This window comes from Phoxinus phoxinus, assembly GCF_949152265.1.
Source record: "Phoxinus phoxinus genome assembly, chromosome: 12".
NCBI classification, from domain to species: Eukaryota; Metazoa; Chordata; class Actinopteri; order Cypriniformes; family Leuciscidae; genus Phoxinus; species Phoxinus phoxinus.
The window spans coordinates 21,374,204-21,950,919 of record NC_136887.1 but is presented as its reverse complement, the minus strand read 5'-3'; the positions used below and the strand labels follow the sequence as shown (position 1 = coordinate 21,950,919).

Here is a 576,716-nt window from a genome sequence, read left to right as displayed (position 1 = left end):
GGTTATCATAATTATTGAATAAAAAAATTATGAATTATTTGTTTATTCATCAAATATTTGTAAAACAATTTGATTTGGAACAATACCAAAATTATCTCATGCCTTTGTATGTTCAGTTATTAGTTATTATTATTTCTTAAGAAACCTTCAGATTATGCTGAATCGAATTTGGCATGAAATGAAAATTCATCCTTACTATTTTGTAAATGCATGTTATTTATCTTATTATGAGCAATTAATCCATGTATATGTTTTTTTGGCCAACATGGCGTCGATGTACCCTTATGGTTATAATAGTAGTAACTTCTCTGGGTGAATTTTTATGCCACCTTTGTGTGTTTTTCTAAGAACTGCTACTGGGGATTAATAGATAGCCACATCCTGCAGCACCCTCGGCCACCATGATGTCCCTTTAACACCTCCCTCATAAACATGTCTTCCGATATATTGAGATCATAATCCTGCTCTTTTCTCCCAGAACAATGCCCTGAATCTCAGCAACACTAGTGAGCATGAATACAGATAATACAACCGCAGAGATGAGATTAATGTTCGTTCACTGAATCTGTATGTTTTAAAATTTTTACTTTTACCACCTTACCTTCTGTCTAATAATCTCTCCCCATCCTCTACCTTCATGGCCCTTAGCCTGAGTAAAACCATGATGAATTGAGCAGAGGAGAATTAGCTGGATGTTAAATTACATTATCAGAAGCCTTGAAGCTATGTTAGCTCAGTCTGGCTGGGTGCAATCTATCCATTAGCACATGTTCCCCTGCATCAGTCCTGAGCCATTAATCACCAAACCAACCTGGGCCACTGTCCACCGAAGCGCAGACGATCAGAAGGCTCATGCCACCTATGAACTCCCTTTTCCTTCTTTTATTGGTTCCCTGCAGGAATATTTGTTTTTGGTTTCCTGAATATGCCTTTCCACTAGAGAGGCCAACATACTGATGGCTGCTCTAGGCAACAGTCACGAACTGGGCAGACTTAGATACTCTCAAATACTTTCTCTATGGGCACAGATGAGTCAGACTGTACTTTTGCTGACCTGAGGACGAAACATTTACATTGCAGGCAAACAACATTGAAAATCATTGCTGTTTTACTGCTGGCAACTACTGTATACCCAGGTCAGTGATGTTGACTGTTTGCGTGAAAATAAAGGCATTGTTATATCTTTGCGAGGACAATTTGTAAACTAATAATCATGAAGTCTTCAGCTTTCTTTAATATTTAAGCTATCTTTATGAGGTTACTCATAAAGTGGTGGTGGTTGAGTAGAGACCCTGATTCATTCATTCATTCAGGTTGGTATTGCAAAACCCTCTTTTTTTTGTCTCCAAAGCAAATGTTTTCAGGCACACTAGCCTAGTTCTACAGGTTTTGAAAATAAAATAAATAATTGCTGTGTTGTGTTCTGTTTAATTTAGGTTTGTCTGTGCAACGTGTGTGTGCATGTGTGTAAATGTAAATGAACTTTTATAATAAGTTATATGTTTAAATTAAATAAATAATTAAGTCTCCCAACTGTATACAGTAGCTATATATATATTTAATGTGTTCAGTAACCACACAAGTTAGATTACAAGTTAGCCTGAACACTAAATAGATACCAATAATCAAAAGTCAAAACAACTATTTTTATCTTTCTATTATAAATGTTTACATTTTTATTGATTTATTTATTATAAATGAATTATATTTAATGAATTATAGATTTTAAAATGTAATTGTATATGAGTATTATAGATACTGTACATATTGTATTATAGATACAAATGTTTCACAAAAAAACTGTATTTTGTTTAACTCCCCATAATTCACACCCATATCTATTATCAATGCTGGGGAAAGTGGTGTTCAATACAAAGTCCTGTAACAATCTCTTGAGTTGTTTTCTTGTAATATCTCTTTTCAAGTAAATGAAGGTTATAAATTTATAATTATAAATTAATAATTCTCCCAACTGAAATGTTTGGAACATTCCAATCTTCATAGTTTCAAGATGTGTAAAAACAAATCAATGAATTTTAGATATAGTTACTGCTTGCCATTCCTTATGATGTTTAATCTGTGATTAAGTGTGATATTACACACATTTATGATCTAATACAAATATATGAAGGAAAGCTCATGGTAATGGAGGAATACAATATGTACAATATTTCTATTTATTTCCCTTAGAATCCAATAATCATCTTAATGTGGCGGCAAAACTGCATGAGGCTGTTAATAATTGCTTGGCAAGACAGTCTTTCACATGCTCACGAATAAACAGTATCTTCAAACTCATGGTTGTAATCTAATGAACTCTACAGTACTTTCTGGCCACATTCTAATTATCGCTCACAGTTTGTCGTCCCCCCGGCTGCGATTGTGGCTATGTTCTCTAGCAGCTTCTTCCTCCAACACTGGGAAGAATGGTTGTTTAACAGAACCATTTTCCTTTCTTTTTGACTTTGTTCTGTGTCTGAGGAGCAATTTCCAGAAGCAGTGGGAGCCCATTGCGAGACCACAGGAGCTGTGAAGAGTCGCTTTGCTTGCTCTAAAGTGACAAGTTTCACACATTCATAAGGTAGGGCTCAGCCTAGAGGAGGTTCTTGCTGAAATCTCTTTCCCCATCTTCTCTCATGCGTGTGTTTCTGAGAGGACCTGTGGATTGGTGCATTGAGCTGTAGCCAACAGTTCTACTTCACATCTGGAGCTTCCACTGATATCTGCAGGACAACCTGCCTGTTGAGAACAGCACAAACACAACTCGGCTTGATGGAAATGCATGAACGGGCATTTTGGCGCACATGCCGTTTGAGGCAGGTACAAAACGGATGCACTAAGGCGCTGTAGATCGAGAAGAATGAACATACAGAATTAATGGGCTTCAGACTTAAGAACTTGCACCAGCCTGAAGCACCTGCACTTATTTAAATGAGAGCAAACGACTTGCTCAGGGTCCTTAAAACTATTTACTTTGCAATGTACTAGTGAGTATTTATGAGCTGTCATTCACGTGGAGCTACACTGTGGCACTGACAATTCATCTTTAAGGTGAAATTACATTTGTGCTGTCAGACTGGTCTATTTTAAAAACCCCTAACGAAATCAACTCGACTAGGCAAGCTTGCTGATGCATTAGCTCTAATTAAGTTGGCAGTGACAAAGCTTTGTCTAACGATGTGCTAATTTATTTCTCTAAAGAGTGCCGGTTGTTAGCATGTGATAAAAACGCAAACCGACGAGCAGTATTTGGACGGTGATCTGTGTCTAAATACTGTGCATGCAGAATGATCAGATATGGAAGCACTTTAGCTTTGCATTTATGAGAGTTAAAAGTCAATTGAGAACCACTGATTTGATGTATTTGTTAAAATCTTGAAATGCTTCATGTTTAGGGTGAGGTAAATACTGGAGAATTGCACTTTATTATGTTAATGATATGTCTTTGCTGTTGGCAGCATAGCATGAACTTCTTCCCCCAATCAATTAATATTTATAACAAAGGGTTTGTTTTTCCACTCCCACGTCTATTGGAATTGGGTCGGTGTGCATGAAAGTAAGCAAGCATACAGTATATATTTATGAAAAGTGATTCTGATATGTGGGTGTGTGACTTCAGGTCAGTTGAAATGAAAATCCACCATTTTAAAAACAGCAGTGAAAATCTAATTATTTACTACTTTTTGTTCTACTTTTACTGAGACCTTTAGTATAGTTTTCCTTAGAATCAGTTTGTATTTGTAACTTTTGATGTGTTTTTTTATTTATTATTATATAAATAACATTTTCTTTCTCTTTGTATTTCTTTGCTTTTTTACCTTAATTGCATGTATTTTTATTATTATTAAAGGGGTCATGACATGGGTTTTTTTATTTTATTATTATGTTCCCTTAGGTGCAAATATAGTATTACTATTGTTTTTTTTACAAAAAACTTTTAAAATGTAGTGATTTATGACCTTTTCCCACCCTGTTTCTCATCCTCTGATTCAAACAGCCTGTTTTGGGGGGGTTTCCCCTTTAAGAGTTCAGTGTTAACGCCCACTGTTATGATTGGCTAACGTCAGTGCCTATGCATCAATTATTAACGCCCCCAGCCAGAACATTTGCGTATTCAGCGTATTTAAAAAGTAGTTTAAAGTTTTAAACACATTACTTACAGTTTGCGTCGTCGTTGTTGAGCCCAGAATAGTCGGCAAGGACTTATCTTTGAGCAACAGTTTTCTGGCAAAGCCAGCATCATTTTGGGATTTGTTCTCAAAACGGTCATCCTTCAAATGTATCTACAAACGCTTAAACTAACACTGCCGTGACTGAGACGTCCGCAAAAAATAAAGTGCATCCATTTTTCCCTGACGACTGGATCTTTCGCAGCGTATTCAAAGATGTTGTTTGTCCACAGCCAGGAACAGCACATCTGTGGCATCCATTTCCCTGTACACAGACCCACTCGCGCTGTCCGTTGACTGAACACTTGTGAGGCGCGCGGCGCGCGGGCGCGACAACGATACGAAATGAGCGTAGTTGCCTTGCGCTTAAAGCGTAACTGTCTTGTGCCTGGAGGCGGTCATATGCAAACGCTGGTACGTCACTTCGTACCGTGACGTCACTTCTTACCATGAATCCAGAACGAGCTGTATTTAGAGCTTGATTAAATAAATGATTCGTTTATAATGGGGAGGACGTCTTAAGCTATGAAACTTGCAGGACGTTTTAATGGTACAAAGACCTCTTATATACTAAAAGATCAAGGGAAATTTGGTTTCTCATGTCATGACCCCTTTAATATAATGTAATTTACACGTCTTTTTTTTCTTACTGACATAATGCCAGTATTAGTTGGTGCAGATGATACAGATTTACAGATACAGATATAGCTAAGTAAATAAAATGTCTCTTGATGAATGTCTTGATATTCTGTAGAGATACTTCTTCCAAAGCTCTCCTTTCTTAGTTTTCTTTACAGCTTGAACAATGAATGTATACATAATAAGAACATACCTGATTTGAGTAACTCACTCTTGCATGAACTCTAGCATTACTTTCAGTTCAACCTAACATGGGACCCAAAGAATTACAGAGAATGCATCAGAGCAAAAATAATTCACTTGGCTTCATTATGCTTTTCTGAAAACATTACTAATTATGCCCTATGGTTTATAATGCAATGTTCTGGTCCATCTATTTTAGTCATTTATTAGCCAATAAATTGTGTCTTCAGCTACGGGCAAAAACAAGCCATGTGTGCTCTTGCTGATGACCCTACAGTAGCAATGGTTCTCACTCTTACTCTTGTATTAAAGCCAGCCAGGCCATCCGCAACTAACATTAAAAATAGATGGCCATTCAAGTTACTTACTTAAAATAAATGAAAAGTTGTCAGGCCCAGCTTCTTCCTTTTACAGTTATGACTGCATGCACATGTTTACAATTACAGTTGCAGACTAAGTGATATCCTTTATGTTTTGGCAGGCCTCCAGTTTACAGTTAACTTGTCGCCTGATATATTCTTAAGAATAGTAAATTGATGAAAGTCCTACATTGTGATGTCTTCACCTAATGTATCCAGCCAGTTGGAGCCTGCGCAGTAGTGAGCAGGAAGTAAAGCCGCAAAATCAAGGCCCCGCCCTCACTCTCGCAGAATCAATCGCAAGCACACGCTCCTACACTTTTAATGAATAGAAATGTAGATATTACATTTAAAGCTCCAATCTCCTCAGTCCTCCGAAGATCCCGAAAAAAAGTCTGTTTGTGCTTCAGTGACTACTTCGCTCAGAGAACCTGTCAATCACAGCTGTCAATCATGACGTCACACCACCGCATCAAATAACTCATTAAAAACAAACTTCACTTTTGAGGGCTTGTGCGGCACGTTTGATGCAGTCCCAGGAGAAAGTCTTGATGGTTCTGTGAGACGATCGTGTTAAAGTTGCAATCAGTTTCTTTCGCGTTGAATGAAGAAATTATGATGAACTTAAGGTGTAAGTTTGGTTAACTGTTGAGGAAGTTACGTGGCTTGATGTGTTAATGCCGGGGAGGCCACAGACAAACAGCAACCAGAAGATGCACAGAAGAGAAAGTGGGATATGTGCGGGAGCTCTTTAATCTCTGAGGACGATCCCATCTCCCAGGGGTCAGTGAGCCAATTATAATTTAAACTTTTGGAGGGAAAGTGTGTAACTGGATTGGGTGTTGATGCAGAAACTATTAAAGATTTGTGTAATACTAATAAGTTGCATATGTATCAACATATAATATACACTGTCATTTAGATCATCAAAATACAAATTTGTAGATACCAAGAATTATATGCAATCTTGATTAATCGAATAATACTAATACATTCATCCAAGGATTAGTACATGGGCAAACACTATAAAATAACATATAATCTCATAAGGAAATTTGATTATACAACTGAGTATGAAAAGGGTACATTATCTAATAATTTTATCATAAAGCATGCATAAAACAGAATACAGTAATAATAATAGTAATAATCATACACACAATGGCCGTCAAAACGGGCGTATATGTTGGCGTAAGATTATGCTTACACTCCTCTCACCGCCTGATTTATGAAGTTGTGCTTACCTTTGAAATTCAGGTGTACGCAATACCTGCCCTTGATAAATGCCGCGGCTGAAAACGATCGTCATTAGATTAACACGCCCCTATATATTCACGTCTCCGCCTCCCCCACGCCCTCATTTTACGCCATGGACACACGGAAGACGGCAAAGAGGAGAAACTTCTCCGGTGGAAATCCAGTATAAATCGCTGGTTGGTTGAGCAAATGACCTATCACAATGCATTATTTTACAGCACATGTTTTGCAACTATTAGCGTTGAATTTCGCATGACGTCACATGTAGGCTAATGGGGTGTACAATAGTGATGATGATGTGAATAATTGCACAATTTGTAATATTCTTCTTATTATGATTATGATTATTAATGACGCTTATTGTTATTTAAAAGAAGAATGTCTTTGTTATTATTATTATCTGTATTATTATTATTTAAAAGAAGAAGAATGTCATTTTTATTATTTTATCAGTCTGAATTATTTTTTGGTCATTGAAAGCCTTTCATTACTGAACCCAGTCCGTGCGCACCTGCCTGTCACATTGTTAATGTGTTTTGTTCTGTGTTGTGATCTTGTTTCCCCCTGTCTTTGTGATTTTTGGTTTAGTCCTGTTAGTTTTTCCCTGTCTGATTAATTAGTAATTCCCGACAGCTGCATCTTGTTAATTTTCCCATTAACCCCAGTTCTTTTAAGCCCTGTGTTTTCCCTTAGTGTTTGTTGGTCGTCGTCGGTATAAGGTAGTGTGTTCTGAAGTCCTTGATTGTTTTCTGTTATTCCTGAGAGTTTATTCATTTAATAAACTAACTGCATTCGAATACCCGTGTCCTCGTCTTCGGCATCCTGCACCAAACCTGACACTGCCGGGCTAAACTCACAAAAAATAAACACTGAAGTTTATAATTTCTATGTTGTTGTTTTTTTTACAGTGGGTCATAATATATTATATCTTTAGTTTGTCAGTGCGTTTTGTGGTGTAAGAAATAATTTTTCTGCGCATTTCAGCACTAACTCAAAACGTGCGTACATGTACAACACCTCCTGAGCTGGCGTAGGATTTGAGCGTGCCGTACGCCAACGTCCATATTGATAAATCGCAAAGTCACCGTGGTTTTGGGTCTACGCCAGGTGTACGCTGGAAATTTGGTGTACGCACTTTTCATAAATGAGGGCCTATGTCGTGGGGATATGCATGTTCATTTAGAACAGTTCGCCTATAAATTAATCAAGAAAAGTCTGTTTTACCGGCTTTAAGTGTCTTTTCTATGGCCTTTGCTTTTCCATGTGGCCATATATTTGTTGAGCAATAAAGCAGTCTTATCAGATGGTAGCCCTAGTAGGCCTAACTGAGGCCTGTTCTTCCTTTATGGGGTGTTAGTTGCTATTTCGGGGGATGGTTCACGGAACTCACAGAGTGGGTTTTAAAGATCATTTGTTAAATATAACAACTAATTGTGTGTCTGACTTGTCTGTCACTATAGTTTGTCCAGTAAAAAAATTATTGTCTATGGAAATGTCCCATAAAACACGAAAACACAACGTGTTTGTGTGTGTTTGCACACCTGATTTGTTTTATAATTTTAACACGCTTAGAATTAAAAAAGAGGGTAATATGAGAAAACCCTACGCAACTGGTAACACTTTAGAATACTGTATCTTACTTACTGCATAACTTATAAGGAATTATTGAATAACTAGTAGGTAATTCTTCATTAACTACTTCTTCACTACTGTTAACTACTAAGGAAGATGTATTAACTAATCAGTATTTAATATAATTGTATGATTGTGTTAAGTAACAGTTAGTTAATCAATAACTAATGAATTATGTCATACCTCCTGAAGAACTACTACTAATTAAGGTTCAAGAAAAATAACTAAGAAGTAACTAATGAACAGTCATACAAAACTAACCTCAGAATAGCTTTTATATTTGATATACAGTACTGTGAGTGTATGTTTTCCTTAGCATAGAATGCCATTGTGTAAATTCATGTATTTGAGGCAAAACAACTGAAGGGAACTGAACATAGAGGGAACTTATTAGTAATTAATAAAGAATTATTAGATAATTCTTCAGGAATTATTTATAACCTGAAACAGTATTCTAAAGTGAAAATATACTGAACCCATTAGTAATTAATAAATAACTATTGAATAATTATCCAGGAATTAGGCTACTTATAACCTGAAACATTATTCTAAAGTGGAAATATAGGGAATTTATTAGTAATTAATAAAGAATTATTAGATAGTTCTTCAGGAATTACTTAGAACCTGAAACAGTATTCTAAAGTGTAAATATAGGGAACCCATTAGTAATTAATAAATAATTATCCAGGAATTAGGCTACTTATAACCTGAAACAGTATTCTAAAGTGAAAATATAAGGAACTTATTAGTAATTAATAAATAATTATTCGATACTTCTTCAGGAATTACTTAGAACCTGAAACAGTAGGCTATTCTAAAGTGAAAATATAGGGAACCCATTAGTAATTAATAAAGAATTACCACATACTTCTGACTCAAATAAAACTTACTGTAAAAAAACACTATTAACGCAATCATATAAACCTTTGTAAAATACACGACTATGACTCGTTTAGGCTACATTATATCTTCCTTTATTTCAGATGAAATTTCTTTTTAACATGTACAATACTGCCTACATTTAAACTTGTTTAAACCTGTTAGCCTTCACCAGAGCGAGGACGCTCTGAAGCGTTTTTTTTTTATATAGTTCAAAGTTACTATCAGATTTAATGTTATTACCTTGACAAACTATACATCATTAAAAAGATATAAGTCTCACGTTTCAGTATTTGACCACTATTGTATTCTGAGAAACTTATAGTAACAGTTATGTCTTAATTTGTGTCAGGATTTATGTAATGAAAAAATGAGTCGATACCTTTAATATGAATTATGAGCATCAGACGCGTCCATTCTGAAAAAAACTCTCCTGCTGTTGTCATGAGAACGCGTGACAAAACAACGTCCCTCGGGGCTTTTGGCTCAAAAATGTGCAGATTTGGAGAAATATTGATAGATTCTCATAGGTTTACATCAGATTTCTATAGACAGGAATAATATTTATTGAATTTATATCAAAATGCGTCCATGTAAGCATAATGCGCGCTGGATACACTGATGTACTGTGTTTTCAATTCATACAGCAGACTGAGGGCGCCAGAGATACACAGAATAATCCATATATGGATGCACAGTGCACATGAAGAAGAGCCATACCATGTGACCTTCCAGGACGCCACTAACATAAACAAAGCTAGCTTTCAGAGATCGTTGTAACATGCAGATAAAGATGTTTTGAAGACAATAAACATGATTGCAATGATATTTGATTTACCTGTGTTCTTCGAGCCATGTCAGGTATTTTTATAATAGTAGATTATATTTATAATGTAATTCTAATCGATAGACTTTAGCATAGTGCAGAATACTATCAAATAATACATTTTCTGTCTGATTTTTTTATCTGAAGCCACATAAGATCGCTGAAGGTTATTTAAAACACTCGACTTGCAATATAAAGTAAGTTTGGAGCACAAACATGGTTTTAATCTCATAAATTGTCGTGTATTGATGGTGTGCTAAGCTAACATGCTAACGTTAGCTAGCTCAGGTGCACCTGCCATCTAGCTGTTATTTTTATGAATTTTTCTAAATAGGAATGCTTACTGAAATGTTTCTTTGTTCAAGAAAGGCATTTGATACAGTTTCAATGTGAAGTGATAATTATGAAAGAAATTAGGGGGTGAAAAACCGTGAATAGCCAGTCCTTAGCCATTATAATGCAAACAAAAGAAATGCATATTACCAGGGCCATAACCAGGCTGGAGATGTGTGAATGAGAGCAGGAGAGACTGACACTGAATGGGGCTCGTTTGCACCACAAAACAATAGAGACAATAGACTGAATAGATGCTTATAGATGACAATAAACACAAGTTTGCATTTTAGAGTCAATTCAAAATAAAGTCATATGACATGATCTTGAAAAACATTTAACAAAATACAGAGTTTTAGACTTATCACCTTCAAATTTTAAATATAACATGGTCAGACATGTGTCTTTAGCTGGAGTGCATTTCTAGAGTGCTGACGGGCCAACTTCAATTTAATTTTCATGAAGATGTTTCATAAAAATAAATTTCTAATAACTTACACAACTTTGAAGCTATTCATAAATTTTTTTTTCATTATGACAATAATTAATTCTACATTTCCAATAAAGTGCCAGGTGTCAGCTTTCAAATGAGACCATACTTGTGTTTTTAGGACAAAGGGTTAATAAACACTATCTATTTTAGTGTGGGTATGCCATTTCTGGGGATTTTTCAAAAGTGGCGCTTCAGGCTAACAGGTTAATTAACAAACATTTTAAAATCGAAAGTTAAACCTTTAAAAGCAATTCAAGTGTAGGCTAATCAACCAGTCTTTGGAGCTGGGCTCGTGTTCACGGTAGTGTAGCTGGATCTCTTGCGGGAGCTGGGCTTGTGTTCACGGTAGAGTAGCTGGATCTCTTGCGGGAGCTGGGCTCGTGTTCACGGTAGAGTAGCTGGATCTCTTGCGGGAGCTGGGCTCGTGTTCACGGTAGTGGTGCTGGATCTCTTGCGGGAGCTGAGCTCGTGTTCACGGTAGTGGTGCTGGATCTCTTGCGGGAGCTGGGCTCGTGTTCACGGTAGTGGTGCTGGATCTCTTGCGGGAGCTGGGCTCGTGTTCACGGTAGTGGTGCTGGATCTCTTGCGGGAGCTGGGCTCGTGTTCACGGTAGTGGTGCTGGATCTCTTGCGTGAGCTGGGCTCATGTTCACGGTAGTGGTGCTGGATCTCTTGCGTGAGCTGGGCTCATGTTCACGGTAGTGGTGCTGGATCTCTTGCTGGAGCTGGGCTCGTGTTCGCGGTAGTGGTGCTGGATCTCTTGCGGGAGCTGGGCTCGTGATCACGGTAGTGGTGCTGGATCTCTTGCGGGAGCTGGGCCCGTCTTAACGGTAGTGGTGCTGGATCTCTTGCGGGAGCTGGGCCCGTCTTAACGGTAGTGGTGCTGGATCTCTTGCGCGAGCTGGGCTCGTGATCACGGTAGTGGTGCTGGATCTCTTGCGGGAGCTGGGCTCGTGTTCACGGTAGTGGTGCTGGATCTCTTGCGGGAGCTGGGCCCGTCTTAACGGTAGTGGTACTGGATCTCTTGCGGGAGCTGAGCTCGTGTCCAAGGTAGTGGTACTGGATCTCTTGCAGGAGCTGGGCTCGTGTTCACGGTAGTGGAGCTGGATCTCTTGCGGGAGCTGGGCTTGTGTTCACGGTAGAGTAGCTGGATCTCTTGCGGGAGCTGGGCTCGTGTTCACGGTAGTGGTGCTGGATCTCTTGCGGGAGCTGGGCTTGTGTTCACGGTAGTGGTGCTGGATCTCTTGCGGGAGCTGGGCTCATGTTCACGGTAGTGGTGCTGGATCTCTTGCTGGAGCTGGGCTCGTGTTCGGCAGTGGAAACTGGTTTAACTTCAGACCGCCGCCCTGCGTTTCACTCATAGCCGAAAGATGCTGTGACTGACTCTATAACCTGCCCATAAACAAACAGTGCACAGCTCTAAGAACATATTTTAACATCTGATGTAAATAGATTTAGTATCTTTATGAATAAAATAATTTATTTTATCAAAACAAATTATTTTTATAGGAATCAGGCATTTCCATCACGCAAAAAAGACAGACTCCTTAGCTAGGTAGGCTAACTGACATCGCGTCACCTTGTATAAAATAAAATGATTTATAGCACAGTAATGATTTTATAGATTAAAGAAAACGTAAACAAACCTGTGTATTGCCAGAACTTGAATGGTGCAAGAACTAATTATAATAATATTCTTTTTACTTTTTACGTACTTTAAAAAATAATTACCTTTGTACTTTTACTAAGGTAATTTTGAAAATGGCCTAAATATAATTTTACTGGAGTAATATTTTATTGGGGTATCTGTACTTTTACTCAAGCACTAGATTTGTGTACTTCATCCACCACTCCACTGCTAAAAAGAAACCGGATTATTGTAGTGACTACTGTGTATGACTGTTCATTAGTAGTTACTTCATAGTTATTTTTCTTGAACCTTAATTAGTAGATAATTAGTAGTAGTTATTCATGAGGTATGACATAATTCATTAGTTATTGATTAACTAACTGTTACTTAACACAATCATAACATTATATTACATTCTGATTAGTTAACACATCTTCATTAGTAGTTAACAGTAGTGAAGAAGTAGTTAATGAATAATTACCTACTAGTTCTTCAATAATTCATTATTAGTTATGCAGTAAGTAAGAAACAGTATTCTAAAGTGTTACCACGCAACTCTCTAGCTTTGAATTCAGATTCATATGACAGCCTACATGTGAACAGTGTTTTCATAGTAATGATCTCATATTGTATTACTACATCTTGCATTACAAAGAAATTCCGAAATAAGTCTTTTCATTTAACATCTCGCAAGCACACACAATCTATTAAAGCACCTTGCTTAATGCACACTCGTTATGTCCCACTCCACTTAGCCTAGCCTATGAACTTGGCTTAGCATGTGTGATGCTCTTTTTATGGATATAATTAACATAAGGCCAGGAGAGCGAGTCCAGCAGCGATTGCATTAGAAAAATAGGCTGTGAGTGCCCCCCAAAGGCCGCAACGCCACCTGTCAATATCCAAACTCTCACAAAGAGCGAGAGCTCACTCTCACCCTTTCCAAGAGAAAGCACAAATGAGGGAGAAAATGTTCCTTCAGACAGGGAGGGTTCAGGAGGAAATGCAAAAATACTATAGTTAAGACTTTTGTGCAAGACCGCATGTGAGGAAACGGGTCTGAAATGGAAGCGAGAAAGAAAGAGCAATGAGGCTCAAGGGGGGAATTAACATAAATGCTTCTCTTTTGTTAAAGCAGGCTGGATTCTGAAGGCAACTCGCCTCCGCATTGTCGAGGGCGCCAATTAACAAGCAGAAGACTTGCTACTAATTAGCTTTAGCATGTGGCGGAGAGTTGTTGCTCCACAAGCAGATGTTTTAAAAGGGTGAGGGTTCATGGTGTCAGATGAGTTGAAAATGAGTGCATGTAACCCGCACCTGGTGGCAATAGGTCTGGAATCGTCGCTCATCTAAAAGCGAGATATCATCGCTTCACGTTTATACCAAAACAGTTTCCCCGTAGAAATGCAGCTCCTTCCCTTTCTTCTTAGTCCCTCCCCTTTCCCTCTTTCCCCTGTTCCCTCTCACACTGTTCTCTGCTCATCAGACTATGCGTTTGATCTAGCCTCCGTCCTGTATGTTGCGTGCGCTCCGCAGACAGTGTGTAGAGGGAAGGAGGAGGGTTAACATCGGAGGACTGTGATCCTGTCAGAAGAGCCCGGAGGCTGAACAGGGTGCAGTGTTCAGCAGAGGTGAGACAGCAAGCACCGCAAACCCACTCCCCAATCCACTGGATCAGGCTTTTTTTTAGGACACTTGAGTTTGTTTAAAGGAATAGTTCACCCAAAATGATTTTTTTTTCAGCTTATATACTGTATCTTGTCATTCCAAGCCCATTTAATGTTATTTCTTCTATGGAACACAAAAATAGAATTTTTTAAGACAATACTGATTACTACATGCAGTTGCAAGTGCTTACTGTAGTTAGGGTATCGCTATATTTCAAATTTGACCGGTGTGAAAATGAGGCTGTGAGGAATGGAAGTACATTGTGTTCAATAGACTGTAGTTTAACATGCTAGTTGGTTGCCATCTTTCAAAAAAAAAATCTGTAGATAGAAACTCCCTAAAACAATTTTTAAAGGTGCTCTAAGTGATGTCAGGCCAAAATATTTTTTGTCACATACAGCAAACATCTCCTCACTATCCGCTAGCTGCCTGTCCCCTGAACACACTGTAAAAAACGTGGTCTCTGTAGACACCACAGGCTCCACAAACGGCACAATTTGAGGGTGGGTCTGGGGGGTTAGTGCGCGTGCGTGCACATGAAGGGGGTGTGTGAAGGAGAGAGAAGCATCAAGAGGGAAGTTTGAATAATGGCCGACACACGACCAAAGAGACGACGTTCCGATGATCAACTTACAAAGAAGAGGGAAAAGGATAAAGAACGCGCGAAGTACCGAAGTTACATCGGTAAAGCATTCGAAAGATGGCGAGAACTCCGCCGGCAGAAGGGCTTCCAGTCCGACATTCAGGTTGCTCTGACAGGTGGGTAACGTTAAATTCTTTTTTTTTGGTTCTAAATTGACGCTTATGTTCGCCAAACCCACACAAGGATATAATTAGCTAGAACTATGCAGTCAGCGTTAACTTTGGTGAATACAACATATGGGAGGGGGAGGAGACGAGATGCGGAGGAGGGAGGGTCTATAGCCTCCGTTTTGTTTGACAATAGTTCGAACGTCAACAAGAAGTGACGTCACCCAGGATCGCTTAGAGAACCTTTAAAGTTGTGAGATTTGGATATTACATACAGTATAATCTCTTGCAGGTGTATGCTATAGTAAATACTGTAGTAAGTATATTCCTCACAGACTCATTTTCATCCACAAAATTCAAAATGGCATATTCCCTGAGTAAGATCTATAATTAATAATTATTAATGAGCACAAGAGCTTTCACACTTCAAAACAAACAAAAAAGCAGAACAAAAGAACCAGACTTTTTTTTAAGTCTTGATAGCTTTTGAAGTGATAGCTTTGTGTGAAGAACAGACCAAAATGTAACTTTGCATCTATGCATTTGGCAAGCACTTTTATCCGAAGCGATGTACATTGGATTCAAACTTTCAAAGTATATATTTTGCACTCTCTGGGAATCAAACTAATGACTTTGGCATTGATATAGCCATGCAGTATTCTTTGAGCATCAGGAATTTAAGTTGTTTATTGACAGCAGCCAGGAATAGCTCCCCATTGCATGTTCATGAGAGTTTATGAGACAAGCAGTGGTGTTGAATCTATTGAGTCAATAATTCATTGATCCAGTTTGTTGGTACAGAATTGAACAAATCCGATGTAACTCAATGATGTGGTTACTCAGCTAAATCAACCACTTTAGTACTGACCACCAGTTTTTTTTAAAGCAGGGTTTCTTTCACTCGAGGTCTATTGTCCTGCAGAGTTTAGCTCCCACCGTAATCAGTCTCAACAGCCTGTTACTTTCTAGTAATCCTGAAGACCTTGAATAGCTTGTTCAGGTGTGTTGGATGGATCAGAGTTGGAGCTGAACTCTGCAGGACAGTGGACCTTGAGGGCCAGAGTTAAGAAAGCTTCAGTCAGCATTCACTGTAAATGCGTAGAAAAGAGCGATCAGTACATTACTGAAAGACCGTAACCATGTCTTGGGGGGGACAAAAGGTGTGTTGTTGTTTGTTTGTTTTTTGTTGTTGTCTGTTTTGTTTTGTTTTTGCGTGAAGGTGGGAGGCGTGTTAATTACAGGATTGAAATGGATTTAGGGAAATTAAGAAAAAGAAATAAGAACGGTAAAAAATCAGTAAGTATTTTTTTTTTTGCAAATAATATTTTATTTTAAAATATGGATAGATTCACTCTTATCCGTATGTCTAATATTTTTTTTTAAAAAGCGCAAAACGTTTCTTGTCAAATTCAGTTATGAATTACATGAATCATGTAAATGATAGCATATTTCCAATTAAATATTGTGACATTTTATTAAAAAAGTAGTAGTAGTTTTGCATCACTAGATGTACTGTCCGTCGCTAAACATTTCTATCGTAAATAAGTTGTCAAATATTAAATGTTTAGCTACTTATCTTACCACGCACTTATTCACTGTCAAAACTAAAGTGTCGCGTTATAATTCAAACTTGTCTTCTGTGAACAGTAAGGCCCGCCTTCTTTGATTTGATTGGCCATCTCGATCATTTTGAAATTGGCGAGTGCTGTTAGGCCAATATGGCAAACCAGTCAAAAAAATTCCCCCTCAATGTCTATGGTTGTTACGGTTCTGCATTACTGTATTTTAAAAAAAAATGATGTAAATGATGACAACATTTTTATTTTTTAAGTGAACTGTTTCTATAAGTGCACCTCTCATGTCTTAACACAGTCGTATGCTTTCACCTCTTCATAACTCAATTCATGTCTATCTTCACTTCAGTGTTCTCTGGCTTCCATCTCACTGTCTTTGACAGTTACTTTTCTAAAGATGAGTTCCCCATTTTGCACTTCTTTCCACGTATATCTCAACTTCCTCTTCTTCTGTTACTCTGTTCATTTATCTGTCTCAGATTCCATTCTCAAAGCTCTGTGCTTTGTCTTGCTGTCTCTTTCAGAAGCCTTCCGTTCCTCTTTCTTCATCAAGTTCGTTTTCTTTTACCCAAGCACAGTGGTCTTTCCCTGACCAGCCTCAGCATTTCTAAATAAAGAGTGTGTCTTAGATTGCAGTGGTCCATGATGGAGAGTGTTTTGTCAGGTGAATGAATTGCTGAGTGAATGAGAATGGAGAAATGCTGATTCTCGCTTCAACCTTCCACATATTTAAATGTCAGCCTCTCCCCAGCTACTAACAGGAAGGAAAGTCAGGGGAAAGCAAGAACATGTGAAAGAAAGAGAACAGGGGAGGGGGATATCCTGTTTTATCCCATACAAGGATGGGATAAAACAGGAGTATGACCAAAAGAGAGTATTGTACATAATGGATTACAATTATTTTATGTCAATTAAAAAAATATTAAGTTATTTATTATGATAAAAGTTCATGATTTACATTACAAACATAATAAAACACTCCACATAGGCAACAAATCCACACACATAGGCTACTGCTCAGAAGGAGACACTCAATTTGCTATTGATTTCAATAGTTTGATTTTAGCATGTTGCTAAGCTAAAGGGGTGATATTAACATTTATGCCCTTGTAAGATGCTTTTAACTTTTTCAAGAATTCACAGTGAATTAAACTCATGACCTCAATAGGTTTATGCGGCATAGTCTACTGTTTGATTTCTTTTCATCAAAACTTTTCAGAATTGAATGAAATGTAATATTTAAAAAAGATATGTAAAAAAAAAATGTATTTTTTTACTGAGCTTGAGTGCATTATGGCATTGCCTTCTTCACAACAGATTTTTATTTATTTTTTTACAGTTTTTTAATGTAAAGTTTTTTAATGTAAAAATGTATGCTGTGTGTCTGTTTGTGTAATCCATATAGTGTGCGGTTCCATGAAAGTTGAAATGCACAGGGATGATGTATAATTTCAGCATATGGGAAGTGAGTGCGAGAGTTTCCAAGAAATGATTTTTATTCATAGGCCATGAAAATAATTCTGCCAGAGCCCGCGGAGAGCTTCCAAACACAAGCAGCGTTATGAGTACAACCACAGTGCCCCCTTATGGGCGATCAACAGAAAAACACCTCTACACTCTTAAAAATAAAGGTTCTTAAATGGTTCTTTGTTGGGGTATATGGTTCCATGAAGAACCTTTAACATCCAAGGACCCTTTCCATTGCACAAAAGGTTCTTTGTAGCGCTAAAAGGTTATTTCGATTATAAAAGGTGTAGCCAATAAGGGAAGACAGACCAGTAAAGATACACATCAAAGAGAAGTATAGTCGCTCAAGTCAGGGTATATTGAAAGCTAATGAAAAGAGGTGCGTTTTCAGAGAAATTTTAAAAAGTGTCAGAGTTTGGGCAGATCTAATATTGTGGGGTAGGCTATTCCATAGCTTAGGCCCATAAGCTGCAATGAAATAAGATTATTGATATATGAATGAGGAATTATAAGACGTTGTGATCGATTATTCATATATATAATCCATTTTCACTTTCGATAATTTAATGTAACTGTAATATGCAAAATATTAATCATATTCATGATTAGTTATTAAAATTCCCTATAGATCATTTGAGCTAATTCATACGGACCCATAGTCCGAGGCATTTACCTTACAACGGGTTCTTCACCATCAATCACCATCAAAACGATTACAGCATATATTTTTTCTAGACCTGTAATGAGATGACTTTGTAAACTTGTTTTCTGCCTAATTAAAACCTTGACTGGAGTATCCGTTGAAATAAAAGCTCACGTGCATGTATAAAAATTTGGACAAAACTAACTAATTTCATTCATTTGTCAGTGCATTTGTTTTACCATATATGGCTATCACTGTAATAGGAATTTATAAATAATAATTATTATTAGTTGTAGTATTATGTAGTGTAAGACTGAGACAATTTAAAATAGGTTCGAGTCCCCTTTAAAGTTCAGGTAAGTTTCAAGTCAGTGTACAGACTTTTTTTTTGTTCAATTTGTACTCCCGAATATGGGTAGGAGCTCTTCATTTTGAACTCTCAAAGTGTTGATCAGATTGATTAATTTAATTTAAAAATGTACAACATTTTCTTTGTACAAAATGATGCTGTTATTTTGTTCCATGTCTATTTGGAACGAACCTGTTGAATTAATTAAAATAATTATCTCATAATACTCAGAGTCAGACACTCACTGGTTGCCACCTACTGGTGTTATTCTGTACTCTACAGAAAGAATCAGGAACAAATCAGTGAATGAATCTTTTTGGATAACAGGATTGAACGAAATCCCCACTAGTCGCTGTTACTGTTTTTCTGATAATAGTTTAGTAATCGAGGAAATGCACCTAATAGTCATGTCACGCACAGAATGACAGGCCTTGGCTTACAGTAACTGTACTCTTAGTTTGGAGTCGATTCTCAATTCTCGAAGCCTATGAATCGACAAAGTGATTCATTTTGGAATCGACTTCCAGTTCAGTTAATCCCCTCCCCCTCCTTCTTTCAGTTTTTTTGCGGTGCCTGACGATGACGGTTTGTCCTGACTCCAGAGTTTTTATTACAAGAGCCTGACAGGTAAAGTGGTACGTTTGAACTAATTTAACAATTTTAATAAGCCTAACATAACAGGATGAGTTATCTGAACAATTGTGTGTGTAATTTCGAGGTGTTTCTTCCCGCTCTGTTCACGTAAGTTAGCAGCTAACGTTAATGCGCGCGCTGACAGGAACCGATGGCTGTTTTCTTTGAAAGTCTGACAGAAATCGACATTTGTGCATATTTAAAACTATTTTAGATACCCAAAACAAAATATCAAGTATTATGTATTGTTGTTCTAATTGGTGGGAAATTATCTCATTTAATGGTCTTATCCCACGTGTAGTTTCGAGAAGTTTCTTCCCGCTCCTTCACCTCAATTCAACGACAGAGAGTCCGTTATTTTTGGGAGTCTTCACAAAAATCTAATGGTAAGTGTATTCATTAAATAATTATCACATGAACTAAAATAAAACAAATAATTGCATGTTAATTGCCTTCTGTTTAGATGTGTTCGTGGTGTAACGTTATACAACCTCAATCCAGTGAGGTAACGTTAGATTATGGTAACTTTAGTGTCCAATTAACGTTAAAGCAGGATTAGACTACCGGTAACGTTAGTTAAATTGGGATATTCAAGTAAGTAACGGTAACGTTAGCTTTTTATAAACGTGCCTTAGAAAAAACACATTTAACGTTAACGTTACTTATCTTGAGACAAAACAGTAAAGTTAGCTCTGACATTTTAAGATATGCCAGTGCAAGCAAATGAATGGCAATAATGCATTTTTGTCTTGGATTAACGTAACGTTACGTTAATCTTAACCCTTAATGTGAATCCGTTTACATGCTATGGTAAATCAGGATTTTAAGGATTCCTGCGGATCCTTAATAATTCTTGAATTGAATTGACAAAATGTGCAGAAACCCCGAAAGTTTAACTGTTACCTAAGTTACAAGATAGCCTTATCTGAATTGATCCGTATGACGGGTAAAAATACCATCATCCCAAATAGCTGCGCTGCTAAAGCCTGGTTGTTGTCCGCCATTTTGTCCATCAAACTTATCCACCTCAGAGCCCCATAACACGAACATATTTAACTGTCTGTGACATGGGTCAAAGACGAGAAGTCACCATTTTGGTGTCTATCAAATAAAATTGACAAAAGTGATTTTATTTATTTAAAAAAAAAGAAACTACTTTCATGTTTTAAATAACTAATGTGGAAATAAAACGTTATGGGTGAAATAATGAAAACATTTTTCATTCAGCAGACATTGCATTGTCATTACATCTTTAAATAAAACATATAAAACAAGTTAATGTATTTTTCTTGGCATTTTAAAATAGGTGTTGGCTTTTTTTTATCTTGAAATAACCAGGGCAACATGCAGTTTGTTAGAGGTCATTCAGTGTAAAAGGAACAAAAAGCCATTCTGAAGTCATAAAAACTGATCATTCGAGAGTCTGACAACATTTTAAGGCAACTCTAAAGCCACCTGCACACTAGACTCTGAGCATGTGAAATTTCTTCAGAAACTGACATCATTTTCTGATGTCTTTTTTATAAACACAAATGACTTAAAGTACAAGGTGCTTTAAGTACTTGAATTTGACTTTTTGAAATTTAAGTCTTGGAAAACCCTTGAAAACAGACATATTTATGAAAAGGTACTTGAAAGTGCTTAAACTATTGATAGGCTATATTAAAAAATAGTGTTTAATTTTATTGATAAAACAATCTTTTCTCACCCTTCTGATATTGATGTAGAGCCATTTCACATGACTATGAGCGTGATATTGCTTCATATAAATATTCAAGTATATGATACAGCTTTCATTCCTCAGGTCAATCATATATTAATAAGAGAAAAAATCAGTTTGAATAAGAAAAGTAATATCTTTGTCATAGTATCCTTTTAATGGTTAAAGTTACCACACTTTATATGTACCTTATTTACCTTTTTGAAAAGTGAGATTGTCCTTGAAAACCAAAAAAAAAGTAGTGTTTGTAAAGTTCTGGAATTTAATTTTACAGTATCTGTACGAACCCTGTAAACATAAATTCAACATGTAAAAAATGGTACTACACTCAAATTGTAAACAAATATCCTATCTACTGGACTTAATCGTTCTTTTAATTCAGCCAAGAGGTCACACTGTGACATATCAATCTTCTACTGGTCACACATTATTAGTAGGGATGGGCATTTTTCAAAAACATTGCATTCGAATATTCGGGCTCATGAAAATTGAATATTCAAATATTCGTTTATTAAAATTACCTTTAATGAAAAAGACGTGATTTTTTTAAGAGGAAAAAAAAAACCCGTTTTTGTCACATTTTTACTCACTCTCTTATGTTGTTCCAAACCTGTATTAATTTATTTCTTGTGCTGAACACAAAAGAAGATATTTTGAGGAGTGTGGCTAACCGGGCGGTTGCTGGTCCCCATTGACCACCATAGTGGGAAAAAACTATTATGGAAGTCACTGGGGTACATCAACTGTTTGGTTACCCACATTCCTCCAAATAACTTTTACTTTCAACAGAAGAGGGAGACTTATTCGGGTTTAAAGCGGCTGGAGAGAATTTAAATTTTTGGGAGAACTATCCCTGTTAATAAAACAACAAAATACAAAGAGCATCTCACTCACTCTTGACTGAGAACTTTAAATAGTAGCTTTAATAAGAATCAATGTAAAATGTATACAGTGAAGTCTATGTTGTGTTTTATTTACATATTTGTTAATTTAATTACTTTCTTCAATGCTGTTAAATACACCTGTAGCTGAAAAAATAAAGCACTGTTTATTTAATTTGTATATTAAGTTGTGTATGTGTATCTTTGTTCTTAATTTTTAATAACAAAGACAATGACAAATATTTTTTATCTTCGCCACTTTGGCCTAAATGTCTGCCATTCTTTTTTATTTTATATTTTGTTACCTAAGGCTTTGTTTTTAAAATAGGGACATTAGTTTGGCTGTGATGCTCAGTCACTTGCAAAATAGTAAAACCAACATGAAAATTGTGAAAAAAACATTTCTCATTGTGTTGATATTATTACTCCAGATTAATTTATTCATTTGATCAAAAGTAATTCCATTTTGTAAGATCATTTAGTAACCTAATTTTTGACTAGTAATTCCAAACTTCGCAAGGCAGACGACGACATTATGTGATCAAATACAAACAACTTGTTAAACACGTGCCACCCAGTGCATTTAATTATAACTGCGAGTTAGTGCTTGGGATTTATCAGAAATTCACTGCATTTACGACCCGCAAAGCATTTACGGCTTCATAAATTCGATAAAATTCGAATAGTATTTTATTTTTCCAATAATAATTACATTTTGAATATTTGTGCACATCCCTAATTATTACTACAAAATATTAGTCACAATCAGTGAAGTTAAGGTCACTTCAGTCTTAATGGTTAAAGCTTAACCCCAGACAAGTAGGCCTTACACTATTAATAGTATATCACAGACAGTTTGAGAGTTGTGGAGTCATATAAACCTATGTATTGAGATTTGGTACAATTGTAGACATCTTTGACATCAATTGACACATCTATACCCTTAGCAAAAATAGTCACTTTTATTTCTGTGGCTTTTTTTTTTTTTTTTTTTTTACATTTGAAAAGTACTTTTTATATAAATGCTTTAAAATGACCCTTTAATTATCTGAAATTAATTCAAAGTGAGATGGGAACATCCTTTAGCTAGCCTTGTCAAAACTAGAATGGTGGTAAAATTGCACCTTTTTGCAGTTTACTTTCAACTAACATTGTGATTATGTGCAGCTAACAATATTATCTGCTTCTCAGATATGGCTGAGCAGTGGACTACCACAGAGGTGTGCCAGTGGCTAGATGAAGTGTCCTTGGGACATGTGAAACCGGCATTCATCGGTCAGTAAAATGGGATGGAATATGTTTTCCAGTGCTCATATTGTCCAATTAAAAAAACAACGCATGACAAACTTTTGAAACATCTTCAGCTTTACCATGAAACTGAGAGAAACTTTTCTGTGACGTGTGGAGTGGATGGCTGTCCCCGTGTATTCTCCAGAGTGAAATCTTTACAAAATCATTTTAGACGCAATCATAAATTCACTGACAGGAACCATTCTGACATAGATGAGGCACCAGTTACTTTGACCCCTGTTCTAGAGACGCATCCAATTGACCCCGAAGAGAACTGTGGGGTGTCAATTCCTCAGTTTGTGGAAAGAATTACTAAAGATCTTCAGAGACATTTGGCTTTGTTTTCCTTACAACTCCAAGAAAAACATGTGATACAAAGATGTGTTCAAACTGAAGTAATAAGCGAAGTTGAAGCCCTGTTTAATTTTTTTCATCATACATATAAGGACATATTCAGTAAATGCCTTAATAATTTAAATATTGACACCAGGAATCCACAGTTTTCCTTTTTAAATGATGATGGTTTTGCTGAACATTGCTTTCGTGCTGTTAGCACTACTCATAAACTTGATCGGTATTGTGCTGAAAATCTGAATTTGATCGAACCAGTTGAGTATGCTCTTGGTGTTGACTCACTGGGGAAAAGAGAATCCTTCCAGTATGTTCCACTCTTGGACATTTTGAAACTAATTGTTAGTGATCAATCAACATTAGAGCATATTTTTGAAAGGAGGGTACCTCATGTTGAATCAGTAACGGACTACAGCGACGGTGCAATTTACAGAAACACGATTTGGAATAGTGAAGACCACTTTTTCAGAATTCATTTATATAATGATGAGTTTGAGGTTGTAAATCCAATTGGATCTAGAAGACTGCTGCACAAAGTCTCTGCATTTTACTTCACTCTAGGAAACATTCAACCAAAGTACAGAGCCAGTTTGAAGCACATTCATCTTCTTTTGCTTGTGAAATACAATACTTTGAAAAAATATGGAGTACAAAAAATTGTGGAACCACTAATTTCTGATCTGAAGAAATTGGAAAGTAATGGTATAGAACTGGTGTGGAAAGGAGAAGAGCTTTCTGTCCGAGGTGCGCTTGTTACAGTGTCTGCTGATAATCTCTCAGCCCATGCTCTTGCAGGCTTCAGCTGTTCATTCAGTAGTGGACGGGTCTGCAGGTATTGCTTATGCCATTATAAAGACCTTTCTCTCAGAACACAAGAGGATGATTGTGTCCTACGGACACCAGAGACTCACAACTATCATCTCCAGTGTGTGGCAGAAGATCCCACCACAAAATCTTTGTATGGAGTAACAGGTCCTTGTGCTTTTAGTGAGTTGCCAAACTTCAGTGTGACAAATGCATTCCCTCCAGATGTTATGCATGACTTTTTAGAGGGAGTTGTTCCTCATGTTTTGAAATTGGTTTTAAAGGCCTTGCACAACGAAAAAGTTGTTAGTGTGCAGGAGGTTAGCAATGCTTTAGCACGCTTTCCATTTGGACAAAATGACTCTTCTCATAAACCAAGACCAATGTCTGAGAGACTTCTTTCTGATGGACAAATAATTGGGAAAGCTGTGGAAAAGTGGACTTTGCTTCGGACAATCCCATTAATCATTGGGAACAGAATAAGCAAAAGTGACAAGAATTGGCAGCTCATTCTTTGTCTAAGGAACATTGCAGAAATACTACTGGCACCAACAATAAGTATACATTGGATCAGTCCTTTAGCTGAGCTAATAACTTCATTTTTAACAGTTTTCAAAAGTCTCTTTCCTGACTCCATTACCCCAAAGCTCCACTTTCTAGTTCACTATCCGCGGTTGATTGAAGAATTTGGTCCTCCCAGAGCACATTGGTGCATGCGATTTGAGGCGAAACACCTGTACTTTAAAAAAGTGTCTCAGGTTGTCTGCAATTTCAAAAACATCTGCTCCTCTTTAGCAAAGAGAAACCAGCTTCGACAGTGTTGGGATTGGCAGGGAGACAAAGTTCCTGGGAGAGACGAGTGTTCTGTGGCAGTGTCCCGTTTGGACTTCAATGAACTTGACAAACCACTGCAAGAAAAGCTTATGTGCTACTCAAAAGGCTTGCATGAGGAAAATATCTGGAGCAGTAAAAACATTTTACTGAATACTGTAAAGTACTCACTGGGAAACTTTTTCATTCTTGATCTCTTGCACGAAGACATACCACAGTTTGTAAAGGTCATTCAACTTCTCAACATTAGAGCCAGTTGGTTTATCGTTGGCCAGCTCTTCAACACTCTTGGATTTGAAGCACATCTCCATTCATACTGTGTCACTCCTTCTGAGGATATTGTAATATTCAAAGCTGGAGAGGAGGTAGATTTTCATAGTCTGGACTGTTACCATCTGTCAGACCAACATTTCATCACACTAATCCATCGTCCCTTCAAACCAATGTGAGTGTAAACTGTTATGTTTATTGTTCTTCTAGTGTTGCACAAAATCGCCTCTGACTATTAGGACAAATTCTGCAGATTTGAGTGTACTGTATTGTCTGTGCAGTGAAAATAACTTCCACTAACTACCTTGTTTTTTTGTTGTTTGTTTGTTGCATTTTAAAACAGAGAATGAAGTAGATGGTCCAACACTATTAAAAATGACGGAAAGAATGAGTGAGCGTCTGTTCCCAAAAATCAAAGAGCAGATCAAATTTATGTCTGCATTGGAAGACCTGAAATCGTGAGTATTAGATCTGATTTATTTGGTTAAAGTAGTATTGTCTATATCTCTTTACATTAGAGATGACTATACAAAACTATAATTTCGTATTTCTTTCATTTGATTAAGACCATTTGCCTTGGCCATAATGTCAAAAGGAACACTCCGACTTTTTGGGACTTTAGCCTATTCAACTTATCCCCCAGTGTTAGATAAGTCCATACATACCTTTTTCCTCTCCGTGCGTGCTATAAGTCTGTTTGACGCACCCACCGCTAGCCTAGCCTGGTTGCAGCTAGCATACTAATCCAAATAAGTGACAAAATAAAGCAAACATTTTCATATTTACATGTTGTGATTTGTATAGTCACAGAGTGTACAAAAAACAAAGTCACATGAGACACAGACATATTTTAACCGTATAAATACTGGGAACTATATTCTCTGAAGGCGAAGCACTGCTACTTGGGCGGAGAGATAACCGCAGCACCTGAGACGCGCCGTGGTGAGGAGCAGAGAGTTCGTTCAGAGCGCGTCTCAGGTGCTACACTCTGTGACTATACAAATCACAACATGTAAATAGGAAAATTTTTGCATTATTTTGTCACTTATTTGGATTAGTATGCTAGCTGCAACCATTCACATCCAGTCTTTGTGCTAAGCTAGGCTAGCGGTGGGTGCGTCAAACAGACTTATAGCACGCACGGAGATGAAAAAGGTATGTATGGACTTATCTAACTCTGGGGGATAAGGTGAATAGGCTAAAGTCCCAAAAAGTCAGAGTGTTCCTTTAAAGTATTAACCAGACAAGTTATTTGACGTTTGCTGAAGTTAAACTTTTATCTTTATCTGAAACTGCCGCTTCAGTGCAGTAGCCACAGAAGTGACAATGCGCAATATTTTCTGAGACACTACAATAGGCTACTAATAATTCATTAATAAGGGCTATTTTCTTGTACAGAATAAAATATTTTAAGATAAATCTACAGTGTAAGACGTAAAAAATACAAGAGGCTAACAATGTCAAGATCAATACCTATTTGTGTAGCCTGCCTGACACATATTTTCACAGACTAACATGTCTCTGGTATAGACTACAGTAGCCTTTAAAATAGCATATATTATATTATTTATATTCTCAATTTAATTTACAGAGCAATCCCTGCAAAGTTTTTAGGTTAACTATAGAAGAGACTAGGATTAGTGTGTGTCGCACTCGCAACGGGGGGGCGTTGCATCACGATGGTGGCTCTCCATCAACCTCCATGATATCGTCCATCGGCACAACCCTAATATGAATATAATATTCTTTATGCTATTTGTTTTTTTAGGCACCATGACATCAGTGAACATGAAATATCACAGACCACTCTAGTGGTTCCACACTCCAGTACTGCAGTACGTTATCCTCCATTTCTAATGAGTGCCCTTGAAAAGGAGGACCCGCAGCTGAAGGCTCCTACCAAAAATAAGTTCAAAAACGCATTAATTCAAGCCCTATTTGACCACCTTAGCCAAAAAACAATGTAAGTCTAAACTTTTCTCTTACAAAAAAAAAGATGTTCGTCTGTCTTTGCAGTTGCTTTTTTATCTTTGATTGGGATGTCCAGCGTTGTGGTAGAGGTTAAATGGAAAATACGGTTTATAGATTGTCTTATTTGGGTGTATGTTAACGTTAACATTTTAACTAACTTATAAAAGTTCCTCTTGTTACAGGTATCCCTCACACACACAATATGTGGATCTGATGAGATCTGTGTTGATGAGCTTTCCATTTCTAAGGGAGAAATATGGCTCTGGATTTGTATGTATCCCACAAAATATGAATTTAAAAATTCTATAATATCCTTCTTCTATTTTTTAGCATTTCAGTATTATTGAGAGTGAAGTGACAGATTTCTGTTTGTTTTACTAATTTGCTTTTACTTTTATGGAGCTAGAATAGTCTCAATATTAATGTATTTGTGAAATATGCTTAACAAATGTGTAAGCTAATTCACATAAAATAGTAATTATCTTGTTAACAAGATGCCTAGAGTGTGTTTCAGAAAGTAACTTTAATTGTTATATTGCTACAATAACAGGTGATGTAGCTATGGCAACTTTTTTCCCCATTGAATAAAAATATTGATATGTCATTATTGGTTTGTGTTTTCTTCTAGGATGCTTTACTTGAATCCCTACGGAATAAGTTTAAAAAGGAAAGAAAACCTTTGGTGCATTTAGATGAAGTTGCCAGAATGAAAGAGAAGTACTCATCTTCCATTGCTGGCTGTAAACGAGCTTCCACAAATGACGAGGAGCCTGTGTGCAGCAAAACCAAGATGCCGGTAATGGTTTTATGCTTTTCTCAAAAGATCAAGAAAAATTTGATTTCTCAATTCATGACCACTTTAAAATCACTGGTTATATCAGTAATATGCATATTGCAAAATGTATATTCATGATTTTTCGTTAATATTGTGCAGCCATACTTTGTAATACTGTGCACATTAGGGGTGTCGAAATTAATCATTTGTACGGTGCATCGCGATGCAGACGAGGACGATTCGGTAATAGACCATAACCGATTATAATGTAGGCCCTACTGACACTTTACTGACGTCATTTCGCTTACGTGCTTTGTCGTGGTAGCATATAATGGCAGAGGGAGGCGAGACGCGAGTGCGAGTAATTAAAATTGCTCCAACTAGAGATCTGCGCGGGACGGATTTTTCAGTCATGCTCCCGCCCACAAAAATATAAGTTACCTTCTCCCGCCCGCAACATTCATGTTTTGTCCCACTCTCGCCTGCAAAAAAGTCTAAATAGATTTTTTTTCTGTAGCCTACCTCCATTAAATAATTTAAAGTTAGCCTACGTGTCGCCACCATTCACATCAGTATAAATATTCCCGAGAAATTATTTGTTATTAAAGCATTAACATTCACAAACGTTCATTTAACATAAAAGCAAGCTGCGACTGCGTGCATGGTTTGGTATGACTGAATGCGCGCAAAGTGCGCTCCCTTAATAATTCCTAAAAAGCTGACATCTCAATTCATCGCGATCTCACAAATCCCAGTTATTATCAATGAAGCTGACTGCACAATGAATCTTTCATATCTACTATTTTTGTTTGTTTTAATCAGAGGATTTGCCAGCATGCAGAATTCAGCACTGAACAAAAAGTCAGTTTTGAGCGTTTGAGGGGATTCTATCTTAAATGCATCTGATTGGCCATTGCGTGCTGCAAACATGTTATAAATAGAAACTCTGAATCGTTTCTATTTTGTTTTAGTTGTTCTTGTTGCTTTTGTGCAACAAATTAATAATTTATTAGTTTTTAGATGTTTTATTCATAGATATTTCTATTTTGCGGGAGTCCCCCGATCGTTTTATTCTCTCGCAACCCGCACACAAGAGTGCATTACCGCCCGCACCCGTATAAATATTATCATTATTATCTGGGCACATTTCGGCTTTTATGAACAACATGGTAAGCACGACCTCTAGATGCACGCTGTGTGTAGATCATGTCACGCACAAATAACATGCAGGGGGTAAAGTAAAATTTAAATTTGAGGATGCAATGCATTGCAATATCGAATTGAACTGAATCAATGACATGATAATCGTAACCGAACCGTGAAACCTGTGTAGGTTCACACTCCTAGCTGATACTTGCATCTGCTTTTTTTTTTTTTTTTGCAAGGCTTCAGACAATTTTGAGGATGATGGGGAAGATGAGCACAGCATTGCCCAACATGTTAAATGCATGCAGATGGAGTCAAGAAAGCTGAGACCAAATTTGGACCTCATAAGGCAGAGGCTCAAAAGAACAAAAAAATACAGGGCTGAGTACATTTCTCAGCATTCCACCAAAGAGGTTCTTTGTCAGTTCCCCTGCCTTCGTCGACCAATCTTTGTAAGTGGTGGTGGCTTTCTTTCTTTTTTCAAGGGTTAATAAGTTTAACATGGTTTAGGACAAGTGTTAAGTTTGTTGAAGTGGTAGCATGTTCCAACAGTTATTTTTAAGAATAATTTCCCATTATTTACTTGCCACCTGAGACAGGGGAAAGCTGCAAGTTGGAGTAATGGGCGCCCTGAAAGAGGTGTTGCTATAACAGAATTTACTAACATAAAAACAGAAGAGCAAGACGTGAGCTCAAACTCATCCATCAACCGCATGTTTACATAAAAAAAAACAATGGTAATGATTGTGTAGTTCACAAACTCGCTTGATATAGGTGGATAGGCGAACATTTGTAGAATGGAAGGAAGTCAAATACATCTTGAATGGCCTGGGGGAGAGTAAATAATAAAAAAAAAATCATTCTTGGGTAAAGTTTTCCTTTAAAGGAAGCAAATATTTAGCTTGATACTTAAAATACTGGCCTTTGTTTTAATCACCTTTGAATTATGAAGACCATGATTCTGTATCTCCCCTTTTCTTATTATCTGTCTTTTATTTATCAGCTTCTGGAGGAAATGAACAACTCCACACACATTGACATTGACAAATGTGTCCTCTCAAATCTGCGGAAACTTTCTCCCCAACTTGTGGAAAAGGCCCCAAATACAGATTTAAAACAAATGTTGAAGCGGACATTGGCTTTATGTGAGACAGAAGTGGAGAGAAATGGTGTGTATTTATCAACATACTTTATTTCACTAATATGTGCAATTATAATCATGTATATATGGCTTTGTTTTTAGGCCAGATGGTAAATGCTGCCATCCTTCTTCTGCCATCTCTTTTCAAAGAAAAGGAGTCAGCACTCTATGTCATTAATCAGGTAACTTTTACAGAGAAAGAATGTTCAAAATCACACAGGGCCCTATTTTAACGATCTAAGCGCATGGTCTAAAAGTGCACTTAGGGCGTGTCCAAATCCACTTTTGCTAGTTTAACGACAGGAAAAAATGGTCGGCGTATGATCTAAAAGGGTATGACCCTTGGGCATAACATGCAATAAACCAATCAGTCTCATCTCCAATTTCTTTTAAAAGCCAGTTTTTTTTTTTTTTTTTTCATGGCTAAAGTCTGATTACACTGTATTCAATAGGGGTGGGAGTGCAATGATATTACTATTAACAATGCATCTTTTTTTCAAATCATATGGCCCTAAGTATGCTCTTTTTATATATAATATTGTTTAAACAAAATTAAAAATAAAAATTGAAATCACAAAAAAATACTGTATGTTTGTTTTCACAGGATCCTCCACACCCAACCCCAGCCATCGTCCTAAAGGACTGCGAGAATGGGAACCCTTTAACCAGTGGCAGTATTTCGATTAGGATGGATGGAGAGGACATGGTTGAAGATGATGGGGGCATTGACATTTCCCTGGCTGTTAGCCTGCTCTACTCGATGTATCAAATCTACAATGTTGCTTACCCAAAGTACCTGAGAAAGACAATGGCGTTTTTGGAGGCTTTTGTTTTCAAAAGGAGTGGACCTGTCCCTATTTGTGTGAAGAGAGTTTATAATTCCCTGTAGTACAGTTCTGTCTTCTGCTGTTAAAGGGATAGTAATTGTAAGCGAAACAGAAACCAGGCATTAACCATGTTCTCTCCATCCATCCAACTATCTCTTTAATATGCACTGTTCTCATTTGGAGTGGACTGTTAATTTTAGAGTGGTTTGAGTCTGGTTTCTGCTGATTTATAGTTTATTGTAGTCTTTCTGCTGTTTTCATATTTTAAATTAAAACGTCTGATTCATTGAAATTAAATGTATAATGAAATGTTCGTCTGATTAATGAAATGTGAAATGAAATGTTCGTCTGATTCGTGAAATGAAATGTTCGTCTGATTCATGAAATGTGAAATGAAATGTTCGTCTGATTAATGAAATGAAATATTCGTCTGATTCGTGAAATGAAATGTTCGTCTGATTAATGAAATGAAATGTTCGTCTGATTCGTGAAATGAAATGTTCGTCTGATTAATGAAATGTTCGTCTGATTCGTGAAATGAAATGTTCGTCTGATTAATGAAATGAAATGTTCGTCTGATTCGTGAAATGAAATGTTCGTCTGATTAATGAAATGTGAAATGAAATGTTCGTCTGATTCGTGAAATGAAATGTTCGTCTGATTCATGAAATGTGAAATGAAATGTTAGTCTGATCCGTGAAATGAAATGTTTGTCTGATTCGTGAAATGAAATGTTCGTCTGATTAATGAAATGTGAAATGAAATGTTCGTCTGATTCATGAAATGAAATGTTCGTCTGATTCATGAAATGTGAAATGAAATGTTAGTCTGATCCGTGAAATGAAATGTTAGTCTGATTCGTAAAATGAAATGTTCGTCTGATTCATGAAATGTTTGTCTTGATTCTTGAAATGAAATGTTTGTCTAATTCATGAATTGTTTTTATCTGATAAATGAAATGTATACATTTGGCACAATGTATGAAGGCCATAAAAATAAAATAATTTTTATTCCTGCATTTTATTTGTATGTTTGTTTACTATGGGTGTCATAAAGAACCTTTTCTACAAATGGTTCTACAAAGAACCTAATAAAGTGACATGAAGAACTGTTATAGGTTCTTTAAAGAACCCTTGAGGAGGGTTCTTTGCAGTACCGAAAAAGGTTCGTTATGGCACTAAAGAAAAATAGGTTCTTCATGGAACCTTTCAGTGAAAAGTTCTTTGAGGAACCAATAAAGGTTCTTCTATGGCATCGCTGTGAAACCTCCTTTTTGGTTCTTCCTGGCACCTTTATTTTTAAGAGTGTAGCTGGCACCATGCACGGAAGCACACTGACTATAACCTTATGTGTAGATGGCAGATTTGCCTGAATCCCAACTTCTAAAGGGTTAGGAGAGCTACCCGCTGACTTAAATATGGATTCTGAGAAAAACAGCAAACCTTATCAGCATGTGAAGGTGACTGTCCTACTGTGCTATGTTTTATTAAGCGCTAACTCTAAAGCCACATTCAAAACCTGTACTCTTACATGGCAATGTGTTCTGTCTGAATGTAATAATAATTTTTTCCTCAAAAATTTCTCACAAAGTACAAGCCACTGTGAAAAACACCTCTCATCCTCTCCATGGTGCTGTTACTGCACAGCGGAGCACCTTTAGCAGCAGACTGCTCCCATCATGATGTACGAGAAAACGTTTTTGCAGATCCTTTCTTCCTGCTGCCATCAGAGTGCAGAACTCTGCCTGAGTTGGATCTCAAGCCAGAGCATCTGTTTGTCAGTTAAGTTTCTTTCAAAGTCATATTTCACCTGCAGCGTAGGCTACAGCATAAGCTATTTACTGGTTGTATTTTATTTATTTTACTGACCTACTATAACTCCTAGTTATACAGTAGAAGGTTACCTCTGGGGATCAATATAGTGTTCTTGTTTTCTCCCTTTTTTATCATTATCATAATTAAGCACTCTAAAATATTAAATATTCATACCCTACCTGCAAATCTTTAACTCTTGTAAAACAAACATTGTTATGTCAAGGCAGTACTGTAAACTGAAAACAGTGCAGTAAACAGACTCAAAAAAGTCTGCAAATATATTCTAATTTTTGTTTTGTTTTGCTCTGTAATGATACTGATTTTAAGTGCAAAACAAATGCTATTTCAGTTCATCTCTGAAAATGTGGCATGTGAGTTATAGAAGTAATATGTAGTAATATTCCTGCTGCTATACCTTTAAAACACGAGTGGCTTCATTTCCCGAATAATCAATATGAAGGTAGGCTATGTATGAAGAATGGAGTGTAAATTAATCATTAGTCTTTGTAAAAGTCTCATAGAGCTCAACATTTCTGGCTGGATCTTGTGTCACGATTAAAAGTGTTTATTTTGCGATAATGGCCAGATGACTGCACATTATTTGGCTTATTGCACGGCCGTTTGTCAAATAAATAAATAAAAGGACATGAAATATTGATTTGAGTGAGATTATTATTTGAGAAGACTATGGATTTATGTAAGAAACAGGCACATACAGTGGCACAGATATGTGGGTAATAGTTTGCCTGGGATATTGGTCAGTTATATAAGTTAACGGTCATATATGAATTTAGCCTATGTATTATATTGTAGTCATAGTCATAGATTTAATATGCAACAGTTAAATCCTATAGAGTAAAAGAAAAACTTTACTCCAGATTTTCTGCATGTCATCCTACTTCTACTGTTCTCTACAGCTGCTTTAAGAAGTCCTGAATGATTCTTGGCACTTTCCAAAGGACCTGTATTTTAGTTGAGAGTTAAAGAGACAAGACCATTTTTCGAAAAAGAGAAGAGAAATGCAGAATGAAGATTTAGAGTTTTTCGCACAAAGTAATCAAAAAAGCACAGCTAGGACTATCTCCAAAATGGCGCGGCACATAAGGATTCGTCTGGGTGCTATCGGCATAGACGCCATTCAGAATCTGCTAAGCTGCTCCCGCCACTCATGAGAGATTCCATTACAGAAGAAATGGGATAGCAACACAATTATCTCAAGTCCAATTCTCCAAGCCCCATTGTGTCTGCAAACTGAGACCTGAGCCTGGATTACTATGGGCCGGGAGGGGGGAATTCAACTCACCCTTCCCTGAATGCTCTAAGCTTTTTCCATCAAAAAGAGGAAAAGAAATAAGAGAGAGAGAGAAAACAAGAAAAAAAGGGCAGGGTTTGGATAGCTTGCGATTCAAAAGATTGGCCTTGGGTGGCTCAGAGCAGCAGATGCCTCAGCAGCAAAGAGGTCTCATACCGTCTGGAGAACTTGCCCCTTAACAACAGAGAGAAGAGGAAAAAAAGAGAAACTCAAGGTTTACAGGACAACAAAAAGACAATTCGAAGCACATATGAGAGGACAATGCTAATACTTATCCAAAAGTGACTGTGTGCGGCGTGCATGAGTCTGGTGCCTAGCTCCTCTTGTCTGTCATTGTGTAGAATAAAATGATGCAATTATGAGCAAGGCCCAATGCATTGCAGCATTACATGGATTAATATTGCAAAAGCTACCAGGAAAAAGTCTTTTGGGACTTCACTTTGAATGAGGATATACATTTAATAGCAACATTCTGATTGCAGTTAACGGTGTGTCATCGATTGAGTCCAAAAACAATTACACTGCATGTCTTTATTAAGTGTGGAAAACTCTCAGAGGGATTGTCTTTGTCTGTAACTGTGCTGACAGCAGAACAGACTGTTATAACACATGCCAATTGCTTTTATTCCAACATTGCTGTGCTCCAAACTTGTTGTTGTCTAAAAGTGATGCTTTAAAACCTAGTGAATAATTTCTTACTGATTTAGATTATTTTTTTAAAAATTCCCCAGAATATTTAAACAGGTCAATTGATTTCATTTCATCACCCAGGAGTATCCAAACACTTCGATCAGATTGATTTTAGACTAGAAAGTTTGAATACAGCCCTCGGTAATGAAATGAAATCAATTGACCTGTTTGAATTTTCTGAGGGGGAAAAAATCAAAATCAGATTTAATATGTTGGTCCATATTGACATGATAGCATCACGTAGTTGGTGCAGATTTGTCGGCTGCACATCCGTGATGCAATCGTGATCTGGTGACTGTGGAGGCCATTTGAGTAAAGTGAACTCATTGTCATGTTCAAGAAACCAGTTTGAGATGATTTAAGCTTTGTGACATGGCACATTATCCTACTGGACGTAGCCATCAGAAGATGGGCACACTGTGGTGGTACCCACTGTGATGGTACCCACTGTGATTAACACGATCAGCAACAATACAGGACGTTTGTGGCATTTAAACGATGCTCAAGTGGTACTAAGAGTCCCAAAGCGTGCCAGGAAAAGATCCCCCACTCCCTTACACCACCACCAGCCTGAACTGTTGATACAAGGCAGGATGGATCCATGCTTTCATGTACAGTGACCATATTTCATGTTGTTTATGGCTACCATCTGAATGATCTGAATCTTCTTTTGTCCAATTTTGATTTTATTTATTTATTATTTTGTTATTTAGCATTATGTAGTCCTTTTTTTTCATTTAAAAGTTACACATGAAAGCTGTTTGGCATTTAAAAGTTCTTGCTTTTCAAAGTCCTGAAGAAGTGTGGATAGAACCACCAGCTATTGCATAGTTCTTTTTTTTTTCAGCGATACGTCCCTTGAATAAACAACATCCTCCAGTGACAATTACTTGCAAAAGTTCTTGCAGAGCTTCAGAGAAGGCTTTAAGTTTCAAACATTAGGCGTTTTACTCTTTGTACATGCAACAAAAGCATTGTGATACTCCCAAACTCCGACATTGTGAGATATGTGATAACACCGTTAATTACGTCCTGGTAGATAAATCATGTGGAGGACTTTGAAAAGAGCCCAGGAGTGAGCTGACGTAACACTGCTTGGTTATCAGAGCTTCCGAACACAATCCCAGTTTGAAGCCTGTCGACATATTTTATAAGCTTGTTAAGAGAAAATAAAAGGTGTGCTCTGAAGAAAGGAGACCACACGCCCAAGCTTGGAAGCTTTTATCCTCCTCCTTTCCTCAGACAAAAGAGATTTCAGTGGCACTAATTACACCAAGGGTAATAATAAAGGGAGCGAAAGTAAATCCCATTCTTGCCCCATACTGAGGTTTGACCCACAGCTTGACCTGCCTACCGAGAGGGAGGAGCGTTTGATTAGCGATCAAGTGATTAGTGGACTAGCGACTAGAAATCTCCACTGTGGGGAGAGTTTCACAAGCTCTGTTATCTTTAAAGTTAGTCACACAAAATTGGTGGGGAGTGTATACTCTTCAGAAGTTCCTCTAATATGCTTTACTTTCTTTTAAGTTCAGACAGACCACGTCTTTAATTAATGTGCCAAAATCCAAATCTCAAACTTTCTCTCTGCTTCTCAGTGCGCTTTATCCACACATCCCAAGAGAAACGGATGTACAGGAGCCCATAATAAGAGGCATTATTATCTGCTGTTTTTCTTTGATGTAGCCTACAGATTTCTACAGAACGGGAGCGCCTTGCATTCATTCAGACCCTCTGTCCCGTGCATGTTTGTTTATCAGAGGTTTTCAGCTAGTGGGTCGCTACCCCAAAAATGGTCTGTTCTGATTGGGCCGTGGATAGCAAGGACAAAAACATGCTAAATGCAAATAAAATATTGAATCTAACCATATAATTGTGCATATATGCTCTTATTAGTATTTGTATATGTGTTTCTACCACACATATACATTACGTTTGAATAGACACTAAAACAACATCGAAAAGATAAATAATTTACAAAATAACAAATGGTATGAATATATATATATAATTCATGAAATATTAGGTTGATTCTCTTATGTTTATGACCGACGAGATTACAATTTCAATTAGATTATGTTTTCATTTATTTAAGGCAGCTGGCTTATTTACATATCTTCTTTTTTTATAACATTTCATTCTGTGTGACTTCTGCCACAGCTCGTTAAAAAGATTATCTTTTTATTTATATGTAAGATTTGTAAATATTGAATGTTTCTATCACTGTGAATTCCTAAAATCTTTTAGGAATTCACCTTATGTTCTAGGTGATTCTAGATTGTAGCAACTCATTTTGCCAGCACAGGTCACATAAACAATGAGACCAAGCTAATTTATGACATCCCCATCCATGAACAAAACTATGCAAGGTAAAAGAAAATACAATTCAGACTACATTAAACTGGTTTACTGGTGAGGACATGATTTGTGCTAAACACAATGTGTTTCGTGCCTTAAATTTTAGGCTGCCAAAAGCATGAATTCATCCAAATTAAATTTAGTATGATAAACAATTCTGATACTGTACTGGGTCTCCACTCAATGTCCAATACAAAATTCAGAATTACTGAAGCAAAACCAGTTGTATTCAATATTGGCTGATTTGATTATGCATTCAGCTACTAATCAGAACTCCATTTAACAATTGTTTTCTCAAAATAGTACACAAAAGGCTGTCTGGGCCTGCTTGGTGCATGTTGATTATGCTAGTTACTCTGTAAAGACTGAAAATAATTCACTAGTAATGATAAACAGCTTGACTAAATGAAAATAGGAGAAAAGCTCTTCCTCTTTTTCTGTCTTAGCGGAAGAGCGAGGAAATCTAATTCAATTAATCTCCTCCTTCATTAGCAAGAGCCATAGAGTAGGAAACAGATAGAGAAACGTGAGAACACATCTGTAATCACCTGAGACATAGCAACTTCTCAATATTGTTAGCTGTTGACAGTGTTGTCGTTCCCCTGTGGGACAGTATGCTGATGGGTATGGAACGCTCATCATCTGTGAATTCCAGGGGCAATCGCTTTATTTACACCTCTTCCTGCTCCCACCGCTTTGAGCCCTCATCGGCAGATGAAAATTAGAGTAGTGAGGAGTGATTTGAAGATGATGATTTCAACATTGTCTTCCTGCTGCTTTCTCTGTCACACAAGACAGATCAGCTCAGTGGAGCAGATAATACTCTTCGTTTTCCAATCTCAATTTTAAAAACGAAAACAAGGATATAAGTTGATCTTTCTTTTAAATTAAATACTTAATTGTGAATTCATCTTTTAACCCATTGACCTGCACCGCATCGCCGGCGGCCCCAGATCATTGTACTGCAAGTTAAAACATCACATACCTGATTAGGACAAACTGTGTATCACTACAAAGTTTTAAGACTACAGCTTCAATATTTGACCAATGGTAAAAATTGGATCCATGACTGTAATTTCTTTATGTCAGGAGTGCAATGTAATAAATCGGTAACTTATGATATTTTGAATAGAATAAAAGCATGCAGTCATATTTAGTCACGTCTGCTGTGGTTTATTTGTGTTCACACAGCTGCATTGAACAGCGTCCGATAGATCTTAGTCCAAAAAGGCTCATATTTGGAGAAATATTTATTTATTCTCACATTTGCTTAATGTTTCGTCATACAGAATATAATTAAAAATAAAAATTATTTTATATGTATATACATATATATTATAAAAAATGTATTGATTATTGATTGCTCAATGCAAAAAATACAGTTTTGTCAGGTGACAATTTCAAATAATGAGCTTCCTTCAAAATCACATGCAATATGGGTTCTATGCAAAGTGAACTCTTGAATTTGAGGTTGTGTCACATTTGCATGATGTATGAGCACGGTGACTGCTTTGATCGCTGTTCCTGAGACAGCTCTTTATACCTACCAAAAAGAGTCAAAGGTCACCCAGGGAACCCGGAAAAGATGTAAAGATGCCTTGTGCCTGCAAGCAACAGATGACCTGTAGCAGGGTTTCCTTTCTTCTGAGATGACAGTCAGATAAGGTACAGAAAATGTCTGTGGAATGCATCTTTAAATAAAAAAAATAAACTCTATTCTTTATTCTGATCCTGTAGTACACACAAAAACTGCCTCAGGGGTCTCCTTCAAGTGACTCTGACATGATAGCATGTCCTCTTTTATTTGGGGGTTACAATAACCTCAGTATATACTTTACCATGCACTTGCACCTGAATACTACATGCTGATGCAGTGCAAAGAGCAGAAAGAGAAGAATGGGTTGTGTTTTTGTTGACCTGATTGCTATCCCTCTTTGTGGTTATGGCTTCCTCTAATTGGACAGGACTAACGTGACCTACTTAACCAAGCCAAGCAATGGATTTGGAGGTCTGTAATTGGTAGAGGGGGCTTCTCACAGTAGCACATAGCCAATTAATCCTCACCACGAGAGAGGTGGGCATGAGCGTTAAGAGGCGAAAATCGACTTCTTTTTTTAGTTCGTCTCTTCAGTCAAAGTTTCAAAGCGTTTAAAAAAATGTTGCTCGGGAGTCTTTCCCGAAATCCTGCCTTTTATTCACTCCTACTTTCACATGTTTTTTTTTCCTAATGAAAATTATTCTTATGAGGGGGTTGACGAGAAAAAAAGGCAGATTGAGTTAGAGACGCTTTTGGTTTGTTTTCAAAAGGGATGAAAAGAAACAAATCCCCTCTAACTATTAGCGAAAGAAGAGACAGAAATTATTTCTCGGTTAATAACAGTAGGCACTACAAAGACTGGCTAGCCGCTTTACTCTTTGAGTATCACAGCGGTGCTAAACTGTGGGAGGCTGGAGTAGTAGACTTCTTAAACACAAGTGCCCTGGAGGTCTTCTTCTGATAGCATGAGTGGAGTCTGACACCATTTCCTGCAATAAGAAAAAACGGTGAATTTAGAATAAGTTTTCCAAAGTAAACACAAACACAGTGAGGAGGCAGTATGCTGAATGACGCTAAGTTGTTTGGCAAAAAAACAGCATTTCTTTCTTTACCATTCAGTACAGAAAAAAAAACTGAAGATATTTAAATGCAAATATCCAGAAAGCTTTAATTTTCCTCTTTTTACTCAGTTTAATTAATTAATGTTATAATGTTGTTTAACAATCATGTCAAAACCACAAATTACAGTTTTACTGTGGCTTTAAGGCCATTTCCCACAGAGCGCGATGCGATAAAGCTAAGAGAATCGCTGACGAATGAAGCGTTCACACTGAACGCGAAACGATTGATTGCTTCAGCTAGTTCACGCCCGCACGATAGATGGCGCTGGCCGAGAATACATTTTCCGACTGCAAACTAAAGTGGCATTTTTCAATGAGTAAGCATTTCTCATTCTTTATTGTTATAAAAAATACCCTGATCTGCATGAAAAAAAAAACATACAGAACATTTAGTCGTAATCCTATATTTATTTGGCTTCATGTTTCCCCTGTAGAAACGTTTCTCTCAGTTGTTTATGTGTGTAACCGTGCAGAACTCAAATCAACCGAGTCGTCATTCGGAAGGGGTTTTGATCACGTAATATGATGGACAGCTCTGAATGAGCTCTCTGACTCATAACAGACACGCACGGAAGGAAACAGCTCTGTACCCGGTTTCAAGCTCTTCAGATCGCAAAATTCAGGGGAAAATGAATTGAAATAATAATCTGTATAAAGAACGTAAGAATAAATCTGTTCTCAGACACCAATGATAACACTCAACATCCAGTCTCTTCTCTCTTCTGGTATAGGCCAACTTTTCTTCGATGTTTACACTCCACGACTTTCACACTTTTGTGCTACAGCAGCGGCTCGGGTAAGATCAAATCTAATCAGACGGCTCGTTTCATTGCGGGGGAACTAGAAAAATATTCCCTGGTCGAAAAATAATAGCTCCATAGGGATCTATTGTTTTCGATTCAAGAGCGTCATCTTGAATCGAACGTACATTGGCAACGTTTACAGTAATAGCACTTTTTGTGCAAGGGCCTTTAGTCTGTGTCTGCAAGCTTTGAGCCTAATATGTTTGTTAGGCATTTGAAAAAAAATCGGGAATCGATGCACGAAAATATGTTGATTTTTATTTTATTTATTTTATTTTTTACGTCATTCTATCATGATTTTAAAAGTTAATCAAACATTACCTTAAAGTTGGAAGTTGTAAAGAAACAATTATTGTACAGTTTTTTTTTTCAGCGAGCCTTCATTGTTTGTGTGGAATCATACTGTAACTTCTTTACCTTCTGTCTTTCAGCACTAAGGATATTTAAGTTTGTCTTCCTGAAACTGACACCGAGTCAGTGAGTAAAGATGCTGCTGTAAGATGCACTGCCATGTCTTGGTAAATTGAGGATTGTGTTTGTTCCGCTCAGATCACCTGCAGTGTGGTAATTCTATCAACACCTCAAGAGAGGGACACAACAATGCTATTTCACAGTCCTCCGTTATGGTAAGAATCACAACCGTGTTCTGCTTGCCACAAAATTGCTAAGCTTTAGTGAGGTCTGAGAGGAACAGAGTTTTCCCTGCCGTGGGATCACTCGCTGTCACGTTTTTGTCACGCCATAATTAAAGATCAGTTGGGTAACAGAGGTTCTGCTTGTCAATCAGGATATGCAGGAAATAGGAAATCAAAGAGGCACATCAGGACCTTGTCTGCCATATCACCTGGGGAGGAAAAAATGGAATTTCGGAGGTGGTGAAAACAGTGGGTGTATATCAAAAATGGAACTCTTTGGTTGCATTTTATTTTGCGATTTCAATGGAATGGAGAGAGTGCTGCTTTTGCGGTTTTAATTTTTTACAGAACTTTTTTGATTTAGTCATAGTTTTTTTGTCTTTTTAAAATATTTCATCACGTTAATTCATGAATTTTTGTACATTTTACTATAATATAATTTTAGTTGATGACCATAACATTTTAGTTGATGACAAAGTGCGAAAATTATTAGTTTATCCTGTCATATTTTTGTTTACAGTATGTTTCATTTAAATCATTTTATTATTGTAATCATGTGCCGTTTTTGTTTCATGTTTCAACATTACCATTGAGAAAATTACAGGATTTTGTTGACGGTTAATGTAATGCACTTTTGTTTTTTGAGCAGGTTCTAACAAAAACTGGAATGGACATACAAGTGAAGGAGCCAGAACGTCATTCTGGATTGTTCTGGCTCAGTTTAACCTCAGTCCTCATGTAAAAGATCTATGATAATAACATTCATGAAAGCTGAGAAGCTGCATCAGTGACTTCTTAGTGATCTCAAAATTTGCTGTACACAAGCTCCTCTTGCATCAGGAAACAAGCAAGCCGCTGACTGTGCAAAAAAGGAGTCAAGGCTGGAGAAATAATTATGATTAAGTATGGTATGGCATTACTCCACCCTCCTACTAAATCACAGGCCCGGCTGGTGAGAGCAGGTTCACTCGTCATGGAATTAATTGAATCCAGCATGGGGCCTCTGACCCACATGTTATAAATACAGAGACAGCGCAAGTCTCACGCCTATACAACACCTGGAAGGAGAGAGGGAAGAGGTGCACAGGTGTAATCAGTCACCTATTCATCTGCTTGCAAGTTCACATGCGAAGACTTCTCACATTCCCTCATTCTGACATATTCCAGAGCCTACCATATGGACATGCCAACCTTGAGCTGTGCTGCCATGGCGTTATTTCGTATGCCATGTGATGGCTTGCAGTATACATTCATGCTAGGGCACAGATGAGGCCATGACAAGGAAGAACAAGTGTTCTTCACAGAACAGAACATCTAATAAAAAGGCTGTATTATAGGCACTTTAACTAGGCATGGTACAATAATGAGACAATGAATAAAAGCAATCTCTTTCATGTAAATCTGATAATTTTTTTATTCTGAAAGAGTCGGCTAAAACTAAACTTCTAAGATTAAGTTTTAGATTGCCTTGATGCAATAACAATGCCACATACTCATCTATTAGCCAGGAGTATCTCAAAGATTCAGTGCAATCTTGGGGATTTAATGCACATATATTAACCTCTTCTTTAAGATCAACTTGCATAACTCCAGGGAAGGTCTTTTGCCATTGCTGGGGTTGATGTTTGGGTAATGTATAAATTAATTTTTATTCATGAATTAATTAAACAAAATGATATGAAACTTTGCTGGGGTTTTGTCTGACATTTTTAAAGTAATGAGCATTGCCTGTGAAAAGTGGGTGGAAATCACTTGACTTCTGTACACGGTGAAGGATAAAAGAGCTTGGGGCAAAAAGTGGGTTCACATTGTTGGTCTGTTTCTCTCAGGGGAAAGAGGCAGAGGCAGAGGTGTTCTATGGGTCTCTCTTCTCTGTAGGTGAGAGGTGGCGTATTCGTTCAGTAGAGCTAACACGAACACTATGCGACCTTTTCAACAAGGGTGATGAACAGCTTCAGGCGAGAGACTGACCTTTCATCCCCAGCAACTTTCATACACCTTCTGAGATATGAACCTCTAGCTCTATATGCACAATGAAACCATGAAAGCAGACACACAAATACACTGGCCCGCACACGCTGTGCTATTTGTGCTCAGCAGGACCCTGACCCCTGTACCTGCCTTGCTTCATTTTGTGAAGACATCCACAACTTTCTTGAACAGCCAATGGGCACCGCCATGACGGCTTCCTACTTCTGTTCATAAATGTAATGAGTGAAATATGAGCTCAGGTTCAATGTGCTGTTGTTGGTTGCATTAAAATAAGAATTGTTTAAATAATTGTATATAAAAACTGCACAGCATCCTGTGCCTTGCATTTCGTGCTGAAGCAGGAGAAAAGAAAATAGCATGTTAGTGCCTTTAAAATAAAAAGATCTTCTTTTCATTTGGTTGATATCAAACACTGCAACATTTACTTATTTACTTAAGCAGAATTAGGAAATGGTCAGATTTTTTTTTATGTTTTTGAAAGAAGTCTCTTATTCTTACCAAAGCTGCATTTATTTGAGAAAAAAAAAGAAAAGTAAATTGTGAAATATTATTACAATTTAAAACCACTGTGTCACAGTGAGGCTCTGACTAGAGACTCTTATTATGAAAAGGATTTGACTGTATGAACACACATGCATACATACACTTCTCATTGTAACATCATAATACACATTATCTGTTTTGCGCAAATTCCATCTGCCGTTTCATTCAGAGCAGTGGTCCTACCGTCCAAAACATCTTTGGGGCCCTTTTTGTTGCAGTTGGCACACCCCTGTTCCCTGTTTTCCATAGTATTAATGTATTCCTGTGACGGCAAAGCAGCCATTACTCCAGTCTTCAGTGTCACATGATCCTTCAAAAATCATTCTAATATGCTGATTTAGTGCTCAAGAGACATTTCTTATTATTATCAATGTTTACAATAGTTTGATATTTTTGTAGAAACTGATTGTTTTATTTTTCAGGATCCTATGATAAATATAAAGTTTTAAAAAAGCATTTATTTGACCTCCGATTTGAACTCGAAAATGAGACTCTCTATTGCGCTGTAAATATGTGCATTAAAATATCGCTTTATATTGTGCTTGTTGGGCAATTAGTCTAAAAAAAATTTCTATTAGGTATAATTTGTTATGTTTAAGGTTTTGTTGCATTCATGCCTGGGAATTGGCTGTTAACATCTTTTTTTTCCAGTGATTTCAAACCCAGTTTATAATTAAAGTGAGAATCCTTTTCTTGTTCTGACACTTTAATGTAGACCTCTCCTTGCATTTGATCTTCTCAACTTGCCTCTTAATTCCCAAGTGTTGACCATGCAAAACTGACCTCGGCACACAAAGAGACTTATGCACACACGATACTGGATACATGGCATGCATCACTGATTGGATGTTGACTAGAGTTGTGGGGCCCAAGTGAAGGACAACATCATTAGGCTCAATATGAATCGTAGCACACAACAGCAGCCCATCCACAGGCATCAGCATGATTCATTGGCTCTCAGTGCTGATAGGATCATTTAATTGTACTGAGCCTCCCCTCTCAGAGGCCGTCTGTCAAACGCCAGCGGGGGGAGGAGGATACGAGTGTCTTTGTCGAAGCAGAAACATTTGAGCCGATGTAAACAAGTACACAGAAGCAGATCCTTGCACAGGGACATTTCAAAAGAACAAAAGACATTGTTTTCCTCTAAGTAGCCATTGAAATTAGTATAAGTACTTCATTTTCAGGAGGGAGAAAAAATGACAGCAAATTGTGTCATTTGGTATGAGTTTTGTTTCATTTATGTAAAACAACAGGCACATCAAGTGATTAAACTCCCACATACTGTATGTTTAACCACATGGATTATTCCTGAGAAAATGTGCTGTTTCACAGACACACAGCTTATGTGAGTATGCAGACTATCACACACACAGTTTGAAAGGTCATGCAGGCATGACTGTCATAATTATTCACATAAACTATTACATGTTAATGCATACATACCAAATCTCCATAGTGTAATGCTGACTTCAGAAGCTATAGAATATACACATCACAGCGTGTAGCTTTGATAAGTAATGAACACATTTTATTGTAAATTAACTGGTTTAAATGAATTATTCACTCAGAAATTCTTTGTAAAATTCACAATTACAAAGAAATGGCAAGTAACACATCGAATCAAATGTTCTAAAAGTAGGAAATCTGAAATGGTAAGCAAAAAGTCTGTTGTACTCAAGGCGGTATTTGTGGGATTAAAAAACAGTTGGAACTTAAAATAACTGTTTTAATGTATTCTAACATATCATTAAATATAATTTATTCTTGTCAAAATGAATTTTCAGCAAGCATTACTCCGTGTGCGTGTGTGCGTGTGTGTGTGCGTGCGTGTGTGTGTGCGTCTGTGTGTGTGCGTGTGTGTGTGCGTGTGCGTGTGCGTGTGTGTGTAACCTAATGCTGACCCTATGTTCTACGGAGCCCCTAAGAAAATTTAGGATGTGAGAAAAAAATATTTTTAAAATCTTTGTTTCTTTATATTTGAGTCCAACTTCAAACACTATGAACTGCTCCATTCACATACGGAGCTCTAAAACACATTAAACAGGAAGTGTGTGGAAGTGACTATCCGCTCACAACAATTTTTGCAAGGGAACGCAAAAATATTTTTTTTCTCCCATTTTTTCCACCAGCACGTCCTTTAGGGGCTCCGTACTGTCCTACCCAGGCCTTCATGTTACTTTAAGACAAAAAGGTTAGTGTGAGGTTAGGATACATACATGACATCATGTGTAGGCCAATGTAAATGCAAAATTAATAAATGAGAACAGGCTGGTGTATCAGCAAACTCTGCATTTGTTAATGTTTCTAAAATGAATTATTAATGGGTTTTACGTTAAATAAATCATAATAACGTTAATTGCTACGTCTACTGCAGCATATGCTTACATTTGAATAAATGAAGAATTTTGTATATTAATCTTCATCATGTAAACCATTTTAATTCATGTGCCTATAAGCAGTACTCCAAAAAAAAAAAAAGTTAATCCTCAAGAAGGATATGTACTGTATGGTTCAGTTCATTTCAGTATGCTTTTTTTATTTATTCTGTTTCTCATTATATGTCTTGTTTCATGCCCGACATCAGTCTATTTATGGATGTGATGAGGAAAGAAGAGGGAGGGAGACAGAGAAATTGCATTTTACCACTAATGAGAAGCATATACTTTTAGATAGGGTAGGATTTTCCCCCCAGTAATATTCAGTTAGAAGAATATTGCTGAGTCTCCTTATACTTGCATTTAATCTTCTTGTTATGGCTGCACACTCAAACTACTTCCCAATTAAGTTCTTGTAATTGGACCCGTGGAATGACTAGAGCATCCAGATGTTACTGTCATCTGGCAGAGTGTGGGACTTATTAAATTTATGAGGAAAAAATACACAGTATTGTCTGGACGACACTGTCTAATTAGCAAAGGACACTCTCAACTCAGTCACCTTGAAAAGATAGTTCAGGTAAGGCTTTGTTTCTATGGTGACCCTGGTCTCAGCTCCAAAAAAAAATATAAAAAAAAGACACAGATGTAACCTTTTCTTTGCTTAATTTAAATGGCAATGGCAATATGTATGTTTTATACTGTTTTTGTTGGTTATAATTTATACAGTATATATTTAGATAATTTATGAAAACCATTTATATAAATACAACTGCCCAATGTAACTCATCTAATAAATAAACCTCAGCATGACAGAAATGTGAATAATGGTTCTGGTTACAAAAAAAAAAACAGGTTTAAATGGGTTACTCTGTCTGTATATGAGTGTGCGAGTGCGTGTTTGCTTAGTATTAACACAACACATCCTTTCCAAAACATTCCTCTGTGTTTTAACATTAAGACAGATGAAGACTTAATACGAGTTAAATTGACGGTGGGATTTTTTTTCTTGCTATCCAAGACGTCTCGGCTTACTTCTTATTACACTTACAAATATTGAATTCATGAATAATTTAACCTACCGCCCACACCCAAATGGTGCAATTGACTTCATTATTTATTTTCCAGCACTTCAATAATTAATGCTGTGTGTAGGAGAGCTTCTTGCTCTGCCTGGTTTTCTCATAATTAAACCAGCTGCCAATGCTATGACGTCCTCTATCATTAAAAGCATTAGTGGGATTAAAAAGTTTGACTGTTTCTCTGTACTTCTTTTTATTCTCATCCCACTTTCTCTTCCTTTTATCATTGTCTCACTCTCATACAAAAACACATAAATGGACTTGTAAGACTGTAGATGTTAGAGAATATATATATTCACATATCTTTTTCATGTAACCTTTATCTCGCATTTCAGTGAGAGAACAAAGAACAAACCCATTATGATGCAACGCGCTAATCTGCATTAGCTTATTGCATCAAGTCCACATTTATAGTCCAGTCACAATTAAATGATAAAACTAGTCACATCCATTTCTGTGATTGTGTATGCTGGAGGAGAGTTGGAAAAAAAATGCCAAGGATATATGATTTATGTTCGTTCTCTGTTAAGTGCCCCCTTTTACAAAAATATAAGCCTTTGTAATAAATGGTTCTTTCAAGCATTACACAAATCAATAACATCTAAAAATGGCTACTCCTTTCTTCTCGACCGTCCTGCTTTTAAAAGTGCAGACATATTGAATTAAGGACACTCTCACCCATCCATCCCTTTTTGTCCGAGATAAAGTTCAGCTTTTTGTTTTTACTTTACATCTTTTTGTGCTGGTGGTCTATAAAAGGTTTTTCACTGCTATTTGAAAAAGTGTTTTTATATATTTCATGCCACAGACACACATACAAAAGTTATTTAAAAGAATAGGAAAGTGACCGGAAATGGGAAAGTTCTGAATGAATGTTTTTTTAGGTTAGATCAGAGTACATAGCTAAAAGTTGTTTCACTGACAAAGGACTGTCACGCGTTGTTTTCCCGCCGTGTCATTTAACAGTTTCATATTAGCACATTCCATAAAACACAGTTTTGACCTTAGAGAGCTCAAGATGTCATTCAAATAGTTCAACAGCTGTCTGTAAAACCTGGGTCCAAGGGGACATGAGAAAATTCTTTGCAGCGTTAAATTACCCTCTGTCTGTGTTTTCTGGAAAAATGTTGATGTCGTTTCGAACGGAATTGGAAGAACCTCATGTGGGGACAGGCTATTTCTCTCATGAATAATCCTATTTCATGAATAAATGGTTTTTATTATAGGACCATGTTTGATGCACATAATGCCATGCCAAAAAATGTCACTCTGAGGCATCTCTCGGCTGATGAGGACTCATGCATTGACACTGAAATATCAGTCCTTGTGTATTTATCACTGAAGCCTTTTCACTTCGGCGCTTGCTGAGAGCAGCTTTAATTTATGCCTGTTTGATTTGTATGGGTGTATCATTATATAGCATAAAAATGCGACGATATGTATCGTTGATGTAGGCTAAACGAAATTATTTCCGATAGAGTTGCTTTTATCCAAGGCTCAGCTTACTGTATTTATAAGGTACTATAATTCGTCCCAAAATTTAAATTCTGTCTTCATTTAGGCTTACACACTCTCATTTAATTTCGAATCTATAAGATTTTCGTTCAACTTCCAGACACAGATGAAGACATTGAGAGATTTCTGTCCCTCCATTTAAAGTCTTAAATTGAATCATTCTAAATATTACACTTAATTATTTATTTTGCAATGCAGGATGGGAAACGTTTTATTTATTTAAACCGAATGACTTTCATATTAAGTTCTAGAACATGAATTTAAGAATCTAGAACATACAGTGCAACCTTTTGATTCTAAAACAAATGGCTCTTATGAGCATGTGTGGGTTTTTTTATCAAAAACAACACAACCAGTATACAGCCTTCAACTTTTTAGAAGTGGCATAAATGCAATCAAATAATTGGTCTTATACAGTATATAACATATAAGACCAATTATTTGATTGCATTTATTCCACCTCTAAAAAGTAAAAGTCTGTGTAAAACTTTTTTTTAACTAATTGATTTTATTGATTCTTTAAGAATGTATCATTGTCAACTTTTTTAACAAATGTTAACATTTTATGAAGAATCACTGTCCCCTAATTGAGGTGGATACTATAAATTTGATTGAATATCTGCACCTCATTATGAAATCGTAAAAATATTTCTATCTTGGGTGAAAATGAAGGACATCAGGAACCCCTACAACTGATAGGAACCATCACTCTAACGAATAACATCTGTCTACCAATCAAAACAGCCTCATAGAGGAGCTGACAAGAATGGCATGTTTACTATTTTCATCTCAATGTCAGAATTCTACAAAATAATGGTGGAGCTTTAGGGCACCTGCTCATTTGGTTGAGCTTCATGGATGTGTGAACCCATGCGTCTCGTCAAGAAATGAGAGCCTGAACAGGCAGCATGTCTTCACTATAATGCAGAATGAGTCAGAGGGATATATTAAGACACTGTCGTGGAAAAGTTTTCAATCAGCGGCGAACAGAAATGTAATCAACGACCCTTTTAGATCTGTGCTGTCTGTTCGCCATAATACAGAACTAGGAAAAAAATACACACTCGCTTTTTCTATACCTCTGTATATAACAGGGTGTCACTGCTGCAATCAGACCAAGGGTGGTAAAAGTGCCATGGACTAGCAAGAGTAACTGCAGGTAAAACCAGCTATTTCAGGGGAACACATGCAGCCGAGCTTATCAATCAGTTGTAGTAGGGAGGTGGAGGGTAAAAAACAGTCACACTACTGAATATCCATATTACAAACCACTGGTAATACATATTGCATTTGAAGACATGGTGGCTGAACACACTGCACATTCACAGAACATGCAATAAAACATCAGATGGCTTAGTGAAGCAGTGAATTATGGGGACATGCCACATACCTTTTCATTTATAAAATGTAAGAAATGGCACATATTGATCACCTTGGTAAAAACAACAGCATGATTTGTTTTTGACAGTCACCAGTATATTATGGAAGTCCTTTATAAAAATAAATAAATACATTTCAGATTATATCTAAAGACAAGTTTATATATCTCAATTGTGGGCCCTTTTAATCGCTCTTGGCAGCATGCAGATCAGCATTAAGACACGCAATGAGCCTTGCCATGGCAATTCTCTTACAAACTTTCCGTAGTATAACTTAAGACTGGTCCACAGAGGATGACTAGCTCATGTTATGATGAAGGCAGATCATCACAGCAGGGCATTATTAAAATGTTTCTTTTGACAACTATAAACACACAGTCTCTGGCAGAGACAATCACATGATGTTCTCTACAAACACAGTAAAAACTTCCAGAAACAGAAAGAGAGAATTAAGAAAAAGATTTAGGAAGAGGTCCAGAGGTGCAGAATTGCATCAGAAATGCCTATTCTAATTCTTGGCTATTTTGTTTCAAAATCTGCACCTCTAGACCTCTCCTTAAAGCTTTTTCTTTTGAAACCATGAAGCCACAGACAAATAAATAATGCAAATTATATCTTAAATGCAACTTTATATCTCTCAATTGTGACTTTATTTTATATCTCAAAAAAGTAAAAAAAAAAAAAAAAAAACTTAGTTTTTTTTTAAAAACTTAAAAAACGCCAGGGGAGCCCGAGAGGGGGGGAGAATGAGAACCCCAATCTGACAGACCCAAGGTTACCGACTAATGGCAATGGAGGAACGACAACGACCGCAGTATGCAGGTGCGGGAAAACCTGCAAAAACAGCCGTGGCCTAAAGATCCACCAAGCCAGGATGAAGTGTTTGGAGAAGGAATATGTGTCACAGCGCACAGATGTTACATCTGATGAGACGCAGGAGGAGCCGAGCAAGGAAGCACCACATAGCGCTCAGAGCCTCCGTGTACCACTAACCGTTCCCCCAAGTCTTCTGCCCCAGGCAAAGGCGCGAATCAAGTGGCCACAGGCCTGTAAGACGGCAGTCTGGAGACAGCTCGACGAGGACGTCGACAAGGTGCTTGAAGCAACAGAGAAGGGAGATGTGGATCGAAGGCTGCAGGCAATGACGACCATCATCTCCAGCCTAGCTCAAGAGAGGTTTGGTGTTGAGGAGAAGCGATAAACGCCAACCACCTACTCCATGAACCACAGAGCAGCAAAGATCCGCAAAATCCGACAGGAGTTGAAGTCCCTCAAGAAGCAGCACAAGGAAGCCAGTGAGGAAAAGCTCATCCGGTGGGCTCGGATGGAGTTCAAACCAGCCAAGTCCCGTTCGCTAGTGCTGAAGAAGGGCAAGGTCACGGACAGGTTCAATTTCAGCATCAAAGGGGCAAGGATACCATCATTGTCAGAACAGCCGGTGAAAAGCTTGGGCAAGGTTTTTGACAGCATCCTCAGAGACTTCGTATCAGTCCAGTCAACCTGCCAGGAGCTGGACAGCTGGTTAAGAGCAACAGACCGTTCTGGCCTCCCCGGCAAGTTTAAAGCGTGTATTTACCAACATGGTATATTGCCAAGAATACTCTGGCCGCTACTTGTGTATGAGGTTCCCATTTCCACGGTGGATAACTTGGAAAGAAAGGTCAGCAGTTGTCTCAGGAGATGGTTAGGGTTGCCCAGCAGTCTCAGTAACATCGCCCTCTATGGAATCACCACAATGCTCCGGTTGCCTCTGAAATCCCTGGAAGAGGAGTTTAAAGTGACTCGGGCACGTGAGGTGCTGATGTATAGAGACTCCAACGACCCAAAGGTGGCCCAGGCAGGAGTGCAGGTGAAGACAGGGAGGAAGTGGAGCGCCCAAGCCGCTGTGCTGGATGCACAGGCTCGACTGCGGCACAAAGATGTTGTGGGAGTGGTGGCCAGAGGAAGAGCAGGCTTGCCAATTGTGCCCAGCTCGTGATACGCTGGAGCACATTCCGAGCTCCTGCCCAACAGCGCTCGGCCAGGGTCGTTACACTTGGCGTCACAACCAGGTGCTGAAATCTATTGCAGACACCATCAGCAAAGAAATCAGCAAAGGCGGCCGAGGGAGCAACACCACTTGCTCAATCGCATTTGTTAGGGCAGGAGAACAGCCACAAGCAGGGAGGAAGGCCCCAGCAGGGATCCTGGCATCAGCCAAGGACTGGAAACTCTCTGTGGATTTGGAGAAGCAGCTGAAATTCCCCCAGCACATCATCAGCACAACTATGAGGCCAGATATCATTCTAGTCTCAGAGAGCAGCAATAAAATAATCATCATGGAGCTGACCGTGCCATGGGAGGACCACTTGGGAGAAGCCCATGAAAGATGACCAAATATGAACATCTGGTCACAGACTGCCGAGCACAGGGCTGGAAGGCGAGATGCATGCCTATCGAGGTTGGCTGCAGAGGATTTGTAGGGCGCTCCCTACACAAAGCCTTTACTGCGCTGGGCATTGCAGGAACAACAAGGAGCAGGGCCATCAAGAACACCACCGACAAAGCCTCGAGATGGCTCTGGATTCGTAGAGGAGCACCATGGGGGCAAGCGAGTGCTACCTGAACACAAGTCGCGGTCTGATCAGCCGTGGCTGGGTCGCCTGGGCGAGGGTGTCTGATGTTGAAAGACCCGAAACACCCGAGGACCCCAGGTTACATCACTGATGATGTGTTCAGGTGCATCTGAAGATGTGTTTAAAGTTTTTGGCTAGGTTTTACTAAACAGCAATACTACTAATATAATAACCACTCTGAACACAAGTTTTTTTTTCTGGGCTTATAGTCATTTCACCAGTCACTGGTTTGGCACAGGCACTTAAAGTCGGCATGAAATGGAAATTCACCCTATCTATTCCCTAAAGGCATCTTATTGAGTTTATTGTAAACGATTCATCCATATGTTTAATTTTTGCAAAGATTTTATTCAAAATATAAACCCAACTCTTTCCTAGAATCGACCTTAAGCTCACATTTGTATTTGTCTTCATCCAGTCAACAATCAAGTCCCCACACTTTTTCGTTTCACTCGAATGTACGTTAAAATTTGGAAGAAAAAAGATCTGTTGCTTTTTTCAGTGTTTCTTGTTTTGTGTCACTCACAGCACCAAACAAAATTGCAATCTGTTTAAGTAGTATAAAAAAAAAATCACACGCTGCAGCTCTCAGACACAAATCCCAAGCAACCGGCATCCCATCAGTAGGATTCATATTCAACATCCCACGAGAGACATTGTTCTTGCTCATCCTTTTAAACGCTCTTGGCAGCATTCAGATCAGCATTAAGGCACTCAATGAGCCTTGCCATGGCATTTCTCTTAAAAACTTTCCGTAGCATAACGTACAACCGGTCCACAGAGAATGACCAGCTCGTGTTATGATGAAGGCAGTTCATCACAGCTGGGCATTAAAAGATTTCTTTTGACAACTATGAACACAGTACTGGCAGAGGCAATCACATGTTCTCTACAAACAGAAGAAATACAGATGGAATTAATATTATTCCCAGCTATTTTGTTTCAAAATCTGAACCTCTAGACCTCTTAACTGAAGCTTTTTCTTTTGAAACTCACCAGACTAAAGCCACAGACTAATTGTTGCCGTCCCTTTGTGCAATAAAAGAGCGCTACAGTGTGTCTTTTCACAGTTTTTGAGTACACGAAAATTGGTTTACGATATCTTGAAAGGTCTATTTGAAAGTTGCAGCAGGGAGAAAATTGCACACATTTATTTCCCCTACCTAACATAATCGGGAGCCCCGAATGTGAAACATGTTCCCTGCCCTTAAAGTGAAGGGTCATGCTATTCATATTCATGTTTGACTTCTCCACGCAGCGGCTGCCCGCCACATCTCGCAGTCCAAACATTGATGACCTCTGATTGAGCTGCCATTTTCATGTCTGTGTGCTGACAGACTGTGCTTATTGTGTGTCTCTACACAATAGAGACCTTTCCCTCCTGAATGAGATCGCTTGGCCTTGTTTGTGACAAGGGTATTGATTCAAACCTTGAATCAAAAAGGTCCAGTATCGCCTCTCTATCTCTACGACATGTGGTGGAGTGGAGGCGCAGGGAGAGATTGAATGTGACAGACCTGAACATTAAAGAGGGAGGTCAGATCTCCAACGGGGTCTGTGTAAATCTTTTAAGGGTTTTCATTCCAATTTTTTTTTTTTTTTTAGGTCAACTGAAAGAAATCTGCGTGTGTCGAGACAATGCCTGATGAAAGAGCATAACAATTTTTTGGCATGACTGGGACTGGCTGTGAGACTCAGAGTTTAAAACTAGAGCAAGTCTGGCTATATAAGACTTAGAAGACTGTTAAACTGTCCTCCAGGGTACATGTGGAGTTTCAGCGCTAGTGGAAAGTGTTAATTGGCGTTCTGCCTGCTGTTTCTTCTCTTCAAAATAGCTTGTTGGTTCACAAAGCCCAAAAATTGCATGCATTGCATGCCTATGCCCCAATTCTTGCATTCTAACATGATGGAAAAGCATTTAATATTATCTTTGATTTATTGTGTGAGCATCGTGAGTTTACCTCACCTTACCTAAAATAGGCTAAATAAAAAGCTTCTATTGATTGTTGACAGCACAGACCCACAACCCCTTTTGTAAAGTTAAAACTAGGTGTTTTGGAAGACATCAAAATCAAAAAGGAGGAGGGTTTTTATCTGGACATCCAAACAATCAATGGTAGAAAATATACTGACTGCTTCCCGAAATCGCATACTCTCTTGAGTATAGTTACTTTTTTAAATTACTTAATTTGAAAAATTACTTCACGGCCGCTAAAAAGTACTTTCTATATATAAATGTGTGCAGTATGAATGTAATCTGGACATATGTTTGCAATGTCATTATCATGTGATCTTCCAGTGACATTTACGTCGCTTCACTGCCATTCACACTTCAGAATCTTGACGGAAGAAGTAGGTCATCCGGGTACTTTTTGCCTACACTTTTATGAGTACTGTGAATTCGGACATACTTCTTTTGTCACAAACTGTTTTTCGCCTACTATGTAGTAGGGAAGTATGCGATTTCGGTTGCAGCCATGGGTGTCACAAGTATAAAATAAAGAATACTTCACTATCCAGAAGAATTTAGTCCTTTGATCTGAGCAAAACACTTTTGTGTGACTTTGAGAGATAGAAAGAGGTTGTGTGCACTCATAACTGTCTCCTTAGTTGAAAAAAAGAAGACTGAAAATAATATGAGTGGGAATAAAGCAACGCTAAAACATTACTCTTTTGATTCATTTTCAGAATTCAATTAGACTAACTTCACTAGGTCTGTTCATTAGTCTGGACATTTCTTTCTGTTTGCTACAACTTGTAACCTTCACATAACTGCCATATTTTCTTAGCATTTTATCTGACATGAGGTGCATCGTTCCTGAAAAAAATATTATACTATTCAAAAATGATGAAAGGAGAAATCTCTTAATAACAGACTTCACTGAGTATCATCGCTGTAAATAATAAGCTGGATATTCTGTTGATGAGCCCTAAAATGACCTTGACTGCCACTCTGCCGGTGTGTTCAGATTCATTTAATTCCTTTTCTTTAGCAGTTCAGTGTGTTTTCTTAGAGGTACGTTGTGCATATGCTTTTGTAGTTTTTTTTAATTATTATTATTTATTTATTTTACGCTTATATGAGGTGAACTTGCTGCACTTGACATTTGCTTTTAACCTGTGCACTAAACCCAATGAACAGAGTGGAGGGTGAAAGTGTTTTGCAATTATGTTGTTTTTGAAGGTCACTGAAAGTAGTGCAGTCTGAGATTCTTTGAAAAATATGGTTTTCTTATAGTTTGCCGCACCATGTCACCTCTCTTAGCTTCATGGACGAAGTAATACAGAAGAGTGTTGCTTCCTCAGAAATTGCATCATCTGTTCCAAACATATTGCATACATTTTTGCTCTTCTGTTACCACCGATGGAATGGAAAACTCTTGGTTTATTTCGCATGTACAAATGCAAAGCCATTCACAAACCCTCTTTTAAATCAAACACGTGGCAGTGGTGTTTTATAGAGTGTATTTAAAGTGACCCCTGTCGGTCAAAGAAGGAACTGCACTTGCCCAAATGCTTATGAAGCAAATCCTCTTTGTTTGCTTTGGAACGTGCTGGCATGAGAATTGAACTGGGTCTGTGCTCCTCGACAGCTATCACAACAGAAGATGCACTTAACTTCAGTTTCAAGGGAACTTGGAAGTCACTAATTGCTCTGCTACTCACCAAGAGCACTGCTGGCTTCACGACATTGGTGTTAGCCTTTCCACACCTCCACTGCCGGCGGCGTTTCTAGTGGAAACAACTATTTTTATCCATCTTTTATAGCCAAGACCAGCCTCGGTCAATTAACAGAGCCAATCTCTGCGAGGGCCACAGAGGACAAGACTGGCGCCCAGAGAGACGGGTGTTAGTAGATATCTCCTGAGGCTTCACACCAAAGATTGTTCTCAACACCCAATGCAAAAAATTTAAAACACTGGCTGGCTGCTTGCCACCAGGGTGACTTATGTCATCTCAAGCCAACTTTTAATAATCTAGTATGCCGTGCATACTGAAATCTATTAACGGCAAGTGCGTTTCCACGTTTGCATGCCACACTACCCTTTTTTTCTCTTAGCAATGAATCATTAAAAGCATTTATCATCTAGACTATGAGTGTGTTATCTATTGAACTTGATGAATAGCATTTATATTAGAAAATATATGTTGAGAGATGAAGAGAGAAAGAGCGATTCAAATGACAGTGTCAAGGTTTTCTGCCACTATTGACATTTCCTGAGCCAAGAACTACACACCTGCAGATGAATGAGTTCTGCGAAGATGTCCTTGTTGGAGAGGCAGCTGTGTACATATTCATATAAAGATTACAGAGCATTTCTGAAATCATTTATCTTTTCATTGCATTGCAGAATGCATCATGTAACCCTTTAAAACTGTGCAGTAAGTGGGGTTTTTTAAACGCTGTTGAAACGTGGATCTTTGACGCTGTTGAAACGTGAAACGACTTTCGCTCGACAGGTTTTGAGAGATCGCCGACAAATGCCCAAAATCATAGACAAATCGATGCTCGTTCACGTGAGTGACAATCACGCAGTGTGAATGATCAAAGACGCGATCTGAGAGAATCGCCGACGAGTCGCCGACACCTGTGAGATATTTGGCATGCTAAATATCTGGACCTGTCGGCGATTCACAATCCTGCAGTGTGAAAGTGTTCTGACTGAAAACTTCATCGCCGATGACCGAGAGAGCCAATGAGAGAGCGAAATACAGAGCAGTGGGGAGTCCGGGGAGGAGTTATAGACCAGAATATCAATATTTTAATATTTGATATATTTACAATTATATCAAACAGAAACAAAGTAGCCTACAATGCTTGACCAGCAGCAACAGCAGCACATTGCAAAATTATTTATTTACCCCCAACTCTCTTTGCAGAACACACAATCCTTGCTCTCGTCTCCCCAACCATTTCCTCCTGCATTATCTGTTTTTCTTTTTCTCCTTTTCTCTGCAAATCAGCGCACAGACAATTGGGATCGCAAGCTTCTTGCAGGCTATCATTTTTAATAACACTTTGAGTCTCACACAAGAACAACGGTCTGACGCACGCGTGATCTTGCGTTATTTTCTTATCACTTCTCGCGTAGTTTGCGGACCAGACAGAAGTTGTCAGTGATTCTTTCTTTTGTAAAGTCATGCAGTGGGAAACCTCCTTTCGCCAATCCATCGTTCAGTGTGAACACAGCAGCAACTGAATGTTACCCCAAAGAACAGTGACCCGACTACTTTGAAAATCGTGCAGTGTGAACTCGGCATAAGGGGTATATACACTCATGACAGACAAGACAGACATTAGCAGAACGAGAAAGAGCGAGATATCAGAGAAAATACAAAAAGGTGAGGGGGATATAACTTTAAAAAGAAGGGTTACAATCAGGCAAGACGTATAGGATCTGCATTGATATCGGAGAAGCTTTTCAGCGCTGGAGAGACCTTAAAGGGTAAGTTCACCCAAAAATGAAAATTCTGTTAGTAATTACTCACCCTGGTGTTGTTCCAACCCCGTAATACTTTCGTTCTTCGGAACACAAATTAAGATGTTTTTGAGGAAATCGGAGCTGGCTCACTCCTTCATAGGCTTCTAGGCAATTTCATTCTGCCGGACCAGAAAAGTTAGTAAAAACATTGTCAAAATAGTCCAAGTGACTACAGTGGCTAAACCTTTAGTTTATCAAGTGACGAGAATACATTTTGTGTGCAAAAAACAACAAAAATAACGACTTTTTTCAACTATTAATTTTCTTCTGTGTGAGCCTCTGACGTGAGTTCACGAAAGCGCCATGACGCATGCGCGAGAACTGAGGAGATGAAAGTCTGAAAACGGATGCCTGAGGTTGCTTTATTTCTTCTCGATGAGTATCGTTGGTCTTGCTGTGTTTCACAGAACTAAGATATGCTAGGCGTGTTTGTTTTGGTGATTTCAAATATCAACAGTGTTTACCAGAAATTGCTTACTGCACCTTTAAGAAGGCCTTCAGACGGTGACCTTATGTGTCTTATTTTGCACAATCTCTGCTGTTGATGCTATGAGAAAGGGGTGCTAATGTGTGGCAGAACATTCTAGAGTGCAAGTCCCTTGTGCACCACAGTGTCTAAAGAAGCTGGTCTCTTGTTACTTATCCCCCAAAGCCCCCGTCTCATCAAATACTGATGGAGTCAAAAGTCCCTCGGCACAGGCAGATGGTGGTTATTAAAGCGATCATTACAGGTCTGTCTGACTAAAACATGGTATCTTGCTTACTATAGACTTCAATCTTCATTTTAAATCTGCTTTTGGGTAGATGCTGAGAAGAGGGACTGGCAAATGACATAAACCAGGCTCCAACCCCACAAAGCCTGGGTTTTTCTTTTTCTTTTAAATAAATGCTTTTTTTTTCATTACTTTCTATTCATCAAAGAATCCTGAAAAAGCTTTTCCAAAGGATAATGACACTGAAGACAAGAGAAATGACTACTAAAAAAAATAAACTTTTGAAAATTACATTTTAAAATGTATTAAGATAGAAAGCAGTTATTTTAAATTGTAATAATATTTGCCAATATTTCTGTTTTGTGTATTTTTGATCAAATAAATGCAGCCGTGGTGAGAAGAGACTTTATATGCAAAAAAATCTTACCAACCCCAAACATTTACACAGCTATTCAAAAGTTTATTTTATTTTTTAAGATGATATGTAAAAAGATACACATATATATTTATAATATAATAACATTTAATATAATAACATAAAACAATATTTCATCAGAGTGTGTGAATGTGTCACACAACTATAAATCAGTTGATGGTTACCCTAGAGACGCATTGATTTCCCTGTGCCAATTTAAGATTATCTGGAATGTGAGATAAGTCTAATAATGTAAATATCATATGAAGAAAGCAAATAGAGGAATTAAATCTTTAAACTTTTAAGGTTTAAACTTAATGATCTGTATATCAGCCATGCATAACTCCTTATACATGTACAGGCCTATACCCATAATTATGAGATTAAATAATTAAATTGTGTTCATAATGTGTCCTAAATTAACAGCAGGACAATGATTAAAATGATGACCATGTCACAGGTTGCTAATGTTGAATGTGATCCCCTGCACTTGATTGACAACTGACATTTAGCTGTGAAGGAACAGCCTGGGAGAAAACCATGAGGGTTTTCATGCAGAGCGGAACGAAGCTCAATGACCGGGGTGTTTTTTCTTTTCTTTTCTTTTTTTTTTTTTTGGTGGCCATCTGAGAGTGCATTCAGAGTTGAGCCCTGGCCCTTTGTACTAATTAACCTGTCTAATGGGTTCAGCAAGTTCCCACTTCCACACTCGATGGAGTCCGTTCAGAGTTCTGTTATTTTAATAACACGCCAGGAGAGAGATATGGAGAACAGAATGCCAAAAGGTGGAAGGTCTCACTGGGTGTTTTAATATAACTCAGAAGACCCACAGCTCTGTGTTCCTCTCCACTCTTTTTCCACATCTCTCACTTCACCAACACCAAAAGCTGTTTGCGTGCTGTGCCGCTTAATGTTAAATGCATTATCCATTAGCTCTGTGTCCACAACACCAGCTCTAGTGAGATTCAAGACATGCCGACTGGTTATTTGTCACAACAAAGAGTCAAACATGGATTGTATGAGTAGACTGTGAATGGTTTTGGCAGTGTGAGGAACCAACATTTAACTGCAGTATTCCCAAACTAATAAGATTTAAGAGGACATAAGTTTTTTTTCCTACATTCTTGAGTGAGTAATGTTTCTGTTTGAGCATGAAAGAGGTCTGAAAAATCACAAAGCACAAAGTCACTCCAAAGGGAGTTATTCTCTATATCAGTAAGCACTGTTTCTGAGCTCCCTGAAACGTCTTGATTGTAGTCTTGAGAGTTTTTTTTTTTTTCAAGAACATACACATCAAAATTCTCTCCCAAGTCATATGCAAAAAAAAAATGCTGGTTGAGTTGTTAGTATTGAAACTCGCGGTTATGATAAGGAGTGTGACATTTCCGAAACACAGTCAAAGCAGTTGACCAATCACTACACACTGATCCACCCGACCAATCAGAGTATATTGTGCTTTTCTGAAGGAGGAGCTTCATAGAGACAGGACTAAACAGAGCGTCTCTGACTTACTGGGAAGAGAGTTGATGCAACAATGTAAAATATGTGAAGAATGTTTTTTTTGAACATTCAAGCATGAAAACCTATTCTAGTAGACCCACACACAAAAATCAAGACTGTAAAAGGGCACAATAGGCATTTTAATAGGCCTTTTTAAAGGATTATATTTACTCACCCTTATGTTGTTTCAAACCCGCTGGAAAATGTTGACCATTAAAAGTATTAAAATTAATTAAGACTGATGTGACTTTTCATAAATAAAACATTAATTTGAGTCAGATCTTTTCAATAAATTGGTTTATCCAGTTCACCAAACCAATTTGAATGATGATTTGAATGACTCAGTGTTAGATGATGGGCGGCTATTGTTTGTTTTACGAAGTCTTGAAATACAGCGCATGGATCGTATAGACTCAGAGCATTGTTTTTCAAGCTTCAGTTTTTATAAATAATTTTCATTTTTGAGTATAACGATTCATGGAAAGGTACATTTAAGGTACATGAGGTACATTCAATAAAAATGGCAAGCAAAAGAAAGTCAAAGTGGAGCATGCCAAAAAATGTTGTTTCACGTGTACATGGAGTATGGAGTATATTTCAAAGGTAATAAGTGAGATGTCCACGCCAGATATTCTGAAAAACAGCTTTTCAGACAAACATATATACATTATACAGTCATGCTATTCAGTTATCAGTTTATTTTCTCAATATAATTTCAGAATCCGTGTTCGTGCGTGCGTGCATGTATGTGTGTGTGTGTGATAGAGACACAGAGAAAGAAAGAGCAAGAGAGACAGAAAAGATGAGACCTCTAAGTAGCAGCTGAACCGCCCACGGCTACCTGTGCCTCAGCTGTTTTCATCTCTTCTCTTTGATTTTCTGTGTCTGTACATCCGAGTCCTCAGAAGACAAACACAAACACAGCATTCCCACATGGCACCCTTCAGACAGACTCTCCATAAAAATATCCAAATATCAGAACATGTCCAAGAACAGTTGCACTTTTAGGAACACCTAGACCCACTCACACCTACTGCATACAAATTCTCTTTTTCCACTGTGCAGTATTATAACTCCAGCTCACCTAAACACAATGACACACAGTCCCATTTCGCCCGCATGTTGTCTTTATATAGCCGTGATGCTCAGCACTGAGAGAAAGTGGGCTGTGACTACGGTGGCGAGATGTCAGGAAAAGAAGTTCTTGCATGACCTTTGACCTCCCACGCAAATCCTTCGGCTGTGGTTCCTGGTTTCGAAAACTCATTGCAGTGCAGGTTTGCACTGCAATAAATCATTTTCTTCACTCTTAAAGCAAAAATGTGTACGATATTAAGATTTCCTACGTAATGGCATGTAGGCTACTGTTAGCCTGGATGCCAGCCGAACTGCCAGCCACAACATTTGAGGTCGGGAAGTTCGGTCTGAGCTTGATCCGTTGTGGAGCAACTATGCTCGAACCAGAGCTGTTTGGACCAATCAAATTGTCAGGGCGGGCTTTATACGATGATGGACGGATCATCAACAATAACGTGACGATGTTGTGAAGCAGTCATTTTCCATTGTTTTTGCTGTGGTATAATAACACTTGTTGGATTTGTACTGGTCAGAGGAAGTCTGAGCATTGAGCAATGAAACATCCAGACGAAGTCTGAGCATTGAACATACTTTACGCAAATAAGATTATTCAATAAACTCTTTTCTTTTTATTATCACCACTTTATCTCTTGCTTCTGCTCTACCCTGGCTTTCTCAGTCAAACTCTCTGGCTGATAGAAGAAGTATATCTTCTGACAGTGATTCAGCGTCCAGGGTCAGATCTAATACATCTGATATTTCTGACGTGGAGATCCATCCGATCTAACATTTTGCCGTTGTCGACAGGGTATTGGCATGATATAACAAAGCCTCCATATTGCTTGAATTGCTGGAATACTTGATTCTGGTCAGTCACGGCAAGATATTTCCCAATAGTTACGGTAATCATGGCAACGCTGTTTTTTTAATTAACGGAAGCTTTAGGATAATATACAGGTTAGATTATAAAATAACACAACACAAAAATACAAAATCACAGGACCGAAACACAGATTTATTCCCCAGTGTTATTCACACATATGTCCAGTCGCACACACTTATGCACAAAAGCATATATAAAAGGCAATTTATCCAAGCTAACATTTTTAAGTGAGAATTGTAAATGTTCACTAAAGCACTTCTACGAAAGACCAAAGCTTGTGTTTTTGTGCATGTGTATGCATGTGTAAATTAGTTTACCCCCCTTATGACATCTTGCTTTATCGCCGCTGGTCCTTATGTTCCCCTGCGTGTGCCGTGTTTGTACAGACTGACTGAGAGTATAGATTTAACCTTGCTCACCTCGCTTTAACATTTCCACTCCTGTGTTGGTAACCCAGGGCCATTATTTCCATGCCGCACAGGCGCGCTCTGACTCCGTCTGTGTGGTTCAATAGCCACGGGCCCTTGCTATTGAGTCTGTGGACTAGACCTCAGAATCAAATCAATACCAGCACTGTAAACATCAGACACTCTACAGCCACTTAAAGCAGAAAGAGAAAACAGCCCTAAAACAAATACAGCTGAACTGCAAATGTCATTTGCGGAATCAAAATACAGGTTATAAGATGTGAAACACACAAAAACCGATGACATTTATTTGTTTGATTAAAATATAATAAATTCTAAATTGTCTGTTAAAGAGTTCAATGATCCTTCAACAGACATGACTGTGATCGACTAATATGTTCATCTCTGCAACCCTTTTATGCGTAGATCTAAATATAAATGCTATAATCAACACTTTTCATGATTAGTTAACCTTGGTAGCTATAATAGTGAAAACCTGTTAAAAGTTTTCAAATAAGTTTTACAATGGGACAAGCCCGAATCAGCTAAAAGAAAATGGTATATAATAATTGGATTATCTTCCTCTTAGATTTTCTTCTACTAGGAAACATTATCAATGACAACCAGTTTTGTTGTTATTTATTCAGTTTAATGCTAGCTCAGAAATCACACACTGCAGCTTTAAATAAAACAGAGCAACAAGGTTCTAAAAATCTTTATTACATCAGTTTATGCTGTTCGATATAGAATGTTTTCTCTGTTTTACAACCGCTCATGCCAACTTTCTATCAAGATGCCTTAAGGACCTATAAGGGCATGTGTGGTTACTAAACAAGTAGATCTTTGGGACTCTCCACCGAACAGAAATCAGTTTGGAGAGTTTGGCTCGTTCCAAAGACTCAGACTGGGAGTACTCGGTAGCCAACTCTCCCTCTACAATCAGTCTGTATCCTGCAGCTAATAAACCTGCTCATTAACGGGCTACTGAAAACTTAATTAAAGTTGGAGAGAAGGAGGCACCGCCGCCCCAAAGAGGAATAATCCACTCTGTGGTGTAATTCAGCCCTTGTGTACATCAGGGAGAGGAGCCCGAGGCCTGAATGTCAAAATCCTTGTTAGATTAATGAATACTTATGCAGACCTTATAACATGACCTCTCTGCTCTTTTATATTTTACTTTTTTAAGGTAATTAAAATTGTTGGAGAGACTTTAAAGACATGGGTTAGGACCATCTTAACTGAGCAAATACTATGAACAAGCTTCTTTTATTACTGAGTGACTTTGCCAGTATAGTCATGTGCATTAAAAGCACAGATTGATCTTCATATTCTTATTATTGACAGTCATGTTGGCTTGGAAACACAGGATAAAATAGATGGCAGGTGGTACGTTTTGTGTTTGAATGTCTGAGAAGGAAAGGGGTAAGCAAAAGTAATATTTCATTTCAAATAAAACCGAGCTGCAAGGTTTATTCACTGCCAGTGGGGAGAGGGTTAGCTTTTATATTTCTGTTATTAAAGCAGTGGCTAATGTCACATCCACAGACAAGAACAGAGGAGAGCTGGCTTTGCAGCAAGTCTGCCCATGGCCACCTCCATCTGAGTAATGTTTACAGAACTTTCTCTCTCTCTCTCTCTCTCTCTCTCTCTCTCTTCTATCTCACACATACACACTCTCATTCAGTTTTTCTTTCCTTTTTATTTCCTCTGCTGGCTTGGGAAGAGTGCAGCTTTGACGCACACTAATGGACTTCAGCTAAATGTGTAATTAATGACTGCCCAAGAGCCAGGACGACAGGTCAGAGAGTCCGTGAAAAAAGAGAAGCTGCGACGATATCTGAGATACAGGCAGCTTAAAGTGTCACAGAGAGAAGCAGTGTGCATTTTAAGTGCATACATATCCGCACACTGTGTATTTTACACCTTTACAATAGCACAATAGTAGCGAGACTGAGGTTAGTTGTCACACTTTATCCTATATGAATTTGCATTACCTTTTTGATAAAAATTAATACTTTTATTCAGCAAGGATGCATTAAATTGATCAAAAGTTAGAGTCAAGACATTTATAGTTTTACAGATGATTTCTATTTCAAAAAAAAAAAAAGTAATTGCTATTTCTATTCATCAAAGAATCTTGAAAAATTGTATCCACAAAAATATTAAGCAGCACAGCTGTTTTCAACATTGATAATAATAATCTTTCTTGAGCAAATCGGTGTATTATGATTTTGGAAGGATCATGGATCATTTTTACTTGGTGAGCATAAAAGACTTCTTTCAAAAACACATCTAATGCTACTATAGGTTCAAAGTTTAGTTTAAATACACTATTTAAAAAATATGTTCCTTTAAATAACATTTATTAAACACAAATTGACCTTTTGACTCTTAGACACATTATTTTCAATTATATTATAATGAAACCATTTTTATATTTATTTTTGACAAACAAAAATATAAAACGTGTGACAGCTTGCCACAAAATGACATTTACAAAACTCCTGAAAGCAGTGTCTACCTTGTTATAACCATTTTCTTTTCAGGCTTTATAAAATGAAACAATGTACAAAACATGTTTCTTCAAGCACCAGTTTCTCTGGAATAATGATAATATGTCACAAGCCCATAATTTTAACCCACTCAAGCACATCAACACTGCAAAAACCTCATCCTCTCCTATTTAAACAGCCTTAAGAGACTCATCTATCAAGGCCCAGCAATTAACAGCACAGCAGCTCATCAGAATCAGATGCGATTGCTCCAGTCCGATGGAAACCAAATTTTCCCTTTCTTTCGGCCTTTTTTTCAATCATTAATTGAAGCGGTGACAGTCAGGGCAATACATGTAGGCAACTCTATTCAATGACCTGGCCTGGATGGCAGATCCATCGTGTAATAAAGTAGGAGATGGATTATGGCTTTTCTGCCGAGCAGGCAAACACGAGTCCCACTGCCATTCATTGCTTCTTATTGCAGAACAGAAATCCATTAGCAAGGCTGTAGCCAACTCTTCTGCTAATCTCATATCTGTCTCATCCAGCACACAGGGAATACAGCTCTCCAGTCCGTTTCTTCTTTTTTCCTTTTCCTTTACTTAAAGGAACACGCCGTCTTTTTGGGACTTTACCGTATCCCCCAGAGTTATAAGTCCATACATACCCTTCTCATCTCCGTGCGTGCCGTAACTCTGTCTGACGCAACCACCGCTAGCCTAGCTTAGCACAAAGACTGGAGGTAAACGGCTCCAGCTAGCATACTGCTCCCAATAAAATAATAAGGTCACATGAGACACAGCACTGCTACTTCTGCGGAGTGATTTGCTCACAGCACTTGAGAAGCCACGTGGTGAGGAGCAGAGAGTTCGCTCAGAGTGTTGCGCTAATCACTCCGCAGAAGTAGGCCTAGCAGTGCTTCGCCTGCTGAGAATATAGTTCCCAGTATGTATACGGTTAGAAGATGGCTGTGTCTCATCATGTGACCTTGTTATTTGTACACGCTGTGACTATACAAATCACAACATGTAAATAGTGAAAATGTTGGCGTTATTTTGTCACTTATTGGGAGCAGTATGCTAGCTGGAGCCGTTTACCTCCAGTCTTTGTGCTAAGCTATGCTAGCGGTGGTTGCGTCAGCACGCACGGAGATGAGAAGGGTACTGTATGTATGGACTGTGAATAAGCTAAAGTCCCAAAAAGTTGGCATGTTTCTTCCTTAAGATTATTTTTTTATTGATCAATCTACCGGTAACCTGTTTTTACAATAACATCTGTCCATTTTTATATTCATTAAAAGCAGGGTGAATCATAATCCCAAAAAGTTTTAGAGTTGCAGAATTGTTGTTTGTTGCACCAAATGGAATTGCAAATATATTCAAATGCAATCAAACTAAGTTTTTGTTTTCTGGTTGGACAAACAATTCACGACATTGGTTGAAATATTGCTATAATCAGCCCACAACCAACAAATGACTTCCTTAAAGTTGGTTTTGCACATTAAACTGGAAAATAAGTATTTTATAGTTTTACTTTATGTGAGTACAGCTGAAACACAAGCACTCTGTACTCATCTGCATCGAATACAGAAAACCCTTCAAGGCTCTCTCACCATTTCTTGCTCCTTCACTTTTTCATCTGTCTCATATTCATAATCACCTCAATACACACTAATGCCTCTGTCATTATCTCTGTTCATTATGCCCACACTTCTGTATCCCTGTGAAAAGGGAGAGGTCAGTAACATATAGATGGGAAAAAAGAACGCAATGCAGACAGAACGGCAAATCAAATGAATTTCTGTAAATGGATTTTAAGATATTCCTGAGTCAGAAAATAGATTATTATTATCTTATTTCAGGACAGTTGGAGCAGGATAAATTGCCTAGCCTCGTCAACGTTTTCTTTATGAGCTGAAATTTAAACATATAATCACCGGTGATGGACATTTGTGATTTGCTTGCAGAATGAATGGAGGGTAAAATCAAAACTGGACGGTCAGCTCCGCACAGTAGGCCATGATTTCCAATGAATAAGAACGAGTTGATGTAAATGAATTCACACTGCCCAGAGGAACTCTCTGTGTCCTGGTTTGATCATATGTAATGGAACGGATGAAAGTTTGGTCTGTGCAATTAGAGAGTAACAGTAGGGAGAGACATGAATGAAGACAGCTGGCAAGATCCAATAAAGGGATGAATATAGTTTTGATCATAATAGCAGACTGCATGTGACGTGATCTGGATACATCAGGCATTTTATTTTAAAACAAATAAGAAAAAATAAACTTTAGTAATAATGCACCTGCCCTGATATTTTATATTCACAATATATGCTAGAATAGAATAGAATAGAATAGAATAGAATAGAATAGAATAGAATAGAATAGAAACTGTATATGTAGCTTGCTGAAGAATCTGTTTATCTTCTGACAAGATCTATAAGTCCATATTCCGAGGTTGAGGAGGATACATGGCACTACAGTACATCATGTTCTCAACAGGACGTTCATGTCCTTACGATGGGACAACACCAAGCGCTAAGAGTGAGAGGACAGAAGAGAGATTGGGACATAAAGAAACCCTTGGAATGTGATAAATGTTTGGTGTAGAAGTAAATCGCACAGTTGGCGGGTTTGACCAGACATTCTCCACTGTCACTAAGGTTTATGGTCTCAGCAGAGCAAAGCTATACTCTGATACTGAAAATCCTTTATTTTTTTTTATTTTTTTTTGTGGGGACAAGCAGTTGTACATGGAGTGCCCCCAGGTGCTATGTGACATGACTCAAAATGTACAGCACTACTACAAATATATGATTTTTATAGGTAATGTTACCATTTTCATTTTAGATTCTTGCATAATTTAATATGCAAATGTATACATTTGAAAATAAACTATTAGCAGTAATAACAATTTATTGTGGTACTGTAATTTTTTACAATACTGCATTTTAACATAATATAATTGCAAATATTTGAAAAAATAACGAACATCTATAAAAATAAACATGAAAAATGTTAATATCTCAAGAAAATAATATTATATGATAATATTAGTAGGCCTACAGATTTTATGCACTGAAAGGTCTAATACTGTAAAATACTAATTATAATGCAGAGGGTGAATAATGCTCATAAGCTGCTTAACTGGGCAAATTAAATATTAATGCATGACACAAGCTGGTTCCCGAATCCCGTCTGTGTACTATGCTTCCCTCTTGTGGCCAATCCTGATACCACCAAACCCACAATTTAACTTGTATTTAATGTGTGAACATGATATGGGTTATGATAAAACAAATACAGGACTAACCTAATAGAAAGCCATTATGAACGTTATTTGAAATATGAGGAACATTTGGATGTTTTTCTAGTCCACTGGCATGCTTTTCAACAGTAGGCCTACAGATTATTCAGCCGCATATCAGGACGGACACTGGGATAAATCCATGGGAAAATAGAAACCAACCGCCATGGGTGGTAATGAGAAAAATTACATTTGAATATATTTGCTAGACTTTATGTACACCATAATTTGTCACTATGAAACGATTTTAAAGTTCCATAATGATTATAGTGGCATTATGTAAGGGATAATGTATAGCGAGGCGGTTGTTATAGCGAATACAACTCCCGACATGCTGATTATGAGCCCGACACGAAGCGGAGGGGTCTAAACAGCCTGAAGGGAGTTGTATTCGATATAACAACCAACTCGCTATACATTATCCCGCTTATTACATGGCTACCTACCAAATAAATCAATAATTTGACACAAAATATTGATTTGAAAAAGGAATTTATTGATTTAAAAACTATATGGCTTCCGCTAAAGAAAATAGTCCGTTCCGTCTCTACGGTTAGAATCCTGCGTTCATGGCAACGCTCTGTTTTTCATGGCAACGGTCTGTTATAACTACTTAGCAGCGGTCTGTTATCAGACCGCATTCTACATTAGAATTCAAATGTAATAATATCAACGATAAAAATCGGTTTTAAATAAAAAAAATTCGTTTTAATTATTCGCTGTCAAAGTGACGCCAAAATGAATGGGAGTCAATGGCATGCTAACAGTGGTGGTCTGCTAATCAATGGCGGCCCCCGGGGAAGCTTCAGTTTCCTGCTGATATTAGGCTACCCCATTGGCCGCATCTGGGTACAAGACGGGCATTTGTGGTTAAAAAGTATATAATTTTTATTTATTTTTAGAAAATGATCAATCGTTTCGCTAGATCGTGCCTTTGTATATCTAAAGTCGTAGAGCCAACGACTTTAGATATACAAAGATATACACTCCTATTACTTGTTATGAATGGGAGAAACTGCAATGCGCAATATGGCGGAATACGTCCCACAAAGTAAAGTCATTGCTTCACTGCACTGTATCACTGCAGTTCCGGTTCCCATAGAAACCTGAGACTTGCGCTTAGGACTGCACATGCGCATTGGCTGGTCTAGCCTGAAAAATACGCTTTTTAGCACTATGCGCAAACAAATTTGTTGGATTGGATTTATTGGACAGTTCATAAGATTTTGTTGCTGACTTGAAATATGTTATTTAATGAGATCGGCAAGCAGTTTTTTTTTTTGGACTTCAGGATTCCCCCATTTAATAGATAGGACTTGGTCTTGGATGCCTGAAACAGCTGCCCGGAGGCGTTGCAAATATGGTCGCTAAGTGAACAGACTTTCCTTGAAAGGGACTTTGCTACAGCTAAATGTGTAATTAATGGTTGCTACAAAGAGCCGGGAATAGAGGTCAGAGCACTACACAAAACAACATAACAAAATAAGCAGGTCGGCTCAAACTAAACATGAACATTTATTAGAGCACACAGCCACTCATACAGAGATTTGTATGTTGTTTAATAGTTTTTTTACTTCATTTACTAATTATCAGTGTGTAATTAGCAGACAATGTTTTGTATTGTAAAAAAAAAAAGGATGATTTGCTATGATGGCACTATTTTAGACATGAAACACTGAGAACATAATAGTCTTTAAATCTTTATTGTCAGATTGCAAAGTGCTGGGCACCAGCACCAGAAATAAAGCTGATATTCACTAAAACAAATGTGTTGGCTCAACAAAAACAACAACAAAAAATGAACAATCAATCAATTAACTCAGAAATTTGAGTTTAAAGTACACACAATATTAAGGTATAGATCAACATTATTATGTCCAACAGAACTCAAAAAATAATGTTTGCAACTTAAAAGTTTTAATTAAATCAATAATTATAATTTTAACATGGAATTTATTTTTAACAAGTCCCTGTATTACTTTTCAGAGTGATGGCAGAAGATTTTGAAGTGGTTTGATTATTGCAGGTGATCTTCAACTCCATCAGCATCAGAAGTACTTGGTGGGATCTGATCTGTCACACATTTGAACATGAACATGGGAGGGGATGCCTGGATAAACGCTCTGCATTGAGAGCATACGTCCGATCCTCTGCCCTTTCTTCAGGGTCCCGGTGTAACGGTCCGGCTTTACGTAGAACATCTTGAAGCAGAGACCTGCAAAACAGATTATGTGGGAGATATAAGATTATGCTTTTGATGTACAAAATCTTATTCCTATATTATTAGTAGTAGTAGTAGTAGTAGTAGTAGTAGTAGTAGTATTTAACATTTACACACCTTGCCCGCTCAAGTTGATTCCATTATTAATAGCATTGTTCTTTGAGTATGGCCTAGATATGCCGTTCAGCTTCACATCAAATGGAGCATAAACTATGGCTCCATCATCACACAAAATGTCAAGACCCAAATGTTTTTGTTTCCCACTGCACCACAAACACACATAACCACAATTAAGTAGAAAGTCATTCTTCTTTCCCTTGCTCTCAAATCTTAATATGCAGTTAAACATAATGCAATAAATCAAGGTCTGGCATCAGTTACATCAAACTTGTTATGTTATTGTGTGTCTTTATGTGACAATTGTACAGTTAATAATAGTATTACATTCATTTCCAAAACTTCCATTAAAAGGAAAAAAGCAGTCTGATCAGTATCCAAAATAGAAAGAAGGTCATACAGTATGTTAACAACATGAGGGTGAGTAAATGGTGATGAATTTTATTTATTTAATGTATTAGTGTGTCTAATTTATAGAACCCATTTGCCATAAAGGATTTATTAAAATTGAATAAAGAACCTTTCTATATAGAACTCTATTTATCTTTTTTTTCTAAGAGTGTGTGATGCAGAATAAATATATTTTGTAATGTTGGGTTGTGTCAAATTTGTGTGGTAACACACTCAAAACAAAAGAATGATATCAATGTTAGCACACCTCCATTACAAATGTGTTATTTGCTAAATGTGACGTCAATGACTTCTGGGAAGAGCTATGAGGAGATACAAGTCAGATAAAACATTTGTTTGTGAAATAGAGATTTATATACAGACAATCAGAAGAAACATAATCAAAAACAGAATTTACCGACTGGCTCCATAATGTCCACAGCCATATTTTCTATCACATCCTCTTTTAATGTTACTGTTACTTGGCCTACTGCAGAGGCGGCCAAATTTCACTGTGAAATAGAAATACATATATTTTTAACTCATCTTACTTTATGCTTCTTGTCTGTCTTTATATTTGTCAGTATGTATGTTTTCTTCATTAACATTTCATACCTCGACTAGCATCAACACAAGAGCTGCAAATCACTGAAAAAGAGACACACATTAAAACTTGAATTTGCATAATTACTGTATTTAGTTTTTTTTATGTTTTTGCAATGTTTACTTTGCATTTTAATTTGCATGTGTGAATTATTTAAAAATGGTAACAATAAAACTTAATCTTAATACTCATTTTCGTTTCCTGGAACATGAATATTTTTTTTCTTTTAAACCTGTATTTAATTTAGCCTTAAACAGATTAATTGTACATTTTAGAATATAAACATTTTCAAAATGAATTATGCTTGTGCAATACTTCTAACATGTGTAATAGCTTTCTTACTCATAAGCAGCATTTACAAGTTAAGTTTTAGAATAAAAATGCAGGCAGTGATGCTTTAAGTTAAATTGTAATTTCTCACCAGCAAAAAGCAGAAAACTGAAAATGATGTAAAGTCTCATGATCCTATAAGCGTTTGCTTAGATGCTTTCTTCTCTGCTGTCGTCCTCAGTCTGTTTGTGTCAGGTTTGTGGGTAAAGATTGTTTGTATTATTATTAGAAAGTATTATTTGCTTTAGTAATTGATCAAATTAAATAAAAAACAAACAAAAACTATACCCGAGGCGAGGACAAAATGCAGGATTCACCGGCACGGCTGGCGAGAGCGACCTGGACACGGCGGGACAGGACTGGAAATTATGGGATGACCTAAAGAGGTTCACACAGGACGAGTACCAACGACGAACTGGCAACGGACTGAGAACATGGAGAATAAATAGGGGATGAAAGGGTATAAAGGGAAAGAAAGTAGGGCAAATTAACCAATAATCATATAACAATCAGATAAGAAGAATGAAGAAGAATCAGATAAGAAGGGCGTGGTTGAGACAAGGCCAATAAAAACACATGCTCCACATAACACAAAAACATGAAAGCACACAACCAATGGTAAACACGAGCCATGCACAGCACGACTACACAAGAACATTTGGCCAATACAACTTGGGGTCTGATCAAATAAACTCACTTATCCATATGATATGTTTCAAGTTAGTTTGAGGCTGGATCATCTTCTGTGGAAACTTTGTCTTCAGTAAACTCTCTGTCAACTGATTCAACTTAAACTTTGACTCCTGGGGCCCGTTTCAATAAGGAGGTTCAACCAACTTGACCAGTCCTCAAATCTAATTTTACCGACTCCACTCAAATCTGCTCTTGAAAGATGGGTCAGCTCAGTACCCAGTTCACCCAAATATGAAAATTCTGTCAGTAATTACTCACCCTCATGTTGTTCCAACCCCGTAATACTTTCGTTCATCTTCGGAACACAAATTAAGATGTTTTTGATGAAATATGAGAGCTGGATCACTCCTTCATAGGCTGCAAGGTAATTGATGTCTGTCAGCCCAAAAGTTAGTAAAGACATCGTTAAATAGTCCAAGTGACTACAGTGGCTCAACCTTAAGTTTATCAAGCGACGAGAATCAAGAAATGTACATTACATATTCATTATGAGTGGCTTTGAAACACACAAGCAATATACGATATATATAATTTTTTCGCCTTTTATTCAGATAGAAAAGTAGACAGGAAGCGAGGGGAGGGATCGGATCAGGAAAGGTCCACGAGCAGGGACTCGAACTTGGGTCACCCGTAGCACATGTCAGCTCAGTTGCCCACGAGGCTATCGTGACGGGTATATTTGAGTAAAAACTCGACTCGACTGCTTTATGGTTCTACGTCACTAGAAGATACATTTGCATAACACCCGCCTATGTTGTACATTGTCCGCCCGCGAACAACTTGACCAGCCCTCAAATGTCATTTTACCGACTCAGAATCACAACGTATACATATGAATAATTATAGATGTATTAAACAGGTAGTTTTGTGTTTTATATTGTGTAGGTCTCCTAACTGGCTAACTCACGTTATTACTGTCTTACTGAAATACTTCTGCTTATCCCCTGTGGGCCACTATTAACTGCGTATTAATGCAGATTGTCTGCCGTTCTTACTACTTTGAGTAAAGATTAAGGATGGAGCAAGATTTGTTTTACAAACGTTTATGTTACATCAGTCATTCACGTTATCTTGGCTAATGTAAGTTATGCGCTGTTATTACTACAGTTCCCACATGTGCACCGCAATAAATTAGAAATATACACAGCGGTTTGTTGATGGAAATACCCTTTTTTATGCTAATGGTGAGGAATTACAGTCACAACATCTCATAATGTAGCTACTTAAAACTGAGTAGTGTATCACTGAGAAAGGTCCTGCTCAAGTTGTCCTTGCGATGGAGGTTCGGGTTGAATAACTACGTAGTTCTTCTAATGTTTCATCATTTAAACCGATTTCTACACCACTGATTTTTCAAATCCTGAGTGCATTTTTCTTATTTTACAAATAATCTGCCAATGGGGTAAGAAAAATAAGATTGCATTCAGATTGCATTAAGATTATTTTTGTAGCTTGAATGAATGAATGAATGTATGAAGTATTTAAACATTGCTTATGCTTTAAAAAGGGGGAGGAGACTTAAAGAGAGTTATAAAACTGTTACCATGGTAACTGACTCCGAGTATAAGTTACCTCTCTTTCAGAAACGGGCTTGACTTACCCTGCTTTCTCGGGTTTGACATACTGTACCTCCCATTCTGAAACGGAAAACCCGGAGTTTCCCTCATTTCAGGGTTAGCATAGGCTACTCAGAGTTTTCACTTAACCTCCTTTTTGAAACAGGCCCCTGGTCTTCATTGAGGATATTGGTCTCTTTATGTAGCTTAACCGTTATTCCCCTACAAAGACTTCTTTTCAATTGAATTTTCTAGGCCATTGAATCTCAGTACGCTTGATGGTACTGAGTGAAGTGAATTTGGCCTGTTTTCTTTTACATTTACATGTATGCATTAAGGCAGACACTGTTATCCAAAGCAACTTACATTGTATTTCAAGGTACACATTTTACACCTGACCTTTTAAGTCCTTTTAATTTTCCATTTTCCCCATGCATTATCCCAAAATATGATGTATCCCAGTGTCCTAAAATGCTGCTGAATAATCTAAATACACTTCCCAAATGTCCCTCATATTCACATTATTCACATTTAAAGCTGCTTTGAAACAATCTGTATTGTATAAAGCACTATAAATAAAGGTGACCTGACAGATGGCTACGTGATTTGGCACTGGAAGGACGATCAGCTGTCCTTCCTGTTTCCCTGAAACACTGTCTTACATTACGGACATTGCAGTTTATAGCTCTGGCCACATCTGCATGTGCAATAATTGTTTATGGTTTATTGAACAAGCATGAAAAACATTATTAAAACCCTAAAGATCTGCAAAACTTATTTGTATTTTATAAAATTATGTAAAATAAGAATGCTTAGAATAATGTGCACACACAACTATAATGATTCAACCTGGTTCAAATTAGTAGATTTTGTGAACTTCAAATAACCTTTATGTAACTGCTTCAGGCCAGACATATTATTGAGGTTAATTGATGTCAGGTGTTGGACTTTAATCCCCAGTTTTCTCAGCACTCTTTATGGAACAGGTCCTATGTGGGGCAAATCAGATAACAGCAAATCAGCACTAATCAAATAACAAGATGGGCAGGGTTGAGACTTTAGATGGGAGAACACGTGGCACATACAAACATAACTAAAGTCACGTGTTCACACAAAACATGATAAAGAGCAGGAAGCCAATGAGAGCTCTCACCGACTGCGTGTCCACACAAAACATGACAACATGAAAGCATTCGGCCAATGATAAACACAAACTACGTGCTATACTGTAACACAACAACATTAAAGCATACTCACAATGAAAGACGAAGCATGGACCATGAATGTATAAACCCCAGCACTAAACCGAAAACCGAGCTAGACAGAAGTGCTGGGATCCGAACAACACCATGTGTTAAAAAAGTTACAAATATTATGCTGTACAAGGCCAGTGCTGTTATAATTAATAATGTAAACCTAACTCAGAAATTGGGCTCTATATGAGTTCAGTGATTCAGGTCAAATGGTTGTGAAATAACGAATATGTTAAAACATAACCAACACCATCAGATCACCTTTACTATTTTATTGTTCATCTGGCTGTAATAACTCAGGTACAGCAGCCAAACAAAATCTAAAGTTAATGATTTAAGGGTCAAGAGCCCAACTAAAGCAAACACTGATCTCCATAATGGTGAATTTACGGTTAACTTTACTTTAAAATTACGGTTTTCTCCTTCAGTGATTCTGCTTGTTAACATCAGGTGTCTTCAGTGTTGGCAATAAAAATTGCATTACATTTTGGCCACATCCTCTGGCCACATCCTGCTCTCAATGTGACACATGCTCAAATAGCAAATGCTGCACACGGTTTTCTGTCGCTCTCTGAGGTTGACAAACTGTACCAAATAGACTTCAGCTAAATGTGTGTATGGTAATTAAAGAGTTAGTTTAGCCTAAAATTCTGAAAATTCAAAAAGGAAATTCTAGCATAATTAGTCAATTATTATTATTATTCCAACTGCAATGATTGGACAAACATGTTAAGCCTTATTTATGCATATAAATACTTTAACACCACTTAACTCATTGATTGCTACCAGGAGTTGAAGAGACTTCACCTACCCTGCCATTTAGACATGTGACACTGAGAACATAACAGTCTTCAAAACTTTATTGTTAGATTGCAAAGTGCTGGGCACCAGCATAAAGGTAAGAAGCTGATATAAATGGCATAATATTTTTAAGTGGTTTGATGGTTGCCATTGCATGTGTCATTAAGTCTATCGGCATCAGAAATACTTGGTGGGATCTGATTTGTCACACATTTGAACGTGAACATGGGAAGTGATGCCTGGATAAACGCTCTGCATTGGGAGCAGACTTCCGATCTTCTGCCCTTTCTTTAGGGTCCCGGTGTAACGGTCCGGCTTAACGTAGAACAGCTTGAAGCAGAGACCTGCCAAACAGACATGAGATTACTGTGTGATTATGCTTTTGGTGTATAAAATCTTACTCCACATGTCCTATATTTTTATTAGTAGTAGTATTTTATCAGACATGCATGTTATTTTTAAACATGATATCTATGAAATACATGTGTACTACATTGATATACATGATTTAGAATATTTAACAGAAGGTACACACCTTCTCCGCTCAAGTTAATGCCATCATTGATAGCATTGTTCTTTGTGTATGGTGCAGCTTTGCCGTTCAGCTTCACATCAAATGGAGCATAAACCGTGGCTCCATCAGCACACTCAATGTCAAGACCCATGTGTTTCCCGTTCGTACTGCAGCACAAACATGCATAACAAGAATAGTCCTATCATCATTTACTCCCTGTGACCAAAATTAAGTAAAAAGTTGATCCAAAAAAAAAAAAAACTACTCACATAGCTTTAAAATCGTAATGTACATTCAAACATTATCCAATAAATCAAGATCTGACATCAGTGACATTATCCAATAAATCAAGATCTGACATCAGTGACATCAAATTTGATTCGTTTTAGTGTGTCTTGTGACAACTGATCAGTGAATAATAATATTAGTACGTTAATTACCACTGCATGGAAAAAATCAGTCTGGTCAATCTGCAAAATATCGTCTATGTTTCTTATGAAAGACAGAAGGTCATATTGGTTGTAAACAACATGAGAATGAGTTAATGATGCTGGATTTTATTTTTTTAGTATGATGTCTGTGGTACAGAATTAAAATCTTTTGTGAAGTTGAGCTGTTGGGTTGTGTCAAACTTGTAAAACACTCAAAACAAAGGAATGATCAATGTTAGCACACCCTATACTAAAAATGTGTTATCTGCTAAATGTGTCATCAATTACTTCTGGGAAGAGCTATGGGAAAATAAAAGTCAGATAAAATTTGCTTGAGAAATAGAGCTTTATAGACAGTCAGAAGCAACATGATCAAAAACAGAATTTACCGGCCAGCTCCATAGTTTCCACAGCCATACTTTGTATCACATCCTCTTTTACGGTTACTTGCGTTACCACTGCAGAGTGGGCCAAATGTCACTGAAATGAAAAGATTTTGTGTTATTTTATGTTCCCTGACTGTCTTTATATTTGTCTTTTTGTCTTTTTCTTAATTAACATTTCATACCTCCACTAGCATCAACACAAGAGCTGCAAATCACTGAAAAAGAGACACACGTTAAGACTTTAATTTGCATAATTACTGTATTTTGGATTGTTTTTGCAAGGTTTACTTTGCATGTTCATTTACATGTTTACTCTTTTTGCAGTGTTTTTTTTTAATGACACAACAAAACATCAGTAAACTTCAAATTTAAAAATGTTAACAGTAAAACCCAAATCTTTAGGCTACTCATTATTGTTTGCGAGAATATGTGGATATAATATTTAATTTTGATTTAAATGTAATTAAAATAAATGTACATTTTAGAACATAAACATTGTCAAAATTAATTTTGCTTCATTTGTGCATTAGAATCATTTACAAGTTTTAGAATAAAATTGCTGGCAATAATAATTTAAGTTAAATTGTAATTTCTCACCAGCCAAAAGCAGAAAACTGAAAAGGATGTAAAGTCTCATGATCCTATAAGCGTTTGCTTTCAGATGCTTTCTTCTCTGCTGTCGTCCTCATCTGTTTGGCTCATTTAACTGTGAGTTTTTATATATTGACTGGGGTCATGAGGAAATTCTGCTTTCCACACACTTGCACAAGTACAAACATAATGGAATTGCATAACATCCAAAATGGGAACAAAAGACTAGCCGCTACATTTTAAATATAAATTGTGAAAATAAGCCAGAGCTAAACATAAAATCCAAGTGAAACTCTCTCAATCACTCTATTGTGCAACCACAGTGCAAATATGTTGATGAAAATGATAAAAGCTCAAATGCATTTTAAAAGTGTTTAAAGAAATACTTTGGTTATACATTAGGATGTTCACCAGTCAGAATCTATTTAATAGACCTCACTAACTTAAATACTTAAATAGTATTTATGAACACATGTAGTACATACTGAGACTTTATCAATGTTTAAAGGGGTCATGAACTGTATTTTTTTTATTAACATTTTCTTTGAGGTTATTAGGCTAATTAGATTTTTACATAAAAAAAACATCCTAATTTAGAAGTAGGCCTAATAGAATATTTTCTATCTTGTTTTTTACCCTCTCTTTGAAACACTCTGATGGGCGTGCCACATTCAAGACTTAATAAACGCCCAGTGATATGATTGAGTAACAGTTTGGCATAGAAAAATTATTTTCCACATCCCCACCATTACATGTGAGAATTTTTTTTTAAAACATCCGATGTTGAAAAATGGCAACCGATGAAATTCGAGCAAGAAGGTGACTGGCCGCACACTGAATTCAGTACAGACTACAGAAGTCTTAGCCTGGGAAAACCCAGACCACTTCCGGCAAATTTAGATTTGCTCTGCAAGTGGGTCTGGCAAAGAGCCCATTGAAACCCATTTCCAATCCGTCTAAATCGCGGCACCAATCAGAAACGTTGGGGCGGGCTTTACACGATGACGACAGAGAAGCGACGGTGACGCAGATTTTGTACATTACAAAGATGGATGCCGCCGTGGAACATATCACTCGTTCGAATCAGCTATTTTTTTTTACAAAAATGGCAAAAGTCGTCAGAAGCCATTGCTATCTTCCTGAAAAACACAAACAGAGAATTGCTGAGAGTCTCAGATGTTTCTCCGTCGCTCTGCATACGTTATTACGTCCTTCATCGCTCTGATTGGTATCCAGATCTATCCAATTGCGCCCAGAGCCATTTGAGCTACGTCCGTTGGTGACGCCCCTGTGGAAATTAATTATCTATGGAGCTTTGCCAGACCCTAACTCAGTTACAACTGAGAGTGGTCTGGGTTTTCCCAGGCTACAGAAGTCTATCAAAACCGGTGAAATTCAGCCATACATGTTTGAACCAGAATTATTTCAACTATTTATATTTATTCCTTATGTCTTTGTAAGCTAGCATTGTATTTTATGGCATTATGTCTGTTAATGTCTGTTAATTCATGTCTGTTAATTCGCTTTTCAGAGCGCCGTCAGGTCAAATCCATTCCACTTGAGGAATTCCCTAATGAATTAAACTCTATTTCCGCTGAAATCGCTACATTATATTTCTCAACGAGCCGCAACTGATGAAAATAACTGCCCGTTGTACCCTTCCAGTCAAATATTGCGTTGCAAACATCAATAACAGCTTTAAGTTGCCAATTCTGGCAAATGACCATAGTATCAGCGGGATAATCTATGGATAGCTGTGCATTTAATGCACGACGTGGAGGCAAAGAACAGCCCGACATGAAGCCGAATTTAGTTTAGCCTACTTGTCTTGTTTAATTAAAAGGCACCAGAATACATGAAATGGCATAGGCTACTCCAGTAAAAAAAAAATCTGGAGGAGGACCCAGCCACTTTTGTTTGAAAAGTTTCAATGGCTATTATTTATCCACCTCACCTGTTCCATGCCTTCGTGTTGCCTGCATGTGACAGAAAAAAATACTAGGCCGTAAAGGCTGTAATGTATCACTAAAGGAGCTACTGTAGAAGTCGAACAATGTGCCGTTGAATTATTGCAGTCTGATTGCAAATAAACCACAGCACAGAATCAGTTCAACTGTTATGGCAAGATATTTCATGTTTCTCCTTTTTTGCTGCTTTCAACAGTGAAAGGACAAAGCGAGCATACAGTAGAAAGACGTTTTCAAACACAAAGGCATGAGGAAGAATGAAATCAAAGGACACATTATGTGTTGTCTTACAAACCACATGCTCATCTGTGTGTTTACATAATAATGTACACTCTTGTATTTGCCTATTTACCGGTCAATATCTATACTGACCGGCAAATAGGCAAATTTGGTTTACTCTTTCAGAGAGGTAGACTTTTGTAGAGGCATACATAACATTCCTTACTCAAACCCAGAGGTTTATGCTTTATCATCATTCTATTGTGTCTGTGATGGACATACAATATCTACACTATATGCCTATAGCTTTCCAAGGGACCTCAAGTGTGGGGTGAAAGACCCCATTGTCTGCATTTATGTTTACATGATTTGTAATAAAAAAGAGACTAATTTTACAATTTATTTTCATAGTTTTGATCCACTATTCAATAAAAATGTATATTTTTGATAATTGTACATTCAAATACTGTAATCAAACATTTATAATGTATGATATAGCCTACTGTAGATTTTTTTAAATTTTCAATTAATTCTCAGTCATATCAAGGTGTTTAAATGTGTCCACTAGATGGAGTACAAAACGTAAGTTCAGAAGGAGTATATTAATGAAGGTAAGCAATGGCTACATAATCATATTGGGTCATAAGCACATTTATGTAATTTTAATGTTGACATACAGTATAAAGGTAATTGGAGGGAGGAGTACTTTCTCAAAGCAAAACAAATGAGAACATTTCACAAGAATAGATTTGTCAGGTTTTGTATTATAAAACAATAGATATGCTGTTCAAATACATTTAAATATACATTTTTGGTTGTCATATCCATAGTTAATGTCATGAATAAAAAAAATCAGCGGTTCATGACGTAAGAGCTATATATGGTTGCGATGTGGTTTTGTACTTCCTACTTACAGACATTCACACAAAGAAGCTATTATTTCTTATGCATGCTTCTATAGCAGAAAACAGGCTTATAAAAGGCATTTGCTTTTCAATGGTTTATACTATACAGCACAATTGTACTGTCTGCAATACTGTATAATTCATGGTTGAAATGTACATTACATTTTCCCTTCCACTGTTTAAATCCATTAAATGTATTCAGTTTTTAGTTCACAGTTTATTATATGATATAACATTTTCAATATGTACAATTCTAAAATTCTAACCCAATTTTGGTGAATCTTTCAAGCAGACATTGGCAGAAGCTCTTATTCACACTGCCCCTTGATTTGTTTGGGGTAACTGTATCAAGAAAGTATGAAACTGAGTTTTCCAACATTATTAATCCATCCATCAGGCCATGGAGACTGTTGAGTTGTCTTGAATATCTCTACAAAGAGCATTCACAAATTTCAGATGCAAACATGCAGCGTGCCTTCATGCAAGAAACTTGAAATGTTTTGAAATACATCTAAAGAATTTCTAAAGGAAAGAAAGAAGGAAATGGAATTAATATCTCCTCATTCCAGTTTTTCCTGTGCAAATTAAACTAATCTTAAATTACTTACACGGATAGGCAGACTGACAGATGGAAGGACAGATAGACAGACGCTCTATGTAGTATTAGTAATTCAATACACCCTAGAATTTTTTAGTTATATAGCCTAGTATCTTCTGATTTCCATAACTGTTATGCTAACCTCACGAGGATCCTTCAGTCCTGCTCATCTTTGATAGTAAGGTCATCTTTGTCCTAGATTCTGAGGATGACTCAGAATCAGACCCAGAACACCTTAAAGCCTCCCTTAACCTCTTTCTGAAATCCTTAGACACATAATAAAATATGAAAGGATCGATGCAGCTGTTGAAGGTGCTGAGAGACAAAGTGATCAGGTACGGAACATAAAGGTCATTATTGAAATGCAACAGCATGAGAACGTTGCTAGGCAATAAGCAAACAATAAAAACCATCAACATCAGCACAGTTACTCTAACTGCATGGGCATAACGCTGGCCTTCAGCCATAAGGGTGCGTAACACTGCAGAATAGCAGAACACCACAACCAACAGTGGAAGCAGAAAGCAGATGGAGAAGAGAGTAGCAAAGTACGGCAGGAAGTACTTTTCCTGCTCTTCTAAAGGCAGTGCATCGTGGCAGGTTGTTATTGAAAGATCCTTTATGTCATAAGACTGTTTTGAGGCTAACAAGGGCACAGCAGCAGCTGCAACTACTATCCAAACCAAAACACTCATATAGATTGAGTTCTTGTTACTACGAAGTGTCTTGGCACCAAAAGGGTGAACGAGAGCTACATAGCGATCCACAGCGATCAGTGCCAGACATACCACTGAGCCGTACATGTTTCCATAGAAGAGCGCAATTACAATTCGACAGAATGGTTCTCCAAATGTCCAGTTGTTGCCTAGGAAGTGGTAGACAATACGAAAGGGGAGCACCAGCAGTAGCAGTAGATCACAGGTGGTGAGGTTGATCAGCAGAATGGTGGAAGGGAACTTTTTGGTTCGCATGACCAGCACCCAGAGGGCTAATGTGTTTGTGGGAAGCCCGATTGAAAAGGCGAAGAGGCAGATAATAGGAACCACTAGTTTAGTCCTGTAGCTCTGGATCTCCTCCTTATGCTGGTCTGGAAGTGTACCATTAAACAAATCAAAGTTCCTCCCCCCTGAGAGACAGAATAGAATAACAGAAAATACTTACTCATTTAATCGCAATATAAAGTAGGTCAACCAGGAAAGCAATCACAAGCATACTAAGTGAATGCTATGTGCACCCCAGTCAAATAAGCATTATTGGTCCCTACACCCTGTTTAAAAGGATAGTTCACCCAGAATTTTTAAATTATGTCATCATTTACTCACCCTCAAGTTGTTTCTTTACCTGTATGAGTTTCTTTATGTTGAACCCAAAAAAAGATTGTTTAAAGAATGTGGGAAACTAAACAGCTATGGAAGTCAATGGGGGCTAGATACTTTGACACTCTTCAGAATATCTTCTTTTGTGTTAAACAGGACAAATAAACTCATGCAGATTTAGAACAAATTTTGTAAATGATGACAGAATTGATATATTGGGTGAACTGTTTCTTCAAGTATTATTTATTATTCAGTTTAATCTGAGCCTACTGCACCGGTAATGTAAGAAAATGATAAATTCATGTTATGACTACATGTGAATGAATCTCATGTCTGTGCATGTTGCACCACGCATTACACCCGGCCCACATTTTTTTGTATATGCTGCGTTGACCTAAATAGTCTTTTGTGAAAATCAGGACAAATCTAGTATTTAGATTACTGTAGCTACATAATCTTTTCTGTTAGCTTATATTTTTGACAGAAAGGTCAACACACCAAAGTCACAGACACTCAAAACACAATACTAATCTTAAAGTTAATAATATAATGAGAAAAGACTTACGTTTAACAGTTCTGTTGGAGGTTTCCTCCTCTGAAGTTGAGGGGATGTGAAGAACAATGAGAAGGAGATGGAGAAAAAGCAATCGAGAAATTACAAAAAATGTCATTGTGCTGAAAACCTTGTCTTTGCGTAAAACTTTGAAGTATTTTTTAAGGCTGAAAGAGACAATCTCTTTCCTCCCTTTAGTTTGTTTTCAAGTTCTATTAAAAGGTTTTTCAGGTTGTAACCGGTCCACTCTGCTCTCTTTACCAGTAGCTTTACCGGTTCTTTTTTTTCAGCGTTTGTCACTGTTGAAAAAAAAAGAAAAGAACGTTTTTTTAATAGTTTTGCTATCTTGCTATCTTTGCTATTTCTCACCCGCCTCCTCCTGAGTTTAGACCAATCAATGAGTATCTCAAAAAAACTATGACAATTTCGTATTTAAAACCAAATGGTTTAAGGGCAGGCACGTGCAGAGGGGGGGGCTTTGGGTGCTCGAGCCCCTGCCCTTTTTCAAAATTAATCAAAAGTGCCCTTTTCAAACAAATATCATTGATAATATTGTGGTCAATAAAACAAAATGCATTTGCTTATAATTTACATGACAATGTGTACAAGACTAAAGTAGCCTAAATTCACGTTTATTTTTACGTTTCTGTCAGTCTGAGGTGTCGTTGCTATAACGCGTTGCTATGGGTTGCGTCACTTGCGTCAAGTTGTGCGTGTCTTGCTTCGGTCTTGACTGACGGTCTCCTTTTTAGAGGGTCTAAAACTCCGGAGTAGTGTGTGGACGGCAGGCATAACCGTAGCAAAAGTTATGCGTTTTAAAATGAAAATGTACACGTAGGTATCCCACACAGTCTGCTTGGGAACCGATGCTCTCGAGCGTCTTTCAGTGAGTATGGCTCGACGGCAGAAAAAGAAAAAAGAAAAGCTTTTTTTATTATTATTTTTTTTTTTATAATAAAAGGTTGCGTGTCGATTCAATTAAAAATCCACATAACACATATTTTAAAATATTACTTAATTCGCTGAAGCCTGTTTGTCATGCATAATACACCGACCAATCGTCATCTGGCACAAGAAGTTCAAATATCATTGGACGGTCATTTATAAATAAATCATTTGAAAATTACATGGACAGACGAATTTACATTAAAGTGATCTGAATCTCCGTCGTTGACCTAATGGATGTTAATTGACTACAAACCAGCACCAAAAGTAGCATTAATGGTAAGTATAATATTCAAGTCACTTGTAGGCTATTTAGTCTATATTGATACACCGTTTACCATTATGAAACTATCATAGTTTGTTAAATGAAGCCCAGGCCTACTGCAGGCTGCCTGACAACAACACACTAAATGGTGAATTTATTATTTTAACATTTTTGCACACACACACATTACTTTTTTTTTTTAAAGAAGTCCCTTATGCGCTTTAAGCCTGCATTTATTTGATCAAAAATACAGAAAAAAACTACAATTTAAAATAATGGTTCTCTATTTTAATATACTTTAAAAATATAATTTATTTCTGTGATGCAAAGCACACACACACACACATACACATACATACATACATACATACACATACATATACATATATATATATATATATATATATATATATATATATATATGCCCCTTTTTATATTTGAGCCCCTGCCCCTGAGGAACTCTCTGCACGTCCCTGTTTAAGGGTGATAGTTTTAGTGATGTAAATCAGTCGAGATGCCTGCATTTGTTAAGCCATTTAGAGGACAATGTTAGTGAAACAGTATAACAATTCTGAAATGTCTTACCCATGACAGCACCCCTGTACTAAACAGGAAGAGATTGTACTGGGAGGAAATGAAAGATTATGCTATGAGACTAATGGGGGTTGTTGGTCAAAAGAATTAGGCCTTTATACCACAACATGCATGCATTGACCTTTCTTAGATCCTTTAAAGAGAGAGAGAGAGAGAGAGAGAGAGAGAGAGAGAGAGAGAGAGAGAGAGAGAGAGAGAGAGAGAGAATTTGTTCTATTAAAACTACAGGTTAATTTTAAAATAACTGCCATTAATAACAATAAGACAGATTATAGCATTAAATAGCCTAATGGAATAAGATTGTGCATTCAAAGTTATTACTTCCTAATTTGTTATTTAATGACTAAAGATTTGCCTTCCCTATCACTTCAGTTGAAATATTAGTTTGTGTCTTTCATCTAAAAAAAAACAATAATATAACAACAATTTTCTGTTCTTGTATATGCATGAATCCCTCCATTCTACTAAAGAACCTTTATTTATTTTTTAAGAGTGTAGATGTAGACAGTGAGCTCTAGAGGGCGCAATGTTTACACTCTTGACTTGCCAGATTAATATCATTACAGTTGAGACATTCTTTCACAACAACAATAATAATAATAATACACAGAACAGTTGTTCAGTCCTAGTTTGTTTCCACCCCTCCGACCATGTCTCTTTACACATAGGCTCATTTAAGATCTTGAGAAGTTGAATCTTGTGAAACTGAAGAAATATGAAAAGGAGATTGGAAAGAATTACATGCATGAATGATTAGTTAAGTTATGTCATTGATTATTACACAATCTGTAAGTGTCTTGCCCTGATGTTATGTGATTCCTTATGGAAATAAGTCCTACGTTATTGTGTTTTTATCCTGGATTGTATTTTATGCCTTTTTTGTTTCATGTGTTAGGCCTTCTTGATACAATTAAATAAATTAAATCAAATCAAATAATTAGACATAACACTAAGTGTATTTTTCCCCCTTATAATTCAAGTGCCTTGTTTACTCTTATGCAACTCAACTGTTAGTTTCAGTTTTCCATCGCATGGATCATGTCTGAGCATGTCATGTATCATGTCTGTTCACTATCACAGTCTTGCAGCAACCCTGCATTCTTCTCAAGTTTGATATAAGTAGCTAGAAAAAATCTTAATGTAATAGCCAACGTAATCTGTATATGCAGGAAGAAGACTTTCCTTATTAATGGAAACATTAAAGATACAAAGAAATATTTTGTAAGTTCACATTTCAGGGGAAATTCTGTAGGAAATATGCTGTTTGATTTAAAAGCAGGCTAGTAGTTGGACCTGATGAAATGACACTGACAAGGTTTGTTTTTATGGTTTATTGTAATGTACTGTAGGATTAAATGGCCTCCACTAGAGAGAGCCAGAGATCAGATGAGTGATAATTATATCCAATGGTTCGGCTAAAAACTATCTCTACAAGTATTAGGCTACACAAGAAATTGTGTACATGTGCTGTATATGGCAGTTAAATGTAACAGTTTAAAGGTGAACACGACAATAAAGAGGAAAATAATGATGGATTCATGTATCTCCTGCTGTTTGTCAAGATTACATAAGGATTTGTTTGTTATATTGTGCAGAAAAGAAAAGAAAAGAAAAGAAAAGAAAAGAAAAGAAAAGACCCATCATAAACTGTAAGTTGGATCTGATGTCCAGTGCACCATCTTAATACATTATGCAGCCAGGTGTGCCAATGTTCTGCAGGGTACCATATAATTTAACAAAATTTAATCACAAATTGTTTCCAGTGAGCACATATTATTAATGAAACAATATCTACAAACAATAACGTGACACAATTTAATAATGCAACTAAATACAATTTAATATATTTAGCAACTATAATATACCAGTTGAAAGTTTTGGATCGGTAAGATTTTTATTGTTTCTAAAAGAAGTCTCTTCTGCTGACCAAGGCTACATTTATTTGATTAAAAATGCAAAAAAGACCTGTAATATTGTAAAATATGAATACAATTTAAAACAGCTTTTTTTTAATGATTTAACTCATCCTTGATGAATACAAGTATTGATTTATTTTATTTATTTCCCCAAAAAATTAAGATAAAAATTCTTACTGACCCCTTGAACAGTAATGTTATAAGATTTCAATTTAAGATAAATGCTGTTCTTTTGAACTTTCTATCCATCAAAGAATCCTGAAATGAAAATGTAAACAACTGTTTTCAACATTGATAATAATGAGAAATGTTTCCTGAGCAGCAAATCAGCATATTAGAAATATTTCTGAAGAATCATGACACTGAAGACTGGGCAACATTTTACAATAAGGATTAATTTTTTAACAATTACTTAACTACATTAGTTAACAATAACCAAGATTAATAAATGCTATAGAAGTATTACCCATTGTTTGTTAGTTCAAGTAGGCTAATTTCAACAATAATGAGTACATTTTTAAAAACAAGTTGTATCTGTTAATGCACTTTCAACTAACATATACAAACAATAATCAATTTAATTTTTATTAAAACATTAAATACAAAACACACACAAAAAAAAATTATTATTGTTGGTTTATGTTAAAACTAATAACAAATAGCTAAGACCTTATTGTAAAGTGTTCCCGTTACTTATTTAAAATTGTGCTCTGGGTTTTCACAAGAGCCGCTGAGATGTTTATGTAGTCATGTCAATTTGTGTACAAGAGAATGATTAATCTTTACAGATTACAGAACAAACTATAGGCTACATTAAGAGTAGGCTATAGCCTTTATATGATGCTATCAAATATGGAAGTTGCCTCTCTATTATTATGACATCATCGGTAATGTAGCCTATTATGCTTTACATTCATCCTTGCTTACATAAACAGCATCTTTCAGATGAGCAAACTGAAATAAATCAGCTCTGGTCATGCAATGTATGAGCTACAAAAAAATACAAAACATTAAATACATAAACAACTCTTTGTAAACTCTAGACCCGTAAAATAAACTAAAAGTACTGCCTCGAATGCTGCCACTATTATTAAATGAGTGATTAAGGCCCAGCATACGCATTTTGAGATGATGGTGATGTGGCCCCGTCCTTTCCCTCCCACTGATCTGATCTCACCGTGCGAGAGACACGCTGCTTCGCGCATGCGCATACGCGTACGACTCAGTGTTCGCGGCCAAGAAAAAAGCAGAACAGCAACACATTGGTCTGCCTATGGCCGAACGAGCCACGGCTCTGTGAAATATTACAACAAAGAGAGAGTTTGACTGAAAATAATACAGGTGGAAGCGACCGAGCAGGTAAGATATCTCGCCATAACCCTTTACTGAATGAAAATCTCAGCGCGTGAGGAAAGGAGTTTTTGTTTCATAGCTGTCCATGTCAGGGCTGGTTGCACGAACAAAGCAGTCCTGAGACCAGAAGAGACACATTTGTTGCCCTTTAACAGTCGTTAAATGCCCATTTACTAGTTATAGGGCCTGTAGACGAGCCTTCTTAACGGCCTTTAATAAAAGCAAACTGTTTATTATACGGACTCGAGCCTCTCTAATTAAATCTAACGTTACGCGTTTTGTTGTCATTGCTAAGTCAGTACCTTCGACCAATCCATCTACCCTTTCTTTCTGTCAGGGGAAGCCACGCATGGCTCACCATATGGACGTTGTGTCTTGAGAGGAGGACAGTATGTTTACATGAGGGCTCTTGAGACAGAGCGCTGACCGTTGAAAGAATCGCAGAGTCGGGTTGCGTTGATCGGTAAAGACATTGCCGAAGATGCTGAAGAGATTGGCCGCGCCGGCGTCATGCAGCAGCTGCCTTCTCGCCTTCCTCCTTGCCTTCGTCTCGCCCAGGTGTACGCAGTCTATCGGTGCCGACAAAACTATGGTGAACAAGGAAGATTATTATAGCGCCACAGTTAACGCCACCGTTTTGGACCATAAAGGCAATCCTCATCAGATGTTGACGAAGAATGACGGGCGATACGGGCAGAATTCGCCTAAAACAGAGGCGAAGGGGATCGTGATCGCACCTGCTGCTGTTAATGGGGGTGAGTATGTGTATGTGTATTGATATTTTAAACAGGTGTTCAAAAATATTCCACCAGAACAGATGCTCTATCACTTCACGTGTCAAGGTTATCATCAATAACTGTCTCCTAAATAATAATCCTTTTGAGGGGGAAGCATCTTAAAGCAATCTAAGATGGTTTGATATTGTACGCAGGTGTTTGTGGTGCTTTATTACGTCACCTTTTCAAATATGTTCAAATCCATTATGCTTTATGAAAGAGAACAATTTTGGTAGTCATTGTGGACTTGCAGATCAGAAGCTTCATGTGATATTTGTCAACTTCACATGACTGTCATGTCATTTCCTCTATACTGTGTGCAGTGTGCACAACAGAACAGAGTAACATGATGTTGAATATTTACTACTTCATATAAATTATTTATAATACTTTTTTTACTACACTTTATTGAGTTACCCTTTCAGCTACCTATGTAGCAGTATAGCACTCAGTGAGACCTGTGAGATATTCAGATGTCCTGTTTTGGCTGATTCTCCTGCAATGATGACTCCGTAAACAGAACTGCACCCTTCGTACGATATACTTGCATAACCTCCCCTGAAGAGGCCCTTCACCCCTGTGTGCTCTGTACTGAAAATTCAGTGACGTAGGGGATAAGGGACACAAGTGTGACTTGCTTTGTTTGCAACAGTAATACCATCCCTTGCCCTCATCTGCACTAAATTAGCGGCTCTTGTGACTCAGAGCATATGTTAGGTGCCTTGCTTTGACGCCAACCAGAGTTGCACAATTGCTTTGTAAACTTGTTTAATAACAGTATCATGCATACTTGTAACCCCAAAGTTGTTTTTTGCAGTGCCATGGCTGCTGTCTGTGGATTGTCTTTATCAACAGTCTCCCATTTGTTTTTCAGCTGACATATTTTAGGTAAATTCATCTCCTTCACACTTATTGTTCAAAATTTAGCTGAATCATTTGGTTTTTGCTAGATCGTCCTGTATTGAATGGCTTAAGGGAAGTGCAGTATCTATAATCATTCTTAGGCTGGCTGGTGTCGTCTTCCGGTTTTCGGATGTATATTTCTCTCTCTCTCTAACCCAGTTGTCCTCGTATACTGCGCTTGTTCAGGTTACACAGGATGCTCAGAAATCACCAGAAATCCTTGAGACTGAGATTCTCTGTAAATCAATTATTAATCAATATTTATAGCACCATTAGAATGCTTATTGAGGTGCAGGGCACTTTGACTTGGTTTAGTGCCATTGTGGTAAGACTAAAGAAGATGAATATGTCAATGGCAACCGTTGCAGTCAAGGGATCTTTACTGCTGATCACATATTTTAAGTTCTGTTTTCAAGCCTTGTTTTTGATGACTTCAGCAGGGCAATTTTCGAGGTCTCGTGTCCATCCCTCATTGTACCAATTTTCAGCTTACATGCTGTTAGTTAACCTACTGTGTTGAATTGACCCAAGGCAGTTGTTTGACCTACTGGTCATTATTCCAGTGAACCCAGTGGGGGTCATTAATCCTGATCCAGCCAGGAGCTGGAAAAGGGACACCAGGCTCTATATTTAATATGAATTATGTTCTCAGGGACATTAGCACATCCATTCCCCTGTTTGCAGTGAGGGAAGGAAGACAATAGCCAAAGGTGACATTCTATCATTTAAGAGTAAGTTTGCACAGTAAATCCAAAGCTAAACTTCCACAAGCTATTCTACTTCTTTTATTGCCATCTCAATTGGATCTGAGGCAAGGTAATGATTCTTAGTAGAAGAAAGAGAGCAGAGTACTGACATTAAACAGCAACACCCACTTCCTCTGTTACTCTAATCACTGTCAGGTCAGGATTAGGGATTGAAACGATAAATCGACTGTCGATTAATTGTCGATCATAATTTAATCGACAAAACGTATCGATGATCGATTAAGCAGGGTCATCATCATTAGAGTGCTTACGCCACTTTTCCACTGCACACGACATTCGCATATGATTGTCACATTTATTTTACACAACTATTTCTGCCATAATTAATAACCGCCATTTTGCAGAAATAGTGTTTACAGAATAAAGCTAAAGTGTTAAAATGTTTGTAATTCTAGCTTCGCGCTCATAGTTTTGAATTGAATGCATCACATCCGGTCGCATACAGTCTAGCTGCAGAAGTCAAATATTTCAACGCATCCGAAAATTACGCATGCGCAAATCTGAACTCCACGTATCTCCCATAATACTCTCCATTGGAAACGAATGACTTCCGGTCCAACGGCTGTCGTGTGCAGTGGAAAGGCATCTTATAATCAGGGTCGTCTTGTATTCGGAACAATACAGTAGATGATCTTCCAGCGCTGTTTCAGCTGTCCACTCCTATTCTATGACGCACTGTAAATCAAGACATGTTAATCTGAGCGATCAAATCAATCCAAGTGCACTCCAGCTGTAAAACAGTGTCCGATTGTAACACGATCGGATCCAGGAAGTCCTATAGATTTAGCCAAACAGCATGTCATTCCGTGATCTACGCATTCTTATGTTGTGCAAAAGCATGTGTATACTTTTTACATGTCCATCGGCAGTGCTTTTTCATACAAATACTTAGTATAGTTTAGTCTCTAACTGAAACAAACATGCTTGCTGTATTCTGCTAGTTGAGACCTTTTTAATGATATGACACAAGTCTATCTGTATGATTATTTTACAAATCACATTTTCATGTAAAGCAGTTTTTATTTATGCTATGAAAAATAGAGCACTTCTAGGGGCCGTTCACACGGAACGCTATTCTTCCATTCCACTGTGCTACTAGACGGACGTGCATTACCGTTGCGCTCACGTCTCACATCTTTTGCAGCGTCTTGCGCATGACACAGCGGTCAAAAAAGAAAAACGTCTCTAGTAGACCATTCGCTTTTTTCATTTCACTGACCTGCGTCTTGCGTTTTTTTAAGAGCACCAGCGCATTCTGTGTGAAGTGAACCACCCCTAATATGTCAGCAAAATTGAAAGGACTTGTTAAGTGATGGTCATATGCACTGTAAAGCCAAGCTTCTAAGCTTAAACAACACCAATTTTGCGTTGGTTTAGCAAGTGGTTGTAAAGTAACGTACGTGGTAATAGCGCCCCTGCTTTCGGAATTGACATCCTCTCTCTCTTTTTTTTTTGATGAAAGACAAAAACTAATATTTCAACTGAAGTGATAGTGAAGGCAAATCTTTAGGCTAGTTATTAAAAAACAAATTAGGAATTAATGACTTTGAATGCACAATCTTATTATCCATTATTTAATGCTTTAATCTTTCTTATTGTTATTAATGGCAGTTATTTTAAAATTAACCTGTAGTTTTAATAGAACAAATTCTCTCTCTCTCTCTCGCTCTCTCGCTCTCTCTCGCATTTGTGATTTCACTCTAGCATAATTATTCCTGAGTGGTTCAGTACTACAGATCAGCTGACCAAGAATATTCTCTCAAAGAAAGGAATGTTTGGGATGTTACTGCTCTCAGCTGCATACATTTAAAGAAGGGTGGTGGGTATGGATTTAAAGCTTGTCACATAGTCTTTTGGAGTGACAGCAATGGTAAATAACTTAAACTGACCATGAATAAAGTCTCGCCCTACTTTTTTGTTTCACTCTGATATACGTCACAAGGACGAAGTGTCACATTTTCAAAAGTCAAACAGTCATGCTGACATTAAATTGGTATGTATGTATTTGTGTAAGAGTCCCAAATCAGTAGCTAAGCATTCATGAGAAGATGTGTCATTGCCGTTATTAACTCCTGTATTAACTCAGGTATAACTCCGGTAAGCTCTTCAAATGAGTTTGACAGTCTAATGCTGAGAGTGTGCATGTGCACACGCACCATCTGACTGGCACCACTCATGTTACATCAAGCATACTCCAATGTATTTGCACCTTTGTTTTTGTTTTTTAAGTAATTTGTTACTTTTATTTGCACTTTTCCTTTCTGTCACTCTCTTGTCATTGGTTGAGCAGAATGACCACAATCACTCTTGAAATTGTGCAAATCATGATTCGTGCATGTTTAATATTTATATACAAACTTCTATGTGACCGTTCCAATTTGTTCAAGATGCAATTAAAAACAATACTAGCCGTAGCCCTACATTTAAGAATGTTCGCAGATCACAGGACTCAGACAGATATTGTCAATCGATCCATCCCTATTATGGTAACTATCATTATACTTGGGCAATACAAGAACAGGCTGTTGAAAGCAGTTACTGATCCTTGGTTGTGTCAAATCACTCATCATCACCATCAACATTTGAGCTTCAGCACTAAACGGACCATAAGATTGTGCAGTATTTTTGCCTTTGAAAAACTACTAAGTCACTTTATGCCTCAGTGATCCTGTCTCACACAGAAAAAACAAGCAGCTCATTGCTTCCTGTTTGACTGCTTCAAGATTATATTTCCTCAGGAGACGTCAGTGTATTCGCCTGACCTCTGTTTATCTCTCCTCCTGCTTCTCAGATAGCTTACCAGTGGCTCATCAGTCTAAACAAGGTGGTGAGCACAAAAAGATTCTCTTGCTTTTAGGTAATCCTACAGAAAGGGAGAAAATGAGAAAAAGACAGAAGGTGTGCAGGGTTTTGTGGGTCTTTCACTCAATTCTCTCAGTTTCTCCACCAGCTGCTGCCATCATTAGGGGTCTGGCAACAAAACAAACCACACTCAGCTAATGGGTAGTGAGACAGAAAATCACCTGCCAATATGCAGAGGCAACTTGGTGTCCAATAAATGTCAGTCCAGCAAAGCCCCCAATCAGACATGAACCATCAAGCCAAAGAGATAGCAGCCTCAATCAAGACTGTGGCCAGTGGGAGGTGATGAATATTTGTGGTGATAAACATCTTGTAGCATGATTCCAAGTGTGAAACGATTTATGACGCTTGAACAAACCCAAATGGTTGCAAATGACCCTAACATAAGGGCTAATTAGATTCACTCCTGGTCCTGCACATGACAAGGTGGCCAATGGGTATAGTAAGACCATTTTTATCAAGGCTAATTGATTAAGTTGAGTTATTTTAAATATTTAGTTTAAATAGTTAGTTACTTTCTGTACTTGTTTCATTCTCATATGGTATTAATTTTACCTTTTTAATATATTTTATTTCATGTTAAAGAGGCTGTAATAGGAGAAAGATAGAGGCTTGAGTGGTATTCCATAGTCGCAGATATTGAATATGAATCAAATATTAATGCTGCAGTTTTCATACAATTATACGATTTGATTGAAGTGTTTCAGCATGTTGTCGTCAAAAAAAATGTCAATTTATTCCTTGTTGTCCTACTTAAAGCCAAATTTAACCTAAAATTTGAAACCCCTAAATTAACTGGTCACAAAGTCAGGTTTTTACGGGTTAAATCTGGTAGAAATAGCTCTGTAAGTTAACACTTGCAGGTTACTTGTGAGAGGTTTCTTAAGTATCATGTGACGTGTAAACAGTCCATTGATTTGTTACTACCCAAGGAAGAACAGGAAAAAAATCCATTTGTAAAAAGAAACAGATGAAAGAACGGACAGGAACCATGTGACATGCCATATGCTTCTAATTGATCCAGCCAGGAAATGTGAGCTGGAGTAATGTTGGGACATTGATTGCAGTGGTGTTGTTGTCATATGAAGTGAGCTTTGAGATGGTCAGCAGGGTTAAGGAAGCAAATTGCCTGCCTGTGTTTTTCTTAATACCCATGTTTTTCCCCTGTGCGGGTGCATGTGAGTTTGTAATGTATTCTTATCTGAGATGAACACGATGTTAGGAGATGAGCTGCTTAGAATCAAATTAGTGTCATTTCTGAATGTAGTTTGTAAAGATTTACTGTAAACTTGGTTTATATTCACACAAATACTTAATGGGTTTTGTGCCTGTTCTGAAAATGCCTGAACTGAAATAGCATTTTAGATTTTGTGTTTTAGAAGCACTTTAAATCATCGCTTGAAGTCCTCAATGATGTTAGTGATTGGTTGTGCTGAACCTGAAACATTTTCACCCCTTTTCAGCTCTGAATCACATGTTATTTGCTTTTGCAAGTACTAAAAGACTATTGGAGAAAGCACAGGTTGCACATATTTTACTTCCTTGTTTTTGTCCCTTGGGTGTTGTTACTAGCTTATCATGCACAAAGCAGCACTTATGTGTGTCTGCATTGGATATACGTAGTGAACTGCTCATCAAGCAATTTCTGCTGATGAGCAGCTGTTAAATATACTATAATAACAGGCCAAGTATTTGTCATTAACGATGGCGTCATTTCTGTTATGCAGGACCTTTTGAACTCCGTAACATTCCTGTTTTCATTTAAGGATTTTTATTATTTTGAAAATCTGCAATAATTTCAGAAATATGCTATCATTTACACAATGGCAAGTTAAAAGGATGGAAATAATGTGCAAAAATGTAGGCTAGTGTTAACTTGAAAGTCATTTTATTAACCCTCTTTTGAAATGTTTATCATATTATACAAATTGCTGTATTTTTATTAAACATCATGGAATGCCTTAGGGCCAGTTCACACAGAATGCGTTGGTCAAAAAGCCAAAAAGAAGCGCTAGGTCTAGAGATGTGTTGTTTAAAAGTTGAACTTTAACTTGAGTGTGTTTAGAGTGAGACAAACCTGTCTAAACCACAACACATTAGAGGATGTTATTATGGAGCTGGCTTTAATAATTTAAACAATATTTTGAAGAAAACTTGTTTTTTTGGTAGCATGAATAAAAATATATATTTATTATATATTTATAATATTAGAGTATTTATAATATAGCATTGACATATTTCATGATTTGATTCCATTTTGATTCACAAGATTGCGATTCGAGTCAATTTCTCTCAAGGAAAAACATCTCTCTCAATAATGCAGTAAACTCTACACAGGGAAGCCTTTCAGTTTATGCTTTTAAAATTGTGCAGTTTTGAAATTGTATTCACGCATCAAATGAAAGCAGCTTAGACTAAAAGATTGATTCTTGGGATTTAGGAATCGATATTGGTTTATCAAAATGAGCGTCAATTAAAATTGAGAAATGTAGGTTTTCAACACAGCCCTAATAATATAATATATCCTAATTCCCAGTTTTGGTTTCACCCCCACTGTGATATACTGTAGGCCTATTCTATCTAATGTAATTTCACTCTTTAGAAATTGAGAGTTTAAGGATGTAAAGAAGTATCTTAATTTTTTAAGATTAAAAAAAAAACTCTTAGCACCTAGATAGCCAGAACAAAATACAGTAGATGTGATGTGACTTTGTCGTGTGCACTTCTGTCAGGATTGACCTACATATCAGTCTATTGTGGAGTTCTGCTGTGGATGAATGACTCTGCGACTGTCTGAAAGCTTTTCCTGGAATTTAAAGTGTTCTTTATGTAATGTTGAAGTGATTAAAAGTACTCGTTGTTGATTAACCTGAAAAATTGTTCTTGGTGTGATGCAAATACCACACTCAGTTTCAGATCCAGCACAAGAACCGTTTGCCAGCTGTTCAGGTTTGCACAAACCAAGTCGCATCTCTCTTACTCCCACAGGGAGAGATACCTCATTGAGATATGGCGTATATGTGTGACGTTTATCTGGTTGTAGCGCAGGTGGTCTGATGGAAGGATTCTGTTGCTTCTGCTGATGGTATCTAGCATTCCTAAGCCTGCACACGCCTGTCGTGGTGGTGCCGAGTATGTTAGAGGTGCAAAAACAAAGATAGAAATGAGTGTGGTCTTGAAAAGATGGCAGATGTGTTCTGCATATACTTGCATTTTATTTTATGTTTGAAACTATTTCTTGTTGAGACTTGTAGGTTATAAGTATCAGTTTTCAGAGTATCTTAATATCATTCTGGCAAAGGTGAATTATACACCTTTTACAGGAAATAAACGTCCAGTCTGTTTTACAAATGATATCTAGCTACTAATTCACATATTTAATAGTATTTAATATTAGTGTCGTACTGAGTTGTATACCTGTACATTACATTTTATTTTTACTTAGTAGGCTACATAAGGGATTTTAGGTGGAGCAGTGAAATCAACTTTGACCTTTAGTTTTAGCTACGTTAAGGCTAAGTTAACATATTTAATATTTTTTCAATTCATATTTTAATTTATTCATATTTAAAAACATATTAAGGCAAACCCTTTGTTGAAGACCCCTGGTTTAGATGACAAATAATTTAATGTTAATTTTATTCTTAAAGATATGCAGTGCAGATTTTTGATAATTATTCTCTGAGTTGTTGACTTAATTGTATCTAATATAGCTTTATAAATATTCGCCCATAATAATTAAGGCTGATATGTCCCTCTGCTTGGTGATGACAGACATGCCCCAGATACACAGGATCAATTTGATTTTAAAACTCACACTGATCAACTCTCATGCTCCACATCGTCTGATTAGAATTAATAGAGACAGCGATTTCTAGGAAGCACATGTCCTCCGGCACTGCATTTAATTTGTGAAAAACATTATGCTCTGCCTAGCTATTGGACAAGATCCCGATTTGATGTTGCAGACAATCTGTTTGTTTCAGCTAATGATTGGTAGAAATGACCTAGTGTCAGATTGCTTGATCAGCCTCTGAACCAATGTTATTGGCTCTGGAAATGTTGGGAATTATTAGGCTATGTCCACGGCTGATAAATTTGCATCATATTATTAGAAGTGTGTAGTCTTCTGATGTTGTTAATAATATTAATTTCTTTATTCTAAACTGCATGAGTTTATTTTTCAGCTACATGGTGAGTTCCGATGTATACAAAGCTTCATAACAGGATCGCATTTGGATGACTGTATTAACTTTTGACTCATGTTCTGCATTTGTAATTCTCGCCTATTTACTAGAGCAGAGTGAACATGTGAGAACATGCATTTAAATGTTTTCTTGTTTTGCATTTGTCGTCTTTGCAGTCGTTTGCATTTAGTCCATTTAAATTATGATGATGCATGATTTCATTTAAAACGAAAACTGCACTGTTCATTTCTCTTTTCTAAAAGATCAAACAAAACTTGATTTTGCCAGCTTTTACTAAGATGGTAGCGTCTTGAGTCTGAACCTATTGGGAGATCTAACACGCTGAGTCATTAAATTCTGATAATTTCCGGTTGTGTATTAAGTACAGCAAGACTGAAAAGAGCACTTTAACAAGGAATTCTCACAGCTTTAGATGGCATGACATGGAATTTAATCCATCTAAATTCTTCAGCATGACATCTTATTAAGATTACTTTTACATTTGTGTGCACGTTCCTGCACTTTTGCCCTAAATAGATCATGAATTAGTCTAAGGATAAGTCACAAATTACATCAGATTTTCCTTCGTGCAGATGAATCCCTTTTGAAGAAAAGGGAAAGGAGAAAAAGATATGATAAAAAATACTGTATTGGATTGTATTTGGTTGTGCTTTCTGCGCTATTTTCAGTGGGAGTTGCTAAATGACCATATGATGACCAGCCAAACGGATGGCATTGACGCTGATGAATTTCTCACATGGTTCTCTGACAGATGGAGAGTTTTGGCATTTTAAACAATTGGATACAGTTTAAACAGTATTTTTAAATACTGTCTCACATCAGTGGTCTTGATCTTTTCGACTGTATCCAATAATCTTATGTCATAATTAATTGTTTTTTTTTTGTGTAGAGAAAAATAATTTCATTTAACAATGTAATATAAAAAATAGTAATAGTTTGGTGAGTCCTACCTACATTATTAACACGTGATTGACAGCATTTAATAAGCTCTACCTTTCCACAGTTATTAAAGTTATTGCAGTTATTAAAAGGCAAAAATGTTCAAACAAGTAGCCTAGTTTATTTATTTTATGGGAATTCTAAATATCTATAAACCATTGTGTGGTCCTAAGTTAGCTAGCCCCAACTGAGTGACCACTTAAATAAGAATAATTTATTGGTTAAAACGGTTACCCATGGGTATACTCCATTTTATCAAATGTATCATTTTTAATTTATTTAATTTAGGGTATTTTAATGGTTATTTAAATGGTTATTGTTAGAAAATAACAATCATTCAAATGAGGTTTTTGAAATTAGACAAATTGTTGCAAAACAGGGTTGCAAAAATTACAAACTTCATTAAAAATTAATATAAAATTAAGATACTTTTATATGACCTCCTGAGGTTGACTATTGGAATTTTCTTAAGGTTAAATATTTTTCACTGACCAGTCTTTGTACCATGGAAAGTGCCTTTTTTTTTCACAAGAAGAAAAATGGACTTCAGTGCTCAACAAACTCTGAGGTCACAAATTCACAGTTCGAATATTTCCATGTCAAAGTTGAACTAAACTGTCCCGATTGTTTCACGTGTTCTTGCTGTATCACTAAGTTTTTGGGATGTCATGGAGTTGTTCATTATATAACCTTATGTAACTTGGAGAAAGTTCAAACAGAAGACCAGATTTCACCAGCTTTCCTTACGAACCCAAATATGCCCTCTCAGAACTGATAACGCTGCAAAGTCAAAGATGCACTATGCAACACCAACCTTGACCTTAAGGGACTTTCAGTACTAACTGCAATTACGGCACATTAATTATTTAAACATTTTCAGTTAATAAACACGTTTTGATAAACGCAGTCATGAAATTAGGAATGCCAAAATGAAAGTCTATATTAATCTTTTTATTGTGTTAATGGTTATTTTATGGAAATAAAGCTCTGTGAATTAATTTCTACCTGTGAGCATTTGTTATTTTCTCTCAGTCAATCTATGATGCATCATCAGGCTGTTTTTATGGTTTAATATCAGGTGATGTTTGGATTCATATTGCGACTCTATCTCAGCTCTATACTCAGTATCTCAGCTGTAGGTCAGTTGCATGAATCATTCATGCTGATGCTAATATTATGGTGATCATAGGGCCTACAATATTAGCTTGTGGACCAACATTATTAGCTTCTGGACTCCTCGTTGCTTGCTTCTCCAGAATCTCCACCCCAGTAAACACACACACACTCCCAAACACCAACATTATATCAGTGTTGATGCTGAAAACTGATGAATATTTGATTTAGTGTGTGTGTGTGTGTGTGTGTGTGTGTGTGTGTGTGTGTGTGTGTGTGTGTGTGTGTGTGTGTGTGTGTGTGTGTGTGTGTGTGTGTGTGTGTGTGTGTGTGTGTGTGTGTGTGTGTGTGTGTGTGTGTGTGTGTGTGTGTGTGTGTGTGTGTGTGTGTGTGTGTGTGTGTGTGTGTGTGTGTGTGTGTGTGTGTGTGTGTGTGTGTGGAGATTTCTTTCTACAACCTCTCTTCTTGCATTTTTTGCGTTTGGCACACACACGTCTTGCTAGAATGCCTTGAGGGAAGGATGGTGGGTTTTGCTGGGGAGGTGGGCTTGGTGCTGAAACAAGCAAAAGCCTTCGTATTACCTTTTAAAGACAATCAATTATCATGACCTGCTCTGCTTCCCTGTGGGGGTTTCAGCTCTCCTCGAGAGCAGGCCAGGCTGCTTCGACATATGAGTCAGTGTTTGGAAGTGACAAGGCATTAGTTTGCATAGCCCAACTCATAAGAGTGCCTCCATAACCTCCAGTGTCAATGGAGCAATCACATAAGAAATAGGGAGGCAGGCGGCCCCTACATACTCTATTACATTACTAATGAGTTTAGTGGTGGCATGCTTTCAGTCCACAGATGTCATGGTGGTGAGTGTGTGTTTCATTATAAATGCAAAGTGAGGCTGCGGATAATAAGCACATCCTACTGACATTTCAGTTCATCCATTTGTAGTTGATTCTTTGTTGATATCTTTAGGATTTCAAATGTTGATTTCTTTACATTCCTTTAGGAGTTTTTGCAAGTCAGATATTATTGGTATATTATGTGTCATGTATTCATTTGTAAATGAGTACAAGGGCATAGCCTGTATTTGGTTGTTTAGATGTGTTGTGTTACACAACCCTTCAAAAGTTTTAGGTTGGTAAGATTTTTTTTTAAATGTTTTTAAAGAAGCCTCTTATTCTCACCCTGATTGATTTATTTTATTAAAAAAAAAAAACAGTACAACAGTAATATTATGAAAGTATCTGTTTTCCTTAATACATTTTAAAATGTATTGCATTTTCAGCAGTGTTCAGTGTAACATGATGCTTCAGAAATCATTCTAATATGCTGATGTGATGCTCATTTCTTATTGTCAGTCAGTTGTGATGCTTAATATTTTTGTGGAAACTGTGATTTTTTTTATTTTTAGGATTATATGATTCGAATTTGAAAATAACTAAATTCATATGAAATAGAAATGTTTTGTAACATTATAAATGTCCTTTTCTGTTACTTTTGATCATCAAATAAATGAGTTTTTGCTGAATTAAAATATATATATTTTTAATCTTACTGAACCCAATTTTTGAACTGTGCTTTTAAGTTGTGGTACAGCATTATATAGTTTTTGTGTATTTTTGCTCAAGGATGTACAGCAAGACAGTACATCCAAATTTCAATAGGCAACACCAGTGGAAATTCATGATTATTGAAACCCATTTTTTGATGTGAAGAATTTTAAATGTAAAAAAAAAAAAAAAGGACTTTTAGTTTATAAAAATGGCAAACTCAAAACAATAACTTTTGCTGGAGCAAGTGTACTGTACAAAGTTTAAATGAAGACGGGAATCTAACTTTCTTAATTTCTTTTTAGCGGTGGATTTACAAGGCTGCTGTCCGCACACCCGGTTTGTAGTGCCTCCGAAGACCACACACTGGGTGGCCATTATGCAGAGAGGGAAGTGCACCTTCAAGGAGAAGATCCTTAAGGCAGCTGCTTTCAATGCCTCGGCCGTCATTATCTACAATAACAGCACCAAAGAGGACACCGTCACGATGGCTCATGAAGGTGAGCTCCATAACCTATGTATTCTCAAGACTAACACAGCCATGTTACTTTGATGTTAGGCAGACGTCTGTAATTTCTTCAGTCAGCTGACTCAACTGGGTTTTCTGACAGAACTCAAAGCTTCTTCCTGTTATAATAATTTTGACACTACATGCCGGTTAACATGCAGACATTGTGCAGAATGTATATGTAAATGGATATTTACTGTATATTAGCCTGCATTTATGTTTTATTTTTTTCAGTTAGTGGTAATTGTCATTTCTTGACAGGGCATGGTGGAATTACAGACGCCTCTGACCCTGCGTGTGAATTTGTGTGTGTCAGTGCAGTAGAAAACTGCTACAATAGAAAAATAAGTTTTATTCTGCAGCTCCAAAATTTGCACAGTAACGATAGGCTAACTGTAAAATGAAACTAGTCAAAGTAACTCGTTAAAACTGTGTGTGTTTGTGTGTGTGTGTGTGTAGCTGTCACTCACACAAAAGTTTTGTGCTGTGGACAGCAGACAGTCTGGGGGAAAATGTTGCTGTGCTCAGCAATAATGCATTTTTATTTATTTATTTATTTTTCTTCTTCTTTTTTTAAAAAAAAATAGCATTTTGGTGAAAGCAATAGCTGACACAGTAATTTCAATGCCCATTACATTCCATTAAGTGTTTACTAAATAGACCACACAGATGCTAACCGGACATGATACAACTACTCCACAATACATCAAGCTAAGCATAATACATTATGGATTGTTTATTATCAATTATGCACGTGTTTATAATGCTTGCATGTGACTTTAATCATGTTTTTTAAATGTATTGTAGTCCTATTATAGTCCAATCCAGTAGATCAAATCTAGCTATTGTAAAACTGTATGCAGTTAAAAAAAAAAATTATTTGAAGTATTACAGATTCTAACAGTGATGTCATTAGTAGTGCTTTTATTATGTTATATATTCAAAATGTGTAATAAAATGTTTATTCAGTGTTAATTTTGTTAGTCAGTTTGAGGTAGACTTATTCAGTTTAGTTTTTAGTTTTTTTATATATTTTTTATTCGTGCACATGCTGACTGTCTACTGACGTCTGTGGCGGTTGCATCGTGACTATTTTTAAAATGTCTTCCACCATTTTTAAAACTCATTTCAAAACCCACGTGTTCTGTTCCATTTATGTGGTGCTTCGTTTAGCTGTTTTTGCATGCTAGAACACATCCTGTGTGAACGCTTCCTCACTCATTCTGTGCTGCCTGCTCTCTGTAAGTGTGGGTTGTCGAAGTGTGTGATCTGTAGTAACAGAAAGGACAAAAAAAACAAATACTAAATTTTACATGCATATAGGGAAATTATAAATTTTATGTTCATGCACATATTAAATTAATAACCCTTAATATTGTTGTTAAGTCATAACACAACTTTATTGGTAAAGAAGGAATTTTTTTTCTGTGTTAATTAATGGATTTGTTTGTTTTTTATGTCACAAGCAAATTTGTGGATGACTCTCAGTTGTAGCCAAAACAGTAGCCTTGAGGATTGTTATATTTTCAAGTCTGCTGGCTAGAACGTTATCATCCGTTTGTTGAGTTTGGAAAGTGTTGTTTGTGTGTCTAGGCATTTCATAATTTGTCTCAGGGCTGTAAACCTGCTGTGAGAGTGTGACAGGGACTGTTTGTTTGGTTTTAGAGGACATTCGGACATGATGAAGGACTGTGCGTACTGGAATCTATCTGCCAGAGCAGTCACTATTCTGCAGGTGCACACACACACACACACACACACACACACACACACACACACACACACACACACACACACACACTTCTAGCTTGGCATATATGCAACATCTTTTGGATGCACAGAGCACATAGTAATCAACCTAAAACTTCTAAGCAGCACCTTTGGACGTATGAAGGGGTGGGTCGACGTATGAGGAGAAAGGGGAGAGATGGTGAGTCACGGCAGCGCTATCAGAATGGGATCGATGAGATGTTTAAATATAGCAGGACTGCATGATTTATTCAGAAGGTCCTTTTCCCCTGCCACATATGGGATTCAAATCTCTTTATACAAGCTGTAAAGGATAGAATCTTGAGGTATCTTACGATTCATTTAAATTTTGATTCATATTAAGTCATGACCGAGACAATTGTGCAAGGGTTCTCTGTGCATCTCAATTTTTCAGCAACAGTGTAGGGAAGCAAATCTAAGGTAATTTAAATCGTTAAGGTGACTAAACTGCTGCCAATTCAGTGTTAAGATCTTTGGCTTTTGTAAAATGTGAATGAAATGCCACATCATAGCACTGAAAAATACTAAAATAACTACTAAATTACTAAAAATGACAAGCACATAACATAATAATTAAAAATAAAAACATAAAAATAAAAGCTAATTTAAAATATGAATTTATACAATAATATTATATAAATGTGTGGATATTTGAAAAAGAATCACAATGCTTCGATTTATCCAGAGAGTTCATTGTTCTTTCTTACATGACAAATTGTGCATCTGTTTTTTTTACATGTAAGACGATATATTTATATATAGTTTTCAGTCACACATTCAGATCACTGCATTTAGATAAACATATCTTGTGTACCTACAGGAAGTTTGGGGTTTGTGTATGTGCGCGTGGGTGGAGAAGTGTTTTCAACATGAAAGATGCAAGCAAACTGACACACTCTTTTTAAGAGCAAGTAACTTAGGAGAGATTTAGTTATAGTAAGCCATGCAGTTGTCATATGTATTTATACCAGGTTCTGTTATGATGTTTTACAGAAGAATAACCAGGGACTGTTTTGACCATACAAACAATACATTTGTTTTAGTTTCAGTGATTGTAGATTGAAGCGTGAAGCTAAAGTGTGAATGTGTTAATGTCCAAGATATAAAAGCACATACATATATACATATGCACACATATATATTACCGGTAACTCTGCTCTGCATTTACTAGCAAGTTTCATGTTATCTTAAATAATTATTGTTATTTAATTCCTCTGAGCATTGTTGGTACAGAAGCATAAACACCTTTAAATATCTGTTCAAGTACTGTTTAAATAGACTGACATGAGCTAAAACAATACTTTAAAATCACATGCAGAGGGCATCAAAATTCATAATGCCACATCCTCTTTGTCACTGTGGTTTGAAGGATCACATCACCTTTACTGTCAGAGTCAGTCAGCATGTGTAGGGCTTAAGACCAACTTTGAGGGAGTTTCCCTTTTAACAAAGATCAATATTCGCATGCCTTAACCTTTACAGCAGGAACAGTCGATAATGAATAAACAGCACATTACAATGTAAGGCCATTCACACTTTTTTTTTCTCTCCTTTTTAATTTGAGAAGTTAATGTTTCTACATGCATGAAGGACAAGTTATTAACATTCTTTACATTTTAATCTTTGGCTGATTTTATTGAGATCTCTATGGAGATCATATCTGATAATGATATTATAGCTTATCATATTTAGTTTGATAATACTGCAAGTACCATGTCCAACAGATTGTGCCTGTGGAAGTGAGTTATGATATACTGTACATGTTGATTTTTATGCCATTTATGGAGAAAAATGGCCTTGAAGTGGATCGGAGCCTCTCTATCAGTCACTGCTTGAGCAAATTGTCCCTGTCCTGCCCTAGACATCATCTTTACAGCTGACAAACGGCTTCTGAGCCAGGCAGCATGCCAGTCACGTCTCATTCTCACATGCTTACACACACAAGTGCTCACATACACCAAATGCGTTCAAAAATCTATACAAAATCACACCAACAGGTAGACTGCATAAGTAAACGTTTTTTTATGCAAGATAACGCACATAATGTCACACACACACACAAGCAGCCACATTCACACGGACATTCTCTGACATCCAGACTCCTTTCTCACACCTTTAAGACATTCAGGATTTGTTTGTAAGATGCAGCCATTTTTATATGCATAATATATATTAGTATTTATTTTAAGTATTTAGTAGTATTAAGCATTGTTTGTTGTTGGACACATATGAAGCTATTTTTCAAAGTCCAATGTCAATACTAAGTAGAAAGCAGGGTGGCTAATATAATACTAAAATGTGTATTATACAATATAGAAATAGCGGATTATAATGATTGTTGTTCCAAATGTTAATTATAAAACAGCAGTTTTATTCTAGATTTACTGAAAAGTCGGTCCAAAAGTCCGACCCCTAGTAAAAATGCTTCTGTTTTGCTTTCATTTCTAATTTAATAATAATATTTTATTAAATTATTAATTGAATGTTATTTATTAATGTTTTATTAGTGAAAAGTTGAATTGAAACATGTATTCGTATTTGTTTTAATGACAGCATTAGTAGGCCTATTTGTTTTTTTAATGATCCTCTATGCAGGGTTTTTCTTGCATTCAAAATATTTTGACGGACGCCAAAAGGAATTTTTGTCTGGCCATAGATTTATTTGATAATTTATTGTGACGATATCTGCCGTTCTGCAGTACCGATACCCGATGATAGCAGTCTGCTTTTACACACTCCCGTGAGTCTTTGTGTAATAGCTCTGTGAAGAGCCTCAAAGGTTTCTATTTACAATGTTTTTGCAGTGTTGAGTTTTGTAACCTATCACAGACATATCTGTTGAGGATGTGAACTCTGGCCAATCAGATGTGTTTGTTAGTCAGAATCTGCATGCTCGCGAATCCTTTCATTATAGCCAACAAAGTATAAACACGGTGTCAATAAGTAATTCATTGCACAGCGTAGACCCCTTCATTGATTATAAAGAGAGTTTTAGCAAGAGTGCAGCTTTGTGTATATCACGTTGAAGTATTAGACAGCTTCTGGGATTGTAATGGCAACAATCTTTGCCTTCTTTCTGTATATAATATGTTTTTCATGCTGCAGTTTCTGGATTGACAACCGTATTTAAGCGTGATAGAATCAGGGACAGTGATAACCATAGCAATGGATGAAACAAATATGATAATGTAGGTCAAATGATCTGTGCATTAAGTCTTGGAGTGTAAATGCAAAATAATAGACCTGCCACGTTTTCTAAAATGTGTTACTTTGTTGTTAATTTTATTACTAACTTTTCAAATCAGTCACTCAGTAACTTTTTATACATAAATTTACGGATTTTTTACTTTGTTTTGTGATCTGTTCTGATTGTGATACTTAAAAAAAAAAAATACATAGCATAAGTTAATATTACAAACTGATTCTTTGCATTTATTTTGATTTATTGTCAGTACTGGGCTGGCAGTTGACATAGGTGGGTACTTTGTACTGGATGACCGTATTCGTTCACCATCACAACTGTAGTTATAGTATGTTGCATTAATTATTGTACTATATAATCCATATAGAAAATTATTAAATTATACAATTCAATTTCATCTTAAATACATTTTATTATATAGTTAAGAGTAAGAAAAGCTGCGTTATAGCTTCAGCTGCGAGGTTTCTCTGAATAACGCAGACGTGTGTACACTGGCTAATAAGAGGTCTGTATAAAAGGTGTTTATTGTGAGAATGGCACTCTTGGCATTGCTCGAGGATCGGGCGAGAGCACGTCTGCAAACCGCGGCAAGTTTGACGATAGTTACGAAAGGTTGTAATGTGTGTGGAAAGCCCCTATATAGAGATGGTTTGGTCGAGTTTTGTGCAAATAACTAACCTTGTGTATGCGGCCGCTCAATGAGAATACTCCAAATTCACTAACATCAGAACGATGAATGTTGTGAATTAGGCGGAGTAATGTGAGCAAGTTCTCCTGTGCATACAAATACTAAATAATCCATGCAATTATTAGTGAATGAGACCCATTGTCCAATTGCATCGTTTGCAAGGTCAATATCTCAAATTTGCTTGCATTTAATAAGTGACCCAGAAATCTAATATTTTTATATACATTCTCATATCTAGCAGTAATAAAGTTGCCAAGCTCTGCCAAGCTTTTAGGAAATATGAGATTTGTTTCACTATACTTTTATCGTAATGCTTTAAAGGAACACTCCGACTTTTTGGGACTTTAGCCTATTCACCTTATCCCCCAGAGTTAGATAAGTCCATACATACCTTTTTCATCTCCGTGCGTGCTATAAGTCTGTTTGACACACCCACCGCTAGCCTAGCTTAGCACAAAGACTGGATGTAAATGGTTGCAGCTAGCATACTAATCCAAATAAGTGACAAAATAACGCAAACATTTTCCTATTTACATGTTGTGATTTGTATAGTCACAGAGTGTACAAAAAACAAAGTCACATGAGACAGACATATTTTAACCGTATAAATACTGGGAACTATATTCTCTGAAGGCGAAGCACTGCTACTTGGGCGGATTGATAACCGCAGCACCTGAGACGCGCCGTGGTGAGGAGCAGACAGTTCGTTCAGAGTTTGGGTAACAGAGTCAGCCATTTATAAATAGTAAAAGCGTAGTTTACAATCATGGGTTTTCGCTGTATTGTAAAGAGCTGTGACAATAAACAGGGGACACCAGGTAATACCATGATGTTTCATAGAATTCCAACTAAAAACGCTGACCGGATGAAGAAATGGCTACTTGCTCTGGATATTGACCAAGTAAAAATCATCAAAAATTTCCTCAAAATCAGCCATGATCACCATTCACGTCCGCTAATAGATAGTTAGTCACGTTGGTTTTGTTGACAGAAGAAACAACGGCGCGTCTCAGGTGCTGCAGTTATCAATCCGCCCAAGTAGCAGTGCATCGCCTTCAGAGAATATAGTTCCCAGTATTTATACGGTTAAAATATGTCTGTGTCTCATGTGACTTTGTTTTTTGTTCACTCTGTGACTATACAAATCACAACATGTAAATGGGAAAATGTTTGCGTTATTTTGTCACTTATTTGGATTAGTATGCTAGCTGCAATCATTTACATCCAGTCTTTGTGCTAAGCTAGGCTAGCGGTGGGTGCGTCAAACAGACTTATAGCACGCACGGAGATGAAAAAGGTATGTATGGACTTATCTAACTCTGGGGGATAAGATGAATAGGCTAAAGTCCCAAAAAGTCAGAGTGTTCCTTTAAGAAACAACAGCTCCATATGGTTCCTTAACAGGATTTTGTAAAAACCTGTGTCCGTTGTGATTTATTCACAGCCCTGCCATTCTATCTGCTGCTACAAAACTGCGAAAGTAGATCTGTGCCTTGTAGACCATTGAGGAATTGAGACTCGTCATTGGAAAAAGTCATATTAATGTAATATTATGGCATCTCAGTAGCCTGGGTTTCCCCATACTGCCTTTGCAGCGCGATTTTATTCACGCTGAAAGGCAGTCTGGATACCATGGACCAGATTTTCGCCTCATCTAGGGAACCAATCACAGAACGGGGAGGGAGCAGCAAGACGATGACGACATCTATGCAACACAACTAAGCAGTTTGTTTATATCCATATATACCTTCGACCCTCATGTTTATCTTGCACAAACGGCAATAGTCGCTTAACGTCATTGTTTACACAAAAATATCTTACCCATCGTCTTCTTCCTTGTCTAATTTCTGTCGCTCTACATACGTCTTCTGGTATAATGGAAACGATTGGCTATGAGCTACGTACAGGCGCATTTGATAGACATTCTTAGCACCCAATAAACGGCGCCGGGCATTCGTAAACCACGCCTCAAATACGAGAAAATGCACATGTGGTTCCCAGACCCAAGTCTCAACGAGAATTGGGTCTGGCGTTAGCCAGGCTAGCATCTCAGTGGTTCATCAAGAAACTTTTCCTTCAAAAGCATGTTGCTACAGTCTATCTCACAAATCTCTCTGTATCTCTCAAAATAGTTTGTATTTCAAGTTTGTGCCATCAGGGGTTAAACATATTTTTGCTATGGTCAAAAAATAACACGCTGTCTTGTCACATTTGCCTAAACATATTCTATCATCATAATAGTTGTGTGATGCTATTTGTCATCGCATTTGTTATAGGGCAGTTCAAGTGCAGAATATGGTGAGATTAGATCACTGACTAGGGCAGGTCTGCAATAGGTTTCCATCTGTACTGTTCCAACCTTATTATTGCTAAGCCTGAGGGCCTGAATTATATCAGTGTCTGTGGCATGGCCTAAGCTCCAGATCGGTCTAATTGTGTGTGTTTGTGGTGGGGGGGATGGATGAAGTGTTTGTTTGTCCTCGTTTTCTGTTGGCATGATTACTGTGCCATTTGTGTGAATGTTTTATAGGTCAGACCAGGAGCATTACACTGAATTGGACAAGATCAGTGCATCTGTGTGAGATGTTTTGATATGCTCTGAACAGATAACAAAATAGTAATAAATAAATCTGGTGCAACCTGGAATGGATTGTGTATCTTTCTTGTAAAATGTTATGTTTGTATGGAGTAGATCAGTCACCTGTATATTGGTATCTGTTTTTGGGGGGGTTTCTCATCACAAAATGTTCTTATACAAGTTATTTCTCCAAAGGCACTGGAGAAATCGTGGCAGTGATGATCACTGAGTCATTTGGAAAGGACATTCTGGGATTCCTGGAGAAAAACCAGACTGTGTTGGTCTTCGTGATGGTGGGGTCACGAGGGCTGCCTAAGAACATTAACCGCGGCTCCTTGGTGTTCGTCTCCATCTCCTTCATTGTACTGATGATCATCTCGTCTGCTTGGCTAATATTCTACTTCATCCAGAAGATCAGAGACACCAGCGCAAGGGACCGCAGTCAGGTCTTAAACAGCACACACAGTTCTTTTGAACAAAACACACACAAACCCAGTCTCACCCTTAAGCTTGCAGCTAAAACCTTGGCAGGTCTTTCTTTCAAAGACCTCCCTGATATTTAACAGGCTTATCTGACCTTCAATAACTTCCCGTGTGCTCCAAGATAGTAGTAAATGGCCCATCCTTCCTAGCTCATGAAATCTTAGTGTGTGTGCGCGCCTGCGTGCGTTTGTGTGTGTGGTGACACTGCCTCTTCAGCGTCTGGTTCCACACAAACAGATTCATAGACCTTATTTCTCCACTGTAGTATTGATGTCTCACTGCCCTTTCGCTTTTACCAGACCTCTGAATTTACTACTGACATAAACAGGCTATACGGTGGTAATAAAAGCTGCTGGTATTATTTTTTTTATAAAGTTGAAATATGTAAAATCTGAATCTCTTAGTCACCAGCTAGATTTGAAATAGTAGGCACAGTTACAATAAATGCAAAGAGATCTGTATTCAATACACATTACAATATAAAATGTATTGTTAGTTAAGTAAAAACAGTGCATTTATATGCAAGACCCTGTGCAGATTATGCCTAATAACTTGACAATGTGTACGGTTACTTAAACTGCATTGATAGGGAAAGGTTTCAGCAAAACCTGAACGGCACATGTAGGTTTCTTCCCAGTACCCTAGTTTTGCTCTGGACACCTGATTGCGGCTTATTCACTGTGCAAATGTCTTGTAAATACATCTGTTAATTATATGATGTAAAAAAAAAAAAAAGTTAAGAATAATAGGACAATTTGATGTACTATTTGATGGTTATTAGCATTTTGATGTACATTTTGCACTGCTGTCCAAAAGTCTTTTGAAGCATTTATATTTCAAATAAATTCTTAACCTTCCATTAGTCTAAAAGACTATTAGACCATTAGTTTTAAGAATTAAAACTAAAAGCTAAACTAAAATATTAAACGGCACAATAGTTTTCAACATTGATAATAATAAAAAATTTTCCTTTTACCCTAATCAGCATATTAGAATGAATTCTGAAGGATCAAGTGAAAATACAGCTTTGCCATCTCAGGAATAAATTAAATATATTTAAATAGAAAATGGTTGTTTTTATAATATTTGTAATAATATTTCATAAAATAAATGTATATTTCTTTGGTGAGCAAAAGTAAAAACTACTTCTGAAATATCTGAAAAAATCTTAACGACCCCAAACTTTTGAAAGGTAGTGTAAATGTGTTTAGCTGATTAGCAGGTCATTTTAGTGTTTTGAATTTGGCATAAATGTAATTGCAAACAAATCTTGTACCTTCTATTGACTTCTGCTGTTCTTTAATTAAGCTAATTATAATTGGTGCTGACCCCTTTGGCATTTTTAGACTTTAATTAAAACATCATTTGGCCATTTTATGATCCGTACTTGTGAAGACCATCTTCATGAGTCAATTTTAAGAGGTTTGTATTTGTGAGAACATTTTAAGGCCCTTGCAAATATAGCACACACAAACGGTTTAGTTAGTGCTAATCCTTTGGGCCCCGGTTGGTCCTTTGGCATTTTCTGTGAACCGTCGGCAGTAAATCACTGAGCTGTTTATTTAGCAATAAACTGGCAGAATGAAGACCGAGGACATCTCAGAACACACACTTATAAACACACACAGACAATGAACTGCCCATCACAGGCTGCACTTAGTCTTTTATTTATGGCCGTCTCTGGCATGCCTTTCGCTAACTCTGCCTTGCTTAATACAATCCTGATAGACACTCAGATATGTTGTTTTTATCACAATTAATATTGTTAATGCTTTCTCCTCATTATTATTTACCCCTACCTTGTTTATCAAAATCTGAATTGTAATTTTTATGAATTGTAATGCTGTTTTTCTGCTGTTTTATTCCCCAACTCTTTTTAGTCATTTTAATTTCCTGTTTCATTAAATCAAGCTGTGAATCTAAAATTATGTGACTTACTCTCTTCTCTCGTCCTTTGTTACTATAGCGACGGCTGGGAGATGCTGCCAAGAAGGCCATTAGCAAGCTGACTACCAGGACAGTAAAAAGAGGGGACAAGGTGAGGTCTTTTGATGTCATTGCTTGTTTATTTTTCTCAGGCTCATGTCCATGCCTGTTATGGAACGGTTTGTGTTATTCTCCATTCATAATGCATCTCCATACTCCAAAAAAGGACTCACTGGACACGTACACACTGCAGCTAAATATGGTTGTCACTCTTCTTCCGAGTGCTTAGTCACATTCTTTACACACACATCTTGGTTATTTACAGCTGCATTCGGCAACTAAATCAATTCCTGAAAAATACAAGTAGTTACAACCTCATTTACATTAAATCCAAGTTTCTCCCACCAGTCTTGCAGTCTAGCAGCAACCCATACATTACAGTCCAGAGTGCATGCTGTTTAAAAGCAGACGTCTGAAGAGCAAAAACAGAACACGGCGCCGGGAAATTGCTGGATGATGATATGCATATGATCACTATTATTACTTCAGAAAAGGCAAACTCAGAACAGGTTAAACTGTTGAAATCCATGTTTCAGTTTACAACCAAACAAACAGCACTGCTTTTTTGTAATAATGTGACTAGGGATAACAAAAACTAAAGCACAGTAAATGCATCATTGCTTAAATAATATAATGCTTCATAAACCTTTGGTTTATAGTATTGGTTCTTTTATATTTATGACTGATTGCTCTTAATTTAATCAATAATTGGATGTTTAATATTGGTGGTAGACAGGTTAGGTTCATCTCAGCAAGTAATCCTGCTGATTGTACCACAATCCAATGACCTGTGTAAAGGTGAATGACTGTCAGGTGAGCGAGTCAGGGTCGTGAGGCTTCACAGCTGTTCAGTTTGGAGAAGGGGTGGAGCCGTGCCAGTCAGTGCATATCATAGCCTAGTCAAGGTCAGCTCACATCAGCTATGAATAAAACATCAGTGGCCTTGGAGAAGTGCTGCAAGAAATTGAAACCTTTCATCTGAGAGGTCTTGCTCAGTAGAGATTGAGTGAGAGAACGTCTGTCTGTCTGTCTTCCTCTACCTCTCTCTCTCTCTCTCTCTCTACCTTTTCCTTTTTGATCACAAACATTTTCGATCAGTTATGACCCATTTTCTAGTAATGAAGCATCTTTACAGCTTCACTGCTTTTGGCCGAAGCCTCTCGGCCTCTGAGTATTGGCCAAGTCCCTCTGCAGGGACCGGCAGGACCTCAGTCGATGACTCTCGCGCTAAGAGGGGCCCATTAGAAACCGAACACCACTCACCACAACATGACCTTGACCATGCAGAGTAGACAGGACACTGCCAGGTGACGGAAATAGCATCTAGAGTAGAGAAGGTGCTTCCAGGAAGAACAAGGCAGAGTGTGATATAAAACCTAGGAGGATTTTTGTCACTTTCTAAATGGCTCCATGCCCAGGGAGGTCGAGTTAGCTGGCTGATTGATGCGTTGCTTGCTACTAGAGGTATATTTATACTATGATGATAACATCTAAATAGTATTTGAAATGTTGAAAATGCTGTCTTACAGGAATTTGCGATTATAGAGTAAGGATGTATTCACACCGGCCTTGTTTGGTTCGATTGAATCGAACTCAAGTTCGTTTCCTCCCCTTGGTGCGGATCTTTTGGGAGGGTGTGAATACAGCAATCGCATTCGGGTGCGGACCAAACAACCGAACCGAGACCCAGCTGAAGAGGTGGTCTCCGTACGGTGCCAAACGAACTCTGGTACGGTTCGTTTACGGTGTGAACATGAACCGACCCAATTGGAAAAAGCACTGCACCCTTTTTGTTAGGGTCAGATTTTTACTATTTAATTTGGGGTGATAAAATGCCTATACATTAGTGGTGCAAGGGATCGCAGTTGATCTGTGATCCGTACGGACCAGCTGCCCCACTGTTCGGCACGCATGTGATTTGCAGATTAACTACAACATTTAACCATCATAGACTGAAAGTTTATCATTTGGACGTGTTTTCTCTTGCCAGTTTACACATTCAAAAATTTTTCAGAAGAAGGGATGAAAATCGGGACTCTGATATTGTATTATATTGTAATGTCTATCTGTGACCACAGCCGCACGCACCCTAAGCGCGTGCACGCAGAGAGAGAGAGAAAGAGAGGCGCGTTATAGCACTCAAACACCGAATTGATTCCTCTTTTGCTTTTCCTTAAGACGGACTTGTCTTTAATTCTCTGCAGGTATTCTCTTGGTTATGTCATAGTTGAAAAATAAACCAGATGTTTGTCATTTTTTTCTCGGTCCAAGCAGAAACCCAATATTCCTACTGTTGTCTGTGTCATTAATGTTAATAAAACAACAAAATACAGCTTTAACAAAGATGAAACTATATATTTAATTTCTACATTTTACATTTAGGCTTAATTATTAATTTCTGTACCGGAATTAGACTTTGTTGCTTTGATATTTCATATTCATCTCTGCTTGTAATTTGTGTATTTGTTCTTATTTTATTACTGACTGTTCACTTGTTTTTAATAACGTTAGAACTTTATCAGTGAAGAGCATGCTTTCTCCGCCAGAAACGTCTTGCAGCACATCTTCGTCTTCGCAAAATCCTAATTACAACATTGTATAGTTGACATTGTATCATATGATGCTCATAAGTTTCTTCATATTGCGTTAGTAGCTGATAACACCAAATCAGTAAAAAAATAAAAATTGCACTCCATAAATTGCCTGTTTTTGTACTTCCTCCTTTTCCCTGCTTGAGAATGTCTGTCCTATGAATGGATGACTTTAGCACACATGTGGTTTTGTTTACAAATTTTGGTTCACTTGCAAAAAGGGCAATGTGAAAGCAAAGCAAACCACACCAAACAATTCAGCATTGTATTTGGTCCGGACCACAGCAAGTGAACTAGCGGACTTTACTGGTGTGAATACACCCTAAGAATACCATACAAGCATTTATTATAGCACTATACACTAGAGCTGTTAATTGCCTAAAAAATAATGGCATTAAATAAATGATATACTAATAAATAATACAATAATTATTAGATAATAGAGTATTATTTATATACCAATTGTAGTATTTATGAATATTTTGAAATAGCTCTTATTTTGATATTTTTAGTTTACCTTTTAATAATTTTATTTGCTTTTGTAATTTTTATTAGTTGTTTAGGATATTAGAATGTTTAGGTTTAATTTAGGTTTTAATAAAAAAAAAAATCTAAAAAAAACATCAGGACGTCCTTACTACCGACCGGTAAATGTATTTGTGCCCTGATGCGAGTCATTGAATATTGAGTATTTGCCGATACCAAGTCCCGATCTAATACTTGTATTTTCCTAGTGCTTGGTGCACACTTCAAGCACATTAAAGTTATTACAATCAATCCAATGTATGCAGGGCCGTTCAGAGAGTTCCTCAGGGCATCTATCACAACAGAGTAATTACACCTTAACAATTACTATAGTAAATGGTTATTGTCACAATTATGAATATGGGACTACTGATATAAACTTATTTTATTTTATATGTACAATAAGCAGAACAATTGCAACAAAAAAGAAGAAAAGTGGAGATAAGATTAGAAAGCATGAAGGTCACGGTGTCAGAATGCCAGTCTGTCAGACAGAAGCTCGAACATGCATTTCCTGCCAGCTACTGCATGACTCCTGTGTGACCGCTGACGTACAACACTTAGGATCGCCGATCCTGATCAGTTAAAAACATGCTTAATTGGCTTAATAGAATTAATGTGATTTTTTTTATTTTTTTATTAATGAAAACTTTTTAATAGTTTTTGTTAATGATAACACTGTTCATCGCTAAAATACAATAATGAGCAGATACACAAACATCACTATACTACATCATTTTGTCATAATTTGGCTTTTCTTAATTGATAGTAAAGGGTTATAAAAACCTGAAGCTTAGTATTTTTTTTTTCAGTCCATTTGTATAAATACAGATCACTAGTCACTCCTACATGTAGGCAATGTTTCCTCAGTGATGTCAAGATCGGCTTCAGACTGACCTCACAGGTCAGTCAAATGACAGATGGGCTGAAAGCGGAGCCAGAGAAATACAGCATCTTTGACACATTGCATCTACTAAATCTGCTGAACGATCTCCTGCTCACTCATCCTGCAATAACTAGATGGATACACTGTTACAGCTTCCCATAGTTTTCTCTGGAAGTTGACATGAGTTTCTAACTACACTGATGAAATGTTTTACACTACTCTCTGACTTTACTCTATTTATATTCCTGTATTTTTGGGATCTGTGTTAGGAAATTATTTGACACAAAATACAGTCGGAATGTTCAGAATGGCATGCTATCAAACCTCGTATGGAGTATTATATGCAGTATGTGTACGATGCAGGGTATGCAAATCTACGGTGTTCATGGAATACACAGATGGCCTATTTAATTTGCCAAAATGTACAGCACACAACCACATCATCATTCATTCAGCGAGTGACAACCAACCAGTGACTGCTCTTTTTTTGTGCCTTGACGTATTGTTTGATTGGACTTCCAGAAGTTAAGAAAGAGATTATTATGTGCAGTATGCCCTGTTGTATACAGTATTGCACTCAGAATGTACTTAATATATATTATAAATATTTTGCTAGTGTACTGTAGTTTTACTTTTTTAATTGAATCTGTTTGAAGAATTTAGTTAAGTTTCACACTCTACTGTATGAAAGTATTATCTAAACCTTAAATGGTGAGCTTGAGAATAGCTGGGTGAGATGAACGCAAAGAGGAGGTCAAGAGATCAGATCAATATAGAGTGAAATGCAGGTACTCAAAGCATATTGCCAAGAGTTAAAAAGAATTTCACACTTGTACCCATTTCTCATAAATACGTGTCATAAGGCCAGCATGCATATTTAATAATTATGGGCTAGTGATGCTTAAGTATAAATAGTGGGAAGGATCCAGGACCCAAAGTCCTAAAGGGAGTTATATTAAGAGTTGTTTCTTTGTTATATTTCTGTATTGATTTACGTTTTATAATTCAAATAATAATACAATAAAAGTATTATTTTAAAATTGTTGTTGTATAGTCATATTGAATAGGGGGGAAAACATATTTTTCTTCTTTTTTGTCCTTAGCTGATCACATCCACCAAGTGACGAGCAGCAGGACATTGTGATGGTCGCTTGGTTTCTATTTCTGTGTTGTGCTAAGTAGCATTGGTCAAAAATGCAGCCCACATAACTATATTAAAAATGAAATCTATTCATAATTGATAAGTTTAGAATGTGTCACGTTACAGTGTTCTTTTAGTGTTGTCAGTGGTCATTTATTGTATTTTATCTTCTGATCATTTTCATCAGTTTCTGGCTTTTGACATTTGCCCTCTTTCTTGTTTGACTGGCAAATGATCCTGAAGCTGCCCTAATGTATCTTACAGGAGTGTCCTAATTGTACTTCTAATATTGACAATTTCATTTTTAGCTACATTTTCACTTGGTGAAGAATCTCATCTTTATTGTTCATGTTTTTCAGGAAACAGAACCAGATTTTAATCATTGTGCGGTGTGCATTGAAGGTTATCAGCTAAACGATGTGGTCCGCATCCTACCTTGCAAGTAAGTGTGTGTGTGTGTGTGTGTCTGTGTTTAGTTTTGCTTTGCTTTGTGTAATAAGGGCATTATAATCTCCACAAAGGTCTAGGTACACAGTTTATTTCGTGTTTTGTTTTGTTAATGGATAATAATAATAATATAGTAGTAGTAGTAATAATTGCATTTATAATAATTTGAATTCAGAATTTGCTCAGGAAACTTCCCTTGTTATGGTGTAGATGAAGATATTTCTGTCTTCTTAACAACTCAGCTTATGTTGTCTGCTGACAAAATCTCTTTGCATTGCCCAGTGCAATTTGGTTTTGACCCCAGGCTTTGAATAATGGTCAAATGACATTTGGAGAGAGAGGGAGAGAGAAAGGGAGATCAGGGGTCACTTGCTGTTGTGAGATGTGATTTTGTTGAGGAAATATGGCACTGCTGTGGCTGTGAATCACACACTGCCCCTGTCAGACCCACTCTGCTTATTTTTAGCAGCTCAGCTTCCAGTGACCTCTAGGCATCCAACACACAAACACAGACACGCATTTATACTTACAAACAGATACACATTATTCATGCACACTGTATTAAAGGGATGCGACATGCAGTATGCACACACAAATACACAAGCATGCCCTTTCCTACAGTTTCAGACACCATCTGTCGAGTATGACCCGGTCACACAGCTGGAAGTCTGACTGCAAATTTTGTAGATCACCTTACAACAAACACACATACAGTACTGTACACGTCATAACTGCAACATGCAGTAATTCACTAGATTTCTCACTATTGCTGTTTTTTTATTTCTTCTTCTTTTTGACAGACATATTGTTGTTGACACTGTTTTTGTAATTGAGGTGCTTCCTTTTAAGGAGATCATTCAGTTTAATATTTTGTTGTAATTTACTCACCCTGATTGTGGTCTAAACCTAAATGACTGCTCTCTGTTTTATGAAATAACTTGGACATTCAGCTAATATTTCCTTTTGTGTTTGATGCTACTGTAGAGAGTCAGTCATACATGTTTGGAACCACTAGTAAAGAAACTATACTTTTAAGTACAGTATCAGTCATCTCTCTGTGAAATCTGTCGTACCATTTCTCTTTTCATCCATTCCACACCCACTCACTCTATCATTATTATCTCTTTCTCTCCCACTTTCTGTCTCTACAACTGCACAGCAGCAATGAAACGCTAATCCAGAGCTTGGTTAATTGCATTGTTCTCTGCTTACGGCTGAATCACTGCTTCACTCCAGTCAGATCAAATAACACACTCATGAGCTGCAGCCTGTACTGCCTCAGACAGCTGCTGACATCCAGCTATAAACCAGTCTCAGACTCTTAGTCATAATGAGGAAGGGTTGGATGACCATGTTGGTCTTGCAAGCATTGTAGACTCAATGAAATCAAACTTTTAGTCCATTTCTGTTGGCTTTCAGGTCATATATAAGCTAACACACTCCCAAAAGGTGGCAAAATATATAAACAAAAGCCTATTGGCTATAAAAAAAAAAAAAAGTATTGCGCCTAACTTCCTATTTCTATACTAGATTTGTCAACACAGGAAAGAAAACAGAAACTCATATTTGATTTCATGGGACTCCCAGCGAAACATCATAATCATTGATTGCAATATGTATGTTGGATATTTATCATATTTGCTATGCTTACTGTAAAGACATTATAATATTACAAAATAATTATATTAAAATATAATTCAAAGAATTCTGGAGAATGAAGTACTGATGCTGAAAATTCAGCTTTACCATAGGAACAATGTTATATTGTAATAATATTTTACAATAATACAGTTTTTACTGTATTTTTGATCAAATGATTACAGCCTTGGTGTGCATAAGAGACTTCTGAGCATAAGTTACCATCTTATCTTATTCCTTTTTAATGTGAGTGTATCTGCTCTCTTAAGCATAAGCATCTCCAGCCACAATCAATAACTCATAGCACAAGTAATGGCAGTACACTTGACCTAGCCTAGGCCATTCAATTTACGTCCCAGTGCATTAGCTTCGCTGTTTCTCTGTAACTTTCTCAGGGGTGTGCCCTTTACTTCATGGATCTGTCTGACTGCATATGCATGTAAATGGTATAAACGTGCATGTGATATGGTAACTGTAAAAGAATACAGTAGCCTACATAAAGATTGGGCCCAGACTCTGGTCTGTCGTAGTTTGATGGCATGCATCTCTTTAGTATAATTTGTGTTGCAAGCACCCTCATTATGAATTAATTTGACCCTTGTTTGCACGTTCTCCATCCAATAAAATAAAGCATTATTGGAGTTTGTTTGCACGTCACGTTGTTGCAGGATAATTTCAGAAGCATGGGTCCTCTCAGCACCCATTAGTCACAGTATGTAAGACGCACTTAGCATTATTTGATATCCTTAGATAACCCCTCTCAAATGTATTGCTGCTGCTCTATTCCACTATCTCTCCTGCCCAGTAGTTCTGTTCGGAAATCTTTTTTGAAACAACTTGAGGCTGAGGAACCTGCCTTTATTCCGGTTGGGACTATACTGTTTTCTATTTGAATGCCTTTTAAAATGTCATTTATTCCTGAGATTGCAAATCCTAATTTTCAGCATCATTACTCCAGTCTTCAGTGTCCTGTGATCCTCCAGAAATCATTCTAATACGCCTATTTGGTGCTCAAGAAACATTTATTACTATTATCAATGTTTAAAACAGTTGTGCTCCTTAATATTTTTGCACTGACCCCAAACTTTTATATATTTATCAAATTAATTTGTATTCTATATGCATTTAATGTGTTTTGTTTAAAAAATCTGTGTGCATTTATCATATTAAAATGTATAAATATACATAGGTAAACAAACAAGGCTGTTTATTACTATGCATTGTTGTATGTGTGCATATAAATGACAATGATTTAAAACGTAAGAACTTTTAAGCATCATTTTAGATGCTCTATGATGCAGTGAGAAAGATTCCTACAATCTTTTGAGCCACAATACCTGCCTTGTCTCTAGCACGAGTTTCAATGGCTGGCTTGTGCCGAGAATCTCCCTCATGAAGAGGGTTTCCGCTGTCGAGAGCCCAGGGTCTTTCCTGGAGTAAACACAGCTCAGATTGTGCAGCAGCCGGATATGAGGAGGAGGAGAAGAGACTCGACAGCTCTCTGTGAAAGCTCATGTTGCTGCTTTGAAGTCCACCAGCTTCTTGCTTTTAATCTGCCTCTCACTCTCTCCTCTCTCTGGTTGTAATAGAAATGTGTAATGTGCTTTTACGTGTAATGTCCTTCTTGCACCAGTGTTCTTAGAGCAGTTTCAAGTATTCATCGTTGCTGCGAAGAATTATGGTGATATCAAAGGCTTGATGCGCCATTTCATGGTCTTGCATTGTTATAATCCAGCAGCCATATCACCCTGTGGCCAAAGAAGCTAAGCAGGGCTGAGCCTGGATAGTGCCTGGATGGGAGACCTCCTGGGAAAACCAGGTTGTTGCTGGATGAGGTGTTATTGAGGCCAGCAGGGGTGCTCATCCTATGGTCTGTGTGGGTCCTAACGCCCCAGTATAGTGACCGGGACACTTTACTGTCAAAGAGCACCGTCCTTCGGATGAGACGTTAAACTGAGGTCCTGACTCTCTGTGGTCATTAAAACTTGGCCAGTGGTCTCTGTCCATCTTCATGGCCTCCTAATCATCCCCATATATACTGATTGGCTTCCTCACTCTTTCTCCTCTCCACCAATAATATAAGCTGGTGTGTGGGACTGTAGGTGTGTTCTGGCGCACTGTCTGCCGTCGCCTCATCCAGGTGGATGCTGCACATTGGTGGTGGTTGAGGATATTCCCCTTCTGTAAAGCGCTTTGAGTACCCAGAAAAGCGATAAATGTAACGAATTATTATAATAATAGCAATAGAGAGATTAGAAAGATTTTATTCATGCACATTGTTGTTGCAACTAAATGTATTACACTTTAAATATATACAAATTTAACAGATGATTGCAACATGCAGATGTGCTTTATTTATGGCTATCAAAATGTTTTCATCTCTTCTTTAGGCATGTCTTCCATAAAATGTGTGTGGATCCATGGCTAAATGAGCACTGCACCTGTCCCATGTGTAAACTCAACATCCTTAAAGCGCTGGGGGTTATGGTGAGCACACACACGCACATACTTCCGAAGACCTCTCGTAAAAAAACAAACAAACAGGTTTTGTAACATTTATAGCTGTCTTCTGGGAACAATTTTCCACAAAATGTGCAACTAAGTGTGCACAACAGACACATTGATCTCAGAGGGCAGCAGGTTATGACTTTTATAAGGCTCTTATTTGATTTGTTATGATTTTATTATGATTTATCATCTTGAAAATAACATCAAGTTCTGTAGTTTGTTTGGGATGGATTGCCAGAATTATTACAGAACTGAGAATGTAAAGATATTACTTTAAAAAATGACAAAGAAGATGTGTTGCTGGTTACAACACAATTCACAACTTTAATGTAATTTGTGCTGTAATCTTGATTTTGCAGAGGATTTATGATCCAATAGCGCCCTCTGGTGGTTACTTTAGTAATTTCATGCTATTTTTCATGCCATGGCTGATATTCAATGCTGTAAATGTTACCTTTTTTACTTCTTATGATTTGTTAATATAATTTGACTAAAACATGTATGCCCTTGCAGCCCAACCTGCCCTGCGTGGACAACATGGCTTTTGACATGGACCGAATGTCCCGCAGTCAGACTTCCAGCCAGAGGACTGCGCTGGTGGACCTGTCCTCTGAGACCAGCATCAGCATGGAGCCTCTACGCCACTCCAGTTCCTCCCAGCTTCCCTCCGACGAAGAGCTCATTCCTCGCTCCGGAGAGATCAACATCGCTGTCACTAGTAAGAGCAAGGCTTAATCTGTCTTTATTTCTCATTTCTGGATGTTCTTTAAAGGTGAAGTGTGTCATTTCTGCGTCACCAAACTGAATTTCAAAAAATAATGATTGTTTTCAAAACAGACTTGTGAAATATTAGAAAACTGGGATATTATTTTAGTATTGTAACGGTGAAAAAGGTCACACACTTCCCCTTTAAGTTTCTCTCTGTCACCTTTATTTCCTCACCTCCCTCCCACGTTGTCCTTCATTTCCTCCCCAGCCGGGGGGTTATCTTTCCTTCCTTCAGTGCGCTGACTGCATCCCTCCACCTGCTGCTGAGGCTGAGCTCAGTGATGTCAGCAGGTGTCTCTGCTCCACCACAGCGTGTCCTGCCCTTTCACTGCAGTACATCTTTACTTAGACTTCTCACGTCACTGTGTGTTTGTCATAGCACTCTGTGCTCTCTCCTATCACATTTAAAATGAATGTCAAAATTACATATCATTTTATAATGAGTGAGATAATGTACATTCAGTCACAAAATCACTTTTTTGTAAAGTGTGACTGTAAAAATACAAAGTGGGTTGAAAATCGGCAGTGTCGATAATATATGTAAGTGAACAATGTTTACTCGAACGCTCGTTTAATTGAAAACTATGGCAATAGGTTTCTCGCCTGTATACGTGACAGCATTTTGCATCGGGGGTTTGGGCGGAGCTGACAGAACGGCAGTTTCCATTTGGCCTAAAACTGTTAGGTCATCCAGTTGTCTACAAACTGGTTTTTCAGCTTTTCCATCGCAGTGTTCTTTCCATATTAATGATTCTTTGCAGACTTTAGCCACTGCCTACAAGGCGCATGATCCAAAGGTAACTCCCTCCCTCAAAACATTTACTCTTTAAATTCTTGCATTCAGAAACAAAAAGTTGACACTATTAAGACGTAAAGTTTGGTAAGAAGTATTTCCTACTAAGCAAGGTGGTATTTGACTCTGGTAAGAGTATCCACTGCAGACTGGTGGGAGTGCATTGGACCGCATCATGCCCAGTGCATTATGGGTGTTGACTTTTCCTACCTATTTGGAAAAAGGGAAGACAACAGCCTTTATTCTCTTTTGTCTAGTCAGATAGAGCGGATTTCAATCTTTCTTCTGTATAGGCAGCCACGTTTTATTGAAAGCTCATTTTGCTAGCAGAGAAGTACTCCTTTAACATTTGAGTTGATATTTATATATGTCATAATACACACATTTGTAAAATGGTTGAACGTTTTAACAGAAAGATAGATCCTTTTGCCTTAAATTCACATTGATTGACAAAATGTCTAACAGTTTTATTGTTGCGCTATACCATCCACCTCTAGTAATAACCTTACACCTTTTGAAAGTTAAATTGAAGTATTGTCTTTAAATATAAAAAAAAAATATGCGTTGGCTTTAAATAACAGCCTTTTCTCTGAAGTTATTTTAGTATATAGATTGTGCCAGCGTTTTTTTAAGCAGTTTGTTCAGAGCTATAACAACACACATGTTGAGTGCAATGAAACTAATCTTAAGAAAAGAAAAGTGCACAGAAATCAAAATAACAGAACAAAGTGTAGTTGCAGAAACAGATGTGGGGTAATTATGGGTTTGTGGGATAATTTATTATTTTCCAACCATTTGTCCTGGTGCTGTGTCTTTAAAATATTGTGTTCAGCAATTTTAACCCCTCCTGTTGGCCTCTATTTGAATTGTAGTGATTAATTATGTAATAGAAGCCCAAGCAGGTGTAGCGCCTGAACAGCTCTGCAATTTATTCAGGGTTTTTTATTTGGTTTCTTTCTAAAAGTTGTAGTGGTCTCTGTTTTAGAGATTCTTTTGAATGTGAATTCTATTGGTTTACAGAATTATAAAAAAAAAAATCCCTTAATTTAATTTGTCCTTAAAAAAACATCTGTGTGGAATACTTATCTGCTGCTGCATCTTCTAATGTCATGGTCTTCCTAACAGATCTTTGCTGCTTTGTAAATGTCTGGCTAAACCAGCACTAAGCGTCGTGTGCTCTGAATGTGCTGCGTTCTGTTTCGCTCTCGTTTGCTTCTGTTGTGTTCGGATCATCGCTTGCCTATGGCTTCCTCTCTTGTTCCATGGATTAGAGAAGCGTTCCTCTTTTCTTCACGCCTCCACCTGTCTCCAGTTTCCTGTTCTCTTCGGCTCTCTGTCGAGATGATACCCTGGCTCCGCCCTCAACAGAAAATGACTCCTCCCCCTTTTACTCTGTTGACAGAAGAGTGGTTTATTGTTGCCAGCTTCGGCGTCCTCTCTGCTCTCACACTTTGTTACATGATCATCAGAGCCACTGCCAGCGCCCCCACCGATGAGTGAGTATTGTAGATCTTTTTCAAGATTTTCAGAATGTCATAGCATCCCTAAATACATTAACAAAGAGGAAATGTACCTACTGTCCTTCAAGATTTGTGACATCAGTGTACTACACTTCTCTAAGAGTAAATACTGTCATAGTGTTATGCAGGCTAAAAGTCTTTAAATGAGATTCATCAAATCATTATTTTATAATCAATTTATTTAGGTACATGTTATATATTTCCAAAATATGAGTTTGCTATTTTTTTTTTACTATGTGTATTTATCTTTTACAGCCTTAAGTTGGAATGAAGATGTTTTCTGGAGTCCTGAGTTCTAAAATAGAAATGCATCCTGAAAAGCAAAGTTGCAGATTGCACTCCATGTCCACTTCAAACACATGCAGTGTTAGTGTTACTAGAGCTAACTTTCACCTCTGTAGATGTGAGGATCTTCATATGTTTTCACTGGATTATATTGCTGATCAACTTCTGTTTTACGCAATTGCTTTATTTAATAAGCTCTTTTTGTTTTTATTTTAGAAGAATATTGTTAAATGGATAGAAATGTGTTAAGTGCATAGAAATGTTAAATGTGTTTTAAATGCGTTTTTTTTAAATACTTTGGTTTATCTTTGTCATGTAAACTATTTTTTTAAAGACATTTGTGTGTGTATTAAAATTGCTTTGTGCAAACAGCTTTGTTGTGCTGAATTGTCCAGTAAGTTAGCAGTTACTAGTACTAGTTGTATTCCTTGATACTGTTTTGATGCTTCTGTCTCTCTCAGTTTACCATGGTGAGACTCCTGAATCAAATTTTTACCTTCTTCGTTCTGTCACATGTCTATTAGACGTACAGTATTGATTTGCTGCAGCATATTATAGCTGTAAAGTTTTACATCCTTACAGAACGTCAAGCTAAGAGCACTATAAATACTGTAACATATCTATGAGGACAGGTTGTGTTTTGTATAAGCCTAACCTTTAATGCATGAGGATCGAGATTGTGCAACTTAAGGTCAGGGCTCCAGTCCTGGAGGAACACTTTTCTGTAGAGTTTAGCTGGAAACCTAAAAACATCTGAACAAGCTAATGAAGGACTACTTGCTGGAGTTAAGCATATTTTTGCTTTATTGTTGTAAATATATACATTATTAAGCCCCTGTCTTTAAGTCTGGAGTTGTTTGAATACAAGCTAAAGGTACATTATGTACTAGCGGTAAAACAACTGAATCCATAGGCTTACCATAGTGAATCAGGGTAAGACAAAAACACGTTTTTGATAGAAGGATTGATGGTGTATTGAATTTAAATTTTGTCAATGTTGAACATAAAAATGACAATGTACCTTTTACACTGTTTTTAAAGATAAAATATCCAGTGCATTTTCAGACATTGCAGTGTTATTTTAAGTAAATCAGTAAGGTTTTTATTTACCTATCTACTGTTGCATTATTTTATACTCCTACTGTGTATAATTCAATACTGTTTAATAATGCACAATTGAATGGAACAGAGCATACACGTATTTGTGTTAACAGTTCATGCAGTTCAATAATTGCAATCTAGTCTACTGGACAGAATATAAATAAAATAGAAAAACGTGGACCTATAAAATATACATGTCCATAAAATCCACTTAAATCAAGGAACTGTATAATCACAAACTCTTCCATAAAGAACTGGCTTCCACTGAGACGGTTGATGGTAATTGGTCCAGTGTGAAGGACATAATAAGTGTTGATTACACGTAACGGACCGACATTGATTTTGTGCTGAGATGAAATGTCAGATTTGAGCACAACCTTTATGCGGAAAGGTAAACAAGTATTTTCAGTCTACAGGAGCAGAATCCTGGATATTTCATTAACATTCTGCAGAATCATTCCTCCTTTCATCTTTCTCACTTCTGTCCCCCTGTTGTACACAAAAACTACGATTAAACCCCGTCATTTTTGTTGTTTGTCTGTTTGCAGGTGGACATTTCTTCAACCGTAATTCTGTGTCTCCGCGCAGTGTAGATTATGAAATGGAGCTTCCAGACATCCAGGCGTCACTGGACATGTACGACGACAACAAATCCTGAGGACACGCATCTCCTCCACCTCAAGTCCATTCCTCCATCGTCCTCTCCCCGACCCCAGACTATGGGGATCAACCTTTATGAGTGTGAAATGGAGTATAGACAGTGAGCACACTGACTCTGGCGATAAACTCTACCACTGTAGAATGATCGGTCGCCTCAAGCGGATGTGATTGGACGATTGCACCATCATCAGCCTCACACTTTTACACTTATTTTCCTCTCTTACTTTTTGAAAGACTATTTCAAATGACATCTTTTCACAGACGCTATGGGAAGTACCTCTTTGTTCATTTCTCTGGTAGCCCCAAATGTCGTCTCAGCTGTTGTCTCATGTATGTAATTTGCTGACCGTTTTTACGTTCCAATGCTTATTATTGTTCCAGATGGGGAAAACTCTCTTGAGGACAGTCGTGGAAGCAGGCTTGGAAACGGCCTTTATAGAAGCGCTGTCTGCTTTGCATCTCTCAATGCTTTGCATCTTTGTAGCTAAACAGTGTCTCAGATCCAAACCCAACTCGTCCTTCATATGCTCAAATGCTGCAGCTTCACATTTAGTGCTGGCCTGTTAGCACTCGAAACTCCTCGACAAATCACCGTTACTTCCTCGTAGAAATATACAGTATTTCTGTGTACATAGAATGAAAATGTTTGAAACATGTATTTAAAGAAAATCCTATGGACTACCTTCAGTGAATACTAATCAGTTCCAAGCAAGGGGACCTAATAAATAAATAAATATACTGTATATATACATACACATACATATATATATATATATGTATGTATGTGTATTTATATATATACATGCATACATACAGTATTTGCATATTAGAATTCATACAGTATATATATCTCTCAATTTGTCTTTCCTGGATCGGATCTTGTCCGTGCACAAGAGTGTCTGTCTATTTTGTGTTCTCGTTTTCGGGGGATGGCATTGTGACCATACTGGGCCGCATTCACAGAAATCTTCATGTTGATTCTGCTTCAGATTTGTTTTATGTCATATAGTTCAGTCAGGACAGGGCAGAAGCTCTACTCTGAGACACTCAGAGTAACGGCTCTGCTTGATGTGGGTCATGATAATGGGCTAATATGTTACATACTGCCTCCGCATTAAACTTGTCATAATTGCCTATACGTCTTTCTTTGGGTGCGGTTTAAAATAAATACAACATGGATCAGTGCTATTTTAGTATTGTTTATACACTATTATAGTATTTATTATTTTTTTGTATTTGCTTTCATATTTATTTTCAGTTTTAATTTTTGTTTCAGTTTTAGTAATTTAATATGCTTTTGTCATTTTATTATATTTTAAATATTTATATTCAGCTCTTTTTAATCCAGTTTAAGCTTCATTAATTTTAGTACTTCAGCTTTTTTTTTTTTTTTAGTTAGTTAGTTGGACAAGGCAAATATTTTCATCTAATTTTATTTAATTCTATTTCAGCTTCATAATGAAAAGCTTGTTTTGTTTTTAGTTAACAATAAGAACACTGTCATGGATGGATGATAATTGAGTTCAACTGGTGCTATTTGAGCTCAAGTCTGGATTCTGGGCCCTGCCATCAGAAAGGGCATCAGCCTCTTTGGAGTTTAAATACCCAGAACAAAAGAGAAAGAAGAGTGAAGTAGATTTTTATTTAGGGACACTTAAGATGATATAGTATTATTATTATTATTATTTATAGCAGTGGTAGAATTCAAAAATACATAGGCCTATGTTAAATGTTACTAAATCACTTTAATATAGCCTAGGCCTAATTACAGGCAGCTTCATAAAATAATTACATCAGGAGAATATATCATTCATTATGCAATCACATTGTACTTTTATAATAACTGTTACATGGGCACCATTAAGTGTGTGACCTTTAAATTTCATGGAAAGCATTCAGAAAAAATGTATTTCTTTTGAATAGCGTAATTAGATGCATCATACACGCTACTGTATTAAATTAATGTAATACAATGCATTTAAGAGTTTAGTGTCTGTAACCTTTTCGTCTGTGATTCCTTCGGTGCTTTGGTTCCGTTTTACATATAACAGCCTGTCTGTGTCCCGCAAGTCCGCAACCATAGATGTGTAAGAGTGCGCGCTCAGGTAATGTTTTCATCGGCCGCTAGAGGGCGATAGAGCTCTCTGCTCTGCTTCTGCTGCAGGAAATTATCTGAGCCGAAATGAAAGTTGCTAAAGAGTACCGACCGAAGGCTTTGCTAAACGTTTGTTTATGGTTCCGTTTAAATGGCGTTTACTTTAACATTTGTTGTTTTGATAATTTACCATGAACTGCTCACGGGATCCATCAGCGTCGAACTAAATAGGACATATCTGACGGACGAAGACCGACTGATGACTTTTCAGCAAGTAAATGAAAACAACGAACTCTATCAGAGACTGATTAATTTCCAGGTATATTTAGTGGACTAACATTAATATCTCACATTAACGTTACAACGACAGCATTACATCCGTATCATAAGAACTCATTCATCAACAATCGCTGCCTATGATTATTAGATACAATGGATGTGTGTCTCCTAGTCATAAACTAGTGAGCTGCCTAACGTTAACTAGACTAACGTTAGACAGTATTTTTAGGCATCATAAGATGAGGACTCTCACACATACAGCTTAATGCACCTTGGATGCCCAGAAATGTTGTCTAGGTAGGCAGCTTGCTCGTTTTTGAAGGCAGACTATAACTAGAGATGACTCTAATGTATTGAAATATTGGAACTATAAAGTAAATCTAACAGTTACAGTTACTGACCATGTCTCAATACAGACTCTAGAATTTGAGTTTTATGGTATATATATATATAGGCAATGCCAGTAATTCTATTAGTTTCTGTCATGTGATACATTTCCTCATGTGATTCAGATCTTAGGCTACCTGTTGCACAAGACACCTTTGGTGATTTTGTTTTGTCACATTGTAGAGTTCCCTCAAGAGACAAGCCTTTCTGAACTCACAGTTGAAGAAATCAAACCATTCTGCCAGTTACGGCATCAACCAGTTCTCTGACTTCTCTCCGAAACAATTCAAAGGTGAGTGCAGGATAAGGATGCTTACAGATGGATTCACTTTTTATATAATGGCAACTGACCCGTCTCGTTTGATTGTCAGAGCGATATCTCACAGCTCGGGCTGAGACGGCTCCAAAGTTTGACCCATCTAGGCCTGGATTTCAAACTAAGACGAATTATCCACCCAGGTTTGATTGGAGGGACCATGGAGTTGTCGGACCAGTACGAAACCAGGAGTCGGTAGGGTTTAGATGTTAAAGTCCCCATGAAATCTTTATTATTATTATTTTTAATTCATGCCCTCATAATCTTTAATTAAAGTTATTTCCCCTCCCTTATGCAATGGCATCTCTTCTATTCTCTGATGATGTGTTTACTGGCATGAGGGCGGGATCAACCTGTCACTCACATGAGATCACAACAATAGCAAACCACAACCATCCAATCAATCACACATGGACAATATCAAGTTCTGCCTTTATTTATTTATTTATTTATTTATTTTTCATTTGAGAAGCTTTTTCACTTGGACATATGTCACAACAGGGAGGAAGAGATAATCACAACTTCTGGTCCGTGCCGACTTCAAGATTAGGCTTTAGTTTAGATCTGAACTTCACATTTTTTCACTCATGCATTTACTCAGACTCAGAACATATGACTTTTTTGTTACAACGTGTAATTGATATGTTTACTCAGCATTTCTTTTTGCTCTTTCTTGCAGTGTGGAGGTTGCTGGGCCTTCAGTGTGGTGGAGGCCATTGAATCGGTGTCAGCTAAAGATGGTGGGAAACTACAGCAGCTCAGTGTGCAGCAGGTTATAGACTGTTCTTATGAAAACCATGGCTGTAATGGTGGATCCCCTGCTGAAGCTCTGTACTGGCTCATACAGGTGCTGTCATCTGCACTCTCTTTTTCTCATGATGACGTAACTGGGAAAATTGCATTATTTAAGTTGATAATAATAGTGTATTCAACCACCATTAGTTTTATTTGCTTTGACCAATGGTGTCGGATCCTGCTCCTTGCGGGCCAGTCTCCTGCAGAAAATTACATTTTAAAATGTATTAAAGCAGTAAATTTAAATTAATAATATTTCTCAATATTAAAATTGAGTAATTTTGGTCAAATAACTTCAGCCTTGGTGAGCATAAGAGACTTCTTTCAAAATAATTTTTAAAAGTTCTTGCACCAAACTTTGTGTAACAAGGTTATCGAAACGTTTTAGTAGTTATATTCTCATTTGGATCATATTCCCTAAATTTAGCAAACAAAACGCATATTTTACAGCTGATTTAAAAGCAGTAATTAAGTTGGTAAAAGTGCTGAAATGTATTGTGAAGTCCCCGTTCTAAGCTTTTAAATGACATCTGTTTTCTTTCTTCTTCTTTTTTTTTTGTAACAAGCATTTTAATTAGGATTTTAATAAAGGTTTAAATTAATTAGCTAGCCGCTCCAGTTCTGAGAGGGTTAAAACTCAAAGTAAAGTTGTCGGAATCATCCACAACAAGCTGCTAATTAAAGATGTCTGTTATCCTCCCAGAAGTTGCATAATTGGCGCATCTAATATCCTGCTTTGTATGTCTGTTTTATTTCAGACCAAATTAAAGTTAGTGAATCAGGCGGAGTATCCCTTCAAAGCCGTAGCTGGAAGCTGCCAGTACTTTCCTCGTTCTCATGATGGCGTGATAGTGAGGAATTACTCCGCTTATGACTTCAGGTAATAGATGTAGCATGCAGATACCTTGAGCTTTACATCAACAGTCAGCTGTGCCAGTGCATTACGTGCAGTGCAGACCTTGTGTACAATTCCATCATTCAAGGTTGAAGTTTGTTGGGATGTGGGCCAACGTTTTATGTTTACTCATCTGTTCTTGTCAAGTCTGTTTGCTACTCGGGGTCACGGACTGTACGCTCACATACGGCTGATCAAAAACCAAACGCAGCGCTTCTGACCTGTGTTTCGGTGTTAACATTTATGTCAGATGTCACTGTCTTACATTGTGTTCTTTATGTGACATGACATGATTTCAGTCCTAACCAACTGGGTCAACCAACCGTTTTACTGGTTGCACTGTCTCCATTTCTGTCACAGCCTGCAGGGAAATCTCATGAATGCATTCAATTGTATTAATTAAATTGAGCCTAAGCACTGTATACATTGGGATATGTTGTTCTAGTGCACATGAGGAGGTGATGATGAGTGTCCTGGTGGAGTCCGGGCCTCTTGTGGTCATTGTGGATGCCATCAGCTGGCAGGATTACCTGGGCGGCATCATTCAGCACCACTGCTCCAGCCACAATGCCAACCATGCCGTACTGATCACCGGTTATGATACCACAGGTACACACACACGCACACACACACACAGACACGGGCGGTTAAACTCTCTTTACTTGTGCCTCAGAGCATATAAAGGGTTCAGAGCGCTGGCCTTCACGGATTACGTCCTGTCAAGGGCACACAATTGAGCCGACACTGGCAAATACTGGCTGTGTGCCAACATCCCAGAAAACTGCCTGATGTGTCTGCGGTATAATCAGCAAGCTGTCCGCAGCGTTTATACACTCCTTTGATTTGTTTTCTCCTGTTTGTTTACTAGTTTGAATTAAGGACTCGCAGTGTAAAGTAGAGCAATTTACGCACCATTCGCTTGAAACTGCAAACAATACATGAGCGTTATTGTAATTAATCAGTTTGTCAAATCTGCAATACTAATGAGATGCTTTATGGATTAGTTTGTATATAATAATAATCTGACATGTTTACTAAAAATAAACATGCAAAATTTACAAAATTTCTGTCACATTTTGACAGAAAACAGGGTCTAATTTTGAAATAAACACATCTTTATATCTGTATGTGTATACTTTTTGTGTATACTCTTCTTTACAAATATAAATCAGCACATATGTTAGAACATTACAGTACATCATATTGACAGTACAAATGTATGAAGCCCACTAATGAGACACGGTGATATGAAAAAAATATATATATTTCACAACATTTGCGTTCCCCTTAGAAAGTTTGCGTTCGCTTGCAAAACTCTTTCGTTCTTTTGCAACATACAAATGTCCTTCCCATCTCATATTTTTTCCCCATCACCATGTCACTTTATGGGCTCGGTACAAATGTGTACTTAAAGTACTTAAAGTACCGTAACTTAAACCCGAAACAATACATGAGCGTTATTGCAGTTAATCAGTTGCTTTTTGGATTAGTTTGGATATAAATAAGAAAAACTCCTGGGTTTTTTTCCATACCATTATAAGTGTACGCTATGTATTATGACTTTTTTGTAATTAATCATTTCCCATCTCAGGTGTATTATCTCTGATATGTCTTCATATTTTATCACAGGGGAAGTGCCATACTGGATAGTACGCAATTCCTGGGGGACCTCATGGGGCGATAATGGATATGTTTACATCAAAATAGGGAACAACATGTGTGGTGAGTTTGTGTATGACCCACTTTTAATGCTTTTTTACTTTGTTGACAGTTTCCCAGACAAGTGATAAACACAATGCATCCTGCTGCAGGGAGACATTGTGTGCATTCATAAATATTCATGAAGTGTTGGACGTCGTTGGCAAACACTCAATACTGTCTGCAATGTAAAAATACAATCATGAATGCCTAGTTTTATTTTATGTCAGATCTTTTCTAAATAATGTAGTGAGATTATTTTTCGATTGTGATCTTGTTTGTCAATAACTTTGATTGACTTCACGCAATGTCAGATGAGAATCAACAGCCACTCTTTTTTTTTCTTTTTTTCTAGGAATTGCTGACAATGTTGCTGCTGTTTTTGTGTGATTGTCAATAATCTTTTGTATTTCCGTGATAAGACCGTGGCAGATCGACATTTTAAAATATCACCCTCAGGACGGAAATCCTCCGGTAGCTGATGAGAACTGTCAAAATTCTCACGTAGCAAATCCTGTTGCCTCGCGAATGCAGAGCAAGCACGCTGCTATTTCAGCGAATACATCATATTCCTAATCCGTCACTGTAGCCCAAAATAATCCGAGTCAGAGCCGGATTTAGTTTTAGTTACGAAACGCACACGAGCTAGATCTGTCTTTAAGAATGTTTTAATCTTTAGAAAACACTGTTAGTATGTATAAGTGCACAACTGAACTGAACGCTTACTATATTGCACTGATGTTGGACACACAAGTGAACTCATCTGAGAAAAATGTGAACATTTGTATAATATTTTGTGAATACTAATTACAGCCTTTGATCTGTAAGTGCTTATCACTACAGTACATTGTAACTACAAACTTGGGTTACACTTTAATAAGGTGTCCTTGTTACAATGTAATTATACAAATAAGTACTGAGTAATATTAATTTCACCTATATATGTAGGGTTAGGTTTTGGTTTAGGGTTAGTTGCTTGTAATTATGCATCATTTGCTGTTACTATTATTATAGTAAATAAATGTAAGATGTGTTACAGGGAAACTACAATAGAGTGTTAACCAAAGTTTACTTTTTATTGTGTTTATCAATTGTGGTTGCATTTTAGGAATAATCTGACATGTTTACTGATATTAAATAAACTTACAGGTACACATTTTGACAGAAAACATTGTCTGTTTTATCCAAATAAACAAGTATCATAATATCTGTATGCTCTTTATTTACAAAATATAAATCAGTTAACTACACATATGTTAAAATATTACATTATATTGACGGTCTATAAACAAGTGCAATAACAGTGTCACTGATTTTCTTTTTTTATGTGTTGACGCGGTCTTAAAATTCCCTCTTTGAACATCTGTAAAATCAGCGCAGCTTTGTAGCCTCTGTCTACCATTTAAAAAGACTTTAGTGACAAATGTTGGTGATGGGAGACTTTTTTTCTTTTCTTCTGTACTCTGTAAACGCTGTTCATCCTTCCCTCATCCTCCATCTGTTTAGTCTGAGTCATCGCTGCTGCAGTAGGAGCTGTCGCAGCATTCGGCCGTGTACAGGAAGCTGTGCTCACTCGGGTCCAGCTTGGGAACCCAATCCCTCGGAACCAGGAAGGTGGCCAGGTTAAACAGATCCACAAACACCTTGTAGCGATCACTGGCAAAACATAGTCAGGTTCATGAATTAAGGCATATCGATACATACTGTACTCGTGTTTGAGTGGGCCGTGTCCAGGAGATGGCTTGCATATTGCTGCCAATTCACATTTCATTTAGCATTATGTTTCACATGGATAATTCCAGCAAATGCAGAGTGCTTTGTCTGGATTCGTCCCAGATTATTTGGCCTACCTGACAGTGGAGCGCAGGTACTGATAGCCTGAAGAGCCACCTGTGCCGCCTTTACTGCCAATCATCCTGTGCACCATACACACGTGGTTATCTAGGGGGAAATTCAGCTATAAATAATGCAGGAAGTAAAAAAGGAATGCATTATTGATATGCAGAAGAAAATCTTTTGTTCAGTGTCGACACGCTTCTAAGAGGCTTTGCCCTACAGGGTGTTTAAGGTCAGATTTATTTGCAGTTCTGAAGCTGGTTTCAGTGATGTCACATACATCTCCATTTTGTCATGAGGGTGTCGATGTCCATCAAAGATGTCAGGAGTTGGAAAGGAACCTGAAATCGAGGCTCCTCCCTGAGAACAGACAGAGAAGTTGAGTTACAAATGAGTTTGAAAATAAATTAGATTTTATATAACAATGAAACTGTTCCACAAGAGATCACTGTTCCACATCTGATTATGAATTCATATTTGTAAATAAGTAACATTTACAATAATCAGAAATGTTAGCAGCAAATCAGCAAATTAGAATGATTTCTGAAGGATCATGTGACACTGAAGACTGGAGTAATGCTGAAAAATCAGCTTTGACATCACAGGATTCAATTACATTTTCTATTATATTTAATCGTTAATTAAAAATGGTAAATTACTGTATTTTTGATCAATTAAATCCAGTCGTGGTGAGCATAAGGTCATCTTTAAAAACATTTAAAAAATCGTATCAGTCCTAAAGTCTTGAATGATTGTGTATACAACATAACATTTACTTTGAAGTTAAATCTATCTCTTTTTGGATAGAACAGCATCTTTGTACTAAATTAGCAGGTCATCTTAGACGTACCTGTAGAAGTATATCATCAGGGCTCCCTGCAGTGCTTTATAGGACAGCCTCCTCTGACCTGCACAGACAGAACATCATATCCCCCTGTAACTCCTAGTGGATGTGGCACTTGACATTGACATTGTATACATGAGAGGTTTGCTGACCGGTGCTTAGTAAGTGATCATGTCTTCTCTCATCAAAGAGCGATACGAAAATGTCTCTCTGCTTAATGACCTCGGCCATCATCTCCTCTTTCATCTCTGAGGCTGGTTTTTGCTATTAAGAAGAAACATGAGTTATCACTTAACTTAGATTTGAGAACTGCACAGAATTATCCAGGGATCCTCCACAAACCTCTATATTTGCTGTCTCTGTACTGAGCCCCTCGAAAATATTGGCTTCCAGTTTCCCCCAAAAATTGAAGCCACCTTCCTCCAAACCAGGCGTTCTCTCCAGCCATTGCTGAAAAGTATTGATTGCTTATGAGAAATGTAGCTGTCCGCCACATTTATCATGACTTGATATATAAATTGTCCATGTAACCTATTCTTCTCTGAATACCAATAACCAGCAAAGAAGTCCAGTAAGTTTCAGCTCTTGTGTTGAATTTCCCCGATTACATTGATTAATACAGTATTCATGACTGATCTTATAATGTGATTTCCCTCAGGTTTACCTCCACTAACTGAAGAAGCGTGGGCTCCTGCTCTGAGTGGAGGAGCAGCTCATTTTCCTGGTCACGGAAATTATCCCGGTAATGCCTTCTGTTGTAGGGGACCCTCTGGTTTTGTGGGACCCCAATCTTGTTTTCCAGCAGTCGAAACTGCAGACTCTGGAAGCCGGAAGCCGGCGCGAGATATTCCCTGTGCACAGAAACACAGATCAATCCAGCTAAATACAATTATGCTAAACTGCCATTGACTTTGATTTAACAAATTAGTGCCATCTAATGCTTATTTACTGAGTTAGCTATATCCAGTCTCTTGAGTGTTGGTACATTTCCAACAGCAATTTTGCTCAACCAATGCTGTTATCTAGGGAACGTGAAACTTGTTTTCAGCAAATGCTTTTCATTGTCATAATGAGAACTGTATAAACCTTACCTGAAGTCATAGAAGTCTAAGGCAGTCATGGTTTCCAGAACAGAGAACTGGTCGAGCAACAGTCTGAATATCATCACAACCCTTTGGATACGAGTGTTGACTTTGAGCATGTTTCGCTCGTCACGTACCTGACGAAATAGCGGTACAGTTAGATTGACTTTCATCAGTCTTTATAAAGGGTCTGAAACAGGACATTTAACTAGAGAAGTATCTTAAACTAGACTGAAGGTGGCAGCCTCATGCTGCAGTGCGCATTCTTTCTTTCAACTGAACTACATATGTCATAAAACTGAAGGCTCGGGCTGTTTATCATTGTCCAAAAGGTCCACAAACAATAAATAAACTGAATTTTCCATTGCAAGTATGCATATGTGCCGCTTTGACAAGTATCCCAAAAATCCTTATAAAACCCTAGCATAGCTTCAAAATAGCTTGGGGTATAAAAAAAACATTTGCACAACCGGTTTACCATTAATACTTTTATTCAGCAAGAAAAGGACACAAAAAGCAACAGGAAAGGCATTTATAATGTTTTAGAGATTTCTATTCCAAATAAATGCTGATCTTAAAAAAAATAAGTATTACAGTTTCCACAAAAAATATTAAGCAGCACACTATTCTGTTTTCAATATTGATTATAATAAATGTTTATTGAGCATATTGAGTATATTCGAGTGATTTATGAAGGATCGTGTGACACCGAGGACTTGAGCAATGATGCTTTGCCATCACATGAGTAAGTGACACTTTATTTTACTGTATTTTTTTTATCAAATAAATGCAGCCTTGGTGAGCAGAAGAGACCCTTTAAAAAATCTTACCGACCACAAACTTTTGAATGGTTTTGTACATGATGCAGTATAGCACAAAATGTCAGATAATAATATTAAAATATTTGCCCTGATTTTGTCTGAGCTATTGAGCTGAGTTAGTGTTTTATTTCCAGGTGTTTATGAAAATCATTCTTCATCTCTTCCAAATCTCTTTTTTGTTCCCTGTCAGCCTGAACCTTCATTAGATGTAATATTCTCATAAAAAAAATGCTCTATAACACATTTTTAGGTGACTTATTAAATGTTAATCTTCTTACATTAATTAAAGGCAGGTCCATTCAAAAATGGAGCTATCTGATAACTGTAGCTGTTCATGACCCACTAACACAAATCGTTTTTGTGTTTGGGCTACTCACATGTCCACTGGTGAAGATTTTTCTCACCGAGTCCAGCTCCCACAGAACTTGTTTAAACCACAGTTCATACGCTGCAACAGAAGGAACAAGTTAATCATTTCTTCAGGTTATATGAAAAGTTAGTGCGCTTCAAGGTAAATGTAGCTACAAAAGTGCAGTGACATTGGTCTCTGGGCTTCTCTAATGAACATTTATGACACACGGTGTGAATAAAAGCATGTATTTATGGATTATGTATAGTCGTGTAACTCTGGATTCACTGGTGAGGTGGATTCTGAATTGTCGACGATTGTTCACATGATGTGGGTTACATTCAGCTTTGAGCTTTTGATTTAGTCTTGACTAGTTTTGTTCGCAGTGAAACTTGTCAACATTCAGCGTTATAAACAAGGAAATTAGTTTTCTTTTTCTTTTCCCTGTCGTGTTCTGGGAGCGTTCATTGGAGAGGCTAAGACTGATTTGCCCAAAGGCTGTTTAGTTTTTGTGCTGCTCACCTTGATGTGTGACGATGAACAGATGTTCGTCATGGATCTTGTTTCCCTTCAGCTCACTTTGAAGCATCTGAGATGTCACTATTTTATCCAGCTGGGGATGAGAGAACATTTTGTTTCATGAAAAGCAAGCCAAAAAAGTATGTAATAACCAAACTCAGTGTGTCTATTTAAAATAGAACATAAAAAAAACGAACTACATCACTGTTTGCCATTCAAATCTGAGATGCATGCTATTTCCAGCATTTATTAATTTTGGAAACCTAAAGTATCACATGGTGTTCTGATCGCACAGCCCATTATAATACACTTTAGATTCGATGACTTTCACCAATTAATCATGAACTATTTTAGGAGAAGCTATGCTTTATGCTTATTAAAATATATGAAAATGTCATTTATATGCATGAGTTAGGCTAATGTGCAGTTTACCTGCAGATAGTCACCATAGATAAGACCTCCTTTGCTGGCTTTGTTAATTCCAGATTGAGAATCATCATTCTCCTCTTCTTTCAGATGCGGCTTACTAGCTGACCTGTATTTCCATTAAACACATTATCATAAAACACAGAAACATTCAGCGTTGTATGTTCTAACTGATTTCAGATATGGTTGTGATGATATGTGTCTTTGGGATTAACTGTATAATCAACTATCTAAAAATGTTGAAAGCTGAAAATACATACAAGAATTTCTTCTGAAAATATGGACATCCACTCATGGCTGAAATTATAATATGTGTCAAGCTGGACTGCTTTCTTTTACTCAACTTTTAACTGGCAGTTCTCAAGGATGTCCACGAATTTTAGAACTTTTTTCCCCACATGCTGCTGACCAATCATCTCTAGATCCATCCCACCTCCCTTCTGGCCATTCACCCCGGCGGACATGTTGGACTTTGTCTTGTTCTTATCTTAGGTGAAATCGAACTGAAACTGGTGAACTGAAACAGAACTTTGACTTGATAACATTATGAGCAGGGCATTTACATAAATTGAACGAATGTGGGATCATGTTAAAGGGTTCAGATTGTCTTAAACAGTCAAATTTCAAGAGCATTCCTATTTTTACTGCCATTAAGAAAGACTGGGTTACACCTTGCTTTATTGTTTTGCCCCTGAACAGCCCTTTTACATAGTTTTACAGTAGTAGTACAGGTGAAAGTAAAAAAAATTGAATATCGTGCAAAAGTTAATTCATTTCAGTAATTCAACTTAAAAGGTGAAACTAATATAGACTTATTACATGCAAAGTGAGATATTTCAAGCCTTTATTTGTTATAAGTTTGATGATTATGGCTTACAGCTTATGAAAACCCCAAATTCAAAATTAGAATATTGTAAAAAGGTTTTCATAGCTGTAAGCCATAATCATCAAAATTATAACAAATAAAGGCTTGAAATATGTCACTTTGCATGTAATAAGTCTATATAATATATTAGTTTCACCTTTTAAGTTGAATTACTGAAATGAATGAACTTTTGCACGATATTCAAATTTTTCAAGTTTCACCTGTAGCCTATATATTTTTCATATAGTACGCTCGTCTTCTCGCACTTGAACGAAGAAATACACACACAATATGTTAAAATATTCTCGTGAACACAGTTGTTTTTGTCTTAAATGAATGTAAACAGTTGAGAAAGAAAATGCATGTGTAACAGTATAATGGATCCGGGCGTTAGGTGACAGCAGCCTATAGTATAGTCTATCATAAAGGTTAATCAGAGAACAAAAGAAAAAGAAAATCACTCATTGATCTTGACTGAATAACATTTGCAACTTTAATAAGGATTAATCTATATTTTATCTATACAAAGAAAACTATGCATGTATTTTACATTTGATTTAAATGTCTGTACTTAACAGAGGTGTACTGTACAGTCCAGGGGTCAGAAAGTAAAAGTCCTGCCGTTTGTTTATTCCAGCCAGCTGATTTCACTAATTAGTCACTTATGGTATTATGGTTCAATCGTTCCTTGTGTAAGTGTTCTTTGGGCTGCTGATTCAGCTATAACAAAATGTTTTGCCAAAAGACACAGAATAAATATGTTTGATATCTAAATGTTTGACTTTGTTTTTTGTTTTTTTATCTTAGTGGAATGGAAACTGGGATTTGATTGGAATCAGAATCAATAAGAATCAGAATTGATAGACAGAATCAGAATGGGAATTGCTAAAATTCTAACGACCCAACGCTGATGTGAAATATATTCTATTGTATGATATTTTCTTATCAAGAGTTATGTAGTAGTGCTCGCCACACTATATTTGGTTCTGTTACATAAATTACAATGTTTGACGTTTGATGTCAGTCCTGTTAAATAAACACTGTTAAACAGTGTAAAATCATCTGCTCACACTCTCCATTGTTTCTGCGATGCTTTTGGATTTTTGAAGATTGAATTCTGTGTGTATATTGGATGCAGAAGTGAAGTTTCGAACAATGCCATTCAACATGAAATGCGAGTCGTGACATTTGACTTGTTCTCATAAATGATTTCATAGTGGAGTCATGAATGCCTGCGTTATATTGGAAAAGCTCATATTTGAGAGAGTCTGTCTGGTATATATTTATACTCATTATAGAGTCTTTGACGATCTGCCTATGTGTTGTGTGTAAATATACATGCTTTTTAGCTGAACCGTGGGTGATAGGTGAACTCTGCTAGCCAGAACAGATTGTGAAAGGTTAGAGGGTTTGGAATGACAGTCAGGGGATCTGTTGTGTGTGTGTGTGTGTGTGGTGTGTGAGAGAGAGACAGACAGCAGGCTTGTCTTTGTCTTGTGTCCTTGTTAACACACTGCTTGCTCGGGCACCAGAGTTTGCTGATATTGAGCGGTCTGTGACAAGGATTGGGCGTCACTGTCTTCACACCTTTTGAGAAGAGTTGGCTAATCCATCAAATCTGCCACTTGAGGCATACACAACAAAAATGTCTGTTGGAGACAACACTGTGTGGAATCGAGTGACCTTCATACCCAGTGTTATTTTAGGGATTCAGTCAAACTGAATCAGCTTAATGTCTCCGCGTAAAATGAACCAACCCATTAGGAAGTATGTTTGCTGGGCATAAATGTTGTGTTTGAGGAGTGTTAATGAGGAGTCGGGGCTGAACAGCATGGTGCATCTTGGATATAACCAGAAAACAGAGACCATGGCTAATACGGGTGAAACCAGGGAAGGTTTTTCCTCAGTGCATTTGCATATCATTAGCATGCACTGCACTAAAACAACAGTGGCGTTGGTGGCATCATCAGACCTTGCCTCGCTCACTCTTTCGTGGTAAATATGATGGCAATTTCCTAAAGGAAGTCCACTGTGTCTCTCAAATATAAATTTAAGTCCACAGTGCTTATTATTAAAATCATTTATGCCTTTATGCATTCCATTAAATGGGCCTTCATCCCAGCTTCAGTTAATTCGTTTGAGAATGGGGGTTTGTTACGTGCCTCTCTAGCTTTCCAGTAGAATATATCTTGCAGTCGTGGGACCCGCAGAAAGCTCCAGCTCAAAAGGGGCTTTACGTAACGCCTCACTTTAAAAAAAAAGTACAGCTGTGTTATGTAATCTCATGTCCCACTTTACTGCTATAGAATTGATCAAGTTCATGCTGTATTTATATTTGTAGTTGTTCACAGTCATGAATGGGGTTCAGATGCTTACATTAAAAAAAAGTTAAAGAAAAATTACATATATATAATGTACAGGATAACGTAAGGGATAATTGCTAAATTTGGATTTGCATGCTACTCTATTTCTGCTAAATCATGCAAATAAAGCATGTTTCTGTAGTATACTATTCCATGGGTTTGTTTTGCTGTAATGATCAACTGACTACATTATCCAGCATATTGGCCAAATAAATGAATACAGCTAGTAGTAACCATGTGCACCAATAGTTACATATAGTTACATATAAGTTATTACATGACCCTCTGATTAACTTGATTCTGATTGAACTTGCGGCGTTCAGTCATTCAGTCTAAAGATTTCTGAATATCCGCCGCACCATCTATGATTCTACCAACAACACGAACAAAGCAATGTATTAACACTGAAGTCCTCTGTGCTCACTTTCGCCATTTGAAACAAGACCCAACGAGTGCAGTTTAAGTTACCCAGATGCGTATATAGCCATAGATGATAGTGTCTAAAATTCCACACTTTTTTTAGTTAAATAAGTGTATGTCATGCATGTAATGTAGTGCACTTCTTATTGTTGGAATATTCAGTGTAAAAATAATAGGTCATACCTATTATTTTTGACATTCTATTTAGCAATTACCGGTTAAAATAAATGATAAATTATAATTACAAAGGTGTAACTCTGCACACTAAAATCTGTGTGATTTGGCAAGTAAATCACCATCTATAGCATGTAGAAAGAAATTAAATTTAGCACTAGATATCTCTTTAGATAAGCAGAGCTTGTCTGGTTCAAAGGTCATTTTGCTTGCTTTTTTTAAAGCTGAAATTGAAAAGTAGCTTTTTTTTTCTTTCTTTTTTACTATATTTAATTTGTAAAATGTTCAGACGTTTCCTTATCACACATTCATCTAAAGCTCAAATACATATAAAACTAGTTGATATGAACCATGCACAAAAAGGTCCTAAATCAGCATAGCACATATTTCCTGGCGCTTCCACTTTGCCTGATCATCAACATTATTAATCGGAGACCTTGAATAAATCATGTGCAGCTGACTAAGGAATACGTTGATTTTAGAATGATATCTGCGAGAGGACACTGTAATGGCAATGTAGTGATCGTCACTTATTAGATGCAGTGTGTTTCATGTTTACATCCTATGTGCATCCCATCAGACACCTCAATGAAAAGGCATCTTTTTTTATGATCTCAGATTTAGCAGTTGTCAAATACTGCAATTACCACATCATATATGGATACGTTTTATGATGCACCTGTGTGGTCATTAACCACTCTTAAAGAAATCACATGATAGACGATGTTTCAGCGACAGCAAGTACATGTGGTCCCGACGACTCTGCCTTTGATCACTTAAAAATCTGATTTTACACAGAAAGCAATTATACATTTAAGTTAATATTTAGGGATTACCATTAATCTACCCACTATTTCCAAAGCAGATGAAAGTGAGTTTTACTTATGACTCACGCAGTCTTGCCTTTAATTAAAATGAATTCGCATTACCTCTCACATCTAACTTCAGAGTGCCACGGTGCAATAATTTACAGCAATTTAGAGCTAGTGGACAAACTTTTACAAAGGTTAAACTTAGGTTTATATGTCCATGAAACTACGCCAAAGTGTATCATGTTCTTGATCAACCTGATTTTATGATCTGAGCTTAAAGAAGTAAAAACGGTCAAAAATAAGTTATTTTATCATTTATTTTCTTTTAAGTACAAATCATTTTCATAAATATTTCCCTTGGGACCTGTAACCAAATGAGCAAATAATTGCTTTTAATTTAAAAAATATGCAGATAAACACATTTACATACAGACATTTACATATTTTCTGTGCTGTGCTGCCATTTTATTTGTTTCATGTACAGTTTATTCAGTTAATGTATGACGTAAAATAACTGCAAATCAAACGGTCAAATGTCATTTATAAAACAACATGTTTTTGTAACAACCAGACATAAATAAAAAAAATAACCCAAAAAACACCTAAAATCATTATTTAAGAGAGTTTTCATTGCAAATGACATGACTTCCAACAAAAGCATTTTTTCCTATTATGATTTTTATGAAATGCACAGGAAAGAGGGACAAATCTGAATAAATATAAAAAATATTACAGTGTATATCTGGCTACAATAAACCACCTGACATCAAATGTGGTATTTTTGCAGTGGTACAGTGATATGCATATGTAAACATTTTCATTTTTCAAAAGGTATGTCATTTTTCTCTTTAGGGATATATTTGAATAGTGCCTGTAAAAATGAATGATCAATAAATAGTTAAATAAAGATATCAACAGAATCTGGCCTGTCTCTTGATGCTATTAAGTTCATAATTTCATTGTGCTCCACAACTGTAACCTTGTTAAGGCCTTTAATAGGTTTTGAGAAAACACAATGATTCACAACGCACAGCGTTGTTTTAATGCTCCTTTCCCCCCCTAGGTTGTACTCTTCTTACTAGACTAGGAGTAGTAGAGTTTGTTCAAACTCTGAGAACATCATAAATGTGTCCGCTTAACTTATTCTTCTATTACAAATCACACAGAGTGGTTGTGGCTAATCATGGTCTGTTCACTACCTCTTGCCAATCTCATTTTGTCTGAGGAACTGAATGTTGTTCACACTGTCGGCGAGCTCAGGATACTGTTCTACTGACAGCACATAGTATCCATCGTAGCCTTGCACCCGTCCGCTGCTGAGAAGCTGCCTCTTCTCTCCCTCGGTCCATAGTCGGGATCCTTCCTCTCCGTTTCGTACCCGCTGCTGCTCACGTGCCCATGTGACGGCGAGGGCCCTCTGTCGGGCCATCTCTAAAACACGCACTCGTTCCTCATCCAGAGACGCCCCGTAGCGCACGTGCAGGGAGAGAGCCCCTCTCTGAAACTCTACATCTGCGAACCGTCGAGTGCGGCCACCTAGCACGGCTGTGGACTGTGACACGGTTACGTTCACTGCATTCTCAAGTTCTTTCCGTCCGCTAGTCAGCCGCAGCGCTGCCAGGTCTGCTTCAGGAGAATTCATTTTAACAAAGAAGTGCATGTCTCTGCCATCCACAATAAAGTGCAAGTCTTTCAAGTAAAGGGCGCCGTTGAGGATGTTGGCAACCTTGACGCAATCCTCATTAGCCAGGCTTAGTGCACGAGTTATCACAATGCCCTTGTAAAGGGCCAACATGATCCCACGACCTATCAATGAATCGCTTGAGGCAAACCACAGCCAGGGTTTATCAGCCCTTTGGCTATGGCTGAATTCAACCTGTGGCAGATCCCCAAATGTTAAAAATGCTCCAGCTTGTCGGATGACATGCTGTTGGACTGCAAAGCTGGCCTACAAAAGAAGATGATACAACTTTTTAGAGAAATGTGTAACTAGTTCCATTCCAAAAATATTTTTGTTGTTTTTATTATTTTAAAATATTCATAAATCATTATTAATTTAACAAATTCCACCATTATTGTAATATATAATGGTACAAAAAACCTCTAATATAATATAATATAATACAAATAACTGAAACTATTATGTGAAGATATCCATCTAAAACAAACTTACTGTCAGGTCATCCCACACTTGACTTTTGACCAGTTCGTACGAGGCCTGTGTCATCTCAGAAATGGGGATGGGGAAACCAGGAATACTGTTGTGGAGATGGAACCCAAATGTGACCAGCCAGCTGTTTACATCTGTAGAAAAATATCAATGAATAAATTTAAAATCTAGTTAAAATGTACAATGGGGGGGAAATGTGCAATATATAGCAGATATATTACTTGCAGAAGTTATTTTAAGGTGCGGATACAGTAGATGCAGTGAATCCATGCCATACCTGTTAAGTAGTCTCTAACTTTCTGCACTTTACTTATTGGGTTGTTGTTTCGGAACATGTAGAGATTGAAAGGTCCCGGGTTCTTGCTGATTTTCTCCCACAGCATGAAGTCAGGTGAAGTCCAGCGACCCGACATGATGTCATAATCCCTCACTCCGAAATGAAGCAGTTTTGTTAGAGGGTCATAAAGTCCTCCATGAAACCCAATCACCAGCTGCATGTCAGGATTGGAGTCCGAGTAGACCTCGCCGTAGGCCGTATAATGAACCTGCTTGAGGAGGAGGCCGTCACTGCCAAAGACAGCCAGTGGTGATCCTATGTTATCACAGGCTATGTAGAACTCTGCTCCATTGCTGATCTCCATTGCAAACAAGTGTCCTTGCAGGTCATAGTATAAAGAAGTAATCTGTGAGCTTGAATGGTTGTAGACATGTGTTATCCTGCTAGGGTAGCTCAGATCAGCATAGAAGAACTGTAGATGCTGTCCCATGCTGGACTTTGTGGAGACTCTTCTTCCTAAACCATCGTAACGGTACTGGACAGACCACCCGGTGGATTTACTGTAGACACGTTCTAGGTGGCCATTGGAGTTGTATTGGAAGATCTCAGGACCTCTCTGGCGGAGAAACCCATCTTCGTCCAACTCGTACTGCAGGTCCCCAAGACGAGTTATGCGGTCTCGTAGGTCATATCGTAGAGGCATGATTCGTGCACTGTTTGCTGGACTCAGTAGGTGTATGTTTCCATTTAAGTCATAGCTGTAGCGCCATGTCATTTTCTCATTGAGGTAGACGGTCTGCAGCTGCCCGTCCACGTCATATTCATAGCTATACTTGGTGGCATTGGAGGACGGGCCAATCTTAATCTCCCGCTTGGTGACTCGGCTCATATCGTCATACTGGATTGTGATCCAGAAGAGCAGAGATCGGAAGAGTTCATACTGAATTTCTCGGACCCGACCGTGCCCATCAAAGTGTTTGGTGTAAGTCATGACAGAGGTGGAGATGATCTGGTTGATGTCGTAATAGATGACACCAAACTTGCCGAACTGCTCCACCTTCCCTGAGATGTCATCATACTGATAGAGGTCAATGGGCAGCGGGGTCTCATTGATAACCCCCTGAACACTCGTCACACGGAGACTACTGTCGTAAGCGTAGTCGAAGCGAGCGTTTACCATCCCGTCCTCGCTGAAGCGGTAGATCTGCCGGTCTACCAGGGGTCCGAGCTGCCTGTATCTAATGGTGCAAATAAAGCCCTCACGCTGCAGATTGACCGTCTTCAGCACACCTGCCGTCTCATCGTAGGTGAAGCTGACACGAGTGCTGTCGTACAGAACTTCCGAGAGTTTGTTGTGCCAGCGATACCGGTAAAGGACTCTCCGCCCCGTGCCCAGCTGCACCACTCTCAGGAGCCTCCCGTCCTCACTGTAGTCCACGGCGACAGAAGCATTACTCTCAGGCATATGGTAAAGGTTGCGGTAGTAAGACACAGAGCGTATGGTCTCCATAGCGTAGCGTGCCACACTGGGCATAGTGACTGCAGAAAGGCCTCCCTGTGGGTCATATTCAAAGACGTACTGCCGCTGACTCGCCAGTATCAGGACCGTGGACTAGAACGAGAAGAAAACATACCTTGCATAAATCAAGATGAATTAAAAACAACTCATTCTTAGGTTAATCTTCACACTAGTTGGATCTTACTAGGATCCAAAATTAAAATAATTTACTGGCCTTCATATCATATACCCATATGTTTTTTTCTTTCCTTTTTGTGGAAAACAAAATTACATTTAGCTAAATATCTACTTTCACACACACACAAAAAAAAAAAAAAAGGGACAAAAAGGTTCAAGCATGTCTTGTGCTCATCATATAATATATATTGAAAGTCTACTTTTATTATAAGGAAAAAAGCATCTTGGACATGTGTCCCCCCATGTGTAAACCCTTTTATTTTTGGGTATATACTGTTCAAAAGTTTGGGCTTCGTAAGATTTATATTTATTTTTAAAGACATGAATACTTTTATTCAGCAAGAATGCATTAAAATAAAAAGTGACAGTAAATATATTTATAATGTTACAAAATATGTATATTTCAAATAAATGCTCAAAATGCTTTTGGACTTTCCATTCATCAAAGCATCCTGAAAAAAACATTTAATATATATATATATTTAAATGATATTGAAAATAAATGTTTTTGTGCACCAAATCAGCCTACCTATCAGAAGGATCATGTGACACTAAAGCAGGGCTCCAGACTAACTTTTTTCCCTAGGAGCACAGTGGCCCCTAACTGAAAATTTTAGGAGCACAACCAGGAAATTTAGGAGCACACACCGTAAATCAACATACTAACCAAATATTCACATTTCTAGTCATTTCCAGTGTATTCCTAATAAATACTTTGATAATAGATGCAGAAATTACAATGCCTTTGCGCTCTGATTTAACGTTACAGCCTCTTGTCTTCTAAAAGCAACCGGCAGTTGATTTATTAACACAGCATACTCTATGCTTGAGGATAAGATTGTTATTAAATAGAGTATTGTGTTTAAACTGTGAAGTGCCTGCAATGTCGGCAAACTTCGTGTTCCCCGCAGTTATGGGGTAGCGACTGCAACATTCGCAGTTCATGGAATTCGTCTCCTTACAGTACTACCTCAACCAGCTGAATTCTCGCAGCCCGAAAATGGTGGGTTCGGCCTTTTTCACCACTAAAACCTCTCACTCTGAATCATCATCCGACTGTGACACTGTAGGCTACTAGGGCTGCAACATTTCAAATAGCTCACAGTTCAGTTTGTATCACGGTTTTAGGTTCACAGTTTCGGTATGATTCGGTATGTGTTATGTTCAGGGGGGAAAAAGACTACTGTCAAAAAAATTCAGAAGTAATCTAACCACAAGCAAAAGCACAAATAAATACAATAGAGCAAAGATAGCCTACTAATAAAATAAACTATGCTTTTCAGGTCTAACATTAGTTTTCAGGTACAGAAATTGAATAAAATAATCAAATGTAAAATAACATTGCATATTTGCCTGTATAAATTAAAGATGAATCCTTATTAAAGTTACAAAAGCTATTTAATTCAGAGCTAATTCAGTAGGCCTACTACACCGATACTGTGAGTGTCTTTCTTCATACATGATCACTTAAGGCATAACAGATAGGCTACTATGTCTGCTAGGATACGAGCTCATCAAGACGGACATGTTGACATACTTTTTGTGTGAATTTGTCCATTCAAGAGCAAGACTTGAAAGATAACCTGAAAGATAATATTTGCGCGCTGTCCGAGATGAGTAGGCTAACCTACGCATACACACAGACACGCGCACCGCGCGCACAAATCTAGACGCGAGTTCTCTTTCGCGTCTTGCTCTTGAATGTTTGCATTGGCAAAATAAATGAGTTTAGTTTAAACACCGATGGTAACGTCTGCAGTTCAGGTCTCGCCTGCGCTCGTGCGCTATCAACTCCCGGGTGATGACGGCGTAAATGACAGGTCATGTTCGAGCATTTGGCACTCACATTGTACAATGCACAAAGAGTAATCGTTTTCTTCACGTTTTTTTATTATTATCGCTGTTGTAATGTTTTATTTGAGAAGCCAGCAAGTGAATTTAACTGGCATACTAGCCGCAGATCGGAAGAACGAGTCAATAGTTCGCTTGCTCGTTGCTCAGACGCACATAGCAGGTTGTGATATTTGTCTCCGTCTCCTTCCTACAGACGTTTAAACGCGCGCTCGATTATCTCTAGGACCCTCCCCCTCCACACATTAGCCACTTACAGTGGCCATTCCCTATTCTTCTCGCACTGCCACACATTCCGGATTCATTGATAAGCCCCTTCCACGTTTAACGTGTAAAAAAAAAAAAAAAAAAAAAAAGGACAAATTTACTGGTCGCACATGTGCGACTGGATGTAAAATTCAGTCGCACACTCTCAAATTTTGGTCGCAAAATGCGACCATTTGGTCGCAGTCTGGAGCCCTGTAAAGAGTGGAGTAATGACTGCTGAAAATTCAGCTTTGCTAACACAGAAATAATTCCACGTTGACATAAAAAAAATAGAAAAGAGCTCTATGTTATAATAATGGTTTAATATAGAACTGAATCAACACTAGATAAATTAAATGCTTGGAAATCGATATACAAGAAGACATCCATGATAAAGAGTTGAATGATGCTTGTCTAAAAGCACCAACACAATAAACACAAGGTTTAAATTACTTCAAAATAAGTTGTTAATGAGAACTTATCTCAACGTATAACTGTCGAACTTCATCATATGTCTGCTAATATTTCAGATATGTGTACTAAATGTTTAAACAAGAAAGGTACAGTATTATCACTTTCTTTTTGGAATGTCCAAAAATCCCAAACTTGTCCAAAACCAAAACTGGAAGGAGGTTATACAATGTCTGTCAGATATGTGTTTAACTCTAAAGTCCCTTTGAATGTTAAACTCTGTGTTCTAGGAATTTATTCAATGGACTTTATACAAACATCGAAACTAGAAGACTACACTTCTGGACTTTGGACTTCTTCAATCCAGGAGAATCCACAGCATTGGAAGAGTATTGATGCTTCATCTTTGAAAAGGTAGATAAGGGTCGGAAATGTGGATAATCTGGTATCATGTTTCGGTTTCCAAAAGTTTGTTGTCGATGTGATAATTATACTGTTTTTATTGTATTGTTAATCAAATAAAAGCACCCTGTGTGTGTGTGTATATATATTGGTAAGCAGTGTACACGTGACAGAGTCAACTGACAAAAACTCTTGATGTCTACTGTATATCACATACATCACTAAAAGCAATTTCCGCTGGCCTTTACCTTCTCCAGATAAGTGTAGCTCCAGGTCTTCCCATCAGGAAATGTCCTAGAAAGCAGACGGCCTTGTCCATCATACTCTACCCTCTCTGAGACAGAGCCCCAGTGTATGGCACTCAACTGCCCGTTGCTATTGCGAGTGAGGTTGACAGGAAGCAGCTTGCTACTTGGCATCCAGAGAGTGGGCTGACCTGCAGTGTCATAACCAATCTTCAGAAGGAATTTACGGTGATCATCATAGATCTTTTCAATCCTCAGCGCTCGGTCATAATCAACAGACAAAATGTTCCGTCCATTTACCTTGAAGTGCAGGCGGAGAAGAGACACAAAATTGGTATGGCAACAGTAAAATGGCAGAAAATTGACTAGAAAATTGGCAGATTTTTTTTTTATCTGTCAGTTGCCTTGGTTTCCGACATACATTTTTCTTTGTGTGAAGATGAATCTCATGATTAATATTTAACTTAATAAAACTAAGTGACTCGGTGTCACTTTCAAACTATTAAATCATCTTCCAATGTAGTCAACATAAATTTTAGAACATGTTTATTTAACCACTTTAAAAGTGTCATTTTTGTACTGTTAGATCAGCCGGGTGCAATCTTCATGCATTTGCAAAAACTCCCATCTAAATAAAAAACATAGCAAAAAAATCTTGCGTGATTTTTAAATTGCCTATTATGAATGAGATCAAGGCAGATGTCAAGTGTTTTGTGTTAAAGAAAGGCAAATAGATTTAAGAATGAAATGGTCTTGTGGCTATTTTCAATTAGAATGAGACTTCTTTCTCGTCTGTAATTGGACTTCAGTACATACTCGTAACTTGCGTCCAAACACTGTGACCTTCGTCCTCGTCTGCTCTTTACGAAAACGCCATTCCACTAAGTTTTGCCCACTGTCATCAGGTAGGGTCATATTTCTCCGTGCCAGCGTAGGGGAGGATGCACCAGCCAGAATATGTGGCTCGGTCTGGTAGTGAGTGTTCATTCCATTGGCATACAGAATCCACAAGGAGTGGTCGTAACCAATCACATAGTTGTTCTTCAGCTGATCTGCAAAAAGGCAACATAAATTAGCAGAAAAACTATAACATTTTAAAAATCCTATGAGAATGCAAGTGCATCTATTTGATTTGTCTGTTTACACAAGGCTTACCTTGGTGTAATGTGAGGACGTTCTGAATTGCTGACTGGTTTGTCGTTATGGTTGCAGCTTCATCTCGTTCAAAACTTTCTCTTTCTACTGTAGAAACAGCATCCATGTCATAGGCCAGACTGGTCACCACTCCAGTAGGAAAAGTTACATTGGTCAGTCGTCCCTCTGTGTCATAGCTGAAAGAGAGAGTGATGTTAAGGTGCTGCATTTAAATGTAACCCCTATGAATAAGCACAAAGTTTAAAAGGCATTTGAATTATTCAGTTACTTCCGTCATATCAGTCCGTCATGCTGTTTAATGTTGCAAAAGGGTATTTGTTATCATATTATTTGAATTCATTATCATAAACATTTTAGCGCAATTAGTTTTATTGTTTACTGCACTTTGTTATTTTACACTTTGTATTTGTTTACCTATAGCAGCTATTAAATCAGAAATCTTGCGGATCCATGGGAAATAGCTGTGGAATAAGGTGGATAGTGGTCCCTAGAAATGGTTTAGGTCAGGGACGGGCAACTTCGGTCCTGGATGGTCATTGTCCTGCAGAGTTTAGCTCCAAGCTTGATAAAAACGTAACTGCCTGTAGCCTTCGTGTAATCCTAAAGAGCTTGATTAGCTCGTTCAGGTGTATTTGATTTGTGTTGGAGCTAAAATCTGCAGGACAGTGGCCCTCCAGGACGGGAGTTGCCGACCCCTTGTTTAGGTACTATTTCAAATATAAGTCTCAGATTTTTCCTATTTTACTATTCACCAGGCAAAAGTCTGATTAATTATAAAAGTTATTTCAACAGGTTGAGTTAAGTTACAGGCCGATGTTTAATACTCACTGACATAAATTTGAGCAATAATTATGAATATAAATATATATGCCCTAGCAGGCACGAGCAACAAGCAGAAACGCTCAAACATTCTTACTCATAGAATGTTGTCCATCCATTGGCAGTGCTCTTGGTTGCCAGGAGACCACTGTTGCCATGGTAAGTTAGCAGCACCTGTTCACGCCCCTGTGTGCCAAGGGTCTTCAGCCCACCACTCGAGCCTACAGTTAGCCAAATAACCTGGTTGTCAGGTGCAACGATGCGGACAGGAAGGCGGCTGGCATCTCTGCGAATCCGTAGCGTGTTCCCATGACTGTCGGCCACTGAGGTCAGATCTCCCTCATTGCTATAGCTGAAGTTATATTTGAAGTCTCCAGTGATCAGGTTGGCCGTATGCTGGTGTGTGCCATTAATGTCAAACATGTACACTTCCTGCTTCGCAGACGATGCCACTTCGTACAGGCCCATGCTGTTAAGTGCAGGCTTGTTTTGTCCAATCACGCGAATTCGAATGTTACCCAGGTCGGCCACGAACAGGGTTCCATCCGGAGCTGCCACGAGGGATGACGGCCCATTTAGCCGAGCGTCTTTAGCGAAGCCGTCTCCTGTTAGGTAACAATCACAGTTGACGTCGGTCTTGCAGTCGCAGTCTGAAGGCGCCCCCACCAGGTGAGTGATCTCGCCATCTGCTGCCACACTGCGTATGCGGCTCATCTTCCTCTCGTCTGTCTCCGCGATGTGCAGCACTCCATTGAAGGAGACGGCAATGGTGCTTGGGGATTCCAGATGGGTGTGAGTGGCTCGCTGTGTTTCTGTCACCAAGATGTCTGTAGAAGGCATGGGGCAGTGGAGGGGTCTGCCTGCTGCCACGCTGACCTGCCCCTCCTCAGTGATCCGCAAAACCACGCTGCCATCCAGCACAAACAATGAGTTATCCATCGGACTAACAGTCAGAGCGGTCGGCCATTCTAAAGACACCTAAAAGGCAGATGAATGAGAAAAATATGCATTGAAGATATGAAGATATGTAGATATTATATTTTATATAGCTTCACTTAGGCAAAATGTATTCCTTCCCTTTTATGACAGACAGACATTAGTAAAAATTTGATATTTGATCCTACTTGCTTGGCTTATTAACAAATATGGTATTTCCCCAGGACTATCGATATATCATTTTCAGTAAGGATGCATATGTTAACATTAATGAAATAGATTATGAGAAACAACAATGAATACTATTTTTTTATGGCATTTAATAATCTAGATTCATTGTATTTTCTACATAAAGATTTTTTAATATATTAACATTTCAAGTTTTATAAACATTAGTTAATGTATTATGAACAAACATGAACTAGTACCGGTATATTTATGAAATAATATTTGAATAATATTTGATAAATAAATTAAATCATTTGAATTATTTAATGTTACATTTGAACATGAATGAACTATAAACATTAGTGTATTTATACATTAATATTAATCTTGAATACAATTTTTATTTTATTTAATTTTAAACAAACAGGAACTAGAAACAATAATATATTTAGAAATGAATATCAACCAAGAATAATACACTACATCTATTTTAATTCATGAATTTGTAATGTTAACAAACATAAAGATAATATCAAAATATTACATTTCTAAATTAATATTAACCTAGAATAATACATTTAAATAATTTTTAATAATTTCATTTTTAATTTGTATTCATTGTTCATGATATTAATATATAACATAGAATAATAAATGTAAAGAACATTTATCTTATTGTAAAGTTATGTTTTTTTCTTAAGTTTGAGTAAAAAAGAAAAAAATATGTAATTTTAACCAATTTTGTGTATATCTTTGCCTTAGAACTGTAGATTTCTGTAGAAGTCAGTATTTGTATACTAAAAAAACATAAAAAAAACATAACAGCCGATCACTACATTGTTCCCTAATCACACTGTATGAAAAATAAACAAACGACATAAATCAAGACCAAAACTCATTTAGGTCACTGACAGGGTCTGATAAATGGCTTTAGTGTGTTGATTTAAGAAGTTTAACTTTTCACCTGATGGATGTCCATAACTGAGTCACAGCTCAGAGGTCGAGCAGAGGCAAGGTCATTGGACCCCAGCAGGGTGGAGATGATGCCGTTTGGATCCACCTTCCGGATCACAGTCCCATCCACAAAGTAGATCAGTCCGTTCTTGTCAACGGCAATCCCTGGAGAGAAAAGAGGAAGGAACGAAATGTGCAGGTCACACAGCTGTGCTCTTTGCTTGCCTGATCCAGGCAGCGGGTACATGTGTCGTGTTTGGCTTCCCATTATTCAGGTCACTGCAGAAAGCATCGCCCTCAATTATTCACATCTTGCCTCCCACTGCTGAATTATTTCTTAAGGAGAAAGTGGAATAGGATGTATTAGAACATCTCTCCCTCCCTCCCTCTAGCATTTCTGCTCTCTCTCCCTCACTCCGTCTCAGTCGGTCTGTAAGTCAGCTCAAGGTATTTGACAAAAGCATGGAGTGGGAAAGCATCAAACCCACTTTTAAGCCCAAATTATAAAAGTGTGGGTTGCTATAGTAACTGCCGCTTGGTAAATTCATGCTTAGCTGAGTGATAGCACGAAGAGTGTGTGCCTGGCAAAAACACAGAGAAGTGAACTGACGTTATGGCAAAAATCTCAGCCCCAACCGAGGAAAATGCATGCATGCATTAATGCTTCTGACTTTTTTTATAGTTATAACATCCAGAATGTAGATCGCTGCACACATCCCATCAATTCAACGCATTACGTTCCCCGTCTACACAAGAAATATGATACCTAATGTATCCATCATGCCATACGTGCATTCATGTGTGAATGACATTTTATTGCAAAACAATGAAAACATCTCTTTTTCTGCCTGATGAGATTATATGAAATAGGTTGTCTATATTCTCCAGACAAGTGTGACCCTATATAATTTATGTCGGTGAAGTCACAAAACGTTCAAAGCAGCTTCATCAATCTGTTGTGTCTGGCTCAGTCAAATAATTTAGTACCTATCCCGAGGCTGTCAGTTCCTATTTCCCTCGCTGAGGCGCCAATCAAAAACCTCAGTACATAATACACTGTTAAAAGCTCATAGAGCTTTGGGATGATCTTTCATGTCAATCAAAGTGTGTTGTACGCCTCAGAATTCATCTCAAGCATTTTAGCAGTTTGAAGAACCCTTATTATTTGACTCCTTTTGTGAAATGAATGTATGACCCTTATGATGATCAGTTTTAAACGATCCTCTAACAATACCTTTGGGTCCGGTGAGGAGAGCTTCGGTGGCTGGACCTCCATCTCCACACTGAGCTTCATCAAAAGGCAGACAGTGGTCTCCTGTTCCCGCCACCACCTCCACGTTCTGCTGGGGCTCTGAGCTGGCCAGGAGCGTCTGCGGGCTGTAGATGCGCCTGGAGTTGGTGTCGGACACATACAGCCGGCCTGTCACCGGATCCGTGGTCAGGTAGTAGCGGTGAGCGGGATTGTTACTTGGGGAAGAGAGATATAAACAGTAGCATTATGAGCGAAGACATTAGTCTGCTGTCAAGCTGAGGCAGTGCAACAATAAATTATTGGTCTGACATTGCAATTGGAGATGGCAGATGAAACGAGAGACTGATTAGAATATTAATATCATTAAAGACATTGAAAGAATCGCAGCATGTTTTTCCGCATCTATCAAAAGGGTGTGAGCTCCTGACAGATGGGAAGAAGAAAAAAGAATGTGTGAAAGGGAAGTAAATGTGATGTGACTGGAACATATTTGTGGAGGCTGTGATGACGACTTCAAGACTGCCAGATCATTTCAATCATTCTCGTTCCCTTGCGGGGAAAGGTTCTCTGCGATGCGGTGATGATATGCATATCTTAATGACTGTCAACAACTGATGGCTTTTCAGAACGCTACGCTTATTTGCATTCATTAATTCTGCCTCCCAATCAGTCTGCACCTCACTGAATGAGGTAGTGTGGCCCCTCCAGACATGCTATTAGTGGTTAAATGACCAGTCAAGTCGGGACTTCGTAGATGATAGTGTGGAGCTCGTGACATTCTCCTCTGGGATCAGACAAATCTTTTCACGTTTTATCAAAAGCCATTTCAAGGCTATTCTTGCACACTGAGTGCGCTCTATTCGATCAATGTCTTGGACAGTTTGGAAACCAATTCACACTCACAGGCACTGGCCTGTGTAAAATCCAAATGTGAAAATGTGAAATAGTGGTACTTCTTTCAGCTAAAGGCCTAGAGTGTTGGACACTGCATCATAATCCAAAGTCCTCTTGCATGGCTTGAGTAAATCTTTTTGACAGTCAGAAAAAGGTGACGTGCATCTCTCATAAAATGTGCCTTGACATCTTCTGGGATTGGTAACTAAACTAGGTTAGTTTTCTATATACACCCTTTGGACTTTTAAATCAATTAGAAGATATTTCAATAAAACTGTGTCCCAAAGGGTTCTATCCCATCAAAAATTTTGTAATACATGCATGTCCTTTAAAGGACAAGTTCGGTATTTTACACTTAAAGCCCTGTTTTCAGATCGTTTCTGATGAAATAGAACGGTTAAGATTGAAATTTGGACACATGCTGCTGGCCCGAGAATTTTTGGCTTCAGTGGTAGAAACTACGATATGATTTTCACATCTTTGTAAACGAAAGTTTAATGCGTTTTAGGAAGGATTGTTCCAGTGCACCTATGCAGCCATTGTGGAGGTGATGGGTATTGTGGACAGCTCAGACCATGTATTGTGTAATGTAACTTACCTGTGCCTGAAATCCTTATTTCTTTGGTTAGTTTGAAAAAAGAAGGGAAAGATAAAGTAAGAAAATCTAGTGAGATAAGTTTAGGTAAAATAGTATACACTTATTCTATTTAGTTCACATCACCCCCATGTCCATCTAATTCAGGAACCCACTGGTGACCACTGTATTTATTCAACACAATCCAATTGAGGAGAAGTTTAAATTGAACCCTTAACAATCCTTAAATATTTTAGTATTATTTAAATATAATTATATTATTTATTTATATTTATTATTATTTATTTAATAAAAATTGTGCATTAGTTTAATTATTATTTTTGAATTATTACAAATTGTATAATATTTTGAGCTTATTATTATTATTTTAGATATGGTCAGTAACCACTAGGAGTAGAACTACACAAGGGCAAAGAGCTTTTTCTGTAAAGGGCATCCAACTCTTGCCAATTGAAATCAAAGGAATACATGATATTTTACAATGATGGTTAAGTGCTGGTTTATATATATATATATATAAAAAAGAATAATAAAATTTAAAAAACAGAGCTGTACAAACATTCAAATTTGTTAAATTATTGTTTTAATCATTTATTCAAGTTTCCAGGGCTGGAAGTATTTCTTAAAATATGTTTTTAGTGATATTTAGGTATGTATTTGTACAGTATGTACTACATCTAGTTACAAGTTTTAACTACGGTATGCAGGGCTGGTGGTGTCTTTCTTCCTTGGACAAGGTAAAAAAAAAAAAGTGTTATCCCTTTTTTTTCTGTTTAGCATTAATTAATTTTTATTTCAGTTTTAGTTCTAGTAATTTTTGTATTTTAACTTTATTTAAAATTATTTCAGTTAGCTGCCAAGGCAACATTTCTTTTTTTCTTTACGTTTTTTTTTTTACTATTTTTTTATTTAGATTTCAGCTTTGCTTCAGTTAAATAAAACTATTTCAATAATTTTAGTTTAAGCTTTAGTAAACAATAACTATTCTAATTGTTAGATCCTTCCACTAATCCTTCATACTGTGTTTGACAATGTGTTGACAAAAATTCTACTTGTCTATTCTAAAATACTGAGTATTTCAAAGAATATGTAGATCTGAAATTAAATAAAAAAAGGATTCAGATCCTGGGTAAGACAAATCACCCTCAAACTGAGAATGTGTGGTGAACAGGAGGTGATCCCAGTTTACCTTTCTAACAATGCAATGCACAACACTCTAAAATCTAAACATCTCTAAATTCAACCCCTTTCAACCAGTGCTGCTACAGCGATCAAAGCACTGCTTACAAATTCACAGCATTCACCAATAACTTTCATGACAATTACTGTCGGGCTTCAAATCACCTGCTGTGAGAATTATTGCCGCTATTAAGCAAACTCTCCTTTTTATGAGGACTATGTTTTGTGAATTAAAAATAGTTATGCTATTAAATGCTTTGAAGAGAGAGGATCTCTAGACGCTGCCTCTCAGGATCCTGTGATTTGTCACAAAATGTCTCAAGTACTCTGCAAGCTTTCAATGCTGCCGTGCTACTAAATCACACATTCAGTTGTGCTCACTCACCTGAGCTCCATGACACTGGTGACATTGCCTGACGGATAGATACGTCTGATGTAATTGAAGTCGCCAACATACAGGCTACCATCGATGCCCCATGCGAGAGCAACAGGAGCCAGCAGTTTGTTTCCCTCCGCCTGCCCATTACAGCTCGGACAGGAGATGCTCCTGCGCCTGCCATTCCCCATTATGGTGCTGATAATGGGAGGAAGCTGGGAGAGGAAGATATTCTCACCGCTTCCCTTATACAGAATTCCTGAGACACCAGAGAAAGTGGAAGAAAAACAAAAAAGCGATATTATTTTTATTATAAAAAATATTTTTTGGTAAGATTTCATTAAAAAATAAAACTTTCATATCATATCAATGGTTTAACCAAAATATTTCTATTGATTTTCACAATAATATCTGAACTTCATAAAAAATTATTATAATATTAAAATAAAAAGGGAATTGCAGAGAGCAACAAGCAGATAAATGCTATTCATATCGGACTTCACAAACTCACATGCTCATATAATCTATAAGAGGGGTTGAAAAAGGGTAGGCAGTTTTTTTCTGACTCTAATGAAAAGGCCTGAGCATATAACTCAACTAAAGATGAAAGTTCCTACCCTGGACATCACTATGAAAAGGGGGCACTTAGCACTGTGATCTTCCCGAACTTCCGTTAGAAACTCCATTAATGTGGACATTGAAGTAGCACTTTGATGAGGAAGCTCCAAAAAGAATTAAGCTGCTAAAGGCATCAGAGCTACCATAATGAACAGTTTCATTAATATGGATGATAAGACTTCAAATTTTGAAATAAATTGAGCACTTCCTGAAGAGTCTAGTTTTAAGCAGAATGCCATTTTTATTTGATGTTAGTCTTTGTTATTTTGGTTTTGTATTATTTTCCCTTCAACGCCATTTAAAACACAATACACTCATTGTCCAAAAATAGGCCGAAGGATATTGTATTTGCATGAAATATTACATGAGCTGTGCTATAATTTGTGTCAGTTCACTGTTATTGAAAATATTTGTAAAGAATATTTATACATTCTACATAAGAAATGTTCTACATTTTTAAATAAAATAATCTACTTAAAATAGTCATAGTGTCTTCAATATACAATATACATTTGTCTCACAGTATTCCTCCCTCTTTTTTTACAAGAATTTTGAGCTGTTTTTTGCTGTCGAACCAGAGATAATTTTTTTGCAATGTCCAAATAAAAAAAGCATAGTCCTCGATCCTCAGGCATTAAATGTACCAACCAGAGACATTTCGATCACCTGAGAGGTGATTATCTACACAGCTGTGTGCTTTATTTTCCAGTCCCTATAGATCTCAGCTTCAAAAACCTTTGATCGTTTCAATCACTTTAACACCACTTTCAGTCCAAGACTGAGTGAGGAGCTTGGGTCATTACAGATAAATATTTTAGTCCTGTGAAAATTTAACTTGTTTCTTTTTGGGGTTGGCTTCAAAGAGGAACTTCAAAGGGAAGTGCCATGCCCAGGGCCATAAATTATTCATAGTGAGCAACATGTTAGACTTCCAACTTGCTTTGGCCTATTAATCACACCAATAACACTGCAATGAACTATGCTCCAATTGGCTGGCCATCACATTTCAAGCTCAGTAACTAGCTACCTCAGTGGCTGCACTCCATCGCCACTGCTTTGTAATTGGTTCAGAGGCAGAGTTTCATCCAAATTATAGGAAACTGAACTGTTTAAATATTTTGTCAAGACTACAGCTCTTCAACCTTGTTTCAATGTTTTTTTGTGTGTGAATGTGAACAAGACCTAAGCGTCAGAAGCTGACCAGAGATCCTTTTCTGAATGTCTTTCTGATCATGGAAGCACATATAATGGATAACACGGTGGTCGACTAGTTGGTCCAACAACTGATCAGTTGACTTGTTTATTGTGATTTTATTTTCAAGGTAGTTTTGTTTATTTTTAGCAGGAGTGATTTATCTAGCATACTTTTAGAATGATGTGCTTTTAAATCAAGTCAATTTTACATGTTTAACACTTTTTACAATGCACACTGTTTCAAAGCAGCTTTACAGACAGTCATACTGTTATGTCTATAATGCCTTTTAGCAGTTTTAGGGCTGGACGATAACGATAGTATAATTGTTCCTCCGACTTAAGATCTTGTTATATTCTATTTATATTGTGTAACAGATATATCAGTGCCAGAACATCTCGGGTACACAACTGAGTGATCAAATGTATTTCCGCGAAATGAAAGAAGAAGATTATATGTTGATATTTTAGTAATGATATTTTGATAAAAAAAAAATGTTTAAACAAACAAAAGCTTGTTAGTAAAACCTTCTGGAAAAAGTTCCATCTTCAGCTACATCCCCTTTTAAAGCATCAGCCATTAAAAAACAAACATTCAGACAGACATATTTTGCTATTGCATCGCATCTGTTTTTGAGCATCCTGACACAAGCAGTGTTTTTAAAATGGCACGTCAAGCTAAAAAAAACATATAAACACCAAATAATTATGTTCCAGTCAGTTGTACTCTGTAAAATTGTTTTTGAACAAAAGAAAGTGTCTTATGTACATTGCCCAAGAAATGTGTCAGATGTGAACCTGAAAACAGCCCAATTATACAGACCAACAAGATGATTTTTAAAATATGTGGATTTGCACACCCCTAACCGCCTGTCACTGAGGAGACAAATCAAGTGCATCCTGTGCCAAGTCTCATCGGGCATTCCTCTGTAGTGTGATGACTGCCACTTCAGCTGCAAACGTGGTAAACTGTCATTGGCTGATATCAGCTGTTTCACAGAGTGCTTAAATGACCCAAAACCCTCTGCGAATCTGAACTGCATGCAAATCATGGCTAATGTCTTCCCATGTGCAGCTAAGCAGGGTGCATAGCAATTTCTTCCTGCTTGATTAGGCCATGCCATTGATTAATTGATTGAGAGGAGGACTGGAATGAAGACATAGTCAGAGGGGATCTCGAAAACGTCCGGCCCAATAGAAGCCGCTGTTCTCATTCAGAGGTCTACAATGTACCATTAAGTAAGATGAATTGGTCTGGGTATCTGCTTTTAAGTGTGACTCAACAAAGACGCTGACCTTGACAGCAAGACAAACCAATGACACTTTTCACTTATTCAAGCTCTACAATTGCTGCATTGCATTGCCCTGATCTCATTAAACCCTGCTCACAATGAACCGCTGTTCAAATACATAAAAGAAAATAAGGAACTACATCTACAAGGATTTTACTAAATCCTATGCCACAGAAAAAAACATGAAAATGACATATTGATTTGGATAATCGACATCACTGTGAAGGCATTGTGAGTGGTTGTCAGGACATTGTTATGCAGTTGTTAAGGTGTTCTGGGTGGTTTCTACTGACAAAGTCCAATATTCATGTCTTTGTGATACTCTAGTTCCTTTGGCTTGGCTTCATCATTCAACAAATGTTTTTTTCTTTCTTTTCATCATTATCCAGGAACAATAAAACCAATTACTTAGAAAAGTAATTGCACAAATGTCTTCAGCAAGCCACACAATTTAAGATATCCATAGCACAAACTGTGCTGCAAGAGTTGCAAGAACCACTAATTACAAGCAGCGTCAAAAAATAATTACATTTAAAGTGCATGATTTTCATTAGTGTTACTCATTACCATGCAGCATAGATGTTGTAAATTGTGGCCTAATTAACTTGTGACTTTATGGCTAGACCTTTAGTTGAAAATGTTTTTGGCCAGTATCAGCTACATGTCAATGTCTATGAAGTACAACAAACTCTATAAATGGTAATTTTATTCAATGTCATCTACAGTAATGCAATTCTTATGCTTATTGATTATTCACGGAGCAAATATGCTGATCAAATAGCAATGGGATAAATAAAACTATTTGGTAAATGTCAAGCAAACAAGCTGAATATCAAATCATCTAGGTGTTCTGCTGCATTTGTAAAAATGCTTCAGGCTAAGCAATCTGCCATATCGGAAAAATTCACCAAAAAGGTTAACGATAGACACCTAAAGTGGGGTCCAAAAAAGACAACATTGAACTTAGCGTCAGTAAAAGAAGAATCACTGAATAACCACCATAATTTCTAAGTTACTGAGCACACAAGCAACTTAGTAACATTGATCATGTGAACTCAATGCTGATAATACAATTTTGTTTGCATTAAAGTAAAAAAAAAAAAAAAATTAGAAGCACTTTTTTGTTTTAGACTTTTGAACCACTATGATTAATATTTAAAATCTCAGAGTATGGTTGTGTTATGAGTAAGCTCAGCGATGGGATATAGCTCATGCTCAAACACATATATGATCAGGCACACAGTTTGCAAGGCCGCTGACTGCTGATCAGACCTGTAAGCCATAGATATGAGAGGCTCTGCATTATCAATCAGTGAGACAAATGGGACTGTCAAAGAGAAGATCTCCCTTTGGCAAATTGATTATATTTGTGACATGTTCTTCAGGACAAAAATGTTCCCATCTCCATCACTTCTCATGGATCGCTTCTGATATACAGAAATGCACTAATCGTAAATGATGGTAAAGGTGACATGCCCTAATGCGCTAAGCTTTCATCTAATTTATATAACTCAGATTAACCAGGGTGAGCCAGATTTTTGTCTTAAGCTCTTTTAAGAGCCATTCTAAACCTGTAATTCAATGACTAAGAAGATTATGAGCAAGTAGATATATTGAGTAGCCCAGTGTGAAACTCACCTAACCGAAAACCTGCCATTATTTAGTTATGAGACGAAGAAGAACAGAAGATCATGTTATGGATTTATATTTAACAGAGCTGAGAGCTCTAGGACAGATGCTCTCTGCCTCAGTGCTTTCTATCAGAATATGCAGTTCCTGGGCTTTTTGTTCCATCGCTTTCAACTGTGTCTGTGAGGTTTTTGACAGATTTAGTTCACAAAAACAGCAAAAACAATGCAGATAATCTTCAATTCAAAGTATATTAACTTAGCCAGCAAGCAAATAAATCTAAGCAGTATAAAAATCCCCAAATATATTACATAAAAAAACATTTTATGATTTCATCTACATGAATTGAATAAAATAACAAACAATCAGAATAAAGTGATGTGATGCATCCTGCTGGATTTGGCTAATCAATTAAATGCACTATTAACTGATGATAATCAGTATTAACTAAGAAATGATAAAATGGCAACATCAAAGCATTTCCATAATAATGGTCTAATCTAAAATAAGATAATGATATAAGCCATCTCTATATCCTCAAAAAATCTGCAATTGGTTTAATCTACTCTGGCGCTCGAGGTGTAAAATGAGAATTGAAGCTTTATTGGCAGGAACAGTGCTTAAACTAGATAAACTGTCTAGAGGTGCACAAATAAGGGTTCAGCAGACGGACATGACCATTTGTTCGGCAGGTCGTCAGATTAAAGGGTGTGGAAATCCCAAGCCTAACTGGGCATTTAGCCAGCAATCAAAAAGAGGCTTAAATTCTTTGGTTCAGGCAAGGTACAATCAGATGGTGTCACACTAACTAACTCTAGAGAAATAACCGCACCTGAAAAGTGTCAGTCTAATCTTGTGTTTTCGTTTAAGGCATCAGGATGCACTGCAGAGCTGACTTCTTTCTCAAAATGCACCATTAAATTCGACTGCTGGATCCGGTTTAAACTGTGCACACATCGTCATTTACCAAGAATAAAAAGATGCCATTATCTGTGAGAATGTGGAGATTTAAGCTGACAGAATGGGTTTCTCTGTCACCCTGTTTCATTATGGAGACAAAGGAACAGGGAATGTCTGGTGGAATAATGCCACATTTCCATATTCACGCTTGTGTTTTAATGGCACTTTTATTGAATTAAGCTATAAGTATGCATTCTGCGCCTGAAAACTGGATAAAGTTCATTCAGCCAAATCATGTCCCCCATAATGTTGGAGAGCACATCTCTGACTTGGCACGCTGTGTTAATGATTCCGATTTAATCTGTCATCACCGTGAGCGATTAGCCCTTTCAAACTCTGCTTTATTATGTGCAAATTAGGCAATGAACCATATTTCATGTTAAGATGAATATTTATGACAATGAGTCCAGGTAGAGGCACTGACCCCTGAGTTGGTGAGGGGACATTTCCCATGAGGTGGCTCTGGTTTAATAAGCGATTCCTACCGTTTGGCACATCCAAGATGTGATGCTTATCCAGGGTCCAGCCACCCATGTTGGCGGCCTCCAGCTCATATCCCTGCAGTGTGGCTGTCCGCTTTTCCCACAGGATCACATTCAGACATGATTCATACTCGAAGCCCACAGATACTACAGTATAGGGGGGGAAAAGGCAATCTATTATCTTTACAAATGTTTTACACCTAATTTAATCATTCAAAAATAATATGTTAAACAATTTTACAACCAAATATTTAAGCATATTTATATATTTTAAGCATTGAAACATTTTTAATTCTATAGGCTGCTCAGTAATACTGGCACAGTATATGCGGTGTTGACAATTTACTGTTCATGCACATGGGAAACTGTTGCAGTTACTATTTCAGATTACAGCATTGTTAAGGAAGAAATATTTCAGCAAATGGCATGATTACAATGAGTCCAGTCATTGCAACATTTTCCAAATGGATCTGTGACCTTCTAAAAGCTGGTGTTTCTCAGTGAGCTTCCTTTGCAGACTAATTATACATGCAAAGAGCAGTCAGCAATATACAGATGGACTAGAAAAATGCAGCTGCTTGTAGATTTTATTTATTGTTAGAACACAACCTAGAGTCAGTTTAGCAAAAAGATGGTTCAGATAAAGATTAAGCATGTGCTACAAACTTAACAAAATGAGATTGGCTTTTGAACTATGTGTATTTTCAGCGAGGTTTAAATCATACATTTTGTGCAGTATTAAAATGAAACCATATTATTGTCCTGATTCTCTGTTCTAAATCCCTTTAGTTAAAGATTCAGAGAATATTAAGGTCAACCTTTTGGTCTGTATCATAATAAGTCACCTTCACCTAATCAGTTTGACTTGTACTACCAGTTTTTAGATAGTTTTTACTCATCTTGCCAAATAATTATCTGGGTGAAAAAAAAGATTAATTGTATCCTGGTTTAAATCAGTCCAAGTTAATAATATATTCATACACAGAGGGCTTTATATAGATCTGTTTCCTCCCATTGTTCTGCTACCTACCTACAGCCTCTGCGAGTCCGTAGACTCTCTGGCTGTACGCATCAGTCTTGTCCCAGATAAAGCTGTAAGAGAGCCGGGGTGAAGCTGGGAACTGCTTCTGAAACATTCTGCCCTCCACAGCCACCATGAGGTGGACCCGAGCCAAGCCGAAGGGCACGCTGGACTGAGTCAAGATGACCTTCAGAACAGGTTTGTAGGCTGAAGCACGTGAACTCAAGTAAATCAAGTCTAAATCACTACCAGGAATGGCCGTCTGCTCATGGAGAACCTGTGATTAGAAACACGCACGAGGAAGTTAATTGCTTGTACTGTAAAATTCCTTGTGGCTTATTTGATTTTTTTTATTACAATTATTGGTAACAAAATGCACTGCTTTGCAAATGTATTAAACACTATGAATTCATTATTCACTCGGGGGTGGATATACACTACCGTTCAAAAGTTTGGGGTCAGTAAGATTTATTTATTTATTCATTAATTTTATTTATTTATTGGAAAAAAAATAATACTTTTATTATTTTAATAATACTTTCCAAAGTAACAGTAAATACATTTATAATGTTACAAAAGTGTTTTTATTTAAAATAAATTCTGTTCTTTTGAACTTTCTATTCATCAAAGAATCCTCATAAAAATATTAAGAAGCACAATTGTAACATGTTTATTGAGCACCAAATCACTATATCATATTATACTTAAGAATCAAGAAATGGCTGCTGACAATTTAGCTTTGCAATCACAGGAATAAATTATATTTTAATTTATTTATTTCCAAAAATTTTAACATTAGTGTATGGCAACCCAGAAGTCAGTAGTTAAAAAGAGTTTTTATAAATGGTTAAAAAGATGACCAATGCCATTTTCAAGAAGCATCATACTAACATCTTCAGAATGAGTTATATAAAATAATAATTTACCGTGAATTTACACACAATTTGTTTTAATTACATCTGATCCCTGCTGACTTCCAGTTCTGGCCTTAAAAGTGACTTATGTTATGAGCATGTAATGTAAATCATTTCTGTCACAGGAACATAATATAGTACACCACTGTCATAATTAATTCAGAAGCAATAAATGCGTAAAAATGTCTTGTTTTCCTGACCATATAGTATGTTCTGTACATAAAATCTACCTGGTTCTCTCATACTTTGTAATGTCATTAAATCATACAGGGCTTAAGACACATAGTCAAATTTATTTAGATTTTCAGGAAAAAATTAAACGAGACTCGCTTTACTCCAAGATGTCATGTGGAATGAGTCACCTGTGTCTCAGGAATGATGGGGCTGGCCTCGGGGCTGGAGCGGTAGAAGGTGGAGAGAGGTGACGCGGTGATTCGGGGCGAGGGTCTGTCAAGGCCACTAAATTCACAAGTTGGCGTGTCTCTTTCCTCTTTTCTCATCACCAGCGTGTCCATCACATGGAAAACTCTCCATGACAACCACACCGTGCGATACACAAAGGAGTACGGAGCACGCTCGAAACGTAACGTCATTGCTGTCCCTCCGTTCACCAATAAATCAAACCTGCAGTTGGGTAAAAACACAATTTTCACAACAACTCATGTATGATAGACAATTACATTACTCTTCCAAAACAGTGCTAAAGTGGTATCATGGTACAGTGATGATAAGTTTTTTTTTTTAACTACTATGGTATTGCTACAGTCCAAAAATATGGTATTCCAATGGTACATGTCATTATTATCATGGTACCATGATAACCATTGCAATTTAATACATGGTACTTCTATGTTGTACTGAAACATTGTACTCTATGTATGAGAAATATATCAAAAGCAACTTAAGTTACGTCATTTTGCACACTACTATTCAAAAGCTTGGTGTGAGTAAAAATGTTTTTGAAAGAATGCATACTTATTCAGCACAAACTCTAAATTGTTCAAAAGTGACAGTAAATACATTTATGTTGTTACAAAAACTTTTCATATCAAATGAATGCTGTTCTTTTAAACTTTTTATTTATCAAAGATTCCCGGAAAAATCTTTGATCAAGATTCTTGAGCACCATATCAGAATGATTTCTGAAGAATCATGTGACCGTAATGATGCTGAAAATTCAGCTTTGCCATCACAGGAATAAATAACATATTTGAATATAGCAAACAGTTTTTGTAAATTGTAGCAATATTTTACAATATTACACTTTTTATTTTACAGTATCAAAAAATGCAGCCTTGGTGAGCATGAGAGAGCATAAGAAAATGGTACCAATGTCAAACTTTTAAACAGTACTGTATATTTTAATAATATTTCACCATTTATATGAGTTTAAGACACAAATCGTGTCATAAACTCACATTGTTTGTGTGGGGGCAGAGGGCATTTGAAGGCTAAGTGCGATTCATAATTTCCTGTTATCACATTGACATTGCAAAATTTGGTTTTCTCCAAATTTCATGGTTTGTTAGCTTCATCGCAGCGCTTAGTTAGTGATGTCTTCCTCATTCAATATCCTCGGCTAGAATTGTATCAGATTCAAACATCCAATAAAAACAACAGCTAAATGACATGCACTTCACTGTCTTTTATCAGTAGTTCACTAGCACATTTAAGATGTTCTATTAGTTAATAAGGGAAGATGTGATGTAACTTTTTACATTTCAGGGATTTGGATGAGAGATCTGGAGGTAGCAGTTAGCGCAGGCCCTTTTTTAATTAGCGTGGTGTAACGAGGAGGTAGGCGCAGATTTGGAAATGAAGGGGCGTCTCTTTGAAGTCGTGCTCTATATGAGCTGCTGTCTTCTCTGCCCGGAAGGGGAGAGATGAACGGTGCGGTGACTTTACGCACATACACACAAACATACACATCCTTGAAGTGCCACTGCCTTGAAATTCTCCCTAACTGCTCCTGTCCCTTTTTTCAATCTGGGCATGGCTGGGCCACTGTTCCAGACCATCAGCCTTTAAAGCTGTTTCTGTCCCTATGTTTCCCCTTGGACACGCTTGCTAACCAAGAGCAGACACCAGTAATGAACAAGCATGATTATCTGAAGCCCATTCCCCTGTGTGCAGGTTTTTTAGGAGGGATCTGGATATATCAGATAATCCCCAACATCGGCCTTCCTTCTTTAGAGATGTAGACCCATCTAGGGGTGGAACGGTACATGTATTCGTATTGAACCGAATCGGTACGGTCGTCATGGTTCGGTGCATGAATTTACATGAAGAATGCACCGTATAAAAATAAATAAAACTCCCGTGCAAATTAATTAATGTAATGCGGAACTACTGTTAGATACGCGGGTTATTTAGGGACACCTAATCTGTAGCCCTGCCTCCGCAGCGCGAGCCTCCACAAATGGACGAGGCATTTATACTTCGCGCTCGCCGGTGTACTATTCTTTGAAACGACAGGGTGTGACTTGGTGTCCTCTAAACCATCAGGAATCAGCGGTGAGATGTAAGGTACACTCAGGAATGTTTATTTTAGTACAACAACACTTTAGTACACCAAAACCACACTACAAAAGAATTGTGTAAAGCAGTAAAGCAGATTAATCCTTGTGACATTTGAAAAAATAATGAATATGAGAACGTAACCTACAACTAAATTAACGTTATCTTACATAATTTCTAAACATTTTTATTTAGTTTTGTGAACCTTTTTATAAAATATGGCCATTTATTTTTATTTAAAGGGCTTATGTCTGCTATTGTAGGCTCATTTAGTTAATATAAGAAACTAATTTAGATGCAAGAACTGGGCGCCGGTGCTGTGAGATGTACATGCTCGGACAGATTCGGCTTGAAGTCGTGTGTCTTCGGATGCGGAGCCGCGTGCGCTAAAAAGCCGTGCACCGCACACCGCTACGCGAAATGTGGCCTTGCAACGCGCTCGACTGCCCACACTGCAATGACAACATTTTTGCTCGTGCGTCCGCACATAAATAAGAGATGCTTTATTTTCAGTTTTATAGATGGTTGTCTTATTTTGTTTACATCTTGCTTTACACACTTCAGGGCAGGCTGTTGCAGCTAGCTCAGGGGAGAGACTGTATGACACTAGGTGGTACAGCCTGAGACATGCACAATAAAAAAAATTGCCTTCTGCATTTTTGTTTTGCTTTTCCCTCCATTGTACCGAACCGTGATGTCTGAACCAAGGTATGAACCGAACCGTGACTTCTGTGTACCGTTCCACCCCTAGACCCATCCCTTGAGTATTGTTCATTCTTTTAATAAACTCTATTGAAACGAAAATAACATTTTTAATGCATTATGGTGATGCCTCAGTTAAAGGCATACGGTCGCCACACATACACATGCATACTCCCACACGTGACCTTGAGTCGAAGACTCACATTAACTGCTGATCTGTGTGATTCTTGATAATGATGGATACTGACTAAAGGGATTATTATAAAGGTACAAGAAGGTCAGATCAGCACAGAACTTAAAGTTAAACTCGGCTGATTGCATTAATGTTGTATAACTAGAGTTAAAATGGGGTTTGAATGTGAAAATTTTCATATTTTTAATGTATGTGTGTGCAGATCAGATTTTTGCACTCAGTTTAAATCAAGTTTTATATCTTCCACTGAATTAATTTAATTGGTCAGAACGGCTAATGAATTAACATCTGATTCATCTACTGTAAATCATAATTTGTCTGACTCAAAATCAAGCAACTGTTTTATGTATTTATGTTTCATGATTAAAACAGTATCATTACAGCCAGATTGTTTAATGCGTAATTTGTTTTTTAAATTGCATAATTGTTTAAATTATGGTAACACTTTATTTCGGTGGTCCACTTTTAGATATTACATATTATGTTCAGCTTATTGTCAACCTCTTACATGTCTGCACCTCGAGAGATTGTAGAAATCAAGTGACGAATAATGTTATCACAGCCGAGAGCTGACTCACCTACTAGTTACCTCCACAGTTTTCAGCATCCCTCCGCCACGCCGTTTCTCACTCTCGGCTGGGGATACCGGGTATAACTCTGGGCTAAATTCCAAGCTCGGAGTCCTCGATCCCCTTGGACAGCACGCCAAATACGCTTAATATATTTTTTTACTCTATTCGATCATTTGTAAGTGTGAACTCGTGAAAACAACTGCCACAGGTAATCAGACATTATTTATTTATTTATTAAAGATTTATTTTTGATGTTTTATCATAGATTCAAATCTATAAATCAAAAAATGTATTGCATTTATGAAGAAAAGGCTCAGCACCCAAGGCTAGCTATCGCTATTGCCTCAATGGTGTACAGTGTCTTTGAGCGAATTGCCAGCAACAGCCATTAGGATTGTTAGTGATTTTGTCTTAGTGACTTAGTTAGGAGTCCTCTTGACTACTCCTAACGTTTCACAGATTGAGGAGCTGGTTTTAGAGCTAAAATGCTTTGTGAAATACTAGATACTAAACACTATTTTGCTAGAGCAAAAACTTAGGAGTCTTAAAAATGCTTAATTTTAAGGATTTTTAGGCATGTCAGTCCTAATTTTAGGAGTTTCTCCTAATTCAGCAAGTTAGGAGCTACTTTTAGCCTTAAGATGTTTTGTAAATTAAGATGTTTTGTACAGCCCCTGAACCCTAACACCTAATCCTAACAGTCTAATACAGTCTACTAATACTCTTTCAAAATGGACTGGAAACTGAATTTTGAGTTTCAAAATAGTTAGTAGAATGGTGGTGTACCATCAAAATAACTATATATATCTATATTTATATACACATATACACACATATACACACATATACACACATATACACACACACACACACACACACACACACACACACACACACACACAGTTGTCAGGTAATCAGGTGAAACCCAAATCAGGTTTATTGGCAAAAGTTACAGACTTGTTTGCAACGAACTAGTGCTATAGCGGCGAGTGCATGTTCTGCTTGACTCAGTGTGAATGAATGGCGCAGACGCGCAGTTTCATTTACCGCACACACACACACACTGAGGAACAAGTGACGCTTGCGCTGTTTTCAGTCTCTGCTGCCTCACGATAAGATGACATGATGAAATTCATCTCCAGAGCCACTTTGAGAGTCACTTCATGAGCATTTTACCGTTTTGAGAAAAACTATCGTCATATCATTCACGGCAACCCGTCAAAATAAAAGTTTGGTTTAACTTTGAAAAAATTTACAGAAATAAGGATATTAGTCTACTGTACAATAGATTTAGCTACATCTCCATGTATTAAAAATACTACTACTACTACTAATAATAATAATAATAATAATAATGTGTGCATAGAAGGTTGCTTATTTTTTAAGCAATATTTCTCAATATTTGCGTTTTACAGCATGTAGCCTTCAATGCTTATATGTATTATTTACTTATGATTACTGTCATAAATAAAGTAATTTAATTGAATTGAATGTTTTTCAAATAGTTAAATAAAATAGAAAAATAGTTCCAACAGATTTTGAACTAATGTGAACGGTAGCTACTAACCTAACACAAACAAACTGCACAGAGCTAAGATGCCTTGGTTAGCCCAGCACCACCAAAGTGCACAGCTGCTAGATCTAGCTAACGGTAGCAAGCAGATTGCAGTAGCTTTTAACGTTATCTGTCTAACGTTAACTAACTCATGAGTCACGACTTAACGTTAGTTAGCGTTAACTCATGCTGTGGTCGTTTACGAGTCAAATACATAACGTTAGACTAACTTTAGCCAGCTTATAGTATCATGATTCAGTACGCTAGTTCGCCAATGTCAATTAACGGAGCCAAGCAATGTCCAGGCCAGGGTTTTTATTAATCGAGCAACAGAAAAATAATTGTCATATTAATCGTCCAATTAGTCCTTAGATTAGTCGACTAATCGATAAAATAATCGTCCGACTAATTGTTTTATTAATAATCGTTTACCCCAGCCCTACAATGAACAAATTATACAAACGTAATTGCAATAGCTAAACACAACAAATGTTTCAAGTGGTCTTCACAAATTCAACTGAAAACGCAACTTTTAATTACTTCTGCAGTCTCAAAATTATTCAACCCCTTCATGGCAAGCATCTTTAGTACTTAGTAGAATGTGTATATATATATATATATATATATATATATATATATATATATATATATATATATATATATATATATATACTGTACATACATTTGTGGAGATGTGTATTATATTTTGTGTTTACAAAAAAATATATGCTAATGTGATCTGTAAATGAAACCTTGCTGGGTCATAAAATGACATTAGGTCAAGTTGTGATCTTATTGCCTGTAAGTGACAGGAACATTGGCATGGGGGGATGTGCTTGTCTGTGATGATTAGACCTAACTTGACTTGTGTGGGAAGCAGTGAAATGTAAATAGAAATTTGCATAAGACTATGCAAACTGGTTTCTCACTGACTATCTTAAGGATAGGTATTAGCATAATTATGTGTATACGTATGTGCTTGTCTGTGTCTGAGTACAACATATTTGTACGTACATGCCATCCTGTCTGGTGATGGTATAACCCTGCTGGGGGTAATGCAGAAGGGACACATTCACCCCAATCAGTGGAGTGCCGTCACTGGTCACCACCTGTCCGCGCACTACGGACACCAGGCTGTTAAATAAACACAAACACACGCCCAAAAAGAGGTAAATGTGGTTCTGAAAGAAAGCAAAGGTAGTTTAACCTTAGCATTGATTTTCAAGGTCAGCAGACCTTGAAAACCAGCATTACCAGCATTAATTTTTTTATATTTTATATAAAACATTTTTTTTTGATTTTATATATTAAATGTCCAGATCAACTATAAAATGTCTCAATCCACTGCACCTGACCTTCCTCTGCCATTCTGTTTTGATAATCTTAATAGATGTAATTACAGCACAAATTATTTTACCAAGCACCATTTAGTGTCTGACCTGCAATCTCGTATCTTTAGACTAATTGTGCGATAATTTCACAATGTGATAATTTCTCAATGTGCGAACAAAAGGAACCTTAGGGCAGATGGGCGGGATGAGAAGTTTCCTCATCAAGGCATAATCAAAAGCTTCATCAGCCAAATATTCTTAAGAGATTCTAACAAGTTTTTCTTAACTGGTCCTATTCTAAGGCAGTAAAGACAAGCAGCAATCTTCATATTGTTAACTTTGCCCGAAAACACCAAAGGGCATAGAACATATTCGCTCAAGACTCCAAATTGAAGAAGTGCAAAGGTGAGGCGCTCAATTTTTTCACTGGAAAAAGTAATCATTTCTTAAAGTACACGGTATGTTAGCTTTTCATACAAATCATACCAACGGTTGATGGCTTTTCCATCTGCGATATAAAAGCAGCAGAAATTAGATAGGACAACATGGAGTCTTCAAAAGGGAAACTGAAGTTCTGAATTCCTATCAAAAAGAAAAGGCCTATTGTTTATTCCGTATGAGTGTGAGAGGCTTGCTCTATTTCCCCTTGCTGTTAGATCTACAACCCCAAAACGTTACAAAAAAACACTTTAAGATTGTGGGAAATATTGTGAAACACATCAAACGGCATCACAATTACTTGCATAGCCAGAAGGACTTTCTATGCATATACATTTTAATATGTTATAGCATTTATAAATTAATTATCGGAATAAGAATTACCGGGATAACAAGCCATGTGTCAGAGTGATTTTAAATAACGTTCATTTCCTAAAGCATCTAAACTAACCATTTTGTGTCATCTTAAATATGTTTTAACATTATTAAAAAAGTAGCTTATACAAAAAAAAAAAAAAAACTATAAAATGCAGCTTACCAGCCTAGTATAGAAATATTAAAGAGATATGATAAATGATAATTCTGTCAACATTAACTCACCCTCATGTCATTCCAAATCTCTTTTGGAAAACAATTGCGGTGCGAATAACATTTTTTTTATTTTGTGGTAATATCCATTTTTGGGTGAAGTATCCCTTCAAGCCACATATTTATCAGTGTAGTTCACCAAACCTAGCTGAGCATTCTTCAGCAGTGCAAGAGCTCCTAACCTGCTGTTGAACGTGTTTTCCCCTGTTAGGGTATGGGTGCCCTCTGGAGCTACCAGAAAGCTGACGCGCTGATAGAAGCCCTGAGCGTCTGGAGTAGGCGAGCTGTGGTGTTGCATTGTGCTGGGATCTGGAGCCCCGCGGCAGTATGTCTGACCCTGACAGGTGCTGTGAATGCAACAGTCTGGGTCCATACAGTCCACCAAGCCATCTAAAATAACAGCAACGGACTTTAGACAACATATTCAGATGCTTTAAAAGTTATTTAGACATTTCTAGTACAGATTGTGTGTAAGTGGGAGCACCATCATAGTAAAACAATTATTTAGCACTTAACTTTGCAACATTTTCTCACCTCCCTCATTGTCCTTGCCATCAGAGCAAAGGGTTTCCATAGCGACATCACACCCCACCCCTCTCCATCCCGACTGGCAGAGGCAACGCCATCCGTTCTGGTCCAGAATACACCTGCCGTTGTTGTTACACAGCCCTGGACAGCTATCTACCGGGACAAATTCATCAGTTATACACACCGACCAACCAGCAGCCTAGGATGTGTCAAGGGGGTGAAGAACTCACCATAAAGAACTGCTTAAACATACAGGGGAAAACACGGTGAATGTGTCTTAGTCAGTCAAACGTTTGGCACTTGACATTTTAAAGACATCGAACAGGACTCAGGGACAGCTGTAATTTCACATGAAACAGCTGGGCAAAATAAGTGTTTTAGTATTTTTGATTTTTTTTCTTTTTTTTCTGGAGAATAGATTAATAAATTCAGCGAAACACCAACTAGGCAAAATGGTTTGAATGAAATAAAAAAATGAAATATTTATGAAGCATCTGAGCCGCTTCTAAATTTAAAAGAAAGTTCTTTTGAAAAATACTGTTAAATTATCACATCTAGCAGTGTCCATGTGAAGTAACAGCATGCTGAGCTGATCAGACAGTGTACAGAAGTGCTCCATCATATCCTTTGTCACAGAATGTGTGAAGTCAAAGGAAATTACAGAGGGAAATGCTAAACTAAAGGAGCTTAGCAGCTGCTAAATATTACATTAAGAGACAGTGAGATGTGCAACAATGGGGATTTGGGTAATGCGAACGTGTATATGTGCATGGACTGACTGATGGTTGTGTGTGTGTCTCTGTATGCCTACATTTACACTGTATAAAACAGGGAACCTGAAACCGAACAGATGTGGAGACATTAATACACGGTACATAGACATAATGAAAGTCATGCTTGAGAGACAGAGGGGTCAGAGCCACATGCTCTCTTCAGGGCAGCATGACCTTTACCTCTATATCCTATCCAGTCTGCTATCATGAAGAGACATTCAGGGAAAAGAATTAAACATGGGGTGTTATACTGCGGTATGCAGTGATTTAGTGTAATTTCTTTAGACAGCCCAGGCAGCCTCCGCTGGTTTACACACACCTAATATGCTGCGGCTTACCCTCTCCTCGGTAAATATGACATTTCATGATATTTGCATTGTACTGTTGAAGAGCTCGATCAGAGAAAGGCACAGCAGCTTTAGAATTTTTCTTTTCCTTTTTTTGATGAACCAAGGTCTATGTGTGCGAATCTGCTTTTAGTTTTCATAAACATTTGCATTCAATGAAAATGTAATTAAAAAGGAATTCAAGAAAATTATAATTAAACGTTTCTATTTTCAGATCACATAGAAAGCAAACCATAGCAAATGAAAGAAAGCACAGTACCTTTTATTTTGCTGTCCAGAAAGTGTGCTAGAGTGATGCAATGAATGAACAAAAAAGTAATTATTAACAAAATATAATTTTTTGTGCAATGTTAACAATGCAATTCATGTACATATTTTAGCCGATTGGCCATGTGACCTCCCATAAGTAATTCATAAAATTTGAAAATGTGCAACAGTGTATTGATGTGCTGTCAATGTGTTTGATTTAAAAATTACTCAAGTATTCCCTGAATAATTCCAATATGCTGTGCATTTTCTCAAAATGTAATACGTGTTTGCCTTTTCAGTCCATTTTGATTACTGGATAAGGATGTTTCAAAATCATTTTGATTCAGATTTGTGAATCATTTGTTAAAAAGATGTGGTTAAAATAATTATTTATACAAAAAAATCGACCATCACCATGACTTGTGAGCGTTTACTCTACACAATCTCTAACTAAGACCAACTAAGAAATATTTAGCCAATTAAATATTTCAGAGCTAAACTTTTTACAATACCATTCAATAGTTTGAGAAGGCAAGACTTGAGGATTTCTAATGAAAATCTCTTACTCACCAAAGCTGCAATTATTTGATCAAAAATACAGTAAAAACAGTATTGTGAAATGTAAATGAAACATCACTGCAATTTAAAATAAAAATGTTCTATTTGAATATATTTTAAAATGTAATATATTCCTGTGATGGCAAAGCTGAATGTTCAGCATTAATCCAGTCTTCAGTGTCACATGATCCTTCAGAAATAATTTTCTGATTTTGTGAAACATTTCTTATATCAATGCCGATTTTTCCCCAGGGTTCTTTGATGAATGGAAGGATTTATTTCTGACACCAAACTTTGGAATGGTATTGTATATTAACTATAGAAATCTAACCTTTTGTATGTTATTAATTTCCATGATTTTTACTGGCCTGTAAAATACAATTTTATCTGTAATATTTCCAATGGTTTGACTGTAGGAACCTTGAATAGGATAAGATATTTTTTAAAGCTAATCTAACAAAATACAAGGTTCACAACAGGGTTAACTCACCGATATTGCAGTTTTCTCCCGTCCAACCTTGGTGACACTCACACTTCCCCTTTCGACACATGCCGTGCTCACCACAGTGAGCCTGACAATCCTCCTGTTCACACCCTGCCCCTGACCAGCCGTCTGCACATCGACACACACCTCCACCACATACGCCGTGAGGACTGCAATCCGTTGCACACATTTCTGAAACAAACAACAGTGTCTTTTATATAAATACAATTTATAAAACAACAATACAACTGAAGTGTACAGTCACACATCTTTTATCAGTACATGTACATATCTTATGCCATTAAAATATTATTTTGGATACAGTGTCAGATACTTGTACATTAGATTTAGATTTTCCTTGATGCATTTTAATGTGGGACGGACAATGAAACTTTTATCTGAATTCTTGCTTCTTAACTTGAGTTTGTTAAAGTTAACTTAATGTTGTATTTTTGTTAAACACACATTTAAATTTCATCCACAAAATAAGCTTGAGATCAAACATTAATTTGTGGATGCCTGCAGTACAACTGCGGTTCCCCTGTTGAAGACCCCTGATCTACATGTTGTCTCATCTGCTTTGGCAAAACAAAGAAATTTCATCTCCTTCACAACAGCACCATGCTGAATTATAACTGCTATGACTGAATGCATCTTTGGCACTCTAATTCTCACTGCTGGATTGTATTTGAATACTGGGGAACAAAATTGGCGGTAATCCTTTGATAGTTTTGTGCTAAAGCCAATGCACAATGGCTCTGAACTTGTCATCCTACAAGCTGTGACTGTTAACATTTCTGGAGCTCTCCAGAGCATCCATCAACAAATACATACACGCACACATTCACAGAAGACTTTCTGTCTTGTGCACATTTTCAAGGACAAATGACTCTTTAACAGAATTACACCGTGTTGCATTTCTGTTATCATAACATTTAGTGCCTTTAAAAATGCCTTAATATAATTCACTCTATTTCATCTAGGATAAAATGTAGCCAAAAAGACTCTCGAAAAGTAATTTGATTTGAAGGTTCAAGTTCAAGGCAACATGGGATTATATATTTTTTAATCATTTGAATTTAAAAAATATGGCGTGGCTACATGCCAAAACCAGTTTATGGATGGTACATTTAATAGATAATTACTTCCATAAGGCATAACCATATTCTGCAAGTGTCAGCAAATATTGTGCACTCTGTTATTCTAGAGAGACATCTCAAATTAGGAAGACTTGGTTCCATAGATGGTGCAACAACAACTTCATTACTCAGTTTATATTATACATTCAATTTACCGTCACCTTAAAATTTCCCAGTGGGCTGCAAACTATTAAACTAAATGAATTAACATGCACACAGTAGAATTAGATCTGCATGTCTGTTTCCAGTCCAACAACGATCTGCATGTATTAAAACAACCTACAGGTCAAGACAAGACCGTAAGAATTACATCTGTATGCGTCAGACAGCACAAGGCATTTCAATTTTTAGTATGTATCTTCTGCATAAATTCATATAAATCAGGCAGTGTCTACAAAGTAGTAAGTATTAAGGTTAGAGATCCATTTTTCAGACATGCTGCAACCAGAAAGCAATGTGTAGGACCATCTAAATGCATCTGATGACAGGTAAAGAGAAGCTTAAACCTGGATTGCCCCTATCCACCTTCATTTCAACTAATCATTATGTTCTAATATCGATATAGTAAAGTGAAGTAAGATATGGGGAACCACTATTTCAAATGAGTTAACATTTTTCAGTATGTATTTTCTCAATAAAGTCATACAATTCAGGTAACGTCTGCCTTGAGTTAGAGATCCAGCTATTGGAAGAGAATAAGGCTCAAGGCTGAGACCAGGCAGCACTGTGCATCTAAACATGTCTGATGCTAGATAACAAGGGCAACTTAGACCTGGCTTTGCCCCATCCACCTTCATTTCAACTAATCATTATGTCCTTAGAACTCACCTCAACGATTCCTAAAAACAGCCAAATAACACAACCCGGGGCAATTTTGATTTTATAAGGCCATAATCGAGCCAATTTATCACTGCAGAGAAATTACACTGGTGACTTTTCTCCACTGCTGCCCAAGGCAACCTTTCAGGCAAGTTCAGAATTGGTCTTCCATTAAGCCATTTCTTTGTAAAGCAACTTTTAGAGTGGGAAGAAAGTCCTCTTGACATATAAATGACGGCTAAAAACCTAACTGAAACGTAGGTAAAGTCTCTCTGAAGTGTTTGTCCAGGGGAGCTCTTTTGCTGTCCCCCCTCAAGATACGTTTTTTTTTTTTTTTATTCAATTGCAAGACCTTGGAGGGTCTGATTAGGTGGTGCCGGCTCTCTGGAATATTAAATTGCTCTAAAAGGGTGAAGGGGTGGTTGATTTTTTTCAATCTTTTTTTTTTTTACGGCCTTCTTTTTCCACACCAGTCGATGTAATCAATTTTTCATTAGCGGCAAGGTGTTTATCTGTTTTTAGCACTTCCAGGTTCCAGCGGGAGGCGGGTCGATCCATGCCACACACACGTTAATTAAAGTTTATTTAATTGAGGTGGAACAGTGGAGGTAATGAAGAGGCAAAACCCCAACTGTGCAAGCAAGTGGACTCCCATTGCTCCCATGGCCAGAGCTGCAGCTAAAGTAGCCCATTGCTAAGCTCACCAAACACTCAAGAAGAAAGTAATGGCTTAGTTGCTTTACTACTTTTATATTCAATAGAAGCTAAAAGTTCAAATAAAACATTTCTATATAGCAGTATTGCTATATTTAATTGCTAATGAAAATCCTTGATACAATCCAATAAAAAAGGATATGGAAGCATTACCAAAGTTGTATATGAATATAGAAGTAAACCCATATACACTTTAGATAGATTTTTTTTTAATTGACTGATTAAATGAGACAAAAAAAATCAAATAAATCCTGTTATTTTGAACTTTCAATTAATCAGATAATCCTGAGAAAACGTCTTGTTTCCACAAAAATATTAAGCAGCACAACTGTTTTCAACACTGATAATGATAATAAATCTTTCTTGAGCAGCAAATCAGCATATTATAATGATTTCTTAAGGATCATATGACACTGAAGACTGGAGTAATAATGCTAAATCCGCTTTGCCATCACAGGAATTAATTACATTTTTAAATATATTCAAATAGAAAACATCTATATTAAAATGTAATAATATTTCACAAATATATTGTTTTTTCACTGGACTTTTGATCAAATAAATGTACCCTTGTTGAGCATAAAGAGACTTCTTTCAAAACCATAAATCCCTAAACATTTAAACAGCAGTGTAAGTGTTAATCTAACTTTAGTTCACATATGAACAGAAGATTTATTTTCATACTGTAACAGTCGAGCACATTCAATTTAATCTGTGGTGAGTTCTGTTTTGCTATAACACTTTTTGATAACTGCAGCACCACATTTATTGTTCTCTTCACATTTACATTTCACATAATTCCCCTATTCCAAAACCACAGGCGCTTGTGATAGCATAATTCCCAAAACCTTCTCTGAAGAAACAGCCTGACAGCTGCATTTCTTTTTCTTTTCACCAATTACTTACAGGCATCACCAGGGGACTGTAACATATGGAAGTTCTCGCAGCTTCTGTAAGATTAGCGTGCCGTGCGTCATGGCCACAGGAAATGCTGACTTGATTGAAAGGTTACTCACAACAGGCTAATCAAACTAGAAACATAAACATTAGTGGTCCTAACAGCACCCGGTGTGGGGAGAATGTTAGAGCATAGACCCACAACCATTTCCTATAATAATGATTCAATTACCTACAGTGGGGTACAAAAAGTCTAAGACCACTCTGAAAATTTAATTTTCAAATCTAATATAAACCTGGAATTAAACAAAGTTTTGGATTTTTCAAACAAATCTCCCAATCTCTAATCAAACCTTATTTAAAGTTATGACATGACTGATCACAAAATCAGTCACAAAACCAGTGGTCACCACAAAACCAGTGGTACCTGTAGAGCAGTCAGGCCCAGTCCAGTTGGCATCACAAATGCAGGTGCTGGTCTCACTTTGGAATGAGCCGTGGCCAGAGCAGTGTTCTGGACACAGAGAGAGTTGCGTCTCACAGTTCGATCCGGTCCAGCCTGAGGTACAGTGGCACTGACCATGGAGACAGGAGCCATGGCCCGAACAGGTTGGCTCCACACAGTCCACTGTGGAAAACAATACTGTTTTTAGACCCTTTTTTCAAAGAATTAGCTACATTTTTGCCATGACGTTTAAACAACATTCACAAAATAATGTTTAGTTGTTCAGTGGATGTATGAAATCAGATACCCAGATCGTAACCACAGGTGTGGTTCATCACATTTTCAATATACGGTACACATTTTTTATCTATTTATTTATCATTTAAAACCTGATAAAGTCTTGCTTGAAAAATGCTATAATTCTTTAAAATACACTACCATTCAAAAGTCTGAGATTGTTTTCTCACCAAGGCTGCATTTATTTAATCAAACGTACAAATACTCCATTAGAAAAATTTGTGTAATATTGTAAAATACTATTACAATTTAAAATAACTGTTTTCTATTTTAATATACAGTATTTTTAAATGTAATTTATTCCTGTGATGGAAAATCTGAATTTTCAGCATTACTCCAGTCTTCAGTGTCACATAATCCTTCAGAAATCATTCTATTACGCGGATTTGGTGTACAAGAAACATTTCTCATTATTATCAATGTTGAAAACAGATGTGCTGCTTAATATTTTTGTGGAAACTGTAGCATTATAAATGTTAATATTTTACTGTCACTTTTGATCACTTTAATGCATCCTTACTGAATAATTAATTTCTTTGAAAATATCTAACTTTAATATATATCTAATAACTGACCCCCAAACTTTTTAATGATAGTGTATACTTTACTAAAATATTCAATGTATTATGTCATACATTTTTGAATGTTTTTTTCCCTTAAATAGTCCTAATGATAATGATATTACAATAATTGACCTTACCGTTTTTAAAGAAAGGTCTCTTTATTGCTTTGAGAGTTTCAAGACCACACTCCAAAACCTCCTATTAAGATTCAGTGATGCTTAGATGCCATTTCAGCTTCCTGCTGCTATTCAAGAAATCTCTTGAATTTGAAGTATTACCATCATGTAATATAGAAACATGATGATGGAACAATGTTTGCACAGTGGGAATATGTCTGATCCAGTAAAATGGCTTCATATTCATGCAGTTCTATGATCATGCAGCGTAATCATGGGACCAAATGATGCACATGAGAAGGAATAAAATACCATGACAAATCCATCATCATGTTTTACAGTAGCAACAGACAATGTGTGTTGAATGTATCATTTGGCTTTTCCCAAGCATAAACCCATGAAGATATAGAAAACAGGTTGAAAGATGACTCATCTGATCACATTAGTCTCTCTGATCTATTGCTCAAGGGTCCAGATTTTGTGCTCTGGAAATAAATGACAGCCATAGGACGTGTGATGTACAGTTCTTGTTGAGACTTGGACAGAGGTACTAATTTGATTCAATGCTACAATTTAAGGGTTGCATTTTTGGAGAATTTAAAAGCAATCTTGTCAGTGTGAAGTTGCAACCCTGTTCCTCATTGCTTGAGTTTAAAAATTTGGTAATCAACCTCATGTTGTTCCAAATCTTTTTGAAGAACGTTTGAACTGTTTTTGTGCATATAAAAGTCAGTGGCATCTAAAATGGCACATTGACTTTCATTGCATGGATAGAAAAACCGACATTTTTCTAAATATATTTGATGTTCCACAGAAGAAAGTCATACAGATTTGTAACGTCAATGATGACAGACTTTTCATTTTGGGGTGAACTATCCCTTTAAATCAGTGGTTCTCAACTCCAGTCCTCGGGACCCGCTGCTCTGCACATTTTGTATGTCTCTCATATCTGACACACTCAGTTCAGTTCATGGAGTCTCTCCTAACGAGCTGATGATGTGATTCAGGTGTGTTTAATAAGGGAGACATACAAATTGTGCAGAGTAGTGGGTCCCGATGACTGGAGTTGAGAACCACTGCTTTAAATATCTGTTAAAGACAACAGTTAATGCAAAATCATCAAGCTGTTTTGAAAAACACACATATCAAGATTAATGTCATACCTCTTTGTAGGTTTTAATTGGCAATGAACTAAATGTGACTGCAACTACATTATTATTTTTAATTTAATTAGCCAATAATTTTGTTTCATCTGGTCTTTATTATTTTGTGCAACTTTATAATAACTGCAACATAAAGGCCCCGATATACTTCAAGAGAAATCAAAGAACGAACTGATGTGACGTCATTTCGTCACATTCTTAAAAAATATGTTAATATATATATATATATATATATATATATATATATATATATATATATATATATATATATGCATTTTAAAGCATATTAAACAATCTATTCCCAGCACATCTCTCTTTTCAACTGTCTCACTAGGTCTTTCTCTCTCTTCTCGACCTTAAGGTGAGTTACTCATTCAGTTCAATGACAATTATAACACTGGTCAAGTGACCCAAACATGGACATCTAAAGAGTTCATTCCAAAGTCTATTGAATGTGGATCAATAGACTCAATTGGTTTTACCCAGAGAAAGCAAGAGGAAAGGAATCAAAAGACAGGAAATATGTTGTGTGCATGTAAGGGGTATTTTCTTGGCTGTCTGCCTTATCTCAATCCCACATGTAGAATCCATTTCAGTCAGTGGATGCTGTTAAATGGTGTGGCTAATTTATCACAACAAAACCCAGTCTTTAAGTCAGTACACTCATCCATGTAATTAGCTGCTCGGTGGTGTTGCAAAAAGCCTTCTCCTCAACTACAATGAACTACATATGTTGTGGTTTCTTTGCATACCTACTGAAATCAGTCCAGTTACCTTGATCACAGTTGTCACCTTTAAAACCTGGGTTACATATGCAGGAGCCTGTAACACACATGCCATGACCCGCACACTGGGCGTCCATACACTGACCACTGGGCACGTCACATTCAATCCCTTTCCATCCGCTGTAGCACTGGCAGCGACCGCCGTTGTACTGACCATTGCCGCTGCACAACACTGGGCATGCCGCTAATAGAGAGAAAGAAATGAGTTAGAAGGATAGAGGTATGCCACAGATGGAAGAAACTCACAAAACATGCCCAGGATGTCTTACTTTTGGGTCATTTGGTAATTTATCTCATTGATGATTATCATTATACTCTTATTATTGTACAGGTGAAACTCTAAAAATTAGAATATCATGCAAAAGTTCCTTTATTTCAGTAATTCAACTTAAAAGGTGAAACTATACCGGTAGACTCATTACATGCAAAGTGAGATATTTCAAGCCTTTATTTGTTATAATTTTGATGATTATGGCTTACAGCTTATGAAAACCCCAAAATCAAAATTAGAATATTGTGAAAAGGTTTTCATAGCTGTAAGCCATAATCATCAAAATGATAACAAATAAAGGCTTGAAATATCTCACTTTGCATGTAATGAGTCTATATAATAGGCTGTAACAGGTTTCACCTGTAATACTGTAATGAAAGTCATCCTTTCTGAACACAATTTTATTTCATTTTAAAGTTAGCCTATACATTAAATACAGTGCATGACTAATATCTTAGTATTTTAATTCTATATAGGGTACAGTATAATGTTGATTTGGCCAATAATCCCATTCTTTGACTCCATCTGTAGTCACTAAATTTGGCCGATCTCACGAACCAATTGCAATTTAATGATGTAAAACCATAAAAGGTGCATTTTGTGGTTAAATATGACCCCAACATTTTCTTTTGTCAGGTTTTATGACATTCATCCTCATAGCTACAAAAACTATCATTACAACACCACACACACACACACCTCTCGAGCAATATGGTCCAAGGAATCCTGGGAAGCAATTACATGTGCCTGAGACACATTCTCCATTGCCATAGCAATTGTGTGGGCATTCCATCACCGACTCTGCACAAAGAAGATCAGATAATAAAATTGCAATTTATCTGTGGTAAATTAACTGCATTTTTACACAGCTTTGTATGTGTGGTATAAAAAAGTAGTACAACGTAATTGTGGTAAAACACTACTGGAGTGTCTTTAAGAATTATAAAGAGTCTCTTTGGAAGTTGCCTACTGAATTCCCACTAAATAAATAAATGTATAAATAATTGAAAAGGCAAGAACTTTCCTTTGCTGTAAATAAAAGCAAATTCTCCTCATGACCGCATAACATACAAAATAAATTCATATTTGAAGATAAAAACAAACAGCTCAGCAGCTCAAGGCTTAGAGATTTAGTCTGTTGGCCTCCATATTCCCTGGCCTGACAGAAAGAGATAGCGGCAGAATCAAACTTATTGATTAGCCAACAACTCAGGGCATGCTTCTGCACGCCTCATTATCACTGCTGCGCTATCTCAGGCACTTGGGTGCAAGACAAATATAAAAAAGGCCATTTGAAGGCACATATAAAAGCTTGTTACAGTGGCCCAATTGCTCTGTCGAGCATCACATTACATAATGTTAGGTATGAAATTACATTTTCAGCTTTGGCGCAGAAAGAAGCAGGAAACAAAATAACAAGCCACTCTCTGCAGTGCATAAACAAAGATGTGTATGTACTCAATCACATGATGTTACACGGTTGTATTACATGTGCTAGCTCACCTAGAACTATTGTGTTGTATGAAACGGGTTCTACAGTGCGCCCATCATTGTAAAAGGCCAGGTGCCACACACCGGTGTGCAGGTACTGAATAAAGCCTGCCTGCTGAACGCTGACCGGAATCTCCAGTCGATCCCTGAGCTCCGGATCCAACGGAACTCGCTCTGGTGAGATGAGCCTACTGCCATCCAGAAGCTCCACAAAGTCATACTGAAACAAACACAATTACATTTGTTGACTATGATTCAGCAGTTGCCAAAAACATTTCAACAAAGTAAAAAGGCAAATTTAATATCTAGACACCATGACATTTAAGCTGCCCTGTCTGGTCCTAAAATATCATCACAAGAAATCTTTTAAAAAACAGACAGGAAAAAGGTATTTTTTTAATTAGTTTATTTGGCACCACAGAGTGTATTATCCACCAGAACTTCCAGAGTTTTACTTCAAACAGAACATTAAAATAAATAGATAGGCCAACTAACTCAAGACTCTAAATTAAAGTTTCTCCAATTGATTTCCTACTGGTCAGCTACAAAAAGCAATAAGGAGACACATGGCAAATTGGAAGCAGCACTCAATAAGCTTGCTTTAGTTTATTGTGAATGGCTTTGGGGACACATTGATTGAACATCTACAATAAGTTGGACAGTTTTCCCCAGCACTCACGAAAGATGCGGCTTTTATTGACAGCTGTGAGTGTTAAACACCCAGCCAATCACTGAGACAGAGAGAAAATGTCTTTCTGTTGGAGGAGTTTGTTTTGTCTTGATTAAAGTAGGATCTTGTGGAAAACCTTTGATAGCTGATTCCTTTATCTCTTGTTTTATATTAAATAGCTTCAGTCAATACTTTCCAGACAACGGCTTATATAAATGCAAAATTATTAAGCAAATTAATTTATTTTGGAAGATAAAAAAACGTCCTTTGTCTTTTTGTTTAAATAACTTATTAAATAACAAATTTGAGTCACTTATGACTTAATTAGGATTAAGTTTGAAGACTTTGATATTGTTTTACCTGTGTGTGTGAGGGTGGAAGACCCCTCCTCCCATAGACTCCAATCAGGGCATTTTTCTGAATGGAAATATTAAACTTGAGGAAGTGGGGTTGTTGAATGAGAAGTCTGGACCTCCAGAAAACACCTGGTGGAACAGCGTGTGCTACCTGCTGACCCAACTCCACCTGCCCTGTGTCCAATGTGGCGTTATATTGCAGCATCACTCCTACCCTTCCTGCGAGCAGACACATATTAAAATATTATCGCATTATTATATTATTTGAAGTTTATTCACAGTTCACTTATCAGACTTAAATGTGCTGTTCGATAAAATTAAGATACTTTAGTGTTGGGTAGCCTACTCGTATAGCATTGTCTATTTATTATTTGTTTGCTTGTCTGCCCAAAGTTGATTCATGACAACAAACCCAGTCAAATACCATTCCTTTCTAATGCAGTAAAGATTCATGTTTAAGTGTAGCTTGGTCAGATTTGACAATCATTGACCCATCTGAACTAGATAACATTAAGAATCAAAAGAAAATGACATTAAAAGATTTGTTTATATTTATGTTCAGAGATAAATGGGCTTGTCAATGTTTTTTCAGATGGGAGTCTCTAAATGTCAAACATTACTCTAAAACTTGCAGTAGGCATTTGCCATGCTCTTTCATACTCTCCAAAGGCTATCAATAGAAGACAGTTGACAGAGTTTACACAACACAAGAAAAACATCTTTATATCACACTTCAGAAAGAGGCAGTTAGTCAATTAAATGAACACAATATAACATGGCAGCTTCGCATTCAGAGTGAGGAAATCGTCTTTTATTGGTTTGCTTCAAACTGATGCTTTCTAAACATGGTAATTAGGACAAACCCAGCGCAGTGGGTGCTATTCTTTGGAGACTGTCACTCCTCAAGTCAAAGATACCATCAATATTGTTACATTCACAACCATTTTCACTTATTTTATCCATCAGGAATTGCTTGGATTGTAAAAAATGCCAGCTGCACACTATCTGTCCTAGGTGGTTGATTTATATGACTTTATATCTCGGAAGACTAAAATTTCATCTTTTAATATAAATTAATTATTTAATATTATGTATCCGTTTTATTATTATTCATTAGTATTCATAATCAATTGTATTATCTTATGAAGTTTAAAATGCATGAGTTAGGCTATAGATTGCATGGACACGTGTTTAAGGATCATCTTTTAGACACAGGGAGGGGAGCTGGGAGAGTTATATATTTTGCTTAGAGGTATGTGTGCAATGTAACATGTTCCACTGATAATAATACATCAAATGTGTACAGTTGGTATATTGACAATGAATATATTTTATATCTCACAATGTGACTTTCTATCTTTCAAATGCAACTATGTTTCTTGTAATTGTGACTTTACATCTCACAATGAGATTGTATATCTCTCAACTGCAACTTTCTTTCTTATAATTGTGACTGTATATCTCACAATGAGACTTTATATCTCTCAACTGCAGCATTATGAGATATAGTCACAATTACAAGAAAATATGTTTCAATTGTGATATAGTCACAAGTACAGGAAAAATGTTGCAAGTGAGAATATGAAGACAAAAATCGATGTTACAATACAGGTATCTCTGTTGCAAATCGTTTCTTTTCATTGTGACTGTATATCTCAAAATGTGACTTTCTATCTCTCAAATGCAACATTGTTTCTAGTAATTGTTACTTTATATCTCACAATGTGGCTTTCTATCTCTCAAATGCAACAGTGGTTCTTGTAATCTTACAATGTGACTATATCTTGCAATTGTGACTATTTCTCATATTGACTATATCTCACATTTGCGACTATTTCTCACAACTGACTGTATGTCTCAATTAACTCTAGACTGCATCTCAAATTGTAACTGTTTATCTAACAATTAACGTTTAATATTTTACTTTACCACAAAAATGGGTACTATAGAACTAAGTGTACTAAGAACAAGAAAAAAATTGAAAAGAAAACATTTCTCTACAAACTAATATGGTGCTTGACTGCAATGTATGAAATGTATATATCTAAAATATCTCATAGAGATGTGAAAATGCAGTTCTCTGTGATTGAAAGGTCATTGATTTCGGCCTTGAAATGTTACCATCTGCAGAAATTGCAGTCACAGTGTTGGTCGGGAACGTCACTGGTTTGGCTTGTCCATTCTCAAAGGCGTGATTATCCACATCCTTCAGTTTCCAGTTCAGGCCAAGTACATGCATGGCTGCGACAGAAAGCAATTAAGATCATGAAACGGAACAGCAAGCACATATCATGTCATGAGACATTCTCATTTGCAAAAAGATAAAGTTTAAAAGCTGTTGAAAGCCATTTTAGAAGGTGATTTGCACTCTCCTTTACGCATGTGTTGGACACAAGCGCAGTGCATTAAAAAAGAAAATCTCTCCCTCATTAGAATCTGCTCTGAATAGTGCACAATGTCTTTTTTGCTGTTTGAAAACATTTTCTTTGAATTATCGCTGCATGGGGTCTTGACGAAAACTATTTTGAATATACTTCAGATTAGCTTTTAGCTCGTTACTGAAAACTGCTTTCTGAGGAAATGAAATCAGATTCCAGTGATTAAAAAGGGAAAAAAGAAGATAAAAAACCTGAAGATCAAAACCTGTTATATAATACAAGAGTTTCTCTCATTCTCCTTGCTACTCTCAATCTTCTCTTTCCTCCATTCTCTCTTCAAAACATCCTGCTGTTAAATCTTAGGCAAACACTTTCTAGTTTTTTTTTTTTTTAACCGCTCGATGTGTGTGAAAACAGCTAGGGAAAAGTCTCCTTCAAAGTTCACAGCGAGGGAGCTTGCTGAGGAGGCAGCGCTTCACACACCTCTCTTCCTCTCGGTTTGATCTTTGGAGGGATGAATGTTTCTAACAGGCCTTCAGCAGGGGGGGGGGGAGGAGCCTCCAACTGCGGCAAATAACTCACAGTGGGGAAACAATGTTAAGAAATCTGAGAGAATACAAAAATTTGAGGTTATAATGTTTGTGAGGGCTAACAGAGTGAATATAGATTGCTGCAGACAATAAGTAAGATCAGTTCATGTTGCTTTTGCTTAGCAGCAGTTATTAGTCTTTTTCTAGTATATGTGTGTGTATGTGACTTCCTCTGTGGGACTGGGAGACTATTTAGAGCAGAGCACCAGGTGTTTTGGCCACAGATGAAGGTTGGGGAAGAAAAACTCCACCTGATGAGCTATTTCGCTATCTCTGATGGGGGCAGGCTGTATAAAACAGCTCACACCTGAGTACCTCATGGTCACATAAGCTAGACACACACACACAGTTACCTATGCAGTAGCAGAGCAGAACTGACAGCAGGGTGGCCACTCCTACGGCACTGAGAGCGGTGCATTTCCACGAACACCGTTTAGGCGACTTGTTAAATTTGAATGCACCTCTTGATAGTGTGTTGCGGGTTAAGGGACGGGCTGGCGGAGAGTAGACAGCGCCGGTTGCCATGGTGTAACCGGGATTAGGAGTTGTGAAGAGAGATGTGGTGCCTGTTCCAGTCTTAAGCAGGAAGTGCCTAGGGAAAGAGGATAAGATATGGGATGATGAAATATAAAACCAATGACTTTTCTGAAAACTTTTAGAGCAAGCTGTGGACAAAACCTAAAGTTAAAAGGTGGGGTCTTTTTTTAGAAGTTATTAAAAAGTTTGACATTTTGAGAACTTTAAAATTAAACCTTTTTCATTGACGCATCACTATTTTTTTTATCACTATAGAAACAGCTATTTTAGTATGTATGTAACAAAAGTTGTAATTTAATAAACTGTTATTTAAATTATAATAACTACATTAGATTATAGGGTTGTCATAATGTTATGTTTACAGATTAGTGCCTGTTCTTATAAAATGAATGTCTCTAATGATGGGCTATGATGGAAAGAAGCACACAAAGTCAAGTCAAAGTGAACAGCGGTTAACTGAACTCTAGATTCTATGATAAGAAACATAACCCATAATGATGTGTATGAATCAGCTTTTGATGGCAGTGTTTTGCACTGCTTTTCATCAGTGGCGCTTTACCTGGGTTGTGAATGTTAAGTTTGCTGTCTGATTTAAATGTGATGAGAACACAGTATACCACAAAATAAAGGCAAGAAAATGCATTTTGAGCTGGGAATTGGTCATAAAAGCTCACAAACCTTTGAATTATTCTGATAAATCCCTCACTGAATCAACTGCAAAATAAATAAATATATATGGAACATCCCTAATATATATATATATATATATATATATATATATATATATATGTGCATCCCTATATATATATATATATGTGATGCGATCTGGGAAAACCCGTCGGATGTCGCGCTGGCACGTTTTCAGTAAGGTCTAAAAATAGATCGAATGTCAGTTTTTTGTCAAAATTGGGTTTTCATTAAATTATTATTCTATAACATCTTGTCTATCATCTCTGAATATATCTTAGGAAAATTCGCTAGTTTAGTGCAGAAAAATGGCGATTTATAGTGGCAAGATTAAAAGACTGTGTCTTTCTCTTTAAGAACTGCACGCACGGCGAAGCGGAGGTGCAAAAAAAGGGGCAGGTCAAACTTACAAAAAAAACAAAAAAAAAAAAACGGAAATCGGAAATCAGAAGTGGCCGTATATACATATATAGATATAATTTTTTTTTATTTTTTAATGAGACAACGTTTAAAACTCTCCAGCTACTAACAGCATTACTCTTTAAAACTTTAAACTTCAACGGTCAAGCAACACTCTGATGCTTGTTCTTTTGTGGAAATTTCAATACAGGCCTGGTTTTAAGATGCCTGCTTTTCATTCAGAAGACTCCATTGTAATACTTCTACTTTATAATCTGCATGGTTATGAGCTGCTGCCACGACTCCAAACACACACACACATTTTTTCACAAGGGCTCAGATAGGTTCCGGGCCACTGCACACTGAATGAGGTGCATTTAAAAGCCTTCACAAACGATTAACAAATACACTGACAGTGTGCCGTTTTGAGGCCAAACAATCCATAATTGATTAGGAGTGTGACGCCAGCTAGAGAAAATGACTAAACTAATCCTCATCGGCCCTTTTTATAGGGTGTGAGAGTGGTGTCCGCATTAGGACTACTAAGAAGTAACTTCACCCCAAAAAGATTTTTGTACTTGTACAATCTGATTCTCTGTCAGCGCCCCACCTTTCCTTGTCATCGGGTTGACGCTTGGAATGCTGCGGAGCATGAAGAGGCCCAACAAAAGAAAAGGGGATGATTTGGAGGTTGAAAGAGAAACTGCAAACAAAGGAATAAAAGTCCTTTTCTAGCATAATCTGATATATAATGATGGCCGCATTAGCTAGGCTAAAGAAAAGAGTGGGCTTTTCAAAGGACTACTTGTTGACTTAGAGTTCAAACGTGCGAAAAGAGTATGTGACTGGTGACAAAGTGGAAGACGAGTTTAAAGTGAAGACAAAGTCTCATTCCAACATCTGTGAAAAACGAGGAGGAATCGCACAGATCCTCTCAACTCCATCTAGGACTCAAGCATCCTCTTTGAGGCGGAAGCATCTGCCACCTCAGTAGGGGTCTGGGAGCAGCAGGTGCCTCTCTAGCACTCGGCAGAGTGGCGGTATTTTAAGACGCTCCCTGGAGGTTTCTGCGCCACTGCCATTTTAGGACAGTCCCTTTCTGTTGGCATGTAAAGATCAGAGTCTTTGTGACAGACAGCGGAGTGGAAAGTTTTCAAGATAACGTGCTAAGAAAGGTAGAGTACAGAAAATAGGAGACTTGATGGATTGGCGTAGTGCATGGAGAAAAGAGAGGAAGCTGAAGGGAGAGAGAGGTAGAAGAGGAATTCTACTGGGATCATTAATAACAGGAGAAGACTGTTTTCTGCCTAGATCTAGATACATGTTTTTCACTTGATGTGATTACAAAACATCTTTTTTTCCTCATATCCAAAAGAAGTACACTATCACTAGTCTTTCTTTTTGTTGCTGTTTTGTTTCATCTCCACAATGAAGCACAACAGCTGTGGTGTCCAAAAGATCAAAAACCTGACGCACAGCATTACTAACTCTGTTATTATTAACGAATGTGTACAGTGCGACTGCAGGAAGGCCTCTTCATTTAATGCTATTTTATAAATAAAACAATTGAATGGCTAAGTTAATATAATTATTTGAAGAAAGAGCTGATTCTGAAGTGATTTACAAAAATGTAAACCATTCCTGTCCTAAAGATATTCCTGTGCTGATGAAAAAGTGACATTAAGTAGAGATTTCTAGAGGTAAAGGCGTCATGTTTTATTGGAAGTTAATTAAAAGCTTAAAGGAAAAAACCATGGGCATTATGTTGAAATACCAACGAAAGAAAATCCTCATTAAATTGCAGGCCAGACTGAATGTAGACAGAAATTAAATTTGATTCATTCACTAAAGACGATCCACTCTACATTTATTTTTTTCAGTGACAACCCATTCCTCTATATCCCACACACACACGACTGCTTTGTTCGTACCAGGTCAACTTGATTAATTTAGTGTATTCTTGCCTACACACATCGTGGTCATTGTATGACTGGGCACAACAGTGAAAACTTACAGCATTTATGTTTGCTTTTTAAACCAGGGAGCATAAAGCAATTAAAGCACAGAGGATGGAGCTTCAACAACTTGTGTCCCTAGCAGCTTGGATTACATCACACACACGCACTGAAAATGTTAAAACGTTTAGCCTTTTATGTTCAAACCGGAGTTAGAAAAATGGAGATACTCAAGAGAAAATGACAACCTGAAGACAACATTTCTGAACTGTAAAATAGTTGCTTATGTGTAGTTATCTTTTAGTCATTGATTAGCATATTCTGTCTTGATAATCAATAATCTTGTTCCGGGGGTGGAGTTTATGTAAATTTTAGGGTTTGTGATGTCACTAACCCGGGAGGAAGCTTGTGTAGTCCCCCTACCAGCCGTTTGTTGTAATCCTTAAAAAGTGATTTCTGTAAAATAAAATATCTCGCTTTGCTTTGAACTTCGATCGTTGTAACTTTTCTTTTTTTTATTCTCAAACAGCAACATTACACACTAACTAAAATTAGATAAGTGAAATCATAATTAACCACCCCTTTAAAGGAACAATTCAATAAAATGAACCCTGGATTATTTCAGGCACTGCGTTTTAACCATTTCAAAAATAATTATGTCTCTTTTATTTTTTCAATATTTTTGACCCGTTTTCTCTTTTGGCTGAAAACGGAATGTGACATTTTATGATATATATATCTATATATAAAGAAAGAAAAAGGCCATCTAGTAGCTATTTTTAGTACATTATAGTCTAAATTTTGAGATAAGTATTTAATGGCACACATGTTTTTGTGATGAACAGTTTAAAGCTGTTATTCGTCTTGTTTAACCTTTCGAGTGGGTGGCAGCTCAGGCTCCTGGGGGTATATGCAGGGTTATATAAACTGTGCCATTATGGCATTATCCGCAATATATCTTCCAGGAAAGATTTAACTCTTTATGCTATATAAAAAGTTATTACTGCTAGAAGTAGTTTCTTGTTCATATATGAAGACTTCAGATGCAAAAGCCTCTAAGTGCCATCTGAAATGTTCTTCTAAAATGAGCATTTTTATCAAGCTTGTATATTTAAGTTCAGTAATTTCACTTTAAATGACAATTAATAGGTAATTTCCATTGCCATTAAAGTGAAATAACTGAACATAGACATACAAGCTTGATAAAAATTATCATTCTAGAAGAACTTGGAGGCACTTAGAGGCTTTTGCATCTGAAGTCTTCATATATAGGTTTAGGTTTCAACTACTAATACTATTCTTATGAAGAAATAAACATTTTCTTTGTCCACTACTTGGTCATTTAATTATATGTGTTTGCATATAATTTAATGTATACCGGTACATAACAGAAATGTTGGCTTGCACATGGTGTCTTTTGTTTTGGCTAATAAAGTCTATTTCCAATGCTTTTGCATTCATATTCGGTCTCTGCAGGTCCCAGTCTACCGGGACCCTTCCCTTCAGCCTTTTGAAGTGAAAATGCTGATTGTAGCACTAATAAATCTGCATAAGGGTGGAGAAAATCTATGATGCAGTACATTACTATTTACACTGTGTGTCTGTTATGAACAAAGGCTGAATTTAGTCAAGGACGTCATCCTTTTAAGAACACAAATATTGCACTTTCAACCCTAATTAAAAAACAAAAACTGTCTTATAATTAATAATAATAATAATTAAAAACATAAAAATGTGTGTTTACAGACAAATGCTTTTGAATGTGTATATATATCTGAAGAAGATAAGACTAACATGACATGTATTTATTTATGCTTGATATGATACTCATGTCATGCATACATAAATTCAATCTGTCAGGTGGATGCTGGGTAGGCAACCCTCAGCTTTAGTACACAGTAAAAAACGCAGTGTCAAATTAACACTTAAAGTGTTAATTTTAACACTACTCCGGATCATATATGGTCCCAATCTATCTAGAGTAAAAAGTACACCGTTTGTAGTGTTGAATTTACAGTGTTAATATAGCACCTTACAGTGTAGAAAAATTACACTTCGAGTGTAAAGTGTTACACTTAAATTGTTGTTTAAGTTTTACACTTGGGGTTTTTAACACCCCTGGTGTTGATTTAATTTCATTGGATTTACACTATTGGATTACACTATAAGTGTTATTTATAAAGTATTCTGTTCAGTGCATAAACTATTTACACTATTATATAGTGTTAATGTACAAGATAAAATCAAGAGTCTTCAGACAGATGTATAAATCCAAAGTTTATTTAACAAATAGGCAAAGTGGCTCCTTTATAACATATGCCAGATGTGTAAAGGTCAAATTATCACATTCATGAGGAGTTGCAAGAAAAAAAAAAGTCAAGAAAAAACATAAAATCATGTTAATTTGCCTAGACATGAAGAAATATGACAGGTAGATTTGAACAAGATTGCAGAAAACTACTTGTCGACAGTTGTAGCATCCGTGTATGCAGTTCCTCTTTGTCCCATTCAGCGAACAGGAAGTAGTATTTGAGTTTATTGCCATATCAGCATCACCGGCCGCGAGCAGGTATGCTGTGTGGTCTCTTCAATGCAGTCAAGGTGGTCTTGTATGCTGGTCCCTGCCAAAGACAAAAATAACACTCAAAGTCAGCTCTCCAATTGGCCGTCTTTATATTCGTTTTCCACAATACAATCAACACAAATGGCAATATTTTGAGGCAGACAATAGGCAGTGTGACAGAAATGTCCAAATGTACCTTTTTGGAGACGACAAGGTGTTGTTCAGCTTGATATGAGGACATCTTTCCAGGTCTCTTGCAGGAGACAAATTGATGCAAGATCGCTGCCCCATTCTAAATAACACGTGACAACTTCAGCAAAATGCATTCATGCATGAACGTGTATAGATAATCTTATTCTGAACTATAGTCTAACCTGAATCATCATTTTCATCATCTTGCACAGCAGATTCTGCAGTCAATCAGGTCCTTGAAGGTCTTGGGAGAAGCCTTTCCAGGAACTTAGCGGAGGTCTTCTAACCAAAAATCAAAACAAAAACAATCAAACAGTTACATAGCATAATGACAACCATTTCTCTCAGGAACAATTCTGTTCAGATGATTGTGTAGTCACAGAGTAGCACCGTTCACACCTGGCATTAACATTCATCTTGCACAAGCGAACAACTCGAAGTACAGGTGTAAACGCACACAAGACGCATTGAGATTCGATTGTTCTGATGAGGTCTAGGCCACATTTTTTTTATTAAAGGGATAGTTCACCCAAAAATTTTAATTCAGTAATTTACTGACCCTCATGTCGTTCCAAACCCGCAAGACTTTCTTTAGTCTTTGAAACACAAATGAAGATATTTTTGATGAAATCTGACAGCTTTCTTTCCCTCCATTGACAGCTACACAACTACCACTTGACGGTTCAAAAAGTTAACAAAGAGATCTTAAAACTAATCCATGAACCAAGCAGTTTAGTCCAAATTTTCTTTTTCTTCTGTTTATGTTGGTTGATTCATGTTTATATGTCAATCTATTCATCACAAAGCGATCAAGTCTCTTCAGAAAATTTGGACTAAACGGCTCAATTCATATGGGTTCGTTTTATGATCTCTTTATGAACTTTTTGAAGTGTCAAAGTGGTAGTTGCGTGCAGTATTCTTGATATATTTATTTGAGTTTCGAAGATGAACAAAAGTCTTTTCGGGTTTGGAATGACATGAGGGTGAGAAATTACAACAATTTTACACTTGTGTGTCAACTAACCCTTTAACTTTTTGCAGTTTAATATCTTGAATTAACACAATGACATAGTGATTGATGTGTCATCATGAATTATGACAATCAAGATACATCAATCACCCAAGACACATGTACATTTCAGGTCTGAACAAAGGCATTGTGTGGTTGCCCAGTTAGGTTTAAATGTTTCATGTTAATTCGTCATGTATTAAAATTTGTACTGCACATAGAATAAAATATAATGACACTCACGATTCTGGATTCATCTTCAGCATTCTGTTGCTTTCGTCTTCATTTCTGTTGCTTGGTTTCTGTAGCAATCTCATGAGAGGAGCTTCCTTCACTTGACACTGGAGGGTTCTGGGCCAAATCTATTGAAAAAGGATTTGAAAAAAATATGTCAGTTGATGCTAATATTTCCAAAATTCAGTAATGCAATACAATTTAAATTGGGGCTGTAAATAAGGTAAAAATAATTGTGATTACCCTTAATTTCGATTATGCTGAGAGATGTCTATAAAGCATGGGTGTAAAATTATTTATATTCAAAATATGCATTTAATCTGATTATTGAATACATTTATATAAGTTAAATGAGTAATAAGGCATCTTAAATTTAACTTGATTTTAATACGCATTTAGAATTTATTTTACCCATAATTTATTAATGGTATTTATAATGTGAACAGAACATACAGATTCATATTAATAAAATGCAGACAGATAAATAGTTAGGACATAATTTATCCCAAAATAACATGCAGTATGAATTGATAAAGACTGATTTCAAGCTAAAGTACCTGTATGCTCTGCCAGTGCATACGCAAATGTTACCTGTAAACTGAATTGGAAGACAGATGGATTTACAGGTTAGCTTTAATGCACTTTCACAATGTTTGAAAAAAAAAAAAAAAAAACTTGATGGGAAGTTCGTATGTTTGTGTCTTGACGCAGATATGACGACATGATATTCAGTGCTAAGAACAAACATACAGATATGTAATTCTCACTTAAACATAGGGCGAATAAAACGTTTTTAAACGCTCCCTCACCTCAGTCTACAAAAAAGTGCATTTGTTGTTTGCACTGCGCGCTAATTTACAAGATACTTAAACGAGCTGTTAATAATGCGCATGCGTCACAAAAACGGAACCGTTAACGCGTTCATGTATAACACAGCCACTTTTATACACACAAAACGAATATAAACTTACCATTTGAAGAATTCTCTCATCTGCGCAGAAAAAAAGAAGCCCAAATGCTGCTGCTGTTTCAGACCTCCTCATCAACTTTACTGCCAGGCTTGTCGTAAGACCGGTTGAGGCCTCGGCGCGACTGAGGGCGGGAAGGCTTTCTGTCAACAAACCAAAATGAAATGAGCTAAAAATATATTTGTAATACAAATATAATTTATAATACAAACGTATTTTAAACGTTAAATCACCTTCATCCAGGAAATCAAATCGTCATGAGAAACCTCCACATCCTTCTGTAACGTTAACTTACATCTCTGCATCTCATGAACTTGACGAGCTTCCTTAATCCTGACAAAAACGCGCAGTTTATCATTTCTAAATGTGTTCACCACCATATTTTACCAAAAATGTTAACAAGTGTATTTACTTTTTTATTTTAGAAAGAAAAAAGCAATTCAACCTACCGTCTCGGTCGCATGAAGATAAAATGGCGTCGTCGTCTTTCGAGACAGCAGTCATCGAGGGGCGGAGTCAATTCAATTCGGCGCTTTTTTTTTTTTGCACTTTCAGTGTAAAAATAAAATTACACTTGTAACTACACTGAAGAGGAGTGTTTTTTAACATTGTTGATTGTTAATTTAACTCTTTGGGAATTAATAACTTTTAACACTGCAATTTTTACACTGCCGATTTTACTGTGTAGTACACTTCAAGATATCTGTAGTGACAGCAAGGTGCATTACATAAAGGCTTGACTTTGTAGTTTTTACCACAATATTTCCTCAAATTAGTAGAGAAAACTGATAGGAACTCAAATGAAAAATATATGACTATATAGAGTATTGTTTCTGACACAAATGTAACTTATTGCATTCAGTTACGCAAGTGTAGTTTTAATATTTTTTTCTATACATAACACAGAGATTAATTTTGATACTGAATGTTCAACACTGTAAAAGTGACAAGCTGTATCCCTATCTGGGTGTCAGTTATTTGTAGCATTGTCTGAATACTAGGGGTGGGGGAGAAAATCGATTCACTTATAAATTGAGATTCTGTTTTATAACGATTCTAATCGATTCACAAATTTCAGAAATAGGGGTTAGGGTTCTAAATGTCTGTTAATAACGTGATGTTGAACACCTCGGACAGTTTAGAGAGCACACAGGCTTGCAACAGGAGACACATTAAGTTTACTTGACAACAACAATTCCATATCAGTATTTTATCAAATAGAAAATAGCATTTAAAAGAAAAAAATTATAATTAGTCAGTTTTTACACACTTCAAGTGTGTTCAACGTGGACCCGCAAGCAGTTCTGGTGGTAACTAACAATACCTGCTTGTAAAACGAATTTACGTTTACTGTATATGAGGCTAAATCACTTGATATTGAGAATGTAACACCGGGTATTATATATTTTTAAACTCCAAAAACAATCTCCCACTGATTAGAACTGGCTGATAGTCACACATTTTGATAATGCAAAAGACGCGCACAAATATGAAAGGCTGAGCAGCGACAGCGTCTCAGTGTCCACCAAGCTTGAGGACAAATAATATGCAAAAGCCCGCCCGCACGTTGACGTGATTGGTTACAAGGGTAGTTTGTGACATAAGAAACAAGAAAAACGACAGTTTTTGAGACTGTCTTTTTGTCACTGCAGTTTTAAGGAGAAAATACTCAGCAATGGTGTTGACTTATGAATTTGCACATGGTTTGTCGTAAAAACATCACATAGACATAAACAACATTAAAAACTTGATTTTCACCATAGGGAGTCTTTAACGAATCCACTTAACAGTAGATGCTGTTCGGTTTGCATACTAATGTTCTCCGACTCACTTCTAAACTCTTCTTTTTTTTTTATGAAAACTCTCTTCATTAAATCTCTAGTGAAGGGTTGTCAGATACTACACAACAACATCTACACTTACCGCATCTGACACAACAAAAATGCTTGCCTGTAGTTAAGTCCTATAATATCTTTAACTTTTTTGATAAGTCACAATTTGATTTTAAAAAGATCTTAAAATTAATTTATTATGAAGATTGGTAGCAAATAATTCGGTTTACCAATACTGTGGGGGAAAAAAAGTTGTATGACTCTTATTCCTTTACTGAGCCAACATGTCAGAAGACTGTACACAGAGGAACTGATAATTTGGTGGATGATTCAAATGAAAATTCCCACTGAAAACTGGAGGGCGCTCTATGCACGTTTAGTCCACAAATGAGACTTGTGTTGAACAGCTAGGCCTATATCATGTGACATTCCAGGAATTACTTTACATAAACAAGGCTTCCAGAGATTGCGTATTGACATTTTGGAGACAATAAACACACAATTGCAACGATATATGATTTATCTGTGTTCTTCAAGCCATGGCGGGTATTTTAATAATAATAGATTATATTTATAATGCAATGCTAATCAACATAGCCTTTACCATTTTGCAGAAAACTATAAAATAATATATTTTTGGTCAGAATTTTTTGATCCGAAGCGACATCAGATCACAGGTCACAGATTGTTTAAAACACTCGATTTGCGTTATAAAGTAAGTTTGGAGCAAAAAGATAATCTCATAAATTTTCATGTATTGATGGTGTGCTAAGATAACATGCTAGCATGTTAACATGCTAATATGCACCTGCCACCTAGCTGAGCATATGTTATTTTTATGAATAATTTTTAATAGTAAAGCTCTCTGAAATTTTTTCATTTTCAATAAAAAAGGCATTTGATACAGTTTCTAAGAAGGTTGAGTGAGAAGTTTGATAAAAAAAGAGGGATTAAAACAGTGTGAATAGAAAGTCAAAATTATAATGAAGTCAAAAGAAAAGAATAATTAGAGGCATAACCAGGCCGGAGAGGTGTGAATGTGTGCAGGGAAGACTGCAACTGAATGGGCAGTTTGCACCACAATAGAGACAATTCACTTGAATGGATGCTTGGAAAATCACAATAAACATCTTCTCAAAATGAATTAACCTGACATGGTCTTAAAAATGTTTTAGACATCCTCAGATTTGAAATATAACATGATCAGGCATGTTGTTTTAGCTGTAGTGCATTTCTAGATTAAAAAAATGTCAACTTAAATTTAATTTTCATAAAGATATTTCCTAAAAATACATTTGTAATAACTTTACAAAACTTTGAAGCTATTTATAACTGTTTTCATTATGGCAATAATTAATTCCGAACTTACAATAAACTGTGTCTACTTTTAAATGAGACCATATTTATGCTTTTTGTGCAAAAGGGCAAAATAAGAAGATATTTTATACATACAGTCAACTTCGCGTATACAAGCAGAAGCCATCTTTGAAAAACAGTCTCTATCAGTCGATCTAGGAACGCCGATCCAAATGCACTGAACTGTGTAGAATCTCATATGGTCCAGCGCATTTGGATCGGCGTTCCTAGATCGACTGATAGAGTCGGTTTTTCAAAGATGGCTACGCGAAGTTGACTGTATGTATAAAATATCTTCTTATTAAACTGTCTGGACACTGTCAAAGTTCTCAATGCTTCGGTTTGAAGGTAGGGACCCTCATTATGCTACCGTGTTTATGCTACAGTGTGGGGCTATTTTGAGCCTTGTTAGTGGTATTAACAAGCGATTTTTATTTGTCATTACTCAATGCCCTATATACTAGCGTTATACTAGTGTTATAGGCTAAACTGTTTTTAGAGATAAAACTATTTACATTCGATAATCATGAAAACAAATCTCAGATCACGGTTGACTAGGTAACAATGTGTAATTAGACCAAAGGTTCATTTTGCGCCTTTAAATCAGCATCTGAATTCTCTCACTTATTTTCTTTTGGTGTTATTGACTATATAGACAATATTGAATATAGTGAGAGAATGAGTGAGTGAATCCAAACACAGCAAATGACTGTGTAAAACAAGTACCTGTTCTCCAAGCCCACGTTGCTACCCAGAACCCAGTTTTCTTGCAGCTGCACACATTCAGATGCGCTCTGAAGCTCTGTCGGCTGGTTGGCCAGTGATTGGTTGAGGGAGGTGATTGACGGATGCTGCTTGTGATGATGTGGAGCAGGTGGCAGAGGGGGCGGTCCTGCTTGGCTGGGATGCTGGTCTATTGGAAGAGGAGAGGCAGAGTATTAGTAGAGCTTGTTACAGAATTCTGCTTTACACAAAGTGCAGGCGGATTGTGTGCCTGTTCCAGATTGGATGGGGTTAAATGGGATTCTTTACAGGATGATTTGGTCCTTTAAATACCTTCAAATCTTCACTTCTCTCCATCCTGATTCATTTAAGAGAGACAAAGGAGACGCTTAAGACTAAATTATGAGAATCACATAGTTTACTGCAAAAATGTGATTTCATTTGTGAATTAAAATAACAATGAAAAAATGAGCACCGAATGTGTTATTATTGAGGATTGCAGGTACCAGCCTGCCTATTGTGAGTAACTGAAAAAATATAACTGACAAAATTATAATTTCTTTAACATATTGTATTAACATGTATGTCTATAGCTTCAAAATGTAGAAAATGTCTTTACTATTTATTCAAATTTACTTCAAAAGAAATTATAATGAAAAAGCATCCATAGCATCAGGATAAATGCCCTACATCGTAGCTGCTAAGTTTTTGTACAGTCAAAAAGATATGGCCAGTAAAGGTGAATATGACTCAGATCGCAGCAGTTTAATTGTACAACTTACAAAGACTTGAAATTGAGTAGCAATAGTGCTCACCGACATTTACGACAGAACAAACGTAAGTCTCCGCAGGCCGTTGCCGGGGAGCAGATGTTTTATAATGGGCTCTAAAACTGAACGCTTCACGTTTGATTACAGCCAGAGAGAGACTCTCGTTTAACTAATGACCGGAACCTCCATTAGGACAGCAGGAAAAAAACAGGTTTTCTCATTTCACTCCAAGCTGGGTAATTGCCCCCCAAAATGACACTGTGTGATTATCTCACTGTCCCATCCTGCCGCCGTGCTGACAGGTCTGTTTCCATCTGACTACGGGTGTCCAAACATATGCTGTCACACACTAGACTGTGACAGGGACGCACTGCTCAGGCAAGCCACAAAAATTCAATATTTGCCTTTATTATCATGCAAAAGCACCAAGAGGAATAAAGTGTATGTGGAGCATGATGGAATAATTTTCTCTCTTTCTTTTCTTTTACGATCAATAATTTAAATGTCAAAATGGTAGTGTCAGTGATCAAAATGTACTTTATAATCTATTATTACCATTTTAAATGCATCAATCACAAAATAAAAAGCCAGATTTCTTTTTTCCCACATCACATTTCATGTATCACACTGTATGCTATAATATACTATGAATTAATGTTGCACAATATACCGATATCGCAATACCCTGTTAATAAAAATGGTACAATACAACTTTTTATTAGTACAGGTACTTTATGAATAACAGCATACTAATAAGAGCCAAAGCAAAAATATATCTGCGCAGTGCATCATGGATTAAAGACATTTTAGAGCAACAAAGAAAAAAGCATGCACGAGAAAATAAAGTGCTGGACGTGCAGCGTATAGAGTTTTTTTTTCGAGCCTTATTGTGCTTAAGAACTATTTTTAACACCAAACATGGTGAACTCTATACGCTGCTGTGCTCAGACCTGAAGCACACGCAGAATGCCGCCTTTCAGACAAGCATGTGATCGCAAATTCAATTCTCATTCACGGATTATTGTGCTTGAATGGTCAAAAATGTCAAAATGCACATAATGGTGAGCATTCACATAAACACAATAGGGTATTACTTTAGTGAACATAAACACTAGAGAGAAAAAAATCGAAAAGCTCTTAAAGTGATAGTAACCTAATAAACCTGCTGCTGTCTAAGTAATTAATTTTAATAAAACAACAAAAGAAAAATTTTAAAATCACCCACTGCTTGACCGAATAACATTAATTTATAGATTTTTATAATTTATAATTTTCTCACTTGAATGCTACTGTTAAATAGACCTACTGTAGCCTATATAAAATTATAATTTTTAATTACAAAGATAAAATAAAACGAAATAACTACATTATGATATAAAATTACAATAGAAAAAATTACTCGTATTGTGAACATTTTGGTCATTTCTCCCACCCCTATCCCAACCTCTTCAGAACTGTGAAAGGTTAGCGGATGTGATTGACAACATTATTGATAATGTGATTGTTGCAAACATCTCTGTATGTTCACACTGTGGCATGCAATTATTTTTTTAAATAAAGTTGAGGGAATGGTTAAAAAGCAGAGCAGTCATGTAGGTTTTAGTTTTGTAAAATTAATTAATAAAACAATGCATTTTAAGTTCTGTCATGTTATTCAATTACTTTTACTGTTTTAGTTTGTTGGTGTTGATTCAGTATCGGTATCAAGGTATTTTAGATTTTGATATTGTGACAGCACTACTATGGATTCAAAAATATTTGGACATTTATACCACATTTAAAATGTAAAATTTATTAGCATAGATAACACTGTCAAATATAATCACTTTAACTATGTACTGTAAATGTTAACCTGTATTTTCAAGGATCAGATTAAAATCAAATAGCTCCTGACCATTAAAAGATGGATTGTGTTCACATCACTGAAAGCACATTCTGAGCACAAGCAACAATGTGTTTGCATTATTAACTACACAAGTGATTTGTAATACAGACACTGTGCTACAAATAATCATTATCCATCACATGAACAGACTTGGTTGTACATTTTCCATCATAATCTACTTTATCCATCAAAAAAATATCATAACACATTTTTAATGTGACATTTATATCATAATAGCTCCTTTAGTTTTATCAAGTGCTTGGTTCTTGGAGACAGATTCTGGAGGTTCCTCTTTTTTATTCTCTCTCTGTCGTTTCTCTCCCCAGATCCTCACTCGCGTGTCTCTCCCAGGCTATTTCCACGGGGATCCTTTAAAACTTTATTTTCTTCCCTTTTCTTTGCTTTCTAATCCTTATTAGCATTCTTTACTGTGGGAATGTTTATAAAGTAGGGAAACGCAGTAGACCAAACACCTTATTTTTATCTCTTGAAATAATGGAAAGCATTTTGGAATTATCCCTCAATGTTTTTAAAATTCAGTAAATGATGGAAAATTTTCCATTAAGTGGCGTTTTCCATTTCGTGTGGACGAGTGTGATTAAATTTATATACAGTCACATTGGAATGCAAAGTGTAAATGCACCTAAATAATATCCAAATACTATCATATATAAAAATTGAATCATGTTAAAGGCAGATGAACAACAGCAATAACCAGAAAGTGTCCTCTTTTTTAGTCTTCAAATATATATATATATATTATCATTTCAAAAGTTGTTGTTTTTTGTAAAAGGGTCTGATATGCCCTTCAGTAGGGGTGTACTAATTAGAAATTGAATTTCATTGTTTTCTTTTTTCACAAGCAAGAAGCCTTAATATGCTTTAGAAAAATGCATCAAACAGCATGTTAAGAGACAGCAATTGAGCAATTTATTTTGTGAAATGTTCATATTTATTGTAATATTAATTTAAACAGTTCTGTTATCAGTGTCAAAGATCATTGTGATAAAACACTGTTACACAGCAACACATTGTGAGATTTCAACATTAAACATCCAAAACTACTCAAGCGAGTAATCATTAGAATCAATCACTTAATTTAAGTTTTGTTTAGGTTAAGTAACACAAGTAACTTTGAGTAGTGGCATTACTAGGTAGAATGAAGGGAAGTCAATTTAGATTTAGAATAACTAATGGGGAGATAACTTGTTTAGTTACTTGATAACTTGTGTAGGTGCAAGTCTCTCTCTTTCTCGCTGCCCTGACTGGCTGCCTATTCGCCTGCAGGCACGTGTCGGCCCTGCTCAAACCTACCCATACTGTACCACCAAACCTGAGTCTAACCTTAAAATACCAGCAAAGGTGTTTTGCAATACAATATGAACACAATAAGTACATTGTATTTATTGATTGATGTAAATACATAGTTAATACCACCGTACATAAAATGTGACCCAAATAAATAATAACTAAGCATTTGCGTGAAGACGTCTCAGTACGGTTATTGCAGGATAAACTGTTATTGCTGTTATTATGGAGAACATATATCTCTGGTGAGCTCTTAAAATGGACCTGTCATAGACTAGCACTGTGACAAGTGACTGAAGTCAGCGAGCGAGGCTGAGAATGTGCATGCGACCACAAACTAGTGTAATGAAATATGTGCATTCTGACTGCTCGTGCCCATGTCACATTAAGGACTGTATACTCAGATTTGAAATTGCACGTTTGTTGTTTAATCACTGCAGTGTCGTCTTGTTTAAAAATGGACATGTTTAAAATGTTCCTCTGGATGAGGTAATTAAAAATGCATACACCACAGTAGAACCAAATCAAGAACTATGAAACAGCAACTAATTTTGTGCTTCATGGACAGAGGCTCAAGTGAGCAAAGAACAGGAATTATTATGATAGGTGTCTTGCCACATTCATGACAGGGTTAAAATAGGCCTACGTGACAGGTGCATTAGACGAAGTGTTGGAGAGGAAACACGGTTCTCCCTCCACTCCGTGCTCCTGACACAAAGAGGTCAACCGACGCAAAGACGGCGATGTCGTGTCATGCCCAGACACGGCGAACACCATTACACTTTCATGTTGTTCGCATACGCTAATACATCAAACGGCCCGAGACAGTGGTTGGAAATGAAACAGCCAGCAATCTTAAGAGACAGTGAACTTCTGTGGCAGCACAATTTGCCTTAAACGTGCCCTTAAGGTAACTCATGCCTTTCTGAATGCGACTTAATGGAAAATTGTAACAAATTATTTACTTCAATCTAGATAAGGAGGCGACCGCTCTGATTCAATCTGAGCGCCGCTAGACTCCACATACTAACAAATGATTACACACGGCATGAGCAGAATGTTAAGGCATTTGGCAGGCTTTCCATCCAGATCTGAGGCAATCAGCTTCCTTTAATCAAACTTCCTATAGCAATAAAATACAATTCTCTCCTTCTTGATTGGACGTACACAAGCTGTACACAGATTTCTCTTCCATTTCTGTCCTGTGTAAGATTATGTTTACCTTTACACTGACATTCTCTGGCACATTTGGCAAAAATATGAAGTGCCTAAGAAAGGAAATGTGTTTTTCCATAAAGTTTTCATTTGCAATCTGGGCAAGATGGATACATTTGTTCTACTATGATTTAACAAGATGATTTAGTGGGTCGTTTTGATTAATATTGGATGGAGCGTTTGAAAAGACATCTTAATTTTACTCTTAATGCTACCACTATGTCTGTCTATGGAACACAGCTAAGGGCTCGTCTACATTTTCCTTTCTCATGATGGGGAGCTACAGAGGACTTAAACATGAAACTACACTGACACAAATGTATGCTATTGCTGACAGAATCAGACATAAATATAGTGATGTCAATGTTACTACTTTCTGCCTTTTTGATAGTTATGTGAGCCAATGTTAATAGATAAACATATGTTTTTCTTTTGTTTGTCTTTGAGAAAAAAAAAAAAATCAAACAAACAGTTATCTTTCCTGGTTGCCGCATATCAAGCATAATACTAGCCTATATTTTCTAGTAATAGGAACACCAATAAATCATGTATGCAAGCTATTGTTTTCTTTCAACAAAGAATGCAAACAATTAGTCTTTTCTAGTCTTTTATGGTCTCAAAATCAGCTAAGAAACCCTTTGAGTAAATAGCTGTTCATCTAACATTTATCAAAAAGAAATAAAAAATACATCCCCCTGCCCATGACAAGAGTATAACATAAACTGTCATATTTGATAAATGAGACTAAATAGTACCAGAAAAAGGGGGTTTGGTATTGCATTTCTGTAAATAATGAAAAGAAAATTGCATTCATGAATTCTGTGGTAAACAGAGGACCCTTTGAGGTTTAGACACCACGAGCATGTTAGTAACAGATGAATGTGAAATACACATTATAGTCTGTGCATGCCTGAAAGGAATTAAATTATTATTCAATCTCAATATAAACAGTATAAAAACAGAACATACAATATCTTTTAACAAACTCTGAACCTTTTCCTCTAACAGAAAGAACACAGGCACATTTGAAGGCAATGAAAATGATGCATTGACGTTGAATACACATTATTGTAATTGAAATTGCATTGAGCATGCAATTTCACTGAATATTTTTGAAATGTCTTGAAGAGCTTTTTCACTTACTCCCGCTCCTTCGAAGACAGATTATAACACCATTTTTTGATTATTCTGCGCCAAGCACTACCCTATATTTAGACATCCCTCCTTAGCTCTCCTTCCATTGACTTTGCCAGTCGGTATCACATCCAATCACTTGAGGGAAAATGTCACATTTGGAATAACCCTCCAGAGCATGGAATAACCCAGCAGTTACCAGTGCACTATAATTGTATTTTACTTCAAGTTCAGTCTTTGTGAGCCACTACCACATCCTCCAAAACAACCCAAAATGTTATGTGAAATATGTAAGAATTTATTTATTTCTTAAGCATCTTGTTTTCATAATAATACTATTCTGTATATAAACGTATAAACAAGCTCTATAATCAAAACAAGAAAGATAGCCAAAGGAAAGTGTCTGATTTAGTTATTCAGTTTTAGTATGCAGCACTCTCATACCTTCGCACCTTATTTACCCCTAAAGGGTGCATATTAATAACATAAAGGAACATATTAGTTGGAGGGTGTGGTATCATCACAAAACTAGATTGTGAACGATTCAAATGTCTCCACGATCTGCCTTTAAAGAGAGAACGTTCTACAGTGCACATTCCAACTCAACACAGTTACAACGCGAAGTACATTCACATCCTGTTTAACAAATATAGTGGTAGGGGTGGACATACATATATACAGCCAGTTAGTTTGGCTGTACTGCTCTGTAAATTGCAAAATAGTCTTAAAACCAAACATGAAAAAGAACTGTGATACGATTGTGGATCGTGATCCTCCCTAAAAATAAAAATGTCATATGTCACATCACCCACCCCTTCATATTGGTATCTTTTGAAAAGGCATTGCCCCAGAGACAGTGTGCCATTTTTTTTTCTGAGAGTGCATCATTATGGCAAGAAGCATAAACTAAATTACCAAATATGGTTATGATAATAGAAAACAGAAAAAGAGAATATTGCAAACTGACAGTCACCCCTCATTTTGCAGGAAATATTCAACAGACGTGGCAGTGGGGCAGGGGGCAGGGCCCACCCATGATGAGTGTAAGAGAATAAGAGTATACTCGGCAGTATAAGACTATCCAGCATAATAGTGGAACTTGTCTACCTGCCATGACAGGCTATTCTTCAGGCATTCAGAGTCCAGCGTGAAGCAGAGCACAAGCATTTAATCAAAGTCACACCGCCGCAGAGCTGAATGAGTTCCCTGGGACTAAAACCCAACAGAGAATAATTTCAGTCCCTCTTAATGTTTTTCCTTCAGTCTGATTTCTAATTGTTAATAGCTGAATACGCTCAGTTGGTGGCATTTTCTCGTAGACATTTGTCAGTAATAACTTTCTCAGAATTTTGTGTCAGGCAGAAACTTTAGACTAAAAGGACAGACGATTCCAGTGACACAATCACCCTCAAGCTATTCCGTCTGAAACTGACATCGGCAATCTGTTACCAATGTAAAGCTTCACCAAGACCCCAGTAAAGACAAATCATAGCTACACCTACACCACTTCTGTCACAGTGATTTTGTCAATCATCAATTATAAATCTTCCTCAAAGGGAATCAAAGTCATTCACCATATGTAATGAAATGTATCTGAATGTATATATCTATCATATTTATCTGAATGCATGGCAAGTTGGCAACTGAACTATATTGGCAAATATAGTTAAAATTGAGCAAATATCATTAAAACTTGTCCCCCAAACACCAAAAAACATCCACATTCATTTGTTGGGGTGTGGCATAAAAAACACTGAAATGCTATTTCTTATAGCAATATCATATTTTTTAACAATAACACTTTTTTTTCCTGCCATCTTGTTTTACTACACTAAAAAAAATAATTACACAACTTGGAAAGAAATTTACCATTTATTTATTATTATTTATTACATATTTTTTATTATTATTATTATTATTATTATTACACATTAGATATGATATTCATACTGGTCTTATATTCAGAAAACACTGAAACAAAAAGCACTAAAATTAGGACTGCATAATTAAATCAACTAAATTATCAAGATTATGGTTATAGCTCCCATTGTGGCTAAACCTGACATGTTTTTGTAGAGGTTAAGCATTGTAGCCAATCACAGACATGTTCCTTGTGCACTGCCATGTACTTTTACTTATTTCCCTCAGCCAGTGTGCACTCCCTTACCAACACAAGTAGTGTTGTCTGTCAGTCATGTTACTATATGATGTTAATTCAGTGATTGAGCAATGTTTGGCATTCAACAAGCTGATGATGCTGGTTTCCCGCCAGTGTTGTCAATAACTGTATTATTTCACCAGTGTAATGGTAAAAAAATCAATTTCAGCACTCCAGCACTGTTCCCCATGAGTTCCTCAGCATTTGATAATGCATCAGTCATTCTTTGCAGTTTTGCATGATATTAAAACTTTGCCCAGTAATCAATAACCTTGCAGATCATAACTGCAGCATTCACTTAGAATAAACAGAACGTTATTGTTAATTTTGTGTGGATGCCAAGATAGTTACCATTATAGCTTTAATTTTTGGTCATATTAAGTAAATAGTAGGGCTGGGTTTAAAAAAAGTATTGATTCAATGCAGAATCTTAAATCCCAAGAATCAATATTTTAGTCTGTTTTCAGTTGATGATTGAACAGAACATTGTAACAAGCCTCCCATCCAAAAAAATCGCAATACATTTTGTGCTTTGTTACTTTTGATATGAAACAAAGTCTCAGATTTCAAATTCTGTCTATTTTAACACATCCTACATACATTTTTTGAGCTCTTTAATGTGGCGTGACAGATCGCTATCGCCACCTCAGTTCAAGCGAAGTGCACGTGAACGGATCATCTCTTCCTCTTTACTACTAGTTACAGCACGAAATAAACATGAATGAACATAAGAAGGTATTTAAAAGATAGATAGAGTACAACTTATTGAAATCTGCATCATGTCTCACTCAATCTTTGTTTTTTAAAGGTTGTATCATCGATTTCAGGCCCAAACATAAATGATCACATTCATCTAATCTTTCCTAACAATCCGCTAGCTGCCCGCCCCATAAGCAGGCCGTCAAAAAAACGCGTCTCTGTAGGCAGCCTAGGCTCTGAGATCTGCACACAAAAACAATTGATTTCACCAACCACTCAAAACCAAAATAAATAGTGTTCCAACCAATCACCGACAGGGGCTGGGTGTTGTGAGGTTTTGCGCTCGTGAACGGTGACGGCTGCACGCGAAGTCGGAGCTGAAGAAGAAGCCAGCGTCTATCAATGAACAAGAGAAATTGAACATGGCTGAGTTAATCCCCAAGAGGAGGATTAGGGCGAGGGAATACCATCGTGTTTATTCCAAGACACTAATAGTTATCGGGAAGGCTTTTGAAAGGTGGAGAGAACTGAAAGAACTGAAAGATGTTAAATCGGATGCCGAGGTTGCACTGTTTCTTCTGGACAGGCGAGTAGCTGCTAGTGCTGACTTTTTTGGATGTGAACTGTGTGAAAATATCTTTAAGAAATGAGCGTGCATGATTATTTTTTTCATGATGTATGAAACGGGAAGGAGGGGCGAGCTAACTTGGTTTGTTTGGGATCTCGCTTCAAACACAAACAGAAGTGACGTCACCCACAATCGCTGATACAACCTTTAACAATGAAAAGACATCAATAAAACAAGCTTGTAAAATATGTCATGTTACTTCAGAAAAGCCATTTTGTCAACACTCAAGTCTGCTGGAAAAATTTATTAAAATTACCATTTAAATGTTTATATTTCAAAAAATGTATTGAAGTAGAAACATAATTATGTAATTATATATCAGTATTATAACTGTATTATTATTAACATTACCTTGTGTGTAATTTATCTGTTTGTATACAAATCAGTTCATTTTAACCTTCAATGTTATAGTAGAATGACTGCCTACCTGTATAGTTACAGCATTATTTGAGAAAATTTGCCATGTACTGTACCTGATATCAAAAGTAATCGAAATCGAATCGCAAGCCTGTAAATCCAATTTGAATCAAATGGTGGAATTTAAATAGCCAACAAACAAGGGAATCAATTAGTACAGCACAGCCGCAATTTACCTAAACGACGGAAAAAATATTACATGGCCACAATTGAAGTAAAACGAAATAACTAACTAATAAAACATATTTATGCATTAAGTTAAATTCTTAATTCTTGGCCACAATATATTTTTCCTGCATGCCATGAGCAGAGCTTAGTAAATAATGCTATATCAATAATAATTTAATAATCTTTTTTTTTTACTCCGACCAAAAATGTAACTATCACTACAAAAGTTTGTAAACCAGCAGTTGTGTCCTTTCATCTGTATCTCAACTCTATTTTTTATTTTTTTCATTTCACCTATAGACCTGTGGTGATGTTCTTTTTATTGTCTAAAAATAATTTGTGATGTTTCGTCTCACCAAGTACCTGGGAAAGTTTTACAAAACTGTATAAAAGAAAGATGGATGTCAGCAAAAACAAGCTCTTCAGACACTGCTTCTATTGAGCCAGGGAAAGGTCATGCATTTGCACATTTCCTTTGATTTTTCATCAGCACGATGCTTCAAAAACAGCTGTGGTAAAATGTGCTTGGATCAACCAATTTAAATGCTAAACTTCTCCAGGGCTTCTTCTTAAATACACACTGAAAACAAATCACTTGGTCCACTTTGAAGAGAGGAGTGGGAAATTGAATGACCCTAATGTTAAGGTGTATTATGTCTGGGCTGGAGTAATGGAGATTCTGCTGTCTGTCTGGCCTTAAGAAACAGTTTCATCCTTAAACATCGTTAGTACTTTTAGTTCCACCGACTCGGAGTCTTTAAATTGAGTTAGTATTGATAGAGCTTTTTGCACTCCAATGGGCCTAATTCATTATCCTCTTTGCTTCATAAGGCATGTAATCATCCATCTAATATTCCTGTTCAAACAAATTAAGATGCCACAAATAACATCAATAAAATAAATGCAGCATTTACTGTGCTTATCACATTCTGACATCTGCATTAACCTGTAAGGAAATAAAAAGGCATGTTTCCTCACCATATGGCATGCATATAAAAAAACTGCAGCCATGCCTGGACAAAGTGGGGAGAGCAGCAAGTCAAACCTCCCTGTAGCAACAGAACTAGGGATGTCAACGATTAATCGACGATCGATTAATTGTCGATAATTCATTTAATCGATACAACTTATCGATCATCGATTAAGCAGGTTAATGCGCGTGCGTGCTGTTCAACCATGAAACAAAGCAAGCGCGTTTTGTTTGGGACCATTTTACACCTTCATTATGACGGAGTTTGCGTGTTCATTAGCAGCCTTTTGTTTAGTGCAAATGTAAGTTGTAATATTGTGTTTATTTTGTGTATGCCCATCTATATCAGTCCCCTCTGCCCGTCTCACTACTATGGGGAGCAGAGCCTTTAGCCGCTCTGCTCCCCGTGTCTGGAACTCACTACCACCGCACATCAGAAACATTGATTCATTTGCTCATTTCAAATTGCAACTAAAAACACATCTGTTTAAAACTGCTTATCATATTTGATCACATGCTCTGCCTCTCTCACTTGTTCTTTTTCTTATTTTTCTTATACTAGTTTTGAATGTTTTATGTATCTTTGTACGGTGTCCTTGAGTGCCGAGAAAGGCACCTTGAAATAAAATGTATTATTATTATATCTGATTTATCTTATATTGGATGCAAAATTGTAAAGCGTGATCAGCTTCAGCGCGCGCAGCTCAAACGGCACTGCACGACTAATAATGACTATTGGGAGGACTGTCATATTACATAACATTATAAAGAGAACAATATTGTAATAAAACATTGTGTATTATTTGAGTTTAGTTGCCGTGTCGCATTGCTCCAGGAAGAGTGCGTCCACAACATGATCATTCTGAAGTAATGGCATGTAACTTAGTTCAAGTTCACTTGTGCATTCGCGTCATTTTGTGCAGAAATAATTTGTAATATTATGTTTATTTTGAATATATCGGATTAATCTCATATAGGACGCGTTTCTTTGAGTTAAATAACGCGCTAGCAAACTAAGTGCTCCAGTTTAACGGTAGCCTTCATTCAGCGCGCGCAGCTCAAACAGAAATGCACGACTAATAATAACGATGAATAATTTGGGACTGACATATTATATAACATGAGAACACTATTGTATTAAATCGTTGTGAATGCATTGGGTTTAGTTGCCGTCTTCAGTGCATTGTTCCAGGGAGAGCACGTCCACAGTCACACATTCTGCACGCATCTGAGGCGGCGTTGGCGACACGTTGTATTAGTAGTATTCATTATATTTGATTATTCAATAATTAATTTTATTAAATGATCAATAACATTTTACAATCCTACAATCGCGACAAATATCTATCTATAAATATCTATCTATATATGTTATTCGCATATCTCTTGAACCATTAGTCCGATGGATTTCAAACTTGACAGGTGTCTTGCTACGGGCAAGAGTAAGAGCAGTGCCAAGTTTGACGTTGTTTGGGTTGGAAATGCAAAAGATATCGGTAAATTTATCTGTAAAAGAAGCACACATTTTGTGGCTCTACCGGCTGGCCACTCCCCCTGTCACACAGCACACGGAGTGAGCACAGGCTGCGTAGCCTGCTCCCTGAATCGTGTAGTTCAATTTTCCATATTTATTCATTATGTCAGTATCAGTATTTGCTTTCTACCATGCACAAATAAAAATGGAACTTTTGCTGTGTAATTGAAACAATGAGCACTCAAACACACCAAACCCACAATTACTAAAAACACACACAAAAACTGATTTTGCACAGGCACTTTGCACTAATTATTTTACAAATTCCAGCTAGGTGGAGTTGGGGATGGAGGGGGGAGTTGCCGCGTGCAGTCAAGCAATAGAGAGAGGCTGAATGATTGGGGATTTAAATGAACTGCTGTGATAAGCGTCACAGCTGAATCGGTACACGTCACAAACAGCTGACTGCAAGCTTGACTGACGTGGCCTGCCTGAACGCAATGCTTTATGTTGTTAACAGAGTTGCTTAAGGAAGTATATTTTTCCAATTAAATAAAGTTAAAAAAAATTCAAGGAGCAATAAAATAAATCTCCAAACAATATATTTTATTTTAAGAATATATTTTGAATGAAAATCTCCAAAATATGAGCAAATACATTTTAAAAAGCATGTTAGCAATATATTTTGGCCCACTTCATGTATATTTTGAAACATATTTGAAAATATAATCTTTCGCCTAATGGCCCGCAGCCACAAAACTCTGCTACAACATGCCTCAAAAGATCTTCTCTTCTGATCCTTTTTTAATGTAAAACATACCCTACATTCTCAACGATCACTGGTAATCTAAGCCTGTGCTCCATGTTCTCGCACTTCACAAGTCCGCAGACTACCTGATAACTTTCAGACAGCCTGTACAACCCTACTTTCAGTCAGGTTGGTTTCACGCCTCAGGGTAGAGACTCAAACCTTAAGCTCTCCTCGCATGTCGGAGGAATGCACAAAGGTAATCTTGGCCTGACAGACTGTGCCGCTGTGTACTACTCCGCTGCCTTCTGAATAATGAATCCAGTGCTTCTTCTAGTCATCCTCCAGCAGAGCAGTCTGGAAATAGCTCCACAGCCACCCAATCTAAAACACCCCACTGCTGAGCTAGCCTTTAACCCTCCCTCTAATCCCGGAAAACACACAAGCACTGCGGCGCACTCAAACAAGCATGCAGATTTGCGGTCAATCGCATCACCTATCAAGTTATATGTAGAAGGGGCTTTAGGTGTTCTTATTATCCTTAAGGAAAGAGAAAAAACAGGATCAAAGTAGGGTAGCCGACTTTCTTCGAACGCTGTCATGCAAAGCGAGCTGGCATAGTAATGACCAATGGCAGATCTGAGCGCTGAATGATGGATGACAGTAAAAGGAAAAAGCAGGATGGAGGAGGAGACTGAGATTTTGAAAGCAAGGCCTAATTATTCAAACTACTTCACCCTATTCCAGAAATTCCTTGGTGAGAGCTCACAGACGCAACAAAGTGAGCAGACAAACTCAGAACAGAAACATCGGGAAGAGTGTCCCTTCATTAGAAGATCAAAGAGGCTCTTTTTTTTTTTCCCAACTATTGCTGGGATTAATTCAAAGGAAATGGGTCAGGGTCGATGCAGAGGCTGACACGTCCCAGATTAGCCTGATCTTGTTGAGTGGCTAATCATTCAAAGTATCACTCTCAAAACACTTCAATTATACAGGAGTTATTAAACAGATTAAGATAAATCCACTATTAAAGCAAGAAATTGTGATTTTATTTGTTTATTGTCAGCTCAGGTGTTGGTTTAAAAAGCCCCTGAGAGAAAGCATTCATTACAGAAACATAATTTCCATAATATAGAAGTAATCGTTTGACTAACTTAAATAAAAACAGTTGATTTGAAGATTATTTAAATAAATTCTGTTCTTTTCATCAAAGAATCCTGAAAAAAAAGTATCACAGTTTCCACAAAAATATCAATCAGAAACACTAAAGCCCCTTTCACACAGCGCGTTGATCCCAGAAAACTACCATAAAATTGCTGGAGTGCCTTCTGTGTGTGAACGCAAACACGTCCTTTGATGGAATGGGACCTAGTAACATTGTCATGATCAGTGCCGGAACTCGCACTGTGTAAACAAAAGGCTGGACCAATGAAGTATGGGGTGCGTCATAGTGATGACGTTGAAGCTGAGATCGTTTGCCAGCTTACCTTACTCGATTCGCTATTTTATGATCGAATAGAAAAAAAATGCACGAGCTTGGTTTCTCGAGAGAGAGAGAGAGAGAGAGAGAGAGAGAGAGAGAGAGAGAGAGAGAGAGAGAGAGAGAGAGAGAGAGAGAGAGAGAGAGAGAGAGAGAGATATATTGCAGATCATAAGCAAACTTAAGATGCTGCGGATACATTACATGTCACATGTCTTCATGGGATCTTTACGGGATGTGAACGCATGCACAGATTCCAGAAAATTACTGTCAGTGTGACAAATCCCGCCACACATTTTCAGTGTATTTTCCGGAATCTCTGTGTGAAATGGGGCTTGAAAACAGTAAAACATTTAATTGTAATATTTCATAAAATTACAGTTTTTAGGCTCAAAAGACTATTTAAATACTCAAGGGCCCAGTTTCACAGACAAGGGTTAGATTAAGCCAGGATTAGGCATTAGATCAATTAGGACATTTAAGTAGCTTTTATAAACGTGCCTTAGAAAAAAAAAACTATTAAAAAAACATTACTGGTGTGCATCTTGAGACAAAACAATGGCACTGACATATTTTAAGATATGTCAATGCAAGTTGTTTTTAAGTCAAAACAGCTAAAACGCCCATTTTAGTCTGAGACTAGGCCTGAGCCTAGTTCAATGCTATTTAAGTGCATTTAATGTGTGGTTAATGTGAATTGCAGGTGGTTTGCAAATGTAGTGAAAATATGACACTAAAATATTAATTGCATTCGCCCCATTGTTTCCACTCAGGAAATCTACCGACAAAATGGCTTGTCTCTGCATATTAAACTGCCATAGGAGAAGGAATATTAACATCACGTACACACTTTACCTTTCAAAGTCAAGTTTTTTTCAAACTACACTACAAAGTTGTTTTAATGGCTTTTTAGTATTACGTGGCAGCCTCATTCATACTTTAGTATTCTATAACTTAATGAGACGCTTCAAACTCATTGGTGCTGTTGTACTGAAAACACCATAAACAACATCATAGGCTTTTAAGAAGAGGATTTGTATCTCTCTCTGCATTAATGTGCCATCTATTCTGGTGCAACCCGAGCATTGTCTGGGGAAAAAAAATTATAATAATATCAGAGTGATGCAAGTTAAGTAAAAAAAAAACAATCAAAAACTGAGCCATGGCCAACTCTCCTATACTCCTCATCCGCTCCCTATTGTGCCTATACATAAACGTGCAAAATAATAAATGAGCTGAGAGATTAAAGGTACACAATAGAAATGCCTACTTCAAGAAATCAGGCAAATTACAGTGCTTTAACATGCAATAAATTAATGAACTCAATTGTGCAAACAGGTGCAGACTGTACATATATGTAGTCATCACATACTACAAAAACAATGCTTTACACCTCACCTTGTGGCCCAAGCCATAAATCAAATAATAGCCCTGCGCAGGCAACAGAACATCATATAACACTCGGAGCAGGACGATTATGTTACCTTTGTGTTAGTGCTTGAGTATGGAGACCTCTGTCATCTGTAAATATATGTGGATTTGCGTGCATGTGACCCCGCTCGACTCTGCTGTGCATTTCGGCTTGATGTATCTGTTCTGCTTACTCTGGCCAGCTCTCTGTACACACCGATTACTCTCTGTCCCGGCTGCTAGAGCTGTGCTAAGCACTTCAATCCATCATCACTACACCTGCCCTGATGCAGGCCCCTTGTTAAATCATAGTCTTCCATACCTAGACCTACAGGACAGGCCAGGGCAAGGCAGGGCAGGGCGGCAGCAAACTACAGCACTGCAACACTGCATTTCCACTGCTTACCAGTTCCCAATGTGTGAGGGCTGGATGGTATATGAAAAGGTGTCAGCTGGAATTGATCCTGCTATATCATTTATACCACGTTATGCAAGTGGCATCAAGCACTAAATCCGACACTAATACATCTATAGTCCACGAAACGTGTCGCAGCATAAACAGCTCCATCGATTATAACAGAAGCGGATTAGTTTTGACGCCCAATAAAAGCTCAAAGTGCAGCAGCAGGTTGTTTATGGTTGCCAAGCAACATCACTAGAATTCAACTTATGTCTGGTCACAGGTGTTCATATATTTTACAAGGGCTTTACATGAGGCTTATTCTATAATCTTTTTTGATCTATAACCATTTTGAGACTTCTGATTTTAACTCAAGTGTTACACAATATGAAGCAGCTGGAGCAAGAGATCTGATTTATTTGTTAGACTAATCAAATAATTTGTTTGTGTCCTTCACATCACATTACAAAAATAAAAATAAAAGAATCAAATAAAAAGTACACAACCGTTCAAAAGTTTGGGGTCACCAAGATTTTTTTCTTTAAAGAAATTAATTATTTGATTATTTTTAATGATCTTTTATTATTTATTTATTTAGTATTCAGCAAAAATATATATTTCAAATAAATGCTGTTCTTTTACACATTCCATTCATGTAAAATGTATTACTGTTTCCACAAAAATATTAAGCAGCACAACTGTTTAAGTTGAAATACTAAGAAATGTTTCTTCAGCTATTTTTGTTTACTGTATTTATGATCAAATAAAGCAGCCTTAGAGAGCATAAGAGTCTTCCTTCAAAAACATTGCAAAAATTCTTAAGACCCCAAACTTCTGAATGGTAGTGTACCTTGAATCAAAGATGTTATTATTATTATTTTTAAATCAGGCATGACTTGATGGTTATGTAATTTGTAAAACATTTGTGTAAATTTCCAGCCAAAACAACTATAAGCTACATCTTGTTACAGTAATATAAAAATTTAGGAAATACCGCCCAATAAATAAAGACACATCCTGATAATGTTCATATGATCTGAATCAGTTTATGCAGATAAAAATTCATAATTCCATCGCATTTCATCACAATGGTTAAGCACACATATAGACATAACCTCAATGTGTCAGGCTGCAAACAATGTGAATTTCAATAACAGCAGGAATTCTGCAATGCACATTTCTCTCCCGCCGTCTACCCTTAGATATTCGTGCCTAATGTGAGGGTGTCACATTCAATTTGTCTCTCAGCAAATGCAAACACAGTGACGCCTAATTGAAATCCACTGGAGTTATAACCACTGATTTACTGTGCAGTGCTGGTTATTTAATACGGCACTGTGATCTATAAAAGCATGTATTAGATATGCAGGGACATTTATTTGACATTAAGTAGTGGGTAATATGAAGTACATTTTTCTTCCCAGACCCATGAAATAAAATCCTATAAAACATCCTAGCATTAACATTATTTAAGTGAAGCATGCTTTTTAAAATACGGAGCAATTTTCCCTACCAGTGGTAAATTCCCAAAATAAACTGAACAGTGCGTTGTTTCATTCTCTGCTGAATTTCACCTTTAAATGGCAAATCGTGTGTGTGTGTGTGTGTGTGTGTGTGTGTGTGTGTGTGTGTGTGTGTGTGTGTGTGTGTGTGTGTGTGTGTGTGTGTGTGTGTGTGTGTGTGTTTGTGTGTGTGTGTGTGTGTGTACGTACCCTTAGATAATCTATACCAGAGAAAACTGCTGATCTGTGACAACAACCAAGAACTACTGCACAAACAAAATATTTACTTTACTTTTGGTTTCGTAAGATCACTGTAGTCATACTTATAGCTTTCATTTCATGCTCTTCCTTTTCAGTTTAGCAATACTGGACTGATGTTCTGAAAATGATTCTACCTTTTATTACATTCAAACTGAAATAAATAAATTAGATTTGACCTTTTGGTAAAAAAATCAAGCGTATTCTGGCAAATGTATGCCAATGCATTACTTAATGCCAATGTTTGTTAATACTGATTTAAATAATAATAATAAATAATAAATACTAAAATATTAATAGCAACACAAATAAAACTCATTTCCATTGGGCCTCATGAAAAATGACCCAACAATGCATAATTATAATAACCAATCATGTATCACAGAGCCAGAGCACACACAAAAAAATAAGTAAAGCAAATTTTTAATTCATTATGATAAGCCTCAAAGACTGTCTAGTGACAATGCTCACTTGAGACGAACAATACTTAAATGGGTGCTTTTTTTGACATTAAGAACTGAGCACTGGAGAGAAGATCTGACATTATCACTCACGAGTGCCAAGTATCTAGGGCATAGTTGCCATTTGAATATGATAAATGCCTTCCTAAGAACTCTCCTATCGTAACAATCCAGAGATGAATTGGGAATACAATAAACAAAGCGGACATATGTTTCCTAGCACACAAACCCCAGGAGACAGTCTATATGGCATTAATCACTATACACTGAAGAGCACTAAAAAAACTCTCAAAGCACAACATTACAAACAGCCCTGATTTTATATAGCGTTAAGATGTTCCAAAAATTACTGCATCAATCAAACAATGCAAGAGCGGCGCACGTACAGAGTGTAATTGGAGCTGAGGTACTGGAGATGGATTGGGGTCGGACTGTCAGGAGGATAAGCATCAGATCAGAGGCAAGGTCCGGCAGCATGATGTCTTTGCCTCTACTGATCCTCACTCAGCCGGGTTAGGCTTTTCCTGAAAGCCCACTGTGACAGCCAACCACACAGGTATCGACACACACCTTATTACGACCACCGTTGATTTAAGCAATGGGAGTTGTGTGGAGAAGGACATACGTTGAAAGACAGACATTAGGTATTCTACATCTACCTCGTGTTGTTCGAGTAAACAAACAACTATAGGGCTTTTGTGGATATACTTCTGGTGTAGCTCAAAGTCAGTGTGGATCTTTAGTTTGGATACATTGATCTATCTGCAATAGAAAAAACAAACAGGCTGTTCACACTGGACGTGTTCTTGCATTATAAAAAGGCTCAAAGCTTATAGTGCAGGACCAGTGTTCATTTCAAGGATATTACTATTAAGGTATGTTAAAAAAAGTTTTTCTTGTTGTTTTTTACCCATGTTTTGTTAAAAAACTATTAATCTTATAAAACTATAAACCTATAAACTATAAACTGATGCGAGACTTTTATTTTGAAAGATATGCGTGAAAGTTGTTGACACTTCTGTCAGACTCCGTTTAAGTAAAGCCTGCCAGAGAGGCAGTGTCATTATTCTAGTGTTATTTTTTTTAACTTGTGATGAAATAAAAAGTCTCTCAACAGGAAAAACAAACTTTCCTGTCCTATCAGCCGTTATACTGTGCCTGTAGAGTGCACTCTTCAATTGCTCGTATGCAAATGCAGCGGCACACACTGTATATCACTACCATTTAAATAATGTGCAAAGGAAAATTTGAGCCTGCAATGTCATAGTTATGTTGTCAATTAGTCATGAAATGACCAAAAAGTACCAATACATTACGAAAAATGTAAGCTGGGAACGTGTGTAAGCTGGGAAGGATTTGCATGCAGGTACAGTATGATGTTCATTCTATTCATCAGGATCAATGTCCATATGTTTCATCAACAGTTCATATTAGTTTTGTGTATTAACCATGGTAACTGTTGTTTCCGTAACCCCAGAATGCCACTTTGTTTTCACTTTGTGTTATTTTGTACATTTTATTTGTGTTGCCTCTTACTAGCTTACTTACTTTATTGTACTGTATTTTTTATATTCTTTTAGGAATTGGGTCAAATGGCCAAACCAGTTGAGAACCATTGATCTAGTGCATGTTTACGCAGAACAATATGTGCAAGAGAGTGAACAGCCCTTTGAAGGTGTCTCCTTATCCTCACATTCCCTTATTCAGCGTTCATATTTTCGATGTGTTTGTCCTTGCTTTTTTACTGAGGGCAGACATAATCAAATCTGCAAGATGCCTTCCCGTCATTAAAGGAGGCAGTTGTTTTGAGAGATGCACATATAATGAAGGGAGCTCAAGATGAGCAATGCTCTTTGAGATGCAACAACTTCAGGATGGATGTCAGGATGAAGGGTTTGAATTTAGGTTTGGCAAGGAGGAATAGAGCCTCAGTCAGACGCAGAGGCACGTTATGCATCCATTAGCTTCAGAAAGAACAACATATAGCTCGGCACCAGAATGTAACGCACATCTATATTAAATGCAGAGGAAGAACACAAGTGTCGATTTAGGCTCTTTTTCAAGTGCCTTGTGCACCTGTGCGCCACTTTCAGTGTTTGAGGGAAAGACTCTGTCTTCTTGAGATCTGATCTTCATTATGGAACGCAGCAGGGGTTTCGTGCAAGAATAATCCGGATTGAAGCAAGTTGCTGACAAGGATGGGAGCAGCAGAGATGGAACCCCCTGTGGCGCGGCATGTCAAAATCAACCCAGGGGGCCTTTTACATTGCACCTGGTTTTCACACCCACCAAAACAACTGCAACTGGACATACGTAATGGAAAGGAAAGGGGGCTGCCATTTTGGACAGAGCACCACCTGCTTCTAGACATGACAAGAAGACATGTTTAAGAAGTCAAAGTGAATTCAACCTGGTGCGTAAGGCTGAACGATTTTTGAAAATAATCTAATTGCGAGGTTTTTTTTCACGTACAAAACAGATCGGTGTTTCTTATTTAAATTTCCGAAAAACGATCACATCAAGAAGAGGTGGATTAATTTTGTGAAGAGCCACCTTGATGGAGAGCTGAGGATCACCGCCAAAACCTGCCTATGTAGTGATAATTTTACATGGGATAGTTTTATAAACTTTAGTCGGAGACAACTGGGATTCACAGATAATCCGCTGTTACTGGTGAATGGGGCCAAACCGACTATCTCCCGCCTCGGCCTTCATCCTCCCGTCGCGTCCACAACTGATGCCATCATCAACAGTGCGTGCCCACCAATGAGTGTAAGTTGCCGCGCAGCCAGCGGACACGGTCCCAGCATTTGAGAGCAGAGACTACTGCTCATTTTTGCGAGATTTTTATAGCTTTTTTTATCATTCAAATTTGGCTGGGTGGCTAGTAACACATTTTTCTGTGGTGTGACAAACTCAGAACACATACTTAATTCTGACTTTACATGGACTTTAAGGGGGGTGGGAATATTTAGGCCCCTCACAATCTGATTCCAAAACATTAAAATAAATACCATAAATTTAAAATTAACACACATTAAAAAAAATTATTAAAACAATTGCATATAAGAATTTTAAATATACTGTATACCAGGGGTCGGCAAGTAAGTTTGGCATCGGGCCAAAAAAAAAAATTGCCACTAGATGAACAGTTACATAGGGCCAGAACATAGTCAAAGAATAATTTAAGAAATTAATTGATGAAAAATGCAACTAGAATAGCCTGTGACAGACTGTTACAGTGTCTTTTGTAACTGGTTTTGTTACTGGGTGCAATAGTGAAAGCGCCTAGAGAGAAATACACATTTCATTTGGATTACATAAGCAGAGAGTAGCTAGTCTATTTCTTTTCGTTTTGAAGTATTTTGTTTAAAAGTAGACATTTCAAGCTTTCTATATATATATTTCTTGTGTCTGTGAAGCAGCTTACGCTGAGTTTCGGTTCATTTATGAGACAAGCTTCAGTTCACGTGCAGATCGTGCCGGCGCCTCCATGTCCTGATTATATTGTCTGCTATATTTGCTTCTTATTTATTAAATCCAGGCAATTGGTTGATAAAAAATTGATTAAAATTAAGATACAATTTATACTAAACTAAATTCACTTTTAAAAAAGGCTTTCTACTAAACAAAACTTAATGAAGTGGTCAAAATCATCTCTGACCCACAAGTCTCCAAATATATTGTGGCATCTTGCAACACAGACCGCCTTGCTAAAACACACATGTGGGAGATGCGGAATGGATAAAAATAACTAAAAAAATAAAAGAGGACTTGAATAAGCCCATTAATGGCATGTTTGAGTCACCCTATTAACGAATATTGTGAATAATACGCTAAATGTGTCTCATTTTAATTTGATTGTTACACAATGGAGCCTAACATATTGTAATAATTATTTGACGTAGCCTACTTTTAAACTCTGAATTATTCCTTGGCATCCTCATGTAGGCTACTAAACTGGATTTTGTGTGTGTGTGTGTGTGTGTGTGTGTGTGTGTGTGTGTGTGTGTGTGTGTGTGTGTGTGTGTGTGTGTGTTGGAGGTACGCTATTACATTGTGTGCAGAGTTAACGTTTAAACTAGCTGGTGAGAGAAAATGGCACTATCAAAGAGTCTAAAGAGGAGAGTGGACAGCGAAAATAGGGCATACAAAGATGAATGGAAAGCCAACTACTGTATGCGTTCATCCTACCTAGTTTTGTGAATGCAAAGCCGGTGTGTCTTATCTGCAACGAAGTTGTCGCTGTTTGCAAAGAAAATAATATTAGACATTTCATGACGGCTATTTTAGAGGTGTGTTTAGCGATCCACGGACTCTTTTGAATGTCTTTAAGAACTTTTAAAATTAAAAGCTCTCAATTCATCTCAAAATAAAACATTGCGGCAAAAACGTTCTTGTATTTTTTATTTTTAAGGCAAAATCACTAAAGGCGAAGTGATTGTGAGTAACTGTTGCTGTCATGACAGATCTATTTCAAAACCAGCCGCTATCAAAATAATCTGGCCAGTTTTGGCCCGCAGGCCGCTTGTTGTCGACCCCTCCTGTATTCAGTATATATAAACTAATATAGCTTCAAAACATAAAAGCTAGTAAATAATAAAGAGGAACGAAAACATATTACAAGCAATAAACAAAGTGTGCTATCAGAATTTAAGAGTATATCTGAACGTTTTTCATTCTCATCTTTACTGTTGTTGTTTTATTATTACTAATGAAATCACATATAGAGATATAGTTACACTAATAAACAGATCTCTTTTGAAATGTATGTGGTTTGTCCTGTCTCTTTAATCCCATAAAAGCAACACCAAATCATTTTTTGTACATTAAAATAATGTTTCCAAAATCGTTTCAGTGGTTCATTAACTCGTAACAGCGTGAACGGCACTTCTGCATTCGCTTTGCGGCCCTCTATCGGCTATAACCGCACTATGCAAGTTTGTCAGATCGGGTAGGGGATCTGTAGTTCAAATGAGACAATTCCGCTTCCAACCTGTAGGGGGGCCAAAGAGGAAAAGTGCTTTGGTGTTGCTTTAACTCTTAACTGACATAACTGACTGTGTTTACAATCATTTTGTGTCATAAAACCATTTTTGAGTTGCAAGTATACATTTAACCACTTATACTGCACAGCCGCATGAGCGAGAGCTCTTCACAAAGCGCACATGAGCATTTGAAATTGAAAGCAGCCTTCTGTGAGTGAGTTTTGTATTTTTTATATACAAGCCCACTGCATTTCAAACGACATAAATGATGCCTTCGTAGAGCAGTAAGGAAAATACTGGAGGGCGAGACGCACTCAGCAAGAGTAACATCAAGCATGCGTTTCTCACAGTGCATATCCTGTGCAATGAAGCTTGCTAATGTCAATGTAATTCGCTTCAACCTATCCGAAATTTATGAAAGATTATTTTACGGAAGGTTAGAGTGGTGTGTGTGTGTGTGAGAGAGGACTTGGAAGCAAGCAGAATATGTGTGTGTTTCTAAAACACAGGCAGCGTCATTACGCATCTGTGGTTAAAAACGGTCAGAATCGACCCAGAAACGTTGGAGAGAGAATCTATTCTCCCACCCCTATTGGGCTAACACAATTCTAGATAGATTAAACAAACTGCTCTTTGTTGTAGGCCAGGCCTATATGCGTAGCACGTGCCAAGTTGATGCTTCCTCTGCAGACTACTTTACTCTCGCGTGTCAGGTGACCAGAGTGTAATCGAAGCCTTTGCGGTTAAAAAAAACAACAACGTTTTATCATATCGCGATATTTCTGCAAATGCAATTAATCGTTCAGCTCTACTGTAGAGCAACATGTTTCACAACATAGTCCACAAATGAACTTCACAGCAGTGGGGAGTTAAGGTCTAGCAGACTCATTATTCAGCACCTGTTAGACTCAGACACAGTGCAGCTATGGGACTAACTTTCATTGGTGGCAAAATGGATCTTTTCAAATATAGATGAGAATGCGATTGCAATTTATTACACATTTTTTTATTTATTTTCTGGTTGCTCTCACAGGAAAACCAATTCAATCTAACAGGGGAATACAAGCAAAACCAAGTCACAGGGAGTAATTCTATCGTTCAAATTGAATGTTACAGTCTCTAATGAACAGGTCATTGCCAGAAATAAAGCCTGGCCACAACAAATATCTCTCCTTGAGTTGTGGAACAATCTGAAGCTACAAGTACAAAGCAGTATGAATTCATGGGTTCTATTAAAGATTCATCAAGAAATAGACTCATTTGAAATCATTTAAACAACCAAATCACAAGGTTTTCTGTTCACAGAGAAGTTTCATGCTAAATAAGACTAAGAGTTTATCGCTGAATCAGCCGATGCAGGTGACGGCTATTGTTGCACTTTTCAAATATCCCTTTCTTCTTTTGCGCAGAGTGGTCGATCTCAGTATGCAGAGATGTGAAGCAGTTACATGTTGACTTCTAAGCCCTTGCCATTTTCTAGATCGACCTATGTTCAATATCCTGATTGAGGCTAATCATTACACTAGCTTGCTGAGACAATAACTTTCTCTCAGACAGCGGGCTTTGCCAAGGACTCTGGGGATCTAATGTTTTTCCTGTGGCACACGGCCTCATGGCTTAAGGCATTAAAAGATTTCACTCCACGTCACAATCTGCACCTTAGATATATTGATATAAAACGATGCAGGAAAATGTTCACATAAAAACCTGTGTTTTTCATTTTCTAAATAATCATCAAAAGCATTACAAATTCAGATAGTGCTTGAATTGTTGGGACTAGTCAAAAGCCAGATCATATTTTACCTAATTTATTGGTGCAATTGAATTCCTGAACATTTTCATTTTAGCAGGGGGCCGTGAAATGAGAATATTCCCACATTGTCATAATAACATTGTGCAGCAGAGGTAGAGCGTGTAAGGAGAGGACATTGAGAGAGCAAAAGATAGTGAATAATGGTTTGTCCCACTCAGCACTTAAAGGTTGGATCTCTATTACCAGCTGATATAAAATGTCATTCGCGTCCCTGGGAAGAGTGGATTGTGATATTTAATGGTGGGTCCTGGGACTTGACTTTCTTTCCCAGAGCTCTCGATCTTCCTGCTACATTATTCACAGGGCTGTCAGCGAGCACCTGGCCAACATACAGCAGCACCTACGTCTACAGACGCACTGAAGGGTAGAAAATGGACTCTTCTCCAGCAAAGCAAGGCTTTTATTGAGAATGATGGGTCTGCCATGATGGCTTCACAGATGCATAGCACTGTCTTCAGAGCCCTGAAAAGATTTGGAAGATTTTTCTTCCATTTTGGGGATTTTCCCATTTTCATTGATGACCATTGCAAGTTTTCTCCACATGATCTCAGGAGAAAGGCTTGTTGGGCTGTTCAGAAACATAATTGTGCAAATGCTGACAAAATAGCCATAATGTGTGGGGATATTATGGATGCACACTGTCTAAAACTGATGTGGTCTAAATAATGTCTCAAAACTTTTGCACTACATCTGTTTATCAGGCTGTTTTAAATTATGTATCTAACAGCATGCTAGTTTCTAAATAAGAACATCACCTGTGCATTCGACCTACGAATAAGTACACACGCATATGATTTAAAAAAACAGAACAGCACTATATGATGTACAAAAGCACACTGATGTAGTGAAAATTGTTCAAATTTCAAATAATAATGCTTCAAGATAAACATTGATGGCTTTTTGTGTTTGTCTGAAAATAGCTTCTATATTTCATGCTCAAAGGTTTATTCCCCGTCAACCCTTTGCCACATGTGGTGGATGAAATGCACAAAAAATAATACTCAAGAATAAAAGCTTTCCCTTTAAGTGTCTGATGGACTATGTCAAATAATTACAGTTATTTGTCACCTCATGGCAACCTGTTTGAGATCTATTTTTACCTGATTCATTGTGATTATGAAATAAATACTTTGAAAGCTTTTAAGAACCTTGAAACGTTAGACAATCCACCATTATTTGAAAGTACAGTAAAGTTCCTGTACAGAAAGTCCAGCTTTTCTGTCAAGTTTTTTTTTTAGAGCTAGTTTGATATTGTGCATCTGCATACTCTACAAAACAGAAAAACTCGGAAAATTCATCATGTCCTGAAATAGATTAATGTAGTTTTCTGCTATCTGCTATATTTGTAAGTAAGACTCAGCCATGGTGAACTGTGAATGTCACACATCAAAGAGAGGAAAACAAATCCACCATAAAGCAAATTAAATGAAGTCCCAAACGGCAACCACTGAGTATCTTTGGCTTTAAAAAAAGGAAAATTCCCACAACACCACAAACTGTCCTTCAATGTGATTCTAAAGTGATGCAGAAAGTGAACAGTCCAACTTGGGTTGTATGGTATTTACATTTGACTTAATACACAGTTCTGCAGTACCAAAAATCCTCATTCAGCACAATTTGGTACATGACCTGGACAACAATGTGCTGCTATTCGATGGCGCCGACAACTACTTGTTAGTATTTGTGTAGAACTGAAAGCCCATTTGCCACTACTGTTCACATTCATTACTAATGTAAAGACTGTGCAGAGCCAGAGTTTAACACATAAGCTCTGTTCCAACAACTGCTGTTTATCTAGACAGCATTTTAAGACATCATAGGCCTACCGAAGCAAAAGCTGTTTATGTTGTCCTAAGATACCTCATATGGGCCAAAATAAAAATAAAATAAATATAAGGGAAATTCCAATTGAAAATTGATATTTTACCAAAGACTTTATATATATATAAAGACGGTGCACTAGAAGAATGTGAGAAAGTGCAACCTGCAATATGGCAGATTAAGTCCCGCCTTCAAAACAAAAGAGCAAATCTCAGATTGATAAAGTCACTGCAGCTGCTGTTAGAAGCTCCGGTTCCTATAGAAACAGTCAGTGTTCTGAGACGCGCACTTAGGACTGTGCATGTGCATTAGCTTGGTCCAGCCTGAAAAATTCAGAAATTCATTTTTTGTCATGATTTGAGCACTTAGAAACAAAATGTATGAGACAATTGTTGTCAGATTTCATTGGATTCAAATATGAAATTTATCGTAAGCTTGGTGAACAGTTTTGGAGAATTTGATGTTTCCCCATTCAAAGACAAAGGAGCTGCACTTGCATGTCCGAGAGGCGTTTCAAATAGGGATGCACCGATACCACTTTTTCCAGAACGAGCCCGATACTTTCATTTTGGGTACTTGCTAAAACCGATACCTGTATTCTATAAGCTGCAAAGTACTAGTCACTGCAGGGCGCAAAAATATAGAACTTAATTGTAATTTAATACAGATTCAATTCATTAAAATTATATGTATTTTTTACCATCATTCATTAAAAAGCATTATATCATCATCATTAGGCACACAGTAGTTAACACAACACGTGGGGTTTTATCTGAATTAAACAACATACAATATAACAATATGTATAATTAAATTAATAATTTTGTCTTTATTCATTAAAGTGCATAATATCACTTCATATCATATGCATACATGCAGTTATAATAGTCATTACAATTCACGTCTTATCATCATAACTGGTAAAACCTGAAAGCCAAAGAAAAGAAAAAAAACATCTGTATTTTGTACTTTCTTTAGACGATATACAATATCACTCAATATTATTATTAAATGGTAATGGCGTAAATAAGTTCTGCCTGTCGCAACATTACCTTCTCTGCCTTCCCTTATAAAATAACCTTTTTAACATCGTTATCGTAAAATCCACATATCGTTCCCAAAAAACATGTTGAAGATTAGCGAACAGGCTGTCAATTACTTAAATGATAACACAAAAGCGGTGTATTCAGTGTAGTGAAGCCTTCTCTCCATTGACTTTTTTATTGATTTTTACATCATTCCTACATTCCTGCGCACCAGCATTAGCCATTATGCTTTTTTGGCTAAAGGTTGCAGGCTTGTCTAATGGCTTTGATATAACCGGCTATGTTTACAAGGATACTCGCCAAGACGTTAGTTTTTACATCATTTTGTATGAATTTGTCTGTTTAAGCACAAGACGTGGAAGAGAATTCAATTCAGTATGCGCGCGCTGTCTGAGGCAGCTTTCAGGGCGCGCGCTTCTGATGTTTGCGCACAGAAAACTTCTTGAAAATGTACCACCTTCCTGTAATAATGTAGGGAACGACTCGTTGTACATACATCATGTAACAGTTAATTTTTTACTTGCAAATACGATTTATTTTTAATCCAAATCAAGAATGTGTGCTTAGTGAACAATCAGCAAACAAATGCAACAGAAGCTCTCTCTCTCTCTCTCTCTCTCTCTCTCTCTAACTACAAACTTTCCACTGATGTCTGTGAAAAAGGGATGCGCTCGACAAGCTCGTGTGTCTATGCCGCTGCGTGCTCAATCCACTGCGTGTTTTTTGCTTATCAGCTCGCGCACCACAGCTATATAGGCGTTACTATATATTAGGGGTGGAACGGTACACTGAAGTCATGGTTCGGTTCATACCTCGGTTCAGACATCACGGTTCGGTACAATGGAGGGAAAAGCAAAACAAAAATGCAGAAGGCAATTATTTTTATTGTGCATGTCTCAGGCTGTACCACCTAGTGTCATACAGTCTCTCCCCTGAGCTAGCTGCAACAGCCTGCCCTGAAGTGTGTAAAGCAAGATGTAAACAAAATAAGACAATCAGCTATAAAACTGAAAAAACAGCATCTCTTATGTGCGGCAAAAAAGTCATCATTGCGGTGTGAGCGGTCATGCGCGTTGGGTGCGCAAGGCCACATTTCGCGTGGCGGTGTGCGGTGCACGGCTTTCTTTGAAACAGTGCGTGCAGCTCCGCATCCGAAGACGCACGACTTCAAGCCGAATCTGTCCGAGCATGTACATCTCACAGCACCGGCACCCAGTTCTTACGTCTAAATTAGTTGCTTGCATTAACAAAATGAGCCTACAATAGCAGACATAAGCTCTTTAAATAAAAATAAATGGCCATGTTTTATAAAAAGGTTCACAAAACTAAATAAAAATGTTTAGAAATTATGTAAGATAACGTTCATTTAGTTGTAGGTTACGTTCTCATCCATTTTTTTTTTCTAATGTCATCTGGTTTACTGCTTTACACGATTATTTTGTAGTAGCCTACTAAAGTGTACTAAAATAAACATTCACGAGTGTACCTTACTTCTTCTCACCGCTGATTCCTGATGGTTTAGAGGACAATTACACCAAGTCGCTCCCTGTCGTTTCAAAGAATAGTACACCGGCGAGCGCGAAGTATGCCTCGTCCATTTAGGGAGGCGCGTGCGCAGCGGAGGCTCACAAACCCATAGACAGCGCAAACCTAGCTTAAGGCAGGGCTACAGAACCCGCGTCTCTAACAGTAGTTCCGCATTACATTAATTCATTTGCACGCGAGTTTTATTTATTTTTATACCGTGCATTCTCCATGTAAATTCGTGCACCGAACCGTGACGCCCGTACCGATTCGGTTCAATACGAATACATGTACCGTTCCACCCCTACTATATATAATTTAGTATTCATCTAGACACATTTACTTCATAGACAGCCTTCTTTTTTTATTCCCATTATTCTCTCTGTTGTCTGTGTTTCTTTGTCTGGACACAAACACTGTACACATGCTGTGTGGTATCAGTTGTTGGTATTAGAGCATTACAAGTATGAGTGCGCCGTATATACAGAAACTGGTATCGGTGCATAGTTAGAAAGATGGCCGCCGAGTGAAATTACTTGTCTTAAAGGGACTTTGATTTTAACCAATATTTGCCTTGAAATGAAAACTTTAGCATAAGTTCTGCCGGGAAGACTCAATTACTACGTCAACTTTTGCTTCACTTCTATCCAATCATATTCTTATGCTCACTGTATAAAAGCTCGGCACTTACACATGTTTGAGTTCACAGATACTGAAGCGACGATTACCCCCATTCTCCCCACCACCACCAGGATGGTCCTGTCCATACCTCCCGGGGGGGTCGGCTGCGCCCCTGCCTTCATCTTCAGGCAGGAATTGCAGATCCGATACCCTCGGATTATGCACTACGGACGGGGCCTACGCCAAATGACTTTGTATATTATCAGCTTGCTGAGCTGTCAATAAATGTATGATTGTTGAAATAATTCTCCCGAGTCTTTCTGGTAGAACTGCAAGACAAATTGAGATGCTGTGTTTAGCTGAGAAAATTCTCAGAAAAAAACCCAGAGCCACACAAGGTTTATACTTTTTTGGGTGAAATCAACATATAGTACAAATGAGTATAACACCATTAAAAAGTTTGGGTTTATTTATTTAGGCCCTATTCATTTATTAATAGAAATTCAGACTTTTTATTTAGAGTTCAATTAAAGTGACAGCAAATACATGTATAATGTTACAAATGAAATTTCAATTTCAAATGAATGCTGTTCTTTTAAACTTTCTATTCATTAAACAATAAGAGAAAATAGTATCACAGTTCCCACAAAAATATTAAGCAGCATAGGCTAACTGTTTTCAACATTGATAATAATAAGAAAATGTTTCTTGAGCAGCAAATCAGCATGTTATAATGATTTCCGAAGACACTGAAGAATGGAGTAATAGCTGCTTGTTTTAAATTGAAATAATATTTCACAATATCACTGGTTTTTACTGTATATGTTATCCAATAATTGCAGGTTTGGTGAGACTTGATTTAAACACATACATTTTTTTATTTGTCTCTACATTATAAATGGATAGTTCACTATTGTCATTTATCATCATCAATCACATCACACTTGTATAATTTTCTTTGTCGAAAAAAAATGTAAATGAATATTGATTTTATACATGGTCTTGTTATACTTCAGACTGTTGATGTTTTGCTGCAATTGTTCAGAACCATCTGTTATATTATGGTGGCAGGATTCTGAAAAGATTTGTGCTTCAGAATGGAGCGTTCCACCAAGCAAAACAAAAGCATGTCAATCTGAATGTTGCTCAACAACAACAACAAAAAAGTGTGATTTGTGATTTTCTGGTGTTTGCACTGCCAAGTTGGGCCTGAGCCCATCATTAGTGCCAAAGATCTGCAAGATACTGTTCCCAATTTTCAGACAACTGTACAGCTGCCTGATTGTTTAACAGATGAAATAATTTATTTGAAGTATCCAAACAAAGTTGCAAGACCATCTTCACTGAATTATACTAACACAATTTGGAAAGAAACCAAAGGCATCTGCTCTAATATCCATTTTACACAGGTTTAACCTTATTTGCTTCAAAGCATCAACTGCTTTAAACAGTCTGAAGGATAAGTGAAGAAATAATTAGTTTGGGTAAATTAAACAGCTCTGGGTGAAATTAAACTTTAAGTGAACTTGTACAAGGAGCGTAACCATATCCAATCAGGTGGGATTGAAAGCCACATAGCAATCAAACAACATCCAGATGGCATTGTGGGCCACACGTTGGCAAGGATCAAGAATAGGCTGCAGCTAGAGCCGGAAAGGATCACACCACCATCATTAGTTTGTTATCCAACAGTGTCATCTCGAGATAATGGACATTTATGGATTCGCAATGATGGATGAAAAAAGCCTTTTCTGGGAGTCGCCTTGCTGCAGCGAACCCAAATTACATTGTGAATGACGTGAAAATAATGTAATGCGGGTGCCTTCAACATTTAATGTGATTTAAGGGACTGTTCTGAAGTCGATTCAATGTAGAGTCTTAAAATTGTCAAGTTTTTTTAATCCAGGATGAAAGATCCAATGGCCTGAGCCAGAGACGGATGACAAGTGGCACGGAGGGTCCTTGACCTCTATATCCGATTCCATATGAGGGGAGCAATAAAAGGATATGGAGAGGGTGAATGAGTTGTGAACCCCAACTTCCTCGATTTATTTCAGTGTCCTATAAAATGGGCAGTAGAGATCCTGACCTGGACGTGCTCACTCTTACACAGAGTCAAAAATCAATATCTTTCAAGAAGAAAAGTACCCAAAAAAACACGAATTATGGGTGGGCAGACTAAGGATTTAAAGCCGGTTGTGATGGTGGTGGTTTAAAAAAAAAAAGTTGAAACATAAATAAATAAATAGAAAATAGTTCAAGTCTCAAAAGAATGGAAACATGGATGAAAATTATAATTAGCATGCAATCAAATATGAATAAATAAACTGTGGCCCTGCTATAACATAGAAGGTTATTAATAGATCTGAACTGTTTATACAAAGGCATAAACAAATTCCTTTCCCCATAAATGAGTTTGGATGATTGGTCTTGGCAGGCTGGTTTATGCACGTAACGTATTCAGGTGATGAGCGCCAGCTTTCACATCCCCGAGTGAGAGTGGGTGGAAGCTTTTATTCGTCAGACGAAAGCGAAAGAATGATAGATTTGGTATAACACCATCAGATGAGTCCGAATTCTTTTCTCACAATTGTGTCTGTGATGTGAGATTTAAAACCCTGAATCTCAACTTGTTTGGTGAGGATGAATGTTTGCACTTGGCCACGTGAGAGACGATTATTGACATGCTGGATAGACAGTGATGTAGTGGGCTACCAAAATATTAATCTGCCCTAAGAACAAAGCGCTGGTGTTCTCGCTCTGCAATCATATGCAATCCCATGCAATTCTTAAGAGGGAAAAATATCTAGCATATATCAGACAAATAGGAATTAGGTTACACAAGCATTTAGTACGTGCTTCAGTGAATGTGTGACTGATTGAGGACCCGAACATTCAGATGTGGTTTATTAACTGACTTTGGCTGGGTTGCCCCAAACACTAAGTAAGATGTTAGTAGAGTGTAAAATATACTTAATCTCTGATAATAAAATTAATGACTCATTTCTCAAAAGCACAAGTCGTACGCAAGTGCGTATGTGTTTTTCCAAGTCAGTCGCAATGAAAACTGTTCTTTCTTTAAAATATGTTCTTTTGTGATTTTGTGCAGAAGACAGACATGGATGGACGTGAGGGTGAGTAAAGGAGTAAAGGACATTAAAAAAATTTGTTGAACTATCGCTTTAAAAGGAATAGTTAAAAATGAAAATTGTTTCATCATTTACTCACCCTCAATTTGTTTCAAACCTGTATACATGTATTTCTTCTGCTGAACACAAAGAAATATATTTTGAAGAATGTGGGTAACCAAACAGTTGATGGACCCAATTGACATCCATAGTATATTTTGTCCTACTATGGAAGCCAATGGGGTCCATCAACCGTCTGGTTACCAACATTCTTCAAATTCTTCATTTGTGTTCAGCAGAAGAAATAAATTCATACAGGTTTGAAACAACTTGAGGTAGAGTAAATGATGACAGAATTTTCATTTTTAAGTGAACTATTCCTTTAATGTCCGATAAGTGTCCAACAAAACAAGCAAGACAAGAAACAACTTAAAAATATTTTAAAGATCTATAAACTATTTTGGGAGCATTAAGGTAATTTCTTACCAAAGCCATACTTATTCTTTATTCACTAATGTTTTAATAAAATAACATATTTAAATGTCTCAACAACATACTGTAATTTCCATGTTTGATAGTATGACATGATGAGGTGTCTAACTGTTGGAAATATTGGTGAAAGCTTTGGTCTTAGTTTAGCACGGTTAGGACTAATGGTTCTTGTAATGATGCCCCTAAGTTCTACTTCATAATAAGCAATCTGTGCTAATGTGGGGAAAAGGTGCTGCTTCATCATAAAATAACGTACAGTACAGCATAAGTTAAGATTATTTTAAAAGTATGATTAGCAACGGAAAAGGAATATATGGAAACTCTGCCCTTATACTGTACCTTACAATGATCTGAATGTTTTTGCAGTATCTGACTCTATGCTAACTGTGAGAAAAGGAAAGTTCATTTGAAAGTTTTGGATATTAAAAAAAAACTTTAGCTTTTATACAGTAGAGTAAATTTTGCATTGTCCTCAGTGATGTTTGAGCAAACACCACATTTGAAATCCACAATTGTGACCCTGGAACACAAAACCAGTCACATGGGTACAAAAATTCAAAAACAAAAACAACCAAAATCATCCCTGACGTTACTACTTTCTACTCAAGGACCTTGACAAAAATGTAGTGGAGTAAAAAGTACAATATTTGTTTTTCAAATATAGTGAAGTTAAAGTAAAAAGTTTCCAGAAAAAATAATACTCAAGTCAAGTACAGATACTCAAAAAGTGTACTTAAGTACTCAAGTAAATGTTCTTTGTTACTGTCCACCTCTGCTGATGTAACGTTTGGCTGTCCAGTGAATCCAGCAAAGACGAGATGCATGATACAGAATGAATAAAGATACACTTTAATAAACAGTGAATAAAATCTGCATCTAATCTAATCTAATAATTACGGGTGTGACGTGATCTCATGCCGCGAGATTAAACTGTGACGTTTCGGGGTGAAAAGCTGTCTCGCGATATTGCATGACAGAGCTTGAGGGTGAAATTAGCATAGAATATGCCACCGCTACATTTACATTACATTATGGTGCCCAACGCGTCATCGCCTCCACTGTCGTTTTGGCTTTCTTTATAGAAATAAAAAACATTTAATTCAATTGGATAACGGTCACTTCAATTGTAAACTATTGTGAACGTCTGCTTTTCTCATCCAGCAAGAGCTGTAGAGTGCACAGTCACAAATAGTCCAGAAGGAAACAGTTCACTGATCGCGTGACGATGGCGGATGATTCGTTACACAACAGAGCATGTAAGTCTGATAAATGTCTTATCTTGTAAAACGCACACTCAGCATCGCCTCTCCCTGTACACAAAGAGTATGTGCGATCACAAATTTGAAAGTGAAAGTAAAACGTGAGTTCGCTGATGTGCGCAAATTCTACCAATATCAAACTGCACTTTGAATATTGAGAGAGTACTTTGATTATGGTTATACTTATTGTTTGCACTTAAGACTAAGAATTTAAAAAAATATATGTTTGTTATTTATACTTTGTATTTCTATGTTTAATTTGTGGAAAGGAGTTCAATTAGGAGGTCACACACAGCATCAATCAGAAGTTCTGGAAGCTCATAATTCATGTACAGTAAGGTCTGAAGAGACTCATGTGAAATCATACAGGAGAAAAGCCAGTCAGTTGAGTTTGTGGCAAAACCTTTTACAGTTTCATACTTTCAAAGTATAACTGAAATGACATTCATTACAAGATGATTAGTTAAAACATTTCAAAATGCACCTGCACTACATTTTTCCAGTCATGAATTTTTTCATTATGGATTTTTTAAAGATTCTGTGCAAAAATCTCGTCTTGTTCTCGTTCTTGTGAACTCAATCTCGTCTCGTGAGCCAAGTGTCTCGTCACACCCCAACTAATAATGAATGAGAACTCAACCAAAACTATGGAGAGAAAACAGGACAGATTTTTGTACTTAAATTCACATATCTTATTTTAACATGAAACTGAGTTGTTATTTGTGCTTGAAAATGTCTACATTGCTCATTTAATCCTGCAAATGGGACACAAGAAAGTGAGCTGTTGCTTTTGTTTTATAATATATGCAATGTTTTTCTTTTCTTTCTACTACCCCAGTTCCTTTTATCAATATTACAAAATGGCAAAAAGACACAAAATCTTTCATTTTCATGACAATGTTTGAAGATTATTCCCCTCATTATAAAACACAGCCATCTAGGCTCACACAGTTGGACAATTAGAAATACCAAAAAAGGTCCAAGTCAATTTCTGAAACTGATTCCAGAACAATATTGTATTTATAATTGAGATCAACACTTTCCAAAAAATCCTAAAGCCCAGATAAAGACACCCTCCATCTGTGCTGTGGGATACAGGAAAGGCATTTTGAAGAAGCACTGCATCTTTTTTTAGGCCATCAAAACCTAATCCTGCCATAAGCCGATCAATTGCATTATACATAGCTATAGACTGTAACCTTAAAGGAAAAGTCCTCGTGCTGAACCGTAATAGAAAAAGCAGACCAGACAAAGACAATTTGACAAATGGTAATTATCTTTATCAGTCTTGTGCTGCTTATGAAGCTAAAGCTGCATTGGCACTCTGTGTGACCCGTTTCGCTTGTATCACTCTGTACTTAGGCCATCAGACCAAACTCTCCTGCCACCCAGAGTAATGAGAATGCATCAAACACAGGCCTCATCAGCTTTTCCGTTTGAAGTTTGCCTAAAGGAAAAAAGGAAAACCCGGCGAAAACAACACTTGAATGGCTTGTGGATCATGTCGAGATTGTACCAGATTATTTTACATTGCAAGAGAGACTAATTCAATCTCTAAGCTGCCGCACGATAGTTGTACACTCCTGGAGATTTTGGGCATTGTAGTGGAAAAGTGAAAATGCATATGGAAAACAAGCTGGCCTTGGTGTCTACAATGATCAATGGAGCAAACTCCTTGATGTCGTAAAGAAAGGTGGGGAAATGTTCGCAGACGTGACAGATGGTTGGTTAAGCATCCTGCCGACGGGTGAGCGACGGCCTACATGAACGCACATACCTAGAACTGCCTCTGTCTGCCCCTCTGGGAGTGCAAAGAAGTTTTTCCTAGTAGTCTGTTATGATATGCATTTCCATTAAGGCATTTCTCACCAGTCCAAATCATTATAGTTGATATAGATCATGTGGATTCTCCATCATTGCGCTAAATGGAAATGTGAAGCAGATACTACAGTGCACAAGGGAAAATGCGGTCTCAGTTCTTAAACATAATTTTAAGATCAGAGATTCCTCTCTGATCTTATAATGATGTTTAAGAACTGAGACTGCATCATTCATTGGCCTTAGGGGGTGAGAACATATACACACATAGAGCCTATATACACTCCTCTCATGTGAAAACACACTGCAAACACCCACACGCACAGGGGCAAAAGAAAGAAAGACAGATAGAAAGCTTCACAGGCACTGAAGATCCTGATAGGGGTCATTTATCCTCTGATAATAGCGACCAGGCCAGACAAAAGCAGGGGGCAGCTGGGTTTCCAGGCTATTTCCTGGCCAAACGAAGAGCTTCTCTAACTTTTGTTCACAGTGATGACTTTTGTCACAATGTCTTTCTTGGCCAGACAGTGTAGGATTAACATCCCTTACAAGAATACAAATTAGCTAAGGGTTCTTTAAGGGGAAGAAGTTTGTCTAACTTTTTTTAAACAAAATCTGGCTTGTACATAATGTTTTGACTACAATTTTTCTCTTCTTTGTTTTTTTTGTATGTGTGAGGTCTTGCTAGAAGGTTCACTTAATAAGTAAGTCTCCAACATTAATATATTCCCTTTATAGCTTCCTTAAATATGCACAAATGTTCATTTAGTAATGAATATAATCTTTCAGCTTGGTGATTGATAACATAGTGTTTTATTCAGAACAAGAAGTTCTTACTTTTTAACTTTAACTTCAAATTTCATTTTTCCACCTTCATAAAAGTTTGAAGTTCAAGATCCAAATTAATATCAGAGGGCAACACCATTTCATTTGAACATCCAGTTAAAGCTTGTGGAAAAGAAAGAACTGCAGCAGCAGTACGCATTCACAGCAGCAGCAGCACCACTGAATTTTGTTTTATTGCATCTTGAATCTTGAAATGAGTCTTGTTTGGATGTTCCTCGCGCTAAATCTCAGACTATGCCATATATCTTCAAGTGCTTCATTAAAAATGGATCAACTTAAATTATACCAGCAATAAATATGGTTTATAGCTAAAACAGACTCTGATATATGACTCTCCACAGGGGTTGTATTTATGGTTTTTTTTTAAAGAGAGATTTCCTATGTATGTGGTGTAGATTTCCAACTTAAAGAGAAAGTTCCCCCAAAAATGAAAATTCTCATAATTTCGTTGTTCCAAACCTCTATGACTTACTTTATTCTCAGGAATATGGTTTGGACCTCAAACATCTGATATATGACTTTCACGCTGTATTTCTTACAAAAGAAAAAAAAGTTGTACAAAAATATATATTTTATGAGGAAAAAAAAAATCATACAGGTATGAAAAAACATGAGAGTAAATTTTCCATTTTCATTTTTGTGTGCAGAGTCCCTTTAAACGCATCATATAGGGATGGATTTAATCACTGTAAAGAGAAAGTGTCCATACAAGAGTCCCATTCGTCTTGATCAATTGCTATCCACTTGGGTGTGTGCACATTTCACTTACTATTTGGCCAAATAAATATGAGCAAAATAGTTCTAAATCCAAACTACTATTCCACTGCTATATCCAAAGCTAATGCATGGGCAGCAAAATTCTGTCTTTCTCTTTGCTCCATTAGTTTTTGAGTTTTGAGATTGCTCAATCCATGTGTCCATCTACGATTGCTCATTCATGCATGTATGGGGCTCCCAAATCTCCATATGTTATAGTGAATTTTACATAATGACATGAACAACCAAAACGTATTTTGCTTTCATGATAAGATCCGTCCAGAAATAAATATTTTAATTACATATATATATTACTGACTATTAATAATTACTTATAGAGCTAGTAAAAGACAATCAAACGGTCTCTAACAAAGGCCGGTGACAAAAGCTGACAGAATGCCCTAATAATCACAGCAGATCAAAACAAATCCTGAGAAAGGGGTCCTTGCTGCTAAATGAGTAATGATGTATAATGAAAACCGATAAAAAAAAATGTGTTGAACAACTATCTGCATGTAATCATTTAATCGGTTTATTGCAAATAAAGGCAAAACTACCTGATACACAAGGCAGAGGAATATCAGTAATGGAGCGATGGAGATGGAAATGTACGGTAACAGGTGCACTACAAGGATGATGTTTTAAGTAGTGCTTTTCACCCGTGAGCTGAGCGGCTCTGAAAGCATTACCCACAGCATTTTTACTGCTGCTGCTTTCTTTTCAAAGGTGCAATGCAATGCAACAAATCTAGACCATTGCAAGTCAGTCAGCTTTGTTGATTATGAGAGCGATTGGTTTTACAGCATCAAACATGTGCAAAAAAAAAACAAAAAACAAATCAGAATGTATTTATTTTCAGTTGTTCATCTGTGTGGATGAATTTCCAAATTTTTTCAAATTTTATAATAATGCATAATTTGCATTAGGAACGCATTAGGAACAAAGAAATTGCTTTAATAGGTAAAAATACACACTTAAATACAGGCCTTGCGCTTTATATGGTTTGCCAAAGACACATCTCAGAAAAATTTACAGTCAGCCACAATGAGGTCTCTGAGGAAACTCATCCCACACCTTTAAAAGTGCAGCTTAATTGTAACAGTAAATCACAGTGTCTCACATTTGCATGAATTCTTCACACAGAGAAGCCTACAGTAAGACCCTGGACTACAGACAAATAAATCTGTTCGCGTCAAATGTATAAAGATGTATAATGTATAAAATTATGTACCACTAATGTTTTAAAAGGGTTGATCTTTCCTAAGACGACAGAATGAAAACCCTAAAAATATCAAACACTGACTGTTCAAAATGTTGACTAATCGTTGATAAAAAATGCTCTTTTTACATTTAAACACCATACTGACTAATAAATAACCATAGTCGCTCTCCAGAGTTGTCTAACTTTATGCAATAATGACTAGTCCCTCTGGAGGAGGCTGGACACATAGAGCAAAGTGCTATAATACAGCTTTAGCGTGTTTTGCGTAGCAGACTGGAGAGAATTTGGGAAAGATGTGGAAAGATACAGAAGCTGAACGACTGTGCAGAGAAACTTGACCTCATTCTCTTAATGGAATGCTGTGAAGCAGACAGCCTGCTCTCAGCTACATCATTATATTTTGACTCAAACGGACCAAGTCCCAGACCCAACCCAGCAAAGAAGAAAAATAGCTTTGAATATGCTGGTCAAATACTACTGCTCACCTGCATGTCAGAATCAGACAAACCCCCAGAGTATTTTTTTAAAACACACCGCTATTTTGCAGATGCATACAGTAGGGAACTAGTAGGGTACAAATTACACATGCAGTGGCCTCCAAAAGTTTGAGGATGAGAAAATGTTTTATGTCAAATAAAAACTAGTGAAAGTGTTTTATATCTTTCTAATAAAATATAATTACATTTCATAACAAATTATTAATAAAATAACATACAGTATGATCTGATGGTCATGTTATCCAGCATGATTTGAGAATGAGACAAAGAAAATGAACTTATTCTTCAGTAGAATTTTTTTTTAACCTTTTTCACAAAATACTTCACATGATCAGTGACACAAATTTAACCTAGAAATGCAGAATCAGAAATATTTGTTGTCAATAATGTTTCTTTGTTTATAATATGATTGAAAGTCTAAAGTTTTATTTCAGATTAAAAATCGAATATTTTCAAAACATTCAATATGTATTTTTTTATAAATGTAATTTTGCGTCCCACTTTATAAATCTAAATATCAAATGTTAGTGATCTTACATAGAGGTATATCACTTGGGCTATTCTTTAGTCACAAATGTGTACATATTATAAACTAGAGCTTCGCAGAATTGAATTCTTAATACCGGTGGTATATTAAACATTATATCACACCAAACGAGGAAGTCGCAGCAATAAATAGTTTCTAAAGTGACATGAAAATTGAGCGTGTGCATTTCAGATGCGGTTTCCTTTGATCAATGCAGTGAATGCGGAACAAGAGACACTACAGATCATCCATTAGAAATGTTTAGCCTGCAGTGAGTAGGAGTAGAGTAGATTACATTCCCTTATTTTTTCCTTTCCTCTTTTAAGAACAAATATCCATTCTGTCAGAAATAACCACCGCATGGCAGAATAAACAAATATTTAAAAAACCTTTACTTTCCCTTTTCCCTACTAATCTTCCAACGCAGTAGTGAATATATGAATGTAAATTTTAAAAAAGCTCAGAACAGAATATTTTTCTCTTTTGAAAGCAAAACCAAGTAAATCACAATAGTAAATAAATCTAGTCCAAAACAGTCCACCATGCCCACCACAAGAAAAAAAAAACGATTTATGCGTCCTCAGAAAAAGAAAAAGAAATTAAAATACAGATGTTTGTGCTTTGACATGTACTGTATATGTTTCATATATAGACAATTTGCTTTTTCAAAGACACTTCCTAATCCATAAGGCATTAGGGTTTTCAACGCACACCAATTTGCACTTCAAACCAGTGGGCCCCTCTTCATCAACCGTAGCGTTTGTTCACAGGCCCAGCAACGCCCTGTGGATCCACACACACATATGAGTGACTTTAACTAAGCCATCTACGATTCGGCACAGGCCCAGAGGAAGTGTCTAGCAGTTCTCTGCACCATTTGCTCATATGCTTCAGGAAATTATTTTATTCTCTTTGAATTGCCTACAACTCCCACTGTGCCCCTTAGGCTGCAAACATAACCAGTAAATCAATTAATATTGTCATCTCAACCAGTCATTGGCTACCAATTGTAAGCTCTAACCAATTACATCCTTGCCCTTGAATGCCTCAAGGTGATTTTGCCTTGACTTGCTCAGGGGTATTTTCCCATTTTTGCAGTTTTACGTCCAACATTTACTATCAGGGAATTTTGCCCAATGGAAGGATGTAAAGTTACATTTGAGAATGAAACACAGATGGACTTACCATTCTCCTGATCCGATTTGTTGTCCTGTTCTGTGTCTGTGAGTGTTAAAGCAGAGTTGGACCGGCTAGACAGCCGCGAGTCCCGTCTGTGTGGCTTAACCCATAGCATGGCGCACTCGGGAGAAATGCCCCCAGCGTTCTGGATATGGTCTGCTCCGCTGAGCTGAGTGTGATGACTGAGTCCGGTCTCAGCGCAGAAGCTCAGACCACGACGAGGAGCAGGGCCACATATCCCAAGCTGCCTCAGTGACAGACTCTGGCCTGCAGGATTCAAAACGCATACTTAATACAGAGAGAATATACTGTAAACTTGCTGAAAATAACATTCACACACTATTCATTTATTTTTGCATTCAAACTCATGCAGTATATACACTTTAATATTAAAATATTTGGGAATATAAAATATTTATATTATAAAACCAGGGAGATATAAAAAATAAAAAAAATTGTGTGTAATATTTTTTTCCCCCTCTGCCTAGCAATACAAAGATGAATTTCATTGAAGAAAATAATTTAAGAAAACACACAAAAAAACAAAACAGTAATAGTTAAAATTGTACAAAATAAAAAATAAAATAAAGATAAACGGTTAAAGAAAACAGAAATGAGCAGAAATGTAAAAAAGAGAAAACTATCAAAATAACCTATTTATGTTGCAAATGCTTCTTGATATTTTTATTATTACCTTTTACAGTAAAATTAATTTAGATAATGGTGAATACTCGATTCAAAGTGGCTTTTGTTCAAAAGAATAACTTCACATTCATAGAATTAACCGTATCAATACATTTTTATTTAGGATACAAAATGCAAAATCAAGCAAAGCTAAAAAAAACAATAACATTCAGACAGTTTTGGCAGAACAAAATATAATATCACTATACGACATTCTTCTTAATCTCAAAATGTGCACATAATTAGGTGGAGACAGGGAGTGTATTTTCAGCTTCATTTTAAACAGGCACTGCATTAAAATATACATTCAAACATTTATGTTAATAAAAAAATATGAAAGAACAAAATTATACCAACTTGAATAAAATACAATAAATGGCAAAAAGATCCACATAAAAAAAAATATTGTCTGATCATTTTTATATTAAAAGGAGACCATTTGTAGTTTTTCTTTCATTTTCACACAAGTAGGCTATTTTATATTTGATTCTTAACAGTTTGCATTATTTGTCATAGGCTTATTTAACTTACTGATAGATAGACTTTTTGTTTTTATCAGGTGAATTTCTGTTCAGCTGAATCTGAATGTGGTTTAGCTCTACCTCTTCCAACACAGGAAAATACGAGGATTTACTACACAGTACAGAATAGAAACGGTTCCACTTCAGACTGAAATTCACCTTGAGACTCTTTTCAGATATCTTTCAGCTTTCTTACACCATATTCTTGTACCTGCTAGCAGATGCTGAGTGCTTTATGACTAAAAGCCCACAGGGTTGGTGACACATCAAAATGAATACACGTGAATTTAAATTATGAGTAAACTCATAGATACGAAACAAAATAACTCAACACAAGTGCTGACATTAATTACCACATGAGGCCATTATCTGAAATACACATTTTGAAACACTGCAAACGGTGGTAACCAAACTGCCACGATTTAGCCAGGCTGTGATTCTAAAATAAAATGACGATACATTTGTATCATGAATACGGGCAAGATTTGTCTCCCTCGGCATTTGTGCCGATCAGGCACAAACACGGCTGCTAATTAAGGACGTCCCCCTAAGTGTAACAGCCTAAGGTTACGGAGCGCACTATGAAAGCATAACTTACCAACTAAGTGTATTTCTAATGAAATTAAATTTGAATGAGCACTATTCTACCCTTCCACTTAAAAAGTGTCTCATCATGTGATACACCATCCAATATTTATAAAATAGTTTGTGAATAATCAGCAAATGAGTGTCTGCTAGGCTCTATTAAAAAAAATTAAATGAAAATGAAGTTAACCCATATACCCAACCTGAATACAGCGGTCTAACAGGAGTGTTTTAAAAGTACTTTAATTTAGACTGCCTCAATGACATGTTGAAATAATATCTGAAACTTAGTAAATTGAACAAATTAATTTCATTGAGGGCTTACATTACTTTGCAAAAAACTACATCTACCACATTCGTGGCTCTGTCTAACCATAGTATAAAAATATATATAAAATGTATTCAAGCTGAACTAAATAAGTAGGTGTTGGATCACAGTGCAACACAGCAGTTAAATTGCAGCCTGCATCGCATTCAATCAGACTGATTTAGAAAAAAAGTGTTTATTGGATGGTAAATGATCTGCAAAGTAGTTCCTTTAAGAGGTAGCCTATAATGAATTAGCTCCCCATGTTACATTGTATACAGCTGTTATTAAAAAGAGGGAAAATACAAAACGTTTGAGAAATTACATAATTTTTTATCCAGGATTGAAAGCATACATATCTGATAACAATTTTGTAACCTCGGTAATATTCATATTTTTGTTTTATTGTAGATTTAATGTCTACCTTGGTCACTAAATTATACGTTTTTTATTGTAAATGTAACTTATTGTCCATTGTAAAAAGAAATAGGCTGGATTTCTGTGGAATTTTATTGCGTATCCAATTAGAAATATAAGCTAAACTACATTAAAAATTATGAAATGTTCTTCAGTCTAAAATTTACTTGGAAAATAATGTCTTCTTTTTATGGTCAAGAATGTTGTTTTTTCAAGGACATGGGATTTATTTTCTGGATTATTTTCTTACTGAATTAAGAATTAGCTCTTGTTTGGGTTAGAGCTCAAGGTGAAGTTCGGTCACATTACTGATGGTGATGTACCACAGTATGCCACTGTTATCTTAGGACTTAGATTATCTTAAGTTTTGTGCCGCATACTGTATTTCTTATTTATTTATTTTTTATATGTTTTGTTTTTAGCATTTCAGACGTCCTGTTTTCTTTTCCTTGTTGGTTTTGAAAAACATCACATTTGCTAGCCTGAAGGTCTCCAGAGTCTCCTGTCCATATGGTGAATGTTAAAGAGCACTTACCTGGAGCTCTGCATTCCTCGGTGTCCCTTGGCACCATGTCTGGCATACGATGCCCATAAAGCCCCTGGGTGGATGGGTGTTGATCAAAGGCCTTCAGCGTCTCACTGGAGCTGTAGGATTTCTGGGTAAGGACGGAGGATGAGCCGGTGTGACGGCGGTTCCCGGGACCCTCCCTGTAGCCCTCCCCCTCCTCTCGGTTTCCTTCCCTCTCCCAGTCTCTCCCTCGTTCTCTCCTGCTCCGAGAGAGAGAGCAGTAAGGCCGACGCTCCTTCACCTCCATGTTACATTCATGCTGTGTTCCTCCTTTTCTACGCTTCTCTTTTGCTTCTGTCTGTTCTAGTTTGCTCTTTTCCAGTTGTCAGTCTGTCTGTGCGCCCCTTTCTCCACTCTTAGTTCCACTCCCCCTGCTTAGAGAGACAAAAAAACACTGCTTAGTGAGAGAAAGAAACAGGTAAAGAGGGGAATAAAAGAAACAAAGCTTTAAAGAAATGTCACTCCTGCTTAGTTCATCATGTTCCTTGTACAGGCTTAGAAAAACAATTAGTCACCAAGACAAAGTACGCCGCGACTAGTTTTTTTCCTGATAACATTGTTAAACCATATCATTAATCTCTCAAGGTTCGTAAACCTTGTTTCTTTAACAAAGGTTCCTCTTACAATTACAGACAAAAAGAATAATTACTTTACCTTTTTTTTTTAAAGGTGTGAATTTACATTCTCTATATTTTAAGCAATTATATTATATACAAAAAATACATTTAAATACTTAAAGGGATAGTTCACCCAAAAAAAAAAAGGGATAGTTCACCCAATTTCTTTCTTCTGAAGAAGAAATTTGGTAAACAAACCGTTGACGGAGCCACATTGACATCCAATGTAGAAAGTCAATGGGGCCCATCAACTGTTTGGTTGCCCATATTCTTCAAAATATCTTATTTTGTGTTCAGCAGAACAAAGAGAACATACAGCAGAACATACAGATTTGGAACAGCTTGAGGGTGAGTAAATGATCACAGAATTTTCCTTTTGAGGTGAATTATTCCTTTAACTTAAAAAAAATCTTATTTTGTGCTCCACAGAAAAAAGTTTGGAATTTTATGAGGGGTGAGTATATGAGGAATTTTCATGTCCCATAATTCAACCATATTGAAACAGAATTCAACCCAGTCCTCCAAAGAAAGAAAGAAAAAATGCAGCATTTTCGAGCAAATGCAAAGTCAAACGAATTGATACTAAAAATGCTCGCTTTCATTACACTAGCTTTGTCATGAGAGATCCACACACACTTGTAAGCCTAGATTTTCTGGGAGGTTTGTGCCAAAACCGTTCAACAAAGCTCCGGAGAATTGCTTGAGTTTCACTGGTGTGTAAGTTTAAGGATATTCCAGGGCTTCTTCTCGAGTGTCGTCTATCTTATCTAGTGGAACAGTCTACACACAGACACAAGTGCATAACGCGTTTGCCTAGAGACCCCACAGTCAGTTTAAAGCACTATAAAGAGGACAAGAGAAACAATAAGGATAATAAAACACTGTAGGAAACAGAGGTCAGCATTACTGCATACGGCAACAGTAATGGGATACGATTGGGGTAAAAAATGGTGTGCGGGCATCAAAATGATCTTGCCAGAAAGAGAGAGTGAGCTATAATTTACTTGACTATTTCAGCTAGATAAATTAAATATAGTTGTCAATGTCTTCTAGTACTGGTCATTTTATTCTCTCGTTTGAGTGTGATGTTGGGCAAAGGCACAGTGGGTCGCCTGAGCACACCAGCAGAAACCCTCTATCCTTCATTGCATTGGACAGCACCCACTGAGTTATCCTCGGGTAACACGACCCCCGTATTCGGATCAATTTAGATTAGCTAGGGGTAAGGGAGGCTCAGACATACTGGTCTAGCTCTAAATGTCCTTAAAACTGGTCACCCAAGTCTATAAGATTATCATCGGTTTAATTTCCAAGACAAAAAGCATGATGGCTGATTAATAAGCACATCAAATTAAAACATTTTTAATTGTGCTCTCAATTGTCCTTTATTCATCAAGAGCTTGTTTAGAAATATTACACCTCTCAATCAAGAACACCTAAAAATGTTGGTGGCATGGGTTTAGCAAATACAGGCTAGAAATCACCCACTTAGAAAAGTTTAGAAGGAATGAGAAGCAGGGATATAAATCACAGTATGGCTTTGGCGGTCGTATCATGCTCAGGTGGGCACTGACCCATGGGGCCATTGAAAAGCAAAGACTCAGCAGTGAGCAGAGGGGCCAGTGGGAACTATATCGTAGCAAGAGGCAACCAGGCAAGAACATGTCACTTGACTATACCTCACTTATGATGATCTAACGGCAACGACTTCACTAAATTAGATGCCCGACCATCTGGCGTAACTGAAAACGGTAAGAACGCAAGTTACTGTGGATAGTGACCCTGGGCTCTATATGGTTGACCAATAAATCAGAAGAAAATAAAACAGATTACAATTATAAATTATCAACCTAATGAAAAGCAAATACAACATTTCACTTTTAAGTTAAAGGGACAGTTAACTAAAAACGAAAATTTGAGAAGAAAAATCCTACTTTAAAAAAATAAAGGTTCCAGTGTTTTCACAGCAAAGCCATGAGTAACTGTTCTTAAAATAACAGTTTTTTTCTTAGTGTAAAGAACATTTTAATAATATGAGGATAATCTTAAATGTTCATGGATGCTAAAGATTTTTCATGGAACCATCAATGCCATTTCATTTTTAGTTGAACTATCCCTTTAATATATTTTCAAAGCTCAGGACTTACGTATTAATTCCTTTATTGGTCTATTTGTTTGTTTGTTTTTTAATTCCATGTCAGCAGCAAAGCTATCTTCATGACAAGAACAAAAAGAATAACAATTATCAAAAAACTAAAAACATTTAGTATTGATACAAGAAAAACATATCTCTGAATAAGTTTTTTTTCTATTTATTAAAAACAGTGCCGTCCATAAAATGTTTTTCAAGGATGCACATAAATTGCTTTTGCTGATAAATGACAACAATAAAAATCAAATAATAAGGCATAACCATCGTGTGCTCATAAAAATGCTGTGCAATCAGATAAAAGTAGACAAGAAATGCACTGGTTTGGGTGTAGAAGGTTGGTAAGTTGGATCTGGGGTTCACAAAGTAAGATGAAGATAGGAAGCCTGGCATACAACATCTGGATAGTACTGGGCTTGTTGGCTGACATTACTATGATGATCATTATTTATGGAGTTTGGGGTCAGAGGTGGAATCCGATATCCGCAGCTAGTCCCAATGAAATGTAATTACTGAACAAAGAGACTTGCTGTAGATGTGCACTTTCAGCCACCAGACCCGCACTCTCACACCATCCGCAGAATACCCAATGCGCTTCAGGTAAGAAAGATGGGTCATGAAGGTTGCCACCAATTTATTTAACCATGGGTGACTGCATTGGTTCAAAGTCAAGGTGCCTTATCTGGTGGAGCTCTCAGTTATTGTGAATCCATTAGGTGTCCACAAACATCATATACAGCTTTCCAGAACAGGATAGATCCAGACAAATCGTTTAGAATAATTCAGATAGCACTCAACGAACAACAGAAAGTTCAGAATAACAACAACAAATGGATTTCAGAAGGATTCCACAGCAAATCTGACTACTTTGTGCTTAGCATTTAGTGCATGTACCATACACAGGATGTTCAGTTAAACATTAAATGTGTTTTTAAATCAGTGTTGATAACATCGTTGCTCAGTCCACCCTCTGACCTTAGACTAGTAATTAATTCCTATATTAATAAGTGACAGATGGAATGGATGAATGCAACGGAAATAAGTTATATGAAATAAATCCTAGAAAGTTTTTTAGTCATTTAAAAACTAGGTATGATCAAGATGTTTTTACTAGGTGCCATTGATGTCGTTCAAAATTTACATATTTATTAAAATGAGAAGAACCACCATCGTACCTCCAATGACTGTTAATCACTTTAATGAGAAAACATCTTCTAAAAGAACTAATCCACTGTATGTTTCCTATGCATTCATTTGCTTCACCTTGGAACTTTTTTTCTCGTTATTTCTCTGAACTTCTCAAAAATCAACATCCATATATTCAAAACATCAGAGAATACTAGAGTAAATTTGTTCTTATTCAAACTGTTGATCAAATTATTGATTCATGTCAGAAATCTGAGAAACGAAATGTAAATACAAAATGAAATGATGTATCCTACCTAATAAGCAAACTTCCAGGCAAATAGGTTAGTCACCACAGCACTTGGACTTTTCTGCTTGTTTTAACTATTTTGGTATGAAACATATGGCTGGAAATGGATAAAAATGTGGGCTTTTTTTAGAGACCACAGACTTTAACAGTATCCAGTTACTTCTCTGGAGTATATAAATTTGCTTCGAAGCGGCTCATCCAGTGAGACATGGGATGGTTGCTTGGTGAAAGAAGGCCAAGGGGGAGATGGTCTGGCTGTAAAAACTGCAGCTCAGAGTGCCAGCAGATAGGATAACTAACAAGCTTTTCAACCGGAACATTGCACACAATCATCCTTAGTAAAAAGTAACTTTAAGTGAACTTCTAAGAGGAGATGTATCTTCTAAAAAGAGATGCATCTACAGAAGCATGCTGCAATGTCGCTCTATAGGAACGGAAATTTCTCATGAACAATGACAAATAGGCCAAAGAGACATGAATGAGAAAGATCACACAAATTAAACACAAAGAATAAGGACTTCATCTACAGTAAAATAAACTTTTTGGGGCAAACGGCTTATTATTTTATACAAATATTTTGCATTGTATCTAACTGAAATACAGTAAGAAACTAATTATTTTATTTCAGAAAGTAAAACAAATTAAATTGAACCACTTTGAAGGGAATTATGGCCAGAACAGAGTGGAAAAAGCTGATGCGCTCCATATAGGCTAGACCTATATTTATAATCTCACAAACAGTCTCATCTAATAATCTTTGCTGTATTTTCTGTTTTTGTGGTACTCTAACAAACATCGTGTCTCACAGGTCCACACAGGCTTAGCATCTGACTCAGGCAGAAATATGAGACTGGAACAAACATCCAGAGTTAAATCTGCACATCCCTGATTTATATATTTACCAGATGCAACTTAAGAATGGGACAAATAATACATCACTCCAAATGAGTTGCCTCTTGGGAGAGGGTTGCTGCAGACAAAATGCACGCAATAAAATATCCTGATACAGTAAGTAGCTACTTCTATGTCCAATTTCTAGAAAACGCTTTGGTCATCATTAATGACATGGTTTCAACATACAGGCAGTGAGTAATCCTGCTCATTATTTAATACGGTGTACATAATAAATTCTCTGTGGTAGTCTGTAAAATCTCTCTCTGTGACAGAGTACCCAGTTGACACTGTGCTGTTAACATCCATGGCGGCTGCATTGTTTATTTATGCCTATGATTATATAGAACCGCACAATCATACATTTTATAACTCCCTACATAAAGATTAAGAATGAATTTAACATCCACCATTCCACACACAATATAGGTGAAGAGAATATAAGTGGGTTTCTCCAGTGTTAGCATCTCATTAGAATGCATGACACTTTAAACGAATCAAAATCATTTTTAAGTCTGCATCAGCAACGTCCTCCTCTCCATCATTTCACTCCCCTCTTCTTCGTCTAGAAGCCTTTCTTTAATCCTCCTGCCAAGATCTTTCAAATTGGCCTCCACAGTCCAAGACCAGCCACTAAAGTTCGCTCCAGGATACTAAGTGCACATAACCCGAAGAAATACAGAACCCCTCCCCTCCATCGCCGCTGCCCCCCACCCAACCCGTTCTGAGCTTTAGTGTGGCCGCCACCACCGACAATAGCTTGCTTTGACAGCTTTGCATAATTCATGCGCTGCACTGCTCTGCCTGAGCCCAGCCCAGCCACTCGCTCGCTGTGAGACAACGGGAAGAAAAAACACAGACGGGAAACAAGGGCACGCTTCCATTAGCCAGTGCCTGTTCCCACACTACACTGCTGCACCCTGGGATAGTGCCACTATTGTCTGGGGGTCGTCATTTTCACCACCCCCGCATCACGGTGGAGATGCGATGCAGCAGACACAGATGTGCACAGGCCTGGAGGAAGACACATCCACTTGTGTTCGTCTTTTTCAGTATTCATGACCTCAAGGCTGTGCTTTTCTTGGACTTGCTGGAAGAGGTTTGCCGGTGAGATTTATTAACGGTTATATCAGATATTCTGTCTAAAATCATCTACTATGTGCAACTTCCTCTGAGATGACTTAAGGGTTTAATGGTTCTTGAATCATTACTTTAATATCAATAAGAAATCCAATATTTTCCTAAACGGCACAATAATGCACAACAATTCTTGTGCAAGATGATGATGTTCTGACTATTTTGTTTTAATTCCTGCATTGTTTATCTCACTTCAGTGGGCAAAGGAATTAATTTGTGAAAATCTGTTTCAGCATGGATCTTAAAATGATTAAACAAAACTATTACCGCATTTAAAGAGGAGCGAAGTTGGTAATGATAGCACTCACTAACAGAATACAGAGATCACAGGTCTTATAAAGAAACATTACACTGATATGTCTCACACGGCACTGCCATCGGCTTTTTGTTTTTTTTACTTGCATCCTATGTTCTAAAGATAACTTCCTATGCTCATATATATATATATATGTATTTTCCGCACGGCTAGAAGTTACGCAGGTTCAAGATAGGTTGCATATGTGTACAAGTTACATTATTATATTAAGAAATGTCAAATACCAGTAAATTAAAAATGTTACTGTAAAAAATGTTTTACAGTAACAAACACTTTCAATTTAACACTATTCAGAACAGAAATTAAAATGATTAAAAAATATATATTTTTTAGTAAACAAATTGTTTTATATTTATTTAAAGCGACACAAACTATCGTATCGACGTGTAGGAAATGCGATGTATAAATAGACTCACAAAGCCCTCTGCATGAAACCAAATGTGAGTGTTTTGCGCATGTTTTGCATACATTGCATTAACTGCATATAAGTCACAGAATTTAAGTTGCATTACGTTTTACATTCAAATATTTTTTACATATATTTCAGAAATAATGGTCATAAATAAATGTACATACACACGCACACATACATAATATGTGCCTGTTTTGAATTCATGTATATTAACAAAAACATTCACAAACCGTGCTTTAATCTACTTACATAGGCTACACATATACATTCAATACGTTCATTATAAATATTAATGTAAACATCTTGCTAGCATTATGGCCAGCAATGTCCCCTTTGAACTAGATGTGATGGAGGCGTTTTGATAAACAGTGCAGAATCCTGTAAATCAAGGGTCGTTAACGCTTGTCCGGGACAAGTGGATTTTTTGAAGGCACAACTAAAAGAGAATTTTACTTGCCCGACCGGACAAGTAGCCTGATTAGAACGTCAATGACACACACAAAAAAACAAGTAGGGAATCATTAAAACGAGAGAATGATTTTGACTGTATTACATACGCAGCCTCTCGAGGAGAAATCTAAACAAGTGAGAGCTCATACAAAGAAACTCAGTTAACAACATAGGCCTACTGACGATAAAATGTGGAGTTTTTATATTTTAAATATGATACAGTTAAACAACCTCACACGACGAGTGCTGTTTTCATGAATACCATCACGATTGAAAATGTGACATTGATTTCATACAACAGTTCAATAAACAGTTCAAATTAAGTCACTTACATTTTAGATGCAATATTGCCTGTTTTTGTTCTGTTTCAGCAGCGAAAATTCAAATTGTTCCAAACAACGATCAGAGCAACCATAACGCATCTCACAGAAACACTCGTGTTTCATTACTGAATGATTCAGCATTTTGAACGAATCGGTTGAGTCAAAGATTCAACGACCCATTCATAAACATCTGTCTCATTCTTGAATGAATCAGTCGTTGGAACGACTCGTTTGAATAAATGAATCAATGACCCGCTCATTATGACGGTCGCCTGCCGCCACCAACTGGGGCTTTAGTGTTATGTTTAAAAGTATCTTTCTTTCCAACGTTTCTTATTTGTATTTTAAAAACAATCTCATAACATTATTTAATGCAATTGTAATTTTTCAGTGTAAATTATTTAATTTGATCAGCCCTACCTAGGGTAACAGGCCTAGTGTCTTATTATTCTAAATCATTTAATTTATCGATCAAATTTAGGAATTTAAAATGAAAGATGAAGCATACATTTAATAAGATGGGGTGGGGGGCTGTAAAGGTGCAGCTATTACAATATGCACATTTAAATCCATCAAAGCCGATTGAACACTGCATGAGAATATTGCTTCAGAATAAATTATATTTACAACACAGAAACCAAGCAACTTTTTTACTCTGACAAGTGACAGATTTACTTGCATTTACAGGGCTCGACATTAAGCCTTTTAATGTGCTTGTCCTTCAGACATTCACTGTACAACATAAACTTTAAGTTTTAATACACTTGATAAGTTAAATAAAAGGAAAGCAAAAGAGAGACCTGACGGGGGAAGGCTGAGGTGAATATATTCAGGATAACGGCAAATGAAGTGACTTAATATCAAGATGAAGATTGAAGGGAAAATAACTTTGACTTCAACATGGCAGATTTTCTTGATTGTGTTTTAGCAAAAATGTTTATCAGTAATCGCCTGAAATGGTTTTCACCTCAAATTATAAAGGGATAGTGGCCTTTTAATGGCCTTACCTGTTTTCAAATATTCAGCAGCAAGCAAACCTCATCGCACCACACAGATCCTAATCCAAATGAATTTACTCTATCCTAAACCGCTTAAAAAAAATCAATTTAATTTCATTACAGAATATGATTTGTGCCACAAGTATCTCTCATTACTCATGTTATACCCTCTCCCGTTTTTGTTCTCATATATAGCATTAGGTTTTGACTGTCATCTCTGCAGGACATTAATGTAAATCCCTTGGTTCCAGAGCTGAGGCAGTTTGGAACAGGGATACTGGCGAGTTTCACTGCCTGGTCAGCGCACTTCCTGCCTGTGGCAAATCATAGGCTGCCTCCAACACAGCAGGAGGCAGGCAAGAGAGCTCCACAGCAAATTGGAGAGTAGTGCGGGGGGTGTGGGAGGGCGGGTGAAGATGGGGGAAAAGTGAGAAAAAGAGAATGAGAGAGAATTTAAAAGAAACAAGGATGTTATGGAGGTTGGAAAAGTGTACTGCAGGCAGCCAAGTCTGTAATGGACTTTAGGACATCTATAGCGAGACTGTCTCTGACTTGAAGCAATTCACTTGCACACACACACAAGCACAATCCACAATGTTCTTAGGGTGAAACAAAATGCATGACCAGAAATGCACAGACACTTTCTAGATGCTCCAAAAAGACAAAGTTCCGAGATACAGCAGCAATAGCAATAAATCACACCACTGGCTCTTGTAAAATCATGTAAAGTATCATGTAAAGACAGATGCTGCAGGTAGCAATCCATCACAATTCAGTACTAATAAGCACACAGAAACAAAGCACAAGAGACCTTGGCGGGCATGTATTTCAGCTTGTCCCACAATGAAATGCGTCTGGTTTTTAGCTAATAAAGTAGATAATACACAATAATACTATAAACAGGTACATTGCCACTGGGTAACATTTTTCAATGATTGCATTTCAGACATGTCCTTAACAACAAACCAAGTACAATTTAAAACACTGCATGCCACCTTTATTGTAACATTGCACAAAACAACTTATTGAAAAAAGGACCGATATTCTATGGATCCATCAAAAGCATTAATCGCCGTATTAGCCACTGCTCTTGCAGAGACAGTCTAGTCCTTTGAGACTTACTTTGCATGTATTTGTGTCTGTGCATTTTTTGAAATCCTGATTTGTCCTTCACTCAGCTGTTGGCAAGTCAATTTTAAATGACACCGGTTTAAAGAGTAATCAATATGTGTAAAGTCTTGTTGACGTGCTGAAGTTCACGAGGGAAATCAGACGTCAATTTGGCCGTAGGATCCTGTAACTGCAACTGCCGGCAAACAGTATAACATCTCTGATTCATCTACAGTGCCTTTAAATTGATTAGCTGTTAATTCTCGGAGGTGGTAAACTGTGTTGCTTGAAGCCAGTATTGAGCAAGATGTATTTGTGCCTGCCTCTTGCCATACGCGAACTTGTTTTTTAAAGCATTTGTTTGCGTTCTTGTTAGTCGAAGCATGTAATGGTTAAAAAAGGGATAAATCCAGAGCAAACACTATAAATGGGTTTCAGCCAAGGACAATTTTCAGATCCTCCACAGTTTAAAAATGTGGCATATGGGGACGTTTTTGTATAGACGATAAATCAGACTAATCCTTTACAGGCTGTGATAACCTGGACAATGTTAAGCCAACAGAGATCGGGTCTGTCCACTGTGATTATGCAGAATAAATATAGTGTAAATGTGAAACGCAGAGGCTGACGTGCTGGCAGTGCGTGTTTGTCAGGGTACATTAACCTGCGCCTGTTTGCTTAGCACTATTGAAATAGGCACTGATGGCTGAGCTACTTTCATAGACACACACACACAGTCTTATTCACTACATCTCTCTCTACGCTGGACTAAAAAAGCTACTTCACCTGGAGTGCTCAAGCAAATAAACAAATATTGAAAGAAGTGACCAGGGCTTTTCTACTCAATAAACTGTCAAAAATGTCATTGTAGAATTAACTAGTCCTTTGGAGTATTTTTTCAAACTTGTTTCAAGAAAAATTAACACAATTGTCATTTATAGATGGACTGCATGCCAATCAGCGAAATGCCAGTCCGCAAGAATGACTACGGTAACATCATCTAAGAGGAGAGTCATTATGATTTACTTCTGCAAATTAGGATATCATAAAAGGTACTTGATGGTGATATTTTTTGTTGTTGAGTTTTTCAGTCTGCAGTAAAACCATAAATAAGATTCATATGATTTATGAAGCAAGGCTGATTGCAACTTTTCACTTCATTGAAGCTTGACTTTCTTTTTTTTTAGTTGCCCTGAATGTTAGCTATTTGAACCGTTTGATACAAGGTAAAAGGCTATAACACTCTCTTCCCAGCTGAATATGTGATACATGAGAGACAATATCTTCTAAATAAGCAACTGACATTAGTGACCTTTTGTTTTTTCCTCACTCTGTCCTTTTTCATCCCCCAACCCGACGACAAGTGTGCTTTTCCCAAATCAGAGGATGATGTGGTTTTCTCTGCAATCAGGGGTCTATGTTCGCAATGTGACCTCTATTTTTAATGTGCCAAAAAACAGAAAAAAATCATAATATGAACTGGCTGAAAATGTGTTGGGTTTCAAAGCGCCATTGTCTTATTCGCAAAGTGTAAGAAGAATGTGAACATCAACACACTGTTTCTGTATCATGATCGAGATCATCAGAGCACAAATCAAAATGGCAGGCCTCTACTCTGAGTACCTTTTCAGTCACAACAAATCCTTTTTTTCTGATGTTGTGCATCTTTTGTTATATCACAATGAGGTCTTTATTTTTTTCTACCATGTAAAAGAAAAATTGATATGTGGGATAAAGACAACTGGGGTTTCAATCACAATATGTACTTTAAGGAGTTGTCAGGGTTATATTTGAACAGAAACGGAATCACTTTAAATGAATCAATGCTATTGAAAAAGGCTTTGAAAATCTATTTTAGTCATACCTTACTTGATAACTGTTCAATAATCTTTATCTGGGTCTAATGAGAGTCCTTTATAATCCTTGTTGAACTGATTTGATGAAGTATTGCCTTGTAAATCGTTTTGTGCCACCATTGCCCTTGATGACAAATGAGCTCAATTAGTCATATGCTCATCTACATAAGTTATCTGAGACAATAATATAGCCTAACTGCAACCGCGTTTAATCGGTATTGTAAATTAATGGTTCAGTCACTTATATGAACTAGCTCCTTTAAGGAGTCTATGAACCAAGGATCAGATTAGCTAGACCAATTCAATCTGAAAAAAAATATTAAATTCTCATGTCTCATGAAGAGAACAACGAAACCATTGCTGTAATGTGTCTTGTAATTGAAATTGAGATACCGTTATCACGTTTAATTGATGCTTCTTTAGGCTACCTTGAAATGCTGTTTAACTGTTTAAAATAGGCCTAATTTAAACGTATGTAATTAATTTAATTAATACATGTAAAAAGTAATTAACAATCAGAGGCGCGGGAACATATTTTATCTAGGGGGTGCTGGGGGCGGGGCTTAATGGGCGGGGCTTAATATTGCGGGGTGGTGACGGTAGAGAATTTTTTTAACAAAATCATAATATTAAAAAGCCCAAACAAAAAGATGACCATACAAAGGAATGAGGACAGAGTTATGTGAGAACGCTCAGAACTCATGATACATTTTAAAAACACAGCACAAAAAGCTGCATCTTACATTATGGTATGCTCAGTTGAGTTATGTGCCGGTTCACACAGAATGCATTATCTTTCAAAGCGAAAATGCAAGATGCCAAACGCGGGCAGTGGAAGAGGGAAAAACGCAAGGTCTCGAGGCGCGTTTTAGTTTAACTTATTTTAACTAGAGTGCTGCGTTTTGAGAACGCTGTGTCATGCGCGAGACGCGAGCGCAACCAAAAAAAGAGGTGGGTAAACTATAAATTCTGGTGGTGGTCACCAGGTAAGGATGGCCACTGCCTACCGGTGTGTGTATCCTGATGACATCGCTATAGGCTATCATTTGATACTACCAAGGGTATCATGATTCTTCCCTCATCATAGGTCACAAAATCACTATTAAATTCATACAGTAATCTAAGTTCTTGTTAAAGAGACTCAAGAAGGAATAATATGGTTGAAATCTATAAAGTTTACTAAATGACAAAACAGAGAGAACAAAAATATTTAAGAGAGATAGAGAGTTAGGCTTATATCCAGGGCACTTATCCAAAACGAAAACGGTTGTTGTATTTTTAAAACGCTAAGTTGACCAACACAATTTTAATTTGTTTATTAATTTGTTTATTAATTAATTTATTAATTTGTTCAATTTTAACTGTAGGCTAGACCGAATGCTGCGCAAAAAAAAAAAAATATAGACGAATTTTTGTTTATGACTTATTGTCCCTTTATTAAACATTTAAAATATTCACAAATTAATATAGATTTTTTTTTTTTTTGATTTTACTATTTTTCTAAGACAAAATTAGAACCTGGAAATTATATTTTTCCCGCACTGCTGAATGAGAAGAGGGGATTACTAAATCAGTGTCGGCTAAAAAGACATCTCCATCTCCGCTGTTAAGCAGATGCGCCTTAAGAGAAATGCACCTTTCATACGGATTACATAATCAGAACAAAATGTATTAGCTTTCGATTCGAATTTGTTCGTTTTAAAGTGGACATTTCAAGCTTTAGCCTACATAGGCATAGGCTATATTTTATTTCAGTTCTCGCGCTCCAGTTCACGGAGATCATGAAAGCGCGGCATGATTGTTTTATTTTATTTTAATAAAATACGTTTTCTTGTTATTGTGAGTTTACACAAATAAAAGTAGTTACGAATAATGTATTATTATTTTCTGTATGACCATAAATTATAGAGTATTTTCACGGTTAAAAACAACTATAGAAGTTGTTTCACTGTTGATAGGAGTTCGCGCCCGCGCCTCCGTGCCATGCAGTGCGCGCTTCACACTCCCCGCCACAAACCCTTGGATATGCGTCAAAATCTTGTGTTTATTTGTGATAATCTTAGCCCTGTATTACTATTGTCTAATCCGTATTATGAATGACATTTGACGAATTGCTTTGTTCCTTTTTTGGATAAAAGCGTCTTCTAAATATGTAGCGCAACAGTTAAACACGAGTGCGTTCACACTGAAAAACAATGGAAAAGAGTGGGATGGAAAAACACGTTCTCCTAAAGCCAAAGAATGCTTTAATCAAGACATCTATTAAATTTTTTCACCGACGTCTGAGTGAACAAGATCATGCATTAAATGAGTGTCAAATGAGTTCTGAGATGCTGGTCCTCAGTGTTACTCCATGCGGGATCGGCTTTTGCCTTTTGGTAGGCTATATACATTTCTTTTAGTTATAAAACCATATTCGACAACATATCAAAACGAAATAATCTTTCGAGTAATTTTATAAAGGTAGAAGGTGTTTTAAAAAACATGTTGAAAGTTATTTAAAGTCATGTCATCTTAAATGCCAATGTAGTGAAACAGCTGTCGTCAGGGGGTGCTGCAGCACCCTCAGCACCCCTACTTCCCGCGGCCATGTTAACAATGCTGTGGGAACTGTCTCCGGCAACAGAGATTGTAATTTGACGTTAGTTAACTGTGCTAGCAGGCAGCGCAAATGAACAGTTAGCCTACCAGTTTAACCGTCACCAATTGTTTTGTGATGTATTTGTAGCATAAAATATAATTCTAAAAATATAATTTGACGTAATTTACCGACCAACCGCCCGAAACATATGGCAACAGCGAATCCGACAATAGCCTCTGGCTAGCCTACTGTTAGCTAAACTTTGGCAAAAATATGTGCGCTTACGAACTGTCTTGTCTAATTTTTTAAATAATTGTGCTACTGAAGAACGTGTTGAGACCTACAGTTGTATGGGGAAAACAAACAAAAAATACCACCCACCTCCCCAACCTTTTCTTTTGCCTTCTTTTGGGGAAATCCAAGCCCTGAAATAATCCGCACCATGGTTTTGTGCATTGAAGATAAAGTAACAACCTGTTTGTGAACGATTAACGTTACATTTACAAACATTTTCATGGCATGTCAAGTAGCCTACAGTATTTGGCTGTGGGACGTAGGACAGGTCCTCAGTCCATTCCTAACCTATGCATGAATTTCATTCCCAAGTTTGTGTCTGGTTATTTCCGTGCAGCTGGGCGGAATTAATGCCATTAAAGTGTATGCAGACACCGAGTAACGTTAGCCTATTCCAACTTGCAAATTACAGCTGCAAACAGGTTACTAAAATACTCACTAGCCTACTTAAAGGATACGTTTTTCATTAAAAACAGTAGAATCACTACACATGTCTCAACATATTGGCAAACGTCATCCAACTGAACCAACTAAGAAGTAAAAGCAACATGAAACAAAAGTAACCTGACACTAATGTTCCACGTATCATTTCTTACCTCGTAAAATTCGGGTTAGATCCCCATTGTAGTGGAACGAGATGAATAACAACTTTACAGTAGGTATCCAAACTTATTAAAAGCAGCAGCTGTGAGATGAGGTAAAATAACGGTTAGGACGATAAATTTCCCGCAGTCACGCCTTCCCGCGTCTCTCACACACTGAGTGCTCTCGAGCGGGGGGAATTCTTCCGCAAACGACCAGCCACAAATACTGTCTAAATAACGAGACAACGATCTGGACCCGGTGAACCCAGAGGCACTAAGTCAAGACGCGTTAGTTCTAGCTGTGTCAGAAACACATGTGATCGTGGAGCCAAGGACTGTACCACTCCTCTGTTCTCCCTGTGTGTGAGTGAGCGCGCGCTGCGGTGCTGATGAGAGGACGGGTCGTTTGCGCGGGATCCGCGCGATAGACAGGCAATGTCATTAACTGCACGAGGACCCGGAGCATCGCTGAATACTGAACAAGTCTGTTTTTCTCTTTCATTTGTATGTAGAATTTTATATAAAGAATTTCACCGTTAATAGATAATAGCCTACATTTCAATAAATGGAAGGAAACTTAAATCATACTGGTATCACAGACTTCTAATGGGAATTACACAATGTAGGCTACATTGCTTCACTACTAAGTTGAGATTTACTGGTTTGTAAAAAACAAAAACAAAATTCTGTACACGTGTGTGTGTGTGTGTGTGTGTGTGTGTGTGTGTGTGTGTGTGTGTGTGTGTAAAGGGAGAGATGAATCATGTAATTCTCTAACCTTGCTGCAAAAACACATTATAAAAATACAATAAAATAAATAAACAGCCATACTGTAATAGGATTGCATCTTTACAGTGTGTACGCGGTCAAAGAATATTATGTGAAAACTTGCCACATTCATATTTAATATCTAGTGTCTCTGAGACTCCAAAGTAATGATTTTTTTTTTTTTTTTAAAGGGAGGCCGATTTAAAGCATGTTATCAAGTTTCCGTATTACCAGTTTTTAGAGGAAAACAATCTGATGCTTGAATGTTAAATGCATTTTTAAAGCAAGTAAAATTGCCTCGGGGGTCTGTCAGAGCCCAAACAGAACATGAGGGTTTAAAGAACTTTCCATTAAGATCCAATACAGATTCACCAAGCAACTAAAATCTCATTGTTTTGAATGGAAATTGTGATATTTTAGGTGATCATTAAAACCAGCATAAAGAATTTGCACTTGTCTTATGGCAATTGACTGGATTTTTCCTTCAAATAAAAGCTAATTTGGCTTTAGTTAATCAGTTAATTAGCGGTACAGATGGTGAGGTTTCTATGTGGCATCATCTCTCCGAAGACTGGCCTGCAGTGGCATTTTTCATGTAGTTGTCCCTGCTTAGAGGACATTAGAGGGCCTTTTGGCTTTCATCAAAGAGCTGATGCGAAAAGCACATGGCATATGAATCGCACTTTGACGGCTGTGAAATGACAGCTCTCACAGTAGCTGTGTGTAAAGAATGAAGATCATTAATTACAAAAGCCCCAGCTACTTAATCCCACTCGAAAGAGAGCTTGAGGCGTCTGTCGTTCCCTTTGCCCTCCTCTGTTTTTTGCTCTCTTCCGATATCTCTTGTTTTCGCATCAGTCGCCCCCATTTCTCCTCCCCCACACCAGTCTAGCTGTCTTTTTCTCAGACTCATTCTTCTTTCTTTCTCTGCCCTCATATTCTTTTCAGCTCTTTTATTTTCCATTACAAACTCCACTTTTATCTCCTTGTTCTCTCTCTGAATTTCTCTTTTATCATCTGTCGCCCTTTGCGTGTCATGGAGTCCAGCAAGAACAGAATCCAGAGTTAGAGTCCAGAGGTTTTTGGACTCAGCAGGGGGAGCGGTAGTGCCCTCCTCCTGCGTCCCAGCCCTCAGACCTCATGCTGAGATGGAGTTATCTCTCGAGGCAAGCTGTTCCACTCACAAGAGCCTTGCATCTAAGTCTCCATGCCAAACACCAGCACATCAAACTCTCTCCCAACAGGAAGTGCTATTATCTGCATGAAAGCCAGCTTGATCAGTAGCTTGCCTTGTACTGCAACTGAAAGACAACAACAGAAAAGTGATACGCTTCTATCTGCAGAGGAGCCAGGCTGGCCCAAAATTGCAGTGTATACTCATTATGTGAATATGTAATGTTTCACCATGTCTATGAAACTTTTTTTGCTCAAAAATATTATGAAAATTGATTTTGAAAATCAACCATAGAAGGACGTTTTAAGGGATTGCTTTGTGTATTGTATAAGAAAAGATACTAATATTTGGCATTGACCAAATGTGCCCCAATAACACATTAAAATATTACATATTTGTCACCCATTCAGACGGACATAAACGTCATACCTACATAATTTCCAATTAAATTATGACAAACACTGTAAAGGTCACTCCCATCAAACTCTAATTCTTCAATAGACCTTCTGCAAACATTGTTCTGGAAACGGTCTGTTTGAAATTGAAACACAATTTCTGGGACAGTACTAAATGTCTCTTTTTCCCAGCTAATCCATCACCGCTGGACTCATTTGTACCCTCTAGTGGGGACGAGTAACACTGTAATTTCTCATTAGATGAGGGCACAGGTGTCTTTTTGAAAACAAATGATTTGGACATGAAACCACTGAGGGTGATACAAGCACAGAAAACGTTTTGATATGGATGTACTCAAACAAAATACAATTTCTATTGATTGCAATATAAGGGTTATCACGGTCTTTTGAAAGACCTGAGAAATATGCTAAATGCTGCATGCAAAAATGCTAGTGAAATCTGTCAGGTTGTCGGTAAGGAGATACATATGTTTTAAAAAATCTTTTTTTTTCTTCTGCCATTATAGACGGTGTACGAGATACTAAGATGAAGTTTACTGCATGACCATATACTGATCCAAAATACAGATATGACTATTTTAAATACAAAAATTGCCTACTTTTCAGCTTTAGGCATTCAATCACAATGTGTCACCACATTCGACTCTGAATAGCAGCGTTTTCCACATCCTGCCTGCATCCCTGTGAATGGATTGCCACCAGTCAACTTAATTGAATATGACAATGAATCTTACTACGTACTGTATTTCACCTTATTTTTCAATATACAGTACAACAGTATCTGAGGTGGTAAATAGTGAAGCAATTGTGAGGGCAAAGAGATATGGTCCATGAGGGAGAATGAGCTGCACTATGTTTAAGTTACTCTCACAGGATGAATATACCAAACTAAACTGCTAAAGAAGAGGAGCTGATTTTACTCTTACTTTTGTATTCACTGTTGCTGTGGTTGCAGCATAAAAACCTCTGGTTGTATTTCAAACCTAATCAGATCACATTAGACCCGATCCAAATTTACATCTGTAATTTGTTGTTGTATGCTGATTTTGTGCTCAAGAAACATTACTTATGTTGAAAAGGTGTGTTGCTTAATATTTTTGTGGAAGCTTGATCCATTTTTTCCCAGGATTCTTTGATGAATAGAAAGTCCAAATGAACAACATTTATTTGAAATACAAATCTTTTGTAAGATTATAAATGTCTTTACTGTCACTTTTGATGAATTTAATCCTTCCTAAATAAAATGTCTTAAAACTAAAGAAAACACCTACTGACTCCCCAGACTTTTTAATGGCAGTGTTTGTGAACACTTCCCCAGTCACTATGGGTAGTATTGTTCCATGTTCAAGGCATTTTAACCAGTGATTTTTGTGTGATCAAACTCTGGTCAAAAGATGATATTTTAACAATTTAAATTTGATCTTAAAACACTATTTTAGATATTCGTAAAAAAAAGACTTATGAAAGGAGTTCTGCAATAGACTGTCTCCGTAACCCCACATAGGACAACCATTTGGAGAATGCATTGATGGATGGATAAAGACAAAAGTTGCATTCCCACATAATATGTAGCCTACTTCCCCTGTTTGATGATGTATTTGTGATGAATTGTATATATAAAAAATATAAAAATAATTCTGCTACTACCTTTGATAGTATTTGAACATTCGCTTCACAACCATAAAAAGTGTGATAAAGGCTTTCTTTGATTAGTGTCAAATTAAAGATCGCAACAGTAAAAAAAAAAATCTACTAAAAGAGCTGACATACATATACAGCAGCACATCAATGAACAATTACATGTTGGAAATTACTGACACATTCTACAGTGACCTTGATGTGGCATTTCACAGAATCAGTGTTCCTAATTAACTCTGATGTCTCTAGATGACTTCCAAAGACTCACCATGGCACGGAGTAACCTTCCAAATATAGTGCGGTTAACAAGAGGAATCGCTTCATCTGAGGTGACAGTGTTTTCAAAAACTGGTGAGCTACTTACTGTTAGGCTTAATTATGCTCTCTGTGAAACTGTGCATTCTAATTAGACAATGTAACAAGTCTATTAGATGTCTAACTTTGGGCAAATTTAAATAATTACCCTTAAACCTATGAATATAAAGGTATAATTTAAACTAAATCAAAGAATGAACTAATGTGACATCATTTCGAACTAAATCAGGCCAAAAAGAAGTTCGTTTGGAGGTAGTTTTGAGAGCTCGAAACAGCTTGCCAAAGCGAACTTTATGGAAAGGTTTGCTTCGGATGGTAAACACCAATGTACTACCATTGGTCCGTGGCGATTACGTAATCGGTAGGTGTGCGCTGAGGCTCCGCCTTCTATCAAGTGGAAATTTTTTCTAGTTCATTTGGCCAGTTCAGTCAGACATCCGTAAGTAAAAACATGAACACACGATAACTGCTCTACACCCTTGCCTCGTTTAGTATATGCAGTTCTATGAATTTGCAAATTAGCCCCGCCTCCACTCACTCGCACCAACTCAGAGATCCACTCGGTGATGATCACACCTTGACGTGATTGGTAACAATGTAGTTTGTGACGTCAGAAACACCAGCGCTTTCAAGCCGCGTTTTTGTTCACTGCAGTTTTATAAGAGAAAATACTCAACAATGGTGTTAACTTAATTTGCACACGGTGCGTCTTAATGTATATTAAAAACACCACATAGACAAATAAACAACATTAAAAGCTTTATTTTCACCACATGAGATTTTAAGCTATCTATTGTGAAGCGCTATATAAATAAACATGATGTGACTAGAGTGCCAAATTGTAGAGCTCGTGCAAACATATCGTTGCTATGATCAGATGCTTTTCTTATGCTTTATTAAATAATGCTTGTTGTTTTCTCAATTTTGTTTTGCGTTTATTTTGCTATTGAGAGGAGAGCGTGCAAATCATATCAGCCAGCGCACATACCTGTATTTAGTTCCTGTTCTCGGTCGAAGTCCAAAGTAGTCAATTGTCGAGTTCACGCGCGTGATCATTTGTAACTAAACCTATGCGCGTGAACTCTACAGTCGACTACTGTGGACTTCGACCGAAAACATGAACTAAATATAGGTATTTGCGCTGGCTGAAATAACATCATTTTTATGAATATCTTTCACATCTACTGCAGTCAGATTCACTCGTGTTCACTCTGAAGGAATCACTCAACATGGCTGGGCACTTGTATGACACATCAAGGATGATAAGAGAAATAAAAGCAGGTTTAAAATTTGCCCTATTGAAGTCAACAGGGTGCAAATTTTAAAAAGAGGATAACACGGTGTAGGCAACACCGATTTTTGTCCTTGTTCTCTGTATTGACAGCACTCCAAATTTACTAAAAATTGAGCTCAATGTTAAAATTGACCGGAGTTCTCCTTTAATGTGCAACCACCTAACATCATCCAACCAGGACACTAGTAAGAATAGCTTGCAGGAATACAAGCTTGTGTCTATGCTACGATCTCCAAGCATGAATCTGAAAGCCATGGAGATGAATGACCAGTCAATAGTGATCTCCATAATCGTTAGTCCTCTGGTGATTCATCAAGCCAATGACACTCGTGTCCCTAATACCACATTTATGCAGGTTTGAGCAGAGGAGATTGCGTGCTGTGATTTTCTCCAAAATGATTGATTATATCCAGCCTCTTTTGCCCAGTGTGTGTGTATGTGTGCGCAGATGAGTAACTGAATGAATGAGCGGGTAAGTGAGTGAGTGAATGAATAAGAGATCAAGTGTGTAAAAGAGCAAGAGAAACTGAGACACAAACCAGACAGAAGAGATTTTGAGAGTAAGTGTGAGTGAATAATCTATCATTTTGGCTAAAAAATTAAAGGGAACATGATATTTTCGCACACGAACACTGTGCAATTTTGCAAGGGCTTTTTTTGGCCATCTGAGATTAACTTCAGGAATATTTTGGTTGCGGTCTTACAGTGTGGATACTCATTGACTGTCTAATGGAGAGCCAAGAGGAGCACGGCAATTGGTGATGTATGTATGTCTCTGTATGTAGAGAAAGAAAGCAACATATGCCAAGTTTCCATCCACTTGTCAATCGAATTCTGAAGGTCGGTAAAAAAACGCATGCGAATAAAGCTGGTGAAAGTGTGTTTCCATCCAACGGCTTTAAAGCGAATAAAACCTGCGCGTAATGACATCACATGCTGTTTTGCGATCAAATTGGTTTATCGAATTGATTTGAGACATTTTAAGGTATTTCCATTCATTTTCGCACAACATTCAAGCCAACATTTGCGAACAAAGTTTTGCTAGACAAAATGCAATTCATTATTTATTCAGCAAATAACGTTTCCATCCGCGTTTATCGCATAAGCCGTATATCGATCAAGATAAAATCCGATGAGACCGAACGCATTTCATTTGAGTCGATATTCATGAAATTCAATCAAATTTAAGTTTCCATAAGGCATTTTTCATTCGATATCACTTAATTCGGATAAAAACGTCTGGATGGAAACATATGAGATGGAGAGAGTTCAGAGAGTCTATATATGATATACAAAATTTATATCTCATTATTTGTTCATTTAACGCAATAATCATGCTAAAATTACCTCAAATTCACTCTGAAGAAAAAAAAGAATATTCCAAGGACACTGCCAACCACATAAAATAAATCAGCTAGGCTACTGTTATGACATGCATAAGAATATAAAAAAACATTAATTTGTATATAAAAAAAAAAAAAAAAAATATATATATATATATATATATATAACAGAAATACTGTTCAATATATATGTTCAATATACAGTTTGGAGTCGGTACGTTTTTTTAAAAGTTTTTAATAGAAGTCTCTTATGCTTATCAAAAAAATCATGTCATCAGTGGCACACAAGGAGTCCTGTGGTACGCGTACGCGATAGGCTATATTTTAATACAGAAATATAAAGGGGAAAAAGGACAGTGTAAATGCAGTTGATGTCACACTGTCTTCCTTGGCTTCAACCCAAGATCTCACTGAAGTGACACTGTACAATCTGAAAAGCAACAACAACAAAAGTCAGAGAGGAGTGAAAGTAAACCCCTGGTTTTGGTCTTTAAGATCTAACAAAACAACACACTACTACAGTATTAAGCAAATCCATGCTGATGACTACAGCAGTCCTTAAACGTTCAATTAAGTAACAGAACCGCTCAGTGCAATGAGACACTGACCATCAATGGCAAAAGAATGACAGAACGACCTGTCTACGGGGCATCATTCAATTACTTCTGATGTGTTTAATTAAAGAACAAGTCAGGCTCATTCCATTCCCATTTCTTTGATCATGTAATCCTTCTTTAAACAGACCTTGATCAATACTTAATAAAGGTTTGGGATAATACACAAGACTAAGGAAACAAAGCAGAGAGAGCTAAAGCATAGGTATTTGCTTTCTGACTGTATAAATACACATATCAGACTTCTACTCAATGTCTGTGTTATCTTGATAAATGAAGTGTACATGAGGATTCCACAGAACTTTCTTTTAATTGAGTGGGGAATTACCACAATTCCATATTGAATTCTCTTCATCTAAAACGTCCATAGAGCTCTAGATGTGCCTCTCACATCCTGTGACAGCGGGACACGTGAAGTATAGATTCTCATCTTGAGAATACAAGACAAGCTGCCAATACAAGAGCGACCTGTGAATGCCTGATGCCTCAGTGCATGAGTGTACTTACATGTGTCAGTCTGAGGGAAGTCTTTCTCTTCCGTTTCCATACAAATCCATTATCCCCCATCATCCTTCAGGAGTGGAAAACTAACAACCCTGTCGCATAAAAATTCTCAGGATGGCCGTTCTGTCTGAGGCAAAAGTGAAGTTTGCAATTAAGGAAATAATTATGTCCATATCTGCTTTGAGATGCGAGGACAGGGGCCTTCTGGAGCCCTGTGATAGAGTGATACTGAGGACCTTAACAGCAGGGAGTTGATTTAATTGAGTCCAAATTACACTCTCATGGCAGTGGCACTTTCCTCTGAGCTGTAATGGCTCACTGTGCGGTTGTCAGGGCTGCACGGTATGGTTTAGCTTTTAAAGGCTAGAGGTAATATCTGCAGACTTAAAGGCAGAGGAGATCTCTTCCTTTCTAAATAATGTAAGAACCATTTTGATTTGTGTTAGTTTGGTGCTGTTAGCATTAAACCCTCTTTGAATTTTTTATTAGGCCTACCCACTGTAAACTAATGGGTGATTATTTTGGAGTCTCACTGTTATTTCAATTCGTTCTTTCATAAGAAGAATAATTTTCACGCAAGCTGACATTCTAGTATAGGTGGGTTATCACATACCAAAAACGGACGAAGGAGTAAACTGTTAAGTTGGTACCGAACAAGCCACTTGCCCAACTATGCACTGTTATGCAAACATTAGAATCTATTACGATAAAAAAGTTGGATCTAAACACCAAGATGTGCAACAACAACAAAAAATATATACCATTCATTCTAACAGTTGGGGTCATTTAGCAAGGACACATTCAATTGATCAAAAGTGACAGTATATACATGTATAATATCTAGCCAGTTGCACATCGGATGCCCATCTTCCACAAGTTGGTATGATTCTTTAGGGTCTTCATGTAAAGTTTGTAAGATACAGTACTTTGGTTAAAATTCCTCAATGGTTGTGTAGAACAACACCCTTTTTACCTCCTCAAAAACAGCTCTGTTCACAGCGACCCGTTTCAGAGTATGTCTATTTAAATGATAATGAGCAACTGCTCACCCTCCTGCTCAATATGACATCATATTGCTCAGAAAATCCAAACGAGTTGATCATTGAGAGTGTTTAGGCTTTTTGAGGATAAAAAAAAAAAAAAAAGGAGTGAATGGATTTTTTTTTCATTGTATGGTCGTTGTGTCCACACACTGCAAAGACACATTTATATGCAAACACCATAAAACTGAATTTTGCATCCGATGACCCCTTTAAGACACTACAGGGAGACTGGAAGGACCGCTGATCGTCCTTGCAGTGCCAAACCACGTGTAGGCATATGTCCCCCCCAGGCGTGATAGAGAAGTTGTAAATGCCTCACAACACCTCACAAGAAAAACTGGCAAATTATCAAAAACACATTTACCGGAATAATTCCTACAGTATGTGTAACTGGTTCTACTCGCACCACACAGGATTTGAACCGGCATTTTCAGCATGGGAGGCAGCGCACTAACAAGGGCTCTAAAGACTTCTAGTGTCAGTCGTTAGTGCGCCTCTCAAGGCCAGGGGAGTGAGGTTTACTCGCACAGCTCTACTAGTTGGCCTCCATTACATGAAATGAAATAAATTAATTCAAAGCCTGCTATGAAATATAATCGATAGCAAAGATAAAGTTTACCAGTTTGCCCGCACACTATACCACACATAATTTATTGCATTTAAAAAATAGCCACAGTGTAAGTGATTATTTTATTCTCTCGAAAACATGGGTCAGAAATGTTGCTTTGTTCTCAGTTTTCTTTCTTGTTATATTTTTATCTTCTGCATAAGTTAAGTTCACAACTGGAACAGTAACAAAGCTAATGGCTTCAATGTGGACTCAATAATTATGTAGCTGTCTATAGTGTAGTGATTGGTGAGGAAGATTTAAGTGAGGCTCAGTTAAGACTTCCTGCTGGGCACAACCTTAATGATTAACTGGCTGATTGTATTTCTCTCTTTTGGTTTATCTCTCTGTCATTTTCTCTCTTTTTTCCGACCAAGCAACTGTGAGTCAAAGTAGTTGGCACCCACCATCCACACTCCCACCATTATAATTCCCTCTGCAGTATCTAAGGAGATACACACTCCATCTATCACAATACTTGCATTCTCCCTGCATAGATTCATTCTCAGCCCAATTAAACTCATTCTTTTCCTCCTCCTTTTGTGAATAATTAGGCTTTCATCTCACTTGGACGCATCTAAATATTCTGCTCTTTCTTCGAGCAAAGAAACATCAAAAAATACGAGAGTATCTTCTGCCTTCTTTCATTTCTGTTTCTTTAGGCCTTTAGTCAATTATTGAAATTGCTTGGGTTACAACTGAACTTGCTGGTAAAAAAAATAAAAATGACTGTCTTTTATTTAGATTCCAGAAAGATAAGAATCAGCATATTACATCTCAAAGTTTAGATGGTCCTTCACTTTCACACTCTCTAAATTAACTGTAGAGATGTACAGACAAATGCATGCAAGATTGGATATAAACATTGCGTTCAAACGAGATTTTGTGGACACTTTTTCTCCATTATCTGATTTGCACAATTCCTTTAGTGAACCATGCACTAAAACAAGAAAAACAGTGTGTAAAAAACTGAAAATCTCTATCATTGCAAGAAATCCATTCTTAAGACAATTCCATCCATGTATCCCTGTCTTTTCTGCCTAAAGAAGTAGTTCACCCCAAAATTAAAATTCATCATTCAAAGATGAAGTTATCTTTTTATTCGCCCTCATGTCATTCAAACCTGTATGACTTGTTCTTCTGTGGGAAAAAAACAAAATAAAAGTCACTGATAGTCATTGGGGTCCAATATTGTTTGGAATTCATTACTCTTTAAAATGTCTTCATTTTATGCTTGCAGAAGAGGGAAAGTCATACAGGTTTGGAATGACATGAAGCTAAGCAAATTATTTCATTTTTGTGTGAACAATACTTTTTCGACAGGGGATCCCAACCTGGCCTCAAAGGTCCAAAGGAGCCTCCCTCAAGATGACTAAAAACTATTTATAATAAATTATTAATAATAAAATAACCAATGCAATGAAATAAAATGCTCTAACAAATAAAGATGTAAACTGAAATGTTTTTACATCTAATTTCATAATATAATACAATTAATAAATGATAAAATAAAAATAAATAAAAATATTTATTTTGTTTTTTCCCCAAAAAACTGTTTTTAATTGAAGAAAATACAGTTCTTGAAACTATTGAAATCGCAAAATGATTCAAAAGTGAATTAATTTAAAGGGTTAGTTCGCCCAAAAAGGAAAATTCTGTCATTAATTACTCACCCTCATGTCGTTCCAAATCTGTAAGATATTTGTTCATCTTTGGAACATAAATGTAGATATTTTTAATGAAATCTGAGAGCGTTCTGTCCCTCCATTGACAGCCTACGTAACTATCACCTTCAAGCTCCAAAAAGTGGGAAAAGACATCATTAAAGTAACTCATGTGACTCCAGTGGTTTAACCTCAATTTTATGAAGAACCACGAGTGCTTTGTTTGTGCAAAAAAACATAATGTGTTGGAGATTAATATTTTCTGTGTTCCAAAGATGAACGAATGCCTTACGGGTTTGGAACGACATGAGGGTGAGTAATTGATTGATTGATTGAAATCTTTATTTCAAAAATGAGAGAAGAAAAAAAAATTATAATAAGATACAATAATGTCCAAAACATTAAGAAAAGAAAGAAAAGAAAAGAAAAAATATAAAAAGCAGCAAACAAAGTATCTTACTTTCCTGTGTGAATTAATGACAGAATTGTAATTTTTGAGAGAACTATCCCTTTACTACTACTAAGCAGCTTTGCAAACAAGCAGCTTTGTATTACAGTAATTAGAGAAATAGCCCATATTTGGGGACCTTAAAATTTTGTGTTGTACAACAGGGGACCTTCGAGTCAAAAAGGTTGAGAACTGCTGCTTTAAGCAATTACAAATCGATTTAGTTCTGTTTAGAATTATAGACACCTCACAAACGTAAAAGAAATGTGCATTTGCATGTGTATCATATTATATGACAATGCATCCATCTAGGGAAGGAGGAGGTAGACAAATGCCAAATTATAAAGCCATTACTTTAATACAGAGCAAGACACTAGTGCAAGGCACCTGGAAAACAACCTTAGGGATCAATACTCCACACACATTTCATTACATAAGTGGAATTTAGATTCATCTCTCTCTGCCCCGTTCTCTCCTTGCCAATAATTTCCCCAGCACGGAAATTAAATTGGTTTAGTAATGATTACCTGACTCAGGTAAAACTAATAGTCCTGTGGCTTATTAACAAATGCAGTGACAAGGGCATGACGAGGGGCGGGTATTCAGTAACTGTTAGATTTGAGCACACCGGACAAACAAATAATAATATTCACATCTCTAGCGGGTCAAATGCCATGCAAAGCACTCGATGGACCACATACTGAAAAATAAATGGGAGAAATCAAAACGCTCAATACAGTGGCTGAAGAAATGGAAGTTCCACCTTGTTCACAGTACTTAACTGGAAAGTCGAAAAAAAGTTGTTTTAACAGTAGCTATTTGAGCTGAAGAAGCAAAACATAAGGCGCTTTTCCACTACACAGCTCGCCTCGACTCGCCTTTGTTTGGTTTTCCACTGTGTAAAAGTTGTACCTGTACCTGCTTCCAGATACTTTTTTTCGTATCACCTCCGGCGAGGTTCTGAGCGAGCTGAGGCGATACTAAAATGTGACGTGAAAACACGGCAGACTGCTGATTGGTCAGAGAGAATCGTCACTATTCACTGCGTCATCATTGAACGCGCCAGATGAAGTTATCCTGAATAACCCCGCCATTTTTAAACAGTTTGGCCAGAGATTGCGTGATATAGGCTACCCATTACTAATATTACGTAAAACAGCATACACTCGATTTCCTCCATTGTCCTGTGTGTGTGGGTAGCGAGTGTGTGTCGCGTCGCTATGACGACCAGGTACTATTGTGGAGGTACTATCTGACTGCAATGGAAAACGGAGCGAAAAGCGAGCCGAGTCAAGTCGAGCTGGTACTGGTAATGGAAAAGCGCCAATAGATACTTTAGAAACTACTGCAGTCAGATTTTATTTATTATATGGCATATGAAACAATCTTGAAAAACAGTTTTCCATACAAGTAGATACTGGCTGCCTGGAGGCATTAACAAGACGACCCACTGAGTGAACTTACTTGCCTTGCTTGCTACTGTTTATTGAATTGTCTGTGTGTGTGTGTGTGTGTGTGTGTGTGTGTGTGTGTGTGTGTGTGTGTGTGTGTGTGTGTGTGTGTGTGTGTGTGTGTGTGTGTGTGTGTGTGTGTGTGTGTGTGTGTGTGTGTGTGTATAAAAAAATATTTTATCGTTCAATTAATGAATTTCAAAACTTACACCTCCTGAATAAAAACTGAAAATGCTGGAAAATATGGCAAAGATCATTTTTGCTCTGGACAAACCTAAAATATATTGGTTCTTTTCCCTGCTACTAAAGACTTGTTTTAGGGTTTGTGGTAGATTTTTCCCTAAACCTAACTACGTATCTGGGTCTCATATCCAATCTACGTCCCCTGGGTCCCGCCTACAATCGATGTCCCCTAACATCTTCCGTCGACGTATAGTCTATACTCCAGCGAGTCTACAGTCGACTTCAGCTGAGTTCCCTAACTCTAACTTACTCGCCTAACTTACTTGCTGGAGTAATAATGAGAGACAGACTTCAGCAAATGTCCTCTAAATGCTTTAATCACGACCAGGAGATCTCAGACAAATTCCATTGAGAATCCCACCAGCTAAAAGAATACAACAGTTTGTAGACTATAGAATAGAGGGATGGCAAAAATGTCATGCTGCATTACATAATTTCCCCACAATTTGATTGGTTCTTCATTTGCAAACCCTTCTGTTACTAGGTAAAGCAAACTTTGTTTTAATGATTACTTAATTGTCATTGTCATGTTTCATTTCCCATATTTGTTATTTTTACACTCACACACCCAAAGTCACAAATTTTGGAAGCGCAAGAGCAAGAGCTTGGAAACATACAACATTCAAAACCATATGATTATTGTTCCTGAAAGAAAAATAAATGTTAGCTATGATTTATTAAAAAAATTAAATAGTTCATAGGCACATTCTATGAACATTTCCGGATTGGCTTTTCAGAATTAGACAGATAAGACCACAAAGCATCCTTGAGGCATTACTAGAGTATGGAACAACAGATGTCATCTACTTTGAACAAACGAACAGCATGCTGAATCAAACACCAACTGCATGCTTTTTATGAACCTATAAGACGTAAGCCAATCCATTCACTAAAACAGAAGGCAACTGGTTACAGTGGTATTAAAGGCAGTGAATGCATATGGCCATACAAAATATTTTGCTGCTATAGTCACAATGACAAAATTGTCGTCGCAAACAGGTTCCCCCAATGGCGATTAATGTTTTCTGCAAAGGTTTCGGTAAACTCTGAACAGATTGACTTGACAGATGGTTTCAGGGAATCGGAAAGGAAGTAAAATGGGTAAAATTCAATGGGAGTACAAAGGCCATTTTCTTTGCACAGATATACCTCATACCCAGTGGTGTGAAAAATCTGCTGTCACCACATATGCATTCACAAAATTACACCTTTGGCGATATTTATTTAAAGACTTTGATGGCAAAATAACACGTTTATATCTTAACACGGCAAATCCTCTTTGATGGACAAAACTGTCCCTTATCTACCTGTATGCACAGTTGTTTTACCCTATTTAAGCGTGTCCATCATAAATTTTGCATGCCTCAGCCTAATGCTAATTAATCACCTTGAGAATATGACGAGAAGAGGGAACATATTTGTTGCACAGCAGGAGACATTTTTTTCCAGGGTGTATGATTGTTTTCACACGTTAAATGGCAGTATTTTTGCTGTTAATAGACCACACCAAATGAGTTACTATATATAACTTTCCTGTTACATATTTCTAGCTTGATTTCACCACATTTACAAGCTCAAAAGTTTGGGGTCAGTAAGATTTTTATTTTTGAAATAAATAAATATTTTTATTCAGCAAGGAGACACTAAATTAACAGCTAAATGGCTGTTTTTGACATCAGAGGAATACATTTTATTTTAAAATAAGAGACTTCTTTCAAAAACCATCTAGAATTCCATGTTGAAATCAAGAGGGGAAACAACTATTTTATAATAAAATATAATATAGGCTATAGCTTGACTACACCTCTTTTTAGAACTTTTTAGATTGATTCATTCACATATGGAAGTACGTGTTCTGACTAGGAGTGGCTACTATAGCAGCGAAGGCTTTTGTGTTTCAGAGTTCACCTTGCTGAGGTTACTGCTTGATTTACATTGTAGCTTTAGATGAGGAATGTTCAAAGTCAGCGTTCAAAGATGGTACGGATCTCACAGGCCCCCTGCTGCTTACACACGAATGAGAAAATTTCACCTGCGCTCATGCTACACAAGTCTAATCGCTAGTGTTCCAACGTTGGAAACCTTATCCAGAGACAATATGTACCATATCAAAGACAAAAGATGTCTGTCATGTAAACTCATTCTGTTGTTCACTCTTGATGAGCGTGCTACAAATATTAAAGGAGAGAGGGAGAGGAAGGAGAAGGGGATGAGGCGAGATGAAAGTTGTTTATGACCTTTCACTCGTCTGAGCGTGTGCATGTGTGTCACCCATTTCAAAAGGTTCTGCGTGTAATTTGTTTGATGTTATAATGCTTGTCCTAGCTCAGCGATTCAAAGACAAGAGTAAGCAAAAAACATTTGTAGTTTGATTTCCTTGAAAAATGTAAACTGTGGTGCTATTAAAACATTGTTTGTCTGAGTCCCATTTTGTCTGTATACTGTACTTTTGAATGGCCTTCAATGGAGAAACATGCTTTTTTTTTTTTTTTTTTTAAGAAATTAATACTTTTTTTTCAGCAAATATGCATTAAATTGAAACATAGGCTAAGTGTTTCTGTCAGGACCACTATCTTCAAATACAATTGACAACTACAGTAGCATATAGTTTGGATTGGCGGTATGGTTCTGTTCTGGGCAAGAACTCCCTGCGAGCAGCAATAACCCCCCTTAGGGTAAACAGAACAGAACCAACAGCAGATATCATTAATTCAAGATTTTAAGTACAACATAATTTGTGAATTTATTCTGATTCAAGGGGAATCAGAATGTCAAATCCTGACTGGGGATGGAGGAGGGTAATTAGCTCCTAAAAACGCAATAGCTGCTGATAATACTGAAGGAGCTTATATGGATGTATTGATAGGCGTCGAATTCCTATAGGTAGACGTGGATCAGCTGATGCAAGCTTGACTAACGTGACCTGCAAAGAACTGACGCTACGCCTGATTTTCAACATTGATAGTGATAAGAAATCAAAACAAAATCAGCATAATTCACTATAAAATCACAGATTTCTGAAAGATAATAATGATGCTGAACATTCACAGGAATAAATCATATTTCACCTTAAATAAAATAAAAGTGTACAACCCATGAAGCAAAGATGGCAGCTAACATAAAACTTCTAGGGATGTGTGCACTGGCCAAATGATTGCAATTGAGATGAACAGCGTTATCCAGGTTCTAAGTTTCCAAGGAATACCACTTTGGGGTGGGATTTCTTGGGTTTGTCCAACCAATGGAAAACAAGTAGCCTAAGAAAATCCAGATGAACTTCCGGCAAATTTAGATTTGCTCTGCAAGGCAACTCAATGTAGTTTGTCGGTTTAACACAAATTCATTCGAAGTTGTCATAACTAAAAAAAAATAGATTCAAACAGTTGCGTTAATTTGTGTTGTTGTTGTTGTTGTTGTTATGCCAACACATTTTTGTGTGTAGCAGATCTCTCTTTTTCTACATTTTTTTAGAAAACATTTATTATCAGTTCAATTTACATATTTTCTTGTATGAAAAGTTAAAAAAAAAACGTTTTTACTTTATCAGACTAAGATTTTTTTTATAATTTCTTATTTTTAGTAATTTAGTAAACCTCTAAAGTAGGGGTTATTACATGTTACCTTATAAATAAAACTTACGGAGGATAATTATTCAATTTAGTTTTTCCAACAAAGCCAGTGACAGTCCAAGAAGGAAAACCAAGATAGAACAGATAAATTCCATTCTTACAATTAAATCTTTTGTGACCTAAACAGTCACGTCCACCTAAATGTCACCTTTTCAGTGTTTAGACCTTCGCGTCGAGAAAGAAAGAAAAAGAAAATAGAAGAATGATGTGACTGTAAGAAGCATTCAAGGGCCTTTTCAGCAATGATTTCTCTCTCTATAAAAAACATTGATCAATGCAGCAATCTGCAGCAAATATCAGCAGCTGTGTGATTGAAATTCTTGTCAGACACAAACCAAGACTGTCTTCACTGAACCCCCCATAGCTTGAGAGGTTCACTGTAAAATGTGATATTGGACTATAAGCCCAAAGGGAAAATACTGAATGGACAAAAAATGAATACCTCACAGAGGAGAACCATTTTAATATCAGACACCCTTGGGGTTTCACCATCAACTATTATTAACTAAATCTTCTTTAACTAATTAAAGATATGAGGAAGAGCTTTTCATGAGAAAATTAACACCCACCAGAAGCACAATTCTCACAGATGGCTTTTGACCATCTCATGCAGTCCGCAACAGTGTCGGCGCATGCGATATTGCCATTTATTTCTGCCTCTGAGCTATAATGATCCGAACAGTGTTCATATCACAGTGGGGTGCAGAAAAACACTGCTATTTTGGGTGAGTAAGGGGGGGTTTGTTCTTAGAGACGGAGAAGCATTAAATTACACTGCAGAAGAGATGCCAGCTTGGCAAAATTCACCAGAGGACTGAGAGGATGCGGCCAGTGAGCCACAGATGCATATAATCCTGTTGATTTCTAGGCAGCACCTCACTCACTACATGCTAATGTGATATGCAGCACTGAGAACGAGTCATGACGATAACGTTTTGTCAGCTTCATTTAGCCAAATCAGTTCGGCTGAAGAAAATCCAAACAAGAGAGAAGGCATAAAAGATAATAATAGATAAAAAGGGATCCCAAAAATGAAAATTCTGTCAGTAATCACGAAAAGACAATAAAGACTTTCGTTCATCTTTGGAACACAAATGAAGATCTTTTTTTTATTAAATCTGAGATATTTCTGACATGGACAGCTAAGCAGCTGACACTTTGACTCTTTTGAAAAAGTTAATCTGTGCTTAAGGCCAAATTAGTAAAAGTAAATGAGCCAACAGCCATCGAGTTTGTTTGTAGGCCTATTATAGTTCTGTTTTGCTTTGGTCTTTAAAATTTGTATTTGATATTAATGTAGCCTATCTGTATTTTACTTTATAACCGTAGTGGCATGATAAAGTTTTAGTGATTATTTTGTCATTCGCTAAATTGCTTTCTCATTTGGCAGCCTGCATAACTTCAACCAGACATTAATATTAAAACACAATGAGAAATGTTTGTTTAATTTGACATGCATTAATTAATGCACGTAGCTTACCTTCTTTTTCTCTAAAACACACAAAGCTCTGTATATGGCTAGAAACATGGTGCGATGGTGAAATCAGCAACCCTGCAGCACTTTCACAAGGTTTTTAGTTCAATTCTACGACTACAAGCTTGCCACAACAACTAGAACCTTAGATTCCTAAACGGAATATAACTGGCCACAAAACCCTATAGCAACAGACACTTCCGCATAAATGTGTAAGTCATCAGGCTGGCACAGCAGCCGAATAAATGTATGTAAAAGACCATGTTAAATTGATGATTTAGGAATAATGGGAATTACAGCAAATGTGCACGGTGGCCAAGTTAAATTTTCAGACTGCCCAGTAATTCTGCAAAATAACTTTTCTCAAATAAAGCTTAACATAGCATTGGTAGTGGCGGCCATCAAATACTTTTAAATAACTTAACTTACCCCAAAAGAAAAAAAATTCCAGCAGCTGTTCCATTGATGTTGTCATCCAGAGGTGGCTAACGTTAATTGCTGGGTTAAAAAAAATGCTTTAAAAAGCTTTGGCTTTCTGGTGTAACGTTAGTAGGTCTTCCTGAGCCGATCAACTCTAGCTTTTATTTAAAAGTTAATCTTGAAAATGGCGCGGATAATACATTTGCAACAATCTTTTTTTTTATTTATTTTTTTTATTTTTTATTTGCAACAATCTTAGCTAGAGAGATATTGGCTCTGGCGATCACAAACCCCGCCCATTAAAAGGGACGATATGATTGGTCAATTTTCCTGTTTCATTTGAAATTCGTCTCTCATTGGCTTGGCCCTCTGTAATTTCACAGCTGGACCACCAATCACAGACAGAACTGAAAGCGTTAGGCGGAAAAATCCTAATAAGAAAGAAAACGGACGTCTACACAACACACTGAATAGGCAGATTTTAAGGTTTTATTTCCTAAAATATTTAGATGTTTACTGTCAAATTTCTAAAATAACATGACTTTTAATTAAAAACGTTTTTACTTTTTAAAATATTATTTTAAAGTTTGTAAATATTATTTTTACAATAATTTAGGGAGAGGGCCCTTATAGTTCCCCTCACGCATCAAGCGAACATGCTTGAGCTTCCGTTTACCACAACATGTGCGTTGATGAATATGTGAATAAAAGCCTAAATTCAATCTATCGGTTCATCATATAAAGCGATAATCTCTCTTCAGAAAAATTTGGACTAAACAGCTCAATATAGGCCTATATATAGATTAATTTTACGATCCCTTTATGAACTTTTTGAAGCGAAAGTCTTACGGGTTTGGAATGACATATGAGTGAGTAATTAATGAAAGAATTTTCATATTTGGGTGAACTGACCTTTTAATCCTTAAAATAAACAATCAAAGCAAATAGCTTTGCTTGCTGTATACGGGAGCTATAGGTTACTGCCCCAGACTAGGCTACTTAGGATAGGCTACATTTACAAATTTGTTGTGCCCTTCCACTAACTTCCCACTGTCTCGTTCACTCGGTAAGTCATTGCTTACATTGCATGAGTGTGGAGGAACCCTTGCAATGTGTTTAAATAGAAACCCATAATCTCTTGGAATCCGCAATGGAGTTCTCTTACGAGAGGTTCTCTCGTACTGCGTACTGAAAGTACGCACCGGGTAAAGTCTCTTTGCTCGAGATATTGAAGCCAAAATTTATCCTTAAATTTCCATATCTTGTAAACGCAGTGCAGCAGCAGTCAGACCTAGAGCGGGCAATCTAGCGCGCTCATTGGCTGCTCCGCGGCAACTGCTGCAGCCTACCACTGAGCCCCTGGCGTGACGTCTCGCCCAATGAGGACGCTTCGCGCCCTCACGCGGCCAAGCCCGCCAAAATGGGAGTGGCTTAGCGTATATAAGGGGCAGTTCAGGCTGCTAACACTCGATTTTAATCTCTTCAGCGACGCTCTACGCTACGCTGACCTCCGAGAGAAGCCGCCGCCGTCGAATCCAGCGACCAGCCAGCTTAGGACAGCGCCTGAGGAAGCCGGCCGTCTTCGCCACCTTCAGCCGTCCGTGCCAGCTACGCTATCCGGCGTCATATCCTTTTTATGTCTATGATATAATGTATTTTCCTCTCCGTGCGTTCGCCGCTGCAACGCACGTGTCTAAAAGAGCACGAGGTGTTTGTTTCAAAATGCCTCGTTTTTCCCGCTCAGCGACGGAGACCGCCATCTTCTGCGCTCTCCGCCTGAGACAGGACCACGCAGCCCTCGCTCTGTCTTCGAGAGGCTGCGTTCACTGCGAGGAACTGCCAATGTCGACCCTGCGGGCTCGACTTGCCGCGTTCGACGCTGAAGATGTCACTCCGGCTGTCTTCGGCGGGCCGCGCAACAGAAGTGCCGCCCCCAGAGACACCCCCCCCCCCCCCCCCCCCCGACACGCAGCTGCCGGCCTCGGCCCTCACTGCTGTCGCCTCAAGGGATGAGGTGGACGGAGAACCATCGATGATGGCTGCTTTTGGGATACAAATTCCCCCAGTGAAGAAGCGGTCGCAGCGCACTTCTGCCCGCCATCCGCAAGATGGCGCTCAAGGTCTGCCCTCCCGCTAAGGCCTGCAACGGACCTTCTTCGCAGCGACGACAGATCGCGCTCTGACAGCCGCCACAAGCCGCCTCCCCCCCGGGGACCCCGGCCCAAGATCGCGTTGAAACCTGAGCCGCGAAGTCCTCCTAGCAGCCGCACGGAGGAGAAGATGCGCGAGTCCCGCCGCGGCCGGACCGCCATCAAACCTAACGTTACCCGCTCTGCCAGTCCCCTTAGCTAAGGCTACTGCAGTAGTGTATACCGCAGCCAACGAGCCAGTTGCTTAACCCGCTCGCCTGCACACAGACGCCGTTTCCACGGCGACCCAGATAAATCTCATAAAGAGTGTAATGTCTGTTTTTCCGGCTCACGCCGACGGTGTTTTCAAGTGTAGAAGATGTGCCCACGCCACTGTGTTCACCCTACACATAAGCACGATCCCCCCCGGTGTCCCTCACTGTCACAGAGCCCACTCACATAAGCGGGCACGCGCCGCTCGAGTGTTAGACGTAGGATATGTGCCCACGTTACAGTGCCCACACCTACTCACTGCCCGCTCTGTTACACAGTTATTCCAGGGGACGAAAGCTTTAACAGTCGTGTTGTGAACGTAAGCCCTGTGACCGTTCACGAGCACTCACACTCACTGATAATGCTGCAGCCCGGCGCCGCTCACGCGCCCCGCCGTTCTCGCCACAGAATGATTCCGTACAAAGCGATCGAATCATTGGGTGTGTAATGCAGCCGGCCGCCCTATACAGACATCGAGAGCGCGCGCGCCTCGCTGATACCTCCGCTACAGTTTCTCGACCCCACGCAGTGCGGCGATCGGAACGCGGAGACCTTTGTTTACCGGCCGTGTTGTGAACGTAAGCCCTGTGACTGCTTACGAGCACTCACACTTACTGATACACACTGTAAGCTAACGCCGCTCACGCGCTTTGCTGTTCGCGCCACAAAATGTTCTCCGTCCAAAGCGGCCGAGTCATTGAATGTGAAACAGCCGGCCGCCCTATACAGACATCGAGAGCGCGCGCGCCTCGCTGATACCTCCGCTACAGTTTCTCGACCCCCGCGCAGTGCGGCGATCGGAATGCGGATACCATTGTATAACCGGCTGTGTTGTCAGCGTAAGCCATGTGAGCGCTCACGAGCACTCACACTTACTGATAAACACTGTAACCCCGGCGCCGCTCACGCGCCCCGCTGTTCTCGCCACATAATGTTCTCCGTCCAAAGCGATCGAGTCATTAGGTGTAATGCAGCCGGCTGCCGCTGTCAGCGAGCCACCTTATTCAGACATCGAGAGCGCGCGCGCGCGCCTCGCTGATACCTCCGCTACAGTCTCTCGACCCCGCGCAGTGCGGCGATCGGAACGCGGATACCATTGTATAACCGGCTGTGTTGTGAATGTGAGCCCTGTGAGCGCTCACGCTTACTAACAAACACTGTACCCCCAACACCGCTCACGCGCACCGCTGTTCGCGCCACAAATTGTTCTCCGTCCCTAGCGACCGAGCTACTGAATGTGAAACAGCAGGATGCTGCCGTCAGCGAGCAGCATTACTCAGCCAACGAGGGCGCGCGCGCCGCGCTGATACCTCCGTTTCAGTTTCTTGAGCCCGCGCAGTGCGGCGCTCAGAACACGGAGACCATTCTGCCCCTAGCTATGCGTGCGAAAGCATGGGAAGCGATCCCGGGCGTGTCAGAATGGGTGCTGAATGTTGTAAGACAGGGCTATACACTGCAGTTCGCTCGCCGTCCCCCGCGCTTCCGAGCCCGTACAGTGACGAGCGTGAACCCAGAAGTAGCACACCTACTTCGCGCAGAAATAGCAAAACTGTTATGCAAGGGGGCGATAGAGCCAGTACGTCCTTCTATGAGCGAGTCAGGCTTTTACAGCCGTTATTTTCTCGTGCCCAAGAAGGACGGAGCGCTCAGACCTATATTAGATCTGAGACATTTGAACAAAGCTCTTATGAAAAGACCGTTCAAAATGATCACGACCAGACAAATCCTCGCGCAAATTCGCCCGAGGGACTGGTTCATTTCTCTCGATCTGAAAGACGCGTACTTTCAGATTCAGATCATACCCCGTCACAGGCCATTCTTGAGATTCGCCTTCGACGGTCAGGTATATCAGTACACCGTCCTGCCGTTCGGCCTGTCTTTAGCACCCCGTACATTTACGAAGTGCATGGACGCGGCGCTCGCTCCCCTGAGGCGTCAGGGGATGCGAATATTGAACTATCTGGACGATTGGCTGATTTTAGCACAATCAGAGGCGGAACTTGTGTCTCACAGAGCTGTGCTACTCAGTCATCTGGAAAACCTGGGTCTCACGGTCAATTGGACCAAGAGCTCACTGCTGCCCCGTCAGTCAGCTTCCTTTCTGGGAATACAGCTCGACTCAGTGGCAATGACGGCTCGCTTGTCAACACAGCGCGCGCGCCGTGTTCAGCGTTTGGCCGCATCTTTCCAGAAAGACAAAGTGTTTCCCCTGAAAACGTTTCAGAGATTGCTGGGCTTTATGGCCTCAGCCGCAGCAGTGCTCCGGCTAGGTCTATTGCGTATGCGCCCCCTGCAACGATGGCTCAACGCTCGTGTACACCACCGAGCGTGGGCTTCCGGCGGTTACCGAATCAGAGTGACTCAGAGCTGTGTTTCAGCTCTGCAGCCCTGGCTTGTGACCGACTGGTATCAGCGGGGAGTTATGATGGGAACTGTCTCGTACCGAAAAGTTATCTCGACGGACGCTTCCAACCTCGGTTGGGGCGGGATATTCGAGGGCAGACCGGTCTTTGGCCTATGGTCAGACACGGAGAAGCTCCTCCATATAAACTGTCTGGAGATGATAGCGGTCGAGTACACTGTGAAACACTTCCTCCCTTTTCTGCGGGGCCACCACGTACTGGTTCGAACGGACAACATGTCTGTGGTATCGTACGTGAACCGCCAGGGCGGTGTCAGATCCAGGGCACTCTGCGATCTGGCGAACGCCTCCTCGTCTGGGCTCAGCACCACGTGCGCTCGCTCAGAGCCACGCATGTGCCAGGACGCCTGAACGACGGACCGGACAGACTGTCCAGGAACAACGTTCCCCTCGGGGAATGGTCCCTGCACCCTCAGTCAGTCCAGTTATTGTGGCACCGCTTCGGCAAGGCGGAAGTCGACCTATTCGCGTCGACAGACAACGCCCATTGCCTAAGGTTCTTTTCAAAGAACGAGGACGCTCTGGCCCAGACATGGCCCAGATGCCCGTTATACGCGTTCCCTCCGGTCTCATTGTTACCACAAGTAATCAAGAGAATCAGGGAAATGCGTCACTCGGTGCTCCTCATAGCCCCCCGATGGGAGAACCAGACATGGTTCTCGGAGTTGGTGCGGCTGTCAGACTCAGCCCCATGGCCGATCCCGGTGAGGAAAGACCTCCTTTCCCAAGCCGGCGGATCGATTTGGCATCCTCATCCAGAGCTATGGTCTCTGCATGCATGGATAATCAATGGGTACCCGTTGTTTTGCCAGAAGGGGTCGTGAACACGATCACGCAATCTAGAGCCCCCTCTACCAGGCGGCTTTATGCGTCTAAATGGTCGGTGTTTACTAAATGGTGCACGGACAAGGGCTTACAGCCTCAAACGTGCGGAGTCTCGTGGGTGCTTTGCTTCCTTCAAGAGATGTTGGAAAGGGGCAGGTCCCCCTCCACGCTCAAAGTATATGTCGCGGCCATCGCAGCGTTCGCCGAGTCGACGCTCGGCCAGGCGATAGGAAGGAATGAGCTCATCATCCGCTTCCTTAGAGGAGCCAGGAGGATGAATCCCCCACGGCCCCCCTCGGTTCCTTTCTGGGATCTTTCCCTGGTCCTAGAGGCCCTGAAAGCACATCCCTTCGAACCGCTTCACTCTGTGGATTTGAAGTACCTCGCGCTCAAAACCGTGTTTCTGATCGCTCTTGCATCAGTTAAACGTGTGGGTGACTTGCACGCGCTCTCTGTGAGTGCTACGTGCCTCGAGTTTGGACCTAATGACTCTAAAGTCATCCTTAAACCGAGACATGGTTATGTCCCCAAAGCGATCGGTACCCCGTTCAGAGCACAGATCATTTCGCTCTCAGCTTTGCCGGCATCAGACAACGAGGTCGATACGAACCTCCTTTGTCCTGTCAGAGCACTGAGAATTTACGTCACGCGCTCCGCCGCCTTCAGGCGCTTGGAGCAGCTTTTTGTTTCGTTCGGTGGGCGCACCAAAGGTCTCGCCGCCTCGAAACACAGCCTATCCAGATGGATAGTGGACGCTATTGCTGCGGCTTACGCGTCAAAAGACCTGCAATGCCCCTTGGGCGTTAGGGCTCATTCCACCAGAGGCATGGCCTCGTCGTGGGCTTGGTCCAGCGGGATTTCTATTCATGACATTTGTACGGCGGCAGGCTGGGCCTCCCCGTCTACATTTGTTAGGTTCTACAACCTAGAAGTCCCCGCCTTGCAGGCTAGACTCCTTTCAGTCTGAAAAAAAAAAAAAAAAAAAAAAGTCCTAGCGACTCACTTGTGAACTGCGCTACAAGGGTAGATGTGTTCAAATATAAGACCGGCAGTGCCGCTCTGTATGTATATCCCCTCATATAGTGCTTATGTACAGGTGCGAGCCCACTCTGTTGGCCACCTAATTTCACTTATCCATGTCCCCCGGGGCGTTCCCCCCTGGGATTCATATAGTGACTGCTTAAGCGCACACGGCGTTTACAAGGGGTTCCCGGTGCGTACTTTCAGTACGCAGTACGAGAGAACCTCTCGTAAGAGAACGTACTCGGTTACTTACGTAACCTCGGTTCTCTCTAGAAGAGGGAACGAGTACTGCGTTCCCTGCCGTGTCGCGCTTCGAGCTCATTTCGCTTCAGCGATCAAAATCGAGTGTTAGCAGCCTGAACTGCCCCTTATATACGCTAAGCCACTCCCATTTTGGCGGGCTTGGCCGCGTGAGGGCGCGAAGCGTCCTCATTGGGCGAGACGTCACGCCAGGGGCTCAGTGGTAGGCTGCAGCAGTTGCCGCGGAGCAGCCAATGAGCGCGCTAGATTGCCCGCTCTAGGTCTGACTGCTGCTGCACTGCGTTTACAAGATATGGAAATTTAAGGATAAATTTTGGCTTCAATATCTCGAGCAAAGAGACTTTACCCGGTGCGTACTTTCAGTACGCAGTACTCGTTCCCTCTTCTAGAGAGAACCGAGGTTACGTAAGTAACCGAGTACGTTTTATTATTTACAATAGTTTCCCCCTATATGGAATTGTTTTACGCACAATTCTAGGCCTGTATGCTTGGGCTGTTTTAATTATGTCTTTACTATCTTTCTGGGGCTTAAAAGTGGTAGTTGCGTAGGCTGTCAAAGGAGGGACGGAAATCACTCAGATTTAATTAAAAAGATCTACATTTGTGTTCCGAAGATGACATTAATGGGTTTGAAACAACATTAGGGTGAGTAATTAATGACAGAATTTTCATTTTTGGGTGAACTATAGTTAACCCTTTAAAGTATACAGTTAAAGGTCTATATTAAAATTAAATTAATTATTTCCCCTACACTGCAGTTATAAAACCGAATAAAAGAAAAATATCACAAGGCAAATCGCAAATAAACCGTGAAACAAATATTTGCTTTAATTTGGCATTGTTCTGCTATCGTTAGTCATTTTAAATGGTAAGTAGCTGCTAGAAGTAAGACAACAAGAGAATGACAAGAATAACACAGCTTTTCAAAGCCCCTGGAGAATTATTTGTACGATATCTAACCTTAACCTCAGATACAACATATTACAGCCCTTACAACACCAGCCTTATCTGCACTGAGCAGACAGAAGGTGGAAGAGAGTGAAGCAGCGGGGAATAAGTCAACCATTCAAGTGCGATCACAAACACCGCAGGCCCTTGTGTTTTCTTCTGTTTGAGATAGATTACACCTTAAAATATACAAACACCACTGCAGCAGATTACTTACAAATACAAATTATCCTGTTTGCCAGCAATATATAGTTCAAAGGAAGCAATAAACGTAACCAGCTATAACAGTTCGGGACCCCTATCTATTATTTACAGCATTATTTCATATTTTTTTAACTCCCTTGCAAAGTAATGTAATCCTAATGCAATCCTGTGATTAGACCAATTATATGTATTACATGTTCCAATGGTGACTCTACAGCCCCATCAACTGGTTAAAGAAAAGACTAGCGAGATGTAAGGACAGTTCACATTTCTATCCATGCTTGTATTCTCAAATCAAATGCTTGGCCATTCAAATATGAGATACCAATATAAAAAGTATTAGTAAATAAAAATAAATATAATAAATTTTGCATCTTTGGACAATGACATACAAATATCATGGGTCACCCCCTTTACACTTCAAAAATACTGCAAAATACTGTCAAAACATAGAAAACTAAATGGATAGCATGCTTGTACGATGACAAGAACAATTCTATCACACAATCTTGATATCTTAATCCTATCTCACAAAAAAGAGCTGAAAATAACAGGACTATAACTGATACATTCACTGGGTTATTTACTTAAGCTTTGAGTCATTTTATCTAAACTTTAAACAAGAGAAGTAAAAGGTTTCAATGTTCACTATTTTGAAAACTGTCAAACCAGAATTGCTTTCTAAATCAGTTTACCAGCATGTTTGAATTGTCAAGGTCGACAACGCAGATATGATATCTAACAAAATGCCACCTGTCACCTGTTAAATGACCTTCCATAGTTAAACAAGCATTACTGGAACTTAAATGGAGGCAGGGCATCAAACATTCTTTTGTTCTCCACCTGAAAATAAGTGGCTAGCAGAAACATGCTTTAGGGAAAATTGCATGAATAGTTTAATGCAGCTGTTCTGTTGACATTCACAACTTTCTGAGCTGCAAAGACAGAGACAACAATGAGAAAATAACACCAATCTTTCTTTACACACTCTGGAACCGTGACTGGGATATTTTAAAAATCATCAGGGCAGATTTTGTGATTTTGAGGGAATTGAAGGTCAAAACAACGCAACAAAATATATACTGCTGTTGAACTTTAACATTTGGGAATAATTAAGGAATATGAATTGCTGTTGTGCTTTGTGTGGATGTTTAAATTCAATCAACCCATCTCCAGCCTCTCTGCTATGCCCTGAAAGTCTCCCACTTTCTTTTTTTCTTTCTAATGCAGCAGAGATTGATGCATGCTGGTAAACTCAGACCCGGTAGATTCCGGTAGCTCAAGTTTTGCCAGAGGCATTCATTCTACATTAATGGTAGTTGCTGGGAGTTAGGCAGGAATGAACCCAGATATACTGCAGAAAAATGGAGCTGCTCCAGGGTTGACTACCTGTTCAAAACAGAAATCACAGTCCTTGACTGGACAGCTGACACAGACAAGACAGGGTGGCTATATGTGTGACATTATACAACAGCTTCAATCACTGACCTTTAGGTCCTCAATGAGACATGAACTGCCCCAGAAGGTATACTTCCCTGGATGAATGTATAAAGCGACTGCAACTGACTGCTCATGGACACCTGTGGGAAAATACAAGAGCATTGTTTCTCAGGAATATATTATTGGTTTGTTTGTCTTTTCGCTATCATGTTCCTCAATGCTTCTTTTTATCCAGCATATATTGGATTGAACGTTTTCTTTCCCTTTCCTATTTTTTTCTTTTTTTCTTTTTTTTTAAAGGTTCAGCTTCTTAAAGTTTCTGATGTTATCCACATCTCCCTGTGGTGAACACTGCTTCAAAATCATGGCATGATCTGAATAAGAATGAAAAGAAGAAACATAGTTTGAGGATATAAGATAATTTATGTAAATTATTCAGGATCATTTATTTGAAAAATACTATATTTTGTCAGGCCTAAGACTAATGTGATCTCCATGTAATACCCAAGTAACATAATCTAATTTCAACTACTGTAGAGTCTCCTGTAAAATGGTACAAGATTTAGTGCTGACAGCCATGGTGAATGTTGTATAAAGACACTGTATTGATGTCAGAATGGCTTTAAATGCAGGCCTTTTCCATATTTAATCTCACATTATGCTAAATTTTTGTTGTTAAACATCCTGGAATTAGTCATGACACATACTGTATTTTGTGTCAGTTTATGTTCTAGGCATTGCCTATAATGTTTTTGGCTTGAGAATAATTCAGTTTTTCTTTTTAAATATTCCGAAATATCCTGAATGTATCTTCCTCTCAGAGCAATACATAATTTCCATAACGTTTATTTAGAAAAATATAAAATATGCCTTTGCAAAATGCAATAGTCGAATCGTTGTTGTTGTTGTTTAAGACAAGAACAACACAAAAATATGTATAATTTTAAAATTAAAATTGAAATCTTTATGAAAGTAGGTCACAATCTGTTAAATAAGTATAAACTGAGGGTCAGTAAGTTTTTCCCTATTAGTTTACATTTGGTGACCTTAGTCTTCAAAATCTCACTTTAAAGCATATATTTAATTGCTCACTGGCCTAAAAACAGACAAATACATGCCTCATTCCTGCAACATTTTTATAATTAACATTGTTGTTGGCATATGATTGTCATTATTTTAAAAGTCCCTTTTTAGGCCCAAATAAAGACTTATATAGACACATCTTCCCTTGTGAGGGCAGTTCGGTTCCCAAACATTTGTTCATCAACATTTAAGATTCTCTGATGACAGATCTGTCATTGCTGAATATTTATTCCTATGCCAAATATTGAAATTTGATTGCAATTTCACCCATTCATCAGGTGACTGCGGTGTTAGTTAGTGCCACCTCACCTGGAGTTTACTCAGCGTGTTTTGACTGACTCCCATCTTTTAAACCAATTTAAAAAGAACTTCATGAAATTCAAATGTATTTTCAAAGTCTGGCACGTGAATAAACACATTCCACCATCTGTTTGACTTTTCTTTTTTAACACATGGAAGCCTATCTTTGTTACAGCTTGTATATAATAACCTGATTCCAATGCAAGTTACCCAATGCACTTGCACCCTTATGGCATTTTGGTATGATTTCAGTGCCATCTTTGCCTTCATTAAATACTTTTTTACTCAAATACCTCTCATTAAGACCATAGGATAATATAAATAAGACAGCATTTAATTGATCCCTAAGATGAAATCATAATGTCTGAATTATTTCACCCTTTAAGACCATTAAGAACAAGTGTTGTTATTTTTAACTCAAATTAAAACTATTAAAAATAGTTTATGTTAATTGAAAAAATGAAAGAAGCTAAAATAAAATATATATATTAGATGAAAAAGCTTAAACTTAAATGAATGTTAGAAAAAAAATTAAAAACTGAAATAAAATAAAGAACTAACTAAATAGAAAAAGAAAAAATGACAAAAGAAAGAAAATTTTAAAAATGACTAAAACTTAAAACTGTAAAATAAAAATGACTACATAAATTACACTAAATTAAAACCAATAAGAACTAGATTAAATAAATACAAATGGTCTAAGATAAACACAGAAAAAAGAAGAGCGGGAGCATATATGTGTGTGCGTGTGCGTGTGCGTGTGCGTGTGTGTGTGTGTGTGTGTGTGTGTGTGTGTGTGTATATATATATATATATCACATGATCAATGGTGTCATTCTTTATGGCATAGTGGTCCAATCAGTGTGTTTCTGAATGCATTTAGGAACTTAAGTGGGATGCTTTCTGCAAGGGTGCATGTTGCTCCGTGTTCTCCTTTCAGAAACTGTCTCCAGTGTGTCAAGGGACATTCTCCTCACAAACCAACATTTTGTTTTGATTGAGGATCTAAACTTCAAACATATTAAATTTTAACCATGTTTATAATGCTCTTGGACATTGCTTATTTTCTCTATTATAAGACAGGTCTTTTTACTTGTTTGTCTGGTGTAAGCCTACAGACATTACATTATTATCATAAAGAAATTGATGTTTGGCTCTGTAATACATTCTTAGAAACTCTGCTTATGTCACTTTAAGTTAGTATTAGATCCGTCTCTGCTTTCTGTGCATTTAATAACTCTTTCTATTGGCCTTTCAGAGCTGTCCTGCACTAAGCTCCAGCACACGCCTCTGTTGCACAGACTCTTTTATAAGGCATTATTGTATGAGGGCAAATCCATGAATAAAATATGGTATAAAACTGTATATTCCTTCTATGAATATGTAACAACAAGAAATGTAATATCTTTGCATTCTTTCTCTGGTTAGAGCAATACTTTGCCAATACCTGTGCTGTATGTAACTGCTGTGATGTTTAGCATAAGAGGGCAGGCCACATAATTGTGCCCGTTTTCATCCTATTTTTGGCAGAGTTTCTGTGCTAAGGTTCCTGCAGGATTTACTATAAGATATGTGTTATTTAACCAGGTGACTAAATCCCATGTGATGAACAATGTGGCACTCACTATGTAAGAAGAGTTTTTAAATAGCCAGTATTTTGTTGCTGTGTATTCCAGCTTATAAAGCTGTAGCTGGTGTATAGTGCAAGTGCCCATCCGCGCAGCAGCCTTGTTTCCAGACTAACTTTTTTCCATTCTTTTTTCATATTCTTTGTTAAAGAGTTAAAAGCCATGAAGCAAACCAATCAGCTTCACGGTGAATCAAGAAAAAAGGTTCAAAGACTTTAAGGCTTTCATAGGGAAATAACTACAAATCTATTTAAATTCAAAGATACAAGATAGTCTATGCATGACCTGTCATTTTATTTTTATCCAAAACAAGGCGATTTGAACATTATCCCTAACACTCTCGTATGATTCATTCACACTCTCACAGAAAGTCCAAAGTAATAACTTCTGACGGTCGAGGAAATCCCTTATATGGACAATGTTGATTTGCTTCCACTTAATCTTCTACATCATTCAGTGATTCACGTTCTTTTGATTCAATTTGCTTGTGTCTATTTTGCAGAATCATTGATAATGTCTGCACACTGAAATTGCAGCTTTAGTAAGCTAATGTATGAAACATTTCAGCCATCAGACACAATCCACAAGACTTGACTGGTTGAGTTTAACTCTTTTATAAACTTTGGAGCTATACTGTAATTTTAGTTTGCAGAGATTTATCTTTTTATGCACCATGAGCACCATTTCGGGTTTTCTTTTGGGATTCTGGATTTTTTTTATTTTTAAATACAATCATAAAAAATAATAATAAGCAAAATAATGTAAACAGATGGCATCAAAAGTATAACTTCCACCTCAAAGTATCTGTCTTTAACACTGTGGTATTGTTTAAAAAAATGTTTTTTTAACTTTCAAGGCCCCGGGGTGAATCCCTTAAAACACTTTTCACACTCAAACTGATTTATTTAGTGTATATACATGGATCACAGGATAATTCTGTCATCAATCATTTGTTTTTCTAAATTTTTACCTTTTTGATTGCTAGGCTAGTTTCATGGCTAATTTGTATCCTAAATACAAATGTTGAAATAATATTTTTTTTATTAGTCTGACAAAATTGGAATTTGATTAAAAATAACAACAATAAAATATGCTCACAAGTGGTATTTACCTTGATTTTGAGTCTTTGTTTTATTCACACATCAAGTCTCATATTTAATCTCAATCATGGTCTTGACATTGATGTCTCCTTGGTAAAGAAAAGGTTTAAAATGTTTTATTTTGATAAAACTTAACCCCTAGGACAAAAAATTAGAACTCAGATCGAATTCAATCCATGTGTTTGCTCAAAATATTGTCTCGTCATCATCACATGAAAATATAACTTAACTATTTTGACTGCGCGGTGACGGTCCCTTTAAATATTCATTAACACAACGCCAGTCATGTGACAAAACACGGATGTGAATAGTTGCATGACAGATCTCGTGATCAGGATGCCCTTATAATGTGAAGGAATTGTATTATGTCTATTTAGTATTGTAATATGATTCAAATAGTATTTGCCATCATTTGTTTGCTTCCTCTAAACCAAGCTGCTCTTCCCTTGGTGATCAACACTTGGCATTTTGAGAATGCAGCTGGCGCAGGTGAGAGTCTGAGACCATGACCATGACTGCACCGTATATGAGCTCTGAGGGATGTGTAGGATCTTCTGTGGTTTCTCTCTGTAGCCTGGAGCTCGCTTCAGAAGGGTGGCTCGGTTCTGGACGCGGTGGAGAGCGGTTGCGCGCAGTGTGAGCTCGAGCAGTGTGATGGCAGCGTCGGGTTTGGCGGGAGCCCGGATGAGTGGGGAGAGACCACCCTTGACGCGATGATCATGAATGGGTAGGCTAGGCAAATATATCAGTAACTTATGCTTGAGGCATTTGCCCACATTGAAAAATAATAATATACAATTATAATATTATACAACAAAAATAGCTATTTAGCTCCGCCCACTCACATGAAGCAGTGAGTTGTGCGAAATTCGGAACTGCATACTAACGTTACTCTTACTATTTTTGCCATAGAAAGATGTGGTAAGTACGCTAGTATCGGATTTCAAATTCAGCTAAGGACTCCCTATGCTTTCAAAATACTTAAATATTTACAAATTATATATATATAAAAAATTGAATAAGTTGTTTTAAAATTATCCATGAATAATTATACTCTGCTGTTCGCAATGCTTCATGGGATTATACCTTTGTATTTAGTCAGATTTTCAAATACTTCAAATCAAATTTTGTGGTGTTGTGCTTGGCTGGATTTATGGCTTACAATGCTTTAACAAAGACCTTTTATAAATCCCTATGGTAAAAATGTATGTAAAAAATACTTCCAGAACCAGCAACTCGGGTTATTCCGCCCTTGCGCCGAAAAACATGTCATCAGAGAAGAGGACTGCATCCGACATTGCATACTTCCTTTCTATGTAGTAGGTGAAAAACAGTATGTGAAAAAATATATCATAGTAGGCAAAAGAGTAGGCAAAACGCACCTGGATGACCTCCTAGTTCCTCCGAGATTCAGAAGTGTGCATATGATGACACTTAATATCCCATGAGGCCACAGGAGAGGATTTGTGAATTACGGTGAAGCGACGCAACTAAAGGAAAACTATTTTTCATTAATTTTAACCATTTAGAAATCGATTGAGATTCAGGAACCTCTCTGATTACAGTGGGTGGTTATACACACATCTACCGTTATATTTAGCATTAAAACATAACCTGACACAAAAGCTCGTACTTTGTTTTTTACACAATGATAAATTGGAAACTAATTATGAAGTTTTTACATTAAGCGTTTGTCATTATAGTTTCCCTAGTTACAAAGTATCAGCCATGTGTTCGTTTGCTATATGTCCCATGTTCAGTGACACAATGGAAGTGGGGGCAGTGGGAGACCTACGCAGGGTCAAAAATGCTGTGGGTGTTGCCCGAGCCGTGATGGAATACACAGAGCACACCTTCATAGTGGGCGAATCAGGTAGGAACTGTACATTTAGTGGTCACTCCTCCATTCACAAATCATGTGGCTGCAACAACTCAGTGATCAAGAGGTTCGGCCGGGGGGGAAATGTAATCACAGATGGAGTGATTTTAAGAATAAAATTTTTCTTTTTAACTATTTCTTTCGCTAAATTATGTGTTTATAGATACTAGAGGCCCATTCAGATTTTATATCAGCTTTACACTTGTAGGTCCATCTATAATGTTGTGCCATTCTATTAATTCCATCTGCGCTCTTAATTAAAATTAGAGTACTAAAACAGCTTTCTTTCTGTGCATGGCTGCTTAACATCCACATTACAATAAAAAAGGCTGAGTAAGCCTCCCCTGCTCCATTTTTGCTCTTTTCTGTGTCTATTTCACATCAGCTCTACTATGTGATTCCGTTTGTTCAAATCTCCCCTGCTATATGAAGTTTAGTAGCACTGAAAATAAGATTTTTTTTTCCTGTCTTCATGCAGCCACAATCTTTGCACAAAACATGGGCTTCATGTCTGAGGACTTGTCAACCAACCAATCAATAGCTATTTTCTCCAAGTGGTTACAGCAGAATTGTCAAACCAACTATAGAAAGGTGAGTCCCTATAACCAGGAACCTCGGTGTAATCATCACTGCAGGGTTTACCTTTTAAGTTCTAAAGCACCTTTGGCAACTTCAAGCATGGGTTTAGAAGATGATCTGTGGCAGATAAACCGCTTCGATATACTTCAAATGAACCAAACACCTTTTGAAAGATTTTTTTTTTTAAGTTTCAGTCAGTGTGTGTTCTGGTTAGAACCAGAATGTGCTTTACAAGACTTGCTTTACATTGAGAAAGCAGTCATGTTTACCTCAATTCATGCAGGATTTGTTGAGAAGTTTTGGAAGGATATCACTGTAATCACTGACTAGAAAATATGCATCGTGAAACAAAGCAATGAATAATGCATAGTGAGATTCATGAAGAATACAATGGTTGATTCCTACATTCTGCTATTGGCACAATCAAAGCCCTATGGAAATATGCGAAACAATGCTCTGAATACATTATTTTTTGTGTTTTCATAAGTCAGATTAAACTGTAAGGCTTGTTGGCTATATAAATCAGATCTTCAAAAATCAGAATTTCCCTAGAAAACTTTAAGGTGGATAAAGCAAATCAGGGAACAACATGAAAAATGGATAGCCTTGCTTATGTAATGTTAATTTTAAAACGTCAGTCATAAAAAAACAACTTTGTTCTGTGTCCCTAGATCAAAGCATGATTTGAAGCCATATCACTTGTTTATTTTGTCTTTTTATTTTACAGAATGTTTTTCCAGACCCTTCCAAATCATGTGGGCCGTACAAGCCCAACGGCAAGTCGTGGAGGCCAAAGCATCCGAAGGGAAATTTTGACCCCAGTTCTCATGACACAATTGGTAATATTACTCTTAAGATTATAAGTGTTTATTTATTGTAAAGCCTAGATAAAATAGATAGATGATCAGTCTTTAGACAAAGAAATCTGTTGGTGCAAATGTGTTTTTCTTAATGCAGACTTGGGTCCACAGAGTATCAAGCTCATTAGATTTAATTTGCATAATGAAAAGGAAGCATGATAAATGGGCTGAATGCCTTGAGGACATATTTGAAAACCACTGCTTGTTTCAATCATTGATGCATATGATCTTAGATGATGGTACATTCTTACCGGTAATTTTGATTAGGAATGATTGTGATTGGTGAGAAAGGACAGGTGGCTGCTGCAACATCCACCAATGGAGCAAGACATAAGATACCAGGGTGAGTATGACTGCTTGTTAGAATGTTTCAGGCGTCCTATTGAAGTCAGAACGCATTAGTGTTTCAAGAAACTTCACTTTGATTTGAGCTTTGCTGTTGTTCAGTAGTGACAGAAATAGGTTTCCAGTCCCCTGTCAACAGCGCTTTAGTAAAGTATATGTATGCTGATCTGTAGTCGTGTAGGTGATTCACCAGTGGCTGGAGCCGGGGCTTATGCCGACAGCACAGCGGGGGGAGCGGCTGCCACAGGGGATGGAGACATCATGATGCGTTTCCTTCCTAGGTAATTACCATTCTTGAGGTCATTACCATCAACAGAAAAGAAAAACTGGTATGAAGTGCATTGATAAAATAAATGTGATTCTATATAAATATATAATTGAAACCTTTTATTTAAAAAAACTGTTTATGGTCAAAGTTTTCTAGCTGTTGATTTAATGAGAAATGGAGCCCAACCCACTGTTGCCTGCAAGACGGCCATATCCAGAATCAAGAAGTACTACCCCGATTTCTTTGGAGCACTTATTTGTGCCAATACTACTGGTGGATATGGTAAACGCTAATGTTTGCTTCTTATTCAGAATTAGTATAAAAAGTTTTATATGAATCATGAAATTCATTGTCAAAAAACCCTTCTTTTATTCAAAGGTGCAGCTTGTAACAAGCGTCCTGGGCTCAGCCAGTTCCCCTTCATGGTGGTTAACCCACAGACAAAGCAACCTCAGTTGCAGAAGGTGGACTGCTTTTAATTGCCAGCATTTTGTTTTGTTTACATGCTGCTTAAAGTTTGTTCATGATTTTTTATTGGTATATGCCTTATGATCATTGTTCACATTGCACTTCTTTATATCTAAAAAATAATTATTTATTAAAAAAAAAAAAATCTGTTGTAAGATTAAGCTCTGGGATGTATTTTAACTTGCACAACTATGTTTCCACAGAAATCAGGAAAATGTTAATTGGAAATGCTTTTTCAAAACAAATTTTTATTAAAGATTTACAATGACAAAACACTTTTGATTTCATCATCTCAACATAAACAAGAATTGCTTCAAAAGTATTTTTAATACATTTAAATAAAAGATGCAATGTCCAACTCATGTTGTGGATTCAGCAGCCAGGCAGAATTGAGATGCCAGGGCCGTTCTCAGCCCACTGGAAGAAGTTACATTGCTTGCCCATTTTAACTGGGCATGTGTAGAAGTTGCGGCCGTTATTCGGTCCCAGTTTCAGAACGGTCTTCATAAGAGTCCGTTTGCCATGATGACACGTGGGAAAATGCAGGTCTGCCCACTGTTGCAAGAATCACAGTTAAAATAAGTACAAACCTCCAATTCTAGTTTTAGTTTCAAACGGATTTGAAAATTAAAATAGATTTGATTTTTCAGATAGAATTAACATTTTTGAAACTTACCTCAAAGAAGTTACACTGAGTTCCTCGGGGTAAGGAGCAGGTGTAGAACTGCCTGCCTTTGTTTTCTCCTTCCTTATTGACCACCCTCAGGTTGCATGGTCTGTGATGACTACTGCAGCAGGGGGTTGTGGGTAGGGTTGCTTCATTCTGTGTGCCCCTGATTAGTTGAGTGAGATATGTTCTTTTATTCAAAATCAACTATTTATTTTACATTGTGCCATTCAACAAATAAATTGTTCACCCAAAAATTCTGTCATAATATTACTCACATTCAAACCTGTATATTTCTCTTTCAATAGAACACAAAATATATTTTTAAGAATGTCTTTGTCCATGCAATGAAAGTCAATGGGGTCCAAAACAACACTGTCTGGACCCCATTACATTTTAATGTATGGACACTTTTTTTTTTATATGTATATATTTCAAAATATCTGGGAGTTTTTGTCTATGTACCACAGAATAAAAGTCATACAGGTTTGAAATGACATGAGGGTGAATACATGATGACAGGTGAATTATCAATTCATTCTTAGTATTTATTTTGACATCTTGTCATAAATCTTGCTGGTATTCTTTAGTTTTATTAATGAATAAAAATATCAGTACTTCACGGATACATCTTGTCATAGGCAAAACACTAACTGCACTCGCTCACCTTGAGGAGCCTACAGAAAGCGCTCCATTCGTGGTTTTCATTCTCTTGTTAGGCTGACTGTGGTCTGCTAGAGATTCTCTCTTATAGGGCTCATTGCCTTTGAATTGCATCCCACTCTCGCCATTACTGGGACTCCTCCGCTGCCAGTAGCCGTGTGTGCTCAGACCCCTCATTGTCTCTGGTGCGTGTGCCTGGTTAATGGCAGGACTTGAAGGAGAGTCAGGTTTTGCACTGAGGTTGGTTAGGACTAGAGTGGTGGTCCCAAATGCAGTCCTACGATTCATCTTTATTTCCTGCAGGGGTTTGCTAAAACTGTTGCAGGGGTAGCGGATCAGGTCTTGACTCATAGGTGAATGTTCCAGCTTTGTGGGCTCTATACGTACTCAGAAAAGAGAAAGTTAGATGTGAACTATGTTTGAAATCTTTCACTTTAAATACGCAGGTTTGAGACTTACCCTCTGGTCTAGGGCTCATACAAGCATCACAATACTTGTTGATTGGTCTGTTGATTAGAGTGCAAAGGGAACACGCCCACTCTTCCTCTTCTCGTTTCGCCACATCATCATTGTTGCTCATTCCTCCCTGATAAGCCCATCCAATCAGACTGTTGCGAGTTGGGAGTTTACTGTCAAAGTGAAGAGTCAGCAACTGGATTCTCATGTGTAAACATGTGTATGAATAGGTGGCTATTAGGGGTGTAATACAATACAATATATTGCAGTACAAAACCGCAACAATGTGTATTATGGATAATATATAGTTACAATGTGTCCTTATGAATAGTTTACCTAAAAAGTAAGTTAAGACATATTTAATTTAACATCAGATATGATAGGGGTGGGCGATCTTCCCAAAATGTAATTTCACGATCTTATAACAAACGATCCACAATCTGAATTGTGATCTTCCCAATTTTGAAATGTACTATCGAGAATATCCAGACTGGAACAAGCCTATGGACTTATCTATTTGCACATTTTAAAATGCAGTATTGCTTTAAACAATCAGTTGTCAAAATAGTCATTACACTTTGAAACATATTTGATGCACCTGAGATATATGGTGCATCAAATATGATAAACCGAGAAGGTGTCACATTTGAGCTTCAACGTTTATTAATTATTACATTAAAAATAAAATTCATAACTTTAAGAAATACAAATTAGTCAGGGAAAGGCATTTGTTCATAACATAATTCTGTATTTTTAGCTAAGCAGAATCATGAACATTTCGATTCTGGTGCCACCATTACCTTGTGAATGGGAAGACGGACCAAGTCCACCCCTGATGTAATGCCAAATTTTGCATTTTAATGAAAAGTACTTTTTGTTATCTGTTAACTACCGTATATGTGTTAGAAGTAATGCTTTTTTTTTAAACCCCTATTAAAAAACTATTTTGGCTTTGCAATGTATAATGAGATCAGTATATTATGTATCGAACTGAATCATGACACAAGTGTATTGTTACTCCCCTAGTAGCCATGAGAGGAGGTACATCTAACCTGATGTTCACTTCACTTGGATCCCCTGTTTGACAGCGCTGACAGTAGTATGTCATTCTACCGTTGTCTCCCAGTCGACAGACGGTGACAGTTCCGCTGCACTGGCCACAGTTAGGACGTTTATACACCTTGTAATGCTTGTAAAGTGGGGATCCATTCTTTCTACACTGTTTTGGAAAGAACAGAAATAAAAATAACGCAGATCTGACAAAAAACATAAAATCGTAAATGTATTGTCCAGAGTAATGGAGAGAGACAAAACACCTTATAAAATAGGAGTGTGAAATCTCGTGTCATCTTCACAAGATGATGAACTTGTTCACTTGTCAACTGCTTGACCTTTAAAAGCACAGAAGAAATAAAAAATAAAAAAAGAACACCCTAAAAATATTTCAAATAAGGTGTAAAACATCCATTCAACTGTAACATCCAACAGAGATATTGATTTTTGTGTTGGAACTGCACAAAGCAAAATGTACCTTGACAGCAGGGTTAAGGCCACTGTCGAAGAGCGCTTCGTTTTTAATTATGTTTCCTACACCAGGTAGGACAGCCTGATCCAACAGAACATCACAGAGCATTCTCGCACTCTCCCGCTTTACAGCTTCCACCGCCCGAGAGAAACTAAACTTTGGTGAACAGATATCGAGAGCCTCCATGGCTTTAACTTTCTGCTCACAGTCATCTGAGAGTCTAAGGGAAGCAAACAGAATTACTATTTCCTGGGAAGGCTCAGTGTAAAAATGAAAAGAGTTCAGGGTGTCTGGATCACACAGTTTTGATAGTCTGGAATTTAATCCAGTATAGCCAGCGTTTCTGCGACAGGGAAGTTCCCTGCTTGAAACCTGCACTTGATAAACTGACCTTCCAGATGTACATTAGGATAAAGTTCTTCACATGGAAGGACTTTTAAAGATGCAATCTAATCCAGGATTAAATGTTATACTTATCCCATAATACAAATGTCATAACCATAATTTGAGCTATTAGAAGAGATTTTACCTGATTTCTGCAGTTGTGTCAAAGAAACAGACAGCATCATTGGTAAGTTGAATAACCAGCACTGGGGTTTTCCCTTTCAAGTCTTTCTCCAGGGGGTTTATCCTCAAGGAACCATTCATGCCGAAGTGCAGTCTAAACCCAAAACGCATATAAAGTGAATTTAAAAGGATGAACCTTTTTTTATGAAAATGAATGCATCACCTTACCTGTCATTTGTGATTACAGGAAAAGGATTTACAGATTTTAATTTGTAGGTCAAGTACACACTTTTAGATTTTAACCACTTTAAGGCTCATATGAAAGAGATATTAGCTAGAAACATTTGCCTCACTATCAATCACACAGACAGTTACCCTCAAAGGACAGACTGATGCTAATCACACAAACCTGCTAGAGAGCAAACTCAGCACTTACAAAGAAAATCTAGGCAATGAAATATTTTAGAGCACAACAAGAGAGACTAGGGAAATGTATTCACTAGCCTATAGATATTTTTTACTTTTTCATGACTTACAAGGTTGTGAAATTCAATGGTTTTTTTTTAAATCTCATTGATATTTCCAGATTTTTGAGAACATTACATATTAATGTGAAATAAACATACATGTGTATGTAGCCTAATACACATACATACACACATTATAATGTCAGTTGCCCTTTAAAATGTCTAAAAAATTGCCCTGCTACAGTCTGCAAAGCATTGGAATGATAAATCAGAACATAATTTCATGACTTGAGTGCTTTTCAAATCTAAACAGGGCTCTGGGAAGCAAGCCAGAAAATTTCAATCTGCCTTCATCGGGAAAGAAACTTTCAATTGGTCCATGACCTCTAACAAATCACTACATCAAATAATAATTTAAAACACAAAGCAGAAATGAATTAATTTGCGTTTACTACAAACCTCAGAGCTCTGAAGCCAAAATACATGAACAGCTCTTTCCCCAGTGTCTCCACCCCTGTGAACTCACAGCCCATAAAACTATGGAAAGAGCTCCTGGTACTGGCCTCAGACTGAAATAGAAAGAAAACAAGTAAACATTCACATGTTTGTCATTTACGCAGGTCTGTTGTTACATCATCAGCTGAACTGTCATGCACTTACTGATTTATTGCTTTCATTTCGATTTCCTCCTATGTCTAAAACTTTCTGTCCCTTTTGAACTCTTGAACGAATCTTCTCTCCATTTAAAGTGCATCCCGGACCCTCGACCATCGCGAGATGTATCAGTCTCTATAAGCAAAGAACGAACAAATCTGATCGAATATCAAAAAGGTCGCTAATGTTTGTCCCAACAAGCGAGCAGAAAGAACCCGCCAGATAATTCAAATCTGCGGCTGCGCATGCGACATGCGTCAGTACAGACGTCACGGCGTAAAAACGTAACTTGCTTATATAAGATTAGTAGGCTATGTTGTCTAATAATTAACAGTAACTTCATTATATTATAAACCTTACCCAGGATGTAATTAATCCGTCTTAGAATCTACCAAATTATTCATTTTTTTTACATTTTCAATATTAGGCTATATAATAGGCCTAAGTAGAATAAATTAATAGTCCTATATTCAAATAAATATATTTCTCAGGGAAATAGCCTATAGGATATACCATTCCATTGAATAACGAGTTTTTATGAATACATTTAGGCTATTTTCACTGAATAAACAGATTGATATTAAATATAACACAGTAAAGTTTAGGTATAGGCCTATTAAATTATTACTACGGCTATCTAGAAGCTGCCTCATCACAATTTATTCAGTGAAAAAATATTTTCTGTCAAGTGTAGCGTACTACATGATCAATGTATTCACTTCTTGAGTTACAGCAAATCACTTCAGTCAGTATGTTTGACTGAATTAAACAGTGAAAATAAGTTCAGTGTTATTCTACTCAATTCAACTCAGAAGCAGTTACTGTCTGGGCATTTGTGTGCAGGACAGGTCAGGACTCTCCTATGTCCCCAGTGAGAAGGTCCTTCTCATCACAGAGTCCAAGACCATGTTCTCGGTTGCCTTTTTTGAGACCTATCTTTAGTGTTCCATGCATGGAAACAAAAATAACAGCACAGTTGTGAATCCACACAGAAGTTTCCTTTTTTCAGAACTTTTGCTTTAAAACAATTGATATCCAAATCTTACTTGAGCTGCAGTAAGGACCCAAGTGCATGGGGGGTGCTGTTGGGGTGGCATAGCAGGTGACTCTGCTTATCCTGCCACAAAACATTCTTAAAACAGCCATGACAGAGACCACTGAGGAATACAGGCCATTCACAGCACAGCTGTCTAATGTTTACCTCACTATCCTTGCCCTCTTCTGCTTCAAACTTTTCGTAAGAATTACCCTTAATCTACTCACACAATTCTACATCATCAAAGGCAACCGCAAGGAGGCTGCCCGGATTTCTGCTGAGTTCTATGAGAATGGTCAAAGCCAAGGGCATGGTAAGTAGAGCACGCTTACATCACTGCTGTGGATTTCATTTCCTATTGCCAGCATTTTGCCCTTTTATGATGGCCTGCTTGCTATGGAGGATATATATGGAGCATGGGGAATTTCCTGCAGTGTAGATTTATTTATTCATTATAATAGCTGTTATAGCATGTGATAAGGACCATAACAGGGAGTACAAGTTTACATTATGGTATTTTAGATATGCTTTTTAAACACTTCAGTTCACGAGGTATAATTTCTGCATTACAAAGCACACACTTAAGATTCAAATTTGTGTGCTTTGCATCACAGCAGGACCTACAATCACATGACCACAGATCCTAAACATGCAACATCAAGCACATTGAAGTTCACAAAGTATGCATGCAACCAAATCCCAGGAATGGCTGCCAGGCTGCTGTTTACAGTGTTGTATAAATAGAATTGAGGCCATGCACCCCCGTCCCCTTTGACTACACAAGAAAGCAGTTAACATGAGTCTATCAAGCATTTGTGCAGCCAGACGCTTGTCTGCTAAAGTTTGAGTAGTGCAGTCGGGGCCACAGCAGTGAGGGCTTTTGGTGTAAACAAGTTGTCTCGCAGAGGATCTCAGAAAACTGCTTCTCCAAGTTTAAGATCAGGGAGAGAGGAACAGAGATGGGGGATAGTCACAGGGGATTGCCGTAGTCTGGCATTTACTAAGCAACTTAAGTAGGGCAACTGAGATAAAAACACCAGACAGCTACAGTGACTCTTTTAAAGCATTTTTTGAAGAAAATGATATAAGGAGAAAACATTTTCCTGAAGGGACACAAGCTCTGTCAAAGTGGAAGTCTTGCTGAGCTGGTTAACCAGCCAAGGTTGGTGCTTTGAGATGTTTCATGTGTACGTGGATTGACTTACAATATCCTGAGTGCGAAAGTGAGCTGTGTTCTTGAATTAATTGTTCTTGAATGTGCAGACTGAAAGAAGGAAAATTGAAAGATACAGAGAGTTGGTCCTATTTATGTTTTGAACTCGAAGGATATTGTACCATAGTTGAGTGAGTGATGAAGGGAGGTGACGATGATGATGATGACGTGTGGAATGCATCAGCAGTTATACTGGATATTGACTCAGGTGTGTACACAGCATATCAGCTTTTGTGATGGTGCTATATATGTATGCAGTGAAAATCTAGAAAAATCACATTTACATCTGAAAATAAACAGAAATTAATGTTTTAAAATAAAGAAACATAGTGACAGTATATTAACATTACATTTAAAAGGGATAGTTCACCCAAAAAATTTTATTCTGTCAAAAAATCAGTCAACCTCATGTCGTTCCAAATCCGTAAAACTTTCGTTCATCTTCGGCAGCTATGCAACTACCACTTTGACGCTTCAAGAAGTTCATAAAGAGATCATAAAACTAATCCATATGAATTGAGCGGGTTAGTCCAAATTGTCTGAAGAGAAACAATATCTTTATAGGATGAACAGATTGAATTTAGCCTTTTATTCACATATAAACATTCATCAACGCACACATCAGTTGTGGTAATCTGAAACTCAAGCATGTTCGCTTGATGCGCGAGAACCAATGAGATTCATTCTCATGTGTAACGCAGCACGTTTGAGCTTCCGCAAGAATCAATGAGGTTTGTTCTCACGCGTCAAGCAGGTTAAGTTGAGCTTTACATTCTCTGATCAAGGTTTATAAATGAATAAAAGCCTAAATTAAATCTGTTCATCATATAAAGCAATTGTGTCTCTTGAGAAAATTAGGACTAAACCGCTCAATTCATATGGATTCGTTTTGCGACCTCTTTATTAACTTTTTGAAACGTTAAAAGTGTCAGTTGTGTAGCTATCTATGGAGGACAGAAAGCTCTCAGATTTCATCAAAAAGATCTTTTGTGCCCTGAAGATGAATGAAAGTCTTACGGGTTTGGAACAACATGAGGGTGAGTAAATGAGATATATATATATATATATTTGTGGTATTTATACCATGTAGTCACATAGAAATCCCCCCCCCCCCCCACACACACACATACACACATACACACACACACACACTGAAAATCACTGTTTTTATTCTTCTCCAGGGTCTTGGGCAGACCGTTCACCTCTTCATGATGCTGCCAGCCAAGGACGTCTGCTGGCCCTCAAAACCCTCATTGCTCAGGTAATTTCTCATTTAAACGAGCTTTAGTTCAACTGTTAGATAAGAAATATGTACTTGTATTAATGTGTGTAGTATTTATGCCATGTAGTCACATGCACTCTACTGGATTAGTAATGAAATACACATGGTGTAGAGGTGAAGGGCATTGCTGCCACCATCTGGAATAAAATAATCCTGCACATTCAAATGCAATATTCATTTCTCTTAATCTGTCCTCAGGGCCACAGCGTGAATGTGCTGACAATAGACCACATTAGCCCTCTTCATGAGGCATGCATAGGGAGCCATGTTGCCTGTGCCAGAACCCTGATAGATGCCGGAGCCAACGTTAGTCTCTGCAGGGCTGCTTGGTAACACTTTCACTTCAGAGGTCTTGATTAGCAATGGCCTAGGCTTCTTTTACTGGGTTTAACATATTTGCTAAATATATAGCCTATGTTACACTAAAATACAGTATATGTTTATTTATTTTGTTTAACTTATCATGTATGTTAAAATATATTTTATTGTATCAATTCAATTATGGATTCTGTAGAAAAACAGTAGCGTTTTTTGTTATATAGCCTAATAATTATATTATTTTTTTGAATCATATTATATTATATTATTTGGTAATAACTTAAACCATAAAATATGAGATATAAGGTTTATTTTTTAGCATTTCAGTCATTGCGTGAAACATGCTGTTCTGTGTGTTCAGGTAAATGTGACAACTATAGATGGTGTGACTCCATTGTTTCATGCCTGCTCAGCTGGCAGTTTGGCATGTCTAGAGCTGCTCTTGCAGAGTGATGCCAGACCACATGCCCTGGCTATATTCCAGCCTTCACCCATCCATGAGGCAGTCAGCATGGGTGGGTATAAGATTGACACTAGAGTACCATAGTCCCACACAAATCAAAATTAGGGCTAATTTTGATTTGAGTAGGACTATGGTACTCTAATTAGCAGACTTCCTTATAGACTTTTGAAGTTTTTAATATGAGATGGTTTTATATGGTCTCTTTCAAAAGGTCACAGCAAGTGTGTGGAGGCGCTGGTTGCATGGGGTGTGGATGTGGATTATGAAATCCCTCACATGGGCACCCCTCTTTACAGTGCTTGTCGGTGCAAGGAGTTCATATGTGCCCGCATGCTGCTTGATGGAGGTAAACATGCCAAAATTCACTCTAACTGTGCAGACAAACAAACTGCAGTTTTATGACAACCTGACAATGAGTAATTTATTTTACAACTTTAGTGGATAGTCAGTATGTCAATATATTTATATGGACAATGCTGAAAGTAAATATAAAGTGGAGTTCTGTAAGCGAGTCAGATGTTGATTTGGTTGATTTAATTGAGACGGAGTGTCAGCTCAGTGTCAGACTGGTTTAAGCCAGTTAATGTGAATGAAAACAGTTCATAAAAAAGAATCCGCTCTAAAGAGCCATTTGTTGTGAATCTTTTTATCTCATCACAGAATGTAAACTCACATTCACAACTCGAGTTCAATCAATCGATCAAACTTTATTTCAAACAAAGAAAGATCCCCAATGAAATTTTGAAAATCAAAATAGATTATAAATAATGATGACAACGTTAATTAATACTGCATTTTATTTTAAGACGCTTCATAAAAGCCAACCTAAATAACAGGTGTTTATGTTTACCTCTCACTTCCTCTAGGAATATAATGGCTGAATACAACATCACTAAATGTTTTAGTTCTACTTTGTGTAGCAACTAGAATAGACGAACCGGACAATCTCAGCCCTTCCTGCTTTATAGACTGAAAGCATTTTTAAAAGTCACGGTCACAAGTCTATGTAGTGCCTTATAAACTAATCAAATAATTTGAAAATCAATTTGAAAACTAACAGGAAAGGGGGTTAATATGATTTTTTGTGCCATAGAGCTGAAGATGCATTGCAGAAGGTTTAACTAATATAACTGTGATAGAAATGAAACACTTTTAGGCCAATATCGGTTCTATTCTATCTGTTCATTGTTTTAACCCATATATTGCCCGCTACTAGTTCTCACAAAAAGTTAGGCTTAATATTCGTGACATAACCCATACTGTAATATTTTACTGCATTTTCACCATCACAGGTGCAAATGTGCAGAAAGGAGCATATATGGAGACTCCTCTTCATGCAGCAGCCCAGAAAGACTGTGTTAGCATAGTGAAGCTCCTGCTGGAATTTGGGGCAGATGTAAATGCACGCAACATGGAGTATAAACGGCCTGTAGATGTTGCTCCTCCAGGGAGCCTTACAGAGGGCTTCCTGTTGATTTATGAAGGTGAGTTAAATGTGCAGCACCATTATCGACTCAAAAGTCACTGATTTTTTGTTTTGACTTTTGCATGTTTTACTGCATCAGCCCTTACCAGCTTATTCCTTTTGCAGCGACACCCCGTTCTCTACGCCAGCTGTGCCGTCAGCAAATCAGGGAGAGTTTGGGACGTTCCCGACTACATCTTCTACCACATTTACCCCTTCCTAATGCTATGAAGAACTTTCTACAATATAGATGATCTCATTATGTTTACTGGCAGGCCATCTTAGTATTATCATATTGTTTGACTAAGTAAATAATAGTTTTAAATTAAAGCTGTTTTGCCTTTATAATAATCTTCGTGGCCTGATTTGACAAGAAGCCAGTGATGTCCATAAATACTTAAATAATGGTACCTCATCATCTTGTTTGTCTTACTTTAACTTTTTCCACTTAAAACTATCTAATTCCAATGAGTGTCCCAATAAATAAAAATTGACAATTCTTATTTTTTTTTTATAGAATATTGCAGGATTTATTATAAATGATTTATTCGTACACATTATTATTAAACTTTTTTAATTCAGACTCAACCCTGCTTCGCTTCAGTGGGCGACCAGTCTTTGGCTACAGGGTGATATGGCTGCTGGCTTAATGTGCTGTCTCAATTTCAGCCATATAAGTGAATAATAAATGTTTGCTATTATGTTCAGTACTGTTTAGCGATGTATGTTTATGCTGACATATTTTTTAATAATAGTTTGTATTGTAAAAAACATATCGCATGTCATTATGTGCGAGTTGGCTCGCTTTAGAACTTTCTTTAGTGAGCATCGATGCTTCCTGGTTTTCACGGTGCATTGTGGGACTTTTTAGTCTACTGAATAGGGAGCTGATTGGGACGCACCACTTGTCACTCACATAAGACTGTAACAGTATTGTGAAGCATGTGATTGTAATATGGAAGTTACCCATGTACATGCTATTTGTTGATAATAAAGTATTAAAAAAAGACTGCAGCAATAGCAAAACACAGTAGTCCCATCCTATTTTTTTCTTGTTCAGAAACCGTTTTACTCGGGTATAGGCTATGTCACAATAGGGGGTAAAAAGACTATTGCAACTATTGAAATCTTTCATCCAAAGAGCTCTTTGAAGTGAGCAGTTTTGAGCACTTTGGTTTGAAACGACCCTTCAATATTGAGGAAATTATTGTTCTGACTCCGAAGTGCCCTTCAGAGGTGGATTTATCCCGTTTGGAAATTGGAACGCAACCCATCAATAGACCATACAGAGCAGCGCCATGACAAGTATGAATGAGGTCTAGACATGTGCTGCGTCCCAATTCGCATACTTATACTATGCCCTAAAAGTATGTACTCTTTTTGTGTAGAAAAAGTTGCCTACATACTTTTGAGTGTGCAGCAGAAGAGTAGAGAAGCTTTGGGACATACTATCACGTCATAAAATTTTGTTTTAAATGGTTTCTCTCTGTTGCTACACGCATTGTCACCATAAACTGGCTTGTCAATCATCTTGTCACAGTTAAAATCCTCCACATTTTATTTCATTTAATTTCCTACCATATTGGAGAGAAAAGAAGTTGCACGTGCACTAGAGAACTCTCCTCATAATAATGCATAACGATGCATTTAAAAGTTAATGGCCAAACATATCTTTATAAAAGTTCACATTCTTGTTGCAAATGAAATATAACATGGATAACGTAATCATTTTTTTTATCAGATTAATTGATGAACTCAAACCCCTTTATCTAAACCTCTCTACTTAACCGTCGGTCGCACAAATCCGCTATGTTTTGTAATTTTTTTTAACACTTTTTACTGTTCCAAAAACTAAAATTATCCAAAGCACACTTCAAAAATCTACTGGAAATAGTAGACCATCCGGGGACTTCTGGCATACACAATGTGCTTTAGGACACACTTATTTTAATCTTGCATACTATTTAGGATGGATAGTACGCCTATGGACATTGGGACGCAGGGTTAGCGTGTTTTCAATGGCACCCACTGTAAAAAAAAAAAAAAAAAAAAAAAAAAAAACTGTATAAAGCTTCTCACTTATAATTTCCCATACCTCATACTTTGTGGGGGATTTTGTATATATATATATATATATATATATATATTTATATATTTGCAGTGTTTCGTCAGCAGAGCAAAACACAATACAGGTAGATTATGTCTAGCTGCGTCAATGTCCCCATACTATCTCTATCCTAAACAGTTTGAGATTAAAATAAGTGTGTCCCAAAGCATATGTTGAAAAGAGTAGGCTTATGCCTTCTATTTCCGGTGGATTTTCGAAGTGTGGATCCGTGCTCACTACAGCCTAATACAGCTCTTTGGAGCATCAGAACTACAATCACGAGTAAGAGAAGTGTTCAGAAAACTACTAACGTTAAACATGGCGGATGTGCGCCACCGACGGTTAAGAGAGGTTTTGATAAAGGGGTTGACAAGTAAAAATATGTATGTAATGTTATCCGTGTTATATTTCATCTAACAACGTGAACTTGATCCGTTTGGCCATTAACTTTTAAATGCATGGTTATGCATGGAAATGAGGAGACTCATGAACGTGACAGCAGATCAACGTGCTTCATTTCTCTCCGATACAGTAGGAAATTAAATTAAACTAAATGTTGAGGATGTTATCTTTGACAAGATAATTGACAGGTCAGTTTACGTGACAGGATGCGTGTAACTAAGCGACAGAGAGCATTGCAACCGTTAAAGAAGGAATTGTATGACGTGATAGTATGTCCCAAAGCTTGTCTACTCTTCTGCTACACACTCAAAAGTATGTATTTTTTCTTAACAAAAAGAGTACATACTTTTAGGGCGTAGTATAAGCAGGTGAATTGCAGCAGTCTACCCTTCACAGCATCGCTCTCATTACCGTTAAAAATCAAAGATGGCGCTGCTGTAAATAAGGTCCATACTGTACAGATCAATCATATGATCTGCCAGCAGGTGGCAGCACATCACCTTCAGCGCGTGTCCTCGAGCTTGTTTCCATGCAACTGTAAACAATGAAACCGTAGGGGGTTTGTTCTCTTCGCCAAACAAACTCATCGTTTCTTTCAGAAATGGCCTATTCACAGTCGCCTAAGAAGGCTGGTACACCACGAGAGGTTTTGAAATGGCTGCAAAGTCTTGATTTAACGTTTTTCCCAAAAAACGTGCGCAGGTGAGTTACGTTAGCAAGATAACAGCGTCTCTGCAGTCGCACAAGCTTGAACAATTTAGGGGATCTCAATGTATCTGCACATAACATCTTAAATATGGCATATCGCTTGTTAGTTTAGATTTCTAATCAAGTATAACTCATCATTTTAGTTCTATTTCGCTGTTTTTCCGGCTACTTTTTGAACTAATGGTATTAAACACTTGGTTTTATGAAAGGATAAATTTGAATAAAAAAATATTATAAAGATGAAATGTGCTATAAACGTGCCTTGCTCTCTTTTTTGACCAAAGAGACTTTTCCAACGGATACCTAGTGGCGGAAATATTTTCCTGGTATTTCCCAGAGGATTTTCATATGCACTCCTATGACAATGGAACTTCCTTGGCTACCAAACAATCAAACTGGTCCCAGATTGAGAAAGTGAGTTTGATATACCCTGCAGAAATGATCACCTAATGACATGAAAATAATTGTTTATTTAATTTTTATTAATGTTCTTTGATATGTCTATTATACTTTGGCCTTTTTTTTCCGTAAAATATTCCAGTTTAATAAAGATCTAGCCTCTCTGGTTGTTTAAAAGTTTATTTTGAAGCAAAACATCAGTCTGATGAAGGAGATCATAGATGGCACAATTCACTGTAAACCTGGAGCTGCAGAGCTTCTTGTGCAGGAGATTTACAGCATTCTGACCAACAGAAGGTGAGCTTTCCTATTTACTGGTACTTTCTCATCAGATTATGTAAACCAAATGATAGCCAAATAGCATTTTTACCATTGTTGTTGAAAACTCACATTTTGTTTTTCTCTATTCTGGTATATAAAACCCACTTCTCACGATATAATCCATTGCCGATGGATAAAAATACATGCTTTTAAGTGTGTAATATAATTATGCAAATTGGCTTGCAGCCATGATTTCGAAAAGAGTCACATGTGCTTCAAAGGGTAAGGACTAATTAATGTCACACCTTGTCTTCACTTGGCTTGTTTTATGCTTTCTGTAGGATCCAAACCATCCAGAAGGTGGAGCAAGGCTTCACAGACAAGGCTTATCAAGACCAGTTGCCCATGGTGGCTCGTTCCACAGCCTCAGTGGCCATAAAGAGCAACTTGAGACTCAGTGAGGTTATAGCTGAACCAAACATCATCACCAACCAGTGCAAGGTCCTTGCAATCATACACAGGCACATAGAACAGAGAAAAGAGGAGAGAACCCAAGACCCAAGTGAGTAACACTCGTTGACTCATTTCTGTTTGCCTCGAGATGTGTGTCATGTGAAAGGATGTGTTATTGTATACTTCATGTCATATTTTCAGTAAGCGGTACATTGACTTTTCTGTGTACTTCTTGATAGAACGATTTGATGTTAAGCCCACTCTTGGAGAACAGGCTGTCAGATTGTCTTCACTGTTAGCCCACAAGAGCGAGCCAAACCTGCTGATGGACACCAGTCAAGCAGCTTGTTAAGTGCCTGGCCCTGCATTCCCAACAGAAGCTTGAGATGTACGTAAGCCAAAAGTCTTAATGAGGGTTCCTCAAATCTGGTCCTGAAGGGCCACTGCCTTACAGAGTTTAGCTCAAACTCTGAAAACTCACCTACCTGTGGCTGTGTTCGCAATCGCCCTCTATTCCCTCATTCACTATTCCCTACATTGCTCCTCTCCACTAATATAGTCCACTTGAATACTTGGTTTGAATAAAAACACGAATGGAAAAACTAATAATCATTTGAAACTAAGCAAACTGGCAGCTCCGAGTCCAAGATGGAAAGATTTATCTTGAACTCTGTCATGGAAACTAGCATGTATAAACCTTAATCAAACAATTTAATAATGAAGTAAAAAGAAAATTATACCTGTCCTGTATGATATCACACTGTTGCCATATTGGACCAGCGGTTTGGAAAATGGATGATTCAGCTGTGGGCGCCATCTTCATCTGGTGCATTATGGGTATTCTCTAGAGTCTATGGCCCTGTCCCAAATGGCACACTTATGCACTTACGGTCTTGTGAACAATGACTGCTGCGCACGCGTGTCTGTTAAGTTCATGAGACCGTAGAGTGTTCCATTTGTCATTTTAGGTTTCAGAAGGGTGCTCGCAAGCGCCCCCCTTGCGGTCGACATGCGCCCTCGATTTGCACTTTGTCAGAGCTCGCACTGAAGCGAGCTCCACAGCAGACTTCTTCCCTATTTAAGGGTAGGGGGGTGATTTCGGACACAGCCTGTGATTTTCCTAAAGACCTTGATTAGTCCTCGGGTGTGTTTGATCAGGGTTGGAGCTAAACTCTGCAGGGCATTGGCCCTCCAGGGCAAGTTTTGAGGAATTTGCCTAGTCCGAAATTGCATATTATCTTGAGTAGGTACTCATCTTGAATAAGTAATTACTTCACAACTGCTAAAAAGGTATGTTCTAAATAGTATGAATGTGTGTAGTAACATACTACATGCGCCATGTTGTCATTATCATGTGATCTGTCACTTCACTGCCATTCACATGGGATAGTAAAGTGTCCATTGTATGCACACTTCAGAAATCTCACCGGAAAAAGTAACCATGTGTGAAAAAAAAATTATATTTGTCATTTTATCAGAATTTAGGGCTGGTGATGCTTGAGGTCATTCAGTGTTTCTGTAAAAATAATGAACAATTAACTGATAAAATGATACTAATTCTACTACTAATAACGATATAAAACACGCTAAGGTCTGATGAGCTGCTGGGCTAATGAATATTAATCACGTTGCATGCTTTCACTAGAACTGATTTGATGAACATTTGCTTGTTATTAAAGGCTGAATAATTCCAGATAAACTCTGTTTTGACAGGAAAATACAGCAAAGAATATAATTTACATGTAGCGTGTTAATTCTACATGGAATGTAAGACTCTTGCTCTCTTTGCGTGTGAGAGAAACACTGCGCTCTAAGCGACGGCCAGTCTGGCGCCTTCACACTTCAGTTTAAGGTGCATCAAATACTGTACACTGCATAAAGTGCACATCCATTGAGTTGAATTGCAATAGTGAAAGTCTCAAGGGCTCAGTCAGAGTGAAGGCGAGTGAAAATATATCTGTGCTAAACTATGATATTTCTAACTCAAACACTGGCGAGTGAAATCTAACAATTTATTAGCCAAGGGCTAGTGATGGACCTTATTTTGTCGCCTAAAATGTTGTCGCATATGCGAGTGAATTACTTGCATTTTAGAGGGTTGCTACTCTTTTATGAGTACTGTGAATTCGGACATACTACTTCTGTCACATACTGTTTTTAGCCTACTATATAGTAGGGAAGTACCGATACGCTTTTTTTTTTAATGCAGCCCTGGTCTAAATACTTAATTTAAACAAACCATGTTGTTTTTCGTGTTTTGTTTTTTACAGAGCAGAGTCACAAGCAGTGTTGGGTAAGCTATTCAAACATTGTAGCTAGCAAAGCTACTAACTACTACAAATTAACTAAGATGATCGGAGTTCTACCCTTACTACAAACTACTGTACATGGCAAAATATTTCAGACCATTTTGCTTACCCGTTTGATTAATTGAAATGAAAGGTTTCAAAAGAGTCATTCATTTGCACTAGTTATGATTTAAAACAGGCAGTTTCAAAATACAGGAATGATTGCTGAAATATTGTGGGAGAAAATTTGATTTGATATTGGAGAGTGTCCCCTGTTGAACTGCTTCTCTGTTGAACTGCTTCTTAGTCTCTAATAGTTTAAAACATTTCTATGGAGAAATGTCATTAGACTAATCTACAAATGATTGATTACTGGTTGGTAGCAACACTACTGCCCTATGCCCTATGTTGCTATTGTTAACTAAAACTATTACAATTTGTTTTCATTAGCTGAAATTAAACATTAATATTAGATGAAAGAAATTAAATAGAAATGTTACTACTGAAATAAAATGTTTAAGTTAAATTGCTAAAATTACTAAAACTAAAACATTAAAATAAATTGAAGCTATATATATACAATATAAATAATAAAACATGATAAAAGCACACAACGAAAACGACTAAAATGAACACTGAAAATATAAAGATAAAAGTGAATTAATAAATAATATAATATTGCATAAATAATACTATTCATTGACGACCAGTGTTGGGCAGTTTTTTTTTTGTAATTATCAACATTTATCTGTATTGTATAAAGGGAATGTTTGTGTTTTTGTGCAGGTTCAGTGGCGTCTGAATTCAGAAGCAAATGCTTTGCGGATATTGGAGGCAAATAGTGAGACTGTTTAAGGTAGATGTCCAACGAAGGTCTTCAAAGCACATTCAAAATGAGGCCATAGATATCTGAGCACAAGATTCATTCCCACAATAAAAAAAAGTTTAACAAGCATACACATCAGTATGGATGCTGCTTTTGTTGTCAATGCTTGAACAGAACACATAAAAAAAAAGGTTTATCAGGTTCTAAAGCCTTGTTCAGTTTGGCATTGGATTTGAACTTTCTAGATTGGAATAGCTTCACCATGCGGGTCAACACATCCATTGTGATTTACTCATAAATATTCAGTGCTTCAAACTTTTTATATTTTTCAGAAGACTGATGTTCATTAATTTGTTAAAGGAATAGTTCAACCAAAACTTTTTATTTTATTTCATTGATTCATAAATATATTATTTTCTTCTGTAGAAGGGAAAAGTACAATATGTAAAATAAAAAAAAATAAAAATAAAATATATTTATATATATATACAGTATAAATAATATTAGTACCAGTATATCAGATTATCTGAGATTGGTCTGCATACATGTTTCATGGTCTTGTAAAGCCAAATTAAAAGAAAGAGAGTGGAATTGAAATTATTCACTCTTGCTCTATGAAAAAGATCAGTCTGGCCATTTTCCTTGAAATCTTCTTTAATGTTCCATAGAATAAAAATAAATCGTATAGCCTAGGTTTATAACCTCCTTTGAGCACACTGTCTGTAGCTAGTATCACAAAATGGCAATTAAACAAGCATGAGGTTTGATTGTCACTTTGGAAAAGCATAAATTCAGCATTTATGGTTTAACCCCAGCAGCTCTCAGGCCTGTTGTTGCATCTCTGTTATCTCTGTATTGAGAGGGCTCTGTTTTCTTTGAAAGTCGCAGCATGTTCTCTTCTCCGCTTCACCCAAGGCCCTCTGCAAATTAGACCTTCATTTAGCAAACCCACCGTGAGACAGGCAGGTTTTAGGCAAGTTGCCCGGGTGCCTGTTTACCCCCTCTGTTTCTCTCCCCCTTGTACACACACAAACACAGTGTCACACAGTCTCTTTCACTCTCACACGGTCGCTACCGCTGTCAAACATAAAGAGTGTATCTGTCGTGTTACCATGCATCTTTCAGACTCGATTCATAGCATAAGGTTGCCATGGATATCTGAAGCGAGCATACTGCTTTTCACGAATGTGCCCAGAAATTAACTTTTTAGACCACCTTGTCTCTCTCACGCTCGCTCTGTTTTTCTCACCCTCTTCCCCATGTTGTTTTATGTCTGGTATGGGCATTTAAAAACCAAATAATAGGCTTTGTGCGGAATAAAATGTCATGAGGTGGGAATGGTATGACCCAGCATGCAGTCATTTGATCAACAATAACAGGAAATGAAAGTAGGGAAAAAAATAATAATCTATTAATTTATGATTTGTTTTTCTGAAGTCTTAAAGTGACCTAACATTTCTGTTGTCATTTTCACTCTCTGATGTCATTCTAAACCTGTATGACTTTCTTTCTTCTATGAAACGTGTTTCATAGAGTCCAATGTTACAATATATTTTATGTTCCACAGAATAAATAAAGTCAGGGCTGGAACAACATGAGGGTGAATAAATGACGACAAAAACGTTTAAATCTGGTTGAAATATTCCTTTAGGAAAAGAACCCAGCGCCATTTGCATATATGCATTACATCTATACTATATATTAAACAGCTCTTTCCAATGCTTCATTCTAATTAGTACATTGCAGAATTCAGCCTTTTTGTTTTTAATAAACTGACTGTTTTCCAAGGCAACTTTCATTGTGCCTGTGCTACTTTCATATCTCACATATTACTCTGCTATATGTCTGTTGTCATTTGTGCCATCATGTGACTCAATAGAGTGGAGAACTACACCACATTCACATGATTTCAACGTCGCCATCACTAACCTTCTGACAACTTTCAGTCTTTGTTAAAAACGATTTTCCTTAAAGTTCGAGTTATAATAGTTCGCAAGAGCGTAATTATAAGCACAACGAGGCTGTGAAAGCGGACTTGTGAGTAGATGAGTTTACCTGTTCGGCTGAAGACGTTTAATGTTCCCGACAACCTCTGTAGTCCCATTTAGAAACTCAAAAAACAAGACATTGATAAAAAACATGGCAATATCTTGAGCTTGTTCACCACAGACCTTATTTCAAGCATTTAACTAAAAACCCATTCAAAAACACATTGACTTCTGGTCAATGGAGCCGGAAGTGCTAAAATACAAATTCATTTCTGGGTTTTGGCCAACAAATACATTGTCCCGGCACCACTCTATGTGGCTACGTATTTTTTTTTTTTAAATGACCTCTGAGAACATCTATTAATTTTATAGTTAGCTAAACCCTTTAAAGGATGGCTAGAAGCTTAGGATTCTCCAGTTAAACTTAAAATAGATGTTTTAGAAAAAAGTCTCTTATGCTCACCAAAGCTGCATTTCATGGAAAATACAGTAATATCGTAAAATACAGAAATATTAAAAATGGAATTTATTCCTGTGATGTCAAAGCTGAATTTTCAGCATCATTACTCCAGTCTTCAGTGTCACATAATCCTTTAGAAATCATTCTATTATGCTGATTTGCTGCTCAAGAAACATTTCTTATTATTTTTTTTTCTTAATATTATTAATTACTAACAGTTGTGTTGCTTAATATGTGTGTGGAAACCTTGATAAATTTTTTCAGGATTCTTCGATGAACAAAGTTCAAATAAACAGCATGTATTTTAATTTTTTTATAACAATGTAAGTATTTACTGTCACTATTAATCAATTTAATGCATCCTTGCAAAATAAAAGTATTATTTTTTTTTTATTTGATTTAATTAAAAATAAAATCTTAATGACCCCAAACTTTTAAATGGTACTATATCTTGGATTGGATTATTAATATTGTTGCACTGTGTGTTTTCTTCTTCAGTTTTAATAGACTTGTAGCTAAATCCTTATGATAATCTGCAAGTATGGTCATGTATTAGTTTGAACTATGTCTTTATTTATTTATTTATTTATTTAGCTGTGTATATTAATTTAGGCGTCATCATACAATAAACCCCTTCAGGGTGATACTAGACCCTGACGGGAAGCAAAGGAGAGCCCTGTCAAGGTTTATTTAGCATTAACTTACATATAAAGCATGATGTTCAGTGCTCTCTGCACATTGTGTGCTCTGCGTACATGTATGTGTGTATGCGCTGCCTCCTGAACAGGCGATATCTAAAGTAGGTTTCTATGGTAACAAGTCAGCTAGAGCTACAGTCGTGCGGGAGATGGTGGCGCTCACTGCAAGCATTTCAGAATAAACGCACACTGGAACTCATTTTGTGTGATGCTTTCCAGTGCCAACTAACTGCATGTAGACGGCTAGATGCCCTTGTAGAGGCCATCTCAGCCATCTGTTGTGTGTTTTTTCATCTGGGCCTGCAGTGCAAAATAGGGAGGTTGCATGTATTTGAGAGTTAGAAGAGTGGGGTTTGGATTCATGTGTTTAATCCAGACATGAACATGATTAGCCAGAAGGGGATTGGGTGTTAATGTATCGCTCATTAACTTTTGGTTTCCCCCCCTAAAACCCACCCCATACTCATTGCCTGTGCATCACACATTAACACATGCACATACGAACAACACACACACTTGGCGGCGAGAGCCAACGTCTCTCTCCCACCACCTTCTCAGAAAAGCAGCATCATCAGGGACCAGGGTGTGGCTGTATTTGTGCCGGCATAGACTCGATGACATGTGGCAATCACATTGGAGATCATTCTTTTCTTCTGTTAATTCCTGATAAAGTTAAATCAATACATTTCATTTGCTATAATTCAATTCTAGAATGTATTTAATAGTATAAATCATGTATATCATTTATATATAATTTAATAATATTCTATATTTTAAGAAGAACAGTTTTTTTTTTACACAACTTGATAATAATAATAAATGTTTCTTGAGCATCAAATCAGCGTAATAGAATGATTCTGAAAAATCATGTGACACTGAAGACTTGAGTAATGATGAATATTAAGCTTTGACATCACAGGAATAAATGACATTTACAAATATAAAACGGATATTTTACATTGTAAAAATATTTCACAATATTACTATTTTTGCTGTATCAAATAAATGCAGCATTGGTGAGCATAAGAGACTTTTAAAAATAGACTTTTGAACTGTAGTCTATATATATAATAAATATGAAATGTCTAATATATAGTGTCACTGTATATTAGATATTTTATTTGCTATCATTCAATTATATATTATTAATAAATATATTATCGTCATGTATCACCATCAATTATTTTATATGCAGTATGTGTGTGTGTATATATATCATATTTTATTTTATAATAACATATTAATTCAATCGTCTGAAAATATACTGTTATTCATTTACAAGTAGATTTTGGATTTTTTAACTGCTTTTTTTTTAACAATTAATGCCTAAAGGCAACTTTTTGGATGTCTCCCTATCTGATCCATGTGATGACTTGGAGTCTCCGCCATTGATCTGATGAGTTGAATCAGATTTGTTTGATTAGAAAGAGTTTGAAAACATGTGCTGTTAATGTGCTTCCAGGAACAGGGTTGAAAAAACAGTCTTAAATGCCTAGTGTGAAAATATATAAGTCTACATTTGGTGTTTTGTGCCTGTGCAGTGATGCTATTCTTGAAATAGATCACTATATTTGTGGGCACTCAGGGCAAGAATGTTAAACATGGCGTAGCAGTATCAACACATCAGACAAATTGTTATTGTCAGAAGACATGCATGGGGGGTAGAGTTAGGGGCTGTTCACACAGAATGTGTCCTGTGCTCTGACACTTTCAGTAGCAACTGCACCACAGTGGCATATTAAATGCTATTCTTGGATTCTAACTAAGAAAGTCGGCCCTCACAATTTTAGAACTTAAAACTGCCTGTAGAAAGTAAATCTGTCAGCATTTTGGCCTGGACATGTTGATGTATCTTTCAAAGTGTCAGCAGATCATAAGCTAGTATTTAAAGTAATGGGGCCAGTAAAAACTCAAGTACTCATTGCAACGCAAATAGAGTCATTTCTAGATTGCAGATAAACATCCATAACGATTGCCTGGCATTTCTGTATTAGAAATTATTTAAAAGAGCTGTTTAAATACAGTTTCTAGTGATCAATATTTTATAAATTAGTGATTACATGAGATGAGCATTATAACCATGCATTGGCTGTCTTAGATCACTTTTAGTCACATAACCACCAAGAGCTGATTAATTGCAAATTAATCCACAAATTTCTGGTTGTATAAAGAAGACGTCTATGCTAAAGTGCATGTTCTAACACATATGGCTGATTAATTGCGTAAAATTTGACAAAACACAACTTCTTGCCTTTTTATGCCTTATATGTTTTTGTCACCCGAATGACACTGTGAATATGTTTCAACACACACACACACACACACACACACACACACACACACACATAAAGAATCACGTGAGCGTGCATGCCATATGATGTTATATTCATCACAAGCAGTTATATTTTATCCATGTTGCGCACAGAAGCAGCGAAGCTGAAAAAACCCCACACTCAAGATGTCATCATTATCAGATTTACTATATATATATGTGTGTGTGTGTGTGTGTGTGTGTGTGTGTATGCATGCATGTATGAATGTATCCATTGTACATTTATATAGTCAGACAGAATATGAATGGAATATTTCTTGTTTTTATCTTGAGTTTAATGCAGCAGAGATGTAACCAGCATTAACCATTCTTTTAGAGGAGGGGTGTAAAGTGGAGGCTTTTACTGGCTTGCAGCTTGACTCCCCCAAAAACCCACCTTTCTCTGTCCGCCTATAGTGTGCTGATCCATGTTTTGGGTGGCTGTCGATTTGTTGTTTTTGTATTCCACTTTTGAGCTTGTGTTACCTTATATATAAACACATACATAGAGTATATAGAGGTCTGGATGTCTTAACACTCACTGGTTTGCACAAGCCTCCGCTGAGATGCTACACTGAACCTCCTCACACAAGAGAAGTCAACTGAAAAAAATCGGTGTTGACAGCAGCTCTCCTCTGTGAGGAACAGGGTAGTAGCAGGAGCGAGAGAGTGAGGAGAGGGAGGAGGGAGAGAGAGTCTGAGAGAGAGAGAGAGAGAGAGAGAGAGAGAGAGAGAGAGAGAGAGAGAGAGAGAGAGAGAGAGACTTGTGCACCGAGAGCCAGACTCAGCCTCTATTGTGGTAAGCAGGCAAGGGAAGGCGTTTAAGGAGCGGACTTTAAACCCACAGGCGCAACACTGGTCACTGCTGTAGAAACCCCCGAAATCAAAGGACAAGGCAACATGGAGGAGGACCTGGATGAGGGACAGACCCAGAAGGGTAAAGGAATGCCTTTTATCTCCTTTGTTTCCCCATCCATCTTTCCGATTGTGTTGTTTACCTTTGTGCCTAATCCCTCACTGCTTTTCATTGTCTTTGATCTTGTGGATTATAAAATGAGGTTATGAAAATGATCTGAATAGGTTATTTCTATTCAGGGAGAAGTGTTTTCTGCCATATTTTTAATGAGATATTTTTTTAATTAATTCACCGATGATGTATTTCATGCACTGTGATGCATTGCATACATTTTTATTCTTTGAAATTGTGAAAATAACCTGGCCGAGCAAATATGATCCTTTAAAAATATATATTTTAATAGATTTTAGATAGGACAGTGATTGTGTAGAGGGGTGTGTGCAGGGGCTGGATCCTGTGTGTGTGTGTGTGTATGTGTGTGTGTGGACCATCTGATGGGTCCGTCTTTGTTTGCCGCGCATTTCTGTCAGTCTGTCTGAAGGAGGCAGGAGACAGATCCGTCTTCTGGATGCAGTGGACATTTATATAATTGTCTAAATTCTGCCATTGTTTCCCCCTCTTTGGTTTCATGTTCCTTCGCTTGCTCCTTCTTTTGTGTGCAGGAGCATTTGTTTGCTTTGTGTGAGAGGGAGCTTGCTATTTATAATACCACCATTTGCAGGGGCTGAATTTCGAGCTCGGGAGGAAATCATTGTCTTTTTCTTCTTCTTTTGTGGTCTATAGAGAAAATATTTGGCGAGAAGCTAAAAGAAAGGGAATAAAAATAATCAAAATACCAGCCTTCTGGACTATTTCCACCTCCTCTCGCTCCATCTATGACGGCTCTTTATATTTCAGTTTTTTTTTTCTTTCCCCTCCTCCCTTCTAAAGCAGTGTGATGATAGCAGCCATGTCAGGTCTGCTGTGCTTAGACTGTCAGTGAGCTTGTGTGATATTTAGCACATGAAATATGGGAGGATAACAGATTTATGCTCAACCTGCCGGGGTAATTTGGTGTTTTATTTTCGTATTTATTGTTTGTTCGATTTCTTGAACCAATATATGCCGTGATTGGCTGGATCTAGTCATTTAATCTGAGAATCACAAATGCATAGAGCCTGTTAACACTGATCTATTTTGTTTCTCTTTTCTGTATTTTTTATATGTTTTGCATTTAATAGCTAGATGTTTGTTTGTTTTGTTTATATAGAAAATGCTTATTGTCCATAAAGTGCACCAGAAGAACTTCATGATAAAAATGCAAGTCTAGGATATGATGCATGCCTCATTTGACCTGGTTTTCTTTTAATATCTTTTCATACACTGAGTAGAATTCCACATTGATCTGTTGGAATCTGGGAATCCCAAAAAGCGAGACTACATGAGAACTTCACAAGAGCTTGACTGATGCACACAATTTAGTTCCATAAATATTCTTACTGGTATTATTATTAAACCATTTGAGGTGTTCAACATTTACGTTTATAGATTTGGCAGATGCTAAAGTGACTAACTTTGCATGTAGGGTATACTTTTGTAAATCAATTCATGTATTCCATTGGAATCAAACCCATTTGAGCTACAGTAATTACAATTTAGTAATAAAAGGAAGTGTATGCATATTTCATGCACATTTCCCTAATTCAGTGGCATTTGACCTATAATACATAATAAAAAATAAATAAAAAATTCTAGTTTCTTAACTCCACAAACGAAACGCTGAAGTCCGATAATCAGCTGTAGTTTATTCACAGACGTGCATTGACCGGTGCGCTGACCCTATCGCTGCACAATAGATGAAGTGGGGAACTAAGCGGCCTCATGGGAGAATAGACATTTCATTACCTCTCATGATTATTGGATTAGAGGACATTAGGCCGTTAACACACACAGATACCATCCCACTCCTCGTCTTTTATTTATAACTTTTACCTCCAAATTTCTGTCATCGCCACTGCTGACAGAGTACAGTTTGTTAGATGGGCTCTTAGCAGTCCCTACTGACAGTGTGACATCAATCCTCTCATAAAATTCTGATAGGTGTTCATAAAAGTGAGTGTTATAGAATTTCACAAAATTATACAGTTTGAGGTCATTTACACACACATGTAAATGCTTCTTATTTTAACAAATAAAGATAAATGGTTGAACACACTCATTTTTGCTCATTACCTCACAGGTGTTTTGTCTGCCAAGTCAATATCCCCATGTCTTCTGCGCATGTGTTTACGTTCTGACGTCAAAAACTGGGCAATTTCAAAATCTCATGGCAACGTTTGCTTGCATAGTCAGATGTAATGAGCTGATTTTTAATAGTTACCTGTATTTTGTTAACTTACACTCACTTATATAAGATATTTTTGAGCACATCATTGCATGTTGTTATGCCTCTTGTCCTATTTTTAGTAGCTCAACATGTAACAAACTCCTGATTCATTATTAATGTCCAAATTGAGTTATGATTGTCAGATGCATTGCGCATCTTTGAGTGCATTTATATTTTATCCATGCATCGAATCTTTGAATTATGCCATCAGTATTTATCCGGTGGTGTAAACATACTTCTCTTTTTCTCAAAGGTGTGATGGATCTGCAAAGCACCACATTGTTTTAAACTGCGATGTTGAAATGGAAATGAAATCGTGATTGGACTCTATACCTCTGCGGGACGTCTGTTATCTTGTTTCCTTCCTGTTTTTTTCCCCTCTCCAAATACACGACCTTGTGTGATCCAGAGGGAAACCTCTAATCTGGACACTCCTATTGTTCCCACACTCTGGTCAAACCTCTCAGGGACACTGAAGTTTCACTAATTGTCCTAAAAAATGAATCATATAGCTAATAATAGAAAGTGAATTCAGTGCACTATATTGTTCTCCATATTGTTTCCAACTGGTCAAATGACCATGAGAAAAGAGAGTGGAACATGTTGAACATTTTGCGACAATTCTGTTTTCTACACAGTTGGTGCATTTCAAATCCAGATACAAACAAGCTACATACAAATGAGTTCTAAATGTGTTCTTTTCTGCTGAGGGAAGGTATCAGGGAACATGTTGGAAGTACGAGAACCTTCTAGCTGCCCCGTCAGGGATAAAGTCGTGTAGTCTTCGACGTCCCTGATGCGTTCGGCGCTGGACTGTTTCCCCCCTGTAATCCTTGTGAATGTGTCTCCCATTCAGCCCGTTTGCCGCTGAATGTGTTGACACACGGCGCTGTAAGTGGGTCATGGTGCTTGCAAAGGCCCGGCCCATTCTCAGGGCCCGCACCTCCATCGCCATGGCAACCCTGCTGGTTGATTAAACATGCGCAGAGAAGTCGCGTAGACGTGCGGTGATGAAAACCCGCTAGCTTTCAGGGAGGGGCCAGTGATAGAGACACACAGCGCCCCTCATGTAGCCACTTGATGTGATTGAATTCAATTGAATTTGAATTCTTTTTATCTGAACAGAAGAACGGCATTATGGGTAATGAAATGCTAATCACTTTAAATTGACGAATTATTCAAATCCTTTTGGATATTGTTAAAACAAAGGCCGAAGAGGGTCCAATTGAGCTGGTTATGAATGGAGAGTATTTGACTGTGGGTGTAAAAAGGCCACATTAAACGGCTAAACAAAGCTTTGTTTGCTGCATGATAACCAACACTTGCGTCTGTTTTCCTCTCCATCTGCCTGTCTTTTTCTTTCATCTGTCGCAATCTCTTATCCGTTCACTCTCCCTTTCTCTCTCCCCTCTGTGCTGCGGATTAGCGTTAGCGTTAGCAGCCTTTTGTTGTACGGTCTTTGAGTGTCCTGTGAGAATGTTTCCCCTCCGAACATGTGTGGATATCAGGGTGAGCACTGGTTCGCAGTGAGCCCACAGTTCCAGGGATTAATTGGAGGTTGGGGGTGGGGCAAGGCGGGAGTGGCACTGAGGCTGTCAGACTGACAGATGGGCGTTGGGGTTGGGTGGGGTGGGGTGATCAAGGGACATGGGGGAGGTTTGGGGGATGTGGGGTGGGAGCGGCCATTGCTTTATTATTAGAGCACCCTCAGGGATGCTTTTGTTTATGTTGTTTGGGTTAGGCCTGTCCTTTTGAGTGCATAATTTTTGGTTTAACATTTGAAAACAATATCCAAATGCCAGTGCTATTTTAGTATTATTTATATATTATTATTATAGTACTTATTAATGTATTATTTATTAACATTAATATTTAATTTTATTTATTTTTTTGTTGCTTTTTGTCATTTTAATTTTTTGCTCAAATATTTCTATTTAGGTCTATTTTTATTTATTTCATTTTTAGATTTAGTAATTTAACAGTAATTCGGCCTATTTTATTTCAGTTAGTTGCCAAGGCAACTTTTTTTTAATTATTATTTTTTTTTTTTTGGGGGGGGGGGGGGGGGGGGGGGATTTATACTACGGGTCTGTTCAATGTTTGAATCTGATTGGTTGATGAACGTTCAAAAAGGTGTGTAATTAATTTCAGGGAAATGCACGGCTAAAGTAGTTGCAGACAGGCATCATTTGGCGAAGTGAAAGGATATATACATAATGCATACATGTCCATATCACTTCGCCAAGTGATTTCAGTCAGATATTTCAAAGATTCAGATCAGTTATTTCAAAGACAGCCTACATAAAAAGAACCAAAACCCACAACGACACTGACCACCAAGCAAATAAATATATAGTAAACAGGATAAAAATTACAAATTATTCTCATGTTTTTTGCCACAAAATTATGTTTTATTATGTACGGGAATCACACTCTAACTCTCACTCCCATTAAAACTATATAGTACTGTAACATACTCGCACAGAAACGTGTTGTCAGTGCTGCTCTGATGATTTTTTAAAAGTATAAAATAGTTTAGCAACTTAAAAGCTACATGACATTTCTATAGTGAGGTAATAACGGCGCTGTTCTTGAAGCAGATAAACTTACAGTTTCTCTAGACTCGTTGAACACTATTGAGAAAAGCAGAGACTCTCTAATAACTGCATTAATCTGCTATCAATGACTCAAGCCTCGGTTACTAGCGGCAAAATGACATTAGCAACGGAGGCTTGGGGTGAGATGCGCAAGAAATTAGTTCTGAGCATTTTAAGGACTAAAACCTGACAAATGTCTTGAAATACATCATCTGAACAATGTCTTGAGGTGTGGTTGCCGTGGTATAAGCGGAATAATTGAATTATTGGAAAATACTAAGTGTAACTTATTACAATTATTTAAATGAATAATTTTTTTGTATAGTTTTAGTTAACAGCGCTGATGAACGCATTAAAGTGAAGTTCATCTGGAAAAGTTTGTTTAGTTTAAGTATATCTATTTTATTAATAAATGAAATTTCAGACTGGCTCCTCAAACTGCAAATATTAAACTGTGTATATTTAATAATAATATTAAGCATCAGTGAATCTTAAGTTCTAATTTCCAAGGATAAACAAAGCTATAAAGAAGTTTTTATGGAATGATAAAAAAATAAGGATTTACCATTCATGATCTGAATGCATGGGAAATAAATGCATGGTTTTAGCTTATGTTTATTAATAAAAAGGAGAATTGTTTAGAAACTCTATCTTTTGTACAAGTAGTTGTAGAACATTATTCATTAATGTTCAAGCATGTTTGCACTGATGGTTCAGTTTAGTATCTTGGGCTGCATTTTGGTTGCTTTCATAATGGAGAGTTGCATTGGTCCGGTAAACCATTTCTGTCTTTGGCTGCACTACAAGAACATGAGATTCCAGCAGTTTGGTTGAATGAATGTGATCTGTTGTGAATCTTGCCAGTGAGTGAGGCTATCCTGTGAGAATTTGTGTTGTAAATCAGATCCTGTATTAACAAAGTGTGTAATCTGCATGCATTTTTAATGCCGTTTCATCTAATACCCTTGATTGATGAATATAAGGCTGCATTGTAATGTAATGCAATTCGTGTTGGCTTTAGAACATGTGATTTCTCTCAGCCAATCAGGAGACACGCAGTGGTTTTTAAACAGTTCAAAGAATCTCATAACAGGATCAAAATTGCCAGTAGTAATGTGTAAATGCTAATACGGTAATGTAGTTGAGTAAAACTATAGGCATATGAAGATGTATTATTTAAAATAATAAGAACTGTATGTAACATTTAAAATAATGTATTACTATGCAGGGAGTGTGTTGGTCTGTTATATAAAATATATATTAATATTAAAAACTTTTTAAATTACTTAAATGCTTGCAAGATGTTTAAGACAACAAAATAATTTGTAATGATTTAAAAAAGAATTGTAATCATTTAAAAAAAGAACATAGCAAATCTGTAGATCTATTGAACACTTCAAAGAATCAGATACTATCTATATTCTCACATTTCTTGAGTTGCTATGGCAACAGGTTGATCCCTTGCCAAATCCACTGTGAAGCCAGGTCTGAGGTTCATTACAGCATCATTATTACCATATTTGACAGTATTCAATAATTCACATCCAAAGGCCTGAAATGGTAGCCTGGTTCTACCAGACTCTCGTACATTTCATTCGTACAGAGAGTCTGGCCTCTCTTCATTGACAAGCGTTAACTTCCTTGAAGGCGGGTATTCTGTTGAAGTTTAAAACTATTGGATCTGCCCAGAGCCACTTTGGATCTGCCATAACCAATTGCTAACGTTTGGTCGTGACGTATGACGACTCAAACTAGCGCACGACCTCAACGTCATCGTTCTCAGACACTCCCTCTGTTTGCTGATTGGACCGGTAAAAAATTTACCGGAGAAAACCCAAGAATATACCACAATCCCAGACGTAGTACTGAAGGAAAATGAAAATTGAGCAGAAGTACAGGAGGGCGGAGCCAGGCTACTGAAATGGGAGCAATAGCCTCAACCAAACCAAACCAAATTGTAACATGGTTCCTGCACTCATTGTATAAGGACTGCCATACAAACACTGAGTTGGGAACAAATGCGAGCTGAATCAAAGTTTATTCTTCCTCAGGAAGTAAAAATGTCAAACTACCCACAATGAAGAAAATGCAGTTTGGAAAAAAATATGTAGAAATGCTTCTGTAAACATTTTCTAAGCTATTATATCTTATAAAAAGACACTGTAATAATTATTGGTGTCCTGAAATTGTTACCTTAAAGAGTGATTTCTACCTGATTTAACCCATAAAAATGAGTTTTGCTGGTATAACTAAATGTATGTGTTGATTAAGTGAAGTTAAATAATATTTCTTTACTTGAATAAAAACAGCTTATGTAGGTGTTACCATTTTTAGGTTACCAGCTTTTTTTCAGTGTATAACATACAAACTATCTTATAATTTATGTTGGAACATCCAATCAGGATCCAACTTTTATACATCCAACTTTTTGGTAAAATAATGTTACAATTATGCTTTAAGTAAATTAAAAAATAAATAAATTAAAATACCATGTTATCTCATAATGCCCAAAAGATTGTTACTGTAAATTTCTGGAAACCACAGCTGCCTTTTTTTTTTTTATAGTGAAATTAAACCTTTTCATACAGTGCTTTATTTTATCAGATACGTGTATTAAGTATACTAATAAAAAAAAGACATAATGGAATTTCATAAACTAAAGATGAACTGCAAGTTTGTTTTGTTTGAAACATAACACACTTGCTGTGTGAAAGCTAAACTCAAAATAATGAAACTTTGAAATGAAACGCATGAAGGCAATCATTTGGAAAACCTCAATCAAAATGACCTAGCGTCAAAGTCCATCCTCTAATTCTACCATCCATTTTGTTATTCATGAATCATACTGTTATGATTCACTCTGATATATGATGCCAAGGGGAGAATTTTAAATAGTCTGCTGCAGGGACAATTTTGCACATCATTGGAGAGTAACAAATACACACACACACACACACACACACACACACACACACACACACACAGAATGAACTGGACCTCACTGGACTGTCAGAATGAATGGACTGAGGATTTACTTCCAACCGTCTGGGTACTTGTTAGTCTTGTCAGGCAGAGGATAGACACTAAGAAGAGCACAGAAGACGACGTACACTAGCTTTGCTTTCTGTGCAAGAACACTGCTTTCTTAAATGACATACAGCTGAAACTAAACTGTTAATGAAAAAACGGAATCAAACACAGACACACAAAACATCGAAGATCTTGATGATTAAAAAGCACCTTCTTCAACTGTACCTTTCAGATGAAAAACATGAGCTCTTTTTGTCTTTGTTCTCTCAGGATGTATGGAGTGTTGTCTGAAATGTCTAGGAGGCATCCCTTATCCATCCCTGATTGCCACCATCCTGCTGTATGCTGGAGTGGCGCTCTTCTGTGGGTGTGGACATGAAGCTCTTTCTGGAACGGTCACCATCCTCCAGAACTACTTTGAGGTGATCAGGGGACCTGGAGATGGCCTGGATGTGTTTACTATGTAAGTGAGAGCAGGACACTGGACCGGCCATTTCTCGCTGTAGATTTCATCATATATCAATTTTACATACGCAAGTGCCACACTGCCAAAAAAGAAATATATCAAACTAATAATTAAAATAAGGTTAGTTAGTCAGTTAATGATAAAAAAAATCAATATGTTTTTAAATGCTTTACAGCTAAATCATTTTTAAAAGCAGCAAAAATATTGAAAATAATTTATTTGAAAATCATTTTGAATAAAATATGACTTGTTTTTACAAATATTTGCCAAAAGTTTTGATCATTTTTTTTTTTTTTAAAGAAGTCCTTTATGCCCACCAAGGCTGCATTTATTTGATCAATAATACTGTAAAAACAGTAATATTGTGAAATATTATTAAAATTTAACAATTGTTTTTTTCTTTTTCAAAACTTATTTCTGTGATGGCAAAGCTCATTACATCATTTCAGCATCATTACTCCTGTCTTCAGTGTCAAATTATGCTGATTTGACGTTGATGCTCAAGAAACATTGGGGTGACAGAATAGAAAAGAAAAAAAAAAAGAAGAAAAAAAAATATATATACAGTATATATTTATATATATATATATATAATTTTTATATATATTATACATGTGAAAAAGAAAGGACACCCTATTAAAGTATATGGTTTTATATATCAGGACATAATACAAAAATCATCTGGTTCTTGGCAGATCTTAAAATGAGGTAAATACAACCTCAGATGAGCAACAACACATGACATATTACATTTTGTCATTTATTTATTCAACAAAAATAAAGCCAAAATGGAAAAGCATGGGTGACAAACTAAAAGTATGCCATTACTGCTCCCATACGATCTAAGACAGTATGTATAGCAGTCAGGCACTACTAATCAAATGTCTTTGATAAATTGATCATCAGCAAGTGTGATCACTTCTAAAAGAAGAGCTTTTGGCAGTTTGCTGGTCTAGAGCATTCAGGTGTGTGTTTACAATGACAAAAGAAGAAAAGACATCAGCAATGATCTTAGAGAATCAATTGTTGCTGACCTTAAGAGAGCTTAAGAGATGCCCACATTTATTTGTTAATTTATTAATATTTCTTTGCTTTTTCAAATATATATATATATATATATATATATGGCAGATCTTGTATTTTAGCTAGCCTTTTGTTCTGAAGAAGTAAGCAAGTTTCAAATAACTGCTGGAACAAGTTGTTTTTCTGTTGGTAAAGTACATGATACATTTAACGTCTACAGTACACATCTACAGTTTTAAAATATGACTGTAACAAAACAAAATGTTAAGCAGCTCAACTGTTTTCAACATTAATAATAACAATGAGAAATGTTTCTTGAGCATCGAATCAGCATATTAGAATGATCTGAAAATTCAGCTTTGTGGTCACAGCAATAAATTATATTCAAATAGAAAACAGTTATTTTAATTTGTTGTAATATTTTGCAATATTACTGTTTTTTCTGTATTTTTTATTAAATAAATGCAGCCTTGGTGAGCATTAGAGATTTCTTTCAAAAACATAAATAAAAAAATATTAATGTTTCCAAACTTTTGACAGGTACTGTTTGTGAAATTATGTGTATTTTTCTCACCCCATTAGCAATTTCTCTTTCTTAATTTATGCATAGGGAGAACAGGTTAACATAAGCCACTTTTTACATTTGATGATTTACTTAAAAATACAAGTGTATTTGTTTCAAATAGTTCAGGTTGTTGTGTACGCAAAAACAAGTCGTAATTATTATGGTTTTAGAACATTACAAAAGTTAGTCCTATGGCACAACTTGCTCAAATGCACTGGCAAAATGCACAAATTAAGCTTTTGACTCAACATGACTAACTCACAAACCTCCATTTTGACAAAAATATTTCACACATTGGGTTAGATCCACAGTTATGCTAAGTTTATGAACGTATTGTAGTTTCACTGATTTAAAGGTGCAATAAGAGATTTCTGAGAATCATTGTTGAACCTTTTTGAAATTTGAAATCAACCCAAACAAACACACCCCTCTCTTCATTGATGCACGCAATGCAGGAGTGTATGTCTCTTTATCATAGCTGAAGTGAAACAAAATAATTCTGCTTTGTGAAACCAATGTTACTCCCGTATGGAGCAGAAACAACACAACCTCTGCATCCGTTTTCAGGTATTCCAGGTTTCTCCAGTGCTGGAAAGATTTTCTAATATTAACGCGGGTCTTAAACTCTTGCCTGACCTTATCCCTTCCTTTTCCAGTGATATTCCTTTTACCTTTTCTCTTTTTTAATGTCTCTCAGCCATCTCCCTTTTTTTACAGTCTCTCTTCAAATATCCCTCTTGCTCACTCCCCCCAAATAATGAGTGGACACGCCCCCTACTGCTGATTGGCTACATGTGTTGTTGCGCTCGGTCCGATCCACTTTCAACAGCGTTTCTCAGAAATCGCTTACTGCACCTTTAAATGAATGTAATAATATCCAAATCATATATTTGATTTAAGATACAAGATTGATTACTTAAGTAGTAACGTGATGAATTCACTTGGCAAGACAAAAATAATATTTTTGTGTTCTGATTTGTTTACAACTCTCTCCTTGTGATTGAGTCCAATATAGATTGAGTAATGTGAACTACTGCCTTAAATTGTGGTCACATGATTACTTTTGTTAATGGTTTTTAGATTAGAAATGTATGAGTCTTTTTTTTTTACCCACGCTTATATAATCATTGACTTTATTTCCTCCGTTTCCCACAGCATTGACATTATCAAGTACGTGATCTATGGCATTGCCTCAGCGTTCTTTGTGTATGGCATTCTTCTGATGGTCGAAGGCTTCTTCACCAGTGGGGCCATCAAGGACCTGTATGGAGACTTCAAAATCACCGCCTGTGGACGCTGCGTCAGTGCATGGGTGAGAAATCACTGGGAGAACTCCATGCATTGGAATGTACAAAAGGGCAACGATAAAGCCACTGAGATTAACTGCCGCACATAAACATGGCATCCGTTTATAGGCTATAAAAGCAGGGAACTCTGCGAGTTATTCTCCTCTCATTTATGCAGTGTGAAACAAGAAAGTTATGGTGTGGTTGCTGTTATTGTAATTAATTTATAACACTGATAGCTAAACTCTGCACACTGTTCCAGATTTAGTTTAATTTTCCTTTAAGGAGACATTCCTTTCTATATCTTACCTTACATGTTGAGTTTTCTGAGTTTATATGAAATTCTTGATGCTTATAATTGTGCCTTTTATTTAATTCTCTTGTATTCTAAATTCCTATTTTCTAATTTAGAGTTCGATCGGATATTTGGGCATTAGTCTTAATCCTCCTTTTCCTTCAGTTCATCATGCTGACGTACATCTTCATGTTGGCTTGGCTGGGTGTGACAGCGTTCACCTCGTTGCCTGTCTTCATGTATTTCAACATCTGGACCATTTGCCAAAACATGACCGTTCTGGAGGGAGCAAGTTTATGTCTTGACCCGCGCCAGTTTGGTATGTTTCATAATCTGTGGGTTTCAGTGCCAGATGTTTAGGTGTGGTTACAAAGAGGTTTCAGTGATCATTTCTTTTCTGTAATTTCATTTTCATTTTTGTTGCTGTAATTTTATTCTTACTGGTTGGTTATCCAAATAAAAAATTTGTAATATCCATTGCTATAACCTCATATACCCTAAACACAGAAATGACAAAAACTATTTATTTAAGGTGTTGTGCCCTTTGGAGAGGAGAAGACTGTATGTGCAGGATCAGAGAAGTTCTTCAAAATGTGTGAATCGAATGAGGTCAGTATGAAGTATAGACAAGTTCACTAGATTCACAAGTCTAATGTTTTAAAATAGTTTTATCAATCATTTCCACAATGAAAAGCAATCCAAGACTCGTTTCTCTCTCTCAATATTTCTTTCTGAAAGCTGGATATGACTTTCCATCTGTTTGTGTGTGCGCTGGCTGGGGCTGGAGCTGCAGTCATTGCCATGGTGAGTTTTGACCAATACCTACAAGTATACAGTACATAGCATCTGGAATACACTACACCACTTGAAATCAGATTGAAAGCTTAAAGCTCACACATTACGATATGTGTTCAAAATATCAAACATGTTTTGATATCCTCTGACTGGATGAAATTATAGTCTGAAGGTAAAAAATCTGATTCATACACTATGCCATTTTCTGTGAAATTTGTCTACTCCGACTGCCTAAAGTCTGCAGTTCAGTTCAGGTGAATGTTTTAGTGTTCCTTGCACATTAAAATGAACTACCTAAATGTAACATTTAAAGTACATCACTCTGTACATCAATCATTGTAATGGATTCTTAAAGTATGGATCATAACACAATATGTTAAAGGGGTCATGAACTGGCTTATTAAAACATTTTTATATTGTTGCCTGAGGTCAACTTATGACGTTTGCTTGGTTTTTTTTCATTCAAAAACATAAAAATGAATAAGTAATATAGGCTATTTTCTACCCTGGTTTTGAGCCTAGCTCCTGAAACGCTCGGTTTTTATGGGCGTGCTGCATTGAAGACTTGGAAGTAAACACCCACTGCTATGATTGGATAACAGTTTTGCATATTATAATGAGTTTCATGTAATGTGCGAATCGGTGGGCGGGGCTAATACGGCAGTGTTGATCTTCTGCGGAGGAGGTGTTTGATACCCGTTGACGTCATAGATCCCCACTTTGAAAAACCTGTTTTTCGCTGTGCCTGGTGTCAATACGTTTTTATTGGATTAACAAGGAAGTTTTCAGTTCTGAAATTTATAGGATATTCTTATAGTATGATGACCTCTTAAATGTCAAAAGCTCAAGGAAAATTTGATCACCCCTTTAAAAAAGAACAACAACTTAGCTGCTTAGTTAACAACAACTTGCTCTATATTTTTTGGGAATCCATTTATATTTTTAAAATCTGTTACAAAGTCTATTCAATTGCTTGCTTTAATGCAAAGAATTTTTCCCTTTTAACAAAATATTTGATATCATGGTGACTGTAAGTCCTAAAGGTGACAAAAAAAAAAATGTTAAGGGGAGAGTTTAATTTTGTCCTTTTAAACTGGCAACAGCGTGTTTATTTGTGTGACGATGCGAGCTGAATTAATGACTTCACCTTCTTCTAAACTGAAATGGGATAAAACTAAAGTCATGAAAAATCTGAGCATTGGGGTGTTGTCATCGCTCTCATATTGCCTTTTCTTTGTTGTTATTTAACATCTTTGTGCCTGCCCCCCCCCCCCTCCCTCCCTCCCTCCCTCCCTCCCTCCCTCCGTCTCTCTCTCTCTCTCTCTCTCTCTCTCACACACACACACGGAGAGACGCTGGGCACGTTCTGTTGTCATGGAAACTAGGGGAAGAAAGGCCCTAGAGCTTGTAGCAAGCAGCACTCAGTAATTTGCGAGGAACCATTTTCTGAAAAAGAGAATGTGGTTGTTAGTCTGGGATGATGTAGCAAATTATAGAAAGAGCTTTTCCGTCTCCTGCTGTGGAAAGAGCAAATTTAACTGATTGTTAAACAATGCGTCCTTACACTCTCTGGGAAGGGTAATCATAACCAAGCTTGTCCTTTGTCAAGAAGAGGAAGGTGTGTTCAGGGTGTGGCCCTATTCTAATGAGCATGCATAATGTAAATATGATTTGCATAATGGTGCACTGAAGTAAACAAAATATAGTGTATGCTCTCATGCAGGACAGCAGTTAGCTCTTAACCTATTATTTATATATATATATATATATATATATATATATATATATATATATATATATATATATATATATATATATATATATATATATATAATAACCCCACACACTTCCTTGATTTCATATAGTGTTAGACCGACCGCCCCTTCAGTTACACACATGTAAAACCTTTACTATATCTCATTATAAGAACTATGCCAGGCCCTTTTTGTGCATAGGTTTTCCTGCACACATATGAGAGGAGTCTGGCTGCTTTACAATGCTGCCTCCTGCTGGTGTCACTGCTAATTTTAGAGTGGCAAACATGCGTCATCACAGTCTGCTAAGATCTTATTCCAAATACACAAATGTGCATATTAGCATTTTTTCATCAAATAAATGCACCCTTGGTAACCATAAGAGACTTAAAGACAAAAAAAATCATAATGATTCCAAACTTTTGACTAGTAGTGTATAAAAAAAACCTATCAATTCACATTTAATTGTATAGTGCTTTTCACAATATCGTTTCAAAGCAGCTTTACAGAAAATGTAGGTTTTTATTTACAATTTTGAGTGATCTGTTATTAGAGGTGACTGTGTCAAAAATGTACCGTTCTAAGATAATGCAGATATCTAATATCATGTATTCATTTGCAGAAACAATAGAGTGCAACAGTGCCCGTCCCCTTTTTCAGTGCCTCTGGTTACGGAAGTACTTTTTCCATTCATTTCTCTTATAGAGATTTCAAAAAAGTCTTTGTTAAAAAAGAGTTGCTTTTTTCAACTCTCTGATTGGTGTAATTTTCTGTACAGCATCATGGGTAATGTTTTTCAACAGGAATTCCACTGTCAAACATGATTATTTTAAAAATAAGCTGAAATAATGCACCTGAGACCCGTCTCTCTGTAGGCAAGGGCGTGGTGAGCTGTACCTGCTTACGTCACAGGGCACCTCAACATCCAATAGGAAAATTCAACTGCAGTAGCCACCGTTCAACCTGAAGAGGGCGGCACTCAGACGTTTTTACACCATATATTGTAGAATTAAAACACTTTATACCCAAATGTCAACACATCTTCTTGAATCAATGAACAGAATTAATAAGCCCCAGTCTTAGAGATCGTTAACTAAAAAAAAAGTTGTTTTAGGGTTTAGTTACCCTTTAGAGGTGTTGGGTCATCTGAAGTCTTCATAAGAGGCTGGATTCAAACCGAAGCTGGTGTACTCTCTAGTTGAGACAGTAATTAATTGAGTAATTGAGACAGAAAATAATTAGCATAGCTACTGTTCATAACATCTCAAGTAGTACATAGTCATATGCTTTTGATCTAATATAACTGTGCAAGATTATGAGATGCATTATGTGAATGCTTGGAGAAACTGAGAGTGTGTCTGAGCAGCGAACATTATCAGGCTATTCAAGAGTTTAGGAGCCAAATGTGAAAAAACTTGTTTAGTGGACTTAGGTATCGGTACAACCAAACGTCCAGAGTTTTGTGACCTTAAGAGTGTGATGGATTGTAGAGCAAATAGAATTCACACGAGCTGAACCATTTATGACCTTATAGGTCAGTAGCAATACTTTGTAATCGATACGGAACTTAATCGGTAACCACATATATATATTCGTACAATATATATTATGTGCAAATAATAATACGATTAATAAGTAAATAATTGTCAGAATAATACAATTGTAAATGTTTAGTTTGTTGATGCTATTTCAATAATAAATAGATTTTAAAATAATAATTTTATGAGATGTACAAGTGTAAGTATGTTTCATAAGAACAATGTTATTAGAGTAATATAAATGCAAAGGTTTAGTTGACTGTGTTGACGGTATTTAAATATTATATGGTGTTGTTTCAGATCCACTACCTGATGGTGCTGTCTGCCAACTGGGCTTATGTGAAGGATGCATGTAAAATGCAGAAATATGAGGACTGCAAGTCCAAGGAGGAGCAGGAGCTGCATGACATCCACTCCACGCGCTCCAAGGAACGGCTCAATGCCTACACATAAGACAGGAAGCAGCAGCGGGGCGAGAGGACCCTCAGTGCTTTCACTTCCTGTTGAAGGAGGTTTGGCACTGGTGCAGTCCAGGTGGTGTGTCGTATGACCAACCCCATGGCCAACCCATTACCTCTCGCACAAACATTATTATTATTATTATTATTATTATTAGTGCTAGCAGTAGTGTTGTAGTTTTTTCACATTAATGTATTTAATTTTTAAGAGATTGTGCGGGGTCTTTTTTCCACCACATATTACAATTTTTAAATATATTTCTTTTTTAAACATTTTAGCATCAATACATGAATCATTATTATGTAGAGGTTCGGTTTTTTGGGGAAAAGCACATTTTTCATGTGTGTCTGTCTCTTAAGGTCTCATTATCAAAGACTTAAATCATGAAAAAAAATTAGGTAAAAAAAAACAATTCTCTCTCTCTTTCTCTCTCTCTCTCTTTCTCTCTCTCTCTCTTTCTCTCCTTTTTTAATCATGAGAAGGTATGAAGCCCGATACCAGCAGATGGCTTGCTCATTCTGCATTATTTTGGTAAAAGAAAACTCAAAAACTGAGACAGAAAAGACAAAAAACAAAATTAAGATATAACAGATGTACCATAAAGTGTTTATTTATTATTTTTCTACAGATGTCATTGCATAGCTTATCAAGATGATTACAAAAGAACAAAATGGTTATTATTTGCTTGCCTTGCTAGTCAGGTTTTCAGACCGCATCGTGCCAGTAGGTGGCGTTGTAACTCCTCTGAGAGGGAGAGGATCTTTCTGACACATTTCAATCTTACTGTAGTGTCAGCGACCCCCTCTTCGGCAGCAATGCAACTCTCCCTTTACTGGAAGCAAGTGACACATGCACAAGCCTACAGCGTTATGACCCCCTCTTTTTTATTTTCCTACGCGAATAGATATAGACACAGTAAAGCCTTCAGGGTTTTTATTTGACGCTTTTTGTTTTCAGCTTTTGTACAAAGTCAATGTGTAAATGTATGTACTGTAAGTTAGCACTTAAACTTCAGGTGAATTCGTATTAGACTGAAACCACATTCCATGACAGGATAGGGTGGGCAGAGGGAGGGTGTTCTTCTGAAAGCCTAAGAAGTGGAGCAAAATCCAGGCGAGCGAGACACGGGAACGTTTTGTGACAGATCACTTTCTTTCGGTGGGGTTTTTCTTTACTAAGGGGAATACGACTATGAAAACAAATATTTAAAGAGCTTATACTATTATCTCGATGACAGTTACTCGTTGTCTTGCTAACAAGTCATTATTATATTGGATGATGGAGATGTCTTCTCATTCTTTTAATGCCTGGCAAGTCATGTTCCGTCAGTGTTTCTAAGAGCTAGTTTCGTGCACTTATTTGGCCATTTTGTGAGCTCTTTCTTGGTGTAAGTGCATTGGGGTGCCGGCTTCCAAGTCAGACCCCTGTAATGTTAGGTAAAGACTGTGAACCTAAGTGTTATTTGTGGCATGGTCATGCATTCAATGGTAATCGTTTTTACTGGATCAAAAAAAATAATAATGATGATAATAATAATAATGTAAAAAAAAAACAAGAAAAACAGTTTTCATTCCATCTTTTTATGAGTTTGTTATATGCGACTGTCTTGCTGGGTCATCCCCTTTCTCATAATGTGAAGTAATTTGAATCCTATGCTGAATACATTGCGCTGAAACTCCTACTCTTCGATGGTTTAGTGTTTGATTTGTGCCTGTTTACTTTGTGGTGATCTCTCTAACTCCCCCCGAGTCCTCCTCTCACCTTTCTATTACTATTGCTTGTTGAGCCCCTTACTTAATGCTTTCTCTACCCCCCCCCCCCCCCCCCCCTCTCTCTCTGGCTCACTCCCTCTGTCCTCGTATACTAGTCTTTTGTACTCTCACTAAAGAATGCTTAGTAGAAAGCTGTACCATTCATTTGTTTTGTACATAAATGTGCCAACCGCTTGACAGTGGCTTTTCTGATCTGTAGGGACAAACTGCTTGCATAAATAAACTACACTGGTGTACTTGTTAATAAATACTCTACGGTTGTTGTTGTTGTTCTTGACAATCTGTGTATCATGTTGGGATTCACATACACCCTAAATATTTCATCAGTTTACCTTGTGGTCAAATTTAAATTAATTGGTTTCACATCTAACTAAAAATGGGTTACACAAAAGTCATTTGTAAAGGTCAAATGAAAAATAAATAAAGCACTTTGAGAGAACAATTGCACTTTTTGAAAGTATTTGCATGTGGTGTATAGCCTATGTTTCACCTATACCTACTGCACGTGATATGACAACTTACTCTATGTGACAATGTCTTCAACGTTTTAGATGTGTTTTCAGAAACGTAAAAAAAAAAAAAAATGGCGCTACCATTAAATGGAGAGTTCACCCAAAACATTTTTAATTCTGTCATCACTTACAGTACTCACATACAGCTCAGGTTGCTGAACACAAAATATATTTTGAAGAATGTTCTGATGGACCCCATTGGAAGGGGTCCATCAACTGTTTGGTTACCTATATTCTTCAAAATATTGAAGAATCCTTCGTGTTCAGCAGAAGAAAGACATTCATACATGTTTGGAAGAACTTGAGGGTGAGTAAATGATGACAGAATTAAAATTTTTCAGTGAACTAACCCTTTAACATGAAATATTTAGAACTCACAAGTTCAACAGTTTGGGGTCAGTTTTTACATGTTTTTTGAAAGTATATGCTCACCAAAGATACATTTATTTGGCCAAAAATACTGTAAAACAGAAATATTGTGGAATATTCAATGTTGAAAACAGTTGTGTTGAAAAAAACCCAGCATTGATTTTAAATAGAAATCTTTTGTAACAATGTAAAAGTCTTCACTGTCACTTGAATAAAAGTATTATTGTTATATTTTTTTCCAAAACTTAAAACTATATCCCAAACTTTTGAATGGTATTGTTTCTACAGGTCTGCTATTTTCATTTAAACCACATGGAGGCAGGCTACAAACGGACATATCCTCTTGTCTTGCAAACTTGATAAAGGTCTTTTTAATTATCCACATGCTTCCACAGGAGGTGTTATATGTCACACATTATGTTTCATATTTTTTTAATAAATTTTTTACTGTAGACTATACATCTATATGTTCATTTAACATAAAAACATACATGTAAACATATGTACAAACCTCAACCTACTAAAATTGAAAAATAAAGTTTTACTAAAACCAAAAAGAAGAAAAGCTACAATAAAAATAAAACGTTTTAAACAGAATTTGCCGATGAAAAAATATTTTTTTAGAAGAAGAAATGAATGATATTACGGTAAATGAATGCTATCCAGATGTTGCTACCAACACAAGGATGGACACATGTTTTTAATTATGCATATTTGCCTAATTCTCAAGGGGTGTGCGTTTATTGGCATGTATAAACATACCCTTGGGAATAATTCTGTTTTGACAAACTAGGGAAATACTAAAGGGAAATCTGTTTATTCCCTATACCTTAAAAAACTCCTTACGTGAAACTGGCCCACCGGTGGGCCCAAAGTCATTATTTAAAATAGTAATATCCTATACTAAACCTTAAATAATTTTGACGAACAATATATTATTTGAAAGCTTACAATCTCTAGTTTTCAAATTTGGTGACTGATTTTCAAAATAAATTACAGAGGAGCCGTAATTTATCAATTTGCAACAATAATATTTTCATACTCCTAGGTGTTCATTCCTTTATTTTGAAATAGTGATTAACATGAAAAATCATGAAAGAATGGTAGAAACCTCCGTTTGTTTTCATGCCAGTTCAAAATATAGCATCTGTTCAATTATTTTAGAACAAAAGGTCTGAAAATGTTTTTAAAAATAAAGAAAAACCACATATGGAAATGGATGTGCCCTTACATGGGCAGTAAAAGTTTGGTACTGCGCACAAACAAAATATTACTGAAAGCTAATTTTTTGAGATATCAACCTAAAATTTGAAACACAACTTGTTCAGATTTTTGGCTTTGTTTTTTTTGTTTTTTTGCAGTTTTAGAGTCACCCAGATTTTGAAAAAAAAATGTTTTATATAAAATATGAATAATTACATTTTTACATTGTATATTTTCATAAACATTTCTGTTTCACTTTCTTAATTTATTTCACTTCTAAAAAATCTGCCAAATGTCTTCTTTAAAACAAGACCAATCTTATGTCTATATTCCAAAGCATTCTTGAATGACAAACATTTAAGTTCGGAATTTGCATTTTCATGTCTATAAAAAAAAAAGGGGGGTGACACTTGCAGTTGATAAATTTACTCATATATATTTATTCATACAATGTTAGTCAATAGGCCCTTAGGTTATTCACTTCTCAATATTTTCTGAGGTCACTATCAGGGCTGTCACACAATTGACTCTGTTCTCACTCTCTCACGCCACACAATCAGAGCACAGATGAACAATGTGCTGACACATAAGAAAGAGCATATTTGATATAATTTGTGATATATTGATATAGCTATTCTGATATAAAACAATCTCAGCTTAAAAAAAATGTGTAAGTTTTATAACAAAAGCACTCTTAATGTGGCGGGTCAGATTGCATGGCCTCAGTTCAGGCGAAGCGGGAGCGCAATGTTCCTCTTTACTATTACACTGTAAAAAAAATGGTTTTCATGATTTATCGCAACTTTTTTTCTTTTGTCAAATCAACTTAGATAATTTTATTATTATAGTATTTCAGATAACATAAGATTTGGAGTTTCTGTTGATTAAACCAATCTCTTTTGTATTAACTCAATTTTTTTATTTCAATGAACTCAAAATTAAGACAACCAGGTTACTTACTTTTTAAGTTAAACCAACAATTATTATCATTTACAGTGAAAGTACCAAATAAACATAAATTAACATAGGGTATGTTGAAAGAACCAGTACAATGTACTGAAATGTATCATCTCTCATGTTTATCGCTGAATCGTGTTTCAATATTCGCGGATAAAACAGCTGTACACAGTATCACATGTAACATTTACCTCAGAAAAGCCATTCAATCACTATTATATTTGTACTCTAATACTATTAAAAGTTATCATTATAACGTTATTATAATAAAAACGGCCTTATCCATTTTTTACAAATAGGCCTAATAAATAAATAATTAATGAATATCACGCTGACAGGGTTGATAAGCAGTGGCGGATTAAGACTCTTTGGTGCTGACAACTAGAGTGCATAGTAATACATTCTGTTGTTATTACTATTATTATTAGGCTACTATTATTACAACTTTCATTTCCAACCAAAATCCACCGTCTATCCGACGTCGGATGTTGACGTCAGTCTGACGATGGGTTCTGACGTCAACCCAACTTCCGGCACTGACACCTAGAGAGCCTGGTCTTACAATAACATCTCTATAGCTAAATGCTTTTGAATTGAAAAAAACATTTAAAAACTCACTCGTTTACAGTTTAATTTCGGATGCAAAACACGCGAGACCGCACAGCACACTCCCAGAATCTGTATGTTGCGTTTCCACTAGCCTAGCGCGGAGCAGATCGAGCGTTTTCAGTTCATATCACTCGCTCTGCTCCGTGCCAATAAACATAGTGTAAAATAATTATAGTGTAGCCTAATAGTGTTGAAATGAAACGCGCGCGTCTAATTTTTTTATTTTTTTTTATTATGAAATTAAATGATGAAAATAATCATCTTTCAACAAAATGCACGTTCTGGTGAAATGGTATAGGCCTAAACTAGAAATATGTTTGAGAATGAATCGCTTGTTTTAAAAGTGAACAAAAGAAGAAGCCCTGAAGGTGGTGCCCCATGGGGACTTGCCCAATATGGTTAATCCACCTTGTAGGTCAATAGTTTTCAACTTTTGGTGAGAGTTTTTCCTTCAGATAAATTAACATGGACTATAAGGCCCCAATTCTCACTTCAAGCTGAACTCAAAAGTTGGCAGCCCTAGCTGTCATCTCTCAACTCAGACAGAACAGTTTGGCCTGCCACCTGGCCTACTCTTAGTAAATCATGACCTGAACGTCAGCTTACACACACAGGTGTCATCTACCCACAATGCACGCAACACTTAACAGCGTGAGGCGACGGGAGGTGCAGGATAGGAAAGTGTATGGGAGCGAGCGAGCGGTCACGTGACGATGATGAGAGAACCATGCCGTTAGCCGATTATAGCGTGTGGGCTTATCCTTCTTCTCGAACACGGTCTCTCTCTCTCTCTCTCTCTCTCTCTCTCTCTCTCTCTCTCTCTCTCTCTCTCTCTCTCTCTCTCTCTCTCTCTCTCACACACACACACACACACACACACACACTTCCCATCCCACACTGTTAACTTTTGTGACCTTCTCAGCCTTGAGAAATCCTATTTCTAATCTCGGCGCGCGCGCACCTCCCAATCCTCCAGTTCTACTCAGCTTCCTGCTCACCTGTTAGCATGCTAAACAGGATGCAAGCGGCAATGCACTTTTCTTGCTTTTATTCATTTTCCCCGAGTACTGCTAAAGGGATTTTTGTTCACTGATGATCGATTGGGATCTGATGTGTGTGAGTGTGAGTGTATGTGTCCGTGACTGAAGGATGTATCGTCTGCTGGTGGCCCAGGTTCTCCTGGGCTGCTGGAGTGTGGCACAACCCTTCTGTCCGTCGCAGTGCACCTGCGTGTACCACGGACGCAGCGATGGCACTGGCAGCAGGTAAGGACACTGTTTAACTATAATAATAATAATACAAGTTAAACATGTAGAAATAAATTAATACAATTTCAACTTTTTGTGTAAGATATAGCCTATTTGGCTATATAATTTAGGTCCATTGCATAAATTCTTGAACAAGTAGACAGACATCTAGTAGCTATAAGAAATAGGTTGAACTGGAACAAACTGAAAATGAATAGCATTTGAGAAATATCAATAGTAATAACTTATTATTAAATAAGTTTTAATAATAGTAACTTTTAAGGATTATATATATAGGCTATATTTTTAATTATGCATGTTCCTTTAAGCATATATAAACATATTATTGGCAATAAATCTTGTTTTGACAGATTGGTCAAACGTTTGTTAAATTAAATGTTTTATTCGTACATTGTTATATTAATATTTTTAAGTTTTGGATTTTTAGTCTTTTAAAGGATTTTAATTTATCATTACATTACAGTCTAATATGTAAATGTATAGATTTACATTATTATAATTATTCACATATATTTAAATAAATATATTGGATTTCAAACATCCCAACAAGTCATAAAAAATAAAAATAAAAGATTTTTTAACTATCACGTGGGGTATTATCTTGTGTTTATCTTAAGAGCTTAGCCTGAGCGTGTAAACACTCACGATACAGGAAACCATTTTGAATCATCAAAATGTTTTGTTAAAGGTATAACAGAATCAGACCAGTGTGAACATAAATTAGGCTATACATGTAAAATAATTCCTTTAATTTTACTTTGTGTGAGGCTATATTCCTCATAAAACTCAAAATGAATGAACATCACCACACATATAGGCTCATATTGGTTGAAGTGATTAATCTCTGCTCTGGAAAATCTGCCACAGGTCTGTTTTATGCAATGACCCCGACATGTCAGATATTCCAGTCAACGTCCCCTTGGACACGGTGAAGCTGCGGGTGGAGAAGACAGCTGTGCGTCGAGTGCCCACTGAGGCCTTCTACTACCTGTCAGAGTTACGCTACCTGTGGATAACGTACAATTCAATAACCTCTGTGGATCCGGGCAGTTTCTACAATCTGAAAGTTCTCCATGAGCTACGACTGGATGGGAACATGATCGCTATCTTTCCCTGGGAGTCTCTGAGAGAGATGCCCAGTCTGAGGACCTTGGACCTGCACAACAACCGCTTGACTAATGTTCCTGTGGAGGCAGCACCTTACCTGGTTAACATCACCTACCTAGATATTTCTAGTAACAAGCTAACTACTCTCCCCTCTGACTTGGTGGACATCTGGCCTCCATTTTCAGGCATCCTGCCTAGTGCCAATGCCTCACAAAAGATTGTTCTAGGTGGGTAAAAATTATGATGACACACCTTAAATATGCAAAATGATGTTGAACAGGCACTATTCAAATTGCATCAAGTTTTTTAAGTATTATTTTTCATTCTAAATTACCTTAGCTTATTTTGTTGACATAAACTAAGCCAGCAAAATAAACTCTGTAGTTAAAGGGATAGTTCAAATTCTGTCATCATTTACTCACCCTCAGGTTGTTCCAAACCTTTATATAAATGTACTTGTTCTGTTGAACACAAAAGAAGATATTTTGAAGAATGTGGTAAACTGAACAATTCTGGGGCACCATTGACTTATTTATTTTCCTACTATGGAAGTCAGTGGTGCCCCAAAGCGACCTGGTTACAAAATTTCTTCAAAATATCTTCCTTTGTGTTCAGCAGAACAAAGAAATTCATACAGACGGAAAAACTTAAGGGTGAGTAAATGTTGACTGAATTTTTTTTTGGGGGGGGGGGGGGGGGGGGTGAACTATTCCTTTAAGGAGTCAAATTACTGGTATGAGCTTTCCCTTGTGAAATAAAGGTGCGCTTAATCGTATTGGATGTACAAATGTAGTTTTAAAAACTTGCAGATAATATAATATTATTAAATAAATAAGGCCACTTAAGTGTAAAGTTTTCATGACTTTCTTTACTATGTTTCTATGTTTAAAAAGTGTATTGATTCATACAATTACATTTAAAGTTAATACATTTGAAATGTACTAAATTTCAACTTAACTTTAGTCAACTAACTAGATTTAATATACATTCAGGCAATAATACATTTTAATTTAATTGTAAAATACATGCAATTAAGTGTCAGAGAATTAAGTTTTCATTTAATCATATTTTTTAAGTATATTATTTCTTTAATAATTATATTTTTAAAAGTATGATGATGTGTACTTCTTTTTTTTTCTTCTTTTTTTTAAAACAAGGGTTGGCTCTTCCTAAAATGATAAAATTCAAAGAATATGGGGGATACTGTATACAGTATGTAAAATTGGAAGCAAGATTCAACAATATCCCTCTCTTTACCATGTCTTTGTAAGCCCAAGTGTAATCTTTAAATATCTAAATCTAGCCTATGTCTCATTGGGCTCTCCCAAGTTAAGTACAAGCTAATCTTCTAATGGCGCTTCCAACTGTGTCTGCGGATCTGAGATTTAAGTTTCTTTGAAGAGCTCATCTGAGAAGAGGATGTTTCATGTGTTTGCTTAGTGACATTTAAAGAACAGATTGCCGAAGAGAAAGTTAATAATTTGATAAATTTATGTGTGCTTGACCTACTGGATTAAAAAAAGTGAGAGTACTCTTGTATGGCACTTGGTTAAAGTATAATACTTTAATAGTTGTTGTAGTCGGTAGTTGATGATATGATATGATGGTGAAAGTTTTTTCAAGTTTTCGTTTAGCGATTTAGGCTCCAACAAAACTGATCACGGTTGGCCGATCTAGACAGATCAATCTAAAATGTCTAAAAATCTAATAAATCCTTCAGCCATCTTGAGGGAGAGGATATTTCTATTTTTTTCCCTGTAGTTTAAATGACATCAAAATACTTAACATTACATTAGCAAACAGGTTAAGCCAAAATGTGGCGACCAGAGACTTTATGAATAGAATTCAACCAATTCGTTCAAAAACGCTGCAACATTCAGGGAGAGACTATCCTTATAAGTGAGATAATAAATCAATTCTTGTAATATTGAAACAAGAGAATTTGGAACAGCACACCAGTATAGCCTACAACTAGTATTTCTGCAATATCTTTATATGACTGAAACTGTAATAGAAACTGTAACATGCCAGTATGCTGTGCCGAATTCAGAATCCCTCATTAATGAGTGAGTCATTGAATCATCCAATCAACTTGTTTGTTCAAGAATGCCGCTATAGTGTTTTGCTTGGAGATATAATTTTCTTTGGTGATATAATTGGCAGCATTGTGTAAGTTACTTAATATAATTTATTTTATTTATTGAACTGTTCAAAAGCAAAATCACAGTCGCAATCATGTCAGTGTGTGAATATTAGAGTGACTGTGTTTTTTTCCACTCAGCATTTTTGCACGTGTGAAACTGCAACTGCATATTCTATACTTTCACCAGGTGCCATTCAAGTGTAGAGATAAGCACAAATGCACAATGTGACCGGCATTACACTGTACCATCAGGATATTAGCAGTTGCCACCATCCAGCTGTTGAGTTGCATCAGTGGACCGTCTAATTCCTTGTTTACAGTCAACTGATCTTCATCCTGCCATAGACAGAATTATGGGTGGACTGGGGTTTTAATGTCCAACACCTGATGTATGCGTGCGAGCCAGACAAGACATCCTGGCTTTAGAATTTACAGCAAGATTTACACCTTTCTGATTTGATGGCAGTAAAATGCTGTGTTAGTTTAGTAGTTGAATAAGTAAACCTGTGGTCTTTATTTCAGTATGTTGAGATCTTCAATCATTAAAGTTGTCCTTGACCATTGCATTTGCGTTTATGCATTATGATTTTATCTAAAGTGACTGACATTGCATTGAAGGTATACAGTTTATCAATTCACACACTCACATGGGAATCAAACATGACGATAGTTAGATAATTGGATGGGGGGACGGACGGATAGATCATATTTAATACATTGCTTTTCCTGTCCCCTAAACTGAAAGGAGATTTACATTCCTGTATTTAACATATTGCATATTCTAAGCAGATATTTCAATATTTGCAGGTCTGCAGGACAATCCCTGGTACTGTGACTGTCGAATTTCCAAGCTCATTGAGTTGTCTAAGATGAGCAGCATACCGGTGGCGTTGATGGATCAGTTTCTAACATGCAGTGGACCAGAGAACTTAGCTGGTGTTCTGTTCCAGCGGGCTGAACTGGATCAGTGCCTCAAGCCGTCAGTTATGATTTCAGCCACTAAGATCACGTCATCACTAGGCAGCAATGTGATTCTGCGGTGTGACGCCACTGGTTTCCCTACACCCACCCTACTCTGGACTAGAGCTGATGGATCTGCATTCAACAACACAGGTATGAGGTCTCACTGTCCAAGTAAAAATGACATCAAACTGAAATATTTGAGGGATTATTAAATACACTTTCACGTCTCTCTTTGAGTGTGTGCCAATTGTAGACCAATTAACATGTACATGCTGGACAGCGTCAGATTAGTAAAATTACAATCAGACTCATGTGTTTACATGATTAAAAAAAAAGACAAATTATTGTGCTGGTCGGAAATGTAACTTTTAAAGAGCATGTGATCTAGGGCTGCATGATATTAGAGATTTTGTTTAAATTGTGTTATTGATATTGGATATTATATTGTTAATGCTAATTTTCTCTTTTTTGATTACCTTTGCCGTCATCGTTGATCTAACTAATAATTTAATAACACTGTTAAATGTAATCTTTAGCAAATCTCAAAACGAACGTACAGTTTTCATACTGTACATTATAATGTGATGCCTATATATATATATATATATATATATATATATATATATATATATATATATATATAGTATCATTTAAAATGAATGATTTTTTTTTTTTTTACCGATTTAGACAAAATAATAAATAATTTTAATATTAGCCAATTTTAATGACTGGCTAACATCAAAATAATTACAGGCATATCGGCCAAAATTGTATATATCGGTACATCCCTATTATAAATATTGGATATTGTATATAATATAAATATTAACTAAATATTTATTTACATTTTAATACATTAATTCATTCTGCATCAATATTTATCAGTTGTAGGCCATAACATAAAAACAATTTCTGGCAGAATTATAATATCGGTTCATCCCTAATAATCCAAATAAATGCAGCCTTGATGAGCACAAGATGTTTCTTTCAAAAGCATTAAAAAATCTTACCGACGCAACGGTAGTGTATGTATTTCATCAGATCTACATCTCTGTATTTGACATAACTGATGCAGAATATTAATATCGGTTCATCCCAAATGTAAACCTACTTAGTTATAGCAAAATAAAAAGCATAATTTTACCTTTTTCTTATGAACCTATTGTTCAGGTTGTTACTCACCATTTCATGTCTTTGTAGTTGTGCAGCAATCTCCAGGTGAGGGGGTTCATTGGTCCATCCTCAGTTTGCACAGTATCGTGTTTAAGGATGCAGGCGATTACCTCTGCAAGGCCAAGAATGTCGCAGGGAAGGCCGAGGCATCCATCACCCTGTCTGTGGATGGAATGCAGGCCACAACGCAGTCCCCACCGATAACCATAACCAAGTTGCCCGATGGTCAACCTGTGACTTCTTTTGCAGGGACTAGGATGCCATTGTATACTTCCTTAAGCCCCACACTTACAACCAGAGCTGCCATGACCACAATGCCACCGCTGCCAACCAAGAAGAGTCTGGGACCAGGCGAAGGAGTTCAGAGGTCCCCACCTGCTGGAGACAAACCAGCTAAGGTCCAGCAAAGCAAAGGCGACAAAGGTTTAATGATGAGTGACAAGTTCAAAAAGAAAGCTGGCATCAAAGACATTGAGGTAGTGGAGGAGACAAGTGACACGGCGGTCTTATTATGGACCGCTGAAGGTTTGCCAAGCGGTGCGCCCCTAACAGTGGTCTACTTTCCGTATGATGCGAAAGACGATAAGGAGTCGGTCGACACGGAAGTTGGTCAAGGGAAGCTGCTCTTGGAGTATCTGATGCCTAACCTGCTCTACACAGTGTGTTTGGTTACTAAGGGTTCGGTGTCTGGGAAAGAGCAATGTGTGGATTTCAGTACTCTGGATAGCGGTGATGACGATGGGCAGAACAATGTCCTGATGGTCGCCAGCGGGATCGCATGCGTAGTTGCGGTGCCTCTCATTGTGGTGTTGCTCTACAAGATCTTGTGTCTGTACTGTAAAGGAAACAGTGGCAGGAACAGTGGACCAGATGAAGACCTTTCAAAAGAGACGTACGTAAAGTTCGAGACGCTCACCATGAAACAAAGGACTCTGAACGGGCAGAAGAATGATTTGTGGGCACGAAGGCAGACTCAGGATTCAGAGAGGATGCTCCTGTGCTCACGTTCAAGCATTGACTCTCAGATGACGTACAAGAGTGACAGCTCTAGATCCGAGTACCTGTGCTAATGAACGGCATATCGGCTTTGTGTGTTATCCTTTCCACACACAAGCTGTGGCAACATCGGTTTTAAAAGATGAGCTCTTGATATGCTGTCAAACTCAATGCCTTACAAGAGTTATTTTGACTCCACGTTGCGTTTTCTGTCTAATTTCCCATTTTTAAAAGCCATATTCTCCACCCAATCACACACAATTATGTATTTCTTTTTATGAAATGCAGTGTACATAAATGTAAATGTTGTGTATTATTGTATATGCCAACATATGATGAAATAGTGTTGTATAGATTCATGATAAATGTTATTAAACATTTTTACTGCCTAAAATGTATGTTTTTTTGTTATAGATTTTTGCTCTATAGAAACCAATGAAGGTTTCCAGCTTCTCTTTCTGTCAGTTTTACATTTAAAATGGCTAGTATCTTTGTTACTCTTTGTTACTCTGTCCTCTTAATTTTTTGTTTCTTTCTGTTTCTTCCTCTCTATCTTTACAGGTTTTTAATAGGATTATGTGCACTGTTTGTGTGCACAGCATATTTTTTTGTGTGTTGTATGCCATGCATGTCATTGAAATACCCACTTTGTTCCATTAGCATGATATTAGTGTCAGGGGCTATTCACAAAGGATACAGCACAGCATGAGACCTGAATACTGCACAGTCCTGAGACCTGCTAGTGTAACTGTTTTTAATGTATCGCTGTGTCCCGTTTTTAAGATGGTCACGTTGAATACTGTAAATTTGTGAGACAAGAAGCTGAAAAACCAGCAAGACGATACAACGATACAAACAGAAAAATGATCAAAGATCATCCAGTGCATGTTTACATACAGTATAACATCAATTATTAATGGCCCCCTCATAGTGTTTTATGTGTGATTTTATTTCAAATTGGAGGTCTATTCCCATATTGACGTAATTTCTGTGTAAATAATTCATTTATCCATTTTTTTTGTAATTTATTTTGTTAGAGTGATTATATGCACAATTTACTATATGCCACTCATGTTATGTGCACTTCCATTAAAAAATTTTTAATAGGCCTACCAGTAAAAATAATAATATATATTTTTTTTTTTCCCGCAAGGATGCATTAAATTGATCAGAAAATTACATTAAATGCATTTACATAGTTACAAAAAAAGTATTTCAAATTCTATTCATCAAAAATCCTGAAAAGGTATCACGGTTAAGCAGTTTTCAATAATGATGATAATAAGACATGTTCCTTGAGCAAATCAGCATATTAGAATGATTTCTGAAGGATCATGTGACACTGAAGACTGGAGTAGGCTAATGATGCTGAAAATTCAGCTTTGCCATCACAGGAATATATTACATTTTAATATGTATTAATTTCAAATAGAAAACAGTTACCGGTATTATCTTTTTTTCAGGACTAGTCTATCAAGTTTAAATGCCAGTTCAATTAGTTTGTGAATTCTGCCCGGCTTGACGTGTATTAGAGCGAACATTGTTCTGCATTTCCTGTCCTGCTTAAGTAGAACAACAGAAGAGCTGTTGTCCCTGCCTACCTGACGCATTTTTCCCAGAGCAGTGCATCTAATTCCTATGACAATATGACAGTTATTCGTATAATAAGATTGTGTGTACCGGCATTTACAAGCCCCGCCCCCATCGCAACCCCTTGTGAGTCTTCACTCTGGGGTCCTGACACAGACTGCAGACACAACGACACACTAGTGGTGTGTGTGTGTGTGTGTGTGGGAGCATCCCATTACTCATGAGCAGCACAAAAGTTGTGTCCACTCTTACTAAATCACATGGTTGGACTGAGAAAGGCCAGGAGTTGAACTCAGGGTGACTTTTAAGTTGTAGAAGTGCAGTTTTTGTGTTGCTTGAGTTGAGGCTCAGAGTCTTACATCAGGGAAAACCCTCTTCTGAGCCCTTGCTGGTCTCACCATGTGTCAAATTTACCATGGGACTGTCAGGAATGTCATACTTTGCTTCCAAAACAGCTAGAGAACAGGAGGACTGGAGAGATTGAGGCTGTGTGTGTGTGCCTGACACAAACCTGGCCGTCCTACAGGACTCTCACTTTCAACCAGCTCTGTGTAAAAAAGACACCTCTGGGATATAGATGCACTTTCTGGAGTCTTTTCACCCAGGTTGTCATTTAGTTGAAGCTGGTTGGCTGTGTGTGTAAGATGTGTGGGGGTTACGGCTGCATGGTGTGGCTCAGTGATCGAGGAAATACCTAAGAGGAGAGCCCCGTGGAAACTGAGATAGGATTATGTTCTGGAGGACGATAACGGCCGGCTTTCTCTTGTGGTTCTGGACGGTGAGTATGGGCCCTGCCAGAGCTTCAGGCCCTGCTGAGGAAACACTATGCTGGGGTGGACGAGCCTGGGCTGCTGGAAACTTCAGCTGTGTGGGTAAGTGTTCATTGAAGTTTTAAACGTTAGATGTTTAATACAATGTTAAGGCATTATAGGGACCCTTCTTAAAAATATACTAGCAGACTTTAAAAATGAGTATGTAATGAAAAGAATTACCTTAAAAATAATATACTTAAGTGCGAACTGAATGTAATGTTTTCAGACACTTAAGTGCATGTTATTTACCATAAAATGAAAATGTATTGTAGTTTTATATAGGGGTAAGTGTACCCATTTATCTATCTATACCATCAGGTCTTCACCAGGCACAATCAGTATAAAGTAGCTATAGTATAGTTGAACTCAGTTATGGTTCAAATGTACTGCAAAAGCATGACAAACAATTCTTATAATACAATAATTAAAAAAGGTATTTAACTACACATTATTACAAAGTGCACTTTTTAAAAGAGTATAATGTCTGTAAATAAACAGCCATAAAAGTCTACTCTGTTTAAGTACACTTAAGTGGCCTTTTTTCATATTATCTGCGAGTAGCTACTCTACATTTATTTTTATATGTGCAACTTGTCTTCAGAGAGCATGTTTATGCGTACAAGCTCAAATGGTATTTGAGAGCTACCGCAGAAGGGAATATTTGCAGCAAATTATAAAAAATAAATTCACACAAAGATATAAAATGGTCTCAGAAGACTTTAAATAAAGCTAATGACTTTTTGTGACACTTTAATTGTGGTTACCACCCATTTTCAGTGTATGAAAAAAAAGCTCCATCACTGTTCCACAAAAGAAAGAAAGATTGAATGGCATGGGGATGAGTAATGACTATTGAACTATTACTTTAATACTTAAAAAGGGTGGCCATTACATGTCTATAAAGAGATAACTTTTAAATTTTTTTTTTTTTTTTTAGGAAACACTAAATCATGAGTGCTTTTGGACTCAATGCCCAGATTTTTGCTGCTGTGAGAAAATAACTTTACCCTCCCTTCATGAATCATAATATTTACTGTGTTTACTGTAAGGCTGTTAAATATCTATTAAATCAGAGTGCATCCTCAATATAAAGAAAAAACTCCCTTTAAAGTTTTGATATTGTAAGTTATTTCTTGATGTACTTCGCTAGAACGTCAGAATTGAATTGCTTTAATATACTCATCTAAATGTTGTTGTGAATTAGTGGCTATTGACTGTAACCAAAACCACTTTGAACCTTTTTCCGTTATTTGTCTCTACATATCCTAGCAACATGGCTGTGTGTTTGTGTAATCCACTCAAACAAATTCGAAGGCCTCCACTATGGTGTGTGTTGCTAGGATACAGTCGCTTGATTTCTGCAGGCATCTGTGAGATAGATGCGTGAACCTCTTCCCATTAAAGCATGAAAAGACCTGTCACATAGCAACAATAATTCACATTCTGAATGACATTATAGGTGCCGATATGGGTTGGGAATAAAGAGAAAATAATTAGCAATTTTATGACCAAGAAAGAATGTATTTGTTAGCCGACCGGCCTCATTTATCAAGCTTCATTTTAGGGTCACAACACCATAGTTTCAGGGAGGTTTCATGTTAAAGCTATTTACAGTAATTTCATTTAGTGAATGCAGCCACTAAAATACAATAAAATAGTCTTCTTCCTCACAACCCTGAGCTTATATCTTGCACCTACTTAATATCTTTAAATATCTTTTTTTATTTTATTTCATCTTTACAGACCACAGTTTTAAATCAGATTATGATCTTGTGAGACAATATCAGATATTTAATCCTTCAGATTGGTACTTTGATAATAATACAATTTCTGCTGAAATGTGTACATTATTTACATAGACACACTATTATTTAAACAATTAAACTATGTTCATTATTCAGGAACATTGAACCACAATTGTTCGTCTTGTGCTGGTCTGTGACACGCCACGCATTACGTAATCACGTTGGAAAAGTCACGTTCACGTCATCTATCTAAGTTATTTGTCTGTGTACTCCGGTTCAAAAGTAGGGAAGGGTGAAAAACTCCATCTCATTTTCTCCTCCAACTTCAAAATCGTATGACATCTTTGTTTTAATTTACTTTTATTATTATTTTTGTATTTTTTTCGTGACCTTTCCAACGTGATGACGTAATACGTGGCACATCACAGACCAGCACAAGACGAACAATTGTGGTTAAAAAGTATATACATTTTTATTTTTTTTAGAAAATGGCCGATCGTTTCGCTAGATAAGACCCTTATTTCTTCACTTGATCGTGTAGAGACTTTGAAGCTGCATTGAGACGGACATTTGAAGCTTCTTTTGAACATTGGGATAGATGGTTGCCATTGAAGTCCATTCTGTGTAGAAAAATCCTGGAATGTTTTCCTCAAAAACCTAAATTTATTTTCTAAATTTATTTTCTCGAAAGAAAGACATGTACATCTTGGATGACATCCGGGTGAGTCAGGGTCAGCAAATTTTTTTTTAAAGTAAACTAATCATTTAATGACAGACAGGTTTATTAGGCTGCTGTCACTTTAATTCTGCCTTCAAATGTTATTGGAAATGTCCTACTTCCCACTTCTGAACGAGCTTGTCGCATTCAAGTGCATTGTTGTCTGAAAGAACAGGAACCATCATTAGGAGACCAGGTTAATTCTTGCCTATTTTGGGAAAATCTTATTAGTTAATAAGTTTAATCCAAAAATGTAAAATATTTAATTAAAGGGGTGGTAAAATGCCCCTTTCACAAGATATAAAATAAATCTCTGATGTCCCCAGAGTGTGTGTGAAGTTTTAGCACAAAATACCCCACATATATTTTTATATTGCATGTTAAAGTTTACAATTTTTGAGGGTTTGCAAAAACGCACCGTTTTGTGCCTGGCCCTTTAAATGCAAATGAGCTGCTGCAGAGGGCGGGGTTTCAAGAGCTCATGTGTGTTAGCAGCTGCGATTACCTCCATAGACATCATATAGATAGACGCCCTATCGACCGCTACTGCCTACTAGCGCGGTCGAGCCGTGGGGCCGCCATCTTAAACCGGTCACCCGCTCCACTCAGTGTAATCTGTATGGCCGGTGCAATGAGCTGTCAGCGCATTTAATTAATCATAACTCACTGAATACCGAACTGATTTTCATGCGGGGGTTTTTTCTGCAAATGTCATTCATGTAGCTATGATACAGGACACATGGTTCGGCATATTTTAATATTCATAGTAGGCTTAACAGTAATATAATATTCTGATATAAGATATAAAGTGACCAGACGTCCAAAATCATAATATGTGATGTAGGATATAAGGTATTTTATGAATCACACACTATAAATATGATAAAGAAGCAGAAACAGAGTTGCAGTAAAGTAAGATATTTTAATAAGTTGAAGAAACAATAATGATTTGTGACACACACACACACTCTCTCTCTCTCTCTCTCTCTCTCTCTCTCTCTCTCTCTCTCACACACACACACTCGATTTGCGCATCGCCGACGCCGTCATGTGTGTATTACACAGGTAACTTAACGTTAACGTTATTAACGTTACATTGCTTCCTGATATCACACGCGCAAACACAAATAACCTATATTTTTTATATGTTTATACTACAGGGCCGTTGAATGCTTGTTCTGATAACCGAGAAGCTCTTGTAATTATTACTTTACCCAACCTCTCCATGCGAGTGATGCAGTAAACACAGCCTAGCTAACGTTAGCTGGCTACGATTTCAGTCAAGTAATATCAAAGATCCTTGCTCCTTCTCAATTATCTGGTAATATTCTATTCACAAAATACAACCAAACGTACGGTAATGTTAAAATTTACTTGTTAAAAGTAATCCCGGGCCCTATTTGCGCTGGTCCGCCGATTAGAACAGGAAAATGCTCCACAGTGCTCTGGAATCTGACTGCTGCTAAGCAACGAAACTAGGAGTACGACCGGTTTAAGATGGCGGCCGTATTTCTCGGTGCCCAGCGGCCAATAGGGCATCTAGTCTCTATATAATATCTATGATTACCTCACGCAGACACACTAAAATGACAGAAACTGTTCTGCCTTTAATGTTAAAACGGAGTCAGACAAAGATGGAGAGACTCAAGAAGAAGTGACAACATGTAGAAGCAACAGGAAGTCTCTGAATGGTTAGTTGATGAATTTATGTTGCTGATTTGGAGTAACGTTAGCCTACTATCTTCAATTAGCATATTCTGTCATGATAATCTATAAATCGCTCGTATAGGAACTGTTGTGAGATGCACACAGAGTGACTTTCTATTGCATGTGAAAAGATGGATGCTAAAGTTTGAGCTGACTCACAAATGTACTCCTATACAACAACTTTTCCTCTTCTCATTCTCAACATGGACTGCGTGTTTTCGGGGGCTGGGTTTATGTACATTTTAGGGTTGGTGGTGATGTCACTCACAAACCCGGGAGGATGTCGTGTAAATTAACGTTAGTCCATACCAGCCGTTTGTTGTAGTCCTTTTCTTTAAAAGCAAATATCTTCCTTTGCTTTGAACTTTGAGAGTTGTAACTTTGTTGTTTATGCTCAAACAGCAACATACGCACTAACTAACTAACTGAAATCATATTCAACCACCCCTTTATTACTCACCCTCATGTCGTCCCAAACCTGTAAGTCTTTTGTTCATCTTTGGAACACAAATTAAGATCTTTTTGATGAAATCTAAGCTTTCTGTCCCTCCATATTCAAAATGTTCATAAAAGAGATCGTAAAAGGATTATGAATTGAGCGGTTTAGTCCAAATTTTCTGAAGAGACTCGCTCGCTTTAAATGATGAACAGGTTTAATTTAGGCATAATTCACATCAAACAAATGATCATTTTAAAGCCAAAATGATTTAGCGTCCCATTCATTGACAACCATAAACATTTACCATGCTATCTAGTCAGCTTGCTGACGATTCTGGCATTTCGGTCAAATACAGGCTATTTTCAATAATACATCCAATAGCTTTAAAATATTCATATGTATGCACTACTTTAGCGACAAGTTCTAAGTTACTCCGCTATGTTTAAAGTTTAGGAAACTAGGAAACGTACTCGGTTACCTAACGTAACCTCGGTTCTCTCTAGAAGAGGGAACGAGTACTGCGTACTGAAAGTACGCACCGGGTAAAGTCTCTTTGCTCGAGATATTGAAGCCAAAATTTATCCTTAAATTTGTATATATTGTAAACGCAGTGCAGCAGCAGTCAGACCTAGAGCGGGCTATCTAGCGCGCTCATTGGCTGCTCCGCGGCAACTGCTGCAGCCTACCACTGAGCCCCTGGCGTGACGTCACGAAGCGCCCTCACGCGGCAAAGCCCACCAACATGGGAGTGGCTTATCGTATATAAGGGGCAGTCAGGCTGCTAAACACTTGATTTTGATCGCTTGAAGCGAAATGAGCTCGTTGCGCGACACGGCAGGGAACGCAGTACTCGTTCCCTCTTCTAGAGAGAACCAAGGTTACTACGTTAGGTAACCGAGTACGTTCTCTTACGAGAGGTTCTCTCGTACTGCGTACTGAAATAACGGCTGTAAAAGCCTGACTCGCTCGTAGAAGGATGTATCGGCTCTATTGCACCCTTGCATAACAGTTTTGCTATTTCTGCACGAAGTAGGTGTGCTACTTCTGGGTTCACGCTCGTCACTGTACGGGCTCGGAAGCGCGGGGGACGGCGAGCGAACTGCAGTGTATAGCCCTGTCTTACAACATTCAGCACCCATTCTGACACGCCCGGGATCGCTTCCCATGCTTTCGCACGCATAGCTAGGGGCAGAATGGTCTCCGTGTTCTGAGCGCTGCACTGCGCGGGCTCGAGAAACTGAAACGGAGGTATCAGCGCGGCGCGCGCGCCCTCGTTTGCTGAGTAATGCTGCTCGCTGGTGGAGGCTGCGATGGGCGCTGTTGCGATGAGCTTCGTGCAGGAGGCTGATTCTGGGAGCGGCCTGCAGCGGAGCTAACGCGTCGTGGAAGGAACAGCATCATGGCTTGAGACGTTTTCTGAACCTCCGAAAACCTGTCCACAATCCCGGTCACCGCAGGGCCAAAGAGGCCGGTGGGGGAGAGCGGGGCGTTGAGGAACACGGCGCGTTCAGACTCACTCATCTCGGCGAGCGTCAACCAAAGGTGCCTCTCCGTTACCGTGAGTGAAGCCATGCATCGTCCCATCGCCTGTGCTGCGGATTTCGTGGCGCGGAGGGAAAGGTCCGTCGCGCTCCGCAGATCCGTCACGATGTCCTGAACCGGGCGTTTCTCGTCCAAACGGCGGAGGAGTTCAGCCAGGAGGATCTGGAGGACAGCCATAGAATGCAGGGCGGAAGCGGCTTGTCCGGCGGCGGCGAAAGCGCGGCCGACAAGGGCTGAAGTGGTCCTGCAGGCTTTCGACGGGAGGGCAGACTTTGAGCGCCATTTTGGTGATGGCGGGCAAAGTTGCACTGCGACCGCCTCTTCCACTGGGGGAATCCGGCTGTAGCCTTTTTCGACGGCTCCGTCCACTTGGGAGAGAGTCGAAGAAGCAGGGGAGCGGAGTCTCGCGGAGAATGGAGCGTTCCACGATTTAGAGAGCTCGGTGTGGAGCTCTGGCAGGAAGGGTGCTGACCTAGAGGCAGGCGCTAGGCGGCGGCTAGGAAGAAAGCACCCGTCGAGCCTGTTGGGCGTTGAGGCCCGCAGGGTTGAAAATCGCCATCTCGTCACACTCAATGCAGCCACCCGTCGAGAGAGCGATGGCTGCGTGGTCTCGGCCCAGGCAGAGAGCGCAAATCACGTGGCGGTCTCCGTCGCTGAGCGTGGTTCGGTATGAACCGCAGGAAAGACGAGGCATTTTTGTACAAACGCCTGGCTCTTTTAGCACGTGAGTCGCGGCGGCGAGCTCACGGAGAGGTTGCTAGTAAAAAGGATACTTGTCGCCGGATAGCGTAGCTGGCACGGACGGCTGAAGGTGGCGAAGACGGCCGGCTTCCTCAGGCGCTGTCCTAAGCTGGCTGGTCGCTGGATTCGACGGCGGCGGCTTCTCTCAGAGGTCAGCGTGGCCTAGAGCGTCGCTGAAGAGATTAAAATCAAGTGTTTAGCAGCCTGACTGCCCCTTTTATACGCTAAGCCACTCCCATTTTGGCGGGCTTTGCCGCGTGAGGGCGCGAAGCCACGCCAGGGGCTCAGTGGTAGGCTGCAGCAGTTGCCGCGGAGCAGCCAATGAGCGCGCTAGATAGCCCGCTCTAGGTCTGACTGCTGCTGCACTGCGTTTACAATATATACAAATTTAAGGATAAATTTTGGCTTCAATATCTCGAGCAAAGAGACTTTACCCGGTGCGTACTTTCAGTACGCAGTACGAGAGAACCTCTCGTAAGAGAACTCGTACGTATAGCACGTGGACCTGACACATCCTATTTTCTCACAACTCTTTACATTAATTTAAAATAATAAATGTTCCCCAAAAATCAGAGGGCTGTGATTGGCTGGGTGATAGAACTGGTGTTCCAGGAAAAACAAAGATCTAAGCATGTTCCGCTTTTGTAAATCATGTTTTATTTGATATTGTAAATATATTATTTGTGGCTATGCAGTTTAATTTAAGATTGGGTTTAAAATCAGTTTGATTTGAACAGGAAAATGAGATGTGTACACTACAGAAACTTGTTAAAATGGTTGTTAACTCCAAATAAGGATCAAATGTGCCTATGTTTTATATATGTCATAGAAATAATGTCTGTGTTCACCGCATTCAGTTTGAATAATTTTGATTAGGTTTGTCAGAGCTTGTATTTGTGTCTTCAAAGATCCTGAGCCTTATCTGTTACTTGGCCTTGGAAATGGCATCCAGAGGATGAACCTTGATGGTGGGGACCGGAGAAGGATTGTATCTAGGGTGGGAAGGTCTATTTTGTTGGACTTCCATTTAAGTGAGGGGACAATGTTTTGGGCTGACACACATGCAGGACAAATCAAGAGGGCAGGACTGGATGGAACAGGCAGACAGGTACTACTGAAGACCTTTTTAAAAAACTACTGAAGTTTTTTTTTTTTTTACATATACAGTATAATCTTGTAAATATAGTATTTTGATATTTAATGTCATCAGTGATTGTTTGGAGCATGTTCCAAGCCTTTGGTTTATTCTTTCAGAAACTTCTCTCATTAGTGAAAAATATCACTGGTCTCGCTGTGAACTGGATTGAAAACTCAGTCCTCTGGAGCAATGCAGATAAAGGAACGATACACAGAATGGACACAGATGGGAGGAATGAAAACACTGTCTTGAGAGACCTATCTCAGCCCAAAAGTGTTGTTGTTGATCCAAATGAGAGGTAAACATAATTATAATACAAAACTATACAGTCGTTCATGGAAAGGAAAAATGCAAGAATTGGAGTAATGTACCGGTACTCATTTTAGGTTGATCTCTCCTGAAAATTAAAACAATTATAGTGATAAAAGCATTAAATATGAAAAATATTTTATGTTGTATTAAAAAAATACATAAAAGAGCATAAACTTCAATGGCAATACAGTTGTTAGCATATTGAGACATAGCTTGTGGAGCAATAGGTCAGACCTTGTTACCCACAACAACATGTTTGACATTTTTTCCTCTGTTCTCTCAGTAGTGTGTGTATTGACTCTCAGGGAGAACGAGGATGACTAAAGACTTTGTCATTTTCACAGTTCTTCTCAGGACTGTGTTGCTCAAATCCTAGTTTGCCTGCTAGCTATAAATGCTGGAGCTTTCAGACGTTCACATTCTTTCGAACATGACTGGCACATAGGTGCAGTTTTAACAGGGTCTCTCCAACAGCATTCTACTGCACACTGGCCTCACTTTTAAGTCGAAGGAGTAGTCTGAAGAGATAAACAAGTGTTAAATAAGCAATCATTTTGTTTTTAATACAAATAAATCAACACTATTACATATTCATTTTGGAAACTGGAAAGGTTTTTTTTTTCAGTCACAATTCAGTATTTGTATTGGGTCATTTAATTTATATATTTTAACTTAAAAACACTGTTTTTATAATATTTATTTGATATATAATATGCAATATTTACATTAGGGATGCACCAATATAAATGTCTGGTTGATATGCCGATAATTATTTTCATGTCATGGCCAGGAACTAAAAATGGCTTGAATTTTAAATTCTATACTGTTTTGGCTAAATACATAAAACCCTAAAAACCAAAATACTTTTTCAGTGAATTTGAGTGTGCATCGCAACATTATAATGTATATTGTACAGTATGAAAAAGGATATTAATTTAGATATTTGTTAAAGATTATATTTAATAGTATTACCGGTAAGTCATTTGTTTTCTTAAAGATATCAATCTAAGTGTAGGTAATAATAGAGGTTTGAATAGAAGTGTAATAATAATATCCAAAATCCACTGATAAAATACATAAAAAATGTATTCAGCCGATAAGTGATATGGTAGCATTATATTGTGCCTTCCTAATTTATATTTATATATTAAAAAATGAAATGAAATTTTTCACTTATTTATTTTGATGCCATTTTTTTCATTGTGACATATGATCTGAATTAATCTAAATGTATCATTTACAATTTTACAGAATAAGTTGAAGGTTACAGAGATGTGAGATGATCTATGCAAATGATGTTTAACGATGTTACACTTATATGTACAACTTTTTTTCCAGATATATTTTCTGGTTGTCAGATGGGGTGACTCCCAGTATCCAGCGTTCAGACATGACAGGTGGGAAGAAGACGACAGTGCTGAAAGTTGCAGACAGACTGGCACTGAAGGTCCTGGCTATAGACCACCGGGACAGGAGACTGTTCTGGGTTCAGCAAGGTCAAGAAGGGCACACTGCAATGGGCTCCTGCAACTATGATGGCAACATTATCAACGTATTTAATCAGCCCTTCAGGTGAAATTGAGATCTATCCTTTATGTAAAGGATAATAAAAACTATTTTTTTTCACATATTACACTATTATAGTAAAGAAAGAAGTATCTTTACAGTAAAGATGTCCTCCCTGCTCTACCTCTAGACCACAGGCTCTGAGGATGACGATTTTCCTGGATTATGTGTACCTAATAGACTTTAAGTCAAAAAGAATAACACGAGTAAACAAGTACACAGGGGGCCGAGGGGAGAATGTCAATTCCAAAAGGATGCTCGCCCCCCTTGCTGATCTCAAAGTGGTACATCCCATCAATCAACCGGTGGTGGAAATTCCAACTCCATTCACTCCAGGTTGGTAATGAAAAGATTAAATGATTAATTATTTTAATAAAATATGATAATAAAGTATGCTGGAGTATGTGCATTCAAAATAGCTAAACGAAACACATTGTAACAATTATTGCAATTATTTGTAACAATTATTTTATTATTCCAAGGAAATAATAAAGAGTTATAATTTGTTATAATTATCTTATTTATATGCTGTTATTTATATGAAGGATATGCTTTTTGTTCTTGTGCAGGCTGCAATCGACACACAGGAGAGTGTGTGAAAGTGTGTTCCAGTCACAGTGACACTGGTCTGTGTCGCTGCAGGGATGGTTTTTCCCTCAGTAAACAAGGCAACTACTGTGAAGGTACAGCCTCCGTTTCCTTTGTGAAACATAGTAACATATAAGATACATGATAGCATTAGTGTAGAAATTCACAGCTTTCTTATTCTTTTGTTCAAAATGTATTCGTCTGAAAAAAAATCTCTCCTTCTCGTTTAGATATCAATGAATGCGCCCTGTGGAATCACGGCTGCTCACTGGGATGTGAGAACGTTCCGGGCTCTTACTTCTGCACCTGCCCTAAGGGTTACCTGTTACTGCCCGATTTGAAGACCTGCCAAGGTAGGACTGGAGAGTGGGGGATGGATTATGAAACACTAGCACTAGTAGCATACATATCAATGAGCTGGAAGTAGGGGTGTACGATATCACGATTTTTGATCGTTGATGATTAAAATGTCTCCACGATCTGCTTTTGAAGAAATATCGTAGTATCGGTTCGTGCTATTGTGTATTCTATTAGTTGCAGTTCTAGCCCCTCTGTCCCAACATACTGTACAATGCGATGTACATTCACATCACGTTAACGCAGAGGTCGAGGTACACTCAAGGGATACCGCAATTCACAAAAGTTCATTATTTGCATTAAAGCCTTTCATTCGTGTGCTGATGCGCTGTTCTAACATGCACTTTTCTGAGCGCATACACCCGAAGCGCACAGGCAGACTAAAAGTCTGTCAAACAGCGGCTGGGTACTGGACTAAGTTATCTTTCGAGTCTTATTGCGCTAATACTGTTAATTACACACAAGGTTTACATAAACACAGTTGCTTATGTACTGTATAAAGTGAAAGCAAACATTTGAGAGAAAATCGGGTCCGTGCCAAATGCGTGTATACGGTCTTAAAGTGACAGTAGCCTAAGGCCGTGTGTCCACCAAAGCGTTTTTAGCCACCTGAAAACGCTAGGCGCTCTGCTGGAAACGCCTAGCTGCGGGCGCTTGAGAGCGTTTTGGCAGCGCAGTTTTTTTTCAGTTGAGACGCATCTTTGCTATGATACAGAATATCCGTTGGTCCGTGTGGTATTAGTCCCGCCCCTCCTCCACTGTGATTGGACGGTTGGCTAAAAAGTGACTGATGAGCGCTGCGTTTTACCTAAAGTTGAACATTCTTCAACTCTCGGTGACCTGTAAAAAACACAGAGCGCTCAGCGCTTGAGCGTTAAATACTCGCTCAGCGCCTCGTTACGCTCATGGCGTTCTAAAAACGCGGCGTTCCCATTGACAACAATAGAAAAATAAAGCCAGCCGCGTGAAAAAACGCTTTGGTGGACACTCGGCCTAATAGTAAACATGCTGCCACTTGTTCTTAAAGGGATAGTTCACCCAAAATTTTTTATTCTGTCCTTATTTACTCGGTGTCCGTGCCGGAGTGTCCGTGTCGGTGTCCGAGTCAGTGCCGTTGTCCGAGTCTATGGCGTTGTCTGTGTGTCTTATCTAGTTTTATTTTTGTCCGTGCCGGTGTGTCTTTGCCGAAATCTGTGAATTCTTGAATGCTTCTGTTAACCTACTGTAACTTAAAAAATAAAACACTGTTTATCTAATTTGTATATTATGTGTACATGTAATGTGTATATTTTTTATTATCTTTTAATAACAGAAAATAATGACAAAGATTTTTATCTTCGCCACTTCGGCCTGAATGTCTGCCATTCTTTTTAATTTGATAATTTGTTACCTTGTAATGCTTTGTTTTTAAAATAGGGACATTACTTTGACTGTAATGCTCAGTCACTTGCAAAATAGTAAAACCAACATGAAAAAGAATCGTGATAAAATCGTGAATCGTGATTTTCCTGAAAAAAATCATGATATGATATTTTTCCCATATCGCCCAACCCTAGCTGGAAGTTGTGGATCAGGGAGAGAGAGATTTATAAAAGAAAAAGTGCTAGAAAGAGACAGAGAGCATCTCTAGACTTCATTGCTTATGCTCTAATTGTGCATTGAAGCAGAGCCGGACAGCGCAGTGCCATAAGATAACGAGGTGACATCAGTAATAAGGAACATAATTAGTCAGCAGCTTTGCCTGGCTAAGCAGGTCAGGAGCAAAGCAACAGCGAGATTAACCCTCCATACAGTTCTCGCACCTGCAGACACTCATACACACATGCAATCAAGTTTGTTGTCATGTTTTCTGGCTGTCAGAATATTCAGAATGATTAGTGATGAGGAAATGACAATAAAAGAATATAGATGTTATAGAATTATAAAATAAATAATGTAATAGATTATTACTTATTGGGATTATTTAATTTAGGATAATAAATACATTTAAGTTTTGAATGCAGATGTAAATTTGGGCAAAAAATGAGATTATTTTAAAGTCAGCATGAAACTTGCGATAGTCTTTTCTTCCCTTTTTTGACATATATGGAGTGAAACAGCTGCTTGAACAAGAACAAAAATTAGGTTGGGACTTGATTTTGTCCATCCGGAATATATTGGATCATTGAATGGTTGTGGTTTGCTATTGCTGTGATGTCATGTGAGTGACAGGATGTCCCGCCCTCTCGCAAGTAAACACATCATCAGAGAAGAGATGCGATGTCGCTGCAGGAGGGGGGAGTTATTTTGATTAAAGATTATGAGGGCACATGAATTTATGTGCACAGATAAATCACTTATAATAAAAACAGCAATATTGCATAAAAACTAAAAATCTGTTTTGATTTCACGATTTTAAGCTTAGTTAGTTTGAAAGTGAAATTGTCACATAATCTTCTTGATAACTGTCTCAGAGCATCACATGCTTTCACTCACTCTGAGCAATGGACCCCTTTCGCACTATGACCTTTGTGGGTGGGATTATGGCCCTGACATCATAACAGGATTGGAGAGTGTCCAGATAAGAAGCTTGTTTCCCACCATATGGCTTCTTCTGAATATATCATCAACACTGGTGACAGTACCATTCCAGATAAAAATATCTCCTTATTCTGTGGCTCTCTGGAGTTAAATCTGCATTTATATCTGTTTGAACTGATATCATTATGTAATGTAACTGAAAAGGAGGCCCTGTTTTTATATGTATCCATTGTTAACCTGAATAAAACTAACTTTTCTAGACACTCTTAATTGATATCAGGACTGGTGTTTATATAGGATGATTGGATTTGGGATTATTAGGTGTCTGCCTGATAGGCACAGTGCCCAAGGTCTGTTGGTTCAGAGAGGTGTTCATGGAAACATTGAGGTGAGAATTGATCATCCGAGGACAGGGATTTTGGAAATGAAAGATTGAGGCCATTTGCATTATCTTGTCATCCAACGGGTCATTCCATTTCCTGAAATGACCATGCCATCCTATTACTGCTTGGCTGCACAATATGTGAAGTGACAATTAAATTGAAATGGCAGGGTTATAACAGTTGATATTAGCCTTATTATTATGTTTGTAATTGTGTTATTTTGAAATAACTTTTTATTTTATTATATCTATGTTATTTATTACATTTCTCTAAACTAATTAAAACCAAGTTGAAAGATAAACAGTATCATTTCAAGTAATGCTGTTTTTGTTTGTTTGCAATTTCACCCCTAATTTGCATTGCAGAATCATTTACAGTAAACGAAATCTGTGCATGTGAGAATTCCCTGCATGTATATTATTCAAATGTAAAATATAATATGATATTAAACCTTCAAATCCCAAATTGTTACAAAATGTACTTTAAGGGGCAAGAAAATACATCACCTGTTTTAAAATATGACCTTTTTTTTTGTATATTTTAGAACATACAATTTTATTTATAACATATGTTTAATGGCCTAAAATATGTGTGCAAAAAACACATACAAATTTGGTCATTTTTGGTCATATATATATTTTTAATATATTGTTGTAAATAAAGAAAAAATGGCCTGCTTACCTTTCTCCCTGTGCATCTACAGAGACTAAACCATGTGTGGAGAATGTTACAGCTTGTGATCATGCATGTGTACACACAGCAGAGGGAGATGTGTGTGTGTGTCCGGAGGGATCCGTGCTAAATTCTGATGGCCATTCATGCACAGGTGTGTGTGTGTGTGTGTGTCCCAATCTAAGTATGTTGAAATATGACTGTTTTCTTCAGCATTGTCTGTGTGTTTCAGGCTGTTTGTCTGCAGATCGGGGGGGCTGCAGCCAGTTGTGTGTGACTTTATTTCCAGGCAGGTTGGTGTGTGAATGCCAGCCTGGATACCAGCTACAGTCTGATGGTAAACACTGTGCGGCCACAGGCAAGTCCAACAAACTTTCTTTATATTCTACATTCTGCCAGTGTGCCTGTCTGTCTCCCAAATTTTGTCTCCTAGAATTATTGGGTTATGGAATCTATTTCCTTTTTTTCGAGCAGGACCTCCAACGTACCTGTTGTTTGCCAATGTAGTGGATATAAGAAAGATGACCACAAATGGCAAAAGGAGCAGAAAACTACTGGAGGAACCGAGAGGCTCTATCATTGCTGTGGATTATGATCCAGTGCAGAAAAAGGTAAAATATCACACAAACACAGCCACACACATGGCTGAAGAAAGTGTGCTGTGAGAGTTTATCGATGGCCACTGCAGTGATTGTGTTTACAACTGCCCTCTAGTGGACATAAGATGTAAATGTCAAATGATGTAAGGAAACAGGAATAAAGTTCAGGGGCTCCTGTTGATACGGTTTAAAATAATGTATTTTACTGTCATCTAGTGGCCACAGAGTATAAGTGCAAGAGTATAAGTGCACTTTTTTGTACACATTTTACACAGTATAGATCCAGGGCCTTTTTCTGGGCCATTTCAATAATAAAAAAATAAAAAAATTAATCCACAAATAATTTAATAAATGCACAAAAAAATCCCACATATTCAATAGAGGGGGAATCCTGATTTTTTAAAAAAATACAAAATCCTGTTTTTTTTTTTTTTTTACTATAATGCTAAATGTACTGTTGAAAATAGTGGTTGTCAACAGAATACAATTATTGGGATTAATCTTAATATTTTCAACTATATCAGAACATATTTATTTATTAACTTATTTATTTAAGATAATTTGTCTTTCAATATGCCCTTGAAATTGTAACCAAATAATGATAATGTCTCATATGGAAGTAGTCACTTGGGTTTGTTTGTTCAGGTGTATTTTGCAGATAAAGGCCTGAAGCGTATTGAGAGGGCTTCACTGGATGGAGGCTTCCGAGAGATGCTTTTCTCCACTGGACTCGACTCACCCGAGGGTCTGGCTGTGGACTGGGTCCATCGCAAGCTATACTGGACTGATAGAGGGTGGGCTACAGATGAATACAGACACACTTCCTTAACAACTTACTTATTTGCTCAACTGACTTTAACATTCTGCATTTCAGATTATCCTCTATTTCCCGCAGCAGTTTAAACGGCCTTGACAGGGAGATTTTTATAGAGAAAGACATCCAAAAACCCAGAGGCATTGCCCTACATCCTCAGGCGCAGTAAGACTTTTGAATCCGCATGTTTCTTCTATGTGATTTGCCTAAATCATATAAAATTTAAATTGTACAGTGGCCACAGTCATTTTATTCTGAATATCTTTTTTCTTGGAAGAGTTCAGCAAAAAATAAATTAAATAATTCACAGCAACACTTTTCTTAAACATTCAAATGGATCTTGACTTGTAATCATACATGAACTTCTTGTCTTTGTGTCTGGAGGAAGGTATATTGGACAGACATGGGTAGTCGTCCTGCAGTGGAGCGGTCAGGTTTGAACAGAGACATGCGTGAAGTTGTGGTCAACACCGGTCTGGTGTCTCCTAGTGGACTAGCTGTGGATCACGGCTCCCAGCGTCTGTACTGGTGTGACCTGAGCAGAGGTGTGATTGAGTCGGCCAAGCTGGACGGGTCTAATCGCCATATACTAAGCGAAAACCAAGTAGGTGAGGCTTCTCTGCCAAAAGCACACACGCACACACTTTCAGTGCACAAGCAAATACTGAATGTATACATGATGGAAGTGAGCACAACAAACTTATGTTGCAAATCTGATTTTATGCTGGTTTATGACAAAAAAAACCTATAGACAAATTTTACTATGTTTTCTGTTGATTATTTTTGCTTTGGCTCAGGTCGCCCATTTGACGTTGCAGTTTTTGAGAATGTGCTCTGGGTCAGTGACTGGGAGGGTCACCTACTTTACCGGCTGGACATGAGAAGACCAGGACGAAACCTTGAACATGTCCATGATGACTCTATCCAACCAGCTTCTCTGGTTATTGTCCACCCTCTTGCCAAACCGGGTACAGATGCTGTGTCCTATTATTAGCATATTTTTAACCATTGTTTTTAATAACGTGCATAAGGAAAGGAAATGGAGGTTGTACTCTTTAGTGTGTAATTAAAGAGGGAAACAGATTGGACTGGATCATTCCTTTTAAACATTAACTCCATAATGTTTAAAAAAGAAATATGCCTTTGTTTTAGTCTATGAATGTACACTCTTTAAAAAAATTTGAGATCATTAAGATGTTAAATCGTTTTTTAAAAGAAGTCTCTTGTACTCCCCAAGACTGCATTGATATGATACAGTAAAACTGTAATATTGTGAGATATTATTACAGTTTGAAATATTTAAAAATATAACTTATTCCTGTGATTTTCAGCATGAACAGAAAGCATTTCTTTGAAATACAAATGTAAATGTATTTACTGTCACTTTTGATCAATTTAATGCATCTTTGCTGTATTTAAAGCTGCAGTCCGGCACTTTTTTGGGTTTAAAAATATCAAAAAAGACATTTTTGGAAAAAAACGTAACCAGCCAGTGTTCAAAACTATCTGCTTGCCTTACCTCGATTCAAAACGGTAAGCTTGTAATAATGATTTTAATTACAGTGGTACTGGTGGATTTCCGCGGCAATTTCGAGCATGTCTTTGCGTCATTACGTCACTTCTGTACACATAGAGAAGGAGTCCCCGGCTAGTCGGCTATATAGCGTGTGTGGATGATGGTGGAGATTTAACTTAGCACTTGGTATGGCGGATCCCGAAAGTTTAAAGCGACAATCACCAGTGACAACTGGAGATTCACCAGTTGTAAAACCCAAGACTTCAGACTTCAGAGTGGCTACAGAAAAAATATTTTTTTCACGTTTTGATGTGATATAAGCAATCGTTAGATTTAATCAGCATAGCCTACTGCAATGCTTCCCCCCACCCCCCGAATTTGGTCAGAACAAACGTGAATGTTACTTACTTGTTCAGATGACATTTTCCGATGAAAATTCTAATGTTGACACTTTCAAAAAGTATACTCTGAGATTGCTGATGACAGTAGGCTACAGTATCCACAGCGACGCGGCAGCCTCAATACATTGTGTTCATCCGCGCTGTTTCATGCCGATTTACTACCCACGCACAGCTAATAATTCCGCGAATAACTGCAATTGCAGATTTCCAACAGAGATGGCGACAAAGAGGAAAAACGACGGACTGCAGCTTTAATTTCTTATTACTGACCCCAAACTTTTTTTGGAAAAGAGTACACCAAATATGTGAAAATATGAAATTTGCTCTGGTCAAGCTCAGGCACATAAACTTCATTAATAATAACGTGATTATTTACACTATAATAAAATATTTCTCTTAAAGGGATAGTTCACTTTAAAATGAAAATGATGTCATCATATACTCACCCTCAAGTTGTTTCAAACCTGTATGAATTTCTTTCTTCTGCTGAACACAAAAGAAGATATTTTGAAGAATGTTGATAACCAAACAATTAACTGGTACCATTGACTTCCATAGTAGGAAAAAAAAAATACTATGGAAGTCGTTGGGACCAGTTAACTGTTTGGTTATCGACATTCTTCAAAACATCTTCCTTTGTGTTCAGCAGAAGAAAGAAATTCATACAGGTTTGAAACAACTTGAGGGTGAGTATATGATAACATAATTTTCATTTTAAAGTGAACTATCCCTTTATCTCTTTTAACATGATAAATTGACAGTTTGACAAAAATGGCAACATCCGCTCAAACCAAAGTAGTGCTATTATTTAAAATTCCACTGAATTTGCACTTATTGTGATAAAGTGAACTACTATCATTTCCATCTAGGAGCGGATGTGTGTCTTCATGAAAACGGAGGATGTGCCCAAGTGTGTGAGAGCAGACTGGGATTGGCTCATTGCTCATGTCACTCAAAGCACGTTCTTTCAGCGGATGGAAAAGACTGTTTGGCCATTAATACATCATTCACTGGTCAGTGTGATGAGAATTGAGTTAAAATACAAATAATAAAAACGATTCCTAAAAAATCACATTAAACCATCAAAGCAATTGGAAAAGTAACTGTTTGAATAAAAAAGAGCTGTATTTTTCCACATAGAATCAGATGATGGTGAATCAAGTGATCGTCTGAGAAATAAAACACTGAACGATGAGAGCACACCACTGGCCATGCTTTACACAGAGAAGATGATTTCGGGTAGAACAATATTCACAACAATTTAATTCATCATAAACGAGATATTTATAACTCATTTTCATTATTCACATTTTTGTGGTTGCTGTGATTGTGATACTGTGATTGACTAATTTCTAATAAATGAACCTGAGAATGATGTTCATTTCATTTAGACCAGGATGACTGCTACTCTCTCAGATGTGATGTGAACGCTCAGTGTGTGCTGCAGGAGGGCCGAGCCGTGTGTCAGTGTGTGAGAGGATTCACCGGAGATGGGGAACTGTGTGTGGGTAAGTGTGTGTAAGTCTGTTTGTGTTTGCACTACGTCAGATGATTTTGATTTCGTATAGACTGAAGCAGCAGGTTTGTGATGTATGTGTGAAACTGAATTTGAGTGTAGGGATATCGATGTTTATGTGGGTGCCGTATGCACCTGTTATTGGATGTATTGATCAGTCTTTATGTAAATATAGGTTTGTTTAGATGAGCACATACAGTATTGACAATATGTGTTTGTGTGTGTTTGTATAGACATTGATGAATGCAAAGCAGGCCTGGCAGATTGTAGTATTTCTGAGGCTGAGTGTATGAACACAGCAGGAGGATATTTCTGCCAATGCAAGACTGGATTCAGTGGAGATGGTCAGCACTGTATGGGTACGACACACACACACACACACACACACACACACACACACACACACACACACACACACACACACACACACACGTATGTATGTATGTATTTGAACTAACTGATTACAGTTAGTTTAGGTATTGCAGTTTTGCAGTTAATCTGGTCTTGCAGCGTTCCAAATGTATTGATCTGACAGTTTAACAGCACTGGGACTTTTTATTATTTTTATCACTTTGCTTGTCTATGTTGGCGCATTCCAAACAGACTGTCAGTTTTGTGTATTTGTGGCTTGTTACTGTCTTTTGAATCATTCAGTCAACTGATTCATTTCAGAAACATTGATTCATACAGTAACATCACTACGGAGGCTCATTCTGAGTTTCTTGAAATATTCTAATTGTTAATTCGGCATTGGATTTGTTTGCAACGATATTCATTGATGGTGATAAACTGCATGCAATAGCAAAGTAATATTGTGACTAAAATGTAAGTTATTAAATTTCAACTTGTTTACTGAACTGCGGTATAAAGGCAACATTCGCATTGGTCTGAATATCAGCTATATGACTATACATTTTTGTGATACTACCGTTCAAAAGTTAGATTTCTCTTTCAAATAAATGTTGTTCTTTTGAAATTTCTTTTCATCAAAGAATCTTGAAAAATTAATACCGGTAATAAGAAGAAATGTTTCTTTAGCACCAAATCAGCATATTATAAGTTTTTCTGAAGGATCATGTGACACTGATGACTGGAGTAATGATGCTGAAAATTCATATTAGCAATCACAGAAATATTTTTTTTTTTAATTAAAATAGAAAAATGTTTTTTACTATTTTACTGTATTTTTGATCAAATAAATGCAGCTTTGGTGAGCATAAGATATTTAAAAAAAAAAAAAATACGTATACTGACCTGAAAATTTTGAACAGTAGTGTGTGTATATATATATATATATATATATATATATATATATATATATAATATAATATATACATACATACATATTGTATATATACAGTACATACATACATACATACATACAAATACATTACATTTTTCTCCTAAATGCAGAGATCTTTATGTGTATTTTACAGATATAGATGAGTGCAGATTAGATATGCACGACTGCGATGTGAACGCAGAGTGTTTGAATGCAGTTGGAAAATATCAGTGTAGATGCCAATCTGGGTTCACTGGCACTGGATTCAGCTGTCAGGGTAAGATTCATCTTCTGAATGTTTAAACTCGAACACCTTCTCAGCTTCATGTATTATGTGCCATTATGGCTTGATACCATGAGCAGTTATTTGATAGGACCTGCTAAGCTGAGTTTGTGAAAAAGAGTAATGTACTGACATTTAATAGAAATGTATGATGCAACATAATAGTGACCTCATTTTCATGCTCTGTTTCCTTGCAGAGGAGTTTAAGGGCGCCTCCTCTTGGTCGAGTACGGGCAGTCCACTTGATGTCACATCGCCATGGCAACACAATAATGTTGTGCAGAGCTGTCCTTCCACTCACGACTCGTACTGTCTGTATGACGGAGTGTGCTTCTATTTCCCTGAGATGGAGACTTATGCCTGCAAGCAAGTGTTTGCTTATATACTGTAGCTTTTGTCATACAGCAACTTTAACCTGATTTTTTTTATATATTCTTTTTATCCGTTTTTGCATATTCCACAATTTCCTTTAAGATTAAAAGCTAAGGTGATTTTTTAAAGTGTGGTTAACAGGCAGTAGATGGCAGTCTTGTTCTAAAAATCATTTGGCTTTTTATTGAACATTTGCCCTTGACAAAAGGACACACATTAAGCATATCCCATAGAACATTTTATTCCTATATTCTGTTCTGTATGTCCACTGACTGAAATAATGATGTTTAATGATGTTCTGTATGTGTGTGTGTGTGTGTGTGTGTGTGTGTGTGTGTGTGTGCTACAGCTGTGTGTTAGGTTACATGGGTGAGCGCTGTCAGTTCAGTGATCTTGAATGGTGGGATTTGCAGCAGGCTGAAGAAGAGAAGAGGAGGAATATGACTATAGCGATGTGTATAGTGCTCTTCATCACCCTTCTGTCCATCGCTGCCTGCATCTCTTACTGCTACGGGTGAGAGGCACGGCTATCAAGGGGTCAGAGATGCACGTTAATAACACACTTATTCATTTCTCTTATTCTTAAGTAATGGAGGCAATGGAATTTCAAAGAATAAATAATCTAAATTATTAATGTTTTGGGGGGAAATAATAACATCTTATATAATATATATATAATAATATCTTCACATCATGACCACAACACAGGTATGTGGACACCAACTTTTAAATTTCAACTTTCCAGCTCAATTCCTGAATTTTTAAATGGAACTTGATTAGAGGTTACAGAATTGCAATTTGAATTATAATAAATTAATATAATTAAATATAAATGTAAATGTAATTAATACATTTTTTGAAGCACAATAAAAACATTTTTTACTAGAAAAGCAAAGTTGATCAATACTCCAAGAAATAATATCATTGTCGGATTTTAAGTTGCTACCTTAAATTTTTAAGTACTATTAACTTGTATTTTTATACTTAAATTACATTTAACTGACTTAAAAAATTTGTTTAATCTTGTATAACTTATAAAAAAAGTTGCATTTTTTTTACAGTGTAGATTGATATACGTAATTATTTAAGATAAACTTTATTTCCAGAAAAACATCATCTGTGTTACATTTCTTTGAATTGCAATTCAGTAAATTCCTCATCCTGTCATATGCATTCAATTCTTAATTCTGATGCACAACCCTGCCATATAATGTATTATGGTCAAGAAAAACGAAAGAATATAAAATTGAAAAATGTACAAAACCAAAGCATCCGCCACATTTTCAATCTTAATGCTTTCGATTTGTAGTGGATTCAAGGGACAAGATGAAAATAGAGACTGTGATAAAAATGGCTTGAAAACAGCCTTTTTCCATTTCATCAAAAACCTGTAATGGTTCGATTGCTGCTGGTCTGGGTTCATTTCCCTGCTTTATCGGGTGAACAGCGTGTAAAAGTGGCATTAAATTGTTTATTAGGAGAGGAGGCTGGAGCTAAAGCCAATGAAACATTTAAAGATGTTTTCATCCCCTTGAGCATGTGTCAGAAGACTTTAAACGCACACACACATCAAAACAGCTGGGTGATATTTTCCTCGCCCTGGCTAAGTATCTAATTCTCAATGCCTGTGTTTAGGGGGTTTAGTGACATTGAGCCGTGGTGTGGTGTTTTCTAAAGGAGCATACTTATGTCGGGCTCCTCTGGCCCCTGCACTTCAATGCAGCAGTTGCACGCTTTCAATTACATGCTTGGTTTAGCTTGTACTACAGCAATTACACATCAAAATAGGTCATTCCTATGCCCCAAAATGGACCCAGTGATCTATAACCTTATTTAAAAGCTACATGGGTGGCAATTTTTCCATCTAAAATTGCGTTTTTCACTTGGTTACTCGTGTTTCCATTTTATTTTTCTTCCATTTTTCTATCTATATCAACTTTGCACACACTTTAACTCTCTCACATACATACACACACACAAACACGACACTGGTTTGGTTTATCCCAAAGCCCATTTTTGCCCCAGGTGCAGGGGTGAGACACACATATCAAATACACATGCTTGTAATAATGCTACTTATTATACCTTCACGTCTCACTGCAGGTCTCCATATTTCATTCTCACTCAACAGGATCCAGAGATTGGTTTTGCCCTCGGTGTCAGTTAGCAGGGTGCCAATCCATGAACGGAAAAAATCAAAACACCTCAGATTACTATTTACATAGATATGAGGGTTATGTGGCTATACATTTCATAGGAGCCAGTTCAATGAATTTGACATTTAGCCTTTCAGAAACAAGCAAACAAAAGAAATGTATTCAGAGGTAATTGAATCTACAGACTTCATAACTAAAGCAGACAATGTCAATGTTTTGCTGTTTATCAGGTGTAAAAGACATTTTGGAACATGTCCCTCAGAGCATGATGTGGGAGACATAAGCATGAGTGAGGACAGTTTCACTGAGACGACAACAGCCACTGCACAGGTAAGATGCTTGTACCGAATGTCAGGTTTGATTTTTCAGTGAGCGTCTTTGCTTTTAGTGGACAGTATTGTAGATTTACACATTGTGTGTATGTAGGTCTATGTGGTTTTGGACACCTCTACCTGCGGTGATGAAAAGGTACTCCATGTTGTAGGGTGTCCCAGAACAACAATATGCCCCGCTTGCTCTCCAGATGCTGGTAAGAATAATCCCCTTTCCTATCTTCTAAAAGTAAAATAATAATTATATACACGTGAAACTCGAAAAATTCGAATATCGTGCAAAAGTTTCACCTGTATATATATATATAACCACATGACTAATTTAGTGTGAAAAAAGTCTCCTGATATCATATATAAATATTTTTTTGGAACTAGGAGACAGTTTTGCTTCAGAAGAGACTGAGAAGCTACAGAGGGACGACTGTGGTCTGGATATTGCCAACTGCTCTGTATCCTGCGATGTGCACAAATTGCTGGTCACAGAGAAGACCACCACTTATCTCATCTCCTTAGAAGACCCTCAGGGTTCAGCTCAGTGATTCACCACAAAGATTCTTCATTGGAGGCTGACCCATTAACTGCTAATGTCAATATGGTCAATGTTCAAAGTCACTATCATTCAGTGTTACAGTACAGCCAAATGTGGGAGTGCGTTCAAAATGAGGTCGTTGAACAAGTTTCCACATTTCAGATTTCATAAGTGAAACGTTACTCCTGGTCAGATATAAATACACCAGTCATGCTGACTCTCAGCTGATCCGCGTCTACCTATAGGAATACGACGCCTATCACGGCATATAAGGTCAATTTAGTATTATCAGCAGCTTTATCCTGTTGCTCAGGAGGTAATTACATTCCTACATCCCCCATCCTCCACTGTCCTGATATTCCTTTTCAAATCAGAGAGTTATATTGGGTTGTCACATTCAATTATTGTCATTAAGAGCATGAATGATATCTGCAATACATGTTGATTATGTTCTGTTTACTCTAAGAGTGTTATCGCACTTCATGCTCTTATCCATGCTAGGCTGCATGGAGTTCTTGCCCAGTAAAGAGCCATACCACCAATCCAAACTGTATGTTAATCATCTTTGACGATAGTGACCCTGACAGAAAGGTGTACACACAAGTAAGAAGATGAGCCATGCATCTGTAAAAACAGCGCACATCCCTCAAATTGTTTTATGCAAAATATAAGAGCATTGGATGTGTTGAGGTCATCTAAATGTACCGTTCGTGTGATTTTGAAGGTGACTGGTCGGAAGGTTGTATTGCATACTACTAGCTCTAAATAGGAAAGATGACTTTTTTGTGATATATTGAACTTTATATTATAGTTATGAAATCTTGTTTTATTGTTTTAATAATGGAGCACAGTTGGTTTGAGCTGGTGAAGAGGAAAACAAGAGACACATCCTGCTTTGTGAGCAGAAAATAACATGTACTTAGCCTAGTTTGCTTCAGGTGTTATCGAATAATATTTCAGTGGCATATCCGGACCTGCTAACATCAGCATTGGTTTCATAAAGAGATTACTGTATAAAACACATCTACGATGAACCTGCAATAATAATAAAAAATCTCAGGTATCAAAACATTATTAAACAGATAAGACAATGTTTCGTATCAAAAAGATATTAACAGATTTCAAAACATGATATTTAAGTGAATAAATCATGCATAAATTGTGAAAGAGCAGGAAAGTTTAGTAGGACAGAATCCTTTCTGCCTCAGTCAAATGTCTCACAAGTCATGGGAAAATAAAAACAATATTATGTCAGCAAATTATATGTATATCCATATAACTATCAGACAATGTACTATATGCTGGGATTATAATGTTTTAACCCACATGCTGTTTTGAGCCAAAACAAAGACATTGAAGGACAATTTAATAAATAAGACCAGAAAGTACAACATCCAACCTAATGCCTTTTGTTCTCACTCCATTTTTATCATCTTCATTTTTGTATTGTTGTTGGATGTTATATTGGATATACATATTTATAACCAAACTGTAAGATAAAGACATGTAAACATCCCAAAATAAAACAAAAGAATGAGAAGCTGGCCCAAGCCTCATTTGCACTAAATTGCGAAAAATACAGCATTTGAAGAGAGAAGAAGCATTCCGAAACATGCAGGCAATGGATGACAGTAAAAAAGCATTTAAAAATCTACAAGAACATTAAAAAACAAAAATCAGCTTTATATGTAAATATGCTATATGTAAAGATAATTTGTTGGTACTTCATTTGATCTGTTTATTGTGCGCTACACAAGATTCAGTTGAAATGTTTAAGGGTTAGTTCACACAAAAATGAAAATTAGCCCATGACGTCCGTACATCGATTTACGCCAAGAGTAACACTTGAACGCACAAAGTAATGACGAACGCGGTTGCCCAGTCCTGCTTGTTTGAATCGCGAAAGTACGCTACTCCCACGTCATACATCAAGTGTTAGGTGTTACTCTTTTGGCGTAGGCCGCCTTGTGTACGGCCATCTGCCGGAAGCTGGTTATTTTAGTCGATAAAGTTTTAAATACAGATATTTTTCTTACACGAACGCATCGCTTCACTTCAGAAGGCCTTAGGCAATAAAGGTCTATGAAGGAAACAAATGGTCATGAGATGAGTTGGAACACATTAACATTTAATTGAAAGTTATTTGCTTGTTAAGTAGGCTATATTGATATTATAAATACACTGGTACAGACTATTACTTCAGGAACCACAAACTCATAATGAAGAATGTCTTGTATATTCTTAGATTCTTAGATTATGCAAAGTGTATGGTAGCATTCCCTCAACTTTTTCATTTACAATTCCATTTTTATTTAGGACACTTACCCAATGCCACATGAAAATAAGCAGAAACAATTACAGGAAGAACACAATACAAGTAGTACTACCATACTAATATTCTACAGCAGAAGTATAGGTGGGGATAAATGAGCAACATCTGACCTCTTCACTAAGGTCATCTATCTAGCTAGCCTTTTGTTTGGAGGGAAGAACAACCCACACACTTAGCACACTCTCTCTCTTTTAATCTCTTTTTCTTGCTGTCACTTTCCCACATATCTATTGATTTTCAGAGAGGGTCCACTTATCTATATATTGCTCTCTGATATGATGAACACTGGAGCCCTGTTGCACTCCAAACTGGGGGGAATGGAGCTTGTAATAGAGATTTCTCTGATAATACATCTCCCAAAAGCCAAGAGACTCCAAAATGAGTGGACTTTTTATAACCTCTCAGCATTTTACCATCTACATTTTTCAATGGTCTCAACCCACCAAAGACCATTTTGGGGTCATATTTGTGTCAATGTATTTCTTTGTAAAGTTAGTATTTTTAAGTGAATAATCAGTTTAATTTTATAACACAGTGGAGCCAAAGGAGAGCATTTGGTTCATTTGATAATTGAGGGCACACTTCACACCAACAAACAATTATAAAAACAATATGCTTTCTCAATAACCATAGGTTTAGAATAGCTTATTATTTAGAGAGGTTTTTTTTTTTTTTTGATGGGGGGGACATATGCTGGTCACATGCTGTTGTGATAAACCATTTTTAGTTGCAGGGGTTATTCGGTTTGTGATATAGTTGATTAAATAAAAATTAAAGAAATTCAATTTAAACTCAATTAAGATTTTTAGAAATAAATGTATAATAAAGTTTACTTTTTTCCATTATTTTGATCTGAATAACCACTTACCATTTCAAAAACAGACACTGCAAAAATAAATAAATATTTTTAAAGCAAACTTAATTATAGGGTGCGCACAATCTTTGTGGTATTGTATGCTTTCCATTAATGGATAACATATGTTTTCTGCAAAGAAATTGTTTAGAATATACCGGTAATTATCATCAATGGAAATTAAATGTACCCTATATATTATAGAATAACTGATATCACAGCAATGCATTTATTTATTTTATTTTCCCTCCTAATAATTATCCCTATACCATTTTCCTGTAACGAGCCAAGTTTTCCCACTTTTTCCAACTGACAAAATGTGAATCAAGATCTGAAACAATCTGGCCACACTCCCTCTCTCAGCTGTAGGGAATTAAAATGGGGGGATCAAAGGATGAGAGTGTTAATCTACCTCAGAAAGAGAAAGACGACGAGAGAGAGAGAGAGAGAGAGAGAGAGAGAGAGAGAGAGAGAAGGGGGGGGGGGGGGGTGTTTGAACAAAGGTGTTTGGCTGGCCTGCGAAAAAGGATCAGTGTCTTGCTTACAGCATTCTTCCCCCCATCCACCCCCATCCTTTCCCCTCCCATAAGACAGGAAGCAGTTGGTCTGTGCAAAAGGTGCACAGATGAGGAGACTAAATAAGGCATTAGATGCCCACTCAAAGGCTTTGTTGTTGATCCTCCAGGTCAGCGCAGAGCCCTTGTGGCCTGTGACCTGCCCAGAGCTGTGCTGCCTTGCTAGGCTTTGAGTAGATTTAGCACACGGGATAATGCATGAATTTGGGCACAGCCACATGTGCTGAAGGCTCAATTCTTTCTATCGACGAGAATGTTTGTCAGCAGTGCTGGGTAGATTACTTACAAATTGTAATCCATTACTGATTTCAAATTACATGACGACAATTGCAGTTAGTAACGCAATCCATTACATTACACATTTAAGGTAACATAATCTGACTAAGACACAGGGGCGTAGAATTTAGTAGGGACGCTAGGGACGTGTCCCTACTCCCTACCAATATCCAGTGACACTGATATATCCCTAGCAATAATTTCGATCAAACCTTAAAATATATTTCCCCGTCCCCACCAATTTCAAAATCAAACCTACGCCACATGAGTTGTGGATTCATATGCTACTTTGGATCTTTTCTTAGACGTTTTTGGAGCTCAACAGAACACATAAATGGTTGCACTGAATTGAATGAGAGGAGTGTAGAGTGTAGTTTCCACAGACAGAAAGACAAATAGTTTTGGAACGTCACAAGGGAAGGCTGAGGGAATTATTTTCCCAATTGTCACTTTAATAACAGTAAAATGTGCATTGGCATAGTATGCTGAAATACAAGTTTGAAAAGGAATGAAAACCTTTTCTAGACCTGAAAATCATTTAAGTGCCTGGACCGGAAGCGAGGAAAAAAGAACCCAGTGTTGGACCTGTTTACCTTAAATGTCCTTTGTGAATATTTTATTTATATTGATTGCATTTTATGTTGAAACGAAGTATTGACTAACAGAAAGTGACTGTTGTGTGTGAGCTGTGCTTACATTACATTACTAGAATTTACCCTTTTGCCCATGTAATTTCACAGAAATTTCGCAAATGTGCCCGCACCTTTACTCTCTTACATAAAATTCAATCAATATAAATAAAATATTCACAAGGGACATTTGAGGTAATTAATGAGCAACATTAGCCTATAGCTAGACGGTAGCGTTTTCGTTCCAAATTTGTCACTGCACAGTTGAACAACGTGAATTGTTCACAAAAACGACCCATCTCTATAAATAGTCACGCGATCTCAAAACGTATAGGCTGCTAATTTAAAACTAATTCTCAGGAGAACTGTTTTTTTTTTTTTTTTTTTTTTACAAAAAAATTGTAATTGCGTTTCTAGGGGAATTGAGTCCACTTTAACGCACTATCAGGACTGTGTTGAAGCAACTGAGGGCTCCGAAATGGAAATAAAGAACAGCCTATAGTGTATACAATGGAAATATATGAACAAATGATCTTAAGCATACCAAGCTTAATACAACTTTAAAAATAAAAAAATAAACGTCCAACAGGATTACGTGAGCACTGTGGAATAGATAGAGGATTAGGCCTATGCCTATCTGCATGTTATTTGTGTCTGTCAAAAGTATAATGAACGAGAAATATTGAAGAGAAAACTTAGAAAGGTGGGAGTGGAAGAACTAAAGCTTAAAATATACTTATTATGGAGCAGATAGGCCTAGTGTATTTCATTATTTGAAGAAACCGAACTAATTAAGAGAATTTAGATTTAGGTAGTTTTTTTTAATGAACTGGTCCACAGTCCAACACAATAGATGAAGATAATGCATCTAAATGAGATGCCACCCGCCATAAAACCGAAGAAGAAGGACCCTTCGTTGGAGAGAGAAGGCATAGGTTAGTGTCACCTGTCCAGTAGAGGGCGATGTGAAACAGCATTAAGATGAGGCGTGAGTCATTTTCATGTGTAACAGCCCTTGTGGAGTATGATGGTAGTTGAACAAACAAACTCAGGGTTACAGGATTAGTTACGAGTTGACAAAACCAAACCAACCCAACCAGGCTTTGTTGGTACCATGATGATGATCATCAATTTTCTCTGTCAACTCAGGTTTTGATCCTGAGTTTAGGTGTGACATCAGAACAGCCAATCTCATGCTGAGAAAGAGTGAAACTGCAAATTTACTCAGCAAGAATAAAATTAATAATAATAATAATAAAAAGTCTAAACGTTGTGAAGTTAGTTTATACAGTTGATAAAGTAGAGAGAATTGAACATTTAAGTTCATATGTCGTCATTTTATCTGATTTTAACTTGAGTACATATATTTATTAGTTTAAACTGTGGGTAATAATAATTGATACACTAAAATTGTGCATGTGTGATCGATAATAATTACATAAATAATATCAAAGACAAATAACACAATTATTATTCTAAATAAGCATTACTCAAAGACGATTTTGTCTTCAAATATAATTAGCTATGTAATGATGACCTTTAATTTTGAGTAGAAACAGGTGGAGTGACTTTATCGCATAAGACATGTCACTTTGCTCACAGCTGATTGGTCCAAGTTCGGTTTGTAACCTCTTACCTGGAACACAGCCTGTCCCAGGCAAGGTTAGCCGTGGAGCGCAAGTTACTATGGCGATAAACACTGCTAAAAGCCAAACCACTTTCATGGTGCCATTGTGTGGCCTTATGCTGCATATCCTACTTTTGATAGGTCTTATAAAATGTATTCAAAGTATAGGCATATTGGCTATATTAGTCTTTCAGCCCTGTAATGAGGAAATATAAGCATGGGGCAAATGTACATTATGTAGCCTACATTACGTTAAGTAGCCTAAATTAAGTGAGGGAGGGCGTGGGTGGGTGAATCTGGTCATCCCTGGGACATGAACTGCTCTTAGAGAGAGGAACTTGTCCTGGAACCACAGGAGAAGGTGACATGCATGCTTGTCTAGGGTGCGTGATCGTGAACCCCCAGTCTGTTCACATGGGACACTACCACCATTATTGTCTGTTCTGACAATGACATGGTGTCCTTCGAGGAAAGGGAGAAAGTGGCAAAGAGCCAGGAAGACAGCCCTCAGTTCCAAACTGTTTATGTGCCACGAGAAGGTCTCGCCAGTCCAAACCCCACACGCTGGTCTGCCCTCGAAAACCGCTCCCCAGCCGGTCAGAGAGGCATCTGTTGTAACCATATAGGAGTAACTGGGTCCGCCTGCTCAAGAGGGAAACAAACTGTGCCTCTGAGGAAGCGATTGGCGGGTGTAACGTGCACCGGGAGTGAGGGGGGAAAGCAAGACGCGTCTCCTTCCTTTTGCGCCGGACTGGGTGGAGAGACTAAAACAGGACCTGCACTTCGAAGCACACTTGCACGGTCTGTACCAACCTCGTAGATCTGGTGAGGCTCTCCTTCTTCTGACCTGCTGGTCAGGAAAGGCTCGAGGAGGCTGGAGTGGCCAGTTTGTTGGACCGCTACAGCTGAAGGCGCTTGTGAGCCTGAGGGCGCTGGCGGGGAAACGGACGACCGCGAGCTCCCCAGATCGTAGTTGGTGGGGGATGAGTCGGGTCACTCCTTCTAGTAGGGAACTCCGCCCTATGAGCAGAACATTCTCAGGTATGAGAAGGGGGAGGGTTGGAGTCTCTTGGCTCTCTAACCCGCCTAGGCATAAACTGCCTGAACGCGGCCGACTGAGAATTAGCGGCACGGAACTTCTCAACCACCATGTTGACTGCTTCCCTGAAAAGACCGGAGTGGGAAATAGGGGCATCCAGGAGAAAACTCTTATCCCTGTCTCGGATCTCCGTAAGATTCAACCAGAGGTGGCGCTCTGCAGCAACCGAGCCCGCCATAGAGCGACCCACAGCCCGAGCAGTGTGTTTGGTGGCTCTTAGGGCCAGATCTGTGGCTTTGCGAAGCTCTTTGACCGCTTCGGGTGTCAGTCCATCTCCTTCATCCATATCCTTCAAGATGTCCGCTTGGTAGGCTTGAAGGATGGCCATGGTATGCAGGGCCATGCCTGCCTGACCAGACGCCATGTAAGACTTCACAATAAGGGAGGAAGTAGTTCTACAAGCTTAGGGGACGCGACTTCCAGGACGGTGCAGACGACGGGGGAAGGTGGTTAGCCAGCGTGTCCTCGACCACTAGAATAGCGGAATAACCCTGCTCCACAAAACCAACGAGGTTGGTGAAGTCAGCGGCTGTCGCATTAGTTAGGCGTGCGGAGAAAGGCTGCTTCCAGGATCTGGAGATCACATGATGCAGATCACTGAAAAAGGGCAGCTTTCTTCGCTCTGGCCTAGAATTAGGGCCACTCAGGAACCTCTCGTCGAGTTTGGATGATTGAGACTCGCGGGATCATCAGGCCAGTCTATAGAGAGCTTCTCCGTAGCGCGCAACAGCATGTCAATAAGCTCCGTGTAGGCCGGAGTAGACCGCGTGCTCGTTTCAAAGCAGGCCCGAAATCCTCGGAGTCGGAAGCTACAGTGTAAATCACGTCATCCAGACCGAAAGAAACCGATTAGCGGGCTCCTGGGCTGGGGCATAAATAATCATGCGCGGATTCAACCACGCCACGTGCGTGCTCGGGAGAGGGAGGGAGAGACAGGGCGAGGCCTGTCTGCTCGTACTCAATATCCTCGAGCTCAACATCCAAGCCCCAGGTCGCGGATCCACGAGAGGCCTCAGCAGTCTCTGGAGCGCGACGGGGGGAAACGAATGACTCCTTCTCAAAAACCGCGAGTCTAGAGCGGAGGGTTTTGAGAAGGAGATTGTCACAAAATTTACATTTTGACAATCCTAAAGCCTACAGCCTCACGCACATGCGAAAAACTCATACATTTACCCACACACTTACTGTGAGCGTCGCATGGCGCATGGTGGAGAGCAGCATCGATAATCCATGACACTTCACTGTAAGGAGAACGGAGTTCCACTTATACCAGTCGCTGAAGTGTCGAGGCGAAAGCTGTAGTTGAAAATTTTTGGGTTCAGAAAAACCGAACGAAGGGCAAGAAGTGACCGCTTCGTGAAGGCAGATAAATCTGAGGAGAAGATGGCGCGTACGCGCGTTTATCATGCTACGACGTAAGAGCGTCGGGGCGGAGCCAGCTTGCACGAGCGTCATCAGCCAATGAATTGGCGTGATTCTATAAGGCTTCAGGCAATCGGCACATCCAGAGGATATCCCAGTGCGCTATCCGCAGCGTTGAGTGAACCTATGAAAGAGAACCTGTGTGAATTGATTTATTCTGCTGCAACGGAAGGAAGGCTTTTAGTGATTTTACTTATTTGTATTGTGTGGTAACCGATTTTTAAAAGCAATAAGGTAATCGAGGCAAGGCTCATGAATAAGTCATGGCTGCAAGGGCGTAGGTTTGATTTTGAGATTGGTGGGGACATCCCCAGAAGCGGAGGAATCAGGAAATTAATAGGATAATGTAGTAAGGTTTTTAGTTTATATTGACCTAAACAATATGTTAATTCATTAATTCTGTAATGTTACAGATAACTAATAAAGACAAGGAGGCAGTTTAACAGAGACTTAACTTTACTCCGTTCATAGTGCAATGCAATAGTGCAATACTATCTTGTTCCTTACTTTTTGAAGAAGCCAAACACATGTCTGTATCTTTCATTAAAGGGATATAGTTCACCCAAAAAAATAAAATCATTTACTCACCCTCAAACTATTTCAATCCTGTATGAATTCCTTTCTTCTGCTGAACACAAAAGATGATAATTTGAAGAATGTCGATAACAATACAGTTGATGGACCCCATTCCATAGAAGGAAAAAATATATATCTGGAAGTCAATGTCTACCATCAATGGTTTGGTAACCGACATTCTTCAAAATATCTTTTGCGTTCAGCAGACAAAATAAACTGGTTTGAAACAACTTGAGTAAGTAAATGATGACAGAATTGTATTTTTTTTTAATAAAATGAACTAACCCTTTAACAGAAATTAACTCTTGGCATAAATGTTTCACATCAATACTGTCCAGTTTGTCCTGTTGGACATGGCACAGGTGTCACTTGTGACCATTGCTCCGAGCCATGTTTTCAGTATCCTAAGAGCACTGAAACTTATTTCAGTCCAGCTGATGAGACTGATCAAACAGGCCTCTCATTTCAACAAGACCAAGCCTTCAACAGACCAAGGTTATTTGTTGATGTTTTATGGGGACTTTCCATAGACATAATGACTTTTATACTGTACAAAGTACAAACTGTGTATTCTACCCCCCTAAACTCATTACCTATCACAAACAAACTTTTTGTAAACAAATATTGTAAAAACGGCTGTCCCCAAATTAATATTTGACGCGAGTTGCCCGTATTCTTGAGCAACTGTTGATTTCTCCCTCACTTAGCCTACTAGGTTTCCTTCGGATGAGTTTTGCCAACCAAATGTAGCTACAGCCTCTCACAAGTTAGAAAGAAAAATCACAAAGCCAATCAATCAGTTTAGCGATGCGTGTTCAGGATCGGGACTCCGATACCGTTTGTGTAATTGGACATTTTACTCAGAACGCTCTTGTGATGTTTCCTTAAATAAAATAAGTAATACATAAAAACCACAAGACCAGTGGTATATTAAATCTATTACATTTTTGATCGAAATTATTGCTAGGGACAAATCAATGTCACTGGATATTGGTAGGGAGTGTGGACACGTCCCATAGCGTCCTTACTAAATTCTACGCCCCTGGTTGAATGGGTTGAGGTTCGCGTCGTGACTTCTTTACGATACAGCACAGCCTCATGCATAGATATCATATAATAAAGGCCTCATGTACCTAAATTGCTTAATGGTAGGCTACACAATGTAAGAATTTTGTATCAAATCATCCAAAAACCACTTGCACAGAAATTCACAATTTTAAAAAGTGCCTGTTCACTTGTCGCCTGTCAATTACGTAATATCATCGGCGTTGTCCCTGGTTTCCGCTTGTACTTCCATAGTAACCATGGCGACAGACGTGGACAACTGCGTAGTGCACGATGTCTAGCTGTTGTTGTTTCGTTCAAACGTTATGGACCACGGCAAACAGACTTTGGGACAAAAGGAGAACTAAAACGAGTATGAGGATCAATATCAGCGTTGTGTTTTCGAGATGCCGAGAGCTCCACGTTCGCGACTAACTTGGACTTGACTGAGCTTCACGAGTCACGACTTGACATGGACGCCGCTCTTGCATGTAAGTTAAGTTAGTTTATTAGACAGGTGAGCAAATGTACATATAGCAAACAAACTAACACATAGAATAACATTATAACTTTCAACAGTCAAATGCTGTTTAGTTTGATAGTGTACGTTAGACCAAATGAAACAGCGCTGCGTTTCAAGTTTGTTTCGTCAATTAAACTGACTTAAGTGAGTAACGTTAATTCAGCACTTGCGGTAAGTTAGAATGAAACATGTGCGGCGCATCACGGCTCCGACATGGTTTTATTCAGTCCTCCACGTGGTGACAACTCACACCAGGAGCATTTCAGAAGCGAAGGGACTGGATGAGCGAGACCACGTGATTTGCCTGTCCAACATATTTTTTTCTTGATTTTTTGTACTACCAAGGATATATTGGTGTGCAATACAATTGGGAGTATGCAAAGGGTGTTTATTTTAAAATTGACAGTTTTTTTTTTTAACTTTTATTTAGTATTTCCGGTGCGACTTGGACGCGCGTCCGTCAAAAATAGACTAGGCGCCTATTGCTTCAGGGGGCTGTTCCATAAAACAAGATTAGAATACAAGCCAGACTTATTTTGGTTTGTCAGACTTAAGTTATTGTCAGTTGATTCTGTTTCATAAAGCAAACTTAAAATAGTTCAAACTCAGTTACCCTGGTAACTTATGCTGGGAAACTAGCCTGCTCCAGGGCAGGCTAACTGTCAGGCTAAGCTTCAGTTGTTGCACAGATCCTCTAACACTGACCAATAGGAACACAATTACTGACACTCTCTCATACCATTATTTGACTTTATTAACCAATATAAGGCCAAAAATAAATATACAGTAAAGAAAATCAACTTAAATAAGGCTACAATGATAAATTAGACAATATAGGCCTACAAACATATATGTCGGAGTTTATATACATATATAAATATATATATATATACATATATATCCTACAGGTTTTCTTTTCTTACTGGCTGAGTGTTTTGTGATTTAATTAGATAGTTTTAAAAATGTATAAAACAGAACATTTAAAATAAATAATTACAAAAGCACAGTATACATTTAAACTGGTAAGATGAATCTGAGCTTAGTAATTGCCATATTAACCTACACTTGATTTACCCCATTACAATAGTCCCTTTACAGTTATTTATATCATAAAAATACACTAAATTGTAGGTTTAAAATTCTAAATAAGGCACATCTAATGTCCAACAACCAATATTATAGCATTTATATTTCATGTACTTTATTATGTCTTTCAATTAAAATACATTTCACAATTATACAAATGGACAGTTCCTTTAAAGACATAATATTTCCCCCCAATAAATCTTATTTTTTCTTTCTACTTTTTTCTTTTGTGATAATACCCACCAACACATAAAAACAATTAGAACAACAACCATTAAGTACATAGTTAGACACTTTTACATATGGAAAAATTGGAAAAAATCAAACATTCACATATTTATATCAAACTCTTATAATGACACATAATTCATAATAAGTTATTGAAGTAATATTATTTAAATATCAAATATTAAATAAGTAAATAAATTAAATAACAAATAACTAGAATTAAGGGAGGGAAGGTTATTTAGTTATAGGCTAATGTATTCCTTTATTTTATGGAATATTCTTTGATTTTAGAGTTGCACATATCTTTTCAAAATGTATACTTTTGACTTAATTTCATGTTATCCTCTCCATAATGCACTGTATAAACTAAATCTAACCAAACCTTCTTGCTTTCTCCAAAAAAGAAGATTGCTTTAAAAGCTGTAATTCCTAGCATTCTAATTAAATAAGTATAAGTCATCTTTTTTAAGTAGCTTATGTCCTAAACCCAAAACTATTTTTTGTATCTTTATTATATTTGGTTTCTTAAAAAAAAAAATGATTCCCTGAATTAGGCCTACTTCTGTTCAATTGTTTTATTATAAGTATAAAATGAGTGTAATGAGATATAAGTTCACTGCAACTGATCCAACATCCTAAAGATAAATTATTATAATCAGAAGATATTTCTGGTGTTATTAAAATATCGCATAGCCTATTAATTTTCCAAGCAAAATGTATATTAGAATTATTGCGCTCCTATTTGGCGCACATGCGCGCAGCAGCGCTCATTCAATGTGAAGTTTACAGCTAAATTTAACTATTTGCACGACTTTCTAAGATTTTCAGATGGAGAATATACCTGTGAAATGTAAGTTTTGCAAACACCATGTCTCAAACGCATAAAACAGCACAAAATATATGCAGTTTGATGGTGGATCGATTTGATCTATGATCGACCTCCAGGGCTGCTTAAGAAACGCGTGCACACGCAGTTATCTAGACTAGATAAACCTGGATCAAATTAGTGGGATTGCGTGAACTTGAATTACCTTTTATGAAACCGCTTTAGCCCCAACTTATTTGTTAGGTTTATTCAAGTCGGGTTTTGGAGTTTAATCCCCGCTTTTCTTAGCATCTTTTATGGAACAGACCCCTGGTAAGCTTCTGAAAAGCGCCGCGGTGTAAACACAAGCATTGACTAGAATGGGCGTGATCAGCTCCGGTAGCCGTGTCGCAGCCGTAATGCGCCGCACACGTGTGCAGTGTAAATGAGGGGTTAGGCCTATATTCCTTTATATCCGCGGGACTCGCCTGTCTCTTTTATTAGCAATCGCGACCTGCTTCATACCACAATCATGTTACAAAACATGAATGTTTTCACTCATCCATAAACATGAGACACAAGTCCCATCACTTCAAAGCAACACCAAGTAGCTTTTGCTCTAGGGGTCCCCCATAGACAGTATGGGGTCCCTCTATACAGTTAGGAAAAAGTATTGTCTTCTACTAGTGTTGCAAAATCTGTCATGGTTACAGCAGGGGATATACCATAGACAGTATATAAACGGGATATACGTGCATTTGTTGACAAGCCGATACCCCCGAACTCTGCAGAAGGAGTTCTCTCGTCTTAGGCAGACTGCCTGCGTTGCGTATGAAATGTCTTCATCACAGGTAGGCTACAGCATGTCAGCATGTCATATATAATTTCATGGGTTTTATTTTTTTCAAACGCCAAAAGATCGCGTAGCTCACGTTTACAAGCCAGCGTCATTATAGTAACGTTAGACTATTGGCTACTGTTTTACATAATGGATATGCTAATTCAATTCAAAATTTGTGTGGTAGGTAATAGCCATATATCGTCAATATTATAATATCAATCAACCATAGATGAATCTGCCAAATTGAAAAATCGATTTGCATTATAGCCTGAGGCAAGACACTTTCACCAGAAAAATAAGTAAATAAACAAACATGACCAGCCTGCAGTCATTAGGATAGTTATCCTAAAATATGATTTTGTCCGTCTAATCATGTAGCTATTACTAGTCCGACAGCATGACGGCCAAGTCAGCATCGGTCGGGCACCACTCCTCCTCTAGCTCCCGCCAGCGAGCGAACGCTGGACCAATATTGATCCTCGTCCGGCCTTTGATTTTATCACTCTCCCTTTTTCTCTTCCTAGTCTCCTCCGACAAAACCTTTGCCTCCTTCGGTTTAGTTGCTGCTTCGGCCGTGACAACAACATACAGATGCTATACCAGCCGGCAAACAAATGCTATTTGGGCTCTCACGTCTGAATTTGAGGAAGTGGGGGAAGTGAGGTATGCCGTAAAGCAGTCGAATATTGTAGTTATTTTTGTGCTCGGGTTACTACCCGAACCCCGAAGTTCCGTAGTGCCAGTAAAAGCGATACAGAGCCCGTCAGGCTATGGCAGACGTGTCATTCAACCTATTGTAAGTCGATGTACCATCAGAAGGGTCTTGGAAATATATTATGAAGGTTGTAAAACTAGGCTACTTGGTGTTGCTTTAAAGGGATAGGCCCAATAAATAAAAACATTCTGGCATAATTTACTTATCACTGCGTCATCAACCTACACCTTTGTTAATTGTTATTGTAGGAGGTTACATATTGTAGCTTTAACTACAGTATATGCTATTTGCCAAAATAAGCAGTGCAACACTGCAATGTACTCCATAAAGCAGTGTGCTTAACACAACATACCGTTTACTGTGTGATTTAACCAGACAAAATATCAACTATCAACTGGGATTTTTTTTCTTTACTCACTATTTATCAGACTGCAAATGTTAAGACATTTTTAGACCAAATTTGATTAGAAATTGAAAAACATCTATTGGAAATTGTAATTGAATTTCATTCACTAAATTGAGCACGATGGCCATGTGGCGATGTAGCATACTTACTTTAAAAACCTTATTTTGGGGTGCTTCTCATTTTTTATTTGTGCATCCTCATTTCTTTTCCTCGCTTCCGTTCCTCACGTCTCTGCTCCACCCCTGTTAGGAGGCAAGGCCAGGGAAGGATGCAAGGATAGAAAATTTGATGGATTTTTGTTTAGGCTAAATTTACAACAAAATATCTGAGTTACTTTTTCAAATAGTAACGCAAGTTACTTTGATTTCCATTTATAGATTGATACCCCTTCTGTCCTTGAGGGAATTCAGGGGTAAGAGGAAGAGGCATTGTGTGACGTAAGAGTGGCGAACTTTCTTCTCCTGCATCCTATTTTTCTGCAATCCAGAATGGCTGTACAACTGAAAGGTTTGATTGAGCTGCACTGCACTCAACTGTACAAATGTGAATTTGCATGTCCTTCAGCCTGCAGGCTTATTCGTTTGGTTTTTGGTGTGAAAGGGCTTTTACATTTGCCAAAAATAAGACGAGAAAAAGTAACATCCATAAAAAGTAGCTACTAAAACAGTGAATTACTTTTTAGGGAGTAACTCAATATTGTAACACATTACTTGTAAAAGTAACTTTCCCAAACCCTGTATATGAGACTTGCTAGTCATTCATTTATATTTATGCAAATATTTTACTTTATTTGTAGTTTTCAATCATTACAGTTGCTTATAAATAACAATGCTACAATTTCTGGAAGCAGTACAATTTTAAATCTGTCCCAGACAGTCCTGACTGACATGCTGTGGAGTCTTTGACCTCTCAAAATGATAACTGATATTTTGTGAGCTAGACAGAGCATGGCACATCTGACCTAAGGCTTTTTGTGGCATTCTCCATAGGGCAGTGAGTGAGTCAAATCAAGTTTATTGCCTTACACATGACTGTAATGCAAAGACGTGAATGAAATACTTTGGTGTCACAAGGGAAGATAACTCAGTTGACAGTGACACTAGATTTCAGAGAACATATTATTGTCTGAGGAAGTATATAATGTATGTCTAGATGAGACGGGTTTACTTCTTACTCTACCCCAACCCTCCCCCACCTCAGTGCTGAATACTTCAAATCGTGCACTGTAGTAACAAGCCTTTTTTCCTGTAGCCAGTGATTGGTTGAAAGGGTGTTAACAGTCCTGAAGGGCTGAACTTTCAACATGTCAGACACATTTTGTTTTTGTTTTTCGCCAGTTTTTCTCTTTTGAGAAGCAATAAGCATGCAGGGATGAAAAAAAGGAAATTAAAACGTAGATCATACTGGAACAACATATTAAAATGTGTACAAAGAACAATTTATCTATTTAATTCAGATTCAGTTGATTTGTACAACCCACATTGAAGTTAATTCTAAGTTATCTGAAGTTAATTGCACACTGTTTTATGCTTAGACCAGAATACCATCATTGTGTCTGCATCACTGGAATGGTTAATTAGCACTTAAAAGTATGTTTTCTTGAAGTGACATACTGTAACTGTGACTTAAATGTGGATCATTTTGATTTATTACATAGGCCTATAATTGTGATGTTCATTTAAAATGCCAAAATCCCAAACTTTTTGACTTCAGAGCCTTTATCTGAGACTATCTTCGAAGAACTTGGCTTTAGAAACCAGGACAGTCTGAACTTATGTGTAATGTCTTATGTCATTGTTGCTGTGGCAATAGTGCTCCCATCTGGCATGTTGCTGAGCCTGTTCACCACAAGAGTGACAGTTCATATGTCTTTCCTGCAGAGATGAGAGCAAAATATGTACCACAAAGAATATCTCACAGTCCTACCAAGGTAAACAAGGAGAAATGGAATTCAAAAACACAGACACTTATTTCAGCACTCACGGCTCTTTGTTAAAATCGTCTATAGATGCTTTACATGTATACAGTGCAAATGCACAAGAGCACAATAGACACCATTCAGTTATTCAGATTTGTTACAGTGAATATAGACATTTTGTGTAAGTATGCTTGACTTAATGGTCCTGTAGACAGGGCTTGTTTGGACTCTGTATGCTGTCGGTCTTTGGAATAGATGATAATTATGACCTTAAGCCATGGGAAGAAGGCCAGGCATTTCAGAGGTCAGAACAACCACAGATTCAGAGAGGTCCGATGATTCATACTCCACAAGAGCCTCAGGTGTTCTGATGATCATTTGGCAGAAATGTCCTCTTAAAACAGCCTTCACTGGTCTTTGTCTTCTATCTTCTCTCTCTCTCTCAGTCTCTTTTTTTTAAATACTTGTGTGGTTGCTTGTGTATGTGTGATCCAATGGCATAAACATTTCAGGCCTATTTGACTACCTTGACTATTTTGCCCTTTTTTACGTCTTTTCTTTTTTTTTCTAAAATGATATGAACATCAAATGGAAAACTCTAAGTCCTGAGAGGATTTTGGTGCTGCGATGCTGAACACACTGTGGCATTTTTAGCTCAACATTGACCAGTCATCCATTGACATGGCTTTCATACAAAACTATCATACACACTCTAGTATCTACCGGTAATCAATACAAAATAAAAATGCAACGGTAACATTTAATGTTTAGACATAACCACACAAATATTGATTCTATCCATATAATTTTCTTTGACCCCCCCCCCCCCCCCCCCAATGTCCCAGTCCATTTAAACTTCTCCCTAATTCTGTTTGAATTTATTTTGCATCCCTTTTTAGTCTATACATTTTTTTAAATGCAGAGAATTGAATTGGGCACATAAACATCACATAAAGACACATTTTTTTTGTTCTTTTTAGTTCAACTGATATAATCATAATGATTTCTCAGTGCGACTCAATAGAGCACCCCTAGTGGCGGGGAGATTTATCTCTATACGTTAGTAGTACAGTATGCACAAGCTTTGATCGTAGCCTCTCATGGTCTTCTCTTCTTTCTTCTGCAAGTCCATAAGCCCTAACTGTAAAGACTCATCCATCCACTAACCATTCATTGGTCCACTTTGCTCTCCTTGATTCACTTTTCAAAATCATTTTCTTGATTTATTGGCTTTTCCTGGCTGCGTTGGATTTGGTCTTTGTGATGTAGGCTTCGAAGAAGAACTGACAGAAGAGCACAAAGTAACTGAGGTACATGAGGGACGACCACACAATGTTCTGCACATGCGACGGGCACTCTTGGCCTTGCTGCATCCACGAATACACCAGGTAGTTGACCACGCAGCCCATCACCATTTGGGTGATCTGCGTCAGGGTGATGAACATGGCGAACTTGCGAGAGATTTTGAAGCCGGCGGCCCGAAGAGCGTAGTAGGAATACATGACGGCATGCACCAGATAGTTCATGGTCATGAACCAGCCCCCGCCGGCCACCATGTCCTTGTAGGAGTACCATGAGTAGAGCAACACTGTGATGTGATGATACCAGTGCAGGAAGATCAGCTTTTGCTTGCGTAAAACAATGAATAGTGTGTCTCCTGAAAGTATAAGAGCAAGAGACTGATTGTGAGAGAGAAACAAAAATGCTGGTTACGGTGAAACTATTGGCTGTCTCAGATATGCTATCTTGTTATTTTTGTATTATTGATAATAGTAAGTGGAGATTAAGGTATTAAATTAAACTTGCATGTTCTAGATCTTGAATATCTAATCAGGGCAAAGTGTTCCAATGCATTCACTAGACAAAACAAGTTTTATTTGGCCAATGTAGCAGCTAAAACTGCGAAAACACCACTGTGCTAAAGAATGATCAAAATGAAGCATTACAACATTTAAGTTGCACATTAGGTTGGTTTTTCTGCTGTTGTAGAGAAACATAGTTGAAACCCCCCCACCTGCATGCACCAACATAAAGACCCTAAACAGACATGACCTTACTTGGAAAATCTCATAGGATTTATTTGAAACATTGTAATCGATACAGCTCTACTAATCAACTGCAACGGGCTTCCTTTGTGTTGGTTATATGAAGTCTCTAAGTGCCATCTTAACTTGTTTGGCTTCATACGGTCAGAAGTTCATATTTTGAGACACACAACACACTGTCTTTTTTCATTACCACCATTGTACTGGTGAATCCGAGGCCTAGTCATATTTTCTTGTCTTTAAAACAGTGTCTTCACCAGACATGATGGTTGTCGCGCCACACTTGATAAGCTAAGGGTTCAAAATAAGTTAAAAAGGGTTCTATTTGCTTTTGTCGTGTCCTGCCACTCAAGTCTGGTGTAGACACTTTGTTTGGGTAGTTCTGACGTTTGAAGTAGATTCATCGTCTGCTTTACGTTTACCTGGCACTGGCAGTTCTTTCAGAAATTCGTCCATGCTTAGTGCAGAACCATCATTTATTGATTTTTTTTTTTACACGTCTCACTGCAATACTTAATTCTGACTCTTCAATCGCGCAATCTAGTGGTATATTATTCCATGAGCTACAAGCAATGAAAGACTGCTCAAGTGGGCCGGGTACTGCGAGTCATCTTGAGGTAAAAAATTATAATATTTTGTTTAATTATTTACGTTCACAGTGGGGTCTTGTATCACCCTGAAGAGGCTTCTTTTGCATAACTATCTAATGACTGTACACTATCCTTTAGCCTTCCCATGCCCCCCTTTTTATAACTCCAGGCCCCCCCCCCTAGGGATTGCGCTCCCCAGTTTGGGAACCAATTAGGTCATTAAAGTTGCTGTGTGCAGAGAAACTATATGTAAAGCCACATTGGCTCAACTAATGATGTGACATGAACTATGTTTCCATCCACATTTTATACGAATATTGGGAATACGCTAAAATGTGCATAACATCTTGATGGGCAATTGTGCATATAAAGCTTGTACGCTCATTTGAGGCAGATTTATTTTTTTTTTGATAAGAAAATGTGCATAAACTATGATGGAAACACATTTACCGAATATATTCCTGGATGCACAACAAAAAACTGATCTGCTTCAGCTGGATAACTGGACTTACGTGCAGACCAATCACATTCCAAACCATCTAAAACATTGTTTTATTCAGTCAAAGTCTGTCACCAAAAGGATTTAGGGCCAGATTTACAAAACGGGGCAAATTAGTTTGAGAGTGCAATTCCAAAAAAAGCGCCAATGGGAGTGGAAAGTTCTGTGCGTGATCTACTAACAACGCGCAAATTAAAGAACACAGACAAAGCCGGATCATTTCCATAATGACTAACACAATCTACCAACAACAGCGCAATTTGGCATCTGGTTTAAGACATGCTTTTTTGGGTGGTAAATAATGGCGCAAATACCAGTAAATGAACTAGCGCAAACCTTAGTAAATCACCTTGCGTTTAAATATTCTCCTCCCATAAATTTTGCATCTGAAAGGGAAACTACTACAAATGCATATGCAATAAGATCACGTCTTTTCAGCACTCATTTTTCACTGAGCGTATTTGGTAAATCCTGACAGAAGTTTTCTAACGCCAAAAAGAGGGTTTGCACTGGCGCAAGCTGTTAGTAAATTTGGGCTTTGGTTTCTAAACATTAGGTATTTGCCTCCAAACACAAGATCACATTACATTTTTTTTTTTTTAATTGTATTTCATCTACTCGCTCTGAGGCCCTAGTAATGTTTTATGTACAAAAAGAGTGTCACACGCTTCCCTAGTTTCCAGCAACTTTGTAGTATTTTATTATTGATACTTTGTACCAGTTTTCCCAGGAAGTGAAGATTTTTGTCCTATTAAACACATGATATGGAAACGATATTAGAAAAGGCACGCGCATGTTTTCAGTTGGTCAAAAGTCTATATATGTTGGTGTGTCTCCTGCTGTACATAACTGACTCATCACGGTTGGCCTGGCCCTAATTAGGGATGTTAAGGTCCTCACGTTGTCTTAGTGTTGTCTTTTTGTCTCTACAATGGGCCTGGTAGCCCACTAACCGCCAGGACATGGCAAACACAATAGGCCCAGGCAGGCGGAAAATAGAACCACTATCCCAGATTTCTAGACTTGGGGTTATGCTGCAAGGTCCACGCTAACAAATTCTGTTACGCTTTCACAACCAATTATTTTCATGCAGATGAACACTAGGCTTCTCAGTAGTGCTTTGTCACTGGAGCAGGCTACATAGAAGAGGCATAATGTATTTTACTAGAACCATTTAACTTTATTTCTCTGTTAAATGATTACAGTTGTTTTAAATAGAGTTAAGGATTTGGTAATGTGGCTTCAACTGTTGCTGTGGTTATTTATTTGCATGAACTATTTTAGTATCAAATCCAACAGTGTGAGAATGAAGTCTAACTTTACAAAATAAAAATTATGTAGCCTATTTACTATTGAATGTTTTTTTAGTCTATAGTTTTGCTTCATACAGATGAAGCATTTATACAATTGGTCTAAATTCTGTTTACTTATTGTCTTTTTAGAGTTGCTTTACAGCAGAATTGAATCATAGAATTTTGCATCATTTAATAATTTTTCTGTTTATCACTGTAAAGCTGCTTTGAAACAGTCTGCATTGTATAAAGCGATTGTATAATAAAGGTGACTTGACTTGTTTATATTTGAAATTGAAACACACACACACACACACCCCTACCCAAAAGAAACACACCCCTCCCTTCATTGCTCTTCCCCCCCAAAATAACGAACATGCTATGCAACGACACAGGCAACGATAACAGTATGGATGAATCAGCTGTGATTCAACAACAACAACAACAGCATATCTTGGTTCTGTGAAACATGGCAAAACAAAGCAAACTCGGTGTCCGTTTTCAGGCCTTCTCACACTCTAACAGCGCTGTAAAGCTTTTTTTAAAACGCGGGTTCTCTTGCCTGATCGTAACCCTCTGTGGTAATATCTCAGCCATCTCTCTTTCTACAAATGCCCCATTTTCTCACACTCTTTCCTTCCCCATCATAAGCATGTATCCCACTATTGCTGAATGTTGTGGTGACGATCCACTTTTTCCTTTGCTATTTACACAGCCAGGACTATGTGCAAACAGCTTCTTTTTTTTTTTAGCACACACAGAACAGACATCTAGCAAATATTCTCAAAATTGTTTGTTCGGGTGTTGATTTAAATTTTCACCTGCTTTTCTCAGAAATTGCTTACTGCACCTTTTTAATCTTAACCCATAAAACTGAAATGAGACTTATTAATGTATAATCTCACCTAGTTCAGGTGCCTTGCTGAGGACAAAAGCATAGGCCCAGAACTTGCTGACTGGTCCGTTGTAGAAACTCTGATCGCACACTGACTGCTTTAGGCCTTTGGTCATCAAGATGTTCATCATGTAGCCACCGGTTCTGATGGCACCAAATATACTGAAGAAGGAGGTGCAACAAAACAAAAGAGACAATCAAAATGAAATACAATTGACTTTTTAAATAGTACATACAACTGTATTTGACTGTAAGGACTCAAGGGCATAGCATTACTAATAACAATGCTTTATTCAATGCTTTATGGCAGAGCAGTTACTTGGCACTCAGGTTACAGTTTTAGGTTTCTTATAAAGCTGCCAATGGCTGGATCATGTGAAAAACCTGGAAGTGCGAGGTAGCTTGTGTCACCCCATTTCTATAGTAACTATAGTGCTGATCTCCACACAAAGAAGAGTGTGTGATATGTTATATCATTGTGCCCTTTACTATATAATTTAGATATCAATACAATATCATATATGCAGGCCTCTTATGTACCATATATGCAGGTCTTTATGAAGTAACTTGGAACGTGGAAGTGGCTTGTTTTTCTGCCTATAATGAACACCATTAATCTGCTAAAACATGAAACAATTTATGAATACACAGTATTCACTGCAGTGTTGTATTGTAACGTGCAAAGCGACATCATTTACAAATAAAATAAAAAGTCCACATCACAGAAATGTGAATTGTTTTTCCATGTTGACTGGTGTAAGTGTTTTTAAACTATAATTTGTTAGCAAAATTGAGAAAATGACAAGGGAAGGAGGTCTCAAACTTTGCTTTCATCTTGTACTGTCATTGCATTATGACGTTTGGTTTAATGTGCAGTAAAATCTTCGTAGTGCCTGTGGTGTAAAAATATCACTTAACTGTCTGTGAAAGTAATGACCTACATTATTTCTAATTTACATTTAATATTTCCATCATAATAACAGCAATATGTTACACAATATGTAAAGTACGCAAATATGTTTGAGCATTAACAGGTGCTGTAGGCAAATGGATAGATGCATGTAATGTATGTATGTCAAACACACACACTCAAACATTTGCATGTAAGACCATTTACCAATAGACATATTTACCTGAAGGCTGCAAGTGTTAAAGACCATAGTACTAAAGGTTTCCTCAACTCAAACTTCTCCCTTTGTTTCATTAAATGCCGCCCACCAAGTATGCAGGCAGCGTAAAGCGCAGAGAACAGGAAGGACTTCTTCCTGTAAGGAGGGAGATGATGATACAATTAGTATAGTCCAAGAAAACTCAAGTATCCATTCACAACAACCTTTAGTGTGTCCATCTGCTCAATCAACTAGCTTTTCATAAACGTTTCAAAGTCTTTAATATTTTGTTGATTTATTTTTAGAACACCAGAACCAACTATAAATCCTATAAGACATATGCAAGTGCTCATTTAACAGATGCTTTTTTCCAAACTAAATATTCTTATGTATATACACTTACCGTTCAAAGTTTTTATGGAAACTGTGATAAAAAAAAATTTCAGGATACTTTGATAAATAGAAAATAGGATTTATTTTAAATGGTAGTCATTTTATAATGACTCTTTTGATCAATTTAACGCATCCTTGCTGAATAAAAGTATTAATTTCTTTTAAAAATCACCCCAGACTTTTGAACGGTAGTGTATGCTTAATGCCTCATATTTTAACTGAGAAAAACATTTCATTCACAAGAACTGCATTTTCTTTTAATTTGCATTTTGACACGTTGTGTATGGTAACACACAAGCCTCATATTACATTGTCAAATTTGTAGACTTAGCATATGATGAAAATGCCACCTGCAAACTGGTCCTGTGACTTTTCTGACTATATTATAATGCAGTTATGTAGCTGTTAAAAAAACAAGAGAACAGCCAGAGCTTTTTTTTTCAAACTCCAGTCTTAAAACATTTGCATACTGGTCTACTGGATGTTGTGTACAGGTTTTGATGTTAATGCTTTTTAAAATTTATTTATTATAAATGTCACATTAAATCCTGATGTAATGCATTTGGCTCAGCAACTTTGTCCAAATGCATCAAACATTACATAAATATGTCATTGTTTCCTAAATCCTATATTCATCACTTATCTTGCCAAAATGAAATAAACTGTTGTTGGAGCTTTTTTATCACAAACAGCTTATTGGGCTTATTTTGACAGCTTGTGTTGCTTTTAGGAGCTCATATTATCTGGCAGTGCTGTACTGCATTATCTGGAAGCTGGAAATATCCACAGTGTCGTCTAATTCATTTTTGAGGGCATTTTGATCCCCCTAAATCTGATTTGAAATAAATTTGCTTCCATAACGCCCCATCCATCCCTTTTGAATGCCAAGGAAATTGTAATTGAAAGAAAATAACGTTCTGGTGACAGTAAGGAAACATCTGTATAAAGTAACTCCATTAAAAACATAAATAACAATAAGGGTACTAACATCACAATACCAACATGAGAGCAATTTCATGGTCCTGTGCTAATTTTGATACCATGCTCACAAATTAAATTGAAACAATGGCATATTAATAACTCAATTCTTCTATTGTAATTTATTTTTGTTAAAGTACTTTGTTTTTAACACTAGTATCAAGTAAATGTTATCAAATGAATCAACTTAAAGTGTTGGTTAAATAGTCTGATATGTGTATTGATACTCATTTGATGCTGTCAGAGCAAAAACTGGCCTTTAATTAAAATGAACTGCGTTTCTTTTCACATCCCTATTGAAACATAAGCTTTAATTAATAATGACAGTATTTATTTTCAGTTGATGGCAGAAGTCATCCAGATGGGAGCTTTGCCAGTCCAGCATCCAGCTGGCATTATGGGCCAAAACTAGGGCACGTCTCTCCCTGCCAGTATCATCTCCTGTGTGACTCTGTTCTCTTTCCAAGAACTACAGTCGAATAGGTAAACGAGGAACCCTAGAGGTTCTTAGGTTTTAATCACCCATTGGATAAAGCCTCAGACAATTCCTCTATACATAAAAATTCAAATGATACATTGAATGATCAAAATATAATGGAATATATAGTTCTAAGTGTCTTTGTACTGTAGTAATCTCTTCTGACCTCTGTAGGCTTGGGTGTAGGTTGTGAAAGCACACTGGGCATCATTTTATTTTTCAGCCTAGTGGATGTGAGAAACACTGACCTCACTCTGCTTATAACAGTGAGTCCATTCAATGTACAGCCCCCTCCAACCTTGACTTGTCATTGCTTTGTTCTTTGTGTACAAAGGGAGACTGCAGCAGTATGCACATATATTATAGGACTGATTTATCAGTGTTATTGGAAGATTGAACTCTTGTTACTCTAGTTAAATGCACTGGTTATTGGCACATTTTATTTTATGGCACAGTGCCAGCTAGCAAGAAGCTTGTACTTGAGAAAACTGGTTCTGCTAATCCATTACAAACTTCTGTTTGCATGTCATTATGCATTAATTACGTTAGACGCAGCTAGCAAAAAAAAGAAAGAAAAAGATATTCAATATTTAAAGGTAGGGTAGGTAGGATTTATATAAAAACTTTTTACCAAATTTGATTAAACTTTCTATATATATCAATGCATAATTAAAATGTAAGTACTCTGATAAAAAGAGTATAAAAATCGAGTGACTCTAGACCGTTTAATCTTCATTAAACACAGCTCATTATTTCCATTCGGGACGAATCACAGGATTGGCTTGCGCGACTGTCACTCGACGTCGCCATGACTACCGCCGTTATAGAGCTGGTAAGTCCCGCCCCCTCCGCTAACCCCGCTGGACCTCAAAGTTGAAAAACCGTCAATGCAAGTGAATGGGAAAAAATAATTATTTTCTGGTCCCGTTTGAATTGTGCCATGAATTTGAACATATGTTGACTGTGAATTTTTTATATAATCTTTCGTGTGAAAAATGCTACAATTTAGCGGGTAGAAGTTTGATACGGGTAGACTTTGTGTGAGAGCACTTTGTGGACTACAACTCGGCGCTGCTTTCGGGGCGTTTGAAACTTCAACACCACTAGCTCACGGCTCTAGCTCACGGATCCCGCTAGACATGGCTGTGTCTTTGGTGCACTTCACCGCCTTCTTTCAGGGAGAGGACAAAATCGTTGAGGTTGGCGAAAACCACGGGCAAGTCAACTTTATGGGGTGACGTCACATAGGCGACATGTAGTCTTTCTCGTTATGTCTTTTCCACAACTGCTAGCCGACGAATCATACCATATACTGTCAAACTTGTAACATGAAAGATTATATAAAAAATTCACAGACAACATATGTTCACATTCATGGCACAATTCAAAAGGGACCAGAAAAGAATTATTTTCTCCCATTCACTTGCATTGACGGTTTTTTAACTTTGAGGTCCAGCGGGGTTTTACGGAAGGGGCGGGACTTACCAGCTCTATTACTGGCTCTGCCCACGTGCGCGCAGTCGCGCACCCGTTTTTAGGTGGGAGTGAATGGAATTAATGAGCTGTGTTTAATGAATATTAAACGGTCTAGAGTCACTCGATTTTTATACTCTTTTTATCAGAGTACTTACATTTTAATTATGCATTGGTATATAAAGACAGTTTAAACAAATTTGAATAAAAGTTTTTTTTAGACAATTCTGACCTACCCTACCTTTAAAGGGTTTTTGTTTACAGTCAGAGAGACAATCATTTTGACTTTGACCAAACAGCCATTGTAGCCAATTAGATAGCGGTTTATTGCAAGAAAATCTAGTTAAAAGCTTCTTGACAATGAATTAAAGAAGAATATATAATATTAATAAATGAATATCATAATTTTCATTTATATTTTTTATGTGCATAACAATAAACTGCAATATTTACCTACACTACACTAAACATTTTGTGGATTACATTTTTTTTTTAAAGACGTCTCTTAAGGGCCGTTCACACCAAGGACGATAACTATAACGATAAAGATAACTATATATGCGTCCACACCAACGACCGATAACAGTCTTTTTAAGCACGCGATGTCATCTGCCATTTTAAATGCGCGAGACCTTTAAATTAGAATGGATTCTGATTGGCTGTCAGTGTTTTATCGTTCGACAGCTGGAAAAAAATCGTTCTGAAAGTGATCCCACTGATATCGTTCCTCATATCTTTATTGTTATAGTTGTGGTGTGAACTCTGTTATTCTTTAATATGGAGAACGATTTTTAGAATTATATCTTTATCGTTATCTTTATAGTTATCGTCCTTGGTGTGAACGGCCCTTTAGGCTGTTTGTTTGATCAAAAATACAGAAACTGTTATAATAACTATAACAGTTTTATTTTATTCTATTTTTGTTGTTGTATATTTTAATTTATTGCTGTGCTATTATCAATGTTGAAAACACTTGTGCTGCTTTTGTGGGAACCGTCATAGATTTTTTTTTAGGATTCTTTGATAAATAGAACGTTCAGATCTAATATTTTACAGTTAGAAATGTACATATATTTACAAATATTTTACAGTTCAGTTACATTTTTGGTGGAACATTATAAATGTTCCTTTTAAAATCACTGTCACTTTTGATCAATTTAATGTCCTTGCTGAAATTAGTTAGCAAGTTAGTTAGTTAGCATTTATTAGTTAGCATTTATTTTTTTAAATGTAGTGTAGTGTACATGTATTTTTATTAAGTCATATGGGGACTTCTGAAATATGATGAACCACTGAATCAGAGTTTTGAACTGATTCACTAAAATTAATTAAACTTATGGGTAACACCGTTTTTACTGAAGTTTATGGTATTCAAACATCTATGAGTTTGATAAGAGCTGTTAAACTAGTCTAATCTAATGACGTAATATTTAGGGAACTTATTTGTCAAATAAAAGGTGCATCAAAAATGTAGCTTAATTCTATACCTCCAGCAAAATAATCTCAAATATATTTCCAGTATGCAATATATTGTCCAGTCATAGATGCAGCAAAGAAATAAATAATGTTATGACTGGATGTTCAGATGGGTTACTGAGCTGAGCTGCAGTGAACGACAAAACAACATCACTCCCTTTTTTATTAGCACCATATCAGAAGACATGTTTTGGGGAGAACATCAAATATCCTGCTAGAGGATTGAGCGATTGAGTTATGTGCCATACGGCTGCAGTAAAACCCTGCCTTAGTACTGAACATCCAATGGAGATGCGATAGAATATTCCCATCAGGCCTTGTTACTGTCAAAAAAAAAAAAAAGAGAAGAAAAAAGCAGAGCTCTAGAAGCTTCCATATAATGCACCGAAAATTATAAAAAGGTTGTAGGAACCACAAATATTTTATATCAGCAAAACAGATTCAGGTCTTGCGTCATCAACGCACAGTAAGTAGGTCTATTTATTGCAAGACCATCAATTCTTTGAAAAACTTCATCTGTGTTTTTGTCTATGCTCTCATTTTTCCAGCTGAGAGCATCAGACCTGCAGTGGACAAAGACTGATGGTGAAGTTACTTGCAAGGGATCACATCTGGCCCACGCTGTTTGCGCTAGAAGTGCTTCCCCAAGTCATTTAGAGCCGCTAAATAAACTGAATCTGCAGCCTAATAGCAGTTTTAGACTAATGACGATAGCAGAATCTATTCTGCTAGATGCAGTGATTTTTAACCGAACGCAGCACAACGCCGGGCAAGTGCGGGATGGTATAGAATTCAAGCACAGATTCCGAATATATTTTCTGTCAGAGCAAAACCTTGACGTCATGAGGACATGCAAATGCAGTTTTTTTTATTCCATGTTAAGCTGCGAAATGTAGATGCATAGTGACATACTACTTTGTTTTCTTGCTAAACAGTTTTCTGTAATGCTCTGGGTGCGATAACATGCTTAAGACTAAACAAACCAACGGCTGATGTTATAATTTTTGACATGGTGGAAAGGGTTTTAGCCAGAGGTATTTGTTTTTCTCCACTACTCTTTCTAAAACATCAAATGCAATTCCTTCTTCGGGGTCACTTGCGGTGTAAATAGAATACAAGGTAACTGCTCTTTTAGAGGTCAAATTTTAAAATGCATTTTGTGTGTGTGTGTGTATGTGCTCTGAGATGAGCTTGTTGATACTTTGAAGGATGCAGGAAAAGCAAATCTACTTTATAAAGATAATCTATCAAGGCCAGTGGCGGTATTTTTCTGAGACTGCATCTCACAATGTGGTGTAGTAGAAGTGGCTGTCTGCATTTATAAGATTGTATTAAGTAGCATTTATTGCAGGGGACATCGGTTTGATGGTGCCAGGAAACTCTCTATTATCTGTCACTATTATGTAAGCCTGGCAGTCTGTGTGGAATTCAGTCCACTTTTATTTATCCACAGTGTTTCTGCGCCTCCTGTCTGCTTGTCTTTTGAGAGACTGACTCTTACAATGCGATCTCATTAAAGAAACCTTTGGGCAGTGCAGTGTAGTGAGGATAGAGGATAAAAATACTCCCAGATTAGAGACGACCTGTGGCAATCTTCTTCACAACCTTAGGCTAATTCTCTCTGGTCAACCCAGACCAACACAAAACATGGCTCAATGCACAAGCTATGGCAGCTCTGTCTTATTGATCTTTGCTGAGAATTGGTTTGCCAATGATAAAAAAAAAAAAAAATTATAATATATTTTTTAATAATTATATAAGAACAGATGCCAATTTGTCTGTCTAGTATGACTCAGCACTGTCAAATATTAATGAACTAATTTTACAAGTCATGCTTTACATAACACCTACATGGCCTGTAAAACACATGCACACACTTTTACTGCTACATACAATGAATTTATGAGCACTGACGTGGCCGTTGAAATGCAGTAGTACTTGGAGTAAGTTGGAGTAAGAGAATTTAAAAATATACTTCCAATAAATGGGCCTCTTGAAAATATCTAGCATTTCCCCCCCGTTTTTTAAAATACGTTTTTCTGTATCCTGTACTGTTGTTCACGAGGTACTCGATAATAAAAAAAATCTCTCTAATTTTAACAGCCTTTGTTACCTATAAAAAAACAGGATGCATTGAACATTTAGGTGAGAATTATATCCAAATCTTCATTCATACTTGAAGATCTTTTCTTCACAGAACTTCAGGAAAGTCTGTGCTGAAGCAACTGTGCTTGCCTAGCATAAATAAATAATGCAAGAATTGTTCATCAGGAAGATGTACGCGTGGATTCTGTGGTGTTGCAGTAATTCATCACAGAGCGGAACGTGGGATTATTAAAGGAGAGACGTGCGTAGCAGCTTCTTTTTAAATCCAAACGGGAGGGGTTCTGAAAAATGCTTTTCAAGCAAATTTTTACTCTCTTTATCTATGCATTTCCCTTGAATGCAAAATAAGCAATTATACAATGTGAATTACCAAGATGCTCTATAGTCTTAAAAATGCTGAGTTACAGTACAGCTAATAAGTGTTTAACCCCTTTGTTCATCCCCTCACTCGGCTCAATGACCTTTGTGCAAACAACCAAAGTCTTTGCCAAAGTATATAAGGGCTTTGGGACTAAATTCTATTTAAAGGGATAGTTCACCCAAAAATGTACATTTTGTCCTCACTTACCCTCAAGTTGTTCCAAAACCTGTATAAGTTTCTTTCTTCTGTTGAACACAAGAGTAGATATTTGGTAAAGAATGTTGGTAATCAAACAGTTGATGGTAGCCATTGACTTCCATAGTATTTTTTTCCTACTATGTAAGTCAATGGCTACCGCCAACTGTCTGGTTAAAAACATTTTTTTTTTTTAAATATCTTCTTTTGTGTTTAACAGAAGAAAGAAACTCATACAGGTTTGGAACAACATGAGGGTGAGTAAGCGATGACAAAATCTCCATTTCCGGGTGATCTATCCATCTAACTCAGTTCCTGCATCCCTGCATCTGCCCAGATCTGGCTTATTTTGGACATGAGCCTTCATTCACCTGCAAACATAATCTGCCTTCCCTTATCTAGTGCAGTGAAAGATTCTAGTCTAGTCTGACCAGGAGTGCCCCGGTAACATTTTCCTGATAAATTATAGTTTGATGAGGTAGGTTACATTACATAGTAAATAGAAAAATCGCAATGGCAAGGCATAGACCTGGCACCAACTGTGAGCTGCACTTGTACATTAATGTAGAAATATAGCATGTGAAATTACATTACAAAGGGATGGATGTATTTTATATTAGTCTAAAGCCATTGATCTGGTAATTTAGTACCCTGATAAATTGATAGGAAGCACAAATACAAATAAAAGCATTAAACTGCCACGGGATGAATACAACTCAAAGTTGGAACAGTACAAAAAAACTAGATAGGCCTAATAACGGCAAGGGCCATTATCATTATCTTTCTTATAAAGTTAATGTGACTACAAGTATTGTGACATTATGGAAACTGTGACTGTTGTAAGTTAACTAAATACCAGGAGAGAAGCATGATTTTAAAGCTTGTGTTGAAATGATATTATATGCTGCATGATTGAATGGCTTGTCAGATGCCTGTCTATGTATGTATAGGAGTCTCCATTGTTTGTACTTATTTTTTATATAGTGATGTCAGGCAGAATGACAGTTACCATTCAGTATTACTGCATCTTTTCAGATACAATGAAAGTGAATGGTGACTCAGGTTGTCAATCTGCATAAAATCATCTTTGTCTACTATAGAAGATAATAAGTGTTGTAAAGAGTAAAAAAAAAAAGTTTAGAATAAATAATGAAATAATTATAATGTTTGGGTGAACTATCCCTTTAAATCTGCATTTCAGGGTTGTACAGTCATAAACACAATTTCCTTCGCATTCCGTTTTTAAGTACGGACATGAAACCGACATGCTGAAGTGATCAACAAAAGAAAATTATTATTAAGCACATTACACCTACAAATTTTGTTTAAAGACATTCGGTGTTGCTCTCCACACAGGGATACAAGATGATAGATGTGATGCAAGCAACACCGAGAAGTTGGCACAGTGACGCGGAAACATGATTGGTCAGAATTGTGTCAGCAGACATCAACAACCACGTCTCATTGGTTGCTATGAATTCTTAACCAGCCTCACTTCTCCGTCTTTAAACGCGCTACAGAATTACAAAAGCGTGACATTGATCCATAGCGAGTTATCGTGTCGACGTTACCATGTGTCAGGCACTATAAACAAGCAATACAGTTTCCCACAAGAGAAACGTGCCAAATGTGCAATAAACAGCGATGATTTCTGCAATTAACTATATAATCAAGCTTAGGTAGCCTACGGAGCAGGGAATCTAATAACGCTTCTCTTGCATGTATGTTATCATATGATTACCTGTATTATGGCGTTTACATTTGCTCCAGAGATTGTGAGCTAGGTTATGCTTTGAGTTTGAGCTAGTGATGGGAAGTCAGACTCGTTTTCGCGAATCGGTTCTTTTGAACAGTTCAAGAGAACCGGTTCAAAACTATTCTTTACGTCATAGCGTGATTGTCACCTCATGGTCCCTGACATTACATAATATAACGTTAGCCTACAACACTCGTTAGTGAGTGTAAACTGTCAAAAAATCTTGTTGTATTTGTAACATTTAAAGCTTTATAAAAAAAAGCCTACCATGTCGTTCCATCAGTCAAATAATTCACTCAAATCAGTTTTGGCAATTACAAATCGGACATATGAGGAAGCGACTCACGGATTAATGAATCGTTTAGTTGTTAACCTCTCGGGTGAACCCCGTCCGATTCGTGAGCATTTTCCAGACCGTTTTTGTCAACCGCTTCATTGGAAAGATCCGAATCTAAAGAACGATTCTTTCACGAATCGAACGTCGCTACTTCGAGCAAGCTATTTAATGTAGGGGTACGACTGATTTGAAAACATACATTCAGTTTTATTTACGGGAAGAAAACGTGAAATCTGATTACGTGGAATCTGAACACGCGAGGCATTCTAGGATGAAAGTTCCAATTGTCACGAAAGGGCATAAGCAGAGCATCACCTTGAAAAGGCTTTGCATCTGATTAGAGCAGCGATGCTTCAAATATAGCGTCGCTCATCACACGAAGAACATTTGAGATGTTGAATAGAACACGATGCTGAAATAATATTGATGAGTCTCGAGGGGGAATATCACACTGACTGTGCATATACCGTGGTCTGGATGGTAGCCCACCTGCCAGTGACTTTCAAGAGCCCCCCGTTTTTGAGCATTAGGATTAATGCATGGTTGAAATATTTAATATGCTAGTCAGTCAGTGCAAAACACGTATAGCTATGTGATGATACCACTGGGTTTGTAGGCGTGATTGTTATGGTCCAGAATATTTATCATGCAGCAGTGCTACTGTACCAGTTCTCTTGCATCCATCGAATGGCTTCATCTTCATTGAATTGCCTCTCGAATTCGTATTCTTGCAAAGCCAGCACCGACATGGTCTCTCGTCCTTTAAACGCTTACTGAAGAACGTTAGCCTTTTTGGCGACTAAATGAGTTGAGTTTCACGGATTTATGTCTCGCAGGCTCAGCTCCAGCCTTGCCCTCGCATCGCTCTTGCCACCCCCAGCACACTCGTTGAGTTGTTCTCGAATGTCAGCCGAGCCTATTTAACTCTCAGCCCGTGCCGGCATACGCCCTCCTCTCTTCTGAGGAAGAGGAACGCAAGGTCCTAATGCCGCAGAACTGATGCATCCTCCGGAGCTGTCGTCATCTCAGACTGCGATGACCTTTGGCATATATTAATAAACAAGACATTTTTCATCATTTTCAGTCGATGTTCAGACTCTAGGCTACACTTCTTATTTGTGAACATAGATCAACTGTCACTCCTATCAGCCTAACATGTATTTCTCATGTAAACAAAACCAATCCATCATTTACAGGTTCTTAAACCCAGTGACCTGGATTTTCTCTGAAAAAAAAAAAAAAAAAATTTTTTTTAAAAACATTCTATAGTGATAGACGGGTCACTACTATACCACTATTAAAAATAAAAAAGTAGCTCCTTTTTTTAAATATATGTAACGAAAATATATATTATTATAATAATAATATTATATATATATATATATATATATATATATATTTTTTTTTTAAATATATATTATAGCCTATTATGTTTTATGGATCTTCATTAGCCCAAGGGGTTAAAAACAAACAAATTATATACACTATACCAGTCAGAGGTTTGGGCTCACTTAAAGGTTGTATCAGTGATTTCAGGCGCAAAAATAAATTGTCACATTCATCTAATCTTTCCTAACGATCCGCTAGCTGCCCGCCCCATAAGCAAGCTGTCAAAAAAACGCGTCTCTGTAGGCAGCCTACGCTCTGAGATCGAGATACGATTGCTGAGATCTGCGCACAAAAACAATTGCCTTTACCAACCACGCAAAACCAAAATAAATAGTGTTCAACCAATCACCGACAGGGGCTGGGTGTTGTGAGCATAAACATTATATAGAGACTAGATGCCCTATAGAGCTGGTAAGTCCCGCCCCCTCCGTAAAACCCCGCTGGACCTCAAAGTTGAAAAACCGTCAATGCAAGTGAATGGGAGAAAATTATTATTTTCTGGTCCCGTTTGAATTGTGCCATGAATGTGAACATATGTTGTCTGTGAATTTTTTATATAATCTTTCATGTTACAAGTTTGACAGTATATGGTATGATTCGTCGGCTAGCAGTTGTGGAAAAGACATAACGAGAAAGACTACATGTCGCCTATGTGACGTCACCCCATAAAGTTGACTTGCCCGTGGTTTTCGCCAACCTCAACGATTTTGTCCTCTCCCTGAAAGAAGGCGGTGAAGTGCACCAAAGACACAGCCATGTCTAGCGGGATCCGTGAGCTAGAGCCGTGAGCTAGTGGTGTTGACGTTTCAAACGCCCCGAAAGCAGCGAAGAGTTGTAGTCCACAAAGTGCTCTCACACAAAGTCTACCCGTATCAAACTTCTACCCGCTAAATTGTAGCATTTTTCACACGAAAGATTCTATAAAAAATTCACAGTCAAGATATGTTCAAATTCATGGCACAATTCAAACGGGACCAGAAAATAATTATTTTCTCCCATTCATTTGCATTGACGGTTTTTCAACTTTGAGGTCCAGCGGGGTTAGCGGAGGGGGCGGGACTTACCAGCTCTATTGGCCGCTGGGCACTGAGAAATACGGCCGCCATCTTAAACCGGTCGTACTCCTAGTTTAGTTGCTTAGCAGCAGTTAGATTCCAGAGCACTGTGGAGCATTTTCCTGTTCTAATCGGTGGATCGGCCCGGGATTACTTTTCACAAGTACATTTTAACATTATCGTACTATTGGTTGTATTTTGTGAATAGAATATTACCAGATAATTGAGAAGGAGCAAGGATCTTTGATATTACTGTACTGAACTCGTAGCCAGGTAACGTTAGGCTATAATGTTTACTGCACCAGCTGGTGTTCACCCGGCATGGGGAGGTTGGGTAAAGTAATAATTACAAGAGCTTCACGGTTATCAGATACAAGCATTCAACGGCCCTGTAGTATAAATATAGGTTATTTGTGTTTACGCACGTGATATCAGGAAGCAATGTAATAACGTTACCTGTGTAATACACACATGACGGCGATGCGCAAATCGAGTGTGTGACTGTGTGTGTGTGTGAGAGAGAGTGTGTGTGTGTGTGTCACAAATCATTATTGTTTCTTCAACTTATTAAAATATCTTACTTTACTGCAACTATCTGTTTTTGCTTCTTTATCATATTTATAGTGTGTGATTTATAAAATACCTTATATCCTACATCACATATTTTTATTTTGGACGTCTGGTCACTTTATATCTTATATCAGAATATTATATTACTGTTAAGCCTACTATGAATATTAAAATATGCCGAACCATGTGTCCTGTATCATAGCTACATGAATGACATTTGCAGAAAAAACCCGCGTGAAAATCAGTTGGGTATTCAGTGAGGTATGATTAGTTAAATGCGCTGACAGCTCATTGCACCTGCCATACAGATTACACTGAGTGGAGCGGGTGACCGGTTTAAGATGGCGGCCCCACGGCTCGACCGCGCTAGTAGGCAGTAGCGGTCGATAGGGCGTCTATCTATATGATGTCTATGGTTGTGAGGGCTGAGTGCAAGAGCGCAAAACCTCACAACACCCAGCCCCTGTTGGTGATTGGTTGAACACTATTTATTTTGGTTTTGAGTGGTTGGTAAAGGAAATTGTTTTTGAGACGCGTTTTTTTTTACAGCTTGCTTATGGGGCGGGCAGCTAGCGGATCATAAGGAAAGATTAAAATTTATTTTTGCGCCTGAAATCGCTAATACAACCTTTAATAAAATATATTTGTCATGATCTTAAAGGAAAAGTTCGGTATTTTACACTTAAAGCCCTGTTTTCAGATCGTTTCTGATGAAATAGAACGGTTAAGATTGAAATTTGGACACATGCTGCTGGCCCGAGAATTTTCGGTTTCTGTGGTAGCACCCCCCCAAAGCCATTTTTCTTGAATAAGTTGGTTGGACCAGATAGCGTGCAGCTTGGAAAGAAACTCCTAAAAACATATTGGGCACCTGATGAGATTTATACTTTGTATATTTTAATAATCTAAAATATAAGAGTTTGATTTGTTTAGCATTTTTGGTCACTTCATCATTTACATAATTCCATTTGTGCTGTTTGATGACTTCACTAATAATAAAAAAAAAAAAAATTGTAATAAAATGCGTGAACAAATTTTAATTATTTGTTTTCCTAATTTATTAATGCATTCAGAAATATGTAAAGCATAAACCAATGACAATTATGCAACATATATCAAATATTTCCATTGCAAGAATGGTTTCAGAAGCGTAGGAAATACTATGTTGTGCCAGACTAAGTTTTTATTCAACCCATGCAGGGTTATCAGATTATGTACACTCCTGTACATTATGCTCACCAAGGCTGTATTTATGTGATGAGAAATACAGTAAAAACTAATATTTTGATTTATTTTCATAATTTAAAACAACTGTTTTCCATTTTAATATTTTTTTTAAAATGTGTTTTATCACTGTGTCGGCAAAGCAGAATATTCAGGAGTCATTACTCCGGTCTTTAGTGTCACATGGTCCGTCTTTCTAATATGAATAAGAAAAGTGACTTGATCACCACAGCTGATGAACAGGCATGCTTGCTCAATATTTTGGTTTATATTTTTGTAAACTTTGGTAAATATAAAGATAAAAAAACTAAATATTTTTTTGTAACATAAGTGTCTTTACTGTAACATTTGAGCAGTTTAATGCATCCTTGCTGAATTAAGGTAGGGTGAATTGCCCTAATGTGGGACACTGCCTAATGTGGGACACCTAAGCTCTAGTGTTTGTAGGTCCCACACAAATACATGAATGACAGTGAAACTATGGGTTAGAAAAAGCTGTGGTGTCATGTTATCAAAATCACATGACCTATCAAATGTCCAATCATATTTGAGGGTGTAGCAATCATCAAACAGGAGACACCTTGTGTGAAGACCATCCGAAGGTTAATGACATAGAGTTTTAACAAATTTGATATTAAGGAGTTAAATACATTTTAAACAAAGCAATCCTGCTACTTTTTAGCCTAATATGCTTATGAAATATTTGTCCATCAAAAAATAGTGGAACTTTGTGTGCATAATCTATATATTTTATATTTTTATAAAATTTCCTAGTGTCCCACATTAGGAAATGTGGTTTCCAAATCCGGGACAGCATGATCAGCCTAATGTGGGACAGTACTTCAATGAGTCAAAAATGTGTGGTGGGGCATGATTTGTGGGACAAACATGGTTATTTACATGGTTTTAGTCTTGTAATGCAATATTTGAATACTGTTAATGCAGATTTGTACAGGCATGTTTATTTTTTTATTATTCTTTCCTTTTTTTGTGTGTGTGTCTCTCTCTCTGTGTGTGTGTGTGTGTGTGTGTGTGTCTGTGTGTGTGTGTGTGTGTGTGTGTGTGTGTGTGTGTGTGTGTGTGTGTGTGTGTGTGTGTGTGTGTGTGTGTGTGTGTGTGTGTGTGTGTGTGTGTGTGTGTGTGTGTAAAAGGTAGGTAGTTGACTTAAAAGGAAAAATAGCGCTGAATTTAATTTAAAAACGCAGTAGAAAACCAATAAAGCCATTCTACTTTATTTTATGCATCTGATTAATTCAATGAAATGTATTTCAGATCACAATGGCAAAGGTGAGAAAGACAGGGACAGATTGTCAGATGCAGAAAGAAAGGCAGAAGCAGGGAAAGGATAAGTTGTTAAGTAAACCGAACTAGATAATAAGATGTATTATCGGTCTGATGATGTTCAGTTATCCATGTTTCATCCATCCATAACCAAGAAAATTATTAACTAAGATATAAGAGAGAATCTAAAATAAAATAAGATTTTACTATTCTACATATATCAATGTGATTTTTGGTCTTTAACTGTCCCACATTAGGAAAGCTGCAGATTGTCTCAGACGACTTGCAATAAGAGCACTAATATGTCTATAATTTCTCTTATGAATGGGTTATCTGAATTTTCTCTTTTGATTTGATTAGGAAACATACTGGGGTTTTTAAAAAAGTATTGGGTGTGGATTTAATGTTTTGGTTACACATCGCAATATGTCACAGAAGTCTGAAGTGCAGAAAATGTCCCACATTAGGGCAATTCACCCTATTAATTTATTTCAAAAAAGCTGTACTGACCCCAAATGTTGACGGATGCTCATTCTTTGTTTTTGTTTTGTTTTTTGCCAAAAAGTCGAATTATTCTTCAGTTATTGGTGCCGGGAATCTGATAAGCAGGGGCAGGAGTACCAAGGTAAAAGATCAGAGCCAACGCCCATGCTTGGAAGAGAAATGATTTCTTTGTCTGTATTGGCGTGGAAGAAATCCACATAAATGAGCTAAATGTTTTCTTGGATATGCCTAGGGCTTGGCCTGTAACATCCACAGGTGTGTCCCCTACAAACATAGTAAATTACACATTTAAAGGGATAGTTCACCAAAAATGATTTACTCACCATCAAGTTGTTCCAAACCTGTATGAATTTCTTTCTCCTGCTGAAGATTGAAACAGTTTATGTGCCCCATTGACTCTCCATACTATAGAAGTCAATGGGGCACATCAACTGTTTGGTTACCCACATTCTTCAAAATATCTTCTTTTTTGTTCAGAAGAAGGACATTTATATTAAAATGTTATTAAAAAGATCATCATATAGTTTACTTTAACTTGTTTTTGAAGTGACTGAATAAGCCACTTGCTTGAAAAATAATAACAATGGTGAATCTCTGCTACAGAGAAATACACACATGCCTAATACTGTACACACAGGCTCTGTATATCTCTGATGTCATTACTGCTGGTTTCATAAATGACATATGAATTCAAATGCACAAGTGTCTGTGTCAATGGTTCACAAGCCCCTCATCCTTCGTCAAGGCCTCTCTAAGGAGCTTCAGTAACTAAGCTTATTTCAACTCATGGGGACAGGAGTAGTTTTGATTCTAGGGACCACAGTTGATTCAACTAAAGGAGCAGTTCACTTTAGGAACATCGTGTGCTCTGTACAGGTGAAGACGTTCAGCAAGTTCTGCTAACAGAATTCACTGCAAGTAAGTTATAGTCAGAGGTGTGGCTAAGAGAGAAGATGTGAGTCACTCACAGCGGAGAGAGGAAGTTAGTCAATGACAGATCTCAGATGTATTATCAGATGTCAGATTTTTATTGTGATTTAATGCATCTGTCAAAATGTGTGTGTACACTATTTTAAGGTGATGTCGTTACATTGTACTTATTCTAATAAGTTATGAGTCATAATTAGCTACATGTAGGCCTACTTATTTGTTGCTTGTAATTATGCATATTTTACTGTTAATACTTTAGTAAGTACATGTAGTACAGTAGTAACATGTAACTCCGTCACCTTAAAATAAAGTGTTACCAAATATGCCACTACTTACTTTGACGTTTATGTTTTTGATCTCATGGAGGATGAAGATATAGGCCAAACCATTGGTGTCTAATTATTAAAGCATTAGGCTACTGTATTAAAGTACTAGCTATACTTGCATTTGGTCTTTGGAAATATCAACAATGTAAACAGAAAGTGGTTTCTATTATATAAGTTGAACACTCACTCATATGTTTAATATAAATTTGCCCAGTTAATTTTCTACCGTCCAATGGAGCCAAATCATATAGCATAATGACTGTGGAACTTTTTTTTCTTCTTTGAAACTGGTTTCACAGATGCGTCCAATCCTCATTTGTCATCTTCAGATCAAACATGACAGATCCTAAGTTGTTAAACTAAAAACTGGTTTGATATTGAGCCAAAGCTGTTAAGGTGTTGTGTGTGTAAATCAAGTTGTCCTTTAAACATGAATGGTTACTTGTCATTTAACAGATGCATTTACTACAGTAAAAGCTGATATAATAAATTATAGTACATTCAATAGATGCAATGTGCAATCTGGAGAATAATGTAAAGCATTGTAATGAGATGATTTCATCTGGATTTGAACCTGAAACATAAAAAATGTCCTGTATCATAAAATTAAAGATTTATATTCACAGCATTGCACAGTTTGCATAAATAAATGAATGAGTTTACTTGTCTACATTTTATTTATTTGAAATGTTAGTCATGTTGTATCATAGAGCAGCGAATTTGAAACTTAAATCTTAGTTAGCAAAAAAATTTTATTTTGTTATTGTTGCTCAACCTTCTATTTAATACTGCACCACCTAGTGGTGGCACACCGAAACAACCGTTCTGTGGTGAATTATCAGCTCTCTGCTTTACATTTTTATTAATTAAATCATTTTATTCTGAAACAAATTTTTTAAACAAATAAATAGCTAATGTTAATATTCTGGTTGCACTTTATTTTTACAGTACGTGCACACAGTGTACTTACCAAGAAAGTAAGTACACTAAGGTTTAGAGGTATGTTTAGGACTAGTACCTATAGTTATTACCCAGTTATTGTAATTACTACAATAAGTATATAGTATGTACATGTGAAACAGGACTGTAAAATAAAGTGCTACCAATAATATTTATTATCTGCATTACACTGTAAAAAAGTTGCTGATTTAAATTAAGTACAATCAACTTGGATGTTTAAGTAATTTCAACTTAAATCACATTAAAATAACTTTAAAAATCAGTTGAAAATTGCTTAACTTATTTTGATGAGTTAAAGCAATCTAAAAACATTTTTTTCCATTATTTATTGATCATATAATTTGTAATGTTGATACTTCAATTAATGTACAAATAGTAACCATATTACCAATGATTACCATTTAATTTAGCAGTCATCTTCCTTTGATCTATTGCTCTTAAAACAACTCTTGTTTGCTAATCATCAAGTTGTGACAGCTTGACCAAATTGTGTAGGTACACATTCTGAGGAGCAGGGACAGTTATGATGCAGAAGAGTATTATAATGTTAAAGAGAATTAGCTCTGTTAAATGTCCTTGTGTAACAAATAAGTATAGATGTGTGGGACTATAAATGGTGGAATACTCTCAATTGTGGGCCTCTAGTTTACTAGATTAGTTGTACTGCCCCCTGTTGGACGTGAAGGTGCACAACACTTTTACAAAAGTTTGAAATTGTGCTTCAGGCATTTAGGTTTTGGTTAGGTGTGTTTGGTGGAGTTTTGAATACTGCAGGGCATTAGATTTTTTTTTTTTAGTCAGTACAATACATTTTATAAACAAATTGCAGCAATTATTTTCCCATCTGATAAAAAATATTGACAAATTGTATTTTTAGAAGAGGCATGATCTTTATCATAGGTTTAGTTACACCATTAGATTACAATTCGTTATAACATCAGAATGGAATTGAAAGCTATATTATGTCTTATCCATGTAGATTTCATAGTGGAATCACAGCGGCCTGCATGTCATCTCACAGAGAAAACCTGCACCTGCTGCAGTAAGACATGGGAAAGGCACTGACAAGCTCTGTAATGAAGCAAAAAACACAATGAGGCAAAATTCCTCACTCCTAAACTCTGCCCTGTGTGTGTCTTGCACTTCCGCATCTACAAATCCATTAATGTCGATCAGCTCACGTCATATTTCCACTGAGATTAGCAGGATTTCGGAGCGCAAACTGTGGCACGTAATGAGGAGGATGTTTGAAAAAGAATCGCTGCCGATTGCTTTGACTGGTTTATTGGGCCGCCTGCGGGTTCAAACATGTCTCCCCTTATGAAAAATTAAAACTAGTCTGGGGATATGCATTAACATACAACTTTGCAGAACATCCTGCATCTGAACTCGCTGCTTTAAGTTCTGCAGAACATGATTTGTTTTATAATAACTGATATTTTTGTATTTGTATTTTTAGCACCTAGTGAGTAGTAACAGAGTCGGTTCCCGTGCTTGAGGCTTAATGCTCTTGTCCTTTTCACATTTGATGTGTTAAGGCTTAAGCGATTGTTGATGTCATATTTGTGAAAGGTGATGAGGTTGAGAGATCTGGAGTTTCTTGTTATTGCGAACACTGAGCTTCACAATGCTGTCATTCATTCTCTTCTTACCTTTCCCTTAATTCTTTAGGCACTGCAGACACACAATTCAACACCGGTTGCAACTATTATACATTACTTGTCAACTTTTGTGTGTGTGTGTGCAGCTGCTTTTCAAATGTTTGCATGCATGGCAAATGCAAAACTGACAGCACAATAGAGAAGAGTGTATATTTTGGGCCTATGTAGAACTCTGGTCGGTTTTAGGGTTGGTCAATAGGTATTTGGTTATTAAACAATATGTTTGTTTCATTCTTATATTTCCATATCTTTGTGTTCCATATTTTTTTCTTTTTAAATATTCCGGAGTTATTACTCTCGTTAGTATGCTATAGGTACTTGTGCATTCTGCATATCAACATGCATGATTACGTCCTCACAATATTATTAGAACAGAATCACGGCTGTTATTTTGTGAACATTTTCTGTATCTCTCCTCATCCAAAATTAAAGCTTCTTGCAGTCTGGACAGCTTATAGGCTTTATTTAAGTGTTGCATTACATCATCAGTCCTTCGTCACTGTCTTCCCAATCCAAAACAATAGAGAAAAGCTGCAGTATACACCCTCTTCACTGATACTATCTTTGTTAACTCCACACACATCCGTGCATCTGTGATTTCATGGTACTCACTGTGTGGAATTCCTCATTTTAAAGTCAAAACATTTGTGATGTTTCTTTTTAATATAAGTTGAGAGAGCAGGAAGTGTCTGAGTCATGGAAGTTTACTCCATGTCTGATCGTTCACATGCTCCCACACTAGCACTGCACGCCTGCGGCCAGAGAAGCCATCCCGGCGTCACACTCAGCTCATCAAAGTTAGGGCCGTGTCAGACACACACACACACACACACACACCCGAATACACAAAAACCAACACTCAAGCATGTCAAGGGATAGGATATATACACGGATACACACAAGCTCTGGCACATCCTAAGAAAGGTAGACACACTTTGACCAACGAAACACAAGCACATCAGATGAAAGGGTAGACATGCATGTTAGCAATATGCCAGCAGGTTTTCCAAACACAAAAAGAACAGAGATACGCACACAAAGAACTGGAACGTAAGAGAGAAGAGGCACATCTACAGATGCAGGTACAGACACATATAGTTGCCTTAAAGAAAGCATGTACTCGTGACTTCTTTTTTTTCATAGAATGGATTTTAAAGGGATAGTTCATTTAAAAATTAAAATGCTGCCATTTATTTACCCTCATGTCGTTTCGAACCTTTAGGAGATTATTTATTCTGTGAAAAACAAATATTTTCTTTCTACCTCTCTTTTCTCCCCATACAGTGAAAGTATGTGGGGTTCTTTAGGCCCCTTTTCATTGTACATACAAAAAGAAGAAGAAAAAAAAAACACAGAAGAAAGAATGTCATACAGTTTGGATCAGTTTAGTAAATGATGACAAAAATGATTCACACATTTTTGGGTGAACTAGCCCTTTAACTAAAGGCAATGACACGTGAGGTTTTCCATACACACTTCCACACCCATAATCCTCACATACATTCTCTTTAACAATTCAAGCTCATGTTTGCTCACTCTTTAGAAAACCTTCAAGTCAGTCAGTGGGTCTGCACATATAGTGACTGGAGGATCTACAGGGTCATTTTGGGTCAGCACCACCTGGCCTGTGCTCATTTTCCTTAAGTGCATTAGCATTACTTAATAGAAAAGAAAGACATGCATTTCAGATTTTGAACGAGGCATACTGTAACCCTGCAAATGAGATGCACATGTCTGAAAGTGAATTAATTCTAATGTTGCACTACTTATAAAAGTAAATGGAAAGTTCATCATCAGATGACATGACTGTAAGTGGATTTTGGATTTGGTACATAACCTTTATGTTAATTAGCCATGTGGACACCTGTTTTTGGATGGTGCCAATAATCATCCCAAAATAGCCAAATGTCAGCTGATTGATTGGCCTATATCCAATATTGTTATTCTATAGAAATACTGACCATTTGTAATGATTGTAATGCTGATTTGTAATGGGACGTTACAAAAGTGCTATTGTGAATATATTATTGAATAGCTTGGCAATATGAAAATGATCGCTATCCTTTCAATTTTGAATGTGTTGCAGGTCAGTCAGTGTTGTTTTTAAAAGGAGAACTAGGTACGCGCGAGAATGTGCGAGGTCATCCCACCCCGACCTTGCGCTTAAATCGCTGCCATTTGATTGGACAATCTGTGATTTTTGCCTAGATGGGGTGGTAACAACAACGCCAGTTTATCAATATAGGGCCTATACTCATGCAGCGACGATGACGACGGACAAACCGAATAAAACGGGCTTTTGACCGGTAATCTTTGGCCAAGAACAAAGTATTTGGAAAATGTGCAACAACACATTTGGCCTATCCTCTTTTACAACATAGCCTACCACTGATTATCATATTTAATTTTACTAAACAGTTTTTACCTATTACTTAGTTTAACGCAATTTTATAGCATCAATATTAAAATAATTGTTACTACTATTAGGCCTAGGTAAACCTTTCAGTTGATCATTCTATTCACGTGTAACGTAATCCTATTTCATCGCCTGTAAATTAAGTTGTTAGTATTTGACTAGAATTATTAGTAAATTATTAGTATGAGGGATTTAACGAAATTTGTGAAGGCATGCAGGCCTATAACATTTGTTTTGGTGTTATTTGGAGCATATGTTCGTCATTTAGCCTATCAAAATGAAAAAGGCATGTTTCCCCTTATCACTGCAAACAATGAAATATGCGTTTAAAATAGGCAACAACTGAATAAGTTGCATTTTGACAAATAGCTTTTTTTTTTGGTTAAAGCTGTTACAAAAAAACGAATAAGAGACCATAGCACAGTTTAAATACCAACATTTCCCACTATTATGGAAATCAGAAGTGATACCATTGAGGGCAGGACATTTGCAGCCGCTGAGGAAGGCTATATTTAGACTAGTTCTATATGTAAATATTTTTAAATACTTTCGAAAAGACAGACCCATTAAGGGTTACAGTATTTTTGGAAATAGAAAAATAGGAATTAATACTAAGTCACTTTACATTCAAACGTAGCGTAGGCCTACTTGTCAGCTGCGTTCATACAAAGGATTTTAACTAATTATAGTAGCCTAACTGTTGCATGGGCTTTTCGGATAGCAAAAAAATGAATTCAAGCCGTAAAAGAAATGCTCCGCATTAGGGAATATTTGATTACACATTTTCACAACATTGTCCCAAAAGAAACGATTGTTTTCTGTCGGCACGTAAAATAACCAAGAACACGGCAAGACAACACTGTGCAGGAAAGCCTGAGAAAACTCGAGTTACTTGAATGCAAACTTTTGGCGCTTCTCTTCGTCATGCAAGGACATGTTTTTAGTTTTCTGCTGATAATGCGCATTAAAATGCCTTACCTTTATGCAGTCTTCTAGAGAATAAAGGGAACAGCTTTCCTGTCTGTGCTTAGGCCGACTGAAGGGTTCCTCTCTGGATCTGCTCTGTATTGCTCCCGTGGGCCCCCCGCTCACAGTGTTTATTGAGATGTGTATTGGGACCCCAGACCGTCACGTTGCTAGGAATGAATAATTTAGGCCTGTTAGCTCTTCACTGAGAGAATCGGGAATGTGTACACCTGAAAATGACTGATTTATGTTCTGTGGATTTTAGACAAACGTTGATTGTTTTAATGTAGACGCTTTAAATCAGCCTGGGCGTTTAGTTTTCATTCAACAGCAATACTTATTTTGAATAGGCTTACTGTAATAGTAGCATTCAATTTTACAATTTCCTCCACCCTTGTTCTGTCTGCCTCATTAATCATCATTAGCCTAAATGAGAGCATTCATGTTAAACAGCACGCTTGTGTTGTTCCAACCACACTATACCCAAAGTAGAATAAATGTTCACTGATCTACGCGCTGTGACATGACTTTCATGGACAGAAACACACTCACACACACACACGCCTGTCTCTGTAGCATACCTCTCTTTGTTTTGATTGCTCTTCTATCAATGAGATTGACTGCGCTATAGAGGTCTTTTATCCGCTACATGCTTCAGTGCAGCTAATGATGGACAACAGTGCCTAACAATAGTGACAATGTAAATATTTCCCGAGAAACAGAATAAGTAGCATACTCATTAAATTAGATTTTAATAACCTTTACAATAGCAGTAGCCTAATAGCCTATTGTATTATGAGCACGAGACATTTCCCTTAATCCTCTTTCCACTCTTATTGTAGCCTATTGTGTTTTTATACAGTTATTTGAGGCAGCGAGCTTTCTTTGTTTACAAACAGACAGTCAATTGACTCCATGTCACTATTAGTTTTAATTATGCGCCTGCTGCGAGTCTGATAAAAGAGCACAATATTGTTTGCACAGTATGGCACTAACACTTTATATAGTATAATAGGTAGGCTAATTCATAATTCATATGAGATACGAGCCTTGTTTTCAACTTACTGATCAATTTATCTGATGAGCTTAATCCTAGACCGTCATAGGCTATCACTTCATATTTTATTTTATTCCAAAGGAGTTTAGCCGGCAGATGGTTCAGTGATGTGTGGTCCAGTCTGTTCCGATCTTATTGCAATGTTATTTCAAGCGTCGGTGATCACTGGAGGCCCAGCCTCTAGTCAGTCTTGTATATTCGACTCCTAATCTGCTCGGGACATCTCGCCCTCTTCACCGGACTTCTCATGTCACGCTGATGTGTATTAGATACTCCCCCCCCCCCCCATCTCTCTCTATATAAACCTTAGAAATGCCACAAAGCAACAATGTGTGCTGCATACAACCAGGCGAATGCAATAATTGTGAAGAAAACGTTTTGAAATGGTTTAGAACAATATATTTACTTCCATTAAATAAAACACAATAGTTTATTTTTGGGATGTTGAAAAACGAAACAAAAATTCCGTACCAAATATTATACACAGAGCAAAAACCAAGTTCATTTCGCAGAAACATTTGCGTATTATTACCCAGGGTTGCTATTCTAGATCTATATTCACACAGATATTTAATAATAAATTTATGATATCACACACGACTGGTGCGTTTAGTATGTACATTCCCTTGATCGCAAGCAAGACATGATTCCTGTACGTTTTCCACATGCTGTGTTAAACTGAATTCTCGAAAATGCTTAAGAGTTACAGCTTTCGCCTCTACAAATTGGAGATGATATTAAGATATATGTATACAGCCTATATACAACCTTTCAGTCAATTACTGTCCAAAAATTGAAACGTCAAAATAAATGAGATTTTTTTTTTTTTTTTTTTTTTTTTTTTTTTTACATTCTGGTATCCTAAACTCTTCACTGGCTTGTGTGCACTTGCTAGTGTAGAGAACAAATCTTATTAGAAATGGCGCGTTTGCCTTCCGTTCCCGCTTGACATTCCATCACAGGATTGGACGCGTTTCAGTGGTTTATTCTTCTAGTGCCCTTGAAACAAAAAGTGTAGTCTCTCGTTCCTGGGATTCGGGATTGTAAATTCTACAATCGTCCCTTACACGGGTCTATCCACTGCGTACTGGCAGGCGCTGAGATTGGAGGCCGGGTTCTGCACGCTCGCGTATCCAAAACTCGAGTGCTGCTTGGCTTTCAGTCTCAGACTGGCAAGACTGGAGTTACAAGTGTCCCGGTAAACATAAGGAGGTGTCGGTGGGGCGTAAGGGCACGCCGACGTGGGAACCCCCGAATTTAGAGAAGGGTTGCTGAGGTTATTCAAGTTATTGAGGCTGTTTAAGCTTGATCCGGGTACACCGGTGACAGCAGACGGAACCATACCGGAGGACATGCTCATTGAGGAGATGGAGTTAGGTGGGGAGAACATGGTCTGAGACGACAGCGGATTGACGTTCATGGAATTGAAAAAGGGGAAGCTTTTGGTAGACAGAGAGGCCGACGTGAGCCCCTTTGCAGCCCAGTTGTTGTACGTATAGCTGGGATACATGTCATCGTAGGGCTGCATAAGTCCGTTGAACTGAGGGCCGAAACCGTTTTTACACAGCTCGGCCTGTTGGTTCCTCTCCCTTTTTCTCCATTTTGCCCGTCGATTCTTGAACCACACCTGCAACAAATGTAGTAAATAATTTACATTTATAATTAGCCTACATACATAGTTAATTCTTATCTAAAATTATGAAAGTGACGATTAACCGATAGGCTATTAGGTTTCAGAACTGCTATCACCATCAGGCATTAGAACAACGTGAATTAACCACTGCTACACGGTTTGTTTTTGGTAGATAAATGGTATGAGTGGTGGTGGCAACCTCAGTTTGGTTCACTAATTAAGTCGCTTTTTTTATCAGTCACCCGGAATCTTGTCTGATCCCGGGAATCCCAATACACATCCATCCATTCTTATAGCGGTCAATGGCCGCCCGACGCTTCAAATGTGTATTCTCCCTAAGCAGGCGGAGACAAACTAACCTTAAGTATCTACTACACGAGAATGACAATCACAAAATACAAGCTTTACACCTCTTAAAAAGCGACTGTGTGACTCCATTAAGGTCATCGTTAGGGTGTCACTTGTGTTGATTGCAAACAATTCGACTCGCCCATAATTAGCCTCTCACCAAACAGTGACAGGTTTTAAATGATTAAATAAAGTCGTGTTCAGCTCAGCATGTAACTAATAATAACGTCACGAAATTTTATCAACGAGTAGCCTAGGCTAGCGCCTGTAATTAAATAGCCTATAAAATAGGTCTAGACTTTATGAACAAATTAGTTTAAATATGCCTACAGGATATTAACGATTCTAATAAGGGAGCATAAAGTGTAATGATTGGCTAAATATTATTTTCAGAATTTATATTATTTCAAGTGGACCTATTATAAGCGTGAACTAAAATTACTTAGCCTACCTTTTATTCAGTATAGGCAAGGCTATTTAAAATATTGAATTTAAACCGTGAATTGTGGATTTGTTTCGAAAAATCAAGTCTTCATTTTTTAGGGCTAGACTAGCCTATATATTAACATTTTAGTTCAATGCCATTTCACTTATCAAACTTACCCTGACTCTGGCCTCTGTTAAATTAGTCCAAACGGCGATCTCCTCTCTAGTGGACATGTCCGGATAGCGATTCCGCTGAAAAGTGGCTTCCAGTTCCTGGAGCTGTTGGCTAGTAAAATGCGTTCGTTGCCGCCTCTGTCTCTTCTTTTTCGATGGGTCATCAGTCGTATCTTCGTTTTTACTCTGTCCCTTCTCTTTCTCTGCAATGCAAAATAATACAGTATTTTAAATAATTATTTAATTTAAGAGGAACCAGCTTCAGGCTTTTTGACACATTGGAGAAGTCTGCGTGAGGGAGACAAATCTCTAATTCCGTTTTATTGAATTGAAAATATTTCACATCATGGTTACATATCAAAGTAAGTTCCCTGGTAACAACATAACGGGCAAAATGTAATCAATGATGTTCCGTAACTAATTTTCTTATGAATCGCTGATATTTAACATCCTATTCTGGCAACAGTTACGATAAAAGAGGCTCAAATGAAAATGCTCTTAAATCAAGATTTAGAAAATATTTTAACGACAATGAACGCAATATGTCTTTTTCACCATACGAAAAAAGAAATAGCCTATTAGAGTTGGGGAATGTCTGCGGTATTCTTTACAAAATTGCCACAGTGCAAACATTTGTGAAAAGCCCACCTTTTTTACACACACAATTTAAGTAAATAAAGTCCTGTCAAAGGGCATGACTTATTTAGCCTACCTCAATAGCCCTAGGAATCAACTAACTGCCAGTTCCATGTCTTGATATTTGCATGCCTCACACTATAACCGGCTCTGTTTTAACGCTCAAAGTAGTTTTAAACAGTTTCTTTCCAAAGGCAGCACCTCATGATAACTGACACCAATACCGAAAACGCTCCAGTTAAACATATCTTCAGAGGACCAGGGCTTACCTACGGACTCTGGACTGGAGGTGTCTGAAACCGTGTGCACCTCCAGCCTATGTTTCGAGTCCACAGACCGCTGAAGCGGTTGCAGACTAGAGGCCATCGCAAGCGGCGCGTGTTTGCTCCCGGTAATGTGGTGATGGTGGTCCAAACTCAACGGATCCTTCATAGAGGTCATGGACAATACAAGCGTTTTACGGAGGGTTCGCAAGCAGCTATTACTTCCTCAGCGAAGATCACAAATCGTACATACAAAATAAATAAATAAAAACATTGAATGTGTCCTGTAGTGAAGTATCGGCAAGCGTTGTCAGTGCTCCTTTCCAAATTAAACCACTCAAAAGCGACACTCCAGAAACGGCTTTAAATCGCTAAAATAAACCCAGTGCTAAAGAAAGTTAAAGTTAAAGTTTTTTTTCTTTCGACTGGGTAAAAGGATAGTTTCAGCCCAGAGCTACAAGGAGAGCCGGAGTGACAGGGACAGGTATGTGATATTATATCCACTTGCATACACACACTCTCTTGCACATCACAGCGCTCGCTCTTCATTTCAGCTGTCCCTCTATCCGTCCAACCGAGCTGCTCTATGCGTCGTGACGTCACCACAACTCCGCCCACAATCTGACGGAACATTAGACCCTATACATGAGAGCTTGTATGGCCAACCGACTAAGAAACGGCCCTATTAGAAATGAGAAAATGCAGCCTGTGCAGTTCAAGATGCTTTCCACTCTCCAAAAGCATGTAAATAGCATAAAGAGAGACTGCATTCAGTGACTTCAGAGAAGGCAAAATGTGTCAAAGAACAGAGTCCCAGAGTCATTGCACACCTGGCGCTCAAAACGCGATGTTTCAACCTTTCCTCTGCAGGTATTATCAGAAAACATCGTCTTATTCGCGTTTTTACTCAAGTCTGTCAAATTAAAACATAATCTCCTTAGCAAATGACACAAAAAAATAAGAAAACGTTGGCCTAGTTTTCATGGCGCTCTAGATAGAAGATGCTCATCATGAAAGTTCCACTGACACGTTAATTGGACGATTCTTCGCCACAGTGAGTTGACAGGGTATCAAAGACCTCGTTAAATTCATTGGTAACGAACAGTATAGGCCTATCTCAGTCCTGCTCAATAATGGCTTTAAATTGTAAATGATAATTATATGCTTATAAAATAATTAGAAATATCAGATAGGCTAATTTGATTTAGGGACTAAAGCACTTTGGCGAGATATATTTGTGCGCCTCGGGCCCGTACTTCGAGAGAATCTGATAAGACGCCTATTTGCCTAAGAATTTTAATTGTGCGCTTTTAATGACTTCAAGCTTCTTCACCTTGTTGTCTCAAGTTATTTTTAAACTTTATTACAACTAATTGCATTATTTTAATAAAACTAAAACTTTATTTCTTAGCCCTAATTCATGTTAAATTATTCTCCATTTGTCAAATAAATTATACAATTATCAGGGGATAAGTTTTTTTTGATGAGAGAAAAAGTGGTTAGATTTCTTCTAGAATTCTGATGATATTTTATTTGTCATTCAAAGGAAAATATCAAATGTTTAATATAAACCATAGAAACTAACAAGCGACCAACCCGATATAATTAAAGCAGTTGATTACAGCATTCATAATTATGAACATAAAAAAATAAATAAGGCAATTAGTAAACTAATGATAGCTACCTTTTTGCTTCCCTGCTTGTCCTGTAAAATCACGCGAAACGTCGAACATCAGCCATAGGGTTAAAAAAACGGGGAAAAAAGAAAAGGCAGTCAGGTGCTTAAGAAAATGACTCGACCAACTCCATCAATGACTGATTCAGCTCACGCTCTACTGGATATTCATTTATGCCATAATATATGAACCTGGACCCGACAAATCTTGTAATTACAGGTCTTTTTGCATGATGATGTGACCTCGTGTTCAACGAATTTGCGCTCAGACACTGCGTATTATTAAAAGCCGTGTTTCGGTCTGTTGTCTCACATGCCATTCAGTTTTATTTTCTTAATTTCTTGAAGCTGCTTCCATTGTGGGGAAAATGTGTAGGCCTATATTCAGGTGATTTTGATTAATTATAGCCTAAGTAGCCTAGCTAAATCACTCTTTTTATTACTTAGATCAAATTTGACTACTATCTAAAAACACAAACCATTACAGAAATATCATTATTATTCTGGACCTCAAATAGACTAAAATATAATATGAAGAATGATAGGTTATACGCACAGAAATTTTAATTGTGCGCATTGAAATTCCATAGGCAAAAGTTGCAGAGTTCGATTCTTGTTAAACGCACTGATAGCTGGACTGGATTGTTGCTCTGTATTTATTCTGGACCCTCAAAATTCTTCAGAGCGCTCTCACTGCCTGCTGTGGATTATTGGCCATGGCGCACCGCAGAGCCATTAATTACCAATTCAGTCAATATGAGGGAGACGACAAAGCCTTTTCCATAGGATTAAGAGGACATTAGATTCTTCCATTAGTATATTCCTCCTCACGAGGAGGCTTTCATTACACATTTACTTTTCCCCCGAGTCTATCTAACAAGCGCTGCATATATTACTGCACAGGAGACGAGATTGTCGGTAATCAAGTCGCGCGAATGTCTTTTCCCTCTTACTTTGCTGTTTGCATTTTTATGCACTTTCTCCTTTTATCTTTTCTCTGCTGAAACTGCATCGGTTCTTATAGCCTATCATACCATACCATAGCCAATGGGAAATGGCAAACTAATGCGCCTAAATAAGTGTTGTGGTTGCTTTAATTAGCTTAATTAAGATGCCAGATGATATAGAAACCCGCCATTAAGTATCAGCCTGTAGGCCTACAGTTTAACAGCTTTAATTTAATTTGTCTAAGTTTCTTTTAGAATTGTCCTTGTGCGGCAAATTATAGCCTACAGATAGCCTATGGAGAAAATGGTTCAATGGATATTTTTTGGCGTTTAATACATGCGTCTATCAGACTGAATGGTAGGCTATATATTACCTATATCAATTTTTTTTATTTTGAATCTTGTAAGAGATATACATAGCCTATATCTCTTAACATAATTTCATTGAGAACGCACTTGATAACCTAACTACATTCGACGAATCAGATCAGTATTAGGCCTATTTTATTTTATTTTTTTAATTCAAGATATTTTAGAAACCATAAATCTCTAAAATTAGACCGAATTTGGATGTATAATTATCAATTGCCAGTCAGGAGCTGCTACGGGTTATCTTACCCGTGTATGATACTGTCCTACCACCAGATGTCCATCTTTGACTACAAACGTTTAACGGCACTGCGTTCCCTATTACCAATAATACGTCAAACACCAGCAAAGGTGTTTTACTCACACTTTACTTTTACATAGAGCCGTTTTTATACCTGCGATGTTTTAAAGGTCAGACAATGTTGAGGTGTTTTTGTTAAACAAATGAAATGTAGGCTATTAATGAATCCAGACCTTCTCTGGAGACCTAACAATGAGGGTGGCTCGTCGTTCAAGATCATCTTACCTAATTGAGCACAGGTTGATGCAAGTTTGCGGCAGTGGGAGTCCATTTGATAGATTACTTTGAGCACCTGTGAAAAAAGAGAAACGGTAATTTATTATTTTATAATATATATGTATAATGTTTATATTATATCAGGAATGATAATGTGTGTCGGCCAAATTCAGTTTGAGTGTGTTTAGCTTTTACACGTCCATCACTTAATACAGCTATCTGACCTGACGGGCCACTGATATACTTCAAATCTATTGTAATATATTGGATGGTTCCTGTCTGTAATTGGATGTGCACATTCCTCATAATTTGTTTTGAAATCCCTTAGCGCTTGCTCGAGTCCCTCCTAATTAAGACTCTTGTCTCCAAACGCACACATGAAAACAACGCACAAAGAGAGAGAGACAGTGCACCGTGTGTCGGTGAGAGAAAGAGAGCAGTTTGAGCGCACGAAGTTGAGTGATTCCGCGGTAAAATCAGAGGATTAGTCTCTGATTGAGATGTCTGTCGGTTGGATATTACAAAATTCATTATCGTAGCTCTATACTAACCCGATATGAAGTAACACAGATGGGCCTTTATTAGCCCAGGCTTCAGTTGTTTGCTTATGATAATTTCAGTCTGAAATTTGCATGCAATCCTGCTGTTAACCGTTTTCCCTCTCCATTTTTCTCTCTCCGAATGCAACGCTTTACTTTAGCCCTCCCCTTATATCACCTGCATGCCTCGCAGTCGCATCTGTGCCTTTAGTCAAAGGCTTGAGACTCTGGAAATTAAATTTGTGAGCGTTTCTTTGTATAAGTGCTGAGTAGGCCTAATATGCTAATATCCTAATGTGATGGTGAAAGTCATCTAGCTAAATACTATTTTGAGATTATAGCACAAAGTAAGTGTTTCTAAATAATTGTCTAAATTATTTACCATTCTAAGTGTGATTCGTAAGTGTGAAATGACCAAGTAAAGTTGTTTCTTTCGTTCTTCTGAGTCGGTAGGCTACAGGGCACCCGTTCCGTTTTACGTATTTCTACTCTTTTACGTTTTGTTGTTTTGTTTTGTTCCATAAACCTGCATTTTATACAAATGTCATGTTAAATATGTAGCCTACTCTGGCAAGGTAATTTTCAAACTGGAAAAGATAAGATAGACACACACGACAGTGAATACGATTAGGCTATCATTTAGGCTACATCAATGCAAATTTGGAAAAAAATATGTTTACAAAACTTTTTGTAATGCATTTCTTTTTTATAATTTCAGTTTAAATTAAAATTTAAATGTAAATGTAAAACAGTTTACACTTACAAAAACAGAGCAAACTTCTATAACTCATGGATATTATTACTATTATTTGTTCCAATGATTAATTGGGATTTATTTTTTAAATTGGTGATATTGTTTTCAGTTAATATGAATAAAAACATAATAAACGTAGGCCTAGTCTACGCTTAAAAATATTAATAAGGTGATTTACTTTAGTGTTGCTTGTGTGTGTTTTTTTAAAAGCGAAACTTGATTTACACAATTAAACAAAATGAAAATACTGTATTAGTTTACATAAATATTTAACCATAAGACAAGAGCTTCTGATCTTCAAAAAATTAACTGGTTTGTATCTGCATAAATGTAAATTTTATTACCGAATATTATAAATAGCCTAACAATAATAATCAATTTTTTAATAATCCTTTAATTCTTAAAATTCTTAATTTAGTTATCTAATTAATCGCAAATATTAATACAAAAATGAATCATTTTTGGAAAGTTGCTACGATAGGCTATTTAAAAAATAATTAAAAACCGTACGCTAGCCTAGGCTATATAAAGTTTGTTTGCTAGTTTTGAAAGCAAATTTCGTTAGCATGATTTATTTCTGCTGATAAAAACCCATAATACATGTCTTAATGTAAATTACACGCTTTAACTATAAAGTTGTCCTTGTCCCGTTTGCCTCACAGTGTTAACGATATATTATTATCAACTGCAAAGTCAAGGTGAGACCTGCCAGAGCATCACTTATCATGCCTCTCCATCTAACTACACTAAAGCTGAAGTTCACCCATGGCTTGCAACCCTGAGGTGGAACGAATTCCTTCACTTGCATTGTCTCACATTCAAGATAGGGTGTCATGTGCTCTTACCAGTGGTTGTAGAAAAGCGGCGCTTTGCTGCCGTGCCAGTCTTGATTTTCTTTTTAAATAAAAAAATGATAAATTCCACACCTCCGAACAAGTTTATCTTTGTCCTTGATGATGTCCGTGTACATAAACTGTTGCTACAAGGTCCAAAAGGAACGTAACCTCTTCTTCCCCAATGATTAGGGATATTTCTGGGTTCTTTCAAAGAACACGAAAACAGACATATGTTACCTTAAACCCAGAGTGTCTTAAGCTACAAACTATTAAGTTGCTTTAGCAACTCATATTTTCTGCAGAGCCTCCACGACCGCAACTTTTTTCCGCACAAAGACGCAGAGAGTGGTGCATTTCCCCCCCTCTCACGAGCTTTGACTGTCAGCGCGTGGGCGTGAGTGAGAGTTTGTGTGTATAAGCGCGTGCGTGTGCATGCGTGCCACAGTGGGTGTGTTTGTATGCACAACCAACGCGTAGAGTGTGTGTAAGGGGTGAACTTTGTGATGCGAAACGGTAGGCTAAATTAGATAACAAATCAGCCATTAAAACACGGTAATAGGCTACGTTAATTCAACGAACAATGTCAACCCGATGAACGCTAAAACTGTCATGGCTAAATATGAATCAAATCAAGATTTTTTATTTATTTTAAATTGCTGAAAAAAAAATGGGTAAATGCATGTTATGGAGCAGCAGAAATACAAATGCAGACTGACATTTTAGAAATCCAAAAATGTTTAAATGAACATGCCTATGCTAAACTAGTTTAAAGCTTTTTTTTTTCTACTGTTATTTATTTATTTATTTAGTTGTGTGTGTGTGAGAGAGCCTATAGCCTATGTATATGTATATATATATTGTTGTCATCAAATGCTATTGTTTGGCTATTTTTAATTATTGTATTTGGACTATACTTCAGCTATAGCCTATATAGGGTAGATCAGGTAATCACCTAAGACTTCGTTTTTACAAAAGTGAGAAGGCCTATTTGCTGATGAGATGCTATTATCCGCTAACAATAAATTGAGTTTGATTAGCTTTTTTTGTAATACAATGCTATAATTTAAAATAGCATACTAACTTCTGTTGAAAAGTGTGTGTGCTTAAACAGTTTCGGACAGGTTTAAATGAAGTGAACAGCTGGCTTGAATGCAAACGATCTTTAAAAATCCGCGTGCACCGGACTGGTTTCCATCTGCATCTCACGCGAGCATAGCAGACCGGACGAAGGTTTCACGCGCATAATCCGTTTTTTACATTGTGGGTCATACACCCATTACGCGAGTAATTAATGCGCTCGGCCATGGGGGAATTCCCAAGCCTGTGTTGGAATACTCTCTCTTTCACAGCGTTAATAGGCCTGTGAGCCTAAAAATGACATGCATGTTTATCTATAATTCTGCACACTGATGTTTATTATCTACAATTATCCCGTAGGTGTTACAAATATAGCCTACTATATCAAACAAAATCTGTCAATGAGCATCTTTTAGTTTGTTGCTAATAAAATCAAGTAGCCTAGATCCCATCTATAACCACCCCTCATCCTCCGTAACTATATGCAAAGTGTATTTAAATTGTTGCTTCAAAATCCTAAAATACCACAGGCCTATAGCTATTTGATCATTTTCCAATAATTTGTTAAAGCTATTTTGTAATTGTTTAATACGACTTAATAACGAAAATTGTTTAGTTACCACAGTCCTCATTTCCGTAAATCTGCCTTTTTTTTGTTACAATTATAATCAAAATGGTTCCACAAAAAGACGTTTTCGTTAGAAAAAAAACTAACATTTGTTGTAATTTTAAAGACCACAGATATCTGGCGAACCATAGCCCATAGTAATAACTTTTTTTAATCGTGTGTAGGCTATACCTTATACAGGTAAGAACATTGATTTGAGGGTTCTGATCTAAACCTAAGGTGCAATTAAAGATTGTATTCATATTTTGTGATCGAGTGAATGTCGATCACATCCATCTCATCCCAACAGCGGTTCCGTGGAGAGCGATGCGTCCTTACATCGTTCGTTCTTACCTTCATCTGGGAGCAGCTGGAGCCTTCTGCTTTCTCACGCTGAAAAAGCCTTGCAAAGGAATGCCCAAAGTTCAGAAAAAGGGGTCGCTCGAAGATCTTCATGCCTCGGGGGCAGACCGGCGGCTTCTTTTCATTTCTGCCTCGTTATCGATTCGCTGTTGTCATCTTCGGCGTCGTAAAGGACACTTGAAAGAATATCGCAGAGGGCTCTAATGTGTGGGCTGAAATGACCCGAGCAAAACTCCGTTCAAAGACTTCACGAGCACACACACCTGATAATACACTGATGTGGTGCATCATTTTTAATTGATAATATAACGAGATGCATAGCCTAAGTCGAGGTCAATATAAAGGTGAACTTTTGTTTGCATGCTTTAATTGTCCAATAGATGGTACATGCACCAGACAATAGTTAACTTCTGAAACTGGATCAGTAAAGGTGATGCAGTGCATGAAGCTATTTTCAGCTTTTGGTTCTGGACTAGTTTGCATGGATGATTTTTGTCTTGTCACAGTATCTTGTTTATCTTAGTAACACAATATAAGATACCTGACAGAATATTTCTCATGCCGTCATAAAACAGCTATTTTACTAAAATGAAATTGTCTTTGCTTTCAACATATTTCTTGGTACAGTGCAACGATTTGACTAATACTGGCAAAAGGCAGAAGGTGTGAAAGATCTATTTCTATCACAGTTTAGACCCCCTGACATGCTGGGTAATTGCTTCAGCATAACAAATTATTTTTTGCTTTTGTTCAGTTTGGATCATTAAGGGTGAACTGAGTTTCACACAAGGAATCAATTAAATATGACTTAGTATGTCAGGCTGTGGGCACAAGAAATAATTGTATGTTTCATTATGATACTATTCAATACACAAGAAGCTCTGTTTGCTCAACTAGAAAACTGCTGTAGTTTGACAGATTATTGATGTTACCCAGATTATAATCACAGTGCTGCTTCATAGATTATATTCAAACAATTACCGTAAACAGGGGTTGTCACACACTACTGTCTTCACACAGTTTTTATGATATTTCCAGTGTTGCTTGTCAAAGTAGTGCAGACAAAACCACAAACTATTAAACAAATAAATGTATACTGCTAATATGTTAGACCAGCAGTATTACCATGACAGGAGACTTTATTGTAGGTGTAAATTCTTTATGATGGCTATACTTTTTATCAGTGAGGAAGATAGACCTGGAGGGGAGCAATGGAAAAGTGCCGGATGAGGGAAATAAAGAAAAGGGGAAACGGCGAGCATCGAACATCTCAAGACATTGTGAATTTCCATTTTTGATTTGTAAGATGATCTGATATGCTCAAGAGCCCTTCACTAGCATGCTGGCTGTTTTAACAACAGTTCTTGAATGGCTAAAAAGGATTTCAAAACTAGCATCCAGAGCGTGAGAATATTCTGGAACACGTACAATGCCATTGCATACATATGCACTGTGGTTAACATTTACTGTCATGACCAGGCCTATGAAGGACAAATATGGCATGCAGTAGTCAGTACCTACACACACACACACACACACACACACACACACACACACACACACACACACACACACACACACACACACACACACACACACACACACACACACACACACACACACACCACATTGAGCCCAACAACGCTGTAGTATATATTTAAAAAACACTCAACTGTTTGTCTTGGGACGATATGGTATTAACATCTCATTTACCATAGCAAAAACTTTCACTGATGTAATGTGGTTTTAAATGTTAAATGATTTAATATCTTCTAGTTTATTGCAATGGAAAAGGCAGCTTTACTTCAGGTTAAACCATCTTCCCATTTTGTATGTTTTTTTTTGTTTTTTTTACAAACCATATATATATTAATTATAATATATTAACTTTTTTTGTAGAAAATATATATGTAAGCACACAGTGTTAATTACCGATGCAGGGGGACCAATAAACAGCTGGAGTGAGTGAGCGAGTGAGTGGTTAGTTGTGGTGATGCCCCTGGGTTGCCGGAGGGAAAATTGTCCAAGAATGAAATTGAGGTAATGAGACAAACATGATGGACGCCAGCACTCGGTCATCAGCAAAAGAGATCAGATGGTTGCTGAACCATTGACAACAACTGCTCAGGTGCGCCTCAATCCTCCACTAGAGTCAGCTTAGTGTTTAATTAGTCCACTGTGGCCGAGAGAGACGGACAGATAGAGGGAGACATACAGTGAAAAGAAAAGGTCATATTATCAATTTTGACAATGCAAGCATCTTTTGTGCTTTTATCTTGATGCTGAGAATATTATGTTATGTTGCGTTCATTCTGGCGCCTCCAGAGGTACTTTGACACACAAATCAGCTCAGATTTACTATTTGGTTGTGCGTTAATCCTCGGGTGAGACACTGTGTGAGTGTTTGTGTATGAAGGGTAGAGAGACAGTCTCTTTGTGGGGGGTTGCTTAATCCAGTCCCTATGTGAAACTGTTGACATTTGTGCCTTTTTTTCTTCATTATGTGCCTGTGCCTGTTTTCTGCTGGATTAGCCCCAAATCTCCTATGCAACACATCCAGCATGCCACAACTTTAACTTCATCAATAATGGATGAAGAGATTGTAATCTGAAATCATCAAAGAAAGTGTGAGAGGGGGACAGTTGCTCTCCAACGGTGCAGTTTTTATTTCAAGTCTACCTCTAAATTGACGATAGCGACTACAATCATTTCTTTGGGCTGGGTAGTTTTTGCCGATCGATACTTGCAATATATGGCAGTGGAAGTGGCTGTGGACGATGCTGTGGATGGCAGGAGGGAGAGTGGGGTGTGTGTTCATGTTTGTCAGAGTGTGTATCTTCCCTGTGTGTGCTGTACTGTTTCACATTGATTGTGTTTACTCAAGCTTCTCATTGCTGCCTATTACTGGAGACAGGAAGACACGCCCTGTCCTGATGCGAGGATAAAGGAGATTAACACACACACACACACAACACACACACACACACACACACACACACACACACACACACACACACACACACACACACACACACACACACACACACACACACACACACACACACACACACACACACACACACACACACACACACACACACACAGTCACTTTACTTTAATATAATGACACATCCGTGATTTATGTCCTAAAGATTTCTGTTTTGTCAAATGTTCACTACTGTCACCGAAATTAACAGTTCAAGTTTTAATAAATGACCCAAGAGCTAAATAAAGAGGCTGGTGTGATGTTCATATGTATTGTTTGTGGTCTGTTTGACTGTATGAGTTGAATAGTTTATAGTTTTACAAAGTTTTTGACTTTAGAAAATACACAATGATTTTATTTCATATGAGCCTACTGTCATGAGACAAATGTTGACGTGTAGCCTATGTGTCATCATGTGATAATCGGACCACCAACATCCACCATTCTTGATAAATGCTGCAAATGCTATTTATAATAACTACATTTTATCTCTGTTTCACCTAAAGCACTAAAAGGAAGTAAAAATTAAGAGAGAGAGAGGGAAAAAAACAAAATGTTTGTTCTCCCTATTGAATCTTCAGTTTTGAGGACGTGTGGGTCATAAGTTGAAATAATTTGGGGAATTTAAGAAAACGATAATATTACATCTGGAGTACAGAAAGTAAAATATAGTAATACATTAACATATCTTAGTATTAAAATATGGTTACTTAGAATGGCATATGCACTTTCCTATCCTTTAATGAAATAAATAGGAAATTTGTACACCACTACAGTTCAAATGTTTGGGGTCAGCATGATTTTTTTTCTTTTTATTAGCAAAACAATACATTAAATTTAGCAAAAGTGGTATTTATAATATATAACTTTTATATTTATAAAGTTACAAAACAGTTTTTGGGACTTTTTAACCATTTATTAAGAATCTTGAAATAAAATTTCATATTTTCTACAAAAATATTAAGTAGCACAATTGTTTTAAACATTGATATTTTAATCAAATTTTAATTAAGCCTTGGTGAGCATAATAGACTTCTTTAAAAAACATTACAACATCTTACCAACTTATTTCTTATATAGTTATTTCAGCTCATTTAATTTCTAGTGGAAATAGGATAATTTTATGTTGTTTATGATGAAAAAGCCTGCCAATGCTCCCATCTAGTCACACACATACAATAATACACAAATTGCAGAAACATCACAAATAAATATGCACAGGAATCACATCTACTTTTAAAAATATGAATATCACTAATTTACCAAACCCAAATTTGACCAAGCCTGTGTTATTTTCTTTGGACAAAGACCCATATGTATAAAGTATCTCAGAGTAAGACACTGTAACTCTAAGATGCTTAGTACAAATAAGCATCGGTCGCTAAGATTAGATGAGGTTGTGATGATTCCACAAGGCTCCTGTACCTCAGCCATCAAAGCCACTTTAGTGTGGATCAAAGCCTTTGTGCTGGTGCATGGGTGCGTGTGTTGTGTGTGCGAGAGAGAGCTAAAGTCCCGTTCATTTCAGCAGAGGCCAGGGTTAAGCATCATTCAGACTTTAATCTAGCATGGCCTGCTCCTCTGAGCCTGTTCATTGTTGGTATGATGTTTCACTCACAAGCATCACTGCAATGCGTTTGAAGTATCTGACCCACTTATGTGCTTGTAGTTGAATTGTTTTTGACTTTGCTTAATGGTGGAAGGATGTTTCAATAACATTGGATATATGTATGCATATTTGGATCATATACTAGGTCCAACAGATGAGCAAAACATCAAAATCACTGCAAATTTACCTTATGATCTTTTCATCTTTATTGGCTCTTAGATAACTGCATCGCAACCAGCTTGAAAACTCTCAAAGCCACTATAAATATCTGAACCAAAGAAGTTCCCTTTCTTGCGCTGCATCGTATGACGACACTTTGGGGAACACCTTCAGCGTGACAGTGCCTGAAGCATGTGTGCAACTAGTCCAATTCTGATTGGTGCAGCGTCACCCCGTGACATGTGACGTGTGTAAAAAGGAGCAGCCGTAGTGTGGAGATCCTGAAAGAGGCCGTTCTCTCTTTTTCGACTATCGAGGCCCATGGTGCGTAATTACGCTTCAATCGTGGGGCTCAAAGAGAACTATGGGATGATGCCCAAGGTGGAAGAGACATTAGCAGCTTATCTATCCCCTAACGCTGCGCCATCTCTCAATGCCCCGTCATTGCCCTTCAAGCCATGCCGTAAAACATTTTCGCAGGCAAGGTGTATGTGGTGGAAGGCGGGCGGGTGCTTGCTTGCATACAGTGGCCATCTTGCAAGCATACCTGGACGAGGGTGAAGGCGTGGGGCCCGACGCAGTTCTTTACTGTGTCTGTCCACTGATTTATCTCTCCGTGCCACCAAGGAGACGGCCCTCTCCTGAGAAGGAGCAAGTCACATCTGCTCCTTCGCAATCCCTTAGGAAATCGACTTGTCAACCCCGCCGCTCACAGCGCTTTGGGGCACATCGGTTTCCAACAAACCCAAACCTCAATGTCCAGTGTCCACCCGATAACACTGCAGCCATGAGGGGTTCGCTCTCCCTAGGGAGGCCTGTAGAAATTAGATTTGGTCAAACCCTGCCATGAATTCAGGCATCGAGTCTATTACTCCAAACATACCCTGGGTCAGCCTCTAGAAACTGATCCCTCCAGTAAACTACCTATATCTCAATGGGTCATACGTACAGTTCACAAGGGGTACAGACTCCAGTTTGGGTCTCGTCCACCAAAGTTCAATGGGGTTTTACCTACAGTGGTAGGCCCCTACCAGGCATAGGTTATGAAACTGGAGGTTCAATCTCCACTGAAGAAGGAGGCCATTGAACGCATTCCTCCCCCAGATAGAAATACCGGGTTCTACAGCTGGTACTTCATAGTTCCAAAGAAGGATGACGGTTTGCCTCATATTATAGATCTTTGTCAGCTGAACTGCTCTCTGAGGAGATTCAAATTGCTGAGATGCTGACGATTCCTCTTATCGTGAACCAAATCAAGTCAATCTAAAAGATGCTTACTTTAGTATCTCCTTCCTTCCACAACACGGGAAGTTCCTTAGGTTCACTGTGCACTTTTACGAAATGTATGGATGCAGCTCTGGCCCCTCTCAGACTCCAGGGCATTCGGATTCTCAACTACATCAGGCGATTGCCTGATATTAGCTCATTCTCAGCAAATGGCGGCAAGGCATCGAGATGTCGTGCTCGACCACATGAAGCTCTTAATAGAACTAAAAGTATGCTTACTCCAGTCCAAAGGACAACCTTTCTGAGAGTCGGTTACGATGCGGGCACAGATGTCTCTTGCACATATCAAGTCAATTCTGGGCTCATGGCAGCTGGGTCCACCATGATAGCTTTTGGCCTGCTGTACATGAGACCTTTGCAGTGATGGCTCAGGACCTTCTCACGCAGGCTGGAGGCACAATATATCACCCCTGGTTGGAGATGTGGAAACTGTGGGTCTGGCCCCTGAGGGGGGATCAGCTCCTAAATGCAAGTCTCTCAGCTGAGGTTGTAGAGACCATTCTAAATTCTAGAGCTCCCTCCATGAGGAAACTGTATGCCTTAAAGTGGAGAGTCTTCATTCTATGGTGCAGAAGGCATCTGTTGGACCCAGTTAACTGCTCAGTGGCTTCAGTGCTGGAGTTCCTTCAAGACGTTTTTCTGCCGGTCTTTCCCATTACACTTAAGGTGTACGTGGAGGCCATAGCTGCCTTCCCTGGGGAAACACCCCCTTGTAACTATTCTCCTTCGTGGTTCTCTGAGGATGGCTCAGATTAGAGTCCCGGCACCAGTCAGAATTGGACTAGTTGCACACATGCTTCAGGCGCAGTCAAGCTGAAAGTGTCATCATACGACGCAGGGTCTTATTCCCTTCTCAAGGAACCATGGTTACATGCGTAACCTGAGATGTTTTTCTTAACATAAAAGCTGCTCGCTAAAGACACAAGCTTGTTGGCAGAATGTATTTACGTTTAGTAGAATGGTCCTGTCTAAGTTTAAACATTGCAATTATTCATGTCAGTGTATTGCTCCGACACAAAAGGGAAACACAAAATACTCCTCTACTTCTCAACATTGCTTGAGTTTTTGTTTAAATATCTCTTATGATGGCTACAAACAAAATAGCTAATAATATTGTACTGAATCTCATATACATAATTATTCACTTTAATGTGGGTAGTTGACATGAAATACTTTTGGGGAGTTAACAGTGGTGTGACATGCTGTATTAAAACTATTTTAAACAGCATTTTACTAATTTTCATCACAGGAAATGTTCATTATATTATAGGTTTCCCTATAATCTTCATCACAGTGGAGGGCAATCATCAAAGATCTAAAAAAGTTAGTCACACCAGTGTCATTTAATGAACGGCATATGCATTGAAAGTTTATTACTGTAATGCATGGAGGGCGACAGGCATCATAAATTCCATTTTGACTGTCTGTGATTTGTTGAGTGCTACATAGTTCTGAATAAATGCCTAATGGGCCGAGCTTAAGCGTTATCATAATTTACTTTGATGGCAGGTGCTGACCTCGTAAATTTTGCTTAAAATAAAATGTTTCCAAGAGGTCTTGATGGCACCTTGCTCTCCCGCATGGTAAGTAACCCCTGGTATGTACCAAATGCAGCCAAACATCAGGGGGCTTTCCAAAGTTGGAATACAAACTCTCCCTATGAATTCATTCCCTAGAGTAAGTTTTCAGTTGTTTTTAACTTTTTAAGCTTGTTTATCTGGAAACAGCAACAGCATGTGTTATATTTAAAGGCCTACTTGTACAAAACCGGGTGCAGGCATTTGTACTGGCTTCCTGGAGTTACATCACCATTATCATTTTAACAGCGAGTCTTGTTTGATTATTTATATATATATATATAAATAATATATATAAAGAAAGCGCACGCACACGTACGCACGCATTGCACATAGCTTATTATTTCAAATGCATTTTTAAAATACTACAATTGAAAAATGTATATATTATATATAAAATTCATCCCGTCAAAGTGACTAGTAGGAGTTACTGCGTATATGACATATGATATATAAATGTGGCAGTGACAGTCAAATTATAGAAATTATATAATTTAAAAAAATTTATTTTTATTTTCTCATCCTTGATCTTTCAAAGCAATAACGGGACATTCTATGAATAAAGAGCACTGTTGCTCAGTTCAAAGGCACATCTGCCTTCCCTAAGTGCTCTGGAGAACTTTGCCAAGCATAGCTTCTCTCTTATTGGTGTATAGCAATACAACGCTCAAGGCTACTTTGAGTGTTCAGTTTGCTCCTTGTGTGTGGCAATACCTCAATGTGAGTTGTCACGCCACTTCTTGGCTAACAGGAAGAGTTCTGCTTCTGTCCAAGTGCCCTTCAAAGATTAAAGATGTAATTCAAGGTGTGTGGAACCGCACATACCAAACGTGTCTTTTTGTCTTTGGCGGTAAAGTTACAAGGACAAAAGCCTGTCTGATTGCGTGCCCCGTAACATCACACACATGCTTATATATAGTGATTTGCTAAAGGGCATTAAGACTTATCACCTTCTCAAAGGCTCTCGAAAGCTTCACCCGTGCAGTTGCTTTAGCCAAAATTCAGCTTCATCAAATTAGGCATTAATTCTCTCTGTTTTAGGTCCATCTGTGTAGAAAATGACTTCATTTTGCATGACTGGAAGAGGGTGAGAGGTTTTGGCTCTGACCACAGTCACCCCCAGTGGGACTTTCTCATGTGTCCGTTCTCTTGTGTGATTAATAGGTACCCTGACAAAAAAGAAATTTCATTATTGCCATTATTTGTTCTTATTGCCTTGCATTCCTGTGCCGTGACTCTGTACAGCAGACAAGCCTTTGAAATCACCTTGTGTATCTTGATAGAGTTATCTGGACTCTGACAATGAGGGGTATTTGAGAGGAGGATGCTCTGTGATATTTCTGGCCTCGTCTTGCTGTGCTTCTATTGCAGATGAATAGCTCTCAAATGATTTTATAAGGGAGGGGGAAAGTCTAATTTTCTACGTTTTTTTTTAAACGTATGTGCTTAGGAATTATTATTTTGTGTTCATTTTGGTTTCATATAGTTTTGAAAAACATTTATGCAATTTTCAAGAAAAGATAAAGTTAATGACACCAAAAATGTGGTGTAACTTTCAGGTAAAAAGTAGTAACTCGTTGTCCTTATACCTTTAGTAGATGTGAGTGTACACATCTTAACAATAATTTAAAAAACAAAATATAAAAAAAATACGTTATACAAGGTGCTTAACTTTGTTTAACTAATCATCAATTATTAATTTAGAAATGTCATTACTGTTTATTTAGTTTACATGACATGACATTTGATAACAAACAAACCCCTAATCCTACCCAAGGGTTTTCAGTGCGTAGCATATGCAAAAATTATTTTTGGCGTATAAATGGTACGAGAAATAACATTCGTGGTATAGATACGCACTTTCATTAGATCGTGTTGAATTATCTTATAATTTAGGAAACTTGTTGACCTCAACCGAGTCATGAGGGTCTTTAGGCATCAGGGGTCCATCTGTGGTATTATAATATGAATGGCATTTCGATCTATTTTTGAATAAATTGATAGATAAAAAATTTTTATGAAATTTGGGACCTCCGGATCTGACATCGAGTCCCGGCAGGTCGTAAATACACACAATTCTACGGTTATATTTACCATTACAACATAACCTGACACAAAAGCTTGTGCTTTTTTGCATTGTGATAAATCACATGTCTCCAAAATAACTCGTGACAACACTCATGGAAAGAATGTGTGTTTTAGTTTGGTTGGTAATCAGAGGGTAAACCAACTCCAGGGTAAGGCTAAGATTGAAGATTTGCTTCCTCATTTCCTTGTAATAGTTTCAATTTATGTGTTACACAACCTAACCTACACATCCCAGCATGAATGCTCAGGATAAACTATTTGTTATTAAAGTGTCTACGTTCACAAACCACTGTTAATTTTAACAGAAAAGCAAGCATACTGTATATGGGATTTGGCATGGCAGAAAGTGCGCAAAGAGTTCTCCCTATAATTACTAAAAAAGCTGTAAAAGAATATAAAAGGATCTGTGAGTTTTTGTTTAAGTGCTAACTTAAACACCTTTGATTGGCCATTGTGTTCAAGAAATTGTAATTGGAAAAGTGATTGGATACATTGCTCAAACCTGCAAAACACGATGTAAATAGAAACTTTTGACACTCTTTAGAGCACAAACATCGATACGCACTGGATTGTTTGCCAAATCTGATTCGCCAATATGCTATTATTATGGAGTGGGCTGGAGTGTGGGCACCTGCCGCCAGAAACAAAAATTGGCGCCTATATGGACACACTGATGTTACCTCAGGCCTCATGAACCTGGTTTTATGGCATATGCGTGGAAATCCTTCAGGTTGTGAAAGGCTTGGTTGTGCTGCTGGACGCTGGATAACCCCTGACATCTCTCTCTCAGGGGTTGATTACTGAAGGATGGAGGCCAGTTGTGACACCAGCTGGGTCAGTTTAGAGCCCTGAACCAGCTGCCTCAGCACAACCCTATTCAGAGAAGAGGCCAATCGATCCAATGTTCCCTGTCTCTCATTATAACATATAGACAACCCTGAAGGAGATCACGGTCCTCCAGCCAAGCAAGTGAAGTTTGTTGATGGCTAATACTGTGATTGCAAAAAAATGCAATCTGAGATGGAAAATTGTATTGCATCGATCAGACTAATCAAACCTTAATTTGATGATTGTCTGCTTTAATCCCTTGACATTTTTCTTCTTTCTGGTTTTTCGTTTTGTATTTATGCTTTGTTTTTCCAAACCTCACTTTGTTCTTTCCCTTTTGTCTGGGTTTCCCTTCTAAGCCAAAGAACAGGCCAGGCAGCAATGGCGGGATGGCAACACGCTGCTGATGACTTGGGGGGGCTAGATTGGCACCTGTTGGTCCCACTGCCTTCCTCTATTTCCCTTGCAATCCCCTGCCTCTCATGCAACGCACTCCGCTCAAAGTGCTTTACAAGGTGCAAAGAGCCTGAACCACAACAATTGAAATCTGAGATGAACGGTCAGCTGCAGTCATCAATCATCTTTCAATCAATCATTGTCACCCCTGCTGTTTTGCACGCCCTATTGGTCAGCCTATGGCACCTTGAGAGCTAGAAAATGCTATATGCTAATAACTTGTCTTCAATGGCAAGATCTTTCTTGACTGGAACAAATTCAAATCTCATGATTTTCAACTAGACACAACTGTAGTTGTCAGTATAAAGAGTAGAAATATGAGTTCTTGCTTTGAAAGAATGTAAAATGACGCATGGTTATTTTCCTGTAAGCTCTTTTCTTGGACTAATAGTTAGACCGAAGAATTTCACATCTCTAGATTGGAAATGCTTGGTGCTTCATCACATCCGCAACACCAAAATATGTATCTCAAGGAGGAATTAGCAAACAGTCTGTGACCTCAGTCTTTCAAAAGGGTGGGAATCCCTAATGAAAATGAGTCTGAGCATCTGAGCGGGAGTGATCCAGAGAAATAGAGAAATTGGCTGTCCTTCCAACACCTTGGAAACTTTCATCTAAAATCTTATCTAAAATGTCTGAACCTGAATCTAAAAATGTGTTGACTGCTTGTGTGCTTGGTTTAATTTGTGGTGTGGTTGGTGATTGTAAGAGATCTCTGTGCTTGCCGACAAGCAGATACTTTTGAAAAGGACACCGCATGAAATGAACAGTAATCCATAGTGCTGAAAAAACGTCCACACAGCAAATGGGAATTCCATCAGAAATTTCAGGATCATTTATTATTTATTGTGTCTCTGTGATGACTTGAGTATAGGTGATGCGAGGCTGAAATGTTGGAAATGGAAGTATATCACAAGAGATTAGATTAAAATCTTGTCAGGCTCGGTCAAGTAGAAATACAAGGTTTTGAAAATATATATGCTTATGTGCCTTGTGTAATTAAAAAAAAAATGTTTTACTTGTGTATAAGGATAGAAAAAGAAGACTCTCCATGTAAAAATTTCTCAGCCACGGCATCAGTTGCATTTAAAGGCTTTACCTCACACATTTAGGGTGACTTTTTGCTAGATAGATCTTAAATGAATAGCTCTCCTAAAAAGATTTCTTGAAAATAACATCCCTTCCATATATCTACCTCCTATGCACTTTTGCAGAGATGATGGTGAAGATGAAATCTTATCCAAGCTTTTTTTATATATCTAAGAATAACCGTACATTTGGGAGGCCTGAATTGGGAAATATGGTTTCAAAGTCAAACCTGCTGCCTTTAAGGTATTGTTCATGCAAAAGTCTAAAATCTGTCATTATTTACTCTTCCTCATGTCATCCAAAACTGTATAACTTATTTACTTCTGCGGAAAACAAAATAAGTTATTTTGAAGAATATTGGTAACCAAAAAGGACTCCACTGACTACCACTGTATGGAAAAAAACACAGAGACATTTCACAAAATATCGTGTTAAAAAATAATAAAGTCATAAAGATTTGTAGCAACTTGGGGGTAAGTCAATTATGAAAGAAATAATTTTTGGGTGACCTATCCCTTTAATATTTAGAAACATATTTTTAGAGAGATCCCCATGAAGGGGGATTCTTGAAATTTAAGTGTTCCTCTCTTTACCCACATGAAGAGACAATGGTGTAGTCTGTTTTTAGAGTTCTAGTTTTGGAAGCATCTATTCCATTTAAATCTCATACTGGTTTGGAAATGAACCCTTGTGGGTTTGTGTATTTGCTCGTCTGTGATGCAGTTGGTCCAGGTAAATTTATCCAGCATCTAGTCTAGTGTATGAGTTAATGTCTCATTGTTTTAATTTAGATTTTATTTATTTATATATTTTTAATATATATATATATATTTTTTTTTTTTGAGGTATGACCTTGGTATAATGGTTTTGGTGAAGCGTCATAAGGATTCCTTCTGTCTAATTCCACTGTACAGGCCTATGGTATTCATCACTCTCTGCGTTTCTGGGCCAACTCTACCAGCCAGTCCGACTCACTCCACAGGAATGTGCTGTCCTCCACTCTTTTTCTCTTGATATCTTCTTTTGCTCTGGCAAGACAGCACACACTGTTTTTTTTTAAAGTACAGTCATTAATTTTTTTTAAATTAAATTAAAATGCGAATGGAAATAACCCCTTCTTATGTCATTTTTGTCATCCTCCAGTTATTCTCCTCTCTGGGCCGTCTACACTAAAAGGTATGGGACATATTTCAAGGAAACATATTTGATTACCAGACATTTGCTTCTCTGGAACCTATTAAGAAAGTATATTAACTGTGTTCCCACACAGTGTGATTTGTAGTAGGAACTTTAACCCCTAACTAGTATCAAGGCTTTTGTATGCAGAGCCCTGACAGGAAAGTGATAGCTTGGATTGAGATTGTTCATGTTAATGTTATTGTCTTTGGCATCACCAAACCGTTTCCTGCCCCCTTACGGTGATAGCCTTATTCTCTGTATAGCGTTGAGATGTGCAGCTTGTTCTGCGTCTTTTGCCCATCAAAAGAATGTCTGTTGATCAATCTACTTTAAATTCATCAAATCAGGGCGTATAGCCAAACATATTACAAGGATCTTTGTGCTTTTCTGACAAAGACGCTGAAAAGCTCCAGTCCTGAAATTGCTTAGGGAAGTCAATGATACCTCACGTCAGGGTGGGGCCTACAGACCCCCAGAGTTACACCAAGATACACACGGCTTTGCATCAGAGGGATGTGTGGGTATTGTGACAGGCTGCTTTGTGAGCATAAACTGGGCTTGTGGGTAGAAAAGCTTTAGGCCCATGCAGTCAAGTGTTGACACCTCCAGCTGTCTATGGTGTGAAGGAGAGATCCGACACTACAGACAAGACACCATCAGGGCAGGGGGCCAGAAGACACGAGAGGGATACCACACCTCCTCTCTTTATCTGTCTACCTCGCTCTGCCTCGTTTCTTTCCATCTTCAGACTTTCTCTCATCTCCATTTTCTTTGTTTCTTCCTGCCTCGTTCTGACCCTCTTCTACATGCTTGATGTTGACCTATTATCCGCTGCCTCTGCCAAACCAAACTGTGGAGGTCAGAGAGGCACTGGCAGACTCTCCTCTCCTCCCTCTTCTCCCTGTTTTTAAGCAGCAGTAGCTGATGATCATTCTATCTCTTTTTCCTCCTCCACTCTATTCTTGAGTGCTCCTCACTGCTCTTAGCTCGTCTGACAGCTGTAGGGAAGTTATAAAAAGTGTTGATTGTGCGGAAAGGGAAAAGGAGTGATGCTGTGGCTGAACATCTTGGCCAAGGGAATATTTTAGTGTCTGCTCTTTATTATTTTCCATTTCTGAAATCACAACCCCCAGATGCTGCTGCTCAACCTTTACATCCTAAGACCAGTAGTTTGAATAAGAAGCCTGAATGGCTGTTTGATATTTCTGCTGTTGTTTGTTGAATCAGCATTGCATTAAAAAAAAAAAAAATCTGATTCCTGTTAAGGGTTCATCAACATGACATAGTCAGTTACAGTGACTATTCTTTTAGTATTTTAAAGAATATCGAGAGAAAAAAAATAGAGGTATTATATAGCCTTTAATATTTGGGAAAAATAAATGCAATTTTCAGTAATAAATCCATTTGAAAACTCTGCATTTACGTAGGCTTTTTAATGACTTTAATGTCTGTTTTTAGAGGTGGCATAAATGCAATCTAATATTTGACCTTAACTATAGGCTATATTAAACAACAATTATAAACAAATAAAATACTTAAAAAAAAAAGTTTAACTAGTAAATAAATATACTGATGTCTTAACTATATATAGGCCTATCTGTACTCTGTAAAAGAAAGTTGTTGCTTTAAATTAAGTACAATCAACTTGGATGTTTAAGTCATATCAACTTAAATACATTAAACTTACTTATTGTGTTGAATCTTGTATAACTTAAAAAAAGTTGAAAATTGCGTAACTTATTTTGATTAATTAAATTAAGCAATGTAAAACACATGTTGTCATAACTTGTTGATCATATAATTTTTTTTCAGTGTAGTTATGTTTGATTGATTAAACAACCGACTAATTAAAGTTTTTTGTTCGGGAATTGGACTGATTGTATATTATTTGATTCATTGAAATAATTAATTCATGAGAATCATTTGTTTAAGAATCAGGCTACACTGCGATCAATGCGCTGTGTGTTATTCACTAAAACAAAGCGGATTGATTCATTTGTTCTTAAATCAGACCGCACTGGTCGTACTGTCCGTTTTGCGATGTAGATTCAATAGCCGTGTTGTATTGTTTGGCTCAGTAAGTCAGGCCTTACAAATCTTATCAATATGAAATTCTACTCGCCATGAAATGTATGTTAACAAGACTATATCATCAGTTATATTTTACATCTCGTGCAGCCTTGTTCCTCGGTGAGCGATGCCAAAGTAAATTGGTAAAAATCGAGCATGTAAAACATAAAGAGAGCAGAAAATTTCACCCATAAATTTGCTGTTGAAAGATGCCAGTTTTCTACAAATTGTTTCTCAGTCTGTTGGTGGACAAAGAAGTTGCCAGGCATGGCTCAATCAGAAATGCTCATACGCAATTAATTTGTAGAGCGCCTGCAAAAGTGCAGTGGGATGCAGTTTGCCGGCTGAGGGAGAGAGTGCTGTGGCATTTTTAAACTTGAGATGTCTGTAATCTTAGCCCACAGCCTGTGCTCTGCAGACCAGAAGCCTTCGTCATTTGAAATAAGCCTCCGTGTCTCGCCAGGAAACATTTTCGTTTTCTCATGAAGAGGTGCTTGTACATAGTTATAGTTGTTCTTGTCTATGAATGTTTTAAAATTTCACTCGATTAAGAAGTTAAATGGTGTCGTCAGTCTCAAATGCAGAATGTCTTTTGACTGGAAGCACTGCAGTGAGATTTATAAAAACTATCTATGGCAACAGCAGATGATCTTTGAGTGAGTGAGTGATTGAATCGTTTTCTGTAATAATTAATGTGTGTGTGTGTTGAAAACAAGTTGTTTTGAAGTGCTCAGATTTCAAAGTTTCATTCTCTCTATTTCTGTGTCTTGTTCTTCCATAGACTGCAAGGGTAAAAGTGATTCACAAGGGCTTTCATTGACTGCTGAATGAGTCACTTTCACTTTTATAGCAGTAAAATGTAGCATTGCTCCCACAAAGTAGTCTCCAGTGCAGTTTTAGAAGTTTGGTATGTTTTAGGACTGCCCTCAGATGTCATTTTGGGGAAAGTGCTGATGTTGCAGCAAACGATTGCAGTCGAAATTCTTGAAAAAGAAAAGAAAATCCATACAACAAAAATAGGCAGTGGCGGTTCACGGCCAGATTTCTGCGGTCAATCAACAACTCGACGTGTCAGAGTTGTAGAAACCGTTCCAAGAATCCTGCTGTTCTCCTTCTCAATGTTTCCTCTCTCCACTGGTCTTAGCTGTTCTTTTGTAGATCCCTCGTTCTTTCCTTTCTCTGGGACTTGATCTATTTTGGGCAGAATCAGGTCAGGCTGAGGGGAAAAACCCTATGTGTGCAGTTTGCATTACATAAGCTTTCCCTTTGTCCTCATCAGTGTCAAACATAGTGACACTGACCCTGTGCATTAACACTGTGCTTTCTAGGAACTACAGCTTGCTGTGCAAATGCTGTTTCTGGTCTAACACCTCCCTTACTAAATCCTCATATCTTACGTAGAGTCACCACACACTCTTTGTCTTCCAAAACGCAAATGACAATTTGGCTCGACGGTCGTAATGGTGTTGCTTTGTGGTTGCACGGTTTGACCCGAGTAAGTTTTATGAGAGTTGGAGAGGAAGATTCTTTTTGAGGAAAGTGGAGTGCAGAACAAGAGCAGAGGGCTAACAGCCAGAATAAGAGAGTGTTTATGAGAACTAGTAATTCTGCCTCTCAATAAACGGTTGTTAGTAATCCAGTGGCTAAACAAGTACAGTTCCCTATTCATCATCCACTATCAACACTATCAATGATGAATCAATAAAATTATGTAAACATCTGCTGGTCCTAATGGCAGATATCAGCTTAATGTTGCTCATATAATTTATTTTTCTCAGATTTTTTCTTCATTCTTTGCTGGCAAAAAGACATTATCCTAGTAAATGTGGGTTTTATATTAACTTCACCCTTTTGACATATCTCCAAAATGAAACACAAAACAGATGTGTTGTATACAATCTCAAATCATCTAATATTTAATGTTTGTAAGTTATTAACCTAAAACACACACCTACTGAATAGTATTTCTAGCGAGTTCTGGAAAAAAAGCACTACAGTAAGCTTATATATTCTGTGTTTATGTACATGTAGTAAGAGGTGGAGTTTAATTGTGTGGGTTGCCAGATCTCCAATATTCCTCTAGTCTCAGCAGGGTTTGTTTTCTTTGGAGTCGTGCCTGCCCAGATGTTTCTTTTTGAGCCACTGTAAGTGATACCTCCTAACGCCGTGTAGTTTTTCAGAGCCAGACTCAACACCCACACAACACCTTGTTTCTATAAGCAGAATCAATATGGATTTGAAGTAATATTCCATCTTTTATGATTCATTGAATGCCCCACTCCATCAACTACTGTCACAAATTATAGCAAGCAGTGAAATATTTTGTGTGGGGAAGCTTAAGTTTATAGTCAAAACATAAATAGCATTAGACAGAGTAAGTATTTATTTGTTTATTTTGTTTAACATATATGCAGTGCAGTTCAGCTGTCATATCTGAATATGTGTGAAATGAACCCTGAACTCAAACTCTGAACCCCTGAATGAACCCTGACTCATGCTGAACAGCTGAAATCTGAAGATATTATCTTATCTAATATATTAAATTTCAAAATCATAGAGCTGCAGGCCCCGGGGGATTTTTATTTAGATGTATTGTTTTTATTATTTAATGTAAACTCTTTTTTTTTGTGGGATTATGCCATACTGGCATACTATAAATATTATTATTATTATTTTTAAAAGGACCTGAGTTTATTTGCTGAAAAGGCAGAGAGGGAGAAAGGGAAAGGATTGAGGAAGAAAAACAATAGAGATGAGAAGTGGAAACAAAGGGTCAGGTATCCCGCTGTGTCCCAATGAAAATGTGGGAGCTTGCAAGAATGACCATTTGAGGACCTGTGGAATAGTTTGTATAAGCAGCTAAAAATAAGTGGCATGGATAGCATTGAAACAATGCAGCACAAGTGGCTCCTATTTGCTTGTTGTCTGGACGAGGTTTCATTCTTCCATCAATACTTGTCATGACACTTGGAGAGAGGTAGTCCCTCCGCCATTAAAAACATGCCAATGCCATGACAGGCTGAAGTTATGACTCTCTTAATGGGTCAATCTCTCTGTCGTAATAAATAAGGGAGCTTTTCGTTTGAATATTTGCCAAAGTTTCTTTGCGATTAATTTATGTGCGTCTCAGGTTTCTGCCTCGACTCCAACTCACATACGCACACTTAAAGTCGCATACATTTAAAAAAAGAGAGAAAAACATCAAAGACAATCAAGAACGGGAAAATTAAATCGATAGCACACACACACGCACGCACGCACGCACACGCACGCACGCACACGCACGCACGCACGCACACACATGCACACACGCACACACATGCACATACTCACACACAAAATTTGACTCAGGACCTTGATTGTGCTTAAACACTTTTGCCAACACTTATCTGTTCATTTAGTGAAGGGGAGCCCTAGAGGCATTCTTGGCAGATGGTGGAGATCATGGTCGTTCCAGTGTGATTGAGTCAACCCCTACATTGCACGGCTTTGGTCTTTTAATAGTCCTCCGTTTTAATCCTGCCATTGTTCCAACAGCGGACAGTCACATCACCAAACATACAGAGAGTTCAGTGCGGCCCAAGCTCGCCTGTCATGTGTTCCCATTCCCTCCATCCACCAGTGATACATACAGGGATGACTCACCTCACTACAGGGGTCTGCCGACGACCAGTTTAGGGTGTCAGTGTCACAGTGTCCCATAAAAACGAATCAATGTCAAAGATGGGACGAGTGAGCAGAATATGAATGTGCTTTGTAATACTGCAAGATTTGTTAGTGTGTGTATATAGATGGGTAGATATATACAAGTATTTGTATATATTAGATTGCAGACTTGTATCGGTCATGCAATACTTCTTTCCTTTGTCAATTTCCAGTCAAAGTACTGCTGCAAAGTATTTTATGTAAGCTATCAGTTTGCCAGATGGATCAATTTAATCTCATGATATTCCCAAAAGAACAAAAAGACTTTAAAACAATTGCTGATAACTATGAACAGTTGTACACAAATACAACACATTTTCAGAGAGCCTTTGTTGTGGACTTGTTTTTGTTCTTAATGAAGCTTGATATGAGCACTTGACTCCGTAAATAAGTGGACATCAAAGCAGGAAGCTTGACCCTTTATGAGGGGAGTTTCACTCATCCTCGTGTTTTGGGCCTGGTCAAGATGTGGCAGATGAAGTTTCCATATAGCGTCTCTGTTGCAGGTGGGTTTTAAAGACCCCACGCCACAGCCATACTATGGCATCCCGCCTCAGCAACAACAGGTGGGTGAGACGGGCTCTCTTTTCTTTTTTATGAGGTCTCTACTCTCTGTCTGGGAGGCAACACGAGACGTCAAACGTGCCCTTTGCACTAGCAATAAATAGAGGTGGAGCGAGCGAGGCAAGAGGCACCCGCATACCGTTGGCTTTTGGGTCTATTTAGGGTTTTTTTTACCACGGAGTGATGAAATATTATCTACACTACAAATAGCCTCTGCCCCACGTTAAATGAAGTATTAGATGTGCTCAATATAGAATTACGTAACTTTGTTTCCTGAGATTCCATGACATGTTCAGGAAAAGTGGACGTGGGCTGATTCAGAGGCAAATTTCAGGATTTTCAATGGTTCATTTTTAAAACCAAGCAAGGCTTTTATTGTTAAATTTGTAACTTGAAAGTCATGGCTCATTCATTCCATCCCGTCTGACTCTGAACATACTATACAATCAGTTCTCGGATGCAATCTGCTCTAAAGCTAGGCCTAAACTGAACTACATAAGCCATATTTTTTAGGTCTGTTTTGGAGCTTCGAGCTGCCTCTGTGAGACAGCGCTGGACTGCAAAGACAGAGATGAGTTATTACAGCGAGAGAGAAAAAAGGCAGACAGCCTCCACATCTCCGCCATCCATTTCATGGCGAAAAATAATAAAGTCACCAGTGCAAAGATACAGCTCTGTCAGATGTTTGCCAGCATTTTGTGTGGAATGTGAAGCATCCTTGTACTTTTTCACAGTAATGAGCAGTTTCATCAGGCAGCAGAAAGCAATGTAATGGCCATTATGGAAGCCAACAACTGGCTTGAATTATTCTGAAATCTCCCTTATTAACACGTTGGATGTCAGATGAGAAGCAGGGGCCAAGAAGAGAGAAAGTTAGAGGAGGTGCTGTGGAAAGTGAGGGGACGTTTAGCTGCTAAATGACGGATACTTTACGCCCCGGCCACAAGACGTCTCAGCACAGTCAGCCCATGGAAGGTGGGCAACGGCTGAGTGAGCTTCCAAAGCTCAGGTAATCCCCTCCAAACTGGACGGAAAATCAAACCCTGCCCCAGAGAATTTCCACTCGGGAAGATGGCAAAAAATAACCCGACCTGAAGATGTCTCATGCTAGCAGCGACATACATAAAAAGTGATGTGTGGAAATAACACAACATGGAAAAGAAAAGAAAAAACAGGCAAATACAGGCATTTTGATGAACTACAGTTTACAGGAAGCTAAAGCCTATACTGCTTTTTAAAGCAATACTTACAGCCAAAGTAAAGGTCAAATTAATGTTTGTAAAATAAACAACAGTGGAGTCAAAAAAATATCTTGGACTACATTTTTCATGGATTACAGATTTTCATCTATTTCCAGAATTGTTCACTCATAATTTGTATTTTATATAATTTGTTTTAAACATTGATAATAAGAAGAAATGTTACATGAGCACCAAATCAGCAAGTTCGTTTAATGTGTAATATTTGACAATATAAATGTTTTTGATCAAATAATTGCAGCCTTGGTGAGCATAAGATACTTTTTTTTTTTTTTTTTAAGTTTCCACATTTTTGACAGGTACTGAATGACATGTAAATTGTAGATAATTTAATTTATATATTTAAATGATAAATAACTCAATTTAACTAAAGTTAATACAAACCTAGTCAAATTAAAACATTAATGGTCACAGTGTAGGCTATCAGTTTCCACAAATGCTCTCTGAATGACTGAATTACAATGTGAGATAATTCATATCAGTATCAACTGACGAGCAGGACATCTGTCTTTCGCAGTGAAAGTCAATCCATCCCTTCATAACATTTCAAAAAGTTTCCATATAGTTAAAATTTCCCTTCACTTTGACTGACACACAAATGTTAGAGGTGCATCGCTTCGCATCCACTTTTGCCAATTACATTATCACACAAAAGTGCTAATCATTTTTTCTGCTTGAAGGCCAACTTTTAATTAGACCGAAGCAGGGCTCGTTCTCAGGAGGCACATTTTACCCTCTCTGCTATTCAGAGCCTTGGCTCACAGACTCTCAGCCTTTTTGAGCCTGATTGGAGCTTAGCGCCTGTTTTCCCCCTGTCGGAGAGAGCGGAGGGTGAGATACGGATGAGTAAACATCCCTCCTTTTTATTTAGGGGTTCAAATCCCCTTCGCAGGATAAGTGGATGTGCTTTAGCTATTTTAAGGTAGTGTGTTAGTGTGTGCAGTGGGGAAACTAAAGAGCACAGTGCTTGTTACAGTCTTGTTCTGGTGCCTAAAAATAAAAGACCTTTTCTCCTCCTCACTGGCCTATTCATTTCCGTCATATCTCAGCTGTAAATTTGAATACTTGGACAAGTACGTGTTAGTATTTATTCCCCTAAGGATGTGTAGGCTCTCATATATATATATTTCTGAGTGTGCGTAGTGGTTTGTGGTTGTTTGTCTGCGAGCGTTTATGTCCACATGCGAGGGAGCGCGGGTGTGTGTGAAGTCGGGGTCTCGGGGCCAGTGAGAGACAGCTGTAAGGGTTGTGGATTGCGAAGGTTATGATCACAGTACTCTCATAAGGACTTTATTTCAGCTCTGTCCAACCCCCCTCAGCCCACGGACAGGTGGGCCTCGGGTTTAGTTTCAGAACTTTTCCTCCTCCCCCTTTCCTTTTTTGTTTCTTTTCTTTTCATAAAACCGCCTGGTAGTGATCGACGGGGGCGGCTGAATCTGCGGAGACCCTGTTGTGATGGGTAATAGGTGGGCTGGTGTGTCAATCATTTGACATTTCCTCTTGGGTAGATCAACAGACTCTGCTTGTCACCATCACTGTCCCGTTGTAACACTGTACGGGACTCGGATGATTTAAATAGCACACTGCGTGTACACATGCCAGCGTTTGTTTGTGTGTGGGGAAGCATGTTTTCGCTCGGGACTCTGCATTTTATTTGCAGACTGTGTGTGTGTGTGTGTGTGTGTGGAGGGTAAGTCCTGGGTTTAGTGTCATTGATCTTCTCCCAGATCTCCCCTTGAGTGAAATTAAGGCAGGCAGACTTTTTAGGAAGGGTATGTGTGTTCAATAAGACAGAAGCCTTATTTTCCAGTGCTTCACTGATGTATGTGAACGTGTGTTATATTATATGTACAGTTGTTGTTTTTTATTCTTCTTTTTGCCTTTATTTGCCTACATTTTATATATTAATAATGTTTACATTTTTTATCTGTTATTATTATATTCTGTTTAGGGGAGCACTCATGAATATTTACTAGAAATTCTGGATGCGTTTTAGCTTTTTTTAAGTAGTGAGAAATCCAGTGAAATTCAACGAGTTACTCTTTGGTTCTCTAATGGAAATAAGATGTCTTTAATATGCAAGAGCAGAGCACAGCAGTCCTTAATGAAAAGCTTGTCAACCATCAGGTCACAGGATGTTGTTAAATGTCAGCCGTGGTAAATGTGACTTCAAGAGGATCCTAATTTAATTTTAAAACCCTCTACGCTGAAGTGCCTCCATTGTTAAAAAAGAAAATTATTTATCAGTGTTAAACAACTTAGTGAGAAGTGTCACACCTTGGTCTTAATATTTCAGAATTGAATTGAAGTTTGGAGAATGTCCTTGCATGCTTGTTCATACTATGAAAGTAGAGTCCTGGTGGTCTTGCCAATGACACTGCTTGTCATCTCTCAAGTAATTAGTCTCTGAGGTGTGTTGAAAGCGGAGGTGTGTTTAAACTAAACGGCCTTGCAGGAAAAATAATCAAACTAGGAGGTCATTAAATATGGTTGAATAAGTCTCGAAACCGAAATAGTTCTAGTTTTTGTTTCTAATTCTTCTTATTGATCATGTGAAAACTCGCTCATGTGCTTGCGCATATTTCTCTCACAAAGTTTGTGTGTATGCATGCAAATTTCCCTCTGAGCATCATTCATGTGCATCCCACTTTGGGATGTAGAAGATTTGAGATGTACAATCTCAATGATTAAAGCCTTGTGATTTATTTTCCATCATTTGACAACAGGCAGGGTTCAAACACTAATCTATTCTCTCATTCCCCTTATTGTGCTGGCACAGCGCTCGGTTTGACATTTCAGCGCTGAATGCTTAAATGTGTTTCTCATTGGAGCGGGACTCTGAGCCACACAGTGTTTCACGCATGCTTCCCTTTGAAATTGGGAGCACGTCTGCGCAAAAAAACACAAACAAATGTTCGCCACCAAGCACGTTCAAGTTGTTGCCGACAAACCGCCGATGCACATGACGTGAATAAATAGCTCGCGAGCGACATGTTTTTGGAATTAAAATATTAGAATGCATTTCAGAAAAGATTTACTCATAAACATGGCTCTTTTTTCAGCATTAGCCTCTGAGAAGTGACATTTAGTGCACTGTTTTGTGTGAGGCAGCTCAGAAATGTGTTAGCAGTAAAACGTTGCTTTCGGAAGAACACATGGCAGTAGCATAAAAAAAGTTACAACCTAGGAAAAGCTAACAGGCTCGCTAACCAGTTTTTGGCAAAGCATATGATAGGGTTTGGTTTCTCAGCTTTCCTTCTTGAGGCCTTTAAAACTTTTTCTCTCTTGGTTTTACTAGCTCTCTGTTTCCCTCTGCTATGTAAAATCTTTCATTAGTACCTCTTGTATTCAAAGAGTGCACAGATTTAGAGCAGTTGTTGCTGTAGTTGTGAAGCAATGTTGCTAATCCCTTTCACAAACACACATTAGAGATCACCACACACTTAGAATCTGATATTCATGGTAATTTCAGCTCTTTTCTCTTTTTTTTTTTTTAAAAGTCAAAAGTCAACCCTGTCTGGTTTTATTTGAATCTCTGCCCGAGTCCAGAATCAAAGTATTGAAAACAAAATATTAGTCATAAGTAGTATACATAAGTCGTTTTTTAAGGAGTCAAGTGAATGAGAGGGTAATCCTGTTGCTTTCCTGGGAGAAATCAAGATTGTTTTAAGCCGCATCTGATGGTAGCACAACATGCTAATTTGTCACAGACTTAATTCGAGCAGAGAGTGGTAAAGACAAGCTAGCAGTAGATGAGGAAAGTTGATAGACAACTTAGTCTGCATTGACTGCTTTGTTGCACCCTTTTCCTGCCTATTATATAGCCTACTGCTAACCTGCACACTTAACCCCACTAACACTTTTTCACGACCCCCTAGGCCGTAGACCCAAAGCGCTTGTGTCAAGTCAGATTAAGTTAACATTTTGTCAGCTCTATAGCCTAAACAGAGGTTATGAATACTATACCACTTGTCCCATGCAAAGATTCCCAACTTGCAACTTGATAAGATGGATATGGCCAGCAGAAAGGTCAATGCTAATGCCCATGTAATGTTAAGCAATGGGATTCGAGTTTATAAAAGTTTATAAAGCATATTATGCTAAAAGAATAAACCTTTTAAAAAGAGAGACATTTCTTCTACATGTTTGATTTGTAATAATTAAATAACTGAAATAATTAATGAACAGGTTAAATTTAGCAATTGAGGTTAGCTTTTTTATGTGTGTGTTTCTTCTACAAATTGTTACTGTCCTTTATATTTTGTCATAATATTGTAAATACTGTGTCAAAATTAATGATGCTTTGTTCTATTTTGTAACGATTTGCGATATTTATAAATTAAAATTTTCAAGATTCATAGTATAGGCCTAACATTTTTATACACTACCTTCAAAAGGTTTGGGTCAGTAAGATTCTCTCTTTAGGCTAAACTTCACAACTATTTTCAACAACCGAAGACTGGAATAACGATGCTGAAATTTCAGCTTTGCCATCAATAAATGACATTGTAAAATATAGTAAAATAGAAAATGGTTAGGCCTATTTTAAATTGTACATTTTTAGTCGAATGCAGCCTTGGAGAGCAGTCCCCCCCCCAAAAAAGTTAAACAATCTTACAGACCCCCATATTTTGTAAATGTATTGATTTATCAGATGATGTATTGATGATATTAGATATTTATAGATTTTTCCAAAGTGACTTCAAATTAATAATAAAATGTTTTTTATAATAAAAAGCATTCTTAAATGTTCATAAAAAAAACAGTAATTCTAAAACTTACAGATATTGTTCACTACAATCACTTCAACATAATGCATAGAACACACTATGTATTGTCAATGTTGAGCATGTGATACTTATCTGTCTAGCCAACTGTGATGTTTCTACTGAATGTATGGGTAATGGTTGTACCATGTTTCAGATTAGCTTTAACCTTCAGAAGTGAATCTGTGCGTGGGATGGAACGAATTAAACGGTATTGGTAGGATGGTTTTACAAAGACAGCTTGACATGGACTACCACTGGAAAGATGGCTTTGTAAAAACATTACTGGACAAGTTTATAAGACCGTTTGGAAGCTCAAAGAAAGGTTGCTGCATATAAGTTGTTTGGATTTTCCGTACAGACACCATGCAAGACAAAGTAACATCAAGAGACAGACAAATGAACAACAGGGTGTGTGTGGCTGTTTGTGAGTGAATGCACCCCAGAGAAGAATCCCCCCCCCCCACCCCCCTCTATTAATCACCCACTCTGTTCTGCAATCCACTCCACCTAACTAGAGAAAGATGTGTGGCCCTTAACCTGCTAGTGTTAGCTTTGAGCTAGCTTTGGCCTGGACAATCAAACTACAAGATGAAATTAGAAGCAAATGGGAGGCAAATTTGACAACGTCGATTTTTATTTACACGCTCATTTGCAACCCACGGCATCAAAGCTCTCCACTCAGGCCGATGAAAACAAAATAATGTGTTACTTCTTTTTTCTGGAGATTGAAGAGGCTTCTCAGAAGGAGGATGGTAATGGAGGACAGGCTGTGGAGTAAATTGAATTAGTCAGGGCGAGATGACTTGTAGTAAGAAATGAAATGTCATCCTCGCAGAGGCTGGAAATGTAAAACATGTGAATGTTAAACAGTGCGGTTCTAGCGTCACCCCTCTTTTTTCCCCCTTCTTTTTTCACCATCTTCAAAACGCTGACTCCACTCACACGTTCAAGTGTGCCTTGCATAAATCTCAGCCTGCGGAGGGAGAACACACACACACACACACACACACACACACACACACACACACACTGATCGCATTTTCTCAAATGATCGCGCTTCCACATATGAACACACTGGGGATGTGTAACGGTTTATATTTCTCACAGTTCTCTCTGTTCTGTGGTCACAATTTCAGTTGGTACGTCGCTATTAGGGGTGCACCGATTTATGAAATTTAAAGCAGATACTGATATCAAGCATTTTTTACACTGTGATCCAGAGGATACAAAAACAATTGCTGATATCATTTTACAAATAGCCCCTTTTAGCACAGTTTTACAAGCACGAAGCCATATGCTTCAGCAAAATGCACCACACTGAAATTACAGACAACAATTTACATTTTGTGAAATGTCAGTGTTTGCTGAAACTACCGTTCAAAAAGTTTGAGGTGCGATTTTTTTTCTTTTCTTTTTCTTTTTTTTTCTTTTAAATAAATGAATACTTTAATTCATTGTATTCATCACTCTAGTTCCAGTTTCTTATTTGACTCTTGTCTATACGTGATTCAGGGAGGCAGAAAATGACCATAATTACTCTTGCTAATCGAACCCTCGCAATTCATAGACATTTAATATTTATACTCTTGAGTCGTCATTAGGCATGTATACTGAATTGTTAGTGGGGAACGGTTGGGCCCCACCCATACACTCGGCAGTGTAAAAATGCATTCCATAATGTCCCTGCGCACATGTATTCACACTCACACACACCCTCGCTCATTGCCGTGCTCTTAATACGTACATTAAACCGTTGAATGAACACTGTGTATGTGCTATGGTGACAAAAAAAGTCATCAATCATTAATGGCTCATTTGGGAGGGACTATCAGCTTTTCAAACAACCACTAACTGAAGAATGATTCCTTGTGTTGCAGGAAGCCGAGAGCCACAAGTCTTGTCTTTGGCAATAGTCCCATTCGTTTAACGTCGTGGGTGTTTTTCTCCTCTGGAATTGTGATTTGCATTGTCATCATTCTCGCCACTGCACATGTAGGCCTATAGGGTTATTAATAATATCCTTCAGTTACAATGCCTCAAGAGACAAAGTTATAAAAATCAACATTGGAATTGAATTATTATTTTTTTGCCGCATCATATCCGAGTAAACTGATTCAGGGACTTTGTTGCTCAACTTGTTTTTCTTGGTACCTTGTTTTACGTAACTCTTCCTTCTGACTCACTTTGAATTGTCACGTTACCATGGGCCTCGGACAACACATCATCACATAGGCTTTCTCTGTGAAATAAATACAAGCCTAACTGCTATCACCCTCTCTCTCTAATGGAGGCAGTAAAAGTAAAAATTATTAGCTATGGGATCCAAGCACACAGACAGGGTGAATAATCCCTCAGTAAATGTGAAACTGCGACTCAAATCTTTGTTATGCTTTGGGCGGGGTGCTGGGCAGAAGGGGAGCCAGCTCAAGTTTCTCTGAGGCGTGAGGAAGGCCGGATTCAATCAAATGCTGGATACGCTCTGCCAAGACCACAATCTATAACACACAACACATTATTTTATGCTTATTACTTTCATTTGATCATGTCGGTCAGCTAAGCGGGATGTTTGCGTAAACTTTAGCTTCAAAACATAAGCACATCCTCGCTCAAAACAAGGAGTCTCGTTGAGGCTGCCAAGAGCGTGAGGGTACAGCCTGAGCCACATACTAATCTGACTGCCCACAGGATTGTCCAGTCCAAATCACTGCTCTGCAAAACTACATCCTCTGTCATCAACGAGTGCCCTGTGATTTGTGTTTCCACATCGTTTAGTGAGTGAACAATCAATCCATTTCATTTACCTTAAAACTTTGTCAATGCATTTCAGTAGCAAAAATCTATCTATCTATCTATCTATCTATCTATCTATCTATCTATCTATCTATCTATCTATCTATCTATCTATCTATCTATCTATCTATCTATCTATCTATCTATCTATCTATCTATCTATCTATCTATCTATCTATCTATCTATCTATCTATCTATCTATCTATCTAATCAATTTTATATTATTTAATGTATTGTAAAAAATATTTTTAATTTTATTTGTAAATGTATTTGCTTTTATTTATTTTATGTATTTGCAAATGTATTTTTTGAAAAATATTTTAATTCTATTTATTTGTAAATGTATTTTATTTATTTACTTTTTGAATTTGTAAATAGTATTTATTTATTTTACAGTTTTTCTCAGTCGCTTTGGTGCATTTCTCACATCACTATTTACATTTGCACAACAGTTAATGCAGTTCTCAAAACAATTAGTACAAACTGCAAAACCTAGTTGATAACCTGCAAAAGCGTGTCACTTGCTCAAAACGGATAGCTCATTCCTCAAAAGCAAGTATTCATTTCAATGAAAGTGTCAGTGTCATCAAGATGAAAAGTCCTGACACCATTGCTTATGAACAAGATAGTCAAATGGCTGTGTCATGTTTTCATTATGACAGTTTACTCTGTAAATGTATTCTAATGCAAAAAAGTCAGATATTGGTGACACTACCTGAAAATGTTCAAGACGGCATTATATACTATTTGCACAGCCATTTGAAAAATACAGTAAAGTTACACATTACTGTATTTAGTGAGGTAACTACAAGAACAACTGAACGTTTCACATTTTTACTGCATATGCTCTTTGCAATTCTAATTTGTTCACAGCATTGTGCAAAAGAAAAAATACACCCTTATTTACAACAAACATAAACTCCCTTTGGGTAGAGCTGTGCACAACTGTAAACAATATTGCAGTACATATTGGAACTGAACATACAACATACATAGTACTGTATCATTCATGCACATCCAGACGTTCCTCTCTGTCTGGCCACATAATTTCATTCCCCTCTCATTCTCAGAGATTATGTCCCTGTAAAGAGTGTCTAACAAAGTCAGCAGATGTTGTGTGTTGTATGGAGCAAGACTGGGGATATGCCATTTATACACACCTGTTCTCCCGACGAAATGTTTGAATAATTGAATTTACAGTGGTTCTCCCAACAATTGGCTGCACCCTTCGGCCAGCCTAAGCCGTTGTGAGGCCGTGATTGACAACATTTTTACTCCTGTTGTACCCCTAACATTTGTACCACAATTGATCCACAATTGTACCCCTGATTTCATCAGGGATCCGCCTATGTACTTGGCCTCTTCTTCCCCTTCCCCTTCCCCTTCCCCTTCCCCTTCCCCTTCCCCTTCCCCTTCCCCTTCCCCTTCCCCTTCCCCTTCCCCTTCCCCGTCCTGCACCCGCACTCGCACCCTCACTCTCACTCTCACCCCCACCCTCACCCTCACCCCTCTTCCACGAGGCTGGCCTTCCATTTCTGTGTCACATTATTGTAGAAATGGTACACACTATGTCCTGCTTGGTTCATATATGCTTGTAAAGTGGGGGTTTATGGGATTCAGCTTTGACAGTGATTGTAGAGAAGTGGCTTATCATTGGTTGCAAATGCTTCACACACCCCTTCGCATCAGTGAAAGTTGAGATTCACCTAAGATAAATTGTTCAATTTAGGAGACATTTTCAAAAATGATTTAAAAAAATGTGTAAAATTTGCTTGACAGATTTTGACAACTAGTTCAACATTTTTGTATGTAATGACTCAAGCAATGAAAGGAGGACTATTCGTTTTATATGGAATGACTATTCAGCATTCACAAGTATAGTTAATTTTGACTGACATGACATAAGCAAATGATAATGTTAGAAAACAGCAGAGAGTTGTATTAAAGCAAATGATGCATGTCCAAAAGCATTTGCAATTTGTTGGAAGGAATGAGAAACTGCTACTATGATGTGCACAAATGACTAAATGTTGTGGAGGTTGAACTAACTGTTGTGCAAATGTAAATAGTGATGTGAGAAATGCACCAAAGCGACTGAGAAAAACTGTAAGTTAGACAAGATTAAAAAAACTTTAGGGTGGAAATTAACTGGATTGTGAAAAGTGATTTCATATTTACATTTGCCAGAAAGGAGCCCGACTGAATGTGAGTTTGCTAAAACTGACTAAATAGCTATTGGACTATATGGCTAACATTGTCCAATATCCTATACAGCCAAAGTGATGTCAGCAGAAAATAAAAGTTGTTTCAGAGGGAGAGCATGTTACATTTTAATGAAATATTATAAAGACAGACATTTTTCTTTTTCTTTGGAAGAACATGCACTGATAAATCATTCACAATAAGACCAAGAACATGCATTAAGAAAATAGATGGGCTCAATTTCGATTTCATGTTGACTTTAATGAAATATCGTCTTCCGGAACTTTTTATATCCACTTTCTCCTCTGTTTCCCTCCATTTCTTTCTTGCGCACTCTCTCACTGTTTCTTATATTCATACACATTGACACAGTGTGTTACACATGCATGCAGGTGATGATATGCCTGAAAGTATAAGATCCATCACTGTCCCTGGCTGGTGTTCTACTGCTCATACACACACACATGCGCACCCCTCTGGCTCGTGTCTAGCCGAACATCCATTCTCAGCTCAGAGGGAGAGCACATAGAGACTGACATGATCATCTGTCCCCACAGCAGGGAGATTTAGACAGTGTGCACACATTTACAGAATACACTCCCATACACCATACATGTTTATAATCGCTTACATTACACCAAAAAAAACAAAAAAACATGTCCATTGTGATTATAAAAAAAATACCACCCTGTAAACCTCATCCATAGAAGTAAAACGTCTGATCTGGAGATGTTTGATTCATTCCAAAGCCATTGGTGCAGTCGAAGGCAGCCATGATTTTTCCATTGCATGAGCAAAAAAAAAAAAAAAAAAAAAACCTTCCCACCCAACGGGAGCAGGAGGGCTTTTTCATTTAGCCAATGGAGGGGAAGACTGTGGCTTTCAAAGCAAACCATTTTGATAGTTAACACGAAGCCACTTTAAAGCACAGCTGCACCACTGACGTGAATAATGCTATTTAATTTGTCTAATCTTAGCCCAAATGTCGGGTGGTTGCAAGGGGGTGCATGTGAGTGTGTGTGTGTTTGTTACCATGTCTTCCATTCATCTGTTTGGCATTTGCGTTTTGTAGCCAAAATTGTGTTGTAGTCACATCTGCAACAAAATAGCACATCTTATACCGATAATATACATGTATTATATTGAACGCTTATCAAAAGTTTGTGTTTGCGTGTGTTTGAATGTAGGCTATATGTGTGTGCGATCAGATTTTGTGGCACAGTGCGGTATTATATATCTGAAAGCACAAAGTGCTGTGTTTTATGCCTCTCTGCTCTTTCATTTATGTCAGATCAGTTGTTCACATGCTGTGTACGCTGACGGTAGAGGAGGGGGATCAAGAAAGAGAGAGGCTTGTGGAGTTAAAAGGCCAAGTTTTGGCACACGCAGAGTCAAACTGATGGAGGAGATGATTTTTGGTTTCTTTTTCAAGGCCACTGTAATTTACTCCAGCTCTATAAATCTCTTTGAATAGTAAAAGAGAGAAATGCTTACATATATGTATTTCGGAAACTATTTGCCAATGCCAGAGACTATAAAATTCGGTTTCTTTATACACGCTGCATTGATAGACACTTTGAAGGTTTCATTACTAATGCTTTTAGAACATTAACACAGCCTTTAACTGGTTTTGCAGCAATGACATGTTTGGGTAAATGAGTGACGCATGTTTTTTTTTCTGCTTTTCATTTGCTTAGTCCATGGATTTTTTTTCTATTTATTTGGCTGATGTATTTTTGATGCATTTCTCATACATTTACAACATTTTTATAGGTTTTCCCTTTCCTACTTGTACAAATTGTGGAAGTCTGTCCAATTTTTTTTATTTTTCTTTCACCCCCTTTCAGTTTCACTGGCTTGGCAGCACTGCGTTTACTGCACATTTTTATATTGCTTACCAACAAGCTGAAAAACATAAAATGAAATGGGGGGTGTTTTGAGATGCACACTGGAAAGAGGGAATGTGTTTTTGGAGATGATTCCTCATGCTGAGAGGTCAGTGAAGTTTTGACTGCTCTGCTCTGGATTTCATTAGCACAGGAAATGTCCCATGTAGACATGCTGGGCGTTTATGCCTGCAGAATGAACTCACATTCACTCTGTTAATTGCTTGAGGAGACTGTTTGAAAATGTTAGAGGAAAGATAAGAAATAGCTTTTGTCAGAGCAGCAGGCCAGTGACGATTGAACTATATACACACCAACAGGTGTGCGAGAAAGATAAACGACTAAAAAATTATTTGTTTGTTACAAATTATTACTAGTGAACAAACATTTATTTTTGTGAAAGTTTAGCAGGTGTAGTAAAGAATTATTTCAGGGGGGAAATAATTTTGTTTCTCTATTTAATCACCCTCGTGTAGTTCCTGTGATTTTCTTTGGTCTAACATGAAAGGATATATTTTAAAGACTTTTGTTTATACAATAACAACAAATGGGGGACTAAATCTTCAAAACAAATGCAAAAAAGTGGTCCAAATATGACTTGTGAGCCATATTAAGTCTTCTTCCATGTGATTGGTCTGAGTGAGAAAGAGAATTTTGTTTTTAAGTCTGATATATTCATTGAATCTGTTGATCATGTTCTCAAAACTGGTGTGTTCTGAATTGTTCAGTTGAATCATTCGTTCTTCAGTTCAACTCACTGTCTTAAAGTTTTTTTCTTCACACAAACCGTATGACTTTAGAGGGCTTGGGATATGAATATTATATTTTTTAAGCCTGAATGCTTAAAAAATTTAGGTTATCAGTTACATATTTTTTTTTTAAGTTCTGAAAACCCTCAGCTTGAAAATGAAGTTCATTTACACATTTAAAGGGTTAGTTCACCCAAAAATGATATTGTAATTGAAACTTGCCGGCCCAGAAAGTTAGTAAAAACATTGTTAAAATAGTCCAAGTGACTACAGTGGCTTGTGGGTTGTACATCAGAACGTATGCTCACTATTGGCCGACGCTGGTCATGTGTGTGATGCTGGCCAATAGTAAGCCTATGTTCTGACGTACAACCCAGAAGCTCTGCGCTGTTACGTAAACTCACTCAGAGGCCCACTCAGAAGAAAATGAATAGTTGAATAAAGTCGTTTTTTTTATTTTTATTTGCGCACAAAAAGTATTCTCGTCGCTTGATAAACTTAAAGGGCCCCTATTATTCTATTTTAAAGTTTCCTAATGTTGTTTTGGAGTCTCCTACAACAGGTTTACATGCATCAAAGGTCAAAAAACGGTTTCATTTTCTCATAATAAACATTTGCACATCACCAGATTTTCAATGATTCTCAAACGACTCGCCAAATGAATCGATCTCTCTAAATCCCTCCTTTCCGCGAGCTACTCTGCTCTGATTGGCCAGACGGCTCAGTCTGCTGTGATTGGTTTACCGCGTACAGCACGCGTCGAAAACAATTTGCCATCAACATCTGCTCTGCATGTCCTGAAGCTTCTTACACCGGATACACAGTACCGAACAATGACGTCGATTTTACCATATCAATCCGAGCGCGAGTCCGATGATGAAACACTAGAAGAACTAGCTAGTTATTAAACCCGAACCTCCATCGCAAGGACGACTCGAGCAGGACGTTTTAGTGATTCACTACTCAGTTTGAGGTAACGTACATTATGAGATGTTGCAATTCCTCACCATCATGCATTAACAAGTGCATGTCCATCAACCGATTACTTTACTTGTACTAATTATGTACAGAGTATGTTTATATTGCGGTGAACACGTGGAAACTGTATCAATAACAGTGCATGTATGCATTATTAGCGGAGCTCTAGCGTGAATGACTGATGTAACACAAACATTGGTAAAACAAATCTTGCTCCATGCTTAATCTTTCCGCAAAGTAGTGAGAACGACAGACAATCTGCATTAATAGACAGAGTTTTATGTAATAGTGGCCCAGCTGATTAGCAGAAGTATTTCAGTAAGACAGTGATAACATGAGTTAGCCAGTTAGCAGGAGACCTACACAATGTAAAAGTCAAAACTAGTATTTTGAACACCGTCTTTCAAGAGCAAGCGGTTTGCAAATCCTGCATTGAACTCCAATATTTGAGAAGCAGTCGTCAGTAAAATAAAGTGAAAAGGAAAAGTTTAGGATTACACTGCTGTAGTATCATGGTAAAGATTCATTTTAACCACAGATTCTTCACATGCTCGTGCCTGGGCAGTGAAAAAAAAAAGTCTTTACCATCATATTGTAGAGCACAGCGTCTGGTGTCTGCGCACGCAAAAAGTGGGCGGGCTAATGTTTCGTCTTGACGTCACGATGTAACGGCTTATGACTCATCTGAAAAACAATTAATTTCATTGACTCAGAGTCGACTCTTACTTTTGAAAGACAATAACTTTATATACGGTGCACTTTCAGATGTAAAACTTTGCAGGATGTTTTCATTCACTTAGAGCTATGTTACACACTACATGAAAGGTCATTTTCAAAAATCCATAATACCCATAAATCCATAATAGGGGCCCTTTAAGGTTGAGCCACTTTAGTCACTTGGACGATTTTAACAAAGTTTTTACTAAATTTCTGGGCCGGCATGTTTAAATTACAATAGAAGCCTATGGAGGAGTGAGCCAGCTCTCAGATTTAATAAAAAATATCTTAATTTGTGTCACGAAGATGAACGAAAGTCTTAAGGGGTTGGAACAAATGAGGGTGAGTAATTATTGACAGAATTTTCATTTTTGGGTGAACTAACCCTTTAACTAAAAATGATCATGTAATCTCAATTTAAATACTTTTAGTAGTGGAAATTGAGCTAGCTAAAACTAGCTATTTGGCAACATGCTTTGACAACATAAGCATATCACAGCAATTGCTGAATCAGTACGGCAATAGAACATGTAACATATACCAGGCTGTTGCTCATGCTCCACTTGTCACCTGATGGTAACCCCACAAAAACCCCACATAACAGAAACTCTTCTAAAATAGCATAGCAAAGCATTAAACACTACTAAATGTCCCACTTAACATTAATCTTGCACACACACAAAAACACATTATATAACACTTTTAGCATTTACTCTCCCATTTGAGTGCCATGGTATTGCATGCTGGGAAATCCCAGCCCAGTTTCAGTTAAATTTAAGTTTGTCTTAAACAAACAACGAAGCAAATCAGATTACTAAAAATGTGTCAGTTCTGTGAACTCAAAAGACAAAGAAAGTTCTAAATAAAAGTTAATTTGATTGAACTAACTTGTTTAATTTGAGTTTTTGCCCTTCTCAAACAATACATTATTTTGAGCGTTAGGGATTACAGTGTTGCACAGAAGAAATAAAATCAGACATGTTTTGAACAAGACAAGTATGAGTCAATGATGACAGGTGAATTATTTCTTTAAAAATGTTTTGAAAAACTTTAAAACTTTACAGCTATTCATGACATTGCAATCCATTGTTTGCTCTGAAACTGTCTTTCAAGCTAAATATAAGTAAACCAATTACTAAACCAAACAGATAAATCAAATAGGTGAAAATGGTGAACAGAGAAGATACAAGTTTTTAATATCACATTTGCGTTTAATCAGTTTTTAAAATGACTCCTTGTTTCATTTTGCATTGTCACACGCGACTTGGATTCACACTTCCGCACATATTCCTGTGCACTCAAAACATACTCAAATGCTCAGTCACCCAGTGCATGCTGTTCTTTGCCCCATGATCGGCTCTGCTCTGCTTCAGTGGCAAGAACTGATCTTTTATACTAATTTTGGATTAATGGATTAATTCGTCCCTCAATACAGACACTCACAGCCACATTTAAAATAACAAATGGGCCCGCAGAACCCCTCCAACACACACTTTTCTCTCTCTCTTTCTCTTTCGTGCTTTCAAAACCTTTAGATGAATAGGGGGTCTGCAACAGTGCATAACAGTGAATGTGTTCAGGTCCTGCCACAGCCAGCCCAACTTTAATCCCACTTAATGCTCAGAGTCAACTTTACGCTCCCAATCACAGTCTAACTTTAATCTCTGCTCAAGCTGGACAAAACCTCCTCCAACCACCCCTAAACCACTCCAGAGAGAGAGTGAAGAAGACAAAGGAAAAACGGTGAGGCTGTTTATGCGGAGTAAGATGTATTTGCACTGTTTTTTGATAGATGTAAAGATGCTAACTGTAAAATCACACTGGACTCAAATCCTGAATCTCCTCTCAAAAGCTAAACGGATAAATCTGGAGCAAATTCATAGCTGTTTTTAATGCTGATTCTGATTACTTTTCATATCTTCTTAGCATTAACAGATTGTCAGTCCACCAAACTTATGCCAGGCCTCCTTTAGTTTTGGAAAAACATTAATTGAAGATCTTGTTGAAATCTGTGGCTTTTTGAAGTATAGAAGTATTCACTCCAGGCCTGGTTTCACAGACAGGGTTTGGATTAAGCCAGGATTAGGCATTAGTTTAATTAGCTCATCTACAGTAAGTAGCTTTTATAAACGTGCCTTAGAAAAAAACAAACATTACTGGTGTGCATCTTGAGACAAAACAATGACACTGCCATAATTTAAAACAGCTCAAACTTGCATTTTAGTACAGGACTATAGGCTTAATCCTACATATAGCCTATACATTTTATATATTTATATATATCACATTAAAAGTGCACTTTTTGCTAGTTACCAAAAAGTGCACTTTTAATGTGACCTATTTATGAAAGTAGAGGAGTTATTTGATTAGAACCCTCATCATTTTTTATTTTTTTTTCAGAACACAAAAGATGATATTTTGAAGAATATCAGGGGCCAATCAACAATGAGAAAAAAAGACCCAAAACAAACAAACACAGATACATTGTGCAAAATATCTTCCTTTGTGTTCAACAGAAGAAAGTCAGTCATAAAAGTTTTGAATCACATGATGGTGAGTAAATAATTTTTTGGGGTGAATTATCCCTTTAAGAACAGACTGTGTTGAATAGTTTGGTTAGTTGTACAAGCACAATTTCAAAAGACAAGTAAAATCAAGATAACTGCAGAACCAACTCCTACATAAAGGCCTTCTGGATTTTCTGTTCGTTTGTAAGTACTCAGCTCTCTGCAATGTCAACAAAGTCGAATTTCAGTCTGACTTTCCCCCCTAGAGTCTTTACTATAACTGTACAAAAGTGTGATTTGTTGCAGATTGTGTTACTTGTTTTCTGGAGTCTCGGCGATCTACCTGAGGAGAGGTTTTCTCTGACCTGGCTCCCACTGACGCTCTGTGCTTTTAAATGTAGCTGAGATTTTCTTCTGCCTGTCCCTTAAGTCTCAGCATTTGGGCCCTCTTCACAGTCTCCCTCCATATCCTTTATGAGCTGTGAAGTGACCACAAGCCTAAGCCCCCCGTGCTTAATATGCTGCTTCTCTCTCTTTTTTGGCTCACCTATTTTTTCAGTTTCCTTTCACAAGCCTCTGGGAAAAATGTATGACTGAAAAGGGGCTGCAGAGAGAGAGAAAAAAAATCTTTGACAACTTTAAAAGGGAAAATCCCTTAATGCATCTCCAACCTTATCTCAAACACCTCAGTATCTGTCTCCAGCGCCAGGCCTTTGAAAGGATATTTCAGAGCTGGAAAGAGCCAGGAGGAGACTGGGTCTAAGGCAGGCTTGGGAATGAGTTATAGGCCCTTTAGAGTCTGGGAATCTCAGAGTTCTGACCAGGGCTTTGACCTGCTGCCTGAACCACACGTACAGCAACTGAACAACTAGTACATGACCTACACGCTAATAGCATGAGGAACAAAAGAGAGAATTTACAGACACTTTATTTTAACCACACTTTTTGGGGAATATTTAGGGGTGTACCACTGTAGTTCAAATTTAAGTGTACCTTTATATATATACTACCATTCAAAAAGTTTTGGGCAGTAAGATTATTATTTAGTTTTTTTTTAACACAAATTAATACTTTTATTCAATAAGGATGCATTAAGTAGATAAAAAGTGATAGTATAGACATTTATAATTTTATACAAAACAATATTTTGAGCTTTCTATATATCAAAGAATACTGAAAAAGGTGTATCACAGTTTCCACAGAAATATTAAGCAGCACAACTCTTTGCAACATTGATAAGAATACAAATTAATGTGACTTAAGACTGGAATAATGATGCTGAAAATTCAGCTTTGCCAAAACAGGAATAAATGACATTTGAAAATGTATGAAAAAAGAATATCATTATTTTAAATTGTAATAATATTTCACAATGTTACTGTTTTTACTATATATATTGTATGCAATAAATGCAGCCTTAGTGAGCACTGTAATAATTCTCAGTAACACTTTATTTTGATGGCCCCCTTCAGACATTCTGTTGACCATAAGTAGCATTGCACATGTCAGCTAACTCTAACTAACCTAATTCTCATCTTCTGCCCTCTGGTGCACTCTCACATAGTACTATTCCTATATTGGGCATTTATTTTTATGCTAATCAATCACTCGTTCACTCATTGCAACTAATTAATTCACACACTCGCTCTTCCACACTCATTTACTTGCTCATTCGTTCACGATCACCCCCGCGGTCCCTCTCTCACCCTGTCTGTTACGGCGACTTTAACAGGCTCGGTCCAGTGCAGGCCGATAAATCTCCAGCTGAGGATAAAGTTCAAGTAGATAAAATCAAACAGATGTCGGTAGGGAGGTTCACTCTCTGTGACCCATAAAAGTGCTCTCATCAAAGCCTGGAATCATTTGTTTTGAATTATGACTCTGTTTTCGGAGGAGGAGGGGAGGGCACGGAGAGCTGTTTGCAGTGTAATAGGAACTGTTTATCTGAAAACAGTGTGGGGATGCCAGCACACAGCCCAACCCTGGGAAAGTTACTAGTGACAGACGCCTGATTGACAGCTGTCTCGGTTTTTGGTTTTAGATGTGTCTTGGTTGGTTGTGGAAATGACAGGATGTTTCATGCATAAATGCATCAGTATTACTTACGTCTATGGTTTAAATGATCAGAAATGTTAAGACAATTGATTCGAAAAATTCCTTTTAGTTTTTAGAGAATAATAAAAAAATAAAAAATAAAAAAATCATGCAGTTAACTTATATAAGTTGGGTGACAAAAATGAGATGTTTAAGTCCCCCAGACAATATTTACTATCTGTAACTGTTTTGGATCAGGATAGGTGATAAGATCTTAGGCAAACCCAAATAACAAGCTTATGAATTTGAGCAAATGTTTGCTTTCTCTGGCTCATCGGACGCACGTGATATTTTCTTTCCCGTCGCTGTTTTATTCTCGACCCCTCGGAGATAGTGCCATGCGAGGGTTGTATTTTCAGTGGGAGTTCAAGTCGGGGTTAAATAGTTGCTTTATCAGAGTGATCTGGCCCCCAGTGCTGGTTAAGTGAGGGCCACGACTACAGAACGCTTACCTACTGAGAGTCTGCCCTTCAGCCCTCAGTGATGTATGTTTTTACAGAGAGAAGAAATACAGTCCATTTGGCTTCATGCTTGAGACAACGGATTTCCAACTGTCGTCATAATTCAGGCACTGAGTGTGTTGTCTTTCTCCTGCCTGATAATAAACTCGCCTTTAATGTGTCTGTGACATCGGAAGCCGCGGGTCAGCGCGTGAGAGAAAATAGAAAGAGAGAAGGGCCGAAAGAAACTAATAGCTGGATTTAGAGTAAGCATGCAACTGTGTGTTTTGTTGTTTCTTCTCTGACTCGGTTTTCTTTGCGTGAATACCAAGACTTTTATTTCATCTGCATGCGATCGTATTTAACTCTTTATATTTCTGATCTCACAATTTTCAGCTTAATATTTGCTTGTAGTGGATGTCTCGGAGGCGAGAGAAGAGTTCTGTTTCTCTCTTCTCTTTTTTCCCACTTTTATTAGCCTCCTGCTCTTGACCTTGTTAGTCAGTCACGGAAGCGTGTAAATCTATCTGACTATGCAACTGCATGTTGAAAAGTTACAGCTTCTTTGGGAATTTCACCTTGACTTCTTTATACATTGTTGTGAAGGAAACTGTCTCTGGACAGCCAGAGCTCAGCTGCCCTCATATCTGTTCTGACCCTCTTATAGAGAGTTGAAAGAGATGACCAGATAGGGAGAAAGTAATACATCATCATTTGTATGCATCTCTTAAATTTTGTCAAGATTTCATGGATAATTGGTGAAAATATGCAGACTTAAAACCTGGTGCAATGTATGTTTCTAGTTTCATGCAATTCATCTGAAGATGCAATGCAAATAGCTGGAATGTAGCAAAGCATATTGGTTATTCAAATAAGGGACGAGACCTTGTCCAAATGTATTATTTCAGTAGAAAACAGCTGAAATAAATTATATGATCAATAAGTTATGACAATATGTTTTACGTTGCTTTAACTCATCAAAATAAGTTAAGCAAAAAAAAAAATCTACTTTTTTTCTAGTTATAGCCTACAATATTTAACTCATTTTTTTAAGTAAGTTTAATGTAATTTAAGTTAAAATGACTTAAAAATCCAAGTTGATTGTACTTTTTCTTTTTTACAGTGAACACAGGACATAAAACTGCCTTTCAAAAAATCTTTAAGGTAGTTTTTAAAGGTTTATGGAAAAGTCTAAAGTCAAATGGGGAAAGTCTGAAAGATGTACAATTGTAAATGTACACTTTGTTTGTGTTTCCGTTAGTATAAGTGCATGTCTGTCACTACCAATTTAGGCACTTCATAGTCACTATCTCCAGGGGGCAGCAACAATGACAGCTGTAGTGTTGAGCAGAGAGTCAGTGTAGGAACCCAGATGATGCTTATAAATGCAATTTACAGAAGTCTTTAAACATTCCTGGTTGCTACATCACAGATGTTTTTATTGACAAGAAAGTATTGCTTGTTTATGAATGCAAAACTCTGAAAGATTAAAAGGTGCATTAGTGACTAACACTGTAATTAAACACCGTCTGTGCTAGCTCACTTGACCCAGCGAGGGGTGTTTTCTTAAGTAGCTTACTTGGTTTTGAAGCACACAAAAGCCCAACAAAGGATGGAATCGGAGAAGATTGTAATCAAGAATCATAACGTCAGTCCTGAGATTTGGGTTTTATGTCAGCAGCTCCAATTGTTTTTTTGGAGTAAAAAGTCGGTAAGAGTCCCGTTTTAAGCATTTAACCTGTAAAACAAATATTTACCAAACTCCAGGTTAAAATTACCAAGCTATAAATAATAACTTTGACATATTTATTTTATTTTATTTTAAAAGCTAATATGTATATTTTTTAAATGGACAACATTACAACTACTAATAATTCAAAATAAAACTATAAAAAGGCTTGACCACACCTGGAAAGTCCAAGGATGTGTATGTTGTTTGAAGCAGGAATTTTCGAGTGACATTTCACTGTTACTGGTGACAGAGGAGGGACGACCTTCACATGGTTTAGATCATTAAGCCTCCCCTTTCTTCCGCCCCAGTGATATTGAGACTAGACTGGTGATTCATGCCACTTGAAGGGCCTGATTTACTTAGAGTGTTTTCACCGGCTGTCCCCAGAATGGATGCACAGCGTTTCTATTGACATAATATGTACAGGGAGAAAACAGAGGAACAACACAGAAGCACGCAGTGTATCTCAGTGAGTGACAGGAAGTCATTTCACACTGGTAAACACACACATTCAAACACAAATTCTCAAACACTGAGAAATTGCTTTATTTGTATCCAAGTAACATCACGATCACATATATTATATTATATTTTATTATATTATATTATGCATTTAATATTGTTACATTATTCCAATCCCTAATTCTTCATATGCATAAACTAATATATAATCTTATTGATAACTTTTTTTGCATGATCTTTTAACTTTACTTATTCTAACATACAGTATAGGCCTGTATGAAACGTAAAGTGTGCTTGTAAATTTGTACGAATTTTCATTGCCGTATGTGTGTGAATATGTGTACCCCTGACTTGCCTGTCTAATTGTAAATGTGACGTGTGTTATGATAGGAGAATGCTCTGATCTCTGACCTGTATGACCTCAGTCTATTGCCCTCAACCTCTGTGCGTCTGCCTCTGCCTTGCTGCTATAAAACAGCCACCCAATTTGGTTTCCATTAGAGAGTTTGCTATAGTTCTGCTGACACTATCGACCCAAAGACTCATCCACGTCTTAATGTCCTATTGAATTGAATGGAATGGTGGTTAAGACTGAGTCTAGACGCTATCTGAAAGTGAAAGAAGTGCACTGTGAACAGCTTTCATACACGGTCAACTTGCGGTTTCTTTCATATATATATATATATATATATATATACACATACACATAATGTTTGCATTATTTTGCATTAGTGTTACATTTTTTTCCTTTACATTTGACATTTTTAACCTGTGTTCTCAGGGGTGCATTGACTTTGTAGTAGCCAACTAATTCTTAAAGTTTATTGAACAGATGAAGAAACTACATTATTTTGTTGCAATTAGCAAAATTTCAAACATATGCAATATAGACAAAGAAAAATGACTTTCATTTATTTGATCCAGGTATAATTCAATTTTACAAAACTCAAATTGCAATTAGGAGTACAAGATTTTTCCACTCAGCACTTTACATTTTATTTAATTTTTAAATGGAATACAACAATTATTATATGTTGTGGTGCGTCAGTAGTTCCACACAGTGGAAGTGCTTATTTCAATCTTTTATCAATAGACCCTAAATGTTTACAGCTCTCCATCACTATTTTATCGTAGAAGCATTTACCTTGCATGCTAACACACATTAAATAAAATATATATTTTTTAGTGAAATTGTGTTTTATTGACAAGGGAAAATTAAAATCTTCCTTGCCCTTTCTGTCTAGTAGTTTAGTTAGACCTGACAGGGTCAGATTGAAAACTAATACTATAATTTTCTTCATTCAAATGATGAAAGACTTAAGTATAAAATATGTCTATACGAATATTCAGTCTTTGAACAGTGGCCTGCTAAGTATGATCATATCCAGGGCCAAAACATATTTTCTGTATGTGGGTGTACGAGAAAAAGGGTTAGTTTCAGCTGCAGAAAATTGGTTCAAATGGATTAAAAGGAAAAATGAGCTGAAATTGTTCATTCTTGTATATTTACAATAAATTATAAAATGCGATACGGTCTAAAAACACTGTAATGTTGGCAGTCAAAATGAAATTGATCAAATTAGATCAAATAACGATTCAGAGCATAATAGTCACTTTTAACATTCTTAATATATGAATTTATGTTGTTTTTATGAAGAATTTACACAGTATTTTGCGAACCAGTGAGAATGCAGAGTACTTACAGGTGACCCTGTATAAAATGCTTGTACCTGAATCAATATTCTAAATTATTTGGAGCCTTGAGGGACAACAGAAGTTCCTTGTTCATATCCTCTGAATTATAATTCATAGACATGGGAAGATGAAAGGTCATCAAAAAAAAAAAAAAAACTCCCCCTACCCCTCTTTTCCCAGCCCCTGTGTTGCACATTCATCCTTCTTATTACTACAATGGAGCTTCACCTTCTCTTTTTAATCATGGCTGCAGATATTAAACTGCACCGTCGGCTGAGGCTTGTATGGCATAGGGATTTACGGGGGGATTTGCATCTTCCTGTTCTTCCAGTTCAAATATCTATGTCTTCACCGATCAAATTATCATAACCATAGTAGAGCAGAACTCTCCTCAAAAAATACCAGCAAAATAGAAAGGTAGGGGTGAGCAAAAATACATGGAGTAAAAATAGAGCATTTCTGTAGCAGAACTTGAAGTACGAAGCAACACTGTTTCTTTTGAATAGTTCTTGGTGATGCGCATTTCAGTCCAAGGTGAAACTGTAAGATGTTTATTACCTAGTTCTGGAGAAAGAGGCAAAATTAGATTTTAAATTAGTTCTGGTCTGACACAAAACCAAGTTTAAGGTATTATAATTTTGGTCAGCCAAAAATAACAAATTTAAATCCATCCTGTAAAAATGAACTTTTTTTTTTTCCTTTAGTCAAATCAACTTAGATAATTAATGTGGTTCAGATAACATAATATTTTGAGTTTCTGTTGATTAAACCAATCTCCTTCATCGTATTAACAAAAAAAAATATATATATTTCAATGAACTACAATTTTTTAAGGCAACCAGGTAACTTACTTAAAAAAAGTAAAACCATTAAACCAACTATATATATATATTTTTTTTTACAGTAATGTAAGTGTAAAAAACCCCGGAATTTTCACTAGAATTTGACACCACAACATTAAAACTAACAACGGTAGATTTTAAAACGGTGTATATGTGAAATGTTTAGAACTGGCTGCAATACAACAAAATGTAAATACAGAACTGTTGTTGATTGAGCTATTTAACATTCTCGAAAAACGTATCCTCTTATGTTTATTTTCACTTCTTGTTCCAAAAGTATCAATTGAACACACACTAGTCGATGAACTTCAAAGGTGCATGATAGAAGTTGGTTACTCCCCTGAACTTCTAGTGTTGGCTTATAATTCTCTTTTATCATATAGGGCCACGTCGAGCTGCATTGCGTGACTCGGCTGAGCGTGTGAGGCCTCAGAGTGCAGGGGACGATGAGCTGATGTTTTTTTCTTAATTATTATTATTTGTTTAATTTTGAGGCTGTAAGCTGAGCCTTGGGGTCGGCACGGCAGCACAGTGTTTGAATTGTTCAACATCTCACGCACTTATAGCCTAGCAATGTGTTGGAAATGCACACACCTATAGGGGCACCGCTATATCCAGCCTTAAAAAACCCAACCTGGAGAGTGTGGGAAAGCAGGCTTTTTTTCTCTCTCCGGCTCTCCCTCTCTCCGTTTCTTTCTCTCCCGGGCTGCGAGAGCAGGTCAAATCCTCAGCTAGGTGCCCGAGGCTGTTTTTCCCGTCTCTCCCTTTTGCAGCGCACCTCTATACCAATTGAGCCAAATCCCAGTAAAGCTTGAAAAAAACAGAGCTACCCCTCTGCTTCCACTCTGGAGTTTGTTTAACCCTCTGGGGCCGAAATAATTAAGATCAATATATATATGAAAGTTCAACCTCTTGCTTTTTTTTTGAAGTTGCCATGCTGTATGAGGTAATTAAACAGAGCGGCAGATCTAGCGTGTGTTTTCCACCGAAGCCGGAAAAGCACAGATGCGGGCCGCCACCGTAGAGCTGCTTCACTGAGAACAGAGACCTCTGGGACACGTCACATGTCATGAGAGATAAGCTGAGACACACAGGCAAATTATAAGGAATGACAACGGGATTTGTATTTGGACTTATTTGTATTTGGAAGTAATTTGAAAAAGAACGTGGGATTTGTGTGAAACATAATGAATACAAATCTGACTGCATTTATTGTTTGTGATATTTTAACGAGAGATCTTCTTTTACATCGTGTTTAATAAATCAAAGGATAACAACAAAGAAATTTAGGGGAAGACATTTTTTTTTTTAACCCATAGTGATCTTTTAGCTTATTTTGCTGTCATTTGGATGTAGATTTTCTCTAGAAATGGCATTTGAACATCAGCACCTGACTGAGAGAGAGCGTCCTTTGTGAAAGAGATCCTGGATTATCTGTTCTACAACCAAGGGATTTTGCTAACATTCCTTTGCAAATACAGAGGAATAATTCTTATATTTTCTCTATGCTCGTAAACCTTGGCTTCGTAGAGCAGTATTTAATTCTCACGGCTCATTTAAAAACAGCAGTGCATTATCATGTACTGCACTCCTGAGGGGGTGGGAGAAACAACCATACATAAGACACTTACAAACAAGATATTACATTATTAGGTTATTAGATTTTTTTTTTACCTGATTTATTTCTTCTTCTTTTTTTTTAAATAATATATTCCAACCAGTTTAGTTGGTTTAATCCTAAGCATTAAAGTCATATTGTATTTTTTCTCAGTATGGTAATATCTCTCAAGTCTTTAAATTTTACACTTTATGAAGAGGCATTTATTTGCAGAGCAATGTAAAGATTTACAGCTTATTGCATTGCATTAGTTTCCCTCCTAAATTTGGCAGCTCTTACTTAGTAATTATTTCCGCATGTCTCATAAAGCAACCCTTCCTAAGAAAAAGTTGAATCAGCTGTAAATTCATTTATTTCTTATTGCTCGGTCAAATTGCAAGCATTACAAAGCAGGAATTAATGAATATTTGCATTAGATAATACAGCAATATAAGTAACTTACAGTATGAATCAGAACATATATATATATATATATATAAGTATCTTTACAAGACGTGTACAGTATAGGCTCTAGTTCTCAAATCTATATTTGTGTTTTACTTTTTTATTTGTGTTGTGTGTGTATACTCGACTTTCAGAATAAAAACAATACAATTAATAAACCGTTGTTTTTAATAACAAACCCAATAAAATAAACAATAGATTCATTAACTAATAAAGGTTTAATATTGCAAGGGGGGTAAGCAATGAATGTTACAATGTGTAATACTTTATTTAAAAAAAATAAAAAATAGCATTGTTCCACAACCGTAAAATTTTAATTGCAGTCATTTATTCCTGAGTTACATCATAATTGTGATTATTGGAGTCACATAAAAACGATATGTTTTTGTTTTTAAGCCCAATATACCAACTTAATTGTGTACAGTTGAAACAGTACAAGTAACACATGATCGTGCCAGCGTTTACACATCTGCATGTGTGTGGCTTCTGAAGTCTTGGAAATCCCAGGCCCAGCTTTAATGCCTCACTGTGGATTTGAGGATGCCAGGCCCAGAGCTTTACAACGTGGCATGGCATGGAGGCTTCAGTGAGTCACTGCTGTCACTGATGGGACTACAGTGGCCTTCTGTCAGGCGCTCTTGGCATTCCAGCGCGCTCGAAGCTCAACCTGGAACAATAGGCAAATTATGAGCGTGCTATGGGCATCTCTCACTCTGAGTGCGTGCGTATCTTACATTTGTAAGGTTGTGACCTTCACCGAGAGATTAAGTGCATCTATATGACGCGCCATATTTATCAGACGATAACAATAGGTGGACAACTCTTATTAAAGCATTTACAAGCATCTGTATATGGTATAGTCTCAGTAATCCGGAGGATGTGTGTGAACACTCAAAGGAACATTCTCACGTAAGCCACGTCTTTACACGTATTCAGAGAATATTAATAGCGACATACATAAGCACATCCGATAAATACTTAAGACTAGTGGCTTTTTGTGCTTCACAAATACAGGCCTATAACAATGCTAGATTTGCCAGTATGTATTCTCTGTGAGTGCGGTTGTGTTTATTTATATGCATATATACTCCCATGTATATTTGTAGCTTACATGTGCCACAAGTGCACATGACTTTGTGTCCATAAATCCCTTATAAAACTTACCCTTTAGATTCTTTAAATCAAGATGTGTGCAGTTTTAAAAGTCAAAGTAAATATGTATTGCTTTAAAAAATAGTTTTTTGTGGATGGGATATTGTTTTGCTTCATTGAATTCATTTGCACAAAAAAATAGCTCATAAATATTAATCGTACAAGGTACAGTCCATTCCCAATGACAGTTGGAGCCAAATATAAAGCATTCAGATTTGTAAACAAGCATGCCCCCAATAAACACACTCACAGTTCTAATGGTGAGTGTGCATTGTCGGTAGTCTGTTAGAAGTCGACTGCTTGAATAATTGCTCTAGCTGTCTCGCAGTGGATCAGGCTGGGTAATGTTGCTTTTTTGCATGGATATTTGGCTGCTGGTGTGACGATGGGGAGGTGGACTTAGACTATGGGAGCAGGGTTATTGGGAGGCCAGCCAGATTCATTGTTATAAAGCAGAGACAGATATACAGGCCAACTTCTGGAGAGTGATGGCAGAAAACACAATGAGCATTTTAAATAATTTTATATTTGTTTATAATATCTGTCTACTCATTTATTTAGTCAGAATTATTTAGTATTATCATTTTTTATAATACTAATAATATGTTATTATTATAAAATAAAATAAAATGTTTACTATATATAGGCCCTATCTGTATATATATACTGTATATATTAAGAGTAAACATATTATTGTTATTATTGTTATTATTATTATATATGCTTTTTTCTGAGCCTTTTGTTGCGTTTTTTTTTTTTTTTTTGCATAGTAAAAGAAAACCTGTAGCTGTAATTTGCCTTTTTTGCCAAATAATGTTATCAGATAAATTCCTTATATATCTACCTTATATCATATTTTGATTGGTTGAACTTGTAGGGTCATTAAAAACAAATATCCCTTCCAGACGTGTGTGTGTGTGTGTGTGTGTGTGTGTGTGTGTGTGAGTGTGTGTGTGTGATTTATATTTTTTGAAAGATTTCCTTCATAATGAAAACTGATTTTTTAAATAAATTCTGGCATAAAGTATAAAATAGTACAAACACACATTTTTCACATGCATAGATGTACTGCAGTGTTTACCTTTCTGCTTGCCTTTCTCTTTCTTTAAAACGTCTACCTCTTTCACAAACGGCCACCAATTCTGAGTGGGAAAAAACAGGCTTAAGGTACTTGTGGTGTTTGGGGTCCCATGCTAAATGCCCTCCTAGCTAAGCCCACTGCCCAGGCTGGGTGTCCTTATGGTAAAATGAAAGAAATGAAAGGTAAGTAAAAGTAAATGGATTTTCCCTATTGAATGTTATTGCTTGAGGATTGGTGCAGATGGTTATTGATCTGGTGCACGCATTGCCATTACCGCGGGGATGACAATCAACGGCCAGACCCATTGCCGGTAAACAAGGCTGTTTCTCCTGCCACTGGGAGAAACGAGTGGAGCGGTAGAGAAGAAAAGCAAAGGGTTTGTCGTCCCTACCGCTCTGCTCCATATCGATCTAACCTGCTCTGTTTACTCTTAAGCAGGAATAACAATATGTGCCTGGAGAACGTGTTCACAGTAACATTTACTTGGACGTGCACACACATTGATGCTTACCACATTGTTCACACATGTAGTATTTTATAAGGAGGTTTAAGGTGCTGATTTTGCCCCATTATGAATTAGTTACATAATTGTAAAGAAATGCATTAAGATCAATTTACATAAGTGGTAAATATCACACTTGCGTGACAATGTTATTGAAGGTTTTTGATATCTACTGAGAATTCAGGAGTAATATCACCTTGACCTTGATGTATATTATTTTTACTATGGTCTGTCTGGATACTCGATTCTGATTGGCTGGAAGGTGTGCATTAAAACCCTTTAATTCACAGGTATAGTTCCAAGTCAGTCTCTTCACAGATGCAGGTAATTTACGCACCTACACACACACTCTCTCTTTCTCACGCCCTCTCTCTCTTGATAGGCTAATTTATTCTAATAAATATTATAATTAAATCGAATAAATGTAACCTTACTCCACTAATTTATCTCTGTGTCTGATTTGAAGAGAACAGAATGTTAAGTTTAACAAGTCTTTAAGACCACTGGACTTCTGCTAAGACATTTCACAGGTGACAACCAGGATATCTCTTCTTATTTCACATCAAAACCCACAGGGTCCAGGTTCATTGCTAGTGCTGGACATTTATGGTGCAACCCATGGCTCTTCTGATGTATATTCACATAATTTATCTATTATGTCAACTCTTCAGCTGAGTAAAACAAAGATAAATCTACATATATATTTGTATTGTTTGTTCTACACAGTGACCTGTCAAATAAGTGTATAGATATTGTGTATATTATTAAATTTGCTTAAAATGCAACATAAAGCACTGACTAAAACAAAAAGAGCGAGTTCACAGCTGTCTTTTAAATTACATTTTAATGTCCTTTTACGTTAAAGCTTGTAATAGCTTTGCCCCTAAATATATAATAGACCGTTTGAAACTTGATCTCTCTGAGCGTCTTCTGACATTCTCGAATGTTGGCTTCTTACCACAAACGTTACCAACAAAAAGACAGGTGATGCTGTAATCTGTTTTTATATACATAAGCTCTGAAACACAATACCAAAATATTAAGGAATTAGAGAAGCAGACTCACTGAGAAGCTGCTGTAAACTTTTTGAAGGATTACATTTTAAACTCTTGCTTTTTATTTTACCATTTTAATTACAGCATTTTTGCAATGCACATGGACATAGCTGCAAGATATTTTTGTTCGTTTTTTGTTGTTGTTGTTGATATTTTGGGTTTCATTATTGAAATTGTAGTCCAAACTACAGTAGTGGTTATTGTAGTGCAAACCAGATTTTCACTTTTAAATAACTTTCAGATCAGTCTGAATCACTTTTAGATAAAGTTACCATATCAGTTCAACTTACATCTAAGTTGCACCTCAACATTATATGCTCATTGCTAATAATCATAGTTTCAACAAGCATATGATATAGTTAATGCATTGAAAATCCTGAGTGATCTTATTCTATAGAGTGGACTATAAAATGTGTTATCAAAACAGGTGCTTTCCCCCCCAGATATGCATTCTTTGAAGGACTCTTATGGCTGGATGCACATGTTTTCTACTTTCACAGAACCTTCTCCCAAAGTGTAATCCTTTTTAAATTGCCCATGGCCACCAAATATAGCGGCAAAAGTGTGTCACATTTCTATATTTCTTTCAGATCTTGGGGGCTTATGGAGATAAAAAGGGAGACACCATAGACTGTAGGTGAGGGACTGACGACATGTAATGGAGTCCAAGCTCACACTGCCAAAATATGTGGAGGCATGCATGGATTCCTCTAGATTAGCAATATGGGCTTGTTTCCGTGGTATTAGCCAAGTATCTTAGCAACAGGATCACAGCAACCTCACACCTCATGATGTGCAGCCGCATGTAATAACCTGAACATAATCTTTTTTCTCCTGCTTCCTTTTTACCCCCCACCCTCGCTTTCTTTTAATTTCGCCGGTGATATTACCGATACATGTGTTCGGTTTGAGATCTTTGTTTAATAAGATGAATTGATGCAGTCGAGATTTGCTCTGTGTCATGAGTGGACAGGGCCGAATGCCTCGGGAGCTTAGAGAAGCTCCATGTCTTTTGTCTTAGATTGACAGGAGTCGTGCTCACCCTGATTAAGCCCGGCTGCTTAGCGTGTATCTTTGAACTGAGTGAATCAAAAAAATGCAGGCGGAATCCCTAATATCGGCGTGCCGTTCGGAGTCAAATAGAATGCAAATTACCTCTACAACTGAAATGTCATTTTAAACATGCCACACAGCGGCTGTGCCTTCTGGAAGAAGTCATTTAGAGTAATTTGGATGATTCCGAGTTCTACTAATCCTCCTTCATTTTCTTCTCCACCTCTGAGGTTACAGGAAGAGTAGAAAGAGGAAGATGGCACAGCGCTGATGTTATCCACCCCACCGATGCTAACGGTAATGATCGTGTGGCTGAGAAATCTGCATGTGTGCGCAAACGTACGGCTCTGTTAATGACTAAAACGAAGCTAAGCACATTGCAAAACAAAAACATATCTTAGAAATATATTTTGTTGTTTTCTTTAATAATTTTTAGTTGGTTAATATCAGGAAATAAATTAGTTAATCTATCACAACAGTTCACAAAACATGAAATAATATATTATTTTTATATTATTATTATTTTTTACTATTATACAGTACTGTGCAACTATGAAAAATACAGTACTGTGCAAAAGTCTTAGGCATGTTAGTGTTTTCACCTCAAAAACATGGTTTTATTTATGTTAAGTTATTTATATATTTTGCTGTAGTGTGTCAGGAAGTAGCAGTTTATATTTCCAAACATTCCTTTTGTCATTAATTGTAATAATCCAGTGAGATATTTGTATGCACAAGGAGTCTGATCAACACTGTCTGCTCCACACAGAGATCTGATCTCACCATCATCGAGTCCATCAGTGACTACATGAAGAAACGGAATAAACTGAGACAGACTAAATCCAGAAGAACTGTGGCAACGTCTCCAAGACACCTAAGAAACCTATAGCCTGCAAAGCTACAGTACTGAGAAAAGTTTTAGGCACTTGTGTAAAAATGCTGTAAAGTGAGGACACTTTCAAAAATAGATTGTATTTATCAATTAACTTCTATTAGCTAAATCAAATCAGTATTTGGTCTGACCACCCTTTGGGTTTAAAACAGCTTATGTCCTCGGTACTTGCACAGTTTCTCAGGTAGCTTTGCAGGCTAGGTTTCTTCACGCGTCTTGGAGACATTGCCACAGTTCTTCTGGATTAAGTCTGTCTCAGTTTTTTTCTTTTTTTCTTCATGTAATCAGTGATGGACTCAATGATGGTGAGATCAGATCTCCGTGTGGATCATGCTGGCTGTTGTCAGAATGTTTGTGCATACACATCTCACTGGATTATTACAATAATGGCAAAATCTATAATGGCAAACTGATATTTTCTACTGACATACTGCTGCAAAATATATAAATAACTTATTATTATTTTTTTGACATTTTATATTTGTACAGTCAAATTACTTCACGTAAACATCAGGAAAAATGGGACACACATGTCCTGTTGTCTTGTCTGCAATGTTATTGGCCACTCATTGTCAGTTTTGTTGTTTTATCCCAGTAAATATAGAAGACTGTTGATATTGACACCTACATATAATTTATATAGAGCATAACTGATGATTACAGTTTGTTGAAGGCATATAATAAGAGGACTATAACACTATTTTATTCATTCAACTAGCAAACTGACCTCTGAGGTGCAAGATGTCATTGTAGCAATTGCATGTAAAATCTGAGAAAAATGAGACTCTTTCAGAACAAAATAATTCAGATCACCTGTATTTTTTTCCATCCACCCCCTCCTCCACCCCCCCCCCCCCCCTCTCTCTCTCTCTCTCTCTCTCTCTCTATCTCTCAGCAACGTCCATCTCTTTTAGCTGTTTAAAGGGCCAGCAGACTGACCCAAAGGGGCCATTATGGTGTGGTTGGACCTCCTGATTTACACCCCGTCATACAACCCAGGGGTAATATAGTCCTCAGCGCAACACACAAACGCATGTACACACTCTCGCTCTGCACTCAGGGACACTTTCACTGCAGCCCCCTTAATTCCTTCGATTTTTCTTATGCATGACCCATTCCCTCTCGCTCAGGACTGATTGAGGAGTTTGGTTTGTGCGGCTGCTACACACATACACACTCCACTCATCTGGCCTGAACTGTCTGTCTCCCGGGAAGCCTCCTCGCTTTTCCATGGGTTGTCCTCTGTCTGGTGCCTTAATTTATTATGATCAGACAATACAATTTTATGACTTGTGCTTGACTTCACCATGTATTCCCCTAAATTTATACAGTGTTCACATGGGAGGTTTGTCAGCGTCTTTGTGAAGCGTTCTTCATTTCAGTTCTAGTGTTTGCCTAATTTTATAAACTGCAACGTGAAATTTGTGATAGGCTTGGTTTGTTTCTTAACACGGAAGACCTAAAAAGATTTATTTTAACAGTGTTTTTTATCTAATTAAATTTGAAAAATGCCACAGTAACTTACCGTAGAAGCAATAATTACAACATGAATGATAAGTCAACAGAGGCAGATAAGATAAAACTGCTTCTAAATGGAAATCTTAAAAATAGCTGCTCTGAGCATGCAGGAATGGATCATCAATATTAATTGATGTTCAAAACAAATACCACATGTTCTGCTGTAACTCAAACCCAGCAGTGTTGATCAGAGTGATTCAGCAGACGTAAATTCTCTGAGCTCTGTGTCATGTAATTTAATCCCCTTAAGTCTTATTCTTGCACTCTTAGACAGCGTTTCATAATCACAGCAGTCAGACTCACATGCATCTCTCTCTGAGAAATGTCAGCGGTACAACTTTTCAGATCACATGCATGGATTTGGTCAATATGCAGTCCAAGAGTTTGTAACCACATTGAAATCCGTGATCAAAATGTAATTTAAACCTGTAAATAAGCTTAAGGTGTGTGGGAGTTTTTAATATTGGTACAAAGAAATAAAATGACATTAGATGAAGAAGTCAGTTCGAAGAAGGACAATTTGAAAATGAAATTTACTCGCATGTCAGTTTACTCCAAGCAACCAAACAGCTTGTTTACCATTGACTTCCATTGTATGGGCAAAACAAACAAACAATGGAACAACATGAGGGTGAGTAAATGACAAGTTCATTTTTTTGAGATTAACTATATTTAAGCTTCTGCGCTATTTATAGTTTACCAATCAAAATATAATTTGTGATATTAATCTTGTGAACTCCTAAAGGTTAAAAGGTCAGATGTCCATGGATCAATTCAACTTCTAAGACATTCTGAAATTTGAAGTTTTGTCTCATTGTACATTTTGCATTTATCATATTATCAATATTTCAACATGGACCACACACACACACACACACACACACACACACACACACACACACACACACACACACACACACACACACACACACACACACACACACACACACACACACACACACACACACACACACACACACACACACACACACACACACCAATTTGTGGTTTTCTTCTAAAGTGCCTGTCTCCATTCATTGCTGATGATTATTCTCATTTGGACCAGCATAACATCAGAGACCAAAACCTGTTGAACATAAGTTCTGTGAAGGTCATCGCTCTAGTAAGCCTTGCATTTCAGGGACATGAGCGCATCTAAGTCATTTGGGGGGAGACTGACTTCTGCATGCAACACCATGCCAATGTAAACACACATAAAAAAGAGACCTAATTCATCCTCTCTGGCCTACTGGCACGGGCCTCAACGTGTTCATGAGGTCCACAGCTGTTGCCATGACAATAGACTCCATGTTTGAGTACACAGCTATGTTTTATTTGGAATGTCCTAAATTGTGAAGTGGGCAGAAATTTCAAAAGTAAATTTTTGTCAACACATTTTTTTCAATTAAACAATTTTAGATGTTATCAACAAACCAACTGAATTGTAGGTTCATTCCTCTACACGTGTTATGAGATTTTATAATATGTATGAAATGGTGATAGATAGATGTCTGCACCTCTACTAGTGAAGCTTTTCCCACTGGTACAAATGTGAGAACACTTGAGTGAAATCCCCCTGGCACAACCCTGGTGTTGATTATAGGTCTGGTTTTCACAGTGTGGTGGTGGTACCGCTACTCAAAAGATGAAACCACACATTATAAATGACCACAGTTTCAGCTCTGTTTCATTACTCAGTTTTCCCCTTTTTTCCTTCTACGTGTGCATAGAAAATAATCAAATACACACATTTCTGGAGAATTTTCTGCCATGCTTAAAAGCACTGCGGAACCGGCAATAACAGGGTTACATAAACTACCCATAATTCTGCATTCTGAATGATATGTGCCATCTGGTTGAGCAGAAACCAAATATACCGGTAGTTAGATGGTCTTGGAAACATATTTTAGCAGTTTAAGTAAAATCAAAGCAAAAACAAAACAATCAAATGGTTTAATTGGTTGCAATCATCATGGAATCATTAAACAGTTATTCCTCCTTAAAAAGTTAACAGTTTTTTTGTGTACCTCATTTGGTAGAACTTTGATCTTAAAAAATCTTGGGAAAAGGTGTTGTCGTGAATATAACAGGTGTTCCCAGGCCAGTAGAAAAGTGTCCAATGGATGAATAATGTACAGAGGGGAACCCAGCATCCATTTGCCATAACAGTTAAAGGGATAGTTCACCCAAAAATTCTGTCATCATTTACTCACCCTGAAGTTGTTCCAAACCTGTATGAATGTCTTTCTTCTGCTGAACACAAAAGAAGATATTTTAAAGAATATGGGCAACCAAACAGACCCAAGGCCCCATTGACTCCCATATGGAAAAAAAAATACTATGAAGTCAATGGGGCCCATCAACTGTTTGGTTACCCATATTCTTCAAAATAAATCATGACAGAATTTTAATTTTTGGGTGAACTATCCCTTTAATAGTACAATGTGGCTAAAGGGGGTAGATTTTAAACGTCAGTTGTATTTCGCTGAGGTTCTAATTAATAAAAAAAATAAAATAATAATAACTTTTTAAGTTTGCTAAAATATATATTTTCTGTATATGGTCTGATGTCACTATTATAGTGACCATCATAATGCGTTGAATATTATGCATGTGTGTTATGTATTGACTAATGTTAGAGTGCATGCATATTGTAAAATGGAATTATTCAGATTGTAAAACAGTTTAATTTACTGCTATATTCATCACATGCCGCCATTGCAAATATACATCATGAGTATTAGGAATGAAACGTCTGCCATCATGCACTTCTAGTTTAATTGTGTCCAGCTTAATTTAAAACAAAGTTATACATTTAATTGTCATGGGAAATGATGTCTGAGGAAAAGTGTTAACGGTTTAGGCTAAACATTTTCTGAACAAATGAGCATAACCCAAAAACGGTTACAATTATCCTTTGTTTCTGTCATTACATTTAATATTCATGTTTCATCATTATGGCTCGGTTGTTTAGAAAGAACTTTTGTGTTAAGAAGGAAAAAAAGGCTGAGAGAGTCCTGTGCGAGAAGTATGTGAGTGAGAGTTCTGTAAAATGTAAAATGGTAAAAAAAATAAAGAAAAAATCCAGGGTTAAACTTGAATCCAGCCATACGAACAAAACAAAGTGCTCATGTTCACTTTTATAGGGATTCTGCATGCATGGGTTAACAGCTTGTACCTATATCATTGCAAAATCATGCATCTTGTAAGAGTTTCTGAAGGAGTTTACCCTGCAGCAAAACAAAATGTGATAATGTGTTTTGAAAGAGTGTGTACTCCTGTGTGCATATAAAAGGAACTTCATAAAGTCACACATAAAAAGAAGAATCTCTTTTTGATTCCTATTAAATGACACCATAGCGAATGTCTGTGTCGAACAGCCCTTGAACGCTAGGGTTTTATTGATAGGAGAGAGAGCGCATGCCTCGATTTATGAGAGGAACTCACATAAACTATTTGTGTGAAAGTTCCCATTTTATCAGGATGCAACGGTACCATGGGGAGCCATTGGCTTTGAGTTGACGTGGATGGGGAGGGGGTCTGAATTCTGGTGCGGCTCTTCAGTAACAAGGGGAGGACAGCTGTGATTCTAGATTAAAGATTTTTCATTCCCATTCTGAAGCTGTTCCCAGTGGCACAGTGCGGCGCCTCTGCAGGCTCATTGTCCATCGCAAACGTCTATCCTTCTGGGAGACGTTGTGGGACCAGCTGCTGAGGAAAAGGGGGGAAAACAGTCAGGCCATTTGTCCAAGAACTGCACCTCTGTCAAATCTCTTTTCACCTATATAAGCATGAGAACAAAATGAAGGTCAGAGTGTGCCTAAAACAAAAAGAAGAAATATTAGCGCCTCTTTCCTCTGCACCCTTTAATGAAGTATTTCAAAAGATGGATGGCTGTTGATTTATGCCAACTTTGACAGGTGACAGGTGAAATTTAATGCCGAGCCACATGTCAATCGATCGTTTTGCCGAGATTCTCAGGAGTCAAAAAACACACACTCAAAGTTGAAGCCTGCTTTTTAATTAATCTGCCAATTTCAGGAGATGACATATTTGACCTTTAATTTTACAATAATATATGACATATTATCACTATTTTAATTACCTTTTGATCTATACAGCAAACAGTGAAACGTTTAATCAATAAGGGCTGTCAGGAATAATTCTGCAATGAATGCAGGGACCAGAAGCTTCATGGATCAGAAGGTGTTGTTCGTTGTCATCAGTGTCATGGATATGATTCTCCATTATTTCGGGCTGTTTAGCATGCACAGAACTGTGGTCCCACATATCAGAGCTGTGAACTAGTAAGGAGCAGGAGGGGGTTGGCAAATGTTTGTGTGTGAGTCTCTATGGAGGTCCGGGCAGGATATTGATGGATGCAGGCCTGCGGGGTGACCGTGTTCCCGGAGGATTCAGGATTCACTCACCTGTTGCCCTTTTAAATAGATTTCATGGGGAAATTCTTGTTGATTTAAAGAAGTAAAACAACATTGTTAAGTCAACTTTTTTATTTTATTTATTTATTTATTTATTTATTTTTTACATCTGACATGAAAATATGCCAAAAGTGGACTAAAATATCTAATGCCTACTCCAATATTCCACTATGTAAGTGTATTTTAAGTTGTAAACGTAACTTTTTTTATTACTTTCCATCCACACAGTTTCTAAACTGCTCGTCTTATATTTTACTCTATTTTAATTTTGTATTTTTTCTTGATTTATTTCTCTATTTTTTATTTTATTTAAAAATGTTCAATGTTTTATATTTATTTATTTAATTTTAATATTTAATTTGTTTTTGTTTTTTATATGTATTTTTATTTATTTTACTTTTATATATGTTTTTATTAACTAAGGATTTATGTTATTTTATAATTTTTTATTTATTTATTTGAATCATATACAGAAAAAGAATTTGGTAACACTTTATTTTGATAGTCCACTTTAGACATTCTACTAACTATAAGTAACTTTGGAACTACATGTCAACTAACTGTCATTAGAGTATTAGTAAACTGTCTGCTTAATATTTGCTAACACTTTAATTTGATCGTCCCCTAACAGATATTCTATTGACTTTAAGTAACTTGGCAACTACAAGTCAACTTATTCTCCTAACCCAAACCCTAACCCCTAACCATAACCTTACAGTCTATGACAGTCATGTAGTTGTCTATGTAGTTGAAAAGTTACTTATAGTTAGTACAGTAGAATGTCTGAAGTGGACTATCGAAATAAAGTGGAACCAATAATTTTACCCATGAAATCGTTTAACCATAAAAAAAATGTATCTGCTTTTTTTCTCCCCACAGAACATTTTAAAACACAGATTGATGAGCAACAACAATAAAGAGTGGAAGGTCCAATCTTTACAGTAAAGGAGCGGATCGCGCAGATAAAGGTTAGTCCACGGTGCTCGTGTTTCTTAGTGGGGGGTGTAGATTGGTGGGCTGGTTTGTGACTGTATGTTTGCGTGGGCGCAGCGAGACATTTAGTCTAATATCTCTGGCTACAGATGTGTAGCTGAAGGGGGAAGGAAGGCATGAGAAGGCGAGTTTAAAGTTTTCCCAGAGCTTTGTTGGAGGCAACAACAGAAAGAAGCTCAGTCTAGACATGCAATTGTACACAAGAAAAAAGTAGCAAGAAATTACTGGATTATACATGCAGGAAAGAGTAAGCTCTCTGCTACTTTGTTGGGCTTAGCGTGTATGTCAATGTCAATGGCGCTTGAAAGATCCCCCTGAAGTGAGGCTGATAGTTAAAGATTTACGTCATAGTGTTGACCGTAAATACCCACATTCCTCGGAGAGGTAGATTGACAAGGTGTGGCAGTCTGGTGCTTCCTGTGTAAATAAGGAACAGGTAAAAGAAAGACACTGCACACATTCAGCATGTGTGTGTAGCTTTGTTTAAGGAGGCCACCGCAGAGATGCCTAATAAAGTTCAGGAAGTGACATGCTAAAATCACTCCTTGTTTCAGCCTGTCATAATTCGATTTGGAATATTCATGCTGTGATTGTGATTCCTCGTGGCTGCTGCTGAAGTGATTTGGAGAACATTTGAAACTTGTGTTTGGAGAAATTGAAGTGAATTGGATTCTCTCTCTCTTTACAACTGTTTTATTTTTTTTGGTAAATCTCTTATTCACATGTCAGCATCTAATTTACTGTTAGATGATGCAGCTAGAGAGAATTTGACCTTTAAGACCAAGCTGGTATCTCAATTGATTAAAGTGTCAGCTTAATTACGATTGGAGTTGATCAGACGGCTCTGCTTTTCTGATGTTCTTCTCGCCCCAAAGTAAAGCATCAGAAAGCCTGAGGGCAAGCAGCCACACGTCTGTCTGACTGAGCCGTTTACTTGTGGTGGAAACAGATCCGTGGTCAGTCTCTGTAGGGCTGTTCTATTCACTGATGCACACAGTACATTTCTTGTTCAGCGACCCATTCGCAATAAATGTCGGTAGTTTTATTTGACATTGTAAAACCTTTGTCATGTTCTTTTTACTGTTGTATTCAGTATGAAATTCAGAACATGTGATTTATAAATGGTTACTGCTCTCCAGAGAACTTGCGTTCACAGAAAACCCAAATAAGTCAAACAAAATGGGGGGAAAAAAAGCTACCGCCAAAATTGGTTAGAAAATGGAAAATTACTTCACAAAAAATTCTGAAAATGCTGAGCATTTTTCAAATAAACACTATCTTTCAAAAGTCTAGGGTCAGTGAGATTTTTACTAAGTAAATGTATACTTGTATTCAGCAAGGATGCATTAAATTAAACATTTATACTGTTACATAAGATTTCTATTTCATACAGTATAATTTCTGTTCTTTCTAATTATGAAATCTAATTATGACAGGATGAAACAAGGAGTGAAATGTATTATGATTTCCACAAAATATTAAGCAGCACAAAATGTTTTCAGCATTCATAATAATAAGAAATGTTTCTTGAGCAGCAAATCAGCATATTAGAAAGATTTCTAATGGATCATGTGACACTGATGACTGGAGTAATGCTATATACTTAAATAGAAAATGGTCATTCTAAATTGTATATTTACTGTATTTTTTGTGTGTGATATATTTGATATATTTTGAATAAATATTAAATAAATGCAGCCTTGGTGATGATAAGATACTTATCATAAAACATAAAAAAATCTTACCAAACCAAAAAGATTTTAAACTGTATGTCCCCCCCAATTGCAAATGACATGATCAGCATAATTGAATAATTACCAAGAATTTCATAATCTTTTCAGGTTAAACTTAAACTCCATCAAAGGTTTTCACTGTAGTCTCAGAATTTTGGACCCACTGCATACGTTTCAATTATGGACATTACAAAATAATAATAATAATAATAATAATTATAAAGCATTTCATGAAGTGGTAAATTCTCTGACATTTTGTCTCTGTGTCTTTCTTTCTATCTGTCGCTTTCTCATTCTCTTTCAAATCTAAAGCCTAACCAAAAGCAGTTTGTTGTTTCAGCCTGGGCCTGATTTACAAAGGCAACAATCAACATGCATGCAACATTTTTAAACTCTCTTAACCTTAAGAACATAAGTGCAGTTTACCCAGGCTCTTGTCACACATTTCAGAAGGTCAGGCAGAAGGCAATGTTTTGAAAGGCACATTAAATATTAGTTTACCCTGACCAGTTATTTTTGTGACTTTATCAAGCACAGATGGCTCTTGTTGAAACCATGGATGGAGAAAGAGGAAAAGGAAGAAGACACTAAATTTATCACGCTACCTAAATCAAATGAAAGTCAGGGCAGTTGCCATCAAAAAGACATGTCAAAGAAAAACAGAGAGAGAGAGAGAAAGAGAGATGGGGAGCACACACAGTAGCAGCCTGTTCTCAATCTCAAACTATATGTACAGTAAAGAATTTGTGCAGAAAATCTGCAAGAATACATATGACATTGTTCATTCATGGAGTGGTTAGATCTTTCGATTTATTTTATTGATCTCATTAGGGAAATTGAAGGGTATATAATTTCAAGCACTGTTGAATGCTGAATATTTAAAGTATGAGTGTTTTACACAAAACAAATATAATGTCAAAATTCTACACATCCATTCAAAGGTACGATATTTTATTCAGAAAATACTTTATTCAGCAAGGATGCAAAAATGTTAAATGTGTTTCGTTTTTCTAAAACAGTTTTTTGCTGTTGTTTTCTTTCTGTTAATCAAGTAATCCTTGATTTTTTTTTTTTTTTCTTTTTTTTTTTCTTCACAAAAGTAAATGTTTCTTGAGGACCGAATCATCATATTATGATGATTTCTGAAGGACCATGTGACACTGAAGACTGGAGTAATGATGCTGAGAATTCAGCTTTGCCATCACAGGAATAAAAATGTAAAAACAGTTATAATAGAAAACAGTTATTTTAAATTGTATTTCACATGTTTTCTGCATTTTTGATCAATAATTTTTGATAGATTTTTCAGCCTTAATAGTAAGCATAAGAGACTTCTTAAACAAACATTAGAAAAAATATCTCCAACTCAAAGCTTTTTAATGGTAATGTATACATTATATTAGATTTATTGTATCATTTTAAGTTCTTCATATTTATTTTTTAAATAATACATTTTTGTTTATAAATCGAGCATGCATATAAAATACAACAGACCAAGGCATTTCGGCAGTAAATTGACTGTAGAAACACCTTGGCCTTAATTTTATTATTGTATTACTTTTCTCCTCATTGAACAATGTTCAAGCACTTTTAAAAAAGACAGTATTCAATCATTGTTTTATTACAAATATTTCAGAAAGCAGATTTATGCCTCTCACTCAGAAACATGTTCAGATATATAAAAGACAGATCTCTTCAAAAGACTACGAGAAAGAAAGCTGTCTACGAGCTTGTGATAAATCACCACACAACGCTTCAGCGTGGTGAAGATTGTTTCTGCCTCAACAGATGCTTATAATTGGCCACCCATTATTGAGAGGCTCAAGTTCAAACCTCCTGTGAAGTCCTCTAGCCACATTTGTCTCAAAGCACAGACAGAGTCTGGTTTCTAGAATCTGCCTTCTACAAGGTGTGGTCAAGACAAGACAAACCGGCCTCCATTTATCAGTGGGTAGTCGGCAGCTGCATTGAAAAGCGTAGCGTTCCAGGGCTGATGGGTTCTTTGTCAGGCATGTGCTAGTGCTAGTGGGATGAAGTGGCTACCAGGGCCCAGTGACCCAGTCCACATCAAAGAGGAAACACATCTGGTCTTGGGGGGGAAAGGGTTTAAACAGGGTACACAATTACCAGCGCAGCAGGATGGATGAGACTACAGGAAGGAGAAATATTGTGACACTTCCTGGAGTGTGTTGAAAAATTAGCGCTGTGCATAAATCACTTAATGTCATGAATGGCTTTTGGAAAAAAAATCTAAAGCCTAAAATAATTTGATTGAGATTTACTCGGGTGTCAAGTAAATATTTAAAGAATGAATTGAGATCTTAAAGTCACCATGGAATTAAAATGGAATATTTATTATGAATAATTTATTCGTGCACATCATTATTTTATTTTAAATTCGTGTGCCCTCATAATCTTTAATCAAAATACCTTTCCCACCCCTCTTTAAACGACATCTCTTCTCTGATGATGCGTTTACTGGCGCTAGGGCGGGAAAACCTCTCACATTTTTTTTTTTTGCGTACATTACTGCAATTCGGTCATTTAGGATAGCAAAGACAATAATGTCATTTTGTGACAACATTAGACATTTAAACACACAAGTGTTTTTGTACAAAATCAAGTGTTTGTCACTTGAGGAAGATTGAGGTGTGCGTGCATGTGCGTGTGTGTGCGTGCGTGTGTGTGTGTGTGTTTGACCTCTGTCACTCTGGCTGTGCAGTATAGCTGGAGATTGCTAGCAGCATTAAGGTTAAAGGTCACACCTCTGTGGGAATACTCTCCTTAAAAGGTTATCTGGCCCTCAATTGGGCCCTCTGATGTGATCTCGCCCTGTAATTGTGTATGATTGAAATAATATATGAAATCAAACACAGGCTGAGCCAGCGCTTTTCCCACCCTTCTCTTTTTGATAAGAAAAACAAACTTGCACAGTGTCACACACCTTTACCTTCACAAAGATAAACAGTCCAAATAAACAATCAAAATAAGTGACAGGAGGAGTGAATATAATTTATTTTCATGAACAAAGAGAACAAAAAGCACCTTTCACTATTTTAGGTGTACAATTTTTTTTGAGTGGCTAGGCAAGACATGACCAAAGAAATAAAAAATAACTGAAGAAAAAAAATTCAACTGAAATTGAAAGCTAATCACTGACTTTAAAAAAGTGCTGTTGACATTTTTAACTCATGTGGTGTCTTACCAGGAAAAGATCATGACGTACCTCTCTCTCTCTCTCTCTCTCTCTCTCTCTGTGTGTGTGTGTGTGCGTTCGTGCGTGCGTGTGTGTATGATGACACAATTTTTATTTTAAAGCAAATCCTCTGCAGAAGGCAAGACTCATCTGGACTAAATGTAGATATGTGAAAGGGTGATTTAAATAATTTTTTTTTTTATATAATAATAATAATATTAATTTTATTCCCTGCCCTAAAATAAAAACAAAAACAATTGCAAATTTCTCTGTATATCCATATTGAAATCCATTCACCCAAAGTCTAATCTGAAACATAAATAATATCTTCTTCTTGCCTAGCCAAGCATTTAAAGACCCTTAATTTGGGTACACACTCTCAAATCCCTTGTGTTTAAAACAAAAGAGCGGTCATTTCTCGAATCTCTGCATCTCTCTCTCCCTCCAGTTCTCTGTTTGTTGGTGATTACCGATATAGCACCCGTAGCGCATGATAAGCACGTTTATATCGCCCTTCTTTTCCGTAGTGTTGGACTAGAGCTCGTCTAAATCCGGTGGAAGCTTAATGTTTATCCGACGTGAAAATAATTACTCAAAAGTGTTTCTCTTAATCCAAATAATGAGGGGCCCAGAGTGGGGCTCAGTGTCATTGTAAATCAGGACAGGGCAATTGACTCCTCACTCCTTGTAAGTTTCAGGTGAGGATGGGGGCGGATAAAGGTTAGCTTAGGCCTAATCCAGCCACGCTGCAGCCCTTAATCTGTTATGATACAAGGATGATCACTTAAAAAGGGAGGGCTGCAGGAGAAGGCCGTTTGACTGGGACCAGTCTTAAAGCATGCTTAGTGGCCCGCTGTCTCCACAGTTGCCAGAAAAGCTCTTTTGTGTGTGTAAGACTATGGAGAGGCGGGAAGAATTGGATGAAAACATCTCAAGATCGGTACACTGCACGCTAATTGTTTGAGGAGCCACGCGAGAGATAGAGAGAGACGTACAGTACTTATTTTGTGGTGTCTAGGCAAAGCTGCGTGGAAACCCGCTGTCAGTCGGCAATCCGGAGATCATGTGCCTCTGCAGTGGCCATGGGGGTGTTATTTCAACGGGGCACATGGGGAAGGATCGTGTATTGTAGAGTGCTGAGTGCCATTATGGTCCACGTGGAAAACAGCTCCACTTGTTAGAGAGTGAGAAAGGCAGAGCGAGAAAGAGTTAGAGCGAGGGTGAGAGAGAGATGGAGGATTGAATATCCTATCCCAGGGCTCCTGTGTCATTGCAGGGGGATTAGGCTGGAGAAATCTGCATGGCTTTGCTCTGAGAGCTCAGGGATGGAGCGGAGTTGGCTGGCCTCCAGCGTGACGGCCATCTTTCCAAGGTCTCAAGAAGAGAAGGCTCTCAGCTCTTTGTTCGCTTTCTGTCATCGGACGGATTCGCACGAGACTTTGAGCTGTTTTTTCAATCATTCCTTTTGTATTGAAACATGCCGAAATGATGCTACAGTCATCTTTACATTGTGCACCCTTGAACCATTGCTTCAGTTTAGATGAGCATTTCAATGCATGGCTGACATGCTTGATCTCTGTCTGCTCGTAAACGTATAAATTTGCTCTGAGGTAAATAACGATCACCTTTGACCAGATGTTAGCGCTTTTTAGAAATCCATTTTTAGGGCACAGCTCCATGTGTTTAGTACTCCTTGTAATTTGGCCGGTACCAACAACGGTTCACCAGCAATTATCTGCATATTTACTAGGTTGCTTTATATGGTAATAACATGATGAAATCAATCCACGCATATGTTTATTGACCATTTTGTACTGCCATATTGATCGGCGTGAATGTGACCCGATAGCGTGCATCTTCATTATGCCATTTGAGAGAGGTTATTAGAATGGTGTTTAAACGAACCTTAGTCTGCTGTGGGACTGGATGAAATGTGGTTATGATGAGTTGCTTCTGGGAGCAAAGAGAGCTTCTGGGAAGTTTGAATGGCATATGAGATTCAGGTTAAACTTTATAAAGCATTATGCATAAAATATATATCTTGATTTAATAAATGTATACGTGTGTTTATGAACCATAAATAGCCTATACTGTAAATGCTAATCTTAATTTGCAAATCATTTTTGTAAATGTCTAAACTGTGTCTGACTTCTCTCTGTGGTATACAAATGGTTATTAAAAACTAATATTAATAAACTGAAATGTTATTTAGATATGTGAAATAATAACATATTACACGGAAAATTAATGTTCGACCGTTTGCCGGTTGTTGATCTTAATTTTGTTGTCGTGTATTGTTGTATGATGTCAGAATTAGTAACTTTACTTTACTTTAAATTGATTAGTTGATTGCTAAGAACCAAGTCTTGAGGTCTATGTGCGCTGTTTTTGTCTCATTAGTGTGCATGTGATATTGTCAATAGTTTTATGCAACACATACTTTGACATGTGCATTTCTTATGGAAGACATAAGTTGTGTACTAAAATATACTAAATAAGTAATTACTAGTAGCTACAATTCCAAATGATAGCATGGTAGTTTAATATTATAGAATTGATTATATATCATCTAAATATTTTTGTATTTATATGATCCATTTGCTTGTACTCATTTTGATTGTATTAAATAACTCATTTGACTCAATTCAAAAAAAATATATTTAATCAACATTTCATTGAAATATGGAACATAAATACTTTTTTTCTATTTTTTTATTTTATTTTTTTTGTCAACATGGAAAACAAATTCCCAAACCTTAAAGTTGCTTGTTTATAGGTTTACAAATTTTCTCTTTAAGCAGGGGAATTTGATAATTCTCTAAACATATGTCCAAATATATCTTGCTAGGCAACGTTTGATCCAGCTTTGATGTGATGTGATCTTACACCTGATAGCCTTGATGGAGTCTCATTATATTCACTCGGATTCCCTTGCCGAGGCTCAGAGTAGTGACTGAAGGAGGGGTGCTCGCAGGAGAGGGCATGTGCAATCTCTTTTGTCTGGATATAAAAGAATAAATATCCTGCTAAATCCAGAGTGCTTGCCAGGCCAGCTAAATCTTGCGCTCAGTATTCACTGCTGTGTTTCGCTTCTCTCTCTCTCCCGCTTTCTCTCCCCGTCTCTCTGTCCCTCTAATTCCCTCTCATTTCTAAGCAGGAGAGGGAGATGAATTGACTGGCGTTTGATGTGTTGATTGGCAGAAGGAGAAGGAGAAGGAGATGTGCTGAAGGACAGCTGTGTGTGAGTTTGTCTCAGGGGACAGCGGCTTGATGGCTAAATGAAGACCTCTAGTGCTTTCTTGTTAGCCACCGTGGATCCACCTTCCAAATAAAGCACAATTAGTTAAAGCACACATAATGAAGCAGGATCTCTGTGTGTGCTCAGTATGAAGCCACAAAGCAGCGGTCTCGGGACGCTGTGGGGTATCGGGGTCTAGCGCCCGAGGGCAGAGAGTGGTGCTGGGTCCTATCAGCATCTCTTTGCTGTCTGTCTCCTTCACTCTTCATTTCTCCCTAGTGTGAGAGCTTTGTACTCCCACAAAGAAGCTCACTTGAAATCCTGGACAGAGAAAATGCAAGACAGGGAGAGTAAGAAAAAAGGTAAAGGAGAGAGAATCGCGATGAGAAGTTGAGCATAAGTGATCCCCTTTGTATTTCTGGCACAGCTGGGAACATCTGATTGCATTGAGCTCTAAAGAAATATTGAAAGTTCAATACAAGTTAAGCTCAGATTGACAGCATCTGTGGCATAATGTGTATTGCATGACAATATGGACTTGTCCTTTGTTTTATTAAATAAATAATAAATATAAACTTTACAATGGAAGTGAATGGGGCCAGTATTTGGTGGACTTAAAATTAGAAATGTGTCACTACAATTTTATAAAAGCATTTACATAACCTTTTCTCTAACTTTTTTGCATATTCACTGTAAAAAATATATATATATTATAAAAATATTAAGCAATTTTCAACTTTTTTTCAAGTTATATTGAACTCCTTTTTAAAATACAGTTTAATGTAATTTAAGTTGAAATAACTTTAACATCCAAGTTAATTGTACTTGCAAATTGAAGGCAGCAACTTTTTTTACAGGGTTGTGTGTAAAGTTGTACTCTTTTTTTAACGATCATTTTCAGTTTTTCGGCAATTGTAAATTATAATATAACTTAATCAGAAAAGGTTAGTACAGTAATGTATTGTGTGCAAAATCAAGTGTTTGTCACTTGAGGAAGATTAAGAGGTGTGCGTGTGTGTGTGTGTGTGTGTGTGTGTGTGTGTGTGTGTGTGTGTGTGTGTGTGTGTGTGTGTGTGTGTGTGTGTGTGTGTGTGTGTGTGTGTGTGTGTGTGTGTGTGTGTGTGTGTGTGTGTGTGTGTGTGTGTTTGGCATTGTGCCACAAGTGCTGTAGATTGATCTTAACTTGTATTGAACCTATAGAATATTCCTTCGGTCAGCACGGTTTTGCTGAGAAGCCATCACAAGCAGCTAATAATCAATCTTCACATATAGTATAATATCTGTTGTGGTTATCAGTGTTTCTTTAATGAGAAATACAAAATGAAACATTACAATAAAATCAGCATTTAAAATGATGATGATAAAAGGTTTTTAAATGATCAGCTTATGATTTCTTTATCCATTTTAGGGCCAATTGAAATTCTGCACAGCAGCTGAGCTCAACGGTGGCCTTGCGCTCCCAGACTCACAAGACCAAACATGTCAGATCATCCCAAAATCTAGAAAATGCTTGTTTGCTCTGGCAAGGCTAAAAGCGTTGGCATGTCCACTCTCCCTTCTGCTGGTCTAATGCAGCATGGGTAATGCTGTCAGAGCAATGCATCGTGGGGAAGTTTGTGCCACTGCATGATGAAGCGTTCTATTTATATTAAAATGAGGGGCTTCTCCTGAGGGAGACATTGAGGGGAATGGAACAACAAACACCCAGCTTTAGTGTGTGTGTGTTTGTGTGTGTGTGTGTAAAAAGAGAAAGAGAGCACCCAAGAGAAGGACAGTGACAGCAAAAATGGCAACCCTTCATCCAGAGTGGCCCTTTGGACCCTGGGAAGAGTTATAATGTGGTCGCAAGGCATTGTTGCAAGGATTTTTTATTTCTAGTGTTGCTGCGTTTGGTTTTTGTGGCATACAGTCATAAAATACCACGCACTGTAATAAAAGGAAAGCCTTAAATCTAGCTTGAGTGACCAGTGGGATATGGGATGCGGGGCGGTCACACAGGTTTTTTACCTTGTTGATGCGCAAGCCAAAAGCCTTCAAGGCTTGCCATGGTGATGGATGAGTTGCAATTCAGACTTCAGTTGAAAAGCTCCTAGTGCATTGGTTTAAAATGTTGATCTTCTGCTGTAGCTCTCTCCAGTCACATTGCAATTAGATTGCATTGCAGCATAAAGATAAACATTCTTACCACCTGTAATCCATTTCTATTCAATTTATCTGTCTATTTTGGTGTTTTCACTGCGCCAAAGACGTGGTGGTGAGGTTTAGATGCTTACAGTGCTCAAACTGGTGACTGACAGTTTGAACTATATCTCATTATGGTGTAATCCCCTCCAGAAAGGCCATCCCTGACTTCATCAATACAAAATAGGCCTGTGAAAATAACACGCCACGATGTCTCGCTGTGCAGCACTAACAGCAATGAAAAGCGAGTCCGTCCACTGCGTGTGTAATGATTCTGCCATTACAAACAGGGAAGGTTTCTCTTTTTTCTTTCTCAAACGGCCAGAGAATGGCCTGCACCGGGCTAGTTAATTAAACTCAAGGGTGAAGCATTATTTGTGGGAAAAAATCCAATTATTTCTCCTTTCTACCCAGAGAGAGAAAGCGAGAGAGGGAGAGAATGAGAGAGTCAGGATGTCACTTGGAGATGAGATGGCCACTTCACTTCTCTTAAGATCTTCATTGTTCATCTGCATGGGCCATTCATTACATTGAATTATTTTCCTCATTTGCAAGTCAGGCTATGTCATGAAGATTTTTTTTTTTTTTTTGGATTATTGGAGATACTCTTTATGCAATATTCCAAAATGATTTCTTATTTATTCATTAATTTTCCCTCTGCTTTAATCTCTTATTCTCCCACAGTAAGTAATAACCCATGATAAAAAGTCAAACATCCTTTGCTTATTCTGTGACTTCAAAGACAGAGGGCATTACAGTTAGACAAAGGGCTAATTTAGTCTGAAAACCTTAATTATAACTTCATGGTTTTATTTACGGAAACGTTAATTGGTGAGATTGTGTCAGAGCATAAACCCGTATTCCAGCACTGCAATTAAAAGCCTTAGTTCAGGGCCGGCAGCTCCCACATTATGGCTTCAAAGGCAGAGAAATCAAAGTATCTTAGATCCGCAGGTGTGGTGTTCATCTCACAAGAATTTGGTATTTCGTTTAAAATAATAACACAGCTGTGGTCAATAACAATGGTCAAATTGGACATTCAGCGAACAGTTTGCTGGCATCAAATAGCATCAGATTTGTTTATTTATTCACCTGTCATGCATTATTGCAATAGTTCTAATTAATGTGTGTGTTTGTAAGTGTGTGGAGGGAGCATATTGGGCGAGATGTAATTTCACTCTTTCATCCGTCCGCAGGGACTAGCAGGGCCCCTAATCTGGCCCCGTGAGCCCTCGCCCTGGGTTGAACTTTAGCCCTGAGAGGGTCAGCCACTGGCCCACTGGGAGACTGCCTCCACCGGCTGGCTTAATCCCAGCCAGTCGATAGACGTGGGGTACCGGGGCACGGATGGAACCCTCCACACACACACACACGCGCGCGCTTCAGCAAATGCACGTATATACACACACTCTCAGACATGTAAACGGCTCATTTCAATATGTGGTAAGTGGTGTTATCGACAAGCAGGTGCAAAAGTTCATTCACATGCACACAATTTCAAATGCACATCCACATAGATGCATATCTAAGAGCATTTAATTTCAAGAGAAAAGTACCAGCAAACCTGATGTAATCACACACTCACTGCTATATTTATGCATATGATTTGAGGCATGCTCGGAGCCTTTACCTCAGGGCACAATGTGCTGGATTGATGTGGTAATGTTTTAAAGGGCAGCCAAGTGAGTGGAACATCACTTTAGCAGTGGGTCAATGGAAGAACGGATTTTCTTATTTAGATTTGACAGGATAGGATTGATCTTGTTCCGTTCACTACATGGTTTCACAATTTTTGAAACACTACTGAATCTGAACTTTGGTTAATGGTTTGCATTGCAGTTCAGTAACAGAAATTGACGTGTAAGACCACCCTTTGTTGGGTTTTGACTGACAGGCAGGTAGATTGCTCTAGCTCCCAGACTCCGTGACAATGAGATGGGTGAGTGAGGGAGAGATATTGGTGGCAACTCTCTAAATTACAGTACTAAATAGGAAGAAGGAGATAGGAAGTGAAGGGGGGTGAGAATGAGTTTTTCAATGAGCTTGACTCTCCGGGGAAAGGGTCGGTCAGTAGACGATTGTGATTAGGGTCAGGGTGGGCATATCATCAGAGGGACTGGGCAAATTTATTGTAGGGTTGGGGTTAAACATATGGTTGTGTGCTTTTCAGCCCCAATGTTATAGTTACAGTTCAGGTAGAAATGCCATTGGTTTTTGGTCCGTATATGAGATGCAGCTATAGGGTGTGCTATATGGAAATTATTGTGTTATTTTATTGTATGTATTTGTAATAATTTAACATATTATCAACAAATTATTATATTTCCAATATTTTAGATATTTGTAGTTGTATGTTATATATTTGAAAAGGTATATATAATTGTTTATATATTTAAATATGTGTTTGCTACTTTATTATAGAGTAGTATAGTATAGTGTAGTAATAATACTGGTGAATCCTTGTCTCTGTTGCTTATTTTTGAATGCAGTGAGCTTGACCGCCTCACATCGCAAAAAAACTTAAATATATTGGTGTCAGAACTTTCTAGTCTACAGAAACCTTCTGGAATATGGATTGTAACAATTTCATTCCCCCCCAAACATTTTTTTGAGACTTTTCCACAGTAAAAAGAGTCCACAATCATACCACAATCCTTCTTTGCATGTATAGCCATCCCTTTTGTTTCCTATTCCCTCATGTTGCTCCTTACTGCCCACTGATCATGTTTGGAAAATGTTGGTTTGACCATTTCAGTCATATGCCATTTGTATTACTTACGGAGACATGAAGGTTCAAGCTCATCATTAATCTGTACACTGTCTCATTCCATCAGTCTGCTTACATTTTGATAAAGACCTGCCCAATGGATTAACTCAAGATGTCAGCCGTAATCAACTCTACGCCTAAGGTGTAATATTCTAATGTAGGTATAAAACAGGGACACGCAGGCTTTCGGGGGTTAATTACATCTCATCAGGAAGAGTGACAGTCACAGAGTTTGACAGATAGATAGACAGATAGATTGATAAATAGATAACTTTGACCCCGGGGCTCCTTGTGACTTTCACTTACACACTGAAATGGCTCTACCTAAACTGTTTATTAACAAGCAAAGGGAGGGTAGGAGAAAAAAAAAAATTATCCGAAAAATAAATTAACGTCAGCTTGCAACCCATCTCTGTCCAATCAAATGGCCAAAGATTACCCCATATAATTATACTAAAGGGCAATTGGTTGATATGAGTGCAGGTCGGAGGTCGTGGCCGGCATAAGTGATTCGCCGGTAGACTGTAATGTGGTCTGTTCGTCTCTGGCTCTGACCCTATTCCACTGCCTGATTGCCGCCTGTCACCTTCTCTTCAACTCATGTAAATTGTGTCTGCTACTCTAGCACTGGTACGGGAAAAAGGGTGGGGGGACTGGGTGTTTGTGTGTGCAGGAGGGGTTTTCTCTGTCCAGCCAAACTGTGGACGCTCTGCTTGTATCGAAACCCATGTGTCTGTAATGGTTTCTGGGTGGCAATTTGAGCGACGACGTTTTGGACTCATCCTCCTTAATAGGTTGTCCTCCTCCGGCTAAAATTGAATAGCCCCGACATGGCCCAAGGCGGGCGATAAAAATTCAATAATTCGGCCGGGGTCAGAGTCCTGTCATTTTTTGGGGATGGGGGTGAGTAATTATGCTGCACTAACATGGCGAAGGGGGTGAGGGGTTATTGGATTGAGGAGGAGGTGCACCTGAACTTTGATATAACTGTAACCTTCACAAGTTCTCCAAGTTTCAGGCCACATGTCTCTCTGCAATAACCCACACTATCTAAATGCACTGCATCTGGCAAGGGAGATCGTCTGAGGTAGGGTACGTATTGTATGGCCAAGTTGTTTTTAAATGTGGCAATTTTAAATGTTACGATACTTAGGTTATTAAAGCCTGAGATGCTCTTTGAATGAAAAAACAGCAAGGCAAAAATTCTCTGCATGCGTCCATGCCCATAACATATATTTTCACCGATCCCCATATATGTCACAAATCAACAAGCATAATTCTCCATAAAATCACAAAAGCAGTTCTGATGGAAAATTGAAAACGATGGAAAATGAGCCTCCCTCCTCTGAGAGCGAGTTGAATGGAGGGAGTCGCATGTCTTTTGTCCTGTCAGTTTTATATGACATTATTATTCTCAGGGTTGTAAATTCCAGGCATGTTAAGATCTCCGACAACAACAATATAAAATTCAATCAATGAGGTGCTCTTTGTGTCTGCCCCTGCAGATGTTGTGCTGCCTGTGCGAGTTCTTAAATCACAGGCAGGAGGATTCTGCATAATTGCATGGTGGCGCAGATCTGATGTGTGCTGTCTGCGTTCTGGCCCGGGCGTTATTGAGCTAATGTGAATTGCTGTTTAAAGCGGCCTCATAAAATAAGGCCGTTGACACAGGGTCAGTTTGGAGCTGCGTGTTTTGTCGCACGTTATATTACAGAATTAATATTGACATGTGCTATTGAATTTAATTTATATTTATGTGTAACATTGACAATAAAATGTGAGTTGTTACCACGTCTTTCTGCCCACCTCTGGCATAAAAGTGCTGTGACTTATAGCATATTTTTATATGCAGGCAAGACATTTTTTTCAACACAATTATTTATTTTAAACCTAATAGTATGCGGATTGTCAACCACATTCTGTATACATATTTATTGCAGTTCTATTTTACGTATCAGGACTCCAAAAATGAAAGTGCTTTTTAATGAAAAGTTATCTATATAGGTTTTCCAAGATGAAAGCCCAGCTACTTTTTAAAGCACATTAAATGTAGTAGAAATTCAAGCAGACTGCCTTTTAGATAGCAAGTTAAAAATATCTGATTTAGTACTAAGAAGTCATTTTTTTATTTTTTGCTTCAATACTTTAGTGGATTTATTTAATTGAACACATATTATGCATGCTGGCATCAGAATGTGTAATTGCTGACGAGATAATGATTGAGCATTATCTGATGGCCTTGTCATTAGGATGCTAATGAGAGACTGGTCTATTCTGCCCAGCCCCATCTTCACTCTGTGGCTTAATGAGAATGACACGGCCCACCTGAGACGGATCATCCTCCAGTTAATATTTCCAATCTGTTAATCAATGAGCTGATCGATGGACGGTAGGGTGAGGGGAGACCGACCGGGTCCCCCCAAACTATCAGCATGGTGCCCAGTTGGGTGGGCCAAATTTTAAAACATTACTGAGTGATCAGCTGGCTATATGTTATTCTGAAGAAAAAAATAAGTTATTTTCATATTTTATGGCAACAATTGATGTGGAATGATTATTATTTTATTTATTTTCTGAAATAATAATAATAAAATGAAAAAAATCAGAAAGAGAGCCACACCAGGTGCTGTTCATTGGCCACAATGCTGACTGGTGTCTTCCAAAAAGAAAAGAAAAGAAAAGAAAAAAGATCAAAGTTCAAAGGGGAAGAAAAATCATATTAACAGTGTAATAAGAAAAGATTTGTCTGGTATGCTGCAGGTTGTGGAGCAGTAGCTGAAGGGAGGTCTTTATTTTGACATCAAGCTGCACAAGCAGCCCCCTTAAAAAGCTTATTATGTTCTCTGGTTGTGGCAGTGCCGGCCCATTCCCGGCCTCGAAGTAGGCGAGCTCAGGACCAAGCTGTAGCACATTAGAGCCAATAAATGTGCGTTGGCACTACTCAATTTAAAGTAAAGCCCTCTCTTGCCTGGCCGGTCTGCCTCATTCCTAATAGGGTATTCCACAAACGCAGCTCATCAATTGCGGGATATCTCGTGTATGGCTACTTTTTCCTTTTTTTGTTGCTTTTTTCTTGTGTGTGCATGTGTGAGAGGGCAGACATAGGGTATTTTAAGTTTTGTGATTTCCTAGATTATAGATGCTTCTCGTAGATTAGACGGGGTAAAAAGTGTGAAAGCTTTTGATGTTACCTACAGGACAGGGATTTTTTTTTTAATTATTATTTTGTTTATTGTGTTTATATCACACCAATCTCCAGGGGTTTCAGGTTTATTTTTTAAATTATTTTAAAGATGATTTTTATATTCATTGACATTTGTATTACTGCATTGATAAATGTTCTTTGATTTCTGCAGAGAGGCTAATATCAACCTATAAGATTAACTTAAGCCTCTAAAGTTCACAGAGATTGTCTGCCGTGTGTGTGTGTGTGTGTGTGTGTGTGTGTGTGTGTGTGTGTCTGTCTTGTTCTGTAACAATTCAGTTTTTCCAATCAACTAAAGTTATTTATGTGTTTGAGTGCTATCTAATAATTTTTTTGTTATAAATAGGCTATAATTTATAATATTTATAATTGTTTAAATGTATTTCACGAAAAAAAAAATATATATATACACACGGTATTGTAATTATGTCATGAAATATATTTAATACTCATATAATAGTAAATGGAAAAAATTGTGTAATGTTAAAATAATTCTGTGTGAATATTCATTTTAGGGCATTAGATAAAAATGCAATAAATAAATAAAAACTCTTTATAAAGAGCTTTTATAAACATTTTAAAACTGCAGTTCTGTTTTAGTTTTTAAGATGTTATAATGTTAATATGTATTTTAGGCTTGGTTCACCCAAAAATGAAAATTCTGTCATCATTTACTCGCCTTCATGCCGTTCCAAACCCGTAAGACTTTCGTTTATTTTCAGAACACAAACGAAGATATTTTTATTAAAAACTTAAAAAAGTTCATGAAGAGATATTTAAACTAGCAGCTTAGTCCAAAATTTCTGAAGAGACTCGATCACTTTATATGATGAACAGATTTGATTTAGGCTTTTATTCACATCAGTTATGGTAATCTGAAGCTCAAGCTTGCTTGATGTGCAAGAACCAATGAGGTTCTTTCTCTTGTTACGCAGCACGTTTGAGCTTCCGCAAGAACCAATGAGGTTTGTTCTCACGCGTCATGCAGTTACGGTTGATTTTCTGTTTGTGTTCACTGATCAATGTTTATCTGTGAATAAAATTTAAATCTGTTTATCATATAAAGCGATCAAGTCTCTTCAGAAAGTTTGGACTAAACTGCTCTATTCATATGGATTAGTTTTACGATCTTTTACGAAAGTGTCAGTTGCGTAGGCTGACAATGGAGAATACAGAAAGCTCTCAGATTTCATAAAAAATATCTTCATTTGTGTCGTACACATTTTGAACGACATGAGGGTGAGTATGTGATGACAGAATTTTCTTTTTGTTGGGTGAACTAACCCTTTAATAGATTGGAATCCAATTCTAACACTTCCAATAATTAGAAAAAGGTCACATGAAGAGTGTCAATAGCTTTTTGTGCTGTGGTATCATTAAGTGCTAGTGGGATCTGTATCAGAAACTAATAAAGAGCACAACAAGCATTCTCAATGACTGATGGCCCATTGATTGCCTGCGCAGTTTCTCCCTGATGGTCACTTGTTCAAGAGTTGTCTTTTCATCTTTCTTTTCCTCTGAGAGGGTGAGGGTGAGGGGGGAGTGGGAATGTCAGATAAAGAGACGGCGAGGAGAAACAGACATACACGAATTTACACTCTTTAGTTGTGCAAGTGACTGGCCGCTGAAATTGATCGTGGCTTTTCACCCTGTTTTTATCCCGTTGCTCACTGACTCATTTGAATTCTCTGTTTGGCCCCAGATGATTCAGTGGCTGATTAATAAGTCAAGTCTCTGCTGCACCACACCAGCTTTATTGCTTCAGCCTTTGATATGCAGGCATGTCTAAAAGAGCACAGATTTCAAAGATGGGCCCACTGTCGGCATACATATTCACAATGATGCACTGGCATTCTAGGCCAATATGAAACTCTTTTATGCAGAGTAACCCACTAATTGGACTGTCCTTGAGAATCTGTCATATTGATTACTATTCACCCACAATACTGTACATCTGCTAACCTTCTTAGATAGTTATCTCTTATTCTTGCTAGAAGTATTCCTGCGGTCCCACAGTCAGTTCTGTTTAAGAAAATGAATTACTATTACTCTTTATTAACTGTAATTGTTGTGTGCTATGCGTGTTGTAAAAATGTTGTTCAATGTTTAGTCTGGTCAAGTCACCTTTATTTATAGCGCTTTTTACAATACAGATTGTTTCAAAGACAACTTTACAGAGATAACAGGAACATAATGCAATAAAGTTTGTTTCCAGAAGAAAATAGCGTCACAGTCCATCTTAAGTTCGTTCAGTTCAGTTCAGTTTTTATACAATGGTGTCAATGCAGGCAGATCAATGATATTGTTTAATATTAAATTAAATGTCCCCAACTAAGCTAGCCAAAAGCCAAAATGTGGCAATTTTATATATTTATTTATAATACATTCCTTAAGGAACTACTTTACTTGATTTTACATACTTAAAAAAAACGTCTGTATGCAGATTGACTCTTATTATTAAATCCTATTTTTGACTTAAAATCAGTTTTGTTATGTTACTACATGAAGCACATTTTTAGATTACTTGAGAAAACATTTTTTTTATGTAAGAATTAAGGCATGTTCACACAAACTCTCAAGTGACAGAGCAAAATTTGACCTATAGCCTTCAAAAAAAAAAAAAATGGATTATCACAATTTGCATTTTTCATGCTAACAAATCAGATTTTTTTTTAGTCCTGTTTTTTTTAAGTGTTCAGAAACCCAATCAGTGATGTCAGTTTTTTTTTTTCCTTTTTCTTTACATCCTAATTGACCCATCCTTCCCACACGCCACAGCTGACCCTTGTGTTCTGTTGCACATGCAGTCATTACTGTAATTAGTGTGTAGACAATGTGTAACACTAGAGTGCCTCACTTCATTAACAGAATGACATGTGTTTGTCAGTCTCCATTATTCCAGCCAGCCTTCTTCAAGAGCGATGGGTCACTTCCTAACTAGTGTGTCCAATAACTAGGGGCTGTTCAGCCATAAGTGTAATGTTGTCTTCACTAACTGGCTCATTGATCTCGTGAGATGAGCCATTAAACATTAACGGGCTGGCGCTGGGTTGTTCTCACACAGTCAGCCGATTAATAGAGCCGTAATGAAGGAGGACAGGACCCTTAGAACGTACTGATTGATGGCCGAAGACAGAGAGAGAGAGAGAGAGAGAGAGACAAGCGGCACCTGTTTAGATATTGAAGGATACAGAGGGTCGCTGGCACCCTGCTGAGAGGTCTATACTAGACTATGTGCTTGCGCCACGACAGCCGCTGACAAGCTCGGCTCCCACAGAGACTGTGCAAATACAAGGGCCGTGAAATAGATATTATATGTAAACTGACGGCTCATTCATCCAATCAGCCAACCGCTCAGAAACTACATATTCTAATAGAACCATGGATCTCATAAATATAGATGTGTTATGAACCTAATAAATACAGCATATATACATACAAATCCTTATTTTTCTTTGCACGGTAAATGCATATGTTTGGACGCTTTCTTTTAAAGGCCTACTTTTGTAGGCATGTCTGAACATGTACACATCACTGTGTGTGTTCCCACTTTAGGGAAGTACCTGCAATTGTGTTCAATGTCATTTGTTACCAATGCTGACATAACTCTCTTTCGGCTGTTCCTTTTCTTTTGTTTTCCCTTTATTTTCTATTGCTAATAATCAAATACTCCATTAACTTGTCTAACTAGATTTTAACCCTCTATGCATGGGACTAATAATGAAACCGCAGCTAGAAAATAAATAAATGTCTTTATATTTTACATTTAAGACTAAAATCATTTTCCAAATTTTTTTTCTACATTTTACCTTTGACCTTCTTTAGGGGGGAGTAATACACACCTGACTATGTCCTATTAGGGTAAATTATTTTTGGCAAATTGTAAACCTCACACACATTCAAATGCATTTTCACTTTCTGAAAAATAGTCATATCGAAGTGTGTGTGTGTGTGTGTGTCACACACACTTTATTAAATTTTTAATACGCATTTAAGTGTAAAATAAACAAATATATTGTAAAAAGATGCATAGTGTATACTGTATTATAGATTGTAATACTGAGATAATGTCACATCTCAGTTTATTAATATAATATATTCCTCATTACTTAAATTACAGCAATTATTTATTGGAAAAATTGGAAGTATCATTCACAACATGTAATACATGCAATATTAAACAAAAAAATGTTCATGCTGTTTTAATATTCAGTGTTCTAATGCAACAAAATAAATAATAATAATTTAATCAAGTATCTATTTCATGTCTTGTGATATTCCCTTAGGGTTAGTTTCACCTCGACTCTCTCTTTCCTCAGCTTGCTCTTTTTAACAAACCCTGACAGCTCTCAAGTGCCTGTGTTTTTACCCTTTTATCAGAAACAAGCCTCCTGGTCCTCTGGTATTCCAAACACTACACTCAAACCAGATGTCCTTTTTTTCGCCGGTGGCACAACTTTCAAGATGACAGCGTGCCCCTAGAGAGCAGGGCAAAATCCATGGCCTGCTGAATTTGTGACTAATGGGCGTTTTGATGTGACAGCAGCCACCGCCTAGGGAAATTGAAGCGAGCAGCGTGTCGATAGCTTTTGTGTCTCTCAGCGGTGGGTTATTGTTGACGGACCTTTGGGACAGGCCCTGGCCGTTTACGCTCGCAGACGGTATGTGGTCAGCAACAACTTTTCTCTCACTCCGTCTCTCTCCCTTTTTTATTGTCACTATTGATCTGGCGCTGCCTCTCCGCGGTGTGGCTAATTTGCTTGTTAACATAAATTTGTCAGCAGCGAGGGGAAAGGGTTTCCATCACAACTGCCTGCTGCAATGAAGCTTCAGCGACCCCCTAGCGCTCCCCTCCTCCTCCTCCTTCGGTTTCTGTCTTCTCTCCCCCATCTCTCGCGCTCCGTCTATCTGTGACTCCCTTCCGTCTTTGATTTCCTCTCCCTTTTCCTCTTGCAGTTTTTCTCAGTTCTTTCTCTCTGCCCTCCGGTCCAATGCAGTGGGCCGATTTATTAAACAGCTGGTTGTTAAGCTGTCATTTAATCAATACGGTTTCTCGCACCTCTTGCTCCTCGGAATTAAATGCGAGTTAAACACAAACCAGGCATAATGACCTTTTTATGGGGCCTGCTCAGCCAATGAAATTAGCACGAAGGATCAGATATTTATACCTATAAGCCTGCGTAAGTCATTAACTTCAGACAATATCATTTTAAACGACAACACATGTCTCGCTCCCCTCCGCACGCTCTATGTCATTCTCCGGTTTGTCACGGCGCAAGAGGAATTTTGAAGCCTCATAACGAACTGCAGACCTCGGGGAATAAATCAGCATATTGAGAAAAAGAAACGGGAAACTGAAGGAAGGGTAAAAAGAGCAAAGTTCTTTAATTCCTTCACCCAATCTCACCAGCTTTTCCAACTTCTAAAAGCTCCAGATGATGCAAAAAAAAAAAAAAATCTGAAAGTTCTGATCCATCTGCTGAGATATTAGCGTTTTTGCATTGCGGATCATTTGTAAATATTTAGGGTTTTCCATGTCATGCAGCAAGAGCATTGTGAACACCAACAGCCAAGGAACTGAAGTCATCCTGGCGAGTGAAACCAAGGTAAAGTATTTCATATTTTGTTTGAACAACGTGAAGGAAATCTTAATTCTAAAGATAAACGGGCTATCAAAAGCAGTACAATATTTGGAGCAACTGTGAAAACACCATAATACCCAATCATACGACATAATGAGATATTACACTTGGGTTGTATTAATGTATAGGCTCAGAGCACAAATTCTATTTCCTCACAGAAATTCATGAATATTAATCAGACACTATATATATTTTGTTTTAATGCGACCAAGCATATCAGTTGCATTGTTTGACTTGGTTTTTAAAGCAACACTAATATTTGCCTTCAGTACATGATTATACATCACAGGAGTCTTTGCTGTCTGTCTGTGCGGTGGGAGACAGTGGTAAGCTTTTTGACATGACATATTGTCTGTGTTTTCCTCAGCGCGGCTCACAGTGGGAGACACAACCATTAAGCTGCGGCGGTGGTGTAAAATTTCCCAGAATGCAATGGTCAGAGAAAGGGAGCACTACCTCCCAGGTCTGGTGGTGACAGGCTAGGATGACATCACCAACAACTGCAATGAGATACCATCGCAGCATAAATAATATTTTTGTTGACGTTCGAAATAAATCAGATCAGAAGGCCTGTAACTCATAGCTAAGCTGAGATATCATCACAGTCTCAGACGATCCAGTCCTCCCACTGACCCTCTGCAAACCCGACACGACAACTGTCACCCATGAGTCAACACACGGACAGCAAAAACACTACAATTCATTTGAACATAAAAACATGATTCATGAACATTCATTCAAACACTTCTGTCAGTTACAGCAAAGAAATGTGTAATTACAAAAGATTTCTATTTCAAATAAATTCTGATCTTTTGAACTTTTTATTTTGCAAAGAATCCCAAAAAATGTATCACGGTTTACAGAAATTTTTTTTAAAAATAAAGCAGCACAACGGTTTGATAATAATAGCAAACCAGCATATTAGAATGATTTCTGAAGGATCATGTGACGCTGAAGACTGGATGCTGAAAATACAGATTTACCATCACTGGATTAAATGAGATTATAAAATAATTAAATTAGACAACAGTTATGTCAAATCATAATAATAATTCAGCATGTTACTGTGATCAATCAAATGCGGCCATGGTGAGCATAGAGACTTCTTTCATAAGCATTAAAAATCTCTCCGAACCCAAAGTTTTGTACAGGGTGAATATTAGTGACAATTTCTAAATTCACATTTAATATATATGGAAACAATTGAAAATGGTATTTTCATAGTATAGCACTAATTGGTAAGAATAGATCTTTGCTTGACCATTTGCTCTACCCTGAGGGAAGTGGACATCCTGACCCTAAACTGACCCTAACCTTACCACAACCTCAGCGTTCTTTTGACCTTCGACCCTAAACTTAACCTTAACACTCGCAGGAACCCTGACTTTCACCTTTAACCAGCCGCTCTGCTTTCCTCACAGATCTGTACTCCCCTATGCCTCAATTCTGTTTATCCCTCTTTTTCATGTTGTTCCACATCCTACACACACACACACACTTTTAAGCTGTTAAGATACGCAAATACGGATATAGAGGAGGAACTACAGGCTGACAGCTCTATCATTTAATCCAGATAATCTGTTTTATTTCAGTATCTTAGACATCAGAGTGCGACTCTTTAAAATCTCAAAGTTCGCTCTGCACGACTTGTACGATAGTCATGATGTATTTGTTTGTAATTCTTGTCATGCACGATGCACTGTGAGATACTTAACCAATTAACGTTCCATGTTTTACCATCTAGAGTACATGAGTGTAATGTGTCCTGCACTTAGTTTTACTTAAGTTGTACATTAGCTTGCACAATATTGGGTCACATTACATTACATTGCAGTATTTAGTACAATGAAAGGAAGTAGCGCACATAAACAACATTGTTCAATATTAATTTATTATGGAGTGGATTATAAATGAACATTGATTGTTTTTGTCAGTGTTGGGGGACATGCATTTTACTTTTATTTTATTTATTTAGTTGCTGCTTAAACATGTCAACTGACTTTAAAAAAAAAAAAAGTTGAATCTTTTATAACATAAAAAAAGTTAAACATTTCTTGCAATGTAAAAATATATGTTGTCATAGCTTATTGACTTTTGCATTTATTAATCTTAAAAACACTTATTTGTTTTACAAAAACGTAACACGCATTACTTTTCTATTTATTAAGTTTATTACCAACATTATAATTGATGCACGTTCAGTGGAAATGAAAGTAATTTAAACTAGTAATTATCTAGCACTGGTTGCGTTTATTTGGAGTAATTAAAAGTGACATTAACCAATGTGGTCATTGAAAAATATTAAGGGTTAAGTTTTATACAATTTACGACTTGTGTAAAAAATAATAATTATATAACATAATTAGATGTTGTAACACGTACTCCCTAACAGAAACTATGCATTTAAAATATATATTTTATTTATTTATAATTTATTATATTCACTATTATTTAAACTTAAAATGAACCCTATAACTAACAAGCAGCACAAAATGCAGTTTCAACGGCAGATTGAACTAGGATTAAATGCATCGGCATCAACTTTGAAACTTTTAACGTTGCATATAGGCTACTTAGTCAACAGTTATTTTGCATTTTTGTCAAATAATTGAAAGATTAACCAGATTAACAAGATCTATGATGACTGTAACTATTGTCAGTCATTGCTTTGATTGTGATAACATAACAAGAATGGTGAACCTTTGATATGCCAGCGTTGGTCAGCAGTGTACAAAAAATAAGTTTCCTCTCCTCACACACACATATGCTTTGCTCTTTCCTCAGGTTTTCTCATGGCTCCCAGGCTCTCTTCCCGGTCCCCGTGTAAGTCTCCCTGCGGCGAAGGGCTTAATCCGCTCTGCCACTTTAACCCCCCGCCTCCAGCCGTAGAACAGGCCCTCTCCAACGGGTGGTCATCCAGTCAGCCCCCAACACCTCCTTAAAAAAAGAACTCACGGGGGAGAAAAGTTGGAAAACTAAACACTGTTGCATTAGATGAACATCCTGCAAAATCCTTTTCTCCAATCCAGATGCTCATATCTCTTTTGACAGTCATTGGGCGGCAAAGTTCGTGCTTTAAAGCAAGTGGCTTTTGGACTCTGTTTTCAACTTTCAGTGTAATGAAAGGCAAACATTGCAAAATTCCCGCGTTATTAAATAAAACATGTCGGTGGCCTGGGGCCAAGCATTGTCACGCTATGAACAAATGTCTTATGATAATATGTTCCATGACTACTGGCCCTGATCTAGAATGAGCATGTTTGATGTATAGACTCATTATTATCTGCAAGATATATGCTTGCTTAGATGAGAGGAAAATTGATTTTCAACTCAATCCAGCCTCACTCCTCCGTGTTGTGTAAATGAATGATAGCGTTTGAAAAGTGTGTGACGATTAGAAAAAGTGGAAGTGGAAATTATATATATATAAATAGCATGCGTATAGTCTGTAGATCATCTCAAGGTGAACTAAAGATATACTTCTTGGAAGAGTAAAATTGTCGCTATGTATAGTGGAAATAAAATTGAGCAAGCTCACATTTAAATTAACACCAAACATTGAACTATGAATGTTGAACACAGTCCTGCCTTTACTTAAAGATTAAGTACAGAAATTGAAATCTGAATAGCGGTAAGAGAAATGGAATTAGACTATAATTTATCTATGCTGAGTAAATAATTCATGAATGGATTTTCACACCATTTTCTGAACTGACTGAAATTGAATTGACCTTCAATCTGATACACAAGTCAGTCATTTTCGTTTGCAATCACACACATTTAGATTTAACATTTAAACGTCACTAACATGATCCCACATAATAATAAATCATAATATCATGAAAACTGTATAGGATATTAATAATGAAAGCACAAAATAATGTGCTTGTGTGTATATGTTAAATGTTATATTTCACATAATAATTATTATTACATAATATAATTATTATAATAACACATCTAGTAGCAGGTTCACAAATTAAAATACTCAGTGTAATCCATAGTTAATGTATTATTATTATTATTGTAGACTTATTATATTAACTTTGACTAAACTGCAATGCATCTGTGGAAGAAAATAAGTCACATCCTTGAATATTTCCATGTATGTGAAGAATTACTATAAATATCTATGAATTTAGGCAAAAAAGGAAGGAATGGAGGAAGAAAAAAAAGACAAATTCCAACGGCGGCTCAAAAAAAGGCACGGCCTTCCTCGCTCTCTCTATCCCCCAACACCTTTCTGAAGGATTTATGTAGAATATGAGGGGATTGGAGCTACACCTGGCTTGACAGACACAGCGCTACTTTATTAAAGCTAGTGCTGCACAGACTGGTGCTGTATTAAAATTGAAATAGAAGCAGGGGAGAGTTATTTGAGTCCAGAGACTAAGACCAAATCCCGGCTGGTCAAAGCAACCGAGAGTTCCTCTCAGCCCGCATCTAGGTTTACCTGAGCGCATAACACACACACACACACACACATTTAGATGTACAAGCAAACGAGAGTTCCTATTGATATTTAGATAATATCGTCATTGGGCTGTTTTTTTTTTAGATATAGATTTTAAGTTGCATATTAGATTCATTCTTCAGGCTGGTAGTGCTGTTTTTTCCCCCTTCTTTTTCTTTCTTACAAGACCTGGTCCCTATCGGCTCAGCGCAGGCCCTTCTGAGGGAATGTGTATGGATTTTTCTCTTCAGGAGGCTTGTTTTCTGTGATGAGGGAGTCATGCCAATAAGTGCTCCATTACATACGTAATCAGGGAGTGGCAAGAGAATTAGTCACTGCTGACCTCTCAGCCTCTCACACACACCTGACAGGAATATAAATGCTAACAAACACTCATTCTGACATATGCATACATTTTTAGACACAAATAAACGTTTTTACATTGCGTCACTGCTTAAAAAATTGACTTGATACATCTTGTAAATGACAAGTAGAAAGGAGAGAATGTAGGATTATAATTGTCTTTCTGTTCTTGTTGAATTTTAGTATTTATGTCCCACGTTTTTAAATTTTTTTATTATTACAGCAGCACTCGAGCTGCGTGAAATTTGTGTAAAACCTGATAATGTTCTTCAGCATGATTTGAGAATGAGATTTGATTTTACCAACATCTTGGAAAATTTGACCTTTTGACCTTTATGAGTTCACATGAAGAATGTCACTAATTTGCTTATATGATCCAGAAATAGTGCAGAATCTTCAATAAATATTACAGGACTTGTCCATTTTAAGTCATACTATTTTGAATTTGACAGAATCCTGAAATTTAATTTCCAGGTTTAAATCAGATTTCGATTCCTGGATTCAATGTGAACTGTGTGAGATTTTGTGTGAGACTGTTGAAATTATAAAACCTATAAAAAAAATTATAAAACACTACAATAATGTCTCTTTTGTAAATATTAGTTAATGTATTAACACAAACTAACAATGCACAATGAGAATTTGTTTATTGTTTCACCCATTAATTGTTATTAATGTTAGTTAGTAAAAATACAATTCAATTATCACTATTAACTAGTTATTAGCATGCATATTACTAGATATTGGCTGTTTATTAGTCCTTATAAAGCACATATCAATGCCTTATTCTGCACGCCCATATTCTACATCCCTTAATCCTTGAACAACTATCTTACTAACTAATAAGCAGTAATTAGGAGTTTGAGGCAAAAGTCGTAGTTAATAGTTAGTTAGTATATAGTGAGAATTTGACCCTAATTTAAAGTGTGACCAAAAATCCAGCTGTTCATGTTAGTTCACAGTACATTAACTAATGTTAACAAATACAACATTTGATTTTAATAATGTATTAGTAAATGTTGAAATTAACTAACTCAGATTAATAAATGTTGTAGAAGTGTTGTTCATTCTTCATATTAACAAACGTTAAATTATATTAACTAATGAAACATTTTAAAGTGTTACCAAAATAATGTTTTCAAAGTTGTAAATAAAACAAAAATGTTGTAATACTATTTCAGTCTTTCTATACTTCAAAATGTCATGTTTAATTTAATGTCTAATGTCATGAATGTGTTATTGGGTGTTTCTTTGTAATTATTTGTCAAATTTATTAGCAATTAATTGAAACTTAATTTGAAAACAGCAATTTGTTTTCAGTGCTGTGTCATGCAAATCTCAATAAATCATTTCTTTTTTTTAAAATTTAAATAAGGTTACATATAGAACGGGTATTTGTAAACAATTCACACTTTGAAAACCTAACACATTCAATCTCAGTCATACCTAATCGATTTGAAATGGTTTTTAAAGTGGCTTATTGTGTTCCGCGTGATCGCTTTCCCTGTGTGGAGGAAATAACAATATGGTTCTGATTACATCTTTCTCCATTAGTTTTACACAGAGGGTGATTATTCTGTAGAGTAAGATGGATTCATATGTCCACCCGTCTCAGTGCTCCAGATGAAAAGCCTATGCGTGTACGGGAGGACTCCCTTGAGGAGTGTGTGGTTTTGGAGAGGGGCAGGTGGTGTGTGCGTGTGTGTGTGTGTGTGTGTGTGCACACGTTCATTCCCCATAGGTTGCATAGAAGTCCTACTGCGAAATAGAGTGAAAATGGGAGGGGGTGCAGGATTGGCACAATTTCATGAGCTTATGAAAAATGACTTGGCAGAAAGTAGTGTTCTTTGTCCAAGGCTGGGTTTAGATGGGTGGGGGCTGGAAGGAGGGATGAGAAGAAATATAGATGGAAGAGAGGAAGATCCCCCCCCCCCCCAGCCAACATCTTCATTCCCTCTCTCTCTCTCTCTCTCTCTCTCTCTCTCTCTCTCTCTCTCTCTCTATCTATCTATCTATCTCTCTCTCTCTCTCTCTCCATGTGTGCCTCAATTGTTTGTTTCTTTATATGCTTTCCTTAGTCATTCTACATCTTCATTGTTCTCTGTCTAGTCAATGCTCCCTCTCTCCATATCTCTCACTCTTTATTTTACTCGCCGTAGACCCCCATAGTTTTTTTGATAAATGTACCTTGTGATGTTTTAAAAGTTAGAGCTGCAAAGTTTCAAAATGTCTGATATCTAATTAAACCTTACAAACTGTAGCTCAATTCTCATTTCATAATTATCATAAGAAAAAAAATGATACTGTAATGTAAATGTATACTACCAATTTTGTTTTTTGAAAGAAATCTCATGCTCACAATACTATTTTTATTTGACCATAAATACAGTAAAAGCAATAATCTTGTGAATTGTTATTTAAAATAACAGTTTTATATTTAAATATACAGTATGTTAAAATGTAATTAATTAATATGATGAACAAATATATGCATTTATAAAGCCCAAACAAAATAGACCTAAGAAAAAAAACTAAATGAATCCACTCATAACAATGACTGTTAACATTCCATTGTGATTTCACTTATTGTGTAAATATTATTAGCTAGTGGCAGTCCGTTTTACCCCAGATTTGTGCTGTTATGTTTTCTGCAGTTTTTATTTTAATAATAAAAGCAATCCACTGCCTAAAAACATGTGAGAACCACTGCATTAGATTGGGATGTAAAAAACTGTGTTGTGTTGCCAGTGCTATTTACACCCAGTGCAAAAAGTTTTTCTTCTTCACAGGAAACCCATCAAATAGATTTTCCCCAGCTTCATATAACATATAGATATAATCTCTCCTGTCATCACAAATTATTTAAACCTATAAAAATTGATTTAGTATCAACAATAACTTCCTCTACTTTCACATCAGTGAAAAAGAACGAGTGAAAAGAACGAGTGTCATCCATCCTCAGCTAAAGGACCCGGAGTGATTTAATTAATGTTGTGTGCCCTGCCGCAATGACACCAAATAAGATCTGAAGAAATTCCTTTGTCATGGTAGGGAACGAGGGATTATTGATGGTGTTGTTTGTGCGGACGTATTTCTTTAATTAAAACAGATCGCTGTCCAAGAGTAATGAGAGAGACAAATGACTTTGGCATGGTGCTGGCAGCACAGGGTAACTGACATGAATTGAGTCGTGGAAAGTATTTTCAAAGTGTGTTTGAGGCTTAGAGTAGAAAAGGAAAGCCAGGCTTCGAACCAATGAAAGTTTAGTGTAGATTTTGAATTCTTGCGTGCAACAAGAAACACTGAAGCAACTGTGACAGTTACGGCTGTCAGATCCCTCCTCTCTCTAAACAGATTCACTACATGTGTTTATCTGCATCTGAATCTGTCAACACTACGCATCTATGTATGAGTATTTTTAAGCATGTCTGCGTTCGGGCCCTGTAAAGGGGAGGGGTGGGGAGGGGGGGGGGGTAGCAGGGGGATCAAGGCTTATGCCTTGTAGTTCTTTCCCATTACTCATCTAACAGCCTTGCTTGGCTGCCATTTGACTCTGAGTCTCTCTCTCTCTCTCTCTCTGTGTGTGTGTGTGCACGTGAGTGAATATGCATGAGTAAGCATCTGAAAACTTTTTGCCCTATATACCTGTGTTTGAAAAACTACCTTTGTAGACACTTTACAATAACTTCTTCCATATGGTAAATAAAAACAAATAATTCAAGGCCCGAATTTGTTGCCAGTGCCTCGCTTTTTAGACTGCAGCTTATGGAGGCTCACTCAAACCAGATGTATTTAAGTTAAAGCAAATGGTTGGCACAATACTGGAAACTCACCTGATCACAGAACAGTGACTAGACAGATTAACAGATTTTTCCCATTTGTGTGGCTAATCATTTTGATGTATGCCAGACAATCCAAAACAACCACATTCTTTATGAAAAATTGCCTGGCAGTCTTTGAAATTATATTGTAAATTTTGTATATATATATATCAGTTTGCATTGACGCTACTATGACAATGTGTAATTTTGATGATCATTTATTTACATTTTTAACTCCAAATTCGTCCATACATACCTGCATAGTAATGGATAGGGCCTCTGGATAACATTGAAGTAATATTGCATAAGTTTAGAAAAAGCACACTACTTTTAAATGTTTAATTTTCTCTTGCACTTTCCATCTGTATTGAAAACTGTAACATACACAAGAACTGTTCACTCAAAATAACCAAAGCAGACGGCACATTGTTAGAAATATGAATTATTTTTACTTTTTTTATTTTTACTTTTAAGTTCTGTTATGACTTATGAGACGTTACATTATATTTTATAGCTTTCAGAATGTAAGCCATATAGCATGTCAATTTAGTTCCTTTGAATTGGAGATCACAGTTGGAGATCAAGTGCTTACTGTACATATTGAGCTGTGCGCAGCTTTCCCAGATCTCTCTCATAGTTCAGATCAGGGATACTTTTGGTTGTTTCTGCTTGAAGAATCATGTCACCATGAGAAGCATACGGAGTGCATCCTGTAAAATGCCAAATAATCTTGCGTACCTTTCTTTTTCTTTCTCAATGTAATACACATAGAAAACAGATTGGCTATATGTTTGTAATTGAATAGTACTTACCGAATCATGCAATATGGTTTTAAATAGAAACGGGTGAAACAGGAGGCATTAATTCATGGCAATTCATGGTAGCGAAAATTACTCTATTAAAAATGACAAATCACCAACTCCAGTATGACTTGAGTAAAAGTCTTCGAGTATCTGATTTTAACAGTACCTAAGTCGTACTCTATGTAGGCTCAAAGATGCACTAGACATGCCAGTGAAAAACAAGAAACAGTTGATTTGTAAGGAGAGCAATCACATAATTTTATTTTCTAAAATCGAAATAAAACTATTTCGCACTCAACACAGCCTCTTAAATGTCTATAACACTCAAGTGTAAGTTAAGCTCAAGTGCTCAAAAAGGGCAAAAGCCAAACTCCTTCAAAAATGTCTCTATAGTATAACAGATAAATAAAATAATGTTAAGTCAAAATTAAATAGTCTGCACTGGACGTGCTGGTTTCGGCCTCATCGCTGGCTTCAGCCATGTCCTCATTTCATGTATGAAACACCTGCGATCCAAAAACAACCTGCTAATGAACTCACATTCACATAATAAACTTCTGCAGAAAAATGTCTGACATCTAAAATGTAATGTTTAATTGCATCTCTCATTTCAAATGTATTGGAGGAAAGAGCACATATACTTATTAAAAAATTTAGTCAAGAGAGGAAATGTTGCTAATATCTTTACTATACTTAAGTACAGTAAAATAAGATACTTAAGTATCATTTACTCAAATACTTCACGCCACTGTTAATTTGTCACTGGAAATGATAGGTCATGTCGAACGCACTGCATTATGGGATACAGTTTTGCACATTGTGCTCTGTTGTGTGCTTTTGTTCCATGCATGCATAAAATTTGCATTCTAGTGTCCACAGCGTAGTGCAGAAATAGTAAGAACAGTATAGTGTATATCCAATGTTTGTTTTGGACCTGTTTGATTTTTTTCGCACTTATACATTGGCACAATGTTTCCATCAGTAACGTTTTAGGGTTTTTCATTGCTTAATTCTATGTTCAACAACTTGACAAAGTAAAGATACTCTTTAAAACTTTCATTATCCGCCCAGATTATGCCGGATTAAGTTGCGTCCATGCTTTCTTGTTCCACAGCCTGTCCTCTGTTGTCTTCTATCCAACATCAACCTCTGGCCACCTGTTTTTATGGGTTTGATGTGTCCATGGTAACAATCCTCACATCTCTGCCAGGGCGCTCATAAATTATGAACACCGAGTTTGCCATGCACAGCTGCAGCGCTGTCTGACGTTAACGATATCAGAATCCAAACAATGTTCTCTGAGAGTTATCAGTTATTCCATGGGAGTCGCTTTTGGCAGCTCTTTCCAACCTGTGTACTTCACCTACTCAGAAAGCCAGTTAAAATATATCCAGTTACAGTTTTCGGAACAGTATGAGAAGGCACTGTGCGCATTGTTTGGATGAAATGAGTTCAGCTATGATTATACCTTCATGTCGATGCAGAAACATCCTGCGGTCGCATCCCTCGCGGCGCCAGCCGCTCTAGTTCAGAATTCCGCACTTCGTAAAAAATGCATCCAAGGCTCATTGTGTTCTTCTGGTAATCAATACCTACAGCACAGCTGTGGAGTCATAAAGAAGGGACAGGACGTTACATTTGGCAGGCTTTGTGCAACTACAGTTCCCAGGATCCCATGCTCTGTGATATACACATCATCATACATCAGTTAGTCAGGACTGAGCTTGAGTCTTGTAACTAGAATACGGTTTCACTTTATTTTGATGGTCCCTTCAACATATTCTGTTAATATGTCCATCAGTGTCATTTTCACCAAATCTCAAATGATATATTGGTTTAGGCTCGCTATCTCGCTATAGGCTAATAGCATATTATTAATCACATAATACACACAATTAAAAAATATTTTCAAACATTTAGCATATTTTGAAAAAATTCCAGCTTGTTTGGAAATCACACCAAAATATTTTGTGATTTATTTAAATCATTATTATTTTTAATATATATATATATATATATATATATATATATATATATATATATATATATATTTAAATCACTAGATTACTAGATCATCATAGTTTTAATCTTTCTGAGTCTCTCTATAAATAAAAGGCATCTGTAAAGTAGCTCAAAAGTTTTCTAAGACTTACAGACTTTACTGTATATAGGTTGATAATCTTTTATATATCAACTCCTGGGAAAGTGCCCAAAGTCAAGGCTTTATTTATTTTCTGATTATTAAACAAATGAAATCCACAACTTTAACTTCTGACCCTTCACCCTCTTCCATCATGTTTAGTTTGTGGACTGGTAATTATCACATTTACAGAGCAAAAACTATCCTTGTTATCCGATATTGGTGAGATGCTCGTCTTTGGACATCATCCAAAAACCACTTCTATCAGCGTCTGAAGATCTCAGAACAGTCCCTGGTTCAAAATTGAGTCTGTGTTCTTCAAAAGAGCCTCCTTCTTTTGAAGTGAACTTCTGGGATTGTTTCCTCACTAGCCTCAGTCTGAACTGCAGGAGCCTAACTGATTAAGTGCGGACGAGGGCTAGGTATTGTAAATGAGGTGACAGTCAAAGACTCAAAGACGCATTCAGGAGTTACAGTAGCTTGTTGAAGCGTTGTTAGTGGAAGTCTCACACGGGGCAAATGGGGAGCTTGTGTAAACCCAGATGTCTCCATGCTCTGTGGAAACATGGTTTGAAAAGAAATAGTATGCATAAAGAGGCTATTATTCACAAACACAAATCAGGCCCTCATCAGGGGAGCGGGACCGGCCGTAAATCTGCATGATTCTCACCCCTCATTAGACCTGGATGTCTCGTTCAGAAGTGCCTCCTCTTCTGGTCGTGGCGCTAGCCCGCGTGCTAATGCCCTTAAGCAGCTGAGACAGATAAATCAGTCTCATCCTGCCATCGAGCTGGGGGCTGTGACATTTGACAGTCTTTTATAGCACAGAACGAAACATGTCTGTGTGCTGCAATTCAATTGTGCTGTATCGATTTTTGCCCCGTCCGTCATTATTCCCCCGGCCTGATTGACAGCTGAAAATTGGTTACGTTAAGTATTTCATATGTTATAGCGGCTGACATTTGCTTGCCTGCACCTTGTGTCAATATTGTTGGAGAGCTCGGCAGCTTTATGAGAGAGCATTATACACTGAGTGTGGCTTTTGTGTGATGTCCCAGTGTTTTTCCTGACATAATTTAAGATATATTAAAAAAACGCCGCTGGCATCTTTCCACCTCTCGAAGGTGTTTAATGCCAATATTATTGTCTTCCTACGGAAGAGCATGTATGCTCATAATCGAGATGCCCTCCTCCCTTCCCGCCGTCACTATCAGCAAGCTTATGTTTAGGCATTAGATGGACGATGACTGTAAAATTGAGCCTCGGTGATTGATTCGTGTCGCGGCTCTGCGCAGGATGTGAGCACCTCCCCACCCGCCATACCACGGGATTGGCAAAACCCCATTATCTCTTCTCCACAAGGAACTGGTGATACAATCCGTCACACATTAATGTTGACATTTTTTTGTACGAATTAATGTATTCATATTATACTTGAGAATATGACCCCATACATACGTACTGTACATAACACAGCAGTCGTCTTTTGTATACATTATTTAAATTTTAGCCCAGGCGTTTCTAGGCATCAAAGACATTTTATGCAGTTTTTTTAATACAGTACAGATTTGACAACACTCAATAATGCATTCATGATTTAACAGTTTAGTTGTAGAAGTAATGCAAAAATAATATCATTATATTTATTTGGAAAGCATAGTCTAAACTATGTATTTTATATCTACTGTAGTTTAGTCTTTTTGTATTATTTAAGAGAATGATTCAAGAGTGCAAATGTTATATAAATCAATGTTACTGCTGGGGATATCTGACCTGAAAAGAGTTCTCTGGTCCCGTTGATGGCTTCCTTTGCCTGCCATCTTCCGGGCAGCTGTGTGACAGATGGGCCACTGTGTTTGTCAGAAGTAAATTGTAAATGTTTAGCTCTGTGCTCCTGTGCAGGTGTCTGTCCCTCAACATACAGTCAGACAGCATTCACTGTTTCGCCCTCATCCCGCCACACGTCAACATCGGCGGCACACACCGGACCGGCCCGCCTCACAAATCAATGTGTATTCCGTAAATATTATCCCTGAACTGGATAGTCAACAGTCACTATTTGAGGCTTGTAATGTTTTTCATAGATGCAGCAACCCAATTATTATATCAAATTATTACAGATTTTATAGACTATTATTTTTCTCCATTTTTCGACCACTTGTGTTATTTATATATGTACACAGATAGGCCTACTTTATATGCTTTCTTTCTTTGACACTGGCAATATACTAAAAATGCATTTAATAAAATCAAATGTATTCTAATTGTTTATATATATATAATAATTAATATATAAAATATGACTAATCTGATCTGAGCAGACTTAGTACTTGGTGTGAGAACCATTGTTATATTTCATAAGTAGTACAAATGATTGATGTAATAGCAATTGTATAGCAATAATAAATAAATAAATAAAAAAAGTCACCTATGTTAGGCCAGTGGATGATCTTGAACAGGCATGGAAAGAGGAAGCCAAAACTGAACATCACAAATGAGTCTGTTACATATGCTTCCTCTAGCCATTATGAAGGGTGTGTTCAGCATAAAAGATTAAAGTACACTCAGAATATGACCTGACGTGTGGTCAGTAATCTTGGCTTTCAGTCCAAAAGGCAGAGTGCTGGAGATGCTATCTTAGGTAATCCATGGATTAAGTACTCACCCATCTAATGGCACCCAGTGAGTAAGACAGCTTTTTAGCGAAAGTCCAAAAGCTGCTTGGTCAATAGGCCATATGCATTTAGTTTGAGGGAGGTCTCTTTCCCCCCTATGCTGAACCAATGTCGTTTTAAAACCTATTGTTCTTTGCCATGGCACTAAAAGTACCAAACAAGCCTGGATTTGTCTTGACAAATCTTGTCATGGCAGCTTTTTAAATTATTAAGTCTGTCCTCTTTCCCTCAAGTCTCCATTGGTTTTTCTTAAGCTTACAACATTTCTGATGGTATCACAAGCTCAGATTTCTTCATGTATTTTGCTAAATTGCTATGGAAGAAAGACTATTTCGCATATAAGCTGCATAGAGATGGTCATATGAACTCCAGTTGTCCACTATTTGTAAAATGAAGTTACTGGTGCATGAACTTAAGATAACCAGAAAAAAAGGCTTACTATATTAAACTCTATTATAATTTATTATGGTGTCTGGTGGCGAGACTCCATGATTGCGTTTTAATTGATATTTATTTGGGCTGCAATCTGTCATTGCCACTTGCTACGAGAAGCCGAGTTAGTGCCAATCTTTTTACATTAAAAAAATTCTTCTCTTAAATAAACTCGTTTTGCTTGACTGGAATCACATGACCTTGGCGTGAACATTTTTTACAGGGAGATATGAAGCTATGTGGTATATACTGTTGAACTCCCACTCGAAGATACAATTGAAAATGACAAATGAAAATTCTGAGTGTGTTTCACCCGTCTCACAAACTCTGCAGCTGTTTGAGGTTGAGTGGCTTTAGGTAGGGACTCCTGAGTTGTTCAAAATAAGAATGTACATGCACTTTAAAAGTATGATTTCAGTCGGACTAAAGCAATTATTCATTTAAAAAATATATGTTCTAGTTTAGTTTGTACAGGTTTTTGCAAATTACTGACAGACCTACTGTATTATGTGATAATGCAGCTTTGTGAACATATACATTTTAATCAGAGTACAATTGACCTCTGTGCTTGCAAAAGACATGCAAGGTGACATGCAACATATCTTTTAAAGGAATAGTTCACCCAAATTTGTATTCTGCAAATCATAGACTTGAAACAACGTAACGGTGAGTAAATGATAACAGCATCATTTTCGTTGTTCATTTTTTTGATTAGACCGAGGAAGACTGTAGGTCAATTATATGTAAATCATTTATTCTGTATCTGTGTGTCAGATGATTTACGTAAAGTGGAACTTAAAATGGAGTTCACTTTTCTCGTAAACGTTCGATTCAAAGTTTGGGAGTTGTGATAATCGCATTTGGGCAATCATTTTGCACAGTGCTAAAGATATTGGTTGTGTTGGGTTCAATCCCGGCCTCAGTTGAGCACCCAAATATTTAGTGCGGAAGCATCTCGCATGATGTCTCAAATACAAGAAGCCTTAGTTCAGCTTCTGTCCCGAATCACATGAATAATTGCACTGTTCATTTTCCAAACGGGGATTATGATGAGGGCCTTTGTGGAAAATGGAGGCTTACATTAAGGGTCTTTTAGAGATCAATAAGCCAGAATAAAAGCTCTTGGAAGCAGAGAGGATTGAAGGGTATGAATGTGACTACAGACTGCAGCAGGCATGGGAGGAATCCTAGCCAGGGAGGGTCACCTTGGGATGCGGCCGCACTATCGGGAATTGCGCCGGATAAGCATATCAAAGCCGAGCTGGATGTCGATGCAGGAGCTGACGTAAGGTCTCCTTCGTGCTGCTGGAGCTGCCACTGGCCTCGCCTCTGATCTCCTCCACCGCATTGCTGCAGCCTCGTAGTTCAAAGCAATATTGATGCCTGAACTAGTCACAAGACCTTATTAAAGGATGCTGAACCGTCACCTGCCACAATGACTGGTTACCTCTGCAATAATGAGAACCTTATGACATTGAGAACCGGATCAAACTCTGACTTGAAAGGGAGAAGCATAAATTGCTGCTCTTTTGCATCATGTTTTTCTGGGTCACATGATTATTTATTTGAGACAAACCATCATGGGAACCACGTGATATCGTACTAGTCTTAAACCACACAGCTCCTCCTTGAGATTTCACCGAAATCTTTTTCCCCACCACAGTGTCTCGTCAATGCCAACAAGCCGGCCCGAGAGCGGACAGGAAGACGCATTGCGAGAGACGAGGATGGAGCGGCTCAGTCAGACTACCGCAGTCCCACACTGCGCTGCGGTTGAATAGGTTTAATTCTGCAATAACATAATCGGCATACTGCGATATTTCAAAGCTGATTCAAGCTGAACGTTTATTTATGGACCTGTCAGGACTTTTGATATCCACTCCTCCTTTGTCAAAACCTCCCACTGCTCAGAGGAAAGCTCTGGCTCTGGAACGCTGCTTGAGGACCACAAGGCATTCTTGCCTCGGATGAATGAAATCCTCCTTTTCTGCGGTTTTTAGCCAGCCATATGGCATGTAAAGCTACCCTTGTGGGACTCGTGTTGTGGTCTGTTGTCTAATGCTTCCATCAGAATAAACATTTTGACCATTTCCAACTTCAAAAACACACTGAAATTAATTCCAACGTCTCAAGGACTGGCAAACCAATACCCATTTTTTAAAGCAGTGTGGCTTTTTCCTCCCACACACGTCATTGATTCTCATGTCAGCCATTCATGTTCAGTTGATATGCATCACATTGAGAAGAATGTAACGCATTTAGATTTTCTTAAAGTACATAAGTCATAAAGCTACATTAAATCAATTTGCAAAATGATCCGTTACAAGCACCACAAAAGGAATAATGCCTTATACACAAAGGCACACACACACACACACACACACACTCACTCATTCTGAGACAGTCTCTAATCCAGCGATTGGTTTTACCTTATCACAGAACTTAAAGGAGTGTACTCTTCTAAGCTGCCGGATTGAACCTCTGTTCGATACAGGTTTGCAAAACTGAATCTGTTGAGCCGCAAAGATTTGATATGGGTATTTAAAGCTCTGCGTGGTATTAACCGAGAGCACAACAAATAGCCTCCTTTAAACCAACTCTCTCTACCCTGACCAGCCCGGATGCAAATGAAACTAAGCTCGTAGTGGATTGAGGAGGTCGACAGGAGGGAGATGGGACTTATAACGTGCGTGTACGCACATCTGTAGCCATGATGAAGTGCGTGACCCTCGGAAGAGCCCTGTGACAACTGTGTTACCATGGAGTCCTATCCGTCCCTGTCGACCCGTGGCGGTGTGTTTTTCTGGCTCCTTCCATCTGCCTTTGTGCTCGCATAAAAGACCCCGGTTTCCCAGCTAGCCTCGAAAGGGAAAGCATCTTGTGAAATTAGGCGACATGATAAAGCAGTTTGTCCTGAGGAAAAATTGTGACATTTGTTTTGTTCCCTCCTCAACATATATTGCACTACCGTAGTCTGCAGAATCTCAGACACAAAGGCACATCATTCTAAGCGATCTGCCCCACTGTCTAACCAATTCGGTTCTCCTACACGCCGAACTCTTTCAAACTCCGATAGCGGCCGGCTAAGCGAAACTACACATAAAACAAGCTCCTCTCATAAATTCATTATGCTTGTACAAACTCTCCTGAGTTATCACAGTGTACGTCAGGTCCGTCTCTGCATATCGTCTGTGGAATATTGCACTATGGAGACATTATTTGTCAGATTTAGCACGAAACCTAAAATCCCTGTGGCTAAGTGCATAGGCTATTTCAAAAGATGGAATTGAAAAGAAATTGAAAGCATGTTGACAAAGGAAGACTACAGATGAGAGTGGGAGAGAGGGAGTGAGACGCAGAGAGAGACGGTCTCTGGATATGTCAGATTATGTGACGTGATAATAGAAAACACTCAGTGGTGTGTCCAGTGTTACATGTGCCAGCAGATGTTTTCTTAGGCTGCGGTGTTATTCAGATGCGTTCCAGCGCCTCGGCAGTGCGGAGAGATAGGATAATTCGCCTTGCTGTGGCCGACTTACAAATGGCAGGCTTGGGTTCGAAAATCAGCCCCAGTATACACATTTCGCACTGCTTTAATCATTTGCAGATATCCCGTACAGTCTTATGCATACACTCACACACCTAAATTAGCAAACCTCTTTTACTGTAAGATTACGAAATGCAATCAAATGCATTATTATAGTTAAGACCGTCTACAATTACAGGTCAACAGATTTCATTATAGCCCATGGTATAAAAGAAAATCAAATATGATTATAAATAAAACAAACAATACGATTATAATAGAATATAATTATGTTTCTGCCTTTTGGATATGTTGAATAGAACTACCTAAAAGGTGATTTAGGTTACACACATATGACTGTGAGTGTGTCTATGCATGGAAAGAGAAAAGACGGCAGGGTAGTTCTTCTCTCTTGGGTGTGGTGAGCTTTATGGCTTTGCCGTACAACTTTAAAGACTCCTGAGCCTTCAAATCCACGGATATACTCTTAAACCACCAGGGAGGCCTATTGTTTCAAATGCCTTCCCAATCAGCTTGCCAAACTCCACATACGTACACACACACTAATACAGACTCATTCTTCTTCTTCTCTCTCTCTCATTACGCGACTGAGGCGTGTACAAGGCAGGTTTGGGCGTCACCACGTCTCCAAAAGCACTAGCCCTCACAGTAATTATTTTCTCAGACAATTACTTGTAGGAACTGAAAGATTACTGGAGAATAAGAACCAAGCCTTTGGATGAATCTGTAGTGTGTTAATTAGGCTTCAGAAAGTCAAAAGAAATATATATGTATATTTGTATTAAATCAAGATGCCCTATGTGTCTTCCGTTACATTTAATGTAATTATTTTTTATTTATTTAAATTATTATTATTATTTTGAGCTGTATGGATTTTGTGTGTGTGTGATATGGAAAACATATCATACAATATATATATATATATATACACACATATATATGCCACACTTAAGAAACTTTGCAGCTTCCCTGACATCATACTTTTTTTTTTCTTTTTTTTGCTGCGTGGGCAGATCTACCCTTCACGTCAAGACCAAAACCTTTTCATTAATCTTTCATCAGCCGTTATTTAGACTGTCTCCTTGTAAAGGTTGTATTTTTCCTGGTGTGGGAAGCTGACATAACATGCATGGTTGCAAATCTGTTCTGTACTTTAGGAAAGGAGGCCTTCATTTAACTTTATAGACTGATGGTAAAGAAATCTGGTTTACTAAATTATGCTATTATAGTTTTGTGAGGAGGATAAAAGTTTTTACTAGTTGTTGATTTAGTTCAAGTGTGGCTCGTGTTCTGTCCCCTCCTATTTTGTTAAAAGTAATATTTTGCAGATTCTGCAAGGTGTGAGTTGACGGAACTGTATATGTAGGCTATATGATATGTGACCCTGGATCACAAAACCAGTCACAAGTCGCACGGGTATAGTTGTGGCAGCCAACAATACATTGCATGGGTCAGAATTATCGATTTTTCTTTTATGCCAAAAATCATTAGGATATTAAGTAAAGATCATGGTTCATGAAAATATTTAGTCAATTTCCTACCGCAAATATATAAAACATTTATTTTTATGAGTGAATGCAGCACAATCGTAAACATAAATGGACAACTAGGTGATTTTCTCAATGTTTCGATTTTTTTGCACCCTCAGATTCCAGATCTTTAAATAGTTGTATATCGGCCAAATAGGGTCCTATCCTAACAACCCATGCATCAATGGAAAGCCTATTTATTCAGCTATTTATCTCTCTCTCTCTCTCTCTCTCTCTCTCTCTCTCTCTCTCTCTCTCTCTCTCTCTCTCTCTCTCTCTCTCTCTATATATATATATATATATATATATATATATATATATATATATATATATATATATATATATGTATAATGGTTTACTCTTGTGCTAATAAGTCCTCCTGAAAAAAAACAACACCACTTTTAACATCCTATGTCATGTCAAACCAATTTCACTGTAATATGTCTCCCTTGCTACCCGCTCTGAAATCAAATGAATGGTGCGAGCAAAGGAAACTGAGCCATACATATTGAGGTGGATTGGTGCGGATTAGTCTGGGTCAGTTTAAGCAGCATTATAACGTCCTCTATCTCATATACCTGTGAATTGCTCTGTTCCACTGTCACACTCAAATACTTTAGCTCTATTTCTGTCGCCAGTATTGGCCAGGGGCAAATGTCAGTCATGAGTGAGTGGTTTCACGTAGTCTGAGGGGTAATTTATTTCACCTAACATGTGGTGTGGCAAGCTGGCGTTGTGCTTGGCTTTTAGTGAAAAATATTACTTCCTTCTTTTAAGTGCCTGCCTGCCAAAGGATTCAAAAGCACACGCTTTAGTTGTTTTGGTGAATCCCTGGCACATAGTATGTGGGTCTGCAAAATTCAGGAGCTGTGGTCTTTAATATGCATGGGAAGCTCGCTCGCTGACATGGATCAGGATTTTTATACAACAACAACAACAAAAAATACACAAATGGATACACTGATTCAGACTGAAATTATCAAAAGGTATAATGGATGTATCCAACTCTCTGGATAAAGGAACAAGTGAGCTTAGATACAAATGACGTCCAGACGGCCTTTTCCCTAGCATCTTTGTATTTGTGCATCTGTGGCTTTAGGTTCCCTTAAGCTGCATTGTCTATACAGCTTACCTGTCTGATTGTCCATAATTACCCCTAATGGACTTGCAGACACTTGGCAAGCCCAGCTTTAGGGTGTGGGTGAGATTTGAGCAGTTCATTGTTTCAAGAGTTGGAATGTTGCATCACTTGTGGCCTTTGTTTACCTAGACGGCAGGACAACCTTCCTCATAGCATTTGTAAACATTAGGCTAGACTCTCCTGATGCTTTTATTAATTCATTCTGAAAAAGTATTTTGCAGTTCTGCTATAATTTGCAATGATTGTTGTTATTCACAAGCTAGCTTGGTGGCTTCTGTCTAAATTATTTGTTAAAATTGGTAGCTCTGGCTGCAGGGACACACAAATAGGGAATAGCCTAAGCCTTTTCCAGGTCATGCTTATACTCTAAAACAGCCACTGACACATTTCTGGCTTTCAGACAGAGTGCAGTGGCACACAATATTAAGATTTATTGTAGGACAGAGAGCCAAGATGTTTTAGGATGAAAATAATTCAGTTCCCAAAATATCCATTCCCAGAAATATAATTAAGATTTTGTGAATTGAGATATTTTGTATTGCAAATGTCTAGATTGGACCATACAATTTTTTTTGCCCTTTTTTATACTTTATTTTAATGAGAACTAAATTTAAACTGAACTCAACTTTAAATTGTTAAAATACATTTTGTAAATGTTTTTGAAATAATGTAGGCTATATATGTAATGAACATTTAAAATGTTTCATATTTGAATAACCACGAATATCACAATATTTACGGTTTTTGTATGCACATTTAAATATAAAATTAAGTTGTCAGATGATTTAGCTCAAACCTTAAATGCTGAGCATGTAATTGTTGCCTTATTTTTTTCCGATGTGAAATTAGAGGAAAAAAAATACATTCGCAAAAAAAATATTTCTGTGAAAATTTTATAAATCACGAGAAGTGTAAAAATGACATACAAAAACGCAGGGTAGCTTACTACAGGCCTATCTCCATCTGTGCGAGAACCGTTTCAGAAGGCGTGATGTGCCCTCTGCTGGACAAATGATCACACGCTAGAACCTCTCATCTTTAATTGTCTGATGACACATCGGACAGAAGTGCTCTCCAGAACATCATCATTAATTAAATAAACACAACACATGTCGTGCAGGAAGTACCGCGTAATTGCCACATTAAATTTGCGACCAGCTTAACAAGTGCGATAGCATGCAAATAATCCCATATAGATAGATAGATAGATAGATAGATAGATAGATAGATAGATAGATAGATAGATAGATAGATAGATAGATAGATAGATAGGTCTCTTACTATAGCCTACTTTTTAAACTAAATGCTATACCATTTTCAAACCATATAAATAGTCTGTTTTGTAATGAAGGCTTATTATGGATATCTGCTGTGCTTAATTACGTTTTTCTGTGTAAAATAATTCTTACTAGTCACATCGTTCCAGCTTAACGGACAGGTGTCAGTAAAGCACCGGCTGATTTGACTTTATATTCCGCTAAAGCACAGCATCCGTTGCGCGGCTTCCCGAATCACACGAGTTTCCTCTCCATCGCTCTGCGTCGAGTCTTTTCTCATCGTCTCTGGACTTAAGTGTAGGCCACTTAACTATCTAAGCTTCTGCAGTGATCAGTCCATTTATCTGGGATTATTGCAGTGAATTTACTGTTTGGTTTCCTTCCAGCACCCAAATGTCAAGTCCAAAGTCATGTGTGCAGTAGCTTTATCGCGCAAGAGCCGCGCAGATCCCCCGAAAGCTGGTAGCAGTTGATCTTTGGATAGAGCATGAAAATAAATAAATCCTCTTTAGCAGATCAATATTCATCCCCTTTAATGCGGGAAGTGAAACTGCTGGATTTGAGCTGGTAATTCTGATGAACAGCTAATCGTTGAAAAACAAGCAGGAGGGCTTTGCCATCCGTAGCAGATACTTACACATGAGGAGATGTGTAAGCGAAGCACATCATCTGGCCTCCAAGAAGAAGACAAAAGAATAATCACGTGTAATTTACGCCCTTCGGTTAATAACCTAATGAGTGCTTTTTCCTAAAAAAGGAAACTATTCAACTTGAACTTAAAAAAAAGTATTATTAGCCTACTTACTTGGACATAGACTGTTGTGATATAGTTATTGTTGTCGTTTTGCTAAAGTTCATGTTAATTTATTTTTATGTAAGATAATAGCTATATTATCAATTTAGATAGCATATTATGAATTGATCAATTGTTGGCATACAGTAGCTAGAAAGACGAGACATGGTTTGAAAAAAGATGCCCTACTCATCAACATAAAAATGTCCCGCAAATCGAAAATTATTCAATTATTCAAATAATCAATTCACTGTCAATAAATAGCCTACTCAAATATACAGTATGTAATAATTAGACTATTATAAATAAATATAACATAATAAAACAGTAACCAAAATGCTATTTAAATGTTTTTTAAAAAATTTCACATCACCTCACAGGACAGGATTTAATTTTCCCAATCATTTAATTTCCTCTTCTATTTTGTGAAGCTCCTCTGAGAAAATAATCCTAAAACATTATTTTATGATGTTGAATTTTTAAAATATTGCATCCATGAACTTTTGGCTTTTAAGTAACATCACCTGAGGTTTTGCTCTTTCTCTGTCTTTTTCCCTTTACTTTTTTCTGTATTAAACAGATTTACATCACACGTTGTGACTGTAATAGCAGGCCCAAGTCTACATACCAAGTCTGCAGAAATCTCTGTGTTCTGTTAGTGAGTGCGCAGCACATTGTGATTGATGGCCCCAAGATGTGTCGTAACTCAACAAATAAATAAATAAGTGCTCCTCTTGAATACGCCTGGATTTTCCCTTTAAAATATGATCACTTGTTGTTTATTCTCCAATTCTGTTGCTTTGTGCTTATTTAACGCTGAGAGTATGTGCTTTGTTTACAGTTTTTTTTTATTAGCTTAACATTAACTAGCCCATTCATGATGATATGAAAAGTTCATTGGCTTGTCTGAATATTTCCTTTTTCATTATGCAAAATCCACTGTGCCATATGGCAGACACATACCCTCATTATGGCTGAAAATCCATGTATTCAGCTCAGAAACACCTGTGTTCTTGGTGTAGCTAAATCACAGCATACCAAAATGGTGTTTTGGCACTTTTGCCCATTATCCCTGTTACTGAAGTGCATCATAAAGCTGGTTAGTGCAGTTTTGTTTTGTGCACCACACCCTTGTGAATGACGACTAGTAAGCAGTTGGTATCTTTGCTTGCTAAAATGAATGATCCCGTTGAGAGTTTTGTGAATGGCTTTGAATGGTCTCTATCACTTGCAGGAGAAAGTCAGCATCAAATAAACTGCATGGGGAACACACACTGAAAAGCCACAGGGAGAGAGAAAAGAATAGAGTCACGGGCTATTGGTACAAAAATGCTTAGATGGGATATTTACCAAGACTCTGGCACACATTACTTCTGGGAGGAGCGAGGGAGAATGAAAGAAACAAAAACTGGGGGGAAAGGATATTTGCCTTTTTTCCTTTCTCTTTTTGCCTTTAGCAAACAGCGCCAAGTGCTTAAATAAACATGAGCAAAGTGTTTATTTCCATCTCAGTGTATAGTGGGCTGTCCAGGAAGAGGTATTCTCAGGATTGTCTCGAACAAGGGTATAATATATGAGGTAATATTGATTCATTATCAGGGTGGTGAGAGCTAACCATTGATGAATTTGTTCATCTTGACTTCATTTGTTATTATTATATTTCCATTTTGTTATTCCAAATATTTCCTATTTGATACACTATTTTCACGGGTATTTTACTTCCCATGTTCTTGCAAACAATGACCTCAAGATGGGGCCCTAAAGTGAAGAAAGCCTCATTTAGTTTCTGAGATTAAAAATAGTTTATTATGGGACTCTCCTCTCTTTTATTTCAAGTGTTATATTGGTCAGCCTAAAAAAAAAACCATCTGAATGATTGTTTCACATCTGAAAGAGCCTACTAATATTCAACATCTTAATCATGACTAATAAACCTCTGTTAGTAAGTGGAAATGCATTAGTTAAATCATTCATCGTATTGATAACTGCATTTTATATTATGCTGCCTTATTGACTACAATTTCTTTAAAGCACTTTCTTCATAAGTAAATACATGTTTTTTAAAACACCTTCAATAATATTATTGAGTAGTAAAGTTGAACACTTAAAACGGTTAACATGCTTTGTTATTGTAGTTAAAAAGTTGTAATTATTATTTAATTTTATTATAAAGATTAAGCTGTATATGATAAGTCTCATTTAATTAAATAATATTACAATATTTGGCTGATGGAATAATATGTACATGTATCAGTCCGGTTAGTGGTCAGTTGTAAAGAGCACACCTGACCACTAGGGACTGACCTAAGACCATTATTTGTACAGAACTAGTATAGACTATTTTAACTTCTTGTTGTGAAAATACTTCTCCGAAGTTGTGATTGTTGAGCACTGCACATGACTAGAACAACTGTGGATGTACTGTACATCTGTTTATTGAAGGTTTTGCTTTGCTTTTGTGACCAGGATGATCTAAAATTACAGCTATAGAATCTCAAAACAAATAGCAACACTTAACCCCAAAGTAACTGATATTCCTCACCATTAAGCCAGTGATTCCCAACCAGGGCACATTGTTCCAGGGGGAACTATCTCTCTCTTACTCCTTCTTAAAACAACATCATGATTGTCATTTTATTGTTGTTAGTCGTTATTGTGTCATTTTTACACTCCTCATGATTTAGTCGTTATTGTTTATTATTGTACAAATGCTTTGGTAAGTTCCATTTATCTGCATTATACTTCTAATCTAAAGCACATCTGTCAAATGAAGCTTATACTCAGTGGCCGGTCGTACAGTGTTATACAGTGTAAAATCCTATTAAGCACCTACTGCACTTACAGCCTAAGACACACTTTGTCTGGTGTGAACTTTGGAATTACTCTCCATAATCTTATCTTTCCCCTTCTGCTCTGAGTCAGGCCACCTTGAGGTCAATGGCAGCTTTTTTTGACACACTGCACTACTGTGGGTTACTTTGCTTCATCCAATGCTTGATGCACTGCTACAGTTTAAAAGTTTTGGGGTCAAACTTTTTTTTTTTTAATGAAAAGATTATTCTTTTATATTCAGCAAGGACACTTAATTAATTGAAACCAACAGTTATACATTTATGTTATGAAATATATTTCTTAAATAAATGCTTTGTTCTTAGATTTTATCAACGAATCCTGTGAGAAGAAAAATTCACAGATTCCACAAAATATTGAACAGTATTGCAATATTGGTTGCACTTTATTTTACAGTATGCACTTATGTGTAGACTAATTGCAGTGTACTTATCTTATAAAGTAGCCTATTATAAGGTAACTCCATGGGCTTTATTTACGGTAATTACGACATGGCACTCTTCACTCCCTGATCATTAACTATTTAATTAATTAGACTTTTACGAGGTCATTGCTAGTTTGAGTAGCCTATAGCTAGAGCTGCTGTCTTACAGTACATTTTAAACCTAGCATGTTTGTTTTAATAGTATTTAAATAGTTCAAAATGTTCAACATTTTTAACCCATATAGAACAAACTAGCTATTCATTTTTGTTTTGTGGTCTGTTCTCACCGTAGGTCTAAGTGTCAGTGGGTAGGATTTGTGAAGAGAGCAAGTGTTTATCCAAACTAACCAATAGGACATGAGTATAGGCAGAATGGATGGTATTGGAGCACTTGATAGTAAGAGACTATTGGATGACTTCATAGAAACAGACAGATAAATGACCCACTGGGCTCCATGTGGTATGTTACCATCCAGAACCAGATAGCTGGTTTGATTTATACAGTTTTCAAAAGACATGCATATTTGTGAGACTGTGATAGTGATCTTAGCTGTCAGTGGATGATTTTATGTTTCAGTAGGCTATCTCTGTGTTGATTAAATTAATATAAATAATATGTTTTATTTGGATGTAGCTCTCTTCTAAGGTCCAGAAAGTTGAACATTTTGTAAGTAAGTGATACGTGTGTGTGTGTGTGTGTGTGTGTGTGTGTGTGTGTGTGTGTGTGTGTGTGTGTGTGTGTGTGTGTCTGTGTGTGTGTTAGCTGTCAGCTTGATGGCATATTTGGAAAACAAACCTGGAATCTGTCCGTTTCATTCAATCACACTAAGACCTGACAGAAAGCTTGTCGTGCGGTGATAACCATGTCATCGGTCAGCCGGCTAACAGTTTAGACCCTGTCCAGTTAGCAGAGGTGAGACAGTACATCTGTAGTCTTATCAAAGACTGTCCACACATGTTGATGCCGAACACAAGACCTCTCACACCCAGCAAATACCTCAGACAAACATTTAAGGTGGTCACAATTATTTATAATTTATGCAATGTAAAATCTTTTAATTATTTTGTAAACCTCTTTACATTCGATTTTTTATTTTTTTTTAGATCCATTGTTTATCCAGGAAAACAGCAAGCATGCATTAATTTGATCAAAAGTCACAGTAAAGACTTTAACGTATGCTTTCCCAACGGGCCAACAGGACTACAGATGAAAACTAGCCCTGGGCTAATTCTGGCATGTTACAGGTATACTTGTTATGCACTGTCCTGGTAAATAAAAAAATTCAATAAATGATAATATTTATAAATATATATTAAAAATATAATTTTTTTTTTCCATTTCAAATAAATGCTGCTTTTAAAATTTTAAATTCAATGAATCCTGATTAAAAAGTATAAGTTTCCACAAATAAGCAGCACAATAATTTTTAACATTGATAATAATGAGAAATGTTTCTTGAGCACCAAATCAGCATATCAGAATGATTTCTGACACACTGAAGAATCTGAAGAATCATGACACACTGAAGAAATTAAAATTAAGCTTTGTCAGCACAGGGAAAAAAATGAAAACATTTTGAAATATATTCAAATAGAAAACAGTTTATTTTAAATTGTAATAACATTTCGTTGACATTTGAGAGTTTGTCGAAGAGGACGAGAGTAAAAAGTGAGCCACAGACAGAGAAAACTGCTCTTATCTGTGTCTCTGTGATTAGTGTGTTGGTGGGGGTGTCAAAGTGTGTGTGTGTGTGTGTGTGTTCCATTGATATCCCAGTGCTGGACAGTCTTAGGTGGGGTCAAATCTTGGAATGTGGCCCCTCTTATCAGTACGAAAGAGAGGGAGAAAGAAAAAGAGCAGCAGCACAGACATTCCTCTATCCTTCATCCTCACAACTTTAAAGCCATCATCGGTACCACTTCCAAACTTTTTTGTTTAGTCTGCCAAGACCCACAAAGTCTTCCAAATGTTAAACTCACATAAGAGAGTCATTAGGTTGGCATTACCAGTAGCCCTCATGTAATACTCCCTGTCATACACTCCAAACTTCATCCATTATTTATACGTTTTGATGAATTAATACTGGTAAACAACATTGTTTACTAGATAACAGACTGGAATGATTTAATGGTACCAGTTTTTGATCTTCAATGTTGAGTTCTCTCAACCAAATTCCATGGAAAACTCACAAATTTCTAATATGGAATTGGCTTGGCTATGAAATCAAGGTGTGGATGTCTCTTGAGATGCATTGCTCTATTATTACTGTGCGTATGTGTGTCAGAAACAACTAATAGACAAGACCCTGCATCAAAAAAACAAAAACGCATTGACGTCAATAAAGACTAAAATCCAAAGGGCTACAAACCAAAACTAATTCTCTGAGCTAGATGCTCAAAATCTCTGTGTATACTCAATCAGCTGTGAAGCTCATCGCTGTTCTTCTAGCCTTCAGCTCTTGGGCCATTTTTCATCCCATAATCCTGTGTTTCACCCACAAATTCACAAGCTCCTCCTGCCCCATGCCACCGCTAGCCAATGGATGTCTCCATCGGTGGCCTTAAGGAAGCCAATTACAGCCGTCATGCTGGAAGCCTGCCCCCTTGACTCCGGCCAATATGGAAGTCAGGCAAGGGAGTGGATTAGCATCGTGGTGGGCATCTGTGTCTCCTGTGGTCAGGCAGGTGACCCCTGCACACAAAGGCAGTTCGCCAACTGAGTGAGATTAATAAAACCTCCCTCTAGTCGGACAGAGCTGGACAGGTCGCACACATGCTCGGCTTTGTGAGGCCTCTGAGGTTGTCACGACTACCCAGCGGGTGTTGAGGGAAATACAGAAATCTGTGTTTGTGTGTTAGAGAGGATTAAATCTCAAAGCAAAAAGACAGAAAGACTGCTTTTAGAAACTCTGTGGCAATTTCCTGAGAAAAGGGGAGGAAGGTAAGCTCTTCTTAGCCATGTACTAGAGCCAGAGTTAGAATTTGGACAGACGTGGAATTACTAATGGAGAAGACCGATGTAAATCCATTCATGATCATATTTATAGGTTTTTCTCAGCAAAAACATGTCACTCCACACCCACTGTTTAAAACCCCACATTGATGACCATCTGAAATAACACATTTCTTTAGGAAAGGTATGACATGAAGGGAAAAATCCATTATGTAACATGGCTGAAATAGTGAGGGGGTGAAAACATGTGGTTAGATGTTGATCTCGTGGATCTTTGTCTTCCCACAGGGTCCAAGCTGCCACAGAGATCTGTCATTACATCACACACTTACAATGGAGCATTTACACACTGCTTGTATTCATCTTGCTGTGCCCCTTGCTCTCTAAAATTTCAGACATACAGTATACCATTCAAAAGCTGAATTTATTTGATCATTAAAATCCTTTATTTAACTTTCACTCTTCTACCTATAAGTAACTTTGCAACTACATATCAACTAACTCTCATTAGATTATTAGTAGACTGTTTGGTTAGGTGTTAAGGGTCGGGTTTGTAATAAGTTGACATGTAGATGTAAATTTACTTATTGTATAGTAGAATGTCTTTTGGGGAAGCATCAAGTTTTTTGGCTTTTAGTGTGAATATGTTAGCCTTACTGCGTTTTAAAAACGTGGCGCTCCCATTGAAAACAATTGAAAAAACATGCCAGCCGCGTGAAAAAACGCTTTGGTGGACACACGGCCTTACTGTAAAAATCTTACACACAATGTGTGCTAGTGTTCACAAAGGCAGTAATAGAATTAAGGTGCCATAAACCCTGATAAGGCTATAGATTATATTTCTTATATTATTGTGATATATTTGTAATTTATTAATTATTATGTTGTTGTCATTTGAATAATCAAATAAACACATTTGTGACACTGATCATGTGAATCAGTGAACGGATGGGCATACCAAATACAATTTTTTTATTTTTTTTATTTTTAGTTTCATCTTTCCACTTAAAACTTTATGCCAGTAATGTCATTTGTATAAAAAACTATGCAAAATAGAAGCATTTTTTAAACTATTGGTCTCAGATTTGTGGGCCCCATCGTAAGCACACGCCAACATACACACATCACCTCTGTTTAACTTTCTGACTGACACTTGATCAGTCATTTCAGTGTGTTTGTGGGAGTGTTAGAAAAAGGCCATCTATTGTGCTTCTCAGTATACATTTAAACTTCTGAACTTGGGAATCTATACTTATACTCCAGGGATTCATTTTTCCTTAGCTGTTCTAATTGGCATAGGTTGGTATGTGTAGAGTGGTATGTAACTTGGGCATTGAGAAAGCTGATGAGTGGATAATATTGCCATGTGTTTCTGTGCCAAGTTTGCGCCAGTGATGAGCTTGGCAGCCGCATTGCTGTCTGCATCTGTGACTGATGAGCTGTAGAGGTGTAGAGCACATACACACTCCAGGAAAATGCTTTGACTGCTGAGCCTCACCCATGCATGCACTGTATTAGTCAGGATTATACATGGAAACACACACGCACACACTTGTGCTGCATGGCGACTGTAAGGCTACAGGCACTATGAGTGAGTGGCTGCAATAAAGACCCCAGGTGGTGAGATGGGTCACGCTAAAGGTTGACAGAATCAAGGCTGGGAATTTGTGGGCAGCATTTTTCTTTGTGCCATTGTGTACTTGGTGGGCTTAGTGCTGCCATTTCAGTCACCACCAATGAGACGGGGTTAAACCTCACGCATGATGTGTGTTATTGTTCACAAAGAGGGTAATGGAAAGTGGAAAGTGTCTTGACCTTGTGTAAATCTTATGCTGTAGTTTTTGGTTTCTCATATTTATAGTCATAACTTCTTGTGCATACAGCATAATTGAATCTATCTATCTATCTATCTATCTATCTATCTATCTATCTATCTATCTATCTATCTATCTATCTATCTATCTATCTATCTATCTATCTATCTATCTATCTATCTATCTATCGTCTGTACTGTATTATCTGTCTGTCAGTCAGTGTAATGTAGCTAATTTAAGTTGAAATGACTGACACTGGTCAAGTTGATTGTACTTAAAAATTTGAGGCAGCAAGGTTTTTTTTTTTACATTGTATCTATAGCCATCTATCGACATAATAGTAGACTGAGGTAAAGTTTACAATTTTCTCAATCCTTGCATTCTGTTAAATTTGAAAAGTTAAATTTGCATATTAACATTACTCGCCATTTGTTGGTGACACTTAAAAATTCCTCCATACCCCTCTTACAAGTCTAAATGAAATATATGTTTTTAATTAGGATATTGTTATGAATTTTTGAAACAAATGAGCACACATATCAATTTAAGAGCAGTGGCTGACATGTTTATTACAGCAAATGTATTTTATGCCTCGATGTGGGTAGGAAAGTGACTTTCTTCAACAGTGGATTTGGAAACTGACACTATGCAGTGCTCTTGGTTTATACAGTGCTATGCATAAGTTTAGACACCCATGCTAAAGTTGACTAAAAAGAGGAATTAAAAATCATCTTTTGGAAATTGAACTTAATGCCTTAATTTAAAAAAATAGGAAAAATCCAACCATTAAGGACACCAATTTTCTTTGTGAATGAATAATGTATCGTAAATAAATAAATGTTCTTCTTTAAAATACAGGGTGCATAAGTTTGGACACCCCTATGTTAAATTCCCATAGAGGCAGGCAAATTTTTATTTTTAAAGGCCAGTTACTATATGGATCCAGGATACTCTGCATCCTGATAAAGTTCCCTTGGCCTCTGGAATTAAAATAGCCCCACATCATCACACACTCTTCACTATACCTGGAGATTGGCATGGTTTTATTTCAGTTAGCCTAACAGCTGCTTTGATTTGCATTGAGAGATGATCTTATGGAAAGTACTCCATGCCAATCTCCAGGTGTGGTGAAGGGTATGTGATGATGTGGGGATATTTTAATTCCAGAGGCCAAGGGAACTTTATCAGGATGCAGAGTATCCTGGATCCATATAGTAACTGGCCTTTAAAAATAAAAATCTGCCTGCCTCTATGGGAATTTAACATAGGGGTGTCCAAACTTATGCACCCTGTATTTTAAGGAAGAACATTTATTTATTTACGATACATTATTCATTCACAAAGAAAATTGGTGTCCTTAAAGGTTGGATTTTTCCTATTTTTTTAAATTAAGGCATTAAGTTCAATTTCCAAAAGATGATTTTTTATTCCTCTTTTTAGTCAACTTTAGCATGGGTGTCTAAACTTATGCATAGCACTGTATATAGTGCACACTGCACAGCCCCATGTACATTGTATGATTATACACTTCAATTCACTTTATTGAACCTCCTTGTACTCCCAAAACTCTTTTGTACACTCTCATATATAACTAATGATATAATCCTATAAACTCAGGGGAGCCTCATGTGATATATTTTCTTGCTCGCACCACTGTGAGAATAACCAGTTGCCTAATGAAAGGAGGAAGAAAAGAAAGAGGGTGATATGTATTCTTCACTATCAAGTATAGAGGCACAACTGCTCCAAATAATATCGATGCCCCTTTTAAAATACCATCCACTTTTTTTCCGCGTCAGCCAGATTCATGGACATGGATATTTCTTTTGTTAGTGTTTGAACAGAGCTGGTACATTCCCCTTACCCCGTACACACATCTCTCTCCCACACACGTGCATACACAAAGTTTGGACAGGATAATCTTTCCTGTTCACACTTCACTCACCGAGGGGCAAAAGCCCCTCATTATTGTTTACATTAATATTAATAATTCGGCATTTTCAGAAAAAAATGGTTTATGTGATAATTCAACGTATTTGAAGCAGCCATGAACATCCAACAGGCAGGATTAGGAGTTAAATATTATTTTAATTTATGTTATTTTTATGTTGTATTCCACAAAACAAACATAACAGCATTCATTTTGGGGATGAGTTTAGAATGACTGAATTTTTGGTGGGGTGAATTAACTGCTGAGCTTAAAGAGAGAGCAAAAAAATAAATACAAAATGTCTCTATTTGTCTCTCTCAGTAGCTGGTCTCTTTTTAAATAGCTTGTGTTTCTTTCCTTCTCGCTTCTTCTCTTCCAGCCCCCTTCTCAGTGTATTAGAATCTGCCTGCATCTGGTTTCAATTTGAGCTGTCCTCATGAAGTCTTGCTGCTCTCACCCTTTTCACGATGTCTTAATAACAGACTGCTCTTTGGATCCTCGCATGCTTTATACAAACAGACATGACTATTACAACAAGTATAATCACTGCACTGTTTAACCTTGCCAGTTCAGTTACAATACAAGTAAAGATTTCATAGATTGACGTTACAAAGGTAAAGGTCTACAGAAAAGCTGACGAGGAACTTCTGGATGAATGGTTTGCTACTGCCTGTCTCTGGAGTACCAATATCCCTCTGAGTGTTTGACTGTAAGGTTAGTGTGTGTTCATGTGGCTGTGACTGACTCAGACACACTGATCATCTACAGGGAGGTGTAGGGAGTCTATTCCTGTTCCACACTCTCCCAAGCACCATCCATTACAGTTTGAGATCCATCCTGTGAACATAGACCATTACATGGCCCAGTGTGTATCTTTTATCAACACAAAGAATCTACACTCGTACTCACTCGTATCAACGCACATCTTATTCTGTTCTTAACATTCTTTTCAACACACACTCCTACATTTTTACCCCTGGGATTATTTCCGCTTTCTCCATCCCTATGCAGTGCATGTTCATGTCCCAGTCATGTGTCTCAGAATATTTATACATTTAAAAAAGGAAATCATATTAGTTGATTTTATTTGATCACAATATCACAATTAATTAAACATAGTGAAGTTAAAATGATTTGTAAAATAAAAAACTGTCAGTGTATATATATATATATATATATATATATTATAAATACATATTTTATAAATATATATTTATTTTCTATAATCAACATTTTAATTGTAATTTATTTATTGGTAAATTAGTTCCTTAATATTACATTCCATTCTGTTTATCATTTGCAGTGTTATTTTGGTATTTAAGTATTTGGTATTTATATTTGGTATTTACATTTTTTTTAAATGAGTTTTTATCTGATTTATTTTCTTATTTTAAAGTTTTAGAGATTTGTCTTTGTCATTTTGTCATTGTTTTTTTTATATTTATATGTAGTTTAAATGTTTTATTTTTAGTTATTTTAATATATCAAGTTAAACTAAATAAAAAAGATACGTTTTTTTTAGTTATCTATAATCCTGATCCTTTAGTTACCTAAAGTCCTGAGCACTGCTTTGTCTCAGAGTAAAACATTAAATTCTGTCTTATAAAAGTGTAGAGATCAGTAAGACCATATAAACATAATGTTTCACACTTTTAAAAGAAATTCAGTATAATTAATATAACTTAAAGGGGTCCTATTATGCTTTTCACTTTTTCCACTTTAGTTTGTGTGTAATGTTGTTGTGTAGCCTAATGTTTGAGCATAAAAAAGATCTGCAAGGTTACAAAGCCCAAAGAGAGACATTTTATTCAACAGAATCCACTTTCCAATAACTACAACGCATGACTCGTTTGGACTACAACACGTTTTTTTTTCCGGGCTTTATGAAGTCACAATGTTACTTATTTAAATAATCCCCGCCCAAGGAATACACAAAACATAAGTGTGAGGCCTGGTTGGGCTGCATTAGAGAAGACCGTGCTGTCGGCTACAGTACAGTATGTCAAAGAGATGCTGTTTTTTTACACCCCTTTTTTAAAACTAATTTGTTTGACCTTCCTAAGGCTGACAAACTTAGAATGTTTAAAATTTATTTTAAACACTTTTCCTGAACATTATAACCCCAATGTTTTTCTGTGCTACACATTTTACGGAGAACAGCTTCCAAACACATAACGCTTCTCCTGAAATGGAGCAGCTCCCACTTTGTTGGGACAAGCTGTTGTTTGTAGATCACAACTATGTATGCATGTCAGTAACTACTTATTATTTGTAGTTGTGTTTTCTATGAACAGCTCCAAATACAAGTTTAATGTTGTTGCTATGATGTAAACAAAGGGCAAAGCTCTCTGCCTCCGCTCATCTGTTAGCCGACATTAGCGTTGATATCATTCACTGTAGCTTTTGGAAGCTCTTGCTTTTGTAAGACTGTTTTCCAACAAGTATCATGATTAAATGATGTATAAAATCGTATCTAAAATGAATAAGAACATAAAAAACACACCAATCTGTAATCCATGCTTGCAAACTCTGTGCATGAAATCCGTTCTGCCCGATTTTCTTGTCTGTTAACATTTTTAAGTCTGAATCAGGCTTGAATTGGTTTGAAATTAACACCATCCTTATTTTTTACACCTGAGCAGATGAAGCTCGCAGCTAGGGTAAGGGACGTGACATTTCCCAAACACACGCTTCTCTGCTAAGCGCTGCCAATCAGAACACATTGTCCAGCTAGCCAATCACAACAAGGGGCTTTATCGAAACAGGAACTGTTTGCCGCGTTTTGGCCAGACTGGGGAGAGAGGTGCTGTAATAATGTAAAATAATGTGTTTTTTATTAACAATCAAGCATGAAAGCATATTATACACCCCAAAAACAAAATCAAGACTTTATAAAAGGGCATAATAGGACCCCTTTAATAAAATGTAAGTGCTTGAGCTTAACCTGACCATGTTTCTAAAAAGTCTGGTATAACTTTTTTATAGAATTATTTTAGTCAGTTACAACATTAAGATGTAACCGAATTTTGCACGCTTAACTGGAAAGTTTGGAGTGCAAAAATTAGGATTGACTCGCAAAGATTATATTAAGTTTCACATGGAATCAGAAATGTGTATTGATTTGGAAAATAGTAAAACAATTTTCATGTGCTCCATCATCTCTTAAGCTGTAGCTGAAGCCAAACAAGTTTTGTAAAATCATATAGTGGAAGAGCTTTAAAAGATCAAGAGCACAGAGGGGCTTGACAGTACACACACACACACTATATGAAACAGATTGACACCCTATCAAAGGCTCAAAGTGAGTGACAGATCCCCCTGACAGCACAAGAACTCTCCATTTGAAAAATAAAGCATTGGCAGGAACTTGTCTTTGCCGCCGTGGTTGTGGCCTCTCACTCGTACATCACCAGGCATCAACAATATTGACTCCCCGGCTGGAGATTAGCGCCTCTGCCTGTTATTTTGTTAAGGGATCAGCCTCTTTCATGTCCTTACCTAAATATAACTGTGGTCCACTATGGACTGCCATCACACTCCTGCTGGTATTTATTTTATGAGCACTGGTGGGACCAGCAATGCTCTGGTCTGTCCATCCCAGGCTTTGCAGGATTATCCAACAAATTTGTGTTTTATAACAGCTGTGTGTTAGGAGTCACTTGGGGTCTAAATATGGATGTGACATCTTTCCCTTTGAAAGGCCAATTGACCACTTTTTATTTTGTACAGTGTGCTCTGGCCGGGGTAGTATTTGTTTTTTAAATCTTTTAATATTACGCTCTTCTGTGACTGGACTGGACATTAAATAATATATATTGTTCAGTTTTTGTTTTGCCTTTTTCCGTGTGGTGTTTAGCAGTAATAGTATGAAAAATTGGGCCCATAAACACACACACACACACACACACACACACACACACACACACACACACACACACACACACACACACACACACACATTCCCTTGTGGAGGTCAGTCTTGAGTAATGAGGTAATGTGTGCTGGTCTGCTCTAAGTCCAATTGCTTTAAAATGACATGAATCTGTTAGGCTGCGAGTGATCGATCTATTTATTACCCTATTTATGTAAAGCCAGGCAAACATGTGTTGACAGCGCCTGCTGCTGCCTGAAATACCATCGCCATCACTCACTATTTTATCGCCTTTTCTCTTCCCCTCTTTTGTTTGAAGATCTCACGGCTTTGTTTCGGAGTACCATCAGAGATATGCACATATTATGATATGGTAGAAAACTGATTGCCGGTGATGAGGATATTCTGGCCTAAATATTAACTACGCAAGTACATTTACATTTAAATGAATTCACAGCACTCTTTTTAGTAGATATAGACTTTTGCAAAATGGAACAGGCAGTATTATATGAGCATGTGTATGTACAGTATTTATGTATGTATTGTTTGATGCAGTCATATACGCACAACCGTCATTCTTCAATGAAAAAACTTTAGAAAGATCCAACTAGAATGGATCTAAATGCCCAAACAAATGTTGCAAACAAATCTTGCTGAGATGTTTAGGCCAGCTGAACTACATTATTTTGAATTTCCCTGCAAAGAGTTTCACTGAATTCCTCTGTACAGAACAGACTTGTGCCCAACTGTATGCCTGGCAGCTGTCTGAGTGGAGTATTTGGTTCTTAATACTGTCAGCAGGTATTACATCCCTGTCATTTTGAATATCATATGCAACTACTGTTTGGAGGCCCTTTTTGATACCGTGCATATCCTCTGTGGATCCAACATCAAGGGTATTATTCCCAGAGGGTTTTCCTAACACCTTTAGACAAGAGCATGTCCCCTTTGAAAGACCTTCTGCAATCTGCAAGCCCGTCTTTCTAGGAGAAAAACATGAACCGCTTTGGGTCATGCTATCAGGGTGGATGCCAGGGCCTTAAAGAGGGCTTCTCGGGGCAATCCGTGGTACAAGCGCGGGTGTTAACCCACTAGAGAGCCTTTATCTGCCGTATGTCATGTTCACCCAAGCCTCTGGATCCAGTTCTCCATCCCCGCCCCACTCACACTCAGTCCCAACGCCCACAATCCTCCCAGGACAGATCAACACTCGCTCGTCGTCCACCTCCAGTGATCAGCTTTATCTCAAGCTCTGAAGTGGAGGACATATTTGTTCTGATTTTTCCCACAGCAAGCCGGAGAGGAGAGACATGAGATTTAGAAAGAGCTGAAGGTTCATAGAAACCAGACATATATCATCACGGGAAGAAAAAAAAATAGCCACCACCTGGACATGTTTTTTTTCTTCATGTTTCTGAGCTGTCTAAATTATTTAATATATTTAGAAAAGTACATTTTTTATATAATATTTAAGATATATTACTAGTAAATTGTACAATAATACAACATATATTTTTTTATTAAATTGGATATTGTTTGTTTTTTGTTTTTTATTTTATTTGACATGGACATACAATGACATTGGACGAACCATATGCATTTGCTTGGTGTTTTAGCACAAATGCTAATTTTCTGTCCACTGGAGGCTTTCAGAAAGAAAATACAATAACAATACTGAAAAAAAAAAAAAAGTAATAATGGCAATACTACCAAAAGAGGATAAAGAAAATATGCCATTTGATTACAGATGCAAAAAAACCTTAAAAACTTCAAAATGATGTACATAAGTTATTGTAATTGTATATGAAATACACTTTTTTTTCTAAAGGCTTCCGTCATGCATATTACAGGTGCATAGGTGTACTATATATTTCACTTGTCAATCATTCTCCTGTTTGGCGTCGTCTCACTAATGTAATGAAACAATATCAGGAGAGGAGGCGTTTGAACACATTTTGTCTACTCCCTCCCTCTTCTATTCTCCCCAATCTCCAACCCCCCCCCCCCCCCCCCTAAAACACACACCACACACACACATACAATCTCCCTAAAAAGGACAGAAAAAAAAACACTTCCACAAAAAAAAAAGAACAAGAAACATCACATTGTCACTTTGCCTGAACAGTTACAACTTCCAAGAAGTCCTCAGTCCCAGATTATATCTTTCCATATGCTCTTTGGAAGGCAACCTTTTCGTCTGCTGATTTTTAAAGGAATTTCCTACCTTCATGATTTAAAAAAATACCCGATGGCTGGATTGATTTGGCGTGAGTATTTTTCATTTATTATTTTTTTATTTAAATATGAATTAATTATTATTACATTTAACACAAACGTTAATAGCTAAAATGCCAGATGTAATTCCCCATCAGTGTCGAGGGTACTGACAGCCTGAAATGAGTAACTTCTCTTTGTGTGAAAGCAATGACCACAAGCCATGAGAACTTTTAACTGAAGTTGGCAGGTGAAGTGACAGTAGGGTCAGTCCTCACCAGCCAACCCTCTTCCCAGTGAGGATTAAAAGCTGTCAGTGCCCTCCCTCTCGCCCACAACGCTGCTTCATGAGGTTACAGTAATGAGAGCATACAGTTAGACTTGGTTTAGTCACCCAGCCTTGGCTTGTTTATACTGAATTACAAAGAGGGATGGAGGGGTTAAGCCTAGCAAGCTAAGAATGGGGAGATATTTTAATGTGTGTGTGAGAGAGGGTTTGTCCGATGCACGTGTGTGTTTCGACGGACAACGACTGGCAGCCTCCCTAACTGTGTTTGTCTCTTTGCAAGCTTTTGACTGACAGGTAGCGAGATTTGCCTGAGCGCTTTTGCATGAGAGCCAACAAGGGAAAGTGAACATGGCGGATTAGCTGGGATTATGTTGTCAGAGGGAGGGCTGACGGACAAACTACAGAGGAATAAATTGGAAATCTGTTTGAGGAGTGCACCGCCCCTCCTTTCTTGCTCCTTCTCCCATCCCATTCGAAATGACAAGGGGAAAATCATTAATAATTTATAAACAAGGCTGGCACATTACCTATGCATCTTTGGCTAGCCATGTGTCCGTATTTATACTAGTTGTCTCTTGTTTGCAGTTCCGGCCTCATTGGCTGGCTAATGTTAAGTATTTAACATCATGACAAGTGAGTCATTGAGATAAAGATAAAGGTAAGGCTGGGCCTGATGGATCTCATTTTCCCATGCCCTCACTCCTCCTTGCATGAACTTCCGTCCCGCAGTAAATGAGTGCGTACAGTCTGCTAAGATGTTGTGTTGTCTGTTAGTGTGCTGACGCAATCTCTTTAGCTGATTTCAGTGCTAAAAAGGGTTTAAGTGGCTTTTAAAGTGTGAGCGAAGGCTGTAAATGCAGACTTATGTTTATGATGTGCTTCCCATGATTCACACCATTGTAATTCTTGTTACAATGTTGGGCTTCTGTTTGCTTGTCTGCATCAGTTTAGTCATCACATATATAGACCATTCCCTACACTCAAGAGCTGTCTGTAATATTGACTCTAAAGGTCAGATGAAGTAAACTATGTCCCTGATTGTTTATAATGAATCTCAGATGCTATATTGACACGATTTGTATGCATATTTTAGGCTAATGGACCTCCTCATATAGGTAATTTATACTTTACTGCAAGCATAGTGAGTTTATATTATATAGGTTATTTTCTGAAATTTTGTTCCAATATTATTTAGCTATTTATATTAAAACTTTCTTTTTTTTTTAAGATTTGTTTTCTTTACAAGATTATGTTTTCTCTCTTAGACTGAATCCTTCAGATGTTTTAAATCCTCTCCTTTTAACTGTTGTTTAAACCTGACTTGGAAATCTAGCAAATGGTTTACGTCTGTATGTTTTCATGCAAAATAATATCAATAAAAACAACAACACTAATAATCATTTCACATTATTTTTCTCATCAGGGCACAGATCTTAATTAGAATCATTGGGTTATTTTGAAATGCACGGCAAACATTATTAATGAGTTGACTGCATTCTGCGGGAGCTTGGAGCATTAAGGATGCATGTCTGTACGTTAAACATATGAATATGCATTGGCATAGAAAATCTGCTCTCAGAATTTGCAATGAGCCAGTGCTGTGCTCTGAATAATAAGACATAAACAAGATTGAAATTTTACTCGATTTACTGCTAGATTGTTTTCAGAATTAAACCAGGCATAATTCATTTGGAATGAAGGTTTATATCACTAGGTACAGATAATCTATAATAGCGAGGTATGTAAATGTATCATTTTATAAATATTATATTATATTAGTATATTAAAAATAACTATTTGTCTTTCTATTAGGCAAACTTTCAAATATTTTGTTATTTCCATGTTCTTTTGTAAGCCGTTTTTCATTTCTGTTTTAGTTCATTTAATTTATTTGATCATTTATTATTTTTTTAAACAGAAAATAATAAAAAATGTGAGAGTAGAAGATGGAGTGAGTTTATTTAAGACCAATGGGACATCTAATTTCAATTTTTGCCGTCATACTCTGTGTTTACATTGCATATATGATGACAGTGTGAGTAATATTTCTGTATATGTAATCCTCTCTGGCTGAGGATGTTTTAAAGGAATGTCTTGTCCTCCAGGGACATAACCTAATATCAATGTTTGAGCAATTCCACCAAACCTCTCCTGTTTCTCTCTCCACACACGCATTGCCGTCTCTGTGTCTGTGTCCATATACTCTGTCAAAACACTGACCCTGCTGCTTCCTGCCACAGTCTGTGCCGTCTGCTTCTGCTCTTTCACATTTCTCCCTACGAAACATACACACATACAGAACATATAACGGTTACTCAAGTTACTCTCCAAATTTCCCAGTGAGACAAACAGTAATATGTAAAGTTGTCCAGTCAGAGGGGAAATTTGATAAAGTGGTAAGAACAATTTCAGAGAGGGGTGTGACAGACTCCCTCTTTATCTCATATATTCTCATCATCTAGTTTTCTTTTCTTGCTCTTTGAGACACTAATATGTTTGGGGATATTTTATGTTTGAGGTTGATCATTAGGCCCGCGGTCAACATAACTGGAGAAAAATATTATACAGTACTCACCAAAGTGTAACATGTCAAAGAATACCTGCTTTGCCATTAAAAAGTGAAGAGAATAAATCAGCATATTAGAATGATTTCTGAAGGATCATGCGACACGGAAGACCGAAGAAATGGGTGATAAAGTCAGCTTTGCCATCACGGGAACAAAGTACATTTAAAAAAATATATTCAAATAAGAAAATAGGCTAATAGAATTTTGTAGTAATGGTTTTAATCAAATAAATGCAGTTTTTGTGAGCAGAAAGGCCAATTCACACTTCACAGACAAACACGTTTGTTGGGTTTTGTCGGATCAGTGTCACCCCTGTCTTCACCAGACTGAACATGTTCAATCAGCGTTTGTCGGGGCAGTGTGAACAGTCAGTGTGAACAGTTATTTTTCATAAAATTCTGAATCCAACGGCCAACTTGTTTGTTGCCGTGTGCATGCTGTTTGTCTCCGTGACTTGAATTAGCCTTATAAGAGACTTCTTTCAAAAACAGTAAAATTTAACCGTTCCCAAACTTTTTGAATTGTGATGTGTAAATGAATCATTCAAATTACAACATGCATTTTTTGCACTGATTTTTAGCTGTAATTTTTGCTACTTTGTGCATAAAGAAAGATAGTCTTTGATATTTTGATCATATGGTTTTTCACTTTGGGACAGCTGACACGTGTTGGGGTAGCATAAGGTCGCCATTCTGCTAGATCATTTTCCCCTCCCAGCATTCCTCAAGTCACGACCCTCAAAGCTGCCTTTGAGTTTGCAGGGGTCAGTGATGACCAAACACCCCAGATCATTCCTCCCCTTGACTCCTTCATATCTCTCCAACATGACTTCTTATCTTCTTCAGTTCTCCTCACCTCTGTAATCTGCCCCTTTTCCCTCAGATTCCCCAATCATGACTGTAGCGTGCGACCGGCCCACTGGCCCAAGTTTGACTCGGGCATGAACTTTGCTGGAATAACAAAGATCCCCTTCCCCTCCTCCAGCCCTCCACACACATCGCCACAAGAGAAGGAAAAGCAAGCCTCTCTGTCCTCCTATCTAGTGTTCTTACAGACTGAAGCGGATGGTTGTTTGTTTCTGCCCGCAAACCCAGCAAATCTCCATTACTTCTGTTTTGATAAGCACAATGACGCAGATAATCTTTGTTATTATTATTGTTACTTTTCATTAGTTTAATTCATTTCTCCCTGCGGGGCTGTGTAATGAGATCCAGACAGAACCAAAGCTTGCTTTCTCTCTCTTTCTCTCTCTCTCTCTCCTCCAGCCTGTTCCAAAAAAGGTTAACACTGCCACCTGCAGTGACCATTTGATCTATTGCTACTGTATAACCACTCTATAAAGTCCTTCATTATAATTAAGCAATGTCACACGAGAAAAGGTGTGCAGCATGACTGTGATTCTGCCACTGATATTTACCAATGGCACGATTACAAGTGTGATATTGGTTTTATACAACAGTAACAGTACAAAAAAAGTTAATACTGAGTTATTTACACTAAAGACACTTACTAATAGTTCGACTCTGCTAAGTCTTCAAAACAAAGCCATAGCAGAACGGAAGCATCTCCTTGCAACACATAGTGTTGTTCCTGGATTAATAAGTGCACTAAAATATACAGCGCACTAAATTTTAGTCAACAAATTCATTAAATGAATTCTTTAGTTATTCACTAATACTAATGCTTTAGATTTGAAATACTAACGTGTAGGCTAGTGTTAGCCCACAGTTATTTGTCATGAATTATTTTTTTATAATTAAACCACACTCATTTTTGATAACTAATAATAAAAAATAAAAAAAATTATATATAGTATAGTGTGTGTGTGTGTGTGTGTGTGTGTGTGTGTGTGTGTGTGTGTGTGTGTGTGTGTGTGTGTGTGTGTGTGTCCTTTAAAAAAATATTATAGTAAAAAATATTTTGAATGTATTGGTTGAATGAATGATTCAATGACTCACTCATGTTTCGTTCCATGAATGAATAAGTGTATTGAATGAATCGGTTGATTGAATGATTCATTGACTCACTTGTAAAGACAGTCACTTACTGTCACCAACAGTTGTAACAATGTAACGGAAAGACTGACTAAAAATCCTTACAATTTATGCACAGACTGACAGCCTATGAATGCGCAGTGATAATCCAGAATTATCCATGCGTTTGCCATTATTTCTGAAAAGTGGGGTACAGTTTAAATGTATTGTTGCAGAGCAAATGTTAAAAAATACCAATATTTCTACCCTTCTCTCTATATCTCTGTGATAACTGTTCCCGCAAGGTATATGTCACAGTGGATCTATTCCATCCAATAAATGATCGAGGCTTTACAAACTTGTCCGCAGATCCTCAAGCTCTTCACAAAAGTGGCTGAAAAGAGCTAATCACTCCCATTACTGTTTATCCCCTCCCTTAATCACCTTTGGCAAGACGCTAACAAATATTATCCCATTTTGCTAAATCCACTCTGCATGGCTACACTACCCACTTATGGCAGCTCCTGAGTTTACCTCGGGATTTAACAGGCTTGGGTGTGAGTGGCGGCGAGGCTGAGAACACTAATCTACACGCCAAATTTAGGATTAGCCTGTTGAGCCAGGTGACCTCTGGGGCCTGTCTCTGATTGGCCACATTGGAGAAAAGGCTGTGGATTGATTGGCTCTGTACACTGTAGAAGTGCTTATTGTCTTGAGCAATAGATTTCAAGGTGCTCTTTTTTTGTTGACTTGTATCATTTATGGAGCCAAAGGACAAAGCATCTTTCTTACTTTTTCTCGACCCTGATAAGAGTTCATGTATGCGGCAGTAGATTAAGGGGGTTTAAACAGCACTATTTAGATTCCCTTCAAATGCTAGAGTGACAAAAGTACGGTATGCAATAGCAGACCAGTGTGTAGTGTCTGTACAATTAGTCCGAGTTATTTTCTTTCACAACACCTCCTCACCTCACCAGTTTATCTATGGTTCTTGCTTCAAGTTCCATTAATATCTATATTTGCTGATAACCTTTACATATTTTACACATTTCATTGAATAACTTCTTGTAAAAGACAAGCTCGAGTCATACTCTGTTAAACATGAGCACAAGCATCTGTAGAGTTGTCAGAGGATGATTTCTAATTTCTTTGCTGATAACAAGCATTTAAAGGATTAAGTGGCATTCAGAGCGAAGATGAAACCCTCACCCTTATTCCATCTACTTTTTTATCATTCTTTCTCGCTCTCTGTTTTATGTATGCAGAATGTTAAAATGCAGTTCATTACTTGGCTGCATGATTTGCCCTTAGAGTAATCCTACATGATTGGATTGATTAAAATGCATAATTTGGACATTAATTATTTCCCTGCATGTTGTCAAATAATTCCACAGTCATTATGATGAAAGATTTACCCGTGATAATACTGTTTTTATATCTGAAATACTAATCTGTTGTTTGTAATCCCACATTTATTTGTCTTGCTGATTCTTAGTATAGCCTATGCATGGGAAAAAAATTCTGAAGTTCAAAAGTTATTAATTTGGTACTCAACTTCGAATAAAACTGTGAATTCCTTCTTTCAAGACAAATAAATACATTTTATTTATTCACTCATTCCTTCCTTCGTTTCTCTTTTTCATGATTTAATATATTTTAATATGTGTATTTTATATAAAGTTTTGGGTTATTATCTTTTATTAAATGAAAGAGAAAATTAAATGGTACATTTGTGTTAATATCTGACTGGTTTTGACGTGCAAATGTTATTTTCAAAACTATATAGGCAGGTGAAATTGTGAAATAACATTGAAATAACATTTGATTTCATATAACATTTAAAATCGATTGCTATCTTCTATTATCACATGGTTTCTCTCTCATGCTCCAATACATTTAGGACCAGTTTAACAAATTCCAAAACAAGTTGAAATAATCTGACATAGTCAAGGTAACACATTACAGCATCCCAACGATCCTATAAAGAGCCAGATATCTGATGCAAGTGTTGGCTTGGGTCCTGCTGTATCTGGGAGACAGGTTGCTTTCACATCCTCCCCCATCCTGAGTTGTAATGAACGAGCTGTCTTACCCAAACAAACAGGCTCTCTGGAGAGACATAACAGCTACCTCTCTAATCCAGGAAGTTGCTCTTATCACAACACAAATGGATGAAGAAGGGAATAGGCCTATACAGTATGTAAAACCCTCTATGAATATATATGAAATGGCAGATCAAGTAAAGAAATCTGGGAGTGAAAGAACCTGTCAAATGTGATTATGGTATGATATGATATGCCTCAGGGCTATGTATTAAGTCCAACTGATTTGTTTGTTTTTATCGATGTGGATGATTATATTTTCTTTTTATAGCTTGATATATTTTAAAATGAGTTAAAAGTTTTTAGTTTTTGTTTTCAGATAATGCATTGCACATTACAAGTTGCCAAAAAGTAGGCCTATTTGAATTTGATAACAAACCAAGTGCTATTTATTTATTATAAAGATATATAGTAGTCCTAAACACCCTTTTTAAGAAAGTCAATCCACAAAAAGAATGTATTTAATTCAAACATATAAATCATAATATTAATAAAAAAAACTTCTTGTTACTGTATATTTATATTATAAGTTAGGTTTAAAAAAAGGATTAAAAATCCTAAATGATCAATTTTGTTATAGCAGTGGGAAAATAAAACGTGAAGAAAATCACTAAACAGCACAAGCATAATACGCTGATCTGTAAAAGAGGGATTTGGCAGTGAGAGGAGTAATTTGTGTGGCCGTCCTGATGTTTGGCGCCGTTCATTAGACAACTTTATGGAGAGCTAAAAGCTGCTTCCAACATTCGTCCCACTCCCACACACACTGCCTTCCGTGTCAGGCACCGCACACGCAAACACAAATTCGACTTGTAGTCACACATTCAATAAGCCAGGTCATTCTTGACATCACGTTTGTTTTGCTGGGTCAAGAGCAGTCGGCCATAAATATAAATAAGCACATTAAAAGCCAAAGATATCAGCAGCGCACTGCAGTGAAGATATCGTTCTGGATTTACAGATGTGTGAGAAAAAGCAGCGTTTTCATGATATGATCCAAACGGTGTCATATTATTACAAATGGCTTGGCTACTCGTACTCTTAAAGTGCATAAATTATATTAAGGTTGTGCATTGCATTTTCTGTACACAAAGGAAAAGCACAATAATTCTGTTTATGTAACCTAGCTGATTGAACCCAGATTTTGACCTTGGGAAAAACAAAGTAAAATAATATATATATATATATATATATATATATATATATATATATATATATATATATATATATGAAGACTTCAGATGCAAAAGCCTCTAAGTGCCACCTGAACTTTTCTTCTAGAATGATAATTTTTATCAAGCTTGTATGTTTATATTCAGTTATTTCACTTTAATGGCAATGAAAATGACCTATTAATTGAAGTGAAATTACTGAACTTAAATATACGAGCTTGATAAAAATGCTAATTTTAGAATACATTTTCAGAGGCTTTTGCTTTTTATATTCAGACTTTTTATATTTAAATATAAAAAATATATATATTTAATTATAAAAAGTTTGAATATAAATATAAATCATCTGCAAACCACTTTTTTTTCAGAATCGCTTTAAAAAGCAGAAGAAAAAAAATGATCTTTATACGTTTTCTGTGCACTTCTGTATACTTACTGCTATGCACTGCTTAAATCAACACATGTGTAATGGATTTTGGATAATAATTGAATAATTGAAAAAGATGTTACCCTTTTCCTTGGTGGATAAAAACCATAGACCACAACCAGAGAGTGTGTGTGGCTTAAAACAGCTGTGTTTTTACAACCTCTGAAACCTTACACAGCACAACCTTTGTTTTTTTTCTTATATACCCAAACTACACCTGTCATATCCATCTCAGTTTAAAATGCAACTGTGTGTGTGAAAGAGAGAGAGGGAGGGAAGTGGAGCACATCAAATTTAATATCCTCTCCCGACCTACAGTAATTCCTTTATTCCGTTCTTCACTTGTCCCAATAACACACATGGCACTTAATGAATGTGCAAATAAAATCAGACTGAAAGCCTAGACTCCAAGAACCAAAACTATTAAAATTTCATATTTAAATCCCAAACATTTGTGGAAAAATTCTCTGCAAGTTATCCTAACTTTGCTTTGTTGTTTACTCGCCACTTTTAAGCTGTAAAACTTGACGGTTTGCCCTGCCTGCCTCATTACAGACATTTTGACCCCCTGTTGGAAATGAAATGATGCCCCCTGTTGGCAAGGATCTTGTGGGGATTAGGACGTCTCCCAGGATCAGCTGGGCCCTGCTCTGTCCCAAAGAAGTAAAACAAATATTAATCAGCAATAGCTCTGTCACACACAAAGCGCACAGAGCCATAAGAGGATGGAAGGAGTTAGGAATCAGATGTTGTGGGAATGGGGGAGTAAAGACACCCCTGTGTGCGTGTGTGTGTGCGTGTGTGCGCGCGTGCAGAAACAGTAGTTTACTATGGGACAGGAATGTTTGCTGTTCTCCCTGCCATCCTCAGGTTGGCAGAGGTCTGTGCCCACACCATGTGTGCCAGTGTCAGCCAGCACTGCCTGCCCCGCCTCCACCTGCTCATTCGGGCAAAGCTACCACGGCGCCATCTGGTGCCCAGTGCAGCCACGCAAGCCATGCCATGTTTAATCAGCGCATATGAGCAAACAGAACGAGCAGGCTGAGCCAGGTGGCAGAGCCGGCTGCCCGTTTGACTGGGGGCCTGGGCGGCCAAACCCGGCAGGGGCATCAAAGCCGGCCCGGGATTTACGGAGTAACCAGCCCCTAATCCACCCCCTTATTGGCTCCATTCATATTGAAATGTGTGATCAGAGGAAAGAGGGAGAGCCTGGTCTGGCCGGAGAACGGGCCGGCACAGCTGCAGGGATAAAGTTCCACCATGAGAGCAGCACTTTATTAGACAGCTAAGGCCTCATTGATTGGATTAGAGTTTGGGGGTCATGGGTGGCAGTCTGTCTGTTTGTGTACGTGTATATATATATATGTGTGTGGAGGGCTGGTTCAAGGAAGTGTCATTTTCCACATCTCCTGACTTCGAGTACGTGTGGTAACCTGACTTGAAACAGAGAATGGGCGGAACACAAAAGAGAGCAAAAGCTCAGGCCTGGTGTCTGCGCTAAAGATTGATTCCGCCCTGGCCTCTCAGCATGATCCTGACTGGTATTAAGTTGTAGCGCAGGAGAGTTTTTTTTTTTTTTTGCCAGACAACTGAAACAAGAATTAGCTGGTGACTTAAAGGTTTTCTCTGATTCCTCTGCTAGGAAGCGAGACCCGTTTAGGAGCGATTGAATGTGGCTTACCAGGGATCACTGATCATCCTCTGAGCTATTTTGTTTAGGGTAAAGTGTGCGTGCGTGTGTGTGTGTGTGTGTGTGTGTGTGTGTGTGTGTGTGTGTGTGTGTGTGTGTGTGTGTGTGTGTGTGTGTGTGTGAATATGAACATTTCACTGGAATTTTATGATGGCTTTTCAATATACGAAAAATATTAACATTTTTGTAAAATTATTATAATAATGTTAAGTGATTCTAAAATGCATTTGAAAATATCGCTTTTCCACCTTGTGATCTCATTCTATCCTCAAATATTTCCACTTTTTTCATAACTTTGTAAAGTAATGAAATAACATTTCATCAGTTTTCTATTCGCTTCATAAATGTTTCCATATTTTAATTAAGATGTAATGGAAAAATCTGCATGATAGTAATTTCAATATAATCAATAAAATAATTAAATGTAATCAATATAAATTAATGACAATATGAAAAATATTTAAATGATTAAAAATATCACTCGGTGTAAAAAGTAACTGACATTTGGTATTTTATTATGATTTATTTGTTATTTTTAGTTCTAAAGTTTGGTTTTGGATTGATCACATTTATAAGCCAGTGATTTTACACATTCTGTAAAATCATCACTGATGCAAGTTAATCAACTTTATCTGAAGCAGCTTTTTTTTTTTTTGTCTTTTAATATGCAAGATTCTTTCAGGATCAAATCCTGAAAAGACCAGAATGAAATGTAACAGCTACAGACAGTTCCTGTTAATATACATGTGGTTATGTAACTGTTATTTGGACCTTTGGTTTAAAACTTTTTCTTGGAAAAGCCTGTTGAGATTCCATTGGCAGAAGCACAGCTCCCAGTTATAGTCCTGCACAGGTATGAACGCCAAAACAAAACTGCAAACGAAAATATTCTTCAGATTCCACCAAACCGATTCAACTGCTGCAGCATCTACACAGTACTATCCATTGTGAGACAGAGGAGTTGAAAAGGTTTGTGGCTAGAATGCATTAGTGGGTCCGAGGGTCGGGGCTAATCCATTTTGAGAGTGTTTAGAGTCTCCAGCCAGCAGACCTCGGTGGAATCCCTGTTCAAATTCAGCCGGTCCTGCCAACCAGCTAGCTAGCCACCAATTGAAGCCACACTTGACATCTTATTTAAAGCTTATTGAGTGAAAGGACTTTGTGCCAAGCAATTTCACAGTTATTTGCAAAAGATAAACCTTGGATCTGGAATCAGAGCATTGTAATCTGACAGAGGGGAACTGTTACCGGAGCTAATACCCTGGGTTTTTCTTCAATGAGGCGATGTTCTGAGTGCACATCTGAAGGGCCATCACGCTAACAAACTGACAACACGAGGAGTCCCCAATCACTCTGCATTGCTGGATATGATCATGCGTCAGTATGCATGTTTCATATCGGATATCAGTTATAATATGCATCAACATTCCCTGTGTTCAAACATCTGTGGTATGTGTCCTTACTCACCGAGCATCAAAGGAAGATTTGTTAGCCTTTGTGGCAGACTGAAGCATGGAGAGGGGGAGGCCATGAATGTGTGACAGGGAGAAAGGTCAAGTTCCTCCACCATGGCAATCTGACTTATTCATGCTCTTTAAAATAACCTCTCTTGGTCAAGAAAAATACAGGACCCTTGCCTCCTTTAATTCGTACATCTCTTCCTAATTAATTGGTTCAGCAAATAACCCTGAGACTTGTCTCTATGCTCAGCATTTTTCATGCTGAAGTCAATAATAGTGACCGAGAAAAGCTACAGCAGGTGTAGCACAAATTAAAGGGCACTTTACCACAGGGCCACATGCTGATTGTTGACTAAACAGGATCTAGTCCATTAGTAGTCTAATACTATCTGCAGTATTTCATTAAAGCTGCAGTCCGTAGTTTTTCCTCTTTGTCGCCATCTCTGTTCGAAATCTGCAATTGCAGTTATTCACGGAATTATCAACTTTACGTGGGTTGTGCCTCGGCAGTCGGCATGGCACAGCGCGGATGAATCCAATGTTTTGAGGAGAATGTGCGGCTGTCAATCACCGCGCCGGTGTGGATATGGCATTCGGAATCACAGATTCTACTTTTTGGAAGTATGACCAACATAAGAATTTTCACCAGAAAATGTAATTGAACATCTAACATCCACTTTTGTTATGAACAACATAGGGGGGGAAAGCATTGCAGTAAATCGTGCTGATTAAATCTAACAATCGCTTATCATATCACGTCAAACCGTGCAAATTATACTTTGTTCTCAAATTGTTAATGTTAACAACATCTGCGTGACTACATTACATTTAATGTGTATTAGGGCTACCTGTACTTCAGTACTCCGTAATTTTATGAATTAAGCGGCGAATAAGTGTGTTACATAATTGAACCATTGAAATATCTTACCTGTCTAGCAGAATTTTTTTTTCTCTGCGTTCATTTTGAACTCCTTCAAAACACGGAGTTCACGCCACCTTTCAAAAGCCCTTCCGATATTTATCCTTGTTTCGCATGGGCCGGTTTGTAGTCTCTTTTTTCTGTAGCCACTCCGAAGTCTTTTGCATTTTAAAACGGGTGAATCTCCAGTTGTCACTAGTGATTTTCATTTGAACCTTTCTGGATCCGCCATCAAATTGAAAAGTTGAATTATATCAAGTGCTGTGAGAAAAGGGTATAAATCTCCACCTCCAACATCCTCACACACAATATAGCCTACTAGTCGGGACACCTTCTTTATGTGTACAGATGTGACGGACTGCAGCTTTAAGAACCGGTTTCTTTTTTACTGCCTAGACACTGAATTTTAGATACCTTTACTGCGTTTTGATTAAATTGTCAGTCTGGCTTGCTAGCACAATTTATATCACAGATTTAATCATTCAGTAACAGCAAGCAAAAACGTCATTAGAAACCAGGAAATTCCACGTGATTATTTACAGCCGTGGCTCAAACGTAGTCCTTTGAAACTATATTTTACTCATAGTTTGCTTATTGATTCCAGGGACTTCTCTGGCCTGCAAGTGAATCTTTGGTCCTTTGCTTCCTCTGCAGGTGAAGAAAAGAAAGAAAAAAATCTAAAACAGAAAAGGAAAGAAACCTCAGATTTCCAGCTCTTAGTCCTCGCATGTATTACCCAGGGATTGGTCTGTACGAACACACACCCCTGATGGAGTCATCTGGTGAAGGCATGGTGCTGTTTTTTGGTTTAGAATGATGGGAGATTTATAGTGGTTTCATTGAACCCACGCCTCGGTGTCATAAAAGTTTATAATATTTTTTCCAGGATGAAGATTTTTAAGCATATCTTTACCTCTAGCATGAAGATATAATTCACAGAGCCTGTAACTCACTGTGCTGTGGCAGAATTTCAAAGCATTAATACTG

General features: G+C 37.5%; 17 protein-coding genes and 3 long non-coding RNA genes across 44 annotated transcripts; 10 read left to right on the top strand and 10 right to left on the bottom strand.

Annotated features, from left to right (window-relative positions):
- The first annotated feature begins 19,402 nt into the window (after window positions 1-19,402).
- Window positions 19,403-32,452, top strand: LOC307007980 (sterile alpha motif domain-containing protein 3-like). Of its 3 annotated transcripts, none has more exons than XM_079630529.1 (11): window positions 19,403-19,485; window positions 19,785-19,869; window positions 23,276-23,359; window positions 25,974-26,088; window positions 27,399-27,593; window positions 27,784-27,871; window positions 28,230-28,397; window positions 29,762-29,974; window positions 30,526-30,691; window positions 30,766-30,845; window positions 31,268-32,452. In XM_079630529.1, exons 3-11 carry the CDS (start codon window positions 23,278-23,280, stop codon window positions 31,550-31,552), a joined length of 1,392 nt encoding a protein of 463 aa, XP_079486655.1. In that variant the 5' UTR covers window positions 19,403-19,485; window positions 19,785-19,869; window positions 23,276-23,277; the 3' UTR covers window positions 31,553-32,452. The 3 variants fall into 3 exon arrangements, with proteins under 3 accessions (XP_079486655.1, XP_079486657.1, XP_079486656.1); XM_079630531.1 differs by having other exon boundaries at window positions 23,276-25,805; window positions 31,268-32,451; XM_079630530.1 differs by having other exon boundaries at window positions 19,425-19,477.
- Window positions 32,453-71,230: 38,778 nt separating this feature from the next.
- LOC307007596 (leukocyte cell-derived chemotaxin-2-like) lies at window positions 71,231-76,419 on the bottom strand. Its single transcript, XM_079629764.1, has 7 exons — window positions 76,341-76,419; window positions 73,493-73,630; window positions 73,296-73,386; window positions 72,886-72,918; window positions 72,689-72,782; window positions 71,881-72,026; window positions 71,231-71,757 (listed from the first exon to the last, which is right to left on the bottom strand). The coding sequence occupies exons 3-7, from the start codon at window positions 73,333-73,335 to the stop codon at window positions 71,591-71,593; spliced, it is 480 nt and encodes a 159-aa protein (XP_079485890.1). The 5' UTR covers window positions 73,336-73,386; window positions 73,493-73,630; window positions 76,341-76,419; the 3' UTR covers window positions 71,231-71,590.
- On the bottom strand, window positions 76,341-79,553 carry LOC307007597 (leukocyte cell-derived chemotaxin-2-like). The gene is made up of 5 exons (XM_079629765.1): window positions 79,436-79,553; window positions 79,021-79,053; window positions 78,842-78,932; window positions 78,043-78,188; window positions 76,341-77,851 (listed from the first exon to the last, which is right to left on the bottom strand). The coding sequence occupies exons 1-5, from the start codon at window positions 79,473-79,475 to the stop codon at window positions 77,685-77,687; spliced, it is 477 nt and encodes a 158-aa protein (XP_079485891.1). The 5' UTR covers window positions 79,476-79,553; the 3' UTR covers window positions 76,341-77,684.
- Window positions 79,554-82,252: 2,699 nt separating this feature from the next.
- LOC307007595 (proteinase-activated receptor 4) lies at window positions 82,253-85,393 on the bottom strand. The gene is made up of 2 exons (XM_079629763.1): window positions 85,000-85,393; window positions 82,253-84,244 (listed from the first exon to the last, which is right to left on the bottom strand). The coding sequence occupies exons 1-2, from the start codon at window positions 85,103-85,105 to the stop codon at window positions 83,262-83,264; spliced, it is 1,089 nt and encodes a 362-aa protein (XP_079485889.1). The 5' UTR covers window positions 85,106-85,393; the 3' UTR covers window positions 82,253-83,261.
- Window positions 85,394-89,821: 4,428 nt separating this feature from the next.
- Window positions 89,822-130,051, top strand: rnf130 (ring finger protein 130). Of its 2 annotated transcripts, XM_079630999.1 has the most exons (10): window positions 89,822-90,066; window positions 90,398-90,815; window positions 103,478-103,672; window positions 112,114-112,364; window positions 114,368-114,439; window positions 119,890-119,972; window positions 124,006-124,102; window positions 124,637-124,841; window positions 127,087-127,180; window positions 127,460-128,600. In XM_079630999.1, the coding sequence occupies exons 2-10, from the start codon at window positions 90,542-90,544 to the stop codon at window positions 127,473-127,475; spliced, it is 1,287 nt and encodes a 428-aa protein (XP_079487125.1). In that variant the 5' UTR covers window positions 89,822-90,066; window positions 90,398-90,541; the 3' UTR covers window positions 127,476-128,600. The 2 variants fall into 2 exon arrangements, with proteins under 2 accessions (XP_079487125.1, XP_079487126.1); XM_079631000.1 differs by lacking the exons at window positions 127,087-127,180; window positions 127,460-128,600 and adding an exon at window positions 129,139-130,051.
- Window positions 130,052-131,321: 1,270 nt separating this feature from the next.
- On the top strand, window positions 131,322-136,956 carry ctso (cathepsin O). The gene is made up of 8 exons (XM_079631630.1): window positions 131,322-131,664; window positions 132,195-132,303; window positions 132,383-132,522; window positions 133,007-133,174; window positions 133,881-134,002; window positions 134,463-134,626; window positions 135,647-135,739; window positions 136,071-136,956. Exons 1-8 carry the CDS (start codon window positions 131,497-131,499, stop codon window positions 136,103-136,105), a joined length of 999 nt encoding a protein of 332 aa, XP_079487756.1. The 5' UTR covers window positions 131,322-131,496; the 3' UTR covers window positions 136,106-136,956.
- On the bottom strand, window positions 136,767-141,974 carry tdo2a (tryptophan 2,3-dioxygenase a). The gene is made up of 12 exons (XM_079631628.1): window positions 141,853-141,974; window positions 141,599-141,701; window positions 141,170-141,260; window positions 140,676-140,746; window positions 139,487-139,614; window positions 139,060-139,246; window positions 138,738-138,845; window positions 138,548-138,659; window positions 138,402-138,459; window positions 137,832-137,911; window positions 137,566-137,656; window positions 136,767-137,371 (listed from the first exon to the last, which is right to left on the bottom strand). Exons 1-12 carry the CDS (start codon window positions 141,885-141,887, stop codon window positions 137,218-137,220), a joined length of 1,218 nt encoding a protein of 405 aa, XP_079487754.1. The 5' UTR covers window positions 141,888-141,974; the 3' UTR covers window positions 136,767-137,217.
- Window positions 141,975-146,553: 4,579 nt separating this feature from the next.
- Window positions 146,554-266,922, bottom strand: LOC307007956 (teneurin-3). 2 transcript variants are annotated; one of them, XM_079630470.1, is made up of 30 exons: window positions 266,815-266,922; window positions 251,617-252,023; window positions 248,574-248,834; window positions 205,947-206,133; window positions 193,842-194,080; window positions 192,642-192,761; window positions 190,525-190,739; window positions 189,507-189,714; window positions 188,703-188,804; window positions 187,722-187,916; window positions 184,791-184,991; window positions 180,801-180,986; window positions 179,763-179,789; window positions 178,390-178,536; window positions 178,038-178,245; window positions 176,513-176,632; window positions 170,322-170,583; window positions 169,055-169,322; window positions 168,028-168,171; window positions 161,862-162,111; window positions 160,301-160,321; window positions 158,791-159,023; window positions 157,567-157,721; window positions 155,596-156,476; window positions 154,680-154,855; window positions 154,341-154,576; window positions 153,528-153,824; window positions 148,674-150,285; window positions 148,400-148,530; window positions 146,554-148,174 (listed from the first exon to the last, which is right to left on the bottom strand). In XM_079630470.1, the coding sequence occupies exons 2-30, from the start codon at window positions 251,894-251,896 to the stop codon at window positions 147,422-147,424; spliced, it is 8,115 nt and encodes a 2,704-aa protein (XP_079486596.1). In that variant the 5' UTR covers window positions 251,897-252,023; window positions 266,815-266,922; the 3' UTR covers window positions 146,554-147,421. The 2 variants fall into 2 exon arrangements, with proteins under 2 accessions (XP_079486596.1, XP_079486597.1); XM_079630471.1 differs by lacking the exon at window positions 160,301-160,321.
- LOC307007957 lies at window positions 199,324-202,538 on the bottom strand. 2 transcript variants are annotated; one of them, XR_013799724.1, is made up of 7 exons: window positions 202,482-202,535; window positions 202,266-202,365; window positions 202,036-202,175; window positions 201,074-201,662; window positions 200,004-200,103; window positions 199,826-199,921; window positions 199,324-199,687 (listed from the first exon to the last, which is right to left on the bottom strand). It is a non-coding gene; the product is annotated as an uncharacterized lncRNA (long non-coding RNA). The 2 variants fall into 2 exon arrangements; XR_013799723.1 differs by having other exon boundaries at window positions 202,266-202,538.
- Window positions 266,923-293,587: 26,665 nt separating the features above from the next.
- On the bottom strand, window positions 293,588-299,824 carry LOC307008717. The gene is made up of 4 exons (XR_013799887.1): window positions 299,714-299,824; window positions 299,495-299,572; window positions 295,421-295,512; window positions 293,588-295,321 (listed from the first exon to the last, which is right to left on the bottom strand). It is a non-coding gene; the product is annotated as an uncharacterized lncRNA (long non-coding RNA).
- Window positions 299,736-304,238, top strand: aga (aspartylglucosaminidase). Of its 2 annotated transcripts, none has more exons than XM_079631761.1 (9): window positions 299,736-299,972; window positions 300,057-300,210; window positions 301,244-301,356; window positions 301,841-301,953; window positions 302,669-302,780; window positions 303,093-303,144; window positions 303,320-303,427; window positions 303,563-303,696; window positions 303,793-304,238. In XM_079631761.1, the coding sequence occupies exons 1-9, from the start codon at window positions 299,870-299,872 to the stop codon at window positions 303,891-303,893; spliced, it is 990 nt and encodes a 329-aa protein (XP_079487887.1). In that variant the 5' UTR covers window positions 299,736-299,869; the 3' UTR covers window positions 303,894-304,238. The 2 variants fall into 2 exon arrangements, with proteins under 2 accessions (XP_079487887.1, XP_079487886.1); XM_079631760.1 differs by having other exon boundaries at window positions 299,738-299,972; window positions 303,069-303,144; window positions 303,793-304,098.
- Window positions 304,119-309,114, bottom strand: neil3 (nei-like DNA glycosylase 3). The gene is made up of 10 exons (XM_079631759.1): window positions 308,828-309,114; window positions 308,627-308,736; window positions 307,723-307,854; window positions 307,200-307,413; window positions 306,985-307,059; window positions 306,721-306,887; window positions 305,672-305,841; window positions 305,217-305,589; window positions 304,559-304,715; window positions 304,119-304,437 (listed from the first exon to the last, which is right to left on the bottom strand). The coding sequence occupies exons 1-10, from the start codon at window positions 308,936-308,938 to the stop codon at window positions 304,255-304,257; spliced, it is 1,692 nt and encodes a 563-aa protein (XP_079487885.1). The 5' UTR covers window positions 308,939-309,114; the 3' UTR covers window positions 304,119-304,254.
- Window positions 309,115-309,887: 773 nt separating this feature from the next.
- Window positions 309,888-315,620, top strand: asb5a (ankyrin repeat and SOCS box containing 5a). Of its 6 annotated transcripts, none has more exons than XM_079631756.1 (8): window positions 310,637-311,023; window positions 311,183-311,278; window positions 312,252-312,331; window positions 312,551-312,658; window positions 313,032-313,185; window positions 313,345-313,479; window positions 314,426-314,617; window positions 314,725-315,620. In XM_079631756.1, exons 2-8 carry the CDS (start codon window positions 311,209-311,211, stop codon window positions 314,850-314,852), a joined length of 867 nt encoding a protein of 288 aa, XP_079487882.1. In that variant the 5' UTR covers window positions 310,637-311,023; window positions 311,183-311,208; the 3' UTR covers window positions 314,853-315,620. The 6 variants fall into 6 exon arrangements, with proteins under 6 accessions (XP_079487878.1, XP_079487879.1, XP_079487882.1 ...); XM_079631757.1 differs by having other exon boundaries at window positions 310,647-311,019; window positions 311,198-311,278; XM_079631755.1 differs by having other exon boundaries at window positions 310,647-311,019.
- A 1,879-nt stretch (window positions 315,621-317,499) lies between these two features.
- On the top strand, window positions 317,500-336,745 carry spata4 (spermatogenesis associated 4). 3 transcript variants are annotated; one of them, XR_013799885.1, is made up of 7 exons: window positions 317,587-317,809; window positions 318,100-318,229; window positions 318,393-318,511; window positions 318,817-319,037; window positions 319,168-319,316; window positions 322,003-322,072; window positions 336,618-336,668. XR_013799885.1 is itself a non-coding variant. In XM_079631750.1 (6 exons), the coding sequence occupies exons 1-5, from the start codon at window positions 317,709-317,711 to the stop codon at window positions 319,278-319,280; spliced, it is 684 nt and encodes a 227-aa protein (XP_079487876.1). In that variant the 5' UTR covers window positions 317,500-317,708; the 3' UTR covers window positions 319,281-319,316; window positions 322,003-322,179. The 3 variants fall into 3 exon arrangements, 2 of the variants coding, with proteins under 2 accessions (XP_079487876.1, XP_079487877.1); XM_079631750.1 differs by lacking the exon at window positions 336,618-336,668 and having other exon boundaries at window positions 317,500-317,809; window positions 322,003-322,179; XM_079631751.1 differs by lacking the exon at window positions 322,003-322,072 and having other exon boundaries at window positions 336,618-336,745.
- gpm6aa (glycoprotein M6Aa) lies at window positions 327,973-346,737 on the top strand. Its single transcript, XM_079631749.1, has 7 exons — window positions 327,973-328,436; window positions 336,618-336,810; window positions 339,557-339,713; window positions 340,148-340,301; window positions 340,515-340,591; window positions 340,721-340,786; window positions 344,370-346,737. The coding sequence occupies exons 1-7, from the start codon at window positions 328,400-328,402 to the stop codon at window positions 344,520-344,522; spliced, it is 837 nt and encodes a 278-aa protein (XP_079487875.1). The 5' UTR covers window positions 327,973-328,399; the 3' UTR covers window positions 344,523-346,737.
- Window positions 346,738-350,554: 3,817 nt separating this feature from the next.
- Window positions 350,555-358,708, top strand: lrit3a (info leucine-rich repeat, immunoglobulin-like and transmembrane domains 3a). Its single transcript, XM_079631113.1, has 4 exons — window positions 350,555-351,215; window positions 352,086-352,552; window positions 355,276-355,581; window positions 356,632-358,708. The coding sequence occupies exons 1-4, from the start codon at window positions 351,100-351,102 to the stop codon at window positions 357,672-357,674; spliced, it is 1,932 nt and encodes a 643-aa protein (XP_079487239.1). The 5' UTR covers window positions 350,555-351,099; the 3' UTR covers window positions 357,675-358,708.
- Window positions 358,709-362,457: 3,749 nt separating this feature from the next.
- egf (epidermal growth factor) lies at window positions 362,458-385,393 on the top strand (the record flags this gene model as incomplete). The annotated part of the gene is made up of 25 exons (XM_079631048.1): window positions 362,458-362,468; window positions 364,059-364,156; window positions 367,803-368,002; window positions 368,149-368,330; window positions 369,683-369,916; window positions 370,041-370,246; window positions 370,480-370,593; window positions 370,729-370,851; window positions 374,462-374,584; window positions 374,663-374,788; window positions 374,905-375,041; window positions 375,675-375,823; window positions 375,904-376,008; window positions 376,228-376,451; window positions 376,641-376,811; window positions 378,630-378,773; window positions 378,901-378,999; window positions 379,152-379,268; window positions 379,510-379,635; window positions 380,713-380,835; window positions 381,039-381,207; window positions 381,563-381,727; window positions 383,600-383,699; window positions 383,796-383,898; window positions 384,077-385,393. The coding sequence occupies 25 exons, from the start codon at window positions 362,458-362,460 to the stop codon at window positions 384,238-384,240; spliced, it is 3,513 nt and encodes a 1,170-aa protein (XP_079487174.1). The 3' UTR covers window positions 384,241-385,393.
- A 9,511-nt stretch (window positions 385,394-394,904) lies between these two features.
- LOC307007998 lies at window positions 394,905-527,653 on the top strand. Its single transcript, XR_013799742.1, has 6 exons — window positions 394,905-395,154; window positions 399,645-399,774; window positions 494,534-494,593; window positions 496,084-496,189; window positions 502,025-502,113; window positions 526,885-527,653. It is a non-coding gene; the product is annotated as an uncharacterized lncRNA (long non-coding RNA).
- Window positions 401,263-430,522, bottom strand: elovl6 (ELOVL fatty acid elongase 6). 10 transcript variants are annotated; one of them, XM_079629795.1, is made up of 5 exons: window positions 430,463-430,522; window positions 407,640-407,771; window positions 407,047-407,126; window positions 406,517-406,668; window positions 401,263-402,842 (listed from the first exon to the last, which is right to left on the bottom strand). In XM_079629795.1, the coding sequence occupies exons 2-5, from the start codon at window positions 407,664-407,666 to the stop codon at window positions 402,409-402,411; spliced, it is 693 nt and encodes a 230-aa protein (XP_079485921.1). In that variant the 5' UTR covers window positions 407,667-407,771; window positions 430,463-430,522; the 3' UTR covers window positions 401,263-402,408. The 10 variants fall into 10 exon arrangements, with proteins under 10 accessions (XP_079485921.1, XP_079485920.1, XP_079485922.1 ...); XM_079629794.1 differs by lacking the exon at window positions 430,463-430,522 and adding an exon at window positions 423,198-423,318; XM_079629796.1 differs by lacking the exon at window positions 430,463-430,522 and adding an exon at window positions 417,835-418,128 and having other exon boundaries at window positions 407,047-407,123.
- pitx2 (paired-like homeodomain 2) lies at window positions 431,888-441,038 on the bottom strand. 3 transcript variants are annotated; one of them, XM_079630132.1, is made up of 5 exons: window positions 440,634-441,038; window positions 438,505-438,571; window positions 436,672-436,692; window positions 434,092-434,291; window positions 431,888-433,134 (listed from the first exon to the last, which is right to left on the bottom strand). In XM_079630132.1, the coding sequence occupies exons 2-5, from the start codon at window positions 438,548-438,550 to the stop codon at window positions 432,571-432,573; spliced, it is 831 nt and encodes a 276-aa protein (XP_079486258.1). In that variant the 5' UTR covers window positions 438,551-438,571; window positions 440,634-441,038; the 3' UTR covers window positions 431,888-432,570. The 3 variants fall into 3 exon arrangements, with proteins under 3 accessions (XP_079486258.1, XP_079486259.1, XP_079486257.1); XM_079630133.1 differs by lacking the exon at window positions 436,672-436,692 and having other exon boundaries at window positions 440,634-441,014; XM_079630131.1 differs by lacking the exons at window positions 436,672-436,692; window positions 438,505-438,571; window positions 440,634-441,038 and adding an exon at window positions 434,994-435,543.
- Window positions 527,654-576,716: the final 49,063 nt, after the last annotated feature.

Bases quoted from the DNA above. Each gene is read 5' to 3' on its own strand.
- gpm6aa (XM_079631749.1), top strand. From the start codon at position 328,400: ATGGAGGAGGACCTGGATGAGGGACAGACCCAGAAGG. The intron at 340,302-340,514 runs GTATGTTTCATA...TATTTATTTAAG, and splicing joins TCTTGACCCGCGCCAGTTTG to GTGTTGTGCCCTTTGGAGAG. The intron at 340,592-340,720 runs GTCAGTATGAAG...TCTTTCTGAAAG, and splicing joins AAATGTGTGAATCGAATGAG to CTGGATATGACTTTCCATCT.
- rnf130 (XM_079631000.1), top strand. From the start codon at position 90,542: ATGCTGAAGAGATTGGCCGCGCCGGCGTCATGCAGCAGCTGCCTTCTC. The intron at 114,440-119,889 runs GTGAGGTCTTTT...CATGTTTTTCAG, and splicing joins CAGTAAAAAGAGGGGACAAG to GAAACAGAACCAGATTTTAA. The intron at 124,103-124,636 runs GTGAGCACACAC...ATGCCCTTGCAG, and splicing joins TTAAAGCGCTGGGGGTTATG to CCCAACCTGCCCTGCGTGGA.
- lrit3a (XM_079631113.1), top strand. From the start codon at position 351,100: ATGTATCGTCTGCTGGTGGCCCAGGTTCTCCTGGGCTGCTGGAGTGTG. The intron at 352,553-355,275 runs GTGGGTAAAAAT...CAATATTTGCAG, and splicing joins CTCACAAAAGATTGTTCTAG to GTCTGCAGGACAATCCCTGG. The intron at 355,582-356,631 runs GTATGAGGTCTC...ATGTCTTTGTAG, and splicing joins ATCTGCATTCAACAACACAG to TTGTGCAGCAATCTCCAGGT.
- LOC307007956 (XM_079630470.1), bottom strand. From the start codon at position 251,896: ATGGAGGTGAAGGAGCGTCGGCCTTACTGCTCTCTCTCTCGGAGCAGG. The intron at 154,856-155,595 runs GTAAGAATGTTT...TCTCTCTTTCAG, and splicing joins GGATGGACAACATTCTATGA to CTATGACACAGAGGGACGAC. The intron at 148,175-148,399 runs GTAAGTTTGTTT...CTTCTTTTGTAG, and splicing joins AAGTGTGGGATGACCTGACA to GCCAGCTTTGCAGTCCAACA.
- pitx2 (XM_079630131.1), bottom strand. From the start codon at position 435,165: ATGACCTCTATGAAGGATCCGTTGAGTTTGGACCACCATCACCACATT. The intron at 434,292-434,993 runs GTAAGCCCTGGT...TTTGCATTGCAG, and splicing joins CTCCAGTCCAGAGTCCGTAG to AGAAAGAGAAGGGACAGAGT. The intron at 433,135-434,091 runs GTAAGTTTGATA...CATTTGTTGCAG, and splicing joins TAACAGAGGCCAGAGTCAGG to GTGTGGTTCAAGAATCGACG.
- spata4 (XM_079631751.1), top strand. From the start codon at position 317,709: ATGGCCTATTCACAGTCGCCTAAGAAGGCTGGTACACCACGAGAGGTT. The intron at 317,810-318,099 runs GTGAGTTACGTT...TTTTGACCAAAG, and splicing joins TTCCCAAAAAACGTGCGCAG to AGACTTTTCCAACGGATACC. The intron at 318,512-318,816 runs GTGAGCTTTCCT...TGCTTTCTGTAG, and splicing joins AGCATTCTGACCAACAGAAG to GATCCAAACCATCCAGAAGG.
- LOC307007980 (XM_079630529.1), top strand. From the start codon at position 23,278: ATGGCTGAGCAGTGGACTACCACAGAGGTGTGCCAGTGGCTAGATGAA. The intron at 27,594-27,783 runs GTAAGTCTAAAC...CTCTTGTTACAG, and splicing joins CACCTTAGCCAAAAAACAAT to GTATCCCTCACACACACAAT. The intron at 30,846-31,267 runs GTAACTTTTACA...TTGTTTTCACAG, and splicing joins CACTCTATGTCATTAATCAG to GATCCTCCACACCCAACCCC.
- LOC307007595 (XM_079629763.1), bottom strand. From the start codon at position 85,105: ATGACATTTTTTGTAATTTCTCGATTGCTTTTTCTCCATCTCCTTCTC. The intron at 84,245-84,999 runs GTAAGTCTTTTC...TCTGTCTCTCAG, and splicing joins CTCCAACAGAACTGTTAAAC to GGGGGAGGAACTTTGATTTG.
- asb5a (XM_079631752.1), top strand. From the start codon at position 309,966: ATGACAGAGACCACTGAGGAATACAGGCCATTCACAGCACAGCTGTCT. The intron at 310,171-312,251 runs GTAAGTAGAGCA...ATTCTTCTCCAG, and splicing joins TGGTCAAAGCCAAGGGCATG to GGTCTTGGGCAGACCGTTCA. The intron at 313,480-314,425 runs GTAAACATGCCA...TCACCATCACAG, and splicing joins CCGCATGCTGCTTGATGGAG to GTGCAAATGTGCAGAAAGGA.
- neil3 (XM_079631759.1), bottom strand. From the start codon at position 308,938: ATGGTCGAGGGTCCGGGATGCACTTTAAATGGAGAGAAGATTCGTTCA. The intron at 308,737-308,827 runs GTAAGTGCATGA...TTTCTATTTCAG, and splicing joins GAAATGAAAGCAATAAATCA to TCTGAGGCCAGTACCAGGAG. The intron at 304,716-305,216 runs GTGAGCGAGTGC...TCAACTAATCAG, and splicing joins CTTTCTGTAGGCTCCTCAAG to GGGCACACAGAATGAAGCAA.
- tdo2a (XM_079631628.1), bottom strand. From the start codon at position 141,887: ATGAGTGGATGTCCATATTTTCAGAAGAAATTCTT. The intron at 141,261-141,598 runs GTAAACTGCACA...TCTCATCCCCAG, and splicing joins TCTATGGTGACTATCTGCAG to CTGGATAAAATAGTGACATC. The intron at 138,660-138,737 runs GTTTGTGGAGGA...TCTTCTTAATAG, and splicing joins CAGAGACAGCAAATATAGAG to CAAAAACCAGCCTCAGAGAT.
- LOC307007596 (XM_079629764.1), bottom strand. From the start codon at position 73,335: ATGAGACTTTACATCATTTTCAGTTTTCTGCTTTTTGCTG. The intron at 72,919-73,295 runs GTGAGAAATTAC...TCTCTTTTTCAG, and splicing joins CAGTTTTCTGCTTTTTGCTG to TGATTTGCAGCTCTTGTGTT. The intron at 72,027-72,688 runs GTAAATTCTGTT...TTTGTGGTGCAG, and splicing joins GGACATTATGGAGCCAGTCG to TGGGAAACAAAAACATTTGG.
- ctso (XM_079631630.1), top strand. From the start codon at position 131,497: ATGGCGTTTACTTTAACATTTGTTGTTTTGATAATTTACCATGAACTG. The intron at 133,175-133,880 runs GTGCTGTCATCT...GTTTTATTTCAG, and splicing joins CTCTGTACTGGCTCATACAG to ACCAAATTAAAGTTAGTGAA. The intron at 135,740-136,070 runs GTGAGTTTGTGT...CTTTTTTTCTAG, and splicing joins AATAGGGAACAACATGTGTG to GAATTGCTGACAATGTTGCT.
- elovl6 (XM_079629789.1), bottom strand. From the start codon at position 417,917: ATGTCGGTGCTGGCTTTGCAAGAATACGAATTCGAGAGGCAATTCAAT. The intron at 406,669-407,639 runs GTAAATATGTCT...CTCCTTCTTCAG, and splicing joins TTAACACTTGCAGCCTTCAG to TATATTTGGTGCCATCAGAA. The intron at 402,843-406,516 runs GTGAGATTATAC...TTATACTTTCAG, and splicing joins CAGCAAGGCACCTGAACTAG to GAGACACACTATTCATTGTT.
- LOC307007597 (XM_079629765.1), bottom strand. From the start codon at position 79,475: ATGAGACTTTACATCCTTTTCAGTTTTCTGCTTTTGGCTG. The intron at 78,933-79,020 runs GTATGAAATGTT...TTTTCATTTCAG, and splicing joins TTGTGTTGATGCTAGTGGAG to TGACATTTGGCCCACTCTGC. The intron at 77,852-78,042 runs GTGTGTACCTTC...TCTGTTTGGCAG, and splicing joins CATTAACTTGAGCGGAGAAG to GTCTCTGCTTCAAGCTGTTC.
- aga (XM_079631760.1), top strand. From the start codon at position 299,870: ATGATTCAAATAGTATTTGCCATCATTTGTTTGCTTCCTCTAAACCAA. The intron at 301,357-301,840 runs GTAGGAACTGTA...GTCTTCATGCAG, and splicing joins CTTCATAGTGGGCGAATCAG to CCACAATCTTTGCACAAAAC. The intron at 302,781-303,068 runs GTAATATTACTC...AATTTTGATTAG, and splicing joins CAGTTCTCATGACACAATTG to GAATGATTGTGATTGGTGAG.